General features: G+C 37.7%; 26 protein-coding genes, 1 long non-coding RNA gene and 1 pseudogene across 37 annotated transcripts; 14 read left to right on the plus strand and 14 right to left on the minus strand.

Moving 5' to 3' along the window:
- The first annotated feature begins 4,503 nt into the window (after positions 1-4,503).
- Positions 4,504-49,423, plus strand: LOC139938875 (uncharacterized). 2 transcript variants are annotated; one of them, XM_071934531.1, is made up of 6 exons: positions 4,504-5,082; positions 19,012-19,089; positions 22,105-22,166; positions 24,531-40,476; positions 40,909-40,964; positions 46,026-49,423. In XM_071934531.1, exons 1-5 carry the CDS (start codon positions 4,764-4,766, stop codon positions 40,917-40,919), a joined length of 16,416 nt encoding a protein of 5,471 aa, XP_071790632.1. In that variant the 5' UTR covers positions 4,504-4,763; the 3' UTR covers positions 40,920-40,964; positions 46,026-49,423. The 2 variants fall into 2 exon arrangements, with proteins under 2 accessions (XP_071790632.1, XP_071790626.1); XM_071934525.1 differs by lacking the exon at positions 40,909-40,964.
- Positions 49,424-51,697: 2,274 nt separating this feature from the next.
- On the minus strand, positions 51,698-67,411 carry LOC139938907 (3-hydroxybutyryl-CoA dehydrogenase-like). Of its 2 annotated transcripts, none has more exons than XM_071934576.1 (9): positions 67,304-67,411; positions 63,205-63,403; positions 61,593-61,729; positions 60,989-61,094; positions 60,399-60,493; positions 57,849-57,945; positions 56,034-56,132; positions 55,162-55,272; positions 51,698-54,121 (listed from the first exon to the last, which is right to left on the minus strand). In XM_071934576.1, the coding sequence occupies exons 2-9, from the start codon at positions 63,254-63,256 to the stop codon at positions 53,943-53,945; spliced, it is 876 nt and encodes a 291-aa protein (XP_071790677.1). In that variant the 5' UTR covers positions 63,257-63,403; positions 67,304-67,411; the 3' UTR covers positions 51,698-53,942. The 2 variants fall into 2 exon arrangements, with proteins under 2 accessions (XP_071790677.1, XP_071790667.1); XM_071934566.1 differs by lacking the exon at positions 67,304-67,411 and adding an exon at positions 67,077-67,221.
- Positions 67,321-79,545, plus strand: LOC139938899 (calmodulin-lysine N-methyltransferase-like). Its single transcript, XM_071934553.1, has 11 exons — positions 67,321-67,459; positions 68,671-68,843; positions 69,489-69,550; positions 70,115-70,175; positions 70,301-70,355; positions 70,888-70,951; positions 73,659-73,719; positions 74,600-74,674; positions 75,485-75,548; positions 76,547-76,675; positions 77,363-79,545. Exons 1-11 carry the CDS (start codon positions 67,385-67,387, stop codon positions 77,435-77,437), a joined length of 894 nt encoding a protein of 297 aa, XP_071790654.1. The 5' UTR covers positions 67,321-67,384; the 3' UTR covers positions 77,438-79,545.
- A 745-nt stretch (positions 79,546-80,290) lies between these two features.
- LOC139938890 (uncharacterized) lies at positions 80,291-86,809 on the minus strand. The gene is made up of 2 exons (XM_071934542.1): positions 86,528-86,809; positions 80,291-86,324 (listed from the first exon to the last, which is right to left on the minus strand). Exon 2 carries the CDS (start codon positions 86,184-86,186, stop codon positions 84,849-84,851), a length of 1,338 nt encoding a protein of 445 aa, XP_071790643.1. The 5' UTR covers positions 86,187-86,324; positions 86,528-86,809; the 3' UTR covers positions 80,291-84,848.
- A 3,342-nt stretch (positions 86,810-90,151) lies between these two features.
- On the plus strand, positions 90,152-115,481 carry LOC139938915 (transmembrane protein 87B-like). The gene is made up of 17 exons (XM_071934589.1): positions 90,152-90,267; positions 99,365-99,425; positions 100,032-100,117; positions 102,330-102,473; positions 103,678-103,818; positions 104,127-104,285; positions 105,217-105,316; positions 106,016-106,077; positions 106,385-106,505; positions 107,925-108,087; positions 108,836-108,929; positions 109,304-109,369; positions 109,835-110,002; positions 111,119-111,279; positions 111,482-111,497; positions 111,565-111,674; positions 112,263-115,481. Exons 1-17 carry the CDS (start codon positions 90,157-90,159, stop codon positions 112,330-112,332), a joined length of 1,833 nt encoding a protein of 610 aa, XP_071790690.1. The 5' UTR covers positions 90,152-90,156; the 3' UTR covers positions 112,333-115,481.
- Positions 115,482-116,400: 919 nt separating this feature from the next.
- LOC139938924 (REST corepressor 1-like) lies at positions 116,401-134,620 on the plus strand. 3 transcript variants are annotated; one of them, XM_071934606.1, is made up of 12 exons: positions 116,401-116,651; positions 119,585-119,641; positions 120,850-120,942; positions 123,935-124,149; positions 124,812-124,936; positions 125,362-125,434; positions 125,560-125,675; positions 126,036-126,234; positions 126,528-126,660; positions 126,781-126,965; positions 127,494-127,630; positions 128,534-134,620. In XM_071934606.1, exons 1-12 carry the CDS (start codon positions 116,522-116,524, stop codon positions 128,697-128,699), a joined length of 1,629 nt encoding a protein of 542 aa, XP_071790707.1. In that variant the 5' UTR covers positions 116,401-116,521; the 3' UTR covers positions 128,700-134,620. The 3 variants fall into 3 exon arrangements, with proteins under 3 accessions (XP_071790707.1, XP_071790699.1, XP_071790714.1); XM_071934598.1 differs by having other exon boundaries at positions 120,850-120,933; positions 123,902-124,149; XM_071934613.1 differs by having other exon boundaries at positions 120,850-120,933.
- A 614-nt stretch (positions 134,621-135,234) lies between these two features.
- Positions 135,235-142,603, plus strand: LOC139938963 (V-type proton ATPase subunit D-like). The gene is made up of 7 exons (XM_071934651.1): positions 135,235-135,399; positions 137,326-137,443; positions 138,008-138,087; positions 138,412-138,479; positions 139,198-139,242; positions 139,722-139,892; positions 140,475-142,603. The coding sequence occupies exons 1-7, from the start codon at positions 135,359-135,361 to the stop codon at positions 140,699-140,701; spliced, it is 750 nt and encodes a 249-aa protein (XP_071790752.1). The 5' UTR covers positions 135,235-135,358; the 3' UTR covers positions 140,702-142,603.
- On the minus strand, positions 141,714-148,361 carry LOC139938972 (arpin-like). Its single transcript, XM_071934661.1, has 6 exons — positions 148,131-148,361; positions 146,789-146,864; positions 145,868-146,003; positions 145,137-145,343; positions 144,303-144,460; positions 141,714-143,898 (listed from the first exon to the last, which is right to left on the minus strand). The coding sequence occupies exons 1-6, from the start codon at positions 148,238-148,240 to the stop codon at positions 143,890-143,892; spliced, it is 696 nt and encodes a 231-aa protein (XP_071790762.1). The 5' UTR covers positions 148,241-148,361; the 3' UTR covers positions 141,714-143,889.
- A 63-nt stretch (positions 148,362-148,424) lies between these two features.
- Positions 148,425-158,158, plus strand: LOC139938952 (uncharacterized). Of its 2 annotated transcripts, XR_011786245.1 has the most exons (6): positions 148,425-148,732; positions 149,338-149,648; positions 150,038-150,186; positions 150,340-150,746; positions 150,981-151,979; positions 156,765-158,158. XR_011786245.1 is itself a non-coding variant. In XM_071934636.1 (5 exons), the coding sequence occupies exons 1-5, from the start codon at positions 148,668-148,670 to the stop codon at positions 151,015-151,017; spliced, it is 969 nt and encodes a 322-aa protein (XP_071790737.1). In that variant the 5' UTR covers positions 148,425-148,667; the 3' UTR covers positions 151,018-155,123. The 2 variants fall into 2 exon arrangements, 1 of the variants encoding a protein (XP_071790737.1); XM_071934636.1 differs by lacking the exon at positions 156,765-158,158 and having other exon boundaries at positions 150,981-155,123.
- A 13-nt stretch (positions 158,159-158,171) lies between these two features.
- Positions 158,172-233,218, minus strand: LOC139938944 (polypeptide N-acetylgalactosaminyltransferase 2-like). The gene is made up of 14 exons (XM_071934623.1): positions 232,934-233,218; positions 204,825-205,135; positions 190,507-190,605; positions 188,696-188,763; positions 184,840-184,905; positions 183,445-183,566; positions 181,189-181,364; positions 179,499-179,602; positions 176,723-176,849; positions 174,466-174,558; positions 171,035-171,118; positions 160,409-160,535; positions 159,756-159,875; positions 158,172-159,119 (listed from the first exon to the last, which is right to left on the minus strand). Exons 1-14 carry the CDS (start codon positions 233,030-233,032, stop codon positions 158,958-158,960), a joined length of 1,758 nt encoding a protein of 585 aa, XP_071790724.1. The 5' UTR covers positions 233,033-233,218; the 3' UTR covers positions 158,172-158,957.
- Positions 233,219-234,436: 1,218 nt separating this feature from the next.
- Positions 234,437-247,843, minus strand: LOC139938979 (zinc transporter ZIP9-like). Of its 2 annotated transcripts, XR_011786249.1 has the most exons (8): positions 247,647-247,843; positions 245,931-246,036; positions 244,752-244,997; positions 244,336-244,410; positions 243,868-243,950; positions 242,890-243,024; positions 235,730-241,939; positions 234,437-234,995 (listed from the first exon to the last, which is right to left on the minus strand). XR_011786249.1 is itself a non-coding variant. In XM_071934677.1 (7 exons), exons 1-7 carry the CDS (start codon positions 247,740-247,742, stop codon positions 241,697-241,699), a joined length of 984 nt encoding a protein of 327 aa, XP_071790778.1. In that variant the 5' UTR covers positions 247,743-247,843; the 3' UTR covers positions 234,437-241,696. The 2 variants fall into 2 exon arrangements, 1 of the variants encoding a protein (XP_071790778.1); XM_071934677.1 differs by having other exon boundaries at positions 234,437-241,939.
- Positions 247,844-251,390: 3,547 nt separating this feature from the next.
- On the minus strand, positions 251,391-256,171 carry LOC139941492 (uncharacterized). The gene is made up of 2 exons (XR_011786604.1): positions 255,850-256,171; positions 251,391-252,853 (listed from the first exon to the last, which is right to left on the minus strand). It is a non-coding gene; the product is annotated as an uncharacterized lncRNA (long non-coding RNA).
- A 4,005-nt stretch (positions 256,172-260,176) lies between these two features.
- LOC139938989 (enhancer of rudimentary homolog) lies at positions 260,177-265,604 on the plus strand. Of its 2 annotated transcripts, XM_071934699.1 has the most exons (5): positions 260,177-260,360; positions 261,164-261,248; positions 261,541-261,661; positions 263,349-263,453; positions 265,211-265,604. In XM_071934699.1, exons 1-4 carry the CDS (start codon positions 260,358-260,360, stop codon positions 263,440-263,442), a joined length of 303 nt encoding a protein of 100 aa, XP_071790800.1. In that variant the 5' UTR covers positions 260,177-260,357; the 3' UTR covers positions 263,443-263,453; positions 265,211-265,604. The 2 variants fall into 2 exon arrangements, with proteins under 2 accessions (XP_071790800.1, XP_071790792.1); XM_071934691.1 differs by lacking the exon at positions 263,349-263,453 and having other exon boundaries at positions 260,178-260,360.
- A 2,383-nt stretch (positions 265,605-267,987) lies between these two features.
- LOC139939010 (protein Churchill-like) lies at positions 267,988-271,500 on the plus strand. Its single transcript, XM_071934723.1, has 4 exons — positions 267,988-268,124; positions 269,027-269,165; positions 269,941-270,011; positions 270,502-271,500. Exons 1-4 carry the CDS (start codon positions 268,086-268,088, stop codon positions 270,592-270,594), a joined length of 342 nt encoding a protein of 113 aa, XP_071790824.1. The 5' UTR covers positions 267,988-268,085; the 3' UTR covers positions 270,595-271,500.
- A 141-nt stretch (positions 271,501-271,641) lies between these two features.
- On the minus strand, positions 271,642-281,165 carry LOC139939002 (tRNA (adenine(58)-N(1))-methyltransferase non-catalytic subunit TRM6-like). Its single transcript, XM_071934711.1, has 11 exons — positions 281,019-281,165; positions 279,112-279,248; positions 278,392-278,492; positions 277,437-277,528; positions 276,486-276,569; positions 275,986-276,110; positions 275,176-275,699; positions 274,550-274,635; positions 274,276-274,378; positions 273,840-273,932; positions 271,642-273,243 (listed from the first exon to the last, which is right to left on the minus strand). The coding sequence occupies exons 1-11, from the start codon at positions 281,114-281,116 to the stop codon at positions 273,148-273,150; spliced, it is 1,539 nt and encodes a 512-aa protein (XP_071790812.1). The 5' UTR covers positions 281,117-281,165; the 3' UTR covers positions 271,642-273,147.
- A 97-nt stretch (positions 281,166-281,262) lies between these two features.
- Positions 281,263-285,676, plus strand: LOC139939021 (uncharacterized). Its single transcript, XM_071934735.1, has 2 exons — positions 281,263-281,365; positions 282,531-285,676. The coding sequence occupies exon 2, from the start codon at positions 282,545-282,547 to the stop codon at positions 284,909-284,911; it is 2,367 nt and encodes a 788-aa protein (XP_071790836.1). The 5' UTR covers positions 281,263-281,365; positions 282,531-282,544; the 3' UTR covers positions 284,912-285,676.
- A 192-nt stretch (positions 285,677-285,868) lies between these two features.
- LOC139939031 (carboxypeptidase A4-like) lies at positions 285,869-299,055 on the minus strand. Its single transcript, XM_071934745.1, has 7 exons — positions 298,920-299,055; positions 295,099-295,912; positions 293,524-293,625; positions 293,062-293,234; positions 292,613-292,708; positions 291,457-291,555; positions 285,869-290,934 (listed from the first exon to the last, which is right to left on the minus strand). The coding sequence occupies exons 2-7, from the start codon at positions 295,823-295,825 to the stop codon at positions 290,752-290,754; spliced, it is 1,380 nt and encodes a 459-aa protein (XP_071790846.1). The 5' UTR covers positions 295,826-295,912; positions 298,920-299,055; the 3' UTR covers positions 285,869-290,751.
- A 1,145-nt stretch (positions 299,056-300,200) lies between these two features.
- Positions 300,201-319,819, minus strand: LOC139939038 (proton-coupled zinc antiporter SLC30A9, mitochondrial-like). Its single transcript, XM_071934754.1, has 15 exons — positions 319,622-319,819; positions 314,428-314,724; positions 312,549-312,654; positions 312,125-312,226; positions 311,087-311,169; positions 310,573-310,634; positions 310,065-310,120; positions 308,731-308,889; positions 307,972-308,147; positions 307,500-307,571; positions 306,967-307,125; positions 306,304-306,418; positions 305,811-305,940; positions 304,152-304,265; positions 300,201-302,931 (listed from the first exon to the last, which is right to left on the minus strand). The coding sequence occupies exons 1-15, from the start codon at positions 319,704-319,706 to the stop codon at positions 302,887-302,889; spliced, it is 1,761 nt and encodes a 586-aa protein (XP_071790855.1). The 5' UTR covers positions 319,707-319,819; the 3' UTR covers positions 300,201-302,886.
- Positions 319,820-321,754: 1,935 nt separating this feature from the next.
- LOC139939046 (protein jagged-1b-like) lies at positions 321,755-371,863 on the plus strand. The gene is made up of 25 exons (XM_071934764.1): positions 321,755-322,244; positions 329,461-329,775; positions 331,029-331,083; positions 337,452-337,706; positions 338,062-338,122; positions 339,603-339,733; positions 342,948-343,067; positions 344,327-344,440; positions 345,235-345,348; positions 346,323-346,436; positions 347,538-347,584; positions 348,305-348,478; positions 351,947-352,097; positions 352,492-352,656; positions 357,436-357,549; positions 357,984-358,097; positions 359,119-359,232; positions 362,333-362,449; positions 362,921-363,034; positions 363,445-363,558; positions 364,021-364,136; positions 364,657-364,944; positions 366,133-366,279; positions 366,988-367,144; positions 368,548-371,863. The coding sequence occupies exons 1-25, from the start codon at positions 322,176-322,178 to the stop codon at positions 369,027-369,029; spliced, it is 3,762 nt and encodes a 1,253-aa protein (XP_071790865.1). The 5' UTR covers positions 321,755-322,175; the 3' UTR covers positions 369,030-371,863.
- A 5,269-nt stretch (positions 371,864-377,132) lies between these two features.
- Positions 377,133-385,574, minus strand: LOC139939067 (protein FAM89A-like). 2 transcript variants are annotated; one of them, XM_071934787.1, is made up of 3 exons: positions 385,431-385,574; positions 384,165-384,553; positions 377,133-384,045 (listed from the first exon to the last, which is right to left on the minus strand). In XM_071934787.1, exons 2-3 carry the CDS (start codon positions 384,540-384,542, stop codon positions 383,848-383,850), a joined length of 576 nt encoding a protein of 191 aa, XP_071790888.1. In that variant the 5' UTR covers positions 384,543-384,553; positions 385,431-385,574; the 3' UTR covers positions 377,133-383,847. The 2 variants fall into 2 exon arrangements, with proteins under 2 accessions (XP_071790888.1, XP_071790897.1); XM_071934796.1 differs by lacking the exon at positions 385,431-385,574 and adding an exon at positions 385,179-385,289.
- A 206-nt stretch (positions 385,575-385,780) lies between these two features.
- LOC139939077 (protein cornichon homolog 1-like) lies at positions 385,781-394,178 on the plus strand. Its single transcript, XM_071934811.1, has 5 exons — positions 385,781-385,992; positions 388,010-388,078; positions 388,666-388,778; positions 390,273-390,416; positions 390,827-394,178. The coding sequence occupies exons 1-5, from the start codon at positions 385,912-385,914 to the stop codon at positions 390,852-390,854; spliced, it is 435 nt and encodes a 144-aa protein (XP_071790912.1). The 5' UTR covers positions 385,781-385,911; the 3' UTR covers positions 390,855-394,178.
- A 2,656-nt stretch (positions 394,179-396,834) lies between these two features.
- Positions 396,835-462,424, plus strand: LOC139939084 (homeobox protein Meis1-like). Of its 2 annotated transcripts, XM_071934830.1 has the most exons (12): positions 396,835-397,149; positions 403,304-403,551; positions 406,801-406,942; positions 407,344-407,394; positions 409,723-409,773; positions 418,566-418,718; positions 432,619-432,826; positions 434,420-434,568; positions 435,218-435,294; positions 438,228-438,286; positions 440,855-440,993; positions 456,655-456,792. In XM_071934830.1, the coding sequence occupies exons 1-11, from the start codon at positions 397,138-397,140 to the stop codon at positions 440,983-440,985; spliced, it is 1,281 nt and encodes a 426-aa protein (XP_071790931.1). In that variant the 5' UTR covers positions 396,835-397,137; the 3' UTR covers positions 440,986-440,993; positions 456,655-456,792. The 2 variants fall into 2 exon arrangements, with proteins under 2 accessions (XP_071790931.1, XP_071790923.1); XM_071934822.1 differs by lacking the exon at positions 440,855-440,993 and having other exon boundaries at positions 456,655-462,424.
- Positions 462,425-466,441: 4,017 nt separating this feature from the next.
- Positions 466,442-475,457, minus strand: LOC139939101 (uncharacterized). The gene is made up of 9 exons (XM_071934841.1): positions 475,361-475,457; positions 473,479-473,627; positions 472,925-473,013; positions 472,626-472,751; positions 472,030-472,094; positions 471,333-471,445; positions 470,042-470,236; positions 467,926-469,688; positions 466,442-466,569 (listed from the first exon to the last, which is right to left on the minus strand). Exons 2-9 carry the CDS (start codon positions 473,577-473,579, stop codon positions 466,475-466,477), a joined length of 2,547 nt encoding a protein of 848 aa, XP_071790942.1. The 5' UTR covers positions 473,580-473,627; positions 475,361-475,457; the 3' UTR covers positions 466,442-466,474.
- Positions 475,458-475,643: 186 nt separating this feature from the next.
- Positions 475,644-502,416, plus strand: LOC139939110 (uncharacterized). Its single transcript, XM_071934852.1, has 7 exons — positions 475,644-475,718; positions 487,162-487,640; positions 488,603-488,680; positions 489,449-489,523; positions 490,076-490,177; positions 490,799-493,075; positions 495,084-502,416. The coding sequence occupies exons 2-7, from the start codon at positions 487,358-487,360 to the stop codon at positions 495,428-495,430; spliced, it is 3,162 nt and encodes a 1,053-aa protein (XP_071790953.1). The 5' UTR covers positions 475,644-475,718; positions 487,162-487,357; the 3' UTR covers positions 495,431-502,416.
- LOC139939119 (uncharacterized) lies at positions 498,505-532,224 on the minus strand. The gene is made up of 12 exons (XM_071934865.1): positions 531,946-532,224; positions 525,733-525,883; positions 520,271-520,407; positions 518,311-518,446; positions 517,657-517,752; positions 515,646-515,776; positions 514,946-515,046; positions 512,777-512,930; positions 512,128-512,232; positions 506,747-506,905; positions 505,691-505,786; positions 498,505-503,132 (listed from the first exon to the last, which is right to left on the minus strand). The coding sequence occupies exons 1-12, from the start codon at positions 532,120-532,122 to the stop codon at positions 502,731-502,733; spliced, it is 1,845 nt and encodes a 614-aa protein (XP_071790966.1). The 5' UTR covers positions 532,123-532,224; the 3' UTR covers positions 498,505-502,730.
- On the plus strand, positions 508,124-511,180 carry LOC139940403 (uncharacterized; annotated as a pseudogene).
- A 6,346-nt stretch (positions 532,225-538,570) lies between the features above and the next one.
- Positions 538,571-541,463, minus strand: LOC139941499 (TLC domain-containing protein 5-like). Its single transcript, XM_071938035.1, has 2 exons — positions 541,221-541,463; positions 538,571-539,452 (listed from the first exon to the last, which is right to left on the minus strand). The coding sequence occupies exons 1-2, from the start codon at positions 541,426-541,428 to the stop codon at positions 538,863-538,865; spliced, it is 798 nt and encodes a 265-aa protein (XP_071794136.1). The 5' UTR covers positions 541,429-541,463; the 3' UTR covers positions 538,571-538,862.
- A 1,642-nt stretch (positions 541,464-543,105) lies between these two features.
- Positions 543,106-568,556, minus strand: LOC139939127 (adenylate cyclase type 10-like). 2 transcript variants are annotated; one of them, XM_071934877.1, is made up of 34 exons: positions 568,428-568,556; positions 567,937-568,047; positions 567,081-567,227; positions 565,326-565,469; positions 564,695-564,903; positions 564,344-564,452; positions 563,794-563,877; positions 563,582-563,664; positions 563,012-563,168; positions 562,842-562,873; positions 562,564-562,682; positions 562,129-562,205; positions 560,059-560,242; positions 559,895-559,947; positions 559,109-559,274; positions 557,969-558,161; positions 557,698-557,784; positions 556,859-557,139; positions 556,499-556,736; positions 555,219-555,393; positions 554,421-555,086; positions 553,769-553,810; positions 553,312-553,558; positions 552,267-552,489; positions 551,802-551,939; positions 551,349-551,524; positions 550,899-551,043; positions 550,574-550,665; positions 550,123-550,241; positions 549,779-549,875; positions 548,802-548,917; positions 548,177-548,294; positions 545,389-545,584; positions 543,106-545,265 (listed from the first exon to the last, which is right to left on the minus strand). In XM_071934877.1, exons 1-34 carry the CDS (start codon positions 568,432-568,434, stop codon positions 544,939-544,941), a joined length of 5,358 nt encoding a protein of 1,785 aa, XP_071790978.1. In that variant the 5' UTR covers positions 568,435-568,556; the 3' UTR covers positions 543,106-544,938. The 2 variants fall into 2 exon arrangements, with proteins under 2 accessions (XP_071790978.1, XP_071790986.1); XM_071934885.1 differs by lacking the exon at positions 553,769-553,810.
- Between the last annotated feature and the right edge of the window lie 6,186 nt (positions 568,557-574,742).

Below are 574,742 nucleotides of genomic sequence, written 5' to 3' on the forward strand. Positions count from 1 at the left end.
TATCCCAGAACCTGTTAGTTGGGTGACACTTATAGAGCACCGTAATATACGAGCACATCTGTTTGATACTTCGCAGATTCAAACACTTTTCCAAAAGGAGATTTATTCGACGCATATAGGAAGTAATGGATTAATACTGTAGTTTCAAAACCCAAACAAGATTTTCATTATGTTACCGCTCCAAATTATAACCAAGTAAATTCACAAAGCATATAAGAGTTGATGTCATGGTCACATCTGGATGCGTGCTTTTAGATGAGGATAACCTAACCATCAAGTCGATTGAATAAACAGCATAGTATACCAGTATGATAAATAGCCTTCTACTCCATGGGTTTAGCTGAGTTCATGATTAGTAAATCAGATGTGAACCTTCAAATTACCCTTACTTATATATGTTTTCTTGATGAACCCGCAACCATAATTATTGTTTTTCTATAAATTAGTCGGTATCCAAAGCGTGGGTTTAAGTTGAAATAGTCTAATCCCATGTCATGAAGATGATTAGATTTGCCATTGTTGGTACGTAGAGCCTGACAACGACATCATAATGTTACTGTATTTTCCCCCTTCTCATAAAGAAGTTCAATAGGAGTCTTGAACGAAAAACTCTCGCCAAGGGTTGTCCCTTCTCATTTAAATAATAGCTTGCAGGCAAAATTATTGTTCATCCATGATATGCATTTTGCAAAACTTCTTGATATTATTTCATCATCATACCAGCAGCGGAAAACCACCAAGGACAGGCATGGTAATACGAATAAAAGTTGGAAAGAAATACCCCCCAAAATACATTAACTTACAGTAAAGTGACACAACATATTGTAACAATGGCAATCAACACGAACACCCACACGATGCCACAACAAATAAACTGAACTTGGTACTGAGAAAGAAAAGGGAAAAAAACCTCGTATAACAAAAGGAAGTTCAAGGATGGAGAGGTTGGGCAGAGGGGGGTTTGGCAGGGGGTTGGCGGATGAGGTTTGGTTCGGCCGAGGGCATGTTTGAGAGGGGTTCAGAAATAGGTATAGTAGGAAAGAGAAGTTATAAATACACGAAACAGATAAATAAATAAACAAATACATAAATAAATTGTACACTGAAACCCATAGCTAAATTGTAATTACTATACCGATAAATAAATAATTGTACATTTTGCACTGAAACCCATATAGCTGAATTGCTATTTAGGCCATATACTATTGTGTTTTTTTTAGAGTAGGTGTATCATTTAGTTTTAGTATGAACGCTGTAATCATGGCTTCGATTTCAAGTATTCTGAGTCCAATGTCAATGAGTGTCAGTGTTATCATATTTCATATTTTGATTTTGATGAATAAAATAAGAACTTAGTATAATGATAATTGTCTACCACACGGATTTATTTCAGGCGGAAATCTCTCCCCGCAATTATATGTACATATATCGTCTGGTCAGAATCTTTATTAAAATTATTGGACGGTTTCTCTGTTCAGTAGTTACAAACTATGAGTTATGGTAGCCATGAAGGAACATGACAAAATAATACTTATTAGTTGCGATGTTTTTGTCGTGATTTAACATTGTTGTGATTCGTGATGTCCCTTCACAGGTAGCCCTGCATGGCAACCATCTACATTGCTTGATTTAACCAACAGATGTACTTGGCATGCAGACATGAGAAAACAGCGCCATCCCATCATAGGGAAGATGTATTATATTTCATAACTGCCAATCAAAAAATACTTCATATGGTATTATTGAGGTGGCGAATTATTGTTCTTTTTTGATAAAAATAGTGTTCAGAGTTTGTGATAGTTTTTTGTGAATCTCTTTTTTAAAACTTCGCACTTGTTTTTGTTGGTAAATTTCCGCGCTGTAAAATAATGTTTCGTCAGCCCCCCGCAACGCCCCCCCCCTTAACAAGTTAGTTCATGCGACCACAGTTTGCTTCCAGCCTTGGAATTGTTTCATTAATTTAATTATGATTTTGGTAACAATACAATAACAGTAAACGGAGTGACTGTGTAATAAAGGATGCAATGCAACATTATGCTAATTAGCCTATTTTACATCACATAATTAAACAATTAAGTAAAACAATCCCACAACTTTTTGTTACAAAGAGTTTTGTTACATTATTTTGCATATATGGAAATGAGTGTTGATGTCAGATCCGGTAGACCCTAGTCACTCAAACTATACAACAGATCAACTGATCAAGTTAATCTTCAAATGTACATCTTTTTCACACTTTCGTTTGTAATTTTAAACAAGTGAACGAGTCATTTTTTAACTTGAGACATTAAATCCAATGTAAATATATTGCTATTGAATGCAACGGTATACTGATTTTTTTCTTCAGAGAAAGACACCCACATAATGCAAGCTCATCGGCAAAGTGCAACAAACTTTAGAGTGGGTTGTTCCAGTCGGATTGGATGGTTTGAAGTCTAACAGACTCCTCCCAGTCTACCATTTGATATGCTTCGTTGCATCTTGCTACGGATTTATTATTACAAACACACACTCATGACAAAAATACATTGTCACAATGTGTACATGTTGATACAAACGCTTTACTTAAACCCCACTACAATACATCCTTACAAGCACACTGTCGCATAATGCGTTACAATAACGCTTTATGGCTTTCAAAACTAACACTTACAAACTGCAATTATTTTTTGAATTGACCACCACTGCAATTTATCTCAGATTTTATCTTACCTAGTTCAAATACACACTTATATGATGTAGACTGTGTCCATGGAGAACAGATCATTGTGCCAATGTGATGTTCGTCCACACTTGTATGTCTTCTATCAAAAGTAAATAGTTATTTGTCCGATATTTCTTATCTGGGGCTATTACTTGTTGCTGCTTTACGCTGATACATGGGGCTTTATATCTCTTGATAAACTGATTATTCTGAGTGTTGTAAAACTTGATTACTTGTTTGGCTCACTTAGAAAACAGGATCGTTTCCCCATAGTAACATAAGTTATTCCATTTGTCGTTTTTAAAATTGGTTTCAATTGGTGTTTAATTGAAATTTTAAACTGAGGTTTTTACATCAAAAAGACATTTAAAGATTGTAGGGTGAGCATTGATAATGCCATCTACCATTAAAAATAATTTTATGCTGCTCTTATTTTGTATTAAGACTTGTTCGGGCATTGACCGCTCGGGTGACTGGACAAGTTTAGCCCGATAGCACCGATCTTGATGAATGTTCAATAATGTAGTGCATCCGAGTTATGAACTATTCCCACCATAGGCGAGTATTATTGGTAAACACAAGATGTTAATAGTAGGTGAAGAATGCTACTAAAGTTGAAGAATGTCGAATGTCCCTAACCCATAACAAAATCAAGAGCTGCAAGCTTGTTAATCATTACCTTGGTTGTCATGACAGCATGCCCTTTCCTTTAAAAAAAAATTCGATCTGTTTATTTACAAAACTAAAGCAGTTATAAACGCCCTCGATTTAATTTCGGGTCGTTGTCTTTACGCACCTCTCACATTGCTTCTCAAAATAAATCGGGTTATAAGGGTGACACCAAAAAAGCATAAATCAAGTAGGTTGGTTCAGGTATAAGGTGACCATCTGTATGGTTAAGGTGTGTCTAAGACTCTAAGTGTAACCATATAGCTTACTCTATGGTGTGACTTGAATTAGAAGTTGTGCCTTTAATTAAATTCGTATCACCTTTATTGTATCACAAACAAGTACAGTGACAATAAGATTGATATTGACACTATTATGTGTAAGCTTTTCTTGTGTTTGTTTTAGGCTGTCTCCGTTTAACAATGTATTTGGTTTGTGGTGTCAAAATTAACCGGGAAAATTAACCGGGAAAATCAACCGGGAAAATTAACCGGGAAAATTAACCGGGAAAATTAACCGGGAAAATCACAAATTCTGGGTTAGGCTATAAAAACACTGTGACGGGAATATTTTGAAAATTATTCAATGTCCCTGTCATAGATATTAATTAGTTTCATTCTCTCTTAATTGTTTGTTTTGTTAATAATGAAAAACGTTGTCCCAATAGACTCTATGGTTTTTATGTATTTATGTATTTATCATAAATACATAAATACATAAATACATAAATACAAACAAACCATATATTTTTAAGTATTCGTTATAACCAGAGTTTGCACAGAGGGTTTGACTTGCGTGCATTCGTTTTAATAATCAGATGAAAATAAAAAGTGATATGTGGCCCATCAAGATTTAAGCCTAGTATTTAGGACACATATACAAACTGATGATCTGAAAGAAGAAAAAAATGCACGCGGCGTTTAGCTTTAAAATGATGACATCGTAAAGCTATTTGTGGATTTTAAGAATCGACAACAAGTTTCGTTAGAAAATAGAAGCGCTTTGGTCCACTTGGTCTTTTCAAGCAGGTAGATGGAAATTTAAATAAGCTTTGTATGTGTGCACAACATGTATTGTGCCTCAACCCTGGGCATGCAGTGTACATGCGCGATGCTTACAAGGTCTTTACCTTGGGTGCCAAGCCACTCCTCTTACGTTACGTTACCAGACATTGAGTATGGTTGGGATACAGCCATACCCACGCACTAAAAACTCCACTAAAACTGGTTATACACTACACTGAGAACTGGTTCTAGAAATGAGTACTTTGTCGTGAGCGCTGCAACTGCGGATCCCGCTTCAACTTGAGTGAATTTTGTTATTCTCTTCTCGAAGAACTTTAAATCGGAGATATCAGGTGTGATTATCGGGTAAAAAGGAGGTCATAAAGATGGGAAACCAGGAAAGTGCTTCGGCTGGTTTACACGTTGAAGGGTCGGTGTCGGTCTCGGGGGCCGCTGATGCCGGTGTCTCCGTGGAAAGCCAGGGCCAAGCCCATGGACCGCCGTCACCGAAAAAAAGACGCCTGAGTTTTAAGGGGTTGCGAAAGGGATCATCATTTCGACGGTCGTTTCGAATTCGGCGGAGTGGACGGGACAAAAAAGCCAAATCTAAGAAGGACGATGGAATTGAAATGGAAGGGGGAGTGTCCGCCGAGATAGGGGCCGGGGCTGCTGGAAATGTGAAAGGTTCTGTGACAGGAAAACCGGGTAAGTCTTCAAACTTAACACACACATTCCATCGCATTAAAACACTGTAAATATTTGTAAACATTTTGTAGAATGATATTTAGATGTTACCGTCAGTCACACAAGGTTCTGTTTTCGTCTTAAGGCTGGTATAACCTTGAATATAAGAAATAGCCAAAGACTGTCTTCATAGTGGTGACACACCCCAGTTGATATTTGGTATGTGAGTTGGCTGAAGTACTGCGGGGCCCATTTAGGGGTAGTGCTCATTGGAATGTATACAACTGAGTGAACAGAGCGATCTCGACAAATATACGATTTTTGTAGAAGGGAAATGCTTATTTTGTTCTTCTTAAAAACAACATGTTAAATATTATGAAAAATAAATGTGGCTGTAGTTGTTCTGACGTGCACACGCAACGGTTATATGAGGAGCGTTGCAGCTGCTATGGAACATTCCACACATTACTGACATGTTGACGAAATACTGGTTGTGCTTTGCTCTTGGGATTTATTTAACCAACTTCAATTAAAAGTGTTCTTATGGTTGGTTTCGCACACAGGAAACCCCATAAAATTAAAAGGCATGACTGCGTTGTTGGGTTGTTGTGCAAATATTGTTTCGGTTCATTTTGTACAGTGAACTTGTTTTCAAGAACCAGAGAGCGTAAAAATTACAATTGACTGAAAAACTAAAGATCAAGGAGGAAGGAATGTTGGTAGTGAAATTTTGAACATTCAGGTCTATAAAACTTAACTTAACTTAAATGAATTTAGAAAAAAACATTAAAATGCAGGGTAAAAAAACATGAGCAAAATAGCAATATGGTTTTAAAAATACACAACGGTTAAAAAAATAGAAAAACATTAGTAAAAGAATGCATTATAATCATTCATATTATATAGAATAAAATACAAAAACAGGCGTCAGGCGGACCCAGAGTAAATCAACCCCACAAGTTCAAATGCTATTTCTATTTCCATTCTGTGATGAGAAAATGTTTGTTGTATTACTTCAATCTGCTGAAAATGAACAAGGGCGATGAAAACTATTTTTTAATTTACCAAAATGCTTTATATATGTTAAGTTAAAGTGTGTTAAGAAACAAAAATAAAAGTGTGTTGCCTTTTTGATGCACATGTGGCTTAATGGGTAATGTCGTTTTACCATGGCATAAATGAATTTTGGCGCCATTGACAGTCTAAGCGATCAATTGAATTGCAGGTATTTGTTGGCAAATCGATAAAATTGATCTGTGGTCAGGACCTGATGGTCAACCCATAGAGCAAGATGGTCTACCAAGGAGGCATTCATTACAGGCGCAACACAACAAGTCACCCCACTCCAACAGGCCACACAATTCTTGTCTAGTGGTCCCATCCCAATTTGAAAGTGTCTTCCAAATACATTTACTAACGTTTTATAAACCCCCTCCCCTACAAAGCAGAACCCTAAATATATTTATTTCATAGCTTTACGTTCCAAGTAACTTGATCTATAAACAGACACACCCGTCATCTATTAATGTGTCAAACCAAACAAACGTCTTAGACCTGGCTGGGAACATTCCATTTTGTGGGTCAGGGTAGTCTGAAATCGATTCTTCCAGCCGTCTTGCGATATATTCAAAACATTTTTCGCATGTAGAGTTCGTGGAACTTTGGTTTTAAAGTATGGTGGCCATTTTAATGTTAGCAATATGTGAGATTGGGCGCTTGTTCCTTGATTTGGTTAAGTAATAACCACAGTAACCAATAAATAGATTTTTCTTGGTACGTACTTTTATACCAAACTTTTATGAAAGCATCATCAGTTTGATAACGTATGTATGTACATGTATATCGTGTTCAAGCTTACTACATAGACTAACCTTAAATCAACGATACAGCTTTATAATGTGTTGGTTTCACTTTTGTTTCTATTGTAAACTATACTGGTGCCTGGAGTAGGGGCGTAGTTGCTAAATTGCTGTTGTGAAACTGTGTGTATTCGGAAGTACGTACAGCGAGAAATTGTCGCTTTTCAAGTTGCCATTATAAAATCAATTAACTAAATTCAAGTTGCAAGGGAGCTTCAACACTATGTCATTTTTTATGTTTGTTCAATAATATTGATGTACCAAGTTGTATGCATATTTGTATTTGTTCTTACCAGTCTATGGCCATGTAGCTATAGAGTTTGGTTCCGATTTGTTGAGGACATGTTGATTGGTTGATTGAATGTTTTCTTGAAATGTCCACATAATGTTAAAACTTTGGCAGATTGCATACGATGATGTATCTTTTGAAATATATAGTGGATAAGAATAAATTGTCCGTTCCTGTATTCAATGATGTGATTAAGCACACGAACCACTGGCCCAAAATACCGGGATTGATTTGTGTAACTTTGCATAAACCCCTGTGATCAGGTTAACTTCGTAACAGTTTTTGTAAATCTGAGTGAATCAAACATTTCCCGGAACGTTCTGCATGAGCTGCCACAAGATAATGATTTTTGACACATTTACGTAATAAATGACTTTCCAGTTTCAACATCTAAAAACATGCTGTAATAGCTTTGAATTGCGAGGTTAATATTTAATTGGAGTCAATTTAGCAAAAAATCCTATAGGCCTACGTAATAAAAATTTCAAAACGTCCCCAGGCCATGAATTGCCCCTCACACAGAAAATCAAACTTCAAATACATCTAACTTCTTACGTAATATTAGGCCTATGTGATATTTTCTATTGCAGACACCGGACACATTTATTTTGGTAACTGTCAAAGACCAGAACTCGATTGGTAGTCGAAGTTGCGAGATAACAGTGGCAGAAAAACGCTCTTCTCACACGAAGTTGTGTGCTTTCATATGATTGATTTCGAGACCTCAAAATCTAATTCTGATGTCTCGAAACAAAATTCAAATATTTTAGTGGAAAATTACTTCTCTTCGAAAACTACACTATACTCACCTTGTTTTATTTAATCAACAGCACTCCATTACTTGTTACAAAGTAAGTTTTAATGCAAACAATTATTTTGAGTTATTACCAATAGTGTCAAGTGCCTTTGAGTGTAAAGTAGGCCATTCATTATCAGAAAATTTCTATTTGCAGTTTCAAATCGTTTGTATATTAAGAAAAATATTTGAAGGCTATGTATTTAAAAAAGAAACATAATCTATATATATTAGCAGTTTATGCTTTGAACTGTGTGTGCACGTGTTGAAATTTACACCTTGCAAAGATTCAAGAAATGACATTTTCTTGACCGTAATTCCAATTTAAAGGTCATGTCAAGCTTTTGATTGAAACACGGAGTTGTTACATACCTGTAACATTCTACTGAGTAATAAGAACCCTATATGTAAGTTTGTTATGTCGAAGATCTCTTGCTGTGAAGGTGACGCAGTATCGAAAGAGAGGCTAATTAAAGGACTTTGTCGAGCTCAGTTAGCATGCAGTTAATATCACTCAAACGGTTGCACAAACTCAGAAAAAGGTCCCAGTCAGGGTTTAACATGTATGTATAACCCAATCAGGGTGGGTTATGTGGGCGTTGTACCCATGCACGGGCACATAATAAATTACGTACATGTAGGCCTACAATTCGACAACTAAAAAGTACCTTTTGGCCTTGTACCGTCAACTTGTAACACACACTTTTAAAGCCACCAACTAAATAGATCGTTTCACAAGTCCTCGTTGTTCTAAATTGACACTTTCCTATTTATTGTATACCAAAATGTGTAAAGCCTTATATTTGTTTGGTGTCTGGCCATTTTGGTGCCTGTCTGCTGACAACAATACCTCAAGCATATTCAAATACTGCGTCCTTGATCAAAAGGCAATGCCTTTTCATCTCTGATAATTGAAAAGAGAATTTCAGGAACTTTAGTGCCACTAACTTTAGAGTGCACTTTTTTGCTTGCTCGCCCTATTGTCGAATTAAATAACTTTTAACCATGTTCAGTTACATGTAAGCTTTTTGATTCCAAAAGTCACGTTAAGTCACGAGGCAAACATGAAATGGTATCCTTTGTTACTTTGGCTGTTTTGACTATGGATAAAAGCTGCAAGACGATTTTTTTCTTCCTACCTGAAACCAGGCTGGACTGAAAATCCGGGTTCCAAGTTGACCCAAAATGTCAAAACTGCCTATGTGTAACATGAGTTTGTGAACAACATTTGCCACGCTCGCACAACATGGAAATTGCTGCAAATTTAGATTGCTGGACGCCGCGTAATGCTTTGATATAATTTTGTCTGGGACCGCGTTTTTACTCTTTTATGCTAGCGGAGATGAAATAACTACCAAAGTGTTTCCAAAGTGTATGACCCCCCCCCCCACGAAAATAGACGGTCGAAGCAACAAAAGGAAAAAAAAACTGAAACGTAATTTAAATTGAAGTGGCTGACTCCCGGTCATCACATAACAGCTTTTTCATAAAATCTTACAGATAAAGTAGCTCTTAAAGAAATCAATTCAAAAGTTTGATCGTTATTTATTTTGTAATTATCATTTCTTGATTTGCATCATTGGTGCAGCATTCTCTGAATTGGTTCAATTCCTTCCGATGTGGACCAAAACGAGACGGAGGCATGCACTGGCTGGCCCCTTTTAACGAATGGTAGACGCAACTATTGTCATGTGTATACGGGGGATTAGACTGAAATGACAAGTGGTCATCAACCTGTATTGTTATTAACACCAAATCCATTTTCTGTTAAATGATTATGTAATATGTTTTCAAAAAGCACGCGTGTTATGAGTCTTGCACACCAAGCGGCACCCACACTGTTTTATTGAAAGTTGACATTAGGAAGGCTAAACACACATCCACGTCGAAAGCTTGGAACATGCTCGTGCAAGCCCGCGCATAAATCACATCAAACAATGTACACAAACATTGTCAGCTCGTCTTTGGACATCTTTGTTAATAAACACAAGTCTGCTGAACTGCATGAAGTATGTCAAAAAACTTGGTTGACGGTGACATGTCATAGGTTGGTGCAAAAATAAACAAAACCCTCATGAGACGAGTTTTTTAAAGCATACAAATATTACCGCATATTATGATTTGAGCCAACTCATAAGCTTACTGGAGTCCTTTTATGGTTTGTCAAGTTCATGGGTTAATTTGTGGCTTATTTTGGTTGCAAGCACATGCGACAAACGTAAATATTTCTGTGTTTTACCAAATTGAGTTTCACATTCAAACTCGTCTTTTTCTTTCGATAATTTCAGAGCAATCCTATATTAATCTATAAATTTGCTGAAGACGAGCTGTTTGAGAAGTAATCCTTCAGGATTTCCTTCAATATTTTACTATTATGATGCATAAGGAAAGAGTACGTAAAGTTACTACTTAAACTGTTCTTAAACTGGCATGTAATAATTTTTAAATTTAAAGTAACGGGGTCTTCACCTATCAGACAATATAATTATTTAACTCTGTATAATCCTAATACTGATCAGTGAAATTATAGGGAAACAGATGTAATAGTGAAAAGGCTACCCTGTCTAAAAACTACTACCATTCAGATAACTAGTTGTTATGCTGTTATTGTTTGCTATTGTAAGCAGGTATCGTTTCAGTTGTTTTGCCATAGATCTGTAACATTGTCTTCTTGCTTCGATCGTACATACGTGATAATATGCCACGTCTCCAAATCAAATCAGCGACCTTGTATACCCATGATACTCCACATATTCGTCACTAAACTGACCCGTCTCATTTACAATGATATTTGTATACCTATTCTTTAGTTTGACCCTTCATATGACAGATTTCTCTGAAATAGTTAGTGTTTGTTGTTGCGTTGCGTAATGGATCATGTGTGGGTGCTGGGTTTACTGTTGTGCGATTCTATGGAGCTCTTTATTAATCCACGTGGGGCACTGACCACGCCTCAATCTGTTATCGAACTTCCCTACCACAAAGCTCAAACTTGTAAATTTACTGGACATTATTTTTTTGAACGCAAAAACCCCTTAAATTCTATAAAAGAGAGAGTAAGAACCTGGGGCAGCAGTTGTGGCAATTGGCGCTACTGCAACTTATCTACAAATCTAAAGTTTACTATTTCACTTGTTATAGGTTTATAGTAGATATTAATATTTTGTCCTGATTTGTCAAGATTATATTTATAATCTTCGCCTAGTACTAGCATGTGTACTGTGCATGCATCATGCTTTACAGTTCGTATGGAAGTGTGTGAGGAAAATGGGTCAAAAGTTCGGAAGTATTGGGACAAATTGTTTCCCCAAACAGGCCTCCAGCACCATGGCAACCTTTGAAACATTCCACCTCCTAGATGTGGGCTGCTTAAATAACTGTAGTGTTTTGTAATGGTCGTCACTTTGTTCAGTCGTCACAATGTAATGGCAAGGGTACATACACCACGCACTATCCCTATTAATAAAAGGCCGTGGGTGTCGAATAAATGCATTTGCCACCAAGTCTTAATCCCTACCCCCTTCTCCAGGAAAGAAATACCAGCCTAGCTGCCTCATCTCACTTGACAGTAAAATTGGGAGAGACTTTTTAAAGGGCCATTAATGACATACTGTTCATTGATGGCGTCAGTACGTTCCTGGAATGGACACACCCTTTTCTGAATCGGGGGGGGGGGGGGGGGGATTAGAGTCCAGGTCAATACAATCCGGGAGCATGGAGGTAACAATCAAGCTGGCTTTGTGGATTAAAGAGTGGTAATGTAGATTAACCTTAGATTTGAGTTCTTTCAAAGAAGATTAAAGGGGATAATTATATCAGAGGCTTTTGGGAGAGTAATTTAATTTCCATCTTCTTGCTTTAAAATAGTAAATCGTTTGTTGGTCATTGTTCACGATGTTACGGCGTATGTTTTTCCACAAATGTTGTGCAGGTAGGTATGTCCTTACTCTATGGTCTATTATATTCTATTCTAAAATAGCTGTTGTCGAAATAAGCAATTGGAAGGGGTGGGGTCTTTACGGGATAGTGTGTCAAATGATATATTAGCAACTTGACAGTCAATGACCCGTCAGATTGAAACAATCAATTGTCCTCAAAGTGTTAATGACCAAATATCGATTTAAGAAATATTGTACTATACACAAAATCGGTCACAACTTAACAACTAGATTTAGCCTTCGAGAAAGACTCTGCTAGGGTCGAAACGTCAGGCCATTAACTATTTTTTGCAACTTAACAACTATTGAAAATGGCACAGTCTAGAACCGAGAAGTCCTATGTGAACACTTAGCATAAACGTTAACATGAAAAACCGATTTGCAGTTAGTCCAATGTTGATTTTAACAATTTTCTCATCGACAACTCTTTGACCTTAACAGTTTACGTGATGCGAACGGAAAAGAAACAGATATCACAAGTGTATTCTAAAACAGCAGCTTTTCGTTTATATACAACATGACCTCAAGAACCCAGACAGGTTTTAGATTCCCAGGTATGGTGAATTACGTCGGTAGCATTATGGAGTAACATGATGCAGAGCTCTGTGAGCAATCCTGCTGAGCTCTGGAACTTTCTGGTGCTGTAGGAGGTCGCACTAGTAGGGATGTATGGAACAGTGCCAAGTTAGTGTCTGTTTGGCACCCTACCTTCATAAACAACCTCTGATGGACAGGGATGGGTGGATAACTGTACATAGGATTTTGGTCAAACAAAATGGCGGTGTTTAAATGTGTTTCGCTCAAAGTGAAAAAGACATTGAAAAACAAAAAATCTTGTTTATGTACACCAGTGAACCAAACGTAGCAGTTGGATGGAAATGAAGAAAAAGTAGTTTTAATTTTATTATCCCGAGTAATATTAGCTTTAAAACTTTCACTCTTCACCTCACAACTCTTCCACACCCATCAACTTGCTTCCAACTCGAGAATTAAAACACCCCAACTTTTTAATAAAACGGGAACTTTTTGCTTTGTTGTTTAAAATAAACAATTAAATTAATTATTTGAAACTGCAGAAACTAGGCCCTTACCACCCAAAAGCCAATGTTGCGCCTCAAACGTTAAACAAATCACGCCCCACGTGGTTTGGACACTACCCTGGAACCATAGAGAATGAACCAATCGACAAAGCAATCGAGGAAGTCATTCATAAATTGTTTGCGATTATTTGACTATAGTTTAACACCTGGATATCAAGGTGAATGCGTTCAATTTGACTGATAACAGGAAGTCTTTGATTTGATTAGTTTATTGATGATGAAACCGTTTTTCCAAAGCGTGTGTTTCATTCACACAATGCAAAGTTTATTTAGCAAAGTTGACTCAAATGGTCCACAAGGAAACCTACACCACCATTTTGCGTCTGTCATATAGGGCCTATTCCAGAGAGAATTGAGGTAAAGTTTGCCCAATTCGGTTGAGCCATTTCATTCTCCGAAACCGTAGACGTATTTTCCTTTAAATCCTCAATTTAGCCATGGAGCTTTAGAAAAGTACAGAAACTTGGGGGAAAGTTTTAAAAAGAGGCTTTGCAGAAAACTGGTTTTACTGGTAAACAGTGTTATTCCAAAGGCCCATACTTAGGGTATCACAACTTGTATATAAAATAACAAACATGTCAAAGTTTGGGCTCAATCGGTCATCGGAGTCGGGAGAAAATAACGGGGAAAACCGCACGTTTCGCCGTGTCGTCACATGTGTTTAAAAATCCGTAATTCTCGATATCGAGAATTGATAATTGTTTTTAAGTTTTCTCAAAAAGTAAAGCATTTCATGTAAGAATATTTCAAGAGAAGTCTTGCACCATTATCTTCTGTAAACCCCTGCTAGTTATTTGTAAATCTGTGAACTTTTATTTTTTTGTTCGGCTCCGAAAGTGTATAACTGCCAGTGCCCAATCTGAACATGTTTCCTTCCCAATTGTTGTCACCGCTGATTACGAATGGAACTTTGTCTTTACATATTGATCTCTTTGTTTGTTATTTTGATCTGTCATAACAGCTGAAATGCTTGCAAGCATAGTTCAAAGTCCGCTCATTGAAGATATGTCGCCATGTGTGTTAAATATACATCAAAACGGCTTTGACCCTAAACAAACTGCCAAAATCTGGACAAATTCAGTTATATTTTAGAGGGGTCATAATTGGTTCCTGTTTATTTGTACATAGTAAACGGCATCGAGACAAATTCCAAGGACTTAAATCCGCTTTGATTTAAGTTTGACACAAGAATTTTGGCCCCCGCAAATCACGAGATCTGGGAGAACACTTTGTACGTCTTTGAAAAAAACTTACTTTTTTTTGTTCGCGGGAGTTTCTGTTCCCAGGGCCAGTAACACAAGATTAACATTAAGTTGTTACCTCCATCCTTTGCATACTCAACCACACAATGCCAGGCGCTTTCGTTTCTCTCGCCTTTTATTGAATTTTCTGTGAATAATAAGGTTATTTTGTTAAGGGTTTGGTTCTTTTGTCCCGCCTGCATATGGGTATTTAAACACCCCTGCACAGCCACAGGTATGCCCGGCATGCCTGCTGAGTTGCATGACAAAAATGGGACACAATTATGCAAAACTACATTGGATTGCAAATCTGGGCGTCCGGTAGTTCTTTTCAGAGAGCATGCGCCTGGTAATCCTATAGTCAAGTTGGGAAATCTTTTGGCCAGCGCCCTGAAAAGTAGAGGGAAGGTATAGAGTAACAGTAAGCGTACTGTGTAAACACCTAGGCCTTAGTGGTAGGGGAGTTGGCATACGGATTACACAGCCACTACTACACTACATTCAAGGGGAACTCTGCCACTGAAAATTGATCACTCGTTCTCGAAGAGTTAGTTATGGAATCCGTAGGGGCAAGCCTCGTTACTTTTGGCCTCGAATTACCACGCTAAGAAGAGAATGCTGACCAATGGCGTTGCTGCTAGCGTGACCGGTAGACTGTGCTAAATTATAACCCGGACAGTTTTCGTTAAGGAATGTCAGCACGGCGTCAATCGTGTGAAAGGACCACTGTGTTGTAGGGTCCAACTCAGGAATTCGACCCTGGTAACTAGCTCGCTGTGCTTGTGGATTTCTCCGTGTTTCGAGCGTAGGTCTTTGCCTACCCTACGCTAAATCTACCAAAATGTTTAAATCTGAGATTAACTTCACCGTGCCATCAGGTTAGTTGTTAGTATTGTCATGATTTTATGTTTGCTAAATCACTATTAAACTTCAAAATTGGGAGTAAACTCATTTTCTGATGAAGAGATCGTCACAAGTTTGTTGTGTTACCGTGTAAAGCCTTTCTTCATTCGTCTGTCTTAAAATTGTGGGAATGAAACATTTTAAAAAATGTTTCCAGAGATGTTGAAGATCAACGTAAAAAAGATAGAAGGGGTACCCAACAGTGGAATGTAGCATATTACAACGGGAACCATGGTGGAACCACAAGTGCGTGTGTGTGTGGTGGTAGTTTACGTAGGGAACTTGGTCAATAGCACAAGGAGGGCTGGGGTGTGACCAAGGCTAGTCAACCATGTTACTTTTCTTGAATAATGCATGTTCCACAAGCTTGGAGGTAGCAGGGAGGTAGTATGCACTGGCATTCATACTTATTCTCTTGTAAGTCTATTTCAATGTAAATCTTATTCTGCCTTTTGTTGCTGCATTTTTAAGCTCCATTCTGTTGGCTTGTTACGTTATATGGTTATATTATGGAGGTAGGATTAGGTTATATCATTGACCTTTTATCAGCCCGTAAATGTTGGGAGGAATTACGCCAAGCTTCTGTGGGATACAAACTTTCTTTTTGTGAATCACGAATGAAGATGCTGAATCAAACCAACAATTTCTCACCCATATATTGGCTGGTAACTACTGTTAGATGTACCGAATCATGGAGTGAAAAAGCAGTAGTCAGATCATAGCTCTATGGTCAGATGGTCAGATCTTACTCTATGGTCAGATGCAGCCACTGTGGTTTTAGTCTTACCCTTCTTTTATGCACATGTTATAAACCATGTCAAATACAGCCTTAGTTTAAAAACTGCCAAGTAACGTTGGACCTCACTGCATCCAAGTAGAAAGGATCAGATTTGAAACAAATTTGCAGTGGTTTTCAAAAATTTCCATGCCTCCCCCCCCCCCTACACTACAAATATAAGACACGTTTCGATAATGATAATAGAAGTTATTGAAACTGAAATGTTAGTATTGTTAAAAAAAGTACAGAAAGCCAGAAGGGATGTTCTTCTAAACAATGGACTATTGTTTGATGTAAAACCAGAGGGTTGTTGACAAAAACATATGTATTTTAAGTTGTACTGTGGAAGTAACATTATGTGGAAGCGGTTTTGTGTTCCTTCATCCATGTGTTAGTAATGTTCGTATGTGAATTCCTTAAAACCCATTCCCTCAACCACCCCAAAACCTTCAAAATCAAACTGCAAGTCTATCTTGATAAGATGGGAGACCACTGTAGCTGTGTGAAAGTGTTACACTGTTAAACAATACACTGATTCATAATGGATTAGACATCTCGCCATAATCCGAATGCAACAGTTTTTATTATGGTTAAAGTTTTTACAGTTAGCATTAGAGCATGGGTTAGAGGAAAGAGTCAGTGAATCATCAAGTGGGTTTAGGAATGTAATCGCTTTACTTGTCATTGCCTTGGTGCGATTGGAAATGTTATACATTTATGCAGTACATGTGCCCTTTACTATAAAGGGCAATTAGGCAAAACCACATTGCCCATACAATATTCATGGTCAAAGAAGCTTCCAGTTGAAGTTAAAGATTAATTGACTAATCTAGATTTTGTGGTGAGGTGAAACCATTACTCTTCTCCCTCTGATGTGAAACAGTTTCTCACATGTGGCTTGTTTTGGTCCTGCTAGAAGTAACCTTTAATTTGTTTATAACTTAAGTTAAAGCATACAGTCAACAAAGATATCACATTATCATGTTAAACCCATATCGCTCTCCTATCAGTGGAATGGAATTTGACAGAAATGTTTACATTTCTTTATTCCTATAGTGCTACCATTTTTTCCTTTGGGGATATCTTTTTGCATAACATGAAGCTATATAGTATGATCATTCAATACATACAATTTAATCTTCATTGATAAGATAAATTCCTGAGTTTACGCACTTGCAGGTCCTCTTTAGTTTCTGTTGAAGACTATGCAAATTTGATTTTCAGTTTTTAAAGGGACTCTTTGGGCTACGAAAGCGTTTATTGAAGAAAGATGGTTTAAAAGATGTAAAAATAGAATCTATTGATTCACTCAAATATCCATCAAAATGTTGTAGTTTTTCTTTCACTTCATGAAGTAACATCAGACATCATTAGTCCGCTAGTATGAGGATATTTGATTCTACAGGTCCGCCATTATAATGGCGGACCTTGTTAGTTCTAAAAGTAAAAGGAAAACGCCACAACTTCAGGGATTATTTGTGTGAATCATTATGTTCTACATGTTTCACAATTATAATAATTATATCCATCATGTCAAATCATTTGCATATATCCCAAAACACCTAATTCAAAGGCATAGTGTCCCTATTTCAAAACTAGTAATGGTGTTGGTTTCGTGTATACCATAGAGTGCATTATAAGAAGTTGCATATTTCTAATAGCCTTGATGCAGAACTGGAAAACTGTTATTGACCTTTGATTTTTTTGTTTTTGACATCCAGAAAATATTCAACATTAAAATCATTCTTCACCTATGGGATATGATTTTTTATAACTTGTAATTTTGGTCATGGTTTCATTATTGGCGAATAAAGAATGAGTTAGCGATACCCATGGTGTGAAATCAGACAACCTAGGTTACCTGCTCAACATTCAATTGAAATGGAAAACCAAACATTTGAAAGTCAATTTGGTATTAACTGAAAGTTTTTATGGATTACGGACACATTTTTGTAACTGTTAAAACCAAGTAGGCTACAGATAAGGTTTGTTTATTGTCAAGTGAAGACCCAATTAGACCTTACACTTCATTGATGCAACAGAGATTATCACCTCAGAAACTGCCCTTTACTTTTGCAATTTAAAGGGAACCGACCTCTACATTAGCAAAGTTTTTTCATATTTTCCATGAACCAGATTTTTTGTGGACAGAGATTAATTTCATACAATGTGGAATATTGTGGTTCTGCCAAACTTATCACTAGTTGGGCTTCAGTATTTAATACTTGTTAGGAGACTTACGGCAAATTGTGGCTTATCTTCAACATCGAGACATGTGGAGGTCATCTTAAAAGGAGTGCCAAGTAACTGCCAACTTAATAACAGTACAAACATTTGTTTTCCTGATATAAACATTGCTTCAACAATTTTCACTTAGAAACAAAGGGCTGTCTCTTAACTGGTGCATTATATAAACAACTAAGTCCATAAAATGCTTTGCCAGATTGATTTTTTCTTATGAAAAACTTCACACATGATACAGTGTACAAAGAAGGGATTGTGAAGATATTGGTAATCCTTGTACTGTTCCATTTTATTCAATGGTTTTATCTGACGGAAAGGAATGTTTAAAGCTATAATAAGATGGGATAATAGCTTTAGCATGTTGACATAATAACCTTAACAAAGGCAGCTGATAATGTAAGCTTTCTATGAAAACTACTTGTTTTCAAAGTACCTTGTGAGCTTTAATAAATGATCTGTATCTCTTTTGGTAAGAAAAGTTAATTTTTCTGTTGGTTTATACTTTGACAATACTGCGCTAATTATTTTTTTAAACATTGAAATGGATTTAGATGGAATGCAGTTGCATAAAGACTTATATTGGTCCAGGTTGTTGAAAGCTTTGAGGATGTTGAGCACCCTGGTGATACAGATTTGCTTTTATTGTAAACAATTAATTGTTACATTTGAAAGTTTAGATATTTACAAGAAAAGTTACATTTATAAATCTTGCTTTGGTCTGTAATAAGTCCATAGAAATCATCTTGGACCGAGAAACAAAATTGCAGCCATGTTTATGTTGAGTTTCCTTTATATGTTTCAGTTGTTGACTTGAATGTAGCTGCACCGCTTGCGACAGATGAAACAGAAAACATGGACCTAGATGCTGATGTTGATATTGGTAAGTTATTTGTGATTGGTTTAGTTTTAGTTTATTAACTTTACTGCACAAACATCAAAATACATTGGGTGCAAAAGGGAACCCCTAAGGAGGCACATAGGCCCTGTAAATAGGGGCCCTTAATCACATATTAGTATAAAACAAACGGACAAAGACAACAGCAAAAATGGAAAACCATCTGTAGAAAACATGGAACTGAATCTATAGAGAAACAGTTAGGGCAGTTGCTTGGGGTTACTCATCAAAATTGAATGGTCAATCATCATTTATTCATCATTTAGTTTCCAAGTCAAAGAGTATATAAAATATTGATGTTAAAAATGTTAGACAATTTACAAGATAACAGACCACAGAAACAGGAATATGATTTTCTGAATGGTTTTAGGCGACTTGATAATGTGATTTCCTGTTGTAGGAAAACTTATTTTATCATAAAGTGAAATGAGACACTGCAAAAACTACTATTTTAAAAATGTCATTCACACTGCTTTAGGACTGGTGCCTGGTCAGATTATTATTTAATGATAAAAACTCTCTTGATGTCACAAATATACTTTTTTTTTGGTGGAATCTTTGTGTGTTTATTTTTATCTGGGCACTCCATTTTGTTGATTCAAAGTCAAGGTTAAACAAAGTGTTTATGGCTTAAAGGTTGTTCAGTTAGTTTACAATGTCAGCTTTGTTTACAATGTGTTTTTAGAGCATGTTTTTACTAGCAAGTTTTTTTATAGAGTTCTATTTTTGGTTCTATTCAAGCATATCAGGTCTGTAAAATTCAGTACTAAATATTACCAAGCTTAAAGCAAAGATGATTAAGTTGGTCAATGTCATCAAGAATTTAATGAATTAAACACATGTTTAGATGAATCTCAAAGTTTAAAGATAAAATCTTGCAACACAGTTCCAAGGTTTTAGTGAAGTAACTTCTACACCTAAAACAAAACAAAACATTTTAAATTATGGTTTCAAATCTCGTGAACTTTCCTCCTGTTTTGACCTAACTGTCAGTTCTCTGTTGGCAAAGATGCTTAATCTTCTTGAAGACAGAAATTAAGAAGTATTTCTTTTGATGGGCAGACAGAAAAACAATGACAGAAAAGTGCACTTGGACTCTGAGTACAATCATATAAACACTGTACATGTAGGTCATATCAAATATGGCCAATTATGTCTTGTTATTGTGGTGTAGCTACATGGGGTTTGTGGTTCAGCAGAAACTGTGAACTAAGGATCCCTGAGTTCACATTTGTCAATGCCAGGCAGCTGTTGAGTTGGCCTACTGCTCTACAGCTTCACACATGTACATATATGGCAATTTATTTATCAGGCTACCACCATTGATACTGTCTGTTGGTAGAAACAGTGTGACAGTGTGCAACAACTGCACTTATTCAATGCAACATTTATTGGCTATGTAACTTACAGGGAGGGGAAAGTTAACACCGATTACATTGCCAAAATATTAAGAGTATACATCAAAAGTTTACAATGAAAGTTGGTTCTCATCCCATGATTGTTTGCAACAAGAATACCGGACACTGGTCTATAAACAAATAATGTATACTTTTATGAATTAAGGGTCAAATTGTAAATGCTGCAAGCTTTTATGTAACCAAAAGTATGAAAACCAGACATGGAAGCACTGCAGTTGTTCTGTAAACATACGACCTTTGACCTCAATGTCAGAATTCAGTTTTTGTACTTGGCCAATGCTCTCTGATCAAAAATAAAATCAATCTTTTTTGATTATGGCAGTTGAAGTAAGGTTCATGTAAATGGGCACAAATAAATAACCTGATGAAACATGATTGGTTTGTAAAAGACCCCAAGGGCTTCTTTTATTAACTGTTCTTAGGTTGGTTTGGAAAATTAATGTGCTTTTCAAAGAGTGGGGGGAACAAACACATTTTCTCTTCCAAACATTACCAACGTTTAAGTAGTTGATAGTTTTAATGATTATACTAGAACCATCTTCTGTTTACTTAAAGAAGACTTTAGGTGAAAAAACACCATATATTTAACGTGCCTTTTGGCTTCCTTTTAAGAATCTGCCTGCTTTTTTGTTTTTGCTATTTAAAATTGTTGTTGTACTTTTAAGACTGAACACACCAAATAAATCTGACAACCATTTAAAAAAAAACATACCGATTTGTTAAAAGAAAAGTGCTAGGCGGCCATATTTGAAAAAAGTAGAAAAAGAAAAAAAAGAGGTCCTCCTTCATTTATATATATTCTTTTAAACTTGGGAATGACTAACACCACAGACGTGTTCACACTGAACACCCTAGTGATTTGACTGCATGCTTCATCACTGACAATATGAACTGACTTGATTTAACATTAGGTACCACACAAAACTAGCCAAGGAAAACACATCTTATTTTAGGTTAAATCAAACACTTTTTACAAGATGTAACAGTGGTTTAAACGAGTGGAAGTGGATACTTAATGCTTTGAACTTGATAAAAAATATCATTTTTGATTGTTTCACATCCTAAATTTAACAGACATAAAGGACCTGTTTCAGTCCCAAACGCGAAAATTGTCACTTTCATGCAAAGCTTGCAATGCTTAATTGTTGTAAGCAAAAAAGTACAAGAGCTCTCTCAATTGAAACTTTGTTAAAATGTAGGCCTTGATTGTTTTTGTTTAGCAGAACATTACAGAATTGGTAAGAAAAAACTTTATGATCACAGATTTACATAAAACTTACATGCATTAATGATGATGATACTTGAAAACTTCACTTGAAATACTTTATTATTTCATAATGTCATGTTATTATGGCCGATCGATCTCAAACTTCTACGGGTTCGGCAGTTTTCTGGTGGACTACATAAGTGCTTACACTGCCAGCAACTGTTCAGCAAAAATAAGTTATGTAATGTTCCCTTTGAACTGAAAACTAAAAAAATTTTGTACAAACTTGGCAGTCTTGTGGCATTGGTAAATATTTAGAGCAAATATTTTGGTAACTTGAAAGATGCTAATTTGCTGACTGTTTTACCTTTTCAGGAGGACACCTTGATGTAGCTGGTGGAATTGATGCAGGTCTGGGAGGAAGTGCTGGCCTATCGGTAAGAAAGTCAATTATTTAAATAAGGGTGGTTTGCATAAATGATACTACTGCCCTACATAGTTTGAGTGAGACTAACCTTTATTAAACTAAATTTACACTTCTAATAAAAGGGGATCTGTTGCATGGTGCATCTTCAATTTTAGATGACAGAACAAATTGTGATGAAAGTTATTTGCTTTGCTCTTCTGCAAATCAATATTAAGTAGAAACCCTTTTTTCAAAACTGTCATAGATGAAAATGAACTTCCTACTGAAAAAGGTGTTCCATGAATGAAAAGTTAGTCCAAGTTGATTGAATTTATGCTGAAATTCATATTTTTGATCGTTCTGGAATAAAGGTATAACCTTGCAGAAAATTCACAAAAATAATTAATCTTTCCTTTTTTTTGTATCAACGTGTGACAGAGGAATTGGTGTCCTGACATTTTGACACTAGCAGAGTCTTTCACTGAAGCCAAAGTGAATATCAAAATTGATATTAGATGACCCATTTCTACAATATTTTCAAAGTAGTATAAATTGATGTGCTCGATATTTGTGAGGGACAGTTGAGGGTTCTAATCTATCAAGGTTTACGGGATATGCTCAAAGAAAATTGAAAAAAATATGCGTCAACTTCACCACACTCTGACACCGTGTTTAAAGCAATTTTTTAGTTTTTGTTTTTTGCATGATTGGATAGTGCTAACTGAGGCCTACAATCTCATTAAGACTCAAGGCTGTTTTACTTTTTTAATAAAGATATCTTTTATAAAAATGATGCTAGAAAACTTCAAACTGAAGTTGTAGTTATATATAAAAACAAAACTTCAATTTTGGCACCGAAATCGACAAACTATGTTTTCATGAACTGACACAAATGTTCAATTTGTCATTGCATTACACAATGCGGACGAATCTCAATTGTGATAAAACGTTTTCATGAACTGACACAAGCCTTAGTGCCGCCCCATTCGAGCTGATCAACATTGTTACCAACCGACAAATACACACAGTATTACATGTTCTAATGTTGGTGTCAGTTCGTGACAACAGAAAACACCTGTTTGTGTTCACTTTCGACACCTCTAACTGACACAAACCATTGTTGCTTCAGTGCTTATTAATTTATGAAAAAAACATTAAAGAGCACTGTACATAAAAAGTTTAAAGCCATTATACCCTTTCGGTACAGGAAAAAAAAAAGTTCACAGATTTACAAATAATTTACAGGGTTTACAGAAGGTAATGGTGAAAGACTTCTCTTGAAATATTGTTCCATGAAATGCTTTACTTTTTGAGAAAACATTAAAACAATATAAATTCTCGTTAGCGAGAATTACGGATTTATTTTAAACACATGTCATGACACGGCAAAACGCGCGGAAACAAGAATGGGTTTTCCCGTTATTTTCTCCCGACTCCGATGACCGATTGAACCTAAATTCTGACAGGTTTGTTATTTTATATATTAGTTGTAATACACGAAGTGTGGGACTTGGACAATACTGTTTACCGAAAGTGTATAATGGCTGTAAAGCAACAAGTCCCTATTGTGGGAAAATTAGTTTAAAATACCTCAGAATCAGTGGCGTAACCAGAGGGGGGGGCAGGGGGGGCCTGCGCCCCCTCGCTTAGAACCCTTGCCCCCCCCCCTCTTGCCGCCCCCATATGAAATCACAGAAAAGTATATTCTCATAGGCCCTAATATATGAATCGTTTAAGGCTGCATAAAATGCTGCCATAAAAAGGAAAACTTTTATTCATATCAGTATGAGGACTATAACGCAGTCAGGAAAAAAAGCATGGAAACGGGCGCGCGATCGTATTGGCGGTAAATGTTTTTATGTTGTGGTTTTGCGGTTACAGAAAGTGCAGGAAGTCACAAAGTTCTGTTTAATACGTGGTGGTCTGAACGTAGACCGATAGCTCCGTTAACACAACTTAGTCAGATGCACTACAGAGAAATTTACTATAGCAAAATGGCCAGCGAAAAAAGGTTGCTTAGACCATTTCTTCTCCTTTGAAGCAAGCGGTGGAATTGAGTGGTAGGCCTATTTTAAATATCCGTTTCAAAACCAAAATGTGATTATATTATTACACCCACAATTTCAATGAAAATGTCTAGTTACGCCGCTGCTCAGAATGTAGGAAAATTTAGTTAAAAATACCTCAGCTTGATTTAAAAAACGCTAAACTTTAAATGCTGTTTTCTTCAATTGGTACCTTTGCCTGGTATCTACATGTGTGTCAGTTTGTGGTGTTGGTGATGACTTTCGAGAAATAATCCCGTCGGGGTGGAAGTGAACAAAAAAATGTTATTTTAACAATCATTTGGTCAATTTGTTTCTTAATACTGTTTTGATTTCCCTCCTCTGTTTAGGCTGGCATTCCGTCAGGAGCATCTGCTGGAGTTGGTGCAAGTGGGGATGTGCCATCCGCAGGAGCAAGCCTTGATGTCTCTGCACCAGCCATTAACCTGAAAGCAAATGGAAAGAAACACAAAAAGCGACCATCATTCCCCAAATTTAGAAAAAGGACACCTGCTGAAGCTGAACTAGATGTTGATGTTAACGCAGAGTTGCCCAAAGGTGAAGTAGAAATTGGAGGAAATGCTGAGTTGGGTGCTGGTTTGAATGGACACAAAGGATCAAAACATCGAAGGCGAAAAAAGAAACCAGGATTAAAAGTATCAGGTGGACTTGGTGTTAATGGAGATCACAGTAGTTCAAGCTCATCTTCAGAATCGGACAGTGATGCTGAAATTGACGTGAAGGTGCCTACTATGTCTTTTGGTGGAGGAGCAGGCATGAATGTTGATGGACCCAAAGCCGATATTTCCCTTAAAGCAGATGCACCAGATGCAAAAGGACATTCTCCAAAGAAGGGTGGGTTCTTCTCAGGGATTGCCAAGTTTTTCAGCGGAGACTCTGATTCCGAGTCGGATGAAGAGACCAAAAAACTGAGAGTCACAGGAAGTCTTCCCAAAGCAGATGTATCATTGGAAGGGCCAGATGTGAATGTCGAAGGTGGTATGGGGACCAGCCTCGATGCTTCTGGTTCAGCCAGTCTGCCTGAAGGAGATGCCAAAGTCAACATCGGAGCTGGTGGCAAGCTTAAGGGATCATCAAGCAAAGGAAAGAAGGGACGCTTTAAGCTGCCAAAGATTGGAAAGCCAAAGGTTAATGGCAATGCTGATATTGGTGGAGCAGTGGAAGTTCCCAATGCTGATCTTGCTGGAGTTGCTGGTTTTCATGTTGAAGCACCCGATGTTGTAGTAAAAGCTGACACTGACACTAATGTTAAGACCAAAAAACCAGGCTTTGGATTTGATGCTCCTAAACTAGGTTGGTCTGATCCAAGTGCTGGGGCTGGTGTCAGAGGTGGTATTGATGGTACGATTTCAGGACCAGATGTGAATTTATCAACACCTGATGCTTCTCTAGATGTTGGAGGTGATGTGAAAGGTCCAGGATTTGGTGGAGGTTTTGGTGGAGCTGGTGGATTTGGCCTGAAGGGAGACATCAGCGGACCTGATGTTGATTTGAAAGCACCATCATTGAATGTTGGAGGAGGTGGAGACTTTGATGGCATGAAGGCACCAAATGCTTCCCTGGGGATTGGTGGGGACGTGAAAGCCCCAGGATTTGGTGGAGGTTTTGGTGGATCTGGTGGATTTGGCCTCAATGGAGATACTAATGGGCCCGATTTTAATGTTTCTGCACCATCAGCAAACATTGGAGGTGGAATTAAGGCACCAGATGCTTCACTTGGTACTGGTGGAGAGGCAAAGGGCCCTGATTTTGGTGGAGGTTTTGGTGGATCTGGTGGCATTGGTTTGAAGGGAGACATCAGCAGACCTGATGTTGACGTAAAAGCACCATCATTGGACCTTGGAGGAGGAATCGGCTCTGGTGGAAATGTGAAAGCCCCTGGATTCGGTGGAGGTATTGGTGGATCTGGTGGAATTGGCCTCAATGGAGATATTAGTGGACCATCAGTTAACGTTGGAGGAGGTGGAATAAAAGCTCCAGATGCTTCTCTTGAGGTTGGTGGAGATGTGAAGGCCCCAGGATTTGGTGGTGGAATTGGTGGAGGAGTCAGTGGTGGAATTGGTCGAGATATGGGACTTGGTTTTAAGGGAGACATTTCAAGACCAGATGTCGATGTTGATGTTGAAAGCCCAGATTTTGGGGGAGGTATTGGTGGAGCTGGTGGTTTCGGCTTGAAGGGAGATGTTAAAGGACCCAAAATTAATGGAGGTGGAGGATTTGGAGGTGGAATAAATGGACCAGATGCTTCGCTTGGAGTCGGTGGTGATGTTAAAGCCCCAGGTTTTGGCGGTGACATTGATGGAGCTGGTGGACTTGGCCTAAAAGGTGACATTAACAGACCTGATGTTGATATCTCTGGACCATCTGTAAATGTTGGAGGAAGTGGAAATTTCGGAGGTGGAATGAAGACACCAAATGTTTCTCTAGGTGGTGGTGGAGATGTGAAAGGTCCAGGATTTGGGGGAGGCATTGGAGGAGGAATCGGTGGTGCTGGTGGACTTGGCCTGAAGGGAGAAATTAACAAACCTGATGTTGATATCTCTGGACCATCAGTAGATATTGGTGGAGGTGGAGGATTTGGATTTGGAGGGGGAGTACAAGCACCAGATACTTCACTAGGTGTTAGTGGCGGTGTGAAAGGCCCAGATTTTGATGGTGGCACCGGTGGACTTGGTCTCGGAGGAGGAGTGAAGGGTCCTAATGTGAATCTTGAAGGTGATATTGAAGTGAACGGGCCAGAACTTGATGCTCCAAATGTTGGCTTGGGTGGTGGTGCTGGTATAAGTGGTGATTTGCCTGATGCTTCTGCAAATGTTGATCTGAGTGGAAAGAAAGATACGGGCGGCTTTCACTTCAGATTACCAAAGTTCAAATTCCCGTCATTTGGGTCATCAGATGCTAAGGTAAAAGGAGATTTGAAAGGTGGACCTCAAGGTGACATTTCTGTGAAAGGACCGGAGGGAGGATTAACTGCTGATGTTGACTTTGATGTTGTTGGAGATGCTGACATTAAGTTACCGAATGTTTCCGCTGACATTGGTGGAGATGCAGATCTAGATGTCAAAAAATCTGTTGACCTTGATGTAAAAGCAAAGAGTCCAAGTGGAGATTTATCCCTCACAGGACCATCAGGTGGTATATCTGGCTCAGTTAATGTTGATGCCCCAGATGTCTCAGCTGGAGGAGATGTTGGTGGTTCAGGAAAGGGAAAGTTTAAACTGCCAAGTTTTGGATTTCCTTCATGGAAAGGAAAGGGTGATGTTTCTGTTGATGCTGATGTGAAAAAGCCTGATGTAGACATTGACATTGATGGTCCGGGTGTCGGTGGAGGACTTAAAGCAGATTTAGACGTTAGTGGTGATGTTGATGGGCCTGATGTTGGTGCTAAGTTCAAGCTACCTGGAGGTTCTGTAGATGGTGCTGGATCAGTAGCTGCTGGAGGGAATGTTGATGCTAATCTTGACATGCCAAAAGCTTCTGGAGGTGTATCTGGTTCCATAGATGCAGATTCACCAGAATTTGATGCCAAGATTAAAGGAGGTGGAAAGAAGAAGAAAGGATTTCAATTTCCACATATCAGCTTTCCGTCATTTAATTTTGGTGGAAAGGGCCCTAAAGTTGACACTCCCGATTTTGATGTAGATGTTCAGGCAGGTGGTGCTGTAAATAAACCAGAAGGTGATATTGGAATCAATGTTGGGGCTCCTGGAGTTGGGGCAGATCTTTCAGGTGATGCTGATGTTAATGTTCCAAGTGTTAAGGGAGGCGCTGGGTTTGGCTTTGGAGGTGATATCAATGGGCCTGATGTTGATGCAAAGATGAAATTACCTGAAGGACCAGACTTTGATGGCAAAGTTTCTGTTGAGAGTCCAGATGTTGATATGGATGGAAAACTGAAAAGACCAGATGGATCTATTGGGTTGAAAGGCCCAGAGATTGGAGGATCAGGTGGAATAAGTGGACCTAGCTTTGGGGGAGGCTTTGGCTTGAAAGGAGACATTGATGTTCCAAGTGTTGGTGGTTCTGTCGATGTGGATGGACCTGACCTAGGAGGAGTGAAGGAATCAATCGATCTTAATGTGAAATCATACAAGCCAGATGCAGATTTTTCTGTTGATGGACCTAGTGGAAAGCTGTCATTGGGTGGTTCAGCAGATGTTGACATTCCCAAACCTGAAGGAGACATTTCAGGCTCACTCGATGTGAATGCACCGGATGTGGATATCAATTTGGAAGGAAAGGGCTCAGGGAAGCATAAATTCCGATTTCCAAGTTTCAACCTCCCAAGCTTGCCAAAGTTCAAAGGCAAGGCCAAGGTGGATGGTGATCTTAACGGGCCAGATGTTGATATTGAAGGTGGAGCAGGTGGAGATATCAATTTGCCCAAAGGTGGTGCTTCTGTTGATGGTGACATTGATGTGAACCTCCCTACTGGTGATGCTAGTCTTGACGTGTCTGGGGATTTACCAAAAGTCAAAGGAGATATTGATGTGGACTCTCCAGATCTTGATGCTGACATAAACCTTGGGGGCAAGGTCAAAGGTTCAAAGAAGAAAAGGGATGGTTTCCATTTGCCTTCATTTAACTTTGGGTTTTCAGGCCCAAAGCACAAACGCAGGAAGGGGGATGCAGATGTTGACATTGGGGGTGGACTTGATATTAAAGGGGGAGCAGGTGTTGATATTGATGGATCTGGTAGTATTGATGGTCCAAATGTTCATGGGAGCATGGAGGTACCAAAAGGCTCCATTGAAGTATCTGGTCCAGATATAGGTGGCAAAGGTGGCATCGGAGGTGATATTGGTGGAGGCATCGGAGGTGGCATTGGAGGTGGCATTGGAGGTGATATTGATGTCAATGCCCCCAAACCAGATGTTGATCTTTCAGGGAAAGTTGGCGGTGGTGTTGATGCAGATGTGAATTTGTCTCTGGATGGTAAAAAGAAGAGTCACAAAAAGAAGAAAGGAGGTTTCCACTTTCCATCATTTGGATTTGGTTTTAAAGGAAAAGGAGGTGATAGTAGCTCAAGTGATTCAGATTCTGATGATGAAAAGGCTGGCTTCAAAATGGGTGTTAAAGCTCCCAAGATCAAAGGCGGAGTTGGAGGTGAAATAAAAGGCCCTAAAATTTCTGGGGACCTTGATGGTCCTGAAATTGATGTTAAAGGTGGTGCTGCTGGTTTTGGTTTTGAAGGTCCAGATCTTGGAGGAGTGAGAAAAGACATTGATATTGATGTGAAAGCACCTAAACCTGAGGGTGATGTGTCTGTTAACATTCCCAGTGGAGGAATCGGTGGAGGCATCGGTGGAGGCATTCAAAGTGGTTTCAATGGACCAGATGTAAACTTGGATGTTGGTGGTGGTGCTGGAGGAGATGTAAAGCTGCCTAAAGGAGATGCGTCACTGTCTATTGAAGGACCGGACATTGGAGGAGGCATTGGAGGTGGCATTGGAGGTGGCATAGGAGGTGGCATTGGAGGTGGCATTGGCGGTGGTTTCAATGGGCCAGATCTTGACGGTAAGGGTGATGTTTCAGTGGATATTCCAAGTGGAAAACTTGCTGTTGATGGGCCAGACATTTCTGTTGGTGGTCAAGCCGGAGGAAACTTGGAACTACCAGAGGGAGATGCTGACCTGTCCATTAGTGGTCCTAACATTGGAGGTAACATTGACATTGGCAGGAAAAAGAAAAGCCACAAAAAGAAAGGAGGTTTCCATTTACCCTCTTTTGGGTTTGGTGGTAAAAGCAAGGGAGATGATAGTAGCTCAAGTGACTCAGACTCTGAAGATGAAAAGAAGGGAGGCTTTGGTTTTGGCATTAAAGGTCCATCTATCAAATTAGGTGCTGATGGTGGCGTTAAAGGCCCCGAGATATCTGGTGACATAGAGGGTCCTGGTGTCGGAATCCAAGGTGGTGCAGGCATTGGGCTGGGAGTATCTGGTGGCATTGAAGGGCCAGAACTTGGAGGAGTGACAAAGGAAATTGATACTGATGCGAAAGCACCCAAACCTGAGGGTGATGTATCTATTAATCTCCCAAGTGGTGACCTATCAGTTGATGGACCAGATGTTGATGCAGATTTTAACTTGGGAGGAAAGCGCAAGGGATCTGGCAAGAAAAAGGGCGGATTCCATATGCCTTCAATACCATTTCCAAAGGGCAAAGGGAAAGGACATGCTGATGTTGACATGGATGCAGGCTTGAACATTGGAGGAGACATTAAAGGCCCTGGTTTCTCTGGTCCAGATGTGAACTTGGATATTGGTGGTGGTGCTGGAGGAGATGTAAAGCTTCCAGAAGGAGATGCGTCACTGTCTATTGAAGGACCAGATATTAGTGGTGGCATCGGTGGAGGCATTGGAGGTGGCATTGGAGGTGGCATTGGAGGTGGCATTGGTGGAGACATTGATGTTGATGGAAAAGTTTCAAAACCGGACGCAGACGTATCAATTGGAGGTAGTGCTGACATCCCAGATGCAAGTCTGTCTCTAAGTGGGAAGAAGAAAGGTTCCAAAAAGAAATCAGGAGGCTTTCATCTTCCGTCATTTGGTTTTGGAGGTAAAGGGAAAGGAGATGACAGCAGTTCCAGTGATTCTGACTCTGATGGAGGTAAGGGTGGATTTGGTTTCGGTATCAAAGGTCCTAAAATCAAAGGAGACGCTGGTGGGAAATTGAAGGGTCCTGAATACTCTGGAGACTTGGAAGGCCCTGATGTTGATGTGAAGGGTGGTGGTGGAATCGGGTTTGGAATTTCAGGAGGAATTGATCCTGATGTAAAGTTACCTGGAGGCTCCATCGAGGTAGAGGGTCCAGAACTTGGAGGAGTGAAAAAGGAAATTGATATTGATGTGAAAGCACCCAAACCTGAGGGTGATGTATCTATTAATCTCCCAAGTGGTGACCTATCAGTTGATGGACCAGATGTTGATGCAGATTTTAACTTGGGAGGAAAGCGCAAGGGGTCTGGCAAGAAAAAGGGCGGATTCCATATGCCTTCAATCCATTTTCCAAAGGGCAAAGGGAAAGGACATGCTGATGTTGACATTGATGCAGGCTTGAACATTGGAGGAGACATTAAAGGCCCTGGTTTCTCTGGTCCAGATGTGAACTTGGATATTGGTGGTGGTGCTGGAGGAGATGTAAAGCTTCCAGAAGGAGATGCGTCATTGTCTATTGAAGGACCAGATATTGGTGGTGGCATTGGAGGTGGCATCGGTGGAGGCATTGGAGGAGGCATTGGAGGTGGCATTGGAGGTGGCATTGGTGGAGACATTGATGTTGATGGAAAAGTTTCAAAACCGGACGCAGACATATCAATTGGAGGTAGTGCTGACATCCCAGATGCAAGTCTGTCTCTAAGTGGGAAGAAGAAAGGTTCCAAAAAGAAATCAGGAGGCTTTCATCTTCCGTCATTTGGTTTTGGAGGTAAAGGGAAAGGAGATGACAGCAGTTCCAGTGATTCTGACTCTGATGGAGGTAAGGGTGGTTTTGGTTTTGGTATCAAAGGTCCTAAAATCAAAGGAGACGCTGGAGGGAAATTGAAGGGTCCTGAATACTCTGGAGACTTGGAAGGCCCTGATGTTGATGTGAAGGGTGGTGGTGAAATCGGGTTTGGAATTTCAGGAGGAATTGATCCTGATGTGAAGTTACCTGGAGGCTCCATCGAAGTAGAGGGTCCAGATCTTGGAGGAGTGAAAAAGGAAATTGATATTGATGTGAAAGCACCCAAACCTGAGGGTGATGTATCTATTAATCTCCCAAGTGGTGACCTGTCGGTTGATGGACCAGATGTTGATGCAGATTTTAACTTGGGAGGAAAGCGCAAGGGGTCTGGCAAGAAAAAGGGCAGATTTCATATGCCCTCAATCCATTTTCCAAAGGGAAAAGGGAAAGGCCACGCAGATGCTGACATTGATGCAGGCTTGAACATTGGAGGAGACATTAAAGGCCCTGGTTTCTCTGGTCCAGATGTGAAACTGGATATTGGTGGTGGTGCTGGAGGAGATGTAAAGCTGCCTGAAGGAGATGCGTCACTGTCTATTGAAGGACCAGATATTGGTGGTGGCATTGGAGGAGGCATTGGAGGAGGCATCGGTGGAGGCATTGGTGGTGGCATTGTTGCAGACATTGATGTTGATGGAAAAGTTTCAAAACCAGATGCAGACGTATCAATTGGAGCTAGTGCTGACATCCCAGATGCAAGTCTGTCTCTAAGTGGAAAGAAAAAAAGCCCAAAGAAGAAGAAAGGAGGTTTCCAGATCCATCTTCCATCTTTTGGTTTTGGAGGTAAAGGGAAAGGAGATGACAGCAGTTCCAGTGATTCTGACTCTGATGGAGGTAAGGGTGGTTTTGGTATCAAAGGTCCTAAAATCAAAGGAGACGCTGGTGGGAAATTGAAGGGTCCTGAATACTCTGGAGACTTGGAAGGCCCTGATGTTGATGTGAAGGGTGGTATCGGGTTTGGAATTTCTGGAGGAATTGATCCTGATGTGAAGTTACCTGTAGGCTCCATCGAAGTAGAGGGTCCAGAACTTGGAGGAGTGAAAAAGGAATTTGATATTGATGTGAAAGCACCCAAACCTGAGGGTGATGTATCTATTAATCTCCCAAGTGGTGACCTATCAGTTGATGGACCAGATGTTGATGCAGATTTTAACTTGGGAGGAAAGCGCAAGGGGTCTGGCAAGAAAAAGGGCGGATTCCATATGCCTTCAATCCATTTTCCAAAGGGAAAAGGGAAAGGCCACGCAGATGCTGACATTGATGCAGGCTTGAACATTGGAGGAGACATTAAAGGCCCTGGTTTCTCTGGTCCAGATGTGAACTTGGATATTGGTGGTGGTGCTGGAGGAGATGTAAAGCTTCCAGAAGGAGATGCGTCATTGTCTATTGAAGGACCAGATATTAGTGGTGGCATTGGAGGTGGCATTGGAGGAGGCATTGGAGGAGGCATTGGAGGTGGCATTGGAGGTGGCATTGGTGGAGACATTGATGTTGATGGAAAAGTTTCAAAACCGGATGCAGACGTATCAATTGGAGGTAGTGCTGACATCCCAGATGCAAGTCTGTCTCTAAATGGAAAGAACAAAGGTTCCAAAAAGAAATCAGGAGGCTTTCATCTTCCGTCATTTGGTTTTGGAGGTAAAGGGAAGGGAGATGACAGCAGTTCCAGTGATTCCGACTCTGATGGAGGTAAGGGTGGTTTTGGTTTTGGTATCAAAGGTCCTAAAATCAAAGGAGACGCTGGTGGGAAATTGAAGAGTCCAGAAATTTCTGGAGACTTGGAAGGCCCTGATGTTGATGTGAAGGGTGGTGGTGGAATTGGGTTTGGAATTTCAGGAGGAATTGATCCTGATGTAAAGATACCTGGAGGCTCCATCGAAGTAGAGGGTCCAGAACTAGGAGGAGTGAAAAAGGAAATTGATATTGATGTGAAAGCACCTAAACCTGAGGGTGATGTATCTATTAATCTCCCAAGTGGTGACCTGTCGGTTGATGGACCAGATGTTGATGCAGATTTTAACTTGGGAGGAAAGCGCAAGGGGTCTGGCAAGAAAAAAGGCAGATTCCATATGCCCTCAATCCATTTTCCAAAGGGAAAAGGGAAAGGCCATGCAGATGCTGACATTGATGCAGGCTTGAACATTGGAGGAGACATTAAAGGCCCTGGTTTCTCTGGTCCAAATGTTAACTTGGATATTGGTGGTGGTGCTGGAGGAGATGTTAAGCTGCCTGAAGGAGATGCGTCACTGTCTATTGAAGGACCAGATATTGGTGGTGGCATCGGTGGAGGCATCGGTGGAGGCATTGGAGGAGGCATTGGTGGAGACATTGATGTGAAACCAACCAAAACAGGTAGTGAAATTGGTGTTGATTTTCCAAGTGGTAAGATTTCTGTTGATGGTCCAGATGCTTCCCTTGATGTAGATGGCCCAGAAATTGATGCAAACCTCAGCTTGAATGGAAAGGGCAAAGGTTCCAGTAAAAAGAAGAAGGGATTCCACATGCCATCAATTGGATTACCAAAATTCAAAGGTAAAGGAGATTATGATTTGGGTCATGGAGACATAGATGTTGGAGCTGAAGGAAAATTCAAACACACTGGTGGAAGTGTTGGCATGTCGCTTGAGGGTGATGTACAAAAGCCAGATGCAGATGTTGCAATTGACATTCCAGGTGGACAGAAGGCTCAAGGTGATATAGATATTAAAGGTGGGATTAAGCTAAAAGGTAAAGGCAGCCCAAAGAAAAAGGGCAAGAAAGACAAAAAGAAGGGTAAATTCGGATTTGGATTTGGATTTGGAGGCAAAAAAGATGGATCTTCTTCTTCCTCTTCCTCTTCTTCCGATGATGAGGGAAAAGGTGGATTCAAGATTGGTCTTCCTAAGTTTGGATTATCAAGTGGTGGTGGTGGCGGCACTGCAGATGTTGATGTTCCCAAACCAGATGGTTCATTCTCAGCAGGACTTGATGTCGGTGGTGATTTGGGTGAAGTTAAACCAAATGTAGATATGAGCGTCAAATCAGCCAAACCAGATGGTGACATCTCAATTGGTGGAGGAATTGGTGGTGGTATTGGTGGGACAATGAACGGAATTGGAGGAGACATAAATGCAAGCCTTGGAGGTAGAGACATTGATGTTGATGTTCCTGGAGGAGGAGTTGGAATTGGCGGAGGACTTAATGGAGCAGGTGGTCAAGGAGGTGGTCTAGGAGGAGGAAACATTGATGTTGATGTCCCAAAACCAGACCTCTCTGTTGGCGGAGGATTAGATGCTGGTGGTGGAGGAGGACTTGGCATTGGTGGTGGTCTTGGTGGAGCAGGTGGCCTTTCAGGTGGTCTAGGAGGAGGAGGCATCGATGTTGATGTACCTAAACCAGATCTCTCTGTTGGTGGAGATTTGGATGCTAATGGCGGAAAGGGATTTGGAGTTGGTGGAGGCCTTGCTGGAGCAGATGTTGACCTGAAAGGTGGAATTAAGCTGAAAGGTAAAGGAAGCCCAAAGAAAAAGAGCAAGAAAGAAAAAAAGAAGGGTAAATTCGGATTTGGATTCGGTTTTGGAGGCAAAAAAGATGGATCTTCTTCTTCCTCTTCCTCTTCTTCTGATGATGAAGGAAAAGGTGGACTCAAGATTGGTCTTCCTAAGTTTGGATTATCAAGTGGTGGTGGTGGGACTGCAGATGTTGATGTTCCAAAACCAGATGGTTCATTCTCAGCAGGATTTGATGTTGGTGGTGATTTGGGTGAAGTGAAACCAAACGTAGATATGAGCGTGAAATCAGCCAAACCAAACGCCGGCATCTCATTTGGTGGAGGAATTGGAATTGGTGGAGGCCTTGGTGGAGCAGGTGGCCTTTCAGGTGGTCTAGGAGGAGGAAGCATCGATGTTGACGTACCTAAACCAGACCTCTCTGTTGGTGGAGGATTGGATGCTGGTGGCGAAGGAGGAATTGGCCTTGGTGGTGCTGGTGGCCTTTCAGGTGGTCTAGGAGGAGGAAGCGTCGATGTTGATGTACCTAAACCAGACCTCTCTGTTGGTGGAGGCCTTGATGCTGGTGGTGGAGGAGGATTTGGAATTGGAGGAGGCCTTGGTGGAGCAGGTGGCCTTTCAGGTGGTCTTGGAGGAGGAAGCATTGATGTTGATGTACCTAAACCAGATCTCTCTGTTGGTGGAGGATTAAATGCTGGTGGCGGAGGACTTGGCATTGGTGGGGGGCTTGGTGGAGCAGGTGGACTTTCAGGTGGTCTTGGAGGAGGAAGCATCGATGTTGATGTACCTAAACCAGACCTTTCTGTTGGTGGAGGATTAGATGCTGGAGGTGGAGGAGGATTTGGACTTGGTGGAGGCCTTGGTGGAGCAGGTGGCCTTTCAGGTGGTCTAGGAGGAGGAAGTATTGATGTTGATGTACCTAAACCAGACCTTTCTGTTGGTGGAGGATTAGATGCTGGAGGTGGAGGAGGATTAGGAATTGGTGGAGCAGGTGGCCTTTCAGGTGGTCTTGGAGGAGGAAGCATTGATGTTGATGTACCTAAACCAGACCTCTCTGTTGGTAGAGGATTGGATGCTGGTGGTGGAGGAGGATTTGGAATCGGTGGAGGCCTTGGTGGAGCAGGTGGACTTTCAGGTGGTCTAGGAGGAGGAAGCATCGATGTTGATGTACCTAAACCAGATCTATCTGTTGGTGGAGGCCTTGATGCTGGTGGTGGAGGAGGATTTGGAATTGATGGAGGCCTTGGTGGAGCAGGTGGCCTTTCAGGTGGTCTTGGAGGAGGAAGCATTGATGTTGATGTACCTAAACCAGACCTCTCTGTTGGTGGAGGATTGGATGCTGGTGGTGGAGGAGGATTTGGAATTGGTGGAGGCCTTGGTGGAGCAGGTGGCCTTTCAGGTGGTCTTGGAGGAGGAAGCATTGATGTTGATGTACCTAAACCAGATCTCTCTGTTGGTGGAGGTTTAAATGCTGGTGGCGGAGGACTTGGCATTGGTGGGGGGCTTGGTGGAGCTGGTGGCCTTTCAGTAGGTCTAGGAGGAGGAAGTATTGATGTTGATGTACCTAAACCAGACCTTTCTGTTGGTGGAGGATTAGATGCTGGAGGTGGAGGAGGATTAGGCATTGGTGGAGCAGGTGGCCTTTCAGGTGGTCTTGGAGGAGGAAGCATTGATGTTGATGTACCTAAACCAGACCTCTCTGTTGGTAGAGGATTGGATGCTGGTGGTGGAGGAGGATTTGGAATCGGTGGAGGCCTTGGTGGAGCAGGTGGACTTTCAGGTGGTCTAGGAGGAGGAAGCATCGATGTTGATGTACCTAAACCAGATCTATCTGTTGGTGGAGGCCTTGATGCTGGTGGTGGAGGAGGATTTGGAATTGGTGGAGGCCTTGGTGGAGCAGGTGGCCTTTCAGGTGGTCTTGGAGGAGGAAGCATTGATGTTGATGTACCTAAACCAGACCTCTCTGTTGGTGGAGGATTGGATGCTGGTGGTGGAGGAGGATTTGGAATTGGTGGAGGCCTTGGTGGAGCAGGTGGCCTTTCAGGTGGTCTTGGAGGAGGAAGCATTGATGTTGATGTACCTAAACCAGATCTCTCTGTTGGTGGAGGTTTAAATGCTGGTGGCGGAGGACTTGGCATTGGTGGGGGGCTTGGTGGAGCTGGTGGCCTTTCAGTAGGTCTAGGAGGAGGAAGTATTGATGTTGATGTACCTAAACCAGACCTTTCTGTTGGTGGAGGATTAGATGCTGGAGGTGGAGGAGTATTAGGAATTGGTGGAGCAGGTGGCCTTTCAGGTGGTCTTGGAGGAGGAAGCATTGATGTTGATGTACCTAAACCAGATCTCTCTGTTGGTGGAGGATTAGATGCTGCTGGCGGAGGAGGAATTGGCATTAGTGGAGGCCTTGGTGGTGCTGGTGACCTTTCAGGTGGTCTTGGAGGAGGAAGCATTGATGTTGATGTACCTGAACCAGATTTCTCTGTTGGTGGTGGTATGGATACTGGTGGTGGAGGACTTGGCATTGGAGGAGGAATTGGTGGAGGAATTGGTGGAGTTTCAGGTGGTCTCGGAGGAGGAGTGGATATTCCAAGTGGACCAGATGTCGATGTTAAAGGTGGAATTAAGCTGAAAGGTAAAGGCAGCCCAAAGAAAAAGAGTAAGAAAGACAAAAAGAAGGGTAAATTCGGATTGGGATTCGGATTTGGAGGCAAAAAAGATGGATCTTCTTCTTCTTCTTCCTCTTCCTCTTCTTCCGATGATGAAGGAAAAGGTGGATTCAAGATTGGTCTTCCTAAGTTTGGATTATCAAGTGGTGGTGGTGGCGGCACTGCAGATGTTGATGTTCCCAAACCAGATGGTTCATTCTCAGCAGGACTTGATGTCGTTGGTGATTTGGGTGAAGTCAAACCAAATGTAGATATGAGCGTGAAATCAGCCAAACCAGATGCCGGCATCTCATTTGGTGGAGGATTTGGTGGTGGCATTGGTGGGGGAGACATCGATGTCGATGTTCCTGGTGGAGGAATTGGAATTGGTGGAGGTCTTGGTGGAACAGGTGGACTTTCAGGTGGTCTTGGGGGAGGAAGCGTTGATGTTGATGTACCAAAACCAGATCTCTCTGTTGGTGAAGGATTAAATGCTGGTGGCGGAGGACTTGGCATTGGTGGAGGCCTTGGTGGTGCTGGTGGGCTTTCAGGTGGTCTAGGAGGAGGAAGCATCGATGTTGACGTACCTAAACCAGACCTCTCTGTTGGTGGAGGATTGGATGCTGGTGGCGGAGGAGGACTTGGCATTGGTGGGGGGCTTGGTGGAGCAGGTGGCCTTTCAGGTGGTCTAGGAGGAGGAAGCATCGATGTTGACGTACCTAAACCAGATCTATCTGTTGGTGGAGGATTGGATGCTGGTGGCGGAGGAGGATTTGAAATTGGTGGAGCAGGTGGACTTTCCGGTGGTCTTGGAGGAGGAAGCATTGATGTTGATGTACCTAAAGCAGATCTATCTGTTGGTGGAGGATTGGATGGTGGTGGCGGAGGAGGATTTGGAATTGGTGGAGGCCTTGGTGGAGCAGGTGGACTTTCAGGTGGTCTTGGAGGAGGAAGCATTGATGTTGATGTACCTAAACCTGACCTTTCTGTTGGTGGTGGATTGGATGCTGGTGGCGGAGGATTTGGAATTGGTGGAGGCCTTGGTGGAGCTGGTGGCCTTTCAGGTGGTCTTGGAGGAGGAAGTATCGATGTTGACGTACCTAAACCAGATCTCTCTGTTGGCGGAGGAGGAATTGGAATTGGTGGAGGCCTTGGTGGAGCAGGTGGCCTTTCAGGTGGTCTAGAAGGAGGAAGTATCGATGTTGACGTACCTAAACCAGACCTTTCTGTTGGTGGAGGAGGATTTGGAATTGGTGGAGGCCTTGGTGGTGCTGGTAGCCTTTCAGGTGGTCTTGGGGGAGGAAGCATTGATGTTGATGTTCCTAAACCAGACCTCTCTGTTGGTGGAGGATTGGATGCTAAATTGAAAGTTAAAAAGCCAAAAAAGAAGAAGAAAGGCAAGTTTGGTTTTGGTTTTGGTGGCAAGTCAAGTGGTACGTCCAGTAGCAGCTCAAGTTCCAGTTCATCAGAGTCCGACGATGAGGAGAAGAAGGGATTTAAAGTTAAATTACCAAGCTTCGGATTTTCTGGAAGTGGGGGAACTGGTCTTGATGTAGATATGCCTAGTGCTGAAGTCAACGTTGGCGGAGATGCATCTGCAACAGGTCAGGATGTTATGATAGATGGAGGCTTAAGCAGTAGTATCAAAGGTGACATAGCTGGAGACATTGTCAGTCCTGATCTTGATGTGAAAACAGAAAAACCTGATCCATCTTTATCATTTGAAGGACAACAGTTAAGTATCGGTGGCACTGCTGGAAGCATGGATGGTGATCTATCAGGAGGGGCCCAACTTGAAGGAGCTTCTGGATTAGATGGAAAAATTGATAGTTCTGGAGACATAGGTGTTGATGTTAAAGGAGGTCTTGGTGCAGGAGTATCTGGAGGGGTTGATGTTGAGGTTCCTAAACTATCAGGTTCTGCTGGGGCTAAAGGTAAAGCTAAGCGCAAAAAGAGAAATAAGAAAAAGAAAAATGCCACTGCGGGGTCATCAGTTGATGGTGTTGCTGTAAGTACCCCAAGTGTTGATATCGGAGGTGGAGCTGAAGTTGATGTTGACATGGCCGTTGCTTCTTCTGGAGGACTTTCTGTACAACTACCAGAAATTGGTGGAGAAATGTCGGGATCAGTCGCAGGCAACGCTGATGTTGATACCAGCGCTAAAGCTAAAGAAAGCCCAAAAAAGAAAAAGAAGGAAAAGAAAGGATTCTTTGGCTCAATAGGATTCTCCAAAGATTCAAGTTCAAGCTCGAGCTCTAGCTCAAGCTCAAGCTCTAGTTCATCATCAGATGAGGAGGGCATTGGCTCTAAGATATTAGCCACATTTGGGTTTGGCAAAAAGGATTCCAGTGACTCGGATAACCCCAACTCGAACAATAACAATAGTACACGACTGGCGGAAGCAGCTGAAGCTGACACAAGATACAGTGAAACAGAACTCAATGTGAATAACAATGCAAATGGAGATGACAAAGCAGAGAATGCAGATGATTTATCCAAAGAACATTCCCACACAAGAAGCAAGAAGACTTTTGGGAGAATATTCAACCGGAAACATCGACAACATATTGTAGAAATACCCGACGAAGGAGCAGAGACAGAAGATAATGCAGGAAAGGGAGCCCATGGAAGTGCATCAACTGGTATGTATAAAGTAATATTGCAACTGTCTTGACTTTGCTCATTTCACATTTTCGTCTTGTACAAGACAAAGGGTTTCACAAAATTGCCAGTTTACGAACTATTAAATATTCAGATGTGAGTGAATATTGTTAAAAAGTATTCTCCTTAAGAACCCTGTGTTTCGCATAGGGAAATTGTCTAAGAGGTTACATGCGAAATGAGCGAAGTTGAGCAGGCTGGCTTCCTTAGAACTCAATAAAGAGAATGAAATAATTAAACCTTGAAAATCACAAACTTGACACTTTATTCTACAACACAATATACAGACATTTCACTCATCCCATAGAAGAAAATTCTGGCATTTAACTTTTTGGGTTGAAAAACTTGTTTAGTTTGTTTTATTTTTGTAGGCATGACTTTCAAATTTTACATTGTTGATTTCATGCTACCAGGGTTGCAATAGCATATATTGCCATGGATATAGCAGCTTTCAAAGATATATAAAAAGGTAAATAGTTTCTTTATATCATGTAATTTCCAGCATGCGAAGAGGATTCATTTAAAAAAACTGGGTTGTGCTTTGGTTTTTGCTTTTGTCTCTTCAAGTTTAAATAATTCACTGATTTGAAATTGTTGTTAGCAGTAATAAACCAAAACACAAAAATTGTTCTGAAAAATAGTGTCAATAATAATATATTTGAACCAATCATTTATCTTAAAAATACTTGAAGAGAAGAACCAAAAACATTGAACATTCTTCATGCATGAAAAGATTAATTCATTTTTAGTTTAAAAGCGCACATTTAATTAATTTGGTTTGCCTTGATTTGCTGTTTTTGCACGCATGATGTTGGTTTTGCTGTGGGTAGACAAATAAGTGAATGCATTCTCGCCAGGTGATTTGCATGCTTGCATGAGCTTGTTTGGTGTCCATTTGCATGGAAAATAATTCTGCCTGCTTTTCTGTTTTTGTTTTGCATATGTCTCTTTGCTACTCACTGTAACAGTGCAAGATAACATCATGTTGTCCAACAAGGGTGCTATTCTACATACGCCTCAAACAAACACACTGTCCAAATCTGAGAGCTACAAAGAAGGCAAGGTGGGAACATTAGGCAAGCTCTTTGGAAAGAAAAAAAGCAAGAAAAGTCCAGGTGTATCAAAAGACAGCAGGGCCATTTCTCCACCACCACCACCATCAAGAGTTGACAGCTTCTCTGCCAGTAGTAGTGCAAGTGTAGATATGTCTGATGGTAGTGTAGTCTATTCTCCTGCTGAATTTCTACCAGTTGCTAGGGCTTCTGTAGATAGTACTTCTACCAGTTCCTCAAAGTCTGGTCATAAAAAACGTCATGCCCCAGCCCCACCTACATTAAAGGTTTGCACACAAGAAAGTTTATATAAAGATGGTATTCCAGAGTCACCAATGTCAGAGAAATCCTTTCGATCATTTTCATCCTCATCTTCATTAGGAACACCTCCTGTTCAGCCACATAAAGGTTTATACAACATCCTTCCTGTCAGTAGTGAATATATGAAAAGAGGAAGTGCATCTTCACTCCCTGATTTTAACCCTCACAAGAGAGATTATCAGATACGAGCTGCTTCTTTGGAAAACAGCCGGCTTCAAATTCCCTCTCCAACATCAACCTCCCATATATTAGCTGAACGAGGGATAATCTATGCCAGCATTGAAGATCTGAGTACTGTAGCTGAAGCTGTCAAAGAATTGCCTCTACCACAAGGTGCTCCTCCTCCTAAACCAAAACGTCTCTCTGCATCACCAGATGTTCTTGAAGAAATGCTTGAAGAAATTGAAGCAGACCCAAAGATGTCTCTTTCTTTAGTAGATGAAGGGAGTGAGCATACTCATGAAGAAATTATAGCCTCTAAACAAGAACCTGTTGAGATTGCCAGTAACCAACAAGCTTCAGACTTGAAAGTCACAGTCTCAGATAACTCAAAAGAAGATGCATGTCTTGAAGAACAGAAGGTCCCAGAACAGGATTTCAAGCAGTTGTACTTGTTTGATATGTTAGCACCTCATTTAGAAACAAATGACGTGGAGGAAACAGAGACAACAGTTGACATTAAAGTCAAGCAATCGATGCATGAAACTGTGTCTGTAACACCACAAGGTTCTGGATCTAAAGACCATGTTGAGGCTCTACCTCCACCTGCAAGAACTGAGGATTCTTCGTTTGATCTTATCAAACAAAGGACTGACTTTTCTCCAAGTGGCCATTCTACTTCTTCATCTGATCTTATCAAGCAAAAGACTGATTCTCCTTCCAGTGACAGTTCTGCACATGCTGAGGCTGAACAAATTCCTATCGTTGAAGATTCTATAAAACCTATGGTTTCTGAGTTGAAGTTGGCACCGCCTATTCAGAACTATGAAAAAGTACATGGAGGTGAGATGAATAAGACCTTAGAGTCAAGCACAACTATTATTGTTTCTCATGGTAGAGAAACATCTGCAAGTCCTGCAACCCTGCCATCTGGAAGTGAACATGTACCGTCCTCACCAACGGACTTCTCTGCTTGTAAAGAGATACCAATGGTTCCTGATTATTCTGCAGTGAGACAAATGGCCAAAGAAGCAATTAGTTCAAATCACGAACGTGCATCTGAGATCAAAGCAATTTTGAAACGGTCCATGGCAAGAATGATGGGGGTGGAACTCCCAGCAGAATCAGTTTTTAAAAATGAGTCTGTTGCAGATGATGTCGGAAGTGATAATGAAACAAAGGAGATTGAGATCATTTCTTCATCTGTTGCTGCTGAAACAGAGAATTGTAAGATAGAAGGTTCTGCTGATAAGGCAGAGGAACCAACAAGTTTAGTGGAAGAGACTGCGTCTCCAACTGTTACTGATTCTACCTCCAAGAGTCTAATAGAGGAGTTTGAGAGTCCAAGTGAGGATATAAACTCCAACAAAGTAGTTCCAGGAATTGAAACAAAAGATGAGATCTTTATTAGGTCAGACACGGAAGACAAAACCTTTGCCACTCCTTTTGTTACTAGACCTTGCGAAAAGGAAGAAAGTGTAACAGACGACACTTTGGTAAAAAAGTCCTTCTTAGATGATGCCGTGTATGAAATAAAACCAGAGAGAATGTCGCTGACAAGGTCAAGCTCATTTGAGAAGAAGAAAACAAACGATTTTCAGCCACTATCCAATCTATCTAGATCAAAATCATTTGGAGCAGAAGAATGGCAGAGTAAGATTTCCAGTCATCAGAAAAATGAAAAGGAACATATTGACACTTTCAGTTTTGCGCACGCTGATCCTAAAGACGAACTGAAAAAACTTGCTTCGTTGAGCGTGGTGAGAGCAGCAAGAGAAAAGTTTGGTAGTACACTTTCCAATAAGGAAAGTCCTAAGAAACGACCTGTTTATTCTGAGAAGCTGGTCTTTTCCCAAAAGTCGTCTCAAAACTTATCGACAAGCAATGCAGAAGAAAAAGAAAACTTTGAGTTTGTGGAAGCTCAGAAAAGACTCAAGAAATGTCCAACTCCTTATGAAGAGCCACTTATTTATACACACAATACTACTGTGGAGGCATCGTTGTCTACTAAGGATTCTTTGACTGAGGTACCACAGCATAACGACCCAGCAAAGATTACCACCAGTTCAGTCCACAGAGTTGCAACGCGTCAAGTTTCCTCAGATAAATCGCTAAGTTTTGCTGGTGTTGGAAGGGTTATGTATCAGAGTAAAGCAATGACCTGGAAAAAGTCCACAGAGAGAGCCCAGAAGAAAGAAGTACCCGTGAGGAAAAATTATAAAGATGATAGTTCTTCAATTGTATCTACTGTCAGCTCATGGAAAGAAAAAAGAACCAAGAGGAAAAGTGTGGTAGAGAATGAGTACGATACTGGTGTAAAAGAAAGGGGTATCAGCAGCGAAAACATTGCAGTTGTGTCTGCGCAAATTGTCAGTCCTGAAATAGTTGACAGTGGATCTGAAGCTGTGGTTGTGAAGGAAACGTTTGACAAGAATGTCAAAGATATGGAAACAGACATGAAGTCAAAAAATGTGGAGAGAAAGGTTGAAGCCGAGCAGGAAAATGAGGTGCATCAGGTTCAAGTCAAGGATGAAGCCCAAATTGCCCAGACACAACCCGAGTGTAAAATAGAGTCCATTAATACTGAACAGCAACATTATACTAAAGAGGACATTTCAATTGAGTTGGAGCCAATAGTTGTAGAGGATACAACCACCACAATGGAGAGTCCCATCATAGCAGCCACTGTTCCCATTGTAGCAGCCACTGTTCCCGTGGTAGGAGCCACTGTTCCCATTGTAGCAGCCAATGTTCCCGTGGTAGCAGCCACTGTTCCCATTGTAGCAGCCACTGTTCCCATCATAGCAGCCACTGTTCCCAGCACAGCATCTACTGTTCCCATCACAGCAGTCTCTGTTCAAGAAGTGACCAGTGCCATCCCTGCTGTTGACATGAATGAAGAAAAGCCACACACAGAAATTAAAGTCGATGAGGAAACTCACATCAAACGTCACAGAGAGGTCCGTGAAAGAACCAAAAGTATCCTAGCAAAAATAAAGGCCACAACAGCTTTTCAGGACACAACTAAAAGTAGCCAAGTATTTAGTGATGATACAAGTGTGCAGAGGAGAGACAGTAAGGAGGCAGCCCAGATCCGTGATCGTCGAAGAAACACTAAATCCACTCCAAATATTGACAGAGAATGGCAAATGTTTGATGAAATGAAGTCGGATGTTGTCATATCACCTGAGGCCTATTTCAGAGTAACTCAAGAAAATTCAGACAAACAAACAAGGCAGTCACCACCAAGTCAGGCAAGAAATATTAGGAAGGTTAAAAGGAAAGCTTACGTCCGTAGATCAGCTGGTGCTGATCTTGACCGACAATCTGAAAGTTCTTCTGAAGGACTTTCCGAAGATGAGCCCCCAAGAAGACAGCATTTAAGTGGTCGGTTAGATTCTGGTTTTTCAGACATGGCCTCTCACTCTGAATTGGACAGACGCGTACTTCCGCACAAGAACCACCCAAGGAAATCAGGTGGCAAAGCAAAGCAGTCAAGTCCTCGCAGTAGTCCGATTATGACTGCAAAGCATGGGGAGTATCCAACTTCCAATCTTATTTCAGAAGCACCATCTGAGAAGTTTCCAATATCATCAGATCCTTCAGAGCTCCAGAGGATCATCTTACAACAGCAAGAAGAGATGCGCCTCCTTCGCCAGCAAATGCAGGCCTCGCAAATTCAGGCCACTCAAATGCAAGCCAGCCAAATGCAAACTTCTCAAATGCAAGCTACTAGTCTTTCAGAGGGTATTCAATCTCCTGCTGTAAGCCTTGGGCAGATGAACGTAGCAAACCCACATGTTCCCACCATGCCTTACATGTACTCTCCCCCTAACATGATGATGGTACCTCAAAGAGGTATGATACAACAACCTATGTACTATGTTCCCCAAGGTATTCCTCAGGGGCTACAAACCCCGGCGGTTCAGATGCCTGGGGTTCTTCCTATCAGCAACTACTCACCATATGCTCCTTCACATGTGCCTTTTCCTGTACAGGGGATGTTACCGATGCAGACACAGATGCCTATGGGATTGCCATTTCAACAAGGTAGTGTGACCCAGTACCCCACAAGCCACTTTACCACAATGTCCGCGGCTGGAGGATCTATAGCCGAAGCCCCCAGGACTGTTGAGCAGAAACACAGTGAGTAGTGTGGCTGGATGGTGTTCCGGTTTGAGTGTCTGCTAATACTGACAAAAACCTTTATAACTACTTACTAAAACCTATCATGATGCACTGTCATTTCCCCCACCCACATACACACTACACACATCCCTCCTGCATTGGTTATGGTTTGGTTCATCTTAAAGAATTGGTTTCCTTAAGAAACCTTACCACTGCTGCAGCAAATGTGTCATTTATTCTATATTTCAAGTGTCTTCTTGCAGAAAATGCTGTTTATATGCAATTTAGAATGTAGTGCAGTTAGATTCTAGTGTATGTAACAATTTCATAAATTGAGGATAAAATTTGATGGTACTGTTGGATAATACTCATGCCGAGTGGACCTCAATTTTTTTAACATTTCACATAGTAGGTTAGAATATTAGTTAACGTGAAAATGAAACCTTTGGTTTTGCTACTACTTCTATATTTATAAAGCATGTCATTTGGTTAGTAATCTTGATCTACTAGATCATGCCAAAAGGTGTCAAATGTGCACAAATCAACTTGTCTAACTTCCATCTGCAAGTTTTTTATAAACTGCGAATATCTACACAGACTATAAAGACATTAGATTATATTTGAAGTGGGTGATCTTATGAAATGTCCAAGGAAAGTACTCCACCGAATCAAGTTTTGCTTCTTATAAATGTTTTAAATATGCAAGTTGGTTAGCTTGAAGAAGACAGAGTGTAAACACTTAAATTTTAAGTGTTGTCTCTGTGCTTGACTGATACATTTTTAGAGCAATTACTCTTGAACTAAAACAATACATGCCACAGTTTAAGCTGGTACTTCATAATTAAATTAATTTAGTATTACTGGTATTATTGTTATGACAATTATTTGAATATGTGCTTATTCACTCATTCTGTAACTTATTTGTCAATTATTGGTTTGTCACACTAAAAATTATTGACAACTAAGTTGAGTGCTGAATTTAATCCTATTATTCTTCTAAAAATGTGTACTAATTGTATGTGTTATGAACACTTTATTCTACTATAAGTAAATGTAACTCCATGTTTGGTCCAGGGTATTATTGGGTATTATTATTATGTGAACACTTGTTTTTTACACCGTGCACTTTGTCAATTTTGATAAGAATTATGTTGTATTTGTAATGCGAAAAATGGCAAATATTCATTGAAAATAATATTTGTGTTCATGGAAATGTACAGCATTGGTTCACCATCAAAATCGTCTATTTATTCCTGTCTAGTGACATAATTAAACAAACAGTTTCGAGAACAAGTCACAACTAATCTTGTTTGATAGATGGAAGATTATACTTGTAAAACAAACACAAAGTGAACAAGTATCCCCTCACCCAAAATCGAATGCTGTACTTTTCTTGACATGTTTTGCATCCATCATGCAAGCAACCATGCTTGGACATGATCTGGACATCGAAACAAACATGTTGATGTATAATATAATAAAACATTCATACTTACTATCAACTTTAAAGGAACTGAATATAATCTTTTTAAAACAGTTGTCCTTTTGAGAATTATAATTAATGATGGATGTTTAAGGTACAGAACAACATAAGTTTCCGAACAGTTTTGAATGCTGTAAAAAAGAACACGAGTTAATATGACAAAGAGACAAAAGTTGAAATGAACATTCTTCTGACTCGTCTCAGGATAAGATTTCAGATTGATAGTTGTAATTATATTACAAAATGTTCAACCATTGTTGTTCTTTACCTTTAAAAAGACAATTTAATTGAATTTTCTTTAATATTTGCTATGGACGGAACAATGTGATAAATTTATGTCGTTGAAAATGTTTGCTTCCTTCCTTGTATATAGTTTAATGTAAAACTGTTTCCTTATAGGACAAAACTTGAATAAAAAAGTTATAAAAATGGAAAGATGAAATTAAAAAAACAAAATTAAGAATTGTTAAATTCAGTTAACTGATTGAAAATACCTGTATGGTTGTAACGATGTAAGAATCAACCCCGGGTGGAGAAATGAGTAGTGTTTTTAGTTATCATGCATGTAAGTTACAAATGAATCAGCTTTTTCTGTCTGATTCCAAAAACAAATTGATATAAACCTAATTTAGGAATAACACGGTTTAAAATTCTTGTACAGGCAAACTCACTTATAGGAATACTAAAAAAACCTTGTATAGTCAAAACAATTGAAACTTTATGATAAGTATACTGTATAACAACTTTTTAGCATATAGCTCCATACGATGAGAAAATTAACATAGCTTCTACTTTTACACCATTAACTGTGCCTCTGCCACTATTTAACTTGCAATATTTTGTATTGTACAAGCCTTCTGTATTTCAAAACAAAATGTATTTTTAATATCAATATTGTATTGGGCAAGCTATTTAAACTTTTGTTATCAGCCATAAAAGATGCTATACTTTCGTGTTTGTAAATCCCCAATTATAAGCAAAACATAACAAAGGACTAATTGAAATTATGCTAGTTTTTGAGTATTTTTAATTTCTTAAAAACTACTCTCTTACTAGAGAAGAATTGGGGAAATTATTCAAAAACATTGTAGAAATTTGTATTGGATAACGGTAGTATTTTTGTGTTACTTTAAATATTGTTGTCTAGTTAAAGCGACTGTGGTTATTTTTGTACGTAACCTTTCATTGTCCAATATGTGAACTGATACTGGATATAGCTTTTGCAGGGCCTCGTTACAAGTGATTCTGGAAGAAAACTTTCATTTGCAAGTTGAAAAAAATTACCTGAACGGAATATACTGTTGTGTGCTAAGTAGAACTGTGCTACTAAAGAAATTTGAGCATGATTTTGATATGTCGGTTATTAAGAGAGCGTAACAAATGATGCTTAAAACATTGTGGTTAGCTTAGCAACAATAATCAAAGGACATGGGCAGAATATCTGAAATTGCCGAGAGTAACATCTTTTGGAAGGCCCCCAACCTTGACCAAACTTGGCAATTTCAGTGTCTACTCCCATGAACTTTGACCAGCAAGTTAGCAGTAAGATTGCTTGTTGTAACTTCTTTTAATGGGTGCCCTGCGCAACGTGCCTATAAATCTGTGCTTCCATAAATCTTTGTATAGATTTTACCAGTGCCTTTTGTATATATATACATAAAACAAACATTGGTTATTTTCTGGTTTAGAGCTAGTGATTGTTACTTGCACTGAATGAGTGGATTTAATATTTTTTCTTTAAATAGAGGGTTACTTTGCAAATAAAACATAACATGAAACAAAGAATTGGTTTGAAGATAATTTTATTTGTGTGCACAGTTTTATTGTAAACTTAGTATGTGTTTAAGTAGCTTTAAAGGCAGTGGACACTATTGGTAATTGTCAAAGACTAGCCTTCACAGTTGATGTATCTCAACGTATGCATAAAAAAACAAACCTGAGAAAATTTGAGCTCAATTGGTCATCGAACTTGCGAGATAATAATGAAAGAAAAAAACACCCGAAGTTGTGTGCGTTTAGATGGTTGATTTCGAGACCTCAGGTTCTAAATCTGAGGTCTCGAAATCAAATTTGTGGAAAATTACTTGTTTCTCGAAAACTACATCACTTCAGGGGGAGCCGTTTTTCACAATGTTTTATACCATCAACCTCTCCCCATTACTCGTCACCAAGAAAGGTTTTATGCTAATAAATATTTTGAGTAATTACCAATAGTGTCCACTGCCTTTAATTATGTAGCAATGTTTTTTAAAGGCTGGTGGTATACTTGTGAGTGTAAATAAGTGGCAACACCATGCACTTATGATTTGGGTACTTTTTGTAACACAAAAAATAATGTCCTCAGATAAACATTTAACTTACACCTTGAAGATATGATAGTTGAACGCTTCCCTTAAAATATTACTTGTTGAGGTGCTTTAGTTTTTGAGAAATGATGTAAAACAATGTCTTGTAAAAACATTTTACATGCTTTTTATAGTCAAAAACTATTTTCGTGACTTGTTTTACTCATTTCTCCAAAAAAACTACAGCACCTGAGCAAGTAATATTTTAAGGAAAACTTTCTACCATCATTATCGTCAAACTGTGTTAGTTACAGGTAAATCAGTGGACATTGTGTTTTGTGTCCTTCAAAAAAGTACCCAGACCCTTCCTTTAACTGATAAACCACATGTTAATGACAGAACACTTCAAGGACCACATGTACAGCCTGTAGAAAAAAAACATTGGTGCATGCAGAGAGAAATTCCTCATAATATTTTGCTGAATTTAAGACGTTTACTATTAACGGAGTGGTGATTGCTGTTGGAATTGATAAATACTCGTAATTTATCAGAAAATTTCAAAATGTTTGATTTCTTTACAAATGACATCACCTTCCATGATAACACGATGGAACAAATACATACACACAAAAAATCAAATTCTGAGACGTAACTTTGCCAAATTTGTTAGTTTCACCAATGTCACCCGCTCCAACAACAGAAACAAAATTACAATTAAATTGTCATTGAAAAAAAAAATCTTAAATTTTGTTGACATATTAAGAAGTCTGCAATTTTAAAGACGCAGTACTGCGGCGGTTTTCATGAAACACTAGGATTAATCCTAGATCTGGAGTTAGGAATATACTTAAGGTTGACAGTGTAAGGCTGCATGGGTCTCGCCCTTTGATTAATCCTAACTTAGAAAGACTTTGGTGAAACCAATGGCAGGACTGGTAACTATTTGGGGGAAAATAATATTGTAAACTGAAAGCTCACTGACAATTTCAGCTCCTCCAAAGGATATTGAAGACCCCCCCCCCAATGCTTATTTTGATTGCCGCGATCAATATATGTTTTCAGTCAACCATCTTCGAAATTGTTATAATTTCACAGGTCGAATTGGTTGGTTGGTTGGTTGTATGGAGGATGTGAAATCAGATTCAAACATGAACAATGAGATAGAGACAATTTTGTGGCAGTTTGTTTCACTGTTTTATACTTGCCCTATATAGAGCTCAAATTTTGCACCGAACCATATGCCCAAGGCCAGTGACACGTCTAGCATGAGGCCAGTAAACTCATGACCAAGCAAGACCTGCTGTCTTGTGTTTTTTAAAGCCAATTGCGAGTTAGATTTGAATAATGTCTGGTACATTGACTTGCTTAGTTACATAGTACCGCTTACATTTGAGTTCCTCAGACTATAGAGACAGTTACTAAGTCAAATGGTTCAGGGCAAGCCTTTGTATAGCAACTTCAAGATGAGCAAACTCAGGTACCATTGTCCCATACAGATTCAATCAAAATTATGTATTGATGATCTACGCAAAAGCTTGCCCCTTATCATGTGACATAGAATTTGTCTTGATAGTCTGAGGAATTCAAATTGAAGTGGTAACTTGTAATCAAGCACGTCATTGTACCAGACAACATTAAATTGTTTATTGATTAGTACATCATTTTTAAATATAAATTGTGGTTTTGATAAATACCTTTAAATTCTAAAAGAAAGACAAACAAGATAACTATTCTCTTTCATGTTTTATTATTTATTCACATGAATACACACTGAATACTGCATCTGCCAATTTTTCTCTCTTTGAATACCGTCTTATAAAACAGTGGTCTAGTAAACATGTTTAGCTACAAGCCCTACGGTCTGTGGACTGTCCATCAAAATTATAAGCCCTGCTATACACACTTAGTTCTTCAAAAACATGATTATATTCAGTATGTTTTGCAGACCTTGAGAAATAGACAATAAACGTTTTTGATCAATGCATACAAATAATTTACATCTTCAATAAGATAAATGATTGCACTGGTCATAAAAACTGCAACTTAGTAGCATAATCACTTCTCTTTTGACTTTAGAGTTGTGTTCTTGAATGTTTTTGAAATAAATTATTTGGTCAAACTCATCTTAGCATACAAAATATCTACAGTTTCAAATATACATACTTTGGTGAAATGTCTTAATTTTATAGATCTTTCTTGTGCAACATCTAAGATAGGCAAAAGTTTGGGCAGCCTTCACTGCAAAAAAATACAACTGTGTATTTACAATCGTGCTATCAAATTACCTTTATTACGTCACACTGTCTGCATACTGGTAAGTCAACTGTCCTACCCAAAACAACAGTGGACATACTCTTCATAAAAAAAAGGGTTTTTTTAATACTTGATTAAAAAGGCAGATTTCAACCAACACAGTGATCAATGTGACCAATAGTGGTCAATGTTTGTAAAAACAAAAGAAAGGTTCTATCGAAATTATCATCAGCTACATCATCTTAATTAATGATCTTTGTCAGGTCCCCTGAATACAAGTAGTGTAAAGACACCATTAATTCAAATTAAATGAGTGGGCACAGACTATCAGTCTCCTTGCCAGCTTGTTACTTGTAGATGGTGTTAGATTTACATGACAAGATGACTGCCCTCTGGAGGGTCTACCAAGAAACTTCAACCACTGCCTTAGAGGTCTAGGGTGAGTAAACATAACATCTACTCAGTGTTGTGGTAAATACAGTGGGAATATCTTATCAATTGTGGGGTTCTGAAATGAATTCTGGGGTAAGAAATCAACATGTTGATCGGTTAATGATGTCCTCTTTGCATGCTTGAGCCATAAAGCTTGGAACAGTCCTTGAACACTCTATGCTTGAGCATGTAGCATAGGAGGTTTTCACTTATTCTGGCTGGATCACTCATTTCATTATTTAAAGGCATGGCTTATGACCAAAACTAATACTTCTGAGTCTGTGTACATTACAAGGCAAGTCCAAGGACTACGTTTTCTGACAAATCCTCAAACACAAACTAGCTCAATATTGATTGATTCTAGCAACTATTTGAGGCAGTTGGTGTGAATTGTGCTGGGCTTACAGGTGAGTTATGTCACATATCAACAAGATACTCTAATCCTCTACAGACTGACAATGATAATCAAAGCTTATTAATCAAAACATAGGATAGCTTCTACCTCCATGGCTTCACCAACAGATTTATAACAGTTATTTCCAGCCTCAGGAAAATGTATTTGTACTAATATTTTTTATTCCTAAACATCCATAATATACTCGGCTATTAAAGCATAATACAGATTTCAACATTTATCCATAAATAGCCACTTTTTAAAACCACGGCTTCAGCTTCGACAGACTCTGGCTTACCTATGGCAGTTATTTTGAAACTGTTCACTTTTGGTACAGGTCTTCGAAAAGGCTGATGAAGCCAAAGCCAATAGAAGAGCCAAAGTCGATGGTGTGCTGTGTATCTTAGTGTATGATCATTGCTACATGTAGGCAACAGGGCACATAGCTTTTTGTATTTAATGTTTTAATGTACACAATTACTGCTGCAGGCTCACAATGCCTTGTACTTAAAAGACTAGCAAGGTAATTGTTAAACCAAATCCAACTGAGATTTAGGCTAAATCTGCTTGATTATTTTACTACCTTAAAAATTATTGAACTTTATAGTAGTCTGAAAAAAATGGTTTGGTGTTATATTTACATCTCTTTTAACAAAAATATTTAATTTCCTCAAGGGTTAAAAACTAAACATGTACCTGAAATTGGCTGCATCGCGCGACTATACTTTAAGACATCATTGCAATGACATTGTATAAAAGTTCACATGACTTTTATTGTATCTTTATTGACAATTCGGCCAATAAATCAGCATTACAATGAGACAAACCAATCTATGACCATACCTTTAAGAACACCATCAAATAGAATACTTTAAAATAATAATTTGTGACTTTAGGTCTATTCCACAATTGCACTTGTTAAATATGACTTTTAATTAATCTATGACGTATACACCCTGATAGTTTCTGTTATCTCCTTACGACAAATGGGACAGAAATCTCTTCGGTTCATCAAGGATTTAGCGCAATCATGACATGTAACAAGATGATGACATGGACATAAAAGGCAGTCTCGTGGCCTATCCATACAGATCGCACAGTCACGGTTAACAACAGCCGCTAAAATAAACATAAAAACATTGGAATTCAACAGTGTTTAGTAAGAACAAAGAAGCCAAACTGATAAGCAACCATTAGTAAGCAACAATGGGTGCAAATAAGTAAGCAACAATGGGTGCATTCAACCCAGGTCTGACCCCAGTGCAATCATGTAGCTTTGGCTCATCTGGGTCAGCCCTAAGTACCCTGCTTGTAGAGGGGGGTCACTCGGGGCTGATCCAGATGCATGACGCCACAACTTTCTAAATGGCCGTCATTTTGTTTGTTGTTCAGCGGGATACTTTCAGCGAATTTTATGCACATAAAAATAATTTAACTATGCGGTTTTACTGAGATTATAATAATTTTAAGATCTTTTTCGCAAACTTTTTCATACGTAGAGCACACAATGAATATAGTTGCAGTTGGCTGTCCCAAGATGCATGTATATACTATGGGAAGTTGGTGTTTAGTTTGGTCTTGTTACGGGCTCACCTGGATGAGAACACTTGGCTCAATCAATCCAGGCAAGCTTATCTAATGAACCCATTACTAATAAAACAGGGTTTGGAGCTGCAGCTCCAGCCGGCTGGGGTTAAACAAGAATGTTGGGGTAGATTCAATGAAAAGTTGAATACAATTATAATTTTCTCTTAAAACTTATCCCAAAATCCCTCTGAACAAAACACAAATGATGTTTAAAAAAAAAGAAATTAAAAGCGCAAAATTCAAATCAAGGGCATTAGTTCCTAGATCCTGATTAAGTATTCTTGCTATTCAAAAACAAAAACACTTCTTAGTATTGGTGTGTGTAATACAATTCTACCTCCATGGTATTACTATGATAGCTCTTCTGCTCTCCTATCACATACAACTACATTGTATCTGTGTGCATGTATAACATAACATTCACCACACGATATCACATTGCAGGCATACTTTATATCACTCAAAACCACAGTGGATGAGGTTAAATGGTCAGACAGTAGGAGTGATAATATTATACCCTCCTCCATTCCATCCAAACTGAAGATTATTTGTGAATGAATTGTTAAACTTACCACATTCATCATCTTGAGGGGGCGTCATATTCCCGCTATGGCTCAGGTGCGGCATCCCTCGATCAGGGATACCTAACATTCCATGCTGTCGTAACAGTTGCTGACGTCTTGCTGTGTGTCAAGCAACAAACAGAAACATGTTTAGTTTCAATTCAGGAGTAAACATTCAGTGTGAGAGAATCAATAAATACCAAGCCCGGAACTACACATGGCCTCCAATGCCCGTGGTCTGGGCCTTGGTGCTCCTTCAAAAGTTTCCCATTGACCTTAAGATTTTCCAATGGAAGTGCCCCTTTGCAAAATGAAAATTGCCTTGCCCTTTTCAAGATGAACTTCAAGGCCTGACTTACCAATGTTGGGTAGATCTGTTTTCATGATGCATGAGCGTTTGAGTTAATTTTCTCATCAACAAGAGTAAACAGTGCATAAATCCCTGAAAACCACTTTGAATTGGTCACTGTTCATACTTGATTTTCAGAGATCCTTGTTGTTCATCTTAACTAAGGCTAAACAAACACATATATGATTCGGTATTGAACAAAGAAAATATACTAGATTAGGGTTTGAACAAACAACCTCAGGATTAACGGCAGGGGCACCACCAACTGAGCCTGTAGCCCTATGTCCATGGTTACCCTATTTTGTCATTTTTGGGGGTTCGGGGGTGACAGTCAGAAGCCATACCACTGTTGACTGCAGTGTAGCCAGGGATCACACCCAAATTTAGATACAAGCTGGTAAGCTGCAGCAAGAACTGAAATTTTTTATTTCAGATATCAAATAATAATCTTTGTTCGACCCCCAAATCATTCACAATTTACCCAGTCAGTCTCCCTTGTGGTTTATGAGTTGATAAACAAAGATATTAGTACCTAGTTTTCTTGAGTTGATCTGCTCTGGGCTGAGGATCAGTGCATCTCTGCCGGACCGGAAAAATAATGTCTTACCAATCCCCTCCAGAAACTGCCTCACTGAATTATGCAAATTAGAAACATTTCAGGCTCACAATGCAAAAATGTAATGGCAATGCAAAAACTGTAATGACAAACAAATGTTTGTATTTAAAGAATAAATAGTATCTAGACACACTTTCATTACTTCGAAAGGTGATGGGCTCTTAATTTTCAGAACAAAACAAACTTCTTCTGAGAAATAACGCAAACACTTTATGACAGAATGGTGAAAAGGAAAAAATAAGTTCAGTTTTAGCCGTCGGGGAAAACCCCACTGGTAGGGACTGCAATCTGGTAGGGACTAATAACCCAACACACATGCAAGGCTCCGATCTGAGGTGGATCCACAGAGGTGAAAAGCAGGGACAAAAACTGAACCTACCTAATACCAATTAAAATCTGAATTTGTAAATGCTACAATTTCCAACACAAGTTACAACTGTCACTTGTGTCTTTGTAATGATATCATTATCATTCTTCAGACATTTCACATGTCACAGTTTCAACTCGTCTTAAGGCCCATTCACACGAGCGCTGCAAACGAGGGTCCCGTGCGATTTCATAACATCAATATTATGAAATCGCAAATCCACGTCGTGTGAATGCTATGTATGTTACGAAATTACCTGGGTCCCGTGTTGCTCATAACACAGATCGAGACCTCCTCCAAAAAATCGCATCGATGTTATAATCATGGGGAGCCATCGTCTGAACCGAATGCCTGCGACCGTAACGAGGGACCGCTGCGTTGACACGTGTAGAACTATGGAGGAAGAAATGGGCGAACTATAGCATGCATATACATGTACATGTACATACACGTGATGTATATCTGCTGAACGCTGGACAACGATCCGTTTGGCTGGTAGGTTTCGTGGCCGGATGCTAGACCAGTCCAAACCTTGAAGCAAAAACATCGTTCAATCGGAAGCAGAATACGTCTTTTGGCAAAGCTTTTCGATGTTTTAATTCACCATTTGTTATGTCTCATCAATAATTCCATATCTAAAAAACATTTTCATTCAACAATGTAGCGTTTTTAACGTCAAAAACTCTATTTGAATCGTGGAACTTTGTGTTTTTCTTCGACTCGAACATGACTCGACGTTGCTGGATCGCTGCATTTCAAGACAAGCTTGAAGCAAAAACATCGTTCATTCGGAAGCAGAATACGTCATTTGGCTAAGCTTTTCGATGTTTTAATTCATTATTTGGTATGTGTCATCAATAATTTCATATCTATAAAGCATTTCCATTCAACAATGTAGCATTTTTAACGTCCAAAAAGCTATTTGAATCGTGTTTTTCTTTTTTTAGCTTCGAAAACGTAACCCCCTTCCCGCCGGCCGCCGGGATGAGAGTTACGTTATCGCAAATGTTTGTAAAATATTCTACATTTTATGTGACTCAAAATGAAATAGATTTCAATGTAATTGATTTATTTTATTCCTTTTAACTGTAAGGTTTTTGTTTTAACTCAAACCTCTTGCTTGTAGACTTTAGTCCATGCAGTCAAGCCTACCCAAACGAGGGACGTATGTTTACATGTGTGTGTGTGTGTGTCGTGTGAATGCTCGCTAAAAAATCGCACGCGGTAAAGGTGACAGACGGCTGGCGCCCTTAACCAGGGACCCTCGTTTGCAGCGCTCGTGTGAATGGGCCTTTACCCAATTCTTAGGGTAAGTTTTTCAGCAGTAAATATTCCATTATTACAACTTGGTGGCTTCTGATTACCTTTCTCGACACATGATTGTGCAGTGAATGCGGTTGGATTAATCTCAACCTCTGGAACGGCATATACTGGATTCAGAAACCGTAGTCCAACTACTCTCTAGACACAATCAAACAAATAGCAAATAGAAAGTCAATTAACAGAGTTTTCATCAAACTGTTTAGTTGAAAAGAACTTAAAACAGTTTTATTTTGTTAGGAATTCGGTATATGTTTTAAGAGCAAAAAAACAAGCTCTCTGCACACCCTCTTAACCCAGGCTTTTTCTGTCCTGTGTGCAACCGAAGATGCAGTTCAAAGATCAGACCTTTTAGCTACTCCAGAGTCCACAAGAGACCCTGACTGATCTAGAAGGCTACTTGGTTAACGCTCATACTCATTCCTCAATCGTGAGTGAGCGCTGATGATGACGACAATGACGTGTTTGTATTAGGCGTATTTCAGTTGCCTCAATCAAAATAAGCAAGAGTGACTTTGGTGGACATCCAAAAGCCTTCAGTTCTTTGTCCGTATACTGCTCTGCATTATACCATGCCCTATGTGTGTCCCCCACTCCCCCACCCTCCCCCAGCCCAATGTTCCCATACTTTAACACACCCTTTTCCTAAATGGTGTTTGAAGCTTTGCATGGTGTGGAAAATAACAGCAACTATAAATATAAATATTAATAGTAAACTTGCGGGTACAACCATAGGTAAAAACTCTTTTGAAGGAGTGGTGGCTCTGAAAAGAGCGGGTCCTCTTGTACCTAGTACCCATGCCCAAAATCCTCTAAAGAATTCCTGTGATTCCCAGAACACAATTAAAGAATTCCTGTGATTCCCAGAACACAATTAAAGAATTCCTGTGATTCCCAGAACACAATTAAAGAATTCCTGTGATTCCCAGAACACAATTAAAGAATTCCTGTGATTCCCAGAACACAATTAAAGAATTCCTGTGATTCCCAGAACACAATTAAAGAATTCCTTTGATTCCCAGAACACAATTAAAGAATTCCTGTGATTCCCAGAACACAATTAAAGAATTCCTGTGATTCCCAGAACACAATTAAAGAATTCCTGTGATTCCCAGAACACAATTAAAGAATTCCTGTGATTCCCAGAACACAATTAAAGAATTCCTGTGATTCCCAGAACACAATTAAAGAATTCCTGTGATTCCCAGAACACAATTAAAGAATTCCTGTGATTCCCAGAACACAATTAAAGAATTCCTGTGATTCCCAGAACACAATTAAAGAATTCCTGTGATTCCCAGAACACAATTAAAGAATTCCTGTGATTCCCAGAACACAATTAAAGAATTCCTGTGATTCCCAGAACACAATTAAAGAATTCCTGTGATTCCCAGAACACAATTAAAGAATTCCTGTGATTCCCAGAACACAATTAAAGAATTCCTGTGATTCCCAGAACACAATTAAAGAATTCCTGTGATTCCCAGAACACAATTAAAGAATTCCTTTGATTCCCAGAACACAATTAAAGAATTCCTGTGATTCCCAGAACACAATTAAAGAATTCCTGTGATTCCCAGAACACAATTAAAGAATTCCTGTGATTCCCAGAACACAATTAAAGAATTCCTGTGATTCCCAGAACACAATTAAAGAATTCCTGTGATTCCCAGAACACAATTAAAGAATTCCTGTGATTCCCAGAACACAATTAAAGAATTCCTGTGATTCCCAGAACACAATTAAAGAATTCCTGTGATTCCCAGAACACAATTAAAGAATTCCTGTGATTCCCAGAACACAATTAAAGAATTCCTGTGATTCCCAGAACACAATTAAAGAATTCCTGTGATTCCCAGAACACAATTAAAGAATTCCTGTGATTCCCAGAACACAATTAAAGAATTCCTGTGATTCCCAGAACACAATTAAAGAATTCCTGTGATTCCCAGAACACAATTAAAGAATTCCTGTGATTCCCAGAACACAATTAAAGAATTCCTGTGATTCCCAGAACACAATTAAAGAATTCCTGTGATTCCCAGAACACAATTAAAGAATTCCTGTGATTCCCAGAACACAATTAAAGAATTCCTGTGATTCCCAGAACACAATTAAAGAATTCCTGTGATTCCCAGAACACAATTAAAGAATTCCTGTGATTCCCAGAACACAATTAAAGAATTCCTGTGATTCCCAGAACACAATTAAAGAATTCCTGTGATTCCCAGAACACAATTAAAGAATTCCTGTGATTCCCAGAACACAATTAAAGAATTCCTGTGATTCCCAGAACACAATTAAAGAATTCCTGTGATTCCCAGAACACAATGAAGACAAAGTAGGAGGAGGAAACCATGCCACATACTGAGCACCAAATGTACAATATTGTACTGTATCAACCAATAAAGACATTCACAATTTTGGCCGTGTCCAAATTGGCGACTACAGCTAGGGCTACAGCTAGATTTCCGCGTCATCGTGCGTTGCCGTACAGAACGTCCTTAGCACCAGCCGTAGCAGTAGCTGTAGACGCTAATTTAGACATGGCCTTGTATAAAGAAGTGATTTGAACTTTGATCCTTAGATCTCACCTCTGGATATGCAGCTTTCTCTGCAATGGCTCGGATATCAAGATGAAGTGTGTTTGTGCTGATTACTGTGTCTGCACTACACAGATGAGACACTTCTAGAAACATCAAAAGGCAAATCAAGTATGGGTTAATGCCTATTTATTACTGCTCTATGCTTCTTACATGCATTGTCCCAAAGCTTTCTTTCAACACCATTCCTTCGGTGTGGTGACTAGTACTTTTCCCCTTATCCATCAGAAAACTCTTGTTTTCGGTAAAACTAACCAACAACTTGGACTTTGGACTAAGATTGCTAATTCTGCATGGCATTAACACTCCCACTATCTGACCATTCAGCAACACCCTCCATGGTTTTGCAGTATAACATTATGTGGTTAATGGACTGCAAACACAGCAAGTTTCGTTTACAGTTGTGCCGCCATATATCCAAACCTTGCAGCTGTGTGGTTTCTTTTGCAATACATTGGTTGGTCAACTCAACTTGATGGAAATGTTGCAAAGAGTACAAGAGTTTTCATCCACAATTGAATTTTACATTTGATTCTCTGATAGTTTCAGACTTGCTGGAAGAATGAGTAAAAAAGCCTTACCTCTGATGAGGTTTTGTTTGACTTGGAGATCTTCAACAACAGCTTCAAAGATGAATTCAGCATCTCGGACTGCCTCTTCAAGGCGACTGATACAAAGAACTTGACCCTGAAAAAATTCACAAACAAACATGTTGAACTAGTACACAGTCTATAATAAACATTACTAATGGACCATATTGTTGAATTATTTCTGTACTCACTGGCTGAGTTCAGGTGATGTGTTCTTGGCCCGAGTGTGCTGTTCACACACCCAAATAATGATAACATGACCTGAGAATTCACTCTGAACAAGATCACACACCACCTTCCAGCAGGGATCAATCAAGAACAACACTGTACAAAATGGCGCTACATCATCATCGTTCGTTCGGAAGATGCATGAACAGCCATCCAATGTTTTACCCCAAACTCGATCATTGATACAAAAGTTATAATGACCTCATGTTTGGACACAAGCAAATTCCTTCTAATTAATTAATCTTCAATAAATAATTATATTATGTGTAAGCCAAAAGAGATGTTAGGGAAAATAATTGCAAAGGATTTTATGTTGCCTGTGACAAGACAGCTGTGTGTTTGAACTAATTCAGCCTCGTTGATTTACCAGAAAGTTAGGATGAATCATGAGTCCATCTTGTTTCAGTTCTTTCTTATCTACTTCAAGGTTGTCATGGAGAGCATCAAGTGCGGCTGTGTTTGAGTCATAGACTTTAACCTTGTGTCCATGGTATGCCATACAACCTGTAATAAAACAATCAACTTCAATTCAAACTAAACTCTATTTACTCCCGGCAGAAGTTTGGATTATATCATCAAGATATAACATAGTCGGTGTTAAGGTAAAACAAAACAAATTATATTCTTTATACCTGACGCAAAAAAACCCCATGTATTAATATGAAGGTACATGTTTGGTCATTACTCAAGACAAATATTAACTTAAAAACTGACTAGGTAATTAGCATTTGAGAGCTGTTGATAGTATAAAACATTGTGGGAAACGACTCCCTCTGAAGTAACATAGTTTTTTTTTTAAGAGGTAATATCTCACTAAAAAAATAAAAGACTTCTAGCTAGAAGTCTTTTATTCCTATCTGAAAGCATACAAATTCGTCCAACAAGGTAGCTTTGTCTTTCATCATTTTCCCCCAACTCCAATGACCAATTGAGTTCAAATTTTCACAGGCTTGTTATTTTATGCATTTGTTGAGACACATTAAGTGAGAACACTGGTCTTTGACAACTACCAGTAGTAAGTGTACCTTCCCTTTTAAGTGTTGCAGCACCCACTGCTAAGGATGCAAGCTGTCTCTACAAGCCATTGGGCTAGCTCGGTGGTGTAATGGTAAGACCTCTGCTCTAGCAATGCAAAGGTTGTGGGTTCAAATCCCACCAGAGTGATTTGCCTGTAGATTTTGTCACAGAACTCAGGAAAGTAATGAGTTAAAATACACATCGCGTAAGGGTAAAAATCAAATTATAACAGATACAGTCCAGGACTAGAAGTCTAGAATTTAAGATTTTAAGTAAATAACAAATTAATCACTCTACAGAATGGAGGAGAAAAAAGTACTTTCCTCTGAAGATGTTTAGAGAGTAGGCCTATGGCCTAGTGATCAAAATGTTATCTTGTTAAACAAATTGGTTCTTCTGAGGAACCATTCAAAGCTAATTAAATGAGTTATGGTGCTGTGGTAAATCCATTGATCTGAATTGTATCTCACACTAGTAAAGACTGGCTGTAATAGCTTCCTCAGTACCATACACCCTTGTTAGACCATTCATTTCAATGTTGAGTTGTGGACATAATTCTTCCATTAACTATGCCTGTGAAAAGTAATGCTGTGAAAAATAAATGAGCCCACATCTGTGACAAATAAATACTGCACAAAAAAATGTTTACTTTGAAATGTTTATTGTATGAAATACGGGAAACATGCAAAATGTTCATTCAGAACATGACTGTTACTACATGACTGTTACTTTGACCTTTTAGGTGTTGTATTGAAGTAGGTCAAATCTTGCAGCCATTTGTGGCTGCTCTAGGCATTTATTTTGGTACAAGCCAATTGCGGCTGCTAATATTCATCTCTAAAGATTGATCCACTCTCAGCTAAAAAAATCATTTTTCTAAGCGTTTGTGTCATCTTCACATGAGTTGGTGTTCATAAAAAAGGCGGCATGACATAAAATTCCATAAATCTTTCAATAATTACCTGCTATCTTGCTTCCCATGAGCCCACATCCCAACACAGCGATCTTCACCATATTCAAACCTACAAACGTCTCGTAGATTTAAAGAGTCCAGTAGAATTATTTTCTTGAATGAACTTTTTGGGGACTGGATTGTTGGTTTACGTCAGTGTTTATGTATCATCTTCCAGCTCCATTAAGGTACAATACAAACACATTCATCTGTAATAGTTGACAAGTTATTGAACAAAGTATTAATAAAAAGAATACAATATTAGTAGTTGTTAATAATATAACCAATTGTTTTCAATCTGAAAACTCAATGATTATAAAGTACCAATCCTCTAGACAAAAGTTTGTCTGTAAAACTGTCAAAGTCGTCATTTCTCTTTTTGATCTTTCAATAGATCCTTATCAGACAAAGACCATTTTCACTGAAAAAGGGGCGCTCAGTTTGTTGAAAATTCTCACAGGTCAGTTGAGAATTATCTCTTCCAAACACTGATGACATAATTCATACCTTGTAAAAAGACATGATATATGTTTTTGTAATGATTGGAAATTAAACAGGTCATCTTACTTTGATCAACTTGACTGTAAATAACTTTTGGGGGGTAACATCACTTGTGGTGATTGTATCCCTTGTCTAGACTCAAAACGCATTCGTCGCATTGGTTACTTTGATATACTAGTCATGCTAAGGTAAACACACAGTATTCTGTTATTCCGTCCCAACTTCAGAATCAACCCAAGTTCCAACTATTAGTTGAGACCGGTCCCATCTTGAGCGTTACAGTTGAGATGGCCAACCAGCAGCTGGGTCCCAGGATTCACAAAGGAGGGGACCAGCTAGCATACCCAGTCATTGAAATTTTGTTTTTTTATGCAAGTCCCCCACAACAAGGCAAAAAGCCCCTCTAGGTTAAGGGCTACAAGGAAGAAAATATAGACATGCAGAAACTCAGTGGAGCTGAAGGTAGGAATTGACATTCCTCTTAAAAGATGGAAGATCATAGGATGAAGGGAAACATGCACCAGACAAGAAGTATGACCATGAGGCAAGGAGTATGACCATGAGCCCCATGAGTCAATTGAGAAACCTGATGATAAAAATCAGTTAGTTGCCAAGTCAGTGGTGAGTGACTGAGTGACTGACCAGTGACTGAATGACTGATGTGATAGCGATCACAAATGTATACCAGGCACGCCCTGCTATAGATGGGCCTTCATAACTGTAACACTTAAGTTGGGACAGATCATATAACCTTGGCTAGAACGGAATAGACCTCAACTTCATGGCTCTATTTACTACCATAACAGCGTAAGCAAAAAATTGGCGCTTGCAGAAGCAAGGAATTCTGTGATTATGTCAAGCGTAGTTCTTGGGTTTTATTTTATGCATATGTTGAGATACATCAACTGGGAAGGCTAGACTTTGACAATTACCAATAGTGTCCACGGCCTTTAAACAAACAATTGAAATAAGAAACATCATTCATTACAAAAAAATGGGGGGGGGGGGGTGAACCAACATTCATCAGGGCGATTCCATGGTTAGTCACATTACACTTTTTAGTGTCATTTCTTGATCTTGGTGCTAGTAGTTCTATGTGAGATATTATTTCCACTAAGTTTATAGACTGATTTGTACTTGACACCCAAGGCTTTGAAGTGATGATATTAAAAATATTGTGGGCGTTGTACTCTGGATGTTATAGCTTTGTAAAAAGCGGTTAGTCGCATTACACAAAAAGGACATGATAAAAAATACACTTGTCTCAATTCAAAAAGTTTCCTCAAACTAAAAAACTTGCAAAGGTTTTACTACATTTAGCACACATCTATTATACATTAGTATCCAACAGGATACTTATAAATAGTCAGCAACTTGAACTTTTAGGTTTACGTGGCAAAACCATGGTTAGTCACATTACGGTTTGTCGCATTACAGTTTGTCCGACCACTTAAGCCAAGCCCAATGGAGCCCAAACTGAGTTTTTGTTTAAAAATCATAGAAACAAGGCTGAAATGTGTATTTTTAGAAAAGCAAACTTACATTTTTCGGAAATATTATTATTTCCCATTTTACTGACCACCTTTATTTTCAGAGTTGTGCATTCAACATAAAATGTTAAATATCTTGCCGAGTATGTAGGAATTGAACAAAAATAAAATCGCAGATTTAAAGTGACTACCATACATGTAACCATGTCCCTGAAAAATCAAAGTTTGGGTTATTGTTTGAAAGTGGACTGTGAATTTAAAATGGCCTTGTTGGTTATCACAGGTTCCTCAATGCAACAAACAATTTGTTTTGTGTCGAAAAAGATTGTGTCGTATAAAACAAAACAAAAAACCTTTCTGATCACCCATCTCCTCGACTTCACCTGGATACATTTCACTGCATGTTACACCACACACCACTGACCATGCATTGCTACCCTTGCATCACTACCCTGGTTTGTAAGGCAGCATTTTGTAGTTATCATGTTTCTTCTTTCTGAAGGAAAATGGTGGCAAGAGGACATCAGCTTTTTGCTTTTGTTTGCTCTTTTGGGAGATTTTTCTGTGCTCTTCTTGAATTCCTTGTATTTTTAACATCATTCTGCTTTTTCAGCCTAGGCAATGGTACAACATGTACATATGTCCACAATTTGTGGAGTAAATTAGTTCCATTACTTCACTTTTCTACTCAAAATTCTCAGAAATGTTGCTTTTCTTTATTTTGTTTCATATGTTAATGATGAAGCTAGATTGGAGTGGCACATGTACAACACATGTTATAGTTTTCAGCATGGAAAAATGCATTGTGGGTAGGGCATGAGTGGCATCTGCAGAGCCCCAGATCTCTTAATTCATGTAATATTGTCCTCTAGTAAGTCAAAACCAAGATATCCAGCTTTGCTGACCTCTTAGCGTCCTCCTCTTGAAAAAAGATTTGGTTAGTCGCATTACATTGCATGGTTAGTCGCATTACCAGTTAGTCGCATTACACTTTTTGATGACTCGTTATTAAAATACACCAACTAGAGTGTTGATTTCTTTACTCATTTCAGACTTGGTAGTAAGGGTAGAAGCATATTTTGAATTGCCATGAAGATAGTCAGTGGATTTTTCGTGCAATTGAAATAACTTCATCTCTCGGTTAGTCGCATTACGCCCTGTTGAAGCTCCCACAAGTACACTCACATATTGCTTAAATGAGAAACACAAATTAAAATTCATTCTGGATTTTAAATAGTTGTACCTGCTGCTAATCATAACTATTAAAGTTTTGCTGGAAGAACCTTTGTGGGGGACAATATTTAACTTTGAAGAAATCACCTTAATGTGCTCACTTTTTAGGGTCTGTTCACAGCTTGTGCAAACATGAGCTGAATTTGTACAAAATGGTACGAGTGTGTAAAAAAAGTTAATGTCTGTTTCCTTTCATATGTTAGCTATAACTTTTACGTGGAAAGAAAGTTGTTACACAATTTTTATTTTTTGGTGTCATGTCCATGTTTGCTTGGAATCGCCCCTCATCATCTTCCTATTACTTTATTAGTATTATACTGTGCAGAAACCTCCTCTGGAGTATACTCGCACATTGGTTGAGGTGCAAACTAGCAGGTGCAGACATAAACTCAAGGCATAAAAAGATACGCATACTGTCCCATCAATCGTAAGCAAAATTAGTAAGTAAGTAAGGAAGTAACAATTATTAACCACCTCCATCCTAGCCCCACTTATGTGGCCAAGGCTATGCTGAGTCAAGGCTTGGCCACACAAATGGGGCTACCACCTCCATCCATGCATAACCGGACACAACACTCTGCATGCTCAGGCAACATGAGTGACCAATATTTTTTTGCAGATTAGTTTACGTCATGAATTTCCGATCAAATTTACTTACTTTTTGATATCATCAGGATCTAAAACATGACCATTACCAAATTACATGAAAATGATTGTTTGTGTCTGTCCACAAAGTCAATATGCTGAAGTGGTTTGACGCTTAGCTGCAGTTGTGATATGTGTCGTGTTTACATAATCACTAATGTGAAATAGCGCCCTCATCGTTAGCTGTCACCTTCAATTTCTATACAACACGCCAATCTAGAAATAGTTCGCATCATATACCATTTTTTCCAATGCCACCAGTGCAATCTACGTAGTCATTAATGTATCCAGTAAGTCTCGGATTGTCCACGAAACTTATAGATGTCTGAAACATCAGCTGAGAAAGGCAGATCCGACGGAAACACGAGTAAACATCGTTGGAAAATTCTGAGAAATGTGAGTTTCTGAAATTGCGAAAAGAATGTGTTGACGTCGTCTGCATCACTGTGTACTGTGTGTGTTCTTATGGTGGTAGTCGGGACCCTCTATTTGTTAATTAAGCAAACTTACAGAACACTGACTAGACGTCAAGGTTTTGATCAAAGTGTCAAATTGTAATGACAAAAAAAAAATTCTTTGTCGCAAAATTATTCATTCTAAAATACTAAAATTACAACTTGTGTTGTGGTCATGGTGGTGGTTGGGTTACATTCCTGTTTGTTTACAAATAGACCAGCAGTATTCTGGGGCGCTATGCTCAATTTTTCCCTGAGTCTGCTGGACTGGATTTCAACAATCAAAAATCATAAAATTAAACAAAATGACTAATCACTCAGCAGATCATCACCAGATCACTATCAGGTCTAGACCCGCCTCCCGACGGCGGAGCAGGAGGGTTTTGTTTTCACAAAACACAACTAAATCAGGTCAATCATCAATCAATCTTTCAAAATCAAATTTATGTCTTTTTTAAAGACACTGGACACTATTGTTTTGGGCAATAGTCAAAGACTTGTCTTCACATTGGTGTATCTCATTTATAAATTTTATGCATAAAATAACAAACCAAAATAACAAATTTGAGCTCAATTGGTCGTTGAAGTTAAGTTGCGAGATTATTATGAAAGAAAGAGCGCCCTTGTCACACGAAGTTGTGTGCTTTAATTTCAGATGCTTGATTTCGGGACCTCAAATTCTAAATCTGAGGTCTCGAAATCAAATTCATGGAAAACTACATTACCTCAGGGGGAGCCGGTTCTCACAATGTTTTATACTATCAACCTCTCCCCATTACTCGTTACAAAGAAAGGTTTGATGGTAATAATTATTTTGAGTAATTACCAATAGTGCCCACTGCCTTTAAAGAGAAAATCTGGGAAATTGAAAATTGACAGTCTCGTTCAGCATCTTTTCTCTTTGGTCCAATATCCCAATCTTTATTTACCAAATGTAGAGAAAATTAATACAATTAATAGGTCTGCAGAAAGCACAAACTGAAAGGAGTAACCCATTCCAGTACCAGCACAATTGATTTGATGTTAATTGATGATGCGTGAATAAGTACCATCAGATCATCATATCAGTAAATTGTCTGCCTTTTAGTTTTTCTAATGTCACTCAATATATTTCACCAGTAGAAATATGAATCTATTTTCCAATTTTCCTAGGCAATATTGAAGAAGCAGTGTCAACACACGGACCCAGTCAAGTCTGTATCTGTTCGTCGCTTTGCATCCTTTGGCCTGCTGTCAACAAAAAGTATCCCAACAGAATCTACTCTTGATGGACAATGGGTTGAATACTCATGTCCTCAGTTTAGTCAATTCTACATCAGTGTCAGGTGAGCTTAAATACTGATTAGAAGAAATGATAAAAGGCAGTTTGGCTCTTGCAAACAAGTTTGTAAAAGGGTTGTGTGATGTTACTCCTAGAATTATGAGGTTCGTTCCGCTTTCATTTTCCCTAACGGGAGATGATAGCGGAATGAACCTCATAGTTCTAGGAGTAGTGTGATGTATGCAATATAAATGTTGGATGTGTATGTTCCATCTGCACCATCAGTTGATCGCACTGTGCTATGTCAATTATAATGCAATTGACCCCGCTGCCAACAGTTAAATGCCTTTAAAACAAAGGTAAGTATTGTCTGATACACCCTACAGAATCTGCCCATTGCATTACACGACGATTAACTAGATATACACTACCAGCTAGTACGGTCTGATCATACACATCATATTATAAACTTTGCATTTTCATTTCTGATTATCAAAATTTATAAAAAGTGCTCATGGCCCTGATGTTGTTGTTGTGCATAATATTTTTTAGAAAAATTATTTCGTACCTTTTTGATATTAGCCAATTGTGATTCGAGTCCTTAACAAATGCTTTCAGATTGAAACTAATAATGTTGACACTAATAGCCATATGTATCCACTGAAATATTTATCTGCATTTTCTTGTGTTTGTGAACCTTCCATTTCAGACATTTGTCCAGTAGTTTTTCAGCTGGGGAACTCATTGGTTTTAACAACACAGGAAATGTGTGTAAGTATTATACACCTGTATCATATGTTTTTAATCAAACAAAAAGAAATACAGATTTTTTTAATAGATGTTAGTTTTGCATTGGGGATAAAGAATATAATTTGTTTTTACCTTTACACAAATGTGTGTTAGCACTGTACACTCAGTACTTTCCTGAGCACTGTGAACATTCCACAGGCAAATCACTTGGGTGGAATTGAACCCACGACCTTTGCGCTGCCGTCTTACCACTAGATTTTGTTTAGTTAAGTTTGATCTGAATACTGAAAGCACTGATGACAAAATGGATCAATTTGGTGTCATTTTCATCAAATCAATAAGCAGCATTTATTTCCATACGTAAATCCTTGCAGTCATGATATTCTTACAGTCATAATATTCTTCATTCAGTCATGAAAAGTAATTCTTTAATATACAAGTGTTCCCTAATCATTGTTTTCCATCATAACTTGGATGCATTAACACTGCCATTAATTGTCTTCAGATTGTCTTTCATGTTCTTGTAATCAAGTGAATTCTTTTATTGTATCTGTTTCATTTCTTATTGTAAATATTTGTTTGCAGGTGTGTGGCCATCAGAAGAGGTGTTAGCTTTCCACTGTATGAACAATGCAGATTATTTTAGGTGAGGATTTTTCATAGTCGGGCAAGTTTGGTAAATTTATGCGTACTAGTGTATCTTTCAAAAGCTGTCCAAAGAGATGTACAGAGTATCAACTGCTGTAATTTTTGTTTTCTTTGGTTTAACAGAAACAAGACTGTATGTGAGCTCGGTGGTGGTATGACATGCTTAGCAGGGTTATCGGTAAGTGATGGATAGGTAGGATTTGAAACTTTGCATGGTGGAGATAAGATATAGAAGAATTTGCGGTAACACCATGTAATAACAATCTCTAAATGAGTTGGGGTGGTTCTGAAAAGAACCGTTGGGTTAACTCGACGTGATGGATAGGTAATTTCATTCATATGAAGACATATCGACAAATGAGTTTTGTAATGGAACTTTTCATTGTTTTCAAGAGAACAGAATATCCATCATCATAGTGTACATGTACAAATTGTTTGGGTGAAGAGGGTTGGGGGTAGTGGTGTCTTTTTTGTCTTCCACCTCTAGGACCCCGGTTCGAATCACACTGAGGCACTATGTGGATACGTTTTTCAGTTCCTACCTGACTGCGTGGGTTTTTTCCTGGAATAATTACCTGGGGTTTGCCTCCCACATCTAAAACTGAAACTTCCTTCCTTGTCTTCCTTGCCTTCCTTGAAATGAAATGAAATGAAAGCTTGTCATTATTGCATTTGAGTAATAATTATCTGATGTTATTTAACTCAACCAGGTAGCTGTGTGCTCAAATGCTGATGAAGTTCTTCTCACCGATGGCAATCAAACCTCCGCCAAAAGTATCCTTTTTATACTTTTAAGTAGTGACCCAGAGGTCTGGTTCACTGTACCCATGCTCTAGTGTTGTCAGCAGCAGAGTGTTGGTTTGAATCACAGTCATGATACTGGTGCCCTTGAGCAAGGCACTTAAAGGCAGTGGACACTATTGGTAATTACTCAAAATAATTATTAGCATAAAACCTTTCTTTGTGACGAGTAATGGGGAGAGGTTGATGGTATAAAACATTGTGAGAAACGGCACCCTCTGAAGTGCCATAGTTTTCAAGAAAGAAGTAATTGTCCACGAATTTGATTTCGAGACCTCAGATTTAGAACTTTAGGTTTCGAAATCAACCATCTAAAGGCACACAACTTCGTTTGACAAGGGTGTTTTTTTCTTTCATTATTATCTCGCAAGTGCGATGACCGATTGAGCTAAAATTTTCACAGGTTTGTTATTTTATGCATATGTTGAGATACACCAACTGTGAAGGCTAGTCTTTGACAAAAAGCAATAGTGTCCACTGCCTTTAACCAAAACTGCTTCATAATAAGTTAAGAAGGTAGTGCATTCTGCTCTACCAGCCAGGCCCCTAGTGGATGATACCCATGCATACATCCTTACTGACTGTGAAGGGGGAAACCGTGTTTCAGCCTCAGGAGTAGGTGGCAAAGTGCCCCTTGTGGCTGTTGATTTGGTTTGATAGCCTAAATCAGTTAAATTTTGGAAATATTCCCAGTGTTGTGTTTAAAAGCATCCATAATAAGAATTTTTTTTTAAGCAAGTACTGATTTGGGATGTGTAAAAGTAAAACTAATAAATCACATCAATTTATCTCTGAATGTTTAACACCATTCAGACAGATTTCTAGAAGTAATTTCCGAAATTGGGCATTAAATTATTAACTGAATCCTAACCTTTTGATGGACTGAGGACTTTATTAGTAAACTGATAATGCTTTACATGGGATCAGGCATACCTCCATAATCAGAGTCCAACAGTTTGAGTGTTGAGTTACTGCATGGTGTTGGATTTTGTTAGAGAGGGTGCTTTATGAAGAGCCTTAAAACACCAAGGCAAAAGGTAAAAAGCTCAAGGCAAAATAACCAAAAAATTGTAAGGTAAAAACAACAACGCAAAGAGAGCACTAGGAATACAAGGTGAATGTTTTTGCCAGAAAAAAAAGAGATAAATTTTTATTTCATCATATTTCTAAATAAAAATAATAATTATAAGACTTGTAATGCGCACGTATCCACCCTGCTGGGTGTTCAAGGCGCAGTCAAAACCAACAAAAAACAAAACAAAACAAAGAAAAAAACAGACACAACAAAATTAGTCTGTGAAAACCTGTGACATAAGATAAGTTTTGAGAAGAGATTTGAATGTTGTGGTACAAAGACATGATCTAAGATTAAGTGGTAGAGAGTTCCAGATGCGTGGCGCAGCTGAAGAAAAAGACCTGTCTCCCCATGAGTGTCGAGACTTGGGTTCATTGAGAAGAACCATGGAACTTGATCGAAGATTTCTTGATGGAGTGTAAACTTGATGGAGTGTAAACTTGAAGAAGTTCAGAAATATAGTGGGGAGCCTTGCCATTAAGTGTTTTGTGGACAATGAGCATCAGCTTGAAGATGATTCGTTGAGAGATGGGGAGCCAGTGTAGTTGTTTCAGAATGGGGGTGATGGAACAGGATTTCCTAGACAGTGTCACAATGCGGGCAGCAGTATTTTGGAGGTGTTGAAGACGGGAAATCTGGTTGTTAGGATGACTGTAGAGAAGAGCATTGCCATGCATGAATGACCTTTTCAGTGGCACTTTTGTCCAAGTACTTACGAATCTTACCAATATTCCTGGTGTGGTATGATGACAGACGAACGATGTTGTTGATGTGTGGTTGAAGTGTCATCGATGAATCAAAAATAACCCCTAAGTTCCGAGCTTGCAGCGAGGGAGCTATCCGAGCATCACCGATGGAAATGTGTGGCACTGAAACCTTTGTTAACTGTTGACGTGACCCAAATAAAAGGAACTCTGTCTTATCATCATGATCATTCAACTTCGGGAAGTTTTGTTGTGTCCAACGTCGAATCTCTTGGATGCATTTCTCAAGTCTTGCAATAGATGCATTGGCATTTTCTTGAGAAGATTTAAACGTGATGTATAGCTGAGTGTTGTCTGCGCAGACATGGTAATTCAGATTAAATTTCAGGATGATGTCACGAATCGGTAGAGTGTACAGTGTAAACCACTGCGGGCCCAGTACCGACCCCTGTGGCACAGAGTAGTTCACAATAACAGGTTCTGATATCGCGGTGCCAATACATACATGCTGAGTTCTATTGAAGAGATACGATTTGCACCAAGCTAGGGCTGTGTCCTCTATGCCAAGGTGATTCTGGAGCAGAGAGAGAAGGATGTTGTGATCCACAGTGTCAAAAGCAGCACTCAAGTCTAGCAGGACTAGTGCTGTAAGGTTACCATTGTCCATAGAAGAGAGAATATCATTGCTCACACGGACTAGTGCAGCTTCTGTCCCATGGAAAGGCTTGTATGCTGACTGGAATACATCGGACAGGTTGAAAGCATGAATGTGATCAGAAATGCGTGATGAGACTACTCGTTCGATGACTTTTTCAAGATATTTTAAGTTTGCAGCTGGTCTCTAGTTTTCTTTGATGTCATCAAACTGTTCTTTAGGTCCTTAACCAGTCCACTTTGTCAGATGTTCAAGAGATTATTGCAAGAAACAAGAGTAAATTTGGAGAGAGTGTTGTAACAGCAAGGTAAGCATCTTTTTTTAGAAAGATCATTTTCCTATTAATTGACAAAATAGTGTCACTGTTTACAGCTTTATGCTCCAGTCTAAAGAGGTCTTCATTTAATCCAAACAAACTCACAGGATGTTCTCTCTGGAAGTGGTCCCAAACAATACTTTCAGGTTGGTTCAGTGCTTTCTTTCCTTTCACCTCTATTGACCCTGGTTCAAATCCCACCTCAGACTGGAGCCTTGGCTTAGGTTTTCAGTCCCAACCTTGGTGTATGAGTTTTCCCATTTCGGGTTTCCCACCTCTAAAACTCATTATTTCTTCTCATTTCCTATTCACTATTTCACATGTACGACACAAAAGAGACTGCGGAGAAGACCCTTCTTTATGAATTCACCCATTTATTCGCACTCGGCGTATGGTAATTGACGCAGGTGAAACTATAAATAACAAATATATAAATACCTTATCAAAAAAATCCAGCGTTAAATCACAACAACAAAATTACTTATATAACAAACTTACAATAGTTGCTGGGAGAACTCATTATACTTCGTCCATACTCATGGGCATCATTCTGCGGCATTCTGGGGCTTACTGCTGGGGTGGAGTGGACAACTTACATGTAACTTACATGTAATTGTTTTTTATGTTGAAAGGAATAATAATGTATTCTTATTCATTTTATTCTAAATAAATTAGGCTGTCTCAAATTTCAGTCAATTTAGATTGTTGTTGAAATGATGTTGTAACCTTACTTTCAGTTAGGGAGGCTGATAGTACGTTCCAGATTCCTTTGAATCGAAAGTAGAAGTTACAATTTTGTTACCAATGTTATCAAAACTTAATTATGTCTTGAAACAATCGTTATTCTTTGTCACCTATTGTTTGTTTCCAGAGAGCTGAAATGGAATCAAAGAGAGCTATTTGAAGATCTAAGAGGTCATTTTGACTGCATAATATCTGCAGATTGGTAAGATGTTCTTCAATATCATCTCCTCTCCTGGTATGTGGCATAGCTCTCTTCTATAGTCAGTCTAGCTTTTATGTCATCAGCCATTTGCTTTAGCTCTGATGCATATTTTTCTTATTGTAACCCAGTGTGTTTTTCGCTTAGTTTTTCATTACCTGCTTGTCTTGTTTGTAGTTTGTCTGTCAAGGCTGTCTTCTACAAGCCTCTGACAGCCTCATACTCTCTTTATTTTGGTCCATGAGTTTTTTATTGTGGTTTTTTATTTTGCCTCATTATTGTCAATTTCTTTTTATGTGGCTATGCAAATACATTTCCACTGGAATTGTTTTACTTTGGTATTAGTTCATGTTTTGTTCCCTCTATGCACCTTTGAAAAGACGATGTTTCACCAAAATGTTTCACCAGGATTACAAATTAATAAATACATTTTAAAACTTGTATTTGTTTAAAATCGTCCACGTTTGTTGTTTGTGTATTTTTTTTTATTTGATTCAGTCAATAAATATGGTTTTTAATAAACACAAATGTTGGAGTTGGATGTTATGGTGAAGGATTTCTGCATCTCTAATTTGATATCTGATTTAATTTGGCCACCAGAGAATCAGTGATATTGTCATTAGAAAAACCTTAAAAGTCTGTATGAGCCTACACCATAATGTAGTTCAGCTTCTTTTGGAGTTAATGGGGGTCTATATTTTGGGGATTTTAAGTCCAATGTGATGATTGAGTTATAATTTTTTGCTTATTTGGTATTCTTTATACTTGTGGTATTTGCTGTCATCTGAATGTTGCTATTACATTGTTTTGCAGTTTATTCTTTGACCAATTCAGACAAGATTTAGTTGATACGTTTGATGTTCTCCTGAAGCCTAAGGTAAGAATCATTGCATTTATCAATGATTTACTTTTACAAACTTAGATATGTTCATAATTTTTCTTATTCAAGAGTGTTGATGCACCTAAAACTGTCAACTATAATCTTTTATTTAAAAATTTCCTTTCGTTTTTTTAAATAAATGAGTGATTGATTTTTGTTATTATTGAGTGAAAATAGAGTTAGCTTTTTCTGCCAACCAAAAAGAGGTACGGTATAAATGCAAACAAATAGATACTGGCTTGACGTTTCAACCATAGCTGTAACAGAGTTTCCTCAAAGCCTTTGAGAAATACTCAGCTGGGGTCAAAATATCCGGCCACTTTCTATTGTTTTCTTTTCTTTTCTTTAAAAGTAGGACACTGTTGGTTAAATTGTGAATGTTCATGGCTCGAAATTAACAATGGACCGGCAGGCCCAAGGCCAATCATTTTAGCATTGGGCCACTTCACTCAAAAGTAGACTAGCCGGGTGGTCTTGGTTTCTTTTTTATCTTACTGGACACTATTGGTAATTGTCAAAGACCAGTTTTCTCTAGAGGTGTATCTCAACCTAATATGCATAAAATAACAAACCTGTGAAAATTTGAGCTCAATTGGTCGTCGAAGTTGCGAGATGATAATGGAAGAAAAAACACCCTTGTCACAGGAAGTTGTGTGCTTTCAGATCCTTGATTTCGAGACTTCAAAATCTAATTCTGAAGTCTCAAAATCAAATTCGTGGAAAATTACTTCTTTCTCGAAATCTACTTTACTTCAGAGGGAGCCGTTTCCCACAGTGTTTATATTATCAACAGCTCTCCATTGCTTGTTACCAAGTAAGTTTTATGCTAAAAGTTATTTTGAGTAATTAACAATAGTGTTCACTGCCCTCTAACAATGTGAGACAAATTTGTTCCCTTTAACCAATGATTTGAAATACTTGTTTGCCCTGGCTAATAGGCAGTCAAGCTAAAGATAAAGACATTTTTTAATAACTTTATAAACTTTTCATGCCAGGGTGAAGCCATCATCTTTGCACCATGCCGAGGTAATACCCTTGACCAGTTTTGTGTCTTGGCCAAGGCAAAGTTTGAAGTTGATTTTGAGAGTCGGTATGATGGATCTATATGGCAGAAACATCAAGAGGTAAGAATCATGAGTATACAAAACCTTTATGCAAATGATCACCAAACGAAATGCCTTTGCAAAATTAAAACTGCCTTGTCCCTTTAATGATGAAATTTCAAGGCTGTAAAACAAACTAAATGTCTTGAAATAAAAGTGAAGTATCATTGTCTTTGTTTGGAGTATTAAAAAAAATGAGTCACTGTTACATTACCAAATAAATTGCTTACCTGCCTCCAAGGTTGTATTGAAACTTGGGTGTGATCCCTGGCTACATGGGAGTAACAGGTTGTATGGCTTCTGATTGGCACCCAAACAAAGATATTGACAAAATATGAGGACTGCTAATACAGGCCTAGATAGCTCAGATTGCGGAGCGCCGGCATGTTAATCCAGACATCGATGGTTCAAATCCCACTCTAGTAAATTTTGTATTTTATTTATTTTTTACTCCAGAAGATATCAGAGCATTGGTCGAAACGTTAAGTTGAAACCTCGGTTCTTTTTAGAACCACCCCAACTCTATTAGAGATTATCATAACATGGTATATTTCCACCAAAAGTGACCATGCAAAGTTTCAAATATTACTTGAAGTTGTCTTTAATTAATCCCAAGTCAAACAAATTGAGTGATGATGCTAAATGCAAAACGTAGTAGTGACCTCACATTTCATAATAATTTGATTGTTTGGTTTGTTTTGATGACAGATGCTGACTGAAGGGAAGGAAGTATACGATGAGAACATTCATTACCCAGTTAGGATTACACTAACGAGAAGGTAACACTGGCTTCTTGAGTAGTTGGTTTATGTCTTCAAGATTTATTTATTATGCCATATCTCAAGCAGTGTAGAACTGTTGTTTGTCTTTTAAATGATTTTGGGTTGAGCAAAGAACATTGACTAGATCAGTATTTGAACCAGCAACCTTAGGAAACGTGGTGGCACTCTTCCTACTGAGCTAGCTAGGCTTTCTTTTAAGAAAGTAGGTATTCGTTCTGGCTAAATTTGTTGGATTTTCTGACACTTGGGGTGTTGGAGTTCCTGGTGTGGTACTAACAGGTTTAATGTAGTTATTCCCTGGACATCAACGACCCTCAAAAACCGGTCATACTTCCCCTGTCTGCTACAATATCTCGAATATGAAACAAGGTCCTTTAATATGTCAAGACTAAACCTAGCTGAGTCGCCTTCAAACAACAAACAAACAACAAGAAAGCACAAACCTCTAAAACTAACTTTAGTTAACTACAAACCCATCGAAGTTGAGCAACTTCAAACAAGAAATCGTTAAAGATATCAAGAATCTTATAAAGTTATCTGTTTTTGCTGCACCTCCAGTTGATAGTTTCTCTATAAGGTTTTTAAAGCCATTGGACCCTTTCGGTAAACACTATTGTCCAAGGCCCACACTTCCTGTATCACAACTTCTATATCAAATAACAAACCTGTGAAAATTTAGGCTCAATCGGTCATTGGAGTCTGGAGAAAATAACGGGAAAACCCACCTGTGTATCCGCGCGTTTCGCCGTGTCATGACATGTGTTTAAAATAAATCCGTAATTCTTGTTAACGAGAATTGATATTGTTTTACTGTTTTCTCAAAAAGTAAAGCATTTCATGGAATAATATTTCAAGGGAAGTCTTTCACCACTACCTTCTTTAAACCCTGTAAGTTATTTGTAAATCTGTGAACTTTCGGGTTTTTTTCTGTACCGAAAGGGTCCAATGGCTTTAAAGAAAACTTGTCATCAAGAAGTAAAACAACCACCTCAACGACATTGTTACAAAACTAAGTATTCCCATTATAAACAAGTTGTTTAAAAAGACTACAGTCTTGTTTGGTTGCCATCTCACACTTCCCCCAGAGGTTTTTGAAGAAAATCTGTCCATTGATCAATTACATGCCCATTAAATCATTTGTGGTGTTACCGCAAACTCTTCTATATCTTATCTCCACCATGCAAAGTTTCAAATCCTACTAAATCAATTTCATTAAAACTGAATTTTTGGTTGTTTCTTTGTTTCTTTTTTTTAAGTTTTATATAATTGTTTTCATATTATATTTATAGTGTTATTTTGAACAATAGCCACATCAGATAGAAACAAAATGATTTTCTTAGCTGATAATTTCAACAAATTTTGTAAAAGATCCCCAAATGGTCAACGAATAAAAAAAAAAAAAAGATATATTAATGTACACACAAAAACTAGTAATTTGAAAATAATTAATTTGTTTATTTGTTTCTATACTGCCAAAGTACAACATAAACTCAATATCACGGGGGCTTGCACCTTAAAATGTATATTGGACCAGAAGGTATTTTACAAGACCATAGCATAATTATAAGAAATAATTGTCTGCACAGTTTAACATGTACAATTAAACTGTTTTATCTGAACACGATTTAAGAGAATTTCTCATTAATTTGTCAGATTCTCAACATAACTTAAATAACTTCACCAGACTCAAAGTCCTCATCTCAACCTAATGTTATTTTTCATTACACAGCATTACACAGTGAGTTATTTAAGTCAAGTGACAAACACAAGGCCACTAGACTTGCCTGGTCCTTAGTTTACTAGCCTGAGGCTAAAGTCACTGGCCTAAAGCTAGCAACCCACTGTCGATTTCAAACCCTGATTGTTAACTGCAAACCTACTCAGCTTCATGAAACTGAGTAGGTTTGAAGCTTGTTAAGAATCTTACCAAGCTTCAAAATTTACTTACTGGAATGTTGTAGTATTGTTATATCTGCACCATCAATGGCAACCAACATTAACAATAAAATTAAAATAAATGTTCATGTTTGTGTCTAGTTGAAACAAATGACATTTTTGAATGATCTTGCTGTGAAAGATTTGAGTGACAATTGTAGTACGGGTTGTTAAGTGATTATAACCCATGGTTGTGTTTGATTCTAACCCATTGTTGTGTTTGATTCTAACCCATGGTTGTGTTTGATTCTAACCCATGGTTGTGTTTGATTCTAACCCATGGTTGGGTTTGATTCTAACCCATGGTTGTGTTTGATTCTAACCCATGGTTGTGTTTGATTCTAACCCATGGTTGTGTTTGATTCTAACCCATGGTTGGGTTTGATTCTAACCCATGGTTGGGTTTGATTCTAACCCATGGTTGGGTTTGATTCTAACCCATGGTTGTGTTTGATTCTAACCCATGGTTGTGTTTGATTCTAACCCATGGTTGTGTTTGATTCTAACCCATGGTTGTGTTTGATTCTAACCCATGGTTGTGTTTGATTCTAACCCATGGTTGTGTTTGATTCTAACCCATGGTTGTGTTTGATTCTAACCCATGGTTGGGTTTGATTCTAACCCATGGTTGGGTTTGATTCTAACCCATGGTTGTGTTTGATTCTAACCCATGGTTGGGTTTGATTCTAACCCATGGTTGTGTTTGATTCTAACCCATGGTTGGGTTTGATTCTAACCCATGGTTGGGTTTGATTCTAACCCATGGTTGGGTTTGATTCTAACCCATGGTTGTGTTTGATTCTAACCCATGGTTGTGTTTGATTCTAACCCATGGTTGTGTTTGATTCTAACCCATGGTTGTGTTTGATTCTAACCCATGGTTGTGTTTGATTCTAACCCATGGTTGTGTTTGATTCTAACCCATGGTTGTGTTTGATTCTAACCCATGGTTGTGTTTGATTCTAACCCATGGTTGTGTTTGATTCTAACCCATGGTTGGGTTTGATTAAATATAGGCTTCCTTATTGTTCATTGTGGACCTTGGAACATTGTTATGGTGGATGTGAATGGCAAGGTCATGACCAACAGGTTCTAGACAAGTTGACTTAATGTTGACTCATGGTTGGACTGTTGTTATAAACAAAGTAGGTTGAACCTTAACTTGATAACTATTGTGGGGCTGCAGTTTTGTTTACATTTATACTAATTGTGGGGAAAACTCTAGTCTCGGTTTAGGAAAATGCAAAATGTGCAGGCATTCCTAATGATGAATCAAATAATCTAACAACGATTATCCACAGTTTAAAGTTTGCAGGTATTTATTGACGGTGAACTACATGATGCAATCACATACTTAACCTTTCCTTTGTGTAGTTGTCATGGTGACTGAGTTTCTTTAAAAAAACAATGAACCACAAAATGTCTCCCTTTCAGTCTTGATTTGAACATAGTTCTACCTCCATGATTTGAATGACATAACAAAATGATAACTGTACAATGGTCTGCAATAATTGTATTTGTTTGTTAATTTTTTTAAGTTCATATGGAGGTAAAGTTATCCTATTTCAGATGCTAAAATGGTGTTAACACAAATACCAGGGCCTAATTTCATAGAGCTGCTTAAGCACAAAAAGTAGCTAAGCACAACAAAGTTATGCCGAGCACAGTAATGTAACCAGTTAAAATACAATTTTACACGCACCGTTGTGACTGGTATCCTGTTCATTTCTGCTCAACAGGCAAATGTTAAGCACGTTTCTCAAGCAGCTCTATGAAATTGGGCCCATGACGTCTAAAGCCAATTGTTGTTTAAGCCAATTGCAGAGTTCGTCAATTGACTTTTGTTATGTCTCCTAGGCACTCATTGTGATACTGAATCATGAAACTCCTGAAATAAATTAATTCACCTAATTAGAAAACACAGATCACTGATTTACGTTTGCCCTTGATTGAACCATGGAGGAAGGATAACCATGTTGAACCATGGTTTGGGCTTCTTTGGTTAAGGACAGGAATTGAGCCAAAACCTAGCCCTATATAGGACTCTTCCTCTGTACTACTGTAGTACAATACGAAAGTGTAAGGCCGCCAGGGCTAAGCCAAAACCATGCGTTTAGAAAGGGCCCTTAATCTTTATTTGCAACTTGTAGTAATTGCTTTCCCAAATCCTTTCGAATTGTAAATTCAATGGCCGTTCGTTGCCAACTGTTTGTGCTCGAAGCTTACGAATGAAGAGGCTTATAATAAAACCCCTAATGGATATCCTTGCAATTAAGTTAGTGTACAACTTTGAAGATCGTATTTTACAAAAACACATCTTGGAATAAAAACACCATCAACCCTACTGGGGACAACAACTATTCGCTGTCGTATGAAAAATAACGAAGCAATAAGGAAATTTGCTAGGAAATTTGAAGAGTAATGTAGCATAAATGACGTGCCAAGGCGATTATTTGGTTATTGTCCGAGGGCTTGGTTGTTGTGACACTACCGCTAAACAGCTTATACAAATTCAATTGACTCTTTGTAACATCGAAGTGAAACGCGTCCACAGGTTGTACTATGCTGTTTGGATGGACATTACTCAATCCTCAATCGATGTTTCTTTTTAAGAATCCTCAAAAGTGGTTGATGGAAATAATGTATTATTGATTGACGTCATTGGGAATGGGACGGCATCTGACCCAAGTTCCAAAGTGGCAATTAAAAAGACCGATTTACACCCCCTCTCTCTCTACTTTTAACTGTATAGCGCCTTTCTCTACTTCGGTCCATATTACAAAGTTAAGATTATTACGCGGCTTACAATGTTTGGATCATTGAACTTTCAATCACAAATACGCATCATGAGTTTTATTTTACAAATGTAGAAATGTTTATAAGATTTGAGGCATTGCATGGTGAGGTATCAATATATTTGGTTTGCGGTAACGTAACACCATGTGTGTATCTGCCGCGGAGTAGATAATCGGAGGTTCGAGAGACTTCTCAGTTCTGAAAAGAACTGTGTTTTTTTTTTTGGTTTTTCTACCCGGGCGGAAGATATTGAAAGTTTGTGGGACTACTATACTTTAGCCTATACATTGTAGGATCGTAATTAAAGGCAGTGGAAACTATTGGTAATCACTCAAAATAATTATTAGCATAAAACCTTTCTCGGTGACAAGTAATGGGGAGAGGTTGGTGGTATAAAACAATGTGAGAAACAGCTCCCTCTGAAGTGTCATAGTTTGGGAGAAAGAAGTAATTTTCCACGAATTTGATTTCGAGACCTCAGGTTTAGAACTTGAGGTCTCGAAATCAACCATCTAAACGCACACAACTTCGTGTGACAAAGGTGTTTTCTTCTTTCATTATTATCTCGCAACTTTGATGACCGATTGAGCTCAAATTCTCACAGGTTTGTCATTTTATGCATATGTTGAAATACACCAACTGTGAAGGCTAGTCTTTGTCAATTATCAATAGTGTCCACTGCCGTTAACTGCACTACCGCGGAGTCGGTTCTTGATTGTGGTGTCAACGTTTCGACTAGCTTGCTTTAGTCAACGTCGAGGTATAAATGCAAAGTTGCGTTGTAATCAGAATGTTCTTTATAGATTCTGTGATATTGTGGAAATAAATGTGAATTAAATTGAATTGAAAGGGATATTTCAGAACTGGTAACAAAAAACTTATATAAGACCACAGATTTACATAAAACTTACACGGGCGGTCTAATGATGATAAAGTCAGACAACATCCTGAAATGTCATACTATTTTGATGTGAAATAAGTTTAAACAACTTTTAATTTGGAGTTTATTGCTCAGTGAGCGTTTTATAAAAGAAAAATCGATGTCATGCAAACGGTTTTTCACTCTTTTCTCGTGACCAAGATACCGATCAATCTCAAATTCTGTAGGTTTGTCAGTTCTCATGTGTATGGTGGGTTACATACAGTGCTTATACTGCCAGCAAGTCTTTATAGTTAGCAACAATCTGTATTGTTCTGTAACGTTCTTTTAAGGTATGACTGCAAGCAAACAAAAACCACACTTTGTCACATTATTGTAGCCATGCCTCTTAAAGGCAGTAGGCACTATTGGTAATGACTCAAATAATTGTTTACATAAAAACTTACTTGGTAACAAGCAACGGAGAGCTGTTCGTGGTATAAGAAACGGCTCCCTCTGAAGTAATGAAGTTTTCGAGAAAGAAGTAATTTTCCATGAATTTGATTTCGGGGCCTCAAAATTAGATCACACTTTGTGTGACAGTTTTTTTTCTTCCATTATTATCTCGCAACTTCGACGACCAATTGAGTTCAAATTTTCACAAGCCGCTATTTTGTGCATTTGTCGAAACACACTAAGTATAAGAAGACTGGTCTTTGACAATTACCAATAGTGTCCAGGATCTTTAAAGTAGGAAATAAAAGAGTACAAAAGTTTTAGAAGTTCCGGTTTTATTAAAGGCAAACTAACTTGGTTATGTGCGGGCTTTTGTACTAAAGTGGACATCACAGCCTAGAAACAAGATGGGTCGGATCAAAGTTTCGTATGAAATATTTCGAGGTGGAAAAACCACCGGGGTTTATTTTATTACAGAACTTTTCTCTGTACATTATACTCTTTGTATTTGATAACACAGTTCGTCAAAAACGTTTTGATGTAAACTAATTATATTGCACATGTTGTAAAAATATAAATATAAAATTAATATTTTGTATGAAGCAATAGTGCATCCGTTAAACCTTTCACAAAATTTTAAGAATTCTGCAGGTACGATCTGATTACATTAAAACCTTTTCAATATCAGTAGGATTTGAAACTTTGCTTTGGGAGTATAATTAGGTGAGGTTCGTGGTTTGTGTTGGTTCTGAAAAGAACCGGTGATTGACAACTCAACTTTTCGACCAGTATATTTATTACGCTCTAAACGTCTTCGTACCATTCTCCTGAAGACGATCAGAGCATATTGATCGAAACGTTGAGTTGTCAACCACCGGTTCATTTCAGAACCAACACTTCTCATTACACATGGTGTTACCACAAACCTCATATCACAACATTTTTATTGAATCTCTGTGGTGCACGTATAGTTTAGGAAGAGTAACTTTTATTTGTATCCCCTAGTTTGCACTAGACACACTAGATGAGTGAGGACACTGAACTTTATTCACTGAGCAGTTGTAGATCGATTCCGAGAATTAGGGCCACCTTTTACAAACAAATTTTACAAAGTTTGTTAGGATACAAACATTTGACTTCATGAAATTAGAATAAATGGGCTTTTGGGTAGGAACTTATTCCTGCTTCAAAAGATAATACAAAAACATTAAATATGGCATCACACACAAGTCCGTGTTTTAGTCCAGTGCATACAAAGTCATAGAATATTGTTCTTTGCTGATAGAAAGAGAGATTTACTGTTCATTGTTTAAATTGACACTGCTTTATAATAATATGAGCGGTGGGATAAACAATGCAAAGAGTCTCATTCTAATATACTGGTTTGAAATTGCCGAACAATCATGACCATTTTTGCGGCATTTGCGAACCTATCCAAGCCTTTAAGATTACGGGTATCATTCGCTGAGGCAATCATAATCCTTGGTGCACCTAGTTTGGACTCGGACCTCCGGGCTAGATGGTCTGGGGTTTCCCCGATAGGTCGAGCATCTCCTCCCCTTGATGTAAGCTCCCGAAGCCGACGGTCATTCGCGTCTACGTTACTACTGGTGTCAGACCCAGCTTCGTCGTCGAATTCCAGCACCAACTCGCCTCGTTTTAGTTTCTCGTATTCCTCCTCAGAATCGAACCCGAGCCAAATATACATCTCATCCGCCTTGTTGGCGTTCAAGAGTTCGCTTGAGCGGTTTGTTGGAGTGACATTGTCCCCGTTCAAGAAAGGATTTGTCTCAGGTTCGTAAAAGCGGAGTGGAATATTTTGTTGGGGCCCGAGTTTTAGAGCTGGAACATGGCGTGTTTTCGTCTGGGTGGTTGGATCGACGATTGAAACCCGACGCCGTCCGCGGTCGTTTACATTTACCGCAGGCTGTGAGTTGGTACTTGTGTTCATGTAGAATGTCCTTAGACTCGTGTTCGTCGGCTTCCCCGGGGCTGCAACTTGTTGCTTCTCATTCACACCAATCCCGGGGAACTTTGTCTCGCCGCTTGATATCATCTGACTCAACGAACTCTTCTTGGGTCCAGTTTTACTGGCAGGTAGTTCAGGTAGACTTAATGTTTGTGTCGCAGGCATACCGTACTTAGGTTGCGTCGGTTTAGGCTCATCCTCTAAACTAGCGTTAATGGATTTCTCATCCTCGGTTTGTTCATTCCGTGTCTTTCGTTTTGCGTAGGAATTAGTGAGTGCATCCAGTGATCGATTCAAACTCATTACATTTGTCATCTTGTTTGCAAACTCTCTCTTCTGGTCGCGTCGAATTGAACCAACAGCCTCAGCTTTGTGGTTCTTGTAGACTTTAATCTTAGGTAGAGTTCTGCGCCTCCTGGCTGCTCGTGCCTTTCGTTCCCAATCCTTCTCTTCATCTTCACACCAAGCAATATCTCTCTTCTTCTGTCTTTCCCTGTTCTGCTCCTGCAGCGTTTGGAAGAAGTCAATACGACGTTGTATTTCTCTCTTAGCCCGATTGAAGTCAGCATTGATAAGATGCCGAGCGTAGTCGATGTGTTTCAGTTCACGTTGACCCTCAAGCTGAAACGCGGCGTTCCTCTCGCGTCCAGCGTACGTTAGACGAGCGTCCATTTTCATCATGAGAGTCCGGGCGTCGTCCCTCTTCAAATCCAGTCGATAAGAACCATTCGCCATGACTGGACCTTCTGTAAAACCTTAATGAGACTTGGAAGTTGTGAATCTTATACCTCATCTGTTGTAAATCAGCCGACAGATCGTAGAGAGACACTAAATAATGCTGTTCCACTAGATTGTTGATTGCGTCAAGTGAACCTGTTTGATAAGAGATAATCAGATTACAGATTAATTCCAACACGAACTAAAAAACGTGAAACTTATCAATTAAACAGTATGGCCCAATGTGATGAGGGTCGTAACTAATAGGCGCTTCAGTTTCGCAACTAACTCCACATGAAATAGAAGTAGAATTTTTTTTTTCCCATAATAACTAATTATCGAAGTAAAGTTGAACCAACCTGTTTTAAGCACCTTAAGGTAACTCTGTGGACTCCAAGCACTCTTGCTGAACTGAATTTATGGTATCCTGTACAATTCTCGACAATTAATTGCTCCTCCCAACACTCGTACAAAGAGTTAGCGATTGAATAAAGGAGTCATTCCACCCTTAATAACGCTATGTTTGTCCGTGTTGTTGGCAAGGCCTTGTCTGTGGTAGCATGCGGTGACTACTGCCCAGTGACGTAGATACCCGGAGATTAAGCCTTTTGAAGCCGGGTAATCGATTAAAAGATTGTCGCATTCTGTCTGACACAAAAGCGAAAAAGCCAGCAGTAGGATCAAAGTCTTTTCTAGGTAGTTGGAAAGGATCAATAAGAGGCTGTGTTATTTCTATCAAGAATATAGATACATGTAAAACAAAATATCGAGCTACTGACTGATATAGCTCGCTATAATGCACATGACTGTATTGTCATTATAACCGTTATGTCTACGGCTGACGATATTCAAGATTTCAAAACTGTTGGAAATGAAAATTAGCCAGTTGGGCATTCCCTTTTTTCTGGATTCCTAAAGGGATTTTATTTGTCGTGATTATAGTCGTAATCGAATTTTTTGTTTTTACAGTTAACAGTTCCAATACCAAAACCAGTTACAAGAGCTTTTTTTTCTCGTCGGGGATATTTTCGAAAATTACTCCACAACAAATGGATTTTTATTTCGATTGACCAGATAAATAAATAAAAATAATCTCATCAGAAACACTTCTTGTGTAATCTTCCCTTATCTCATATCAGCGTCAGGAGAACGGGTTTGAGATTAATCGGTCTTTAAATACAGCATTCACAAAGTCACTGGTAATGAAGTTAAGTTCTACACACGCAGTTTGGCCCTTCACGATTTCGTTTTCGTTCCCATAATAGACACAAACTTGAGGAGATTTATTAGGAGACTAGTTTGTGTGATGAGAGTCGGATGTTTTAACCCACAAACTTGCCGGAGGTTGTGGCAAACTCAATGTATGCCCTAACTAGTAGATTGTTATCGCATTATTCGATCACCATCAAGCTCTATGGCCACACAACATTTGTTTTTATTAAGGCCAGACTGAAAAAGATAGGGCCTATAAAACACCATCAAGCTCTATGGCCACCCAACATTTGTTTTTATGAAGGCCAGACCGAAAAAGATAGGCCCTATAATTATGACATCAGGGTTCAACTGTTAGGGCATACATTCATTTTGACTTTTCAAATGCTTTGAACGTTTTTGTCTTTTTCAACGCAATTTTTACTTGTTTTTACTTTTAGTTTTATTTCAAGAAAAGTTGTAGTGATTTTTCACGTGGTAGTGTTGAATGCAATATGGAATTCAAATTGACCGCCATAAGCGGTCATTTTGAATGTTGTGTTTGAAGCTTATTTTAGGGTTCAGACATTAATCAGTTCTTGTTATTCGGCCTAATTTTAAGGCAACACAAAAATACAATTATAGAATTGTCAACCCAGGCCTCATCAGTGCACCATGTGCACCGACAAACTGGCGGCATTATCGAATAAACTTTCCCGGGGCCTACAAGTTTGTCCACACAACGGAATAAACACACAACCAAGCGCTCCAACATCGCACAGGTTTGAAAAGTTTGATAGATTTTGAACAAACAATACTTTCCAAATACTGCAAAAGTGTTTTTTAACCTATTATGGTGAGTTTTGAGAAAAATCACGTAAAAGAAAAAGTTGAGAAAGTGATGACTTGGGGGGGGGGGGGGGGAGAGACTGTGCGAGACTAGAACTACTTACTGACTCACCTGTCCTGGTATATCTTACCTTTTTTTTTAGACTGCAATTCACTCGAATCAATTGGAACATCGATTGAAACTGTGAGTATCAACAGTGGCGTAACTAGACATTTTCATTTGGTGGGGCAAGTGGGGGCAAAGATTAAATTTGGGGGGGGGGGGCCAAAGAAGTGCAAGATTATTATTAAATGTGTTAACTGATATATAGTTGATACACACCAATGCAGTTCTAAAACAGTCTACATAGTCAGCAGGTAACAAAAGATTGCGAAAACAACAACATCTTAGAGAACTTGTCATTTTGTATAAGATAAAACTTTTTGACTGTATAAAAGGATTAAATTACCAACTGTGGTCACCAAGTACCAACTTAGAGTTGTACACGGCATTCTCAAATAGGCTTTGTGGGTGTGTAAATACCCAAAACATAATAATATTAGGCCAAGTAAAAATAGAAAAATAGAAATGTTTAGCGTCCCCGCCCGCTTCCTTTTTACAGGACACCTCTTTTTTTTCTTAATTTTTTTTATGCAAATTTTTTTTGTTTTTGTTTTGAAAAAGGGTTATTTTAAATGATCTCAGCAAAAAAAAAAAATCTGAATGTCTTGTCTGAATGCCTTGACCAAACTGTTTCATTAATGTTTTGTGTATTTCAGCAGCAGAAAAAAAACAGTTGATATTTGACATTCATGGCGGCCATCTTGAAATAAAAAATAAAAAGCCCCTCCTCCTTCCCTTTTTTTTGAGAAACCCAGACACTAAACATGTTTCTTTTTTTTACTCGGCCTTATTGTCACAAGTGTAAGCCATCAAAAAAAAAATACAGGATCGAAATTGTGGGTGTTTAATAATCACATTTTAGTTATGAAACGAATATTTAAAATAGGCCTACCTCTCAATTGCACCGCTTACTTCAAAGGAGAAGAAATAGTCTAAGCAACCTTTTTCGCTGGCCATTGTTTGCTGTTGTAAATTTCTCTGTAGTGCATCTGACCATGGAGGTAGAAATTTCTTCCTCCATGATCTGACTTTGTGTTTGCGGAGCTATTAGTATTGGTTTGCATTCAGACCACCACGTATTTAACAGAACTTTGTCACATCCTGCACCACTCTCTGTAACCGCAAAACCACAACAAACATTTATCGCCAATACGATCGCGTGCGCGTTTCCACGCATTTTTCATGTTATAGTCCACATAGGGCCTACTGATATGAATAAAAGTTTTCCTTTTTACGACAGCATTTTATGCAGCCTTAAACGATTTATATATAAGCCCTATGTATAAGAATATACTTATCTCTGATTTCATATGGGGGGGGGGGCAAGAGGGGGGGGGGGGGCAAGGGTTCTGAGCGGGGGGGCCGCCGCCCCCCCCCCCCTGCCCCCCCCTCTGGTTACGCCACTGAGTATCAATTTCAAACTACAACCTTAAGAGAGAAAATGCGATTCATGGAGGGCTTTAAGTGTAATTTCACTCGAATACATCAGGATGTATTCTGTCGCTTCCTTCGACTATAGCTTATCAATCTGTAGTTATGATAACTTTTTAGTAAAAAGTTTAAATTTTGCAATCTCCATTATACAGATTGTTAGAGCAATAGTCGGTTGTTTAGGATACTGTGATAGGCAATAATTATTTTGCTACCAAAACCGAGCTAGTAAGAGGTAACGTCAATCCATCTTATAGAGTCGATACAACTGAATAGCGCCCTCTCTCTGCGTTCGCGAGAGGGGGAAAAGAGACACGTCGGGATCATGTGATGGTAACCTGCTTCGTCAATGAGTAATCAATCTGTTTTATATTGAGGAACCAGTGTAATATTTTAGTCAGATATTTTGCCAACATGGAGGCTGTACGGTTGCGAAAACTCTTCGTCTTTATATTGGCGTTGTGTGTGAACCTTTCTTCCTGTGAGGGTCCCGAGCAAGGAATATTTACTGCAACGTTGACTGAGGTAAGTACGAAATAATTTCCCACCGTTTCCCGAGTCATAAATAACACTTTGAGCGATAAACTCGAAATTCCATCACATGCCCAGTTTACGGACACACAGTTTCACCTAGTTCTTTAGTTAGGCAGTTTCAGTCAAATTTAATGCAGGTGATTTTTTCTCTGACAAGATGTAGTCTGTTAAGGTGTATTCTTAGAAGTAAAAATCAATTTAAAATTTTGAAATCGGATGTTTGGTTGCAGAGATATACCGTTTTTAATGAGCGTGGATCGTGAAAAAAACGTACCCGTGTTCAAGTTCAATTCTTATGTTTTTCTTCATATCGGCCACGGCCAAGTTTAATGCACAGCCTATGGCAATAGAGGGCGCACACTAGGCGAGCGCCCTCTATCTCTTACAAACTGTGCTTTGAGGCGCTAGTATGATTTTTTATGAACGGCAAAAAGTGATATTTTGTGAATCAAACTGAGGAGCGGCATCGTGGGGAAAATTGTTAACTATAAAAATTAAATATGTGTTAAGTTTTGCAGGTGTTTGTGTGAATATTCTTTATTAATTATGTCAACAAATAGCATTATTGAATTAACCAGAATGGAATAAAATTAAAGAGTTTATGACTGGTGTTTCCTTTAATTTAAGATCAGTTGATCCTTTGATTTAAAATTGTAGCATTAACACAGTAAAACATTAGAACAATCTTTAAAAAACTTGAGGATGAAGGCATTTGTATACATCGATTATTTTTGTTATATTTACAAAGACAATTTCTAAAAACCAATGGCTATAATTATACAATCAATTTTTTTGTTCAACTTTCGTTTCAATTAGTATAGGCCTTTAAAAGTATATAACAATACTAGTTTCTTTTGACTCAAGATGAGCAGTCTGTTATTATCAATTCAGAACGTAGAAATTATCAAAGAAACAAGATCGGGCAGCTTTCCAGCTTTCTATTATTAGAGCCCCGGCCTATCAAACTTATTGTAACACACGCCCTCTTGTGGTGGCACATCACGGAAACACGAAGATGTACGAGTACGACGTACATGTACAATCGTGCGTATTTAGGACAACTTTGCAAGAAATGGTCTAACAAAACCTTTCTGCGGGAGAAGAAAACATAATCAAATTACACCAAATTTTCACAAGTTAAACTTAAAAGTATGGGAATTAGCACTGACAAAGTCGCATTCAATTTTGATGATTGTCTCTGGAAGAAATCTTGATTCAAAAAATGGAAAACGCCGACAAAAATAGGTTTTTATGGTAAAAGCTATGCGACTAGCTGTACGATGTGCGGAATTTTATCGGCTACACGATGATGTAATCGTTATCTCATTTTGTGTAAACATGTGCTCCCGCATCGCAAAAAACCGTCTTCGGGCTTCTTCGGCGCTTTCCGAAGATTTCCGAAATCCGTTGTCCACGGGGTTCAAAGTTGACGTCATGCACAAACGAATGGGCGCTGCACGCCAGGCCAAGCTTCTGTTTTTTGTCGTTGCTCTCTTTTTTTTACAATATCTCCGAAACTATTCATCCGATTTCGAATATTTTTGAAATGTAAGCACGGGGAGAGAATGCTCCTGCCTGCTGTTAAGTCTCATAGTTGTGAGTTTTACAAAATGTGAGTTATGATTTAATATATTTCGTTCTTTTTTTTCGGGGCTGTGTGTGTGTGTGTTTTGGTACACGTAAAATCAACTTGATGAAACTGCCTACTTTAGTTGTTATTTTTTGTAACAATTTTGTCATATTTAATAAATGGGGACAATTTTGTTATATCCTGCCACTATTTTTCGGATTCATTCGTAATTAAATATATTAGTATCTAATTTACTCAAATGAGATATTCTTTTTGGTAAAAACAAGTGAAAAAGTGGTGGCAGAATAAGTAATTTAAATTAGTAAGGCCTTGGGTACGGAAATCTTTCTGCTGAAACTGGAAAGTGAAATTGAAAAGGCTGTTGCAAATTGCTTACCACTAAAAAAATTCTATTTTAGTTTTAATGCTAAAAATATCTCATGGCCTGACATTTTGCCCCTTCAAGAAAGACTCTTGCTACAGCTAGAAGAAGAGTAAGTAGTAAAATAATAATAATAATTACAACATTTATAGAGTGCTAAATAATAATATTAATAATAATAATAAGACATTTGTAAAGCCCCTAATGCAAAAGCCTCTAAGCGCATAAAAGAAACAATAAAATAAACAATTAGAGAAAGATACAAGATACAAATAGGCAAATTACAAAAAGAAGCTTTAAACAAATGAGTTTTCAACAGGGACTTAAAACATTGTAAAGTATTAGCTGGGCGAATATGCACAGGAAGACTATTCCAAAGAAACGGTGCGGCGTAAGAAAAAGATCTGTGGCGGTCCTACTTAAAGCCGACAACAAGACCAGAGTGCCGCCAACACGCCGCCAACAAGTTTTAAATACCTCCAAAATGGCCAATAAACCATAGATATATTAGAACTATATGTGTTCTGTAATATAAACATAAATTTAATGGAAAAACTTCACGAAAAGTGTGTATTTTTTAACCAGAAAAAAACTTCACTTGCACGGATAGTTGCGATAACGTAACCCTCCTGCCGACGGCGGAGCCGGAGGGTTACGAGTCACTTCAATCGAAAAACGGCGAAATGGTCAAACACGTACAATTTCAACAGCTAGTCAACAGATTTGCTCAATTTTTACCCCTTTCGAAAATCATGACATAAATTCTATGAACACGACCTTAATCCTCAATATCTAATGAATAACATTCAACACACTATTGAGAAAGTATTTTGAAATAAAGTACAAAAACTTACCAGATCCCGGCGAAACAGTCACAAATTTCCCAGGTTCTATTTTGAACCTGTCGCTTCGCCATTTTGTGACTTCCCGATGTTCATTGCTGTGGGACTAAACCATTCTGTAAAAGGGGTGTTATAAGGCAGCGCGGCAGTGCGTGTGCGCTGTCCGTTTACTATGCCCGCTGTTCACTCACTTAAAGCACTGCAGCACCCCTTGTAACGCCCCTTTTACAGAATGGTTTAGTCAAACTCGGCTGCGGCTCGGTCGGCAGGTCGTCAATTCAATTGGCTGGTACCTGCGGTTGGGTTCAGCGCTTGGGGTCAGCGCATGGTAACCAGCGACAGGTTCAAAAATAGAACCTGGGAAATTTTGTGACTGTTTGAATCTGGTAAGTTTTTGTCCTTTTTTTCAAAATATTTTCTCAATTGTGTTTTTGAATTGTATTCATTAGACATTGAGGATTAAGTTTGTGTTCATAGAATTTGTGTCATGATTTTTGAAAGTGGTGAAAAATGAGCAAATCTGTTGACTAAAATATTTCACCGTTTTTCGATTGAAACGACTCGTAACCCTCCGGCTACGCCGTCGGCAGGAAGGTTACGTTATCGCAACTATTGCACGGAAAGCGGTCGGACGCCATCTCGGACGCCAAACCGTGTTTGGACAAGACCATTATGATACGGGTAGATTTAGCACTTGTCAACAACAGAGGGCGGGCTTCATGTGAAGACCTTCACTGCAGTGTGCACAGTGCATGACGCCCGCCCTCTATTGCTAAATCTGACTTACCCGCATCATAATGGACTGGTCCAAACACAATTTTAAGCCAAGATGGCGTCCGACCGTTTTCCGTGAAAGTTAAGGGTTTTTTTCTGGTTAAAAATTCACACTTTTTGTGAAGTTTTTCCATCAAATTTATGTTTATATTACAGAACACACATAGTTCTAATATATCTATGGTTTATTGGCCATTTTGGAGGTATTTAAAACTTGTTGGCGGCGTGTTGGCGGCGCTCTGGACTTGTTGTCGGCTTGTTGTCGGTGGGCGGCAGTGGGCGGGCCCGCCCAGGACTGACAATTTCCGCCTGGCACTTCAGCTGAAAAATAGACTGCCGCCCACCACAAAATTTCCCCCCAAATTAATAAAAAATTAAAAGTTCTACTGATATTGATCACATTGCAAGACTAAAATGTCATTTTATGTCATTTTATTTAATGTTTTTTCGTGTTTTGTCATTTTAAATGCAGTTTGTAGTTTGTTTGAGCCAGAATTACGAGCAATTAAAACCTCAAACGTGTTTTCCCATGTAATTGCCTCTTGCCATCTTGTGAAGTTTTCTTTGTGAAATGTGCCCTGACGTTTTTATTGAACGAACTATAGTACAGTGTAGAAGGCGTACCGTCTATACAGGCTGACAGCAGTGCTGGTACCGTGCACATGTACTTGATGTATGTACGTACATGTGGTGTACAACAGCGCACGCTAGTGGTAGACCCTAGAGTGCACAACATGTACAAGTCTAGTCGTGAGGTTTTCGCGGGGATTTCAAGGATTCCATGTACACACAAACAGTATCGCCACACAACAGTACAAGGGGGCTGTGTAAAGTCTAGTGTACGAGTTCGCGTGTCCCGGATGTAGGCATGTAAACACGTTCGCTTCGTCCACACGTGCGACAGCGCGCTGGGTGAATGAGATCTGTGTAAATTTTAAGATGGCCTCGCAACGTACGGTATGCTGGACTTTTTTGGAAAACGGGAAAAGATTGGAAGATGATAAAAAAGTATCTCGTGCAGCTTCAGTTAGTGCTGAGAATGAAACTGTACCTGAGACTATCGAGACAGTTACTCCACCTTTAAAGTTCAAGTTCAACTTCATCGCGGCGGGATTACAACAAGCAAACAGCATATTCCCTATGCCGCGAGGCAGAATGCTAAGACTTTTACACACAATAGCGCCCTCCACCGTCCTACCCATAACGCCCCGCGACATGCCCGTCACGGAGTCGTCCTCTTTTCGATGAGCCCTACTAAATGTAAGCACCCAAGAACCGAGTATGTGGGGAAGGAGGGAGGGATACTCTACCGGTAAGTATTCGTTCGTAGACCCCATCCACACTACTGTGGGGGGGAGTCTACTTCACTCTACTTACCGGTAGAGTCGAATTACTAATTTGCATAGACTCGCACCGAGGAAAGGCGGTGGGTATACGCGGTGCTACTGCATGTCTTAAGTGGGGGGGGGGGGGGGCGTAGGACCCCGGCGCGCTCAAAATTCAGAGAACGCTTCGCGGCCGCTGGGCCCGATAGTGGTCCATGCCCAAAACGTACAGGGGGTATCGTCCCACGGGTGAACAAAACATTATAAGTATTGTTAGCACTGTATTACCGTGGAAAAACTCACCTAAACACGTGACTGCCGAGGTGGAGCTTGTCCTGGCTTTGCAGCTCGGCTGGCCGCCTGTAAAACCGCTCTACCCGCTCTCCCATCCACCTGTAGAACGTCCTTCAGGTAGCAGTCAGAGAACGTGGACGGGCTCTTCCAGGAGGCCGCCCCTGTAATATCACTCATGGAGACCCCTTTAAAGAAAGCCCATGAGGCCGACACTCCCCGTACTTCGTGGGCATGAACTGGACCATCGGATGCTGGCCATCCGCCCGGCACCGAGCGGATGGCTGTGACTATCCAACGCGCGATTGTATCGCGGGACGCTGGTCGGAATGGTGGAACCGTGGACACGAACAGCTGTTCGTGGCCGGTTCGGATTGACTTTGTGCGATCGATGTACCACTTTAGGGCCCGTACCGGGCACCAAAGCTTGTCCCCCGCGACCGCCGAAAAGGTTTTAAGGTCGGGAACAAAAATATCCGGGGGTTCGAAAGCACTGGATTGATTCTTGGCTAAAAACCCCGCCGCAGGGACCAGGCGGACACCTCCGGGTTCCCACCGGATGTGCCCTGCCGCCACCGTAAGGGAGTGCAGCTCGCTACGTCGGCGAGACGTAGCGACCGCTAACAAAAAGGCCACTTTGATCGTTAGATGTAGTAGCGTGGCCCCACTCAGTGGCTCGAAAGGGGGTTTTGTTAGTGCTGACAGCATGCTAAAGAGGTCCCAGGATGGGACCAGTTTGCGCACCGGGGGACGGGTGACAAACATCCCCTTAGTCAGCTGTCCAATCGCCTGGTTATCTGAGACTGTCGAGCCGTCGGTGAATCCTCCGTGGACTGCAGCAATGGCCGAACGGTAATTTTTCACCGTGGCCGTTGCCAGCCCGCTATCAAAAAGATATAGGAGGAAATCCCCGACTTCCTCTACAGAAGTATCGGCGGGATGAATAGCTCGCCGCCTACACCATTTAAAGAAATGGCGTAGTCGGCAGTCATAAACTCTTCGGGTTGAGGCCCTTCGGGACTGGGCGGCAACTTCCGCAGCCCGTCTCGAAAGGCCCGCTGCTCTGAGGGATCTTGTGACAGCACCCAGCACGTCAGGTGCAGGTCCCTCGGAGTCGGATGCACTACTCTGGACCCGGGCTGGTATATGAGGTCCGGGCGCTGTGGGAGAACTACCGGCCTGTGTACCAGGAGCCTGACCAGCCGTGGGAACCAGGGCTGTCGGGGCCAAAAAGGGGCGATCAGGAGAACTTTGCAGTGATCCTGCTCGATCCTTGTCAGCACCCGTGAAATGAGGGAGATGGGCGGGTAGGCGTATGCCAACAGCCCCTCCCATCGCATAGTCAGAGCGTCGATCCGCCATGCCCCGGGGTCGGGGCCCCTGGCGCAGTAGATCGGCAGTTGATTGTTCGTCCGAGAGGCGAACAGATCCACATGAGGTCGGTCGATAAACCGGAAGAGCGACTGGGCCACACAGGGGCGGAGGGACCATTCTGTCGGGACGATCCAGCCCCGGGAAAGAGCGTCGGCCGTGACATTCTCCTTCCCCGAGATGTACACCGCCGACAGGGCGATCCCCTGCTGTATGCACCAGTGGATCAGGTCCCACGCTAGTGCACACAGCCGGGCCGACCGGGTGCCCCCCTGGTGATTGATATACACTACCACTGTAGCGTTGTCGGAGCGCACCAGGACGGCCTGCCCCACTAGCTGTGCCCGGAAATGCTGGAGGGCATTCCGGACCGCCAGCATTTCCAGGACATTGATGTGGGTCGAGTGGTGTTCCGGGCCCCACACCCCCGCTATCTGGCGGGGGTCGAGGGTCGCCCCCCAGCCGTACAGAGACGCGTCGGTGACGACGGTCGCTGATGGTCGGGGCGGGCGGAACACCCGACCACGTGTAAGGTTGGCGTCCTCCACCCACCATTGAAGGTGGGGGGTCAGCCACGGCGTGGTAGGCACCGGGAGGTTGACCGAATGACGGCTGGGCCGAAAGTAGGAGAGGAGATGGAGCTGGATAGGTCTCATCCTCAGCCTGCAGAAATCTACTAGGTATACCATGCTGGCCATAAGACCGAGTAACTTGAGCCAGGCTACCGCTGGCGCCACCGTAGCCCCCAGGAAAAGGGCCACGCACTGCTGTAAGTTCTGTACCCGTTCCGCCGAAGGGCGGGCTAGCCCCCTCTGAAGGTCGAGAGCCGCACCGAGAAAGGTGGGCACCTGAGAGGGGATCGGGTGCGATTTCTCGGAGTTGATGAGGAACCCCAGGCTGGACGTGAGGCGCCAAGTAAGTGTAAGCGCCGCGTCCGTTGCCTCCCGTGATCGGCCCACAATCAGCCAATTGTCGAGGTATTGAGAAAATCAGCAGTCCTCGTCTCCGAAGTGCTGCCCCGATCGCCCGTACCACTCGGGTGAAAACCCGAGGGGAGGTCGACAGCCCAAAGGGGAGCACCCCAAATTCGTATAGCGTTCCGTTGTAGAGGATGCGCAGGAATTTGCGGTGTTCGGCCCTGATGGGGACATGGAGGTAAGCGTCCCGAAGGTCCAAGCTCGCCCCCCATGCGGGCGTTTCGATTGATTCGAGGATTGCCCGCAGCGTTTCCATGCGGAAGCGCTTTGGGCGGATAAATCGGTTTAGGGGCTTTAAATTCAGGATCGGCCGCCAAGCGTCCGCCTCCTTCTTGGTCAGAAATTGCGAGCAGTGCGCACGTACTTTGTTGTAAGGATCGTTTTCAGCGCTAAATATTAACATTCCAATCGTGCCAAATGCACATTATGTAAGATTCAAGAATCACAATTTTTAAGTATAATGAAAATTGTTATTACAAAAATGTGGTAATACAAAATAATTGTGATGCATTTGTTGTGAACAGACTGTTTTTGAAATATTTTCTGCTGTTTGCAGCGATGAAGTTGAACTTGAACTTTGAAGGTGGAGTAACTGTCTCGATAGTCTCAGGTACAGTTTCATTATCAGCACTAACTGAAGCTGCACGAGATACTTTTATATCATCTTCCAATCTTTTCCCGTTTTCCAAAAAAGTTGTCCAGCTTACCGTACGTTGCGAGGCCATCTTAAAATTTACACAGATCTCATTCAAGTTAAAAACCCAGCGCGCTGTCACCAGTGTGGACGAAGCGAACGTGTTTACATGCCTACATCCGGGACACGCAAACTCGTACACTAGACTTTACACAGCCCTTGTACTGTTGTGTGGCGATACTGTTTGTATGTACATGTAATGCGTGAAATCCCCGCGAAAAACCAGCGACTAGACTTGTAGTGCACTCTATGGTCCACCACACTTTGTACACCACATGTACATGGTGTACATGATTCATGTACATGTACATGGATGTACACGGTACCAGCACACACTGCGTCCGTATGTACTGCTTGCTGTCAGACTGGCCTTCTATACAATGCACTAGCTATAGTTCGTTTCAATAAAAACGTCAGGGCACATTTCACGAAGAAAACTTCACTGCAAGAGGCAAGTTACGTGTGAAACACGTCTGAGATTTTTATTACTCGAAATTCCGGCTCAAAAAATTAAAAACTGCATTTAAAATTACATAACTCGAAAAACATTACATTTTAGTCTTGCAATGTGATAAAAATCGACAAAACTTTTCATTTTTTTTAAATTTTTCGGGAAATTTTGTGGTGGGCAGCAGTCTGTTTTTCAGCTGAAGTGCCGGGCGGAAATTGTCAGTGCCGGGCGATTTTCAAACTTTTTTTTCAGTTACAGACTCCTTGGTCATTTTAGCACTTAATCCAAGCAAAATAACACGGAACAGCTTTGTGTTTGTTCACAAACACCTAATGTCTAGTTGTATTTGAACTCATTTGCAGATTCCAGTCTTTCTCCTAACTTTATTTTACTTTTGTATTGTAACCTTAGGTGAATGATTACATTGGTATAACCAAAAGCTTGTCAGAGGAGACTGAAATAGGAATTAGAGGTAAGTTGGTTGATAATTATTATTTACCCCAAGTGCAAGCTTTCAAAGTATTTTGATAGAACCCTTATTTTGAAAAGTTAGGACGACCCCTTTAATGACAGATATATTTGCACTAGGAGCAATTTGTATGTCAACCATACAATACTTTCTTCTACTGATGTTGAACATTGCCCTAAAGGTAAAGAACATTTCAGCTGAATTTCTTGTATTTGGTTTCCCAGCTGTGCCATTGAAACAATGAAATACACATTAGAAAGTCTTGCCTTGCCTAGCTGTGGCACTTTGCTCTTAATTGACAAACTGTAGTTACATGCCAATCTTTACCTACAGTTATTCTCACAACCACACATACTCAATTGAGACTTAATACAAGGTATTACTGCAAACCTACATCTGAATCTAATAATTATAGTTTTTATAAAGAGTTGTTTTTAAGGGTGACACACACATGCCAGATATTCTTATGTCAACTAATGCAACATCCTCAAGTTCTCATTGAAAATTGAACGTAACCTAGACCTTCCTATAACGACTGAATTTGGTGAGGTGTGTCACAGTTTTGATAAACATGGATTTGTAATATTGGTCTTTTCAATTCTCTTTTAGTGGACAACTGTTCTGGTTCTGCCAAGTTTCAAATAGAATGGATGGTTCGCTTCACAGAATGCAACGAAATATACAATCAGTTGAAGGTAAATGTTATACAGATATGAAGTCACAAGCCTTTTCACATAATGGGATCTATTACAAGTGTACAATTTGGTAATCACTCGTTAATTTGATGGCAATAACAACTTTTGGTTAGAAGCTTACATCAGCTTTTGATGATATCAAGCATTTTTAGAAATATGTCACTCTGAAGAAATGTGGTTTTTGTAAAAAGATATCAGTTTTTATGCCCCCCCCCCCTCTCAAATTGAAGCTGAGAACCACTTCTCAGCTTGTGGATTCCTTCTAAATTGACAAATTCACTCTGGATTCCTTCTAAATTGACAAATTCACTCTGGATTCCTTCTGCATTGACAAATTCACTCTGGATTCCTTCTAAATTGACAAATTTACTCTGGATTCCTTCTGAATTGACAAATTCACTCTGGATTCCTTCTGAATTGACAAATTCACTCTGGATTCCTTCTGAATTGACAAATTCACTCTGGATTCCTTCTGCATTGACAAATTCACTCTGGACTCCTTCTGAATTGACAAATTCACTCTGGATTCCTTCTGCATTGACAAATTCACTCTGGATTCCTTCTGAATTGACAAATTCACTCTGCATTCCTTCTGCATTGACAAATTCACTCTGGATTCCTTCTGAATTGACAAATTCACTCTGGATTCCTTCTGCATTGACAAATTGACTCTGGATTCCTTCTGCATTGACAAATTGACTCTGGATTCCTTCTGAATTGACAAATTCACTCTGGATTCCTTCTGAATTGACAAATTCACTCTGGATTCCTTCTGCATTGACAAATTCACTCTTGATTCCTTCTGAATTGACAAATTCACTCTGGATTCCTTCTGAATTGACAAATTCACTCTGGATTCCTTCTGAATTGACAAATTCACTCTGGATTCCTTCTGCATTGACAAATTCACTCTGCATTCCTTCTGCATTGACAAATTCACTCTGGATTCCTTCTGAATTGACAAATTCACTCTGGATTCCTTCTGCATTGACAAATTGACTCTGGATTCCTTCTGCATTGACAAATTGACTCTGGATTCCTTCTGAATTGACAAATTCACTCTGGATTCCTTCTGAATTGACAAATTCACTCTGGATTCCTTCTGCATTGACAAATTCACTCTGGATTCCTTCTGAATTGACAAATTCACTCTGGATTCCTTCTGAATTGACAAATTCACTCTGGATTCCTTCTGAATTGACAAATTCACTCTGGATTCCTTCTGCATTGACAAATTCACTCTGGATTCCTTCTGAATTGACAAATTCACTCTGGATTCCTTCTGAATTGACAAATTCACTCTGGATTCCTTCTGCATTGACAAATTCACTCTGGATTCCTTCTGCATTGACAAATTCACTCTGGATTCCTTCTGAATTGACAAATTCACTCTGGATTCCTTCTGAATTGACAAATTCACTCTGGATTCCTTCTGCATTGACAAAGTCACTCTGGATTTTCACTGATATGTCAAAAACGTGACCACCTTTTGAAGTTAAATTATTTTCACATGTGAGTTTTAAAACAAAATAAACAGTTCAAAAAAACAAAAGTATACTTTGCCTTTAAAGCAATGTGGAAACCCACGACGTTTGATAAAGCTGGTAAGTTGCAATCTCCATAAGACCATCATAGTGAGATTTGATGTAAGTGCCATTGAGCTGTGTACAAATTATGCCTGCAGGAAGTCCAGGGTCCTTAGCTCATAATGCCATGATTAACTTAGTCTAACTGTTAGATATAGTAAGGTTTACAGTAGCCCTATATAGGACTCTTCCTCTGTACACAGATACAGAGTCCTAACTATTAAGGCCTGTTTCTGGGGCGGAAAATTTTCAAAGCTTCATAACTCAAATCTCACCTGCAACAAGCCACTAATTTCAACAGATTCAAATTATATGGCGGCATACACTTTTCTGCGGTAGGTTTTGGTCATATATTCTTCACAAATCCATCATTTTCATGAAATAATGCAGCTTCCAGAAATGTACCCTGATATCCAGGACGCCACTGTAGTACAATACGAAAGTGTAAGGCCGCCAGGGCTAGGTTTACAGTAACACTATGTAATGATAATCTCATACTGAGATGTGGTGGGAGGTTTCAGAACCACGCCATCTCAATTAGAGATTATCATTTCATGGTATTACCGCAAACCTTACTATGTCTTATTTCCACCATGCAAAGTTTCCAATCCTGATTGACTCCATAGGAGAACTCAACCAACGCATATCTTGAGAGGTTCTTCTTACCTAATGGTGATGAAGTGATGTTTGCTTCTGAGAGCTATATTGCTATACAGCGGAGTGAGGCAGCTGATAGTGGGGACTGCTCATCAAGTAGTACGCTCCTAGTGGTAGGATAGTTATTTTGTGTTTTGCATTTTAGATTTTAGACCTAATTATATATTTAATACTTCAGGATTTCTATTGTTTAAGTTTGTTTACTAACTGGTTGAATGTGATTAGGAATTTGTATTCCTGTTGCTATAATTCTGTATGTAAAATACAGTATGGAAATAAATGTGTTTAAATTGAATTGAATTGAATATCCCATCACATACAAGGGGTTAATTGTGAGTATAAATGCTCCTCATTGGAACCAGACCATTGAGGGAACAACTTCACTTTCACATGTCAGAGCCTTTTGTTGAACTGATGGGTTTGGGTACTTTTTGTATGTCACAAAACACAAACCTCCATACTTTTACATTTAAACTTACATGGTTTAAAGCCATTTGACACATTCGGAACAGGAACAAAAAAAAAGTTCACAGATTTACAAATAACTTACAGGGTTTACAGAAGGTAATGGTGAAAGACTTCTCTTAAAATATTATTCCATGAAATGCTTTACTTTTTGAGAAAACATTAAAATAATATCAACTCTCGATATCGAGAGCTACGGATTTATTTTAAACACATGTCATGACACGGCGAAACATACAGAAACATGGGTGGGTTTTCCCGTTATTTTCTCCCGACTCTGATGACCGATTGAGCCTAAATTTTCACAGGTTTGTTATTTTATATATTTAGTTCTAACCCACAAAGTGCGGGTCTTGGACAATAATGTTTACCGAAAATGTCCAACGGCTTTAAAGATAATGATGGTAGAATGCTTCCATTCAAACATTACTTGCTGAGGTGCTGTAATTTTTAGAAACAAGTTAAACAATCTTCACAAAATTTATCTCTTTTTAGTAAGACAACAAATTATTTTAGCATGTATGCAACATTACATGTACGATGCATTTATGTGACATTCCTGAAAACATTGCCCTGTGATTTTAACTTTTTCTCAAAAACTTGATGACTTATGAAACTTCTACAGGTAAATTATATTACCTACATGTTCATTCACAGTGAATAGGGATTCCTGTCATGGCCAAAAACATGCTCAACTAAAGGTACCAAAACTCTTTAAAGGACATAAGGCAGTGTTTAATCAAAAGTGTTGTTTAATTATAAGACTATTGTTCACTTTGCATCGATGCCTGCAGCCTGTAAGCCACACATGATTCTTCCTTGAAATATGTTTATTTATATTTTTGTTGGCAGGATGAGACTAATTCAACCAGTTGGAGCTGTTACTCAACAATCCCTATCTCCCATTGTAACTATGTTGGACCACCAATAACCACAAAAGCACCACCGGCAAAAGCTCTACCGGCAAAAGCAAAAGAAGACAAACCAGCAAAGGTGGGAATTTATCTAACACATATGAAATACTCAGGAATACTCAGGAAAATATGAAGTAGGGTTAAGCTAAACGACCATGTGAAACCATCAGAAGGTAGTAGTGGGGGGTTAAAATTCCCCCATAAACTTACTTTATTAGACTCCCTGGGAATAAGTTCGCAGTGTGCTGAGGGCTTTTTAGATTTTTCTTAAGTTAATGCATTATTTTGTCATATTTGGTCTGGTCCAATTTCATTGAGCTGTTTTAAGATAGAAAAAAAAATCATTGCTTGTCATTTACCCGTTCCAAAATGTCATATTATTTTCAGGAGGGTGAACCTGCTAAAGCAGATGAAGCTGATAAAATTAAATTACGACGAGCTGCAACTCTACCTGTAACAGATGCTCCTAAGCCCACAGAGAAAGCGAAGGCAGCAAAGGTCAAAGCTACTGAGGCTTCTAAAACTACCACTCCATCAACTAAAGTGGTAAGTAAATCTCTTCTTTTCAGTTGTTAATGCTTTGGTGTTTTAGATAATGAAAAATGTTTTTGCAATTTAAATTAAATATTTCTTGGTTTGTTTTCACAAAGAGCAAAGATTCATTTGATTGTGTATTAATCTTAAAGGCCATGTCACACAGAAAGCGCTTACAATGTGTTCACACATAGACGCCACTTCTATTGCGGGGATAAAATGCCTAGCATGGCCAATCACAGGCCACTCATGGGTCAAATGTGGGAGGATCTCCATGGGCATGATTTGGTTTGGACCACCAATAACCACAAGGTCGGGAAGCTGCCATCTCTCCTCATGCTTAATTTGAACATTTTCAAAACAAGTGTAGCCGAGTCGTAGCCAACATTAAGCCGGGCAAAGTCGTAGTGGGAACATCATTATTGTACAAGCAGCGTGGTAGCATCGTGGTGAGGTCTCTGTGGTTGTAATAAAAACACAGCACAGTAGAAACAACTGGCTTGGTCGGCATTGGTCTTTGTGTAATCATAGGTGCAACGAGTTAGCAACACTTTTGGCGTAGAAGCAGTACAGTTGTGTGGACAAGTCTATCGTTTGCTAAATAATTTTGATTTTTACGACGATTGTGTCCCGACTTTATTGAATTTTGAGATCGAGGTGATCGGCATGATCTTCGTAAGGTTGTATCATTGTGCCAACACTTCGGCAGCACATGGGACGTTCTTCTAGCTATAACTAACTATCCCCAAGAAACGATGAGAGAAGTGGAACGTTAATGAACGTTCCTACTGGAAATTTGGGATTAAATGGTACTACCTGGTGAAGGTTTAGGCTGTTGAATTCAGCCTGTGGTCTTTAACATTTGGTGTGCACACATATTTTTTTAGATTTCAGTGGTTAACAGTGAAGAATTAATCTTAATGTGTATGATATTTGTTTACAGATGAAAAACAGAGTAACGACAACAAATGATCGTGCAGGAAGGTTCTTGTTTATTGTTCATCTGAAACCAGAGAAACCTGATAACAAGCTAGAAGTCAAAGGTAAAATGTTTATCAAAAACTTTGGCTAGAGATACCTACCTACCCTCTTTCTATACTTTTTAAAAACTACTCATAGGGTTTTGTCGATACAATCCATAGTATCAATTTTAACAATCAATATATCGACAATTCAATAGCTCAAGACCGTCGTTTGATGGTAAAAAAACACAGCATTATCTTTATAGCACTTTATACACCATCTCAAAGCGCCTCCAATCTAGTAAAATCCAGGTAAACAAAATATATTAAAAGTGTGAACATAAATTTTCAAACTAGCAAAAGAGCCAATGTATCCAACCAATTTGACATTTCATGGATAAGTTCTCTGATTCCTTCTTTATCATGTTCATTAGTTGCATTTCAATGAGGTACACACCTAACCAAGAAAGTAGATGTATACCTTGGTCATTGGAAAGCCATTTTGTTTTTTCTCCCATTAAACCCAATGGATCTGAAAGTGAGGCTGAGAGGTGAAGTAGTCTGGCCCCTTGATAGTGTAATGGAATTCATAATTGGTGATTGGTTTAGCATGCAGGGAACAATGTCAGACCTTTAATAAAAGGGATATCATGAGATACTGCAAAATTACCACAAATTTCATCATATGCAAGATCTGCATAGACTTGTTATTTTTTTTCAACATGTTCATATTTATATTTTTGTTTTTTAAAGCCGTCTTCATTTCAATTTTTTCCCCAGTATCAATAATGATGAAATCAAAGCATGGTTACTTATCTGCAACACAAAGACCCCTACTGATTGTAAGTATCTAGTTACATTAAAAGGTAGTAATAATCAACATTATTCATTGATTGTTAGATTCATTAGAAAGAACACAGATATGTCGCATGGAATGAGGTTTTGGAGATAAATTACAAAAAATCATCTTTCAAATTGGCCTTTAAAAATGTTAAAAATACATGTTTATATGTTTTTCTGACATCGACATCACAATAAGGTAGGTTGTACCCTTTTTAGAGCCAATGTCCCTATGTATTGTGCATTGTAGGTATGGTTTTCAGATGAGGCATTTATGATGTATTAATGATGATGTTATTTTACCTGTAGTTCTACGGGATTATGTGTGGTGTATATTCCATCATGGCGTTTTTGTGGCTCTTGATGTTGGCGTGTCAGTGGCGAGATCTCTTGAGAATTCAGTTCTGGATTGGTGGAGTCATGCTGTTAGGTATAAACTCATCGCTTACGCTTTATTTGTTCACCTTATGTAAAATAAAAAGAAGTTCATTGTTTATAAATTGTCATAAGAATATATCCATCTCTATCTTCTAGTTTCAAATTATACACCGTTCAACTAAGCTGTTAATATTTCGTCACAATTATTGTTTTGTGAATGTTTTAGTGAAAAATTAAGAGCAGTTTTAGAGATTGTATCCATACTGATAGAAGCGTTTAGTTGTCAACCACCACACAGTGGTTTAAGACCCAGACATCAGGTCCGATTTTTTTTTTCTGAGATAACTACATATCTTTGGTGATTTGAACAAGAAGAACTAATTCAAAGAATTTTTTTGAAATTTATTACCTTGGTTTTTTAAGGAATTGTAGTTCGTATATTGTGACATACGTTTATATTCAGCAAAAATCACAAACCCTTATGTTACAAAAAATACCTGGGTAGGCATATAAAAATTGTTTGAGAAAACAAATATTGTTTTTAAATTACCTGTATAAGTGACCTTTTGCACTGTAGAAAATTAAATACGGACCGAAGTTTTGATGATACGGCAAAAATGCTTTGAAATCTTCGACTAAAATGTCAAAAAATCCTACTTATAAAAAAAAATACCGCCACACATCTTTAAAATAAGCCATTAAGGGCCTGGACGAAATGCTAAAAATATGTAATAGATTAGTAAAGTAACCATTCGTTGTGGTTAGAAATTCACGGTAAATTAGCGAAAATGAGTTTTTACTCCTGAAAATGAGATTTTTCGAAAAAGCAATTGTTTACACCTCAAAATTAAGGAAAATAAACAAAAATCAAAACGTTGGATATTTTCCCAATCGGCCACCAACGGCCAACATATTTTTGGTATTTTTTTCCATAAAATTATAGAATGACTACTTGGCTTTGAAAATAAAATAGCGCCGAAATCCCGCAAGATCGCCTTCACTCCCAAAAACTAAGTTTTCAGAACGCTGTTTTTAACCAAAAACATCGTGTACATTAACATTACACACAAAAGATATAGCGCCCTCTGTTGACTTCAAAACCAAATCATAAAAATTGTCACAATAATTTGTGAATCACGACACGGATCGATAAATTGTGGATTATTTTAATGGACAACCACGTTTTATCTACCTAAAGATGACATTCAGACATGCTTGAGATATTATAAAGGTATTTTGACCGATTATAAAGGTATTTTGACCGATTATTAGTTTACAATGAATTTTATTAAATAAGTTATATTGATTTGTATATGTTATCATTAGTCGTTTAAACCCCACTGTGCACCAGTTCTTTTCAGAACCAATCTACTCCATCACCAAAGAGATTTACACATATTGCTAACATAACCACTTGCCTGATGCCTCACACAAGCTAAGCAAAGTTTCATATCCTACTTTTCTTTGACAGGTTTACTTGAGAAAGCAGTATTTTATGCAGAATATGAACATCTCAACACAGAAGGTACTTCCATGCCAGGAGCAATCATCTTTGCTGAGCTGGTTTCTTGTATGAAACGTTCTCTGGCTAGAATGCTGGTTGTTATCGTCAGCTTGGGATACGGTATCACAAGGTATGCTCTATTGATGACCTGCTCTAGAATAGCAAAGGTCGTTCCATCTTTGCTGAACTGGTTTCTTGTTTGAAACATTCTCTGGCTAGAATGCTGGTTGTTATCGTCAGCTTGGGATACGGTATCACAAGGTATGCTCTATTATTGACCTGCTCTAGCATAGCAAAGGTCGTTCCATCTTTGCTGAACTGGTTTCTTGTTTGAAACGTTCTCTGGCTAGAATGCTGGTTGTTATCGTCAGCTTGGGATACGGTATCACAAGGTATGCTCTATTATTGACCTGCTCTAGAATAGCAAAGGTCGTTCCATCTTTGCTGAACTGGTTTCTTGTTTGAAACGTTCTCTGGCTAGAATGATGGTTGTTATCGTCAGCTTAGCATATGGTATCACAAGGTATGCTCTAATGTTGACCTGCTCTAGAATAGCAAAGGTCGTTCCATCTTTGCTGAACTGGTTTCTTGTTTGAAACGTTCTCTGGCTAGAATGCTGGTTGTTATCATCAGCTTAGGATATGGTATCACAAGGTATGCTCTATTGTTGACCTGCTCTAGAATAGCAAAGGTTGTTCCGACATTCTCTATTAGGTATTTTCATATGTAGTAACCCCTATGTTTTGATGAACAGAAGCTAATTCCATATGAAATTTTTCCCATAGAAAGTAGTAATGTAGCCTTCTGTCAAATTAAAAGTATCTGTCTTTCACAAACACTGCTTCCTTTTAAAAGCTGTTTATTTCTTTGATCACCAGACCTAGACTTGGCCGTGATCTCCACTGGCTGATGGGAGCAGGAATGATGTATTTTATCCTCAGCTCTATTGAGGCCTGCCTTAGGGTCAAAGGAGTAAGTGAATGATACCAATATTATGCTGACATTGAGAATTGTCCCCAACAGTAGTGCTAAGTTTTATTCCAAGAAGTCCACTTGCTCATTAGGGTTGAATTTGCTTACCTCTGAAAATGCTAACATTACTAGAACATTTTGTGCTGTTAAATAGTGTAAGCATATTTCACAGGTTAGCAGGGATGTTGTACATGTAATTGTGGCTTCATGTTAGCACAATGCACTAAACCACTAAGCGCAGAATTCTGAATGCTTTAAAAAATAACGGTAAACTTACAGAGGAAAGGTACCAAGAGTAGGTGGGTTAATGTAGAATGCAAAATGTATGAGGAGTTGTTGTGTTTATTAATATTTTCTGTATTGTGTTTGTACAGAGTGAGGATCATGCACTGATCGCTATCCTACCACTGGCGGTTCTGGATGCTGTCATCTGTTGGTGGATATCCTTTATACATAACAAGCTTTCTTTTATTTCTAAACTTTTAAACCATTCCTTCTATTTAAATTTGAAAATTAATATCTTGGTGAGGCTAAATGTGGATGTGAAAGTGCTTGATTGATGTTGACATTTTTAAACCTCAGTGTTTAAACAAATAAATGTTTCAATAATCTAACTAAACTGGCTATACAGAGCAGTTTCGCCAAAAAGGCTGAATATACATTCGTATGAAGTATGATTCTTTCATGGTTTGAAAGGTTTTTTTCATCTAAGAAGTATAGATTGTGCAGAAATTGTCACATACTTACAATTTTACAAATTACAAGTTTATTTTAAGGTCATAATTTATTATATTGATGTAACTGCAGTCATGATTTAACCTTCACCAAATGAAGGAAATGTTTTACGAGTATATACTTTGAGACAAGAATCTTCATGGGACATTTCCTTAACCAACATCTTGAACGTGTTCAAAAGTTTAGTAGACACAACACGGACATTGCGTCTGAGACGTAACATGGTGAAGCTTTGGTTGTACAGACACTTTACCAACACTCTCATCTTCTGCGTTCTGGCTGCAGTCATCTTCCTCTTGTGGTCAACAAAAACACATCGTTGGACAACATGCATCAAGGTCAAGCATCTTCAGTTTTCTTTGCTCTCGATAAAATGAACATGATAATAACTTGATGGAAATTTGGCCAATTTGCCTTTTTAAAGGAACACATTGCCTCGGATCGGTCGAGTTGGTCTTTGAAAAGCGTTTGTAACCGTTTGTTATAAAATGCATATGGTTAGAAAGATGATTCAAAATTAGAATACAATGATCCACACAAATTTCCCTCAAAAGTGCAGGATTGCAGCCGTTTATGGGAGTCAAAAATTTGACTCCCATAAATGGCCGACCGTGTTTGTCGACGAGGTAAAAGGAAAACCACGCAATTTCGAGTGATACCTGTGTGGATCATTATATTCTACTTTTAAAATATCTGTCTAGTCATATGCATTTTATAACAAACGGTTACAAATGCTTTTCAAAGACCAACTTGACCGATCCAAGGCAACGTGTTCCTTTAATAGATAGGACTCTGTATCTGTGTACAGAGAAAGAGTCCTGAATAGGGCTACAAGAGTCCCTAAGAATTACAACAAAAAGTTCTTGTAATGGTAATGAGCTTACTTGGGTTGCGGATCAATATCGTTGTGAATAACAAGGACAAAAAAAAAAGAGCCTAAAAAATGGGTTAAAGCTCAGTAGGTAAACCTTTCGTACTAAAGTGTTGGGAATTTGAAGAAACGATTGCCCTAGCCCAGAACTTCAGTAACCCTTACCCTTTACCTTAATGTCTCTGAATAGAGGCTCGCTGCTATTTTTGTGCGAAAATGCTCAACTCTTGTGAAGAACCACACACATGTTTAAAGATTAGTAAACCTGTTCCAATGACAGGCCTGATACTTCATTTTAGAAGGGCAAGACACCTTTATTTCTGGCTGTGGACATATAATTTTCAATACCAAGTGACATGCCTGTATGACAAAGTTGACAACATTAACCGATGGGGAAGCTAACATGTGTGATGCAGCTAGATTGGCAGAGTGGATGCAGCTACTGCTAGAATGGCAGAGTGCATGAATTGTCCCAAAGCAGATTTGCAGATATTATTAAACACAAAGCATTCTCCAAGTTCTATATATTATTTCATACAGAAATTGCATAATTTAATCACTATATTTTATTTTGTACTTGTAGAAGTGGCATGAGTTATGGCTAGATGACGCTTACTGGCACGTCTTGTTCTGTGTGATCTTGGTTGTGATTGTGATCATCTTCAGACCTACAGCCAACAATCAGCGCTATGCCTTCTCTCCACTCACTGACCGTGGGGATGAGAAGTCAAATAGAATTGCAGGGTAAAGTTACATTCCAGTCAGGAAGGTGCATGTTTTGTGACATGTTGGAAGATATTGACAAAAATATGGAGACTGCCAACATAAAGCTAGATAGATAGCTCAGTTGGTAGAGTGCCGGCCAACATTTTGAAATAGGATAAAGTGGTTTTTAGGATTTCGAATTACCCTTTGTCAAATGTGATGATGTTTCTGCCAAAATAAGTAATACCTCTGTTGAAGTGGTTAATACTGTGCTCATAGAATATGCCGTGTTTGATTTTTTTTTACATTTCCATGTCAACAGAGGGGGTGAAGATGCGTAATGTGATTGGTAACCGTAATGAGAGTCAATCCAGCAAGCATGATGATGATCTGAAATGGGTTGAGGATAACATCCCTGCTGCTGTAGCAGATGCGTAAGTATTTCACTTTCTTGGCCCAATTTCATAGAGCTGCTTAAGCAGAAAATATTGCTTGAAATTTTTCTGCTAAGCAAAAGTGAGTAGGACACCAGTCACAAATTGTACTTGTGACATGGTGGCTTGGCTGGTAACCTTATTCTAGTAAGCATAATTGTGTTGTGCTAAGCTAGATTTTGTGCTTATGCAGCTCCATGAAATTGGGTTCAGATGGTCAGTTTCTACTTTTTTTATTTAGCTATTTTTGGGATGTGTGTGTATGAGGGTGGGGATTTTGGAACGGAAAAAGCATCTGGTGTTCGAATTGGAATCCACCTTGCCTTCCACGGCTGGGCCCACAGGACATACCATCATAATCAGAGTCCAACAGTTTAGGTGTTGATTTGCTGCATGTTGTTGGACTTGGGACTACACAAGTAAACTGATCATATTTTACATGGGATCAGGTATACCACCATAATCAGAGTACAACAGTTTGGATGTTGAGTTACTGAATGGTGTTGATCTTTTTGAGAGTAAGGAAGGATCCCAGTAAATCACTCAAGTGAGTTTGGGTTAAACATTTTCTTGTTCTATTTTATTCAGTGCCCTTGGTGCCTTTGACGACTCGGAAGAAGAACTTGTTACCAATCTGGAGAGAAACAAGATGGAGTAGATATCCTTCTGTGGGATGAGTTTATGTACCACCAAGGAAACTTGGGATGATTCTACGTACCACCTAGGAAACTTGTAGTTTGAACTCTTCAGCAAAAGCTCAAGTGTTTGTTAAGCATATGTGAAAGTTTTCCCGTTAAATTGGTTGACGCTTGCAATGCAAACTGTATCTTCATGCTGCTTCAACAATAATGAAAAAAACCAAAAACTTCATAACACAAGTTTTAGTCAACTTGTCAGTGTTTTCTTATAACTGAAACTACACAAGATAAAGCATTCATATATATATGTATTTTTGTGTGCAATGAGGACCTTGATATGCAGAGAATAAACAAATGAAGAGAAAGTGTTGTTGGTGTGCTCATCGGATGTTACTACAGTTTTGAGATTGTTTATGTTTTATTGCCATTGTTTTATTTAATTAGTGTTTGTTTGAAAATATAAATCATGGTTTCTCTATAGTAGTTTTGTTCATCCTTGTATTGTAATCGTACTGTTTTTAAAATAATCTCTTACGATAGTAACATTTGGATTAGTATTAGACATAAATCTTCTTGTAAGAGACTTTGCCTTTGATAAGCTTAACCCTCCTACTGCTGTTAAAATGTACCATCAATTTGGAAAGCATTCAACTGCATAGGTTGTGAGTAGTGGCAGAAATGCGTGTGTATTGTTTGGCATCATATTACAGGCTGACACAGTGCGTTTCATTCAAAACCACAGTACTTGGTACTAACTTAGTGGTTATTATGCGGGATGATTGATATTGAACGGTCATACAGTAGGAGGGTTGACTTTCCTGTGTTGATGCATAGGTCACTTGATATCATGTTGCAGAATGACGTACTGTCTCTATCATTAAAAATCACACTGGATGATATTGAGTTCTCCATAGAAGGGAGGTTTGATAGGTTTCTCAATTTATTTGTCCATGAATATTTATTTCTTTGGTGAAAAACAATGCTTGAAAGGGCGATTTGTTGAAGGAAACCTCTTATAACCTGAGCTTCAAGGTTGGTCACTATTTTAAGAAATGAAGTTGACAAGGATTATGGTCAAGGGTTTTGTTTATGATAGGGGTGTCATTTCTCCTACACCTCCATGCTTAATGTAAAACTTTCCTTTTGAATATCAGAATCAAAGACAAATACATCTTCTGTGAATCAGGCAGAAGAAATGTTTGAAACTCCACTGATTTGACTTTCTACTTTAGGCTCAACATTAATCCTAGTGTAAATATTAAGAAGTGAGATTGGGTTTGTCCCTAATTTCTTGTACATGTTTATGGAGTAGGAATATTCCAGCAATAATTAAGACTTTTATTTACAATGTAAAGATAAAAGAAATTCTTTGTCTGATAACACATAATGAATACTTTTTTCATTTGTAAAGTTCTAGTCAACTATTATATTGCCTCAAATCCTATAAACTATGTTATTATTTCTTGATACAGTTTGTATTATCTATTATATAAACATTGTCACCACAGTGTAAAAACTAGCCGCTTTTCAATTTTGCAAAAAGTTGTAATAAGACAAATTCTCAAGAACCTATCTACACAGCAAAGAAGATATAATTGTGTTACGACAAACTGGGGATACATCAATACAGCACCATACAATGCTTTAAAACAACGTTAAAAAGTCACACACTTTTGTTCTGACCCCTATTGTTCAGACACACCTAGTGTATTTTTCTAACCCTAACCCTAGTAGGTAAACTATGAGGGGGTTGTCGAAACATAGGGGTGGCTGAACAAAGAGTAGGGGTCTCTACTTTGGTCCGATTCCGAACATGAGGCCATTCAACTTTGCATTTATATCGTGGGTCATTTTGGTTAGTAAAGCAGCAAGCAAGAGCTTTTTGGATGGCGTTTCAAAAATAGGAATGATTGGTAGAAGCATTGATAAAAGCTTGTATGTTCTCAGTGATTTGCTCGGTTTAGAAGTTGGGATTTTGTTTTAATGTATTATAAATTAACTATTTGGTAGTGCTGGATAAGAACATTTCTCACAAAGCTGATTTCCTGTTCCTGCTATCCAGTAAAAAGTCTGCATTTTGCTGCTTCCAAGATTATCATTGTTATCGGTTTATTAAAAAACATAAAAACTTCGCAGCCAAAGGCTGAATTGAGTTTTAAAAAAATACAGAGATGTTGCTTACTCTCATTTTGCTCTAATAACTGCTTTTTCTTCCTAACTAAAAAAGAAAAACACTATTTGAAAATTTAGACTTTACAAATAGTGTTTGGTGAAATTGCCTCAACTGGCAAGCTATTGTAAATACTTTGTATCGGTTTTGTATATCAATAATAAATATTACACAGAATCTAAGGGTGTTTGTTTACACTAAGTAGAGTCACAACTCGGATTATGATTTACATGTAGACAAAATCAAATGGAAGGTACAATTTGGAAATACTTCGTTCATGAATAGGTTTACTCCACCTTCTTTAACTGCATCTTAAGGTTTTGAAGGTTTTGCTTATAGATGGAGAGATTTTAAGAGGAAAGTAAGGCACCTTTTAGAACTAACAATTTAGTGGTGGTTTTCTTTCCAGTTCGAGTTTTGAATAAAAACTCATTTCCAACCACCTACATGTATTTTTATGTTAATGTCTGTTAAAAAAGAAAAAAATATTCTTCTGTTTGATTTATTTAGTTTTACTAGACTGTGTTAATCTGGCATAGTTCAGCTTTTGGACTTGTGCACAATCTAGTATATTTAACACAGTAATTGGCATGGGATAATTTTTTTTTTTAAACCAACGTTCAATGCTGTTTGAGATTTACACAGTTTGTTATTTTATCGTTCATCATGTTTATGGATGTTTACAAGTGTGACCTGCGACGATGCACAGAATGAAATATTAACATAATCTGTCAACAAATTAACAGCTGATTTCTGAGTAAATATTTTGTAGGAAGGAAAACTACTCTTAAAAGAAATTTGACAATTTTTTACTCGCATATTGAGGTTGCAGTTCACAGTTTCATGTCAAACAAAAAGTATCAATGTCATATTTTTAAGACTTAATTCATTTGTAAATTCCTATTGTATGATGGATAATATGGAAATGTATTCCATGTTCTCTTACATTGTAGAGCTGTCATTCGTCAAAATAAATTGTATAATAATTTTTTCTCCTTACTCCAGTGTCCATTGTTTTATTGCTTTATGGAATCAAATTAATTATATCAGTTGAGTATTTGTTTATGGTGTGTAGTGGTCTAGTATTTTGGATATCTGAATCATTGGAACCATGTTAGTTTTTTAAAAACACCAGAGAAATAAATAAATAAACAAACAAACTAACAAACAACCACAAATGGACAAACATGCACAAAGGTTTTTAGTGAGCCATAATATTTATGCACCATGGTGCCATATAAGTGTCAGAGGAGAAACATATTTTTTATAGTGAGTCAATTTCAATCAATCTGGAATTGCTTAAAATCATAATTTGGTATTTTGCACATTGGAAGTTGTGGGACAGTGGACAATTTCATAACAAAAATTTAGCAGAAAATACTGCTTACTGCTTAATTAATTGCCAAACAAAATATGAGTGGGACACCAGTCGCAACAATTAAGTTTACATTGAATGTAACCTTTAGTGAATGATGGCTGGTAACTTGTTTGCTTACTTACTCAGCATAGAGCAAGGATGGCTTTATCAACAGGCCCCATTTCAAGCATACACCACACCATACAAGCCCCATACCCTCTTCCCACAACATAGTCAAGGACACACACAGGATAGGATGGTTCTACAACGCTGTATTTGCAAACTTTAATTTTTATTTTTATTTTTATTTTTTTTGGGGGGGGGGGGGTGTAAATTTCTTTACTACAGCCCTTTGAAGCGTTCTCAACTCTCCTTCGACTTCTTGCTGGAGGAAAAACAATTATCGAATCAACGTGTAGTTGAATCCAGTGCCCCCCACCAAAGACACCCAGACGTATTTTTCACACAAACAGTTCATCTGCGATACAATCACGCGCAAGTGTACAGGGTATCTGTCTATCACCAACTACAGCCGCTGCATTTACTACCCATTGCCCGATACGGATGGACAAAGCAGAGAGGAGGAAGGTCGCCTTTGTTCGCTGATGGTGTTGGGATACCTACCGAAATACCTTCATTTTATCACATTTTATCCCGACTGTAACTCAATAAATATTCAAAGATGGTAGTGATGGAAAGAAATGGGAATTCTGACACTAACCACCGGCCGAACGGAGCGAGTTCGGGAGGAGGCAGTTCCAACAACAGCAACCCCTCTGACGATAGTTCAAGCAGTTCGGAGGATGAACACGGTAAGTAAAAAACTTTGCAAATTAAAGGGGCGATGTGGGTTATACAAATTACCGTATTAGTTTATGAATCCTCGTTTTTTGATCGAACTGTCTCTATTGTTGTTGCTTTAAACTACTGATTGTGTTTGATAAACCATCATAACATTCCATTGTTTACACCAATTTTGAGTTTCCTTTTCGTGACTGTCGACACTGAACAGCTCAGTTCGGTCTGTTTGTGCTGCGTGTACATGAATTGTAGCTGTGCTGTGGTACTCTCGCCAGTGGTAGTTATATAGTTTTTAGTAGATCAGTTCATTTAGTTTCCACATTTTGGATTTAATGGTAATCATAATGAAGGTATCATCGAAGGGTAGATTTGAGTACAACTTTACAAGGAATAATGTGTTTGTTGAACCCTCTTGCGTATTTAACTTCTTAATCTTATTATAAATATGAAAACAAGTGCAGTGTGTCTGGTGACTTCTACTTGACTTCTGAACCAGTTCAGTCACTTGCACAAATTTGCATTTTAAAGTGTGATTTTCTTTTTAATATTTTTGTAGGTGCTTTAGACTTTGTTTCCATAATAAAAATCCTTTTTTAATTAAACATGAATTAATTAATTATTGAAATTAATAAAATTAAACAAATTAAGATCAGATGTTGGTGGATAAATAGTCCAGTTTTAAATAAACAGTGCCCGACCCAGCAAACATTAAACGCATGCCAAGGTCACGGTGCTAAATGAAATAGTATTCAACAGATTAGGCCACATACATAAAATAATTGTTGTTTGTCCTTTTTTTTTGCGGATTAGGGAGGGAGGGTCTGGTTTTTTAATATTTTTTTAACTCCTAGATGACATTTTCTGTAAACTTTTTCAAACAACTAAGCACAGTGTAGCCCAAGTAAATATTTGAAGAATTGTTCTTGCTTTGCCAACATGAATAAAAATCTTATTTTAACATCTTTTCAAATCTGTACATTTTGAAAAAAATATCAGCCGAAAAATCTGGGCAGTAAAAGTATAAAAAGATATCCAGACATGGGGGAAAAAAGAAAAGAATAAAAAATAGGGTCGGGGGTTTGGAACAGTCAGGCGGGGACGATCAAATAAAAAGAAATACCAGTTGATCGTCTCTGCTCGCATCCTTTTTGGGGGCCGCATCCTTTTTGTTACTATTTTTTAATTTAATTTTTTTAATCCATCCTTTCAAACATTTTATGCTCTCGCACATGTGAAACCGTCTGTTTCATAAAACAATTAGTGAATGCCTACCAGATACCAGCACATCTTTTAAGTGTAACAATCCGACCCTGTGAACACGGATCCTCATGCAAATAGATTTAAGATTAGTTTGTGGTGTTTCAAACTTAAGAATTTGTGGCCTGTTTAATTTGAAATACTGTCTTGGGAAAAAAATAATAATAATAATAATAAATAAAAAGGCCCCCATCCTCCTCTTTTTTGAAAAATCCGGATGATCAACTTTTTTTTAACGTTTTGTTTGGCCCTATGGGTTTAGGTTTTTAAATTTTGTGTAAAACTAAGATTAGGTGTTTTTGTTTTTGTTTTTTTTAAATGTATGTCCAGTGTCAGCTGACTGATTTTAAAAGATAGGTGTTCCAATTCAGATATAATAATAAGAACATAATTTTTATAAAGTTTTTAAACTTTATCTTACAAATAACATGCTGATCTTTAATTGTATATATAACATTTTCTTCTTCATGTGTTCATGTAATAAGCCTACAATGTATTACATGATATCCTATCCTCTACTCTATACATGAAACATTTTCAATAAAACACACTTGACATTAAACAAGAGTTAATGTCATCTCTTTATTTTCTTTTGTCGTCTTCAGTTAGCCTGGTTTAACACTCTTTGTGTTTTTGTCGTCAGCATTTTGTGTTGTCAGTGTGTAATTGTCTTGCCCTTGTTTCTTCTTCGATGTTTATTTGTTTGTTTGTTTGTTTGTTTGTTTGTTTGTTTGTTTGTTTGTTTTCTTGTCTTTATAAAGGCTGTTGTCTATAAGCCACGGCTTAACTAACAGCCTCATGCTCTCGCTCCTGTATTGTACATAGTTAATTCCTAGTTATTAATTTATTATTTGCTTTTAGTTTATATTGTTTTTCTGTATAATTTAATACACTTTAGATTTGTTAAATTTCTATGTACTGTCTAATTCTCACAATTGTTTTGTTTTCTCAACAAGAGTACGAAATAAACGTGTATTGAATGAATCTCTAGTTAATATCAAATTAGATAGTGTTTATTTTTTTGACAAAGGACTAAGTAACATTTCATATTTTGTCAATGTATTTTATCACGTTATTGTTTGTATTAATTTTAATTTACCAAATCAAATTGAGAAGTTGAACGTTTTGTTTTATTTTATTTTCATGTAAAGCACAAATTGCTCTTATCATTAAGCAAGTTGGATTATTTCTTGTACGTTCCAAGTCCGACTCCATGTTTGATCAGAACCATCTTTTGTCTCTATATGGCAATTCCTTGACAAATGCTGTTTTTATGAATTAGACCCAATTAAGATGACAAAATCATTTAATCTTAATGTAAAAGAAAAGGGAAAAACCTTACACACTTAATTTTTGTTTTTATTTACAAATGAACTTTTGTGATTAATGCCATGTCTTGAAAAGTTTCAGAATTCCAACTGGTTTACTTAATTACTGATCATTGTCCAGTCTTTTCCCCAAACCTATTTTTATTTTTTTTTAGATTTACAAAATTAATTGTCTTAAAAGTCAAGCAAATTAACAAATGTAATTATAATTAGGTCTTGTTGAAAATTTTGCTATTCCAGTGAAAATTCTGAACTTCAAAAGATGTGGTCTTGTGGAGGTTTTCTTGAAATTGAAGCGTTGCATAGCATGTATAGGCCCTATTGATTTAGCCAATCATTATTGTTTATTTGTTATGCAGAACCAGGAATGCGAGTTGGTGCAGACTACCAGGCAGAAATCCCTGAAGTGATTGCAGGTAAGTTAATCAGGAAACCAACTAAAAGTAAAAGTGCAAAAGTTTTGTTGGCAGTAGATTGTCATCATGTTGGGGCCATCTTGTTGTTTTCTCTCTCATGGCTGACAAGATACATTTAAAAACCATTGTTATTTTGTGCATAATGTTGAGATACACCAAGTGATAAGAATGCTCTTTGACAATTCGGGGGACCTACTGCTTTACATGTATGTCCCATACTGATGTAATGAAACAATATGTTAAGTGCCTTGCATAAGGATAAGAGCATAAGTGTCTTGACAGGTGACTGAACCCACTCTCTTCTGGGCCAAATTTCATGGCTCTGCGTTTTGCGTTTTACAGGCACTGTTAGCAAAGAATTTCACATACATGTAAGCAGATTCATGAAATTGGGCTAGCCTTAATTACACCATACCAAAAACAAGAGCTGCTTTTAAAGAAGAAAATAGTGCAAAACAATCTAGTAAGCAGAAAGGAGCAGGATACCAGTCACAAATGCTACATGTGACATGGTAGTTACGCTAGTAATTTTATTCTGTTTTGAAGCATAATTGTTTCGTGCTCAGCCTCTTTTTGTGCTTAAAAAGCCTCTATGAAATTGGGCCCTGAGCAAGAGCTTGGTGCCCATGACGGCTCAGCCATGACACAAAGAGATTGAACCAAATAATCGTTTGGGTCCGATTACAACCAACCCTGTATGTTGTCTTTAATTAATACACGCTCATTATTCTGAGTTATCCTTGATATTGGATCTAATGTGGATGCCTGCATTTAGTGAACATGTAATAGGGGGCATTTCATACATTGTAATGATCATAAGAGTACATGGGCTATGTGACTCACACAGCCTTGTGTAAGTCAGTGTACAATGTAGTGTGTGAATGCACAGTCTACAGTGAGATGAAATATGATGAATTATGCATCACATTGTTGTCAATCCTCATTATTATTTCAATTATGTTTATTGCCATACTATCATTAACATGATAAAAAAAAGATACAATGAGCAAGGTTTTAATGAACAGAATAGCCTAAACTTTAGAATAATTTATGAATAAAAAATTTGTTTGCGTGTTTAAAACCAACTAATTAATTACATACCATTATATTGTTATGTTTGTAAATTGGTTTTCATAGCCCCACAAAACAATAGTTATTTGGCATTGCAATTTTTAAATATTTATTGAAATTTGATGTTTTTTTAATAGACATTCCTGTTGGTCGGCGTGGGGATAGCAGACAAGAAGCCCTGCTGGTCTGGCTTCCAAATGGGGACGTCTCTGATGCCAAATGTAAGAATTGTGAGCAAATTTTAAAATCTTATATAATTTAAAAAATCCCTTATTGCACACCATGGATAGTTGCCTAATTAAAACTTTACACAGATGTGCCCAAATTATTATCTTACATATATGTATACAGCAGATCCTTTTGTAAAACCATGAAGTCACTTAGTCACTGAGAAACAGAGAAATCTTATCTGCTTGTGAGAAAATGAGTAAACCATCTTTGTGTATTTTGAGTGGGCCTGTGTGTGGTTGAAAACATTTTAAGGTACAGGTACAACATTCCTTGAATCATTGGTTTTAAAAAAGAGTAGAGTTGTTACCATCTACTGGTTTATAAATACAAACCAGTTCATCCAGTACAGCTGTGAAAATGTATTCATGTTCATAGAAACATTGAGAGTTTGTTAAGATTTGTCAAGATGTTTGTGTATGCTGGTGTAAATGCATGCTTATTTCAAATGTGATAATTGAAATTATCTTCCTAATAAACCATGTAACTTTTGTGTAATTTGTTGCACAATGACAGATATAAATTAGCCATGCATGCCCTTGGTTTCATTCTTTAAAAGGACATGTCAATTTCCTTCTTGGTATTGTAGGCTAAAGGCAATTTTTGGGGGAGAGGGATCTGTAGTTTTTTAATTTGGAAGGATTCATTTTTTCCTTGACTTCTATTTGTGACCTTAAATAAAGACAATGTGCAAAATGAAGGAACACCTACTGTCCTTGGATCAGTGGTTTATACATGTAGGCCTGGTTTTCATGTTCTGTGTACTGTAGGCCTACTACAATTATGTACACGCACGAATGTGTTGTTCACATTTTATGTACTGTAAGTGGGTACATGGTACAATACAGTATGCAACAATGTACTTGTAGTGTTTAAAAGGAAAGTATTTATTCTAAGCTTTAATTTGAAAATAGAAAGCCCTTCCAATTGCCCTCTAATCTTAAAACAACAATTTCACCATTAAGCACACTACATGTCAGGACACTCAAACCAGATAACAATCAATCCAGACAAATCTATTGGAATGATCTTAATGTCAGTTATCACCTGCTCACCTGCACTAACAAAGGGAGAAAAGGCATTGGTTTTCATTGTAAGTACTGTCATGACATAGATTCCGAATTCAGTCTTCAAATCTTATCTAAATCTTGTGTGTTGTCATTGTCAATGATTTTCACCTTGACTTACAAAGGCCATATCTGGTAAGTTTGTTTTAACTTGATCATGTTTATCATCTTTATTGTGTGATCATCTTTTTACAAGAGTTAGATTTACCATGGTAGGGGTACCACTCATACTAATTAAAACTGTACTGTGCACACACTGTATAGTATAAGAATAAAAGTTGTCCAGTTTCGTGTTGAGTGTTGTGTTTACTCACAGCATTTATAGCTTTCATGGTTTCCAGCTGCATGCAAAAGTCTACACTGTGTGTGTGAGCAAAGATTAGTTCTTATTTAAGGAAACAACAAAATTGTTAGCTTTGAGCATAAATTTTTCTCCATTGGTTTTAAAAAAAAATTGTAAATAGCTTCTTGTCACTAAAAGAGTTTGCTTTGGTTTGTATAAAAAATTCTCTAAAACACAAAAAATGACATGCAAGTTCAGAGATTGGCATTCCACCAGGCCTACATGTAGGTTTGAATCCATTCTTTAGTGCTTTCAGATTATTTTTAGTGCAGGGTTCTGAAAACACCAATTTCTTTATTAAACATCAATGCAGGGCAGGGCGGAAAATATAATGAAGTCACTTGTTTTTTTAATCATTGATTCTCAAGGCTCCATGACTCAATTATAATAATTGTATTGTAATGTATGCAAGCACAGAGTGCACAGTAAATGTCAACATGTATTCAATTTACCCATAAAGTGATGATTCTTAACACCTTGATCAAATCATTAGTTAGGTATACATACACAGTAATTGTGCATAAATCATGTAGTGTTTGCTCAGTGAATTTAAAGGTCAACTCATTCAATGGGTTTTTAACAGAGTAGTTCATTGATACAATCTCTCATTCGCTAGTTTTCAATAACCACACCATACAACCAACCTGCACAAGTTATATCAAATTCAGTAATCAGGTTAAATAAAAGCAACAAAGGACGTTTACACTAAAAATTAGGACTTTGAGTGGTCTTTATTGGGTCCCAGTGTTCCAATACAGGCAAGACTTCACAGTACGGTTGACATGATACATCCTTGGGTTTTGATCTTTATTTAAGGATGCATAAATTTGTTACTGTCTACGGGTTTTCAAGAAGCACACCCTTAAGTGAACCTGTAACATGAACAGTTATCTACACGTACGTAGTTGGGTAGTTGGGTAGTTGGGTAGTCCCGGTTAAAACAACGGATGGTTTACATTATGATTTGTAATGGATGTTGTGCAGTGCTATGCTGCATTCAAATGAATCATGTATGCAGCAGTGACTGTGAGAAAAACACAATTTTCTTGACTTCAGACAGAATCTTTTTTTTTTCCTGATGATTACCAATCATACTTTGTGATTTTAACTTGGCCTTAGTGGATACTTCACACATTGAATATATGAGACTTGACGGTATTAAGAATGTTTATGGCACTATCTTCTATGCACAAAACCCTTCTACCAATATGTTCCATCCTGTAACACAGAAAACATTTTCCTGTAGATGACACTGTGATAACTTTGTAACTGGGGTGTGGGGATGGATTTTGAACACTCTGTCTTATATTTGAATTCCCAACAATATCTTCCTTTGGAGATCCTACATTGGTTCGTAGTAGCAGGGTTCTCAGGTCTGTTCTTGAAAGTTTACGCTTAATACTTAGATTTCTGCTAACACTGGGAAGTTGTACATGTGTAGTGTCCCAAAGTCCATAGAACGCACTTCATTTTATTGCAAATGTTGACGCTCTGTTGCCTTTTTCTACACTAACTTACTAAATCCCTGACTATAAATGTTTCCTGTCACAGCAAACATTCTTGTTTTTCCCACTTCACACACAGTGGATGAGTACATTTGCTTGGCCAAAGAACGCTATGGATACAACACTGAGCAAGCACTGGGTATGCTGTTCTGGCATAAACATAACGTGGATAAATCCCTGGCTGATCTGCCTAACTTCACGCCATTCCCTGATGAGTGGTCAGTAGAGGATAAGGTGCTCTTTGAACAGGCTTTTAGCTTTCATGGTAAAAGCTTTCACAGAATCAGACAAATGGTAAGTTATGGTTATCCAAGGTGAGGTGTAGACTTGATTTCAAGTGTTTGTAGTAGATGTGAGAGAGGGTATTATTGTAGACAATGATATTACTGCTTTCCATGTAAACACAGAATGTGATCGCAGACTTGAAACTAAGTCTAAGGAGAGTTGGAGCAGTGAAAATCAGTAAAATATCAGTTAAAAAAAAAAAACTTTTCCTGATTCAATATTATAATTCCTTCAGATGTTGTTCAATAACTTTTGTGTTTTGATTTCTGTTTGAGTTGTTATTTTATAATGTAAACACAGCTTAGCAGAGTTTTACTGCCAACAAAATTCAACACTTGCAGATCTCAGTGATCATTGTAATTAATGACTTAGAATGTATCCTTTAATGACTTAGAATGTATGTACTGAGATAACTATTTTATGAAGACACAACAGGTTGACAGCCTTTTTGTGGCAAGCTAGTTAAGACTTATAAGTAAATTGCTTTCAGTTATGGGTTTGAATCTCATCAATTGTTGCTCTTTAAAACTTCAGTAAGCATATCCTTTTCCAATTTTACTCTGGTTTGTGCACATCTTATAAGCAGTACCCACAAAACAAAATAATTGTTCTTTATTCCTGATGCAATTATTGAAGATGAAGATTCCACATTTTGTATTTTTTTCTTCTAGCTGCCAGATAAGTCAATCAGCTGCCTCGTAAAGTACTACTACCAATGGAAGAAAACGAGGACTAGTACAAGTCTAATGGACAGACAAGCAAGAAAGCTAGCCGCTGGACAAAAAGACAATGAGAGGTGAGACACACAGAACAACAAACACACAGTAATGATGGGGACGAATGGATAAGTTGCAAATTATGACAATGCAAGACAAGATACAAAGTTGAAAAAATATCTGTTGCAAACAGTTTACCAACCAAAATGACCTATGGTATAAATTAACAAAAATAATGAATGCCCTGCATGTTGACCACATTAGGCTATTAACTATTTTTGGCAAAACACAAGGTTCTAAGCACATATTTATTTAGAGCTTTTTACGTGCATTTAGAAATTGTATGACTTCAGTCATCTGTTGTTCAATTGGCTGTACTTAAAGTAGGTGTACATTTGACAAACAAACTGTCATTGACTCCACCTATTGTACACTGTTGTCAATATCTCATAAGTTCTAATCTATATTCAAGAATGACTGAAATATATGTTTGTTATTTTTTCAGCGAGGGCTCAGAAACTGAAGAAAAAGTCAAAGAGAAAGAAGATCAAACTTTTGATCCAGAGAAAGACTCGAAGGTAGGTTCTAAGAAATGGTCTAGTGGCAATCAACCCCCAAATCAAAATATATTTTGGTTTTCAAATTTGTTGCCATTAACTGCATTATGTTTAGCAAGTAATTTTTGTTTGCTTTTGCCTTTCAGATCGTTCCAGTTGAAGGGGCGACTAAGAGCATCTGTTCCAACTGTGCCAGTACAGTTAGCCAGCTACACACAACACAAAAAGGATTGTTATGCAATGCCTGCTACAGTTTCTGGAGGTCAGTTGGGAGATGGTTGTACTGTATGGTGTTGGGGAGGGGGTTCAGTTTCTTAGCAAATAGTTCCTGTATAAATGTTTACAGATTTGCAGACAAAATTCTAGCGCTGGACCACTGTTCAAGGGTTTGGGTACTCTTTGTAACACAAAACACAATGTCCACAGATTCACATTAAACTTACACGGATTGAAGATAATGATGGTTGAAAGCTTCCCTTAAAATATTACTTGCTAAGGTGCTGTAGTTTTTGAGAAATGAGTAAAACCAAGTCACTTAAATAATTTGTTGTCTCAACAATTATTTTGTTGACATCGTGAAGTGAAGCATTTCTGAAGTACCCTTGTTGTGTATATGTCACAGGCGGACTGGTGTGATGCGTACTCATGTTGGCCCAGTACGTAATGAAAGCAGTAGCCATCGTCATCATCCATTCCGTACCAAGAAGAAGCCTCCTAAAGGAATGTATCTGGACTATGAAGACTTAATGGCACTGACTTCAAACCAGGGAGATGCAATCTTCAAGGCACTAGACACAGAGATTGTTAACCTAAAGAGACAGGTAAGTTTAAAGGTTAAAGGTTGAAGGTTGACAGTGGTGGTGTAATAGAGGGTTAGGGGTGGACATGTATCTGGACTATGAAGACTTATTGGCACTGACTTCAAACCAGGGAGATGCAATCTTCAAGGCATTAGACACAGAGATTGTTAATCTAAAGAGGTACATTGTAGGTTTAAAGGTTAAAGGTTGAGGGTTAAAGGTTGACAGTGGATGTGCTAGAGAGGGGAGTGCAGGTACTTGTCCAAAACACCATGTTAAACCCCTCTTTGACCATACTCATTTCTAACCCACAGATCCAGTTGAACAAACAGTTTTTAGGAACACAGAGGGTCAAACTTTTTGACCTGGGTGACTTTAGGTTAACTGAAAACGCTGCTCGCAACAATTCACGCTGGACAAGTGAAGAGCAACTCCTTGCTGTACAGGGTAGGTCAAATTCAATTCTGTTACTTTAAGACTTATTGCTTCATGACTGCGTTTGATTGTGACAAAATCCCCCACAAAATTTAACCCTCCTACTCTTGGTGCTGTGATTTATTCCTACAGCAATCAGAAAATACGGGCGTGACTACGACGCTATCGCTGATGTTGTAGGAAACAAGAATGCTGCGCAGTGTCGGAGTTTCATGGTGAATTTCCGCCGTCGTTTCAACCTCGATCAAGTGATGGAGGAATGGGAGGCAGATAATAAAGCTCAACTCAAAGAAGTCAAGACCAAGGAAGAAGCAGAGGTGAGTTGCAGTCTCACATCTTGAAGGATTTTCTTAATTTGTCTATATATTTTCACCCAATCCGACTTAAGTCTCTCCCGTGTCCGATTCTTCTTCTTTTCACTTAATATATTCTCAGAAGGTCTCTACCACTTCTCAATTTTAAATCTACTGATAGAAAAGAAAGTTCTTTTCCTTGTAGTTTGTAAATTAATATCTGAAATAACAAGTCACATCCCCTTAAGGTGATTCCCTGGCTGCTGCTTCCCAAGTTGTATTGTAAACATGGGTGTGATCCCTGGCTACACGGCAGTTAACGGTTGTATGGCTTCTGACTGGCACCCCAAGCTTAAATTATGACAATATAGGGAGACTGCCAAATTAGGGGCATAGCTCAGTTGGTAGCGTGCCTGCACGGTTGTTGGTTCAAATCTTGCTCTAGTAAATTTGTCTTTGTTCCACCCCAAAATCAGAAAGAAGCTTATCAACATTTAGGATTCATCTAAGATTATTTTCTTGAACTTATTCTCTTATTTCCTTTCTGAACAGCAACAGACAGACAACCCAGCTACAGTGACTACATCAACCACACAGACAGTGGGTGCCCTGAATAATGCACCACCACCACTACTCAGACCAGCAAGCCAATCCCCAGCCATTAGACCACCACCTCTACAGGCTCAAAGGTGGGTCAAACATGCCAAGTGATTCTTAAGAATTGGACATAAATCTCTCTTTCCTTCAAACTGCAGACCATTACCCACAGTGCTTGGTAAACTCAGGCCTGTGAAATCTCCGCTTTAAAGCGAATTTCCGCTCTTTTTAATTTTCCCAGTCGGCATTTTTCATGGGTTCCACTGCTTTCCCGTTCCTTGTATTTCTTGCGGGCTCTGCTTTTTTCCCGTTGTTTTTATCTTCTTTTTTTTACATCCAAAGAAGATCGTCAAGCAGCACGTACCTGGAATTGGGAAGCACTTTAATTGCGATTTGATTTTGACATGTGAGTCGGGGGCTAGACCCAGTGTAATGCTCCGTGTTGGTCTTTCATTTGAGCCGTTGTTATTAATTTTTCGTTTAGCACGATGTCTATTTTACATGTACTTCAATGTCATTGTTCCATTGCACCAATAGAGGGCACTTTACTAAAAAGCCAACACCTTGAGACAAGATTAGGCACACATGGTTTTCCCCCACGCGACCCACGTACGTTGTGTACGGTGTGTATCACTCGAAATTGCGAGGTTTTTCTTTGACCTCGTCGACTAACACTGATGGCCATTTATGGGAGTCAAATTTTTGACTCCCATAAATGGCCGACCGTGTTAGTTCACAAAGTAACATAGTGGTCTATTGTGATGGAAGAAATAACCTAGTGTCCATACCTCTAGATTTCCGTCTGTAGAACTCAAGATATAAACAGACAGCCAAAGCCTATAAATTTTTAAGGATTTTGCTGCTCAGGTTGTATCGTAGTTGTGTTTTTTAACATCTGATATTGAAACAAAAAGGAACGATACAAGGGTTAATAGTGTTATTCTTGAAATATCTTATTCTATACATTTTAATGTTAATGTATCTTTTTAAAATAGATTTGTTCCACCGCCAAGAATTTCGTTGCAACCACCGCCTCTGATTCGGCCCAGCAATGCCCAGCCAACAGGCCCTCTAGCACGAAGCCGACCCCCCATGATGGGCCCACTGTCTGGACCCCCTCCTCAACTGGTTGGGAGCCAGGCTGAGCCCCCAACACAGTAGGCCAGAACTACAAGGGAGAAAAGCAACAACATAGAGTAAGAAACCAAAGCAATCTTCCTCCACAGGTAGCTCCTACTAAGTCAACAGCAAGAAACTTGTTTCATACAGTGCCATAATCCAGTTCTGCTCTTAGCTATTAAATGTGCAATTTAGCGCTAGCTTTTAGTGTGTTGGGTAGCATGTTCTGATAAGAAGATTAGAATGTAGTTGGTGGTGTAAATGTTGAGTAATATTTGAAACTCTACAACTATACATGGTTGGAATACAATCTGTTTGGGTTTATGGAAACAATTGAGTTTAAGACACTGGACACTATTGGTAACTGTCAAAGACCAGTCTTCTAACTTGGTGTATCTCACCGTATGCATAAAATAAAAAAACCTGTGAAAATTTGAGCTCAATTGGTCGTCGAAGTTGCGAGATAAGAAAAAAAGAAAAAAAAATTGTGTGCTTTCACATGCTTGATTTCGAGACCTCAATTTCTATTAAATCTGAGGTCTCGCAATCAAATTTGTGGACAATTACTTCTTTCTCGAAAACTATGCCACTTCAGAGGGAGCTGTTTCTCACAGTGTTTTATACTATCAACCTCTCCCCATTACTGGTAATCAAGTAAGGTTTTATGCTAATTAGTTATTTTGAGTAATTACCAATAGTGTCCACTGACTTTAATAGTGGGTTTTTTCAGAACCAGCATGACTCATCTAGAGATTTAATCCATAATGTTGCCGCAAACCCTACTATATGTAGGTACCATGTACTCTTACAAATTTACATTGATGTAGAGCTCTATTTCATGGCACTACTAATACTGTTCTTGAAAAATCTTATTCAATTCATGTAGGACTCAGTTACTAAAAAGAGAGCTAGTTCAGATAATCGTCTCTTGTCCATAACAGTAGAATGTGGATACAGTGTAATTAAGGTCAGTTCTTGGAGCATTCAAACAGTTCATTGGCTAGGTATGAATGGTCAGCCATCTTACTTGTGACCTTTACAAAGTGATTTTGTGTGTGATTCCAAATATCTTTCCTGTTACCAACAGATCAATAGAAATTTAGATGATTACAAACAAATTTGTAACTTTTAGGAAGAAGTTTTACTTAAGAAACCACATTGGCAGTTTGTTTGGACTAATGATTTGAAAAACTGTGTTTCTTGTGTGTGACACCCTCAATCCTACTTTTTCTGGTTAGTTAATCGAAATCAAGAGTCTATGAGAATTAATAGTTTGAGCCAAGGAAAAAAGTAAAATCAGAGAAGCAGCACATGAATGCAAACAACTGCCCTCTAGAGACCTCTGATTTTCTATTGTTTAACTGATTCTTGCTCGGGCTGGCAATTACATGTTCACAGAAAAAGCTGCTAAAAGTTGCTAAACAAATAGAAATGTTGCTTATTAGAAAGTAGCTACCGGGTACTAGCCAAAATACTAGACGAACATCACATGTCACTTTTTTCCTTCCTATGTTTTTCTAAGCAAATTATTTTGTAAAGCATGTTTTTCTGGAAGTTTGGTTCTGATATAATTTATGCAAGAACTGATTCCAAAGGAAAACAATTCTGTAGAAATGTCATTTTATTTATAAGCAGTAGCATTTGGAAGGATGAGGGCTGGGGGTTTGACTGTATAAACTAGAGTCATATGTTGTGCTTTGAGACAAACGTTTAGGGCACTGTCAGTTTTATTCAGAGAGCTTTTAACTTGATTTTATGTAGAAATAATCTGTTAGCTGTAGAGTTTACCCATGATGCATCTGTTGTTTGAAAAGACTTCAATTTTTCTACAGGGGTTAGTTTTAATGCCAATAAGGTCATGGGTCATAACATTGTTAATCACCCTGAAAATTTGTGAGTAATGTTGTTCTCTATTTAGCTAGGATGATGCACATTTACTTTAAGATCAGCTTGTACTAAGCAATTGGGACTGGGGCTTTCCTCTTAAGGACGAGTAACTTGTGCTACCTCGAGATAGGATTAATCCTAGAGTTTTTTGTGAAATTGGCTGTTGGTCTGTACCTGTGTTATAATTTGTAATCAATTATTCTTAAACAATTGATTCAATGTTGTTTTATTTTCTTATTTCAGAGGGAAATCCCTTGCATCTTTTCACTCTTTCTTTTGTACTCGCAATGTTTTGTGCACTTTTAGTTAAGTTAGAATGATATCTTTTAGGGTTTAGATACTTTGGATGAAACAGTGGTAATTTATACATTAGTGACTATGATTGTAAATACAGACTACATTTCAATACCTGTGCCAAACTGCCATGTTTGTTGCTAATTCTAATGCCAAGTTGCTTGAAATAGAAGCTACTACTAGTAGAGGAGGCTGCTTCCTCTGCCCCAATGGTGCAATTCACTTAAGGCCAGAGTATTGAAGATGGATTCATTGGACTGTGTACATATCTCTGGGTTTTTTGTTTGTTTGGATTTTTCTAAGGCATTTTGTTTGTAAATAGTATTTATAAATACAGTACAGTTTTCTTTGAACTATGATACCGGTTTTTTAAGGTGTTCTGTGGGGTGCTGAGGGGAAGAATAATTGTTATCTTATTTGTTAAATAAGGTTTTCTAAATCTAAGTCACACCCTGTAGATTATTTGTTTTGTACTTTCAGAACACGCCCGACTTCAGGTGGGCTGCTTTAAGTCTGCTAATAATGGCTGCCATCAAAGTCCCTACTCACTGATACAGCAAAATCATTATTATGATTTTTTTTCTTCAAATCTAGTATCATCAGCAGTACGTCCACTGCTAAACTAAAGACAGTGTATGTATTTGAAGATGTTTAGGTACCATTTGGTTTCTACAAACATTGCTCTTGTATGACGCAAAGATTACCGGATGAATATGTTGTGCCATTTCCTGTTCATGTCACACCTGTGATTTGGGTAGGATTATTTTATTAAATCTCACGTTGTCTTTAGATATTCTTGATAGAGGTTAAGTTGGGGTTAAAGGGAAGAAAGACATCATCTTTATGTCGCCCTCATTTCTAGATTTTCATTTGGGGCGATGTTGAGATTTTGTCAATCTCTAAACAAACAAAGTTACAATTTGTATATTCAGGGAATCATAGGTATTAGAGGGTTTTTTCATATTTGTACATAAAAACAATGGGTTTTTTTTCTTAAGTCGGTTTGTTAAATAAGGCCCACATGATAAACCAATACCTTAGTTGAATACATCTTAGTGAAGTTGTGAAGAACAATTCAATTGTGACTAAAATTCCATTGATCAGTGGTGTGCTGAATGATTGTAGTGTCCTGGTATCAGCTGATATTACACAAATAAAGTAAAAATAACATGAGTCACTCTGGAATTGCTCTTTACTTTAACTTTTCAGAAAACAATTCAGAAAAGTAAAATGTATATTTAAAGTGAAAAATACAAAGAGTGGTTATTTTTTCTTTCTTAAAAACAGAAATCCCATTGCAAGATTTGCCTTTACAAATTTTGTACTTTTGTAAATTAATATTTGTGAGAAATAGTAGACCCTTTATGATTATTTATTGATAAAAAAAGAAACTGATAAATCTATGAATGTTAAGATTGTATTGGACTTATAGTATACAGTTGTCAAAATTGGTAATATTAATTTTATTTTGAAGAATGGGTCTGACAGTTTTTCCTTTTACAGTCCTAGGCCCTTTTCGAAACCCAGCTTCAGCTCCAGACTCGGCTCAGGCTAGCCTGGCCCCGTGATTGTTTTGACAATGTGCGTGCCTCGTATACGTGCTCAGGGCTTCAGTCGAGAGAATGGGGCATGCAGTCGAATCCAAAGCTGAAGCCGTTGATTCGAAAAGGGCCATAGGCTGTATGCAAATTGGCAGCTACAGTTACGGGATTTGACTAGGGGTGTTGCTAAAGACCTACTCTCCTTCAATGCTGAGCCGTTACACTGAACTTAATGGAAGTAAAAATTATAGAGTGATTCTTTGAATCAATAAATAAATTCATGATAACTGTATCAGTAATTGTCTTATATGCAATAGTCTTAAGTTAATTAAAAGTTCAAAGCCTACAAAGGCGAGGGAAATTGGACGACATGCTCAATTTGTCTCTTTTGTTGTTGATAAGTCACATTTTCACAATGCACACATCTGCTTCTAGGTTTGGACTGCTTCCAAAATCGATCATTCTATTGTTTTTTCATAAGGCAGTTCCACTAATAACTATTTTAATACACAAGTCAGAAACCCCGCTCAATGCATTTGCTTACTAAGGGCCTCTGGTAATCGATGGCTTATGTGAATTGAGCTTGGCTTCGAGTTGCGTCACATTATCCAGTAAAGCATCTTGACTTGTTTCTAAACAGAAGTTCTTGATTACTAGTAGATGACAGAAGGTGGATTTTTTCAAGGATAGGATTTGCTCATTTTTGTTATTGAACTAAACATTGTGATTCCCCAGGTAGTCTTTTTCAAACTCACACTGCCTGATAATATTATTATTAAATATTGATTTAATTGATCATCAGTGGGTTGGAGAGAGAGACAGATCTGTATCATCTTAATTAGATTCCTTGCAGTATATCTAAAGTCTGACCTTTTCCTCACTAAACACAAATCTCTTTTTATTTCAAAGAAGTTGTTCTTTGATAAGGGATGGATTTAGAGAGTCTATTTCTGTGGGACCAATGATCCATTCAAAGGTGTTTTATCTTGACCTTTCACCTCTGATCCATACAAAAGCCATTTAACTTTGACCTTTCCACCCCTCTCCATCCCTAACTCCAGCAGTGTAATGTAATTAACCCTAAAAGCCAGTTTTTCAAGCGGCCAAAACTAGAACCATTACTTAGTGTTTAGATTTCGTTAAGCTTAAAAAGTGCAGACAACTCCTGCCACTCAAAGCTTGACACAGTCAGCTTATCGAACATCCTGCTAAATTTCATTGAGAATCTATGCACAAAATATTTGTAGAAACCGGTTCGCAACTAGGAAGTAATGGGTTTTGTATTTTGTAGCAAGAAGTAGTTTCCCTAGCAACAACATTGACCATTTTCTTCTTATTGCTGTCTAAAGACATTCACTGTCGAACAAAAAGTTCATCTGAGTGAGGTATAACAATACAAGCTGTTGAAAAATACTTACCGTATGCTTTGTGGTGTGTAGAGATGGGGGCCTGGTGTTGATGTGAACACTACTTGCCGACACAATTTATTATGAAAAGTACTACTGGTACTCTGTACATTATTTAAAGTGTTCGGTGACCCTCGGCAGGCTTTAACTCAATATGGTTGATTAGGACATTATTTATTTAGTTTGTTTTTGTTCGCCAAGTAATAAATCATAAATGTTTTGTGTTCAGCAACATAAATCAAAGAGCATGTTTTAGTCTTTAAGAATTGTGTTTAGAACTTCTATGAACAATATGCCCTCATGCTGCGATACTCACTTTCAAAAAATTAAAGTCAGGGATAGAAGCATATCTTGCACCCAGTCAGTGTATATAATAGTTATTGTAAGATATTTTAAGGATTTGGGTATTTTTTCAAAATGTCCATAGATTTACATTAAACTTACAGGGTTTGAAGATAATGATAGTGGAAAGCTTCCCTTCAAATATTACTTACTGAGGTGCTGTAGTTTTTGAGAAATGAGTAAAAAAATGTCATGAAAATACGTTTGTAAATGATTAAAATAATTTTCTTCTCATGAGACCAAAATTATTTTCACGACATTGTTTTACTCATTTCCCCAAAACTACAGCACCTCAGCACATATTTTCAGGGAAGCTTTCTACTAACATATGTTCAAACTGTGTAAATTTAGTGTAAATCTGTGTAAATCTGTTACATAGACCCTTTAAGATACTATGTGTGCTTAATGTCTACTGCTTTTACCCAGTTTGTTTTTTCTTTTCATCGACTACTATACAATAAAGTGATTTCACCACAGATGGTTTTAAAATAAATTTGTCTCTCATTTCTGTTATTTATAAAAATGATTATTTCTACAGCTTTGTTTTTGTTTTTTTGTGCAAAAAGGTGCCCTGTCCGGGACAGTAAGGGTAAAAACAAACTCTTTTTTTAAACATCAAAAGCGTGTGTCCTTTCTTTCTTGTTAAGCTTATTATTATCCTTTTACATGCTGGGAGGGACATCCCATGGGAGACCAGTGGTTACCACTGAATGGGCCACCAATTGATATGAGAAAAACTTAAACTTCACCAGTCTTTGGCAAAGAAACCTTAGGCATCGAATGGAAACTTAAGTTTTTGAAACCAACAAATAAAATATCTATAATCGATTTTTTTTTTCTACTCCATTTTTGTTTATAAGTATTTCCATCATTTAGGCCTGTCTTTTTTTGTATTAAAAAGTCAATTATTTTCTATGGCTTGAAGACGGCCCTTGCGCGCAAACGTTGAGGGCGTACCCAATCAATGACCTTTAAAGTTCACTGTTGTGCCACTGCACAACTTCGTTCTCATAATTATTTGTTCGATTTCACCGCGACTTTTCCTAGCGTATGTTGCTCTAATACAAGGAGAGCGAACGATTGGGATTGAGGTTTGAGTGACATCACTTCATCACAAGATCTTTGGTTGTGGATTTACTGTGCTGTATGTGTGTGTGTGTGGGTCGGTCCCAAATTTACATGATATCGTAATATCCGTACAGAAACAAGAGTAGTTCTCATCTGATTCAAAATGTCGGGGAAAGAAAGAATTGTAATTTTCCCTTCGCGTATGTAAGTATTCTACTTTTATTTACTTATTTTTATTTTCATCTGAGAATATTTACTGCATGCACAGGAACAAACGAGCACTAACCAACTCAAAAGCTGACGATTTTTAATTTTATTTCATTCATTCTATTTCTACCTCCATGCATGATGATTCAATCATTCAACCAAGCAGCCAGCCACTCCACACAAGCTCCTACTCTCTGGCCCTGGCCTGTGCAGACATGATACTTGCATTAAGTTACAGAGGCAACGGAGGCAATTGCTTCATTTCAAGTTCCTTTTGATTGAAATGTTATAAAATTAGAACTTGACATTTTCCTAGTTATTGCCCTTTTTACTCCATGACCTGATGCTGCTGGGCTAGTGACACTGACACTGTGACAGTCTTACCATGGAGGAAGGAAAAGAAGGAGCTCGAACAACCCGCAAAACCGCAGAGTAACAAAAGAATACCCTGACAATGCCCCTGTCTGACCAGTGGAAAAAGATAGGAGACCTCCAGCTGGACGGCCGATTAACGAGCAGGATTAGATCTCATTGTACAGAACGTGCGGTACTGCCGCTCTGCACCGTTGCCTTCGTGTAAAGTTGAATCATTGGAGACAAGAATTGTGAATATACACGTTTTCATTTACCGTTTGTGGTGTTTCACTGAAACATCATGGCATATTTTTTCATTTTTTGTGACTTTCCGGTCACTAGCGGTGGTTCAAAATATGGGTATTAGCACACGAGGGTAGTTGGTATTCAATTGTGTTTTTCGATTTGGTGAGCACAAGTGTACACAAATTTTATCAGGTCTCAAAAAAGTTGTTTTTCTGTATTATATCAATACGACATACGACACCATGGTTGAGTTAAGAACCAAGTGCGCACGCGTAAACTCACATACGCCAGGTCGCCCATTGTCTGTATAAGCATAGAGTGGTATAAGGTATGTCGGTGATTACGAGGTGTTGTTAAACGACCGCGGTACCGCAGGTTTGACTTTTGAAGTCCCTTCGTTTGAGCTTCTGCTCTTCCTTCCTCCATGGTCTTACTTACGAACTACAATACATCATCATGCAACACTGTGCTGTGTATATTTTTGGCCGTGATTGATTGATCGCGCTGCGCTATTTGGAATAGCTATTCGTTCATTCAGCTGTCGCGCAACAAATATGTTTGCGTGAACCATCGATCATGCAGAAATTGTTTTGGGAGATTGTTTGTTCCAATCGCTAGCTAGGAATGTTTTTGCATACTCCAGTAAACCATTGATGAATTAGGTGATTCATACCCTTGTTTATTTTATTTGATTTTGCGTTATAACTGTAAACTAGAACATAGATGATAAAGGTAAGGGGACATTGCACAAAAATCATTCTTGCGTTTCACTACTAAAAAATGCTCTGATCGGTGATCTTCTCTGTCACAATCAACCAATCGCACAAAACCATTCCTGAACGCTAAATTGATCACGCGAAAACCATTCCTACACAACAATCGGTCGATCGCACAAACATAATTGTTGCGCGATCGATCGATACTGTTGCGCAAAACCATTCCTGCGCTATGTAGGTCGCCCATGCAAACCATTCCTGTGAGATGGCTCAAAACTGTTTCTGCACGTTCAGTCGATAACTACACGAACAATAGCTCCTCCAATAGCGTAGCTCGATCGGCTGATTGCCCAGATCGGCCGATCTTGTTATAGTGAATATGGCAGGCTTTTCAAAGGTTGTGTTGCAGCTTTATTGCATATTTGATATGAGCAAACAAAGTTGGCCTCTTCAAAAATGGCACACTAAGCAGGTATGCACAGATAACTGCACGCAGCACTCTCCTGTTACGACTTCTGTGAAATTAACCTGTCTTCTAGTTTTCCTTTATAACTTTTTGAAAGTGATGCAAAGTTTAAAGCTGGGTCGTTTTCTTTGTTTCTCCAAGGGCGTTGACCAACATGAAGGTGCGATTGAAAGGGGCTCAGAAAGGTCATAGTCTCCTAAAGAAGAAAGCTGATGCTCTATCTTTAAGATTCAGACAAATCTTGCATAAGATCATAGAGGTACCTAGATGTTTTGTAACCTTACAGAATCAACAATCCAATTGTAGGGTGGATTTCACAGAAAGAGTTAAGACTAGTCTTATCTCGAGTTAGGACCAGTTAGGACTAGCCTTAAGTTTTGTAAAATCTTCTACTAACCCTAAACACTTATAACCAACCTGTGGAAATGTCATCAAACTCTGAGCACATGTTTTAGTGACATTAAAACAAAACAGTTTACCTCAGACTTTGTGCATTGGATTCATAGGCTTGTTTGGATTGAAGCAATTCAAATAAGGATTGGTGATTTGGGTTCTTCAATTCAAATGGTAAATTCTGGAGGATTGTATCTGAGGACTAGTTGTTCATTTATGAAATTAATATTAAACATAGTTTATCTAATTATGTGTTTTAAATAATTACAAACACATGTATCTTTATAACCTTTCGACTTTTCGTAATTGTTTAATGCAAAGCAATGTATTTGGTCACCGTTTTGTTTGAAAGAGCGGCGATTCAGGTTTTAATCTAAATGAACTAATGTGGAGTTTTAAATTAAAATTTGTTGGTGGTTTTCCTTTCCAGACAAAGACATTGATGGGTGAAGTTATGAAGCTAGCATCTTTATCTCTTGCAGAAGCTAAGTTCGCCTCTGGGGATTTTAAGTAAGTACAAAGCATAGTAGTTATTGACAAAACTGAACCAATTGAAATAGTGCTGTTAGCCATGAAATAAGGTGGTTTCTTTCTTCTTACTGTACTTCATTTTGTGGGTGATAATTTGTGTGAAGGTTTTCACATAAGTAAAGAAACGTAGTGTTTGTTACTCTACTTTCATTAATAGGTTGGCAAATTGCTGACAAGGGTTACTGGCGGGTGACAATGAGTCAATAATAATACAAACATCATCATTAAGTGACAACAGTTTAAACACATTTTCTATTTATTTATAATAATTTTGAATGAACATTGTCATTATTCTTTTTGCAGTCACATGGTGCTTCAAAATGTAACAAGAGCAAAAACTAAAGTGAGGTCCAAGAGAGACAACGTTGCAGGTAGGCTTGGTACTAGACCTTCAATAAAAGGGTACAGCCCAACCTCAATCCCAGGGGTGAACAATCTCGTCATGCCATTTTTTGCCAGCAGGCCTTGCTTGCTCATAACCCCTAGAATCCATAGAATTTGCTGTTCATGAAAACACTTTTATTTAGGGCAGAAATTAAGGGGAAAGATTGTGCAAAACGCAATTGCACGACCTTTGCTTTGCTTGCGAAGCTGCTATTTTAGCCCATCACACGCCCATTTCTAACCCAATCGCACCAATGTACTTTTTTTCATATTCATCGCCCCCCCCCCCCCCCCAAAATAAAAAACCTGGGTACGGGCCTGGCCTTGTGAAAGGCTGCCGCGAGTTACTCTAATTTTAACAAGCGTGCGTGCAAAGTAGTCACCCGTGGGAGCCATTCAGCAATGTTTGTCAGTACAACTGGAACTCTACCTGTCGTTAGAACATTGAAAACAACATGGACGCCATTTCAGTAAGCAAATGTGTTTTTATAGCATTGATAGCTATGCTCAATGTCTGCATCTATTGTTGCATCAAAAGATCTGCTAACCAAAAATGGCGTCCAGTGCATACACTGTACTTGACATTTTATCCTTGGCACTATGAGTTGAAACGCTTTCTCCTATTTTTTCAGGACCCTGTAGAGTGACTCAGCTCTTGCCTTTTTACACTTGTAACCTAATTAAATATTCTCTTTTTATTTGTAGGTGTTCTTCTCCCAGTCTTTGAGCATTACACTGATGGTGGTGACAGTAAGTGCTTGCCATTAATTTCTAATAAGTTTGTGAATTTTCAAACTTTCTTTTGGTTTGGGTGCTGGCAGCATTTTTAGAAATCTGAGTTGACTGCTTTATTCAAACGTAATTGGTCCGAGTTTGAGATTTAAATCTTAGCATAGGAATGGAAAGCATGATTTAGGAGTAATTTTAACAACATTTAAATTCCATTGCTTGCTTACTTCATTAATCTCAGATCAACGGAAGAATTTGCGAGGTCCTTTTTTCACAGTTCTTGCCAGTAGTGCATGTGCTCATACCTACTGGCCCAATACTTAGCATGTGCGCGCATGCTCAGAGCCGCAAAAAGGACTGTTATGTTTGCTGTTGCCAGCGTCTCAAAAGTCTCCCATTGTGAGAAATTGTGCCAATCATAAACTGGGGGATAAGGTAATTTGACTCTATCGTTTCATACAAACTTTGACTAACTTTTATATCTTTTCCCTCTATACCAGCATACGAGTTGACAGGGTTATCCAGAGGTGGTCAACAAATAGACAAACTCAAGAAGAACTATGACAAAGCAGTTCAATTATTGGTGGAGCTAGCGTCGCTGCAGACATCGTTTGTGACTCTTGATGAAGTGATTAAGATCACTAATAGACGTGTGAATGCTATTGAACATGGTGAGTATGTGGTGTGTTGTGAAAGAGCACCAGACTCAATCTCTGGTGTTTCTGATCAGCAGAGTGTGGGTTCGAGTCCCAGTCATGACACTTGTGTCCTTAACCAAGCGATTAACCATGATGCATCGTCCTTCGGATGAGATGTTAAGCTGTTGATCTGGTGTGTTGTAAAACGCACGTAAAAGGAAACCAGTGGTTCGCCCCGGTGTTCCTGGTCTAATCGGCTGCATATTGCACCACAGCACCTTGTAAACCGTTGCACTGTGCTTTAAAGGAATAGGTCTCATACTTCAGAAATGTAGCTCCACATACCGTGCAGGACAAAATACTGAGTGCTATGATAAAGCACTACAAGAACCTGGTATTATTATAATAGAAAAGGAGTCTAGTATTTAGCAGTTTAGCTCGGGGAGAAAGTAGGGGGATCCTTAGAGTCACTTTGGGTGCTAAGTTAACATCGATCCAAAATAGTTCAATATATGTATTGTATGAAGATCTTATTTAGCTCTGGGTTCATTCTTTCTTAAGATCAAGGTGTTAAACTTCAGCATTTTCTCATATCTCCTGCCATTTCTTCTACAGTTATCATTCCGCGTATTGAGAACACAATCGCTTACATCACCACCGAGCTAGATGAGAGAGAGCGTGAGGAGTTTTACCGTCTCAAGAAGATTCAAGAAAAGAAGAAGATCATCCGGAAGAGGAAGGAGGCAGAGCTTGAGGCTCGTAAGAAAGCAGGTGAAGACTTTAGTGAAGGAGGTAATCTTATATCAGATGAAAGAGATGAAGATTTATTATTTGAGACTTGATAGAAATAGTCAACTAGTAGGATGTAAAAGCCCCACTTCCTTTTGGGAATGTCAAAATATCAATATCTTTAAATTGATCTGTCTCTAAGGCATTCCCTTTAATGTTTATGAAAACCATGTTTTTTTTCTGTTACTAGCTCTGTATATTACAATCGATAATGAAATACATTAATAATAGACCCTTCCCATGAAATATCCTAATTACATTCATGCATGCGAACAGACACTATTGGTTGGCAAACACCTTAGAGATGTGCACTAAGCAGACGCACAACAAGTCTGTCATGCCACCATCATCCCCATACAAAATGGATGGATGTTCCTTCATTTTGCCAACCAGTGTTAGTTGGGCATGTTAGTTGAGCATGTGTGACATGCAATTTACATATTTCGTGGAACTGGTCTATTGTACGTTATTGTTTCAAACTTTCTTTTTTTTGTGTTTGTGGAAAGTTTTGACGAACAAATAACTTCACGTACCACTTCACCAAAGGAAATTAGGGCTTAAACTAACTTGAAAATGTAATACATCAACACTAGAGGGCGCTATTCCCACAACCCTTGTAACCTAGTCATGAGCTACTCTGATGAATAAACGTGTATCTGGAAGTTATACTCTGTGAAGTTATACAATAATATATGAATGTCTACATGTGTTAACTGTTCTAAGAGTTTTTGTGTGGTGCTCTTGACAACTTAACTTTAAGACTTCAATTAAACTGATTATCTTTTTATCATCTCATGGTGAAAGGTTTTTTTAATTATTGTTGTTATGGAGACTTTTAGAGGAGATGACTTATACACTCTGTACAATTGTGCACACAGCTGGAAATGGTGTCTTTTTCAAAGGATAGTGAGAATTTTAATCTTTTTTTCTCTTCCCCGTTCTTGACAAAGTTCTTGATATTTATTTGGTGTTTGTCTTCAATGGTTTCATTCTTTCTGGTTATTTAACTAATAGGTTTTCTCAAAACGAATCCTGTATAAGGTTGTTCACACCTATGTCTTGGCATTACACACTAGGGTGATGTACGAGTGTAAAGTGCTGTAATTTAAGCATTGAAGATGAGCGTTAGTAAAGTACTCGTTTCTGTTGGTTGGGGTGTCGGGATAACTAAATAAATGACTGTTGGTAACAAGGATGATTATATAATATAATATTTTTATTTATAAAATTCTTATGTCAAACTGCTATAATGGTACTATTATTATTATCACATGGCCGATTGTTAATATAATAATAACTGCATCCAGGATAAAGTAAACTGTTTTTTGAGTAACCTTACATCACTGTGAGATTAGCAAAATACTCTTTGCTTTCTGATTACTGCAGATAAACCTCAAGAGGCAACTCTGGTAGGATTCAAACCCACTACCCAGGGCCTGATTAGTTAATGTCAGAATGATTTTCCTTAATTGTGTAGAGCATATGCAAACTCAAGAGTTTTGCAAACTCAATAGTTATATAAATGATTCAATAGTTGTAAAGATTGTGTACACCTACCCAGCCGTGTATAATATTTAAGGCAAATTAAAAACTGATTAATTCAGATCATGGTGTGAGACAGAACTTTGAGATGGTGCCTTGTATGAAAGGTCCATCTTGCAGACGTCCAGTCTATTCCCTCTGACTAACACAAATGGTTTTGTTTAAACTCTTTAAGAGGATAAAGATGAAAAATTGCATCAAAGACAGTCATACTGTTCGTCTGTAAGGAATGTTTTAGCAGTTGGAGATATATGGTATATTGATACTATTGCAACTATATTGTATTTAATGTAATAAAAATAGAAGGTTATGTAACATTATTGACATATGCTAAGTCTATTGGCTAACTCGAGTTGTCTACTATTATTGTAATGTCATGGAAACTAAAAATAAAAACCAATGATTATATGAAATTGTATTTGATTGTGTTATGATGATTTTTTAAACTAAAATTTACAATGTATGCCAGGGATTAACTAAAAACCAAATTAAAGTGGTGCAGATCTTGTGTTCTTTTTAAGAATTATTTTAAGCCACACACAGATCCTTGTCATTTGCCAAGAATTGACTGCTGGGATTCTCACATTGTGTCAAAATGGACAAGGTTTGTGTCTACATGGAGTTGTCTCCGTTGTTACAAAAAGGTTGATAGAATATTCAGAGTATGTGGTGGACAAGTTTCCATGTCCATTTTGTACTTTCGGAAAAAATGTTCAATTGACAAGGATTTATATGCGAGTTGTATAAAATAAATATCTCATGCATTTAATTCGTACACTGGCGCAAAATATATTTTCTCTTTGAAATCTGGTTTTTTGATTCCAACAGGCCGAGCTTTGTGAAATGAAATTATCCAGACTTCATCTTGTGATTATATTATGCAATAAGCCACTCATATGCATCCAATGTTTGTATTAGTTATAAATTCTTGTTCTTAAGGCATACAGTAATTCAATACAAAACAAATAAACCAAGTCTTGAAGTTACTTTAAATAAATTTGTATATTTCAGGCATGAAACTTGGCCCTAGGTAGCCTTGCTTAAGGCAGACGAATGATTCACTCCGAAAAAACGCCCCTGTAAAAACCCATCCATATTACACTGTGCGTTATGTGTGTAACCACAACGCACGACATACGCCCCCCGTACGCTATCCAAATGCGTAGGCAGTAGGTTGACAGCCTTGTAGGGTCCGTGTTGAAGCCACTGACCTCATTACTATAATAAGCACCAAAAAAGAGTTCCCACGGTCAACTCATTACCATAATGCCCGTGAAAAAGCGGGACCCCATTGGTCAGTGGTGAAAGTCGGGTCGTGCAATGTGATTATACACGCTACACTGTGTGTATACAGGTGGGTTTACAGCAGCGTCTTTTCGGAGTGAATAATGTGACTGCCTTGAGCAAGGCTAGGCTCTAGGAAGAAGTAGAACAATTTTATTTCCAAGGGCCGACCTACATATACAGAATAGTGTATGCTTTAACATAATTTGAAGGCTATTTAATGATACTTTTGCAGATTTGTTCACGTCAAACATACTTTTAAAAGTAGGAAGAATATAATGCTCATCATTTAAAAACTGTATACAATTATTACTTTTCAAAGTACATAAGGCATTAATACTTCTCCTTTGACTGTTTGGTCAAGGGGGGGGGGCTCTTTTCACCTTTGACCTGCAACTTTGTGAAGATCCAGATCTCAATCATCCTGCAGCAAATATAGAATATTTGACAAGATTCTAGTAAACCTGGTATCATGGCAAAAGGAAAACAAGATAGACCGTAGAGGCTGTGGGGTTTCTTTGCATTCCCAAGGTTTCCCTCCAACATTGATACTAATTTTTAAAAAGAGTTTGATTGTGTGTGCCCTTTTTTATCTTATACCCCAATAGTGTACATCGGCAAATGAAGCAAAGAATCACCTAAAACTAGGCATTGTCAAAATTCAGCCAGCAAACCCAGACGCTACTATTAAATGTATATTATTTCAGCACCCCAAAAATTGCCAAGATACCTTTAACAAAGACTGTTTTTTTATACTTATTTTGACAACCCTGAGTCAGGTTGAGTTTGGTTTAGTTTTGATGTAAAGCATTTCTCAACTAATCTTACCCATTCATCCTCATCAGCACCAGCACCATCATCAGCAGGTTGAGTTGAATCATGTGACTTCATTGACATGACTTTATCTGTCCAAGATGCTCCAACATTCTCTCCTCCAGCGTAATTAGAGACTTGGCTCGTCACTGTGTCTAGCTTCGCCAATGAGACTAGGACGATAGAAAACAGATACCAACAGAGTCATCCTTGGGAACAATCCATGATACTACACTGGGAACTATTTCCAATAAATCATTCTGAATATTCAGATCCTCTCTACTCTCTTACATATGAAAGGTGAATCAGTAATTGCCTTCAGTCTGACTGTGAGAATAGTACAGATACATAAATGTACATCCGTAAGGTCTTACATATGAAAGGTGAATCAGTAACTGTCTTCAGTCTGACTGTGTGAATAGTACAGATACATAAATGTACATCCTTAAGGTCTTGCATATGAAAGGTGAATCAGTAATTGCCTTCAGTCTGACTGTGTGAATAGTACAGATACATAAATGTACATCCTAAGGACTTACATATGAAAGGTGAATCAGTAATTGCCTTCAGTCTGACTGTGTGAATAGTACAGATACATAAATGTACATCCTAAGGACTTACATATGAAAGGTGAATCAGTAACTGTCTTCAGTCTGACTATGTGAATAGTACAGATACATAAATGTACATCCTTAAGGTCAATGAAAGGTGAATCAGTAACTGTCTTCAGTCTGACTGTGTGACTAGTATACATTGATGTAAAAGTCATAATAACTCACATGAAAGGTGAATCAGTAACTGTCTTCAGTCAGTACAGATACATAAATGTACATGTCCAGAAGAACTTACATATGAAAGGTGAATCAGTAACTGTCTTCAGTCTGACTGTATCTCCATTCTCAAGCTCAATACTATCCAATTGTTGTTCCTCTGCCCACAGTGCTATACATTCAGCTTTATCATGTTTAGATGTCAGTTTGATCAGCTCAGGTCTGTTGATGAGATCCCTGACTGATGATGTTGTAAGTTTGTCCGATACACCTTTGGCTTCTGTTTCTGGGTGAATAAAAAGTCATACAATGTTGCAATTAATGCCTGTTATGGTTCTTCAAGAAGATGCACACACTGTCTTAGCACTGAACATGTTTGGTAATTACTCAAAACAATTGTTAGCATTTGGTTTGCGGTAACACCATGTGTGTATCTACTTGTCAGGTAGAGTTTGTTCTTAGAGAACTGTCTTGCTTAATTCTACTACCGCGGAATAGATTGTTTGAATGTTCGGGTGTTCGGGAGACTTCTCAGTTCTGAAAAGATCTGCCCTGCTTATTAACTATTACCTGGACGGATGGTATAGAAATAGGCTGGGACAGAAATAGGCTGGGACTACTACTTTAGCTTATAGCATCGTAATTAACTGCACTATCATGGAGTCAGTTCTTGGGTTGGTCTCAACGTTTCGACTAGCTTGCTCTAGTCGACTAGAATCATTCTTGTTCAGTGAAATCGTTCTTGTTCCCCCTCCCTACGGTAATACTTGGTATTGGAATGAACTAGGCCTATTGATTTACATAACTTACTATAAGAAGACATTAGATGACCTGTGTTGACCTTTTTATTGTCACTGAAGTTTGGCTCAATCTCAACTCCGCTAGTTTTATCAAATTTGCGTTTGTGTGCAACCGATGGTTTAACTTGGAGCACAACATATCGAAACTGTACACAAAACACAAAATGTTTGAAAAATTGAATTACAGTTTTATTTAAAAGATGACACCTAACATAGAACAACTTAGGGATAAAGTTTTTACTTATGCCCAGTTAGAGACAGATATTTGGAGCAAATCCAATCAGCATGATTTAAGTGAACAATTAGCAACAGTTAAAAATTATTTTATATTTTATTTAGGAGTTTGAATGTTTTATTACAGTGTTCTCCTGTTGGTCTCAAGGGATGACACAACCCTGAACCGCATCATTTCTAAATATTAACTATTTCCTTTTAAAATAACATGTCACAACAACAAAAACAAACAGCAAATTCCTTGAAAGTCTCACTTCTGAAAGAAAATTAAGGACAGGAATTAATAATTGAAAAATATTTAATTGGTAACTATTTAGTCTGATTAAAGCCAAGTCACACTGCAGCGATAAGGAAAACGATAACGATCACGGCGCAAAGAAAACACATTCTATTGGTTGAACTGCTCCACGCAGAATACACCCACGCTTATTCAACCAATCCAGGGCGTGCTTTGTTAACATTCTTGTTGTCGTTCTTGTTATCAAGGCCTTGTTTGACCAGGCCGTTACACTTCATGGTTGACAAAATGTACTCAGCACTACTTACAAATGCCACAATCAAAATAGGCCTGATACAAATGGGCTCGATGATACAATTAACCCTGTTCAATGTTTTCTTGCAAATTATTAATTTGCTTTCCATTTGAAGCCATCGAGAAACAAAAGATAAATCATTGGCAGGCTAAATTTAAACTGACCTTTTGTTTTTCTGAATCTGTGATAACATGACGAGACCTTCCCATTAGAATTCCATCCATCAGAACACCCGGACCACTAGTATGACAATTAAAAAGAAGAATTATTAGATGTCTCAGGTTGCAGAATCACAGTATAACAGTTCTGCTTTGACAAGGATACATTCAATAAAACTGACCCTCATATAGAAAAAAAATGGAAATAGCAAACCTGTACTAAAAGTAACCTGTACTGTAGTGCCATACCTATCATATTGGGGACATTGGCCAATTCAGCCCGAGATAGGATTTGGAAGGCCCATTTGTTTGTCGCTTAAAGCCATAAGACACTTTCGGGATTAAACAGTATTACGTTCAATATTTTTTCTGTACCGAAAGTGTCCAATGGCTTTAAAGCCATTATACACTTTCGAAACAGAAAAATAAATAAAAGTTCACAGACTTACGAACAACTTACAGGGTTTACAGAAGGTAATGGTAAAAGACTCCTCTTGAAATGTTATTCCATGAAATGCTTTACTTTTTGAGAAAACATTAAAACAATTAATGAATTATCAATTCTCGACAACGAGAATTACGGATTTATAGTAAACACATGTCATGACACAGCGAAACGTGCGGAAACAAGGGTGGGTTTTCCCGTTATTTTCTCCCAACTCCGATGACCGATTGAGCCTATATTTTCACAGGTTTGTTGTTTTATATATAAGTTGTGATGCACTGATACACAAAGTGTGGGCCTTTGGTCAATAGTATACTGTTTACCGAAAGTGTCCAATGGCTTTTAACTGAGCATTAATCCAGTTGGGATATTTCAAGTTTGTTTTGTTTGCAGATTGTGGAAGGATAATGGGTATTCTATATAATACTGAGCCCTACTCCTAGAACTATGACGTTTGTTGGAGAAGTTTCCATGGAGACGACAGCGGAACGAACCTCGAGTAAGCAAGGCCAAAAAGGGAGGAAAAGTTTCTGTATCTTGCCAAAACTTTTTCATCCGCTACTACTAATATGTTAACTTAAATTAGTTGCGATAACGTAACCTTCCTGCCGACGGCTACACCGTCGCAGGAGGGTTACGGATAACGTAGCCCTCCCCCGTCAGCAGGAGGGTTACGTTATCGCAACTAAACTTAAATTATTAAATATTAGATCTCGTTAACCTGAAATTAGGTTTTCTTTAAGTAAATGTTTTTGAAAAAGTGGAGGCAGAATACGGAAAGTTTTCCTAAAGCAAGCCCCACCCAGCACCCATAGCACCATTCCCAAACCCAGCCAAGCGTTAACTGTGTGGAATCTCCCCTGTTAGTGTTATTCAGTTTGTGTGTGTGGGTCGTACACTTACCCTGGAACTTTGTTCAACAAGTTGTCCCGTGCTGGGTTCCAACACCCCGCCCATGTGTGATTCTCAACTGGAATTGATTGGAGAGGCTTGTTGTCATAAACACGAGACATTGCGTCAATTTCTAGTCTACAAATCTTAGCTCAAACCAGTTCCGGTCTTCAAAAGGTCATCAAAATAAAATAAAACGAGGGAAGTCGTCATTTGTGGAAATTGGTGTCTTTCTGTGTCAAAACAATAATATTTACTTTTAGCTTACCACAGCGCCCTCAAGTGGTCGGAACCGTTTGGTAGGCCTACAAAAGAAAATAGTAAAAACCGTCTTAAAAAACAACCATAATTGGGCCAAATGCGGTTTTAATGAAGTATTTTAATTATAGTATCCTTGCTCACATAGTAGCGGCTAAGACCCCGCATTCCTAAGGCGATGACGTGAAAATCACACAATTTTTGCGGCAAAGCGACGTCAAAAGGGGAAAACTAAGATTCGCCGACGGTTTGGAAACGACCTTCCAGCGACAACGTGACGGCAAGGGACGAATGGCTGCGACAGAGAACGTTTCCAGCCAGCACTCGAATGGAGAAGCTACATACTTTCTTACTTGGTATACTTAGTTTACCTCCATGGTTAAGTTTAGTTTCGTTTAATTTTTTTTCTTCTACTAAATCATGACAACACATATAAAATAACAGACGAGAGTATCATTTAATTTAAAAAGGAACAGTTAAGTTTAAAGGTGGTAGACACTATTGGTAATTACTCAAAAAAATTATTAGCATAAAACCTTACTTGGTAACAAGTAATGGGGACAGGTTGATAGTATAAAACATTGCGAAAAACGGCTCCCTCTGAAGTAATGTAGTTTCCGAGAAAGAAGTAATTTTCCACGAATTTGATTTCCAGACCTCAAGTTTAGAATTTGAGGTCTCGAAATCAAGCATCTGAAAGCACACAAGTTCGACTTCGTGTGACAAGGGTTTTTCTTCTTTCATAGTTATCTCGCAACTCCGACGACCAATCAAGTTCAAATTTTCACAGGTTTGTTATGTATGCATGTTGAGATACACCAAGTGAGAAGACTGGTCTTTGACAATTACCAATAGTGTCCACTGTCTGTTTTGTGTATAGACACAAACTGTCTTCAATATTTCCTCCAATGTCATGTATGAATGATTTATTGAAGTCCAACTTCCCCTCTGCTCTCCACAGTGATGATGGTTCAAATGAGGATGAGCCCACTCACCTAGGATCACCAGATGAGGAGTCCACTCAAGAAGGATTACAACAAATACATCATAAGTATTTATACATGCCTCTAAGGAGCGCCAATAAGACCAAAAAGGCTGAGAAGTCCTCTAGGAGGAAGAAGAATGATTGGTCCATTCAAGATTCCGCTGCTGAACTAGACCTGATAGAGTGGTACAAAGACAATACATACCTGTGGCTCATCACAGACCAAGCTCAACGCGGCAGGAAGACCAAAGCCCTGGAGGACAAAGCCATGGAGTTGGGGCTCACTGGTAAGGTATCAACTTTGATTTTTAACCAGGGCTTTAAACAAAAATAAAAATAATTAATACAAAAAATAGTAAATGGCCTGACGTTATGACCCTGGCAGAGTCTTTCTCAATCAAAGGCTAAATTAGCCTTCGAGAAAACTCTGCTAGGGTCAAAACATCAGGCCATCAACTATTTTTTGCTTTTATCTGTCCATTTGGTTGGTAAGTTGTCTGCAACAGCTTAATTCTATTTTCTCAAATAATTAGGGGCTTAATAAACATTTAAAATAAAGTTTATAATTGCATTCCTTTTGATATGCTCACAAACTTTACAGTACAGTATAATGTCTCGTCATTTATAATTGTGATTATTTTCTGCTATGTACTTTATTATTTTTGTGTTATTTCAGCTGAACATATAAATGCATGGTGGAAAAGCAATCGTGATAACTACACCAAACTGAGCAAGAAAAAAAGTGGTGTGAAGCTGACTGACCTGACGTATAAACAGAGATGGATCCTCCAGAAATTTGCATTCCTCAACCGGCGACCGAAAATGGTAAGCCACCAAGGGTTAGTGTGAGTATAATTTGAGGTAAGATTTGCAGCTCTAGAACTATTGATGTCCAATTTTTCTTTTCAGCTTTTCATTTTCAGGTGGCAGCATATTCCATTTTGTCGTCATTTTAATTTCTGTTTCTATATTTTTCAGATTGCTGCCCTCGCACAGCAACACCCTGGTGATCTTCAAGCCGTTGAATCGGCCACTGCTGAGGAGGGCCATTCTCAGCACACTGCTTCCTCATCCAGGCATAATGCCAAGTCCAGATCGGAGGAGGCTGACTTCAAAGAAGAACTTTTCAGGCGTCTGGAAGAGAGCCCAGGAATTACCGCGGGCAAGATGAAATCAGCATCTACATTTGAAGATGACTATCTGACTCAATGGGGAAGAACCGTGGTCGCTTCAATGAGGAGGATGTCAAAGAGGAGGCGGAGAGCTTGCCGAAGGGATGTAGATAATCTTCTCCATAAATACAGCCCCACCTCCTCCGAGGATGATACTTATTCTCCACTGAGGAAGACTGTGCGGCCACCTGAGACTGCCTCCCCCTGTACCTTGTAAGTATAATATTAGAAACCTTGCATGGTGGAAATGCAATATAGAAAGGTTTGCAGTAACCCCATGTCCAGCCCAACTCATCATTACATAGTGTTGCTGTGAACCTTTTTATTTTATAATATTTGTGATGTTTATTATTTTCAATGTAATAACTAATAAGTTTGAGAATTCAATAATACTTTGAGATTATTCAATTCATATTCTTAATTTTCAATTTTTTGTTGTCTTTGCAGCGTGTCTGAGCTGGGTATGGGCACGTCTTTGTCTTGAATGGCCTCTACTTTTTCTCCTTCTGAGAAGAAACCTTTGTAATTGTAGTAAAGACTTCGGCTTCCTTGAGGCTTCTTGACGGCGACATGCTTTTGGTGAAGTTTCATTTCCACAAAGTCGACGGCTCTGGGACACCACTGATAGGCCTGTGTGTGGAGTCATCACTTGAGCAGCATATTCATCTCATTAGATGGCCTGGCAGACTTCTCAGACAACACTGGAGAGGTTGTTGTCAGTAACTCGTCATGCAATATTGAATATCCTTATACTTGGCTCCGGATGCCAGGTGTCTCAGATTGGAGGACAGCTTGAGACCTGGCAGTATAGGCTCATTGTAATGCAATGAATATATATAGTTGACGCTACTCGGGCCGAACTCGACTCGAGACGTTGTGACCTTGGGTTTGTCCAATGTTAGAAATTCATCTCTGCCATCTAGGCCGATCCAGAGCAGCTTGAATAGCTTGATCGTATTGTAGGCCGATGGCGTTGAGGTCGTCTATAAGCTGTGATATGTAGGTGCAGCGGAGGCTTCCACCCTGTCGAAAGGGTTCAGATGGCTGGTTTTGTGGATTTACGAAAGTAGCGAGAGGCACCTCAGGTCTCCGAAGAGCATGGCCGATCAAACGAAGACGACTCCTTAGCAGGGTTGTTGTGGCAGGTGTTATGCATGTGCGAGAGTACAAGTCTTTGTTGGACAGCCGTACTGGAAAGTGCACACCGAGGCTGTAACGCATGAGAGCACGGTGAGACGCGTCGAGATTCTTGGCCATGGTGTCAGTGATCGCTAGAGCTTCACAGCTATACAAAAGCACTGTCTCGACTGTGGACTTGAAGAGCTGCATTTTGGCTTAATTGCTGGCTACTCCATCCCACACAGGTGTGAGTTTACGAGCGGCGACCCATGCCAGCTGCCGTCGTCGCTGAATGGCACTTCGGCTATCTGCAACGTTGCATCCCAGGTAATGAATGTGGTGTTCAACACGCACAAGGATTTCATCAGACATCTCTGTAAATTTCTTGAAAGCTGCCCGGTCTTCATTGCGTAGTGCGACAAGGGCCCTCTTGTTCTCTAGACTCTTCTCGATACTGATGGTCCGGACATCCTTGCTGATCTTCAAAGGCTATGGCCAAGGCATACTGCAGCCTGTAGCTCCGTCCTCCATGATGATAGCCTTGCTCAAGGCAGTCGCATTATTCGCTCCGAAAAGACGCCGCTGTAAACCCACCCGTATACCCTGTGCGTGCGATCACACCGCATGACCCACCCGTATACACACTGTCACATCGTACGACTACTGCGCACACAAGTCATCCGCACTCGTACCACTAACCGCATGCGGAGGCCGTCAGGCCGACAGCCTTGTCGTGTCTGTAACTTCCGGGTTTAATGTGTTGTATTGAAAAATTTCCACTAGTGGAAAAAATTTGGGGGGCTCTCGGATATGCTAGTATGCAGCCCATGAATATGTATATCTTTCGTCAGACCTATCAGACAACACAGGATGTGAGGCAAATGAATTATTCATTTTGACGTCCAATCACGCACTTCCCTTATCACGACCTTTGGACCCTATCATGCTCGTGTGTAATGTAAATATGTCTCGTCTTTCGCGGGCATTATGGTAATGACCTGACCGTGGGAACTCTTTGCTTATTATAGTAATGAGGTCAGTGGCTTCAACACAGACCCTACAAGGCTGTCGGCCTAACGGCCGACGCATGCTGATAGTGTACGGGGGCATCGTGTCGTGCGATGTTACGCACAGTGAATACGGGTGGGTTTTTATACAGCGGCGGTCTTTTTTTCGGAGTGAATAATTCGACTGCCTTGAGCAAGGCTACCATGATGATGAAACCACTTTGACAAAGAAACATTTTCTTTAAATATAAACTTCATCATTGCATCGTGCTGGACAGTCTATTGAAATCAAACCGACGTCACGAAACATGACAAATCGCACTTAAGGTTTAAAATCAGGGACCATCATTGCAAAATTGTAACCCATTGCAGACCACTTACAAAAAGCCAATTTTTTTTTCAAATCGGGGCAGTAACATTTTCAAGAAAACACCCAAAAAGATAAAATATTTTGTGCAAGTTTTGTGTACATTTGTATCAGGCTTACACCAAGTTTCAAATCCAAATCAGAAGTGGGTAGAATTGAATTGAAAGCAATAATCATATTGTTGGTAATTTATAGTACTCATGCATAGGGGCCGGTGATTGTAGAAGGGCATTTTCTTGAGAAAGAGAGAGTGAGTTGGGCAGGGGGTGTATGAAAGCCAGCCTACCAACTACCCAAGCACCCCTTTAGTATGGAGCTATATTTATAGCTGGATACATTCTCTTGTTGCCTTACGATACACTGAAGTACCTTTATGAAAGTGAAACTCCTTCATAGCCAAGAATGTGGAGTTAATCATTGTGAGAAACTCTCACTATATGAAGGGAAATAAGAAGTTAATATTGAAGCGGCCATAAAAGGCAAGGTCAAAACCAAATCTAAACCAGACAACTAGACAAACCACAACATGAGGTTTCCTTTCAAAACAATCCCCTGCATTGCTTTCCAAGCTGTCATTCTAAATCAACATAACAAAAGCAACATTGGCAAAAACCTGTGAAACCAATACCAAAATAATATTTCCACACACAAACAAGGTTGTTGTAAAAATTATCTTTAATTAAGGATCATCTCCTTGTGTTGACAACTATTCACAATAAATCTGGATTTACACATTTTGGCATTATGTTAATCTCAGCAAAAACTGAATAATCATATTATTATAATTATATAGTTGACAAATTTAAAGAGTTATAAATAAGCCAGAATAAACTTTAGAAAAAAATACATTCATAACACCCATGTTCAACTTATTCTGTGTTTAAATGTTTCAGATTAGCTGCGGTTTACTTTTCCTAATTTCATATGGGTGGGATAAATCATTAAATTGAGCAGCACACAATACCTACATTACATGGACATAACATTCCAACAAAAAAAGGAGTTATTGTAAAATTGTTTAATCTAAGTTTAGTTGAGAATATCTCATTCTCTGATGACAAAGTTGTAGCGTTCCCTGACTGCACTTACAGTAATGGGTACTGACTATCAATAAACCATAAGGGAACCAAATTGTTATTGTCTTCCAGCCTCGCTTTGGTTCTCATTGGTTTAATTGAAAGAAAACAAGATGGCTGCACATGAAGTCAATATGACAAAGAGCTTGCTCATTGCTACTCACTAACACTTGGTCACATCCAGTATCTTAATGCTGACATGTCACCTTTTTTTGCGGGGGGGGGGGGGGGGGGAATTAACTGTAAATAGGAAACTTGCGGGTACAAAGATTTTGTAAAATTTTTACATGTGTAATCTTTGCAGTTTAAATTAAGTCATATATCTGCCAATTTTCAGGGGTTAGGTTTTCAACAAATACTCTCAAGAGGAAAAAGTTGACAATTCAAGCTCAATCCACTTGTTTCCAATCAACACATCATCCATCATTTAGGAGTTACAAAAAGCTGTTGATGTTATGCAAGTGATTGCAGTTACTGAAAAAAAAGCAGCTGTGGTTTTTAGGATCTCTGAATGCTTGTTTCTTGACCTGGAGAGTATTTCAATGGTAATATTTCTGGTGGATTGGTTCTGATACACGCACGTTATGATCAGTTAGTTTTTAGTTTAATCTTAATGGTGAGGTTTTAAGGTGAAGTTTTAGACTTTTAAGTTTTAAAAGATGAACGATCGAACTCAAAACTGCAGGACTCATTTAGTTGTGTGGTATACTGGGCAAGACTAAACTGTCCAAGGGTGCAGTTAATGGGAAAATAGACATTTATTGAGAAAAATACAGGATTTGTGAGTTGATAACAAAAGCGGCTGGGATGATTTAAAATGACAGATGTCACAAGTCAACTCTCAAGTATACAAAAGATTTTTGAGTATACATATCGCCCATAATAAATGTGAGAATAATTTTAATATGCTTTTTGTTTTACGCTTGTTTATCAAAATAGTATCAGGTGCCGGGCATGTGTGTTATGGCAAAAATTTACCACACATACTACATCATAAAAAATTGACCAATAAAAAAAAGTACAATTGTTCAAAATCCATTGCCATTTTGTCATAAATGCATAACAAGTGGTATCAATACTTTGCTCTATAATATCAAACCCAATTGAGGCTAGATCACAAAAATAGTCAGATCCCTGTCTCTTTTAACAAGAACTATATCATTACCTTTGTGTCACACAGGGAATCTGACAGCGATACAACCATCTTGTTTTTCAACCATTTAAACCATTAACATGTTAGTAAGTCGGTCAATGTTTCTTATTAAATGAATATCACTGTCATTGCATACAGGAAACTGGACAAAGATGACAGGAATAATAATGAGATCTATAGATGGGCGAGGGTCATAAAAACAGAACCCTAAGAACAGTCAGTCAGTCTTGCAACTCAGTTGTGAAACCATTTTATGGACGCATTCATCCATTTTAATGCAATTTATGTTTACTCATACGAGGCAAAATAACATCATGTGACACATTTGTATGGTAACATTTGCAAATGTGAAGTACTGTTACATGTAGGCCTACCATTTCACCAAACATGGGTGTCATATGATGTTAATTACTCTGCCAGAGCGGGCATAGAGTGGGGTGAAACTCAACATTCTCTAGGTTCTCTTTCTAAGGTGAGGGAAGAAAACACAGAATGATTCTATTATTTTGTTTTCAACACAGCATGCATAATATGTTGTTCACTTTTATCTACAAAAAAGAGAGTGTAGCTTCCCGCAGATGACCCAACATCGGAACTATTTACATCAGATTACAAAATATCTACAAGTCATCCACGCTACAAATTGCATCAATCTGTACCTCTGTTGCACACTACACTCCTTTTTAATTTTAGGTATGATTAGAAAAAGATGATGATTAAATGATATCATGGATTATCGATGAAATCTCATGAAAAAATGGACGGATGATTTTAAGAAATAGCATCCCTGACTTTGCCGATTAGGTTTTCTGCCATGTAAAATCTTTTTTGTTCATCTGTTTTTACCTGCAGGGAAATCATTAAACTTAATGCAGTATAAAATGGGGAAAGTTGTAAGTACAGAAGTCAACAATTATACATACACCACATTAAGATACATAACTGACTATTAAGTGTACTTTGCATTAGTTTTTTTCCTCTTTTTTTTTTCATTTTCTTTTTTTCAAACGGAAAATAAAAAGAGAAAGGCGCAAATTTTCAACAAAAATTTCTACATCTTTCAAAAATTGAATGGGGAAAATGAGAAAACTTGCCTGATTTGTTAACGACACTGCTGATAAATATCCAATGATTTACATTCTTCAAGTGTTATTTTTTTCCAGTTGAAATGAAATGCCAAACAAAACAAAAAACTTACAAAGAATTTTCATAAACAAATGACCTGGTGTTAAAATGAATGAATTTCTGTTGAAATTGGCTGTGAAACCCTATGTTATTGAATGGACAGGTTTCAAATCCACAAAGGAAAATCTGAAACATGAAAACAAGCAGGGAAAGAACTAAAAAAAAACACCATTAAACGGAAATAAACATTTAGAAATCAATTATATTCTTTTTTGTTAAACACAACTTGGCATAAGAAAAAACAACAATTTAATTAAATCGCAATGAAAAATTAAACACGCACCATTTCACACATTAGTTTTTGTTCTGCATCTTTTTTTGTAGATTTCGGTAGCATCAGACTGAAGCTGCATCTGTGTTGGCGGCTACAGCTCTGGCTACAACTGTTGCTAAGGGTGTTATAGCCAAAACTTCAGCCATAGCCGAAACCGTAGCAGCCAATTCTGATATGTCCATCCAGGCCACTGCTCTTAGACAGGTTCATGTTGTTGACCAAGAGCAGTACATTGAGGGAGTTGGTAGCATCAACTTGCTGATTAGAAGCCATTCGGTGAACACAGGGTGCCAGACTAATGGACATCGGACCGAAAATGGCGCCAACAGAAAACTGCTCCTGTGTCACAACTGGCTAAATACACAGCTCTGTGTTGACCCGGTGTCTGCTGCCATCTAGTGTTCAAGAGTCTACCATTTTTACATTTTAAATTATTCATTAATGGTAGATAAACTGTGCACCTTCATTTATAAGTTACACAAAAACCCTTTCTAAAAACTATGCATATAAATCAATCTCCAAAAATCATAAAGCAACTTCTTTTTAAAATTCTATCAATTTTGTAAAATAATTGGCAAGGCAGATACACATTAATATTTAAGTGGTGTTGTTGCACATTTGATTTTAAATAACTATTATTATTGGTGTTGGTTTTATAGTTCTCAATCCAGGTAATAACTTAGGATTGGAAGTAAGATTGTGGTAACACCGTCATGTGTTTACATTTCTTACAAGTTTGGATTGGTTCTAAAACAACTCAGCATTTTCACAACTAGGCCCAGCTGTCTTCAGTCGGTAACAAGACAACTAGAAGAAAAAAAACAACAGTTAGTTTTGGATTTGATTACTTTGTGTCAATATTTGTTCCCTATATTAATATGGGCCATCAGAGGTTCCTATTACTACTACCCTATCAAGCGCCCATTTATACCCACAAATTAACAAATCAACTTAAGACCACACAATTTCTTTGAAAAACACTTTGTTGTTGGCTTTTTTTTCAACTTGTGTATCAACAAATGTTTTGTTTCCCAAATAAAGAAATTGAAAGTTTTCACAAGATAGCAAAACACCATTCACAACAAAAGTATTGAAGTTCCATGTCTCTGTCTAAAGACACATTTGGCTCATATCATTTGGCTCAACATTTGGCTCATATCCTTAAAGTTCATCAAACAGAATGATCAAGCAAAACGCTGCAATTTGTGTTTGTATATTAATTGGCACCATTGTTAATTTGGCTTGATTTGAATCCTTCAAGTCCCATCAAAAACCAGATTTGCGGTGGATAAGGTTTTTAAAGATTAAAATGGACGGAAATCAATTTGACAACTCATTTGACAAAACCAGAGCTTTTAGAACCAGATCATTCATTCCTTTAGGATAACTAAAATCACCATTTAAATCCATCAAATAAAATAAAATATTTGTTATGTGTTTTGTTTTTGGGATTGGGGGGGGGGGGGGGGGGTAAGTTTAAGTAGTTTTAAAACACCTGAAATGTTTGTGTGGTCAGAGTTGTCATGATTTGTCATCACAAAATGACAGCAAAGATTGAGATTATTGCTTCCCCCAAAAGCTAATTTCAGTTTAAAGCCTGCCTTTGAAGGATGGTTAATTTCCTTGCATTTGATTCAGTTGGCAAAGTCATTTCACTTGAAACAAATCTCAAAAGCATGATTTTTGTAGAATAAACATATTTTAAAATCATACACCTGGAATACCTTTCAAAAATATTTCAAAAGTATCAATTCATTATGCAATATATTTCCAAAGTACTTTGAAAAGTTCAACACTATGCATTTTGAACTCTTATTTTGTATACAGTATAGGGCCCTATACAGTTAAAACACTTTAAATTAAAACATATTTTGAAATAATGTTCTTTAGGCAATGACCCCTGAAGAACATTTGAATGAAGTATTTAGTTTTTTTTAAGCAATAAAATTATCATTAATCAATTATCTACTTTATTTTCTTTGGCAGATAAACAACAACATTGTATAATTATAGCAACAATAACTGTACATTTTGTTTTCTTGAAATGTGGATAATGTTTTCGTTTTCACAAGAACGTTGACTTAGGTTGTTTTTTTTACCAAAGGAAAAAAATAAAAAACACTTCAGAATATGGCTTGGCCATAAAACCCCCATAACATTTTAATAAAAGTACTTTGATTTACAATCATATCAGCTAACATTCATAACTGCAATTAAAATTTAAAACTACATTATTAGGACTGTCAGTGTCTTAAGTTCCCCATAGAGAATTTCCATTGTTGTGTTAGTATTCTCCTTTCACACGTCTGGATTGTTAGTCCTTTTGTTTTTGTTTCTTTACTATCTATACACAGATTTGTATCATGAAGTTTGAAGACTCGACCACCATCAGCTTGGTCCCATTTCTACAAAATAAACGAGGGGAAAAAGTTATCATTAAACCACAATTTTGTTGATGAGAAACAACTGATCAGAAGTAGTGGTATAAATATTTGTGTGCAAGGTACATTTTAAAGTAGGATTTGAGGTACAAATCAGGAAAGCAACCTGAACAAATCTTATCCAGTAATCTATGCCATGTACATGTACTATTCACAACTACACTTTTGCATACTAGAGTCTGATAACAGTATTAAATTCCCAACACAAGATGTAAATAGTTTGCCATCGTTAGGAACTGTTGTGCTGCCTAGTTTTTGTGTAGTGGTGGTAATGAGATTTTTGATTTCTGTCTATTTTCCTTTCATAACTCTTTTTATGTAATTTCGCACAATTTGATCCGCTGAAAAAATTGTAAGCCCAACATTTTAAAACTTTACATTTTTATGAATTATCATGGTTTAAACATGACATAAAATAAAATTTAAATTACAATTGAAGTGGATTCTGAATTAGCATCTGTGGTTTGGTTACCGGTTATTATGCAGTAAAGCACAGGCTGCCCTTAGCAACGGTCACAGGTTTCAGTCACAGCAGTCAATTTAAACTTGGACTAACTTTTTAATTACTGAAGGGTGTCTGGTGCCCAGACCTTGACCTACCTGATAACTATGATAGCCATGACAGTTTTTTAATACTATAGGTGAACCAGACTCTGCATTTCCAGCTGTCATACAGAGATCTGTGTGTTTGATTAACTTCTCTTTGGTGTAGGAAAACTCCTGTAGGGAAAAAACATCACCAAGAAACACTATTACCAAATCATCAAGATCATGTTAAAGTTGAAGGGAAAATACATCAGTGGTTTGTGAATTCATTCCTACTCTCTAGTTTTCAAATTAACACAGCATACTTTTAGGAAAACACTGACAGCGCAAAGGGACCTCACAGTGACAATTTTAACACTCGTCCGCCTGAGAGAACTCAAGTGGCTTTGTTGACCTCCAGATAAATGGCTAATGATCAGGTGGACATTAAGATGGGAAAGATGTGCCATCTTATTAATACAGATCTGCTGGGTGATGTAAGGGTAGCTCCAAAAGATGAAGATGTTTTAGAGACTTGGCTAGAGAACTTTGCAAGCTGTGGCCAGTGAAGATGCATATTATCCCTGTGGTGTTTGGAGCCATTGGCACTAATCCAAAGGCACTGGAACAACAGTGTATGGATCCTAGGAATGTAGCTCAGTTCATGAGATACTGACACAACAAAAAGGGAAATAAGATATTTCTTGGGCAATAAGTACTAAACTTACTTGATTCCCTCCACTATTGTGACATTCATAAAGTCCTAATGTACCATCCTCTGTATGTCCTAGTGTATCCATACACATTGAACCTTGTTGTATTGCTCCAAATGCTAGATCCTGTTTGTCTGGAACTCTGCAAAGAAAAAGAGAGTCAAATCAGTCCTTAAAATAGATCCTTCATCATCTTCTCTTTAAAGCATCTTCAGTTCAACTTTTTTTTGAAAGTTGTGTCTTTAAATAAAGAATTTGCAATAGGGCCAACATTTATTAGGTCTTTTGAAAACAAAAGAGCTTTTGATGTTTTTTAAGCCTTGGGGTTGATACATCAGAACATTAACCGTTTTAATATTATACAGTAGCTAATGTCAATTAAGCAGTTTACAATTGCCAATGTTCTCGTTTAATTCTTATATAAGCTATCATTCTCTCATCCCCTGAGTTTCCAGTCTTTGACTTCAACCCTGGACCCACTCATCAAATTAACAACCCTTTTGGAGCATATTTAATTAAACTCCAAAGTCACTACACTCAGAGGTATATTCCTGGGTTTTCACCAGCTAGTTATTATCCTCTTATGAATTGCTACAATGCACAATCATAAAAAGTCTTAAGACCACGCTGTAAAAACAGGGTTTATTGACACAAATTAATTTGCACAGTCTCCTGGTGGAAACCCCCCATGGCTGTTAATGTCTTTAGAATATTAAATATATCAGACGGGCTGCAGTACTTCATGAATGATTTAGATTTCAAACAAGTAGGTCCGCTGGGCTATGTATGGGATATTAATTTGAGTTGGGAATTCCTTAACACCTAGGGGTATGTGTGCTTATGATGCAAAAAGTGTTTTTAATGATTGATGACAAGGGTCTGGATTAGTTGGGAGAGGCAGGGTCCAGACCAGATGGGTTGTACACATAGAGTTATATATAAGAACTAGAGAGCACACTGGCCTAAATACGCGCCCCGGCATGCGCTTATGCCGCCATTTTCTACGTTGACAAAACAGCTATCTCACAGCGTGTGTTTGTGCGGCCATTTTGTAAGTTGAACAAACAGCGTCGCGTGAGCGTTTAATAAAAAAAAACTCAAACGTGTATTTCATATTCAACGCGCGTGTATAATGACGCGCTTGTCATCTTGCGGTCCCGTGGCGTTTGTGCACGAAGCATCACTCGTGCGCCCTCTAGTTCTTATATATGATCTTAGTAAGGAGAGGCAGGGTAAAGACCAGATGGGTTGTACATGATCTTTGTATGTTTGATCATGGAGGAATAAGTACATGCAGATTGATTCTAAATTCATTGCATATGAGTTTTTTTATGCCTCAATAATATAAAGTGACTGTAGCTCAAGACTAATAATGATAACCACTTCTACATGTACACAACTTTTATATAGTGTGTTTTCTATGGGTATCTACATCAGGCCTTATTAAATAGCCCCTTATATACAAGGTGAATTAGCACAACCTGCAGCCAACTATACCAGAAACACAAGAACGACAGTGGCATTACCAAAACCCTTGACCTCCCCTCTTGCCCCCCCCCCCAAAAAAAAATAGAAATTCAGAGTGTTTTTTTTTAACAAACTCTAGGTATTCGGTTTCCGGGAGTAAAAGCCTGGTGTGAAAAACAAATATTGCAACTTGCTTTGTTCTCAAAACTTGTAATAAATGATCAAAATTACACAAAATTTTCAAAACAACATGATGGCGTCATCATGCTGTCAATTTGAGTTCAAGAAGTTAGTGTCCTTGACTAACAATACACCAAGTTTCACCTCAGTCGAACTTTTGGTTTGGCAGAAAAATAACTTTGAAAAGTGCACCTTTAAAGCAGTACCACATGACACATGATGACCTCATCAAGCTAAGACGCCACAGATAAGTTGCTATTATGAAGGAGATTATGTATACCAATTTTGAAACAATTGTCATAAACTCTGCCACAGACATAAAGTAGAAGTGTATTTTGAGATGAGTTTAATCTGCTGCTAGAGGGCGCTCTTACATTTAGTGACGTAATTGGTATTATTTTTTTAAACCAAACCTTTGCCAGAGTTGTACATGTGTATTAAGCAATGGTAAAGCATCAAAAGGTGTACATATCAACCTAAGTTTCATTAAATAACGCATTTTCAAAGTATATTACAGGTATTTCCAGTTTAGACAGGTCAAAAGGTCACAAGAAGGTCACCAACGTATCCATTTTTGTAAAGTATGTAAAGCCCTTTAATATGATGTATAGATTGCCAAAATAGCTTGTTTGGTTAAGGAAATAATATGAACTAATGAAATATTGACGACTTCAGAAGAGACTGTACCGTAAGGGAACTGTATGTTGAACACGCCTTGAATGAAGACTATTAATTATACGCGAAGCATCGCGCTCTATGGGTGAGCACTGGAGCGTGACTCAACACTGTTTTATGTGTAAAATCTTTACGCACGACCAATGGTCGAATTTTTCAACCTCAATTTTGAACCGGAAGACAAGGTCAAAATGGGGTCATGTCTGTGAGGCGTTTACAGAGTTTTTAATTACCTTTCCGATGATGTATCGATTGTAAGAATCCGTCATGTGGATCAAAAGTTATGATTTGTTTAAATAATAAACTTTGAATTTTCATAACTCAAGAATGGATGACGTCATCATGCATATCTTATACATTTTTCCTCTCCTAGTAAATATCTAACTACATGTATGTGCGAAGTTTCAAATTCATACGAGTTTGGAAAAGTTGTTTTGTAAGGGGACAAGGGACGCTTTTAAGAAGAAGAAGAAGTATAAAGAAAAAAAAGAAGAAAAAAAAACGAACAAAAATAAGATGTTCCGGGCCGTTGCCCCGAACACCTAAAAAAAAAAATGAGATTGCTCCATTAAATATACACCCACTCCCATGAAAATGTCTGGTTAGTCCATGGAGGAAGAAAATTTTTCTTCCTACATGGTTACACTACAGAGCAAGCCCCTTGTCGCCACACTGCACTTATGGCTTTGTGGGTTCTTTCTGTGATATTTTTTTGTAACACACTGCACTTTGCATCTCATTTAAAGGAGAATTAATAGTGGCCAAATGCCCTGCTTAAGGACTAAAGTGCCACGAACGGGACTCAAACCCACACTCAATGATCGGCTTCTTCCTCAATGGTTTAACAACCAAGTAAGTGTCAGTTTATTTTAAGCAACCACTTGAAGCATTAGAACCATTCCATTTAAACTGTATGCACATGATATGGCGCCATGACATAGATTGGAATCACACAACCAACAGGCAGAGTCTACTACAGATCAATTATGCAATGAGAACTAACTGAAAATACTCTTCATGGGTGTGAAAAAAATGACTTGGTAATAAGAGACCGTTTGTCAATTCCACAATAATTCCCTTTTTACGGAGTGCTATAATTCCATATGACAAGACAACAAAACTATCAGAGTCTTTATCCATCATGCAATACGTAATGGGATGATCTAGTTAATACTGGTGAACATAAATTGTTATGCACAGGAAAGTTTGTGTGTATATCGCATTGAACAAAGTTTGTGTTTATTTTTACAAACAGTAATGACCTTGCTAGAAGTGACTTTAGTGTTGGGCTGTCAAATATCGCCTTACACTTCACAAATAACTAATAACAATCATACTTGGTTTGATGTCAGGAAAGATAAATTGAAACATAATGTATGAAAGGAATACAAATCATTGCAAACCAAAACAACGATAGTACCAAAATAGACATGATGTGTACACATGTAGGTGTGTGCTGGAAACACAAAGCAAAATATACTTCAGGGATGTGGACAAAAAGCTTCCAGTGATAGCGAAAGGCTCCACATTGAATTGTCTACTTCTGCTGAACAACAAGAATAGAATACAAAGAATTCTGAGCAGTCTGCGTCTGCTGTTGACGCCCTCTATGTCAGCTGTGGACATAGAGTACCAATACCACATGGAATACCTATGTGACAAAATGAGCCAGATCAACCAATGAGAAAGAAGACATCCGTGTAAGGACCAAACACTCAGTAAAGGTTGAATAACATCAATGTTTTGGAAGAGTAATTCCCATTATTTAGTTTCTATTGAACAAAAGGAAACAACATAAGCTCCACCACCTCCAGTAGTCTAGCATTCTCCTGAAGACGAGCAGAGTATACTGTTCGAAATGTCGAGACCAAACCGGCTCTTTTCAGAGCCACCACTCCTTCAAAAGAGTTTTTACCCACGGTTGTACCGGCAAGTTTACTATTAATATTTATATTTATAGTTGCTCTTAAAAGGAAACACAATGATGTTTTATCATGTATTTTGGGCACATTCACGTACAATGTACAGTATTCACGTACAAACAGTTACTTTTAAAGTCTGAAATGAGCTTTTTTAATACAACTGTACTGGGTGTCTCAAAAAAAACATACACTTTTGAAATGGCTGCCGAATAATAAAGTTTACGATTCTATGGGAAAAGGTTTATATCTATATGGATAGCTTATGGTCTCAACTTTCATATGACACCAATGAGAAGTCCGAAAATATTTCATGCCTGGGTGAGCACTGCTCACCTTTGTGAAGGGTATGCAAAATTAGGTTGGGCAGGAATTAGCCTTCCAATTTGTGAGCTTACAAAATTGAGAGAAATTCATGATCAATGTTGCGACCAGTTTGGGTTTGCTGAGTGAATTTTATGGTTTATGCATAATTGAACAGGAATTGCATTTTTTTTTTCATGTTGCATTTTAACTTTCTCTGGTAGACTCAGTGGTGTGTTCATTGGAGTCAGGATGGGGTGATGTTACTTGTGCAATTTCCATGTTACAAAGTTGGGTTTTTCACATCTGTGACTTTGAAAAAAAAACCTCTCCCCACATTTCAGTTATTGTAAGATTAGTTGAACATTTCATTGATTTTTCTTAATAACCAGATGGGGATTAAAGCCATTGGACCCTTTCGGTAAACAGTGTTGTCCAAGGCCCACACTTTGTGTACCACAACTTCTATATCAAATAACAAACCTGTGAAAATTTAGGCTCAATCGGTCATCGGAGTCGGGAGAAAACAACGGGAAAACCCACCCATGTTTCCGCGCGTTTCGCCGTGTCATGACATGTGTTTAAAATAAATCTGTAATTCTCGTTAACGAGAATTTATATTGTTTTGCTGTTTTCTCAAAAAGTAAAGCATTTCATGGAAAAATATTTCAAGAGAAGTCTTTCACCATTGCCTTCTGTAAACCCTGTAAGTTATTTGTAAATCTGTGAACTTTTTTTTCTGAACCGAAAGGGTCCAATGGCTTTAAGTAAATTGATAATTCCAATACAGTTTGTTAAAACAAGGAATGTAAAAGATGTTGGCTACTTATTCTTCAGGTTACCCATTGACCTGAAGTAGCCGACATCTTGAATTGGATTTTGTAAGCTACAAAGGACTTGCCTCTCACAAAGGGAAGGCTAATTAGGCGCAACCTAATTTTCATACCCATCACACAAAAGTGAACAGTGCTCACCCAAGCATGAATTATTTTTCGGACTTATTGATGTCAGATGAAAGTTGAGACCATAAGCTATTCGTAAACCTTGTACGCTTCTTTTTTCCCAGAATCATATACTTTTTATTCGGCAGCCATTTCAAAAAGTGTATAGTTTGTTTTGAGACACACAGCATTTAAGATTAAAACATTTCTCTTGAGCTTTGGTACTGGTACAAACTTTATATTAAGCACTGAATTTGAAGATGGAAAATAATATAGTTCAATGCCTACAAGTATCAACCCCGTCCTTAATGCCAAATAATCATATTATTTTAAAGTTTCAACAAACAAAAGTATGATAAAAAAATGCTACTGCACTGCTGTTAAATCTTTCAGACTCTATTTTCATTGTGGCAGAATGGCTGAAGCAATGTGTCAAGTTGTCAAGCTAGACCGGTCCCATCGGTGAAGTGTAAAAAGCATCCGTTAAATTATGTACATGGATGAAGAATGGGACCAGGCGCAGCTTGGAATAGCTAGGCAGGGAAGAGGCTGAAGGAGCTCCAACCACACTCATTTCCCCAACCCTCAAGGTGTCAAGCCTACACTGTCCGCTTCTTTAAAGATACATATAACAACCAGAGGTTTGTCGGCATCACTTGAAAATTAACATTTGAAGTGTGTGTTTACTAAAAACTTGAGAATGAAAGAGGAATTTTTTTCCAAATTAAAATGATTTATTTACCCTATTGTAATTGGACTAGTCACATTTAAAATGTTAAAGTATAAATGTTTGAGTAACATATCATAACAATTATGTAAAACAAGAGGTAGTTGCCTCTTTGAATAATGAAGTGTTTTGTGTAACGAAGGATAATTACATTTGAAACAAAACATTCTTTCAGTTAAGTTGCTTCGGCTAAAACATATTCAGATTAACTAACTGAACCTTCTCTGAAACAAGAGCCTGAAAATTTCTCATGGCCATCCCTTCAAACAAATGTACACAGATTTTACCAAACTTGTTTTGCATAAAACAGACCTGTTTTATTTCCACAAGCAGGAGAAACAACTCCCTAAGAGCTCCATGCTATGAATAATTTTACAAATCTCCCTTTCTGCAAAGTAATCCCTCATTATCATTTGTAAAGCCTGTTTTCAAAAAGTAAATAACATCACAGCTATAGTTGCTTATTTTGATTAACAAAGACCGATACAGACGGGAACAAAATCCAAGACGAAACACAAACAACTATTGTTGTTTTCATTCAAACAAGATGAAATGTTCCAAGATTGGTCTTAGTGTAGTGTGGGTAGGTTGAAAACTGGAGAATGAGAGTTAATCCAAACCTTTTAAAGACACTGGACACTGTTGGTAATTGTCAATGACCAGTCTTCTCACTTGGTGTATCTCAACATATGCATAAAATAACAAACCTGTGAAAATTTGAGCTCAATTGGTCATCAAATTTGCGAGATAATAATGAAAGAAACAATGACCATGTCACATGAAGTTGTGTGCTTTCAGATGCTTAATTTTGAGACCTCAAAATCTAAATCTGAGGTCTCAAAATCAAATTTGTGGAAAATCACTTCCTTCTCAAAAACTACATTACTTCAGAGGGAGCCGTTTCTCACAATGTTTTATACTATCAGCTCTCCATTACTCGTTATCAAGTCAGGTATTATGCTAAAAATAATTTTGTGTAACTACCAATAGTGTCCTCTGCCTTTAAGATGTTCCATTAGCAACATGATAGGAAAGTAAGTCTTAATGAGACAGTAAGCCTTAAAGAGAAATGTTATATTGACGTCTCCTAAACAGGATGAAGTTTTCTCTTATTTAGCATTTTGTTATTCCGCTCCGAACTTATCTTGGATTAAAGTGAATGAAGTGAGTTCTCTACTTTGCTTTCATTAAAGAAATCTTGAGACTGTCCTCCTACACAAAAATCAGAATGGTCAAACTCTGTAACTCTTTGGTCCCACACATCATGAAAACATGAGCAATCACAGATCTGCAAATAGCAGTATGCTTCAAAAGAGGAGTCTGCTTTTAAATTGAACATTGTGCCTATCATTGTTTCAGTAGTTATCAGTCTGCCAGAAGCAATGTTTCAATTGACCAACTAAATACAGGGTAATCTACATTGAAAGTAGTCTGGTATAGGGAGGCCATGAACTGGTATTTATAAGTAAAGCTGACTTAAGCTCCATTTAAAAAATATATATATTCCTGCTTGTTTTGATCTTTTGGAAATTGACTGAATAATTCATTATTTGCAAAACAGGTGCACATTAGAAAGGTTCACATGGAGGCAACTTTTATATTGTCTAAGGTTATTTTTGTAACAAGTCTTTTGAGAACAGGCAGAAGTCACTCAACAAGAAAACTATATTAACCTTCCATCAGGTGATGACAGCCATGTTAGTCAGGAAAAATATAGAACAGTCATAAAGCACTTTGATGACTGTGTTTGAAACAAGTTTTCAAAGCAACTTCACCAGTTGAAAAAATACCAATTTCAGGCAAGGTTGACATACAGTAAGACACATTCAAAACAAAGGAGATAGTCAAAGCTGTACTGACAAAAAAACAGAGGGGCCCATGTAACCCTGAAATACACAACCCTCCTGACAGTGCAAAATTAATTGAAAGGATTAACCCAACTTCCAATAAGTTGACAATCATCAAGGGAAGACTATTCTTTGCTCCCCACTCCGCCTACCCTACTCCCACTGACATACATGTTCCTGCCAACAACCCACTCCAACTGACAACACAACATCTGGATGTAGCTACATTAAACATTCAGTGTGCCCAACAGGTGTTGAATCAAGTTGATAAACTGCTTCTACTCCCTCTCAACATTCCCATACACGTATGCCCTACTTACAGTAGTTGTGCTTTCTTTATGACTGAAGTAACAATGTTTTCTTTACGACTGAAGTTACAATGTTTTCTTTACGACTGAAGTTACAATGTTTTCTTGCTTGTGGTGGACATGAGCTTCAGCCAATGCAAATTGATTCTCATGTTCTAGAATTGCTGATGCAAAGACTGATCCACAAAGGTTAAATAAATGAGGTCACATTAGAAGACGACCGGGTAAAAGCTGCTTTAAATATGGAATATTTCAGACTTGTTAATATCCAAATGACTGTTCTTCAAATTTTTATTCGATACATAGGTTTGAAGCATTTTTTTGTTATTTCATATATGATGAAGGGGGGTACATTAATTTCTTCAACACTCGTGCAACTAAAACCAACACTGAATACAAGACTAACTGGAGCCGATACAAATGGATGCTTATCTAGAATAACCATGGTTTTGTAACAAGGGAATACAATAGTGGTGACAAGGTTTTAAATGGCAGGACCATAGCCAAGCAAGATAAAGAATGAGCCTTAAGAGTGCGTACAAATACATCTTAAATTAAGTATCAGTATTGATTGTGTGATGCACTATTAGCATCCGAGTAAGGTTATGCACTAACACCTGTAAGTCTATAAGCAGCCAAAACACAACAGCCAAATGGTCACTGCAACTGGTCTTAAACAGCACCAACACAATACAAAGTAACCATGTAATGTAAACACCTTTCAACCAATAGGACTACCTAAACTCTGCCTGGGGATATTTGTTGATAACCAGACAATCATCAGCCGGTTATTGTTCTATATGAAACCACACTGCATGATAACCAGACAATCATCAGCCGGTTATTGTTCTATATGAAACCACACTGCATGATAACCACCCTGTCATCAGCTAGTTATTGTACAGCATGATAACCATCCAGTAATCATATTCACTCTTTTTAGATAATTAAACAGTTTGAGGCTTTACATCTTCACCTCAGGAGGTGCACTGTTCAATTAGAGCATAGGGCAATGATTAGAGCCATGGAGGTAGACTTCGGAGCTAAGGATCAGACTCAAGGTCATACGGTCCTCTATCGTGTCAGTCAATTTGACTATGCGTCATTAAAGTACACACTTGATGATAATTATGGATTTATTCATATAGGCAATAAGGCAGTTGAAAACATCTTGGGTTTATGTTACATGCGTGACACTTCTACTGATTGGCTATAAATAGGATTCTTAATTACTGTTTCATTTATGGATGCAATTATCTCTCTTTAGTCTAGCCATTGTTCTCATGAGAAACCTGACTGTTAAAAACATGTAAAACCCATTATCACTTTTTTTTTTTTTTTTTGGGGGGGGGGAGATATTTGCAAAAACACCTGATTCGGTTTTGTTTCAGGGTAATGTTTTCAAGAGTTCAACCGTAAATATTTGAAACGCTGTATATTTAAATTGGATGTAAATTCACGGATTGAAATTCATCCCCACTAACAAACAATGAAGATTTCAAATGTTCTCTACTCAATTCTGAACTGTTCTCTACTCAATTCTGAAATGAAAAACTGAACTCTGCACACTTTATGGGAAATTTTCACGCTTCACACTCCAGGAAATCTTTTTTAATCTATCCTTGAGTCCAAAAGGTTTTAATAAATGGATGTGGAGGTCCTATGTAGATTATCTAGAGCGTTTCAGAAAGACTCTGCTAAGGTTGAAGCATTTATACCACACTAACCTCTATTAACCAAATATCACAACTACTACATTCAAAGTGTATTTCCAGTTACTCTAATTGATTCAATTACCTGTAGATTTCAAGAATTGTTTAAGAAAGAAATTCAACCCAGCGCTTGATCCAAGTGAATTGCACATTGCAGCTATACGATTGCAACAATTCACCTCTGTTAAATGATATTGATAATGATGTATCCTTTGCAATGATGTATCCTTTGCAATGATGTATCCTTTGCAATTCTTAAATATTAACATTAACTATGTAACTGTTGTATTGACTATTTGTATATGTATACATTTTATTCACCAACAAAACAAATTACCCTGTTAAGGACAATTAAATTAGTGAACGTGTAGTTAGTACATCCTGACTTACCTTAATTCTGGATATACATTTTCTAGATACCAACTGAATGGCTTGCATTGTAACTGTGAACGTGTAGTTAGTACATCCTGACTTACCTTAATTCTGGATATACATTTTCTAGATACCAACTGAATGGCTTGCATTGTAACTGTGAACGTGTAGTTAGTACATCCTGACTTACCTTAATTCTGGATATACATTTTCTAGATACCAACTGAATGGCTTGCATTGTAACTGCTCTCGCAAATCAACTCGACCTTTTATACTGAAATAAAAGAAATCAAAACATAAAAGATTAAGATAAACTGTGATCGATAAAAGCAACATTTGTTTGGTTCTGAAATCATACTGATCAAAATTGCTAAGCACAGGAAAATCATACTTAGCACATATGGGTTACCAGCAAAACTACTGTTACATTTACGGTACTTGCGACTGGTTCCCTGCAAACTATGTACTTTGAAGAAAAAACTGCTTTTATCTTTATTGTTATCAATAAAATCCTTCCCTAAAAGTTACCACTGGGCAACATTAATGGACCCCCATTATTAAGCTATTATGTTGAACACTATGCAACCAAGCTCAAGCCAACAACAACTCATACCCTACAAATTAATGGGTGTTTATCAAAACAGCTCAAATTGATTTTCCCCATCTACGATGTGAATGAATTTATACCAACAGCTAGAAGTGTCTTACTCAATAAAAGCCTCTAATAATATCCGGAGACAAGTGATCTAAGGGTCACGATAAACAGGTTTGCTCCCCTGCAGAGTGTGACACTGTGAGGGCCTTTCTCTATGGTGAGGGTAATAAGAGTTAGATCAGCATCTTATCTTGGTTCTTCAAGACAGGGTTAATGTGGAGTCAAACCACAAGTGCTTCATAGCTTCAGATATCAGACCGTCCGTGCCTTCTTGGAAGCTAAACTTAAAGAGAGAATTGTCATTTGTGGTGGATGGGATGTGAACCAGAAACCCAGCATTTTGCATGTTTTGGAGCATGCAGGGCCAAATTTCATAAAGCTGTTGAGCAGAAAATACTGCCTATCTTTCCCAAGCAAAAAATAAGTGGGGCACCAGTTGCAACAGTGTTAAAGCCATTATACACTTTCGGTAAACAGTATTGTCCAAGTCCCACACTTCGTGTATCACAACTTATATATAAAATAACAATCCTGTGGAAATTTAGGCTCAATCGGACATCGGAGTCGGGAGAAAATAACGGGAAAACCCACTCCTGTTTTCGCGCGTTTCGCCGTGTCATGACATGTGTTTATAACAAATCCGTAATTCTCGTTAACGAGAATTTATATTGTTTTACCGTTTTCTCAAAAAGTAAAGCATTTCATGGACTAATATTTCAAGAGAAGTCTTTCACCATTACCTTCTGTAAACCCTGTAAATTATTTGTAAATCTGTGAACTTTTTTTTTTTTTCCCTGTACCGAAAGGGTCCAATGGCTTTAACTTTATGGAAGTTTACCCAGTTTCTGCTAAGTAAGATGTGTCTGTGATTAGCCCATGTTTGTGCGTACAGGATTCATGAAATTGAACCCAGGCCAAAAAAGTAAACACATTATTTCTGATACTCTGGAATAGTGAAGATTTCCTTGGAGTTTGAACCAAGTTTGAACCATATATAATCCTTCATGTCAAGCAGAGTAATTTATAGTACAATAACTTAGAATCGCTTTCTCTAATTTGTCTCCGGAGACTACATCTTCTCGAAATACCAAACATTTGTAGACGAGTTCATAACGAAGACCTGCTGTTTACTGTCTACCCCTAGCGAGGTTTAACCCCAATAATGATGCTAATAATAATGGTATGTAATAAAACAGACAATATGACCTCCATATCTAATTTCCAATTTATCTATGGAAACATTAATTTAACATCTACTTGAAAAAGGTCACTCATTTATGATCTTTTATAATCGGTAAAGCATTCCTTCTGACATGCTTGATAAATTGATGTTGAGTGAAGGAAAGATGTGCACATTGCAGACACAGCTCAATGATGGAGTAAAGACAGACTTAGAGTAGTTACTAAAAGGACAAAGATGGGCCTTACAAAGGCATTCTATGGCTATAGTTATTAGTAATTTATTGTACCTGATCCCTTTCATAAACCTTTTTAACAAAGTTGAGGTACATGTACAGTAGAGCACTTTTTGTAAGTAAAATTAATCAATCAGTTGTTTAATGAATCCTTTCATTAAATGCATCAATCCAACAGTCTTTGCTCATAGCACCAGAGACAATGTGACAACTGTTACCAAGCTGTACTCTGTTGAAATCTGCCGCAGTGTGCTCTTAGCAATAATTGGTAAGGAGTGATGTCATAAGCAATTTGACCTTTGACATCCCACCTTTTTCATAATAGACTGTGCAAGTCTCGCCTGTAGCGAAAACGAGAACTTAATTCGAAAAAAAATATACTTTTGTTCAAAACCAAATTGTATTGAAATTGTTATTTGTTAAAAAATTCTTAAAGATTATTATTTTTAATGTACTTTTTGTATAATAATTATTTTAATTTGTGTACATAATAATTGTTTTGTTTAAATTAACGTAAAAATTATACATTTATCGGGACAAGGATCACTGTTCGACATCGACCTGGATGGTTTTTCTAATAAACCCCGTTTGTGAATCACGTCCAATTAGTGCGATCATCACATAGGTTCAGCGATAATGGGAACGTCAATTGGGTAATATTCTTAATTGTTTAGAGTAAACCGGAAACTGGAGGTCAAGTTTTTTTCTTTAGTTTTCTTCGTTAATTTGTTGAATTGATTTTATTTTTCTGTTCTTAATCACTTATTTTTACATTCCCAAGAACATACTCACTTTTTAGAGTCATAACTTATGTTAAACTAAAATTATTGACAGAACAAAATCTCCCCAACGTAAAACTCCATTAGGTTGGGACCACAATGGTCCCGGAAGTTCAATTTCTCGCGAGACTTGCACAGTCTAAGGCAGGAAGTTATGTCATTGTCAGAGGTCAGATTTTCTACAGTTAACTCTTTTAGAATAAATAAAACTAAAGTGAACACTGGATTATGCACATTGAAGGAGACTCTTGTGTGGTATTGAAGATTTTTTTACGTCCTACAAATGCATTAATGGAAAGACAAATCCCCCAAACATTAATCGCTTCTTGGAATAAAAAATTATGTAATTTTTTTATCAGAAATATTGCCAAGTTTGTCCTCAACAAATTTCTTCATATGAAGCTAGTAAGTAGAGAACACACCTTCAGCCCTTCCGTTATTGCACAGAATTCAATACTCTAAGAAAAAGCAGTACAAATATTTGCCAACAGCAAACTTTATCTAACAAAATCATTCAGTACTAGAAACTCAAGTGCCTGAAACTCTAAGACAGTTCGAGTAAAATTGGAGCAATCTAAGGAGCCAAAGATTGATACAAAAACCCCAAGACAATATCCTGATTGCTTGAGGTTGTTATGACTATCCGACCAATCTTATATTCCCAAGATGGTTCCTGAGATAACGCAACAGAAAAGAGACTCGGAGGAAAACAAAAGAAACAGAAGTCTTAAGATAATGAGAGGAGACACGAGGAGAGAGAATAATAGTTTACCTTCCGTAGGGCACGTTACGAGCCGAAGGCACAGCGGCATAATAAAACTGTTTGTATTCATCCATCCAAACCTCAGCGGCTCTCTTGGTATTCCTACAAATCAAAACATCAAACATCAATAGGAATATTCAAGGATGAAAATACAACACAACTGTAGTTCATACAAACGTAAGTTAACTAACAACCCGATGAAAATACAACACAATTGTAGTTCATATAAATGTAAGTTAACTAACAACCGGATAATGTTATAAATGATCACAAAAGTCAACTTCTAACAAACAAATTTCTTCCATTTTGATATGACAGCGTTACCATGGCCTTTTATGTTAACAAATGTGGAACAGTAGCAAGTTAATACAAATTAAGTTTGCTATTAAAATAAAACACTTTGACCTATTTCCCAGTCCCCCTCCCCCTTAAAAAAAAACATCCCCAAAAAATAATTGTTTTACTCCTCTCTGAAAATGTATAGCTTTTCGAACAAACAAAGGGAGATGCTATTCACAATTACCACATTTGAATTTTCAAACTTACTAATGTTGTGCACACCCTTTAAAAACAGACACTTATAATGAAGTGGCAATTGTACAAGGATACCTCACAGATTGAAGCCCAAATCCAATTTACTATATTTATATATTTCAAGTCTAATGACATTTCAACCACTTGACGTGAGAAGGAATTAGAAAGAGATGTCTTTCCTAGTTGTAAGCTTTCTGAGTTAATTCACACTGTCATCTGATTACATTCCATCTCCCCTCCCAACGGTTTTAATAAAAAATGACTCAATATCAGAGGCTTACATTTTACATCAAAGTCTAATCTCGATTTACGTTCCAATCTTCAATATATCAAGCATGAGCCTCATTCTCTAAAAATAAACAGTCAGCTCAACATCATCTCTGTGAAGGCAGCCAAGCCATGGATTGCTGACAGATTGCTTTTTCCCGATTGAAGCTTAACGAGTTATCTATCCGTATCCTACCATGTAATGGCTGCGATGGATCCATTTTTGACAGTGTAGTTGGTGATGCTTGGTATTATTAAGCATCAGAGCAGATGGCGAAAGCATCATGTGTATGTTACTGTGTATGTTACTGATTAATGCACACATGGTTGCAGATTGTTGGCACTATGTTCCACATTTAGGACTGAAATAAGCTCAGGCTGCTGTACTTAACGAGACCGTGACAGGTTCATAAGGCTTTCACTGTAGGGGGAAACCTGTCTCCATTTATTTCCTAAAGATCTCCCGGTACTGGTTTCAACAGACAGTTTCATCTTAATGTCAATCAACTTGATTTTGTATGATTTCAGTCATCTTAGTTCTTTTATTTTGATATCCATGATTCAAGTTATCTTGATTTCAATCATCCCGATTTCAATCATCTTGATATCAATCATCCTGATTTCAATCATCCTGATTTCAATCATCTTGATTTCAATCATCCTGATTTCAATCATCTTGATTTTAATCATCTTGATTTCAATCATCTTGATTTTAATCATCTTGATTTCAATCATCTTGATTTTAATAATCCTGATTTCAATCATCTTGATTTCAATCATCTTGATTTCAATCATCTTGATTTCAATCTTGTTGCACCCAAATCCTGTGAAAAAACAAATTCAAAGGGACTTTTGTTTTGATTTAACAGCAAATAGTGGTGAAATCTTTCCTATAGTATCATTTACAGCAACATTTTGGGCAGCGATGAGACAACATCAAAAAGCAGGAATAATTTCCTGGTAATTGTCACTTTAAGAAACTGAGAAAAGAGTTGATCTGTAAATTTTGTTGAATCTTATTTTAGTCTAGAAAACCTTGTCAATGTTCACATATATTTTTAAAGTTAAACAATTATGTTTGTAAGGTTGCATTGAAGTAAAGATTATCACTGTTGAACTTCAGATTCAAATTATTACTGCTCATAAAAAAAGTTCAGCTAAACAGTATTATTAATCCATACCTTTGTGTTTTTAGTGTTTTTAGATGAACAAGAATAAATATAAACCAGCCAACCATTGACAGCAAGCTCAGTACATTAACATGACCATAACCTTCCTCATGTGCACATGATGAACATCTCTAATTTATGGTTCAGCTTAAAGCAACATCTTCAAGAAAAGCAGCATCTTAATTCACATCTTAATAATAAAATGAACACTATTTAAACAAATTTTATGTCAGATCATGTTTACACAAAACCCAAATTAGCATAATATCTGTTTGACTATATCTATTTGAATGTACCTTGCAAATACATTGCCACTACCTCCAGGGAATGTATACGGATGCTGCTTGCGGAACACATGTCCAACACGGCTACAAGGAATGATTTCTAGCGTTCCACCGCACTGCCACACTCTAAAAGAGATTTCTGTTGGGAAAATAGCCATATAGAGAAGGAGGGGAAAAAAAGAACAAATTAATACGCTAACTTGATTATAATAATTGCATTAGCGTGGAGGCTTGATTAGATTATTTTGCCATTTGAGTGAAGGTAATAGACACAGCTGAATTGTTACATTGAATCCCAGTGTGTTTATATTTCAACAACTAGAGGTCTATGGAATGGCTTTGCAATAAAGGGTTCATTCCTAGGCAAAGCTCTTGAACCATCGGAGTTTCAAATAGAAATATTGATTGTAAATGTTTCTCCCTCGGTGGAATTGTTCGTTGCTAATCTGGCTCAGCGATTGTAGAAAAGTTAATTATACGAACAGTTTAGTATTTGTAAACAGGGCTTGAATTCACAAAGAGCTAAGATTGATCTTAACTATGAATCACTCATAACTGTTAAGCAGACTGTGATGTCACAATACAAATCACTCTGGTAAAACTGACAACACATCTTAAGATAAATCTTAGTGTTTTGTGAAATCAGCCCCATGGCTCAATTGCACAAAGCACCCAGTCCACATAGAATCACGCCATTGGCCCGTCCACCGTTTATATTATAATCGCAGCTTATAAATAATATCTCTTTTAATGTTGTAGTAAAAAATAATGCAGTAATAATGCAGTCCAAAAAAAAAACAGGTGTGTGATCAAATCAGTCACTTGAAGTAATTCTATGTGAAGGCATTTGTCAAACAAATTCAGAAAATACAAAAAAATTAACAGCTGCAGCTGTTTCTGTGTTTGTTGGCTTTTTAAAATTGGAACAAACTCACTCTGAGTGTCTTTAAATAAAGATCTTCTTAGAAACTGACTTACATAATTCTATTTAACTTGATAGAAAGCTTGGCAAATCTCCATGTTATTAAAAACTACATTAGGACTTTGGCAATGCCTATTAAAAGTTAATGAACTAAACAGTATATGACTCATTAGGCACTGAAATTTAATACACTCTATTCCTTGCCAGTAAATATTTTATGATCTTATTTTAAAGGTGTTTAGAATGCACAAACTGCTTTTACGTTTGCTATAATATTATGTAAGGCATCATCCCTGGATTAGGGTTATAAGACTTAAGACGTTTAGCATTTTATCAACAATACAGCTTGGAGGTTGCAGGGACATTTAGTAGAAATAAATTCATGGGAAGACAAGGTTGTTTAGCCAGATCTACATATTTGACAAAAGAGGCGACTGATTGGTAAACATAATAATATAAACCATCTCCCTAAGGGTAGTCTAAAAAACCATCTGTTATTTGCTCTGATTTATAAAAGCCCCATTCTATATCCCAAAGGCTTTGGTTTGTCCATAAATCACTCCTGCTAAAGGAGAAACAAATCTCTATCTGCACAAAATGGTTTCAGTTCCATTTGTAATATTACACTATTGAGCAAATAGCTTTTTTGTATTTCATTGTGATAGTATGCCTAGTGAGGTAAGAACAGAAACCATGGAGGTGCCTCCATGCAGAAACTAACCAAAGGAGATACAGAATTGAGGAAAGGAAAGTTCCTCCAATTACTTTGGTTTTATTTCAATTTGCCAATTTGAAGGGAAAAGCTACGTAAATATGCCCACAATTCCTGACAAAACAAAGACTGTTATTTATTCTTATTTTCCAATTGACCATCTGATTTGATGAAAGTTTCCTGGGTTGGAAATGGATTAGACACTAATGTACTCTCCCAGATATTTATGTGTTGTTATTTTTATCCACTCATGGTGAAATTCTACCAATGCTGTTTTTATCTTAAGGGATAGTATCATTAGATTCTTGAAGCTTTTCATGGTGTGAATAATAAGAATTAACTACCAATAAATAAAAACTTGTAAATCTCTTTAGTGGGAGTGTTAGCTCTAAAAAGAGCCGGTATGGTCTCTATAGTTCGAACAGTATACTCTGCTCGTCTTCAGGAAATGAGCAAAGTTTACTGTTCTGAAGACGAACAGATTTAATAAATGGTTGTACCTGCAAGTTTACAATTTATTTATAGTTAGTTCTTATCATTGGATTTGTTCCAATCAAACAGTTTTCAATTTCTTTAAATAGTGCTTTCTGGTATCTGGCTTAATTCAATTGTGGCAATCAAAATAAGCAAAGTTGATCTACAGGGCCTAAACATTTATTTTCTTGACTTGACTTTTATTGTATTTTAAATGAAGTTATTTTCTGGAGGATATTAACTTCGCAGTCAGTGAGCTTTTACATCCAGATAAAACCTTTTTTTGTTAAACGAGTTCAGTAATTTGTCTAAGAACCTAAAATATATTCACACAGTATAAAGAGGAAGTTACAATCATAAATAACTGGTTTTTAAAACCATGGGAAAAACAATACCTGCATTATTTTGATGTGATTTAAATCAATAATAACCTTGTTATACAAACATGAAATGAAAACAGAAGTCATGAAATAATATGTGTACTTCCTTAAGACATTGTTGGAATGTCTAAGACCACTTATCACAACCGTCTCAAAACGAGACCACAACCAACTGAAACTCGTCTCATGTATGTTTGTGTTTCAAAGGTTGACAAACTGGAAACATTTTTGCATGACTTGTTTCCATGTTGCATTTTGACTATGATTGTTAAGAGGAAGCAACATCTTCAACCTACTCACCTAAATTTTCCCCTCCCCAGACGTCCATCATCATGTCATATTTTCCAGATTCTTCAAACCAACGTTTGGAGATTGCAAATAAGCCTCCTGCGATCATTGGAGTTCTAAAAGAAACCAAGACAGTAATACAGTCTAATAAAGTTGCACAAATAGTTATAATAATAATAAGGTGGCAACAATAGCCATTAAGGTATGTTACCCAATAATCAGCATGGCTAGATAAAAAGTTGTGCATTCATAAAAAATATAACATTTGTTGTGTAAAATTTCTATGTGTTTTATGTTTATGCGAGGAATTATCAAATAAACTGTTTTTTTGTGTGGTTTTTTTTTTGTGTGTTTTTTTTACCTTGGCAAGAGAAGTTCAATTTTGTTTTTGTAATACCTCTAACTGTACAAAGTTTGAGGTGACTGTAAAACAATGAGCGGTCATTTTTGGTAAGCCAATCAATGTTGCTTTTCAGTGCTTTCCTTCCAGGGGTTAGTGATGAGAGGTATTGATACAACGCACTGCCTGTTGTATTGAGGCTGTTTCAAATGGTATTTGAAATGATTAGAGCTTATAGTCTGATTCTGCATTACTGTAAGAGGTTAAGTGCATCGCAAAATTTACCAGCCCAAAGAATAGTCCTTGAACATGCATAGACAAAAAAGGATAAAAAATCCATTGAAGAAATATCAAAAATTCTGGAAGAAATGGTTAACGTTTTCATACATTTTAATAATGGAAACAACAGTGAGGGCGCAGTCTGTATGGTAATGAACTTGATTGGTGGTTAATGGCCGAAATTGAAGGCTTGTTCTATTAGCAATCGAAGGCTTGGTCTATTAACAGAGGCCAGCAACTAACCATTTCATCACATTAACCCGGTCATCAAACTGTTATTTACTAATTATAATATAGAAATGAAACCTGACCAGTTATTCATCTACACTACACACTACCAGTACCAATGCTGTTAGTCATTGCTACATACATCAGGAAAACACCTCTTGTTCCGAAGCTGGTACACATTTGGCTATATTTTCACCAAATTCCCTCATTTCAACTCTGAAAGGAATTTCTTTGGACAGAAACTAGTCCTTCTGAAAGAACCTAGAGTCAAAACCAAACACAAAAAGACTAACAATGAGTACCTTAATTATACAGAACAAACTGAGTTAAAATAGAAAATGAGCTACCAATAGATATCCCATAAAACTCCCGAGTGAAATACCATATATATATTTATCTTCAAGTACGCGCTAATCCTCCAATCAGATTGGCAGAATGGAGTGGTGATAAAAACCTATATTGCACGGCTAAAATCACTACCATGCGTCTTGTGTGTTCTATGTCACGCGCCAAGTTTGTTTGAAGATAAATACGTTATCACACGCGCGCTCGTGGAAATACGGAAAATATAGCGCGTCTGCGTGCCATATCCAACTCAGCCTGCTGCCTCGTTGGATATGGGACGCAGAAGCGCTATATTTTTCCGTATTCCACTTGCGCTTGTGTGATAACTTATAATAGCTTCTGCATCCCACATGTTCACACGTGCTTACATATGGCACACAGATGCGCTGTATTTATTCATTGAATTCCACGAACATGTGAGGAATATAGACAAGATTTCATAATTGGAAAATCCCACGGCTGCTAACCAATCAAAAGTGAGAACTCAAAAAGGTTCTAAAGTCCACTTACCTGATTGGTGCAATTGGATTAGACCTTCTGCTACCTCTTTCTGTTGGAGTCATATAATCCCACTTGAAGACAAGATTCCAATCAAAACCACCCTTTAAATCCGCTGAGGCTGCTACATATTGGAAATTATCCATGTTGATCACATCTATAATGGGACTAACTACCGCTTTATAGCTCTGCAAAATAATTAACAAATAATTGTTTGTTATTAAGCTCAGAAAACACCAGTACTTCCTGTGCAATGAAAAATGGTAACTTATCAGACTAATTGCTGTTTCATACAGCTGAAAAACAAATTAATAAAATCAACACCTATTTTTAACACAGCTTTAAAAAATATTGGTTAAATGTAAATGTTCACTTCCCCTTAAGCTCTGTATTTATATAGTAACCGTTAATATAGCAAGCAGCGCCTACCAATAAGCAGCGATGTACACAGGTCTCAAGACCATCTCAAGACCATTTTTGTAGTCTATGTCTCGGTATGCCCAAGTCTAGGTCCATGGAGGACTGGTCTTGGTTTCAGTCTCAGATGTCAAGGTCTTGGACTTGCAGGTCCTGACTACAGTACTGTAAATGAGCCCTGTTACCTCCATGTTAAAGCATACAAACAAGCGCTGTATGTAAAAACATACCTTCACAGCATCAAGAATGTGCAATGTATCTGTAACCACTAACTATAAAGCCCCCTAAACTACATTAAACAAAGCATTTGGTTCGAAAATAGAAAGTAACAAGTTGTCAATTTGGCTCTTTTTACCAACGACACAAATACTACAGGTCCAAGGCATAATACTGTATACGATACAAACCCCAAACCCAGTAAAATAGAAATTCATTATAACTTTCTCTCTCGAGATCCTAAACCCATCTACATCTATGACATACTCTTGAATATTTCATATTGAAATTAAAGATTATATGAGATGAATATACTACAGTCCCATCTGCTGTAGTTTTGACTAAGAGCTTACAAAGTAAACCATTTTCCCAATGGCCATCAATAAAAACCCTAGCATTAAGATCGTCCACTCTCAAGTACCTTATTAATGGATGGATCTCAAGAACCTGCTTATTATTTGCACCTGTCCACTGAGTGGATAATGACATAATGTATACACGCATCGTTTCTTCTATTGATTCATTATCGTCTGTAGACACTTTAAACCATGATGTCCAGACTCAACAAACAGGCATTAGAAATCTTCAAAATACATTGTCTCTAAAACCATCAATTCCTAATAGCCAATAAAAAACAGCAATACTTTTATAACAGCCGTGGATATTTTGCCTGTTTCCAATAAGCCGGAAGGAGTTTTCAGAGTATATTTTTTTTAAATTCAATTCAGGAAGCTCAATCACTATTAAGATCATACCACAAAGTACCAATTCTCCAGAGAAATATGTCTGAGCTAAGGTCAAAGTCAACAGTGCATTTGAGTTCTCCTAAAATCGCTGTTGCTTATTTCAATAAGCCCAATTATAACTTGCACAAAAATCCCTAAAAAAACAAAGTATTTTCCAGGGTAAATTTCCTTCCTTAAAACTCTTAGACAGAAAAATTGTTTTCTTTAAAAACAACTTTCTTCTAACAAGTTTAACTTCTTAAAGCAGAAGTAAAACTATAACACAAATACATTCTTCACCTTTATGTAAATAAAACAGTTTTCAGTTAGACAAAAATAAAATGAAAGCCAACAAAATTTGGTCTAACTTCCCCCAATATTTCCCCAGCATAAACAATTAACCTTTTATTAAAAATAGTTAATTTAAACTGAGCATCAGGATTTGTTCCGCTTACATTTGTTTTTCAAGCTCAATTGAAAAATAAAACCACAAAACTATATTCTAAATAAAGCTACTGTACCATTTGAAAGGCCAACTTTTAAAAAATACTTGAAGTAAAGTTCCTCTTTAATTATGACTAAGTGTTTCAAATTAGAAACATATGACTAATTCATACAAGGAAGTTTACTGCAACCAGCTCAGTTAATTTCCAAGATTTTCATTTTGAAATTTTTGTTTGAGGATAGATGGGCTGGAAATTTACATGCTCCTGCTCTGATTGTCTTAAGGGGAAAGGTTTCAACTTGACGTTTCGATCAGTATGCTCTGATCGTCTTCTGGAGACAGACAGCAGTCTCCAGAAGACAATCAGAGCATACTGATTGAAACGTCGAGTTGAAACCAATTCATTTAGAGATTATCATTACATGGTGTTACCGCAAACCTTACTACAAAGCCGAAACTACACACCTCTTGAATTCTCTTTAACAACGGCTGCAGCCAATTCTCATTGCATTCACAATGACTATCCAAGAAAGTTAAGACTGAACTTGACGCTGCATCTGCCCCTTTAATTCTAGATCGGATTAAACCTGCAAAAAAGATGTAGATAAAAAGCCACAAATAATTATTCAACTATAATACTTGCTAAACTATGCCCTTTTCATAATAACATTGCTTTCTTATACAGCTTTATCAAAGTGCACAGTATTGTTTCCTGCAAGCTATGTGGAGCTACGTTTTGAAGTATGGGACATACTATAGCACAATGTAATGGTTTACAAGGCGTTGTGGCGTAATATGCTGCCGATCAGACCAGGTACCAGGGCAACCCCCTTCTCTTTACGATAAGTGCACTGGTTCCCAAGAAAATGAAACTCAAGTTAATTTCTGATAACTTTAAACCCACCACCACCCCATGTTCATCCACTCTTGCTGTAATTTTCCTGGCAAAAATCAACCTGAGTATGCTAATATTGGGGTTATACTGCTTAACACCAGGTTAATTCTATTGCCAGAAAATTGCTCGCAAGTGTGAGAAGGTCAACCAAACTTTCCCAGGAATTTGCCGGAAAATTGGTTCTTGGATACGTGGAGCAAAACTTCATGTATAAATCCATAATAACTTTGTCATAAGTTCTTTGTCATGACATTCTTGTATGTTCTTTAAGCAGTCGATAGCAGACGACTCAGCACAATTTACATACGGCTTCAACTGACATGTAACAAAATCTCACAGCTCGCCCTAAAGTGGGTTTTTCTAACTAGATATCTGCAGGGCAAGTAGGGTGGACATGAATAATGGAATTGCCTTCCACAACCTCATTAATCAGAATGGAATGAAATGTTTCACAATTCTATTAAGGGGAGTGATATTTGAGGATGAGGTTGCTATTTGTGTTTGAATGTTCTTGTAAATGTTTTTTATGCAAGCCTTGAAGTCATTGGTGAAGCAGGAATATTTTTCTTAACCTAGAAATTCAGAAGTAGTGAGGACTCCATAAAGCGAACACCAATCTTGAGTGGCTGTTAATATTCTATACATTGTGTGCAGCTCTGGTCTCTTTGACTAAGGATGATGCAGGTAGTAAGAAGTGCAGTGTGATGTGGCTCCATCATACCACTGATGCATGCATGCATGGTACAATGTATGTCAGATATTGTGTACCAGCTTAAAAGTGAAGACAAGTGTTAAACTTGTTGAGTTGTTAGATTACTTGCTAAGTGCTAAAACTCTGGCCAGTGTTCCAGTCGGTCTTTTGAAACCCTGAAGCAGAGAATGTTATTTGGATATAAGGTAACAGTTTTCTGGCATCCTCTAGAAAGATTTAGAACTTTTGCAGCCCCCGTTGACAACACACTTACCTTCCCTTCTCTCATTCCTGATCAGCTTGACTTTTTCAATTCCCACTAAAAGTTCCCCATCTTGAGCTGTAGAAGTAGAAACAACAATCAAAATCTGTATACAAATTTCCTGAAACTGTGTCAACTGCTGTGTTCATTGAGCATACATAATGGAGGGACAGTCACTGTCATATTGCATTGTGCACAATAATTAATAAGTCATAATAATATGTTCATTTCTAGTCAAAAAATTACAATGGTTTGATGTGGAATGATTAATGGATGCATTGTGAACTCAGAAAGATATGGCTTCGTTAAAGAACATCGCACTGGAATCTCAATGGAGACAAAGTTTCAAAAAAATCCCAACTTGGAAATTTCATCAAGTCCAAATTCTGTCTGATTTACCAAGAACGTAGGTATATTCTGGTTAAGACTGTTTAGTCACTAAAGCAATGTACACCATATTGTATCTTTAATTTACTTGTATAGTGCTCTGTAATATATCATGCTTTTAAGTATTGCAAACTAAATCACAGCAGCTGCAGTAGATTTACTCCCAATACCTTAAATTCTACCACTGGGACAAATCAATGGCAAGCACAGTTCTAACTTCACTGATCTCAGTAGAACAATGTCAATCAATCAGTAAATTTATAAGGCGCTAATCCAACAGTCGTTGCTCATAGCGCCGTACAGTAAGCTTTTGAAAAAAGATGAGATTTAAGCAAAGTTTTGAAATTGGCTAATGAAGTAGATTGCCTGAGGTTCTGAGGAAGATGATTCCACATCCTTGGTGCTGCAATAGAAAAGACACGATCCCACCAACTGTGTATGTGTGTCTAGTCAGTTCAATAATTAAAGCCAATTTCATAAGCAAAATTAATTTGTTGAGCAAAGCATTTGCATGTTATTACCACGTCTTTACGTGGTGCTTTAGCTGCTTACCATTTTCTGCTAAGCAAATTTAGATCATAGAAAGCTTTATGGAATTAAACCCCTGTAGACTACCGACTTGTGGAAACATTGATCAGCATTGCTGTGCTGAGAAATTGAAATTTCAAGTTTTGGTTTTGTTGACTTTTTGTAACTACCTAACTCGTTTTTATTTGTACTTAAATACAAGTTTTATTTTTAACGAACCAAAATGAAAACTAATTAGGCTCAGTTTTTATAGAATGTATTTATTTTATACACCTACAGAGCATGATGCTTAGAATGAACCACAGCGACCCAGATACATGTATGATACCTGTAGTTGGAAGTGCTATAGCTGCACATCAACCATAATATAATAATACATACATGAGACCCAGATATGAAATGCAAGATCCCTCTTCCTCCCTCTACCCACTTGTGACGAGAGTACATCTTGGCACATTCAAACCTTAGTGTGTGTCTTGAGTACCAGCCTCCAGGCTTGTAACTAATACCTAGCTAGCTGTGACTGACAGACAACTGACTGGGTTTCTCAAGTGCTTTTTGTAGTGCATGTGTCTTATCAGGAAAAGGATCAAATGTCTCTGCACACACAACCTGGGCTTCCTTTTACCATAGAGGAAGGACAGAGCTTTTACCATAGAGGAAGGTAAATGCTTCCAACATCTCCTACTCACTGTCATTCAGTATTACAGTTTGGTTTCCTAATTTAGGAGAATTCCTAGTTCAAATCATTGTGATTTAACATATCTGGTTTGTCTGGAATACTCAAGTGAGAAGTATTTAAAGGAACACGTTTCCTTGGATCGGACGAGTTGGTCTTTGACAAGCGTTTGTAACCGTTTGTTATAAAATGCAGGCTATGTTTGGAAAGATGTTTAAAAAGTAGAATACAATGATCCATACAAGCATCACTTGAAATTGCGTGGTTTTCCTTTTACCTCGTCAACAAACACGGTCGACCATTTCTGTGAGTCGAATTCTTGACTGCCATAAAAGGCCGGGTTAGTTCGCAAAGTAAAAGGAAAACCAGCCAATTTGGAGGCAAATGTGGGTGGATTATTGTCTTTTAAAACATCTTTCTAACCATGCATTTTATAACAAACGGTTACAAACGCTTTTCAAAGACCAACTCGACCACCCTAAGGCAACGTGTTACTTTAACTTTGCTCATGTGAGGATAACCTATTTCTCTCATTAAAGGAACACGTTGCCTTGGATCGGTCGAGTTGGTCCTTAAAAAGCGTTCTGCAACAGTTTGTTATACAATCGGCATGGTTGGAAAGATGTTGAAGTAGAATACAATGATGTACACAAATATGCCTCGAAATTGCGTGGTTTTCATTTTACCTCGTCGACTAGCACGGTCGGCCATTTATGGGAGTCAAGTTTTTGACTCCCATAAATGGCCGACCGTGTTAGTTAGCGACATATAATGAAAACCGTGCAATTTTGAGTGATACTTGTGTAAATCGGTATATTATACTTTTAAAACATCTTTCTAACCATATGCATTTCATAACCAACGGTTTCAAACGCGTTTTATAGACCAACTCGTCCGATCCAAGGCAACGTGTTCCTTTAACCTGTAGTTCATTTTCATTCAAGATGTGTTTTTCCTCCAAAAAAGAGGGATTACTATTTCACTGCCATCAAGTAAGTAGGCCTATACAGTGCTTAAAATAAGAATCGAGGTGTGAGTCAAATACAATTAAAAAAGTTGTAATGCAAATTTAACATCTCTTGGCATACCAAGCATAAAATATATTATAAAATGGTGGCTGCGAAAACATGTTGGATGTCTTAATTGCTACAAAACTGGAAAAACAAAAGATGAATTTCAAAACTAATTCCTATAACCATGCAAATTTGTATGTTTTTTATGTGTAGAGTTCCTTTTGTTTTACTTTTTTCAAAATGTGTTTTCTGCCCCTGCCTTTCCCCTCTGTCGACCCTGGTTTGAATCCCACACTCGACTTGAGGCCTTTGTGGATTGGTTAACAGTCCCTCTAATTGCGTGGGTTTCCCACTATGGGGTTTTCCTCCAACATCTAAAACTGAGCACTTTCTTTTTATCTTGTTATTGCCACCAATTTTGCCATTGGATGTGTATTAAACAAATAAATAACATTCTAAATATGCATTTGTTTTGAGCACATTTTTTGCTGTAGAGGAACTTTGTAAATTTCCAGCAGTGAGTGCCATCCCATTTCCATGTATCTCAACCTTTAAATACACAACCAGAGTTGTTTTGCACTATTTGTCCAGACTGGCAACTATTGAGGTCTAACGAGTCCACAATATGAGTCATGTGTGGTTGTATTGTCACTGCTGTACATTGTTTGGTTGTAATGTCACCGCTGTACATTGTTTGGTTGTAATGTCACCGCTGTACATTGTTTGGTTGTATTGTCACTGCTGTACATTGTTTGGTTGTAATGTCACCGCTGTACATTGTTTGGTTGTATTGTCACCGCTGTACATTGTTTGGTTGTAATGTCACTGCTGTACATTGTTTGGTTGTATTGTCACCGCTGTACATTGTTTGGTTGTATTGTCACCGCTGTACATTGTTTGGTTGTAATGTCACCGCTGTACATTGTTTGGTTGTATTGTCACTGCTGTACATTGTTTGGTTGTAATGTCACCGCTGTACATTGTTTGGTTATAATGTCACTGCTGTACATTGTTCGGTTGTAATGTCACCGCTGTACATTGTTTGGTTGTATTGTCACCGCTGTACATTGTTTGGTTGTAATGTCACCGCTGTACATTGTTTGGTTGTATTGTCACCACTGTACATTGTGTGGTTGTATTGTCACTGCTGTACATTGTTTGGTTGTAATGAGGGTTAGTCCCATAAGAAAACCATTTTCAATCAAACCAACCAGATGAGTTTGGGTTGTTAGGACATGAGATTACAAATGTCTATACTTACGATCGTCACTATAATCATCCACTATTATAATTTCATCTACCAATTCTGGTGGACTTTTTCTGAGAACACTGTAAATAAGAAAAGACAGAATGACATAATGAACAGAGGTACAGTAATCATGTGAAGGTTGATTTAAAGTAATAAAACAAAAAACAGGTCATTTCTTATTGATAACAGGAATTATAGCAGTGGTTTTCTGAATGATTGTAGCCTGGTGGCCTGATATGATACCTTCATAAATCAACAACATCATGGAAATCATTCCAAAATAGCTTTCTGATACCAGCAGTCAATGTTATAAGAGCTATGACATTGCCTTCCAACTTTTTCTTATCAAGTGCAAATTCCAGGATTCTTCAGTAATTTAAAGTAGTATACACGTCATGTACCCAGTAGTACACAACATGTGCTGAATTTGAGGAAAATATTTCTTATTGCATGTAAATGGCAATTTGCACCAATCACAGCTAAATCTTTACAAGAAAAGAAGACATTCCCAACGGTCCCAGTTGGAGGACATTCCATGATAAATAAGTAAGCTGCATGGAGTCCCTCAGTGACATGAAATAACCTGCGTCAATGTCTCTTCAATAGGTAGAATGGATTACACAAAACGTCTGTGTGGTTCAACCACAAAGTGGCAACCACTCTAAGGCAGTTATTTCTAGTTCTGATACTGGGCAGTTTGGATCCAGAATTGCACAAATAGTAGCAGCCATAATTGTTTGTGGTTCCTACAGGAATTTGGCAGATTAAAAATGGCAAATTTGAAAATGATTGATTCAGGGATAAAAAAGAAATATATATATACTTGGGGTTTGTTTGCCCTTTGCTTTTAATACACCAATGTATGGTTGGCCGTCAGTGTTCAGGACATCAGCTCTAACGTAATGAAGGTTATGGGTTCGAATCCAGCCATTACCATGAGGTGCTTGTGGATTTTAATTCCCACAGGACATTACAAGTAGTGACTTAAATGTGCTTGGTTCATACTTGGTGCAAATTTGCCAGGCTGGAAATTCATTTCACATTCAGGTTTTCATAAAGTATAAACTGGGCTTCACAACAAAGGGAAGAAGTCTTTCATGTAATGTGAAATGTATGCAAGAATCAAGTTGCAAAACAGTGATTAGTTATTTCTACATTCCTAAAAACCCAACACCTCGCCACTTAGCTGCACAGTGATTAAATAAAGCAAGCTCAGTGAACCACATTCATGAAAGTAAACACAGACCTATCATGACAGAGCAGGTAGAGCAGAACAAACAACTTCCATAGCATCATAAGGGTCTCTTACCACCATACAACAGGGACCATGGACTACATTAGCCACCCCTCCCCCCCATGGATCAAGAGTAACTCTACCTTCTTGCCCAGCTAAACAACATTCTGTCATTTCTTGACAGTTATTAATTCTCATGGAAACTGAGAACGGACCAATTCTAGGGAAAAAAGGTATGGAATCTGAGATTACCCTCAAAAGGGACATTTTGAGCAATGATTCCAGCACTAGTGTCCCGTTATGTACAGGGGAAGTAAAACAAAGCACAGTAGCCATGCCTGTGTATTCTACAATATGGAATGTCACAATGGGTATATACAAGTCAACAGTCCAAAGTGACTGCAAAAAATTCAAGTCATTCAAAAGTTGTTCTGAGCAATATAAAAACATCTGCCATAAGCCAGTTTAAACCAAAATTGATCACATCATGCTCATGAAGTGGTTAACAGTGACCACAGTGTGTTGGATGCTGGTGCGTTTATTAAAATAGAGAATTAAAACTACTTTAGCTTGTTGATAATGTCCTTACCTGACGATCGTTCTTAATAATGTTGATCTAGCCTCATTATGAAATGTAATAATAACTGTTGTTGCTGGTAGGACATGATGCCAGTCAATGGTTCTACATCTGTACACAGGGAAAACAAACAAATTATAAAACAAACTATTATTCTATCAAATTTAATTAGTACAAACAGCGGACAACATAATCACGGAGTGCTCTCTCCACCAACAACCCAACTGAGCCCAAGGTTTGGCTGATGTTGATGCTTCCAAACAGAATTGGCTGCTCAAAACCAAGCTCAATAGTCTTTGTCTATGTTTGCAGCATAAGAAAGAAGAAGTCAAACTTAATCTAATAAACAATGTACCTAAAAACAAATAAACTCATCTCATATGTGTACTCGGCAATGTTTTTTATTAAATTTGATTAGGAACTCTTAATTTAATAAGAGGTCCAGAAAACTCAAAACAAGTTGATTTAATAAGCAATATCTGCACCTGCTACTGTGGAGAGAAATAAGATGGTACACAGCTGTTAATCCAGATCCAGCTACACAGGTTTGACATGGTGACCTTATGACCCTTTAACTTTGACCTCCACATAAAAATAGTCAATGTCATGTTGACATCACAGATGTGATAGCAATATGGTGGTGGACACAACGGACGAATAAGTATAAAAGAAAACAAACCTATTGGTCAAAAGATTTATCACGGGATCATATTATCCAGATCCTAAATCACACAGTTGATTTAGGATCAACTGAAGCTGTTTCAGACTGATTGGCTCATAGCCATACGCTTCAAGTGCACTAATAACGCATCACGTAATCAATACCACACGCATGTTGTTGCGCTTACATACGTGTGCACTAATAACGCATCACGTAATCAATACCACACGCGTGTTGTTGCGCTTACATGTACGTGTGCACTAATAACGCATCACGTAATCAATACCACACGCATGTTGTTGCGCTTACATGTACGTGTGCACTAATAACGCATCACATAATCAATACCACACGCATGTTGTTGCGCTTACGTATGCACTAATAACGCATCACGTAATCAATACCACACGCGTGTTGTTGCGCTTACATGTACGTGTGCACTAACAACGCATCACATAATCAATACCACACGCATGTTGTTGCGCTTACGTGTGCACTAATAGCGCAAAGCATAGTCCATACGTACTGGTAGTCAAGGTCAACTCTATTAGTGCGCATGCGTACACACTACCATAGAGCAGTGCATATTAGTGCGCATGCTTCTACATTACCATTGCATGCAATTTGACCACTTGTAAAACATACCCCAAGGACAAGAAATTAAAATTTACAAAACACATTTTCCTGTTTGATTCTGCTTTTTAAAGGGCTGTGCTGTTGCAATAAGACCTTGCCTTCAGCGGTGTTGCAAAAAGACCTTGCCTTCAGCTCTGCATTAGACTGCTAACCACTTTGCCTTTACTTTTCATTTTTCTAATAATTTTCTTGTGGATGGTAAGACATCGTTATGAAATGTTTAAAGCTACCATGACTACCTACATGTAGTGTTCTAGTGTAATGCGAACCACCAGGATGTGGTTTGGGATTAGTTGCATTTGGGAATTACTGCAATTTATTGGTACAAATTTCCGGTCTTTTGCCAATCTACAGTCATTATCTAATCTCCGGTCTCATTCTGACAATATTGTTATTACTGATTGAGTTTCGAAATCTACGGCTTTAATTTAAGAGATGAATTACAAAAGACCCTGTGAAACACCCCCACAAAATAAATATTCAAAAAGTTTGCAGACAGTCCCTGCTAGCCTACCTCATTTTGAATATAGAGATGACTTTCTTTAAAACATTGATCTGTAGCTTTAGTTGCGTGGGTGCTGAGATTTGTTTTCTTCATTTCATTTTCAAATTGGATGTTGTAAATGTCTGAGAGTGCCTATTGCTGGATTAATTTCAGCTAGTCTTGTTCATATGTAAATTTTGTTCTTGCTTTTGTTAAACTAGAAAATATACAAAGGTTTTTTTCTGTCGTCTACAATCCAGGGAAGATTTCATCCAGCTAAGTATTCATAGCACTCTATTTGGACTGGATGTTTGTCTACAATGAACGCTAATAAGGAGCAGCAAATGAGGGTTTTGTGTTATATTTTGCTTTAATGAAAGTTTGATTCACTTTTGAAGTTGTTGGTGTAGGAGTTCTTTTTGTGTCCTCAGTGATATACAGCTTCAACAAAGTAATAACAATGCATTTATTTACTCAATTGGATCTTTACAGCAACTTGACTAAGTTTTACATAAATATAAGGGTTGTCTAAGAAGTAGATGATGTCAAAGAGTCACTGTGGGGCAATTAACTGCTAGTCCCGGAAACACCTGGGCAAGTCCTTTGCTCTTTCACATGTTACAGGGTTCTTTTTCATTTGTTACACACCACATGGGATGTCCTGTCAAAGTAATGGTTTTAGGAATTGAAACCACACCCTGAAAACACCTCAGTATCGCATCAAACTATTAATGGTTTTAAGACTTAAGAGTTGGTGCAGATGACAGGTCAGATAAAAACACTCCATCACATTACAAGATGAGTCCCTCTGGACCAGACTGGAATTAATGAGAACTAGCACAAATTGGGAAGACTGAAAAGAATATCAAAGTTTATCTGCAAAACCTTATTCCTCTGTCCACCATGTTGAATGTAAATAATTCACGTCTCAACAATTAAAGGAATCAAATACAAAGGACAGAATTGGCAATTATAACAAACCAAAACAATTATCAAAGAAATATTGTCACTGTGGAGGCAACATCATAAGCATTTCTGTAATAGTGCACAAAACTTCTTGTTTTCACTGCGATGTTCCAAAGGCCTGAATGAAACTTTTGACAGACTGATTGAATGTTCAGTTAATAAGCCATTTTGAGATATGGTGGACACAATACTATGACTGTTGTATTCGGTTCCCGTAGATACTGCGTTCCGTAGACACTGTGTGTGACACTCCACACTCAAACCAAAAAGTGCACTCCTAGTGTCCACCTTGTGTCAAAAAGTCTAAGTGACATTGCAGAATGGGAATCTCCTCAATGAAACAATGATGCACTTTCCATTTCAAAGGATACCGCTGAATTGCTTTTTAATTGGAAGAGTCCAATCACATTATAATCCCTTACTATAAAAAAAAAATCTAACAAAAGTACATATAACAGTGGCATTAGATTGCTATCTCAGTGTGTACAGTGCTTACTATTTGTATTACTGTTATTATTATTATTATTATTATTTATTCAGCCATTTCAACAATACATGACAAACAAAAAAGAAAAATACTTCCAGATGGGCTAGGAGAAACAAAAGCTGTGGTCCATAGACCTGCCTCCCCACATGTGGTTGTAAACCAAGTAATAAAACAAAAGTAATATATAAATTTATGTACACAAAGATAGGAAAGTTAACTACAAATAAAAACATGTCCATGTATCAAAGGTTGACAACTAAAACAAAAAACAATATAAAGCATGGAAATGTGAGAGTAAAACAGATAAAATAGAATGCTTGTGACACGATTCATTTTACTGTCATGCAAGGAAAGATAACAAAAAGCAACTTTCTGACAATCAGAACAAATCTGGCAGATGAAATTACTCAAGAATTTAGGTCTCTGTATGAAACACCTACATATATACTGAACTTGGTTTCTAAGAAAGCCTTCACCCAATGTACAGTATTTAAGTTTTAACTTAAATATCCATAACCTACTTTTTGTTGAAAACCGAAACTGCAACATGTCCATAAATCAATGTTCATTGTAACACAAGAGAGTAACACTTCAGGTACATTGTAAGACAATAACTTAAATAAATAACAAACAGTCTCAGTTTCAAGAGAAATGTGACCAGATATTGTCTCTCCCTTCATTTCTTCTATAATTTCCTTGTAGCCCTCACCACGAATTGCCTTATGGTGTTGTGAGATTAGTTATAATTTTTTTTTTTAAACATGCCAAAATAAGACAAAAGTCTGCTGGCCAAAAAATCCCAAGAGCCAGTCAAAACATATTCACACTTACCTAAAGTTACATAATACTCAGTATTTAACTACTGCCTGCACATTTGCTTTACATCAACACTACCTGCATCCTACATGTATCATGGTCTGTCACTCTTTATTAAACATTTACTTACAAATAAATATTACACTGATCAGTACTTCATAACAAATTCAGAACAATTTAAAGGTAAATTATTGTTCACCATCATTGGCTTTGGGATGAGAAAGTTCATTTCCATCCTCTAACTTTTCCACAATTACACCACCAACTAACCAGTGAAACTCTTAATAAATTAGGTGATTCCAGACCCACATTTATTGAGAACTGATTAGTTGTGGTGTTTCCATTCATAGTGGTTAATGTCTGCTTTTTGATTGAAACAATAGAAACAACCAACACCGGTTATGGGGTTTTCAAATGATATTTGCTTGATATTCGTAATCTACATTTAAAAAACTGCATTTATAAGCTTTCGTAGCAACAGCTTCTTCATCAGATGCAAAAGATGATAATCATTGCAGATGAAAATATTCACCAGGAAGACTGTGAAGTTTAAGATGAAAGTTTCTCATTGTTTTCAGCTGATAACTACTAAACCTCTGCTTGAGCTTAAAGGATTAACTAAAGTCACATCTCCTCTTAAGTATTGCCTCAATAAGAGATATCCTGAGGGTTCTTATAACTGCAAGCTAGTCACAAGTTTCGAAAGATTAGGTCTTTAAATATCTGTCAATTTCCTGAAACAATTCTTGATATTCCCTGTGGTTGACGACCAGCTCAAGGCTGTAACAGAATAGCATCACTCTAGAGATCATCACTGTTTATTTATAATACTGCTTTTATAAAGACATCGTAAGATAACTAGACATATATTCAGCCAGTGGTGTTGTTTTGCTCTCATCAGTTTTTCTCTTTTGTCATACAGTGTGGGATTTTGACATTGTTTTTCTGGGTTGCTGTTGGAGTGCAAGGCTAAATGTAGCTGGTGGGACTGTGGATTATAGATCAGTTCAATACCTTTGTCGTGTTTTCCTTTAACCAGTTCGCTTCGGGATTTCTATTTCCCATTGCCCATGCGGGATTATTTTTAGTCAAAAATCTTCTTTTTCTAGTCATTCATTAACAATTTGTTTTGTCAATGAAACTCTGTTTAGACATCCATAAAAGGTCCTTTTCTCATCAACATTGCAAAGTTGTTGAAAAGTGAACTGGTTATGTCACAGCCATAAAGCCCACACAGTATAAGAAAGAATTTGCAAAAATTTTCACTTTTTCTTACTTTTTTAAAATAGGTTATAGTCCACAGAGAAACAACTTTGGTATTGCAAAAATAAAGCGGAACCATCTAGCTGACGTTTCTACATTGACTGTATTTTTCAAGTTCTGTACTGTTCAGTGGTAAAGGGAAACAGAAAACAACTGTTATGAGGTTGGGCAGTAGAGTTCATCACTCAAGTACTGTACTTGTACCATTTGTAAAATGTATGTTTTGATGAAACTAAATCCATGCCTGTATTCTCTCAAATCAACTCACGGTGTTGTATAAAAAGGAAACCTTAGCCTAATGCTACACAGATTCTAGCACGGAATCCCTGAAAGTACAGCCCACAGCGAATGCCTTATTTTACACACTTTCATGCATTGCTGATCAAGCCTATTAGTGAACCAACACATCCTTGGGATGTGAGAATTCTGAAGTCTGGATGCGGGCTGAGAGTGTGAAAGGAGGGATGCGCCCGGAGTCTACAAGACGTGATATGAAAGACTGAAGATAGATGGTTGTATGGAGGCCATTAATGAGTTCTTATTGTAATGGTAAGACGTGAGAGAGATTACAATGCATTCAGAGTGGAGTGGCAAGGCCAAGGTTAGCAGTGTTCATTCTAGGTTTGCTGATTTGCAGTTATTGCATTTCTTGATTGCAATTATCCTTTGTCCTCATATGAAAGACTGTATTGGTATAGGTGATTTGGTTTCATCTGCCAATGTTGAAATAGGTGTGTTCTAATTTTAAAAACAGCATCTGTACTATGGTGACATTTAGACACTGTATACAGTATTGTAATGAAAGTATCCTCCTGTGTGTCAGACAATAGCTTATGGGACTTTCAAAGGAACCCACCAATAACTGCATAGAATCTTACAGTGCATCTAGTTTCAGTCATTTGGGGTATTGTGTCTCTTTTGAGATGGTAGCGGGTGTCCCACTCAGCGGACCTTTTCCATTCTTTTTAGTGATTAGAGCGAAAGAAAAGAACCAATATTTTCATTCTGAGAACTGACTGAAAGTTAATACAATGAATTGATCCTATAAACATTGACTGCTTTCTTATGTCTGAAATACTGTCCAAGTCAAAACAATACACTAAGTAAGATTTGAAACTTTGTATGGTGGGAGTTTATTTACATGCAGGTGAGGTTTTGTGGTAACACCATTTGTAAATCTCTTTTAAGTAGCGTTGGTTCTGAGAAGGACATGCAGTTGACAACTCAACTCAATGTTTCTACTCTAATCATAGTATGATGAGAATGTTCAGACATGATATGTACCTTGTAAAACCTCAACATCACTGCTGGTTGTTTGGGTTGCCATAATTGAATTCAGCCCATATTATGAATGCCACACAAAATCACTGACAAAATGTAAACATCCTTTTCACAATTTGTAACTAAAATGCAACCAACAACTTTAATGACATTTTAACAGGTAGGTTTGGTAGTTTGCTGATTGAACCTTCCCCTCTCTGGTTTCCCGTTTGGTTTTAATTGGTTTCAGCTACAGGTAGAGACAAGGTCAAGTCCATGGTCATGCCACCAAACAGTAGTGACATGGAATATTTATTTGGTTCATTGATGCAGATACTTTACCAGAGATGCCAAGTTCAGAGGCCAGCTATGCGTGAGATTTTTCAAACCTCTTCAGTATACTTCAGCAAACTCACATGAGGTACACAGGAGATGTTGCTGGTTAATGTGGATGTACGATTGTGTTAAAGCTTATTTCCCCACAAAAGATAAATTGTTTGCCTAAAATGATGTCCAAAATTCTCCGCTCACGAATTCTGCCTGTTGTGTAGAGCTAACGCTTGTTGAGCGCATTGAATGAATTTGCTAAACGAAACGGGACAAACTTGTGCCGAATGTGTGTTTTGCGCTCTTCAGAATTGTCTGCTGAATCTGCTGGGAGAGCAAAAGCGTGCGCAATCTGCAAATTTGCGCTGTTTGTACAGCAGCTCAAAGTGATGATTCTGATTAACAGCGTGCAATTTGAAGATTGTGCAAACTTTGTAGATTGCGTTTTTTTGTACACACGTGCCCAAAATGGCAATGCACTGTCATTAATTTTTATGTTTTTCCCGATCTGGCCCCAATGCATGTTGATTGCGATGCGTGTGAGCGTGAGACAGACCCCTAATGCGTGAGTCTCACGCCTAATGCGTGAGACTTGGTAGGTACTGAGTAAAGTGTAACTACCATGATCCAGGCCACGGTGGTCCAGTGGTTATACTGCAGGACTTGCAATCAAAAGGCATGGGTTTGAATCCTACCAAGCTAATCACTGATTGCACAAAGACTAGAATAAGTATTGTCATTTAGTTACTGAATCACAATTTCTTGATTTGTGCAACTCTCAATCACAGACATTAACCCAATGTTTGTATAAGAAGTAACAATATAAATACTAAAGAGTAAACTTGGGGGTACGACCATGTATAATATCTCTTTTGGGGAAGTGTTGGCTCTGGGTCTCGATGTTTGTACATTAGAGATTGGCTGCAGCTTGGTGTTTATATCCCCTTGTGGGAGTTTGCAGAGTTCCCTTGGCAGGAAAATCATACGGACATTACCCTTGATCAGTGGTTCATACTTCGTATCAGTACAAACCAAAAAGACTCCCTGCACCCTCCTGGACCCTCCTCCTCCCCCTGTAACAATAAGGAATTGTTTATATCAGCAACTGTGATATAAGCGAGTTCTATCGGTTCCAATATAAAATTTTGTACTGGAAGCCATAGAACCAAACAACTCAATGCTCCTGCATTCTGTCTTAGTACTATTGTACATATTCACATGTAGGTGCTAACTCATTTCACTATGTGGGGTGTTTTGTATCCCATCTGTTTTTCACTTCATTAATGCAACAATATGCATCCAAACTGTTAGCCCAATATCCAGTAAAAATATAAACAGAACAAGATCCTCATAAATGCAGTTTGCATACAAATTACATTTGTGTCCTGGTAGTGACTACTTTCTTATCTCCCTATGATGAATAATGTACACCTATCTGATCTCGTTCCAATCTCTTCAAAATTGAAAATCAAATGGCGACAGTAAAACTATGACAAGCAAACCGTATCCCCACAACCACCATTAATAAAACATGATGGATCCAAAGACAAGCCATTGGCAATTGATGAGCATTGGGCTTTTACATGCAAGCAACGGGGCCCATGACTGTTTGAAATGACTGCTAAATGCGTGGGGATGAGTAGCTACTTGTGTTGCAGTGTGTGTCCAATTACATGTACTAGTCTTGAAAGGCTGCGGCGGCGGGCGGCGAGCGGCAGGCGCAGTGGTAGGGGAGGCATGAAGAGAAGGATTGAAGGTAGATTGCTGAAGGAAACAAGAGGTACTCAATCAGTCTTTCTCTCTTAGATAAGAAGAGAGGAATGCATTATAAATTAAAAAGATTTTCTATAATCATTGTCGGGATGGGAGGAAACTCACAATCAGAGTGGGAGGAAACTCACAATCCTAAACTATTCAAACCCTTGAATATTAAGAACAGAGGTCAATGGTTCAATTGAAGCAATTAGTTACTCAATCAGTTTTTCTTTCTTGGATTAGAAGAGGGGAATGCATTTTAAATGAAAAGGACTTTCTATAATCATGGTTTGGGTGGGAGGAAACATCAATCACAATCTCACTACTCTAATATATTCAAACCATTAAATATTCAGAACAGAGATAAATGCTTCAATTGAAGCAAAGATAAACAGTGACATTTGATGAATCTAGCCAGTAAGCTGCCCAACATTGCTGATAATGAACATGTTTACAGGGACTGAAAAAAAAATCAAAGAATCAAAATGCGTTTCATGTGCGTGAATAATATGACAAATAAATCTGGTTTCCTGATAGCAAAAGGAATAATATGAGGACAAGTATACAGACATTGTAAAAGATCCCTCTACATTGCCTCAAGGTCTTGTTTTGCTGGAGATAAATTACGCCTGTGTAATTGTAGCGCAACTTCTTCATTTTAAACCCTGATGGGAATAGGAATCGCTGCTTTATATTACATGAACATAAAGTTTTCTCTTTGGTGCATCCCTGAGGATGTGGGGTAAGAATCTATGACACCAAGTGATTTTTGTTGTTGCTCTTGTAGGCCTATCCTATGCTTCTTTTTTTAAAGGACATGAGTACCAAGGCAACTTATCCTTGATATAGGGCACATGGCAAAATTGTAAGTTGTAAGGCAATGACATGGGGGCATGGACGCAATCGCCTTCATCGCCTTTGTGAAGTATCACGCCTGCTCTTGCTAGAGGGGGCAGGAGTATTTTTTTTTAACAGTGTTTGTCTTAAACATGAATTCATGATCGAGTGTATGATTTCTTTCAGCAACTGGTAATTCTGACAAACCGCAATAATCTATGTACATTCACAACACAACAGATGTTACCGCATCTCACAATCAATAGACAGACCAATGGGGTGCCACTGATTTATGCAATTAGAAATTGGTCATTGACAAAATGACTAATCACATATAGTTTCATTTATTGGAATGTGCGCACACTGTGTGCCGTTATACACACGGTTTCCCCTCAATCACTGTCTACTACACATGGTCTTACCGCACAGTGCCATACTCCATAGGTTGCTGGTTTTTGCATGCTGCAGGAACTTGATAGAATTCTGATAATATTTTATCAAAAGGGATTGCAGGTTTTGAGGAAGAGACTTTCCTTTAGGGTTGGGGAAAGCACCAAATTACCTTATAAATTCATGAAGCTATGAAGCACAAAATGATGCTTCTAAAGCATTGTTTTTCTAAGCAAACTTTAGTGGGGAACCAGTCAAAAACAACGCATTACATGGTAATCTGACCTGTGACCTGAATCTGCTCTTAAACATGACCATTTTACGAAAGTTTGATGGGAAATTTATTTACCGTTCAAAAGAAACCACTGATGTACTGTACTTTCCCTTTAATTTCTCCCATGTTCCAGAGTACAGGTCTATGGATTTACAACATTAAGCAATTCAATTGCTGCATACAGTGTGATCCTGTTATTACAAATCACACTAGTATAAATTCTTTGCAAACACGATTACTCAAAATGATCTCACTTTACAACTGTAACTAATCCTTATTTGATCCATGAATCATCGTGGGATTATCCTTAATTCCAAAGTACACTGTGTACACTGGCATCACATGTGATGTAGTAGAGTTCTAATCAACTTGCTGTTGGTTTTATAGTATTATTATGTGTTGTAAAACGCATGGCTGCCCATGCAATGCGTAGGGGCAGTCAAAGTAAATTTACTGACAGTAATTATGTTCAGTCCTTGATGCTAATTTTGGAGGATTGTACGGAAAGAAATGGAAGATATTTGATGAATGGTGACAGTGGATAAATTGAATGTCTATCTCACAATGAGATCATGTTATTGTACAGTTTGATGGAGCAATGCAGCCCAGAGACAGTCACATTATTACTGTAAAGTATGCTTCAATGACATAGCAAAGAACCTTCTTGCTCCCAGGCTGTAAGTAGAAAACGGTGACCATCAGCGCAAGAGTTAGCAGTATGCAGATCTATGGTGCTTCGTACTGCAGAGTTCTGCGCTTTACAGCCCACAGAATCACATGCTTAAGTGTGTCATAAACGCAATATTCCACAGATCCATGAAAATGCAATGTAGGCACTTATTGTAGGCACCTATCACATAAAAAACTAACAACAACTGAAACGCAGCCTCTACTCAGAGATGAGAACAACTGGACCTGCTACCAATCAGTTATCAGACAAACATGTACCGGTAGGTGAAGCAGGGAGAGGCTACAACTAGGGAGCCCAACCCACAGCCAAGCCTCTAAGCAGCATGTCTAGGAATGTTCAACTTTATATACACAAATAAGCCTGACTTGAGTTTGTTCAATGTACATGATGTACAAACCAATCACCCCAGTAAAATGTAGCATCAAAGTACTCATTGTTTAGTCCCACTATCCTCAAACAAAAAAACTAATGCCAAAATAAAATAAATTTCATAATAAGCAAACTGACAACCTTTCCCTAAAAAACAAAAACAAAATTATGATTCAGCTACTGCTTCTAAGCAAAGAGGGAGACAACCACAAGGTAGCCATTTGTTCACTTGACAACCATGTATTGTATACATTTGATTAATTGTACATTGCATCTACATAACAGAAAAATGCTTTCCTGAACACAATAGGTCTTGATTCATCGTGTGTGTGTAAATTGAAACTAGCGTATTGATCAAGGATGGCAAGAATTACACGCACAGTTTCTGCAAATTTACTCTTTCTATACTCGGACAATGGACTCAACGCTCGGAGGTAGTGGAAGGAAGGTTCCAATATTGAAAATGAAAGAGTAATACTGATGATGTTTACTCATTTGATGTGTTATCATGTCTAATTCTAACAGCTTCAACTGTAGATTTTAGCTTTAAGCCTTTGAGAAAGACTCCGCTAGGGTCGAAATGTCAGGCCATAAACTATTTGTGGGAGCTTCAACTGCACATACAGTTACAGTCAGAGCCAGACTCTACATTTTTGGAGGCCATGTAAAAATCAAAGGATTTTTAGGGGCCGATAAAATACTGTGTCCACCAGGCCCCGTTGGCAGTGATGTTCAAACTATATTACATTGTGTACCTTTTAAATTACATTATGAAGAAGATGATGTATTTTATTGAGGATTTTCATCTCAAAGAAACTCTAATAAATTCCACCAACGCAACGGAAGTCAGAGCAATTAAAATGAAAATTAAGAGTCACTTTAATCTCTACCTTTTATCCCTGTACTCTCTTTGTTACATTTAGCAGATTAACTAAGCCTCGTTAGCAATCAGGAGATTAACTTAGCCTCAACTAAGCGACGACGACGGCGACGACGACGACAACGACAACGACAACGACGACAACAACAACAACAACAACAACAACAACAACAACAACAACAACAACAACAACAACAACAACAACAACAACAAGAAACTTGGCCACTCATGCTCAACGGAGGATCAATGACAACACCCAAGTTACGCAACGATTTAGATGGTTTTATCGTAACATCGCCAAGAGTCAAAGTAACGTTGGAAAGGCGGGGAGCGAACCTAGCGGAAGCTGCAACGAAAAACTCTGTCTTGGACTCGTTTAGTTGCAGCTTGTTGGTTGTCATGATAGAGGGCTTCCTTTTCTCTGTTCTCATCGCTGAGAATAACTGAGAATGATGGATAAGTGGAATGATAGGATCATATCAAAAGTCTCACATTGTGTACAACAAGAAACAAGTTATCAGAAATGTACACAACCGTTACCTGCTTAATTTGAATATTATAAGCTACTGTTATTTGGGGGCCTTATATTAAAAGTATTTTCAGAACAGGTATCAACTATTATCAGAGATTGAGTGAGATCACAGATTGAATCTATTATTTTAGCTTTTGAAAATCCAATCCCATATTTTACCTTTAATTTGATGGAATTCGATACCAAATCTCAACATGTCAGTCACACGTTAGTTGTGTAGCAAGTTCAACAATGTGTAAAATGGCCCCAAGATACTGCATGTCTAGTTATCACTCGGATGACATTAGATACTAGACTATGCCAAGCCATGTGTAACTTAAGCACAAAAACTAGTATCCCCGAATCCATGTTTTTGCATTAATGCTCGAATACATCACCTCCTAAAGAAACTAGAGATTGTTCCTACCCTTAAGCTTGAAAAACTAACGTACTTCTTTGTTCCCCTTGTTATAACGTAAGACCTCTTTCAAACCCCTCTCAAGAAATTGACCACTCTCTAACCCCCAAAAGAAGTTTTTTTCAATAAATCTTAGAGTTCAGACATAAACTTATAGACAATTTGAGGGGTAGTGAAATTCTACAATGAGGGACACTTTCATTTCTTTAAAAAAAAAAGTATGTGAAGCATTGCTAAAAATTCAACACTTGTAGAGAAATTGCCAATGTTCGACTTGACATAATAATAATTTGGAGGCTAATCATCCTTTTATTGTTTATCTTACCTTATCTGTTATTTTTACTTATTTATTTTTATTCTTGTTAGATATTTATTATTTACTATTGGTTATATAATTAACTGCTTTAGTTATTGCTTTGTGTACTATATTATGTTAAATCTATACTAATTTTATTGTGTATCCCAGATGTGGGGCAACAGATCTACGGATTATAGTATGTATTTGCTTTTGTTGTCCTTTGCCCATCTCGGGGTATATTGGCTTTTATTTTGTTTTGTACTGTTATGGCAAATAAAATAATAATAGTAATAATAATAATACTCGCAGCTAGAGCTGAATTGCGAAGAGCACGGCTACAACATGTTCAAAAAGCAGGTATGCAAGGGCGCCTTCAGCTGCCAGCCACATCAACCCATTATGACCATGGAGCACAGCCACGATCAAAAGTGTTTGATTTTTCCCAAGGGAGGAAAACCGGATAGTCTAGAAAACCCTCGTGGCACAGCAGAGAACCAACGAACAACTCAACTCACATATATATGGCCCTGGCCGGGAATAGAACCGGGGTCACCTTGGTGAGAGGTGAGCGCTTTACGCACAAGCCAACCATGCCACCCTAAACATGCAGTTCATCTTTGCACACAAGTGAGATCTAGAAACAAATCCTCTATCTAGCCTTCAAGAAAACAAACACTTTGCTAGGGTCAAACGTCAGTTCATTAACAAATCATTGTAGCAGTGAACTGTAACAATATTAAACAAAACCTTTGTTCTAGTTTTAGTCCTGCAATCAAATGTGCTAAGAATGCCTGCAATCAGACATATCTTTTTGAGTACATCTGTCTTTTGTGTAACAACTTAAATTCCTTCAAGAAACTTTAGACGGACAATCTATTGGAGCAGCAGAAGAAATTCCTACAGTCAGATCATACACTAAATATCTTTCAGATTTGTGGTAACATCAGCTCTTTCAAAAAAGATCAACTCAGAAAACATTCTACTAAATTCTTGATTATTTGACTTACTGTGTGTGCCTGGTATCTGGTATACCTCTGTCCATTTTCAGTTTGTCACTCTCCACTTGGTTAAACTTGTTCCTGGCATAAGCATCTCCACCTTTCTTGACCAGAGTTTTGGCGATATACGCTGCCTGATCAAAGTTCTGCCATGCCTGGTCTGTCATGCCAGGCTGCCCCTTCTGCGGATGCTGTTCAGCATTCAGTCCACCCTTCCCAGAGTCATCGATGATGAACTTAAAAGCTCCTTTTGGATTATTCTGTGGATTCTGCAGGAACTGATCTTTGTGTTGAGAGTTTGCCCACGACTTTTTAGAATTCTGTCAAGGAAATTATAAACAAACTGTTAAACTCATCCTTTGTTTCAGTCTTCACTTATTCCAAAACCTATCAGTCTAGACCAGGTTTACACAATATATCAGAGAACATTGATTTGAAATACAATGGAAAAGGTTGAAATTGGCAGAGCAAGATAAATGTGTTGTACACCTTACCAATTTAGGCACAATTGAAATGTAGGGCACTTATTACCAATTTAGGCACAGTTAGGCACAATACATATTTATGCCAAGTTAGGGTACAAGTACACACCTATTTAGACACAGTTATTACAGGGAACACAGTCTATTAAGGCAAAGTTATAGGGCACAAAACCTTTTAAGGCAAAGTTATAGGGCACATAACCTTTTAAGGCAAAGTTATAGGGCACATAACCTATTTATACACGGTTGTAGGGCACACTACCTGTTTATACACAGTTGTAGGGCACACTACCTGTTTAGACACGGTTGTAGGGCACACTACCTGTTTAGACACAGTTATTACAGGGCACATTACCTATTTAGACACAGTTATAGGGCACATTAGACACAGTTGTAGGGCACTTTTTATACTTAGACTTAGGCCGTGTCCGAATTGGCGACTTCGGCTACGGCTATAGCTACAACTAGGGCACGCGCATCTGCCATTCTTCAACACTGACAGACGCGCTGATCTAGCCATAGCTGTAGCCAAAGTCGCCAATCGGACACGGCCACAGTTACAGGACACAAACAAGTCAGTGCAAAAATAGTTAGTGCCTTACGTTTTGACCCAAGCAGAGTCTTTCTGGGAATGTCAGGCCATTAACTATTTCTTTAATTTATACCATAATGTAGACTGTCCTTTTGGTTGCTTTTTAGCAGTTTGCAATTCAGATAATTCTTAGGAGTGTAAAACCGCAGAGCGATTTCTGTGACAAAAACCTTGTATAATGCCTGTGTTAATTCTCAATAGATTCACTGATTTAAAGTCAAGGTCGAAGGGGTTAAAAAGTAACCTTATAAGCATCCATAGGGAAACCTGGAGGTAAATGGGTCTGGTAATGCCAAACACAAAAATACAGTATATGCAATAGGAACAGTCCTTTGTTATTTCCAGAGCTCATGGGAATTTGATAGTAATGCAGACAACCAGTATCATTCAGACACTTGCCCACAGTACCTTGTCCATTGATGGTGCACTGTAGAGCTGATTAGGTGTGAAAGATAACTTAACTTCACACTTGTTCATTCTCAAAGAGAGAGGGAAGGAGGTGGGGTGGGGGGCTACAAGTGTGTCAAAGTCATGACAGCCAGTCGCCCCTTGCATTGTTGAGCGATTACAAGTGACCTAAAACAACCTTTGACACATACCCAAGATAAATGACACACAGACACAGCGATAGGGTGATCTACTGGTATGGTGTAAATGTGTACTAGATGTCAAGTACATAGGGCAAAGGATACAGCCCTGTTCAATATGCATGGATAAATAAACATACCACTCTGGCACAACCAAAATAAACTTGGCCGCTAAAGTCTAGAAAACACAATCATTAGCTGCGATGCAACTGAACATTCACTGAAAGTTCAAGCAAAAGATTTATGGTTGATGGCATGTACATACATTTGTAATTGTACAATGAATATTTTAGTATGATTTGAAACTTTGCACCTTGTAGAAAGAAATACGTCAGCCGGTACATGTACATGTACATGTTTATAAATAGAGTCTTGACATTATAAAGTGTGCTCTGCTCATCTTCCAATCCAGGTTCTCATCAGATCAGAACCAATGTTTCTCCCAGAAGATTAATTCATATAGTTGTTACATGAACCTCGAGACGCAAGTTCTCAGTCTTATTAAACACACAATTCCCGACAAGTGTATAGGTGTACAATCAAAGTTATCTTTTAAATTCAGAACTGCATTGCTTTACATTTCCCTTTCAAATTAACTTCAAGAGAACCAGTAAATATTTGTCTTTAATTGGTTAAGCTCGCTCTTTTATTGCTTTCCAATAATACACTGTACGTGAAAACTGCCTGCTCAGATATTGCATATGTGCATCATATGTAAGGCTAACGACAAATGAAATGACAAACAAACTGCTCTAATTGTACCTGTAATTACCTCAATGAACCCCTTTTTTTCTAAATACAATTTTAGCTTATAAAAAAGATTCTACGCTAGGGTCAAAACGCAAAGCAAAGCAATTAAATAACAAAATTTGCATACAACATTTGGGTCTTAAATACTTTTTGGGGGGACATTAGCAACTAAAGATTGTATAATGACATGATGTTTGCATTGACTTCAGGTAAACACTACATTTGTTTATCTACGTGTCTTGTACATAGAACTGAGTTACCCTATGTAATAATGGACCCTGAACAACGAAGGCCGATTTGTCACATCACTTCATCATCTTAAAGAGCTTGGCTGTAATATTCATTATGTATCCAATTATCCTCCATGATTAATCCATACATGCCATGATTTGGTTTCATTTCCGATGAGACAGTCCTGGTGTAAGCCACCTGTCTTTGTTATAATGCACCTGCCAAGATTACTAATGTAATATCACATACAGACAAGAGGAGGAGGGGTATGGATAGCAGTTGGTATTGAACAATTCAAGGGGCATCAGGGCAATGACTAGGGACATGGAGGCAATGCTATTGCCTCTGGGAATTATCAAACCTGTTCCCTTCTTCCATATTCAATCTTCCCTCTTTCCACTTCCAACCTCATCATTCCATCCTCCACCTTCTCTCTCCCTTTTCCCTAAGCCCTCTCCCCTCTGCCCCCTTCCCTCTTCTATCTTCCCCCTGCTCATATTTTATTTTTCCTCTTCAATCTTCCCTCCCCTCTTCCCTTCTTCTTCCTCCTTTTCATGGCTATCTTGTTTTTGAGACCATTTCATACCGACATGAAGCTACATGATGCACTCATAATTGGTAACATGCAAAGATGGAGTGCTGTGGTTGAGTGGTCTAGTGCACTTGGCTCAAAGTACTGGTCCCTAGTCCATCTAGACACTTGTGTCCTTGAGCTATACCTAAAAGCAAGACATTTAAGCAACATTGTGATGCTTGTGTCTTTGTACTTTGTTCTTACAGTTATGAAGAAAGGAAGACTCTCATACGGGTCACGGGCACTTGTCATGTTTTTCTGTCATGGTGTGCTGCTGACTGCACTGAAGAACCTTCTTTAACTAAAAGCTCTGCACTGTCAGTCATAAACTGCTTTGAGATGACCATACAACCATAGATGCATAAATACCTCCAAGATACAACAGTTACCTAGATAAAGTGCTTTACACATATTGTGTATAAACAAAAAATGTGTATTTGTTTTTCCTAAATAAATGATGACCTAGAAGAGACAAAAGTCACTTGGTTGGTTCTATCAAATTCTGGGGAAAAGTAGACAAAAAAATCTAGTTTAAAAAGATAGTCCAAAACATTGAAGGTTATTAAATCAATACAGCAATGACAGATGTAGGGTTTACTATTTAATATTATAACAGTACACAGTGTATGAGAGGTGCTAAAATAATGTTGTGTTGTGCACATGTGCATGTTGTACACATACAACATCAACAGGAAACCGTATTGTCAATTGAATATGATTTACTTTCCTGTGAAACAGCAAGTGGATATGATTAATCCATTCATGTTACACTAATGGATAGAGAAAAACTTAGCTTCAAGAACCTGCACTGTTCATTACTATGGTAATTCAAGTTGAATGAATGATGACAACTTGTTATATTTTTGTTTAACTGCATAGTCTTCAGAAGGAAAGTTAAAACTTGTTTAAATTTAAAAGGCAACTTGTTCCTTATTCCTAAATACCTGATAACATTGTCGTTATATACGCCTCTCGGCACACGTCTGTCACCACTAGCAGTGGCTGCCCCTATGGCCTTGTTTTGGGTTAGACTTGTGATGTACTCATGCATAAATATTAAAGGAACACGTTGCCTTGGATCGGACGAGTTGGTCAAAACGAAAGCGTTTGTAACCGTTTGTTATATAATGCATATGGTTGGAAAGATGTTTTAAAAGTAGAATACAATGATCCACACAAGTTTGCCTAAAATTTGCGTGGTTTTCCTTCTACTGTGCGAACTAACACGGTCGGCCATTTATGGGAGTCAAAATTTTGACCCCCATAAATGGCCGACGTGTTAGTCGACGAGGTAAAAGGAAAACCACGCAATTTTGAGGCACCTTTGTGTGGATCATTGTATTCTACTTTTACAACATCTTTCTACCCATATGCATTTTATAAAAAACGGTTACAAAGACCAACTCGACCGATCCAAGGCAATGTGTTCCTTTAAGAGAGGCGTATTAGTGCATCATCCAAAGAATTTGCCTAAGGTGAACTTGAGATACTTCTGTGTTTTTTGTTTTTAAATAAATCTGTGCATATACAGAGCCTTTAAAAAACATCAAACGGCACAAATGAGTGCTTTGATCCGGTAGGGTCAGCCTCATTTCCGCACATACATTGTACATCAATCCAGCTGTATTGACTTCAATTCACCTGCTAAGGTTCCAGTGCTAAATTAAGTGTTAAAGGTAAACAGATAAAATAATTGCATTAAATTTACCCCCTCCCCCTCCAAAAAAAAAACAGACCCCCCCCCACCCCCAACAAGAAAATGCTATTTGTTGCTTTCTAAAACATGTTTCCTTGATCTTATTTGATAAAGCTTTCAAATGTTGGTGGAATAGAGTGTTTATTGACTACTTATGGATTGCAATGTGTTTACTCTAGTCCAAACTAGATTATTCCTGTGAATAAGTGCATTTGAGTTTACATAACACTCATTGAGGACATCTAAATCTGAATACAAGTGATGTATAGAAGCTGTACTCCAAGATAAGGTTTGGTTATGAGTGTTCCATTGATTGATTTGTTCCATTAACGCAAGGCGTCTTAATAAATCATAAGCTCTAGTTCACAATTTAGGAATTCGGCAAACATCACGGACCAATAGCTTTGATGATTGAACTATGCACGCGCACATCTTTCAATAAATTAGCACTACTGGCTAAATTCTGGATGGCATACAAAAATAAATATTTTGGCATGTATTTTCTTTGAATATGCCATCTGCTTTTAGACCGTGTAGCCTGTGACATATAACCTGTTTACTACAAACATGTCTACACTGTAGAGGTCTGAATGAAAGAAACTAATATCTTACTATTTATGGACATTGCACAATACAATTACTGTCACCTTTTGACATTACTTTATTTGCTTAATGCTTTATTGTCCCAAGCAACAGCTGATGAGGCGCTAATGGACTGTTAAAGTCTAGCGCATGTTGAAAACAAGAGAAACAAATCAAATGAAGGCTAAAGTTGTTCCATCAAATCAAACCTTTCGGTAAAATTCTATTTATATACGTTCTTAAAAATAAAATAAAAATTGGTTATGAACAACAATACAAAATATTTTGTTGAAACTTTTGTTGGAATGAGGATACTTACTTCATAGAGACCCCCATTGCGAATCGTGCCCTAATTGTGTGATATCTCAGTTGGGCTAAATTCTTATTTAGAAGACCAGAAACAGAGGTCAAGTCCTATCTTCTTTGATTTGTTTAAATTTTATTTTCAAATTTGTTAACATTTCACTTTCCCAACAATATAAAACAGTTTGGTATAGCCATAAACTACGTTCAATTAAAGTAGTTCAACAAAGTTGATAACACATAAAACTCAAAATGGTCAGATACAGAGCCAACTTGGTACTGTAGGAAAATGCATACTAGACTTGCACAGTCTATTATAGGAAAGGTTCAACATGATACCATATTTTCCTGCTTTTTAGACGCCAAAAACATCGGTGTGTCTTATCTTTCGGTGCGCCTTGTCCGCTGACGATTGATTTGTTTTTTATGATCACTGCGTGAAATAAAAAAACCTTCTTGTCCAGTTCAAATCAACGGTCTTTGTGTGAAGAATACTTACTCAATAATGCGGTCAAGACGCCGAGCGTCTTATCCGCAGGAAAATACGGTAAAAAGAGACACATCTCAACACTTGTCCAGCTTGTTCAGCTGTTATTTTTACAATTCTTGATTTTGATCTTGATGATGTAAAGGCGCTTTATAAATATTTAGTTGTATGCGTGTATGTATGTATGTAATGGAAATATGAACTCTCTCATATGGCCTCACCCTGTCAGGAATTTGGTCATGAATAGTTTATGTTCTGTTAGGGATTTTGTAACCATTCATTGAGCTCATTTCAATTGGGGTTAAGTTGCAGATGACATTGCGCAAACTTTGATGGAAGTTTAGATAAAAATATTTTCTGGGAAAGTACTGGTATTTACCTTACATAATAAGGCCCAGGTTGGTTGGTGTTGGTTTTGATTAAGAATTTTCAAACCGTTATTCAAAACCAAAATCAGATTATTTACAGTTTAAAGAAAACTCCAAGAAAACCAGTTCCCTTGTCTGATACCAATGGCATGTTATGTGTCTGACCCTTAAGATTAATGTGAGACACATAGGTCATTCATGTACATGGAGTTGGTTGACAACGCAGCAAACACATGTAAGCAACTTCTGCTTCTGCTGTTTAACTGTACCCAACGTCCTGCTGGACTATCTCGATACAGTGTCAATTGTGGCAAGCATTTATCTCAATTTTGCAAAAATACCTACAACAAAATGCAATAAATATTATTTCCTTGACTGAGTGATACCTTGGGGCAGGCAAAACTAACCAAACACCTTTCTGTAATTTGGGCTCAGAGTGAAAACCATTTGTAACTTGATCTCCCTAGATGCTCATTACAATCTTAAATGAAGAAAGACTCTTGCTGGACTACTGGGCCGCTACTGGGCTGATTTGACTTGAGAATCGATCTATTAGTCTTACAACTAAACCCCACACAGCATTATAACCCCCTGACCATCAGTTAGGGGAATCCCAAGGGAAATTTGGTTCCACACCATGAGTGGATGGGGGGGGAGGTGGGGGTCTCTGCTAAACACCGTCTAGCTGATCAGTGAGGTGAACCGAGACCAACGCTGAGCCCCATTTCTCATGACTGCCATCTAAATGTCAATGAGATAGTATTAGAGCCTTGTGCTGGCATGAAGGGGGTAAACTGTCATGTTTATTCATACACCCAATAGCTACTCCAAGTAGTGTTATACAAATAATGTGTCAGGAACATTAAAGGACAAATATTCAAAACTTATTTAATTTTAAAAAGAATAATGATTCATTCAAATCAAGCTGAAAACTTGCTAATTATAAATTGTATGCCAGCAACAAACCTCAAAAGAAATATTTCCGTGTAAAATACTATCAAAGTCAAAAACATACAGTAGTAAAGGAAGACCCCCACAATCACCAACACTTATTTTAAGTTTTCTTCACTGTTTTCACTCAATGACATTTTCACAGATTGGTTGTAAATAATGGTGCCGTAGGATTACCCTGGATGAAAGAAATTAATTGATTGTTTTACAGCAGTGAGATTTCACAAAGTGAACTCAATTAAGCTTAAACTCAATGAACTCAGGTGATAGCAGATAAATTGCATCTTTAAATAATATGCAGTGACTTTTGTGGACCTTTGAAACTCAGAGAAGCCACGTCTTGTACGCAGGAAATTACGGCACTGTACATGCGTGCACTGGCTGTCACATTACAAAGGATGCCGTCATTATCACAAAGGATGCCGTCATTATCATTGTTCAACAATAATGTCGGCACCCTTTGTGATATGACAGGATTGTGATAGGATGGCATGAGCACGACATGTACCAAATAATGCTTAAAGTCACCTGGAAATATAATTTTTATTTTTTTTGCAAACATAAGAGTATGTTTAGTAACAATTAAACAATGTTTTTAGTAATTGTTTGTCACAAAATAGATAAAGTTGTTTGGGGGGGTTGACTCCGCCTACCCCTTTTGTGACGTCAATCGCGGCAGACTTTGCCTTGACGCGTAGAGTTAACACACGTGCAAAGTATATGCAAGTCCAAGTCGTGAGTTTGTAGGTTTCAAAAAAAAGGAAAAAATCTTGCATTTTTCCGGCAATGCCGACCAAGTGTATTGCTGCTGGATGCAGCAAAACAACTAAAGATTGGGTCAGTCTGCATGGCTGGTCAGACTCACAAGAGCAATAGTGCCTAGTGGTCTGGTCCGACGTCTTTTTCAGCGCTGTGCAGCATTTTCTCTTCAAGTATCGCGCCTCGATTAACGTCACGAACAGCGCCCTCTCGGGTTGGGGCCTACTCTTAAATTTGTAAATAAAATAAGAACTATTTTTTAGAACCTTAGTTAACTGTTTATTCACATTCCACTCATCAAAACACATACATTAGTGACAGACTCTTTATTTTGACAAAATAGCACTTCCAGATGACTTTTCAGAGATGTTTTTAATTTCAGCCCTGACCCTGCTAAACACAGTATATTAATCTAGGTTCCAGTACACAGTATGCATAATGGTTTAATCATTATTGTCTCCAGTAAGTGATTCAAACAATACAATAGTACAAAGAAACAACTTCAGGAAAACAATAATGCTCTTAACAGCAATATCATCGGGACACCTTCCAAAAGCCATTCATACCTCTCATACTAAACTGTAATTGCTAAAGTAATTGCTTACCGCACTTAACCAGCTGATGTTTAAATACATGCCAAGAACATTTAGCCATGAATAGCCACGTTGTAAAAGGAAGATCAATATTACAATTTACGATGCTTTGAAACCTAATTGGCTTTAGACAAAAGCTGACCAGTAAAGCCACTCTGGGGACTCTGTTCTTAACGATAATTAAACGCTAAATTGATTTTATAATATCAAGGACAGAGAGTGTATCGTTGGTTTATGAAAGAGGATTCATTTCCATACATAGTGTTCACTAAACACACCATACAACCAACCTATAAAAATGGTATCACAAAACAAAGTCATATGGTTTATGTTTTTGTTTTTGTTTGCTTATCCAGATCTGGCTTATTTCGATTGCAGTAATTTAAATAAGCAAAGGTTATTCAGAGGTCTTCAACTAAATGCTTTGAAAAAACATGACCCATTCAAGTACGTTTAGTATCACGTTTTAGTCATTTCTACAATTACAAAAGGAATTTTCAATAGTAATAATTTTCTCTGTGTAAACACTACAGGAAACATTGAATTAACAAATCAGAAAATAAGCCTCCTGAGTGGATGGGGATTAAAGTACTTAATATCATGGATTCTAAAAAAAGAATTAACAAAACAATATAGAGCTCCATTAGGAATATTTGATGAAAGACAATTGATTATTACTAAGCCTATACAAAAACAAATAAATAAATAATGTACTTTTACTTCTGCATTTAATCTATTATTTACAGCAAGGTTGGCTGGGCAGCCTTTTTTTCTCCCTGTGGTTGATAGTTTTGTGTATATCAAGTAGGATGATATAGTAGTAAGCATGTATAAGCAAGTTGGGGTTTAGTTGTTTCAAAAGAGTGACAGTGCATGAAACAACAATTGGTAAAATAAACAACTAAACAAGTTTTTAGATGTGGTCCCTTTATTCATTACAAGCAGAAAAACAAAATGTGCAGTCTCAATAAAGTCAGATTATCTTTTGTTTTTGCACTGTGTACACATAATTAAGTCCAACATCTGTGGCTTTTCTGTAAATATTGTGACGTCATAGCCATTCCCTTTTAAAGCTTGCAACAGCTATTTGTTTCCCTTTTTTCTTTTTAAAATGTTGATGATAGTATATTAGGTATGTTTGAATAAATTTACTCTTTAAATATTCAACGATGAAGCAGCCCTTTAAATTGGAAAGACGCATATGAATTGCACCATGGGATGAGAGAAAATTGGTTCAACATGTTTGTAATTTTAAACTCATTATCAATCGCAAGTTTTAAAGTTGCAGTATCAATGATGGATGACACAATCTTCAAGTTCACTTCAAGTAGAAACAAGCACTATTCTACACAAGATGAAACAACATCCAAACATTTTGATAATCAAAGATGAGTTTATTTCAAAAATGAATAAAATGTGAATGATGCTCTACCCCCAGAACCCTTCAAAATGTTTGGATATGTGTTGTTTCATAATGGTGCCATTCATTTCTATCTTTCCAATTTAAAGGGCTGATTGTGTCGCTTCAAACAACCAAGTACTTCGTGCCAAAACCACACACTGGATTTATTTGCTCATCAAATAGATGACAAGAAGAGCTTTCAAATAACCCATGGCCTAAAAAGCAAGTATTTATCAACATAAAGAGAGTTTTAAGACATCCCATCACATTGATATCATGGCTGATGTTCAGGTTGTCTTCACTTTTTAAACTGTTTTTTTTCTTCTTCTTCTGCTCATCAAATAGATGACAAGAAGAGCTTTCAAATAACCCATGGCCTAAAAAGCAAGTATTTATCAACATAAAGAGAGTTTTAAGACATCCCATCACATTGATATCATGGCTGATGTTCAGGTTGTCTTCACTTTTTAAACTGTTTTTTTTTTCTTCTTCTGGGAATTGCCTTATTTCACAAGGGTTATCACAAATTTAAAAATGCACAACCACCCTCTCATAAACACTATAAAACCAAATATATCCAACTTGATACATTAATAATGACAAAAATATTTCTTTTATAAGATATTTACTCATCCCTGGGAAGATTTGACCTTCCATTTATAACCAACCAATTAATTAATGACCATTCTCAAGAAATCGATTTGCTTCACTATAAATAGCCTCCAAACGCAACAAAGACGTCATAACGTCGGGAAATGATAGCTTCGTTATAACGGCTGCACCATATTTATATAAGTTATTCTTCACTGGATCAAAACTCACCCAGGAGTAAGCGATTTCTGCCTTACAAGAACCAAAAAAACACTTATTTTAAATGGTCCTTCTTAAATTATTTGTTATAATAGATGAGATGTTAAATTTGCATCTCGATGCAAATTTAACATCTATTAATCCATTGTAGTACCTGCTGCTAAAACATAGATTTGAACTGCCTCTAGCTACCGAGCAATCTCCGTGGTCTAGTTGGTAAAACACTGCTCTAGATTTACAAATGGTCTGGGTTCGAATCCCACCTGAGTAAAATGCCTGTGATTTTTTCACAGAACTCAAGAAAGTACCGAGTACACAGTGCTAACATACATCGGTGTGTAAGATATTGTCTAAGGTTTAAACCCAAACTAATATTATTTATTATGTTCAAGAATGAACCAAGACATATGAGAATTAGAACTAGGAGTTTTACAACAGAGCTACACATCCATTGACTTTAGCATTATTGTCTCTTCATTCTCGACACAAAACACTGTTTTTAAACCTTCTAGGTTCAGACATGTTTGAAGCAAGGCTCCTGAGTCTTGTGTGACCGAGGAACAAATTGATTTTTCAGAGAACTTGCCTATGTTGAAACTGGTGCATGAATGTCGATTTGCATTACGGGCATCAACTGACTCATCATTCAGTTTGTGATTTCTACACCGAAATGAAAAGCATTGATATATTCAAAAAGCTGACAAACTTCAATTATTTCAAATATTGACATACATTTAGGTTTGTACACGGACATGGATGCATCCACATAGCACAGGCTTCAAAATGAATGCGTTTTCAAAGCTAGGGATTTGGTCTTCAGCTCCAGCTATTTTAATCTATGTCTATGTGCAGCAAGACTGTTTTACAAAACACATGGGCCTTAGCTGAAGCTGAAACTGCCACGATCTGAGTTTCACAAAGGCCTTTCCAGCTGCCTTCCTGTCCATTTTGAGAAAGGGAAACCTGTTTTCCTCCAAACGTCAATATAACCTTACCCTGTCATGACACTATCTAACATGTCTAATGTAAACAAATCCATACCTGACATTAAAGGCTACATGAATAAAGAGAGCTGGTTTTTAAGGCAATGTAGAAAGGCTTTTTATAACCACTGGCATAAATTCATACAATACCAGGCCAAATGCCTACAATGCCTACTGGTCATTGCCCTTTAAAATGCTCCAGTCAGTAAACTTGACAGTTCCCTCAAACAGATGCCCTTATCAATACTGCCGTAGTAAAAAAAAAAAAAAAGTATCTGATCTGCACTACAGTGACGGCATTGGCTGTAAAAATGGCAGCATCCACTTCCCATGGTTTGATTTTAAAGCAATGAAGTTAGCTTATTGTACATCATTTACAGTGAGTTACATGTTATGTATAGAATGTATTGTTTTGTAATGACAGATTAGATGAGATAAAATACAGAAAACCAGACAGAGAAAAAATAAACTCTCAGCTCTTTAATATCAACAAACTATGCCTTTATCGTTAGCTTAAGGAAACATTACATGTACAGGCGAAACATAATGTTTCTGTAAATGTTTGCAGGTTTTATTTTAATTATTTATAAACCAACTTGATTAAACTTTCAAATACAAACTTCCAATTCCAAAGAGTTACCACATGTCTTTTCAGTCTAAGACCGACTTTATGTTGTTGAAGAACGTTGCTTGTGTGTATTGGAATCATTTTATGTTTAATTCATCGGATGTTTCAGATATGATTGCTGGGGCAAGGCTAAATATTTTCAACACCATTATTTGTACTTCCTTTAATAAATTAAAAACACTCACTCCATCGCATAAATAACCAGAATCTTTATCAGAAGGTTTGCAATATTTCAGCTGATTTTTTTGTTGGTTAAAAAACCCTGCAAGGCTGATTTTAATAAAGAGCCCTCCAGCTACGAATTACGTACTCAGCACTAGGCAAATTTAAGAGATTGAATCAATAAGAATTATCACACTTTATTGAGCAGCTGAAGCAGTTGTGGCGGACAGACAGAGGCAAATGAATGAACACGTCTTGCCCAGGGTCTCAGCACCCTCTGCATCAGTGGCCTGAGGAAGAGAACGAAGCTGAGCTATGGAGTACGGGTGGCATCCTCCATCCTTCATTACTCATCTCAGCTCAACGTCTTGCAGCAATGTTCTTACAGACTCTCTCCCCCTCTCTCTATCGCTCTCTCTGCTGGCAAATTTAAGATCTTATCCACATTCCATTAATTTATTTGGCTAATTTAAAGGGAATGGCTAGTTCTGTTTGTTTTTGGAGGAGACAATCATCTCAGGCTGATGACGACAGAGTCTATTTGAGTTAAGTTGATAAGTACAAAAAAAACAAATGAATTAAGGTATACAGGGCATAATAATAATAATAATAATAACTAAAACTTATAAAGCGCCATCTATCTAAGACTAAACTTATTCCGAGACATGATATAATGGATGTGTAGAATAATTTCTGTCAAAAGTGGACTATGTGGACTATTAAAAAAAACACTACTTATAAAGGAGTAAGAATCTTTTACCAGTGGTAATGTTTCTCATATTGTGCACACATACATTTTTAACTAATAACATGTAAGTACATGTAAATACACTTTGAAGTGAAGAACAATAAATACACAGATTCTCAAGTTTTGAACAAATGCGTTCAATCATCATGTACAATACACAAATAGCAAAGTGTTACATATGTAGGTATTCAGAGTTTATAGCTTTAAACAAATTATGCATTCAAAATATATTTTAAAGGAATATAAAGCAATGATGGGACCTTTAATTCTTCAACCACTTGGCACAATTTTCCCTTTCTTAACATAAATTAATAATCACAAATAACGATTGTTTAGTTCCCTGTTCATGCAGAAGCACTCACGCCGTGTTTTGAAAACCGTATGAGTGCGTCAATGAAAAAACCCTGGCCTATAATTCATTCCAAATCAATAGTGTGTTGAAACAAGGATAAACATTTTCCAGGGGCAGCCTGGACTGAGAGACTTCTTAAACATCTTAGCTAATGGTTCTCATTTCATGTATAGTCACGCTCTTCAGAAAGCCACGTTCATCTTGAGGACGGAGAATAGACGCCCATGATTTTGTTATGAAGTTAAATGTATCATCTGGTCCAGTTTTAAAATTCTGATAATGCAATGTATGACTTCATGATAACAAGTTGAATGCTATGGTTTTTCGTCCAAATTTATTAGGTTTTTTTTAAGTTTGATTTGTTTTGGGATTCATTTCTAAAGGCACTTTGTGAAACTTTCTGTATGAATAGGCCCATAATCGGGAATTATTTTTTCGGGGACTAATAATTAAGATTATTTTTTGAGGTATGGGCAGAAAATATGAAAGAAAATGTTGGTGTGTTAGCACGCAGGGGGAAGGTTTAATTTCTGTTCTTCTTTTTTGTATACAAAAATTATTTGTACACTGTCTAAACATAATTGGTTCTACATTGACAAAACAATAAGAACATTTTTAAGTCTGGAAAATATTTATTTTCCTTTCAGACTCAGTCCGTGTAATAAGGTTTTCTAAAAAGAATTCCAGAGGTGAATAGCACTTCTTGTGAGGATGTGAATTTCTCTAGGAAGGAACAGCAACTGCTTGAAGTGCCTAGTGGTTATTAAAGCCAAAGCCAATAAGCGTGACACAAACTGCTCCTTTAAGAGTAAAGCCTCTTCGTGAGTTGCTTCCTTTGACAGGATTAGTCTCCTGTTTTAAGACAAAAAGGTCTGAGCATTATTGACAAATTGGTTGATGTTGAATGCCATGGGAAGGAAGGATCGCATTATGAAAGAGGTCAGGAAAAATGGAGTCTAGGAATTTAATTGCCAAGAATATCATGAGAAACCCTTAAATGTTGGTAATGTGGGCATCTATTGTGTGGGAGGATACATCTTAAACGCTTGATGGAAATAAAATCTTACATTTAATGGGTCCCCACCGCCAAAAAAGTGTGTACAGTGTGTTCTGATTGCACTACGATGTATTGATGTTTCTAATTGATTACAAACCATTTCATATTGTTTACCATTTAAGCAATTTTTATTGTTTTCCAAGAGCAAAAAAACTATGACCAACAAGAGTTCACAAGCTTTCCAGCCAAAATACATATTGGCCAGACTACATACACTGTAAATGCAATGCATGAGAAGAGAAGCATGTTTTTATAAATTATTTTCATAACCAGAATCGTATCCTGAAAAAGCTTCTTTGGATTGAGAATAAGTACAATTAGTGGTAACCACAGGCCAAGTGTCTAATGGGGGGAGCTTTGAAATAACCTGATGTTCAACTATTAGATGCCCTGTTTTAGTCTGCTATTTAAATTATAACAACTAGTGAAAGAGAACATTTTGGGCATCATTTCTTGTACATCCAGAGCCTGGCTCAAACCTTGATATATCAGCAACACTTACGGCATTCCCGTACAGGAATATTAATGTGTAGCATTAGAAAATATCCTCTGGCATCGTTCAATCTAAAAGACTTTATATCAAGCAGTTTCTAATTTATTTTCTTGAGCAACTCATTTGAGCCTAACCCCCAAGCTGTACTGGCGCTTATTTCACTACTTCCTGTGTTATGTAGGTTATTGCTTGGTGAATTTTCATCAAATGCCACCATCGTGGCGAGAATGCTCAGTTTTCACTGAACCACCAGGGTGCTACTGCTGATGCTGTAGACAGTCTCCAACATGGACGATGGACTCCTGGGGTTATCTGACATTGAACCAAACCCTAAGAAGGTGTCCATCTTATCTTGAGTAGTCTCCTAGAGAGTATTTCTGCTCCTATCTCTTGGGGAGGTTTATATCTTGAAGACGCATTTGTCATCATCTGATGTTACCGTGGTTATTACTCTTATTACTAACTAGATGAAACCTTATCGACAGACCTTTTACACACCGTGATGAAAAGGGCAACTTATTTTCCTGCTGATGCCAAGGCGCTGGACTGAAAAATGTTAGATGGTAAAATTATCTCTCTTGCTAATTGGGTTACAAGTTCTGTAATATCCATTGCACAAGATTCAACACGACAAAACAAATACGTGTGATCCAATATGCAGTAAGTTCTGTGATAGGATTCTGTGATAACTGTACAGTGTACTAAATTACACAGGGTAAAAATAAATAATATTTTTTATCCACCATGCAATTAACCTTCTATTAAATTCATGTACCCGGTACTATTTAATGTACATCATGTGCTGCTTTCTCGAGTGCACATTTTGATTAAGTTTCATATCATGTGTCAGATAGTCAGACAATGGTCTGATTGTTACATGTAATACAGGAATCATGGTCGTTGCATTGACTATTGTTGAATGTATTGTATAGTAAAGTAACATGAGTGTATGTAGTTTGATGCTACATTTAAAAACTATGTCTTCCTCTAAAAGGTTAAATCTAAAAGATTAAGATTCATGTATTTGTGAACATGTAGGCTGTAATTGTACACAATGGGGAGGAATGAAGCAGTCAAGACCGTTATCCTATCCTTTAAAAACAAGCTATTATTTTAATGTACATTAACTTAAAATAATTACACTGACAATGCAATTATTTTAAGTTAGGCTAATGTACATTGAAACAGTGCATTGTGTACTGGGAGCGTATGTTCAGCGGTATTTTTGATCAAACCAAAGCAAGGTTGGAACATTGATTGGCTGATTTATACCAGCAAGACTAAAGACACGTACACTAATAAACTACATCATGTTACAATAATATACATACTGCCACAAGGCACAGGTGCCAAGACTTAAGTAAGCTCCCATATAAGACCAGTGTACCCTAAAGGCTAGTAATGTAGGCCTACATTATGTCTCAAAGCCAACAATCAAGAAAGCGTCCCTTCTTGAACCACTGTGTTTTTATAATGCGTAATGCGGGCACACTTTATGGGTTTCAATCAATACTGCGGTAGGGAGTGCAATAATGATTCGTGTCCCGCGCTAGACAAGCGTTTTAGGATCACGGTACGATCAATGTTGTCGTGTGCCACAATATTGTTTAGAACTGAGCGCATTAAGGCCAGGGATGCGTGTTGGTAATTATATTATGCCATAGTCTTACTTAACCAAGACCAGTATCGCACACACACTTCAGTAAACACTGTAATGAAGAAGGTCTGCATTTTGCACATGTACGTAGGCCCAACAGTAATATTTTTACTTCTGTGAGAAAAAAGATTTTGCCAAGGTTCAAATAAAGATTGTGAATAACTGACAACAAAAATTGGTTACATTGATATCTTTTGCACATTGTGTTGTGTTGTCATTTATAATACTTTTAATAAATTAAAAATGTAGATTTTGGGGTTTTGTTATGACAAGCCAGACATCTGCATTAAACCTTTACTAAAGGGAACCTTAATGAAACATGGTCCTTTGAAAGCTCAATATACTATGCAGTTTCCATTGCTTACACATTCATTAACAAGACCTGGCAGTAACTGACTTAGGAATGAACTTGGCATCTAGGGAATGACAAGTCTTATTATCCTCTCATAAAGGTCACATAGAAACGATGTAACAATGGGCGGGCATTGGGGCAGAGCAATGATGGGGAACCATCACATTGTACAGTTACTGATTCTGATTTTCAGCTCCATTTTAGAGATTACATCGCTGTGAATAGAGAACGGACTAGTTTCCTTGAGGTCTTGCTTTGTGTACGTTATGTAGAGCGAGAGAGGCCGAGTTTCTACAGAGAGAGTAAAACTCACAATGCCTGATGCAACGAGATGCAACTCTCATTGTTTGACAACAAACTAGATTACGATTCAAAGGTCAATCGTTGCTTCAGTCTTTGCTTTTCGTACAGGGATGAGTTTATGAACAGGTATTATTTTTTGTGTGAAATAAAAACCAAGGCCAAGGCTAGACCAAGGTTTAATTCTAAACCTCTTTATACTAAAGGCACTGGACATTATTGGTTATTAACAAATTTAGCATGCAAAAAGAAAAGAATGAAATTACGTAGCTTTTGAGAAAGAGGTAATCACTAACTCAAACATTAAAAGTGTTCAGGCCTAGTGAAGCCTTTGTTTATCTATCTGAAGAAAGCACACAAATTTGTGCAACAAGGGTGTTTTTTCTGTTAATATTCTCTTGCAACTTCGGTGACCAATTGAGTCCAAACTTTCACAGATTTGTTGTTATATGCATATGTTGGGATACACCAAGTGAGAATACTAGTGATTCTAATTCATGGTTCTATTAGTTCAGAAACTGAGCAAAGTATGAACCTTGCAGGGCCCCCCCCCCATATCAACAAGAATAAATAGAATCAAAGTTCAATAGGTCTTGACTTCCATTTAATAGTTCTTGTGCCTTTTTGCAACAATATACATTACAGGTAAAGCACAGTAATTGTACACGCTAAATCGTGTAAAGTTCAATCCTTTTCATAACGGGAAAAAAAAGCCAATTCAAACACAAAAAACAGGTAATCTAATCGGCTGGGGTGGGCTTGTATAGATTTCAACATAGTATGACTTGAATTTAATGTTACGTCTAAAATATTGAACAAAATAGTTAATGGCTTGGCACCTCGACCCTAAGACTCGGTCTTTCTCAAGGGCATTCGAGAAAGACTCCGCTAGGGTCGAAACGTCAGGCAAGTACCTTTTCGAGAAAAACTCTGCTAGGGTCGAAACGTCAGGATATTAACTTTCGTGAAAGACTCTACTACTAGGGTCCAAACATCAGGTCATGGATTTGCGAGAAACTCTGCTAGGGTTGACACGTCAGGTCTATATCTTTCGAGAAAGACTCTGCTAGGGTTGAAACGTCAATCCATTAACTAGTTTTTGCATTTACCATTTTTTGTTGGAAGCAGTTTGCAACAGCTAATTCTATTTTCTCATCTAAAAAATGACTTCACTTTAAATATAGCCTAAAATGAAACCTCTGGACTTTCAAAATGTTGCTATATGTATATGAAATGAAACAAGACTGTTTTTATCCCTAATTATATGGCATCTTTCCAGAAAGTTGCAAAGCAAACACAGATTTGTGAAATAAAACCAAAAAAACATAAAATTATATGAAGGTTTGGTCACCATTGTTTGGAGCCAGGTGGCAAGTCCAAAATAGACTGACCTTGGAGCAGAAAGTCAAAGGTCAAAGAACACCAACAGTGCTGTCTGAATTTACACTTAGTCAACAAAATACCATAAGCCAGTACCTCCATGGTTTAAAGGGTCTTTCACCAATAATAACTCCACACCCAACAGCTTTGTGATTATGAAAAAAAGTAATTCACCTTTTAAGATCAAACTGTTGCTGTGACACATGGGGGTGCCTAGTGCCATGTGTGATTGGACTTAGCCAAAGACAATGTAATTAATTCCTCTATTTAACACCCAGTACTGAAAACCAACAGGCTGGATGGATTAAGTGCAACATTGTGTGGAATATTATTCTTCATGAGATTATTTCTCAGCATGAACTGTGTAAAGACAGCTTTCTGACATATGTACCAGGTGGTAATTCATCAACCCTGGTAACCTTTGTAAGAGTACAGTGTAAAGAATCATAGAGCTATTATTAATCTGTCTTTTTTACCGTGTCTTCAAAGTTTCAGTTTTTGTGGTTGTTTGTATAATATGGGTTTAGCGTACATGACCTGCAATGTAGTCCAATGTTTCTGTAGTGCATATCATACCTTTTGCAGTAGGCCTATAATATGAGAAATTGAGTTGTCAAGTTTCTCTCGAATGAACATTCAGTTCCACTTTGTTAATAATTAACACTGCTCTACCCCAGTTTTATCAAGAGTGAATGACCAGAATTAATGGTGCACTGCATAGTACATGATTTACAGTCCATGCCCTACAAAGGCTAAAACATTGTATACATTCTCTACTGAGGATTTTTCTGGCCTTGGGTATTTCCACATTAGGTGAAGAACATGATCTGCACTTCAAACTTTAGATTCTTTGTTATTGTAAGACATGAAATTGAGCCGAGGCGTTATCTACAGATACTGAAAGTTGTATTGAAGATTTGGTTTTCACACATTCAGCTCTTTTCCTACATAATGAACACTAAATGAATTTATCAAACATTGTATAGTGAAGATTGATCAAAGTAACCTTTCCAAGTACACCGAAGTGTTTTCCCTTAACAGTTGTCTGCTGGCCAAATGCCAGTTATAACACCTGAGGACCAGTCAAATTTAACTCCAAGTAGTCGGGCTGGCTATGTAGAGTGAAGAGAAACATCCCAATAGAGTATAAAGTACGGACTAGGTAAAAGCTGATGGATTAGTGAAATGATCGGCTAACTGTCCTGATGGCTATAGTCATTGAACAAGTTTAAGACAAGAACACCTGGGCCCAGTTTCATGACTCTGCTTACCGTAAGCACAGAATCGGCGCTTACGGAAGCAGGGAATTCTGTGCTAACGGCAAGCGTATTTCACGGGTTGGCGACGAATTTTGGCTTCTGCGCGTGCGTACTCCGCGTTACTAAGCATTCTACGCTTACAAGGCTAGCGCAGAAATTCGGCGCTTACACGTAAGCGGGGAATCGTGATCGTAAGCGCAGAATTCGGCGGTAAGCAGAGCCATGAAATTGGGCCCAGATGTACAATGTAGTATCTTTTCTAGGAAGAAGTTGGACTGGTTAGTTTCTCCTCAACATTCTCAACATGTCATTCAGTCACCTGATGATGCCTAGAGAACATGCCTCAAAATAACACACAGCACTCTCACTGTAAAGTTGCCGTACTGCCCTGTGCTTTTGCTGTGGTGCCCTATTTGCAAGGTTTCAATACAAAGTTACATTTTCCTCATAGTAGTGCCCCTACCAGAAGGAAATTGCTGCTCCACTTCAAGAGGGAAGTTCAAGTTCATCTTATCTTGGAAGAAGAAGTGCTGGGTAGTTTCTCCTCAACATTCTCAACAATTCATTCAGTTATCTGATGATGCCTAGACTAGTAGCCTAGAGCCACTTGTCCAAATCAACAGGGTCTCCGGCCTAGAATAGCATGCAGACCATGGAGGCAGCCTCTATTGCCCCTGGTCTTGGCCTTGGTGCCCTTTAAAAGTTTCCCATTGACTTTAAGATTTTCCAATGGAAGTGCCCTTTGCAAAATGAAAATGACTTTTCCCTTTCAACAATATTCAAAGATAACATTCCAGGCCTGGGGTTTTTTCAGAACTATTTTTACCTTTTAGAAACAAGAGAAAGCTTAGCACCACAATGATCCACTGGGTCTAATATAACCACAAAACATCAACCAGTTTTGCTCTAGACAAACTTTCAGAATTTGTTAGAAAAAAAATCCTGGGAGATTGAATTTAATGGTCTTATAATGGCTATGGTTCTACATGTATTGTAAACCACTGACTCCCAAAGCTGGTAAAGTAATGTGCAAGTTAAATCCCACATACACATGTACTCCCACCTGTGCAAAATAGAAAAGTTGTTCAAGGAAAAATGTCCCTTTGCTGAACGCACTTTGACCCCTGATGGTAGACTGTTCAGCCAACACAATACCCAGCAGTATTGTGTGCATTACAAATACCGGTAGTCTACAAAAAATTCCTGCCAGGTTTTTTTTGAAGACCTTTATACAGTTGGTTTTTAAAAAGAGAAGTATTTCCAAAAGGCAATTGAGGTTTCTTTTTTTCCCCGGACGGAAGCTTTCTAGGAAATGTTTATGGTTTTTTTAGATTGTTGGTTTTTATACGTTTAAAGGAATAAAATGCAACTGTTTGACAAACTTTACTTGATCATGTTATAGGCCTAAAATGTGATGTATTGATCGTCAAACAAGGTGATACTATTGGGAAATACATTTTGGATGCTCTTTCTAAAAGTACTTCCCATCAACATTTCAAACAGAATTTATGTTACAATAACAACACAGTGAACAATTTTCCTTATACATGTAATATAGCAGCAGCTAAATGAACAAAGTTACTTGGTTATTAATTGTATGAATGGAAATGAAACAAACAACAAACAAACAAACAAACAAACAAACAAACAAACAAACAAACAAACAAACAAACAAACAAACAAACAAACAAACAAACAAACAAACAAACAAACAAACAAACAAACAAACAAACAAACAAACAAACAAACAAACAAACAAACAAACAAACAAACAAACAAACAAACAAACAAACAAACAAACAAACAAACAAACAAACAAACAAACAAACAAACAAACAAACAAACAAACAAACAAACAAACAAACAAACAAACAAACAAACAAACAAACAAACAAACAAACAAACAAACAAACAAACAAACAAACAAACAAACAAACAAACAAACAAACAAACAAACAAACAAACAAACAAACAAACAAACAAACAAACAAACAAACATTCAAAATATGTCTAGGCTAATTTTGCTATAGACCTTATCGCAAATACCAATGCGCAAGCGCAGACTGTTGAATGAGGTGCATTGTGGGACAGATATGGATCAAATTTGGATACCAGCAAGACCACAATGCACCTAATTCCAAGCTTTACGCACGCGCCCCAGTATTTGCGAAAAGGTCTATGAACAATTGCTGTCCATGAAACTATTCCATTTGTAAATATACAGCATACTCAGCTAAATGAAATACATGTATGTAGGGTAAGACTAGAATTCAAAAAATATCACTCCATTAGAGTTAGACTGTCATAGGTCTTACGACTCAAAGAAGTTTTAATGGTACAGAAATATTCTAACAATAACATAAAAATAAACAGACTTTTGCCACTGTACTTTATTTTACAACAACACTATACACTATTTATTGTATTTTTCATTGTTAAGAATTGTGGCAGTGTAACAATTTTACTGCCTGCTGAAAGTGTAATTTACTAACAAGTTTAAAGACAAAATCCGATGCAAGAGATTGGGAAATTAAACGATGTTGTACCTCTCTCTAGTATTATGTGTTTATTTGAACAGTCTGAACGGATACAGCCAACCTCGTGCCCATCATCTGTGCGCTAGTCACACAGATCCCTTTTATCACCCTTCAGCCAAGTTTCAGAACTGAACAATGCAAGAAAGAAACAGAAGCACAGGCCTTTTGGGTTCAAACTCATATGGGAAAGAGGTATTAAACTAAGCAGACAACGAGCAGACGATCAACATTTATGATTTCAAGGGAGGTTTTCAACAAAAGTAAATTGCACCTGTATCTCTTTATAATAAAATTGAAATTTTAAACAAAGCAAATTTTGTAATTCCAGACAGCTATTCCAACAAAATCATTCTTTCATCATGCTTCATGTAATTTATAAATCCAAGGAGTAGGGGTGTACCGTGTAACTGTTACCATCATGTTACTACTCTAAACAAATACTGTTCCACTGTACATTACACTGACTATATAGTGCAATGTGTACATTGTACACCGACTGCACAAAACATGTTTCCAGATGGAAATTAGCTACAAGCCAATTAAATGGAAAGTGGCTTTCCATATTTGTTGTAACATCAAAAACAGTCACAGTGCATCCACAAGACACACAGACAGCCCCCAGGCTACCAGCATTCTCTTAGAACTGACAAGATGCTAATCATAACAGCCGAGGACAACAATCTCTTCAACTGGTCAGTCTTGCTGGTTACAATGTTTCAGTTTAGTGCCACTTGAAAGGATCATAATTTAAAATATGAAATTAAAAGCTACTGGGTCCAATTGCATAGTGCCAAACTTCTGCATTATGATTACAACCAAAGAATTATGGGCTGTGAATGCACTACATATAGGCTGTTAGTGCATACATTGTTGTTCTGCATTCAAATAAAAATAAAATTATAACATGGCAAAAAACTGATGAAGTTTGTTTTTTAATGTTTGGACTCATTTTAAAAATAGTCATCGTCAGACTTCTAAGGATGGCGAATGAAACAGGTCCAAATGTTATGAAAAATTACATCAGCCTTTGGCTGGTTCTATGACAATTTATTTGAAAGGAGAATTTTTACCAGCCTAATTTACTTTGTTTTATATCAGAATTTGCACAGTAAGCATTCAGCTTGAAATTGGACTCTGGTCCCACTAGCCAGTCACTAAAAAAGCAGCAATCATTTCAAAAGAAAAGATAATGCAAGAGTCAAAGCATTTATGTTACTTGATTGAATCCTACATTGTGATCATCAAAGGTTGTTGTTTTTTCTCAAAATAAAAACACTACTTGTACAATATTATTGTATACAACTTCTAAACCTGCTTTTGAAGTTCAAGGAACCTTTTAGTGTCTAGAATGCAGTTCAAATATACCAAATAAAGCTCTTTCAAAACACTAAGTGAGACACAAACATTTAGTGCAAATATTAGTCTTATTCAAGGTTGGTTGGACAGCCCCAGCCCCATGTCCGCATTCCAATCAAAGTGCAGACAATATGCCTTCAAAATCTATCATTATTGTTCTTAGGAAGTCCTGCAAGGAATTGCTCTGACCTAATTTTCATGGTTGGCATGAGCGAAATAGTATCCCTCAATTCTATGAGCCGCATGAGCCAAATTATGGTGGTCCTGGGGCGCATTATTGAAGTAATGTTTGGGTAATTCAAGGATTGGTTATCAGTAGAGTGTTTGCTGAAACACTAGTCAACAGACCGGTATCATGCAAATGGGTACATTGGCACTGTACTGTACATAGAGCACCTGTGTTAGTAGCTTAGACTTGTTGTCTGGTGCATGTTTCCCTCCATCCAACAATCTGGACAGTTTTAAGAGGATACCTTCAACTCCCATGAGTTTAATTTGAAAATGATACTAACAAAACAGCTATGCATTTGTGCACAAATACAATTGTGTCTAGTTCTTGTAGTGCATGCCCCTACAAAGAGAAAGAGTGGCTTTAGCCTTATTTGGGGCAAACTTGCATTGAATAAAACTGAAGATTACATTACCATGAGACTTTGAGAGTGTGCCTGCATCTATGTGCATTTTACTTTACATTTCAGACAGTTTGTACGATAAATCTAACTCTTCATACATGACGACATGTCCCACGTTTCAGTCTAACATGACGACATGTCCCACATTTGAGCTTAAGGGGTTAAAGGGTTGAATGTCAATGACAATCTTCATGGAAAATCAAGCAGAATGCATTTTAGTTTGGGCTGTAAAAGTTACATTTGGGAACAGTTTTAATGCTGTGATCTCATAAACAGGCAAAGTGTATTGTTTTTCTGTAAACTACGTACTATTTACATAAAATTTAATCCAATCAAAGTACAATGTACATTGTCACTCAATGAGTCTCAAGAGCCAGTATCCAAGTTCTCCACACAAGTTATACCGCACTAAATCAGTGTCCACCCAAACCATTCCTGGCAACCTCCCCACCACCTACCCAAACTGCTTAGTGCTGTGCTCCAAATCCCTTCAAGAATTATTTGGGATTCAAGTCCAGAATTTGTATTAAGTGACATCGAAAGAAAGTCACAAGCAGTGACTCAATAGACTGTGCAAGTCTCGCGCGCACCGGAGCGAGAAAACACGACAACTGAAGAACTTTATTTTTTTTATGAATCAAATCTTTGCTTTTATTTATTTTTAATGCTGAATCTGAACAACAAAAATACCCTATAGAGCTTGTTTAAATTAGTTTTAGCTTTTTAAACAAATACACAATTATCGGATAAAGTGTATGTATAGACAAAAGTAAAACTCTGGGACAAGGATGTTTGTTTAATCTTAAATTTTTTGAAACCCCTTTTGTAAATCTACGCCCAAATGTGAAACTACTCAAAGCTGGTTTATACGCGAACGCACGATGGTCGCAAGGGCGTTAGATAAACGCAGTTTAAAGAGAAAGCCGACCCCTAAACGACCAATGAAAAAGCTTTTCACCCCGCGCGACCAAAACAAGCGTCTGCGTAAGTTTCGTGATCGGAGATGGGCACAAATTCTTAATTTTGTACAAGTAACCTGACCTGAGGTCAAGTTCAAATATCGTTTTTTCTTCGTTATTATGTTGACTTTATTTTTACTTTTATATATGTTGTTAATTAGTATTACATTTTAACAATATATGTCATTTTTATGGTCATAAACTATATTAAATTAAAGTAATGGACGAAACAAAATCTCCCCAACGTACAACTCACGAAGTTCAAATCTGCGCGAGACTTGCACAGTCTATTTCAGACTCAATTTAACGTTTAAGTGACTCACATACAAAGTACCAAGCAGTGTTGACTAGTTACTAATGTGTCAAAAGTTTGAGTAGGCCTATGGCATCAAGGTAAGAATCTATGCCTGGGGAAACAAAGCATGGCTCTCAATGCATCAAGTCTAATGTCGATATGATCAACGACAGGTAAACAATGTTTTCATAAAACCCACAATCATCAATGTTTGAAAAATAACACTGCCCAACATTCTCAGAGATACACTGTACAGATTAGATTATAAATGGCAACACAATGCTATCGTCTAGAAATGGCTTAATATGAATATCAGTAGGACTGAAGTCACACTACAGATCGGTTATTGTTTCTAACATCCTGGGTCATAAACTTGCTTGATAACAAGCCATCCCAGCCAGCTCAAAGAACATTTGGGTGCTCAAAAAAAAAGGTAATATTTTAAATGCACAAGAGTCAAGATAGAGTACAAGATATAACTGCCCTACTTCTCCTAGAAACTGTATAATAAGACTCCCCTGTGAGCCTTTAGTTTTAATGTAAACTGCCCCTAGTTACTGCTCTAATTGCAATATTTGAAGAACCTTCCTCCCCCATCCCACCAGTCGTCGCAGACCACTCCACTCACTTGCAACTGTTGTCAGGAGAATTGAGGGACAGTTATTGCAACAAGGCTTGCGGCAGGTTTGTAACATTTCATTCTTCTCTAATTAATGTAAAGTAATCTATCAAAGCCAGACATACTAACTTCCTGCGAATCAAATCGTAAAGTTTACAGCGAAAACAGGGCTGTGACGTCAAAAGTCGCTAAGCATTAACAGGAAGTATGAACTGAGCTTCACTAACGCCAATTTTACAAATATTTTAATTTTTTTTAATTTTTTTTTTAAAATAAGATAAAGAACTAGTTAGAGTCAGCCTATGTAAATTTATAAATTAAATAATCTTTTGAATTATTTATAATATTATTTTTAATAAACAAATCAAATTCAAACAACAAGTTAAACATTAATAATAAGGGAATCAATGTGTGGTGAAGAGGTTTTCATGAGTGGTTTAATCCCAATGAGGCCTGGTTCTTGATAATTTTACCGAGACAAAGTCACGGTAAATTATCAAGAACCAGGCCTCGGCGGGTTTAAACCACTAGTTGAAAACTGATTCAACACACTTTGATTCCCATTCATATATATACCTTTTTGGTCAAAAAACATCAACACTTTCGGTCAAAAAGTAAAATAAATACAAAAATTATAATTGTTCAATGATTTATTTCAACACAACACCCCTCCAGCTATGAAATGGTAAGGCTCTCCGTCACCCTCGCTCAGGTAAACAACTCCTTATAAGGGAATACTGTTCGCATCGCGCGTATCGCGTGATGTGGCACAACTGTCCCGGCCGTTGCTCTCGACCAATAGGAATGAAGAAACTGTCTTATAAGTAGGCCTACAGGTGCAAGCTTGCGTGTCATGCCCATGTTTCAACACTTTTTACTGGTCATAAACATAGGTTTATACACACCCTCGTGACACGCTCTCCACCAATATAGGAATAGCGTAGGTATTTATGAATTAGTGTTTATTAACACCGTGTGTTACTGCGTGCATTACACTACAGTACATGAAACAATACGTAGGGGGTAACGACTACACTTATTCCCAGTTTACTTTTGTACCAAAAAGCAACCACCACCACCGCGGTCTAATCGGACTGTTTACTGACAGAGCCAGCAAGCTAGCCGCCCGGCCACCCAGCAAGCCAGCGCTCAGCTGCCTGCCGTTATCGTTAAAATACTCACCGTTTCCTCATCGTCTTGAGAGCTGTGAAGGTACAGAAACATCCCCACAATCCAAGCTACAGTCATCAAGATAATCACCCGAGTATTTCGTCGCAACATGGTGGCTGAGAATAGCTAAAAAATAAGGCTCACACTGCTCACAGACTTCCGCCAATACCAAAATATACTAAAGTTGTAAAGTCAAAGTATGCCAACACACCACACGGACGGGATTGAGTTTACATTCGTCTCGTTTCAGACCACAGTCCATGTGTGTACTGTCGACGTGTACTGTGCACCACTGTTGTCATGTGTGTGCAGCCAGGCAATGGGGACAAAAATATAGTCAGCTGTGAACATTCGCCATATCTAGTGTGCCGCTACAAAAGTCAACCACATGAGGGCGGCACATAACAGAGAAGAAGGTTAAAAAAAATGGCCATGCCGGGGGGGGGGGGGGGTGATGGAAAGAATATTCAATTCTGTCATTTCAATTTATTTATTCCATCACAGTTTACGAGTCAAAAGTTTCGAAAATTTTCCTGTTTGCACTAAAAACATTCAAATGCTTGGGGGTAGGTTGGGGGTGGGTTGGGGTTGGGGGGGGGGGGGGGTTCCCCTTGAACCATGAGGTTGTCATGATAGTGTAACAAGATCATAGTTTTAGTATCGTTAGGGGCGGGGCAGGGGTTGGCTGGATAGGGACAGTTAGGGATAGTTTTTCATTTTATAATCTACTAAATTTATAAGACTGACAGACTGACAAATTAAAAACTACACAGTGTCAGGTATTTATTTTCTCCCAGAAAATGTTTCTATCCCTTGAAAACTCAAGAGGGGGACAGGGGCACAAGTCACCCCCCCCCCAACTTTTTGAGGATAGGGGACACAATATCAATGCCCCCCTCCCCCCGCCATCTTTTTGAAGACCTTTATCATGAAGCCCAAGTATTGCACTGTGTAAGACAAACCTCGTGTCCAACCATGGGCTTTAATCCTTTGGGACACGAATGACACCACTTTCTGAAGGGTGGGGGACACTATTTCAAATGTCCCCTCACAAAATTGGCCTAAGATTGCACCACAGAGCATCTTAAATGCAAAATTTTCCCAGGCTCTTAAGTGGGCCTGGACCCCATGCTGTAAAGGCTTCTCACCCGAATGCTCCATCAATGACATATTTGCACCCCACCCCCCCCCCCCTGCCTTAAAGAGTGGAAGGGACGTGTCCCCCCATCCCCCTTTTTGAAAGGTGGGTGACACAATATCAGGTCCCCTTGTCTTTGGCCACCTTTATTACTCTATCCTAAAGGGGCGGGGGACACAGCATAAAATGTCTCTCCATGTTTTTGAACACTTTTATCATGAGGCTCAAGTTTCGCACTGAGTAAATATGTATGTTTTTAAAGTGCATTTCATTTATCTCTCTCTCGAATTCAAAGTTTCCTCTATAAATGTTGAGGAAAAAACCTTAAGGAAACACACATTAAACTGTAGGCTATGGTTAAGACTTCCATTATCCACTTATGTTTTATTAGATAGTCTCAACTGAAAGTACATGATTATTTATCAACTTACCGTCAACTTTTCAAATTTATTTACAAAAATAAACCCACCCAAAATAAAAGCAATATAAATTGACACAAAATAATATTTTCCATTTAGCTTTATGATATATGGTGAATGCCATTGGAATACACCATTTGGTTCGGGTGTACACAGGCAGACTCGTCCATAAGCCAAACAGTGCATCTCTAACGTTCACCATATCTCAGAATGGCTCATAGAAGGTTTTGTACTGTACTCATAAAACAAATCAGGCGTTTGAACACCATTTTCCTGTAAATTCAGGATTGACAAAACCTTTGAAATACTTTTCAAAAAAGCCAACCCCCCAACCCATCCTCAAATTTCCACCACCTAGTTGTGCATGTGTTTGACAGATTCCATAATGCAATGCCAAATCAACCATACACGCTTTGCTTGGGGGCCAGATGTACAGGTCAAACAAAGGATGAAAACCTTGTTACATCAACATCTTATCATGTTCCTTGAAAACATTTTATTTCCTTCAAAATAGAACCTAGCCTTGCTCAAGGCAGTCGAATTATTCACTCCGAAATAAGACCGCCGCTGTATAAAAACCCACCCGTATTCACTGTGCGTAAAACCCACCCGTATTCACTGTGCGTAACATCGCACGACACGATGCCCCCGTACACTATCCGCATCCCATGCGGAGGCCGTCAGGCCGACAGCCTTGTAGGATCTGTGTTGAAGCCACTGACCTCATTACTATAATAAGCGAAGAGTTCCCACGGTCAGCTCATTACCATAATGCCCGCGAAAGACGAGACATGTTTACCTCACACACCAGGACCACGGACGCATGATAGGGTCCAAAGGTCGTGATAAGGGAAGTGCGTGATTGGACGTCAAAATGAATAATTCATTTGCCTCACATCCTGTGTTGTCTGATAGGTCTGACGAACGATATACATATTCATGAGCTGCATACTAGCATATCCTAGAGCCCCCCCAATTTCGTCCACTATTGGAATTTTTTCAATACAACACATTAAAACTGGAAGATACAGACCCGACAAGGCTGTCGGCCTGACGGCCTCCGCATGCGGTTAGTGGTGTACGAGTGCGATGACTTGTGTGAACAGTATTCGTGCGATGTGACAGTGTGTATACGGGTGGGTCATTCGGTGTGATCGCACACACCATGCACAGGGTATACGGCGGGTGGGTTTACAGCTGCGTCTTTTCGGAGCGAATAATGCGACTGCCTTGAGCAAGGCTAAATAGAACCTACTGTTTTTTACTCCTTCGAACAAATAACATTTTAGTCAATCATGTCATTCCCTCAAAATAACATTTTAGAACTTAAAGATTTGTCAGGAATCAGTCAAAAACAATACACACTAAACAGTTCTTTGATTGTTAACCACTTTAGCTTAGCAAGTTTTTTCTTTGCTAAGCAATTTTGTTTGTACCTTACAGCTTTCAGAAATTGGAAATCACAGTCAGCACAGTGACCCTAAAAATAATATAAAAATGCAATGACATAAGACAAAGCTGCTCTGGTTTGCTTTATTGTGTGTTGCAATGACATAAGACTGAAAGCTGATCTGGTTTGCTGTATTGTGTGTTTGCAAGTTTCCAGCATGGTTGCCATAGTAGGTATTGGTTACAGTCGGTGAGGCAAAATGAATTGTTCTTTTAAAGACACCAAAAGGATTTTCCCCAGTCAAAAATCAATAATTTTCAAGTAAATCTGAAGGCAAGAAATAATTGGAATCCTCAACAGTACAGCACAGTTGTTGACTCCATACATATTAACTAAGAATGTGAATGATTGGTAATGTAAAGTGAAATTGACCATCAACATTTTGTGGGAAACAGAAATTGTATTCCCAATTTTTTGACATTGCTAGAAGCTTTAGATTATGTGCCATACAAAATGGATCTCATTTGATGCGAGGATTCATTCCATTATAAAACAAATATATACAAATATTTGAACAAGAATGTTTCAGATTTGTTTCAATGGAAGTTTGTTACTCAGTACATTAAATCCAATCTCTCAGCAATAAACGCACATTACAACCAAAATGTGAACAATTCAAGAAATTGATAGCCAGGTTTTTGTGAGAACCTAAAAAAGTAAATGTTTTGTCCGGGATATCACGCTTACTTCTATTCCTCGATTGAAATAAAACATATTTTCACAATATTTATGTAATTTCAGACAGAAATATTTACCAGTTCTGTACTGGTATGTTTTGTAAAGCTGTCTGTGGACAGATTTGGGTAAAGATGTTCAAGATCTTGGCAGTGTTTACTACAATTTGTAATAACATTCCATCCTAAATGAAGTACCTGTTTTCAGTGGATTATTCTGTTAGTAAGGTACTACGTTGGTGCAAAATTTTACTTCCAGCTCTAAAGATGGCATACAAACATCTGCAATTTTCCAACCGATCACTCATTTCATCTTTTATAGGCATTTCTTATGACCGACAGAAATTCTGAGAAGACTTGGGACCAAATATATATGAAGGAGAGTCCAACATTTTTACATAAATCCCCTTCTTAATAATGAGAACCAGCTCGTTCATGTCCCAAGTTCAAGTCAATTTTCCTTTGTTCCACCCAAAGTATTTAATATTTACACTGTAGTTTCCCTCATCAAATTTAAAAAGAATAACAATTAATATTCAAGTCTTTTACAAAATATGTTCGGTTCACAAACTTGAAAATATTCCTCCCCAATTTCAGGAAGCAGTATGAAGAATTTTGAAGAAAACGTTTTTAAGTTAAAACTTAAGTTATAACTTAAGTTAAAGGTACTGCACACGTTTGGTAATTGTCAAAGACAAATGTTCTCACTTGGTGTATCCCATCATAACCATAAAATAACAATCCTGTGAAAATTTGGGCTTTGCTCATCGAAGTTGCGAGAAAATGATGAAAGAAAAAACACCCTTGTTGGACGCATTAGTGTGCTTTCAGATAGGAATAAAAGACTTCTAGCTAGAAGTCTTTTAATATTTTAGTGAGAAATTACCTCTTCCTCAAAAACTACGTTACTTCAGAGGGAGTCGTTTCCCACAGTGTTTTATACTATCAACAGCTCTCCAATGTTCGTTACCAAGTCAGTTTAAAGTTAATATTTGGTTTGAGTAATTACCAAACGTGTACCTTCCTTTTAACAAGCAGAAGCATGACCATAAAATATGTAGTAATTAAGTCCCCAAATAAATTGCATAGTGAGTACAGGGCCCAATTTCATAGAGCTGTTTAACGGTAAGCAAATTTTTTCGCTTAACGTAGCAAAAATAATTGCCTAAAACCATTCGGATTCCATGCTAAACGTAAACGAGCTTAAGCACGTAAACAATCTGCGCGCAGAGATTTTAGATCGTTTGCTTAAGCAAAACAGAAGAAGGCAGTGTATTTTGCACTGTGTGCATGGCCTAGGGCTGCTTAAGAGTCCCTGCCTGTAAGAATGTACCAAATTAGGGGGGGGTGTGATTCATGGGTTCACAGATCTTCTTCCAAAAAATTAGAGTGATACACCATCATACCAAACGAATAAATCCAAAACTTTAGTTTGCTGACGCTTTCGGTTTTGGAGTTACCAGTTATCAAAGTTTGGGCCAAAAAGCCCTCAAGAAACGAATAGTACATTCCCTGTAAACACAAAAACGTGCGCCAAGGTCATCCCAGAAAAAGTAAAACATTTTTTGAAACCTCCAGTTGGGCTTATAACAAAAGTAAAAAAAAAAATTTGGGATCTCGTTGGCGCATCATGTTACGCGCACCTGAACCTTTGACGAACAGTGCCCTCGTGCCATTTTCAACGCCTCATAACTCAACGCGCCTATAGGATCCCATGAATTGAACAAGTTCAGATGAAAGAGCTTGCATCCCTAAAACAAATTTAAGTGTAAAGTGAGTGGGATCTCGTTGGCGCAGAGAGATAATAGAGGTCAAAGTTCAAATTTTACCAATATATTGCGTTTTCGCACCTCCATAACTTCGCGCGCCAACAACAAAAAATTGTTTTTATGGCAACTGGGTATTGGAACAGTTTTCATCTAATGACAAATGAAAAAAGAATCTTGGGATCTCTGCAACTTGCATGTCAAAAGATTTTTTGAAAATTTTCTAAAGTATTGTCATTCCACACATTTTGGCCTAAATTGGCACAACATTCACTTTTTTCATCACTGTAAGTATCTGTGCCAACAAGATCCCATCAATGTTTTCTTGTATTTGGTTAAGTTGAGTGTTCCTAAACAGATTTCAATTGAAAAATAATTGGGATCATGTTGGCCCCGCCAATATAACAAAGGTCAAAGGTCATATGAAACTACACTACTGCCTATTTCGGGCGATTTTGCGTCGTCTAGAAATCCACGCGCCAATATGATCCCATTAAGTTGTCTGCGTTTTATGATTATATAGATTCTCAGCAACACATAAAAAGCAAAAACCAAATGGGATTTGAGTGGCGCTAACAAATATTACAGATCAAAAGTTCACAATACATGCCTATACTTATGCATTGCTGTGGCAACCGAAAGTGAGAAATATCCCCCAATTTCAAAATGTTGGCAAACCATGAAGGGGATAGGTCCCTAAAACGAATTTTGGTCAAGAGATAGACTGGACTTGTTTTTACAAATGGTGTTAGTTTAATGTTGGTTGGTAACTGTTGCCAAGGTCAAAGGTTACAAAGAATATGGGTGTTTTTTATATTTTCTGTCAAGAGCCAACTTCAGAGCATTTTCAAGATTTTATTTAATGAACAAGGGCTCTTTCCTTTATGTTGGGGAAAACCACTTATAATATCTAGGCACATGTGATTGTCCCAAATTAATTATAGAGCCCTTGTTCATTTGATAAAATGATGACATGGCTTTGAAGTTGGCTCTCCACAGAAAATATTGGTGTTTTGTAATACATTTTCTGTCAAGAACCAACTTCGAAGCCCTGTCAACATTTTATCAAAAAAGGAAGGGCTCTATAATTAATTTGGGACAACCATATGTGCCTAGATATTATATATTGTGAGGATACTCGGCACCATGTGGTTTGTGCATCGTGTTTTCAATTGATTGTACGTGTTTTCTGATACGAACGACAGCAATTCCGGTCCCGATCACGACAAAATTAAATCTAGCAAGTTTCTAGAATTGTCAAACTTACTAATTTAAAAGCTTTAGTAGAAGTTTTCTGTGGGATTTTGCCACTGAACCCTCATTTATATGTGAAAAGGAATAATTAGTTGACTCGCCCGGCGGGCTAGTGAGGAATGGTTTTCAGTCGCCTGCCGCTATTTTCACTCGCATTTGGCAATCGGGCGACCGCTAATTTCGAACCCTGTCAGATGTCAAATTTAATTAATCGCGATTATATCGAATATCGCGATATATTGTCGATATCGCCCAAGCTTACGTACAATCACCGCTGTGCCGGCACAATAACATCGTTTGCAATGAGTGTTGCACTAAGCGCTGTGAATAGGGTGCTTAAGCAAAATAGAGGCTTTAAGGACCCTTTTTGTTTGCTTACCTATGTAAGCAAAAAACCTTGCTTAGCAAGGGTATGAAATGAAAAATTTGCTAGGTGCGCCCGTTAAGCACAAAATCGACCGGTACGGGATGCAGCTCTTTGAAACTGGGCCCGGGTGCTTAAGCAATGGGGCTTTAAGGACCCTTTTTGCTTGCTTGCCTCGCCGTTTTAAGCATAAAACCTTGCTTAAGCAAGGCTATGCAATGAAAAATTTGCTAGGTGCGCCCGTTAAGCACAAAATCGACCGTTACGGGATGCAGCTCTTTGAAACTGGGCCCGGCGCTTAAACAGGGTGCTTAAGCAATGGGGCTTGAAGGACCCTTTTTGCTTGCTTGCCTCGCCGTTTTAAGCAAAAAACCTTGCTTAAGCAAGGCTATGAAATGAAAAACTTGCTAGGTGCACCCGTTAAGCACAAAATCGACCGTTAAGCAGCTCTATGAAATTGGGCCCAGCTGTACATTGTGCACTCAATACTGATGCAACGTTTTATTTACAACTATTCTGTTAAGTGTGTTAAAGCCATTATACACTTTTGGTAAACAGTATTGTCCAAGTCCCACACTTCGTGTATCACAACTTATATATAAAATAACAAACCTGTGAAAATTTAGGCTCAACCGGTCATCGGAGTCGGGAGAAAATAACGGGAAAACCCACTCTTGTTTCCGCGCGTTTCGCCAAGTCATGACATGTGTTTACTATAAATCCGTAATTCTCGCTATCGAGAATTGATATTGTTTTAATGTTTTCTCAAAAAGTAAAGCATTTCATGGAATATTTCAAGAGAAGTCTTTCACCATTACCTTCTGCAAAGCCTGTAAATTATTTGTAAATCTGTGAACTTATTTTTTTTTTCTGTGCTGAAAGTGTATAATGGCTTTAAATTAAGTATCTTTGTCTTCGTTGTGGAAGTTCAAATATTCCATGTTTGTATTGAACAAGAAAAACAAAATGCAAAATGTGAGAAATGTACTTCTGTAACATAAAAAATGAACAGACCGACCCATTAAGCTCTGCACTATTAATGCATGGACAAATCAGACACATGCTAAGACTATGACAAATTTCAAATAGACTACATTCGGGTAGTGCAGTGTGCATTTGGAGTATGGCAGGAAAAGTTCCTCGATGATCAGAGCATACTGATCGTAACGTTGAGTGAAACCAATGGTTCTTTTCAGAACCACCCCAACTCATTTACATGGTGTTACCGCAAGCCTTACCTTATCGTATTTCCACCATGCAAAGTATAAATTTTCAAAGTTTTTCTATACGGATTTATGTACTTTGCCTTTCACACGTTTTGCAAAGTAACAAGGTCCTCTCAGTGGTATCAGTTCGCGTCGTAACAAAATACCTTGGAATAAAGAAGTGGGTGATTTTTTTTCATGAAATCACATAAAATGGTATGCCAGCTTTGGATGCAGAAGTAGCCAAAATGTTGTGCATAAAGTGGATGTGTGTGGGTTTGTATCCAAATTCAAACCAGGGACCTACAACAAAAGGGGCATTGGGTCCACGGTTGCTGTCACAAAGAAATAAAAGGGGGTCCCCGATTGCTCTCATAAAGAGTTGAACAAAGGAGGGTCCCCGATTGCAGGAGTGTACTGTCTTACCAACGCAATGTGTGTAGAGATGCATGTATGAAAGCAGAGCTTAATGATTCAGTCTATTCTCTTATGAATATAAAACAACTTAGTGATGATGTCCAAGTGACAAAATTAACGGAGCTAAACATCCACTAACCACACCAAGAAGCTCCAAACGGCTAAATCCTGATGTGACTTCTGTGTTTCCCTCTAGATCTGTAGATGACGTTCGGCGAGTTCCTGCTATTTCTGGAAGAACATGAACTGTAGCTACATAAAGGAAGGTCCCAGCAGAGAATAACATGGAAATACCCGTCGCATTAAATGTAGACAGGGCTTCTTTGCTGGTCTGAAATAAAATAATAAAGATAGCAAAAATCATTTTAGTTATTTTAGTTTTCGTAAAAGATAAACAGCTAGCTAAACCTAAAAGTTACCCACACAAATGAAGCGTCACTAAAACTCCCCAAACCTCTGAAAACTCCTGTTTAATTGTCAAAACTTATATTTCAAATATGATTCAATTGATCACAAGATTGATCAAAATAGGCTTGAGTTTAAGGGAAAAACTCACTAGATCGAAGAGGCTTGTATACATCAAAATACTAACTGAACCAGAATATTGTGTACTGGACCAGTACTGAAATACCTACTTAGCTTAACAATTGAACTATTGGAATTTAAAGAAGGTCCAACAGATTATTTATTTTGTTTGTATCATGGGCAATTATTCTTCAACAATCAACAGAATCATATTTAAGATTTGAAACTTTGCATGGTGGAAGTACGATATAGTAAGGTTTGCAGTAACACCATGTAATGATAATCTCTAAATGAGTTGGGATGGTTCTGAAAAGAACCCAGAAGACGATCAGAGCATACCGAGTTGAAACCAACGGTTCTATTCAGAAACCACCTCAATTTATTTAGAGATTATCTTTACATGCTGTAACCGCAAACCTTACTACAATCAATCATATTTATCAGACTGAAAGTCAACACTTTTTTTGTGTCAAGATTTACAAACCCGCTGCTAAAACTTCTGGCCTCAGGCTTGCGGTCCAGTGTAAAATCAAATTGGAGCCCTGATTGGCCTTTTTTGTGGTGCACCCATAGGAAAATTAGTCTTTTATAGAAATTATCAAAGAGAAAGGGTAATTTATTATAAAAATAAACATCAAATTCACCGACACTGGCACATCAAGAGAAAGCAACATTACCGAAGTGAGTGTTTTATTTCGTAATAGATGTATTTCCTGAGTGTGCCACTGTTATGTGATAATGTCTATTGGTACTCACATGACTCAAACCAAAATATGTTACGAGAGCAGCAACTGGTGCCGCCATAGAGAAGATCATAAGATGTTTGCGTATCCTATTTCTTTGGTAGTTCTCATGCATTAAGAAGGTTACCAGACCAAATGCTGCTGGTGCCTGAATTAAACAGATGAAAAGAAACACAACTTTGCATCAATGAAGCCTGGGTACTAGTATGTTAATATCTCACACAGTCTAGGATACAGACCAACATTTTGAACCTGATATGAATGGACTTATATAAAATGCTTTATGAGAATAACTCAACAAGTTTGGAATAACCACAAACCAAGCGCAAATGAGTCCATAGTATGGCAAGTATACAATGACTGAACAGTAACTATAACTCTTAATATGCTCAGGCCAGAACTGTATAATCTTGTTTATCGAAGGAACTTTGGTTACTACTAAAATAAAAATATCACAGTTTTTATTTTGTACCCTTACACCGATGTGTAATTAGCAATGTATACTCAGTGCCATTTCTATGTTTGAGGAAAAGTCCTCAGGCTACTCGAATGGAAATTGACCCCACTACTTCTGCGTTATAGAATTAAGATGTATGCAAGACCACTTCCAGTTCAAATCTTTTAACTAACAGTGCATATAAAATGTAATTTATAACAGCAGTTTTCACTGGTATCTTCCACTAGTTGAATTTCAATAAGCCTCAATCTATCAAAATCATCAAACTCCCCCGATTGATTTTGAAGAACTTGGGGCCGAGTGTAGTCGTATTCAGTAAACTTAAACACACCTTTAAAATGTATTTCCAATTTGACATCTAAAACGTTTACCTTTTCTTTCCTTTTATATCCAAAGTGGATTATACTGAATGGAGCTGAAGGATCAAATATTAGATTATAAAAGGAAACAATAAAAAAAAAGATGGGAGCTCTAGTTACTCAACCCAAACTTTTACATGATGAAGCTCTTTATAACTCATATTGACCAACTTACCTTATGAAGCATAATGGCAATAAATACAATCATTTGAACATCTGTACGACCCATTGCTGCAGCTCCCATAGCAATTCCATCCGCTGGGAAGAAATAAACAACAACAAAACATTAAAACCCACAACTTTACACAGGTGCTAATTTCACAGAGCTGCATAGCACTTGAAATTAGCCTAGCACAGTTACGTTTCGCTTAGCAGAATGTGATGAATTCTGGTTCACAAGTTTCTTTTGATAGAAAGTTTGAAAGTAAAAATGGTAAGAAATGTGTTATTTTTAACAGAAAATTGGCTCAAGTGTTTCAATAAATTCACCCACAAAATATATGGCATGTCCCAAAAAAGATTAGTATCATGAACATTGAAAATTTACATTTATTTATTAAATTTTCTTCACAGGTCTCTTCATGATGAGGGGCTCCGAGGCATTTTACAGAGTTTTATAACCAAAAAGATAATACTACGCTACCTGCTGCATGTACAACCAATCCTAACGTTGCTGTGAAACCAACTCGACTCGTTCTCCCTTGATTTTCACCTTCTCCTAAAGAGTAAATGCACAAATAATAGTGTATGTTACTTTTATGCACTCAACACAACAACAAAAAATAAACACCAGAACATTGATAATATAATTGAACCCCTTGCATTGATCGCCTTCGGTGAGGTAAGATAATGGCACCCATGCACAGGTGTAAGCGCTGCACGCAACTCTCAGCCAATCATAGGTTTTACCAGAAGTCAACGAGGGCGCTGTTTTGGACTATGCCGTCATATGCAAGGGTTTATAGACTGTATACAGAAGAGTTTGTCAATTTACTTGGCAACTGTAAAAACTGATTCTTTGCAACATATTTCTAATGGTTTATTTCTGAGCAAACTCACCTGACATCTGTGAATGTGAATGAGCATGGGAGCCTCCAATCTGATCCACAAGCAGCATAAAAACAAACCCCAGTACTAAGGACACCCCTATTACATAATGGAGCTCTTCCTCGTTGCTCTTGCCATGACTATGATGATGGGCGTCACCATTTGCTTCTGGGGGGTTTCCTTCTGCTGGTTGTGCAACAAGTGCTTGACCATCTGGAGCCACTGCTGGGAGATTCACACCTCGGTGAACATGGGAGTCTGAGGGTGAACAAAATCAATGCAATATAAAATTAGAAACAAAAGTGTTTTCTAATATTAAATACCAAACAATGGACTGGTATTAAAATAGCTATTCAGTATGTATTACAGATTTGATAAGGGTTGAATATTAGAGTACATGTAGATCATAGCTTTCTCAAATCACTTACATTTTTTGTCTGCCAATCTCATGAATCTACTGAAAAGTAGCTTTAGCCCAATCACTTGTGCAATATTTTAAACTGTTTTAATTTATCTACAAGTTTACTTTTTATTATTTATTTATTTCCTTTTATTTGTTATCCTTACCTTATCTGTTATTTATACTAATTTTTTATTCTTATTAGATTTTTAATTTATTTTTTCTTATTAGATATATATTTTATTATTTACTATTGGTTGTATAATTATCTGCTTTTATTATTTCTTTGTGTACGTTAAATCTATATTAATTTTATTGTGTACCTCAGATGTGGGGCAACAGATCTACGGATCATAGTATGTATTTGCTTTTGTTGTCCCTTGCCCATCTCAGGGTATAATGTCAATGTATTTTGTTTTGTACTGTTATGGCAAATAAAATATAAGTAATAATAATAATAATAGGAACTTGATGCTCACAAATTTCACTGGTTAAAAAACACGTCTACAAAACTATTTGTATTTCTTAACAAAACTTGTAGGGGACATTTGGACTTCAAAAGATAAAACTAATTAGTTAATATTAAAGACTTTATCGAACTGACAGTGACAATACACTGGACAACCACAATTATTTGTTAATTGTTTCTTAAAATGACTGTGTGTGTGTGTCTCGTACCTTTTTGGCTCAAACCATCCCTCCCAGTCAACTAATTCAGATATTGACACAACTCAGCATTCTTACTGTCCATCTAAAGTGGACTCTATGCTACTTGGTATTCCAAGGTTTACCTTCTGTTCCTTCAAATAAAGCATGGACACCCTCTGGAATAATAACAGCCAGTGCAGTTCCAACAAGAAGACCAGCTCCAAGAACTGTCACAAATCTTAACTTGCTCTGTTAGAATAAATAGTACAGTAAGAGCCTTGGTTTAATCAAATTCCCTTCAAACAAAGTAAATGTTTCAAACAGTTCAATAATTAAAGCCATTGGACCCTTTCGGTACAGAAAAAAAAAAAAAGTTCACAGATTTACAAATAATTTACAGGGTTTACAGAAGGTAATGGTGAAAGACTTCTCTTGAAATATTAGTCCATGAAATGCTTTAATTTTTGAGAAAACGGTAAAACAATATAAATTCTCGTTAACGAGAAATACGGATTTGTTATAAACACATGTCATGACACGGCGAAACGCGCGAAAACAGGAGTGGGTTTTCCCGTTATTTTCTCCCGACTCCGATGTCCGATTGAGCCTAAATTTCCACAGGATTGTTATTTTATATATAAGTTGTGATACACGAAGTGTGGGACTTGCACAATACTGTTTACCGAAAGTGTATAATGGCTTTAAAGCAAATGTAGTTTGTATAAAATGAATATATGCAATTTGTAATTTTACTGAAAAAGATAATTTAACTGCCTTGAACATAAATAGTTGTAGTATTTTAAATGTCCTTTGGCACAAAAACCAAAGAAAAAGAAGAAGTCTTCCTTGGTTGTTGGTAGGCTACATGTAAACAAATCAAAAATATGAATATTGCTAGAAATTATAATTATGACAACCCCTAGGTACACGAGATACACTTTGTGGATGCAGGAGCTACATATACAGCCTGGATCCTTTTTGTGTGTGTTTGATTTGTAAAAGGGTTGACTTATGGGCGAAATGGTTGTTACTCCCAATCGATCAACCCCGGCAGCTTTTTTGAATATAGTTATTTGTAGCTCGGGTCTTTGACCCTCGCAGTCCCCGGAACGTGTCTAGATGATACGAAAAAGTGCTTTCTCTTAAAGTTTTGTAAGTTCCTGAAACAAGCGAACTCAACTTTGGTTATTTGGCGATAATGCAACCCTCAGCTCGGCCTTCGAGAGGAGGATTACGTTATCAAAACTACTTTGGTTAAATATGGTCAAAAAAGGAAAACAAACAGAAACAATCCTGTAGAGAAAAACAATAGAAATGTAAGGTAATAAAGTCAGAAATAAACTGGGCTGGGCAGGCTGGGGAAGGAAAAGAGCATTTGTAAAAAAAAAAGGAAATGTGCACAGAAAAAAAACAGATTTTTAGTGAAAACACAAAAATGTTACACACAAAAACCTGCGTGGCCGTGGGGGGGGGGGGAATTTGGGCGTTATATAACACAGGGCAAGAAGTTACGACGGGAAAAGGACATAATAAAACAATTTAAAATCCATGTCAAAAGAGAGAAATAAAATAGTTAGGGCCTTGTATCAAAATAAATATTAAAATAAGTAGCCTAACTTATCTATAAAAATATAAATTTACTCGAAAAAATCAAACAACATATTTCTTTTTGTAGAAATGAGTGAAAAAGTGGTGGCAGGATACGGACAGGTTCCCCAAAGAGTAATATAAATACAGATTTTTTAAAAAGGCCTTCATCAAACAAGTCCAAATACAGTTGTATCATATTTTATGAAAATTGAGCAACTTGAGCAAGAGCAATACAAAAACTTAAAAGATATGTTATAAATGTTACTTGCCTCTGAAAGGGGGACCGTGAGTGGTATTGTTCCTGCAACAAAACACCCAACTAACATGGCCAAAGAAAGGGCCAATATTCCCCACGCATCCTCCATCTTAAAATATTGGAATCAAGTTCGTGAAAAATAATTAGTAACCAAGCTAATTAGACGTGAGAAAGACTACTACTGGCACCGCGTTCCAACATTTACCAATGTACGTGGGTTCGTGCGCTGTCAACGTGTACTCAATCAGTTTTCAGTGTTTTTGCAAAATAGTCTGATAACCCAGCATATACCCTGCAAGATATGTTAACAAAAATTTTACCACACAGGCGAAGTAGGATTCTACACTACTCATTGACCTCTGTGCTTTCTGCTCTACTCCATATAGTACTGTACAAAACCAATGATTGCTAAAACCAACGGAGGGCTAGATAGGGCGCCCTCTGCCTTTTTAATCATGGATCATTATAATGTGTTTGCAGAATAGCATGAGTTTTTATGACGAAAGTGTCAGAGAATGCTACTCAATGCTAAAGCATAGGGACAGAATCCTACACAATGTTAAAGCAATAGGACCACAATCTACACAGTGCTAAAGCATATGGCCAGAATCCTACTCAATGCTAAAGCATAGGGCCAGAATCCTACACAGTGCTAAAGCATAGGGCCAGAATCCTACTCAATGCTAAAGCATAGGGCCAGAATCCTACACAGTGCTAAAGCATAGGGCCAGAATCCTACTCAATGCTAAAGCATAGGGCCAGAATCCTACACAGTGCTAAAGCATAGGGCCAGAATCCTACTCAATGCTAAAGCATAGGGCCAGAATCCTACTCAATGCTAAAGCATAGGGCCAGAATCCTACACAGTGCTAAAGCATAGGGCCAGAATCCTACTCAATGCTAAAGCATAGGGCCAGAATCCTACACAGTGCTAAAGCATAGGGCCAGAATCCTACTCAATGCTAAAGCATAGGGCCAGAATCCTACACAGTGCTAAAGCATAGGGCCAGAATCCTACTCAATGCTAAAGCATAGGGCCAGAATCCTACTCAATGCTAAAGCATAGGGCCAGAATCCTACACAGTGCTAAAGCATAGGGCCAGAATCCTACTCAATGCTAAAGCACAGGGCCAGAATCCTACACAGTGCTAAAGCATAGGGCCAGAATCCTACTCAATGCTAAAGCATAGGGCCAGAATCCTACACAGTGCTAAAGCATAGGGCCAGAATCCTACTCAATGCTAAAGCATAGGGCCAGAATCCTACTCAATGCTAAAGCATAGGGACAGAATCCTACACAGTGCTAAAGCATAGGGCCAGAATCCTACTCAATGCTAAAGCATAGGGCCAGAATTTTACTCAATGCTAAAGCATAGGGCCAGAATCCTACACAGTGCTAAAGCATAGGGCCAGAATCCTACTCAATGCTAAAGCATAGGGACAGAATCCTACACAGTGCTAAAGCATAGGGACAGAATCCTACACAGTGCTAAAGCATAGGGCCAGAATCCTACTCAATGCTAAAGCATAGGGACAGAATCCTACACAGTGCTAAAGCATAGGGACAGAATCCTACACAGTGCTAAAGCATAGGGCCAGAATCCTACTCAATGCTAAAGCATAGGGACAGAATCCTACACAGTGCTAAAGCATAGGGCCAGAATCCTACTCAGTGCTAAAGCATAGGGCCAGAATCCTACACAGTGCTAAAGCATAGGGCCAGAATCCTACTCAATGCTAAAGCATAGGGCCAGAATCCTACACAGTGCTAAAGCATAGGGCCAGAATCCTACTCAATGCTAAAGCATAGGGCCAGAATCCTACACAGTGCTAAAGCATAGGGCCAGAATCCTACTCAATGCTAAAGCATAGGGCCAGAATCCTACTCAATGCTAAAGCATAGGGCCAGAATCCTACTCAATGCTAAAGCATAGGGCCAGAATCCTACACAGTGCTAAAGCATAGGGCCAGAATCCTACTCAATGCTAAAGCATAGGGCCAGAATCCTACACAGTGCTAAAGCATAGGGCCAGAATCCTACTCAATGCTAAAGCATAGGGCCAGAATCCTACACAGTGCTAAAGCATAGGGCCAGAATCCTACTCAATGCTAAAGCATAGGGCCAGAATCCTACACAGTGCTAAAGCATAGGGCCAGAATCCTACTCAATGCTAAAGCATAGGGCCAGAATCCTACTCAATGCTAAAGCATAGGGCCAGAATCCTACACAGTGCTAAAGCATAGGGCCAGAATCCTACTCAATGCTAAAGCATAGGGCCAGAATCCTACTCAATGCTAAAGCATAGGGACAGAATCCTACACAGTGCTAAAGCATAGGGCCAGAATCCTACTCAATGCTAAAGCATAGGGCCAGAATCCTACTCAATGCTAAAGCATAGGGCCAGAATCCTACACAGTGCTAAAGCATAGGGCCAGAATCCTACTCAATGCTAAAGCATAGGGACAGAATCCTACACAGTGCTAAAGCATAGGGACAGAATCCTACACAGTGCTAAAGCATAGGGCCAGAATCCTACTCAATGCTAAAGCATAGGGACAGAATCCTACACAGTGCTAAAGCATAGGGCCAGAATCCTACTCAGTGCTAAAGCATAGGGCCAGAATCCTACACAGTGCTAAAGCATAGGGCCAGAATCCTACTCAATGCTAAAGCATAGGGACAGAATCCTACACAGTGCTAAAGCATAGGGACAGAATCCTACACAGTGCTAAAGCATAGGGCCAGAATCCTACTCAATGCTAAAGCATAGGGCCAGAATCCTACTCAATGCTAAAGCATAGGGCCAGAATCCTACTCAATGCTAAAGCATAGGGCCAGAATCCTACACAGTGCTAAAGCATAGGGCCAGAATAAAGCATTAAAGAGGAAGAACCTTAATCAATGCAATGCAAATTAAAGTTGACAAAATTAATTCAATTTAATATAAAACAGGTTTATTAAAAAAATCCATCGCAATTACACAACTGAGTTCCACATATTAATGTCAAATAATCACATAAACAAATATAAAGGTCGCGTTTAACCATAGAGCTATACATACTGAATAATAATAATAATAATAATAATCTACATTTACATGTATATAGCGCTACTTGCTCTGTGTTTTGAAGCCACCCTGGGCACAGACATGTTTAATGTGTTGCATGACTATGACAAGATTTTAATTCACATTGACTTTTTTTTTTTAATTCGGCGTGTGCCCTTTCGTACGCAACTGCCCATTAGCGTCTGTCTGCGCTACAAAAACTTAAAATAGTATACATGCCTTTTAAACATGACGCAAATGACGCTTGCAGTTTGGATGTCATCAGCAGATTGTGCGTTTACATTCGCTGCACCTTTTGGTTCGATGATACATAGAAAATAACAAATGCACTATCATGCAAATAGCCGTACAATTGCCGTACAAAATATCAAGCTTTTTTGTATTCGTTTGTACATGAACATTTGATGCGCCGACACGGCTTCAAAACTTTAATGCGTGTATAATGGGGTGTTAGCGCTCTAGTCACATCAATATATATAGCTACAGTATATGCATTTAACAGAAATCTGTCATAATAATAGAAAGTGCTTCCAACTTAAAATTGTTTTGAACTTAAACCTTTTTCTTGTGAGAAAATTGTCTGACCAAGGTCCTAATATGGGTGAGCATTCATTGCTCACTCAAAGTTATGTATCCCAAAAACCGTTTTTGTGTGAAAATGTGTTGAACATTTTAAACAACATTATTTCAAAACTCAAATTTTAAACGGTCAAAGTGTCTGTAATTGTATTTTTGTAATGTTTTTTAACAAAAGGGCATTTATGATTCGGAATAAAAAAGTAGTGACTCATTGATAAATGTCCGTTTAAACCTTGCAGGGTCATTGCCATGCGCTCAAGCCGATCACACGTTACAACCTGTCGCTACCCTTTTATTCCCATATTAAAGGCACTGAACACTATTGGTAATTAACTTGGTAACAGGTAAAGGTGAGCTGTTGATAGTATATAACATTGTGAGAAATGGCTCCCTCTGAAATAACGTAGTTTGTGAGAAGAACAAAAATTTCTCACTCAAATATTTGATTGAATTCAAGCTAGAATTTTGCATCTAAAAGCACATAACTTGAGCAACAAGGGTGTTTTATCCTCCATTATACTCTCGCAACTTCAACGACCGAATGAATAAAATTTTCACAGGTTTGTTTTGTGTGCATTATGTTGACATACACCAAGTGAGAAGACTGATTACCAAAGGTGTCCAGTGCCTTTAAAAGTTACATTGAATGTTTTTGCATGCTTTATTATTATTATTTTCAACCATGACATTTGGTCATTGATATCAACATCCAAATAATATAAAAATGGTCTAGTAGTAGCTAGGAAACTGTTTCATGTAACATACATTATAGTATAATGGACTATCATTATTTAAAGGCAGTGGAGACTATTGGTAATTGTCAAAGACTAGCCTTCACAGTTGGTGTATCTCAACATATGCATAAAATAACAAACCTTTTTTTCTCAAAAACTAAGGCACATCAGAGGAAGCCGTTTCTCACCTTGTTTTATACTATCAACCTCTCCCCATTACTCAAGAAAGGTTTTATGCTAATCATTATTTTGAGTAATTATCCAATAGTGTCCACTGCCTTTAAATAATAATAATAGTAATAATAAGACTTAAAATGCGCACATATCCACCCTGCTGGGTGTTCAAGGCGCATAATATGATTGAGTTTTTTAAACGCGTTTTACACAAGTACAAAATAAACATTTTTTAACATTAACTGCAACTTGAACATACTGTATTTTGTAGTATTCATGTCAAAAGTAACATTTTGACATGGGTATGTGATTTTTGTATACTTTTGTTGTTTTCCCCAAATATGAAATGAGGTTTCTGTCCCACAATATTTAAAATCTGTAGAGACTATGCAGTGTGCATGAGAACTTTTACTGACAACTGGTCTGATACTCTTGTGTACCACCAGGGGGACTGTAGCCTTCATTGCTTCATAGATCCGCATTCAAAATGACTGGAAGGTTTGACCAGCCTGCAAATATCCCCTTCCAGGCGCTTCGAATCACGGCTCTACCAAACTAGTGTCTAAGCCACGAAGGCCTTGACAAAAGGCTAGTGGGACGGAGGAGTAGTTGCATTATTTCATGGTAGTCCAGTACTGCTTGAAGGTTGATTTCTACATTTATACCTGCAGTTGGATATAATAAAGTAAAAAAATGGGTGAATGAATGAATGAGTGGATAGATAGACGGATGAGTGCATGTAACTCAGAAATAAAATATCAAAATTTTTGTTATTTATTAATTTAAATATTTATTTGCTTATCTAATTTCTGGTTTATTTATTATTTGTTTATTAATTGATCGGTTGTTTTGATTGCTTTATTCATATTTAATCATCCTTTTATTGATGTAAAGGTATGTATGTTGGAAAAGGAGTTAGTTTGATTAACTTTTCGTTGCTTGCGTTGTTATTTTATCAATTTGTCTGTTTATTTATTGACCTATTTTTTTGTTTATCCATCCATATTTTGATTTATTTGTTGCTGTATTTCTTGTTACATGTACCTTTCCAACTATTTATTCATTTACTTATTGTTACTTTTTGTTTACATTGTTTTGATTAACAATTTGGTTATTTATTTATTTATTTGCTTGTCTAATTTCTGGTGTTTGTTTTTGGTTTTGTTGTTTCAAGTTGTGCTTTGTGTATACAGATTATTTATATTTACTTTTAATTGTTTTTATTTTTCCAAAGAGAGTATATAATATAGTGAGTTTGCCTCCCTATGTGAGTGGATTAACAGGTGTTCGAGCTACAGAGTGTTTAATTATACTTTTGTTGATCCTGCCCCTGATTTCACGAAGCGCTGCGACGCGTCGCAAGTGCAAGTACTATCAACACGTCGTAAGTTGCGCTGCGTATGAAATCCATTTCATCAAAGTTATGGTGCATTGGATACATCGTAAGTTCCTTGACAACGGGGAAGAACACGTTGTAAGTTACGACTACCCATAGGGTCGTCGTAAGAATGCTATGTTTCATTTGTTTACGCACAAAATGCATGAAAGGACATAACAATTACCACATGTAACTTCCGTGAACCAATCGGGAAGACACTAGACAACAAATGGAAATTTACCTTCCCCCCCCCAAAAAAAAAGGACGGGTAAAAGAAAACAAACACAGGCATAACAAAGTACACACAAACTTAAACAACTCAACCAATTAATAAGTATAAACCAACCAAAACAACCCAAACCTAAACGCTGGTCCGAAATGGTTGAGTGTCTGCCATCTTGAATTAGGCAGTTTCATCAAGTTGATTTCACGTGTACCAAAACACACACACACACAGCCCCGAAAAAAAAGAACGAAATGTAGTAAATCATAACTCACATTTTGTACAACTCACAACTATGAGACTTGACAGCAGGCAGGAGCATTCTCTCCTCGTGCTTACATTTCAAAAAGTTTTGAAATCAGATAAATAGTTTTGGAGATATTGTAAAAAATAGAGAGCAACGACAGAAACCGGATTCTTGGCCTCGCGTGTAGCGCCCATTCGTTTGTGCATGACGTCACCTTTGAACCCCGTGGACAACGGATTTCGGAAATCTTCGGAAAGAGCCGAAGAAGCCCGAAGATGGTTTTTTACGATGAGGGAGCATATGTTTACACAAAATGAGATAACGATTACATCATCGTGTAGCCAATAAAACTCCGCACATGGTACATCTAGTCGCATAGCTTTTACCATGAAAACCTACATGTATTTTTGTCGGCGTTTTCCGTTTTTTTAATCAAGATTTCTTCCTGAGATAATTATCAAAATTGAATGCAACTTTGTCAGTGCTAATTCCCATACTTTTAAGATTAACTTGTGAAAATTTGGTGTAATTTGATTTTGTATATTCTTCTCCCTCCGAGAGGTTTTGTTCAACCATTTCTTGCAAAGTTGTCCTAAATACGCACGTGTACATGTACATCGCACAGTCTGCAAACCTCCCCATTGGTAGAGGGAGCTTGTCATATAGTGCGCCCTCTTTTGCCATAGGCTGTGCGTTAAACTTGGCCGTGGCCGATATGAAGAAAAACATAACAAATTGAACTTGAACACAGGTACGTTTTTTGGACGATCCACGCTCATTAAAAACCTTATATCTCTGCAACCAAACAATAGATTTCAAAATATTAAATTGATTTTGCCTCCATATAATACACCTTAACAGACCACATCTTGTCAGAGAAAAAAATCACCTGCATTTAATTTTACTGAAACTGCCTACTTGAATGAACTATAATACACGACTGTTTCATGACCAAGCTGTAAATAACATAAAACAGCCGCATAACTTTAGCAGTTCATCCTCGTCCAAAAGGTTGTTTTTATTAAGATTGAGAATAGTTTGTATTGTGACTCGTCGCGCTTACGACGTGTTTGGTGAAATGGATTGTGGAACTCGTCGCAGCCGCGACGTGTCTTAGGTCTGCGACGCATCGCAAACCCTACGATGCGCCGCTACTTGCGATGAGTTTCGTGAAATCGGGGGGCTGGCCATCACATTAGGGTTGTTTTGTAATTTCCTGTGCCGTACTGTTTGTCTTGCTTTGTATTTACTTTTGTTTTTATATTATTTATTTTACATACTGTCTGTTTGTATATTGTTATTGTTTAATGGCCAAATAAAGAATAAGAATAAGAATAAGAATAAGGGATGACCTAGCCCAATAAATCGGTACAATCCACTGGGTTGGGCCATGTTTATGGCATGTATGACAGTATATTGATTGATATTTTATTATCATTATTATTATATGGGTCTTTTCGCACTTCCCACCTGTTCTTCTCAGAACATCTGGATCCTTTCCTTAATCCCTTTCCCCCTCTCTTTTTCTATAAATGGATATGTATTTGTTTGTACTTGTTTTATGCCTCTGAAGAAGGTCCGGATTGGATCGAAAGCTAAGGCCAACTAGCCTATTCATTATTATATGGGGCTAGGATACTATTGTAGGATGAACCATGGAGGTAGAATTACACCTCCATGGATGAACATGACATGTTATTTGATAATGGAAGTCTTAATTAATTAAGTATCTGATATAAAATAATTGATGTTGATCATTTAAAAATTTGAGAGTGACCAGTTAAGACCACCGTGCACAAAATCAACTTCTTACCGAGAAAAGATGTCCATCAATGTTTCGGATCGGCATCATAAATCACCAAATCCGCGTCAAAACTAGCTGTGGACGACGCTTGCGACGACGGCGGACGAGAGGGACAAGAGCATGCAGTGTACAATGTACATGTAATGTACAATGTACATGTAATGTACATTATGTATGTGTGTATGTGTATGGTATGGTGTATGCTGGTACTCAGTTATTTTTGCATTGGTTTAACACAGCGATGTGAAGAGTACCAGTTATATAGTGAGTAGAGTAGAGTAGAATCCTACTCGTACATGTACCATAGGAAATCTGTTCACATATCTTGCACCAATTGACCCAGCAGTGTGAAAACCTGGAATATGGAATATGTCGTGTAGTTCTAGGTGCGAGACTATAATTCAGTAATCTTAACTATTTTACGAAAAGTTTCATTATACAGGTTCCTCCTTTCAAATTCGTTATCAAATAGGGAACAAACAGTTTGAATCATTGTATGAAATAGTTTTTAAATTGATTAAGCTGGGTTTTTTTGTAAAGGGAAAATTTGTAGTCAGTTTATAGGCCATGGGCCGAAGGGCAAAAAGTCCTCTAGAAATAGAAGAATGCTGCAGCCCCAGGGGTGAAGGGGAGATCTATACATCAAAATGTAGGGAATGGTGTCCTCTTTAAGAAAAAACAATGTTCTCAAAAAAATACTGGTTCGCAAGCGAGAAATCCAAGATGGCGGCTAAAACTCAAGATGGCGGCTATTTATTTGTAGAAATGTGTAAGAAACACCCTAAAATGAACAGCCTTTATACAAAAAGTTGTCCTGTTGCATAGAAATTATGATTTGGAAGGATTTCACAAAACATGAAAAGTTCCCGTTTACAAAATGGGTGCCATTTTTTTGTTAAATAGCGCATTTTTAGCAAAAAGTCATTAATTTACTATAAATACAGTCATTACATGCACAACTTTTGCATGCTGTGAAGAAACTTTGTTGAGCCGAGTATAAAGTCATTAGTTTTCCCTAACTGGCATACATGAACTAGTTTTATATGCTTTGAAAAACCAGAAATGGGGGGGGGGGGTGGATAATGTGCCCCCTTTAGTCTGGGTTAGCCACGCCCACCAAAAATTTCAAACATCACAATTACAAATGTACACGTCTCCTGCAATATTATGAAGGGGTAAATATTTTGTGAATTGCATAATTATTTTTTACAGTATGTACAGGTAAATGTAGATCATGGAAGTTACTCCAGGGTCTGTGCCCCCCCCCCCTTCCCTGACAGAGACTTTTTTAGAAGGAACCGCTGGCATAAATATGGAACATTTTAATAATATGGCGTTTTTTCATTTTAATGATTTAGCTATTATAAGGGAAGGTCGAATAGAAGTCATGGCTGACAAGAAAGAAAACCTGAACTAACGCCCTGACTAGCCCAGCACAATTTTAAAGGGCAAGTTTATTCTCTAAGCCATCTACGTGTTTGGAAAAGAAGAGTGAAATCATAATTTGAATTATACATGTAGGAATGACAGTGAAGCCACATAGACAGTTCTATTTGTAATTTTCACAAGACACAGGTGCGTCAAACAACTTTGTTAGTGTATGTAAAGGCCTAAAGACAAATATAAAAAGTAAAACCGGTACATACTCCGGTGTTTCAGATATCTGTAATAGTTAAGACGCAATCATTGTAAAACAAAGAGCACTTTTATGGAACAGGCTATTCTAAAACAATTGGAGGCTTATTTTTGTTGTAAACAAACATTTGGACTGGAGAGAGGGAAGGGCGTTGGATAATTGGTCGGGGGGGGGGAGAAAGGTGTGGTGAGGAACAGCATGCATCTTCCATGAAGTTTCCCATATGTATGGTTTGCCTAGAAGCATTCCAAGTGAGATGCTGTAGTTTCTCATAACGTGTGAAATGTCATATCTGTGTTAAATCATAATTATTATTACGTACAATTTAATGCCGGCATGTTATATGTTTGTGCAAGGCATTAGTTATTACACAACGCCTCATTTATATGACTTGGAAGGGGCAGATGGTTGAGTTTAATGGAGGGGGTGGGGGTTGAGGGGGGGGGGGAAGACACAGGTTTGCTCAAACAGTCTCCAGTCAATTAACGTTGTGTAGACTTGTGTGCAGGAAATTTGAAAGTTTTCCATTCTTCCGTATGTGTTGGACTCTAAGTGAAAGGTGATGGACATTCGTGTTTATATGTTAGGTTAATGTCTCACCCCTTTCACTTGAGTCTTGTTTCTCTATGTGTTTATTCAGCCAAGTATTGCTAGTATCTTGAGCCAGTCTTTTTCTATAGGGTCTGGCAATCTAGATCGTATAATTTGTTCATGTCAACCGTGGGCCAGAAGTGGTGGGGCTGGGAAGAGTTTTTTGAGATTCATAAGCATTTCCTTCCAAGAGAGACCGTTTTAGAGTGCAATGATGGATCTGTGCAAAGTATGACAGGATGAAGACGAGTGGGGGATTAGATATAGTCTGTTGTTTTAAATAAGGTGAGGCAGCCAACATTGAGTTCCGGTGGTCTTCGTTTACTTTAAGTGTGAAGCGGGTTAATTCTCCGTATTGTAGCCAGTTCCGACAGTTTGGTCTTGAAGAAATTAGCCTTCTCCTCAAAGTCTTTTGAGTGTGTACATATAACGTTTGTATCTTGTCGGTTCACCCTTAATAACGCTGCCAAATACTGATTTAGGGTGTGCTGAATCTCGAGCAAGATATTGAAATGTGTCTGCTTCTTGTGTAGCTACTCGAGTATCCAGTTTCCCTTCTTTTTGAAAACGTTCTCCTTTGTAAAGGACGAGGTTTAAAAAGGTAGTTTGTTGTTCAGATATCTTCAAGATGAATATCAATGTTGGATGCAAGTGGTTGAGCGTCCTAATGAAATCCTCCGCCCTGCTTCGGTTGCCATTGCAAATGATTAGAACATCATCTCTATTATCTCATATAGGACACTATTTCGGGGTTGTTCGGGAGAATTGTTTCTTTTTCTTCTTCAGCAGTGGGGGTTGAGAAACTTGAATATTTCCTTGGATATTATCCATTCTTTTAACAGATTAGTTACGGCCTGGTAGACCGCAGCTGTGATTTCACTTGTTAAATCGTCGTCAACCAACTTATAGTGCGGCCCAGATAGTTGCCTAGTCCCCTCGTGTATATAGTCTGATTTATTGATAATGCAAATACCCCTGGCTTTGTCAAATGGTTTTATGGAAATTGTTGTTTTGTTTGACTTTGACGTCTGCTTTAGTCAATTTGTCACACATTTTTAATTTTTGCTTTGGACATCTCCTCCAGTGTACCTTCAATGTACGATTCTAGGTATGTGTTAAAAAAAACTTGAATTGAAGATTCCGTATTGATGACGAAGGGTTATATTAGGCTCTGCCTTTGTTTCCCCGCCATTAAAACGCTTAGTCTCAGTCATTTTTCTGAATAGCAGTTTCGAATGGCGTAGGATGGTAGACCGTTTGGGAATGAAGTTCAAACCACGCAAAAATACGATTAGCTCAATATCTGTAAAATGTGTGTCTGACAGATTTTCTACAAATTGCTGACTTTTTGCTTTTTGCTTAAGAATATCTAACCTCTCCATTCTCTTGTTGGTTTTGGATATAAATGTTTCTGGAGAGGATAGATATAACATCTTCCTTCAACTGAAACCCATAACCAATTTGCCTCCAGTAAAACGTTGGTAGACCTATATGTAATAAACACATGATGTATGTACGTCTTACCCGTACAAATGTTTCTTTTCTAGGTCAATTCCATGGCAGCTTTCTTCTCTAAACCATCTAACTTTTTCCATGTACTTACACATTCAATAACTTTATCCCAAGAAGTCTTTAAATGCAATAACAGGTTCAAATTCTTCTTTTGTAACACGACAAACACCCACTGCATTAATTCCCTCCATTGCATGCACTGTCTGACATCTGTGTTGTTACACAAACAAACTAACAATCTCACACTCGTTCTCATGGGTAGTGAGTTTATGTGTACTAAAGTCCCATAGCACCATTTTCGTGATATTTGGGAACAAGGTTGTAACTCCAATAATTTTGCCTCCAAAGGGGGCTTAGAAAATCGCCTTTTTTGAGGAACCAAACCAAACTTTGAACTTGAACATTGTAAATTATTTATTATGAATACCTTCTCTATGATATTATGAACTCAAACCTTCTTCACCCCTGACCCTGCAGCATTTTGACAGAATAAATGGCTTGGGCCCATGGCCTATTAGTGTTTTTGTTTTTCCTTTTTCAGTAACGATGAAACAGCCGTCAACTATCAATACACTTACAAGAAGCCCAACGTTGGTGGCGTTGTTCAATAAACCATTTTCCACGTCCCAAACTCTCTCTCGCTCGATCGCATGCTTCGCCTCATCTAGAACCCTCGAAGTGAAAATTTTGGAAGCAGTTTTTGTGGTTTGGAAGAGGCTCTTAATAAAGAAATAAAGAACTAAGGCTGAATTGATTTCATCTGTTGGGGCAAGTCAAGATGGTAATTAAGATGATTTATTTTAATGCTCTCTGTCTCAATTCTCGTTTGCAAAAACAACAATTAAAAACTGAACTGAACTGAATAGTGAATGAAACTGAATGAAAGCTTTCTCATTTGTTTTCTGCATTGGCAAAAACTCATTTAGAAACTGATTGATTTTAATTGCAACATTGCAGGAAATAACATAAGTAATATTAGTATTAAGTTCGTAAAAAAATAACGTACGGAAAAGTTTCCGTATGGCGCCACCACTTTTTAATTCGATATGAAATAATATAGTATCTAATTTACCTCAATGAGATTTCCCTTTTTGTAAAAATGAGGTAAAAAGTGGTGGCGCCATGCGGAAAGTTATCCATCACAACATATTCATAACTATAATTAATGACTGAGGTTCGTTAGGCTATCGTCTCCATTACAAGGCATTAATGCCTAACGGGAGACGTTAGCCGAACGTTCCTCATCATAGTTCTAGGAGTATTAGAACATGGCTTATCATGGCTTATTCCGTACCTCATCCTCGGGTTCAGGCAGCTCAGCTCAGCTGCCTCAGCTCTTATAAAATTAAGTATACATCGCTTTGCCGAGTACAAAGATCTTTGAGTTGACTCAGAATGGTTGGCATGGTCCATGTATATGACTGATTTAGCTCACAATGACACGATGAAAGTGTGAACATAGAAGTTGGGGTATGGACGAGTTGTGAAAAACAATTTTTTTCTTAAAGTTGTAGTTTGGTGTTTTTTGGGACCGTTTTACCTTTTATATTAATTCATTGAATCTTTCTTTCTTTATCACTTCAGGCACACACTATTCTCCTTATCCAGCCAGGCCCAGCAGAAACAAGAACCTACTCTGACTATGACTCGGTGAAAGATTGCATGGAAGGTGAGGACTGAGAAGCTGAATAAGTAGTCCCGTTAATCGTAACCTCAATCCTGCGACAGTCAGGAGGATGAAGGGTTACGGTTATCGCAAAAAAAACAATCTGATTTCATTACTTTTGCAAAACAATCTTCTCTAGGGCATCAGCCTCACCTTTTGGTTAAGGGTGTTTGATAAAAATTTCTTGACCAATAACTATCGTTGCTTTGTCCTGTTTGAGGTAAAGCATACAACAATTAAATCCTTTAATGAAAGTTTTAAAAACAAACTCTTAATTTATCAAATTTTGTTTCAGGAGTTTGCAAGATTTATGAAGAGCATCTGAAGAGATGTAATCCCAACAGTCCCTCAATCACCTATGACATTGGTCATCTGTTTCAATTCATCGATGATTTGAAGGATCTCAGCTGTCTTGTGTAAGTATATCCCCCCCACAACCTTCCAGGCCCCACCTCCCACCCATGCACCCTTCAATATTATGGTCTAATTCATTGATGACTTGAAAGATCTTAGCTGTGTGGTGTAATTACAGTCTCCCTCTCCCCTGGGCCCCACCCTCACACCCTCCACCACATGTGACATGGGTCATCTGTCTCAATTTATTGATGACCTGAAAGATTTTAGCTTTCTAGTGTAAGTATGTATAGCCAACCCCGCCGCCCCACTCCCCCTGGCCCAAACTCCCACCATTCACCCTCTTTCACCTGTGGCATTGATCGTCTTGTCTATTCCAATTCATTCATTGATGACTTGAAATACGCACCTCTCTAGTGTGAGTATAGCCCCACCTCCGACCTCTGACCTCAGACCTACCCATCTCTCACCTGCTTTTACAGTTTTAATACTGTGTATGAACCTCCTACTACAAGTACAGCAATTAGGAAATAAGAAAACAATAGGCCCCTAGCTATGGTCTTGACAACATGTTGGGATACATGTACATGTACATGTAACTGTGGATCTGCAGTCTACATGTAGCTAAGATTTACTTTGATTCAAGACTTAAAGTCCTCTATTATTCTGTTAACTTGTCATTAATATATTTAGAAGTTATTCTTCACATATAGGATTGAACACTCGTTCCCACCATCCTCTGTTTCACATCCTCCCCCCCCCCCTCTCCCAGCAAAGCTTTGACTCATTAATTGATTCTTTTGTTTTCTATTACTGCTGGTATGTTGGGCTGTTAACTTGGTTGTGGATAATCTTTAATGCTCCTGAAGCGACCCGTCAAAATAAATGCAATCATTTTAAAAAATTCCTTCTGTAAAACAAGATGCACACACAAGAGTCTTTCTTAACAGTTGTTACATAATTAACTTATTTACAAACTCATTCATAATTAGCTATCCATAATAACATTGTTGTAACATTATCTTTGCGAACCTCATTTGTCATTGATATGATGACCTGTCATCTTCTGTTAAAAAAATATTTATATTATTTCTGAATATTTCCATAAACTATATTTACCAGAGCCAACCAGAATCAACTTCCATTCACTTATTTTTTTATATACATATATACAAAATTTTAGTATTTACTATAAAAACTTTTATTGTAGATGAGCAATTTTTATAAATTGACATCGCACCAAATATTGACACCTTACATAAAAATACTATTAAGAGCCATTCTGCTGAAAAATAACCGCATATCAGAATCCATTTCATGCATTTTGCTAACTCCTTTTACTCTCAAGTCATTTATCCTATTGCACATTAACCCATCAAGTTCCACAGACTATCACACCAAATTTACTCACAGATGAACTAATGTTTTCTACAAACCAATAACTTCAAAAATAATTCTTGAATTCAACCATAGCATGAAGCATCATTATGTTACTGGGCCTTTTATTTATTTATTATTTTTTAGCATTCGTTTTCCCCCATGCATATTGATAAAAATTTATCTATTTTAATTTGTTTTCTGTTTTGTGGGAAAGCATCGTTTTCAGAACATCTTTCATAAAATGAAGACCCAAATCTTTGATTTTGTGGTTGATACATGGACATGTATGTGACTGTGACTTGTATTGAACCACGAGGAATAAGTGTTCACTTAAGTGACTTCTCTATTTGGCTGTTCCCATTCCGGCAGGTTGGATAAGAAGACAATGACGTATCTTCCTTGCAACAAAGACTGGGTCAAAGAGAAGATCTATGTTCTATTGCGGAGGCAGGCCCTCAAATGATCATGAAACGGGTGAGGGTTAGAATCAACTTAAGGGGAACTGCTCAATAACGCACTGTGTGTGGCATGGCAAATCAAAACATTACGCCCATTATTTTTCATCCAAATATCACTTGATGCATGAATATGAATCACAAGTCTTAAGCTTTTGTGGGCTTTCATTTCAAAATCATTTTGTTAGTGGCCACAGTCTGTTTTATTTGCTGTAATTTGTTTGTTCCATCAACCATATCTAACAGCTTTTGTGTTGTCAGTCATCATGTTGGCACATTCCCTTTGTCCTCAGTAAATTTGTTTTAGTTTTATGCGAGACTTTTGTGCAAAATGCGTTTTGCATGTTTTTGTTTGTACTTGTTTATTAATTATCCCATGCGCCACTATTTGCTTTGGTTAGTGCACCTTTATTTTGGTGTTGTACTTGATGGTGGATATTGTTTTTATTCCTGGTGAACACAAGGCCTCAAGCTAAAATATTAATGAGTCCGAATTTAATACTTCTTTGAAATCCCCCAAAAAAGAGGCTGCTTCTAGAAAAGCAACTTTGGTTTATGTTTATTTGTTGTGATTTTATGCAATAATTTAATGAAAAAGTGTTTAATTGTGCCATGTTTGCAGTTATTTGGCATTGTAGAAGTAAGTGTATTCACAATGGAGACTGCATTTTTGGCGAGCTGCTTTAGCAGTATGCGAGCCTATGTAATACCGATTTTGTCCGGCCGTCCGCACTCAGTGGAAATGTTTAAGTTTTTGGTTTAAGTTTCAGTCTTTGAGTTGAGTTGTTTTTGGTATGTACAAGCCCAAGTGAGATTGTTATATATACTTGTCAGTCATTTTTTTGTAGTTTTTAGCTATGTTTTCCAATAATGTTGAAGTTTTTGGAATAAGAAAATGTTAAAGTTTTTGGAATAATTGTTTTTTTTTAGTTTTTGGAATACAAAAAATGTTAAAGTTTTTTTTTCAGGCTCAAAGTCAAACATTGACATCTGGATTTTAAAGAAACAAACTCAAACTTAAATCTTAAAGTTTTGAAATAATTTGTTTAAACAAAAATCAATCTCTCTGTCACTGGTTCCAGTTGAATGAGCTGAAACAATGAAAAACATAAAATGATCATAACTCCTGATTGCAATGATGTACTGACTTGGAACTTAAGTCAAATATTGCTTATGTCGTATAGATACATATGAAAAGATAAAATTCAAAGAGTGCATCAATGGTTCCAGTTGAATGAGCTGAAACAATGAAAACCTTAAATGGTCATAACTTCTTATTGCAACAATGTACTGACTTGAAACCTAATACATTGCTTCTGTCGTATAGATACATATGAAAAGATAAAATTCAAAGAGTGCATCAATGGTTCCAGTTAAATGAGCTGAAACAATGAAAACCTTAAATGGTCTTAACTTCATACTTGTCAATGTCTCCACCCCTGTGACCATCAGTTGATCAAATGATTGGTTTTTCTGTCAGTCATTGGTTCTATCTGGCGATCGGCAGCTCGCCATGGCAGCTTCGCTGTCTAGTTATTTTGTTTACTTTATCATTAAACAAAACAGTCACCCTTGGAAAAGGAAAGAAAACACAAACATCAAATTTATATTGTTTTATATTTCAAAGAGTTGCACAGCTTATTTTATTTGAATCAACCTTTCACTTCAGCCTTCTCCCGTCTCCATCCTGTTCCCTTTTCTATCATCTTCAGTCTTTATGTTTCAAGGGTTTTCATTTTCTTAAGATTGATTGTGTTTCATCTCTTGTAATTGCAGATTTGATAGGAAGACCACATCGTATCGTCCGCACAACAAAGACTTTTTTAAGGAACAGATTTACAAGCAGCTGAAGGAGCAGGCAAGCAGATAGACGTTGATCGTAGTCTTTACCTGTCTACAAAATTCTTCCTGTTTGACATTTTTACCGCAATATATGTCCACGTTACCAACTGGTGGCCATTTCACTTTGGTATTGAACATTGGTTTCACAAAATGCCAGTAAGCATGTATACAAACTGACTGCATTCAGAAATATTTTGCTTAGCGGGATTGAGTTACCTGCTCAAGACCTTGAATGGATCATATTCATTACTGCTTCCTGGATTATTTGTACTTAGCAGGTTATTATGTTTAGTACCTTTTTCAGCTTGGCATTTATTAAAATGAATAACGAACCTAGTAAATCACCCAAGTGAGTTGTATTCAAAAGCTAAAATTCTCAATTTGTCATGACCCTAGACCCCCAGACTATTGATAATTTTGTTTTTCTTAAGGTTTGCCAAGTACGTTGACAAAGTCTTTGTATCCCAAGTTGATGTGATGCTCAACCATTGATTTAAGAAGTCTTTGTTGTGGTAATGTAAGATAACTTTTGTACATAATTTTTTACACTTCAACCTATGTCTTATTTCTGTAGAACCAGTGGTAGCCAACTACATGTTACTTTTCCGCAGTATTTAAAAACAATTTATTTGTTATCCGTAGTCAGTCTCTGTATCATTTTGGAGAACTATAAGCTGGTTATTGATCAAAATCATGCTGGATTTTTATTGTCCTTTTTTTAAAATCTTAATTTACTGAACAAGTCTTTTATTACAACCCACAGAATCAGGTGTGTGCTGTAAATCTAATAGTTCTGCTTGATTAAAAAAAGCTTGCACTTTCAATCTTTGACAATTTTTTAAAGCCATTATACACTTTCGGTAAACAGTATTGTCCAAGTCCCACACTTTGTGTATCACAACTTATATATAAAATAACAATCCTGTGGAAATTTAGGCTTAATCGGACATCGGAGTCGGGAGAAAATAACGGGAAAACTTGCTCCTGTTTTCGTGCGTTTCGCCGTGTCATGACATGTGTTTATAACAAATCCATAATTCTCGTTAACGAGAATTTATATTGTTTTACCGTTTTCTCAAAAAGTAAAGCATTTCATGGACTAATATTTCAAGAGAAGTCTTTCACCATTACCTTCTGTAAACCCTGTAAATTATTTGTAAATCTGTGAACTTTTTTTTTTTTTGTACCGAAAGGGTCCAATGGCTTTAAAGGAACACGTTGCCTTGGATTGGACGAGTTGGTCAATAAAAAGCGTTTGTAACTGTTTTTTATAAAAAGCATATGGTTGGAAAGACGTTTTAAAAGTAGAATACAATGATCCACACAAGTTTGCCTCGAAATTGCGTGGTTTTCCTTCTACTGTGCGAACTAACATGGTCGGCCATTTATGGGAGTCAAAATTTTGACCCCCATAAATGGCCGACGTGTTAGTCGACGAGGTAAAAGGAAAACCACGCAATTTCGAGGCATGTTTGTGTGGATCATTGTATTCTACTTTTACAACATCTTTCTACCCATATGCATTTTATAAAAAACGGTTACAAACGCTTTTCAAAGACCAACTCGACCGATCCAAGGCAACGTGTTCCTTTAAATTAAACTTAGACATTCATTTTGCAAATACTTCTACAGTTATCAGATAATGCAAGCAAAGTTAGTGTGTAAGTCATTTTGGATATCGGTAAAGCTTTGGCGATCATTTGATTCTGTTTAACAATTGCATTATGCCCAGACATGGGTAACTATTGGACTGTCAAACGTTTTTTTTTCTAGTAAAAAAGACTGAGTAACTTAATTGCTGCAAACATTGTGTCCTGTTTTGAAAATAATATGAGATAAGGACTTTAAAATTCACGACACAGCTTTAACTATGTGTGCAAAGTGACATTTTGACTTTCTTAGTTTACTTGGTAGAATTGTCTGTGTTTTTGGAGGGGTATAGCTATAGCAGTCTTAGTTTGTGTTACTGTATATTTCATTGTTAGTATTTAGTGTAGTGGTGTTGAATAAACTATTTCCTTTTTTAAACTTTAAATGGACTCAACAACTGTTTTGTTGTAACTTGTCCCTGGAATCATTTTTGTAAAAATGGAGAAGGGTAAAAGAAGAGGCAGACTGTACATAAATAGTGTAAATTGACATTAGTAATTAAGTTTAATTTACAAACAAAATTTAGTTGGAGACGACAAATTAATGTACCATGTTGATAATTTGCACTGGGGGAAATGTATTGTACCAAAGTTGCACCTCAATTCTTGGCGTTTATTATTTCAAACTCTTGTCACTTCTGTTTACAATAAGTGTGACTTTGTACATTTTTTTGCTTTTCTACCAGGCAGGATACTATGTGGACCGGTCATATTTTATGGGAAATTCTACATTTTGTGTCGATGTCGTACTTTTCACATAAATCCAATAGTTATTTAAAATACCAGCTGAACAAGTTTTGAGATGTGACTGTCCCCCATTTCATCATATCAAATGTTGCTAAATGTTAGGCAGTGCTGTCTCCAAAACATATAATTTTCCCCGATTACTTCTGTTGAGCTGTGTTTGAATCGTCACAGCGGGAAGTTTAGGGCCTTTATTCATGCGTCTTTAGTCTAAAAAGGCTTTAAAAATGTGTTATTACGGTAGCGCTCTGTACTACAATGTAGTGGTAGTGGTTGTAAATAAGGTTGGCCATAAATGACCACATGGTGGCGCCATTTCAAAACAATGTACAGGCAGTATTAATAATGAACTAACTCAACTGATAAACGTGCAAAGGTTACAAGGTTTACCGCAAGTGAATTAAGTACAAAGCAAGATGTGTGTTGGATGTGTGAAAGTGAAGTGTCCAGACAGGGTAAGTTTGCTCAGATTTGTCATAATGCACTCCAGTAATCAATTTTGATCTTTTGAAACGTTAAAAATAAAATAACTAGTCTCTATTGAGTCTAATTTATAAATAAATCTGATCAAATAAAATGAACCACACAAAAAATCACACCACAAAAATAAAAATGATTTGTGGTTGTTGAACAAAAGACAAATTGACTACAGTGGGATTTGAACCAATGACATTCCGATTAATGTGATGGCGCTCTTCATTGAGTTTTGTTCTGCTATATTGTGGAGGCGATAGCGGAATACTGTCATAAGGTTTATCGCGATTCAGAACCGCAATGCATTGTGGGTAGGCAGATGGGGCAGTTTGCTATGCGGTGTATGTTGTCATGCACAACTCGCGCACACATCGCCTATACATCTTTGTGTGGGTTCAACAGCGCCCTCTCTTGGTATTTTGCTATTCGCGATTGACTGCAGCGATAGGAGTTCATAGTTTTGCCAAGAAGAGTTCAATCACACTGATGTGGGGTAACCTGGGGAGTGGTGTGAAATTTTGCATGATTTTCAACACTTCATCAAACCCAAACATGAGCACAGAAGTTATTAGTTTGTCACAAAACTTGTGTAGCCAAGATGGGCGGTTAGCCCACCTTGTTGAGCTGTTAATGGCTCCGCTTTTAACATCGGTCTCATCACTGAGACCGATGTTAAAAGCGGAGCCATTAACAGCTCAACAAGGTGGGCTAGCCTATTTTATGACTAACCCTAGAACTGTGAGGTTCGTTCCGCTATCACCGATAGCGGAACGAACCTCATGTCATAATTCTATGAGTAGCCTCTGACTGACTACAATTTTCAAAGTAAATATTTTGTTTGATAATTTTTTGTATCAAATTTTCTTGTTTTCTTTTTAATCAGGGAAGTGTCTGCTTGGAAAATGGGTCTTACCTTTTCAATTTCCAGGAATGTGCAAGTTGTCATAGCAGGCAAGTTATAAAAATCCTGAACAAGCACACAGACACTGATGAAGATGGGGAAGAAACAGTCATGTATCACCGTGAGTATACTACAACTGTCACTACCTGTCACTGCTACTGTCACTAACACTACAACAAGTATCACTGTGACTGTAACTACAAACAACAATCTCTGGACCTGGTGCTACCACAAATACCTAACCACAAACCATAATGATATCTCTACCCAAGTCACATGGATGGTGGACAAGTAACAAATAGTAGACAAGTTACAAATAACCATTAACAAGAAATTATAGAAACAAGCAGTCACAGTTTACTTACCCAGAAGATAAAATTGGTTTGCAAATTTTGTCAAGAAATTGTGTTACTCCATGAAACCTTGCTCATATGAACTTGAAGGGGTACCAATGCCATAACCAAGCTGTGTGTAACTGATCTAGGCCTCTAGGGTATGGAAAGGTTTGCGATATCAAATCTAGGGTACCAAATCTAGGGTACCAAATCTAGGGTACCAAATCTAGGGTACCAAATCTAGGGTACCAAATCTAGGGTACCAAATCTAGGGTACCAAATCTAGGGTACCAAATCTAGGGTACCAAATCTAGGGTACCAAATCTAGGGTACCAAATCTAGGGTATCAAACCTAGGGTACCAAATCTAGGGTACCAAATCTAGGGTACCAAATCTAGGGTACCAAATCTAGGGTATCAAATCTAGGGTACCAAATCTAGGGTATCAAATCTAGGGTACCAAATCTAGGGTACCAAATCTAGGGTACCAAATCTAGGGTACCAAATCTTTAGTAAAGAGTATCTTTTTGAGCTGATACTTCCCACTGGTTCTCTTTCGCAGATGTGTGTGCTGTGTGTGAACATCTTATCGCTGAACATCAGTATGAGTTTAGAATAGATGGTGAATATCAGGTAAGCATATTAGCCTCATGAATGGGTGTATAATCCAGATTAGAATAGATGGTGAATATCAGGTAAGCTTGACTATCGTGTTAATAAGTGAAAAGTCATTTCACTGTAAGCCACGCCCACTTTACACAGAACTGGCACTAGTGATTGACAGAAGCTCATAGGAAATGTATTGAGTTAGATTTTCTTTTATGATTTATTTATGAATAGTATCGGACTTGTCTTTCAAACTCACATGGTTTGGAAAAGTCTTATGGTGTTCTCAGAATGATCAGTTTCTGTCATAAGAAATGCCCTGACAGTGAAATGTGATGTTTGGTTAAGTTACAAATTAATAATGTACTTGGTACAACATTGACATCGTTTCCAATACACTGGATACAGAATTGATCACTATTTCAGTTTGACATAATATTTGTATTGGTTTCTTCATTGGTTGGGATTGTCTAAGTTAGTTTTATTTAGCTTAATGGTTGATTTGTTTACATTCCAGGAATACTCGATGGTTTGTATTCTATGTGGTAGAGCACAAGACACTAGGAGCATCCTGCCAGATGATCCAGGGAAACAAATGCACTTATTCTGATGCTCGGCTGGGATGGAATAAAAGCAACAAATGCTTGGACAGATCTTCATAGAATGGTGATTTGGGTGTAATGAATTCACTTATTCTGATGCTCAGCTAGGATGGAATAAAAGTAACAAATGCTTGGACAGATCTACATAGAATGGTGCTTTGGGTGAAATGAATCCAGCTATTCTAAAGCCGAGCTGTGGTGGACCAAAACAGTTAATGCTTACTATGGATACAACTTTTCTTGTGCATAAAAGTGATGTCTCAAACATTGTACATAAATGATCAATACTCAAAAAGAATTGCGCCAAATGAAATGGTAGAATACATTCAAACCCTGATGATTACTGTCAAACCATTCGACATTCGGTGAACAAGGGAAGAATTCTGAGGAGCGCTATAAAATAGAGCTGCAGGCCAAAGAGTTGGCACTGATAGATATACAAAGGGTGTGTTCGTTTAGCTTCCCTGGGTCGACCCCGCAGTGCTCACTGGGGTGAGCCCCTGACAAGAGCTAACCGAATGATCACACTCGCCCTCTCGCGGTGACGTCATGCACCTCAGGTCACCCCCAAGTGACCCACTCCACAAGCAGGGCACTGGGGGCTGAGCCGTGTGAGCCCCGTCAAAGCTATTCGGACGTACTGGGGCAGACCGAGGTCGACCCAGGGAAGCTAAACGAATGCACCCAAAAGTGCAACAAAGTGCAACAAAGTACAACAATTACCAATTTATAAATGAATATCACGAGGAATGCAGAATTTGGACACCAATATCAATAATTAATCTGCAATCATTAAATGTTCAGTTTAACTAATAATGTTTATTTGAACAATAGACGTTCTTACACACATCGTCTGTACACTGTACAGCTTTTTTTAAACTATATCAACAAAATAAACGGTAAAGATTAAATAATTTATTTATTAGTTGTGAATTATTTTTGTCATGAAGTTATGTCAATAATTCAAAGTGTGTTAAATGTCATTTTATGACAATTTCCAGGAAATATTTTGTTTTATGAAATCAACTTTAGCAGTACTTAAATTTATGCAGCATGTTCACATTTTATGTACATGTCTTTAAGAGTACACATTGATATTTTTAAAACAAACAAGTTTTTTTCTGAAAGTTGGAACAAAAAAGCAGTGGTTATTTTCTGAAACATCTTTAAGGAAATTTGTAAATTCTTTGAAATGTTCTTTTGAAATATGGAATGAAATGTTCTGGAAACATACCCTTCCTATATTAATGCTAAATAAGGATTTTTGCTGAAGATTGCTTACCAACCAAAATACCTTATAAAATAGAAATGTAAAAGGTGGTAGTACCCTCACATTATATTTGACTAAAGCAATGCATTTATCAAAGACTGTAGTGACTAGGCCTGTGGCTGAGTGTTCATAAGGATGCTACTATTTAAGTGCAGTTGTAGCCGCAGCTGGTCGTTCAGACTAAGCCCAAACCTAGATTATGCTAGGGTTGAAATGTTGGGCCATTACCAAGAAGCTTTTTGGACCCCAAAATCCATCCATCAAACTCAATTAAGATCAGGCATTGCATTAGGGAGGATCTAAGGAAGTGAGTGAGATTATAGTACATGTATATCTTTAGATCAACTTTAATATCTGACGTCACACTTTGAGGCTTGTGAACAATGCCATATACCAGCCTGACCAGATGTAAAATTGACCTCACATTCATTTTACACAGAGATTCAACAACAACCAAACTACTGGATTCTGATTATGGTAGTAAACCTGATCCTATGGAAAGCATAATCAGTTTACTAGTGCAGTCCTCAATCCAACACCATACAGTAACTCAACACCCAAACTGTTGGACTCTGATTATGGCAGTAAACCTGATCCCATGTAAAGCATAATCAGTTTACTAGTACAGTCCTCAATCCAACACCATTCAGTAACTCAACACCCAAACTATTGAACTCCGATTATGGCAGTAAACCTGATCCCATGTAAAGCATAATCAGTTTACTAGTGCAGTCCTCAATCCACTACCAAACAGTAACGCAACACCCAAACTGTTGGACTCTGATCATGGTGGTATGCCTGATCCCATGTAAAGCATAATCAGTTTACTAGTGCAGTCCTCAATCCGCTACCATACAGTAACGCAACACCCAAAGTGTTGGACTCTGATTATGGTAGTAAACCTGATCCCATGTAAAGCATAATCAGTTTACTAGTGCAGTCCTCAATCCAACACCATACAGTAACGCAACACCCAAAGTGTTGGACTCTGATTATGGTGGTATGCCTGATCACATGTAAAGCATGATCAGTTTACTAGTGCAGTCCTCAGTCCCTCACCATTCAGTAACGCAACACCCAAACTTTTGGACTCTGATTATGGTGGTATGCCTGATCACATGTAAAGCATGATCAGTTAACTAGTGCAGTCCTCAGTCCAACCATTCAGTAACTCAACACCCAAACTGTTGGACTCTGATTATGGTAGTAAACCTGATCCCATGGAAAGCATTATCAGTTTACTAGTGCAGTCCTCAGTATAAGGGAATCAATTAATACATGTTTGGATCCATTATTCTTGTGCTTCATCACACACTTTGATTCCAGTTAGTATATATCCACCGGTACCGCTCATGTTGACATGGGGATGTGTACGCTCTGGTAGTACCTGAAAGGAAAGCAAAGAAAATGGACATGCAAACCACCAAGTTGTGCAGCCAACTAAAGCTCTGTTCACATTAATCGATTCCTGAGAAATCAACTCCACTGCAACCCATGTGATTGTTCACAAGTGGGAGAAGCTAATACCTGGGAGTTTGCCTGGGTAAGCCATTTAAATACCTCAATGTTCCCTTACTTTCTTCCTGTACCTCCACCTTAAGGCTCCAAGCACACACTAAAGATACACAGGGTGGAGGGGATGCATAAAATAACAAACCTGTGAAAATATGAGCTCAATCGATTGTCGAAGTTGCGAGATAATAATGAAAGAAAAAAACACCCTTGTCACACGACGTTGTGTGCTTTCAGATGCTTGATTTCAAAACCTAACATTCTAAATCTGAGGTCTCAAAATCAAATTCATGGAAAATTACTTCTTTCTCAAAAACTATGGCACTTCACAAGGAGCCGTTTCTCGCAATGTTCTATACTATCAACCTCTCCCCATTACTCGTTACCAAGTAAGGTTTTATGCTAATAATTACTTTGAGTAAATACCAATAGTGTCCACTGCCTTAAAAATATAAAATAATTTTGCCCTACCTGATACTCTCTGAACCATGTTTCTGTAACTCTAATGTTGACTGCCACTGCATCTCCAGAGTTCCTCAACCACTCATTACATTCCATCAGAGGCTGCACGTCACACAAACAAACAAACAAACAAACAAAAACATGTACTTATCAATGATCATACAAAGGTGTAAAAGAATCTAGAGTATGAGTCACTCACAACATCTACCTTGGCTTAGGCTTAGTCAGCCATTATAAAAATCCTCTGAAAGAAAATTGCTTCAAAACAAAATTGATGTCCTAAGATTGATAAGATATAGAAGAGAACAAATCACAATCAACGTAGCTTTGGCTGAAACCTGTGTCAGCTAAGCAAAGTATTTCCAACAATGCCAACAAATTAGTTCCATAAATAGGTGTCATGTTATATGTAAATGTGACTAACATTATCCAGAACTTAACTTACCTCAATGTAATGACAGTACACAACGAATGGCCTCGATGGCGCCAAGTATTTATATAATGCCTTGAAGATAGGAAGGGGTTGAAATCTACATGCTAGTACCAACCTAGTAAACAAATCAATCAAACAAACATTCAAATAACAATAGTAATAAAAACTTGGAAGCCAAAATTGTATACATTTACTACGAGTCTCTAAGAGTGTATTAATATATACTTTACCAACGAGTAAAACAGGACATGAATAATACAAGACAAGTATAAAATGTATGACTTACGTATCCATCATAGTAGAGTGAAGAAGAGTACCAACTCGAATTTGTTTTTCTCTTCTTCGTTGTTTCCTCGCCAACTTCTCTGGATTCTTGTAAAAAATGAAGCAAAAAAAAACAAATCATCAGTTACAAAATTATTTTTTTGGAAAGGTTTTTACAAGTTGGTCTTTTTGCAGATATTTCCCAACTGTTGAAAATTGATATTTTAACAATCAAAAAAATTATACTTTGCCTTGAAGGCAATAAAAGTAAAATGTTATGAAAGATGGAGAAGTCAATAGCCTTTGAGAAAGATTCTGCTAGGATCAAAACGTCAGGCCATTAACTATTTTTTGCATTTATACAATAGGTCCTTTTAGTTGGTAAGAATTAAGAATGCAACAACTAATTCTATGTTCTTGAAAAAACTTAATTAAAAATGCAACTTTTGCAGGCAACTTGGAGGCAACCAAATACAGTGCATGCTACAGGACTACTTTTGTAGCCAACAAGTCATTTTTCAAATAATGTCTTATGATTCCAAAGAAGATTATATCTTCATGGAGCCTGGAACTGGTTGGCTGTAAATTGCCTCGTGTGCCAAGGCCCTAACACTCCTCAAGATTGTTTCCAACATTAATTGTTCTCACCACTGCAAATTTTCTTTTGAGTCCTTGTTTCCCATCAGTTTGTGATGAACACTCCATGTCTTTAGAGTTACTGGATGGATCCCCCGTAGTGTCACAAGAAGCCATAAGTACTTCCTCATCACCTCTAGATAATTGCTCTGTCGTTTCTTCCATTCCAATATGTACATCGTTTGTTACTAATCTTGAAGTCTCATCTCTTAAGAATTCTGAGTGTTGGGATTTCATTTGAAGATGGTCACCATCGACCGTTACTTGGTCCTGACCAATAGAATCAACTGTTACTTGGTCCTGACCAATAGCATTGACCGTTGTTTGCTCCTGTTGAGCATTAGTGTTTTGTGACTCGGCTACATTCTGAGATTCCTCAGGACTGTCTTTAAGTAACTCCTCCGCATCCAGAAGATGGAGTTGATCCAATGGAAATGAATACAGAGTGTCTTTGTAGCTGTTTGGGAAGTTATAAGCATCCACAGCAAGCATGACTGGAGCATTCTCTGAGTGTATTTGTACAACGATACCTTGGCCTAGAAGACAAAGTCAAATACATTGGTCAGTGTTTCTTTTGTTCAGTCTAATCAAGCTTTATTGTAAAAGAGACACATTTATTTCTTCTTGTATAGAACATTTATGAAGAAAACGTACATTTCTATTAGCAACAGCAAAGGATAGCATTTATAAGCGACTACTGTATGACAATCTGCCAATTATTGATTTGTCTTGAGCTATGTCAATTATATAAAACTGACATTTGTTTGTCTTTGAGGGAACGGTAAAGCCAGAGCATATTGTTTGGAATAAAATCTGTCTTACCAGCCATTCTTTCCATGATAGCTCCTAGAAGTAACCCTTGACATGTCTCCATCATCATGACATTGATGCCACTCTGGATGTTAGATGCTGTAAGGATCTGAGCCAAAGTGTCAATCCGTAAATGGCTTCAAAGAAAAACACACAACACAATAACATAACTTTCCAATGCATTTCATACAAGGAATCCAAAAGATTTCAATTCTTATTTGATTTTGCAGCTCACAATTGTTGATACAGAAATGTTACATTTGTGATGATTCAGACACAAATCAGACAGTTCTTAAATAGCGAAGTGGCAATAAACATTGAAAACAACCCAAACATTGTGTACAAGACTGTGATGTCATGGTTAATCAAATGGTTTTTACATCATGTCACAGAATCATCAAAAGATATTGGGAACATGATTATAAGAAAATCAACAAATTTCAAGTAGAGGTTTAATGGTTGTGAGGTGGAGGGGGGAGGGGAGGGGAGGGGGGTTGTCGAGAAGTACTTACATATTTTTAGAAGGAGCTCTTGCTCCGTACATCTCACAAAGCAGCATTGTATTTGGTCTTAGGATCTGAAACTGCATCAGATGCCTGTAAAAGTAAAATAGTCTATTTGAACTATGGTTACAGCAACAAATTAATGTTGAGTAATTACGTTTAACCATCCAGGAAACAACAATGTTAAAGATGCTATGTCAGATTTTTGGCCGATTTTGATTTAAAATTCAATAGGTATTTTGATGGGGGTCGAAAAACAAGCTTTCATTTGAGCCATTGCTCGAAAAAGTCGGCCAACTATTAGTAGCAGTGAAATAAAGTGCTCAAAATTAGTTTTTGTCGGGATCCCGACAATATATCACGTGACCAATTCTTATGTGTTTTATAAGAAACGTTTTAAATTTTGTCATGGTTCCTGACCATCAAAAGTAAAAGTTTAACCTTTTTTCGTTAGAGCGGGTGATACTCTTTGAAATACCATTCACTTAAACAAATCTATTTTTTAATGTTTGGGGTCAAAAATCTGACATAGCATCTTTAAAAAAAAATACATTGTAATTAAAACCGATTGTTGGTCATTTCCTTTGTTTTATTTATTATTAATTCAGCTGTACCCTCTATTCCAAACAACCTGTGAACATTTCATCAACATTTAAGATGTTTCAGGTTAAACAGACAAAACCTAATTCTAGGTCAAAACTCAAAAGGCTTTCAGTGTGGCTGGGCCAATAATTTGGAACAATCTCCCAACTGCCATTAGGGAATCTAATACTCTTTCTGCTTTTCATAAAGTCCTTAAGACTCACCCTTTTCCAAGTTAATTTCTTTCTAGTGCGCTATGATCTAGATGGAATTGCGCCTTATAAATATTAACTGTTATGTTTAGTTATGTTGTGCTTTTAACTTAAAACTGGTTAAAAATGCAAAAAATGAAAAAAACTTCAAAACTTGAAGACTTACTTTTCTCTTTTCCTCTTGAGATATTTGGATTGAGAATAAACCGTTTTATCCTTGAAGCTTTTGCTATTCTGAACAAGCTGTTCAATAATCACCTAAAACAAATCAGATCAATAATCATGAAATGAAAAAGTACTCACCCCAAAACGTGCGGTTTCAAATTTCAAAAGATAGTAACTTTTTGCAGTGAGTTGACTCACCATTTGAACCATTCAACTAAAAATGGTTGTTTATGGTGGCACGACTGTACAAACATACATGTGTGTACTGTGTAACTGCATTCACATGATATTAAATTACAGGCTGGCATTAGTTTATCTATTATTCAAAAATGCTGGACAATTTTAAATGACCAGGAAAGGTTTAGGGGTTATGTCATGATGATCTAAGAAGGTCTGTGGCTGAAATGTTCATTAAATATTATCTGCCTAGATACATGCTACCGAGGGTGTGTGCATGTAGTAGCAGGGTGAGAGTCCATAATTCTTTTATCTCCATAGATACATGCTACAGATGGTGTGTGCATGTAGTAGCAGGATGAGAGTCCATAATTCTTTTATCTCCATAGATACATGCTACAGATGGTGTGTGCATGTAGTAGCAGGATGAGAGTCCATAATTCTTTTATCTCCATAGATACATGCTACAGATGGTGTGTGCATGTAGTAGCAGGGTGAGAGTTCATAATTCCAGGTAAAGCCAAAGACCTGATTTGAACGTGACGACAGAGCCTCTATAAAGAAGGCAAACAATTAACTTAGGCTGTGTCAGACACAGGGACTTTGGTTACAGCTACGACTAGATCGGCATGTCTGCCTATTTTTCAACAATGACAGACGCGCTGATCTAGCTGTAGCTGTAGTAGCCGTTTTGGACTCCGCCTAAGTTTTAGTTTGTTGTTATTGACCAGCTTATTGAAACTGGTGGTCTTTCTTGATGAAGAGAAAGTTATTCTAACCTCTCCAGTCTTGCCTTGACTTCTCAGCTCCTTAATATCTTCATCTTTTAGTTTCTGTGAATGTCTGTCGTCATTAATAGAACGATTGTCCGCTCCTCCTGCTGTAGATATCAACAAAAGACTACTTTACGAAGCTAGTAATTCTAGAGGAAATTCTCATGGCAAAATATATTTTTAAAAAATTTTAAAATTAAATAGCATCATTCATAGTTATTACACAATCAACATTTGAAAAGTCTATGTCAGGATACCAAAAACAGAAGAAAATGTGAATTTTGAATAACACCAATCACTAAGGTAGCAAGAAGTATAGAATCTATTTTAATTTTAACATCGAAACAGTTAATGAACAATGAATAATAATGAGCACACAACATCAACAAACAATGTACTTTACATAATTATTACAAAAACTGGTAATCAAATAAAACGACGACAGATTAAAAGCTCATTAAAAACATTGGTACAACAATTATTCCTAAAAAATACACAATAAGATGGCATTTACTTGACGAGAAATGCACAATTTTTCTCAGATTGGTAGTCTTAGAATTCTGAGGACCACTTCAGGATTGTTCAGGATAACCCACAAAAATGGCCCTGCATTATCTAGCTGTCCTGGAAATGTTTAAATAAATTCTTATTGACACAAACTTCATGGTAAATTTCCAATCAGCCAGCTTAGAAAACAAACCAGATATATATTAAAATCTGACATACCTTGCCCATCTCCTTCCTCTATTTCACAGTCTGGTGTTATTTGCTGTAAACCTTTACCACTCGGCTCCCATGTCGTCCCATAAGGCTTACCAATTGCATCATCAAGACAAAAGTGTTTTTTATCTAATTGCACCTTCCTATATCAAAAAACAAAGGAACAAACAAACAAGAAATGACAATTTATCAATTGTAAATAATACATAAAACTCTTTGACAACAGATAGAGCTATATCAAGTTATAACTATAAGTATTAACATAAAAAAAAAATAAATAAATGGTATTTCCATAATTATTACAAACATGAAAAAATTTGCTCCATGACAAGTCTGAGTTAAGCCCATAACCCTCCTCCCGACAGCGAGAGGAGGGTTATGTTTTCGCAACTAACTTCCTTTGAATGCAAAGCGAATTTGAATTTGATGTGAATTTGACGACACACCTCTTTTTTCGCTTTGAACATTCGCTTTGAACAGCTTGGGAGGAAAAGTTTTCTGTATGGTATGGCGCCGCCACGTTTGCATTCGATATGATTGATTGAAACAAAATATATATCTCATTTATTTAGTAATTTTAGCTCAATGAATGAGATATCCGTTTTTGAAAAATTGGTCACACCATGGAGGTATAAAAACCAGAAAATACATCATTTAAAACATTCAAAGAAAATATCACAAGAACTGGTGAATATGAAAACCGACCCAAACATTGTCAGACAGACTCAGCCAGCCAGGGCCAGACTCAGTCAGAATTCAACCTCCATGGTCAGAGAGTAGATATATTGTAGGAGGTCCTATTTTCAAGGTGTCCCTAAAATCGAGGCAAATCTTTTACCTCTCTGTGCGCGATGTAAACACTAAACAGTCCCTAGATATAGATACACAAAATTTATTTGCCAAGCAAAGAGTCTCCTCTCCCTTGACCAAAACTAAGCAACACCTAAGGCTCCACTGGTTAATGCAAAAAGTTTGGTATTTTAGGCATTTCTACTTGAAGGTACAAAAATACGCCATAATGTTTAGGCGACATAAAAAAAAAATTCCCGCCGAAAAATTTTCATCAAACACTATTTAAATTCACAATTCACGATAATCAAATCATGTAACTGAACATTCTGCTGAGCATTCTGGGAAAAAAAAATACAGAGAAAAGAAGTCATGTGCCTTATATCATTTTCTAGTATTTTTTTAGATTTTTTTTAACCCTCGTATCAATGTAATTATAAATAATATTAAAATTTAAACATCAGCTTGGTGATTCAATTTTCACTTTTTATTTTTACGCTTTATTATAAATATTAAGGGGAATTTTTTTTTTTTAAATAAATAAAAATCAGATTTAAAAGCCAATAATTAATTATTCACACTTTTTATTTAATTTTGATTTTTTTTTTTTTTTGCAAATTAGGCTAGTCTGTCCTTACTCTATGGCCCTACCATGGTAATTTTTAAAATGTCATAAAATATATTGTGAATAAAATGAAGACAACTGCTGGCTATAGCGTCATACACAGAGTCTCACAGAACACTTGCAGTCAGTGCAGATAATTCTTCCACGTATGGCTTCACCGACACCGGGAAACCATTCTTTCTCGTTTGCCTTGAAAACAGGAAAAACTCAAAACAAATGGGACCAGTTAAAGTCATTGAAGATCGGTGTGTGGTGTGAAAATTTCAATGTCCATCAAGTTTTAATTTATGTTTGCATACTTAATATAAACAAATGAAGATAATTAGGGCATCGGTTGATATATCGCATCATTATTTTTTCCCAATGGGGCAATGGCAATGCAAAGAAAAAGAAGGCATAATTTATACCGTGAAAACTGGTAAGAGTAAGACTAAAGTAAAAGAGGATACACGTTTCATCAATTCATGATTCAACTAAGGTTTTACTAACGATAACTTACCTTTTCTTCCATACTTGATAAAGTCTGAGATTCTTCCCTTTCTTCAGAATGACATTTTGGCCCTGTTTTATAACACTCGCGTCACTTTTTGTAGCCATATTTCTGCATGCAAATCACACAGATTTTACCAAGTGTCTGCTGCGCGCATGTGGGGTTTGACCTTTGTGACCTGTATGCTTTGTTTGTTTGAGTGTGTTTTATTCCTCCAACAAATTAAAGCGCCTAAACTATTCTTTAAAAAACACGCGCTAATAGGAGAGGCTGCCGCGCAACAACAAAAAAGGAAAAAAGGGAACATTATTTTAACAAGTCAGTTGAATCTTTTATAACAACAGGTCATACATTTTGTAAGTATTTATTGCTTTGTTGTAATATCTTTGATTAAAAGTTATAACTTTGTTGTGGCAAGTGCACCTTTCTGGAGAAAAGGATTATGCCTCCATTAGTCCTAATACTAATAGTGGTAGGCCTACGTGTAAAACAAGAGTAGGGCAGCCTACCACCATTTGAGCTAATCAAGATAGGAACTACATGTGTATTTAGTTTTGTTATGGCATTTAATTTTAGTAAATAAAACATCTTAATAATTGTTTGTGTGTTTACTAAAATGTGTTTTTGTTGTTTTATGACACGTCTGTTAAAGTTCCACTTACACTTACAGTACACTTTGATTTATACTATACCTAAACTTAAAGTTGGGATTTTTGTTTACTATTGTAGGCTTAGGGACCTAGGCCCATGCCTTTTCATTAACACCACATATCCATGTTGACTCACAAAGCTATTTTGAAGTGATTGGTTGTCCGGCCGTTTTACCACTTTGGGCTGGGAGGCTGTTCCAGTTATAATCCATATCACTGTGTGAAGAAGCGTTGCATGAGATTGAGCCCTTAGCTTTTCTTGAAGAGCTTCATGACATGTCCTCGTGTACTATTTGTTTACGAACTTCAAAGCAGACTTCAACATTTTGACGTTGAATGTAGCCTTGGTCATCTGTATCTGTTCGGTACTGCACACAAACTCCACTCGGGATAAATATACAAATAGTTAGGATAGGACTATAATAAGAAGTACGTTAACCGACAAAATCTTCGGTAGGCCCCCATGAGCTGGGAAAAAAACCCTAGTGTAACAATGTGCATTTTATCTAAAAGCTTCTTCTTTTCAATCTGAAATTGTTCTGTCCCTATAATAGTTGTGTTATACTTTTTTATTTGCGACGTACAAAAAAAGAGCAAACATGGTGGGCTTTTCAAAAAAACGAAAACTGTTTCTTAAAGATAACTTCAGTGAATTGAAAGAAAAACAAATTGTCGCAATATCATAAAAATACCAGTTGTCTAAGTTCGGGGCTTGAGGTTGGGCAGTATAGTCCCGTACCGTTGGTGGGGTGAATTTAAACCAAGGAATGTTGACATGCATTACAATTTTGCTACTTGAATCATGGAGGAACACCTCCATGCTTGAATAAAGCGATTGAAATTGTGTTCTTTGTTTATTTATTTTATTTAGAAATTACTATCGTAATGACTTCAAGCGACCGTCCACGTATTGGGACAAAGAAACGGGTCATCTATAAAATCAGTGACAGCAGACAACATCTTGTAGGACCGTCTTGGCTGGGCCCATCAGCAACGATTTACCACACACACCCCCATCCAACCTTTGATCATCATGAACAACCAATCCACACTCACATCCCAGAGTTAGGTCACGAAGACACCAGGAATGAGGTTACGAGTCAAGCTGGGGAGCAATCTGACCCGCAGTGTGTGGGCTTTATTGCGGCAGGGAGCTGGGGAACAGCATCCCCGGGGTGCCAGGAACTCGAGAATAATATAAACCATCCAAACCACCCGATATTAGACGCCATTATTGAAGAAAGTCACCAATCGACAACTTCGAGTGAGAGACATGATTTCCACTGTTACAGCTCGAGTCCATCTGTTTTGGATTTGATACCAGAGTTACAGAAACCTCAATCTTTTTACCACATCAACAGCTCTGGATCAAGTACATCTATCGGCTCATCCGGATGGACGGATGGATTAGACTGGGGATTTAATATTCCTTCAGTCGGAATATCTCAACAATGGTCTGGCCATCTTAAGAGTGTCCTCCTTGATGTATTTAACCCAACTAGCGAGAGTAATATGCCGACAATAATGCAACCGCGGTATAAGAAAAGTCCTGGCACCTCAGCGGCTTTGTTTGTTCCCAGTGTTATGGCATCGATTTGGAGGCAATATTCAGATGAAGCTGGCCCCGAGAGAAGCACGAGCTCCCCAAAGCCCCCTATTGTCACCGTCAATGAGGATTTGGTCGCGCCTGTATCAAGTTCCAAAACTAAAGACTACAAACCATTGAACAAGGGGAAGAATGCCAAAACTGCAGGCCGTTCCGGTTCAGTGGAACGACGACGGAAGAAATGTATTGATGTAAATCATGGCATTCACGGGCAACATGTCATGGCGGGCAGCAGGCTGTCTCGGCACCCTCTGATTAAACATTTACTGGCTAGCTTCAAGAAGGAGCCGGCTGACGTGGAACTACAGGACATGAGTTCATACTTGCCTAGCGATTTCTCCCAGTGTGATCCATTCCTTAAAGAAACTGAGTCAACCGAAGATAACCCACCACCAGCTTTCAACCATAGAGAAAGGACCACAGACGACCAGCACGGCGAGGTAACTTTCTTTCACTACAACTCCGACGGTACGGACTATACTTGCACCAGTGTTCCCATAACGAGCCCCAAGTCCAGCCGTTCCCTACACCGGGGCACATCGGGTGACATGAGAGGACGGTGTGCTATAACAACCTCATCAGAAAGTCTTGTCATCATTGAATGTGTTGACAACGAGCATGAGGATGAGGTTGAAGAAGATGAAGAAAAGGTAATAGAAACAGTATTAATTCAGGACTTTGAGCACAACAACTGTGCCTGTACGAGATTCTCCAACAACATCGCCGAAGATGGATGCTCAGTGGATGCAGAGTCAAGCAGTTTCATCACCAGCCCCCTTAGCACAGAGTTCATGGAAGCTAGACTTCCTAACGGGAACATTAACGGAAACTGCAGACAAAAGGAAGATGTGCCAAGTCGACTCAACAGGAGAAGTAGGACAGGAACTCTCAGAATGCCAAAGATCCTCAAGAATAAAAAAGTTCATTTTACTTTGACCCCGAACCAAAAGTATCGGCCAAGAATACTGGGATCTGAAAACTGCGACGACACTCCCAGTAAAACCACGAAACAGACCCTGAAACAAACTCTAAAACGAACAGGGAAATATGTAAGAGGGAAACATAAGGAGAATATCAAGATGAAAGCAGACACTTTAAGACACGGTGAATCTTACGAGTCGTTTGAATGGCCCGATAACTACATCGCTGTTAAACCTCCTTTGAGGTGGATCCCTCCCGGAATAGAGTCAGATATGGAGACGTATCTTACAGTAGCTTCGAGGAATGTCCCAACGGTGTATGTTAAGATCTACATCCAAGTTCCACCCAATACACATCTATGCGAACTGAAGACCCATCTCCTTATCTGCATCTTCAGGTCATTTTTCACCACCACTGAGGGGCTGCACATAACGTGGGTAATGTCTTTGCAATCTCATGTCTACAACTTACTGTATATGAACGTGGCAAGGTTACGCTTTAGGCGGGATTCGAACGGCAGACCTTGTCGTGCCTGTCTTCTCTTATCCAAGGATGCTACCACATTAGTAAGACATAAACGATCGGGTCTCCTTAGCACCATCACAGACATCTTACAGATTGCTCCAGAAGAACTCCTTGTGCTGGAGAAAGAACGGATAAAAAGCTGGAGTGCTCAGGAAAAGATCGCAAATGGGAGAAAAACTCTAAATCATCAGGTGCGATAGCTAAAGTTGCAAAAACTCTCGGTTGCAAAAACCCAGACGACTGGTTTATGAACTCACGGCGGGAATACCAACTTACAAACACTATCATGGGCATTTGTATAGCTGCCTTTATTTGAGAATTCAGTTTACTCATTCCATATTTTGTTGAACAAACTTTCAATCATGACTAAAAACTGAAACCACTGAAATATTTGAGCAAAATATCGTGCATAATGAAATGTTAATACAAATGCTAGTACAACAACCGTGTTGGGATTTTTGGTCAATCATAAAAGGTGTAATGGGATTTTTTTTACATAAAAAATGTCTTGGGAAAGTAAAATCACTTATATAATCCTCCAATAATTGTGTTCATGTTATTGTTATTAGGGATTTATCGTTAGCCTTTCTTTGCCGTTGTTTAGGAAGAGTGGACAAATCTATGCTCACGGTTGTTCAGAAATACATAACAACTCGTAAAGAAATCAAAGGCCTACATCAAAGATAAATTTAAGAACAAAGTTGCGTTCTATTAAATCAGAAACTCATATGCAAACTACATCCGTTATTTATTCTGCTTGTGTTCCAAACGAAATGATAATGATTTCTGAAAACAGGACTAAACTATAACTTTATTTGTAACGGTTTACTGGTAGGAGCAAGAAAACACAAACTTTCACAACGTAAGTTTTTAAATTATTATTTTCTAAGGAGAGTTATTCCAAACCTGGACGAGTCCTTATTTTGGATAATGTAACAAATTGTTTTTATGTTGGAATAACAAATAAAGTTTTATTTATTAAAAAACAACACTTGATTTTTTTTAAACTATTGTCTGTTAACAAGACGCCAGCCTGAAGTTATGAACTTGCCCTAGTTTACAATATGTTCACTCTCTTATGCAAATATTGGACAGGGGGTAACTTTGCGTTAAAATACTACTCTGACTTTCTGAACTCGTCAGACAATCAAAAGTGACAAGCGAATACATCATGCATCGAGAGTTATGACCCTTTTTCAATCAAGGATTGCAATTTGTTGGTCGCGCTTTACTAAACCCCAAACTTAGGACCTTGCGCTCCGTGTGACGTAGTTATTAAAAGGCTTCGGTTGCCACTGTGTGAACAATACTCAAGTTCACCACAAAAAGTTGACCCAACTTTGAACGTCTGGATCGTTTCATGATATCACGTCTGGTATGGGTTTGGTTTTCTATGGCCAAAGTGGTACCCACTAATTCCTCTATATTGTTTGTTTTCAAGGCTTGTATAAAAATACAAGCCAGGTCAACTCGTAAAGAAAATCTGTCTTAAAATGGAAACGATGTGAATTTACAAAACAAAATTTGTAAACGTATTTTTCTTAGATTGAGATTGTTTAGTGTGCCTGTGGTTTCCAAGGTGTTTTTTTTTCACGACCAAACAACGATACAAACTTTTAGACAAACGAATAATAGAGATAATATGGCCTATAAAATAATAAATTTAATAAGGACAAAATTAATATATGAACAACATCACTTTTTAAAACATTTAAATACATTTTAATAACTTCTGAAATCAAAAGCCAATCTTATATTCCTCTGCCGATTTTGTGTCAACTTCAGTTCATACATATTTTACTATAAATCACGAGTTGGTAAACACTTTATGCTCCACTGGTACATGTTTTACCTACAAATTGTGAAGTTCTTCCTAATTTACCTTATTTACTTTACCTAAATTTACTTCCATTTTCACCTTAATATTAATTGAATAAACTCAAAGCCAATAGAAAAGCCTCTTTATTACGTAAACTACTTGAATTTATGATCTTAATATCCAACCACATATTTCAAACATCATGTGTATACACAACACCACCAGGAAAAAAATAAATGAAAACCTCCACACCAACTTAATTATCTTACAATTTTTTTTAAAAATATTATACAGCATATTAATTTTTAAATCCATAAACATCCAAATGGGGCACAAAGTCATTTTTAAAACTTTGTCAACAATTCTTTGCATCTGTTTGCTTGCATTTGGCGTAAGACTTTGTGTGAAATATTAACTGAAAACATGTAACTTTATCCCCAATATGTTAAATTGAAAATTTGACAAATTAAAGTAGAGATTGCTACAGAATTTAAATATTGAAAAGTGAATAAGGCAAATGAAGTCGAAAATAATAGGCATATAACCCTGTACCAATTTCAAGATTTACAAATCAAGAAGTAAATCACACTAAGCCAACAAAACAAAAACTTCAAGGTTGTTTTACACCTTTGCAGAGGAAGTTACTTCTGAACCTTTTCTGATAAGAATTGTGTACATGTCCTTCACCACAAACATTCCATTGACTTTGTTGATGATACCTAGAAGTGGCCTAACTGTTAGATAAACTGTTAAAAAGGTATGACAGTTGTTGTTCACTTGAAAACATGTCCTTCAAACTGCCTGTGTGTTCAAATGAAAGCCTTTGCACAGGTCCAAACTCCTTTGCACTTCATTATCAACACATAATACCCCGCTACCTTGGAGCTTTTACACATTGAAAATCACTGAGCGAGAAAACCTTTGCAACTATTGTTCCAAATTGGTGCACCCAAGCACGTACATGTATGAAAAACGCCAAAAAAACACAATACAACAAATATGGTGCGTAGGATAGAACTTTGAATTGGTATAGAATGCACAGGGGAAAAAATAAGGGAGATTTTGAAACTAGCCATTCCTCACATTGTATGTGAGGGTGTGAAAGTGCAACATGAGTTGAAACCTGACATACTTATTTGCAACCCCCAAGGCCAAATATCATGAGGGGATGTACATGTACTGTTGGTTCATAATTATACAACACTGTACCTTGTGTAGATACACATATTGTACAGACAGGCATTAGAATTAGTACATGTACAGTTGTAGTTACATTTCATGTGAAAAAAAGATGTTGGAAATACAAACCCAATCCTAGTTTCTGTTAAAGTCTCATGCATTTTCAGACTCAATGATCCGTTTTAGTTCATGATTTGAAAGTTAATGCTTGTACAATGTTCAGAAAGATCACACTTTGCATTGTCCCTGGTTTTCTCTGATTGATATAAAAGGTAAACAACTATTCTCTTAATCTTTCAAATTTCACAGATCACACTCCATCGCTAACGTAGCATAAAGACAATGCAAGTGTGTAATCTTTGTCAATGTTGTAGACTATGATCAAACTTTAAATCATACCCTTTATTAGTTCCTTGGCTCCAAAAATGCATAAAAAAATCACAGAGACTAGGATTAGGATCGTATTACCTTCCCAGGGCTCTACAGTCTTTACTGAAAACAATTATATAGTGAAAATTATCTCTAAATTTTTGTCGTATTCACCATAAGACATGATCAATTCAATGACTTTATAACTTTTAAATTCTTAAAGCTTACTACCAGGATAACACCAGGAGAATTAATAGTCGGAATTCAGCAAGAAAATTAACCTCATAATTACTCGATTCTAGTTACCTGCATTGGCAAACCAAAATCCCACACATCGTTGCTTTACAGAAAATACGACAGACTTATATGACCAATTTAGATGTTAAGTTCTCTAAATACTGACAGTTCGATGCTGAAATCATGACATCAAAAGTAATAAACTCTCTGATTGTAAACAGGGAATTCAAATAACTTTTACAAAATACAGAAATTGAAAATAATTGGTTACTTTTAACATGCGAGCACAAAGGTAATGTAGGGATACATGTATAGTACTTGGATGTCAATGTGACACCTGTTAAAAGAGTACAAACATGACCAGACATCCTGCTGTGTTTCTTACATAGTTTGCTTTATGCCAATTGATTCTTACTGTGATGTGCCCTTTGCTCACCTTTACTTACCAACCCATGAATTCATAGAGGTCAAAGAGGTCATATATTATGTTGCTATGGCAATGATCATCTCACTGTATTCATGACTGTTTCCCACAGTCTTTCTACATTTGTGCAGAAATTCCATTTTGAGAAATGACAGATGTACTAATAACATTATGGTTTTACCAACATACACCAATGTGTGTTAGGCATGTTTACTCAGTACTTTTCAGAGCTCTTTGAAAAGGAAAATACAGGCGTATTACTGGGATGGGATTTAAACCCACGACCCTTGCAATTCTAGAGCAGTGTCTTACTAACTAGACTACCGAGATTGCCTGGTAGCTAGAGGCAGTTCCAACCTTGTATTTTAGCAACGGGTTCCGTAATGTACATAAGTAAATCTAGTCAATTCTTTGTTCAACCCCAATAATCATTTCAAAATTTACCCAGTCAGTTTCCCTTGTGGTTTATATTGATTTCTGAAACAAAAAGTCGCATCCCCTTAAGGTGATCCCCTGGCTGCCGCTTCCCAGGTTGTATCGTAATTTGGGTGTGATCCCTGGCTACACGGCAGTTAACGGTTGAATGGCTTCTGACTGGCACCCCTGAACAAAGATATTGACAAAATAGGGACACCGCCAGCATAGGGCTAGATACATGTAGCTCAATTGGTAGAGCGCCGGCATTTTAATCCGGAGCTCGTTGGTTCAAACCCCACTCTAGTCAATTCTTTAATCAACCCCAAAAAAGGATATGTTTTTCTTGTGCTGATGCATACTTCATATAACCATGGAGGAAGGAATAGAAGGAGCTCGAACGAAGGGACTTCAAAAGTCGAACCTGCGGTACCGCGGTCGTTTAACAACACCTCGTAATCACCGACATACCTTATACAGACAATGGGCGAACTGGCGTATGTGAGTTTGCGCGTGCGCACTTGGTCCTTCACTCAACCATGGTGTCGTACTATGTCGTATGGATATAATACAGAAAAACAACTTTTTTGAGACCTGATAAAAATTGTGTACACTTGTGCTCACCAAATCGAAAAACACGATTGAATACCAACCACCCTCGTGTGCTAATACCCAAATTTTGAACCACCGCTAGTGACCGGAAAGTAAAAAATGAAAAGTATGCCATGATGTTTCAGTGAAACACCACAAACGGTAAATGAAAACGTGTATATTCACAATTATTGTCTCCAATGATTCAACTTTACACGAAGGCAACGGTGCAGAGCGGCGGTACCGCACGTTCTGTACAAAGAAATCTAATCCTGCTCGTTAATCGGCCGTCCAGCTGGAGGTCTCCTATCTTTTTCCACTGGTTAGACGGGGGCATTGTCAGGGTATTCTTTTGTTACTCTGCGGTTTTGCGGGTCGTTCGAGCTCCTTCTATTCCTTCCTCCATGATATAACACAGAAACTTTGCACTAACCCAGTAAGCACAGAATGGTGATAACTAGATGAGATCCCCAAAACTACACGTTAAGCAGAGCCATCAAATTGGAACAAGGTCTAGCATCTTCAACTGTACAAACTAAAGATGTGACAGATTTCAAAGCCAGATGAGTAAGCTGCTAGCACGACCTCTACAGCTTCCATAAGCTTATTCTGTTTCTCAAATGTCTAAAACTCAAACAAATTTCATCAAAGAATTAGACGACATCAAACCTCCAATTAATAAAATGAACCTTTACCAAACCTCTAAATAGTCCATAGGGTTTAAATGAATAGCCTCAGTTAAAAACAGCAGACATAGTTTCATCAGATGGGTCAAGAATGGTTGACTTCTCAACTGGAGAAAGATCTGGTTTAATAGAAGGGTTGCACATGACATCATTGACCACCATCTTTGATAATAAACAATGGAAAAGTGCATGCCTCTCAGCCACTGGTAGCCTCATGCACGTTTCATCATCGATGGCGGACAATGCAAGGGCTTAATACAGACACTCGAAGAGCAAACAAACAAATAATGAATGTAAAACCTAAGTGTGTCATTCCGTCTGTTACGTCATTTTAATTCCACTTGCTGCTGCAAAAGATGAACTCAAAGATCGTAAACTGACGACCCTCTTACGTTGATAGAAATGAAGTCCATATGGCTTGTATTGTTGACACATCATCAGAAGGAAGAGACAGAATGTGATTCCAACTAGGATGTAACCAAGAGGCAGACCAAACACAGGCTCCTTGGGACAAAATTAACATGAACATAAATAATTATGATACAATGCTTATTACAGAGTCACATCAAACCAAACATGGGATGAGAGAACAATCAAATGGTCTTCATTGGGATATGAACCCAAGACCCCTGACACTCTGGGCAGTTTACTCCCTTATGTTTCCCCTAAAAACCACATTTTGTTTTCGGTGTTGCATGGATGCGCTACAGGGCAAAGTAACATACACAATATTTGATACCAGATCAAAGAGTGTCAGGGGTCTTGGGTTCAATCCCAATGAGGACCATTTGACTTTTCTCTCAGACCATGTTTGGGTATTTCACTTCTATGTTGATTAGGCATCATACCAAATCAAATACTATATAAATGTATGGTATGCTCCAAAAAATTCTTTCTAGTGTCACCAATGTATAAAATTTAAAGATAAGATCCTACTTCATATGTCTTTTCAACTAGAACCTTTTATTTTTCAACAATATTAATGCAAGGGTCAGTAGAAAGCCAACTATAGTAAAAGGATCTTACCTCATCTTGATGAAACATCTTATGTACTTGTTTCTCCTTCCAATGTATAAGATATGTAAATAACGTCTCATAAATAGGCATCACAGACTCAAGTGCACTCTACAAAGACAAAATAGTATGTGAACATGACATGTTATTATACTATTGACAGAGTATACACATTATTTCATTTTGAATTTTGTTCAGTATAAAATTCTTGAGAAATAAATTTGAAACAGAACTTTTGCCTTTTGACAATAATGGCCTTTACCATCTCTGAAAGAGATTAATTGACTCAACTTAATATGTCACTATAGGGGGGTTGGAATCCTTCCAAAGACCTACTTATTGATTACTTACTTATTTTGTTCTTACTTCATTGTTCTTATTTCATTAAAAAAAATATTTATACATACATGTACAATCATTTCTTTCTTCGTTACCTCAAACTATTTGTTTGGTAGATGCTGGGATGTTTCTTTTTAAAGGTAAGATTGAACTTTGGTTATGAACCCCCGCCCCCCAAAAGAGGCTTTTAATTTTTTATATAAAAAGATTGTAACGGTAGTAAGCATCCTGTTAAAATCTGTTTGTTTCTCAATTGTCTCTGTTGATTAGACATCAATAACTCAATTGTCTCTGTTGATTAGAAATCAATAACTCAATTGTCTCTGTTGATTAGAAATCAATAACTCAATTGTCTCTGTTGATTAGAAATCAATAACTCAATTGTCTCTGTTGATTAGAAATCAATAACTCAATTGTCTCTGTTGATTAGACATCAATAACTCAATTGTCTCTGTTGATTAGAAATCAATAACTCAATTGTCTCTGTTGATTAGAAATCAATAACTCAATTGTCTCTGTTGATTAGAAATCAATAAAAGTATGTCATAAACTTTGAATCTCAAACATTTTTGGAGATCATTTAAATTCTGTGGTATCAGCTAAATAATGCTGCAGACAGAGATGAGATTGGTACCTAACTCACCTCACAAAATGTGGCAATCAACATTTTTGATGGAAATACCTTGACATATTTTTGTTGATTTCTCAAAAAGTAGACACTGTATTCAGCTGGAACCTACAATGGAACCTATAATTTAATTTACAATTCCCTTGAAACTTGGCAGTGGATAACTTTTAATGTATGTGAAACAAAATGAGTACTAATTACCTGCAAGTTCTGATGAGGTGGGTTGAAGAGGTCAAAGCACTTTCCATTCTTTGTATTTCCCTCACCCCAAAGCTCAATGGCGAGGGAAAAAGGAATCTGAAACAACAAAGTAAAATAATATAAAAGATTTGTATATATTGAGTGAAATTACCACAGAACATCTGGTGTGGTGCATGTAACACAATGTCCACAGTCAAGCGGCAACATCTTGGTGCAAATGATCCAGCGCTGCATATCACACAATAGCGGTTGGTGTAGAGCCGTCTTGCAGCATCAGTGCTTTTAACCCAAGGTTACCCCGGCCCACCTTCTCACTTTCCCAGCCTAGGTCCTTATTACTGGTTTCAAATTGTTGGTCACTGTTTTATACCAAGAGTAGGAGCGTTTAAAGAACCTATCTACCTCTGCTAGGTCCAGTAACATTCTCAATAAGTGATCAAAATTCTTACTTTTCTCACACCAGCCATGTAGTCAAAGACAGCCCCATCAGCAGGGTAGTCATTGATATTGTAGCCAACACCATAAGAAAATGAGTTATGAGTAGCCGCAGCCATCTTCTTAGCTAAGTCCATTTGCTCATCTATGTTTACCGGCTTGACTTTGGCTTTCTTGGACTTGGAGTCTGCAATTTAAATGTAAAGATACAAGTTTCATTATTTTGTTTAATGTTCTTAGATGTAGCCAAAAGATTTTCAAGAAAAAACTTTAACAGGTCAGTGGTTGTATTTTTTTTCCGCTTGTTGTTTTGATGTGTATTGATTTAATTGAACCAGTTCATCATTTCACTGAACCTTTTAAAAACTTCTTTGATTTTGGTGAAGTAATACATAATTAAAGCTTCCAACAAATTCTATTTCATTAGTTTTATGCATCACATGGGTACCTTTGACCAATGATTGATCTCCACTTACCAGCGAAGGGCAAATAGATTTGCTTGATTCCTGAATGTAGAGAAACGAAGGCATCAAATATATGAGTTGCTGTTAGGTCAAGGTACACTCGACACTCTGGCTCTGAAACATACAACAATAAAAAAATGTCAACATCAAAGTAAAATCTTCACAAAATAGTTGTTTCTGACAGCGATCCACACAAATATGCAAAATATCATGGTTTTCCTGATGCGTCGTGACAAACAAAGCATGCCATTTTCTGAAGTCCAGGTTTTGATTCCATAAAATAGCCAACTGTGTTAGTTCTCAAAGTAAAATTAAAACCACGCAGTTTCAAGGCATGTTTGTGTGGATCATTAATTCCACTTTCAAAACATCTTTCTAACCCAATACATTTCATAACAAAAAGTTTCAAGACCAACTTGACCGATCCAAGGCAACATGTCCCTTTAACCCTCCTACTTTTGGTAACATTTTCCAGAGAGTAAACCAATCATTTGAAACCATTCAACTCACTGCATTGGTTGTGTATTGTGGCACCGAAGTAACTGTACCGAAGTAACTGTGCACATGTGGCTATATTCACAACTTCATCATATTGCAGGCTGGCATAGTTTATGTATTGTTACCACAGTTGATGACATTTAATGGACAGACAGTAGGAGGGTTGACTGTGTACTGTGTAATACATTCAATGCAATTTCACATTACAGAATGGCATAGTGAATCTATCATTCAAAACTAGTGCTGGGCGAATAGTGAAATTTTGTTATTCGGATACCGCTGGCCAACTATCCGAAATTAACCGGCTATTCAAATAGTTTTTTTTGCAGCTAGAGGGCGCTATTTAAAACAAAATTTTTGTTTTTTGCCACTAGAGGACGCTGTTCGTTTGTGAATGAGATCGCATGGGCGGATTGATATTAGTTTTAGACAGTGTCACTCTGTTCATTCATAAAAAATGACCAAATCTAATTTAAAGATGGCGATTTGCTTTTTCTTTTGATCGTGATTGACTCTACGTGAAGGAAAACTTTTGTAATCTTTGAACAAATTACGTCAGAAATGTCATTGTTTTTACTCTTCATGGAGGTGAGCATAGTTTTAAAATACTTCATTTATGCTGTTTTATGCTGTCTTAATAGAAGTTTCATTAGGATTCAGACAAAACATTCATATCAGTTGTCGCCCGACGTCCGCGGATATTCGGATATTAAAGAATATCCGGTTACTCGGTTGTAATTACAGAATTATCCGGTTTGTGAATAGGTATTCGCGCCCTATGCGGATATCCGGTTAAGAAAAAAAAGGCATTCGCGGTTACGGATAGGAAAACCTATTCGCCATTAACCGGATATTCAAATAATTCGCCCAGGCCTATTCAAAACACATTAAGGGATATGGAATGGTCAGAAACTAGGAGAGTTGACTGTGTACTGTGTAGATGCATTAACATGATATGCAAACTGGTTCAGTGGATGATCATAATGATTAGACAATATGCGAGTTATAAATTTGTTCAGCTTAGCCACAACATGCACTAGGAACATTTGTTGTGGTTAGGGTTAATAATGTATGCAATAGATGTCTTACCGGAGTGAGCAGCTTCCCCTCTGTACTCTTCATCTTTAGGGTCACCAGAACTTCCTACTCCTCCAAAACTCCAATCAAAGTTCCGATTTAAATCAACTCCAACACTAGTCCCTCTCCAGCAATAGTTCTTAGTCCTCTCCACATATTGCCTCCCATCTGGGTTTGCCATGGCGATAATATAAATATCAAACCTTGTAAGAATCATACGAGAGAAACTCTCGGCTGGTGAGCCATGCAACGCCCTCAACCCACCGGTTATATTGCGTAGAAGATGAAACAAGCTCTCTACTGGGAAGAACTCGCGGGCGTGTTCACCGTAGGATAAAAGTATCTTTGGTTTTGCTGCGGCTAGACCAACTAATCCACTCCCTGTTCTTGAGTTAGAGAAATTTGAAAGATGAAGGATATATTGCGGATTGCCGATACGTGACGTGTATTTCAAGTCTAATTTAATGTAGTTTGGATTTTTAGCGACAAGGTCATGAAGTTGAGTTGCTATCTGTGACAAATTGTGATAATATTTGTAATCTGGTGTGTAACGTTCATGTTGGGGTTCGACATCTCTCCCACTGACTATTGAAGGGCAAATAAAAGTAACTAAAACAACTAACTGAAGAAAACATTTGTAAAGTAAGATATTAGACCAGACTTTTGTTTGGAGCAGCTTCTGTGGTCTTAGGTTCTCTGTGCTGCATCGATGGCCGTCCATTTCGTGTGATGAATTCATAATGACCAGAGGGTTGGTTACCACAACATTTGTTGTAGTTCAAAACATTCTAACATCTCAGTGTAGAATGGTAACCAGTTAACCAGACTGTAAGAAAATAAACATATAAGGAATTGTTTGTGAACAAAATATCTTTATTTCAATTGATATCATAAAATTCACAATCTTCTGTATGGTGAGTAAAATAAATAGAGCAACTGTCACAAGCTCTTTGACTCCTCCTGGAGCCACTGTCAAACTAAACACCCTGATCAAATTCATGGCATTTATGAAGCGATACACCAGCCAATTGTTAATGTTGCATGCACTATAAATCAACAAATTTTTACTGTTAGAAAGAATATTTTATCCTGATTTTAATTTCTGATTCTTGGGTTGGATTTGTTGTTGTTTAAAAACTCTAGTACTTTTTTGTAGGTCCCAAATTTGAAGGAATTTAATGGTATTAGGCAAAAATTGTCCAGGAGGATGGAGGGAAAACAACATCACAACATTCACACCTGTTTACATTGAACTATCCAACCTACACTTTTTCTCTGTGAACATTCGTAAATTTGCCTGATTTGTTTATTAGAAACAATGCATCTAATTCAGTAGTATTGTTGGGCGTAAACTTCAATTCTCGCATAAACTTCAGCCTTTGCTGAGCACGCAAACTTGATGGCCTGATCTAAATTTGTGCATGCAGGTTTAACCCTCTGGCTGCGTACCAGATACTCTACGCAAATTTCAATCCTTACGTGCAAGCTTTTGCTGCATGCCCATAAGATTGCTCCTGCAGTAAGCCTACTCTGCCAGGCCTCAATAAATCAAGGGAAGGTACCATCCTTGTGGAAGAGAGCCCATGTCGTCCCCCTATTCAAAAAGGGAAGCCGGTGCGATGCAGCCAACTATAGACCCATCTCCCTAACATCAGTGCTGTGTAAACTGTGCGAGCATATCATCCATTGTGCTGTGATCCAACACCTTGCCGACAACAAGATCCTGTCTAATGCTCAGCATGGTTATTGGAAACATCGAACCTGTGAAACATCTGCACGTTAGACAACTTCGCTAAGGGGTTGGACACCAAGTTGCAAATCGTTCCCAAATCGTTGTGGTACTGCTGGATTATGAGAAGGCGTTCGACAAAGTGTCTCATTGGCACCTGCTGAAGAAAGTGCATCATTACGGTGTCAGAGGTAAGACACTGGAATGGATCACAGACTTCCTCCACTAGCGTCACATCTGGAGTCCCACAAGGCAGCGTACTCGACCCTCTACTCTTTCTAGTGTACATTAATGACCTGCCTGACTGTCTCTCAAGCTCAACAACTACATCCAGGCTATTCTAAGACAACAGTGTTGTTTACAGACACATCTCTACAATCAGTCAGCCTTCATAAGGATATCGATGCCCTCTCCAAGACTGGGAAATGAAATGGCTGATGCGCTTCAATGCAACAAAGTGCCAAGTAGTCAGAGTCACCAACAAGCGGATCATTGTCCATCCATGGGCATACCTTGGAGGCTGTCAACTCTGCTAAATACCTAGGAGTCCACTTTGATCCGAAGCTAAGCTTCAACACCCATGTTGACAACATCTCAAAAAGAGCCACTAGCACCAAAGCCTTCTTCTCCCATTAGCCACAGCAGCCACAAAATTAAAGAAGCTGTCTTTACCACCTTTATTCGACCAGCAGTCAACTTCATGGGAGCCGCAACATCAATCAGATAGAGCAAGTCCAACGAAGCTACGCTTGTTTTGTCATGGGAGATTACAGAAGAACAAGCAGTGTTACCGCCATGCTAGATCACCCCGAGTGGCCTTCTCTACAGGAACAGCGTCACCAAAGTCGCCTTCAAATGATGTACAAAATAAGATTCAACTTGGTCGGCATCCCCTGGAGCACCCATCTGACACATTCAACCACATCAACAAGAGGTCATGGCTCTAGATTCACAATCCCACATACCAGGTCTTCAGTGTACGCCAGCTCTTACTTCCCATGCACCATCCGGGACTGGAACAACCTCGCAGTTGATCCTGCGGCGTACCCGTAACCGTCCCTTGACGCCTTTAAGCTGGTGTTAAGGGACCCACGACTGAAGTAACCCCATCTCCAGCCTTTTTACTCGCACCTGTACATAAGGGTCCTACTAAAAGCCGACAACAAGCCGACAACGCCGACAACAAGTCCAGAGCGCCGCCAACACGCCGCCAACAAGTTTTAAATACCTCAAAAATGGCAAATAAACCATATACATTTTAGAACTATGTGTGTTTTGTAATATAAACATAAATTTAATGGAAAAACTTCACGAAAAGTGTGAATTTTTAACCAGAAAAAAAAACTTGACGTTCACGGAGAACGGTCGGACGCCATCTTGGCTTAAAATCGTGTTTGGACCAGTCCATTATGATGCGGGTGAGTCAGACTTAGCAATAGAGGGCGGGCGTCATGCACTGTGCACACTGCAGTGAAGGTCTTCACATGAAGCCCGCCCTCTGTTGTTGATGTCTACCCGTATCATAATGGTCTGGTCCAAACACGGTTTTTAAGCCAAGATGGCGTCCGACCGCTTTCCGTGCAAGTGAAGTTTTTTTCTGGTTAAAAATTCACACTTTTTGTGAAGTTTTTACATTAACTTTATGTTTATATTACAGAACACATATAGTTCTAAAATGTATATGGTTTATTTGCCATTTTTGAGGTATTTAAAACGTGTTGGCGGCGTGTTGGCGGCGCTCTGGACGTGTTGTCGGCGTTGTCGGCTTGTTGTCGGCTTTTAGTAGGACCGGTACATAATTCTATCTGCACCTGATTCAAATTCCTGTTGGCTTGATGCCTAAGTAAGTCAATGTATGCGCTCACACGCAGTGCGTACATCTTCAATCATTGAAGGCTGCACTTTTCAAGGAAGAAAAAGAAGAAGGGATAACTTTCCGTATCGCGCCACCACTTTTTCACTCATTTTATAACAAGGGATATCTCATTTTGAGGTAAATTAGATTCTATTATATTTCATGTCAAATGAAAAAGTGGTGGCGACATACGGAAACTTTCATTCAATCCCTTTTTAACAAAACCTCATTAAATTTAGCTCATCTTACCGTATACAGTTTTGTAAATAGATTTCACACTTCCATAGTTCTCAAAAACGAAGAAAAAGTGTCTTTTCTTGTTGATATAAAGCGATGAAATCAGCACCAAACAAGAGCATCACGAACACACGATACGCTGCATACAGTAAACAATGCACAGATTCACGAATATCACACGATCTCTCGTTATTCTCGGTACCAGACTTACTTTGAGTATCGATTCTTATGTAAAGCCAATACAGCACAAGGACATCTGGCCGGTTATTATTTTGTTTTCGGTACCAAAAGCAAAGCACCCGACTAATAACCCATCCAAGGTTACTTTCCAGCCCCGCCCCCACCAAATGTCATGCAACTTTTTAGGAATATTATAAACACTTTAAATTTTGTTTAAAAATAAAAATAAATTGTATTTACATGTAGATTAGTTTATTACCTTTATCAAGATACAACCTGTTTTGCAAAAGGGAAACCCCAAACAGGCACATGGACCCACTAAATGGGGAACAAAATTATTTCTATAGCTATACCAAGTAAGATACTTGATACTTGATGGAGTAATCCCTTTGACAGCTGGTAAGAGCTAAACTGGGATGATGTGCTGTGCATGACGCTGTGACCAGTAATAAAAGTGTAGGACAAGACAAATTGAACATTATATATACTGTACATTGGAGGGAGAAACTAGAGGAATCTGTCGTACACTTGCGGGCCCATTACCCAGATCTCCGGAAGGGCTGCAAGCCTAAATGCTTGGATGGAGGGTGCTGTGACGATAGTAGAAGATAATCTATTCCAGACCCTGATGGTACGAGGGTAGAATGAATATTTGTAGCAGTCCAGGGAGACAGAGGGCATGCCATATTTTAGGTAGTGATCATGTCTCAACGACCGGGAGGTTGGTGGCTGAATAATAGCCATCTGGTATTCAGCACAGGCAAACCGTGCTCCTTGCCACTGGACCTGTTCAAGACGGTTTATATCAGTGATGGATGATGGATTCCATGCCTCACATGCATAGTCTAGTTGGGGTTTAACAAGAGCTTTGAAGGCTTTAGCTTTGACGTGTGTTGTACATGGTGACAGTGCCCTGCGCAGGAGGCTGAGAATGCGGTGAGATTTTTTAATTTTTAAACTTTGGTACATTTATTCCGTATAAAAATAACTTTCAAATAACTCCACCTTCCCATTCGCAACCACCAGTGAGACACTAATAACCAGATAAGCGCAAACCATAACTTAAACAGGATAAATTTAAATGAACTGAAATGCTCCATAATGTTTGTTGCATATAACTGTATTAAATACAGAATTTATTGACAAACCATAACAGAACACCATTATTTACAAGAAAGAATCAATAGTAACACCAGCTGCTGTCTATTTCAGTTGCTGAATATATGTACCTGTAGAGACCACAGCTTTCTGTCCATCATACAATGGCAGATGTTTGTTAACATGGAAAGAATGACAGTTGTCAAGCCGTTACCTTTTCGTATTATGGTAGTGGGTCAACTCTTACATCCATTTGAGGGCCCTATGCTTTAGTAAAAGCCACACACCCATGGCTTGCTATAGTCTGTACAGGGTGAAAGACAGCTAAATACTTTTGGTCACATTGACATTTTCGGTAACTGTTATCAAACAAGTTAAGTACAATTACAATTGCAAAGTATTTTTATCACAAAGTAAAATCCGTTTATAAGTCACGCTGTTTGTTTCTGCATTGCTTCTTATAGTTCCTAAGCCGTGCAGAAAACTGAAGGTTGTTGGGAAGGGGAACAGTAAGCAGAGGGAGAGACTGGGTATCTTTGCAGCTCAACCAAAGAGTCCTCCTTTTCTCTTCTTTGGTCTTTATTTATTTCATTATCTTAGATTACTAAGATTTCTTGGGCGCCTTAGACTGCCATTGAGGACTATATCATTAGCTTTCAGACCAGCTTGTTAACCTTCGGACTCTATACACACTTTTAACAAAATTTTACTTAAAGTGTACATGGCTAGCAATCACTTAAAGGTATTACAGAAACACTGAAAAGTTTTTCAGGTTCGATGCGGAATACCTACACAATATATATTCTCATAGATTTATACCTTCTTAAGTACTAATACATTGTTTTGCAAGTGCCGGCAGTATAGTGGTAGTAGCTTTTCCGTAGCAAAGCAGCAAGTCATGCTTCAGCAGCAAGTCATGCTGCTGTAGCAAGTTGTACTGCAGCAGTAATTCATGCTGCTGTAGCAAGTTGTACTTCAGCAGCAAGTCATGCTTCAGCAGCAAGTCATGCTGCTGTAGCAAATTGTACTGCAGCAGCAAGTCATGCTGCTGTAGCAAGTTGTACTGCAGCAGCAAGTCATGCTTCAGCAGCAAGTCATGCTGCTGTAGCAAGTTGTACTGCAGCAAGTCATGCTGCTGTAGCAAGTTGTACTGCAGCAAGTCATGCTGCTGTAGCAAGTTGTACTGCAGCAGCAAGTCATGCTGCTGTAGCAAATTGTACTGCAGCAGCAAGTCATGCTGCTGTAGCAAGTTGTACTGCAGCAGCAAGTCGCATGACAATGAGAGGCGCTGCACAATCAAGTTTGGGGGAAAAGTGCACACGTTTGCATATGCCTGAGTTGATATACATAAGAGAGTTAATAAGAGACCAGCTGTTAAGCTATTGGAGTTTATAAAATGATAACAACCAGAACTGTCTTCCTGCTTGCTAATATTTGTGTTGACTCCACTCTTTTTTGAGTCTAAGCCAGCCCGCCCAATTAACCAGATAACTTCGCTTTATAAACAAGAGATCTATTTTCTAAAACAGAAGACGTTTGGTCAAGTTGCATCGACCTTTGAGGAGGACAGCCGTAGTATGATCATACTAGAAGATAACTACACACGTGCATGTATGACAGGGTCATGGTTTTAACAATACCACATTGAAATGTCAAAATCAATAATTATTCAATTTCCACAAATAAGGTAGCCACATTTTGGTTGGTCTTCTTTAATTTTAGTGAATTGTTTATATTTAAATGTTTCATTTGACTGTTCATACAGTTGTGACTTACAATATTGACTAAGAGTTGTTTTGACACAATATTTGAACAATTATACAATTTGCATTAAAACTCTCCCACTGTCTGACCATTCAATATTATCCACTAAGGTTGTGAACTATGCCAGGCTGCAATATGATACCATGTGGTGAATGCATTTAACACATTACACAATCAACCCTCCTACTGTCTGACCATTCAATATCGTTCACTGTGGTTTTGTATGTTAGATGTACTATGCCAGCCTGCAATAGGATATCATGTGGTGAATGCATCTAACACAGTACACAGTCAACCCTCTTACTGTCTGACCATTCAATATCGTCCACTGTGGTTTTAAATGTTAGATGTACTATGTCAGCCTGCAATATAATATCATGTGGTGAATGCATCTACACAGTACACAGTCAACCCTCCTACTGTCTGACCATTCAATATCATTCACTGTGGTTTTAAATGTTAGATGTACTATGCCATATGATACCATGTGGTGAATGCATCTGACACAGTACACAGTTAACCCTCCTACTGTCTGACCATTCAATATCGTCCGCTGTGGTTTTAAATGTTAGATGTACTATGCCAGCCTGCAATATGATACCATGTGGTGAATGCATCTGATACAGTTCAGTACACAAATGTTCTTGTAGTGGTTCCTGCAGGGGTTACTGCAATAGTTCATATAATGGTTCCTGATGTAGTTCCTGCAGTGGTTCCTGCAATAGTTCCTATAATGGTTCCTGCAGGGGTTCCTATAATGGTTCCTGCAATGGTTCCTGATGTAGTTTCTGCAGTGGTTCTTACAGTGGTTCATATAATGGTTCCAGCCAACAATAACCCATTCACCAACCCTGATGCCCCAGCCCTTCATCCCTCTATCCCTTTAAGAATGTATTGCACATTAATCAAGTATTACAGCAGACTCTAACTCCACACCTCATAAGATCTCCAAGTCAACATGTCGCACCTCTGGGTTCAATGTCTAGGATACAAACAAAATATAAAACATTTTATGAAACAGTGTAATTGGGTAATTTGGTATTTTTCACGAGTTTTCAATTTCATGTCTCATGCCCTGACTACAAAATGTTTTGTACACTTCACCATGTGCTAGACTGTGCATGCAACCAAAAGGTTTAAGTGATGTTTAAAGTCACCTGGAAATATAATTTTTTCTCTTTCAAACATAAGAGTATATGCTTACGAACAATAAAACAATTTTTTTAGTAATTGTTTGTCACGATTTATATGTTTAAAAAATATATAAAGTTGTTTGGGGGGGCTGACCCCGCCTACCCCTTTTGTGACGTCAATCGAGGCAGACTTTGCCTGCAATGCATATAGTAAACACACGTGCAAAGTACATGTACGTCCAAGTCGTGAGTTGGTACATTTCAAAAAGTGTTTTTCTGCATTCAGCAGCAATACACCTGGTCGGCATTGCCGTACATGTACTTTGCAATTGTGTTTACTCTATACGCATTACAGGCAAAGTCTGCCTCGATTGACGTCACGAACAGCGCCCTCTCGGGTCGGGGTCTACTCTTAAATTTGTAAATAACATAAGAACTGATTTTTTAAAACCTTAGTTAACTGTTTATTCACGTTTCACTCATCAAAACACATATATAAGTGACAAAAGCTTTATTTTGAAAAAAAAACACTTCCAGGTGACTTTAAAGCTTTGCATGGTGTGGAACTTAAGAAGTAACTCATTTCATTTAACTAGTGAACTTGCTGGTAGAACCACGTGTAAATTTCGGTTGGGAGTAGTGTTGGCTCTGAAAATAGTTGGTCTGGTCTCGACGTTTCAAACAGTATACTCTGCTCATCTTCAGGTAAGCAGCCCCTTCTTTAGACGATGTGACCTCTGACGTCACTCGAAAACCATAACATGATTCGCGCGCATACCGCCGGGCAAAACCTTTGTGTTTTGGCAGCCAGCTAGAAAGTGTATGCAATCTTACCATGACTACGCGTCTTTTTGCCCAGCGAAACATGACGTATACAGTGTTTTGTCAACAGAGGGCGGTTTGAATGTAAACATAGGTCACATTGTCTATTGACTACAAGGGAAACCATGCTAATAACATTTGAAATATTCCGGGAATAACAAAGTTGTCTGCATATATCAACAATCAAAAAGACTTTCTCAGTAATTATCATCAATACATGCAGTAGAAATAAAAGAACTGTAATTACCTTGATTTCCTTTTCTATCCTGTCTACCTCAGCTCCAAGTGAATCAATAATCTTCTCTCCATGTTTCAACATGAATCCTTCAATCTCTTCCATCGTTGTGTAAGTCTTCAACTCCTATCAAGTCAAAGCAAGAATCAAACTATTATATGGCATTGCATCCAATAGCGGATAATACGACTTCAAAGTTTGCAAGGTTGCAGACCCTTTTTCAGGAATTCTAGAAATGCAGAATTCTGGTTGAAACACCAGAGGAGTGGTAAAAATCGCACCTCTTTGGTCCCAAGTACATCGAGTAAACACAAGAATGAAACAAACTTGTGCAGGTGAACTGGTTCCATAGTTTGAATATGTGCAAGACTTGCACAGTCCATTTGTGCAATTAGCTAATTTATTGCTCCCCATAGCTACATCCAAACCTCTGCATTGCTTTATATTCAGGTACAGTGAATTTCACTGTAAATATATATATGTGTGACAATAAAACAATTGAATTGAATTGAATACAACTTTAAAACATAGACCAGTGCCTAGTAAAGTAAAGACAGACGCCCAATTCATGCCTCTGCTTAAAATAAGCAAAGAATCAGGGCTTAAGTCAAGTGCATTTCACAGGTTAGCAGGCAATTTTTGCATGTATGTATGCATCAGAAATTTGGCACTTACACAGTGAGCACAGAATGGAGGTGGTAAGCACAGAATGGAGGTGGTAAGCTCAGAATGGAGGTGGTAAGCACAGAATGGAGGTAGTAAGCACAGAATGGAGGTGGTAAGCTCAGAATGGAGGTGGTAAGCTCAGAATGGAGGTGGTAAGCTCAGAATGGAGGTGGTAAGCACAGAATGGAGGTGGTAAGCACAGAATGGAGGTGGTAAGCTCAGAATGGGGGTGGTAAGCTCAGAATGGAGGTGGTAAGCACAGAATGGAGGTGGTAAGCACAGAATGGAGGTGGTAAGCACAGAATGGAGGTGGTAAGCACAGAATGGAGGTGGTAAGCTCAGAATGGAGGTGGTAAGCTCAGAATGAAGGTGGTAAGCTCAGAATGGAGGTGGTAAGCACAGAATTGAGGTGGTAAGCACAGAATGGAGGTGGTAAGCACAGAATGGAGGTGGTAAGCACAGAATGGAGGTAGTAAGCTCAGAATGGAGGTGGTAAGCACAGAATGGAGGTAGTAAGCACAGAATGGAGGTGGTAAGCTCAGAATGGAGGTGGTAAGTACAGAATGGAGGTGGTAAGCACAGAATGGAGATGGTAAGCACAGAATGGAGGTGGTAAGCACAGAATGGAGGTGGTAAGCACAGAATGGAGGTAGTAATCACAGAATGGAGGTAGTAAGCACAGAATGGAGGTGGTAAGCACAGAATGGAGGTGGTAAGCACAGAATGGAGGTGGTAAGCACAGAATGGAGGTAGTAAGCACAGAATGGAAGTGGTAAGCACAGAATGGAGGTGGTAAGCACAGAATGGAGGTAGTAAGCACAGAATGGAGGTGGTAAGCACAGAATGGATGTGGTAAGCACAGAATGGAGGTGGTAAGCACAGAGTTCGACATTAAACAGAACAATGAAATTGGGATCTAAACTGTTTGGCCAGGCAGCCACAATCAAAGTTATGTAAACCCTGGTGTCCTTCCATCTCTAGATGGAAAGTGTTTATTTATCTAACCTGTAGTAAACTCTCTAGATCTTGGCCATCAAGGTAGGATCTTGTCACTTCTCTTCCATCAAAGTCAACCTCTGCCTTGAATCGGATTGTATCAACTCCCATGTCTGTAGCCTTTACATCGTAAACACCCCTATTATGTCAACAACAGAGAAACAATCAGGCAAAATACAATTCAACTCCAATCAAATTCCAACACAAACCAAGCTCTATTTTCTTCAATCAAAACTAAAAATGAAAGGTTGAACTTCCAAATTGTCAGAAACTCCCATAAAAATAGAACCCAGAGAATGCCGAGTGTATAGGACTTTTGCATACCTGCTTTGAGGTAATTCAGTGTATAGGACTTTTGCATACCTGCTTTGAGGTAATTCAGTGTATAGGACTTTTGCATACCTGCTTTGAGGTAATTCATGTATGTTCCAATTTTTAAGCTGTTTGGCAAATTCCAGACTTCATTTTCCAGCGAAAAGGGTCTTGATATCTATTTGCTTACCTGACCATGACATCATTTTCCAGCATACTGCTTATTCTCATCAGTTCACTCTCTGGTATGGAGCGACCCAATAGTGCTTCTGTGTTACTGTAAACTAAAAACCCTGACACACATCCTGGCAACAAAATAAATGGTTAAGTTATGATAACATTCATGGACCCGAGTATGAGTTGCCAATATCATCATTAGAGAGATTTGTATTGTTATAATATGCAAACTGTGCTTAGAAATTAAGATTAAAAAAGATATTGGCAAAATAAAGAGACTGCCAACATTAAGACTAGATAGGTCAGTTAGTAGAGCACCAGCAGGCTAAACCAGATGTCGTTGTTTCAAGTCCCGATCTAAGACATTTTTTTATTATTGTCTAAAATAACTAAAATCTACCCAATCAGTTTTCCTTATTGTTTACTACTTGATATTTAAAGATTGAGGCAAATCTTCAGACCAGTCCTTAAAGAGTCTTAGCTTATTTAAGACCAACCTAAGATAGCTCCAATAGCGATTGATCCCATGGCATCATACATGTGGTTACCGGTGTATGATGTCAATCCCATACATCCAGCAGCAACCATTACACCTAATACTGCAGCTGCATCTTCTAATAACACAACGTTGATACTTGTGTTCATCTTTAAGAGTCTTAGCTTATTTAAGACCAACCTAAGATAGCTCCAATAGCGATGGATCCCATGGCATCATACATAGGGTTACCAGTGTATGATGTCAATCCCATACATCCAGCAGCAACCATTACACCTAATACTGCAGCTGCATCTTCTAATAACACAACGTTGATACTTGGGTCTCGGCTACGCAGCACTGAGGAAACAAAAAAAGGAATAGTGTCAACTTGTTATGCATTGAAATATCTCTCAGTTTTTACTGGTTGTAATGAGAGACTTTAGATGGGTGGGTGGCAGCATAATGACTTGTAATAATACTGAACCATAGAATTAGAACAGAAATAATGTTGGGTTCAATTGTCATCTGCATCTGCTGTGCACACCAATACCATGTTATGAGCCTGTATGGCAAAATTAATCAAACCAATGCACAAATTGCACATGAAAATGACGGTAAACTTGTAAATACGGTGTCATGTAAAATGCCCTCTTTACTGTAAAACACACGGGGACATTGACTCCTTGGCAATCATGATTATTGTGATGATGACTTGAGTTGAAGTGACTTACCATATTCCATGAAGGTCTGTTGTTTAGCTTTAGCTCCTTTCTTAATAGCATTGATGGCAATCATTAAGGTAGCTGAAAGACAAAATCACATCATTTAAGATAAAAGTCAGGGTTCCAATGTGGCAATGTGGTATTTGTTTAGGTCAAATAAATAATAACAATAATAATAATAAAAATAATTTCAAAGGAAAACAATTACTTAAAAAGCTCCAAATGGAGCTTGTGGAAATGCATGGAAATGTTCTAAAAGTACCACGTGAAGTGGTTAGGGCTCACAGAGCTGGCAACAGCACTAGACCAGAGGTGTAACCAGCAATAAAGCCAAAACTGAAACAAAAAACTAGAACCAGAAGAGGACCCAGAGCCTGCACCAGAGGCAACACTATAGCAGGAACAAGAACTTGAACCACAGCTTGTGTCAGAACCATTGAGCAGGAATTGAGGCCCTCTTGGGTGGCAGAAATCAACCTACCTCCCTCTGTTAGAAGTGATCCAGCCAGAATACAATATGACCAGAAGAGAGATTCCATTGGCTCGGGATGGATTAATCCCATGAAACCATGGTAACAAGAAAAGCCAGCACCGATACAGAAAATGGCCACTCCGCTGATGAGTGAAGAGACATAGCGAATACTGCTGAATCCATACCTGTAAAAACCAAGAATAGACTACCATTAGAAAATGAGTAACCTTGCACATTCCAGGACCTTTCCTAGCAGGCAACATACTACACTGGGCATTTAAACATCTCTTAGTTACAAATACAAACTAAGAGTCGTAAGAAGACACTAGCTTAAAAACTCTGAGATATGCCCCTTTACTCAGCATTGGTTTTATTTGCAAATCCAAATTATTTAGAAAAGATGTCACATTTGTGCACTTTAAAACTTGTGTGCTGCTTACATGCTACTTTTGGTTCCCTATATTTTGAACTGACAACATATTCAGGCATTTCCTTGGAAACAAGTAGTAACATTTTATTGAGTACAGTGGCTGACCTACATGTTCACATGGTACAGGCTTTATTAAACTTTCCAGGCTATACTGTTTAATCACAACTTGTAAAAATCAGACTAAATATTGTTGAGAATTATGTTGAATATTATGATATAGGAAGTTTTAATCATTCACAATTTGTCTGGGGGTTTTCCCAAACAAAATCAGACTAAAGTAATTCAAATATTATGCATAAATATTGTTGGTTTAATATATTATGATAAAGAAAACTCACGGATGATCTGCTGAAGGTCTCTTGATGGACTGTCTGATTCCTAAGGCAAGAATGACCTGATTACAAACATCGGCAGCCGAGTGAATTGCTTCAGAAAACATACTGGAAGAACCACTGTACATCCAGGCTACCAGCTTGAACAGGAAATTAGCTGAGTTACTGAAAGAGAAAGAGAACATAGATGATTTACAAACATACTGGAAGAACCACTGTACATCCAGGCTACCAGCTTGAACAGGAAATTAGCTGAGTTACTGAAAGAGAATGAGAACATAGATGATATACAAACATACTGGAAGAACCACTGTACATCCAGGCTACCAGCTTGAACAGGAAATTAGCTGAGTTACTGAAAGAGAATGAGAACAGAGATGATTTACAAACATACTGGAAGAACCACTGTACATCCAGGCTACCAGCTTGAACAGGAAATTAGCTGAGTTAGTGAAAGAGAAATGGAACATAGATGATTTACAAACATATTGGAAGAACCACTGTACATCCAGGCTACCAGCTTGACCAGGAAATTAGCTGAGTTACTGAAAGAGAATGAGAACATAGATGATTTACAAACATACTGGAAGAACCAATGTACATCCAGGCTACCAGCTTGAACAGGAAATTAGCTGAGTTACTGAAAGAGAATGAGAACAGAGATGATTTACAAACATACTGGAAGAACCACTGTACATCCAGACTACCAGCTTGAACAGGAAATTAGCTGAGTTACTGAAAGAGAATGAGAACAGAGATGATTTACAAACATACTGGAAGAACCACTGTACATCCAGAATGAGAACAGAGATGATTTACGCCCAAAAGAAGATTGAAGCAGGGATCATATTGGCTCCTAGCCTTGCCTTCTCCTCCATGGACCCACTCCCACAATGAACACAACTTATGTGGATTGAGTCCCAACCAATTACGTGTGTTTTCCTTCTTTTGGGGTTTGCCTCAAAAAACTCAAACTGAACAATTATTCATCTTCTACTTCATACCGGTAATTCCAAGCTTTTATTGTGCTTCTTTCTTTGGAGGGTCCCTAACTTTTGTATCATCCATAAGTTCTTACAAAACAGCCTACATGATGTATTTAGAGGCTTAAGTTGCAAATTCTATTATCACTCCAATGATAATAAGTTGCAGTCAATGAAGCTTTGGAAGCTATCTAACTCGTTGAAGTCCCCCATGGTAAAGAAAGAGTTAACACAACTTCTTCGAAGAGGACAAGTAAATAAATAACTAAATAAATAAATCACATATTAACACATATTGCTCAAATAGAGAATAAACCATTTACAGTAAATGATGAAGAATCTTTGAGATTAACTTACATTGCAATTGCTATAAGGACAACTTTTCCAGCTCCTTGAAACATAGTCTGCTCAGGCTGAAAATTTGAATTGAAAAAGAAAGAAAAATAAACACCTCATGCAATCAACCTCTCAAAAGTCTATGATGTTTGGAGCTCTTTATATTTAGTCTGTAATTTTGTGCCATATTTTAATTGCGACAATCTAAATAAGCATTGATAATTTGTGTCGTCTGATCTAGAAATGCTGTTTCCTCAACTTTGGTAGTATTTCAGACAAAAGTATTTCTCTGGAGGATTGGCACTGGTATGAACTCTATAATCAGTGAGCTTTAGGATTGAAACTAACAAGTATTATTAATAGTTTACTTTGAAATAAAACAAAGAGAGCATACTGTTTTAAACATCAAGACTTTCCAGAATTACCATCGTTTTTTTCCCCGTTTATTTTTCAGAACCACAACTGGTTTGTAAAAGAGACTACTATCAACATGGCTCTCACCCAGAATCTAGAACCAAATTGTACTCACTTGTTTGGTCTCTCCATAGAATGTGTCATACTCCTTTATAGCTCTCTTCAATAAGAACACATCTATGCATGGAAACAATTGTCACAAATACAGACAAAAACTGAATGATAAATCATGTCTTAAGTCAAATTGTGAAAAATTCAACATCAACACTGTAACACATTGCATAACGAAATCCATGTACTCTATATCAACGATAGTCCAACATGCTTTATTCTCACACTCAGTTACATTTGTTGTTCATAAACTAATTGTGAAAGCAACTTTCAAACTATCAGAACTTTGGAAAATCTTCTGAGAATTCTTTAAAAAAGATTAGTGTATAAATAGTTAGTAAAATCAACTCAACATCTGCATCTACATCAAAGAAATATAAAACGAAGATCTCTCATTCGGAATGTCTTTAGCATTGACAATAAAAGCCAACATAATGAGCTTCATGACCACTCATGTCTTAGTACTAATAATAGGCTGCTGGGTCAAAGGTGAAGGTTCAAAGGTCATTATTACTCACGCTCTTTATAGAAATCTTCTTTCTGTTTTCTTTTCCTCTTTTCCATCTCCAAAGCCTCTTTACTTCCCCATACTTCTATAGACCTGACAAACAAAATGTCATTTGAAAATGTTAATCTTCCTGTTTTTAGAGCCAAATTCAATGTAACATCATTGAATTTCAACAACTAATGGGTTTTTACATTGGAGAAATTTACTCAGTCAGTTGAAGTTTTAAACTCAATGCCATAACGATTAAATACCGTGGAAAGTCAGGAATGAACCAAAACATATCTGTACAACAATTTACCTCTTTTTTTTCAGCATGATGTCATCGGATGTTTTGGATATTGACAAATTTTGCCCCAGGAGGTTATCAAATACAATGGCAATTTACAATTTATCTTTATGTAAAAAGAGAGACTATTTTTTACCTCACTCACATGAAGACTCTATCTATTGAAGACATCAAAAAGTTGAATTTAAAATTTCACTTGCTCTTTAAAGGCAGTGGACACTATTGGTAATTACTCAAAATAATTGTTAGCATAAAAACTTACTTGGCAACAAGTAATGGGTAGCTGTTGACAGTATAAAACATTGAGAGAAATGGCTCCCTCTGAAGTAGCGTAGTTTTCGGGAAAGAAGTAATTTTCCCCGTCTTTTATGTCGAGACCTCAGATTTAGATTTTGAGGTCTCGAAATCAAGCATCTGAAAGCACACAACCTCGTGTGACAAGGGTGTTTTTTCTTTCATTATTATCTCGCAACTTCGACGACCAATTGAGCTCAAATTTTCACAGGTTTGTTATTTGATGCATATGTTGACATGAACACTAAGCGAGAAGACTGGTCTTTGACAATTACCTAAAGGTGTCCACTGTCTTTCAACAGATCAAACAGACCAATTGTTAAATACAAACAATTCAAGACTTGCTGATACCCAGATTACAAAAACTCAATACCTATTCTTTGTTCTTAAAAGAAAACAAGAAAAGAAGAGAAGAACGATGATGGTTGAGCTTTTAAATGCAGTAAACTAAGAAATAACATTCCTTACTTTGTTTCCACATCTGATCTTAAGTACACCATCATTGACATCTTTTCTCCATACTGCTCATAGGGACTTCTTCGGACTGTCTTGCGTAATTGCTCCAAATCACTTCAAAACAATCATTAAACAAATCAGGTAAATGGATGAGGTAGAAATATCCAAGTAAGAATCTAATTTTAAGAAATGGCTCAGTTTAAGAGTATGATTGTCAGCTGGTACTACAACCGTTCACAAATCAGCTGAGGCACACAACTTTGCTAAGCTCAGATCAAATCTGCTTAGCAACAGTACATACATGTAGAGTAGATGAGTGTTTCCATGGTTATCATTGCTTTACCTCCAAGATGGTCAATGCATAAGGTCTTTATTGCAAACATGACACCCAGATCTACCTGACACTACGGTTTCTAAAGAGAGGAACAACACTTACCTTGATTTCAGTAAATATTCACTCATAGCTCGTACAGCTGTAATTGTGATATTGTCAGTGTATTTCTTACTGTAATCAATCCGACGTCTCCTGTCTTTATAAGAAACTGTACCAAAATATAAAAACAAAATTGCCCAATTTAAGAAACTACTATCATCATCATAAGATACACTTTTAATTGATTTGGTTATTGTTCCAATGAAAAAGATCACTTTGGTTTTGTCTTTTCACTGATAAGTAACTAAGATAGATTCTTTTCAGTGCTTGAAAACCTAAGGAAAATAGCTATTAACATAGAGTGGTTTAAGAGTATGATGAATGGTTTACAGTTGGTTTTTGTGCTTGTTTACTCTCCGTTGTCTTAGTATAGTTCATCCATCATGGTCCATATTGTGGTTTTTGTCTTCATTTGTTTGTTTGGTTGGTTGTTGGCTTGTTGACTCGTTTTTTAAAATTAAATGTCTTTGAATTCTGGTTTGTTGTTGTTGAATTAGAATGATTTATTCAGCCAACGTTAAAAAGTTAAAAACCTAAAACATCAAATTGTAGTGCACCTCGAGCTCTCTAGATTAACAATCACAAAATACATTTAAAAACATTGCGAAGAAAATACTAAAATAAAAATATATACAAATATATAAGCTACAAAAAGCAGAAAACAAACTAGTTATCATTAAAAGCACGAACAGCATGAGGATAAAAACTATCTATGAACCGCTTACTACCTTTAAAATGCTTAAGACGACGGTTAGAAGGGAGGAATTGGAAATAATCAGCTGCTGGGTAGAACTCGTCCTGCATTATAGACCTAGTGCGTTTACACATTCTGTCACTATAGATTGATTAAAGTGATGGCAGGCTAGCACCGATAATCCTCTCTGCTGATCGTACAACAGAATTCAGCTTATGAAGATCACTGGCAGAAACACGACCAAACCAAACAACATGGATGAACAAAGGATGCTTTCAATTATAGGCCGGTAAAAATTTACTAAAATACACTTACGAACACCAAATGAGTTCAGTTTACGTAAAAAGAATAAACGTTGACGGGCCTTTTTCAGAATTTCATGGCAATTAATGTTCCAAGTAAGGTCATTGGCAATGTACGTACTGAGTAGTTTAAAACTACCTACTTGTTCTACAACGTTGTCATGGATATAAACAGGCTCTTTAATGTTCTTATGTTTCCTACGGAAGTCTACAATCAACTCTTTTGTTTTGTCTACATTTAATATGAGATTGTTTTCCTCGCACCATTTAACAACAGAAGTAATCTGAGCACGATAAGCTGTTTCATCGTCATTTTGAATTAAACCAATTAGACTAGTATCATCTGCAAACTTAACAACAAGCGAATGGGGGTTGGTTGCTTTACAATCATGAGTATACAATGAATATAAAAGTGGTGACAGGACACAACCTTGCAAAGTACCAGTATTTAACACAAGAGAATGTGAAGTGCAACTACCAATTCTTACAACCTGACGACGTTCCAATAAAAAGTCTAGAATCCAATTAGAAATGTTCTGGAGTGCAGAGTTTTATGATGTTAATCCATGTCCTTGTTTACTCATTTGTTTGTTTATCTGGGAGAGTGGTTGGGGAGCAACCAGTAGAAATCAACTTTGATTTTGGGTGCCGGGTCTTTGCTGTTTCTTTTTCTGTGATTGCTAATTTGTTTGAATATAGTGCGAGTCTGAGCAATTTGAATTAATATGTTATTTTGTATACTTTGTAGATTGTAGTTCACAATTAGTAAATGAAATGAAAGTAGTTTTCCTTTAGGATGAGCTGAAGCCTGCTATGGGAGACAGAAACAAATTGATAAGCAATAATTAATGGACTTTGCTGAATTAGGGCAATTGTAAGCACGAACCTATCTTAGGTCTAGGGACTGGATCTTCATCTGATGTTTTACTTGCAGCTTTCTCAAGAATCTTTTCATTTGAAGTCATCTGAACTGTCTGCTTTGGGGTTTGCTCTGGGGTTTGCTCTGGGGTTTGCTCAGGGGTCTGACCAGCCTTCTCTTTGTTCTTATCCAGTCTGTCATTGCCTTGGTTAGTGGTGCATAATGCTCTTATTCCACACCATGTCAAGGGATGTGAGCTGAAAGGTCGGAGGTATCTCAGATGACTCTTGACCTTTGTTGACTCTGATGCATAACTAGGTTTAACTGTGAAAAAAAGAGTTGGACAATAATAAGAAATAGCCGTGTTTGATAGATAGAATACAGGTAGTAGTACTTAGATGCATCTGCTGATAAGGCAGTAGTTGCTACACATATGCATTAAAAAAAAAATAGGTTCAAGTCTTAAAACTATAACTATAAATGCCTACCTTGTTTTATAAGACTCAAGTCAAGAGTCAGATAAATGAAAAATAATGATGGAACAAATGACCACTTAATTAACTTTAAATCCCACTGGTAAGAAAACTGTAAAACATACGTTTTAAGACCAGATCACTGAGATATCAAAGCCCTATTCACATTAATCTTATTCAGAATCTGGAGTGGCGGACGCAGACAAAAACAATGATTTTGATCCAAAATTTGAACTTATAGGCCCTTTAAGTTCAACTTTTCTCTCATTGTTGATGTCAGAATGTTCGCTCTTTTCAGAATGATAGCACTTAATTGCTGGCACTGGCCAAGTTTGACCATATTAAACTTAAAGCTGATAAATTTGTTGCAGTGCCCTCTTTCTTACTAAAACAAGCAGATAAAAACCAGATACAGCTGAAGCCATCCCATCCACACACTACAATGCGCATACATCTAAATCTACCCTAGTACTCAGCAAAGTCCACTTCTGGATGTAAAAGCTGAGGTGAAGACTAGGTGTGCATGTAACAGGTGGGAAGTTGTGCTTGGAAAATAAGTGCAAGTAAAAACAACACTCGTTGAAAGTTGAAACTAATGGTGTTGTGACCTGAAGACAGTAACCGATGGAGCGGTGATGACGTCTGCAGGGAATGCATTCCATAGTCTGACTGCTTTGGGCATGAAAGAGAACTTGTAGATGTCTTTAGAGGAATGAGTTGTGAGGAGCTGGTAATTTGCTGGGTGGTAGTTTCTAATGGAATGGACTCCATCAGCGATGCCTCGGCTGAACTGGGTCTTATGATCAGCAGAAAGAAAACAAAAAATCATGCTTTCAGGAGATCACAAGACAACACGTCTGACATTCTCATTGGGCAAGATAAAGTTGATGTAGTGGATGACTTTACCTACCTGGGAAGTTCCATCAACAGCCAGGGATCAATGAATCATGCCTTCATCCAGCTTAATAAGATCTGGACAAGCAAGAAGTTCTCTCTTCAAACCAAGCTTCACTTCTACAATTCCAACGTGCTATCTACTTTACTCCAATGGCCGCCAAACTTGGTACTCACAACAAACTCCAGTGTCCAATACAATCTGTGGGCGGCGCATGAACTGGCTGGGCAATGTTTCGCGGCTCCCCCCTTTGAGACTCGCCAATCAAGTCCTGTGGTGGAACCCGCCGGGAAGAAGGAGGAGAAGCCGACCTAAATGAACTGGCACAAGACCATCTAGTGGGACCTTCATCTTGGGTCAACAAAGGCTGGAGCAATGTCAGGTCACTGACTGCTGACCGATCTGCCTGGAGAGCGTTGACTGCCTCCTGCGTCGGCTGACACAGGAGCCCCTACGTCTAAGTAAGTAAGTAAGTCTAAGTTTCTAAGTCTAGTATCAGACATTAGTAAGGTAGTGGGCTCCGTCTATTGCAATTAGGCTGTGGGAGATTTTATATAGCATGATCTTCATAGCCGCTTCCCTTCTGGATTGGAGTGAAGCCCATTGTAGATTTTGTAGAATCGTTGTTATACTCTCGGTCTGATGTGATGTGTCTTTAGACATTTTTCTTGCCGACTCAACTATACAACTCAACTATTATTGCAGAGATTTCTTGAATCTCGACCAACTTGTAGCATTGTTAGAGAAAGCACGATATTGACATTTCCTATTCTGGTTGCACACAAAAACGAGGTTTTTCAAGGTGATGTTCCTTCGACCTTACATACTGTCTGAGCTTCAAATCACTCCAGTAGGTCAATAAAAATCTCTTCTTTCATAATCCTTTTGAAAAGGGGCAAAAGTTTACCTCATTTTTTTCACACATCAAAAAGATTCAAAGCATGGCCACCGACACGACTCCGCATGCGCAGCCATTTTTGAACTTTTTTGACAGTTAAATCGGGTCACCGTTATCAATTAATACCGTCTCTCTTGACTTCCAATTGAAAAAATACCGCCATCTATTGACAGAGAGAACTCCAGAAAGATCGTAGTGGTTTTTTCTCCGTCAGTAAAATCCTTGTCCATTTCTGAGTAAGAAAAGTTGGGTTTTGTTCCTGCGTGAGGTCACCCATGGAATTTAACGGAGGCTTTCATTAAACCAAGTTCTTGGTAAAATCTCATTTTTGAACGTTTGAGTGCGCATTAAGGGATAGGGCGTAAAGCTTAGCAGTGCGGGGGGTCTTAATTTTTAACAATCTTTTAACTTCAGTCGGCGACCAGAAGAGCCCGCGTGTTTGTTGTCTTTTGGAAGGCATAACTCATTAACGAAAGCACCTAATGACAGTGGCGTTTGCACCATTGAATTTCTCCTGAGGAGACCAACTTGTGCAGCTCAGTCAGTGTCCGTAAAATGAATGGACAAAATGTCCCCAACAATCAACATGCCCAAGGAAGTAAAAAAGGGTCTGCAGGCTTTTCAGCTGGTGTTGCAAGAAATTATATCCCCCTACATATTTAGAACGGCGACTTTTGTAGACATTTCATCTGATATAGTGATAGCATTCTCTTTTGAGTAAACTTCATATATTTAGCCCATGATAGTTTACCCATGGAGGAAGAAATAGAGACACATACGACCGCACGGGACGAGAACATAAACACATGAAACACTAGCCCAGGTTGGACTCCTCCGTTGCAGGCAACGCGACGGAGTCCAGGGTATAAAGGTCCCGTACCATTGCGAAATTTTTTCACAAATCTGTTAACAATATTTCTACCTAACTCGGGAGTCTGAACTTTTACTCACATGTTCCTTGTAAGTGGAACTCCAAGTTCGCATTATTTAAAATTGTTGAATTTTCTATTGTGTCAATATTTTGTGAAAACAAAATTTAAACTAGCGTGTTCCGATCCCACGTCGTGCACTAACTTCCGTGTAAACACTTTCTTGCACTGATCACTGGCGGCCTACTATTTGCAGCCGAATCGCCATCACCTTGCGTCAACCAAACACTAAGCAGACGGATAATAGCCAGCAAGCAATTTACACAAAGCGCAGAACTATGCAATACCAAGCATTGATGTCTTGTGGCAAGACTCCATGTGCTGGAAGCGTATTTTTTTCCTACGACAAATGAGGTCACTTTTTACCATAAATTTGCTCATGCTAACCGTCCCAACCCCCAAGAAAAAAAAAATACGTGCGCAGGAAAGCGCCCTCTGTTGTCCACACATGAACAAGAAGCACTGTGAAAAAGCAAAGATGGCGGCAGACGGCTCTGCTGCACGCATAGAATTTTTTATTATTTTTTACCAGAAAAAAAAACTTGATATTTGTAACCGAAATTCAACCTGAAATTTATAAAAATTCTATTTGAGCTGGAATATTTTATGTCTCCTGGATTTTAAAATGAATATTGGAGGAGTTGAAGGCCATTTAAGGCACCTAACCTGTTTTGATGGCAAATAGCGGCAAGATAATGCAACGTACTCAAAGCCATGCGCACTTGGGCTCATACTATCAATTGGTACACGATGATCACATCGCCAGTGGCAGTGCAGAACTTCGACATTTTCGGAAATAATTTCTTCCATGCATATCGTAGCGTCATACGTTATCGACCCTCATATGTTTTCGGTCCCCAACTTTGATTCCCGTTTACCGCGAAATTGTGCAAGCTGCATCGGTGACAGAAGCTATGCAGTTTACTCACGGTCTGTATTTTCATCAGGCTTAATCATGCTGAGAAAAAAGTTTCCTGTCGTTGGTTATGCTCAAACATTTATAAAATGATTGATTTTTGGTACTAATCACTAGTGCATTATTATGGCAACATTCAAATGAGTCAAAGAAACATCATCCAACCTCGAAAGTTCAAAACAAAATTACTATCTGCTAGATTGAGTTTCATTCTGCTTTTGTCACTAGATGGATCACATGAGGTGGTTACTATTTGGGATTCTATGGTGTGCAAATGTGGGGAAAATATTAAAATATTTTAAGTGAAAATGACAACAATTTCTTTTATTTATTTACTGCATAACTGTTATAAAATCTGATAAGCATAATAAATATTAAGTCTACATTTAAGAGAAAATATCATAGATTGGTTTCTTATCTCCGGAACTGGTCTGAAATGGGGGAAAACGGATTGTTATGAAGTGTGAGTGCATCAAGGGGGGGTGGGGTGTTTTACTTTCATGCCTTATGATATCTCTGGATTCTAATATAGTAGCCATAATGCCTTAGAACAAAAATGTAATTAAATTTGTTAAGTAGTAATTGAATAATGTTTTTGATTTATTTTGCACACCATACTAGCTTCTGAATATTCAATAAAATACCAACCAATGAAAGGTGTGAAAACATATGACGTTGCTCCAATGTCGTGCATGCACAAGCACTGTTAATGGCGGACTGTCTCTCGCAACGTAAACCCAAAACTTAAAAAATTTCAACACACCATGAAGTGAAAGTGTTGTTGTTAAAAAATTGGATAGATGATTTGAAAAAAAAAATTCAGTTTTTGATTGTGAACAATTTACCTGTTATCCTACTGAAAACACATGACACCAAGATATATTTGTTTGCTGTGAACTCGTTGAGAATATAGTGAGGGACACTATGAATATATGAACGGAATTTCAGCTTCTCAAATCAGGTAAAAAATAAAGAAAATTGTAATCAAATTTGTGTTGGCATTGTAAAGAACCTTATACCCAGGACGTCAGTGCAGTGGCACTGACTGACGTCCTACCAGGGCTATTAATACACAGCGTAAACACACGGGTACAAATCACAAAATCTTACCACAACTAGATCGATGCACAGATGTTAACTGCAATAACCACCACCTTGCTGTTGTTCTCGAAATTGTTTGAGACACTGCCGCCATTCTTCCCAAATGACTTTAAACACTTTCAGATTCACAAATTGTCATTAATTTGCTTGAAACCTGCAAATACTGTCGATGTCATTGTCAACATTTCCGAAATCTTGTTTGCACTGATCATCATCGTCCGATAGTGAAGGGCGCCACCAAGCCTGACATTAAAAACAAGTGCAGGGTAGGGGGGGAGTGGGAGGGGTGTCGCGTCGATGGGAGTGCCCTGTTTTTGTGCTGTGTGCTGTGTGGGTATTTTATGACGCGTCATTTTAAGGAGCAATTAATAATCACATAAAACAGTCTCCTGACGATGACTAGAGCAAGCTAGTCGAAACGTTGAGACCAATTCAGAACTGACTCCGCGGCAGGACAGTTAATTACGATCCTATAAGCTTAAGTAGTAGTCCAGTCTATTTTCCATACCATCCGCCCTGGTAATAGCTAGAAGCAGGACAGTTCTTTTCAGAACTAAGAAGTCTCCCGAACCTCCGATTATCTACTCCGCGGCAGTAGCATAAAGCAAGACAGTTCTCTAAGACCAACTCTACCTCGCAAGTAGATAAACAAATGGTGTTACCGCAAACCAAATAAATTGATACCTCACCATGCAATGCCTCAAATCCTATACACATAAAAGTTACTATTTTGCTTATCGCACAATGTGCGCAACAGTGACTGCACACTAGAACGAAGGAAATAAGTTTTGCACTCACCATCTCACCATGTCCCCGAAACTGGCCATTTTGTCGTCGCCATGATGCTGTATATAGTACGAACTGACACAAACTTAGATTCAATTTACAAACCTGAAAAGTAAGGACAAACGTTCACGAACTGAACTTCGCGGCTTAGCTGAACCTACAACCGCAGAAAATATAATACATTTTCAGTTTTGTAAAGCTTTTCCACGCAATTTCGGTGAATTTTCTTTTTATCCATTGGCGAGGAACAATCCAGCAGGCATTTTCCTCCTTTAAGGCGCCAAGAATGACACACCAGCCAATGTTTTGAAGGAACACTTTGCCTTGGACCGGTCGAGTTGGTCTTTGAAAAGCGTCCTGTGACCGTTTGTTATAAAATTGATATGGTTAGAAAGATGTTGTACAAGTAGAATACAATGATCTACACAAATATGCCTCGAAATTTTCCTTTAACCTCGTCGACAAACACGGTCGGCCATTTATGGGAGTCAAATTTTTGACTCCCATAAATATAAATGACCGACCGTGTTAGCTCGCGAAGTAAAAGGAAAACCGTGCAAATTTGAGTGATACTTGTGTGGATCATTATATTCTACTTTTAAAACATCTTTCTAACCATATGCATTTCATAACAAACGGTTTCAAACGCTTTCATAGACCAACTCGTCCGATCCAAGGCAACCTGTTCCTATCTACACATGAACCAGTTCGTGGAAACGTTTAAGTTTTCTCTTCACTTTTCAGGTTTGTGCACTGTGTGTGCGTCGTGTGTTGATGATGCAATGGATTGAACGAACAAAAAAGGCTTGTGTCATACAGTTTTTAAAGGATATTATTATTTATTTTTTTACCCATACACTACTGTACTAATGTACTACGATGCGTATGTAGTGGATGCATTGTGGTTTTGGAAAAGTAAATCGCAGAATCTGGCTTGACCACCATGAAATTCTCTAGAGTGTCCCCGGTCGGAGGAGGGCGGGGGGAGGGTAGGGGGAGGCCGCCGGCAGAATCCCACGTTTCCCGGTTTGACCGTAGTCTGTTTTGCGGACCCACGATAATCATTTTAAGCTCCGTCAGTAATGGCGTTTCGCAGAGTTGATGCAGAGAACAAATTAATGAGAATTTTAATCAATCTGATCGAATGAAAATAATATATTATTGGATGGGTTAGTTAACATACACTAAAACCCCCATCCCCACCGGCCCCGCCCACATAGCTGCGAGATAATGCTCTGTCCCGCTAGTCGCTAGGGCGCCACCAATCGCACCATCCTCAATCAGTACCTACATAGCAGACGGATGTTTCGAGCACAAACCCCAAACTGATTATTCGCTCAGAAATGTAGTAAGTAAACCGGCGGTACACTGGATCAGACGACGATGCACATGTCAAAATACTTGCGCGTGGTAGACTAATGTTTATTGGATAAAAACTAGAATTCAAAGTATACAACTAGATAACATCAAACTGCCAAGCTTTCTACAAGCGGATCACATGTTTATGGGATATAGAAATCTTGTTGTCAACAATTATTGGACTTCATAAAGTTTGACCGACGCAGCGACTGATGGGGTCTTCGGACCATTACGTAAAGTGGGCTCAGTCGGTGGAGTGAGTGACCGGGTGGAGAGCGTGGGAAACACGGGGGCTTCTGACTGGTGCAGTCCCGCTGATGTCTCGTTCAAGTAGAGTCCAACAACATCACCGTGTGACAGGAAGGTACCTTTGCCTGCTTGATACGACGGTACAGTGGCCGCGTTATGTGGACGAGGCATGGTTGGCTTTCAACATTGGAGCGTGTTTGTGCTGGTAGTCACCGGGATACTGCTTGCAGTTCACCAGGTAAAACGAAATTCAGCACTTGCAAATTGAAACAATAACATCCAGAAGTAATAATGGTTAATTATTGTTAAAGAAAACACGAATAAATTAACCAGGATTTCTTTTCAGATAGTGCAAGCAAGCTTTTATTTAAAGGTCTGCGTCTTCACAATGTTCAATGTAATTTGTTTTTATTTAATATCAGAACTGAGGAAATGTTGAAAATGTACTATTAAGCGTACCACCAGGGTTCCTGTATCCTCCCCTTACCAGTTTTCACGCTATTATGCCTTTTTCTTAGAATTGGGAAAAAAATAATGATGCCTTATATCAACCGATGCCCTAATTACCTTCTTTTGTTAATATGAAGTATGCAAACATATATTAAAACTTGATGGACATTGAAATGTTCACACTACACACCGATCTTCGATGACTTCAACTGGCCCCATTTGTTTTGAATTTTTCCTGTTTTCACGGCAAACAAGAAAGCATAGTTTCCCGGTGAAGCCATACATGGAAGAAACATCTACAGTGACTACAAGTGTTCTTTGAGACTCTGTGTATTACTCTATAGCCAGCAGTTGTCTTCGTTTTATTCAAAATATTTTTTAATGAAATTTTAAAATTACCATGGTAATTTGCAAAAAATAACAAAAATAAATAATTAAAAAAAAAGTGTGAATAATCATTGGCTTTCAAATCTGATTATTATTTATTTTTTCCCCCTTTTTTTTCTCTTAAAATTTAGAATAAAGCGTATAAATAAACAGTGATAATTGAATCAACAAGCTGATCGTTTAAATTTTAATATTAATAATAATATTGATCCGAGGGTTAAAAAAAAAAATCTCCAAAAATATTAGAAAATGATATAAGGCACATGGCTTCTTTAAGTCTCTGTTTTTTTTTTTCCAGAATGCTCAGCAAAATATTCAGTCACATGGTTTGATCATCATGATTTGTGAATTGAAATAGTGTTTGATGAAACTTTTTCGGTGGGCAAATATTTTTATATGGCCTCAACATTATGACATATTTTTGTACCTTGTAGAAATGCCTAAAATACCAAACTTTTTGCATTTACAAGTGCAAATATCCAGTGGAGCCTTACGTGTTTCTAAGTTTTGGTCAAGGGAGAAGAGACTCTTTGCTTGGCAAATAAAACCACACAATTTTTATCTAGGGACTGTTTACATCGCGCACAGAGAGGTAAAAGATTTGCCACGATTTTAGGGACACCTCGAAAACAGGACCTCCTACGATATACATGAAATGGTGGAATAAATTGTAAAACTTGTATAAAAATGACAACTAATATGTGTGGTACAGCAGTCATAATTACCATTTTTCTAACAAATTACAAATTATTACTAATAATTGTTTTTACTCACTTTGTTCCAATAAAATGCATCACAAATTATCTGGAATAATTGCATAAAAAATGCATTAAATAACTCTGCGAAAAAACCCCAAATCAAAAACAGTGCAAACAAAAATTCAGAAAAGAAATGCTGAATCTGTTTCCATTGATTGTGACCCAAACCGGTTGATACACAAACCGGTTGATACACTATCTTTTTTTAACTAATGTTTGATTGCACAATTCCATGTTGTCTGGTTTTAGAGCTAATGCTGTATGCAATTGGGCACTTAAAAATGTTATAATTTTTTTGACACAGCAGTATTCTATTTAGAATCAAAAAGGATGTATGATTTTTAATTTGCTTGTCCAATTTCTGCATTTCTCAGTATGTAGTATTAATAACGACAACGTGTTTCCTTTGCATGACTTGATGACATTGTCCGGGCTACAGTTCACTTGGGGAGGTGTGTACTTTATATGCACAGCTCTTTACACAAACGCAGTATTAATATGAAGAAGACCAGCATAATGTATTCTATATGTACATTATTTTATACATTGTTGTTGTACCAGTAACTTTTGTCAACATTTCCCTAGGTTGTAAAAATACATGTAAGGGTCTCCTAGGTAATTGTATATAAAAGCAGTGACCACTGTCAAATAGTGAGTTGATTTGTTCATTTTTTTCCCCTCAATCAATTCTTTTAATATTCAAAGGAGAAATAAAACTTATTTCTTTCATCCGTGTTAAAAATTCTGTACTGATTCACAGAGACTTTTTTTTTAATTGGCATTATCTGTTTTTGGTGTGCAGTGCATTTCAAATGTTCTGGCTTTTCTGAGGCTGAACAACCGACTCCGATTAAAAGCATTTATTATTTTTTTGAATTTATAAACAGACTTGGCAAAATCAGTCCTTATTATTGTTTTTATATTGTTGCTTTATACAGCAAAAATATACTGAAAACTGTGTGTGACTCAACCTCGTATCGGTGGCTGAACATTCAATAGTTTTTTTTTTTCTGGGAATCTGCAGAAGTTTATTTATATTTTGATTGTGGTAATCGTATTATTAATTATTTCGGTGATTTGGGAATATTCGATGCTTTCCCACAAACTTTCAAGCATTTCTGTAATAATACAGTTCAAATCTTAATCAGTCAGCTTTCATATTGATAGTGGTATTGGTTTGAAGAAAGCTATTGCTTTGAAGAAAGCTTGTTCAACATTTGGAATGCTAATATCAATAAAAAAAGGCTGGGTTGAGGAAAACCCAAACTAGGGCCCAATGGACTTGTTGGCTGAGCAGCTTAGGAATCTCATGGGAGTCTGGGTATGGGAAAAAATAACTCTCAGAAAATAGTCACTAGTGCTTGAAATTATACACTATTTGTATAATAGTTCAAACTTGACTCATTTTTTCCCTAGTGTTCTTTTGTGTGTGTGAGCCCTGACTGAAACTAGACCTGAACAAAAACAGTTAATAATCCTTCAATTCATGGCATTGAATTTTCCGTTAGTGACGAGGGTGGTATGTAAAGTGAAACCTCTGCTTGTGGATTGTGATTAAATAAATTATCTTCATTCTGTGATGGAGACTGAAAATGGAAGAAAACCTTCTTTGGACTGTTGGTCAAATGTAAGAAAGAAAAATATTTGTCGAGATTAGTCTTGATTAGTCTTGATTGAGCGTAATAAGTAGATCATCTCTGTTGATTTTATTGCCATCATTATGGTATGTATTGTCCCCTTTTTACATTTGGACGCCTGCCAAGAAACAAAACAAAAAACAAACGATGGATTTATTGCAGTGCTGGCTACAGTTTGTATGGGCACACATCCAGTTTCAATAAGTAAAAAAATAAATGACAAAAGTAAACATTCAATTAGAAAAAGCAAACCAAAACAGAAACAGTATCAATGAGAACACATTGTTGGTTGAGTTCCCACAATAGTTAAAGTACAATGTAAATTAAGGCATTAAATAACTTTCCGGTATTGAATGATTGTATTTTTTATCATTGCTTATCTTGTTACAAGCTCAGTACAGGAAAAGTATGGCCTAAATATGGTCACCTCGTGGCCGTGAGAACATTTTAAAAGGATCCGATAACAAAGTAAATAAATAAACTAGATAAAATACAAAATAAACCAGGAAGGAAGTTTTAAAATGTTCTTCTTGAAACTCAAAATGATCAACTACATACGGTGTCAAACCAATGCAGGTTCTGTGTCCTGGAAAACATTCCTTTGTGTCGTTTTCTAGGGGTTAGGGTTAGACACTATCTTTTTCAAAAGACAGAGTATAAAGTATTTTTATAGCTGTTCAAAAAGAAATATTATTGACTTGCTCTTTTGGAGACCCTTCTATCAGTGTGATCCCCTCCAGAAGTTAAGTTTCCTAACACCCCCCTCCCCCCTAACAGTTTTTCTCATCATTGTTTCATTAAACTTGAGAAGAGGTCATCGCTATTTGTTGAAACGGAACGGACTCGGCCCCCTCTAGAACCAAAGACTGATTGAGATTGAGCATAGTTAAAAATGATCAGAGGGCATAGGGAAAGTGACAGTGTATTGACGTAGCAAAAACAAATGACATATTAAAATTTGAGACCTTCGGAGAGATTCAGTTAGCGCTAAACAGTCAACAAGTCAAAAGTTTGTTCTTCCTCTGTGAGTGAATAGACAACATTATGTAGGCCAGGTATGTGTGTTTGTGCTTAGGGGATTACCTGCACTAAAGAACAGCTATTGTACTGACTAAGTGAAGAGGATCTGGTCAGAGTGTTCCCACGGTCTGGCCTATAAGTATGTCACATGGTGAACAAACAACAAAAGAGTCTATGACACCTAGTTGTTACACAATAGCTGGTTACTGCTTACTTAGTGACTTCTTGATGACCTGTTGTCAGGTGGTTGCATATCACTTCACTGTGTCCATTCCAAACTAGGGGGATTTCTCTAGATTAAAGTTTGAACAGACTCCAGCAAACATATTATATCATGTACTGATATCAAACAAGGGCTGTAATAGCTCTAATACAATTTAATTTGATAATCTGTGTAAACTGACTGGAGTGTCCTAACTCAAGGAAACAGTTAATATTAAATTTGTGTTGTACTATTGAAGGAAAAGGATGGTCCAGATAATTGTTTTATCATCAAATTAAATTGAATTTGTTATTGAAAGCTTACTGAGTCGTGTCTCAACCACTGTAAAGATTTTTTTACCTGAAATAACATCATCTTAGAATATAAGAATTAAGGAATATTGAAAATAGTATCAAATTATTATTGTGTAAATATGAAATTTGTAACTGTTTTAAAGTGCTCCCTTCATGCTAAAGTTCACTGTGAGTGTGGTAGAGTTTGACTAGCCACCAGGAAACAGTTGGTTTGATTGATTTAGTTATTTGGTTTTATTTAGCCAGGGTAACCCCATCAGTTTTCAATTAACTATTCTCCCTGGCGGCCCGAAATACACAATAAAAAGCACGCAAGAATACAATACAAAGGTAGCTTGACATTTCACTGGACAGCTATTTTCCCGTAGGCCATATTACAGGAATGCTTTTAGAATGAAGTAGGCTAAAGGCAGACCACTTGGAGAGAATTGTTGGCTATTTGATGTGTTAGTTTTTCAGTTTTTAGTCTGTATACAAGCCAGGCCTTTATGCTTCGTTTCTGAAAGGGCAAGGGCAACAAGTCATTTTCTCTTTGGTAATAAGGGCACTCTATAAGAAAAAACTTAATTTTTACTGGAACATTTTAAGGGCACCAAGGTGACGACCAGTGGGCATGGAGGCAATCGCTTTCGTTGCCTCTTTGAAGTAAAGGTCTGACAGGCAGAACAGTTACAGCAGTATATCAAAAGAACTCAATCAAGCGTTAATAGCAAACTGGCTACCTAAAAGGAGACCCTACATGAACATTTAGAGCCTAGAAGACTATGGTTGTTGTTTCTTTACACAAGATAAGGTGAATCTTTCATTTGGTTCTCAATTCAATTAAGCTCTTTGTGATGAGTTTTGTGTAAACATGTAGCTACCTTTTTTAAGAGTCTTTCCCACGCCTACCTGTCGCTTGCTGTAACAAAAAAAAAAAAAAAAGCAGTTGAGCAAATGAAGAAAAAGTTTGTGTTTCTTTATGATTCCTTGATCTTAGCAATCAGCTTTGAATTGAACATTCTGATTGAATTCATAGTTTGTATTGTGAATCACTAAACTGGAGAAACATTGAGGGTTTACGTGACAGTATTGTTTCCTCTGTATTGCCCTGGTTTAAAAGGAGCCTGAGTAAGCGTGTAGTACTAGATGCTAAGCTTGTAGTACATACCTATAGATGCTAAGCTTGTAGTACATACCTATAGATGCTAAGCTTGTAGTACATACCTATAGATGCTAAGCTTGTAGTACATACCAGTAGAGGCTGATTGTGTACTGATGGTCTTAGCCTTAGATTGACATGATTAGAGAATGAATGGATTCTATGATGAGAAACGGTTTAACAAGTAGTGATAAACGGATTCACATCAGGGAGTGGAGGCCTTGGCTGCAAAACAAACATTATCGATTGAAAAATGCTCCAATGTACTTTTCATTTGTAAAATGTTACTTTTCATAAGTAACATAAAACTTGCTGGTAATTTTTATGGGATGTTACAATCTTGAATCCTATACAAAAATTATGATACGGAGTGTGGTTTAATCCTAGCAAAAGAACAGCGAAGCAAGAGAATGAAAATATAGGACATATTTTGTGATTGTTACTGATTATGATGATTAATTCACTATCATGCTTTGGTATTTGCTTCAATTTTCTTATCTTGTTGTCTCTGATCGCTTAATAAATACACATCATCATCATTATTTCATTGTGTGGCCCTTGTGGAGGATGTATGCTCATTTTCTAATAGCAGTTTTTTTAATACTTAACTTGTGAAATAAATGTCAAATTTACAAAATATTGAAAATATATCATATACTCAGAGACAACTTTGTTGAAAATCACAAGCAAAACGCCAAATTGTATTTGAATTACAAACATTACAATAAATATGTTAAAAACAATATTACAAATATGGATATATAAAGTCATAAAGGCCACAAAGGACCTACGATAAAAAACCCAAGTAATTATTCAAAGTTACAACAAAAATTACAACAAGTGACAGGCCGAGAGCAATTTTATGAAAATGGACCAGCCAAATGTGTGAATGATAAAAGTTAAAATCAGCTAGGCTCCATTTAAAGGAACATGTTGCCTTGGATTGGTCGAGTTGGTCTTTGAAAAGCGTTTGAAACTGTTTGTTATAAAATGCATGGTTAGAAAGATATTTTAAAAGTTCAAAGATCAACTCGAACGATCCAAGGCAACGTGTTCCTTTGAAATATGAGTGAGGTGGGGGATTGCACTTTTGTTGTGCCTAAAAACTTTGCAATTGGGTTCATAAAATTTGTGTGTATTTCTGAGTGACATAGAATGAGATTTGGGGTTAATTTTGAACCAATTATTAAAAAGTTTAGAAAAAAAAACAAATGGCAAATTTAGGCAAATTTAAGGCACAATTCATCTCTTCTGTGGGACATATAGTTTGTAAGTAACAAGTAGAAAGGGCATCAGCATAGTTGCTATATTCTCTGCCTAAAATAATTTTGCAACCTCGCTTTTTGATCGATTCAATAGACAAAGATTGTTTATCTCATAATTCAAATATAGTCCCACATGCCTTGCAGGAAAAAAAAATGAATATTGAAGCGCCTTGAGGGTCACTGAGTGACTGATATGAGTGTATATATAAGAAGCCACTATTATCTTCTGGACTTTAAGATAACAAACAAGACATTTGATTATTGATTTTTGCTTTTGCAGGTGCAGCTAGTCCAGGCCTCTGGATATATGGAAGTTGTGATTTTGTCGATTGACAATGATTCTGGTGAACTAGCTGATGGTGATTGTTGCCATGGATCCCGATCAGACGCAGGCTGTACCGGTGCCTGCCACACCCTCTTTGTTGGATGTTTAAGACAATACCAGTCTAGGGCCACACCCGAAGGCTCATGTACATTTGGGATCAGCGACACCCCTGTCTTAGGAAACAGTTCCTTTGAACTGCCTTTGGATGGGAGTGGTAGAGTTGAGAATAGAAATGCAACTATGATATTCCCTTTTGAATTTGGATGGGTGGTAAGTTTTCACTTTTGCTGTATTTATTCCCCTCTCCCCTAACATATCCAATTATTTTTTGTCATGAATGTTTTAGAGATTGTATTACTGGTTTGGCAATAAATACAAACAACAGTCAATCTGACCTTGTTAACAACCTTGACATTAATTATGTGCAATGTACTTCGAAACAAATAATTAACCTAAAATTGACTTTAAATTACTCCTTTTGCAATCTAATTTCTCTGAAATGTAGGCTTATAATATAAAAAGGTTGCCTGGTTGTATTTGACTGATTAAACAATGAATGTACTGTTGCCTTAAGTTATTCCATTTGACAGCAATTGAACATTCTTTTCATTCCTAAGAGTATCCAATCCTCCTCACTGTATTTGGCCATGATCCAGGTTTCATTTAAATGAATCAACCAAAACACAAATGAACCATTTATCAGATGATTTCTTTATTTGATCTGGTGTTACAAATATGGGAATTGACTGTTGCGGTACAGAGGTTACTTCTACTTATTGCAGTTATCCCTTCTTCAAACTTTGACATATTTTATGATAGAGTTTGAGTTTAGTGCTAAGAATTTCAGAAGCTACGTTAGCACAGAGTTCACACTTTCAAAGAAATTCAGAACATAATTTGCTCAAATTCAATGAAGAGAATTGTATTTCATGACAATCTTCATTTATTTAGTATAGCAGTTTCCACCAAAGGGATGTCTTGGCACCATTTAAATACCCTCTGTTATTTAACATTTGCATTTAATTTTTTTTAGTACTTCAGTTCAGGTTAACTCATATTTTGAATGTTCAGTAAACTTGGACAACATTATTTCCAGAAGATGGACATCAATTTAATCTTCTTGACAATAAATATGTAACTTTTAACAACAGTTGTACTAACAGCTAAACATGTAGTATGCAAAAAACCTTTATTAACTTCATTATACACTGGCCAACGTCAAATAATGTTAAAATCAAGCCAATTACCCTAAAAACTAAAAAAGCTCTTGTATCTGGTGTTTTCCAAACATTTTGAAACTTCTTTAAAGTTGATCTATTTTGAAATAGTTCTGGGCCAGTGAAAGTTTTAAGATAAAAGACCTGTGAGTAGAAATCAATGGCTAGTGGTGATCGTTTGAAATTAAAGCCTTAGGGCCTATGCATTTGGACTTAATTTCAAATATTTAATGAACTGTTATGAATTAAGAAATCTTAGGTTCTTCATCTAGTTTGACTTTTGTGTATTGATGTTATCCTTTACAGCAAACATTTACGCTGATCTTATCTGCCTTTGACAAACAATACTTGGATGCCTCGGGTAAGTACATTGTAAAAAAAACCTCTTTTAATAATAAAGAAAGCTAAAAGATCATTTACTAAATGTCCAAGACCTCTTACAAAATCCAACAACATGATGGCTACACAGCAAGCCACCCAAACTATTGACTGTGATAGCCTGTAAAACCCCATATTTCTATCAAGTTTGAAGAGGTACCTTCAGGGGAGCAATGTACCCGGTACCTTTATGGCAGCAAGGTACCTTAAGGGGAGCAATGTACCCGGTACCTTTATGGGAGCAAGGTACCTTAGAGGGAGCAATGTACCCGGTACCTTTATGGCAGCAAGGTACCTTAAGGGGAGCAATGTACCCGGTACCTTTATGGCAGCAAGGTACCTTAAGGGGAGCAATTTACCCGGTACCTTTATGGGAGCAAGGTACCTTAAGGGGAGCAATGTACCTTAAGGGGAGCAATGTACCCAGTACCTTTATGGCAGCAAGGTACCTTAAGGGGAGCAATGTACCCGGTACCTTTATGGCAGCAAGGTACCCAGGGGAGCAATGTACCCGGTACCTTTATGGCAGTAAGGTACTTTAAGGGGAGCAATGTACCCGGTACCTTTATGGCAGCAAGGTACCCAGGGGAGCAATGTACCCGGTACCTTTATGGCAGTAAGGTACTTTAAGGGGAGCAATGTACCTGGTACCTTTATGGCAGCAAGGTACCTCAAGGGGAGCAATGTACCTGGTACCTTTATGGCAGCAAGGTACCTCAAGGGGAGCAATGTACCTCAAGGGGAGCAATGTACCCAGTAACTTTATGGGAGCAAGGTACCTTTAGGGGAGCAAGGTACCTCTATGGGAGCAAGGTATACCCGGTACCTTTATGGGAGCAAGGTATCAAGTACATTTAGGGAAGCAAGGTACCCGGTACCTTCAGGGGTGCAAGGTACCCGGTACCTTCAGTCAGGGGAGCAAGGTACCTCTTTGGGAGTGAGGTATACCGGTACCTTGATGGGAGCAAGGTACCAAGTACATTTAGGTAAGCAAGGTACCCGGTACCTTCAGGGGTGCAAGGTACCCAATACCTTTATGGGAGCAAGGTACCTCTATGGGAGCAAGGTATACCCGGTACCTTTATGGAAGCAAGGTACCAAGTACATTTAGGGAAGCAAGGTACCCGGTACCTTCAGGGGTGCAAGGTACCCAATACCTTTATGGGAGCAAGGTACCTCTATGGGAGCAAGGTATACCCGGTACCTTTATGGAAGCAAGGTACCAAGTACATTTAGGGAAGCAAGGTACCCGGTACCTTCAGGGGTGCAAGGTACCCAATACCTTTATGGGAGCAAGGTATACCCGGTACCTTTATTGGAGCAAGGTACCAAGTACATTTAGGGAAGCAAGGTACCCGGTACCTTCAGGGGTGCAAGGTACCTCTATGGGAGCAAGGTATACCCGGTTCCTTTAGGGGAGCAAGGTACCCGGTACCTTCAGGGGTGCAAGGTACCCAATACCTTTATGGGAGCAAGGTACCTCTATGGGAGCAAGGTATACCCGGTACCTTTATGGAAGCAAGGTACCAAGTACATTTAGGTAAGCAAGGTACCCGGTACCTTCAGGGGTGCAAGGTACCCAATACCTTTATGGGAGCAAGGTACCTCTATGGGAGCAAGGTATACCCGGTACCTTTAGGGGAGCAAGGTACCCGGTACCTTCAGGGGTGCAAGGTACCTCTATGGGAGCAAGGTATACCCGGTTCCTTTAGGGGAGCAAGGTACCCGGTACCTTCAGGGGTGCAAGGTACCCAATACCTCTATGGGAGCAAGGTATACCCGGTACCTTTATTGGAGCAAGGTACCAAGTACATTTAGGGAAGCAAGGTACCCGGTACCTTCAGGGGTGCAAGGTACCTCTATGGGAGCAAGGTATACCCGGTTCCTTTAGGGGAGCAAGGTACCCGGTACCTTCAGGGGTGCAAGGTACCCAATACCTTTATGGGAGCAAGGTACCTCTATGGGAGCAAGGTATACCCGGTACCTTTATGGAAGCAAGGTACCAAGTACATTTAGGTAAGCAAGGTACCCGGTACCTTCAGGGGTGCAAAGTACGGCCTGCTGTGAAGTCAGCCCTAGGGTCGTTTCCCAAATAGAGTGCCTAATTCAATGACTCACTCACTCATAAAAAAAACCCATTTCCCACGGCTCATTGCTTTAACAAAAACTTGATTAACCTTTTCACACTATGATGTCTGAGTGACAATAAAATACCCAGGCTCCAAACTCAACTATACAATTTTTTTATTTGCAATTTTATACAGTATTGTTATTTTTTATGGCTTGGTCTAAATTTGCAAGATACAGTGTTTGGATAGGATGTATTACCAATGACATGGCAAAGTTCATGGTACTTTAAGCAAGGCCATGAAATATTAGGCAACTTACAGGCGGAGTCTGGAAGAAGAAGAAGCAGTCACATTACTCCTGGTTCTGTGCTACAAAAAAGAGGGTTCAAAACCTTAAAAGAGTTTCCTTTTGTAAGCACTTCAGTTGGTTGCCTCCATCTTGCCTGTAAAAATTGCCTTTAAAGACAGGCATTTTAGCGTAAACTGATGCTTAGTAAATGTTAATGCTCAGCAAAAACTTGCAGTTAACCAGTCACAAACAATTTACATAACATAATATTTTGGCTGGTTAACTGTTTCTGCTTAGCAAGAACTAATTGTGCTTAGTATGTTTGTGCTCAACAACTTGATGAAATCGGGCTGAGAATTAATATATAGGAAACAAAAATGCATCTGTGAAACTTAACTTACAAGTAATATCACTTTTTAAACATACTATATTGTTTTTTGTATTATTAGTGTCCATTCATTCTTGACAAAATTAGGAAGAGAGCCTGCTATCATTTCAACTTTGACAACTTAGTTCAATTAAAACAAATCATTGTCATTCAACTCACTGCCTTTGAAACATGTCAAGTATTAAATTTAAGGTTCTATTAAACGTTATATGCCATTTAAACAGGCATTTGTGGTTTTATTAACGATGAAAGTTCACTTTTTGATTCATGCATGTGAGTTTACTGTTCATCAGCTTGAAGAAGTACTTTCAGTGAGACATTTATGATGCCAAGAAGTACAGCTCTATTATCTCTAATAAGTCATGACCAGTAAATACTGGAATCGCCTCCAGTCAATCCACCATAAATTCTTGAATCTCTTGGCTTGAAATTCCCCCGCTGAGTGATTTATAAATTCTTACTGCATCTTTAAGTGGATCATTATCCAAACTTCTTTGTGAGGAGTGAAAAGAAGAAGATGAAAGTGATAGTTTATGACCGCTGTATCAGAGCCAATTCCCCAACTACTGTAAAATGTCTGTATTATCTGGCACTGGACACATTCCCTGGAATCTTAGCAGCTGTTTCCAAAGGGCTGCAACAAACTCTTAAATTCCCACACTTTTTTCATTCTTCCTTTCTGAAATAATTTACGAGTGTACCTGACCCATGGGTTGGACTCTCGTTTGCTCGGCTTGTGTCAGAAACAAAAGATACAACGGGTTGGCTTGTTCTCCCCCGACCATGCCCCGACTGGCGCGGACTGGAGAGCACTTGTCCTGCTTTGAACAGGTTCAAATTTCATCCCCTGTTTCAATTTACGACTGATATTTCTGTGTTAGTAGAAAAAAAAGGATCATTGTTTTCATAGTGGAACTTGCATTGGTGTCAAAACGAAGGATTTAGAGGTACAAATGACATGCTTTACACTATGGGCTATATTGCTTGATGTGTGAGATTTGAAGATTAGCAGGGTTTAAGCAGTGAAAAGAGGTCACAATCATGCTGCCATAGGGTGAGCATTGGGATTATCGCAGATGGTGCAGTGATTGTCATGAAAAATATATAAAAGTAATAGAATTTACAGCTGAACTAAAGTAGGTTTTATGTTTTCAGGTTTGCTTTTGGATTTTTTACTTTGGATTTCCTTTTTTACTGATAAAAAAATGTTGATTGTCGCAGCTGTTTCTGCAGCCGTCACTGTGTGATTGTTTGCACAACTCTCAAGCAAACTAGTCCTAAGAGTACTCACCCAGGTAGCTCTGCCATTGTGCCCAACATTTGTTCAAATTGAGTCAGATCTTCAGCTTGGATGACCTCGTCAATTGGTTCGGGTCGTTCGATAGTTGTCTGCAATGTTTACTGATGAACAACACAGATCATGTGGGAAACTAGTCTTAAACTGCATGCGTAGCTTAACGCTACAGGCAAAAATTAGAAAGGTTAATGCAAACATATTATTGTACCAACACGTACCACCATTAATAACAAGACTTGGTATGTTTTAACTGATGTAACAATTGTTTCAGGGATAACAAGTATTATTACACTATGATTTAAGAGTAAACCAAAAATGGTGTTTTTTTTTATTTATTTTTTTTATGGGGCGGGGGGGGGGGGGGGTGAGGGTGGGGGGGGGGTTTCAAACCCAATGTTGATATAAATTTTACAGTATTGGAAGTTGTTTTAAAACTCTTATGTGTAGTTGCTAAGTAATAGTCATGTTTAGTAGAAACTAGAGGATTATAATTAATATTTTCTCTTTCAAACACCGACTATAAATTCCCCATTTTAATACTAGGATCATTGGAAGTAAAATCTTTGATTTTCTAGCAAACAATCAACATTATGTGTTGAATCTTTCAGTGGAAAATTGTTGTCACTGCATGCCACAATGAAAATAAGCATAGTCTTAGAAACCAATTAGCCAACAATTTATACAAACAAATCTTTAAAGAAATTATTTGGTAAGGTAGCATTCAACCAAAACGGCTGATACAAGTTTTTGTAGATATCTATTTGATAAAGATTTTGTATAAGAAAGACTAGTAAATACATTTATTGTTGGTTGAAGAGTATACAAGTTTTTTAATTTAAGTTTTCTGTTGCAAATATTGGCATTTACTCTGAACTATTAAGGCCCCTTATCCTTAACTCCTATATAAGATTAATTACAGAAAGCCAATGCACTCCAATAGTTTTGTAAATGGAAACTTCATCTTGCTCAAGCTGTGGAATGAAAGTTTGTTGAATCCAAGTTCCTGTCGGCAATATCAGCTTACTATATCATCTTGCTAGAGCTTTATTGTAATACAATAATACAACCAGACCGCACTAAAGAAATAAACAGTTCAACAGAGTGTAAAATGCTTTAAGACACAGTAACAATAGTCTTACTTGACTTGTGTCATTTTAACACGCGCCTGTAGCAGCCACAGCGACAGTCACCAGCGCTAGCGCTGGGGGGGGGGGGGTACAATAGGTATACCACAGGCAGCTAGGTTCCCCTTTGTTCCAAATTGACCTTGATATTGGATACCTCGGTCAATAATACGCACTAGGCAACCGCGGACTGCCCCGACCAATGCAGCAGCAATGTCCTTATTGATCCTATCTGAATAATTGATAACGTGATGTAGAATTAGCGGAGTTTATGAACAGGGCTGAAGTGGCTTTATTTTGACACGGGACAAGTGGGCACTTATAAATTCAGTGTACCATTGTTAATCTCCATGAGAGGGTTTTTAATCTGCCACGTGTGTCTTCTCAATGTTTAATTGACATAATCTTCAGAACTTGTGCTGTGGCCGCCTTTCGGCCAAGTTATTCGGATACTCTACAAAATGAATTCCTCTAAAACATTGTGAAACTGGCCACACGGCAGTTTAAGGTGGATTCTATTTATGTCAAAATATAAAGACTACCAACAAAGGGGCTAGACAGATCAGTTGGTATAGCCCTGTCATTGTAATCTACAGACAGTTGCTTCAAGACCTGCTTTGTTCAACCCCCAAATAAGTAATTTTAAATGTAAAATGCCCCCACATTGTACAGAAATCTTAATTTGTTATTTACTGTGTGACTATGTGTAGACAAATAAATATAATACAATTTAAAAGATGACAATATTCTTGTGATGGCACCAAAGATACCTCAAATAGAAACTCAACCACTGTAGCCCAAAAGCCAAATTCAACATGTACAACAAGCGGGTGAATTAAACAATCTATTCTTTTCTTGGAATCCTTAGAGCTACTCAAGGCCCACAATTGTTGTTGTTTTATTCTTATGCACTTTTAAGTGCATAATAATAAAATAACAACAGAAATTGTCTTTGTTCAACCCAAAATGATTAATCATTGTTCTTTATTTGCCGATAGCAGCACAATAACAACATTGTAGAAATCCTAATCTTCAAAATCAACGGAATGATTTGGATGATTTTTGAGGGTTTAGGTTTGTTCCTACAGTAGGGTTTAGGGCTAAGGTTTTATTTGAACAATAAAATAAAGTTTAAATGGTCTTGATGTCGGAGTTTCAATAAATGTTCTCTATTTGACTTTCAGAATCCAGAGGATTAATCGAGCGTTCTTTCCACTCTGGGATCATCGCCCCAGCTTCTTCCTGGACAACTTTGAGACACAATGGTGCTAATGCCAGACTCTTATACAGAATACGGGTCTTGTGTGATCCAAACTTTTTTGACACAACGTGTGTCAAGTTTTGCCGTTCTCGAGATGACACCTTTGGACACTATTCTTGTGATGCGAATGGGGACAAAGTTTGTCATCATGGATGGACTGGGGTGAACTGTCAGACAGGTATGTGGTTTTGGTTCTACAGGTCTTGGGTTCAAATCACAAAGGACTTCCTTTCACTTTCAATTAAAGACTACAAAATATGACAACATTTTATGTAACGTTTTGTGTTCTTTAATTGAGAGTGAAAGGAACTTATTTGTGATTTGAACCCAAGACGTTTTCATACATTTTTAACAAATTGTTGTCATTGTAATCGTTGTTTGATTTATGTTTTATTTTGACCCACTAATGTACACATTTAACACTTTTGTTTATGGTTCTTTTAATTTATTACGATAACCTTCTATAGAAAATAACAGAAGATTGAAATTTATATACAGTATCAACCACAACGTCTTTATTTTCTGTGTTAAAGCTATTTGTGAACGAGGCTGTGATTTCATCCATGGATACTGCAATGAACCAGGCGAGTGTCTGTAAGTACAACCTCACCCCCCCCCCCCAACCTAACTTACTCAATAGAGTCCATCCCTAGGTTTGGTCTAATTTGAATATAATTCAGAACAGCTACCATTAACACACAATTTCTCAATTTTATATTCGTAAGTTAGGTACTATTTAATAGGTGTTAGTATAGTGTTTGTTCAGATGGTGTTCTGAAATAGTGTTTTGCACATTTGCTACATGTACAGTTAGGTACTATTTAATAGGTGTAATAGTATAGTGTTTGTTCACATGGTGTTCTTGAATAGTGCTTTGCACTGTTTAACATGTGTGAGAGTGGTGGATCATGTGAAGTTCTTGTGGATCTAAAAAATATCAAGTTAACATTTTCCTCTTCATTAGTAATCAAATCTTATATCTCATCTTATTACTGCAAAACCTGCCTGCAACTATCCATGGCCTTGTTTGGTTACTGCTGTCATCAAATGTTACATAAGAACACATTAAACACAATGGTCTTTATAAAACAACATTTTATGAAGACCGAACCAAGCCAGAAACCAATTTGCACTCGCTGTGTACTATACAATGTACCATCAGTCAAACACCACTTCACCCCCCCCCCCATCAATGATATTCAATTAGTCAGCTAAATCTACCCATATGTTGATAACATTGAATAGGGGTGGTTGCCTGGTAGTGGTCTCGTAAGGGCAATATGTAAATGAAGTCTCGTTCATTATGAGTTTCCTTAACACATGCTGGTGTTTTCTATATTGTCAATATTTGATGATGATTCTTAGGCAATGGTTATAGGTTGGCAGTACAGTGACATGTGAAACTGCTATAATTATCTAATTTTAATTAAAAAATGAATTATGGAAATATGAATAATTCAAAAGATGATTGCAGAAATTTATTTTCTTAATAACAAAATACTATGGTAACCAAGGTGATCAGGTTTTTGTTAAAAAAATTATGCCGAAAAGCTTTTCTTCTTAGTGGCTATAACTTCAAGTTGTATAACTATTTTAGCAAGAATTGTTTTTCTGTCCTTTTTTAAGTCATCATTCTACAAGTGTTTACAGGTGTATGATTAACAACATTTTATAAAGTTAAGTTAAGAGCGATACCAATACTTATAAAATCTTCTTACATACTTATTTTTTAACTTTCGATGACTTTAATAATGATTCATTCCTTCGCAAAACATCACAAGCGAAACTAAATCAAATCAGTTATTTTATTATTTTTTTTGCATTAAGGATTTATGGTGTGTGTTTTTTGCTGACTACATAGTTTAGTATCTCATAAAATGATGACCTCTTGCTAAATGATGAAATGATCCTCTCATTATTACCCATAATACACTGACGTCTTTATTGAAATACTTCACAAATATACACTGCACACATGTTGAACTGACAACCTGGGAAGAAAATACTCAGTCCTAATCCATGCCAATCAAATTGGAATAAAAGAAGTTAATTCTGTTGGATTTATTTGTCACAGGTGTCGGTATGGCTGGCAAGGAGAACTATGTGACCACTGTTCACCTTATCCAGGATGCGTCCATGGCAGCTGCAACTCACCCTGGCAATGTAACTGCCAACAGGAATGGGGTGGTATCTTATGTGATCAAGGTATGTATAGTCAATGTATCATGGTCAAGAGACAAGACTCTAGGTCACGTAGGCAAGGTTTAATTGAGTCATAATCGCATCAGGGGAAAAGGATTACTTTATTTCATCATTTGCACTGATTTGCAGGCCTGTTTGCTTCCTTTTTGAAAGGGCAAGGGCACCAAGGCATCACCAAGGCATCTTCTCCTTGGTAAAAGGGCACTCTATGAGGAAATCATAACTGGAGCATTTCAAATTCCCCTTGGGGGCATGGAGGAAAACGCTTTTGTTGAAGTATCAGACCTTGATGACAGTTGTTTTATACTTTTGCCCTTCCCTGGGCGGCCTATGCTTGTTTTAATTGTATTGTCTTGCTGACTTGAAAAGCAAGATCAACTAATAATGGATTAGCCCTGATTCCAGTATGGAATGAAATTATTGTTTGTGTGTACCTGCAGGATTCAAATTGAGTTAATATTAGTGGGCATGCTAAACAATACAGCACTTCTGACATTTGGTCTCATGCTAGTGTCATGGGGTTGAAGTTTGGATAAGTTTTTTTTTCGCAGGACTTTTGGAGAGCTGAGATATTAAACTTATCACCCTTTTAATGGTTAAAAAGCAAATGAAAGAGATCCATCCTGAACTGAGTTTAAGCCAATTAGTGCAATCAAGTTTTTAAAAAAATTGACAAAAACATCCAATGCAAAATATTAGTAAAACTGTAACCACGTAGAAAGGGATACAAGATCCACTGGGTGTTTCCTATTGAACTCCATATAGGGGCAGAAATGTTTGTTGATACAAAGACTAACCATGGTTTGAATCATTATTGGGACTAGCCCGCTAGAAAGCCCTACGTATAAAATGCTGCAAGTGTAGCGTTTTGTACAGGGGAGGGTTAAAGTGGCCGGGCAGGGTCACAATACAAATCACTGTGGCAAACCACCCATCCAAAATTAAGCAAATCTTAGTGCTTTGTGAAATTGTATACTTGTCCGTCTTTTTTCCGTTTCGGCATTATTTGTCGATCCCATCCATATTTACCAGTTTCCAGCGGGTCCCGATAGTGGTTCTTTCCCAGTCCCGTTTATATCCCGCTTCATTGATTTTGTTCCTGTTCAGTTTATTATTTACCTGTCCTGTATCGTTTCCAAGTCCCTTTTCTTTTTCCCCCCTCACCAGCCCCGTTCATTTTTTCTCCCAACTCCCTGACCCACCGTGTGCCCCTTCCCTATCCCGTCCCATATCTAACCCAAGCTTACGTGCCTCTCCCGTCCCCCCACGATCGGCCCTGCAATGGCATTGTTCTTTGCTTGCCACTGTTTGCCCATAACTCATATTTTTTCAGTTTCGCGCGGGTCCCGTTTCATGGGCTTGATTCCCCCCATTCAGTTTAATTTTTTTCTGTCCCATGTCCCATATCATGATAGTTCCTTTTGGTTTTTTTCAATCCATACCCCAGCCCTGTTCATTTTCCCCGTCTTTTTATGTTTGCCGTTCCCCCGTCCCCCAATCCACAGACGTACCACTTTGTGCCTCTTCATCCTGTCCCCGTCCCAAGTGTAACCCGTGCCTCCTTCCCCTCATCCTGCCCGTGAATTGTTCTTTGTATTTTTTGCCGGCCCATAACTTTCCCCGTTCCGCGTGGGTCCCGCCAGTCAGGTGGTTCTCCATTTCGTGTATTTTTCTTCTCTGTCCATTTTTTTTCCCCCGTCCCACGACCCTTTTTCTTTTCCCCTTTCCATATGATTTTCCCAGCCATTTTACTATGTTCCCTTCATTTTTTGCCGTTTCCCCGCCCCATTGCAGCAGACGTACCACACTGCATGCCCCTTCCTTCTCCCTGTCCCACAACGTGCTCTAATAACCCCCACCAGCCTTCGACCTGTCGGGGCGTCGTGCCTCGATCCCATGCATTGTTCTTTACTGTACGTACGCGCGACGTTACTGAATTATGAGACTGAATTATTGAGGCATTATTTTATCATGGCTGAACAAACTCTTACACTAGGATTAGTTTATGATAGAAGAGAGCTCTAAGAGTGGGTTGGTATTGTTGATAAATACAAATATGTACCCGAAAGGGATTTAGCTATGGATTAAAGACACTGGACACTATTGGTAATTGTCAAAGATCAGTCTTCTCACTTGGTGGGTCTCTGATGAAAGAGAGCTCTAAGAGTGGGTTGGTATTGTTGATAAATCAAACTTGTACCCTTGAAGGGGACACTTATATAATAGATTCTCATCACTTTAGGAGTATTTGGTATTTTGGATGGGTTATTAAGAGATTGTTGATGAGCAACCTGTTCACCCTACAGGGTGAGTCAAAAAGACTCTTGAGTAAAGAAGGATTGGTGATGTCTTTCAAAATGAACAAACGACACTCAACAGTTTAGTACCGATAAGGCATATATTGAACAAGCAATCTGCGTATTAGAAGGAACCCAAGCAATCTGCTTATTAGAAGGAACCCAAGCAATCTGCTTATTAGAAGGAACCCAAGCAATCTGCTTATTAGAAGGAACCCAAGCAATCTGCTTATTAGAAGGAACCCAAGCAATCTGCTTATTAGAAGGAACCCAAGCAATCTGCTTATTAGAAGGAACCCAAGCAATCTGCTTATTAGAAGGAACCCAAGCAATCTGCTTATTAGAAGGAACCCAAGCAATCTGCCTATTAGAAGGAACCCAAGCAATTTGCTTATTAGAAGGAAAAAATGAAAGAAATAGATCATTCCTAATCATTGTCTATTTTAATAAAGGTATTCATTTTGCAAGCTGTCCACAGAATACTTTTGTGTACCCTTTGCTACTTACTCAGATGTTTAGATCCAGTCAAGCATTAACATTCCATGGACAGCTACAAACATGAGTGTGTTCAGTAACACAGGCATAACTTCTCTGAGAAATGATCAGTTTGTTTCATTCTTTTTTTTCAGATAAGTAGAAAAGAATGCTTGTTTGATATGTGCTTCACTGGGGTTTTGAATGTCAGTTGTTATTATGTTATTGTATCATAAATCTTGGTCCACTTAATTGTTGCTGACACTGTATTGGTTGCTGGTGCTGCATACTTCTAAGGAGTTCAAATAATGTGTTGAATGTGTAAGGTCCGGTGAACAGGCGCAGTGCTTGGCACTTGCTGGAATAAATGTCTTTTCTCATTAATATAACATTGATTTAGAGAAGATGCTGAAAGCTGTTCTCCTTTGATTTTCCCATTTCTTAAGATTACAATGTTTGCGGCAGACATGAGCCATGTTTAAATGGTGCAGTGTGTACAAACAGTGGACCTAATGATTATACATGCCAGTGTCAACCTGGGTTCAATGGAAGGAACTGTGAGCAAGGTAAGGAGTCAGCCATCTTGTTTTTGGTTTTTCTTTTTGTACTCAAATGGATTTAACCATATTAAAGGGGATGTTTACGTTTGGTAATGACTCTAAAAACTAATGTCAATAAAACCTTACTTGAAGTACAGCAGCCTTGGATAGTTTGCTGCATTTTGAAAAACATTTACCTTCAAGCACTGTGGTTGTTGGGAAACATTTACCTTTAAGCACTGTGGTTGTTGGGAAGTATTTACATTCAAGCACTGTGGTTGTTGGGAAACATTTACCTTCAAGCACTGTGGTTGTTGGGAAACATTAACCTTCAAGCACTGTGGTTGTTGGGAAACATTTACCTTCAAGCACTGTGGTTGTTGGGAAACATTTACCTTCAAGCACTGTGGTTGTTGGGAAACATTTACCTTCAAGCACTGTGGTTGTTGGGAAACATTTACCTTCAAGCACTGTGGTTGTTGGGAAACATTAACCTTCAAGCACTGTGGTTGTTGGGAAACATTTACCTTCAAGCACTGTGGTTGTTGGGAAACATTTACCTTCAAGCACTGTGGTTGTTGGGAAACATTTACCTTCAAGCACTGTGGTTGTTGGGAAACATTTACCTTCAAGCACTGTGGTTGTTGGGAAACATTTACCTTCAAGCACTGTGGTTGTTGGGAAACATTTACCTTCAAGCACTGTGGTTGTTGGGAAACATTTACCTTTAAGCACTGTGGTTGTTGGGAAACATTTACCTTCAAGCACTGTGGTTGATGAAAAGATATAATCACCTTTTATCCCCAACAATTTGAATATGAAAATCGCTTCGGATTTTCAGTGATGTACTTCAAACTCTCCACCACCTTTTGAAATAAATGTTCACAGGGATACCACTACATTTATGTAGGATTAAAGCAATCGAACAGTTCCAAATACCGAGTTACTTTGCAATTAAAGTTTGAAGGGTGAGATAGTATGGGTTACAGTTTAGAATGAAGATTATGAAAAATATAAATGGGTGACAAAATTGCCATGGTTTAGTAAAGTTTCAAAAGTCATAGAAAAACTGTTATAAATACTGGAAAAATCAAGATTTGTGCTTAGTAATTGATTCATGATATTGGGTGCCAGAAAACAAGGGAGCTGTAGATTAATGTACATGTATGTAATTCAAGAATCATTGGAAGACAGTTTTGTGTCCATTATTCTTTATCTGTGCTTGGGTTTAAACATGAGACCATTAACTATGTTGCCATTAACCATTTGTTTGTGTTCTTCTTTAGCTGAACATCCTTGTGAGAACCAACCATGTAATAACGGTGGGACATGTTTAGAGATAGGTCGAGGCTTTTACTGTAGATGTACAAGGGGCTGGAAAGGAGATACATGCACTGAAAGTAAGTCACATCTTTATTAAATCTCAATGTCGCTGGTTTATTTCAAGATTTTGAGATTCATAAATAGATGTACAAGGGGCTGGAAAGGAGATACGTGCACTGAAAGTAAGTCACATCTTTATTAAGTCTCAATGTCGCTGGTTTATTTCAAGATTTTGAGATTCATAAATAGATGTACAAGGGGCTGGAAAGGAGATACATGCACTGAAAGTAAGTCACATCTTTATTAAGTCTCAATGTCGCTGGTTTATTTCAAGATTTTGAGATTCATAAATAGATGTACAAGGGGCTGGAAAGGAGATACATGCACTGAAAGTAAGTCACTCCCTTATTAAATCACAAGGTTGCTGGTTTATTTCCATGAGATTCATAAATACTGCAACTTAAAACAATCATTACTTTGGGTATTTATTGTAACTTAATAAAAGCTGCAACAAAATAAGGGAGTATTGAGCCTGATGTGTCATTTTGCAAAAGATGTAAAATTGAAGTAACATCTTGAAACATCAATGTCATGTGCCTTGGCCACACAGCAGGGTGATAGGTGCAGATTACAAGTCTGTGCGTGCTAGTATTATTATTATTATTATTATTATTTTTTTTTTTTCTTTCTTCTTTCTTCATATGACTGGTTACAATTTCATGTGGCTCATTGCAACAGTAGACCAAATGGTTGAAGATGAGATCTTCAACAAGTCTGTTTTTCTTTGAAAGAAAAAGGGGGTTGCTAAAGGAATTGCTTTGTATCAGGGATTAGAGATTAATGAGAGTTTTTGGTTTGTGTTTATTTGTAGACCTTGATGACTGCGTAAGTCAACCCTGTCTGAATGGAGGTGAATGCATTGATGGAGTGAATTCATACAGCTGTCGTTGTACACCACAGTGGCAGGGTCCCATATGCCAATTTGGTGAGATTACAAAAGAGTTCTTTTGAAAAAAGGAGAGAAGTTTCACACACAGAAGTGTTGACAATTGTGTTGTTATTAAATGTGAAGGAAAGACTGATCATCCGTAACAACCTAATTTTAGATAAGTGACGGGTCAGTAAGTGTTTGGGTGGAAATAAACCAACATAGAACGGGAGGTGATTCAATTTGTATGAAGGGTACAAATACCTTCAAATCGTGGGAACTCTTTCACTTTAACAACCAAATGGATACTACTTTGATCATTTGATTTGATTTGATAATTATTTCACAAATAAAGTGGGAGGAAGAATGTAGTTTCGTAAATGTAACTGTTGGTTCAAACTAAATGTGGGTTGGTAAATGGATCTGAAGGCATTTCAAAGAAGACGCCAGCAGATAAGTGTTGCTGATATGTATGAGCCTCTGCGTGCCTCTCAGTTGAATTAGCTCAAATTCTTCTTGCTTAGTTTAGAGTTAAACAAGTCCGCCCCTCCATCACCATCACAAGTTTGGCGTTCCTAAGCAAAAGAGTGAACAAAACACAGGCATGTGAGTAACTATTCATGGAAAAAAGAGGAACAGAGAAAAACGGACAAGAAAAAAGAGAGGAAAAGATACTATTCCTATACTTTTGTTCATAGAAAGTGAAGAAAAAAAAGAGGAAAGTCAAAACCAAAAAAGAGGAAATCAGCTTAAAAGAGGAAGTCTCACATGCCTGAAAACGGAAAAGTAAAATAATTCAGAGCCTGTTGATATCTGCCCTACAATGACTCTATGATCCCTGCCGTTGATTTCACCAAACTCTTTCTAAGTTAGGATTAATCTTAGGATTTGGGACGAGTTCAGTTCTGTATCTGAAGATGTTGGGACGCATTGAATCCATCCTAATTTAAGCAAGTTACTCATCCTAACTGGAGGTAGCGGGCTGCAGGTACATGTTCATCTGAATATTAATGATTTATAAATGCTTCCAGATGCTGATGAGTGTATGGGTAGGCCGTGCATGCATGCCTTTGCCTGTCGGAATAGAATTGGAGATTATCTCTGCGACTGTCAACCAGGATGGACAGGGAAGAACTGTGACGTCAGTAAGTTTGACTCCATCATTCATTCGGCAAAATTCCTGGTTTTATTTGATCTCAAACTGCATTAGAGTTGTGAAGTTAGTAATTTTGACTCCATCATTAATTCAGCAAAATTCCTGGTTTTATTTGATCTCAAACTGCATTAGAGTTGTGAAGTTAGTAAGTTTGACTCCATCATTAATTCAGCAAAATTCCTGGTTTTATTTGATCTCAAACTGCATTAGAGTTGTGAAGTTAGTAAGTTTGACTCCATCATTTTTCAGCAAAATTCCTGGTTTTATTTGATCTCAAACTGCATTAGAGTTGTGAAGTTAGTAAGTTTGACTCCATCGTTAATTCAGCAAAATTCCTGCTTTTATTTGATCTCAAACTGCATTAGTTTTGTTTGTGAGAGCAGCCAGTAAAATTCTCTGAATAATTGACTTAATAAAATGGTTGTTAAACTTTTCAACTCACGAGAAACCTATTTGACCCAATTCTTGTACCAGTTATTTTGTATTTCTTTGGTGAAAGGTTAATGCATTGATACTGCAGTGTAGGAGTCAATAGTGGTAGTAATGGTTTAGAGGGTTAAGGGAGGGATGGCTTGGTTGAAATGAATAAAGGAACAATTGCATGGTATAGCTAGGATGTTTAGATTCAAACAACAAACGCTTGAAAACTGAATTACTTGTACATAAACGCACACACCAAGTTAAATCATCAGCATCAGCAATGTGGATTGGTTATTTTATTCCTATTTTGGGCATCCCCAAACTAAGATATTGACGACATGGGGAAACCTAAGGCAGTTGTTTTGTCTTTAATTTAAGTCGTGTTAATTAAACATGCCAATATTAATCACTATCAAATTCAGTGGGGTTTTTGGGTGTTCAAATGCTGGTTTCTTGACTTTGAATTATTTCTGATGGAAAGATTTCTCTGCCGGGTTGAATTTGTAAGAACTTTATGGACAGATTGAAACTAGTCAATTATTGCCATTGATAATGACCAACCTTATACTTAGTCTTAAAGCTTATAGTAGTATGTAGTAATTTGGAGAAATTGTTTCTGTTCCACATTTTTATCTCAAATGAATTAATTGTTTTTATTTGTTTCTCCTAGATGTGAATGACTGTGTTGGCCACTGCATAAATGGAGCTACATGCCTCGTGAGTTATGATTCATTGTTTCTGAGTGAAAAATAAAACATAATTGCTTTACTTTTTGTTGATTCCTGATTTCATGTGAGTAGATGACTTACTAGATTATTGTCTGTAAAGCATCTTTATCTTTCGACCAAACTGCCTATTTATCAAAATGCTTGAAATTTCAACTTATATTTTCATTCCTTATGCATGTATGCATTTTTTACTGTAAAGTATATTTTTTTGCATAAAAGTTAATGAAGCATAAAAATATGAGGCAGTAAACAGCCATGTTGGACGTTGTAGAAAAAAACATTCTTGTTTTCTGGATGTACAGTCACTATGATGTCACTTTATGCACATTGTCTATTGGATAAGTATATTGTATTATAATACAACAAATATCAGACCTCAAATTAAAATTGACAACACTTAAAGTTTATGTCCTGACTACGAGCTACCAGCATTTTGAATTCTCAGCCAATGATTTCGGCCTTGAATCACTGCCGAGGCATTTTTTGTAAACAAATTTTGTTAACTGGATTTTCCAAATTATATAATGTTTGCACAGTTTATTGAAAAAACCTTTGGAATGTCAGTAAAACAAAAACAACAATCAGTTACAACCATATAAATTAAACAAAAGGCTGGCTGCTTAATGATCTCTACTAAGCAAGAAAATGGATTTTTACAAAAAAAAGATGGAGTAAAAGAACTATGTGTTGTTTTGAACTTTTTTTACAGGACTTGGTGAATTCGTTCTCTTGTGTTTGTCTGGCGGGCTACACTGGAATAGAATGTGAACTGAATATTGATGAATGTACTAGTAGTCCATGCCAGCATGCAGGGCTGTGTGTGGATAAGGTGGCTGGTTACCAGTGTACATGTGCACCAGGATACGCTGGAGATAACTGTCAGGTAAATTAGATGAAATATCACTTTCTATCTCTTCAGTAGTTTCCCCGTTGATACTCATATTATTCTGATGCTTAATTGTGTCATCAAAAGACCAGTATATGTCTAAACTGATCTGACCTTAATCAGTAACTAGAGACCGGTATATGTCTGAACTGGTCTGACCTTACTCTGTAACTAAAGACCAGTATATGTCTGAACTGGTCTGACCTTACTCAGTAACTAAAGACCAGTATATATGTCTGAACTGGTCTTACCTTACTCTGTAACTAAAGACAAGTATATGTCTGAACTGGTCTGACCTTACTCAGTAACTAAAGACCAGTATATATGTCTGAACTGGTCTTACCTTACTCTGTAACTAAAGACAAGTATATGTCTGAACTGGTCTGACCTTACTCTGTAACTAAAGACTAGTATATATCTGAACTGATCTGACCTTAATCAGTAACTAGAGACCAGTATATGTCTGAACTGATCTGACCTTACTCTGTAACTAAAGACCAGTATATGTCTGAACCGATCTGACATGACTCTGTAACTAAAGACCAGTATATGTCTGAACTGATCTGACCTTAATCAGTAACTAGAGACCGGTATATGTCTGAACTGGTCTGACCTCACTCTGTAACTAAAGACTAGTATATATCTGAACTGATCTGACCTTAATCAGTAACTAGAGACAAGTATATGTCTGAACTGGTCTGACCTTACTCTGTAACTAAAGACAAGTATATGTCTGAACTGATCTGACCTTAATCAGTAACTAGAGACCAGTATATGTCTGAACTGATCTGACCTTACTCTGTAACTAAAGACGAGTATATGTCTGAACTGATCTGACCTTAATCAGTAACTAGACACCAGTATATGTCTGAACTGGTCTGACCTTACTCTGTAACTAAAGACCAGTATATATCTGAACTGATCTGACCTTAATCAGTAACTAGACACCAGTATATGTCTGAACTGATCTGACCTTACTCTGTAATTTAAGACCAGTATATGTCTTAACTGATCTGACCTTACTCAGTATATGTCTGAACTGGTCTGACCTTACTCTGTAACTAAAGACCAGTATATGTCTGAACTGATCTGCCCTTACTCAGTATATGTCTGAACTGGTCTGACCTTACTCTGTAACTAAAGACCAGTATATGTCTGAACTGATCTGACCTTACTCTGTAACTAAAGACCAGTATATGTCTGAACTGATCTGACCTTAATCAGTAACTAGACACCAGTATATGTCTGAACTGGTCTGACCTTACTCTGTAACTAAAGACCAGTATATGTCTGAACCGATCTGACATGACTCTGTAACTAAAGACCAGTATATGTCTGAACTGATCTGACCTTAATTAGTAACTAGAGACCGGTATATGTCTGAACTGGTCTGACCTTACTCTGTAACTAAAGACCAGTATATGTCTGAACTGATCTGACCTTAATCAGTAACTAGACACCAGTATATGTCTGAACTGGTCTGACCTTACTCTGTAACTAAAGACCAGTATATGTCTGAACTGATCTGACCTTACTCTGTAACTAAAGACCAGTATATGTCTGAACTGGTCTGACCTTACTCAGCAAATAAAGACCAGTATATGTCTGAACTGATCTGACCTTACTCTGTAATTTAAGACCAGTATATGTCTGAACTGATCTGACCTTAATCAGTAACTAGACACCAGTATATGTCTGAACTGGTCTGACCTTACTCTGTAACTAAAGACCAGTATATGTCTTAACTGATCTGCCCTTACTCAGTATATGTCTGAACTGGTCTGACCTTACTCTGTAACTAAAGACCAGTATATGTCTGAACTGGTCTGACCTTACTCTGTAACTAAAGACCAGTATATGTCTGAACTGGTCTGACCTTACTCAGCAATTAAAGACCAGTATATGTCTGAACCGATCTGACCTTACTCTGTAATTTAAGACCAGTATATGTCTTAACTGATCTGACCTGAATCAGTAACTAGAGACCGGTATATGTCTGAACTGGTCTGACCTTACTCTGTAACTAAAGACCAGTATATGTCTGAACTGGTCTGACCTTACTCTGTAACTAAAGACTAGTATATATCTGAACTGATCTGACCTTACTCAGTAACTAAAGACCAGTATATATGTCTGAACTGGTCTGACCTTACTCAGCAACTAAAGACCAGTATATGTCTGAACTGGTCTGACCTTACTCAGTAACTAAAGACCAGTATATATGTCTGAACTGGTCTGACCTTACTCAGCAACTAAAGACCAGTATATGTCTGAACCGATCTGGCCTTACTCTGTAATTTAAGACCAGTATATGTCTTAACTGATCTGACCTTAATCAGTAACTAGAGACCGGTATATGTCTGAACTGGTCTGACCTTACTCAGCAACTAAAGACTAGTATATGTCTGAACTGATCTGACCTTAATCAGTAACTAGACACCAGTATATGTCTGAACTGATCTGACCTTACTCTGTAATTTAAGACCAGTGTATGTCTTAACTGATCTGCCCTTAGTATATGTCTGACCTGGTCTGACCTTACTCAGTAAATAATGACCAGTATATGTCTGAACTGATCTGACCTTACTCAGTGACTAAAGACCAGTATGAGTCATGTAAATAACAGCTGGGTACCTCAAGCAATTTATCTGATAATCATAAACTGGGGATCAGGTTGGCTCTGTGGTTTCTTTCTTTGCTTCTCACCTCTGTGGACCCCGGTTCAAATCCCACCTCAGACCAAAGTCATGTATGTGGATTGTTTTTTTTTGTTTACTCCATTGTGTAGGGTTTTTCTTCCACATCTGAACATTTCTCCTCATTTCCTATCTGTCCTGTTATTGGCGCTTATTGTGCTGTTGGTTGTGTAGTCAATAAAGAATTGCATTAGGATTCAAGAATACAAGTTTGATGTCGATTCCTGTGACCCCAATCCATGTCAACATGATTCTCAATGCTTTATTCCTTCATACCAGTTTGATGTCGATTCCTGTGACCCCAATCCATGTCAACATGATTCTCAATGCTTTATTCCTTCATACCAGTTTGATGTCGATTCCTGTGACCCCAATCCATGTCAACATGATTCTCAATGCTTTATTCCTTCATACCAGTTTGATGTAGATTCCTGTGACCCCAATCCATGTCAACATGATTCTCAATGCTTTGTTCCTTCATACAGTTTGATGTCGGTTCCTGTGACCCCAATCCATGTCAACATGATTCTCAATGCTTTATTCCTTCATACCAGTTTGATGTAGATTCCTGTGACCCCAATCCATGTCAACATGATTCTCAATGCTTTGTTCCTTCGTACAGTTTGATGTAGATTCCTGTGACCCCAATCCATGTCAACATGATTACATAACAAATGTTGTATTCCTTCATACAGTTTGATGTAGATTCCTGTGACCCCAATCCATGTCAACATGATTACATAACAAATGTTGTATTCCTTCATACCAGTTTGATGTAGATTCCTGTGACCCCAATCCATGTCAACATCATTCTCAATGCTTTAACCTTCTTGGGGATTACTACTGTGGATGTACCGATACCTACCAGGGCAAAAATTGCTCTCAGTCTAAGCAACATTGCCAAGGACCTCAATGTCAAGGTATTTATTATGTGACTCTACTGAAATAAACATCGGGCAGTTCATTATGCTGCTCAAAAACTAGGGAACAATCTCTCTCCTTACATTAAACATAAAGTTAAACATCCTTTTCTTTTCAGTTTTAGCTTAATGTATTTAGTTCTCTGCATTTGAAAAATGTTATTGTAATGTTAAAATAGTTTATGGCCTGGTTGACATTTAGACTCTATCCAAGTCTTTTACAGTAGAGTATATTCTTATAAGTGTAGTGCAATATAGATATCCATTACTAATATATAGATGTCCATTATTATTATATTTATCTAACCAAGAACACATAAGGCATATTATTTCTCAATATTTTTAATTTTTAAGTGTGACAGTAAGTTGACACTTCTCTCTTTATTTGCCCTAGTGGTGGATAGTTGTACAGTAGCCTTACCAGCTAGTGAAGATGAAGGTGGTTTAGCATTAGTTCCATCTGGTGTTTGTGGTCTTCATGGAACCTGCTTAAGTCAAGGCGGTGATCGTTTTGCTTGTCAATGTGATGTGGGATACTCTGGAAGATACTGTCATGAAAGTAAGTCATATTTAAATCTCTTTAGGATTCTCATTTATTTCTGCTTCAATTTTGAAATTGAATTTACCAACAATTAAAGTCCACATGAAACTGGGGAAAATTTGCAAGTCTCTAACCTGATGCTAGCATTATGTTTTATACTCTTTCAGAGCGAAATTCACATGTGACGCCATCAGACATAACAAATAAATGGGTCTGTACTTTCTAAAGAGACTTTTTGTGCCAGTCAAATTATCAAAGTCAATGCCTTGAATGCTTTGAATGTTGACAAAAATATGCAGTTGAAGGGTATTGGCTTTAAGTCCTGTTTTATGGACCCTATCGGGTATACAAGTAGAAGTAGAAGTATTGAACACAGTGGCTCTTATACAATAATGTTAGGTTAAAGACTTGTTTTTTGTTTGCCCATTTTCTGAAAGACTCTATTGATAAATGAATGCAAAAAAATAGTTAATGGTCTGAAGTTTTGAGTCTTTCTGGAAGGCTAAATCACAACACCAAAAACATGAACAGTTAAATAAGTGTGAACTTAGTGATAAATGATTGCATTACAAAACTTCAATTTGATCTTAGAGACTCTTTTTAAGACGGTGCTCTTTTCAACATCAACTCTGATACACCAAAGATGACTAATCAAAAATGTTGTTATTTATGTTATTAATGCATTACATTTTTATGTATTGTCACATAATTGTATGATTTTTGCCTTGGCTGATACTCAAGAATTTATTGTCATTTTTTAAATTATTAACACTTGAATCCCTTAAGAAATAAATGTTTTCCCATGTCTTATGTTTTCTAAAAACTATTGTAATTCAAACTCATTGCTATTTTTGGCAAATCACAAAGTTACTTCGTGTTATCATAAATGCTATATTACGTGTTTATAACACACTCTATATGTCATTTGTCTCATATTTTGTTGTTTTGTGTGATGCTAGAAGTCTCTTTACAAATTATTATTGTTATTATTATTACTTATTCGACCAATACAAACAACCAAAGTTACAATAGCACAAGACAGAACATTAACAGAAAATCAATTATAAAAAAAACAAGAAATAAGGAAAATAAATACAAAATGATATAAATTAATAAATTAAATTAACTGAATAAACTATTTAAGTTACAATCTCATTATCTTTTTCCAAACACTGTCATTAGTTGTATTTTATATAATTTTGTGATGAATTCCTAGTTGGAATTGTACATGAATTTATTTATCACACCCAAGTGCCAGCAGCATAGACACAGTATGTTCTAGCAAACACCTGTACTAGTCTCCTAATAATTGACTGCTACTTGTGTATCAACTCCAAACCACCAGTAGACAATAAAAACATACACCCTGAGTAACCAAGACAATACAAAGCCATCTGGAAGCACCCAGATGGTTGAACCAACCACCCCCTCCCCCTACCCTAGTCTTTATTAATAGACAGCTGTTTCATCATTGTTACCGTATCCTGCCGATGGTTTAATTACTTATTGTCTATTGTCATGAAAACAGCTATATGTCGTGTGTCCAAGTGTGAAATTGCTCACTAATTTAATATGATACAGCCGTCCTTACAGCCAGGCAGTTTTCATTCATTCATATCGCCTTATGGAACAATTGTATTCAGGTCATTGTCTTTATGTTTACAATTCATTGGGGTGTAAAAACCACACGAGCCACCGATTACTGAATAGCAATCAATAGTCCAGGGTAAGTCTAGCAATGGCCTAGTTGACCATTTCATACTTAAATTGCTACTCCTAGCAAGCTCCCCGGTGCCTAGTTGACATTTCATACTTATATTGCTACCCCTAGCAAGCTCCCCGGTAGAGGCATGTCATTGGAAAAAAAAAGTTACCCCTGCTTTGGGAGTAGGGTTTAAAAAAAAGTGTGATACAAACATGCAATGGCTTATGTAGGTTTAAAGTTCACATGGAATTGCATGGGTTTTATTTCCAGGGTTTTGGAACTGGTTTGAACAGGCAATGGACTCTCTTTTTGTATTAGAAAGTCTGTCAGGGTCATTTGTTTTTATCAATAAGAAGTTTTACCCAAATTTTGTTTCCAAATTCACAGTGTTCAATGATAGTACATGACTTGATATTGGGTATCAAACGTGGTATGGTCAGCTTTGGCAAAAGTGATTTTTATTATTAATTATTTTTTAAATAGGCCTAGTTTATTAGGGGGCGGGTAACAATTACCTCTGGTCTTTTTTAAGAGACCTTTATTCCACTGACTTCCAAAATACTCCAATCTATGGTAACTCAACATCCAAATGTTAAGATTCAAGGGTAATATTGCTATGCCTTGACCAATGATTATCAATTGTCATTTTGGCCTGCAATATACACCCTCCAAAGTCAGACAACTTGCTAAACAGGATTTGCAAGATGTGGGACTGTGATAGATTTATAAGAATGTTTTTTCTTTCCCCAGTCTCTTGACCCTTGCTCTTAACTTGATGTATTTCTCATATATACTGTGCCAAGATGTTTGTCCTTGCTAAATGAACACACCCTCTATCCTTATTGAGTACCGAGATGAAATTCATCTTTCAAAGAATTAATCATAAAAACAAGAATGTATTAATCATCTTTAATTAATTAATTAATTAATGCCCTGTAAGTACTCATTATAACTCCCTCAACTCATCTTGCTTAGTCTTTTTCTCTCCGTGGAGGAATTCATGCAGATGAAAAGAAAAAACCCAATTAATCAATAATTTGCCACAAGTGTTGTAATGGAGTCACAGGAGGCCAAATAAAGTTCAAAACGTGTTGGATTAGAAGAGATCTAAGCCACGCGCCAACCCTAATTAATGTGTTTTTGTTGTTGTTGGATGGGGGCTAAGCAGGAAGGCTAGCTCCTTGTGCCATGACTGTGTTTATTCACTCTTTGAATAATGATGTGGGAATAACTACAGCTGGTGTCTAAGCCTTAACATCATGTGGTGAAGTTTGTTTGTTATTGGTTGGTTATTTAATGCATTTTGAGGGAGATAATGAACCATATTTGTCTAATAATATATGGTTTGACTTTAGGCAACTGACTGCTTTGCATGCACTAATAAACTCTTTGGTAGCAAAAGAGGAATTTTCTGACAATCTTAATTTTTTTCTAAGAGAATATTTCAAACTTGTCATGTGGATATGTTTGTCTTCTTGGAGATTGTCTGGAGCTAAAGATATGACCCCTATCTATTGATGTGAAAGTTACGCCCTTTCAGGTTCATGAGTCTTTAGACAGTCTAGTGTAGGGTTCTTGTTTAAGGTGATATCTGTATTTAAAACCTAGATATTTGACATGTCGCTCCAACATTATTACCCCTGGTCACTCAACCATTTCATTCTTTAAACCATCTTAGCTCCATTTGGAGTTTATATAGCCTGTGCTGCCAATTAGGTAGCGCACCAATCTAAATCAATTACAAGAGCGATCACTGTACGCACAGGTACCCATTTCACCCCTGGGTAAAGAGAAGCATTTATAGTTAAAAGTATCTTGCTCAAAGAACACAAATTATCATGAACAGGATTCGAACCCACACCCTGATGACTTAGACATCAGAACTTGAGTCCGATGCTCTAAACCACTCGGCCCTGACACTCCGGAAATACCGTACCTGTAGAAAGCCACAAACTCTATGTTTAACATTTCCACGAATATTATGTGTCATTGGCATTGAAATGATGTATTTTTTTATTGATTTTCTACAAAAGTCTTGAAATCGATGGCTTGTTTTGTCATGATGAGTCATTGACATTGAAAGTTTGTATCTGGGATAGGTGTGCTGACCTAGAACTCATTACACAATGATAAATGACCATGAATGTCTGTAGCTAATCGATTAGTGTTAATTATTGTAGACCTGTGCATTTTACCCTCTTTAAAGAAGCTATATCTTTCTTTGTATTCATCTTTAAGTAATGACGAGAAACCAAAAGGAGTTGCATTAACTTAGTTTTCTGTGATGATTTATGCAAGAATTTAAAGTTCAACCATAAGGCTGACTTTTACATCCTTTATAAATGTTTATGATTGGATAACTTGAAATGAGAAGGATTTTGGTATAATCTGTGATATGTTGTTGGCTCAACGCTCAATTACAATGGCAAACTTTTGAATTGATAGGAAATCCATAGCAACTCTGTTTGAAAATTGTGTTTCTTGCTTGAATAGAAATGAACCATGGGAGTGTCGTGGCCGAGCGGTTAAGAGCACCGAATTCAAACTGGTGTTTGTGATCACCAGAGTGTGGGTTCGAATCCCCAGCCGTGACACTTGTGTCCTTAAGCAAGACACATAACCATTGCTTCATCCTTCGGATGGGACGTAAAGCCGTTGGTCCCATGTGTTAAACGCATGTAAAAGAACCCAGTGCACTTATCGAAAAGAGAAGGGGTTCGCCCCGGTTTTCCTGGCTGGATTGGCAGCATATTGCGCCACAGCACCTTGTAAATGATTACATGGTGCTTAAGGATTAGGTCTTATATCTCAAAATTTGCCCCACTCCTTGCAGTAATAATACCTGGCGCTTTGTATCCTTTGGCAAAAGGCGCGCTATAAATACGGTTATTATTATTATTATGAGTATAATGTGATGCCACCTAGCATCTCTTGATATATCCTTAATACTGAGCGTCTATCTTAGCTTTCTTTTATTGCCCTTTATCCTCATTGAATATGAGGTTCATGAAGTTGAATGTTGTCTTGTTTGTTTTATGTGATTTATAGTTACTCAATCTCAAATTTGTTTTTTTCTTTCTTTTAATCTTCAGATATTAACGACTGTGAGAGTCAGCCGTGTCAGAATGATGGTGTATGTGTAGATGGACTCAATTCCTTTAGCTGTATCTGTTCAGAAGGATGGGAAGGATTGTTATGTAATCATAGTAAGTATTAATGTTATCTTACTCTTTAACAACTCACCTTCTTACATGCTCACCATTTAGATTCATTCTTGGAATTCTTGAGAATATCATTGTTATACAGAAACTGTGACTCGTGTATAGATACAACTATTGCTCTCATAAAATGTAGGATTCCTTTTTGGGGAAAATGACTTGCCCACAATCCACGGCTGATAAATCAGGCACACTTGAAGGTCTGTATAAGGCCTGTACAATGAGAATCTTACTGAATAAGAGGTTCCTAGTTGGTTTATGTGAAGACACTACATTTAGGTGGCACCACTCATACAAGTTTCATCTCTGTTGTCAATAAATTCTTGGTGTGTATACATTTTAAAGAACAATATACTTTATTGGTATGCTCCCTGAAATATCTGATTGAGTTGTATAATTTCACTATTTTGTTTGTATCTTAGATGTGGATGAATGTGAACGGTCACCGTGTAGGAATAATGCTACCTGTGTTGATATGCATGCAGACTTTGCCTGTCATTGCCCAACTGGATGGAAAGGAAAAACATGCAACTCACGTAAGTTACATTTTGGGTTCTTTGGAATACAGCTTTTAGTAAAGATTGTTAGCTCGGCCAACAGTGATCAGGAAACTTCAATATCAGAGCTCTCTTCAGAATGTAACAATTTTCTTCTTCATTTCTCCCTTTATTTTTTTCATGCCAAAGTGAACGGTACTGTGACAATTCCATGATTTTTTAATGATCCTGAAGAGGTCCATACAAACCGACACAAATTCTCACATGTTCAAAACTATTTAGATCAGAAAAGATCCAGTGTTATAACCACCTGGTGTTTAAATGAATATTCATAAATACCTCAGACAGTTTTGCTATTCCTATTGGTGGGGAGCGCGTCAGGTGGGTGTGTATAAACCTTTGTTTATGACCAGTAAAAAGTGTTGAAACATGGGCGTTACACGCGAACTTGCACCTGTTGGTCGAGAGCAACGACCGGGACAGTTGTGCCACATCACATGATACGCGCGTCGCGCACAGCATTCCCTTATAAGGAGTTGTTTACCCGAGGGCGGCGGAGGGCCTTAACATTTCATAGCTGGAGAGGTGTTGTGTTGAAAGAAATCATTGAACAATTATAGTTTTTGCATTTATATCACTTTTTTACCAAAAGTGTTGATGTGTTTTGATCGAAATAGTATTTATGAATGGGAATCAAAGTGTGTTGATTCGGTTTTCAACTAGTGGTTTAAACCCGCCAAGGCCTGGTTCTTGATAATTTACCTCGACTTCTTCTCGGTAAAATTATCAAGAACCAGGCCTCGTTGGGATTAAACCACTAGTTGAAAACCTGTTCACCACACATTGATTCCCTTATTTGTTTTTGTATTTTTCCAAATATCACAATATATAATCATAAATCATAGTCTTATCATAAGAATCATGTAATATAGTTTTATCATCTTCAGGAGAAATTATTTAAACTCTGATGCTGCAAACTTTACCCATCCTAGACAGGGCTGTTGAATTTAATTCTAAGCATAATTTACCATTGTCTTTGTACTTGTGGATGTTTTTGCAGGTGATGATCAATGTGACATCAACACATGTCTGAATGGAGGAACATGTTATGATTTGGGACATTCTTTTACCTGTGTCTGTCCCTCGGGATGGGAGGGGAACTCATGTCAACTCTGTAAGTTTACCGCTCTGATCGTAGTGTCTGACAGTGTTAAACTTATTAGCAGGGATGGATTTGTTATGATTTGGGACATTCTTTTACCTGTGTCTGTCCCTCAGAATGGGAGGGGAACTTATGTCAACTCTGTAAGTTTACTGCTCTGATCGTAGTGTCTGACATTGTTATACTGATTAGCAGGGATGGATTTGTTTTGATTTGGGACATTCTTTTACCTGTGTCTGTCCCTCAGAATGGGAGGGGAACTTATGTCAACTCTGTAAGTTTACCGCTCTGATCGTAGTGTCTGACATTGTTAAACTTATTAGCAGGGATGGATTTGTTATGATTTGGGACATTCTTTTACCTGTGTCTGTCCCTCAGAATGGGAGGGGAACTTATGTCAACTCTGTAAGTTTACCGATCGGAACATAGTGTCTGATACTCTTATTATTATTAGCAGGATGGATTTATGTTATATTTGGTTTGCGGTAACACCATATGTGTCTACTTGCCAGGTAGAGTTTGCTCTTTAGAGAACTGTCTTGCTTTACTCTACTACCACGGAGTAGATTTATCGTATGTTCGGGGGACTTCTCAGTTCTGAAAAGAACTGTCCTGCTTTTTAATTATTACCTGGACGGAAGGTATAGAAATTGGCTTGGACTACTACCTTAGCTTATGGGATCGTAATTAACTGCACTACCTCAGAGTCAGTTCTTGAATTGGTCTCAACGTTTCGACTAGCTTGCTCTAGTCATCTTAGAGGTTACAGAAACCATGGTTGCTATCACACATTTTTGTCTTAGGGTTTTGATAAACTCATTTTGTATCTTATTTGAAGTTATATGTTGCAGAATCTGTGACTACCTTTTTGGTGTTTTAGGTTGTATTGGGCTGGAAGACCACTGTTTCCAGAAAGCACTGAATCAAGCAATATTTAATGGGCATGGTTAACCTCCAACTACCTTTAAGCTATAGCTATAGCATAGATGCTATTTCATATAATCTGAAATAGTACTAGGGGATAGTATTCTGCTGTACCTTCATAACAACCCACTTTGCCAACGATGGACAATCTATATACAAATCACACCTAAATGTTATTACTACCAAGTTTGTTTTTAAATCAAATACAGATAGTTGTGATTTTAAGCATTTTGATGTAACCTTCCATCATAGCATTTCTTCTACCTGACTGTTCTTTTTGCTGGGATGATGCTTGGGGTGGCCCTGGGGTGATGCTTGGGGTGGCCCTGGGATGATGCTTGGGGTGGCCCTGGGGTGATGCTTGGGGTGGCCCTGGGATGATGCTTGGGGTGGCCCTGGGATGATGCTTGGGGTGGCCCTGGGATGATGCTTGGGGTGGCCCTGGGGCGATGCTTGGGGTGGCCTTGGGGTGATGCTTGGGGTGGCCCTGGGGTGATGCTTGGGGTGGCCCTGGCGTGATGCTTGGGGTGGCCCTGGGGTGATGCTTGGGGTGGCTCTGGGGTGATGCTTGGGGTGGCCCTGGGGTGATGCTTGGGGTGGCCCTGGGGTGATGCTTGGGGTGGCCCTGGGGTGATGCTTGGGGTGGCCCTGGGGTGATGCTTGGGGTGGCCCTGGGGTGGCCTTGGGGTGATGCTTGGGGTGGCCTTGGGGTGATGCTTGGGGTGGCCCTGGGGTGATGCTTGGGGTGCCCCTGGGATGATGCTTGGGGTGGCCCTGGGATGATGCTTGGGGTGCCCCTGGGATGATGCTTGGGTGGCTCTGGGGTGATGCTTGGGGTGGCCCTGGGGTGATGCTTGGGGTGCCCCTGGGATGATGCTTGGGGTGCCCATGGGATGATGCTTGGGGTGGCCCTGGGGTGATGCTTGGGGTGGCTCTGGGGTGATGCTTGGGGTGGCCCTGGGGTGATGCTTGGGGTGGCCCTGGGGTGATGCTTGGGGTGGCCCTGGGGTGATGCTTGGGGTGGCCTTGGGGTGATGCTTGGGGTGGCCTTGGGGTGATGCTTGGGGTGGCCCTGGGGTGATGCTTGGGGTGGCCCTGGGGTGATGCTTGGGGTGGCCCTGGGGTGATGCTTGGGGTGGCCCTGGGGTGATGCTTGGGGTGGCCCTGGGGTGATGCTTGGGGTGGCCCTGGGGTGATGCTTGGGGTGGCCTTGGGATGATGCTTGGGGTGGCCCTGGGGGTGATGCTTGGGGTGGCTCTGGGGTGATGCTTGGGGTGGCCCTGGGGTGATGCTTGGGGTGGCTCTGGGGTGATGCTTGGGGTGGCTCTGGGGTGATGCTTGGGGTGCCCCTGGGATGATGCTTGGGGTGGCCTTGGGATGATGCTTGGGGTGGCCCTGGGGTGATGCTTGGGGTGGCCCTGGGGTGATGCTTGGGGTGGCCCTGGGGTGATGCTTGGGGTGGCCCTGGGGTGATGCTTGGGGTGGCTCTGGGGTGATGCATGGGGTGCCCCTGGGATGATGCTTGGGGTGCCCCTGGGATGATGCTTGGGGTGGCCTTGGGATGATGCTTGGGGTGGCCTTGGGGTGATGCTGGGACTGAACACACATCCTGCTGTAACCTCATCCCATATACAACAAAACCATTATTGATCATCACCCCCTATCTAAGCAAACACCATCCAGACTCCTTTGTGTGTTGGTGTGGAGCCCAAACAGTTAACAGCTATATAAAGCTCAGCTAAGGGATTAGAGTGGATTAGATTCAAGAAGATCAATGAGGATTGATTGAGATTATCCACAGGGCTGCACCTACACAGTAATGGGTTAATGAGTACTAGATATATAGTGATTGTAGGAGTAATTGAATGGGACAGGGGGATGTGAATTATTTGTATTATAACAAAAACAAATTGATTCAGAATTGATTTTCTGTCTGTCACTTTCAGTGTATTTCACCTTGAAATATACCTGCATGTTTTGATTAGCTGATCCCTTAAAGATGTCAAACTCAAAATGATGAACAGACTATGTCAATAATTATCATGAGTATCATTATTTGTTTGTTTGTTTATTTGTCTGTTTGTCTAAGACACTATAACAATGAGTATCATTATTTGTTTGTTTGTTTATTTGTCTGTTTGTCTAAGACACTATAACAATGAGTATCATTATTTGTTTGCCTGTCCAGCAACGAGTAACCAGTGCGGTGCGAATCAGTGTCATAATGAAGCAACGTGTATCCCTAGTGGCGATACATTCATCTGTGTCTGTAGAGAAGGATTTGAGGGTCGACTCTGTCAACAAAGTGAGTGAATATTGATTCAAAGTTTGTAGACACTTTTAGAAAATAAGAAGTCGGACTGACTGTTAACCAGGCTATCTTATGGGTATTATGTCAGATGTGCACATGAGCATCACAATGTAAGGTACATGTATTCACTACTACTGCCTCTAAAGATGCGTGTACTTTTACCTAAAACCACTCATTTCATTATTAATACGCACCAGTCTTTTGTGACAGAAACTGATAATTCTGAGGGAAAAAAACTAAAGACGCTGCTTAATATACACAAGTTCAAAAGGTTTATTTTCAATTAGCTGATTACATTTCCTATGATTTCTTGTAATTATTGGAATCGGTTTTGTGTGTGAAGTAAAAGTAGATTTATGTCATTTTGTGAACAGGATAGTTGCAGTATTGCAGCTTCTAATGTAATATTCCTATTGTACGCCCAGGTCAGGCCACTCCATTAACTGTGTATTATTGTTTGTACAGATACTGATGATTGTAGTCGCAATCCATGCTTCAATGGGGGACAATGTGTAGATGGCATTAATTGGTTTAGATGTCAATGTGCTGATGGATTCACTGGACCTGACTGCCGAATCAGTAAGTTATCATAGAATAAATCAGCAATATTGGAAGTAAACTGAAGTACTTTATCTTGGATACCTAAGGGTAATACTCAAGCAAATTCCAACCAACTGATTTGTGGCTAACAAATCTACACACATATTTGTCTGACCCAGTAATCAAGGACTTCCCTTTGCTTTCCCATTGTTAGGATTCTTTTTAGTGACAAATCTATTAGATGTGTACATAAAAATAAAGCAGGACATTCTCTGTCAAAATTCACATGTCACTTTTTTTTTAAAGCCACTTGTTGTAATGGGTAGACAACCCCCACATACAGAAAGAGTCTGGCTTTAGTATCAACTTATTTGCCAAAGTTCAGCATTCTGTATCTTGATTCTGTGCTTGATGACATCATTGAATATGATTTTTGTTTTGTTATTCAGATCTGAATGAATGTGCATCCAATCCATGTGCTTATGGCAGTACATGCGTTGATGGTATAGATTCCTTTAAGTGTGTCTGTCCTCCTGGACGTAGTGGAGCAACGTGCTCTGAAGGTAAGCAATAAACAGGATCCCCACCATAGAGCCGTCTATCCATCCATCCATTACCCTCAACATGGTACTATTTCATATAGGCATGGTATTCTTCCTTTTAGCCCTTGTGAAAACCAGAAACAAATCTGGTTAAATAGATTGTTAAGTCTATTAAAGCCTCTACCATGTTTACAAAGAAGTTGGCCCTTATACTTGATGAAATGTTTTTTACTTCTTCCCAAGGACTAAATATCATGCATTTTAATAAGTAACATTAGCAAACACTATACGTTACATGATTTTATAGTTGGTAACAAACACTATACATTACATTTTATAGTTGGTAACAAACACTATACGTTACATGTTATAGTTGGTAACCTCTTTCTACTTAGGAATATTCCTTGCTCAGTATTGTTGTATGCTGAAAAGCTTAATGAAGTTCACTTTTTAAATTTTTTTAATTATTTTTATTAAATGTAGTGATTGGTGTAGTGCCTATATGTAAGGTGGAGAGGAGGGTCTATGCTCAAGGAGAATCCTGGAAAGATAACTGTAATACCTGTCACTGTGTCCAAGGAACAGCGGAGTGTAGTAAGGTAAGATGGGGGTATAAGGAATAGGGGAATGTAGTGATTGGTGTAGTGCCAATATGTAAGGTGGAGAGGAGGGTTTACGCTCAAGGAGAATCCTGGAAAGATAACTGTAATACCTGTCACTGTGTCCAAGGAACAGCGGAGTGTAGTAAGGTAAGATGGGGGTATAAGGAATAGGGGAATGTAGTGATTGGTGTAGTGCCAATATGTAAGGTGGAGAGGAGGGTCTATGCTCAAGGAGAATCCTGGAAAGATAACTGTAATACCTGTCACTGTGTCCAAGGAACAGCGGAGTGTAGTAAGGTAAGAGGGTGACACCAGTTTGCTGATTTGTCAACTACCCTGATTCTCCCCATTGTACTAAAAAGTGGTCAGTTGTGCTATCAACTGATCAGAGTATGACAAGAATGTTTATAGACAGTTTTGAAGTAAATTGCTACTACTTTGTTAGAGTTCGTCTTCCCTGTACCAGTGAGCAGGGTTTGATCATAAGCTGAAGTAAACTTTCATGTTTTATCAACAGGTTTGGTGTGGACCACAGAGATGTGCAGAAACAGTAGGCAGTAACTCCACAAGCCAATTGACTTGCGCTGAAAATCAACGATGTCAACTACTAGCAGAAAGTAACTGTCTCACCCCTCCATGCCAGCCGTGGGGGCTTTGTGTGATGGGAGATGAAGAAGCTACATACCCTAGTAATCCTGGAGGTAGTGAGAACCAAGATAGAGTCTGTGAGGTGGTAACAGGCAGCCAGTCTAGGGAGAGTTGTGCTGGATTTACTCTCACATTACAAACATCAAAGCTTCCCATTGTAAGTTAACATTCTTATTCTACTATTATCAAATGAGGGCTGACCATAGAGAGGGAAAATAGAGCTAGAGAAAGAGGAAGACACATGGAGAAGTGAAGATTGGTATTGACGCTGTGTTTGGGTTGGGAGCTTTAATTTGGTTGAGTAACAATGTACAGGAAGAAACTTGACGAGTATCATTCACTGTATATAGGATTTGAGGCATTGCATGGTGAGGTATCAATGTATATTTGGTTTGTGGTAACACCATGTGTGTATCTACTTGCCAGGTAGAGTTTGTTCTTAGAGAACTGTCTTGCTAATTCTACTGCTTGCTAATTCTACTAGTCGTCGTCAGTATCCTGACGATGACTAGAGCAAGCTAGTCGAAACGTTGAGACCAATTCAGAACTGACTTCGCTGGAGTACAATTAATTATGATCCTATAAGCTAAAGTAGTAGTCCCAGCCTATTTCTATACCATCCGCCCTGGTAATAATTAATAAGCAGGACAGTTCTTTTCAGAACTGAGATGTCTCCCGAAAACCTGAACAATCTACTCCGTGGTAGTAGAATTAAGCAAGATAGACTCTAAGAACAAACTCTACCTGGCAAGTAGATACACACATGGTGTTACCGCAAACCAAGTACACATTTAATTCACTGTACATCTATTTGCCCTAACTGTGCTATGAATATAAAAGTTCAAAACCCTAAAAACGATTTGAAGTATCTTGAACAACCAGCTAAAGATCATTGCAGCTCATTTCATTGAAGAATCTTTATCTTCAAGAAGCCAAGTCATTCTGAATATGTGACTTAAGTATAAACCAAGTATAAACCATTTTTATAGCTAGATACTTTGATGTTATTTGGATAATTTGTTTGTGCTATATGGAAAAGTTAAACTGAATTAATAGTGATGTTTGAAGAAGTAAAGTATTTGGATGTTCCTATTAAACTTGAAAGGAACTTGTCTAGTCAGGCACTGTTTTTTATTTTGAAAGAATATTTTGATGATCAAAACAATAACTTGTGTTGTAATTTGCACCCAGCAAAAGGAGGTATTGCTAACTGCAATTGATGTGAGTTTATGGGTTGACTTGAAGCCTGCTAGTCCTTTTGGAATGTTCACCTCATGAAGTCACAAATATAAAAGTTATATGAGTATTACATTGGAAAGCTTAGAATATTGTTTCTCCAATCCAGGGTGTATCTGTGGAGCATGTATGTAGTAATCTAAGGCAAGTAGCTGGTCTTCAAAGACAAGTTAAGACTCACACTATCAGATTAGTATGCAGTGTCACTGGTACTACAATGGATACTATAGGCAACTATGACATCTATGTATCATTGGTAAGCATGGTCCATTGGGACTCTTCACTTTAGATTAAGACATCGTCATTATTTGCTAATTCTGGCTAGGTCAAATTTCATGAAAACAAAGAGACTTTTGATCGATCAAGAAGACTTGTTTGTGCTTCTGTACATTGTTGCATCACTTATCTGCTTTAATTCAAGAACCATAAGTTAGCAGGTGGGGTGCCTTTTGCTTTGTTTTGGTAAACAGTTGTTATGAAATGAAAACTTCAGCGTAGTTTTGAGCAGAAACACCTGCTTTCAGACTTTATGAAATTAGCAACTAATGTGTTAAGAAAACTACTTCACTAACATGCTAAATACTAACCATGTTTTTAGATTACTCTTTGTAATTAATTACACTCATTCCTGAACATGAAATAGGAACAAAACATTCTTAAAATCACTTTCCTGATGATTCAGACAGATGTGTGGCTTTAGAAAAGACCTCTTGAATTATATTTTAGCCCAAATAAATTTCTAAGAAAAATAATGGCAGACTTTTGAATGCTGGGTGGCGGAGACTTTTCAGGTAAATTTCTGTGGCTTGCACTGTTCTGAGCATGCTCACACTTGCAAGAATAATGGATTTATATGGTAAGTCTGCCGCCACCGAGAGTTGTCAAAAGTGTTTGATTGTGTTGAGCATTTTCTTCTCATATTAAAACATGCCATTGTAATAAATCTTCTGATTTTTTTTTGTAGTGGGTAGAAGGAGATGGAGACAGTGCTTTGGCTGAAGAGATTGCAGATTCTCTCTTGGAATACTTAAGATTACCAGCTTCTAGTAACTCAGTCACTGTAGCTATTACAATGGTTAATAGACATACCAAGGATTCAGATCAAGAACCAGCTGAGCAAGGTGGGTGTTTATTAGGACTCTATGTTTGTAGGTCACTTTAGATGTTGGTCTCTTGGAATACTTAAGATTACCAGCTTCTAGTAACTCAGTCACTGTAGCTATTACAATGGTTAAAGGAACACGTTGCCTTGGATCGGACGAGGTGTGTCTATAAAAAGCGTTTGAAACCGTTTTTTATGAAATGTATATGGTTAGAAAGATGTTTTAAAAGTAGAATATAATGATCCACACAAGTATCACTCAAAATTGTACGGTTTTCTTTTTACGTCGCGAACTATCACGGTCGGCCATTTATGGGAGTCAATGGCCGACCGTGTTATTGGACTAGGTAAAAAGAAAACTATGCAATTTCGAGGCATTATTGTGTGGATCATTGTATTCTACTTTTACATCATCTTCTAACCATATGCATTTTATAACAAACGGTTATAAAGCGCTTTTCAAAGACCAACTCGACCGATCCAAGGCAACGTGTTCCTTTAATAGACATACAAAGGATTCAGATCAAGAACCTGCTAAGCAGGTGGGTGTTGGTCAAGACTTTATGTTTGTTGTTCCCTTTGGATGTTTGTTATTGTGGGATCCAGCTAGTAGTTCCCTCCCTGTGAAACACCAAAGTAAACTCTTGATCAGTGCCAAATTGGATGAACGGTGGTGCTATATTTTCTTTAAATTATGTGGTCCAGGGTTTAAATCCCAAGTATGAGTGATTTGTGGTGCTTCATTATCTAATACTTCATTGGAGCGGGGTTCAAATCCCAACTAGGCTGAGAGACTATCATTACATTCCTAGTTCAAGTCCTAACTAGGCTGGGAGACTATCATTACATTCCTAGTTCAAGTCCTAACTAGGCTGAGAGACTATCATTACATTCCTAGTTCAAGTCCTAACTAGGACTTGAGAATGTCATACCAGTCACATCGGAGAAGAGTACATTTCAAACCTTTCAATTTGTTTTGGCTGTTGGACCTTCTTGTTGAAATAGTTTTCAAATGATGGAAATGGAAATTCTTCCCATATGATTCTCCTGGTTATAAAATCAAACTCATTTTCATACAAATAAAAAACCCAAATTGTTTGTCGCCAAGCCCTGAAAGCTATCAATGTATTTGTGTATTGCTGTGAGGCATGAATGGAGCATTTAAGATTGACTGTTTACTCCTTGTTTCTCCTCTAAGGTGCTGGAGTGATGTGGCTTCTTGGATGTCTATCTGGTGTAGTTGTATTACTGTGAGGAATGAATGGAGCATTTAAGATTGATTGTTTACTCCTTGTTTCTCCTCTAAGGTGCTGGAGTGATGTGGCTTCTTGGATGTCTATCTGGTGTACATGTAGTTGTATTACTGTGAGGCATGAATTGAGCATTTAAGATTGACTGTTTACTCCTTGTTTCTCCTCTAAGGTGCTGGAGTGATGTGGCTTCTTGGATGTCTATCTGGTGTAGTTCTTGTCGTTCTACTTGGAGGTTTCCTCTTATGGGCTCGTTTCCATTGCATCACTAAACCTGATGAAGAACAACCACCAGTACCCCCACCTCGATTTACCACCACCACCACCACATCAACCCAACCCACCTCAGGAATTAATGCACAAGACTTGCCAACCAACCTGAGGGTGGTCACAAACTCTGAAAGAAGAGACAATCGAACACGAGCCCGGGCTGGTCTCAAAAGCGAAGACACTCAACTCAGTGTTGCACTGACTAAGCCGTGTATGGATACCGACTTAGAACAGAGACCCACTAAGTGGATGAATAAAGAGAACGCTGATCCAATTCTAATGGATATTTATAAAGCAGAGACGGAAGAGTCTCAGAAGAACAGACTTGAAATGCATAAAAGGACTAAAAAGAACTCATCACATGTTGAGTTGACAGTGTGCTAGCCCCTTTAAGATCCTGTAAGGATGCTTAAGGACCTTGGACTCCAGTCTACAACTGAGCCCCTTTAAGATCCTGTAAGGATGCTTAAGGACCTTGGACTCCAGTCTACGACTGAAGCTTGTTTCAATTGTATTGGCGTAGTCTGTGGTGAACCATTATGTATTCAAATCTCTTCTTGTATACTGGGAGTCACCTCAAACCCTCATACACACCAATCAGACAAAGTTAGATGCCTTTGATATGATGTGCGAGATCTTGAGTGAAATGATCAAACAAGCCTCCTACGATGGACCCATGCTCTCCAAACCTTGTTTAATGCCCAATTATTCAGAACAAATATGTTTCAAGAAAGTTCAAATCAGCACTGAACAAAAAGTGCAACTTTTCCTGTATGTTTTTGATATTTCACTAGGCTTCTAACATTGTAACATCAGCATTTGGGGTGGGGGGGGGGTGAGGTGGACTGCAGCCATTGATCCATTGTTTCAAATCTTGGATAATTTTTTGCCAACGTTACACAAAACCATCTTAGGTAAGAGGTTTAATATGAGTGAACCCAGATACAGGTATGGAACGCATCGTTCTGATGAGGGTTTAGAATAAAGTAACCCAATCTGTACATACTGTACATTATACAACGGAGTGTTATATTCAGATTCAGTCTAATTATATCATGTAAGTTAAACTTGTTTATATTATATATTAATTTATCACAACAAACTCAATTGTTGCATTTTCTTGTTTTATCTTTATGTTTTAAAAAGAAAGAAACCTCAGTGATTGCTTGAATTAAAGACTTAATTTTTACTAGCATTTTTAAAGATAGACCACAATTGATCACCAAGTGCTTTGTCTCTTTTTTTACAATTAACTTGACTAATTTTAATGTACCTTTTTTCCCATTGTATCAAAGAAGTGAAGCATTTTTTGCATCTTATGAGGTCAGGCATATTTTGAGATGAAAATAGTTTTAAATTGGTTTTAAAGACACACCTTTTGATGCCTTTTAAAACTTTTGTTCACTTAGATCGAGTAGATCTTAAGTCAGTTTAATCATGTTAAATAAGTTGAAACAAAAATAGTGATTTTTAAATAAAATAAAAAGTTTGACAAACAGTGGAAACAATAAGTTCACATTGCTATTTTTTCAGAAGCTATACTTTTTGGAACGAATCACTAAATTGATTAAGATAGAACCTTTATATCAACACAATATTTGAATTATTATAAAGAAGGACTAGTACTAGTCCGTTTTAGTAGGACTCCAAGGGGGGGGACGCCCTGTTTTATTTTGTATCATCCCCCCCCCCCCCAAAAAAAAAAAAAAAATCCCCTTTTTTATCATTGACTTAACATACCATTTTGATTAGAGTGATTACATATTTTGTGTTTTGTCAAAGAAGACAAATTAAAATATATTTTTACATACTTTTTCAAAAGAAATCAAGTAATAGTAAGTAGAATTTGGTTTGCCATGTTAGATTGCCATTTGAAAGATTAAACCCAGGCTTTTAATCATGTGCCCTTAAAACTTTCCAAAATGGCAGACAAGTTAATTGTATAGTAACTTTAAATTAAAGGCCTTTGTTTTTGACATCAAATGCCCATATGGAGTCCCTTGTTGTAGAAATTCACAACGGTAAATAAATAATTCTTGTTGTCCCGTGGTAGGAGACCTCATTTTCATGGTTAAAATCAAACAGCACAAGGTTGCTTTATAATAATTGCCAAACAGAACAGATTATTTGTCCATGTGACTTGTATCTTACACATTTTTGAGAGAAGTTACAAATTTTTAAAGTATTTGTTAATTTGAATATCTCATCACAACAATACCTCACTTAGATTTCATAGTTATTAAAATGAGATCATCCATATTTTTCACAAGAGTTGGGCATAATTTTACAGACAATATATTAAAAAACTACAAAGACAATAACTTTGCCAAGCACCCAAAACATGCTGGAACAATATTTTTGAAACATTCAACTGCAATAATATATTGGTTTTGCTGAGCAGATGCATTTTAGGCAATATTCTCTGCTTACCAGCTCCACACTGATTCTAACTCTACTGTGGGATGCAATAGTAGGCTGTGTAAGTCTTGCATGCATCTAACATGGGGAAGTAAGGTTTTAATGTACATTGCTTTAATGTACATGTATAATGAAGGAAACATGCATTGGTCAAAACATTGGTTTGGGCACAAGTTTGGCTCAGATTGTAATTGCCTAGTATGAACACAATCACAGATTAGATTTCTAAATAAATATTTTTTGAAATTAAAGAGTTGAAATGAGTAATCAATTGACAAATAAAGATTCTGTACTGTACCTTTATAGATATACAAACTTAAGATATGAAAAGTTTTATATATTGAATTAGATTTGGATAACTATACATTGTTTGTGCTCTTTATTACAAGGTATTTGGTCATGTAACAACCTCAAATTTGTTATTATTTACCAAGTAATTTATTTTCAGTATTTTTTGTTATAAGTATGGTTACATTCTTTCATTTTGATTTATTTATTTATTCCTGAATTTTAACTTTGATTTGATTATAAATTCGCATTATGTACAATTATCCCTTTGACCATAAGAATAAGTCATAAGTTTAGTCATTCATTTGAATATTTATGTATTGCTTAAAGTTTGAAAACTGTTGGACCAAACATGTGTTGTAGGCATGATCCTTTTATTGCAGGGAAATACATGGTTTTTTCTTTTCTGTTTTGTACCTAAAAGTTATGAATTTCTCTCTTTTTTTGCCAAGAGAAACCCCCTTAGATTAATCATCAACCCTGTAATTGAGACCCTTCCCCTTTTCATGATTCAAAATAAATTAATTGACATTTCTATAAATGTTATGTGTTCATTGTGTTTGGTGTTATTTTTAAATAACTATTTTGAAAGATTACTTTAAACATGACTGTTAATGACATGGGTTTAAATTCACCTCAACTTGCCAAGCTCAGAAAATCTTGCAGAGCAAACATGGAGTACCAGCCAACATTTCATTAAATGTTCATAGCTCATGACTGGTGCCCTGCAGATTGGTAGACATTTAATATCATGGTTGTAAAACATCTCCTTGAAATTTATAAGAGAATTGTTCTTTGGAACTTGAAAGTCATGTCAATTGATTGTGCGAGATTGAGCAATATTTGCAGACAACACAGGACTGAATTGATTAAAGATGAGCTGGTGGCATTCACTGTGAATCTTGTAGACCATACCTAACAGAGGGTGGCACCCTAGACGCATCAGAGAGGCCATCGAGATCCACAAGCATGACACTGTACTCCAAGACATCGGCTTCCACATCAGCGACATCTGGCTCCCCCTCCTCCCGACCAATGGATCTTCTATATCCACGGTCACCCCCTAGGCCCCCATCCATTAGACTGCTTTGGGTCATCTATACCCTGAGTCACCTAGGCCCTACACCCTCACTATCCCCTGTGCTTGTTCCTACTGACACGGTTCAGTGAGCACCCCCCCCCCCCCCCCCACACACACACACTACCCAAGGCTCCACAACAGGTTTCACCACGCATCATGAGTACACTTCCCGCCTGTATTTCCCGCCTTCGTGCATCACCGCTGATCCGCCGCCCAGTACTTGAGCAGCATGCAGCATCAGAGTCCAGCGTTCTCCAGAAGACGATCAGAGCATACTGATCGAAACGTCGAGTTAATCCAACGGTTCTTTTCAGAACCACCCCAACTCATTTAGAGATTGTTTTATTACATGGTGTTACCGCAAACTCTTCTATATAACAGAGTAAGTTCTTCCAGGGGTATCTTGTTACCCACTCAAGAAAAAAAAAGATCATGGGCGGTGGACAAGATTGATTGATTGATTGACTGATTGAATTTATTCGGATAAAAACATTTCAAAAAGTACGTACACAACAACAGGAGAAAAGACAATGAAATAAGATAAACCAAAGTAGAAAACAAGAAGAAAAAAATGCACAAAACTATCCAAGGATAACCGCAAAATCCAATAACTTCGGCTTATTTCCATTGGGGTCTTTAAGAACTGATATATCGTCAATGGCTTTACTCTGGATGGTTATATAGTTGAGGAATTTACGGAGTTTGTAAGTTTGAGGGTCACTTCTCTCATGATATCATTAATAATAATAATAATGAACCATTTTTGTAGAGCGCATATCACAATCACAGAGAAGTCCCTATGCGCTTTGAGAAGAAAACAAAAGAGAAGTAAAAGTTAATAGAGATGTGAAGTAAATACAAAAGGAAAATTTAGTTGATACAGAAAGAAGTACTGAAGGCTATTGCAAAAATAAATGTGTTTTTAACTTTGTCTTAAATAAATTCACTGTTTGAGCTTGTTTTATGGTGTCCGGAAGACTATTCCATAATTCTGCTGCTGCTGCTGCAAAAGCTCTGGCCCCATAAAATTTAGTAAAAGTCGAGGGACAAACTAAGAGAGACCTTGATTTAGAGCGGAGATTACGAACTGGATGATATTGACAGAGACACCAGTCCTCTAGAAAATTTAAAAAAACAAGTCAAAGATTGCTGCTTGAATTTATAGCAAAAACCACTTCACATAATTTGGAGGGATACGGTTAAAATGAGAGGTCACACATTGGTGAAAAAAAATTGTACAAACATACGAAGTCCAATGCGAAAACATTTTGGACGTACAATCAGGTGTGAAAGTAAAATATTTGATAAATGTTCACCAAAATGGGAGAAAGAGGAACATGGTAAGACTTGCATCTGTTTCAGACAGGCGCGCCCGAGTTGCGCAAAACCAAATAGATTAGGAGCGACTCTAGGTCGACCCATTTTGGTTTCAGACAGGCGCAATCAAATAGATTAGGAGCGACTCTAGGTCGACGCATTTTGGTTTCAGACAGGCGCGCCAGAGTTGCGCCAAACCAAATAGATTAGGAGCGACTCTAGGTCGACCTATTTTGGTTTCAGACAGGCACGCCAGAGTTGCGCCAAACCAAATAGATTAGGAGCGACTCTAGGTCGACCTATTTTGGTTTCAGACAGGCGCGCCAGAGTTGCGCCAAACCAAATAGATTAGGAGCGACTCTAGGTCGACCCATTTTGGTTTCAGACAGGCGCGCCAGAGTTGCGCCAAACCAAAAAGATTAGGAGCGACTCTAGGTCGACCTATTTTGGTTTCAGACAGGCACGCCAGAGTTGCGCCAAACCAAATAGATTAGGGGCGACTCTAGGCCAACCCATTTTGGTTCAGACAGGCGCAATCAAATAGATTAGGAGCGACACTAGGTCGACGCATTTTGGTTTCAGACAGGCGCGCCAGAGTTGCGCCAAACCAAATAGATTAGGAGCGACTCTAGGTCGACCTATTTTGGTTTCAGACAGGCACGCCAGAGTTGCGCCAAACCAAATAGATTAGGAGCGACTCTAGGTCGACCTATTTTGGTTTCAGACAGGCGCACCAGAGTTGCGCCAAACCAAATAGATTAGGAGCGACTCTTGGTCGACCCATTTTGGTTTCTGACAGGCGCGCCAGAGTTGCGCCAAACCAAAAAGATTAGGAGCGACTCTAGGTCGACCTATTTTGGTTTCAGACAGGCACGCCAGAGTTGCGCCAAACCAAATAGATTAGGGGCGACTCTAGGCCAACCCATTTTGGTTCAGACAGGCGCAATCAAATAGATTAGGAGCGACTCTAGGTCGACGCATTTTGGTTTCAGACAGGCGCGCCAGAGTTGCGCCAAACCAAATAGATTAGGAGCGACTCTAGGTCGACCCATTTTGGTTTCTGACAGGCGCGCCAGAGTTGTGCCAAACCAAAAAGATTAGGAGCGACTCTAGGTCGACCTATTTTGGTTTCAGACAGGCACGCCAGAGTTGCGCCAAACCAAATAGATTAGGGGCGACTCTAGGCCAACCCATTTTTGTTCAGACAGGCGCAATCAAATAGATTAGGAGCGACTCTAGGTCGACGCATTTTGGTTTCAGACAGGCGCGCCAGAGTTGCGCCAAACCAAATAGATTAGGAGCGACTCTAGGTCGACCCATTTTGGTTTCAGACAGGTGTAATCAAATAGATTAGGAGCGACTCTAGGTCGACGCATTTTGGTTTCAGACAGGCGCGCCAGAGTTGCGCCAAACCAAATAGATTAGGAGCCACTCTAGGTCGACCTATTTTGGTTTCAGACAGGCACGCCAGAGTTGCGCAAAACCAAATAGATTAGGAGCGACTCTAGGTCGACCTATTTTGGTTTCAGACAGGCGCGCCAGAGTTGCGCCAAACCAAATAGATTAGGAGCGACTCTAGGTCGACCCATTTTGGTTTCAGACAGGCGCGCCAGAGTTGCGCCAAACCAAAAAGATTAGGAGCGACTCTAGGTCGACCTATTTTGGTTTCAGACAGGCACGCCAGAGTTGAGCCAAACCAAATAGATTAGGGGCGACTCTAGGCCAACCCATTTTGGTTCAGACAGGCGCAATCAAATAGATTAGGAGCGACACTAGGTCGACGCATTTTGGTTTCAGACAGGCGCGCCAGAGTTGCGCCAAACCAAATAGATTAGGAGCGACTCTAGGTCGACCTATTTTGGTTTCAGACAGGCACGCCAGAGTTGCGCCAAACCAAATAGATTAGGAGCGACTCTAGGTCGACCTATTTTGGTTTCAGACAGGCGCACCAGAGTTGCGCCAAACCAAATAGATTAGGAGCGACTCTTGGTCGACCCATTTTGGTTTCTGACAGGCGCGCCAGAGTTGCGCCAAACCAAAAAGATTAGGAGCGACTCTAGGTCGACCTATTTTGGTTTCAGACAGGCACGCCAGAGTTGCGCCAAACCAAATAGATTAGGGGCGACTCTAGGCCAACCCATTTTGGTTCAGACAGGCGCAATCAAATAGATTAGGAGCGACTCTAGGTCGACGCATTTTGGTTTCAGACAGGCGCGCCAGAGTTGCGCCAAACCAAATAGATTAGGAGCGACTCTAGGTCGACCTATTTTGGTTTCAGACAGGCGCGCCAGAGTTGCGCCAAACCAAATAGATTAGGAGCGACTCTAGGTCGACCTATTTTGGTTTCAGACAGGCGCGCCAGAGTTGCACCAAACCAAATAGATTAGGAGCGACTCTAGGTCGACCCATTTTGGTTTCAGACAGGCGCGCCAGAGTTGCGCCAAACCAATTAGATTAGGAGCGACTCTAGGTCGACCTATTTTGGTTTCAGACAGGCACGCCAGAGTTGCGCCAAACCAAATAGATTAGGAGCGACTCTAGGTCGACCTATTTTGGTTTCAGACAGGCACGCCAGAGTTGCGCCAAACCAAATAGATTAGGAGCGACTCTAGGTCGACCTATTTTGGTTTTTGACAGGCGAGCCAGAGTTGCGCCAAATCAAATAGTTTGGTAGAGACTCTAGGTCGACCCATTTTGGTTTTTGACAGGCGAGCCAGAGTTGCGCCAAACCAAAAAGATTAGGGGCGACCCTAGGTCGACCCATTTCAGTTTCAGACAGGTAAACTGAACATAACATTTACAATAAGATCTGGCTCATGACAAGATCCAAGGCACTGTAGAGTCGTTCCAAAATTACTGCAATAGTGGATCTTTCAACTTCCATTGCATCCAGTCGCTCCTCACTGTTTCTGAGTCAAACTTTTCATGTACTTAATTCAGTTATTGGTTAGGCCCGACTCTGGAGCGCCTGTGCCTGTCTACAATGAGTGTAAGTTGATGCGTGGTATAAGCAAACTTGATAGCTTTACAGTTTATAACTGCTCCATTATTTCCCGGAACCCCTCCCACTGGAGTAAGACTCATCACTTAAAGGTAACAACTTAAAGTACTAAATAGTTAGTAGAGTAACAATAATGAGGTGAAGTCCGTGTATGGGTGGAATTCATTCATATTATTATTATTATTTTAAAGCAGTGGCCTGTAGTATCTTTGAATGCTATACTTCCATGATTTTGGCAGTATTTTTGTGTTATTTATCCGACAATTGGTTTTGGTATGAAACTTTATAATTGCTGAGATTTCAGATTGAAAGTAGTACCTTTGATTTATTTACCAATCACACTCTGAAAATGACAAAACAATAACACATCAAGGTCCAAGATTCAACACACCTAGAGGAGCACTTTATTTTACTCAAAACAAACATCAATATTTAACTTAATACTTTGTGCATTTTGGCAATGCAAAAACAAAAAGGTATTTTGGAGAAACACACACGATATATATATACACATATTTATTTTGCTTAAAAAGCCATTGCACACATGTTAACAGTTGATAATAGAACTGTTCCCTTCAATTAGTTGTGATTCTACAAATCAAAAACTACTGGACACTGCACAATTTAATGCCCGCCTATTTAAATTAGTTTACTATCTTGACAGATCAAAGATATATCAACACCAGAGAATTGTTTGAAGGTTCTGCAAAATTTGAAAACAAGAATCCTTTCTATTAAATTTTTATTTAAAAGTAACTGTAATGAGATGCATCACCAACACAGCAAGTCTGGTTGTTTACAATAACTTACAATTCAACAAGTACTGACACAATTCAAGAATAATAATAAATACAATTTGAAAACCTCTGAACACGGCCTCTGAAGCATTTGGCATTAGCAGCCACTAAGGCCTCTGAAGCATTTGGCATGAGTCATTATCAGCCACTAAGGCCTCAGCATTTGGCATGAGTCATTCTCAGCCACTAAGGCCTCTGAAGCATTTGGCATGAGTCATTAGCAGCCACTAAGGCCTCTGATGCATTTGGCACAAGTCATTAGCAGCCACTAAGGCCTGTGAAGTGTTTGGTATGAGTCATAAGCAGCTGACTAAGGCCTCTGAAGCATTTGGCAAGAGTCATTAGCAGCCACTAAGGCCTCTGAAGCATTTGGCACAAGTCTTTAGCAGCCACTAAGGCCTCTGAATGGTTTGGAGCAATAGTTAACATAAACAGGAAGAGAACCAAAGCATACAGCCTGAAATGATCAGTAATTCCAAAGTAACTCATGCTACACTGACCACAGGAATCAGCAATATGGTTTTTTCTAAACAAGATTTGTTGTAATTTGATTTGTTGATATTTGTTAAAAGTAGCAAATTTCAAAACATCAAATCTTAAAATCATTCAGAAAATCCAATGTTGGATTCCTGTTGCCAATATAAACTGAAATTGCATGTAATTTTATTTATTTATATTTATTTATTGACATCCAACAGCTGATAACCGCCATTTACAGGTATCATTTCAAACAGATATTAACATATAAAGCAATGCATTCACAAATATTGTGCTACAAGTTGAAATGAACTCTTGTTAAGTCATAATAGTGGCAACTTCTCTCCTCTGCTCACCCCTCGATTTATCCCTTGGTATTTGGGGGTGTAGGGTCCCATGGGTAAGTTGAGAGGGAAGAGACCACCACTATGACCAGCAACATATGAAGGTAGTATTCAATATAGCCCTGGCGGCCTTGCACTTTCGTTTTGTACTACAGTGACGTCCTGGACATCAGGGTAAATTTCTGGGGCGGAAAATTTTCACAGCTTCATAACTCAAATCTTACCTGCAAGAAAGCACCAATTTCAACAGGTTCACATTCCATGGCAGCATGTGTTTTTCTGCGGTGGGTTTTGATCGTCATATATTCTTCACAAATCCGTAATTTTCATGAAATAATGCAGCTCCCAACGTTAAGGAATACCCATTTTTGTCCGAACTCTCACAGTCTGCCGTTTGTACGCAAGACGCGCGACACGCACATTTTTGAATTGTGTTGTTAACGCTGTGTGCAGTCAAGATACGGTGACCAAGAATTCATGCGTCTAAGCTTGCATCATGCGTCTTGCACGCGAATGTATACGCGTACGCACGACAACAGACAACACTGTGAGAAAACAATCGAAACGGGAATTTTTTAACGTTGGAAGCTGCATTATTTCACAAAAATGACGGATTTGTGAGGAAAATATGAGGACCAAAACCCACCGCAGAAAAATGTATGCCGTCATGGAATGTGAATCTGTTGAAATTAATGGCTTGTTGCAGGTGAGATTTAAGTTATGAAGCTGTGAAATTTTTCCGCCCTAGAAACGGGCCTCAATACTTAGGACTTTGTTCCTGTGTACAGAGAAAGAGTCCTATATAGGGCTAGTATTCAATAGTACTTTACAGCTAGCTTCTAAGGAACTTTTACAGTTTTAACCCATCACCAAGTGACACCCTCTTTTTCTCAGTTATTCTTTTGCTATTCAATAAACACTGCCCAACAAAATCTGTTGAAAATTGTTTCAAATTATTCGCAAGAACACAGAAAAGGCAAAAGGCTGACCACCCAAACATAAGGCAGTGGAGGCACGTTTTCTTAAAAAAAAGAAGTGAGGTCCATTTTGTCTAATGATTCATCTACACTGTCTGCCCATTGAACATCACCCCCTGTGGTTGTGAATGACAAACTATGCCAGCCAGCAATACAATATCATGTGTTGAGTTTATATACACAGTACACAGTCAACCCTCCTACTTTCTGACCATTCAATATCACCAATTATGGTTTTGATAGATAATATGTGCCAGGCTGCAATATGATATCAGTGCATTATCTTCACAGTAAATATCTTTCTTCCTTTTTAGCATATTATTAATTGAGGATTATCCTGTGACAACCAAATGCATCAAAACCACAACTTCATAAAAGCTAAGCAAATATTCCTTTTCAAGGATAAATAAGCTTTCAAAACTAAAATATTTTTAGAATTTAAAAAGACCCATTGCACAACAAATAAACATGAATATATAACTTTAGTTTGATCAAAAGATGCATTTAACAAAGCAGAGCATAGGCCCCCTATTATTCTAAACAAGCCATGTTTAAAGGATTCAGGTACTTTTTTAAAATGTCCACAGATTTACATTAAACTTACAGGGTTTGAAGATAATTATAGTGGAAAGCTTCCCTTCAAATATTACTAATTAAGGTTGTGTAGTTTTTGAGAAATGAGTAAAACAAGTCACAAAATAATTTTGGTCTCATGAGACCAAAATTATTTTAGCATGTAAAGTCCCCTAACCAGTTATGATATTATACCAAACCCATAGCATAACTGGTTAATACGGTTTTAAATGCTAAAACTGATACGACAATTATTACTTTTACTCATTTATCAAAAACTACAGCACCTCAGTAAGTAAAATTTCAAGGGAAGCTTTCTACTATCATAATCTTCAAACTGTGTAAGTTTAATGTAAATCTGTTGACATTGTGTTTTTTGTTAGGAAAAAGTACATATACCCTTTAATGTTGAACATTTTAAAATGCATAAAAAAAAAAAAAATCTTCTCACTTCTGTACTATTTGTATTATCTTGTAATATCATATTGTATTATCTTGAACAATACAAAGCCAAATGAAACAAGTACACATTACACAAGCTTTGACCAAGTGAATTTCTTTTATAAATACTAAATAACTTATACTCTATAAAAAGATATCAAAATTGTTTTAGAAAGTAAATAATTAAATGCAACCATGTTCCATAGAAAATGTTACTTCAACATTACCTAAACTTAAAACGAGTAAATCTAGTCACTAACCTTTGTAACTGTTGATATGGAGTACAACATTTGGTTTTGATACAGACACTCGTAACAATATTGACTGTAAATAATGTATAAGTTGGATTAAGCTTGGGATATTCTCTGAAACTTTGGTACAGACCAGTTCAAGAAATCCCTCTCACACCGACTTTCTTATCTGAAAGATATTGGTTCAGTACATGTTTAGGCCACTGTTAATATTTTGGCACAACATATTTCCTCTTTTTTGGATAAAAAACAACCAATAGATTGGACAAATAAATTTGAAACAGAACAAATAAGGCACTTCATAAAAAAAACACCGTATTAATGATATAAGACAGTTTGATTTCATACAGCATTGTACTGGATTCTGTAGGCTTGGTAAATACTATAGACCTTCTTTGCATAATTGATCATGTGTCCAAGTTACACACCAGTGGTTGCGGACCTATTTTAGACCTATTTTAAGTGCTGATTTAATGGTCAACCTATGAGAGCATTTATTAGTCGTAAAGTATTCTGTTTTAGCATTTAGTTCCCTATCTCTGTAACAGATATTCTGTGGAACTATATTTTCAAGTTTGTTGGCAAGAATAAATATTTTATGTTGTTTAATTGCGTGTTACACACTACTTTACAGTTTGGGTAGACGTCAGTCGCAAGTTGAATATCAAGAATTCTGATCTCATGTTCAAGTTTGGTGACGTTCAGCCATGTTATTGTTTAGTTTATGCGATAAAAAACACCCATCATTTTTACATTCTCTTCTACAATATACGCACTAAATGTGGCTTCCAGTTCTGAACTCGTTGATGGATTCTCAATTGCGAGAGTGGACACAAGGTTTACTTGCTAGAGTTAAGACTAGTTAGTCTTGTATTGAGTTTACTCGTTCTAACATAGAACTAGCCTTGTTTTTAATAACTCCTAAAATGAAATTGACCACCTGCCCATTGTTCTAGCTCTGCCGATCGTCATTCACCACTTACTGAGTTAGCACCAAAGTTCTGGCTAACTGAGTAAGCAAAGAATGCTCATTATTGTGAGGCACTATTGCACACCAAGGGTGGATTTGATTTCTACTATAAGTGCTTGTTTGTCCTTTACAGTTGGCAGAGCTACAGATACACCCTGACTTTGACTACAGTATACAATAAAAGATAACAATCATAACCAGTGATATAACTTTGAAACTACATGATTGACTCACAGCCAAATCCAACAATAAAGCACATTGTGTTCTCAAGGTTGTAGTCCTATGAAAGGTTGCATATAGGGTTAACAGGGTTATCAAAAACTTTCCCAAAAGACCACATAATTTGAAGCTTCACTTTAAAAACCCAGTTTTTAAAGACCTAAAACAGTCCTCCCTGTTTCACAGTTGCTGAACTTTGAGAAGGTGATAGAATTGACTAGTAAGTATATTCAAAATTATCTTCAAGTACGCGCTAATCCTCCAATCAGATTCGCAGAATGGAGTGGTGATAAAAACCTATATTGCACGGCTAATATCACTACCATGCGTATTGTGTGTTCTATGTCACACGCCAAGTTTGCTTGAAGATATTTATTTGTTATCACACGCGCGCTCGTGGAAATACGGAAAATTTAGCGCGTCTGCGTCCCATATCCAACTCGGCCTTCGGCTCGCGCTTGTGTGATAACTTATAATATGTGTATGGAAGAAGTCCAAGACTGCAGGACTTCAAGACTAATATGGGATTACTTAGTCATGTTTGAATTTCAAACCCTGGTTATATTAGAATTGCACAAGTCCCATCGAATCTGGCAAGCCTTCTGGCTGTGAGATTAGAAGAAAAATAAAAACTACACAAGCATTTAACTTACATTTGACATTTCATCCTGAATTGAAGTATAGTATAATGGTTAATGGTTTTACAACTTTCACTTTGTCAAAAGACTATAAACGCAATAAGTTAAGGTACCTCTTACTTGGGCAATATGTGGCACACCAAAATAATTAGCTTTGAAAGCAATTATCACTCAAATCCAGACAACTGTACTTTCAAAATTGTCAAGATAAGCTAGTAAAAAATACACGTAGAGGTAAGGTCTTCATAGCAAATGTCATACTGTAAGTGGTGCTCTTTAACTTATAAAACACTTATTCATAACTTTCCTTTAGTTTAGTTTTTATAAATAAGTGCACACAAAACTTTGCCTGCAAACTTCAGTACTGTTCACAGTCTAAAGCCCGGTTCATACTTCCTGAATGCGAATGCGATTTGAATTTTGACGTCAAAAACTCGCACAGTTGAGTTGTGCTCAACACCTTTGAAATATTCGCTGCGAAAACAGAGACCTCAAAAATCACTTGCATTTGCACAAAGTATGAACCGGGCTCTACTCTCTAATATTTCACACAAGTTATGCACCCATTCAACAATCAGTAAAAAAATTGAAAATTTGTTCTTGCAGATTTTTTTTCTCAAGCAAACAATTTTTAACTCTTAGATGTGGATCCATTTAAACAATTTCTTCCTTCCCGCAACTTTGAATGTGTCCACAGCAGTTTATAAAACTAGAAAGTGGTCATTGCATTTCCTATGGGCTTCTGTTAGGCCTAGTTGTTGGAGGTGAGATGTGATAAGTGGGCATGGATACAATGACCTTCTCATTAAGTACATCTTAACCGTATTGACATATCAATTGTATTTTGGATAGGGGGGACAAAGGATATTTATTTATGTTCACCCAGCATTGATTCTGCATGCTGCAGAAAACCCAACGACTAGTTCACCTATTCACCTTACAATTGAAATTAGTTTTGAAAATACATCGGTGTAAGAATAAAAGATTAATTCATATCAGATTAATATTACTTAGCTGAAGTTAAAACTTTCTTAACACTCACACCAATGATGAACTAGGAGCCAGTAATCCTAAATTAGATAAAGCTTTCTCAATACTCACACCAATGATGAACTAGGAGCCAGTAAGCCTAAATTAGGTAAAGCTTTCTCAATACTCACACCAATGATGAACTAGGAGCCAGTAATCATAAGTTAGATAAAGCTTTCTCAATACTCACACCAATGATGAACTAGGAGCCAGTAATCCTACATGAGAGCAATCTTTTCTCAATACTCACACCAATGATGAACTAGGAGCCAGTAATCCTGATTGAGATTACTCACACCAATGATGTAGGAGCCAGTAATCCTAACTGAGAGCAGCTTTCTCATTATTCACACCAATGATGAAGTAATCCTGATTGAGATCTCACACCAATGATGAACTAGGAGACAGTAATCCTGGGCTTAGAGGACTCAATGATTGCAAATCTTCACTGTCTAAGTCCATACTATCTCTATCTGACAGACATGACATCGTCTCAACGACTACTTTATATTCCTGAATAGATTCATGTAAAGACCAGAGTTGGCTCAGAAGTGACATGTCCAGCTGGCGCAGTCCCACCTGAAGTACATTTAAAGAAAGAAATGGAATAAATATTAAGCTTAGTTTTTAAAGGTCCATTTCAAAGATACCAGTATTCACAAACATGCTACTGATGAACATTTCAGATTAAAAATTACCATTTCCTTTCTGAGCACTGCCAAGGCACCATCTAGATTCCCCTGTGGAACAGAAACCCTTCTTGTTCTACCTCTTCCTGGTCCCTTTGAGACTACAGAAGATGGTTGTGGAGTCGCTGATTTATTCTCCCCTCCAAGATTATCTTGAATCATGTTCTTATGAGTCTGTATTCGAAGTGTCTCTCTCCAGCTACCACTATTTGCATTCAGGAGACTGCTCAAGCTTTTAGGCAATGGAGGAAGACCAGGAGCATCCATGGGTCCGATACTCGAGCGTGATGTCTTAATTGGCTTCTCTGGGACCCTTGGGGGAGTTTTGCGCACACGCATCGTGACGCCAGCTGTTGAGTAGGCACTGGGTGAGATGGCTTTAGCCATGATGTTCACTTCTGTTAAAAATAAGAGAACAAGAAAATAATATTAATAAAATACCATTAGAGGCCTGATGGTTCATCACCAATTCACCCACCATCATCAGGCATTACCACAATCACACGGCCGGTCGGTATCACCGTTATCAACGTTTTACATGACATCATCACCAATCACAAGATTATAGATTATAAGGCATTATCATCAGACATAAGTAATAATCACCAGATAATTATAATCTCCTCATTATCATCTTTACCAAGCAAAGCAAAATTTGATCACCGTGATCCTAGTTAATTGTCCACCCATTCTACCAATCCACAATCACCATCATCATGGATGTAGCCCAACTTTCACACAAGTGGGCCAAATCATCATGATGATCTACACATCAGTCATGCTTTCCATTACACTGTACATCCATTTTGCAATCTACATCATCACATACATACGCATACACCATAGAGGAAACCTTCCTCTATGCATACACCATCCACTCCAGATGCGGTGGCATCATTGAATATTCTCAGCATCTCAAATCTGTCATTACTCCATTGTGCTTTTGTGGACTTAAGTAAAATACAAATCTAGAATTATTATTACAAAAACAAGAGCAGAAACACAATCAAGCTAAGTACTTGCCAACATACAAAGCCTACCGGAACAGAATTCACTGGAACAAATGCGCAATAAAGCATGTAAAAGAGAGAAGAATGTGAGGAATGTGGACTAGCGCAGGCAGCTGTGTCTGGCTGTGGGTGAAGCATGCGGAGGCTGCACACAGTCAGACAGTGTGTGTAGTGAATCATTAGAGGCGAAATGACTCAGAAAAATAATCTCCCAAACCACAACTACCCCGACAAAGGAATTAAAGGGAAGCTCCGTTGTACTTACGATTTCAAAGTGTCATTGTTCTCCTTTCGATTTATAAATAGTAACCGTTATTGCTACAGTTGTTGCTTTGAACAAGGTTCAGAACAAAGATTTATCAAAGGATAAAGTAGATGTTTTCATCACAAAACAAAAGGCATTGGCTGGCAGCATCACCAGCAAGCTCACTGAATGAAGAAGGCTGATATAAACTATTGCGCTTTTCACTAAATAGCCCCCTACATCAGCGAGAATGCGCAATAACTCTGTTGTGTCGTTAATGCGTATTTTTAGTTTTGCGCAAGAGGGAACCAAATGACACTGGTAACCCAATAAAAGGCAAATTATTGACCACGGTGAGACATGGGCGCGGGTACCATTTCTACTTAGGCGTTGAGAAAGAGGAAGAGGCCTTGGTAATCAGGATTGGGAAACCGACAAATACAATTTAACGTTAAAACCTCATTTTTTCCTCTTAGTACAGTTTATTTTTATTGTTGAAATCATGGCGTTCACATTCGTTGCTTTTTGTTATTTACTGGCGATGCTGCTCGCAGCCGTCCTCATATTTTTCGCAATATTTCACGTGAGTATTCCAACCTTTATTTTGGCATTTTCGTATGTGGTCAACGTAGTTCTAATGCAGCGGACGTGTATTTCCGACACCATGTAATTTACCACTTCACAAGTTCAATGTTTCTATTGTTTCTAAGTATACGGCAAAAAGCCCGCAGGTTTACACGGAAAGTTATCCATTATTTCTTCACTTACGTCTTAGGAGGGCTATAACAAGTTTTCCGCATCCTGCCATTAATTTTTGGTTTTCATCTTCATCTTGTTTATTTGACTGAGCTGAGTCAGATTGGCATGGACTCGGATTGACGCCTGACGTTTGATTTGAGTGAATAAATTAGATCATATAGGGCCTATAAATCCCAATTTATTTCACAACAAATGAAAAAGTGATGGCAGGATATGGAAATGTTTCCGAAATGCTCACCACAGAATCTGTACTTAATTAAGAGGTAGGTCTGCCGTCATTTTTAAATCAATCAGTCCATGCTTGACTGCAAGCAAAAGACCAACATCCACAGTAGGCAGTTTCATCAAGTTGATTTAACGTGTACCAAAATGCACACACACACAGCCCCGAAAAAAAAGAACTTTTTGTACAACTCACAACTACAATGTATGAGACTTGACAGCAGGCAGGAGCATTCTCTCCTTGTGCTTACATTTCAAAAAGTTTTGAAATTGGACGAATAGTTTCAGAGATATTGTAAAAAATAGAGAGCAACGACAGAAACCGGATGCTTGGACTCACAGGCAGCACCCATTTGTTTGTGCATGACGTCACCTTTGAACCTCGTGGACATCGGATTTCGGAAATCTTCGGAAAGCGCCGAAGAAGCCCGAAGACGTTTTTTTGCGATGAGGGAGCACATGTTTACACAAAATGAGATAACAATTACACCATCGTGTAGCCGATAAAATTCTGCACATGGTACATCTAGTCGCATCCCCTTTTACCATGAAAACCTATTTTTTGTTGGCGTTTTCCTTACTCCGTATAATACACCTTACCAGACCACATCTTGTCGGAGAAAAAATCACCTGCATTTAATTTCACTGAAACTGCCTATCCACAGTCAGTCTAGTCATGCTACTCCAAGTTTGAAAACTGGACCAGTCCAGACATTGATTCTTCACATACATGAAAATGAATTATCAGAGCAACTCTTTTCTTCTTCACAATAAAAAATACTATTACCAATTAAGAATTTGGACTCTCTGGGCAATAATTGTTCAATGTTATGTTCCTGGACAGAAACAGGACTACATTCACAGTATGGTGTATATAACTAGAGGCAGTCCAGACTCCAGAGTTAGAGTATTACTATTGGCACAATATTAATGTATTAGGTATACTGAAGTAAAGTCTGTTATTTATAATCAGTTGGATGCAGTTTAGTCAGTTGGATGCAACTACCAATTTTGGTACAAGTTGGTAATTTGTAAAGGAAAGTATTTAAGGAACACTCACACTGCAGCTAGAGAAAGCCAGTGAGACCAAGTTATTGGCTCTCTTATTTAACTTTAAAGGCACTGGGCACGTTTAGTAATTGTCAAAGACCAGTATTCTCACTTGGTGTATCCCAACATTGCACAAAATAACAAACCTGTAAAAGTTTAAGCTAAATTGGTCAAATCAAATTACAATTTGCAGGAGAAAAATGAAAGAAAACCACCCTTGGTGCAGTACTTGTGTGCTTTCAGATGTATAGTAATAGGGCTCAGTGAAGTCTTTTATTATTTGAGTGAGAAATTGCCTCTTTCTCAAAAACTATGTGTTATTTCAGATAGAGCCGTTTCTCACAATGTTTTATACTATCATTAGCTCTCCATTGCTGGTTACCAAGTAAGTTGTTATGCTAAATAATTATTTTGAGTAATAACCAATATTGTCCAGTGCCTTTTATCAATGAGTCAATCAGAAAGAGTTGTCATGAAAATGATACTTAAAGTGTAAAGTACTTGAAGTGTAAAGAGGGAAAAAGTGCTGTTGAGATTTGACAATTGTTGAATTTACTTTTACATTTCAGATTATTGCATTTGATGAGTTGAAGACAGATTACAAGAATCCTATCGACCAATGCAACAGTCTGAATCCGGTAGGAACATGTACATAGTTCATATTACACTCTGACTACACAACTCATTACTCTACTCTTTACTTCAAAGGGTATCCTAAGGCAATCTGGGCCCAATTTCATGGCTCTGCTTACCGTTGGTACTGCATTTAGCATTACCATTCTCAGCTTACTATGCAAGCGCTGAATTTCTACGCTAACTGAGTAAGTGAAGAACTCCTAGTAATGTGGTATACACATGCGCATAAGCTAAAAGCTTTCAGTCTGATTGAAAAAGTTGTTGAGTAGAAAATCTTAGTTTTAAATCAGTTGCTAAACAATCTTAGATATTTGATTCACTCAACAGTCTTTTGGTTTGTTCTGGAGTCATGTGCTTCATCAACCGCTGTGAGCTTAATGAAACATGCCCCTGGAGTCATGTGCTTCATCAATCGCTGTGAGCTTAATGAAACATGCCCCTGGAGTCATGTGCTTCATCAACCGCTGTGAGCTTAATGAAACATGCCCTTTTGTATTGTATTGTATTGTATTGTTCTTTCAGAGTACAAAATGTCAGATGGGAAATAAAAGATAAAATCACTTTGTTTATGTTATTCATATCTTAACAGCTTGTACTACCAGAGTATATTGTGCACATTTTCTACAATGTCCTATTCTTGGCAGCTGGACAGTTTGGGACGTTAGCTTTCAATATTCCTTTGATTGCGTATCATATTTACAGGTAAGCAAAACGGGGTTCTGATAACCATTAGTCAATTTGATTATTGATTTGTATCTTCAACTTCATATGTAATGTTTGATATAGTGCTGGGTGAATAGTGAAATTTTGGTATTCTGTTACCGCTGGCCAACTATCCAAAAATTAACCGAATATTTGAATTTTTTTTTTTCGCCGATAGAGGGCGCTATTTCAAAAAAATAAAATTAAAATATTTAAAATATTTTTTTTTGCTGCTAGAGGGCGCTGTTTGTTTGTAATGAGATCTTATGGGCGAATTGATATTAGTTTTAGACAGTGTCACTTGGTTCATTCATAAAAATAACTGGATCTAATTTAAAGATGGCGTTTTGCTAATTCTTTTGATTGTGATTGACTCTACGTGAAGGAAAACTTTCGTAATCTTTGAACAATTACGTCAGAAATGTCATTGTTTTAACTCTTCACGGAGGTGAGCATAGTTAAATACTTAATTTATGCTGTTTTATGCTGTCATAATAGAAGTTTCTTAGCGATTCCGACAAAACATTCCTATCAGTTGTCGCCCGACGTCCGCGGATATTTGGATATTAAAGAATATCCGGTTACTTGGTTGTAATTACAGGACTGTCCGGTTTATAAATAGGTATTCGCGCCCATTACAGATATCCGGTTAAGAAAAAAAAGGCATTCACGGTTACGAATAGGAAAAGGTATTCGCCATTAACCGGATATTCAAATTATTCGCCCAGGCCTAGTTTGATGTACCCCAAACATGCTAAGACTATGCAGCAGAATTCCTCACAGGGACATTTGCCACTTTCAAGAAAAGTGTATTAGATTGATTAACCCTCCTACTCTTACTCTTGGTGACATTTTCCAGCATTTTGACCAACAATTTGAAACTATTGAACTGATTTGCAACTGCGGTTTGGGTACTATTGCTTGAACTTTTTTGGGTGGGGATTCCTTATAGTGTTGTGCCTGATCCCATAGTAAGCATAAAGTGTAGTCCTCAGTGCAACAGATTCAAACAAAGCATGCAGTTAGTAGGGTTTGGAAGTGTTGGGGACAGTTTGGGGTCAATATGACCGGATTGATATCCTTGTATAATCTTGCTACCCCTCTATTTAGATATTTTGATTGGTATAGAGTATACCTTATAGATCTTGTATTATCTTGCTACCCCTCTATTTAGATATGCCGATTGGTATAGAGTATACCTTATAGATCTTATATTATCTTGCTACCCCTCTATTTAGATATGCCGATTGGTATAGAGTATACCTTATAGATCTTGTATTATCTTGCTACCCCTCTATTTAGATATGCCGATTGGTATAGAGTATACCTTATAGATCTTGTATTATCTTGCTACCCCTCTATTTAGATATGCCGATTGGTATAGAGTATACCTTATAGATCTTGTATTATCTTGCTACCCCTCTATTTAGATATGCCGATTGGTATAGAGTATACCTTATAGATCTTGTATTATCTTGCTACCCCTCTATTTAGATATGCCAACAGGCCAGTAATGAGCTCGCCAGGATTGTATGATCCAACAACAATCATGAACGCTGATGTCTTGTCAAGGTGTATGAGAGAAGGATGGATCAAACTGGCATTTTATCTCATTTCATTCTTTTACTATCTCTACAGGTGAGTTGCTTAGTTTATTATTGCTATAGAAAAGGAAAATAGTTGTTTATGTCTTTGTCAGTCCTGGTGCTTTAATTCTCCTTTGAGCTTTGTTCTTCCTGTTCAATTGTGTACAGTATATTGCTGATTATCTCAGGAAAAACCATATCAAATTTACCGCTTTTATAGTTCTTCTTTGATTGAATGACTGTTTTGTGTTACTTCTGTCATCTGCATGGATTAAGGCATACCAACTGAGTTCCGAAGGAGATAGCTCATTCCAAAATCATTTCTTTTAAAGTTTTGGGAAAAGTGCACAAGGTTTCTTGATGAAGCGTGGGTTAGTTTGATTATTTGTTATGATTTGTTCCTTTTATTTTTCACACTCTGCATAGTAATTGACTCTGTTATTTTGTCTTCTTTCTCAACAGTATGATTTATGTCTTAGTGTCATCATAAAGTCAGCAAAGTACACACACATCGCATAAGACTAAGAAACGGTGAATTTACCTTTTCTGCTGGGGATAAGGATTAAGAAGCATTAGTGGATCAGCGATGCAGGGGGGTTTTGGGCATGAAGACCCCCCTTCTTAGCATCCCTTGTGTCATAAAATAGGATTTGTATTTTGTATATGTATGTGTTGAGTCTAAGTTTGTTATAAGTGTAGTCAGTTATTTTGTATTCATCACATGCCAGAGTTTGGTGGAGTATTTTTTACTAGTCTTCAATCAACTCTTAGAAGAATGGTCCCAATTGTCTTGGGATCAATACAAACTAAATGAGCAATAGCAAAAATATAAAAGCTACTTATGATTGATCTTTGTTAATCATGCAAATCTTTCTTGCTCCTGAATGTATTTACTCGACTTTGCTAATATTTTCACTGATTCTTTGTTTGGAATTAATAACATTCTGTTAAAAGACAAAACATATTTGTTATTCTAGGTAAAAGTTGTTGTTTTTTTGTTTTGTTTTGAAAGTGGTTTGTATGTAGGATGTTTTGTAAGTCAACTGACATCCATTTTGAAACTGTGTTTCAGTGTTCATTAAAACCAAATCAAACTTTTTTGTCGGGAGAGGGGGGGGGGGAATTATTTGTTGCCCTTGTTATTAATAATAGTAGGCTTCTTATGTAGCGCCTATATCCGTCACTCATTGACGCTCCTGGCGCCGTAACATAGGCCTACAGTATTTCTTGCAAGGCATGTGGGACTACGTTTGAATTACGAGACCCTATTCCTCATTTGTGTCAGTTGTAACATCATTTTGTCTGTTAATCTGTTACACCAAGAAACGCATACTTTGGTATCAAGTAAGTACTGGTATGTTAAACTTAAATTTTAATTCCAAGTTTGCAAGTTGTAAACATTGGTATCGCTGTATGTAGAAATGAATCCAATTGATTTTCATTGTAGATGTTTCTTCTTGTAGCTTCTTTCAAATGGTATCTCTTAGCCTTGTTTGGGGCAAGCTTTCATGAAGCTCATTTTCATTCATGGACTAATTAAGCAGCTTTAATATGTTCCAAACAAAATATATATTGGCCATCAACAGTTGATGCTGAGACTTATTTAGAATGGGTTACAAGGTAATATTGATTCTTTCAACTAATAAATTGCTCTTTAATTTGCTTAACTCATGAATTTCAGTTGTGGGAATTAGCCCAGTTCTAATGCAATATTGGGGATGCAAACTATCTGTATGCATTTGTGTAAGGAATGTTATGGAGCGAGGCTAAGTTAGCTGATGCTGGAAGGTAGACTTGTAACTGTATAACTAGCTCTCCGTTTAAGTTTTAAAAGTAGAGATAGTGTAGAAGAATTGAGAGTGTACTTGTTTGATGTGCACTTGTGAACATTTACCGTGAGTTTAAAGACTTCATTCTATTGAACCCTCTAACCCTCTTAGTACTGTCTGACCATTCAATATCATCCACTGTGGTTTAAAATGTAGATGTACTATGTCATGCTGCAATATGATACCATGTGGTGAATGCATCTACACAATACACAGTCAACCCTCCTACTGTCTGACCATTCAATATCATCCACTGTGGTTTAAAGTACTATGTCATGCTGCAATATGATACCATGTGGTGAATGCATCTACACAATACACAGTCATTCCTTCTACTGTCTGACCATTCAATATCATCCACTGTGGTTTAAAATGTAGATGTACTATGTCATGCTGCAATATGATACCATGTGGTGAATGCATCTACACAATACACAGTCAACCCTCCTACTGTCAGACCATTCAATATCATCCACTGTGGTTTAAAATGTAGATGTACTATGTCATGCTGCAATATGATACCATGTAGTGAATGCATCTACACAATACACAGTCAACCCTCCTACTGTCTGACCATTCAATATCATCCACTGTGGTTTAAAATGTAGATGTACTATGTCATGCTGCAATATGATACCATGTGGTGAATGCATCTACACAATACACAGTCAACCCTCCTACTGTCTGACCATTCAATATCATCCACTGTGGTTTAAAATGTAGATGTACTATGTCATGCTGCAATATGATACCATGTGGTGAATGCATCTACACAATACACAGTCATTCCTTCTACTGTCTGACCATTCAAAATGCCAGGCTGCAATATGATATCATGTGTTGATGACCATTCACCCTCATCTGAATGATCTACCGTACTGTTTGGATTAATAGGCAAAGTCTAGCCTGTAACCTGATATTGAGAGGTTCATATCTACACAGTGCACATAATACACAACCAATTCAATTGAATGATTCCAAATGGTTGGTTAAATAAATGGTAAATGATACCAAAAGTAGGAGGGTTAAGAGTAGGTTTCTAAAAGTCATTATTTATGCTGATGTTCAGAAATGCATTCATGAACTTCTATAGTCAAGGGTTATTAGTGGAACTCCTAATGAAAATAAACTCTGAAACAAGGAGACCTCTTGCAGACTTGATGCACCACATCGATTTGGAAGAGATGGTACTGAAATAATGGGAAAAAATGATTAAACAGTCCCAGTATGCAAGGAAATCTCTTATTGGGTTTATAACGCTTCTAGGTCATGGTAGTTTGCAGTCCCAGTATGCAAGGAAATCTCTTATTGGGTTTATAACGCTTCTAGGTCATGGTAGTTTGAGTGTGTGACACTCAAAATGCCGCAAAAAAAGATGATCCAACGATTCACCCGTGCTTTCTTGGAAGAAAAAAAATGCAGATCTTTTTCTTTTTTTTCAAGGAATAAGGTTACAGGAGCTATTGGAAAGATTTTGACTTCACAAATTAATTTTTCAATTTAACAATAATTCAGGAAACCAGTTACAAGCTGTGTACATTATATGGTGTTAACATTATACTGGTAACCTGTTTTTGCTAAGCATGAGTATGCTGTGGTTATTAACTTTCAGAGCATAGTGCCTATATTTGTTGTGCCCAAACTATCAAACTAGACCAACTACAGTGTAACCCTGACTTAACAATAATTGAGCTGAATTCAACAATAGTTGGGCTCTACCCACCAGTAGTTGGTCCAATCTTAACGGTAGTTGGGCCAGTGCTGTACGGACCAGCTTGATGAATTTGCCTAGGTGTGTATGGATAGATATAAGATGTACATTTTGCTAGTTAAAATTCATACACAATCAACTAAAGTTGTGAGTAACTAATATTGTACTTCAATTTGTGTAGATTTATATTGGCACCAATACATTTACTATCAAAGAATTTATGTTAATTTCAAATGAACTGGTGATATAAAATTGCATAAGTCATCAAACTTGAGTTTCAAGTTAGTTTCTTGGTTCTTGTGTTTCTTAGTAATTTTTTTGAGTTTGTGTATTTTTCAAATAATTTATTGTAAAGAAATACTCGCCCTTTGCAATTGTTCAGTCAAACTTTAAGTGTTATTTTATTTTACCATAAGTTATGCCCCAATTTTCATGGTTTATAAACCATGATTTGTAAACCATAAATTTGATGCGTCAGTTATTATGGTTTTTAAACCATGTTTTAAAGATGTGTAAATTTCCATGGGTTATGAACCATGATTTATAAATGTTTTTTGCATGTTTATGGTTTGTAGACCAGTAACTTGCACGAAACAAATACTACTGGTATGTAAACCATCAAAAGGATTTGGCAACACTTTCTATGGTTTACATCTTTTTGCTATAAACCATGGTAAAAACATGCCTTAAAAGTGCCAAACAATTAATTGACAGACGGCGTTCAATACAAGTTCACTGCAATGCACAGATCATAGTGATCGGAACTGTTCAATTTCTGTTTCGTTCAAATCTAAACCCAGATCTAACAAAACTTTGGTTTACAAATTTAAATGATATCTCTCAGTTTCTCAATTACAACCAAATCTCTTAGTGTCTTAAAGACAGTGGACAATATTGGTAATTGTCTTAGACCAGTCTTCTCACTTGGCGTATCTCAACATATGCATAAAATAACAAGCGTGTGAAAATTTGAGCTCAATTTGTCGTTGAAGTTGCGAGAAATGAATGAAATTAAAAACACCCTCGTCACACGAATTTGTGTGCTTTTAGATACTTGGTTTCAAGACCTCAAATTCTAAACTTGAGGTCTTGAAATCAAATTCGTGGAAAATTACTCCTGTCTCGAAAACTACGTCACTTCAGAGGGAGCCATTTCTCACAATGTTTTATATCATCAACCACTCCCCATTACTTGTTATCAAGTGAGGTTTTATGCTGATAATTATTTTGAGTAATTACCAATAGTGTCCACTGCACAACCAAAATTGAACAGTGTGTTGGTCTCTATTTCGTAATAATAACTTTTCACACTAGTGGGAAGGGGGCCGGGAAAACAAAAAGAGGTTATTATTTTCAACAAAAGAGGGCGCTGTTTAGCGTGACCGGTAATATCGATGAAGCATTTTTCTCACGGTTTTTGTCAGAACTCAATGGTATCATTCAGCTCCTTGGTGATTAATAATAAGCTCAAAAGATTTTTGTTTCCTCACCATAATAATTATCCACATGTATTGGAGGTCAATGAAAAGCATTCCTCCATTGTAGACTTTTTTTTCTAAATGAATTTTAAAATTTACACAATTTCTTCAAGGCGTTCTGTGGATCAAGGCTGTAGCAAAGAGGGGTAGGAATGATAAACATTTACAGTCTTTACTGGCACCCGACATAGCAAAATATTAAAGAAATAAAAATGATAGAAAAGTGACAATAGAAACTTCTGTTTCCACATGTGCTTCATACTGAAGAATTACCATCTCAGGTTACTTCAGGCAGTGATGGCAGAAGTACGAGAGCGGAAATGTCTAAGCTTCTTCACCAGTACCCAGGGTCCTCCAAGAAGTCTATGGAAAGTCTTCAGATTGATGATTGGCCGGCACGTCTTCTCTAAAACTTAGCCACGCTACTTTAGCCTGACGAATGTATGAAGTCAATTTCAGAGTTTTAAAATTGTTGTTTGTCTAGTGGTCCATCTTTGTGTCCACTTATAAAAACCCAAACTATAAACCTGAGCGAGGAAGACAATCCACAAAACGAAGTTATTTTGCATTTTGGGAAAAAGCACATAATTTGAGTTGAGTTTGTATTTGTGAGAAGATGATGAACATTGAGGAATTAAAAAAAAATATATATCTAAGGATGAAAAACTGCAAAATGTCATCCATCAAGCGTGAGTGTCATGGCAACAAAAGTGATTGACAGATGTCTGAACTGGCCTGTTCACTTCACTGCGCAGCTGCCTCGTAAAAACGTAAAATAATTGTTAAGGTTTACCCAACGACTGTTGTAGTAAACATTCAAACACAAAGATGTCATTGCGCACCAAAAACACTAACAAACCTCAAACACACTGCAATTTTAATGTGTGAATATCCACAGGTTTTATTTTAGAGATTTCTGTGTGCAAAAAAAGAAGCAAATATGAAAAAATATATATAATATAACATCTTACCCATTATTAAATTCAGGCCTTTGCATCTAAAACCAATGACTCATCCTGACAAGATAAATACACTCATAGTTAATGGCCATAACATCTTCATATTATAGTAAATTTGTATAAGGAGTAAAAAATGAGCACAAAGAGGCAAACAAAACTAAGTTAAAAGTAGCAGTTTAAAACAAAGAACTGCCAAACTGAACCTTAATCTTTCATGGAAAATAAAGGAAAAAAAGAGAAAAAAATATAAAATAATTTTAATATTTTAAAGAAGATTACCGTTTTGTAACTATGAAAAATATGTTTTGAAATAGATCCCACTCGGAAAACACGGGCGGAATGACATTATTTGAGTATAAATACTAAAACATTTCGATTTCTTCACTTTGACATATTAAAGCGTAATAAAACAGCCGTCGGAAATTACCCATCTCATTATGATGCACCTGTACACAGTTATAATACCACACGTTTGTATAGGATGCCCTGGACGTCGAATAAACGCACGGTAAAAAGAACGTGCATGTGAATTCACAAATTACATGGCTGCCTTCTCGGGGACGAAGTGATCGAATCTACTCTTCGAAACTGTCAATTTACAGCAGGATAACTGACATATCTACGAGTTCATCGGTCTCTGTGGCTTTCCTAGATTGATTTGGATACGGACGAGGTAAATAACATTGCCTTTGGATGCGTATTTGAGAGAGGTTTTCGTCGGATGGTTTTTGCAGAGAACCGCAGCTTCACAACACGGCTCTGGATCTAAACCAACGCGGAATAGCTATATAGCCCAATGGCACAGAGGGTAGGTGCATATTTCTATTGTGTTCAGTGTTATTAGAGACTGCTCATTTACAGATTAACACCGCAAATTCCACCATTGTTGATCTGTGTACAAGTTACAAGTATGTTTGTGTAATAGTCATTGTTGTAACTATTATTTGTGTGGGATTTGTTATTAAATAAAATATAAGATGTGTGTTTGAAATTTATTGAAAATGATGTTGACTAAACTTATTGCATTGGTTGAGTTTTTGCTTTGATGTGATCCGATTGGTTTTTCACTACACGAGCTAGCGAGAACAGACGCATTGACAACATGGCGATACAATTATTGACAAATACTTCTTGAAATTATTCTTTTAGCATGTATGTCTTGGGTTGGTGTATCCTTGCCAGTGTTTCACTCTTTTCTTACTAAATATGATTTTATTTGGCTACTGTTTTTTTGTCATAAGATGAGTGAAAGTGGTGTTCAAATTCATGTTTTCTCTTTGGTTTTTGTCTTTAAATGCAAAATTTGCTAAAAAACAAGAATAGAATTTATTGTGTGGAGACGCGTTTACGTTTATATTCATTAAATTGTAAAATATTTTGTATCTAAAATTCTTTCCCAAATATGGTTTGTCAAAATAATGAAGAAGATACGGAAAAGTGTTTGAAGAGCAAATTTCAAGGGCCAAAAGGGTGTCGTCAACAACACTAGGTAAACAATCACGTATCACATTCAAATCAATGGTAGTTACAATCATGGCAGCAACACTTAACTTGTTAAATCTTCTAAAGTCTAATAATAAATATCATGTACATAGACTAAAATGGCTTTTTAAAAATTTCGTTTTTAGTCTGATTCTAGTAACATGTTATGATTTTGATTAGTCCTAATGCGATGTATTTTTGACCGTGTGAGGGCGCTCTCAATTGTATTTGTATCACGTTCGGGGGTATATTCATTCATACCCAAAACAGTTTTTAGAGACTGGAACAATACATCATATCCACCACGGAAAATACGACCTTAGGAGCCATTTTAATCCACCAGTAAAGCAACCTAATATTACGACGCACAAATGTGTTGGAATGCCTATTTAATACTCATCTACTGTGCAGGACGAACCACCGGGGTAAACCCCCAGAAGTGATAAAAATATTATTGAGAGCGCCCCAACGGGGTAAAAAATAAGGGCATTGAGATTGAATTAATTTTGAATGCTAATACAGGAATATACACAAGTAATCCAGAACTCACGGGGAAGTAAAAGGGGAAAAAAAACAGCATTTTATTGAAACTAACAGTAGAGATAGGCCTTATTTGTGAAAAAGTTTTAAAAAGACTATAAAGTTTGAATTTTGCATCATTTTTTCCCCCTGAGATGGACTGCTGAATTGTTAAGCAGCACCGATAAAACATAGAGCTTTAAAACAAGTTTTAAAAAACCCACCAGGCCTGAAAAAAAAACCTTAAAATCGTTAGATTCTGTTGATGATCAGAGGACGGTTATTTATCAATTGAACTAACCCCCAAACCTCATAAGACTTCTCTGTGGAATGAATTTTATTGTTTGTTTTCTTTTTACTGAGCACTTCTTCCGTAAATGTTTTGACAATTGCAGCCATTTTGACCATTGTATTCCCCTGTCCCACTGCCCATGGCATGTACATATCCCCCACCATTTGATTGTTTGAGTAGCTTGTCTCGGTATTAAGTCAGCCACATAATTTACGAATCTCACAAGATGACCAATATTATTACACTTGGGAGTGCAACCAATTTCTTAAATTGTGTACAATAAGGGAATATTGAAATAATTATTGCTACATGTAACATGCATTAGACCTAAACTGGTTCAAGTAAAGCCTAACCTTATATAGGCCTAGGCCTATATGGCGTACGTAATCAAATCTCATATTATGGCCAGCTATAATATGACAAACTCAAATCAATAATTTATTGTATCATAATATTGACACCTGCTCAGAGAACTGGACATTCAAGGGGTCAACAAAGACAGGTTGCACTCCAAATAAAGAGAAAAAGAAACACAGGGGTTGAAAATGTAATGGTTTGAAATTAATTGGGTAGAAATTAACTGGATGGCTTTATAACCTATATCCATCAGCAGGTGCATTATGAGTGCATGTACAGGGTTAGTGATTATACATTTGCCAGTTTATTGCACATATGTCCATACCGAACCTTGTTAAGTCTGATTTAATGAACACTGACAGCCAACCTGTCATAGGGTACAGTGGCTCCCCTGTGTAAAATGCTCTCTTTTTCCACCAGACACAAAATGATTTAAAGTAAGTCTTTACATTATGTTCAAAATTTCTGATTGTACTTCATGATAGAGAAATAATCATAATAGGAATCCCATTTTAATATGTTTTCCCAACACTTAAAGCCATTGGACACTTTCAGTAAACAGTATTATCCAAGGCCCACACTTCGTGTATCACAACTTATATATAAAATAACAAATCTGTGAAAATTAGGCTCAATCGGTCATCGGAGTCGGGAGAAAATAACGGGAAAACCCACCCTTGTTTCCGCATGTTTCGCCGTGTCATGACATGTGTTTACAATAAATCCGTGATTCTCGCTAACGAGAATTGATAATTGTTTTATTGTTTTTCTCAAAAAGTAAAGCATTTCATGGAATAATATTTCAAGAGAAGCCTTTTACCATTACCTTCTGTAAACCCTGTAAGTTAGTTGTAAAACTGTGAACTTTTATTTATTTTTCTGTTCAGAAAGTGTATAATGGCTTTAAATTGAAGATCGCATACAACTAAGAAAATGAATGTTTGAAAATGTGACTATACTTTATATAAACGTCTCAATAGAATGTTGAAAATGAAATTTGACTTGGATGGGTCACCCTTGATACACTAACCACAATTTCACTTAGGAGAAACAACAAGTTCAAAGTTCATGTTCTCTGAAATCTTTTCACTCATCTAGACAGTTCGTTATACTGTATGAATTTTGATTTGTTTTTTATATGTGATGCTCAGCTTGAAACTTGAAAACTCACTTTGACAGATGAATATGAAACCCACACTTTGAGACTGAAGAGTCAAACATTGGAAGTCATTCAGTACTAGAGCCATGGCTTACATGACCATATTGTACACTTTGTATGGTGCTAAGTAACTCAGCTTGTTGTTTTCAATGTAATATGAACGGACAAGAGGGCTGGCTCAACTGACTGATCCGCTTTTCATCCTGAATCAATTGTAATAAGCTGAAATTTGTTACTTTATGGAATCCAGTCTCATGTGGCCTGCTTTACTGTGAACATCTTAATCTTTCTAACTGAAACCTGCCAATTTGACTTAAACATGTAGACTGTATAAAAAGGTGCACAGTATTGTTATTGAACAAACTGCAGGCTCAGGGTTGTCAATACATACATTCAACCCTGTGTTTATTCAAATACACCTTTATTCAGTTTTCAGACTGAGTGGACTCTGGAGCACCAAAGCTTCCTATAAAGACTGCGGCTTCAAAGCTGTTTAAAACATTGCTTTTAAAAACAAATGTACATTCATGTAGATATATACTGAAAAAAAAGAAATTATGCAGGGAACCATTTAAGAACCATTCTTAAGGAACACATTAAAGACACTGGACACTATTGGTAATTGTCAAAGACCAGTCTTCTTACTTTGTGTATCTCAACATGCATAAAATAACAAACCTGTGAAAATTTGAGCTCAATAGGTCATCAAAGATATTGGTACATCACTTGAGTGGGTACTTGCATTCACCAAGAGTGTTTTTCTCAACCAATATAGAGAACCCGTGTTTTATACACTGCATTTTCTCATCCTTTTGCTTGCAAATGACTACCTAGTGAAAGCAATTCCATGGAAAATGTTTTTGATCTGGGAAATAAAAGAAGCTAAAAAGCTGCAAAACAATATTCGTTTTTCTATAACTTCAGAGGGAGCCGTTTCTCACAATGTTTTATACACTCCCCATAACTCGTTACCAAGTAAGGTTTTATGCCAACAGCTAATTTGAGTAATTACCAATAGTGTTCACTGCCTCTAATGGTGCTTGGTTGGTAACCCAATTGTGGCATAATATTTGGCTGTGGTAGTAGTTTTTGGTTATCATGAGCAAGATGAAACTTGGCCCATGGCTCTGCTCAAGTGTGTTTATTGTATGTGATACCCACCTGGTCAATGTATTTAAAGCTCAGTGTAAAACAGTGTCTTAGCCAGGAATTTGGAAAGTGGGAGTGCAAACTGAAAAAGTGGGAGTGCAACCTAAAATCACTAGAAAAATAGAAACGTGTGCGTAGCCCACAATACGAGCGCGCACCGCCAAGTCTGTCTCACCCCCCCCCCCCCCCCCCCCTCTTAAGGGCCCTGGAAGCTCTGGCTACTGTATGTGCTCTCTGGTGGTTTGATGCATTTCTGGTACCTATTTCTGTGATAAGTAAACTATTTTGATTTAATTTGTGTATTGTTTTGAACTTGAAAATGAGAGCCTTTAAAGCACAGATATTGTAAAGGTGATCGACGCCTGCTATTTAACTCTATGAAATGTTTCTGGGTCAATATTCTGCCAGTTCAAAGCAGTTACTTGGACCATGGAGCTGTGTTTGGACCCATTTAGCATGAAATGATTCAAAAGAGATCAAATAATGCAGTACAAGTTTGCTGTCAACAACATAGTTTTTGCCATGTGTTACTCTTGATACAAAGTTTTGCTTAAAGACTAAAAAAAAAATGAAGAGGTATTGAAGAAGAAATTAAGAGTTATCATTTACTAATGTTAGTTTTGTTTCCATTCTTGTCCATTCGATTTCAGAACTATAGGCCTAAGGTCAAGAAGCTGATAATAGTTTTTGTATTTATTTTAAACAAATCAATTAGTTAATGTAAAATAACGATTCACACAAGTATTTGCAACCATCAATATGCCAAGAGTGATTTACATGTACCATAATTGTTTGCTTAATTTAAACTGACTGATCATGGTAATTAATATTTTCCTTAGTATGTGTTAAGGTTTCATAATGTTTAAGTCTTCCAGTCTGTGGAGAATAAAGAACAAACAGTTACGAAAGACAGTGCCATTTAAGTAGTTCCACTGGGCAAAAAAACGTACCATGCATTGAAAAATAAATTTAGGAGGTCTACAGCAAAACTGACTTGAGATTTGAAAAGAAATATGAACCAGTTTTTGATCCTTTTGAGCGGAAAATAAACATTGTTTTGTCAACTGCATTAACACCCATGAGATGTAAACATTGAAATCCAAAAAAGTCTCGATGTTTCAAACAAACTCTACAACGAACAAACGATGTGCCCTTGAATTTCTAGAAGGAAAAAAGATCGTCATGTTTGCCGCCGTCGAGTTGGGAAAAACTGCGGAACCAATCTACAAAGCAACTGCAGAATGTATGCGGTAAAAGGTGCACTGCACCGCGTGTCACACAGTTACTGATTCTGACGTCATAGTAGAAAAATCCAGAGCGCGATGGTTTGTAGGATTGTGGAGATGAGATTGGTACCTAAAATAATTGAAACGAAAACGCGTGTGAATTCGCCTCTATCATACCACGCGTGCATGGAGTTCATGCTGCCTGCTGATGACGGTCGATGACGTGTAATTTGCACGTGCGTTGTGTAATGTGTGTTTTGTGCGTTGTGTTTTGTATAGTCGCAATGTGGTCAGGGTTTTCAAGGCAACTTCAATGATTGTTTTATGGTTGCGTCGTTGAAATTTTGATTCAAAAAGCAGGAAATCTGGTAAAGCCAAATCTAATCTTACTCACTGCTGTTTTTAAACTGTTCAACAACAAAAAAATAATAAAAGAAGTTCAGTAATTTTCACTAAAATCATTTAACAGCACGGCTTCACCCAAGCCGTGCATCAAATTTTTGCCCGTGTTTTCAGCCCAACTGACCGTGCTAACACGGCGTGCACGGCTCGCTAGCTAACACGTTGGTGTAAAACCTCCATTTAAATAGTGTTTTTAAAGAGTAAACCTGCAGACACTTTTTACCAATTGAATGCAAATATTGGCGTCATTAAAAAAAATTCAAACTAGTTTTGTTAAGAGTGAAACTAATTTTGTTTGTAAACCTTAATTAAAGATTGTGTTTAACTTAGTGATGTTGTAATATTTAATCTTTGATTTAATTTCTTGCTATTTCAGTATCATGATGATGGTCTGCCCCATTACGGAGGTTTAGAATCGTCAGCTACATCAATGTATGAAGCCCACGCCCCACGTTCTGCAGTTCACTATTCCCAGGCATACGGCCAACCCAGCATACCACAGCTGAACCATGCTCCAGCAGTGGGCCACCCACAGTTCTATTCCAGCCATACAGCCAATGTCATGACACCCGTATCAACAGGGGTAACAGACATACACAAAAGAGACAAAGATGCCATATATGGGTAAATTATTTGTGTATTTTTCCACACCATTAATTAATTGTTCATTTATTTGTTGGTTGGTTGGTCTTTTGTGTAAAACCAGAGGGGTGTCTGGGTGCCTTTTTGGACACCCTGTTTAATCTGTCATTTACATGTAATGTCTTGTGAATGATTTGGAGACATATTTTCTGAATTCCATCAAATTTAGATACCATTTTACCAAATCGTGGCTAAATGTGAATTTTAGGTTTTCTTTAAAGGTAAGATTTTCAACTACGGGCCCAATTTACCATGTTTTGTTTTGCTGTGAGGTAGTCAAAGTTGACCTCAGTTGTTGGTCAATCATGAGCCTTTAAATTATGTATTTAATCTTCAATTTAGTGTGAGGTATACTAATTTAGTGTGAGGTATACTATTGTGTAATTCATTCATGATACAAGTAGGCTTATTGCATTATTTGTCTTTGTGGAACCCACTGCTAACTTTACATGGCCTCTTTTCATTGTGCACAGGCGGTGGTCTAATAGTAGAGACATCTGCATTTAATAGAATGAAGAGGTTGTGAGTTTGAAGACTCATAAAGCACACAGTATGTATAGTGCTTACCAATTGGTGTAAGGGGTAAAACCAAATAGTCTGGAAAAGATTAATATTTTCTCGCTATAAGCTGGTATTGTGTGTGCTTAGTTGCGAATCTGTTTATGGAAAGATTTTATAGCAGAAAATCATTTTTATAACCTCAATGCATAATTTACATTTTAGCCAGGAATGATCAATTTCCCAATCCACAAAACCTACCCAATGTGTCATGAGTTTGTCCTTTGTGGTGGTATCTGTAATAATGAGCCTTATTGTTCATCTATCCCTGAGGGATTATGTTTTTTACTTGATACAACCATCAGTGTAAACAAATAGAGGTTTGAAGGAGACGCTTCAATGTATGTAGAGTTCCCTCCTCCCTTTTTGTGACTCAATAATGTGTGAGTGTGTTTAGCCTAGATTCTTACGAAGAATGTGCAAAAAGATAGAATTTCAAAGCCTTGTCTAAATAAAACATTTATCCCAGAAAAATTGTCCTCATACTTTAAATATAGCAGAACAAACAATTATTATTATTATTATTATTATTCATTAGTGTTTCTCCTTTCGTCATTCTCTATTTTTTATTTTGGGTGAAAAAAGTACCTATAATGTATCAATCTTGCTCTTGTGAGCATTTCAGCGAATGATTTCTTTGTGTAACATAGCATCTAGTGGAATGCTTACACAAAACGTATCACATACTGCCCAGAAGTCATAACTTTCAACTCAATTCTTCCATTCAGTTTGCACAAAACATGTTCACTGTAAATGTTTCGCTTTGCAAAGTTACTGGATGAAGCTTACTGCCTGTATTTATGTGTAGAGGAGTGGTACTGTTTGGTGTGTCCATACAGTTCTGATGAAAGGATGTGGCTTAGGGTCAAAGCATGAATCATAATACAATCAAAACGTGTTCCAAATTTACACACGACCGGCCGGCCCTCGGCCGCTAGGCAGAAGAAGAAAAAGACACAACGCCTCAGTTGACCTTATTTTTATTTGCTCAAATGGCTGATGTCTTTTGGAGACAGCAAATCCAAAAGAAGAATTTTCTTTAAATCTACCAATATTTTCTTTAAATGGATGTTCTTTGTTACAGACAAGGAACAATATTTGAATGCAGACGAGCTTTAAATTTGTGTTTTGCTTCAAGTTTCTTCAAATAATTGTATTGACACTTAACAGAACTGTTAAATTTGCATAATTATATTTACGGGTCAAATGTTTTTGCAAAATATATAAAGGCTGTGTAAAATACTACCTATTCCATTCCATTAAATAAATAACAAATCAACTGAAAATTATACCTGTTAGTAACATGTATAACTTTCAGCTCATTCAAACTGCTAACATGACTTAACTACCTTCTGCAAGTGAAATTGTGTGGCATGATTTTCATACAGAGAGAATAAACAAACTATGGAATATTTAAACGTTATGTACTAAAAAAAACATTCACAGAAAAAGACAAGTGAATTTGTTTGGTTCGTGACAGTTCTTTTCAATTTTAGCGCATTTTAAGTGTAAACATTAAAGTGTGTAAAGCCTACAAGGTGATGTGTGAAAGTTCTTGTGTTAGATCCCTTTTCATGAATACGTGACATTCATTTTGACATGGACTATTTCCATTCATTGATTTATTACTCTAAATTTCCCTTCATTCGCTCTCAGTTCCTCAGTCTGTAGTTATTTCAGGCACCCGTTTAAGGTGGGAAAGGAAAATACGTAGGTTGGTCCTGGGCCCTAGAGAACCAATTCCCCCTTGCAATTTGTATTCCTGGCTGGAAACCAGATTATACTTTCCCCTCCTCCTTCCGTCTATCCATGGTCGGAGCAATCCGATGGAGAGCAATCCAACAGAGCAATCCGATGGAGCAATCCAACCAGTCGTCAGGACTTGGCAGGGTGTCCCTGTGGTTCAGGGCTAATTTTAAACCTTGGCTTAATTAAAAGCAAACCATTAGATTCATCCATACACTGGTTGCATGACCTACTTAAGGTTACCATAGCATTGGACTATGTATGATGTTAATGCCCTCTGAATACCCTGTGCAAAAAACTGTTATTTCTGATGGCAGGTTTAAGTTAACTGACTGTGATTGCAATTTTATTCAGCAGACTTCAAAGGAGCCTGAAAATTCACAGTTCCACTGACAAGTTTCCCAATATGACATTCACTTTGCCCTCTTATCTCAGAACATTCTCAAGTAACACATCACTAAACAGTGGTAAACAAGGTAGTTGGTTTATTTATCTGCGCAGGTTTAAATTTCAAATCAATAGACAATAGACAACTTCCTGTTGTGTATTTGTTGAACTTTTAAGAGGAGGTACCTGTTTGGAATTTAAAGTTGAACAAAAATATTATCAAATCGTCAAAAAAATGCTGCGAAAACCTTGTGACTGCTTGAAATGTTTGGTTATGAGGTTACAAGTCTAATGCTAAATGTAGGTGTTTGTTTTATGATACATCAGGCCTGACAAAATACATGTGTGATGTTGAAGAATTTTTTCTTTTGAAATGTTTCAAATTTTCAAGAACCAAATGCTGAGATGAAAAACTTTGTACTTACATTATGTTTATAAACTTAATCCTCTTTATTCATAATTTTCCTTTTGACATTGGACGAAAGTTTGTATAAAAAAATAAAACAAAATTAAAAATGTATGTTGATTTGTCCCTTACAGGCATCCATTATTTCCCCTGCTTGCACTAATCTTTGAGAAGTGTGAGCTTGCAACTTGTACGCCTCGTGAGCCAGGAGTGGCCGGTGGTGACGTTTGTTCATCAGAGTCCTTCAATGAAGATATCGCTGTCTTCGCTAAACAGGTAAGAAAGAAGGAATTAATCATCACTTTCCTTTAATGCTACCATCTGACTTTCCAGATAGTTATTATTCATGTGACCCACCACACTGTTTGCTGATCACAGAGGTAAAACAGTTTATTAGAGACATTTTCATCTGTGGTATCATATGTTACTAAAAAGCACCAAAATCTGATTTTTCAGGCAGGCACAACTTGTACATAATCTGACATTTTTATTTTAGGGGCACATCTCGTACTATTCAAGCTGTTTTTACAGTTTTTATTTTGTTTTAATACCAATAGAAACAAAAACAATTGTCCTATTGTCAAGTGTTTATATTGTAGTTCTAATACTTAACAGTAATAGGGCAAGGTATTGCTGTGAAACTGAGTTTAAAAAAGGTTGTTTTATTTTGTATTCAGGCAAGGGCTGACAAGCAGTACTTCTCCAGTAATGAAGAACTTGATAGTTTGGTAAGTTTTGTTCCTTTATATACTTAACTCAGTTTAACCATTACTGATAAAGCAATTAGGAATGATGCTGTTACTGTAGGCCTTGAGTAAAGGTTGTAAGTGGGTAAGGGTTTAGATAACATTAGGCTATTTACCCGTATTTGATTTCTTATTGTGAAAGCAGCAAACTCTAGCAAAAAATAGAAAGTAAATCAGGGGTTATCTTGTGGCGTAAAACCGAAGGAATTCCTTCAGGCAAATTTAAGCCTTGGTTTTAAAAACCCTATTCAATCAATGTTTTAAACGATTTGTTAATGAATTGTTCATGATGTATTTTAAGAGGTTTTTTTTGTACCCCAACTAGTTATTGGAATTACACTGGCTCTCACTAACACTGGTGCGCTTTACAGCAGGGCACTGTTAGCTCAGAATTTCGAAATTGGAGCCTCATGGTTGCCTGTGATTTCCCCTAAAGACTGTACAGAAAACAATGTACAGACTCAAACCATAAACAACCTTTTTACATATACACCTGTGTATCTCTGCACGAACTAAGCATCTACTGGATACTAATTGATTGACTATTTAGAACCATTGATATGGATTTTAATCTTGGTATACCTTTGAAAAGTTCGGACTCTTCTTCAAACTGTTTTGGATTTTAGGTTTACTTGCACTTCTCACCACCACATCAATTAAATGTACTCCATTAATTTGTGTACATAAAATTACAGTGTGTGCTTAATTATGGAAATCAAAGGGTTTAATTTTCCCTCCACAAATAATGAAGAAATCCCTTCATATACTAAGAGCATACTAATCATGAGCTCTTGAACTTGGTAAACTGCCAACACAAGCAGATTAGCACGACAACCAAAAACTGCCTTTATTAAAAATGACACTTGGATTTCCTGCTGAAGACAGAGCATTTATCCCTGAGATTTCAACATTAACGCTAGGCGGTTGTCGTAACTCTGTCTTGATTGTGACTAGCTAGAGGCAATGTGGTGATGACTCCAGTCAACTTGAAGGATTAAGATAGTTCACTGCTCCCTCCGCTGGTACGTTAAATATTCTCTTAGCTCAATCCAATGGGTTTGGGGAAGGATGTACCATACTTATCTAGGAATAAATTTCACCTTTGTCATTTTTATGTCCTGTGAGATTTTGTTTTATATTTAACCTTACAAGTGGCTTGTCACTCGGTTTGATTTACTACACACAGTGGTACAATTGTATTCCTTAAAGTGTTCCTTCATAGGTCTGCGATGCTTGAGTCAGAACTTTAGTGTCTTAAGTAATACGGGGGATTTAGTTGGCTAAGGAGGTTTTAAGTGATGTAAATTTGAAGGTTTCTTTTTATCCACAATAAATTGTTTGCCTTAAATCTGTTTTGTGATTCCTTGGATAATGGTTAATCTAATTCTTGTGTAGAGGTTTGATTCATACAAATGTTAATGAAATGGAGAATTACTCTACTGAAAAAATCCCTAGCAGGTTTGAAGAAAAACAATTCTGAAACTTTTGTTCTGTTAACTTAGTCAAAAGAGATTTATTTGGGTAAACTTGCAGATGGTGTTGGTTTGTTGGCATCTTGATACAAACCAGTTATCTTGGGGCAAAATAACCCATCTGTTTTAATAGATTTCATTTTTTCTTTCTTAATAGCATTTAAGCTCAAAGAGAAAATTCTTCTGAAGCTAATGAGTCTACTAATGAAACTAAGCAATTTATATAATACCATCTATTGTGAGAAAGCTTCAACTGCTCCAAGTTAAGAATTAAGGATCCGCTACAAAATTGTTGGTCATTAAATCAAATTCCTGGTTTTTTTTTTCACATGGAAAGCTTCATCTTTTATTCATTTTGTCCTTGTGTTCCTTAAATCAAAGAGTGTAAAAATACGTTATGACTCTTTCAAACATTGTTGTCAAGAATAATTAAAGGTGCAAGCAAATCATTTTTGTGATGTCATATTTCTTACACATTCACACAAAGAGTTTCTGTGCAGTTCCATTGCTATCCATATCCTATGTTAATACCCTAACCCACACAGTGTGCAATTCCATTGCTATCCATATCCTATGTTAATACCCTAACCCACACAGTGCCTCCATTTCTCTCGTCAGCTATTCCAAACTTGTCCTGTCAATACTCTGTGGTTTTTTAGATAACAGGCGGTGCACTTGGGCTTAACCAAAGTTTGGATGAGGATTACACTGTTCTTGTCAGAACCAATCTGAAGAGTATAGGAGGTGTTTATAAAACTATCCTTGCTGTCATATACTGTACAAAACATTTAATACTTGTTGTCACTTAAAGGTTTCTTTGTGGTTTTTTGATTCACAGATGATTCAGTCTATTCAGGTACTGAGGTTTCACTTATTAGAGTTGGAAAAGGTAAGCAACTTCAATTCCACTCACTCTGTTGTTTTTAATATCACAAGTAACTTTGTTCAGGGCATTTTCTGGCAGGCAAGATACCACACTGGTTGTATGTGAATTTTCCCTTTTTTATCATTAATTTTTAGGATTGTTTCATGAATTGTTGATTTATATAGACACTTAACTTTGTTGTAATTAGTGGCAAGACAATCATCTTGTCATTTTTTAAGATGAAGCTTAACACTTTGTCCAAGATACTTACGCTGATTATTTATTTAGTGTGATAGACTCAGTGCTTTACATGTACATCTAAATGTATACCTGCAATTTGTTGTATAAAACCAAAGGTGTTATGGTATTAAATTAACCATTGCTTACAGTTTTCCAAACAACTCAAGAGGAATTCAAGTCCCCTTGATGTACAGTAAGTCTAAGACACCATGACTGATGGTTTCCATTCAACCTTTATGCTTTCAATGGTTGTTTCACTTCGACGTATTCATCAAATGTACAGTTTTTTAAAATCAGCAAAACTCATGAGTCCTGTGAAAAAGAAGGAATCAATATCTTCCCATTTTCCAAGTTTTATAAAATCCCCTCAAAATTAATAAAAACAAAACCCCTCTCAGCGCTGTGTATTCTTGTCTCGTGAACTGACAGAATTCGATCGTTAAGATTCAGCATGATAATGCACTATCTTTTAGTGGTATTGCGTATTGATTATGTGTCAGCGCAAGTCCTTTTGCCAAGCTTCTTTTACACTACATCCCACACGGTTTTCTTTCTAATTGTATTTTCTATCTGCGTTAATTTTGGGATTCACATCAATGTCAACGGGGGATACTTTACAGATGCGTTCAGTAATTGTATTTGTTTAAGTTGAGGGAGGGTAGAGTGAGGATTCACTAGTGGAACTGGAACATGTCTTACGGTGTCTTATTGTGTTGTCAATTAATGGTTAGTTCTGAAGAAAAAAACAAAATCCTAAAAGCATTTAGTTCAACTTCAGTAGACGGATCTTTTCAAAACAAAGAAGCAGTTTATGTTAAAGACAAAGACTAAACCAATCAGCATTGTTTGAAAGTCAAGGAAAAAGAATTTAATGACTCATAAATAACTGTTGCATATTCCTATTGCTTTTTTTGTTTCCACTCAAATATAACCGTTGAAGTTCTAGAAATTCTCTTAGGTTTGTTGGATATTGTGTTTAGTGAAGACTAACCATTAAAGTTTGGTTTTAAAAGTAGACTTCATGTTATTCCAATTGACACATCAAATCACATTCTTTCGAATCTACCAAGTTTTGTCAGGGACCTTCTTGCAGCATTTTAGATGACAATAATTCTCAAGACACTTTGTACTCAAAAACTATGTTACTTTAGGGACCCGTTTCTCACAATGTTTTAGTGTCCAGTGCACTTTAATGTAACTTTTTACTTCAATAAATATTTTTATTATCAATTAAAAAACAAAAGCAGCCTCTATCACTGTCAGTGGTTGTATGGTTATTGTGTCTTCAGGGTGGGAAATATATCTTCTGATTTTAGGGTCAAATGAAAGAGTTTAAGAAAAAAACTTGTTTTGTGTGATGAGAAAGAATCTGCAACTCCAGGGATACTCGCACATTAACTTAAACTGTGGGAAGTTCCTGCTTGCGTGTCGGTGTTGTGTCACTTCTCTCGAGAAGAAAAACCTTGGAGAAAGAACTGAAGTTTGTTATGTATTCAGTTCAATGTTGACGATAAATAGGTCACTAGCACATGGTCTACAAACATAGTTTCTATTGTCTATGCTGTATCAGAGAATTCAGTGCTTTGTTGGAGTGAAATATTTAGTCTGGTTCCTTGATAGAGTATTAATGCAAGTCGGTATATATAAATTTGCATACAGGGAACCAGGCAAAACTTGTGTGTTTTTGGTGATCTTTGGCCATGGGTTCAAATATTTCTTTAACGGTAATAGGGACATGTTTAAAACACTGCCGTCTCTTATCCAATGCTCTGATGTAGTAAACAACATCCCCACCTTCAGAAATCAATGAACGCACAGCAGGTGTAGAAATAGTTTAGAAAGGTATTGAACATTTTCGGATGTCACTGTCAGGGATATATTCATTTGATTTGTTAATTTGTATTTATTCTGGGTTGCCTGAGGATTGAATGTCAGTATTCTCCCTTGGGAAACTGCACTTATGTAAAATATAATTCAATTCATTTATTTAAAAGAATGAACATGAATGGTATGATAAAAAATATATCCATTTATAAATGATTTTGCATGTTTTCAAAGGAAACATTACAGAACCATTCAGGCGCAGCACGGAATGACATGGTTTTTGCTGGTAAACATATTCTTTGAAGAACTATGATTTTTGTTGACACTGTAGCTTACTTTTTGTGCTTATTCAGCTCTTCAAAAAAACCTAAATCTGAGTTTTTAAATCAAGTTTTCACTTGGCTTCAGAGGAAAAAAATCTGACTGAATAATCTCTGTAGATCCATTGGCTTAAATCATGTAGGAAATGTAAGTTTGGAAAGGTGGGAAAATAATCTGTAGAGGATTAGTACAGCAGGGGAAACCCCCAAAAGAACCCAAAATTAAATGCTCATGTTCATTCAATCAATCAATCAATCAATCAATCAATCAATCAAGTAATCAATCAATCAATCAATCAATCAATCAAGCAATCAAGCAGTCAAGCAATCAATCAATCATTCAATCAATCAATCGACCAATCAATCTATCAATCAATCAACCAATCAATCTATCAATCATCTCATTAATTCAGAAAGTACTAAAAAAGATCTTCTCGTAAGTTATGAATTGATTTGTAAGATAAGAGTGTTTTTAAAACTGCTTTATTAGATAAATAAAAACAATATTTGGGTGCTGGCTAGATACATTGGTTGGTTTTTCTTTCCTTTTTGATTGAAAACCTCTGTATTACCAATCTGCAGGTCAGATTATTTGTGTATTATGAGCTTTTACATTTAGCTGAACACTTCAATGGCCACTATGGCAATGACCGAGGGCAATGACCGAGGGCATGAAGGCAATTACCTCTGTTGTCTCTTACACTTTGTTAAGGATCAGACCCGAATCTGTCAATATTTCAAATTAGGAACCAATTTACAATGTATTGACCAACACTCTACCCATAACTTCTGGTTCTCTTGTCATCTGATACAGACAATTAAAGACAATGAAATGAGATGCAAAGAATGTTATTGTTTTTGGGTGCAACTCTGAAAAATAGTATTATTAATTGTTACTCAAGGGCCAAAGATATGACTATGCGATTTGTGTTCATAATGATAACTGTGAAGAAAGAATTTGTTTCCAAACGCACGCAGGTTATTGTTTATAATGTATAGCGTAGTGTATACATTCAGATACTGTTTGCAAACTGCCTCGGACCTTTTTCAGACCTAGACACAATCCTAATACACACCATGTGTACATTCATTGAAGCATGTATTTACTACGGCTACCCAATAGGTAAAAGCCCTGAGCAAACATTACTAGCAGCAGTAACATCGCCAGCCCCCCTCCTTGCAACAGGATGCAACGTTAGTTAGCAGCACGACGCAATCTTCAGCCAAGAAGAACCCAGGAAGTGTATTTTCTTCGCACAATTATTCACAGAGCACCATGATTCATCGTGTGGTGCTCCTGAGTTACTACGGTGCTCGACGGGGTCCTTGGGCATAGGGCATCGTTTCAGGGGGGGGGGGGGGGGGCTTGCGAGCGACATGCTGAGAGTGATATGACAATGCAGAAAAACGCAAACGCACCTGTTATTTTCGGCGTTGTCAGCAAGCGGTCGGGTCGGGACACCTTGGCTCCTAGTTTTGGGCTAAGGTTAGTAGCGTCTTACACTCAAACCTCTTCATCAAGAAACACACACATCAATGTGGAAAACCAACTCATTTTACAATCTGTTTTATCTAGTTATGAACTACGGTTAGTAGCATCTTACACTCGAACCTCTTCATCAAGAAACACACACACATCAATGTAGAAAACAAACTCATTTCACAATCTGTTTTATCTAGTTATGAGCTAAGGTTAGTAGCATCTTACACTCGAACCTCTTCATTAAGAAACAAACACACATCAATGTGGAAAACCAACTCTTTCACAATATGTTTTATCTGGTTATGAACTACGGTTAGTAGCATCTTACACTTGAACCTCTTCATCAAGAAACACACACACATCAATGTAGAAAACCAACTCATTTCACAATCTGTTTTATCTAGTTATGAGCTAAGGTTAGTAGCATCTTACACTTGAACCTCTTCATCAAGAAACACACACACATCAATGTGGAAAACCAACTCTTTCACAGTATGTTTTATCTAGTTATGAGCTAAGGTTAGCAGCATCTTACACTCAAACCTCTTCATCAAGAAACACACACACATCAATGTGGAAAACCAACTCTTTCACAATATGTTTTATCTAGTTATGAGCTAAGGTTAGTAGCATCTTACACTTGAACCTCTTCATCAAGAAACACACACATCAATGTGGAAAACCAACTCATTTTACAATCTGTTTTATCTAGTTATGAGCTAAGGTTAGCAGCATCTTACACTCGCACCTCTTCATTAAGAAACACACACATCAATGTGGAAAACCAACTCATTTCACAATGTGTTTTATCTAGTTATGAACTACGGTTAGCAGCATCTTACACTCAAACCTCTTCATCAAGAAACACACACATCAATGTGGAAAACCAACTCATTTCACAATCTGTTTTATCTAGTTATGAACTACGGTTAGCAGCATCTTACACTCAAACCTCTTCATTAAGAAACACACACATCAATGTGGAAAACCAACTCATTTCACAATCTGTTTTATCTAGTTATTAACTATGGTTAGCAGCATCTTACACTCAAACCTCTTCATCAAGAAACACACACATCAATGTGGAAAACCAACTCATTTCACAATGTGTTTTATCTAGTTATGAACTACGGTTAGCAGCATCTTACACTCAAACCTCTTCATCAAGAAACACACACATCAATGTGGAAAACCAACTCATTTCACAATCTGTTTTATCTAGTTATGAACTACGGTTAGCAGCATCTTACACTCAAACCTCTTCATTAAGAAACACACACATCAATGTGGAAAACCAACTCATTTCACAATCTGTTTTATCTAGTTATGAACTATACGGTTAGTAGCATCTTACACTCAAACCTCTTCATCAAGAAACACACACATCAATGTAGAAAACCAACTCATTTCACAATCTGTTTTATCTAGTTATGAGCTAAGGTTAGCAGCATCTTACACTCCTGAACCGCTTTGCATTCCCTCTATTAATAAATGCAACCAAATCAAAGAGAATCCCTCTTATTGAGTCAACTTTATTATTATTTATTTCAACATCAATTAAGATACAGCTGTGACTTCAATATATTTGCTGATAGTAAAATCAGGTCAACCATACGGTTTTTGGTTCTGTGAATGTTTTCCCCCTCTAGATAAGTTACATGTAAACTCAACACACCATAAAAGGGCATTGGTATGAACTGGATGTGGCTTCTACATTCTGCAAATTAAATACATTTTTATTTCACTGCCTGGAGAATCATTAGTTCAGTGTGATCTTATGTAAAGCACACATACTACACACAGTGAAAGTTTTATATACTGTACTCATATCCCAGTTTGGCAATATTTTGGTATACTTTATTTGTGCTAAACATGCTAATGCATTTAACATTGAGAATAAACATGCATATATTAGAGTAACCTCTGAGAAAAGCCAACTTTTCTTGAGCCTCATATTTGTCATAGAGAACTCATTAAAATGTTGTAATCACTGATTGAACTTGAATTCCAAAACCTTTCTTTAACAAATTAATTTGAGAATGGAAGTATCACAAATTGTAACAAAATAATTTAGGAATGCTAATTGTCAGAAAATATTTTTTAAATCATAAACAAATGCCCTGATGTTATATATTTTGCTAAATATATTATGAAAAGAAATATTATAATAAAGCTTGTTTGTTTTGTTTAAATATGCACACTTTATTAGACACCAATTTTGTGCCCTGATGAAAGTCATTGAAATGACAGTAGATGCATTGAGTTTATTTAAGCAACAATCTGGTGTATGTGGTAAGCAAAATTACCATCAGGTGGTGACTCCATACACCAGCCTGACTCACAATCCCTTGGAACAGAAAAACTTGTTTAGCAGAACTAGATTCCACTTATACCATTAGAGGAAGGAAACATACCAACCAACAAGTCACTAGGCTCTACATGTAATGAACATTGTTTTGTGCCACTTCCCTGTCAAGTGCTAAGCATTATTTTCTGCTTATTAGTAATTGATGAAAGTAACAACAAATACCGGTTGTATGAAGTTAAAAGCAGAGGATGTTATAGTGATGATAGATCACACTTTTGAGGAAGTTGATTCAATTAGCTCCTTTGACTGTACTCTAAGACAGAATAAAGCATTCATAAGGGACACCCATCCTTCACCTTGACACTAAGCAAGACTTCCCAATGACTGTCAACTAGTAGTCATTATTGGTTCTCAAACCTCATCCATCTTATCACCCATCCTTCCATCCCTTGTCCTTCTACGCTCCCCTTGTCCTTCCACGCTCCCCTTTTCCTTCCACCCCTTCTTCCGTTAAGGTATCTCCCCCCTCCTGTAATGTTGACAGTAACCTTGACCCTTTAGCCGACCCCCCCAATATGAGTAAGACAATCTTCTAGGGAGATGAAATATCTCAGTAACGGGGTCAGACATTGCCAATAAACAAGTTCCACAACCTTGCCACAACTGTTTCTACAACTGTCACTGTTCATCCGAGCATAAATCACTACTCAATAGAAGAGAGAGGTCGTTTTTTTTCCTTCTGTAAAGTACACTCTGAGAAATGTGGCCTGATTACTCATATTGTTTGATGCCATTTACCCAAGGCCTGGGTAAGGTTTCGCAGTTCATTTAGGCTGCTCATAATTGTGTACCATAACTCAGATTCAAGTCAAGGTCATGAAATATCCGTTATGTAAATTGAGAATATGTGGTTATGAGTGTTACTGTTGTAACTTAATGTTGATCTGTCAGATTTCCTCCATGGTAACAAATAAAGAAATCACTAAGACATTTCCTAAGAGGCCAGAATTTAGAAGATCCGGTTCAATTACGTTGGCGACATACGGTGTGTTGCACACATAGAGCTTGGGGTATTCATTTGAATGGATTCTTAGTCATTAAGTGGAGATAAAAATACAAAATGGGAAACTTCAAATATTTGTGATACATGTGTACGCCATTACTGAATTATCTAGTAGCTGGTTTGTAAAATTAGTGAGTTTATTAGATCATCCAAAGATATCAACATTTTGGAAGTAGTACATGGAGTACTTCTGCTTTTTAAGACCTCAGTTTATGTCAATACTTCTTTACATTGATATATATTTCATGGAGTATGAACATGTATGTTTGTTTGAATTGAATAACTAGTAACGACCCCCTCCCAAACCATTAAAATCAGCAGGACTCCAGAAAGCACAGGGGAATGCTTATCACACATCAGTGCAGGGTTAAACGTTGATTCTATATCAATACTTAAGATCTGTTCTTGTGTATATTATTGTATTCTTAATAATTAGTGTAGAGTACATGCACATAATAAAATTGAATTCTGTTTTCGGACATTGTCTCATGTTCTAATAAAATATGTGCTTTATGATTCCATATGATTGGAAATTAGGTCAGATAACATTATCTTTCTAAACCTGACTCCTTTGTGTAACACACAGCTCTTGATCCACCTTCAAGTGCAAATAAATGTGTTGAGCACAGGTTCCATTAAATTGTTAGTGGCAGTTAACGTTGTGTTTTATGAAGTACTAAACTTAGCGTTAATCATAGAGGTTCGTATGACTGAAATAATGAATTGGTTCCTGTAGCATTTAGGAGTTGGAAATCTTCCTTTAGCAATGAGAGAATAATATGCATGTCATGCCTTCAATATACTCAAGGTCATCAAGTGTGAAAAAGAACAATCTTAATGGGTATTTCCACTTGTTTTCTACTCAACAAATAACCGGTAATCATTCACAAAATATTTAACCCTTTTTGATGCAAACATATTTTTTTTTACCTGGTATTTTCAATAACTGTGTCAATGAGTCAGTGACTGATCTTGAGTTTTAAGTGAAAAAAGGGAACATTTCCGGCAACTTTGATTTGCTTATCAAATCTTAAAATAGCCCCAGTTAGAAGGTGTCAGGAATGTTAAATATTCATCAATCATGTAATAAGACGTGGGAATGGATTCAGAGTGAAACGTTGTGTCATTTTTACTTAAGAGGAAAGTAATGGAGAATATTTTGTAAGTCTAGTGTCTTTGGGACCTGTTAAAAGTACGCAAGTTTGGTTTGACCAAGAAACTGATATATTGACCTAATTAACCCGGTATCATCACTACACCACAACCAATCTTGGTAGTGCCATTTTGGAAGTCTATTTCCCTGTGTAGTTCACAGCATTGTGGTAGTCAATGCCTCAGGCTGTGTGTAGTGGACAGATTAGGTGATGCTGATCCACACTCTTTGAGCTAATACAAGATTCTCTCAAATTGAAATGTGAATGAGATGCGCAAAGGAAATAATTCAGGCACCTACCTTATACTGATTGGTGTACTTTCTTTTATGATCTTTACTATTGCAAGAATGTATTTTTTTATGCTACCAAAAGCAAGTTTACTCAATGTTAATGTTAATGGGTTTTTTCCTACTTCCATTTATAGGTACATGAGTTGTGTGACAACTTCTGCCATCGATACATAAATTGTCTAAAAGGAAAGATGCCAATCGATCTAGTGATTGAAGATAGGGAAGGAGGGATGAATGGAGGAAAGCCAGGCTTGGGAGATAACCTCACAGATTCAAGAAGTGAAACGGTAAGTCGTAATAGCTGAAAGGGGGTTGGATTGGGGTTGGGGTTCCCTTTAGCATAATGAGGTTTGAGTATCATGACAGAGGGACTTTTCTTGCCGGTTGGATATTGTACAGAATTGTGTTTCTAAATTGTGGATACTTTCTGTATCAGAGTTCCATGTTGCATCCAACCATGGTATTTGTTTGATACTGGTGCTAATAGTGCATTTGACAATAATTGAATGTCAACAATTAAATCAACACAAGTTGAATGGTCTGATGCTATGAAACCCCCCACTAAATCCTGCTACATGCATGATGTTTGAAATCAACACGAGGCCCCAGGAATTACAATCTCATTGGTTATCATTTTCTCTGAAAGTGAGCAGTGCGGTACAGTTCAACCATAAATGTGAAGTAAATGAAAACAAAATAATCAAATTGAAAAATGGCAAGCCAACTATAAATTGTCCATTAGGATTTACTCAGCACATTTACAGGTTACATCAAACCACTCAGTGAAAACCCGGCTTTGTAGTGTGTCCAGTCGAAACCACTCAGTGAAAACCCGGCTTTGTAGTGTGTCCAGTCAAGCTTCAACTGATAATCAGAAGCTCATGTATTGAATGTATATAAAAACATGCTCTTTGAATATCGGTTGGAAGAGTGGGTTTTGTCTCACTGCACCCTCCAATCTTAAGAAGATTCTTCACAATCACTTTGTTATTCTTTCTTGGCAATGAGTCTTGATAAAACAACTTAATTCTGTCAATACTTGTCAGCACTCCAGAAATCTCAGAAGGACTGTCCAAAGTCATGATTTTCATTTTAAAGCCATTGGACACTTTCTGAACAGAACAAAAATTAAAAGTTCACAGATTTACAAATAACTTACAGGGTTTACAGTTATCAGTTCTCGATATCGAGAATAACGGATTTATTTTAAACACATGTCATGACACTGCGAAACGTGCGAAAACAAGGGTGGGTTTTCCCGCTATTTTCTCCTGACACCGATGACCGATTGAGCATAAATTTTCACAGTTTTTTTATTTTATATATAACATGTGATACACAAAGTGTTGGCCCATGGACAATACTTTTGACCAATGTTGTGCGATTGCTTTAAGACTGAAAGACAAAGAAACAGTGCATGACCATATCGTGTTTGTACTTTTAATACTGCGGATTATTTGTTATATTTTTTGAATTATTACTTGCAAATCTGCTGATGCTGCAATTTGTAAATGTAATGAATCATTACTAAACTAAACTGAACTGAATTTTGACACTTAGCAGAAATGGTTAGCGAGGCAAACATCATTTAATGTTCAGATATATATTATGACCGATTCTTGAGAACATTATTCTTATGATCTGTTTTGTACTCTTTGGTTTCTATGTAATCACCACAAGGTGCTTGAAAGTATTCTGTTACTAGATTGTAAACAAGATCTAGCTGTTGTAAACTGCGTACCACCCACATTGACCTGCAGTATATGAACATTAAGGCATTTGGTGTTGAATTTTTACCCTACAAGGTAACAGACATTTTCTCAAAAGTAGGCCTACAGAGACACAGACCAGTTAAGATATTAGCAAGTTTCTAGGAGTAAACACAAGAAACTGAAATTTTGTTTCAAGAAAACTGAGCATGAAAGTTTGATCGGTTTTCTGCTATTCAAAGTCATTACAGGAAATGGGAAGACAAAAAAATAATGGCAGTTAATGGCAGTGAGCCGTACTGTTTTGCCAGGAGCCATTTTTTTGCTGCGACCTTCTGTTACTGGGACATAAATGTCTTTGTGTGCCTGCAAGGAGGGTCCTAGCATAGAGAATGGACCACAGAGCAAGAGGCATGCCTTTCTTCTAAGCTTACACCTTTTTAAAAATATACTTTTTGGCTATTAACCAAAAAGACGTATTTGTGGATTTCAACCTAGTTGCTTTGAAGTTGGTTCTGGGAATTAAAAAATATATACAAAAAATTAGAAAAAGTATTTCAGACCCCACAATCAAGTTCACACATTCAAGTAAATGATCTCAATGTAAATTGAAGTTGTACACATTCTTCTGAGCCAATGATGCAACAAGGACTGCGTCTTGTTTCTCATTACTCTATTTCTCACAAGTAAATGTTTGTCACAAAAGCTCTCTTAACAGATAAGGGACAAAAAATTAATTGAAACCAGAGAAACTGAGCTGTTGATTTTTGTATGTGTTTTTTTTATCCACGTTGGAGAGGAAGTAAATCTGGAAATTGGCCAGCTTGCCTAAGATGGTGATATAGAATGAAATGATACATTAAGAATGATTATCCATCAAAATTACATCTGTCTGAATTGCTTCCTCCTCTATGGGCAAAAAAGTAGAATTAAAGTTACTTCAAAGAAAAAGTTCAGATCGGGGTTATCTGATAAGGAGTAGGTTAACTAAAGACAACAACTTATTTATTACAAGTAGAATTTGAAAGTCGAGTGAGTGAAGTAAATCAACATAGCAAAGTTAGGTAGGGTTACCAATTATACCATAGAGAATCCATGACGCTTTATGATCTTGATTCTGACAATGAATCCTGTTTATTTTATTCTATTTTATTCAACATCCTACAGCACAAGAGCCAATTACAGGACAGATAAAAATATTAAACATTAAAAACAGTAAAATGAACTAATGGAGTTGAGTGTTAACAAAATCAAACAAGCAGTAAATTACTTATCTGCGTTATGTTACTTTTATATATATCAGTTTTGAAAAACTTCTAGATTGTTTTTTTTTTTTTTTTTGCTTCTCATTCTTGTACCAATATTACAATGAAATGTAAATACATTGTACGCACGTAAGTCAACCAAGTAACCGATGGTGCATTTACAACGACATAATTATATGGTGCAAATTTAAAACAAGAATCTGCAACTAAGAGCCCTTTACTGTCCTGGTAACCACCCAAAAAAACTAAATATTGCACTACACAACCGGACCATGTCTGAAGCCTTGATAATTTTCAAAAACAAGTTAGTACTCCAACACATTAATGGTTTACATGATGAACTTTGGAACAAACAAACCCTGTGTGAATATAGCAGGTGATTTGAAAGAGTAGCGTGCAGAGCTTCGAATAGTTCTAGAGTTAATAATGAGGCTCTAGACTCAAGAAACTTACATTCCTTCTGTCTGATTCTGACATTAACCTGTCCTTTCCTTCCTTTTAATTGATATTAATGATACAACTATTCTTTAATTGGATTATCAAACTCTGTCCTGCTGATAATTAAATCTTTGGAATGTACTTTGTTTTAATAATAAATTGTTGTAAAAATATTGCGGTTTAGGAAATGGAAACTATGTGCTGTGACTGTTCCTGTATTCAATATTGATTATTACAGTTTAAAGAGAGGCAGTAAGATTTGAACCAAGCATACTCTCTCGTGACTGTACTCTTTTGATAATGTATGGAAAACTCAAGTATGCTGTAATTGGTAGTGGCCTTTTTTAAAACAAAAGGTGATAACTGAAAAAAGAAGAAGAGATTAACAAAAAGAGAAATACACCAACGAAAAATAAAAAATTAGTAGGCCTAATAAAATTGTTTTGAAATGTTCTTATCGAGATTGGTTGGTAACTGAATAAACACACATACAATTTAACTCATGATACAGAAATATACACACATACAATTTAACTCATGATACAGAAATATACACACATACAATTTAACTCATGATACAGAAATATACACACATACAATTTAACTCAAGATACAGAAATATACACACATACAATTTAACTCATGATACAGAAATAAACACACATACAATTTAACTCATGATACAGAAATATACACACATACAATTTAACTCATGATACAGAAATATACACACATACAATTTAACTCATGATACAGAAATATACACACATACAATTTAACTCATGATACAGAAATATACACACATACAATTTAACTCATGATACAGAAATATACACACATACAATTTAACTCATGATACAGAAATATACACACATACAATTTAACTCATGATACAGAAATATACACACATACAATTTAACTCATGATACAGAAATATACACACATACAATTTAACTCAAGATACAGAAATATACACACATACAATTTAACTCATGATACAGAAATATACACACATACAATTTAACTCACGATACAGAACACAAATATTTATTTCTCATCTCTTTGGGCAGGTATTGAACTCAATGGACCTTTATTTCAAATTTTGACATCCCGCTGAAATGTGTGCGTTATTACAAAAATCTCCACATTTTTTAAAAGATAATTTGCTACAAGAAATATTCAGTAAGAGGTAACTTGAATTACTAATTATATATGTTAGTAAATGCAATCGCTAGGAATTTGAGTTAAAACAGGAAATATTAGGCTGGCCATGGTACCATTTTACTGAAAATAAGAACAATTTGTTTCCTTTAACTATGGGCCATTCCATCAACATCAGTTTTATCAAATTGAGTAGGCAAGGCTTTAGTAAAATGAATCCTTATGAAATTCTCTTTTAAATTGGAAAATAATTCCCAATTAGTTTTGGTCATGGATGCATTGTAAGGAACGATACGATCAGAGTGTATGAGTAAAGAGAAAAGAGCGAGGCTTTAAAAGCGCTAGGGTTTACATTAATCTAATGTCTGCATCATCATGCCTGATTGCTTCACCGGCATCATCATCATTGCAAGCCTTTTCCCTTTCTCCGGTCTCTCTGCGCTCAGAGATTATTACCATTAGGGTTTTTTCCTTCTTCTTTTAGTCTGTTGTTGTCGGTGTCGGCAGCGAGGAGCGAGCAAGCGAGAGCTAGAGAGAGAAGGGGGGTTGTGTGCGTGCTGGCCGCTAGAACCCTCTTGCTAATGGCAATGGTTTGATTGATGGGGGCAGTGGTGAGAGAGTGTTTGCTCTGACCTCCTGAGCTGCCTTGCCTGACAGCCACTACTACAGGCTCCCTCGCTATGCATGCATTCATGCATACATCTCAAATATATACAAGAAGTATATCCACTTTGTGGATTCCTTGATGAATACAAACGCCCTGTATACCAAGCCAGATTTTAATCTATTTCAAGAATCATTGTTTGTGTTAGGGAAATGTATTGGATACTGGCGAGTGTACACGCTACAGTGGGGCTTAGTTCTAAAAGCAATAAACCCTCTTCACAATGCCTGGCCCATCAACTTATGCTTAAGGCACAGTGTTCACACTGCTGGTGCTTGGTGAAGAAATCTTAAGATCCCTCTGAGATTTCTTAAAGAGAAATGCTGGAGCACTTAACATATGAATGGAAGAGTGATAACAAAAATCCAATTTCAAAGCTCCTAGAATCAGATATTGTGGATATTCTTTTGCAAAAGATGAGTTTATATACTATGACCTGTGTAAAGGGTTGATGCAGAATTCAATCGTTCATGCTGTCTTGAAGTGATATATGTTGCTCTTTAATTTGTTTCTTGATATTTCAATGTCACTTAGAGTTGATTAGTATATGTGGGAGTTCTCATCAGTTTCGTGTGAAGTAATTAGGTTTAGATTGCATCATGGACACAATTATTGTTGGGTAGGTTGGAACCTTCGTTTGCCAATTCAATTTAATTCCCAGCTTAACACATTAGTTTATAATTACTACTGATTCATGATTTTGTGTTTGATGAGCAAATTATTCCAATCCTTTCGTTTCCTAAACATTGTGTGTCCAACCTGTCATCAATATTTATAGTTTGTGCACTCATATTCTCTCATATTCTCTTGTTTTGGTCATGGCAATGTTGCTCATGTTTTCTGGACATAAATTTATCTCTGAAGTGGTGTGAATTTTTGATTACATGTACCATTGAGGTTTTATATCATAATGCTTTACTATTTACTAGGCCTACTAATGACTAAACCCATTTAGTTGATTAGCCATTACAAATTTGAGAAACATTTCAAAACTACATTCCTGTCATTTTGCGTTTTGATTCTTTTGACAATTTACTCTTTTTGCTTTTAAAACAACATGACCAATTTCCCCACAAATTGATAATCTCAGATTTGAAAAATGTTTTTTAAGCATTAACCTGTCTACAATATTCAAGCGGCCCCGATGACCTCTCTGTAAAAACACCACACCACCAAAGATAAGAGTTTTAAAGGGAAAGTCTGGTGGTTACGGGTCACTGCCTAGGGAGATGCATACATGGCAACGGGGACAAACTGGCTACAAAAATATCTTTAATTGGCCACATGTTGCTATGGTAACTAACTTGGCTTAGTCCCAGACTAGCACAGTAAATAATAGGGATTAACTTGTAAGACATGGAACTGGTGTTTTGGGCCTAAAGGGAAATCAATTGCAAATTTAGATTTTCAGGTAATTTGCCTCAAATTTTCAACAAATGCATGGCTTCCCTCGTTTTTTTGCGTCAAGTACATGCAACACAGTACACTGACTCTAGGCTGTATCTAGGCATACACATAATAAATACATGTATTTTGACAGCAAGATGGTGTACAAACTAAAGGCAAACCAAGCCTATTTTTTATCCACATTTGAAAATGTTGGTCTTGATGCGACCTGTTTGACCCGTCATATTTATTATGTTTAACTATGTATTAAAATAAAAATGAAAAATGAAAGGGAGCAACATTATCGAAATAAGTTTCAAGTAAATTGCAAACAATCATTTCAGTATATCAAATGAACATCACCCACACATGTGACCATTAACCATTGGTATTTCATTTTTATTAGATAAAAGAACATGAAATTGTGATGTTTAAAAGTGAACAAAAGAACCATAATCTGAAGTATGCCTACCCATGGCCTACCTAGCTTGTAAAAAACTGTGTCACCATCAATGGTATCAGCACAAATCTGATAGAATCAATGTATGGAGTTACAAAGTAAACCAACAAACTGTCTGATACTGAGTTTTATCAATACTTCCAGTCTGATAGATGTCATTAATTCAGCAGTAACTGATAATGTTTAATTTGATCAAACAACACCAGATAAACTATTGATAATGAATTAGGTCTCAGAGATATTGATAAAGGTCTAGAGATTGAAAAGCAGCTTTGTTTACTTGAGAGAGCGATGTTCCAATGTTTAGTCATAAAGGTAGACTGATCAATAACATGTAGATGACATGTTTTATAAGTTTCAATCTGAAGCCTCGCTGATTATAAAGTTAATATTAATACCAATTTGTTGTTTGTTTTCTCTCAATAAATGTGACTGCTGTATTCGAAAGGATGTTTTAACCGCTTGATTGCGTTGTGTACAATAGGTATGTTGATTTGAAAGTAGTGACTTGTAATGACTCCATAAAGTCAATCATGTATAACTCTTGACAATAAGCCTTTCACTGTGTACAAAACTCTACTTCAAGTCACAATGATAAACTCATGACAATGTGACTTTTCTTTGGCTCTTAAAAGTTATATTAACACTCTATAAGGGGGCCATTTATAATTGTTGATTTTGATTTTGATTTTTATTTTTTCGATTAGTGGTTGGGTGGGTCAAGGTAAATAATTGAAAATCGAAATTCACTTTTCATAAAAAAAATTGATAAATAAGAATAAAAAAGTGAAGTTTGACTTGCCTGCGTACCAGCGTTCCTGCGCGCGATGACGAAGCGAGGCAGAATGTACGAAGTTTGACTTGCCTGCGTACCGGGGTCCCGCGCGCGATGACGAAGCGAGGAAGAATGTACGTACATGTACATGTACATGTACAAAATAATGTAAAATGTGCGTGACTAAAAAAAACATGTGTGTGGCCGGCCCCACAGTAAATACCATTGGGAGGGCGACCCAAGTGAGATTTGGGCCGTGTATTTTTTTTCCCCCTGGATAAACGTGGGTAGATCGCTTCTGGGTGAGCAGGACAAACGTAGGGTAATAAAATGTGTGCCCACGTTCATCATGGAAAAAAAATTGAAATTTTAAAACATTGACAATTATGAACGGCCCCTAAATGTAATAGTAAACCATTCATAATAACCCTGATGCCAGACCATGCATACCAGCTAACCTCAATGATATATACTTTCTGTACACTCTAAGAACAAAGGATGTCGGTTAGTAGTTCCATGGAGGAATTATTCCTCCATGGCAGTCCATACTAGTATCACATAATGTATCGGGGGTTTCTGCTGAGTGATCATGTCATTAAAAGAAAATGTGTTTACATACGATAGGCAAACAACACAACAGTGTCTGCATTTTGAAGAATTATAGAATTAGATCTATAATGTTCACAGCATATGCATCAGGATCTGAACACTTTTCAGGGCTTGATATTGACAATAACAACAAATGTCAACAAAACAAGTTACCAAAAAACACCAAACTGGGAAACCATGAAGCATGGTATTTATGGTCCTAATAATCTCACTCTTTAAGACTGCAAACTATTTATTTTGACATATATTCATAAATTTGTCAGTACTTTGTACACAGATTGTATAATGATATACTGTACAGCAGTTGAAGCATGCAGCTTGTGTATGTTTAACCATAGCCCAATTTCCTTTTTTCCCACAGTGAATAATCATAACAACATTTACCATTTTATAAATTCTAGCAAATATTTATGTTTGTGACTGGATTAAACCATAGCTAGCATTTTGTAAAGAGGACCTACATCTTGTTGAGAAGGTTTTCAATGTAGCTTGACCATTTTTTGTTATAGTGACAATTCGGAAATAATAAAGTAGCTTCTATACATCCATAAATCAGTCAGAAAATACAATCATATTATCTTCAATCTTCATGTTGAAAGTTACATTACCAAATTGATAAATAAAAAAACCTTAGGGTAAAGGGAAACTTGTACATTTTAAAATCTGTGAAGATTGGACAAAATTCTTTGTAGAGTAATAATTTTGTAGAAAGAAAACTCATCCCTATTGTTATTAACAAACATGTAAAAGAAAAGATACAGGAATATAAATGAAGTAGCTTTTCCTTTAAAGTTAATAAATAAAAAGGAACTGTATTTACACAAGCTTGTATCCTATCTGAGTCAATCCCTACTAGAAGCCTTAAGACTAGAGAGAGTGAGAGAGAAAATGGGGCCTCCTCCAACCAGCTAATGTAAACCAATCCATCAAAAAATAAACATGACCTTAGGAGGTCAAACTGTGGTATACACACATTACACACACAAGCTGTATAGGATTATAGCCAGCAAGCCAAGAAGCTGCTCATTGCATTGTGCAATACAGTGTTGTGTGTAAACAGGCATAGGGGTATATGCAGCTTGTTTGTTGGGTTACACTAGGACAGGACAAAGGATAAGAACACCAGGCATTGCAGAGGTTATAGCAAAACGTGACTCTGTTTGTTCAGTATTCTAGCCTGCCAAAATATTGATACATGTATTTTGTGGGTTTGGTAATATTTGTTGTGGTTGAGCTGCATAAGAATGAAAGAATGCCATTTCAGCATTTCACTTGGAAGTAAAACTATTCCTAGGAAAATTTCACTGAGGAAACAATGTGATTTAAATTAATAATAGATCATGCTTGTACGTTTTTAAACTGCTAGAAAATTCACACAATAATTTGGAATGATGATCAGTTTAACAGGTTTTTTAATTTTTTTAATTTTTTTTAATTATATATATATAAATGTGCCCAATTCAACAAGGAGAAGTGGATAATTAATCTTAAGGTGAATGCAGAGATCTTATTCTTTTTTTCGAAATAATTAAACGATTGGAGGATTTTGTGTTAGAAGTTTTTGAGCAGGCTCCTAAGCATCAACAAATTAATACCAAGCTTACCATGCTTACTGTAGCATTAATTGCAACTAGCTCAGATTAAACAATGTGAAATTGTGTAGGGTTGTTTCCTTATACACAAATTATAGAGTATTGTGATGATGATACATTCATGTATGGACTCAGTTTACAATAAAATATACAATAAAATACGATGATGAAAGCCTCTGGATGCCTCGCTATAACAGCAGAATCGATATGTCCAACTACCTCTTTGTATGGTTGATACATAAATGCTGTAAACAAGTATGATTGTCCTTGTTTCAGTCCGGTGACACGAAAATATAACCTTCACATCTCTTGGTTTGAAACAGGCGCGCTGGCACGTCATCCTGCGTTAACTGGTTATTGTGGATTGGAGAACACAAGACATGGGCCTAACTATTTCTGAAATCAAGTTGATATTTTCTGCATCATATTCAATCATGTTTCCTTTAAGATAAATTGGATTTCAACACAATTTATCAATGATCTGAGCAAATCAGATTAAATAAATGCCATTAATTTACTCCTTCTACCTTTGTTTGTTGAATTACAGTTAAATTCACTAAACATTAAGAAGATATTCAGATTAATTAAAGCTGAGTAAATGAATCCCCTAAACACCACATGCAGACCCTACATAGAGCTCAACCAAGGATTGATAGCACACCACTTAACCTGATGAAAATTTGCTCTTATCAAGAAAATTGGACTCTGAATAAAAAAGCCCAAGGAAATTTGAAAAACAAAGAAAAGAAGTAAGAGTGAGTGAGAACATGTAGTGAGTCAAATATTGAAGGATTTAGCGGAGATTGAGTTGGTTTAAGATGACCAGCCAGTCCAATCAGCTGTCAATCAAATACTAATTCTACTTTGATCAGATTAGACTACACATGACTGAACATTGAACCATACAGTTAGAAAGTAATTGCCTAATGACTGAGGAAATTGCTTATTGACTAAAAAAAACTCTTTTGTCCCTGAGTTCAACCCCTCTCTTATATCAAATATTGTTAAAACAAAGCAAACATGGAATGAAGAGATTCAACGATGAATAAAACAAGTTACTTTGATGGATTCTGACAAGCATGATTTATGTAGAAATAGTTGAGAAATTCAGTTGTGTTAATGTGTACAAGGCGCTGCATTGGCTATTAAATAATAGAATGGCTGTAACTCATAATGGATATGCATTGTGCAAAAAAACCATCAAATAATTCAATCAAAAATACTGTTGAATCCAGTAGGTATTGATCAACATAAAATGAAGCAGCATAAGAAAAGAAAAGAAAAAAAAAAACCAAAACACCAAATATTTTCAGAGTTGTACATTCTGTGAACATGTTTTCAGTTTTTAGTTGAATTATTCAAATAGTCCTACATAGGAATTAAAAATAAACAGATTTGAATTTATTATTGTCACCACTTTATTTTAAAATCATCCTGCCTTTATACAACCAACTATTCGAAAATTGTTTGATGAGAAGATTTTTCAAATCACTGTTGTCAAAACCTACTTTTAATTTGAATGTATGATTTAGTTAATCAAAGAGAAAAAGTAATTGTAGTCAACAGTGTTTGATTCCCATTGCTATCAGTCCTATACTTGATAAAATGTTGTAATTAGGGAATAACAGTGCGAGGACCCGGTCTTCACTGCGTGGTAATGACTGGGTTGGTGGCTGGCGCTGTTAACGGACCGAGCAAGATCCCATTAATACCTTTTTAACGAAATAAACGGCTATAAAATTCCCCAAATTTTGTGACTTTTCTCTCGGCAATACTCCCAGACATGTTCAAGGGCCATATTTGTGCTTTTGATGGTTCCCATCTCTTTCGTGCGTTAATGACTTTACTGATCTTTTAGACCAGTGACTCTTTTAAATAATGGTCTGTTCATCGCCTTCACTGGGGTCAAAGGAGGCAATTGATTGGATGATAGCTGTTCTTCGTGCGCTAATCTGCGCGCATGAGCTCAGCGTCCATGTAGCATGTCGCTGTAAACGATACCATATAAATGGCCAAATGAGTTTACGCGCGCACCTGTTACCTCAAAATTGGTACATTTTCAGTGTGTACGCGCAAGTGCGCGAAGTTGCAATGAAACTATAACATGGATATAAATATATAAGCATGCGATACAGTGCAACGCGCAAGGTTTACACGATGTATGCTGATTAAGGGGCCTCTTATTTGCTATTTTCCAAAGCCGGTCTTTATACCGACCGTTAACACACCCCCACGTGACCGGGTTTTGACCAATCAAAGACTTGAAACCGTCCAAGGTATTTATTAATTGTTATTACTGATTCTATTCTATTGAAACATGTCCTTGAATTCTGATGGAAACTCTTGTTTCCTTTCCCCCACCCCCAACATGTTCTTTATATTAGACCTCACTGTGGCATTGATTAGAGTAGGGCCTACTATCCCTTCCTACTCCACCCTCTCCTACCTTCTTGTTTTAACTTCCATTCATGTCTCAATATTATGCATGGATCTTGTACGGCCTATTGATGATGGACGTTTGAATAAAATTGTCAAACTATAGCAATAAACCAACTAAAATCACACTAGAATATGTGAAAGACATGTCATTACTTTCTTTCAAAGACTTCACATGTGATAAATAAACTATAAGAATTCAGATTCTTCAACTTCCTTTCTCTCACCATTGTTCCATGGTTTAAAAAACAGAAATGGTGCAGGATTACTGGTCCTCATTCACACCTCTTGTTTGGCACACTTCATGTTTCAAAGAAAGATTCAATTTGGCAGGGTTTGCCCTTCACGTTTTTAGTGACTTGCCAAGCAGGACCAGCTAGCTTGTCATTTTCAGTGGCTCGCCAAGCAGGACCAGCTAGCTTGTCATTTTAGTCCTCTTAGCTTTTTCAATAGTCGATATAATTCAAATGAAGTAGTGATGCTTTTCAACACTGAACTAGTCAGCGAGACCACTCAGAGTGAATTTTGACTGGTCCATGTTTTAAACCACTGTTAAGGGAGAATACTGTTAAGTATTTTAGGTTTTTTTTTTAATGTAGAAACTAATACACATCTACCAACAAATCTGTGAATTTAATATTCCTGGAAAAGTGTTGCCAATAACACCAAGGCACCAAGGCAGTATTGTGTGCCTCCCTGTTGTTGTCAAGTAATTTACAAAGACAGCTCCTTGACAGAAGAATGTGTCACTGATGCCCTAAAGCTGTACTCTTGGAATATCGAGAAGTGAAACTCGGTTATTTTATAATGAATATTGGATTTGGGCCAATTTACGGAGTGGAATATGTTTGAATTGAACCCTTAGGAAGACTTTTATTGGCAACATAATTAGGCCTAAACCCGATTATATGAAAATGTATGAAATTAACTGAACTATTTATAAAAAGCCTGATATGAACTTCATCTATGCTCTTGTTCAATGTACAGTTTGGTTCTTTTGAGATGAGTGGCTGTTTGTAAAAATGCAAAATACAATTATTGAAAATAGGCCTTTTCCTCCATCAATTAATTTCGGAATTTGATACAGATCAATAAAGCTTAAAATTGAAGAATAAAAGAAACAAATTTACTCATGAAAATTTGTATTTGTAAAAGGCCCTATATTTTGTGTGTGGACAATTTGACTGCATAATTTGAATATATAATTAGTTAGTTTTAAAAGGATGCAATTTATTTCCATCCTGTGAACGTGTCCTTAATTTTGGTGATCCTGTCTCAGTGAAACGGCAACAAAAATTGTTTTTACAGGTTTGTGTTTTTACAGGATTGTAAACATTCTTATTTAGATTGCAGCAATTGCAAGGTGATTTATGAGTCTAAAACTTAGCAGTGACATTGGCCGATTAAATGTCATCTATTTTGGATTATCTACTTATAATAATGCATTCGTATTGACCTAAAAATGACCTTTGTGAAATTTCATGTTTTTATTAAAAGAAAGTTTGAAACTATTGTATGTCCTAACTGCATTCCTTGATTTATAGACTGTGTATTTACAGATGTTTGATTATTGCTGTTTTCTTGTTTGTAGGGCTCGGTGGGTCCTCCTGCACAAGGAGCTCTTACTGCATTCATTGTTTTATAGACTGTGTATTTACAGATGGTTGATTATTGCTGTTTTCTTGTTTGTAGGGCTCGGTGGGTCCTCCTGCACAAGGAGCTCTTACTCCATCTAGTGGTCTGCAACAACCTAGCAGTAACTACAGCCAACATTCAGGAAGCTTACCTCTAGGCAATCATGGCCAACAACAAGATGATACTCACTCTAATGCAGGATCAGATACACCACTCACAAGCATGGTCGCTCAAATGCACTCTGGAGATAACAATAGTGAAACAGGTCAGAAAATACTCTATTATTATTTCAGTTTCAAAGCTGGGATACAATTGTGCATAATTTTACCCCAAAAGAATGACTCATCTCTTCATTGAAAGCAATTGTTGATTGTAGAAAGTGATAATTCTGAATAGATCTTGCTGTGGAATACATTATTCTTGAAAACTAGACTGGACAGTTCATAACCTCAACTCATATATGTAAGTTATTGTCATTCTCTCTTAAGGCTGATTAGAAAATGGCTGAAAATGTAATAAGAAATTCTGTCAAACTGAATGCCATGTTGAGTTTTCATGTATTATAGAATATACCGGTAGTTGGTTAGTGTTTGTAATAACAAAAGCAACTTTAGGTTTGCTTAGTGTCACATGTATGACCAATGTATATATGCAGTATTCATTAGCAGCCATGGTAGTTGGACTTGAAGAGTGTTCTGCAAACAGATACTTTCAAGATGCTCTGGTTTTAATCACTATTTCCACTCATTCCCTAATGGATTCCCCCCCCCCAACCTCCTGACGGAATCACTAGCATGGCCTGAGTTGGCAGTTTGTAATAAACAGGATCTAGTTTTTTTTGTGGGAGGTGTTTGGTCTACTCTCTTTCCTAATGACAAGAGGCAGGTTAATTTGTAGTTCATGGTAATTAAGGTTATCAAATAACACCATTCAACATCTGTTACAAGTTCTTCCACCGCATTGAGTGAGAAACTTCAGCAACTAAAACAGGAATTCAATTGTAGAAATATAAAAGGAAACTACTTTTGAGTGGCTAGGTGGTATGTTGTAATACATTAGTGTTAGTTTACTGCACTTATTTATCCTGATCTCATAATTTGATCATTAAAAGATGAAGTAACAATGTGGTCATCCTTAGTCCAATCTATATATGGTAAATGAGAGTTTAAAGCCTTTAATTTTTACATGCGGCAAACTCCGTTTTTTCACTTTAGACCAGAATTTGTCCTGATTTTTCTTTTGTGTTCAACCATACTGATGCAACAGTGTTGCCTTATATCCTTCACTGTGTAATGGTTGACAACATTTTGTAGATTGGGTGAGGTTAATGTTGGTTCTGAAAAGAACCGGTTGTTAACAACTGAACATTTTGATCAGTATGCTCTGATCGTCTTCCTCCCAACATGCAAAGTTTCAAATCCTACTTATTTTGTAGATTCTGGAATGAAACACATTACAGCTTCCCGTGAACCTTGAATGACATTTCTTTGAAGACACTTCATTACACAGCTTTTCTAAAAGCTCTGTCATGATAAAACCCATACCAGTACCAATCCTACAGAGTATTATATGAACACCAAAACCAAATCACTGAAAATACAACTTTCTAACCACTGAATTTGATTAAACTTTCACAGTCTGGTTGTGCAGTGTGTTTATTGAAACTAGAGGATAGGAGTAAATATAAAAGCAAACCAAATATATGTGGGAATTGAGTGAATATTTTAAAGCTTATTAAATATACTCTTCCAAAGGCCATGATGTGCTAGACCTGTAAAGTATTATTATAGTTATTTTAACCTCCCCGTTGATTGTCACTTTTGATTTATATTTCTGCTTTATATCTTTGTATGATCAGATGGTGGTCTTGATAACAGTCTTGGTTCAGGTGAAGGAACGGGTGAAGATGATGATGATGATAGAGCATCTAAACGCCAGAAGAAACGAGGCATCTTCCCTAAATCAGCAACAAACATCATGAGGGCGTGGTTATTTCAGCATCTTACTGTAAGTTATGACCCAACCCGCCTTATTGTCATGACCAAGGCCAAAATTCATGGAGCACAAACAAAATATGCTTACCAGATGAGGTAACCATCTAAAATACCCTTGTTCATGTACAAATTGTAACTGGTATCCTGCTAAATTGCGCTAAGCAGAAAAATGTCAAGCAGTATTCTGCTTTTAAAAGCAGCTCTATGAATTTGGACCTGGCAGTTAATGCACTTTTGTTTGCATGCAGCGCTCTAAATTTGTATGTCTCAGAATGATCTTTGTTTTATCACAGCCATAATTTAGCTAGTTGGAGTTTAAGACCCTATTATATAATGAAGTTGTAGTAGGAAGTTTGGCATTCAGCTTAAGAATACAGGCCTGGTAGACATAGACACTCTAGCTAATGGGATGGGGAGGTTGAAACAAAGTACATGACAGATAAAAGAGTAGTGGCTGATTCATCATAGCACTGTATTCAAAGGAATGTAATCCTGTCATATAGCACTAGCTTCTAAGCAACTTCTGTCACACACAAGTGAAGCATACCATTGCATTGATTGATCATTTATAAAGTTGCTTCCACGTTGTTGGATTGACTGCATGCATTACTCATGACTCTGCACTTTCCTTCTTATTTTGTGTCTTCTCTCTGATCTCACAGCACCCTTACCCCTCTGAAGAACAGAAGAAGCAACTAGCGCAAGACACAGGCTTGACGATCCTACAAGTTAACAATTGGTAAGTACTTGTCACCTCAACACTAAGGCAAGGATGATGGGATCTGACACATGACAGGGATTAGGATTAGACAAGCACTTTGACGACTTATTCATATGTTTAGTGCTTGGTGGTTATTCATAATGTATTTCAGTAATCAGATTTGAGGCATCAAGGGTCCATGGGCTTTGAACTTGACAGTCTTTCAAAAGTTATAAACTCTTTCCCGTCGGCATGGGGGGCTGGGGGGGGGGGCCTGGTTGTGGGCTGAGACAGTTTGCCGGATTGGATAATTGGTTTGATGGTGAGTATCTGTAATTGAGAATCTATGACAATTACTGATGAAGGTTGTACATAAGGCAGTGGAATTCATGAATGTTGACAATGATAAAAAGAGTCAAACTCAAGGTCAGCCTTTAAACATCGTCATCTACATCAGCAAACAGCAATAAAGTCAATCCTCAAGCTGAACTTTTACTTGCAAAAAAAAACCCCTCTCTAAGTTAATTTAGAAAAGTCGTTTCATTAATAATAAAGAAGAACTTCATTTAAAAACAAAGAACAAGTTTGTATCTACCTTTACAGCTAGTACATTTTTGAACAATATATGTTTTGTTTTGTTAATGAGTTAGTACAAGAACAAATGCCATGTCATCCTTCTAATGAGTGTAGATTTTATCAGTTTCATGATTCACTCTGTCTGACTTGAAGACGATTTTGTACTTAACTTAACATTATCTGAACCCACACTGACAGAGCTGAGATTAGTATGCTCTGGTTTCTTTTGGTCATTTTGGGGTCAAGTACGAAGCAATCAAGTTCACTACATTCTAAATAAAAAGTTTGGTTCTACAAGAAGCATTTTTAAAGAGTATTTTACTGTCCATGAACAAAATGAAATTAAGAATGGAAAATAATGTTTGAATACTCTTCAGAGTTTGCATGGAACAGTTTGCCTGTAAATTGCCAATTGTGAACTTTTTGAAGAATAAACATTCTAAATTCTCAATCAAAATGGTATTTATATGAGGATAATATTTATTCAGGTAGATGATTGGAAATTATTATTAAGACTATTTTGACGACTTTTAGTTTGGAAGTGTAAGTTTAGGAACTTGGTGTCAGTACAAATTTCTCTGAGAATAATTTTAATAATTTTCATGGTATTCCAGATGTTAAAACATCTTGAAATTCCAGATGTTAAAACATCTTGAAATTCCAGATGTTAAAACATCTTGAATTCCATGAGGGTGTTTAACTTTTTCATTTTTCAATTCAAAATACGAACATATAAACATGGGCAAAATGTCTGACAAACATAAAGCATTATACAACATTTTCTGAATCCTCCCAGCATGTAATGGAATTCTCACAGGTTAGTTGTAAGATATGTTTAGAGAAAACTAGAGGGTAACAACAAATTTGTAGCAAACAAACTTTGCAAAACTTGTTGGTAATTGTTTGGTAATCAGATAAACTTCATTGCTCAACAGCCTAAGGTTATGATTGATCCTTGAAGGTATTATGAGCAGTCCACATCAGGTATTACGCCGTACAAACACACAGAAACAGTCATCTTCTTATGTTCTATTTGTAGCAGACTCTAGACCCACAAACTGGATTTCCTTCTCAAAGTTAGGCCAAATAAAACCGCCAACACGCTAGATTATTTATTAGGATATTCCCTTCACCGCTGGCACATAAATAAAAATGGAGCACATGGCTTAATCATCATTCCATGTGTCAACAAACCTATCAGTAACAAACGTGCAAAGAGTTTGGATAAAACATTGATTCGCTGGAAATGAAATCTGTCAGAGGGTTGTAGTTTGCGAGGTGTTGGTGTGAGAGATTCTAATGTAGGGTGTTATACTCAGTCAGATGTCAGCTGCTACATTGATGGGTACATTGCTCAATGGGTCTTTAAAGACGGAATGGAAAGAGGGCAAATGTTGATCAAGTTTCTATTGTTTTGATGTGAGATGTGAACATCATATTCCAGCCAAATTGTTTTGTAACAAATTATGAAGTTTGCAGTCAGAAGCCAATCACCCTTTGGATCACACCAAAGTTTAAGACACAACCTTTCCAGTCAGAAGCCAATCACCCTTTGGATCACACCAAAGTTTAAGACACAACCTTTCCAGTCAGAAGCCAATCACCCTTTGGATCACACCAAAGTTTAAGACACAACCTTGAAAGTGGCATCAGAGGGATCACCTTGAGGGATCACCTTGAGGGATCACCTAGAGGGATCATCTTGAGGGATCACCTTGAGGGATCACCTTGAGGGATCACCTAGAGGGATCACCTTGAGGGATCACCTTGAGGGATCATCTTGAGGGATCATCTTGAGGGATCACCTTGAGGGATCACCTTGAGGGATCACCTTGAGGGATCACCTTGAGGGATCACCTTGAGGGATCACCTTGAGGGATCACCTTGAGGGATCACCTTGAGGGATCACCTTGAGGGATCACCTTGAGGGATCACCTTGACGGATCACCTTGAGGGATCACCTTGAGGGATCACCTTGAGGGATCACCTTGAGGGATCACCTTGAGGGATCACCTTGAGGGATCACCTTGAAGGATCATCTTAGGGATCATCTTGAGGGATCACCTTGAGGGATCACCTTGAGGGATCACCTTGAGGGATCACCTTGAGGGATCATCTTGAGGGATCACCTTGAGGGATCACCTTGAGGGATCATCTTGAGGGATCATCTTGAGGGATCATCTTGAGGGATCACCTTGAGGGATCACCTTGAGGGATCATCTTGAGGGATCACCTTGAGGGATCACCTTGAGGGATCATCTTGAGGGATCATCTTGAGGGATGCAACAACAGTGTTAACTGTTTAAGAGATGTGCCACTGATAAAACAATCGGACCACAAACAGATAAGTACAGACAAATAGAAACTGATGGTGGATTTGTCTTTATATTTTGTAGGTTCATCAATGCACGGCGTAGGATAGTCCAGCCGATGATTGACCAATCAAACCGTGCAGGTAAGTGTGGGTAGACAATCTCAATCATAACACCCTCTAAGCATGCTGTGATTGTCATCTACTAACTATCACTAACAACTCAAACTCAAACTTGTTTTATGCAAACCTTAGCTTACCTTAGCTTAAAAGCTGCGTTTGTTGAGAAGACCTTTCTACTTGATCAGTTTGAATATTGGTTGCCAGTGGAGAACAAGAATGAGATATTCATCTAAAAGGGACCTACACCCTACTCTAGTCCAAACTGTCAATAAAGTGCTCACTATGACAATTTAATTCTCAAAGTCATAAATTTTGCATTGACCATTTTATCTAAAAAATTCACAAACAAAGATGCAAAGTCACTGAATGGTGTTTGTAGTCCGTAAGCCCTCAATCCCTCATTGATTCTATTTTGCAAAAGAAATGTTTCCCTCTTTGGGGACAAGAAATCCTTCCTACATATACCCATATATTATAGATGTAGGCCCAACTTCCTAAAGCTATTTGGTTGGAAATGCTGTTCAGTTAACATTAGTAGAGAACCACTCACAAACAATTCTTTTCATGGTGTTTTGTCTGTTCCTACTAAGCAGTGTTATTCTGTGCTGACCATTGTTTGCAGTAATCAGCTTTATGAAGTGAGTGGTTTTGAAACATACCTGTCACATCATGATACAACATTTCGTATCACACAATGGCGATGACAACTTCAAAAGTGAATAGAATATTTCTGTTTCTTGCTGGCTGCATATTTAATCTGCATGCTGTTCCGGTTGCAGTTGCATAACGAATCTTGAATTAAAAATTTGAATAAATAATTTGATGTTTTCAGAATTCTGAAATCCTTCTGGTATAGAAATTTACAGGTACATAGATTCCAATGTTGATATATCAAGACTGAGTTGGGTCAGTTGTGGATCTATTGGAGGCAGGCCATGTAGTAATGGTACAGGTTTACCAGAATCTAGTATTGTTTGCTGGTAGAGTACCGTCCTTAAGACAGGGAAATTGCTATTTATAGATTTAATTCACTTGTTTGCCATCTTCAGTCTAACTCCCTGAATATTAAGCTTCTTATACCCACTCTGTCGTGGTGGTTATTGGTTCGTTATTTCAACTAGTAAAGAGTCAGTGAATACAGTTAATACATGATCATCCAATGAACACTTCTTACATTTGTATAGTATAGTAAAATGGCTATGCAGAGAACAAGACTTGTCTAGCCCCTCATTTTCAAATAGGAACTACATTATTTGAGCAAAAGTAAAGCTACATCCCTCTCTGTATTCTTGATGTTAGGAACAAAAGTTGCTTGTTTACTATCAGACTTAGGTTAATTTTCATCAATGTATGCAGATTGTTATCTTCATCAAGGTTTCTATATCGCAGCCTCACTTTCAAATCATGTGAGAATGGAAAATAGGGCTCAGAAAAACATGAACTAAATTTACTGCAGCCAAACCGAATGAAATTCCTTGAGGCAGGATCCACATGAGGAAGAAGTAATTAACCTGTTTTTAACATCATTTGGATGAACCATGTGATCATTTTGAAAGTAGGAATTAATAAGAAACCAACAATACTGTTTTCATCTTGGTAAAGATCTTGACATTGTTTATGAATTATAATACTTAATTGTTAAAACAAGTCATTTATGATTTGTTTCAAATGATGTCTGCTTAGAATATTTTATAAGTAATTTTCATCACTCCTCAGTAAAAAACGCCATACTATGTGATCTCAAACTTGCCTCCCAAGATCAATTTAAACCTTTATTTTAATTTACACCATAACATCAAGACTCCAATACTTCAGGTTTTCTGAAAGTGATGGATTGATTTTGTGGAGCTGTTTGAATTTCTTTACAATGTTTGTTATAAATAAATCATGTTTAACAGTCAAGCGTAATGGACCTAAGCGCTGGTGATTCTTATCGGCAGAGTGTGGGTTCTAGTCGTGGTCTTAACACTTTTGTCCTTAAAGCAAGACACTGTCATTGCATTGGTCTGTGGATGGGATGTAAAGTATTAAGTTTGGCTGTTGTCTTTGTATCCTTCATAAAGGTATCTTGAACTTCCAATTCTGAGAGTTAGGAACTATATGAACAGTAGGCCTTGTCTTCAGTCTTACCTCAGATCCTTTAGGCATCTTAGAAGGAAACCTGATCAGTACCCTTAAAACCCTCAATCATTTTGTATTTTTTCCCAAATAAATTGGCACCATAGGACACCTTACCCTCACCATGCCTCAGCTTGTCATGGTTGGGTCTACCTAATCTATGTGTTGGATTATAAGACTTCTGAATCATGGAATGGGTTTTGAGTTGTTAGGGTTATATCTGTTGTTGTTGATATTGTTGTAGTTGTTGTTTTCGTCGTCGTCGTCGTCGTTGTTGTTGTTGTTGTTGTTGTTGTTGTTGTTGTTGCTATACAGATTATATTTGTAGTGATGTTACCTAATTGTCATCTTGTTGTTGTTGTTATACAGATGACTTTTGTAGTGATGTTACCTAAGTATCATCTTGTTGAGCCATGTAATGAAGTGGGTTTTTGTGGGTTTTGGTTGGTTTTCTTTTTTTCTAATCTACAGTTCCTGGAATGTCGGGCGGGTCAGCCTATAGCCCCGATAGCCAACCCATGGGGGGTTTTGTGATGGATACACAACAGATGCATCTCCGCCCACCACCTCCTGGTGATTACTCCGATCATCATCTGTATTGAGACAAAAGGTTAATTAAGATGTAATTATACTCTTCTTTTTATTCTCTTTCTATGTGGCATTTCTAGGCATTGAGTTGTTGATTGTTTTTGGAGCGCTGTGTTTAATCTTATGAATGCAATAGCTGGGTTTTATATGCTGTTTGGTTTTATCATCATTCCATCATATCAATCTTCTTCTGAGTATCTGCAAAGGCTTTAGATCAATTTACTTCTTGAATTCAATGCTTAATTGTTCTGAATGACACTTCATTAGTATTGCCTTAATTGTCCTCTTTGTAGTGACTGGGATCCCATGGGATTAAGACATCATTATTCATTGACATGATGCTCAAATACTGAACTCATTAATGGATATGACTGATAGCTGGCGGTACCATTAAGGGCAAAACAATATTTTCTAATATGGATTTTGATTGATGTAATTTTTAGTCATGTTTGCTATGTTTTTATATGTGGATCTATTGTTGACGTATACTAATGGTATTGAATCTTCAGTATTAATAAAAAACAAAAGTGTTGCTTATTTTCATGGGAAATTTCAACATGTTTTACTGAGGATGCATTCTGGTCAAACAAAGCGCTCATTAGTGGAAATGGGTATTGTTGATAAAAGCAATCCACTGCTCGGGTAATCAAGACAATAAAGACCAATTAGTGTATTAAGCCAAGTTAGTGCTTGTGCTTTCATGAAATTCAGGCAAGCTAATTGAAAATAAAAAGCTGCAAGTTATTTTGTTTATGTTAAATGTATCAGCTATTCAGTATATTGATTGAATAATTTTTGGATTAAGCTGGACATATTCAAGTGGTTGCTTTACATCTTCTTTAGAGTACAAAGTGGTTTCCATTTTGTTGCTTCTAATTTTCCCCAGATATTTGTTCTCAACTTGGTTTGAGATAGATTCATTTGCAAAGGAATTGAAGTTAAACCCGGTATGAGTTGAAGGCATGTCTTGGTTCCCAAACAGTGGCTGGAACAGCAACAGCTTTTGATTCTTGTAGATCAGCAATCAGTGGTTCTTTAGTTTAGTTGTTTCTTTTAGGTGGTTCTTTAGTTTAGTCATTTGTGTTGTGTTGTTGTTGTTGTTGTTGTTGATTGATGTAGCATCGTTGTTGTTTTATTTTATTTTATAGTAGTGTTTTGTTTTGCTCTGATATGTTTGGTGAACAATCACAGTAATGTCATTTTTTGTGTAGTGCAATGTTTCACCTATTGGAGTAGTTATACTGCACTGTGCTCTCAATGGATTGGTATCAAACCTGTATTCTACAAGTCTTCTAGTTATATTATATGAGCTTTGTGGATTGATTTCAAACGTCGGTTGTATAAATCTTGATGTGCTGAGCTGAAGATCACAGTAAATTAAAGGAACACGTTGCCTTGGATCGGTCGAGTTGGTCTTTGAAAAGCGTTTGTAACCAGTGGTTATAAAATACATATGGTTAGAAAGATGATTTTAAAGTAGAATTTAATGATCCACACAAATTTGCCTTGAAATTGCGTGGTTTTCCTTTTACTTTGCGAAGTAACACGGTCGGCCATTTATGGGAGTAAATTTGACTCCGATAAATGGCCGACCGTGTTAGTCGACGAGGGTAAAGGAAAACCACGCAATTTCGAGTGATACTTGTGTGGATCATTATATTCTACTTTTAAAATATCTTTCTAATCATATGCATTTTATAACAAACGGTTACAAACGCTTTTCAAAGACCAACTGAACCGATCCAAGGCAATGTGTTCCTTTAAGACAAGAGTTGTTTTTTCATAGGAACCAAAAAGTCCAATCCGTTTTTTTTAAATAACTATTTCCACAGCCCAATTAGTTTAATTGTCACCCTGAGCATTTTCCTTGGGATCAGGGTAATTTTCTTTAAAGGAATACTATTGCTGATTTGCTCAAGCAATACTCAAAATCCCTTACAAACATGCTGCATATATTTTTAGATGGCATGAAATTATACCAAAATTTGGTTATTTTTTTCCGTAATGGCAGTTGCAGAGACATGTATATTGATGTTTGCGCTTGAAACTAATTGGTATACCGTGGCAATTTGATGTAAATAGATTACCTTTATTATGATGATATAACAAGCAGTTTACAACTGTAGCAATTAACACCTTAGTGGTAGGTTCAGGGGTTTCCCCTACATAGACTTGTATCAGTCCTTTGATATGGAATTATTATGTGTCTTTGATAATTTAGATTTTGTTCAGGCTAAATAAAAGCATACAAATTAAGCAAAACAATAAGCTGCAACTAAATTAGGTCCACACATTCTCTATTCATAACAATAAGCTGCAACTAAATTAGGTCCACACATTCTCTATTCAAAACAATAAGCTGCAACTAAATTAGGTCCACACACTCTATATTCAAAACAATAAGCTGCAACTAAATTAGGTCCACACATTCTCTATTCATAACAATAAGCTGCAACTAAATTAGGTCCACACAATCTCTATTCAAAACAATAAGCTGCAACTAAATTAGGTCCACACATTCTCTATTCATAACAATAAGCTGCAACTATATTAGGTCCACACATTCTCTATTCATAACAATAAGCTGCAACTAAATTAGGTCCACACATTCTCTATTCAAAACAATACGCTGCAACTAAATTAGGTCCACACATTCTCTATTCAAAACAATAAGCTGCAACTAAATTAGGTCCACACATTCTCTATTGAAAACAATAAGCTGCAACTAAATTAGGTCCACACATTCTCTATTGAAAACAATAAGCTGCAACTAAATTAGGTCCACACATTCTCTATTCATAACAATAAGCTGCAACTATATTAGGTCCACACATTCTCTATTCATAACAATAAGCTGCAACTAAATTAGGTCCACACATTCTCTATTCAAAACAATACGCTGCAACTAAATTAGGTCCACACATTCTCTATTCAAAACAATAAGCTGCAACTAAATTAGGTCCACACATTCTCTATTCAAAACAATAAGCTGCAACTAAATTAGGTCCACACATTCTCTATTCGTTCAAAGATCATTCAAACTTAATACTGTAAAACTGAATCCTGTGCTTTGAACCTTAAATTTCAGCCATGGATGTGAGCAAGATTAACGTGCTGAACACGCTCATGGGAGTTGAATTAAGCATCCCCTGTCACACCTCATACTATCAGTACAACATTGTGAATGAAGCTATTTACACTTAGCACATTAATGGTTAATCCTTTAAGCATTAAGTCTTATTTAGGAGCACTAATCCAACAAGAAACAACACTAAGCAGAGAATATTAGAATAGACCTGGATGTTAGGGCTGAGTCAAACCTAATTCCATTTTAAGTTTCTTCCTTCACTGTCCCTTAGTTTGTCCCTGTCCATGTGTTAAATGCTTATTGAAAGAAAGAGGGAGAGGCAATTTTGTTATGGCCGACAAGATCAAAGAACTCCTCAGGAAACATAATTAATCAAACAGTATTTTGTATTTGTTTTCAAAGTATGTTTGAAAACAATACTCAACTTTAACTGTTTGTAATAGGATTTATCTTGGCAAATGTTGATCTTTAAACATACATCAAGCAACAGCCAGTGATCACCATAACCAACTTTTTACTAGAAACTGAAAAAGGAAAAACAAACTAAAGATTGACAATAAAATGTCATTATAATAAGGTCATTTGTTTTAACAATTATACCTCAAATATTAATATTCAAAATCTAAAATATAAACAAACAAAGATGTACTTAGTCAGTGATTACCAGAGGCCAACGTACAATAGTGTTTACTTTGTGGACAGAGACAGACTGGTGAATTTACCATAGTTTGTAAATATTGAAGAGAGCTTTGAGAAATGAAATTCCTATTTCAACATTTGGAAATAGACAAGTCAAATTTGGTATAAATATTACCTAGCTCTTCCTAAATTCAACCACCTGAGTTTTAGGAAAGCCGAGTTTACAATCATCCTCCGCTGAGGGTCATCTAACTCTGATGATATTTATACAACGCACCGTGATGTTTTTCCTGTGCCCTACCTTTAATAAACATGAGAGAATAAGAAGCTATGATTGATAGGTGATCAATAGATAGCCTTAAGATCAGCTCATTATTACAAAAATCCTGTCTCTTTTTCTCCCTGAGCTGTCTGATCAGCCAGAAACCTTGCCAAATTTTGCATTGTAATCGTAAGGACGTCTAATATGTTGGGGATGAACAATTGCTTATTCTGAAATATGAAATAAACCTTGCCAAAGTCTGCATTGTAATGCCTGGAACATGATTAATTTATTATACTTTTCTATGGATATAAACAGTTCATTATTCAGAAAAATTGAATAAACCTTGCTGAGATTTGTCATTGTATTTGTCAACAGATTTAATTCCATTTTTTGTTTTGGTACTGTTATCAAAAATCACTGAGTGAACGTTAATCAAGTCTAATTGAAATTGCTATGACAAGATTTGTTTCCTTTTTGCACCTTAATATTATACAAGAAACCTAGCCCTCTGAGTTCTTTGTCTAGAATATGGAATATCAGACTCACTCTGATACTCTGCTGAGATAACTGTCAAAGCTGTCTTAGGAAGACATAGTCTTGGGAAGATATCAAGACATCTTGTAAAACTATATGCATTGCAAAGTTATGAAAGTGGAAGCTTATTAGTCGACAGGCACATAGAACAAAATGACAGCTGTATTGTAATTGTTCTCTGGTCTTCACCTAAAGCTATGATGCATTTTTTAAGAAGTGAAATCTATCACAATCCTTCAATAGTACACAATACCAAACTAGGTGATCACATTTTGAAGGTTTATTATGTTTTAATGGAATTGTTTGCACACTCATACACAGGCATTTAAACCCTCAGGAAACATGATTTCGGAAACATTTACTCACATAATTATATCCCAGGACATTTTGGTACTAGTTTCAATTTAACAGCAAATTCAGTTGAACAAATGTAAAATGTATTTTACGGATTTAAAATAGAAGATTCGCCATGAAGAATTGAAAGAAAAAATACAGCATCTGACTTTGACTATTTGGTCCAAGTCTGAAAAACAAAACCTCTCAAAATAAACCATCAAAAGTGAAAACATTTGAATAGTTTGTACATAAGGAATTCCCACAGATCTTATCTGGAGTATTGACAGCATGATATATTGGCCCAACTTTACCTCTAAATAGGCCATGCATAGCTTTTGCCATGTCCCTCATTACTTCATGCTTAAATTATTCACTTGCTTGATGGAATCAATCCCTGCTGTACATTAAAGTGCCATATTAGGAGCACTTCTTATTTCCAGTTGTGGATGTTGATGTCCTCATGATGTTTAGATCCTTAGGTCTCTTAGCTTGCAGACTTAACATGAGGAATTAAACAATTGAAAAGCACCAACAAAGGACTTGTTTTCCTCTGTTATTTTGGTTGTACGCATTCATATAGAAAATAAAGCAAAACAGCTGGCCATTGATTATCATCTTTAACCTGATATTTAAGATAACAAGACGAAAAATACCCGCAAATATCCAGAAATCTTGATTTATGTTCAGTTTGAAGAAGCTAAAAGTAGTATTGTATTATATCCACCCCTTACCAATACATTATTCACAACAATATATTCTTATGATTTTATCTTTTCAAAATAACCTCTTTTGAACAAGATGTAAAAGCTGCAATTATTATTTTTTGTTTTTTAAATGTACATCTTATGTTTACTTTATGTAAAATAAGAAATGACATAATGATTATAAAGAGAACATTTCAAGTGCAAAACATTGTGTAGGGCTCATTATGTTATTATCCATTTATTTTGATCTGGCTGGATTTCAAATTTCAAAAGGAAATAAATGATTTGGCCATTTGTTCCTGACATTGCCAAGACAGTAAGATGACTTTAAGATCCCAACACAGCCTCTTATCAATCAAGTAGAGGATGATCACAAACTCTGAGATGTATTCTAGCTAGCGTGTAATTAATTTAGCATCTTACAGTCAGTATCAAATCACACAAACCAAAGAGAATCCTTCACACACTCAAAATGTCAAAGTAAAATTCAGTCTTGGAAACGTAGATCCGAGAAATTCTCAAATCCAGCGGGAAATTTGTCCTGTCAAGTCTGGAGGATTTCTTGATGCCAACAATAAAACGGGGGATTTAAATTTGTTGCTTTTTACAAGGAGCTTTATTTCAGTGAGCCCTCAGTCCTGTGGCTTTTCATTAATAATTAAAGGCACTATCTTATTCAATTTCAAATTCAATTTCTGTCCGAATCACTACAGGCTTTCTGCACTAATATCTCAATCCCAGTTGTGGCATGTTACTAGTTACTTTAACGGAGCTTGTAGTTGTGCTGTACTGGATCGGCAATAAACATGTGCCTCCCATTTATTTAGGGTCCAGTTTATAATCTGAAGAAAATTACAACAAAATTGTTTCACTAATTAAACAGGCTTTGAAGGATTTAGAGTTTAAGCTTAGAATATTTCCATAAATATTTTGTTTTTAAGCAGTGTAGCTATCAAAAAATTTGTACATGAAATAGCAGTTTAATACACCAAATAGCAGTTTAGTGATGTAGTATCTCCTAAGCGCATGGTTTGTTTGGAATGCTCTGTACGGGATAATTGCACAAAGAAAGAAAGACGCTGTTGGGATTAAAAACAAATAATGCCAATGCCATTTTCCCCATTTATATTTTGAATGGTAAACAGTTTGTAACTGCAAGTTCTTTTCCTCACAAAACATTGTTTGACACATCTAAAAGCATTGCAAACTGTGTGACTGTTACAGCATAGAGTGAGGTAACAGGAACCAGTTAAATGTATATATAATAAGCAAGATTTTGTTATAAACACTTAGCAAACTGTTTTACTTAGCAGCATGATGAAACATGTCTTAGTAATTCAAAAATAGAAGTGATTTCAGGCGTTCCTTTCAGAGAGACTATTTGATCACAATCATATCCTTTACCCTGAAGCCTGACTGAAACAATTAAAAAGATCTGGTGAAGAGAAAATAGGAATGGTGATGACTGGAAGAAGGGAAAGACGATGTTATGCAGACTCATTGTAACTAGTCATGTTAGCCCTATGGCAATAAGGAACCAGGAACTAGTAATTGTCATTTCAAGCTTGTAGTAAGGCGGCAAATTCAGTATGTTAAAGGGATGTTCCAAAAACCCAATTGTTTATTCTTTGTCCACATCGTCAGTGATGATAGTTCAAATCCCTGGAGTAGCATGGAATATAATGTTTGGTCTAGTTCAAGATTATATACTGTTGAGTCTTTTCCAGCTCCCAACCATCAATAAAAAAATCATTCTAAATCAAATATTCTTGGACCTGAAAAATCTCTCACAATCAATCGATTGAACAACAAAAGTGTGTTTTACTTCCATTCAAATCAGAGACAAAATTATATATATTTTGTTCATGTATCAGGGTTTTGATTTTTGAAGTTGAATGTAGAAACAGGGTAGTAGTTTGGTCCCGGATTGTTGAGCTTGCTGTTAAACTAGGTCATAAACATTCAAAGTTGATTGTCCTACCTACAAGAGATAATGATCAAGTATTGAACCCAAGTTGAATCTTTGTACGTGGTTCTTGGCTGGATCTGGATCCGAGTCTTCTTCTCTCTTAGTTGGTCATCAGTAATCATCAGTCAGACTCTGAGAGAGAGAGGGGAGCTTCTTACTAACCATGTCCAGCTCCGACTGGCTGACTCACTCAATGATAGTGAGGAAATTTACCTCCATCAGTAACAGCTGTGTTTAACCAGCTCCAATTGAGAACAATTCTCCCCTTGCTGGGAACTGAACTCCTATTTACATTACAATAGCATGAACCCCGAGTTGACCTGGACATTCAGTCAGGACTGCCCAGTAGCATGTGGGACCAATCACTGTCAGACAATCAAATACAAATGCACAAATTAACATAGAATGACATGCATGAATTGAATTAATCACTCAGATTTGGCTCTCTTTCCTTTAGAATGGAGTTTATCTCTGATTATTCAAGTATGGGAATTGTTAATTTGACTTATGTTGTGCTGTTTGGGTGCGGTTTTATCAGGGTCAGATTTGTGAGATTTATTTCTATTGTTTCCATTGTTACAAATTATTCTCTTTTTGAAGTACATGTAGGATGATTTCTGATTGATATTATTGAAATAATAAGTTGTTAACTTGACATTTTTTTCCCAACGTATTCTGCCCTTGAAATATTTATCTGGACATGCTAAACCAAGTTAGCATAATAATAAATACAAGCATGTACCAAATGCCAAGTGGGAATTATTTCTTTCCATGCACACGTAGACATTTGTTTCTACAGAATGTACTGAAGCATCTGTAACCAGACTATCTTTCTTATAATGTTGTCAACTCTTAAACGATACAGGAACTAGATCATCCTGTTTCTGTCCCTATACTAGAATCTAATGAAGATTGGCAGTGTAATATATTGGAAATTCTAAGTACACCGTTAAGCAGTGTGTCATTTTTTCCCGGGGTAATTGCACCATGAAGAAGAAGAAGAGATAAAAGCAATCCAGGTTCGATCCGTCTTTTGGTTTTGCTTTGATTAAATTATGACATCAAAGTCAATCCAGCTAGAAAAATATCTGCATTGAGATGAAACACAATGTCAAAACACTGACATGGAAGTGTGCCGATATATATTAAAAGTAAACAGACTTGTTTAGGTTTAATGAAAGTTAGGACGTCATTGCTGTCAGATGAAGTCTTGTCAGGTAGGCAAAGGCCACATGGATTAGGCGTTATGATAAAGGATGTCAAGATGAAACTATGTCATAATGGTTAGTCTGGATTCTAGACATCACTTCATCACTACTAAGAAAGAAAACAAGAATTATATGTGATATCAACAGTTGAATGAAAGATGCAGTGTGTGTTAGGCTGTCACTATGAGCATTATAGACTGTTTGACTACAGTGAGTAGCATTGAGTGTCTCAGTTAAATGAACGATGCAGTGTGTGTTAGGCTGTCACTATGAGCATTATAGAGTGGTTGACTACAGTGAGTAGCATTGAGTGTCTCAGTTAAATGAACGATGCAGTGTGTGTTAGGCTGTCACTATGAGCATTATAGAGTGGTTGACTACAGTGAGTAGCATTGAGTGTCTCAGTTAAATGAACGATGCAGTGTGTGTTAGGCTGTCACTGAGCATTATAGACTGGTTGACTACAGTGGGTAGCATTGAGTGTCTCAGTTAAATGAACGATGCAGTGTGTGTAAGGCTGTCACTATGAGCATTATAGACTGGTTGACTACAGTGAGTAGCATTGAGTGTCTCAGTTAAATGAATGATGCAGTGTGTGTTAGGCTGTCACTATGCGCATTATAGACTGGTTGACTACAGTGAGTAGCATTGAGTGTCTCAGTTAAATGAATGATGCAGTGTGTGTTAGGCTGTCACTATGAGCATTATAGACTGGTTGACTACAGTGAGTAGCATTGAGTGTCTCAGTTAAATGAACGATGCAGTGTGTGTAAGGCTGTCACTATGAGCATTATAGACTGGTTGACTACAGTGAGTAGCATTGAGTGTCTCAGTTAAATGAACGATGCAGTGTGTGTTAGGCTGTCACTATGAGCATTATAGAGTGGTTGACTACGGTGAGTAGCATTGAGTGTCTCAGTTAAATGAATGATGCAGTGTGTGTTAGGCTGTCACTATGAGCATTATAGACTGGTTGACTACAGTGAGTAGCATTGAGTGTCTCAGTTAAATGAACGATGCAGTGTGTATTAGGCTGTCACTATGCGCATTATAGACTGGTTGACTACAGTGAGTAGCATTGAGTGTCTCAGTTAAATGAACGATGCAGTGTGTGTAAGGCTGTCACTATGAGCATTATAGACTGGTTGACTACAGTGAGTAGCATTGAGTGTCTCAGTTAAATGAACGATGCAGTGTGTGTTAGGCTGTCACTATGAGCATTATAGACTGGTTGACTACAGTGAGTAGCATTGAGTGTCTCAGTTAAATGAATGATGCAGTGTGTGTAAGGCTGTCACTATGCGCATTATAGACTGGTTGACTACAGTGAGTAGCATTGAGTGTCTCAGTTAAATGAACGATGCAGTGTGTGTAAGGCTGTCACTATGAGCATTATAGACTGGTTGACTACAGTGAGTAGCATTGAGTGTCTCAGTTAAATGAATGATGCAGTGTGTGTTAGGCTGTCACTATGAGCATTATAGACTGGTTGACTACAGTGAGTAGCATTGAGTGTCTCAGTTAAATGAACGATGCAGTGTGTGTAAGGCTGTCACTATGAGCATTATAGACTGTTGACTACAGTGAGTAGCATTGAGTGTCTCAGTTAAATGAATGATGCAGTGTGTGTAAGGCTGTCACTATGCGCATTATAGACTGGTTGACTACAGTGAGTAGCATTGAGTGTCTCAGTTAAATGAACGATGCAGTGTGTGTTAGGCTGTCACTATGAGCATTATAGAGTGGTTGACTACAGTGAGTAGCATTGAGTGTCTCAGTTAAATGAATGATGCAGTGTGTGTAAGGCTGTCACTATGAGCAGTATAGACTGGTTGACTACAGTGAGTAGCATTGAGTGTCTCAGTTTAATGAATGATGCAGTGTGTGTAAGGCTGTCACTATGAGCATTATAGACTGGTTGACTACAGTGAGTAGCATTGAGTGTCTCAGTTAAATGAACGATGCAGTGTGTGTAAGGCTGTCACTATGAGCATTATAGACTGGTTGACTACAGTGAGTAGCATTGAGTGTCTCAGTTAAATGAACGATGCAGTGTGTGTTAGGCTGTCACTATGAGCATTATAGAGTGGTTGACTACAGTGAGTAGCATTGAGTGTCTCAGTTAAATGAATGATGCAGTGTGTGTTAGGCTGTCACTATGAGCATTATAGACTGGTTGACTACAGTGAGTAGCATTGAGTGTCTCAGTTAAATGAATGATGCAGTGTGTGTTAGGCTGTCACTATGAGCATTATAGACTGGTTGACTACAGTGAGTATCATTGAGTGTCTCAGTTAAATGAATGATGCAGTGTGTGTTAGGCTGTCACTATGAGCATTATAGACTGGTTGACTACAGTGAGTATCATTGAGTGTCTCAGTTAAATGAATGATGCAGTGTGTGTTAGGCTGTCACTATGAGCATTATAGACTGGTTGACTACAGTGAGTATCATTGAGTGTCTCAGTTAAATGAACGATGCAGTGTGTATTAGGCTGTCACTATGCGCATTATAGACTGGTTGACTACAGTGAGTATCATTGAGTGTCTCAGTTAAATGTTTGATGTATGAGTGGTAGTAAAGCACCGAGTGTGCAGTAAATTGTGTGAGATTCAAATACTTTTGGACTTAGTCGGTTTTATGAGTGACGACTTATACCCAGCGAATATCTTCAATTTCACTAAGTGGTTGATTTCCTGAGAAGTATGGAAAACACAACATCACCTGAGTATGAGTAAAATGAGTGACTTGTTGGTTTTACTTGGTAGCAGTTGACACTTGGTAACTGCATTTTAGTGGAGTCTTTAGAGAAGCATTACATCCCCTTCATTATAGCTCTATGATTATAGTAATAGTCTAACAGAATATATCATCACTGATTAACTAGGATTGATATATCTGGATTATTCAGTACTATATTGATATCAAACTCTCACTTTAAAGACAATGGTAGAGGTTTGGTAATTATGACATATTCTCGTTCCAATATAAAATCTAACCGATTAGAAAGTTAATAATAGCAGCAGTCCTGTATTGAAATGGTTCCAACTGAAGTACTGTTAAAGTCTAGACATCTTTGCAGAAAGAAGTAAATCCATTTGACCAAGTTTCAGAGGAAAACCCTTAAAAAAGTCACCTGGAAGTGGTTTTTTCTCAAAATAAAGCTTTTGCCACTAATATATGTGTTTTGATGAGTGGAATGTGAATAAACAGTTAACTAAGGTTTTGAAAAATCAGTTCTTATGTTATTTACAAATTTAAGAGTAGACCCCGACTTGAGAGGGCGCTGTTCGTGACGTCAATCGAGGCAGACTTTGCCTGTAATGCGTAGAGTAAACACAATTGCAAAGTACATGTACGGACCAAGTCGTGAGTTTGTACATTTCAAAAAAAGATTGTTTTCTTTTCTTTTTTCGGCAATGCCGACCAGGTGTATTGCTGCTGAATGCAGAAAAACACTTTTTGAAACGTACCAACTCACGACTTGGACGTATATGTACTTTGCACATGTGTTTACTATTCGCATTGCAGGCAAAGTCTGCCTCGATTGACGTCACAAAAGGGGTAGGCGGAGTCAGCCCCCCAAACAACTTTATATATTTTTTAAACATATAAATCGTGACAAACAATTACTAAATAAATTGTTTTATTGTTCGTAATCATATACTCTTATGTTTGAAAGAAAACAAATTCTATTTCCAGGTGACTTTAAGCATTAATGCACCGTATATTTACACAATTTTGTGACCTTTCCTTAAAATAAAATCTTAAATTGAAAGACATATCTTCATTTGTAGTCTTTGACAATACAAAAAGAAGTTGATTATATGATGCTTTGCCACACACACGCATTGTCAATTAGAAAACATCCGATTAAAAAGAAATAGATATTTATTGCGTGTTTACTTTAGATTGAAGTGACTCTGATGAAATCCCATAACATGATCTAGTCATCTTCCTGTCAGTTACCTCCAACATTAAACTCAGGACACAAATACTTAGCCACCCCCCTCCCCCCATGAAGTTGTGTAGCCATACCATGAGGGTAGGCTACAATCTAGTACAGGTGAACTTCTTGTATCCCGCTCACGTAAAGCCAAGCAGGTTGATAATCCCTGGGATTACCGTTACCTATTAACAGACCCCCTTTACCCAAACCCAAAAGGGAAATGACCTAATCAATTTGTTGTGTGCTTCTCTGGACTAGCGCCACGTTAGCGGTGAGGAACACATTTACAAATAGCTGCAATTATGTGGCCTGTTTAAGTAGCCCTTCTCAATGGCCTTTTGGAATGGGGGGGAGGGGGATCTCTGTCTGTGTTTGAGATCAGTGACAGGCAAATGTTTCCCATTAAAAACGAAAATTTGATTTCCAATCGCAAAAGTTAGTGAAGAGTTACAGTTAAAGTTTAAGGTGGAATTTTTGATAAGTTTGGATCTTTCTACCTCGATACTTTTGGTCATTATGATTGTAGATCTCATTATCTTCGGAAAGGTTTCTAATGTGATTAATGTTTACAAATAAAATTGTTCAATGTATCAAAGTAACTGTTTAAATTTAAGATGGAACTTGGACATGAAGTTTGAGATGTTAAGGTTTTCTGATGAAAGTAGAATGCTTGGGTAAGAAGTTTTGATTGTTGATGTTTTCTGATGAAAGTAGAATACTTGTTGATGATTGATAGCATTGGAGGTATTTAAAGACATGTTCTGGAAAAAGGAACCACTAAAAGTCAACCAGGCGGTGATGGTCGTTGAGATTGGGGGGGGGGGGGGGGCGACCCAATGCTGTATAAAAGCTGCACTGTCAGCACTTGATAGAGTTCTCTTTCCATTACCCCCGGCATTCTGTAATGAAGCCCAAGTCCATATCCGGGCTTAATCATCCTTTAATGTAGTCAAGTCCCATATCAAAACCCATCTCTTTTTCTTCTGCTCTCTTTGATTCTTGGCTTATCTGTCAGTGACTGTAGGACAGGTTGGTAAAAAGGGGGGAGGGGAGGGTACGGAAGGAAGATAATAGGGGTGCATCGTAAGAAGGGGGAGGGAAGGATAATAGGGGTGTGTGGTCTAGGCTGGATGGGTTGGTAAGAAGGGAAAAGGAAGGTAGGTAGGGAAGGCTGATAGGGGTGCATCGTAAGAAGGGGATGGGGGGGGGGTAGGGTATGTGGTTAAGGCTGGATGGGGTACTGTTTTCAAGTAACTCTCCTTCAGTTTTTAAGTAGTGGGCAATGGCTTTGATGGTAATATAAAAGTGTTCAGTCAATGGCTATTGCTATTGTTGAAGTTAAGGCTGATTTTTTTAAGATAATGGCCTAGATTTTTTATATAAGTCTAGTTTTGTCAATGGTTTATGGTGTGACCAGAGGATGCTCACACCTGGTTAATGAACTAACACAAACCATTCAAATAATCCTTTTTGTTTCTGTGATTAAATTAACCAATAGAAATCATTAAAATAATTCTTTTTCATTTATGTGGACAATGAACTAACATAAATCACTTCGCTAATTCCCTTTTACTTTTTTGGTTATATAACTAACAAATGATTCAGGTAGTTTTGTTTTCATTTCTGTGGTCATGAAAGATAAGTAGCCATGGAATCTACCACACCCAGTTTAGTATTTGAAGATTTGTGTGAGTTTTAGGTTTCCATATATTTACTGGTCATGATGCTCGCTAGCCATCCTCACTTCATGATCTCCCATCATGCATTAGGGCACATTGGTTCACATGATTGCAGGCTCGTCCAATCATCACATCCCAAACCACAATAACTAAACAGGACCAGACTCAATTTGTTTACAATGAATCACTTGGGAAATAGACAAACACGATGATGATATACTATTGCCTGAAACTAGCCATGATTGCACGAGTTGATGATATTAATGATTGTCACAATAACGACATCTAATCTTGTAGAAATAGGCTATGCTTGTTGCATGACAGTGAGTCTTACAAAAGTTGCTTACAAAAAGTTGTAATTTGATTGTGTTACTTGTAAATCTTGTTGATTTCATTGGAGCAACTTAACGTATACATAATTTTTAAAACCGGTAGCAGAAATATTTATGTGTCACTTATGTAAGGGTGTAAGCAAGGCATTATTTGCTTACAGAGCTTGCACAGACTATTGGTGCTAGCTCTTTAGAAGCAGAGAATGGTGAAGCCAAGTAAGCAGTTAATATCAGCTTGGTTACTTAGGCCTATAGTATATTTGTGGGGTTAGCAAGGGATGTCTGTGGACTCTAACTCTATAAGCAGAAAATGGTTAACTCGCAAAATGCTGCAGTAAAAAACATCCTTTAAACATCTTTTGCATGCAAAGATCCTCAACTCATTCATGCATTCTTTTCTTAAAGTCACCTGGAAGTGGTATTTTTTCAAAATAAAGCTTTTGTCACTAATATATGTGTTTTGATGAGTGGAATGTGAATAAACAGTTAACTAAGGTTTTAAAAAATCAGTTCTTATGTTATTTACAAGTTTAAGAGTAGACCCGACCCGAGAGGGCGCTGTTTGTGCTGTTAAACGAGGCAGACTTTGCCTGTAATGCGTAGTTTAAACACAATTGCAAAGTACATGTACGGACCAAGTCGTGAAATTTGTACGTTTAAAAAAAACAAAAACGACTTGGACGTACGTGTACTTTGCACGTGTGTTTATGATACGCATTGCAGGCAAAGTCTGCCTCGATTGACGTCACAAAAGGGGTAGGCGGAGTCAGCCCCCAAAACAACTTTATATATTTTTTAAACATATAAATCGTGACAAACAATTACTAAAAAAATTGTTTTATTGTTCGTAAGCATATACTCTTATGTTTGAAAGAAAAAAATTCTATTTCCAGGTGACTTTAATAGCATTTTCTTGCTCATTCTTAACAGTCTATATTACCGTGTGGACCTGATTGATTGTATTTATGTTTGTTTTGTAGGAGGTCAAGGCATGATGGGTAATGATATGATTGGCCAATCAGCAGCAGTCTCTGGTATGGGTATGCCTCCCGTATCGGGTGGCTCTTCTTATTCTCACTCCACCCAGCTCCACCCCTCAATGCACTCGCAAGCTATGATGCTGGCTGGTCACCCTCACTCTATGATGATGTCTCATCATGCATCAGGACATGTTGGATCACACAGTGGTGGGGTTGGCCAATCTTCACCTAGTCTTCTTAACCACAACGACTCGGTCACAGCATAAACAACAACAACAAAAATAACAAGAGAAACCTAGAAGGTTAATCTATAATGTTGAACTGTCGGTGATATGGCTATTGCAGATGAGAGACGCCATTAATATCATTTGTAAATATCTGTCTGACATCTACTTGTATTGAACTTAACTTGTGATATATTATGGTACTTGCTCTAGCACTTTTTGCAACATGGAAGTTCTGTTGGTAAGTAACTGCACCATAACCAATGCCCACTGAATACATACTTGCTGAAATGGTTTTAGAACGGCTATAGGAAATACATTGGGCTAGTTGCTCTTGTATGCTGGAATTCTGGCCTATTCATGTTTTGCAAACACTCAAGAACTTATAGAATATTTCAACTTTTGTCCTAACTAGGCTGTTTGTCCATGGGTCAGTTTTTATTATTATTTTTTAAAGTATGTCCTTTGCATTCAGTGTTCCTTGCAAGATGTAAACTGATTTCAAAGAAGAACGATAAAGTTCATTTTTATGTTTGAGCCTCTCCTTGTGGCTGTTTAAGTTTGAGTCTTGTGGCCATTTAAGATTCAAGGCGTTCTGTTTTAAGAAAAGATCTCTTTCTGGGTTTTTTCAGGATTTGTAATTTTTGGAAATCATGAGCCTGCATAATGAAAAAAAATGGAACAGATGTTGTCAAGTTTGGAGCCAGAAATACCTCAATACTGAGAGTGGGACTATTGTATGTGATTGCCTTACTTACCAACAGGATCGAGTTTGGATAAAACCTACCATTATTCCCAAATCATAGCTCTCATAACTTCTACTACACTCTCCCTGATTTTGTATAATAATGGACCTGAGGGAATGCCACACGCTTAATGCCAAAATAGGTTTTGTTGTTTTAATAAATTTGTTTTTTTACTCTGTTGGGAAAATGAATATGCACAAGGGACTAATATTCTTGCCAAACAACATTCAAAATGTTGCCAAAAGAAACATCATTTTCAAAATGTTGTTTCATTGTGTAAACCATACATAAAATGTTGTTTCATTGTGTAAACCATACGCATCATACTTTTTTAACAACAAATATTAACAAGATTACAGGAATCATGTATTTGAAGCAAAAATCCCTTTTTTGCTTTGTTTATTCAGGAATCAGTTATCATACAAAGCTGTTAAAAACAAAAAGAAAAGAATAATAATAATTAAGAGTACCAAAACATTGCTGTGGAGAAGAAATTGTTTCAAAGCAGTATGTCAACAATTATAAAGCACCTAGAAACTAAATTCAAGTAGTGTAGCCTTGGCAGGGTCATTGAGCCACCAGTTTCTAATTGAACGGGATTGTGAACATTTCATATGATTGACACCGAAACCTTTGATGCCAATGAAGAACAGTGTCTCCTCTTACAAACTCTTGGTGGCACAATTCTTTGTGACTGGCTTCAAAATCATTGTTGGGTATTAATCTGTAAAAATCACCATCTGTAATGTACAGACACATGCGTAACTTATATCATTACTTGTTATTTAGTTAAAATTCAGAATTCAAGCACAACTTTGTAATCTACGCACATTTCTTGACATTTGGAAATTATCAATGAGAGTTGAGGTTTTATTAGTTCTAGGAATTCTGGAGTGGATATTTTGTGAAGAATAAAAAAATAAGTTTGGTTATTCATGTGGTGTGAACCATTAATGCAAATCACACTATTGGTGTAGAGATCTATTTAGGTGTTGAACCTTTTGTGGAGTATTCCTGAATACTCTAAACATCAGGTATCAAATCCTAACCACATACTTCCCTTTCATTTGGTTTGCCCTTTCATTTTTTCCCTGAACATTTTTCTCATTTCTTGTAGAGCAAAAAATAAAATAAGATGTTTGTGCCAACTACAAATGTGCCAAGAGAATCTCTGGTTTTTACATTCTGAACTCACATAATTGGTGCCAACATACAAATTAAAAGTCTTTCGCAGTCAGTTGATAATTAACAATGCCCTAAATCAATATTTTTCCCCCGATTCCATGGGGTAACTCTTAAAGCCTTACATTGATTCTAGAGATGTTTTTGTCATCAAAAAGCGCTTGTTTTGAATTTGACACTTACCTGGGGGAAGTTTAATAATATGCTAATTTTCTTAACATTTCTGGGTGTGAATCGATTATTAAACTAAAATCCTTGTAAATAAATAGTTGTTGTTTTTTACTCTTAGTCAACCTGGATTGATCGCTAGGTTGAATCAAATCAACGATTCTGTGTGTCCACTCAAAGTGGTTTATTGGTGCAGACTCTTTTAATGGAGATCCTTGTATTCGTTTCTCAGTTCCCTCAAAATATGGACAAAGTAGCAAACTCTTTGAATTGTTGATTTTTTTTAGAACTTTTCTGATTGTTAAGTGAATGTGATTCAAATACTCTTATTGTCTTGAGTTACAGGAAATCTTACGGAATGTACTCTGACAGGCTTATAAACAGAAACTCATCAGGTTTCTTTTCTGTATTTTGATGGAACAAGTTAAAAGAAATGGGAAGTCTAAAGTGTAGAGTTTAAAGTGGATATTTCTCAGTTAAGTACATTTTCATTACCAGTTTTGATGGTATGATTATTTGCTTGTTTGTAATGTTTAAAGAATATTGCCCACCTATGTATAGCTTTTTTGTATGATTTGTGATTTTTGTTTTTTTCAAAATGTGTTTCTCAGAATTAAATCTTTGAAATGCGGAGCTCAATTCCCGTCTGTGTCTGATGTGGACATAGATTAGCAATACCATGTGACATGCCTATATTGAAAAATTTGTAATAAAATTAGAGCATGCATGAATTGCTTTAAAGCAGATCTTCACTGATGACTGCACATAGCATTCTCAATGTTCTGTAAGTCCCTCAAACTTTGAAAGAAAAACAAAAAGGTATGGTCTTTTAAACATCAACTTGACATTGAAAGTTTTCTGCATTCAAGAGTTCATTTTCCGTAAGGCAGAATTTGACCAATTTCAACATAGCATAACAAAGTATTGCCCTAAATTATTCTTGTCTTATTTTTAACATTGTACTTGAAGTATTGGTGCTTGTAAAACTAAATTGGTTAATGCGAGTCCATATCAATGATACATTCTTTGATGAGTGTTGGACTGTGGGGAAATAAATGAAAGATTTCATTTTATTCATTGCGTGGATAGAGATACAGCATTTTTGAGTTTCAAGATAATAGTAATATAAATCTATTTCAGATTTGTTATCTATTTTTCCCATTCATTTTAAATGAAGAAGTGTGAAATAGAGATTTGTTCTTGCCAATCTGTTGGTGATGTAAACCCACCCATTTATTCTTCTGCCTTTGTTTGACATTAGACACTCGACAGCATTATTGGTTTTCTTGAAATAGAATGGAAACACTCTTCAAGGAGTGAAGTTGGTTTATCTTTGATATATTTATTCATACAGCACAGTTACCAGGGATTTAACAAGAAATGTACATGACAATTTGACAATATTGCTGAATGCGCCGTAGCACCTTGTGAACCCTTATAAGGTGCTACATAATTGGGTCTTAGAATTCATCACTGCAATGACCTATCTTTCTGAAAGTGTGTGTATACTCAGCGCCTTGAGTACCTTGTTTGGTAGATACGTGCGCTATATAAGACTTCAAAATTATTACTTTTTTTTTGCAACTCCTAAAAGTTGGACATAAATTTTTCTCTGTCAGTTATAGCATAAAAACTTTGGCCCTATTTATTGAGCTGTTTAATCAGAAATCTGCTAGGTGTATAGGCCTACTAATGTGGTTTGCAAAGTGATGGGTTTAAGCATCCAAAAGGAGATGGAAGACTTAAGATCACTAGGTGGAAGCAGACTTTCTAAGTAGGTTTTCATTTTTTTGCATTTCCAAGAACAATACCTTGTAAGTCTGCTGCCATCTAGTGGCCAAGAAGTCTTCCTTCTGCATGTTATGATACTTGTAATTGAAGTCTAGTTTGGGTACTATTCGTACTTGGGTACAATGGATGTCTATACTTTACAGTGTAATATTACAGAGAGTGGTATTGATTGTTATTATTATTTTTTCCTTTTTTGCTTTCCCACCTGTGTTCATACAAAAAGTGTATTTAAAAAAGAATCTTGGTCACAACGTATTATTGTGTTTTTTAATACTCAATTTAAAAATATTTTGGATTGTCAGATATTTGAGTAGTTTGTATTTATAGTTTCAAACTCAAAGAGTGAGAGAAGGGGGTTTGGGGTAGCCTACAGGAGGTCATTTAACAAAGGTTGATCTTACTTGAAGACATTGTGTTGATTCAAATAGGTCAGATAAAGATTTAAAAAACGTGCATAATTTGGATTTGCCAGATGTGTGTGGTTTGTATTCATTGTGTATTACATTGATTGATTATGCTACCTCTATTACTTGTATGTATCCAGAAATGATGGGTTTATTTGTGAGAAAGCTTTTAAGTCACTAGGAACAACAACAGTCAAACAAAGTTATGTCGTTGGAAACCAAATACAGATACACAAATGTGAAACATTTGGCTTTTATGACATTTCATAAATGCAACTGCTTACACATTTGGTAAAATGAGGAAGACATAATAAATACTTCACAAGAATTGTGACAAGCGATAACAAACAAACACTGTCATGTTGACTTTGTTCATGATATCTCATTAAGGAAAAAAACTGAATTGAAATTTATCTGTTTCACTCTAGTCATTAAACAACAGATTATTGAGTAGCATATAACTCCACTTAATGTAAACAAAATCCAGCATAATAAATATGGGCTTTTATCCAATTCAATTGGAAACTAGAGATATGATTTGGGTAATTTATTACAGGTATACACACCGTTTGAAGCATTTGCTGAATTCTAGCACAATCCTCTTTTTTTGACAAACACTTTGTGTATAACTTACATTTCCTCTATGGGCAGAGTGTTTTTTGTTTTTCTTACAAATATTGATTAAATATAAATTACTTCAAGTATTTCTTGAGGCCAATGCCTGGTCTTACAGGCAGTATTCAAAGCCTTTCAAAATGGTTGCTGCCAGTATTTTATCGTATGTAGATTCTTTCTAATTGTTTAGTATGTGTAAACACAGATTCTTAATTTAAAGACTATTTGTGAATGTTTTTTCTTATTATTTAAACAAAAATCTAACCTCCAGTTTTGTTGAACTGAAGAAGAGTCTTTTAACAACGTTGTTTGAGTAGGATTGCTTCAAGCTAAATGGTGTTTCTTCTGTGTTGTTTGTAGATTAATGTACATTGTTAGTTGGTTCTAATGTAACATTTATATGCCACTGTTGGGTTTTTTCTTTGTCGGCCCTGCTGTATCTGTTTGTTATTGTCTTTAAGAGCTAGCATGTATAACTAGGCCTTTATTTCTTTTATTTGTTTTTCTCCATGCTACTTTTTTCCCTTGTTTTTGTCATGTTATAGCTTTGGACGCTAGTATATAGAAGCACACAAGCTGTAACTATCAGTGATATATAATAAACTGTTGTTATTTAACAGACATATTTACGTGTGTTTATTTGTATTCATGTACACATTGTTCAAAAGCTGAGCACATTCTTGAAAATGATGACTCAACTCTAGTTCCTCTTAGAACCAACACTTCTTCCAAGAACACATGGGTTAAGCCCAATTAATAATTGAATTCAAATGCATTTTGAATTTTGATCGTCACAAATAAGTTGACTTTTTTTTAGTTGATGTACATTTTCTATTTTTCCTGAACATACTCACAGATTGTGTCATTATTCACACCGATATAAAAAACCTCCCAAACTGTAATACATGTTATCCTTGTACAATTGTACGTTTTATTTACAAATCCTGATGGTGAACAATTGTTGCATTTACATGATGATACAAAAGAGTCTTCCAAAAAGGACTCATCTGTCCTGTCCAAAATATTGATTCATAAAAAGAAACTGCTTTGGATCTGGATTGTTAATTTAGAAACAATGATCGTTTTTGTAACTTGTGGTCAGAAACTTTGCAGAGAACCATCTATGACCATTTGCCTGGTAACCCACATCAGCTAAAACAAGATGTTTGTGTGATTTGGAAATGTTTGTGTTTTAACAGTCTTACAAAAACTGGCCCAGTTTAGTTTTCAAACAGTGCCTTGTAGAATTTCTAATAGAAAAGTTCATGATAAGTATAAGATAGAGCATCTTCGATGATGACTTGACAATTGGATTAAGCAGCAATGGCAATAGCTACAATCAAAGTAGTTGTCAACCTTGGAAAATTCTACAACAATTGAATGGGGCACCAAATGCAACAATCTAAACTTCTTTGAATTTTGACTGGTACCCTTGTTTTTTGCCAAGCAATGTTTTTCTGCTGAGCACATTTTTGTGGTTACATGCTTTATGAAATTGAGCTCAGTTGGTAGACAGGTACCTTTTCAGATTCTATGAGTTATGGTAATGAAGGATAGGAGGGTAGGGATACAAGACAAAGTATACTTTGTTTCCTTTTGGGTGAGTATTAGGACTTGATTCAAGGAGTGGTTGGCCTAAATAACTGCATTGGATCTGCTCTATGGAGTCCCACCAAGAACCAGGTGAGTGCAAATGCAGAACACCCTCCTTTTTAATGTTAATGGGATAAACTAATTTATTGTATAGCAAGTTAAGGTTATATATAAAAATGCTTAGTGACTATAAAAGAGCACTGCATATGTGGCACTTTCCAAGTCCAGTTGAAAATCATCCACAGACTATAAAAGTTTGGTGTGCATGTATAACCTCATTGGTATAGGGTTTAAAACGTCTATCTGCTCTCAGTAGAGCATGGATGGTTGTTGATTCAAGTTCCACACAAGGTATTACACATGAGTCGGGGGGGAAAATCTTGAAGTTTGCACTACCTTTAAGTTTACACCCATCTGTGTAGGGCAGAAACTAACAACAAGGTATTTTACTCCTATATCCTTAATACTGTATACATTTCAATTAATTTTCCGAGGTTAAACGTGATAATGTAGATTAAGGTTGCCCCATTACATTGATTCATGTTGCCGTGTTATAATTACAATTTATAAAAAACCCATGACCAAACCATTTTGGCTTCTTAACGTAGATGCTTTAAGATTGGCAGAAAACCACCATATAAAGCCATCACTACAAGGTCCCCTGCCTGCGTAGATGGCATTAGTCATCAAAGTATAAACGAGACACAACTTCAAATTTATGGTCTGAAATTTGATACATGATGCAGTTTCAAATCGAAAATAATACAACTACTGTAATAAACAATGTGCTGTGTTGTTGCTGAGTGGTCAAGCGCACTGGACTTAAACTCTGGTGTTTATGGGCAGCAGAGTGTGGGTTCGAGTCCTGGTCTTGTCATTGTGTGTTGTTGCTGAGCGGTCAAGCGCACTGGACTTAAACTCTGGTGTTTATGAGCAGCAGAGTGTGGGTTCAAGTCCCGGTCTTGTCATTGTGTGTTGTGGTTGAGTGGTCAAGCGCACTGGACTTAAACTCTGGTGTTTATGAGCAGCAGAGTGTGGGTTCCAGTCCCGGTCTTGTCATTGTGTGTTGTGGTTGAGTGGTCAAGCGCACTGGACTTAAACTCTGGTGTTTATGAGCAGCAGAGTGTGGGTTCCAGTCCCGGTCTTGTCATTGTGTGTTGTGGTTGAGTGGTTTAGCACACTGGACTTAAACTCTGGTGTTTATGAGCAGCAGAGTGTGGGTTCGAGTCCCGGTCTTGTCATTGTGTGTTGTGGTTGAGTGGTCAAGCGCACTGGACTTAAACTCTGGTGTTTATGAGCAGCAGAGTGTGGGTTCCAGTCCCGGTCTTGACACTTCCTTGAGCAAGGGCCCATTACTGCAGCCTCCTTTGGATTGGATGTAAAGCCATACTTAGATCCTGTGTTGTGTAATTATAATTATGAATGAACCCAGTTCACTTATCATGAAGTAAAAAGGTTCACCCCGGTGTTTCCAGTATAATTGGCTTCATTGTGTCAAAGCACCTTACTAACTATTCCATTTTAAAGTTTAATTCTAATTTTGGATATTAAATCAGCCACAAGTTTGACCTATATGTATAGTGTTAATGGTCAAATTTTCGACGAGTGTCTCACAAGTAAAGTAACTACCGGATGGACAATAAAAATAAATCAATAATTTAAACATCATTTCAATACTTAAATATGTAAAACATATTTCCAACCCTTTGTAAAATTAATTCACATATAAATTCCTGAAATACAGAGTGTAAACTTCTGTAAAAAAATGTATCCCACAAAAAATGAGTAATTATAAATGATGCGTGTCTCTCATTTTTGAGGCACACACTTTCAGGGACTTGACCGTTCTGTGGTTATCAATTGCAGGAGCTTGTCCTGGGCCCAGTTTTATGGCTCTGCTCACCGCCAAATTCTGCACTAACGTTCACCATTCTCCACTTACTGTGCGCCAGATTTCTGTGCTAGCTGGGTAAGCGAAGAATGCTTAGCAAAGTGGAATACGCACGCACTAGCAAAAAATTCCAACCAACCAGTGAAATTACGCTTGATGGAATCGCGGAATTCCCTGCTTCCAAAAGCGCTAATTTTTTGCTTAATACGGTAAGCAGAACCATGAAATTTTGCCCTGGTGTTGCAACAATACTAACAATACTGTGATCCGGTTCGAATTCAAACTACTGCACTCAAATCAATGCTTACATTGCACTAATGTGACCTTGACGCAAAGCCTTCTGTAAATGTAATAGTTTATCAGAATGCGTAACTATGAACACTCCTGCAACAAGGGCTGATTGACTTGTGTTGCTGCAGCAAGCCATGGCATCTTGCTGTCATCTTAATGCTGCTGCGTCATGCGTTGCTGACTGCCTGCCTTGTGTCGCTGCAGCAAGCCAAGGTATCTTGCTGTTATCTTAATGCTGATGCGTCATGCGTTGCTGACTGCCTGCCTTGTGTCGCTGCAGCAAGCCAAGGTATCTTGCTGTTATCTTAATGCTGCTGCGTCATGCGTTGCTGACTGCCTGCCTTGTGTAGCTGCAGCAAGCCATGGCATCTTGCTGTCATCTTTCTTTCTTAACACTGCTGTGTCATGCGTTGTTGACTGTGTCGCTGCAGCAAGCCATGGCATCTTGCTGTTATCGTAATGCTGCTGCGTCATGCGTTGCTGACTGCCTGCCTTGTGTAGCTGCAGCAAGCCATGGCATCTTGCTGTCATCTTTCTTTCTTAACGCTGCTGTGTCATGCGTTGTTGACTGTGTCGCTGCAGCAAGCCGTGGCATCTTGATGTCATCTTTCTTTCTTAACGCTGCTGTGTCATGCATTGTTGACTGTGTCGCTGCAGCAAGCCATGGCATCTTGCTGTCATCTTTCTTTCTTAAGGCTGCTGTGTCATACGTTGTTGACTGTGTCGCTGCAGCAAGCCATGGCATCTTGCTGTCATCTTTCTTTCTTAACGCTGCTGTGTCATGCATTGCTGACTGTGTCGCTGCAGCAAGCCATGGCATCTTGCTGTCATCTTTCTTTATTAAGGCTGCTGTGTCATGCGTTGTTGACTGTGTCGCTGCAGCAAGCCATGGCATCTTGCCGTCATCTTTCTTTCTTAACGCTGCTGTGTCATGCGTTGCTGCAATCGAGCCTTGGCTTGTTGACGTTTTCTCTCAATCTCTGTCTGACTGCAAACTTTGTGACTACTGCCTGAAACACAATAGAACAAAAACATTTATTTAACTGATTCTGTCCTTTGAATGCTTTCTGTGTCCCCATTTCAAATTGTCCAACCTGTGGACAATGACATGGTTATGCATGTACAATTAAGCGACTTGACAAGTTAAAATTAATCAATGATAACAACAAATCGCAGCATGTGACGTAAGTTATGATTAGCATTGATACAAAACAAATTTCTGATCTGTGGTCGATGAAGTGCAAGTAACTTTGGAACTGCTGGGGTTGTTTGTTACCAACAGTCGGAGGTCGGTAGCTATAAGACCCTGGAGTATTTTGTCTGATTTATAGGCTGAACAAAGGGAAATGCAATAAGAATTGCGTTTGTTAGGAGTATGAGTAATTTATCTGTACAGCAATGACAGTTAATTGTTGTCATATTCTCAGGAACTAACACTTTAAGATTATGGGATGTATTGGATTAAGGTGATCTGTCATGATCTATCTTGCTCGCTATCTTTGCATAATGCAGCATCCCAGACAAGATGGATTATCTTTTGACACAAAACTTTGTCCTTAGGATCTTTCTTGAGAGTTTCATTCTATTTGAAAGTTAAGATGTTTTGTATTGTGGGTTGTGACTACTAAATAATGATATGAGATAATCATTATGAAGTTATCGAGAGAGATGCTGCTTTTCTTTTAGCTGCAAATGCCATGTAAAAGTAATCAAATAAACCATCAGGGAGTTCAATTGAATTATATGTAAATCCACTTTGACGAGTCTGAATAGTATCGATACAAAGGTGTAGAATTCAGGACCAGAACTTTCATCCGAGGGAATTGTAAGCATTCTGTATAATCACCATTATTGTTGATTTTTCGACTGAAACAATTTGTTTTTATATAGTGTCATAGATGTAAAATGTTTACATGGACAACATTTGAATTTGTCAATTCAGGACATTACCTTTACTTGACCTTTTAATTGGAGTGGAAGGTGGTGTTAAAGTCTTGTACAGTAGTTGTTTGCAGTCACTATAGATAGAGCCCTACAAGCATTTTGGTAAAAGTCGTTTCAAGCCGCTTTGGTCTCTTAAAGATTTGCAAGAATACTTTTGGCTCTGTTCAATCATGGATTCAATAATAACATGTTAATTTGATGGCTATGTATCAAGTGATAAACCACAAGAGTTCTGGTCATTTGTGCACAGATTCGGCCAAATTAAGAATCTCAAAGGACATTGTTGATTATTCTTGTTTTGATGAGAGAGCTTTCCATCAAACTATGTCTCAATTAACTTAAAGTTAGGAAATGGTTTAATTAAAATGTATGAACACATTGTATTGACAGATAATCATTAATAGTGGAATGTTTCAACCAACCTGTGGATGTAGATAATACTGCGGGCTTTGCATTTCTTGCTGATGATGAAGTTGTCTTTATCTGGATGGGTCTCATACTTTGAGCTGTCAGTGGTTTATAGCTTGTAGAATTTGTATTCACAGGTTTACTATAAGAAGAAGCTTGGTTGTCTGTGGCTGAAGATGGTTTAGTGACATTAAACACACTACTTGGCACTACAGGTTGAGTTGGGACACCAGACCCACTAGATTGGGGGAGCTGATGTGTAGTTTTAGGCACTCTTATAGGCTGGTGCCTGGTAATGTTGATTGGCTGTATGTTCTTCACCTGTACAGGACGCACTGTGTTTATTGAGCTTTGGAATTGTTGATTTAGGATTGATGTATTGGTGGAACATTTTGCCCTTGATGCTGAGCTTGAACAGTGAGACACAGCTTGAGTTATGTCCTTTACTGGCTTTCTGAATTTATATGTGGTTGTAGATGATGACCCTACGCAAGAGTTTGTGGTTATTTTGGATGAGTTTTGAGTCTGCGACTGGGCTGTGGTGGTACCTGTTGATGTGTAAGGCTTTGGGGAGACCCTTACACTTACAGCGTGGGCTGTGGTGCTCCTTGTTGACATGAAGGGCTTTGGGGAGACCCTGGTCCCTGTTGATGTGAAGGGATTGGTTATTTGTTCTGATGCTTTGGTGGTCTGAGGTGAATCTATCCCAACACACATTGACATCATCATCTCATCAGTCAAACTACTCTCAAATAGATCCATGTTATCCCAGCCATCTTGAATAGAAGAAGAAGCATTCATGGAGCTTGGTACAGTGAGTTGATTATAGCTGATAAAATTGCTAGATGTACTGAAAGGTTTAAGTGAGTTATTGTTTGTACCCATAGTATTTACTGTTTGTCCGAGTTGGGGACAGCTGCTTGTGTGTGGTTTGGCTACGTTTGATTTGGCACTGTATTCATTAGGCTGCCTTGTACTATCTAGGTGAGCAGGAACACTATTATAAGTTTTATAACTTGGCCGGGCTTGGTGTTGGTTCGATGGTACAATTGTATAGTTTGAAACTCGAGTCTCTTGAGCTGGTGGTGGTTTTACTGCGACAGGTTGCCTGAATGGAACCAGCTTCTTCCCTTGATTTGGACGTGTTTCTTTTACAGCATTCATTGCATTCAATCTTTGGCACTGCTGGTTTTGGTATGCAGACGTACTTTTGTTGGTAATTGTAGGAGGGGGGACAGTTCCAAGAAAAGTTTGGGATTTCTGCTCTCCGTCATTTTCTGTCCACATTTTGTTTGTCGCATCGAAATTAACTGGTTGTCTAACAGAATTGGCAGAATGAGTTGCTGGATTGTTTCGAGATGGTTTCTTTTTGGACTCGTCATAATTTTGGCTTCTGGATGCTTCTATAGCCTCAGTTTGGGTCAATTGCTCAAGCAGAGCCTCATCTTCAAAATAGCTGTCATCATCCCACATGAGGTCAACATTAGAGGTCAATGACTGACCAATGACTGCAGAGCTTGTCCCTAACTGACCAATGACAGCAGAGCAAGGAACCAATGGTTGCTTACTGTCTGTCTGATCATCAGCAGATTGACTGGTAGGTTGTTGATTACTAACAAACTGTCTGCTTTTTATTTGATTACCAACAACTCCATTTGGGTCTGGTTGAAGATACTGGGGCTGATCTCCAAGTGTTAATTCTAATTGAGGGTGTTTCTCTTCTAGTTCTTGCCTTGCGTTGGTAGAGGATGAATCGTCATCTACAGTATCCGGTAATCTGAAATCATGGAACGCACAAACTTTAAAATAATGGGAGTTGATTTATACAACATACAGCAAGATGAAGAAGGTAGTCGTTTCAGACCTTCATACCTCTTAAAACCTTATAGTCTCGATTGTATTCAAATATCTTGGGAACCACTTTGCTTTAATACATGAAGGAAACAAACTCGCTAACTTTAAAAGGGTCTCAATGTTAGAAAACTTGCACAATCTATGGGCAGACACTCAACAGCCTGACAGTGGCACCGCCGCACCATATTTGAATAATCCGTTAAGGATTGTACATGTAGTAATGATATAGCCAAATTACAGAACTGTTTGTAGTTTAGATTTATTGATGAAACTTACTCTTTCATTCTGCTGTGTCTTGGTGGTGTAATGAAACCAGTTACTGGTTCCTGATTCAGCACAGTATTAGGACTTGACGTTGTTTCATGTTTTGATGCCATATCAATAGCATTAGCAATCTTTTGTAATTCATCTTGGATCAGAGATAATCGACTGCCTTTCTTCTTCTTGTGTGTTGCTTTCTTGGATGTACAGCTGAGGAGGATATTTAAAATAAGTGCATATTAATCAAATGAGATTTGGGGAATTAAATGTTCTACCGTAAATACAAATGTGTGTCACACTTTCTCTTCCAAGTTGATATTTATTTTGTCTTAACCTTACACCCATACATGTGTGATAAGCACTGTTTACTTTGTGCCCCCTCCACCTCCATTGGTCAATCCTTCATGAAACCCAAACTCCACAGGCTGCTACTGCTAGTGTTGGATTGGAACCTCTGACCTCCAATGTGCAGGCCTGGTGGCGAGAGGCTAGTACTAGTAATGGATATCGATAAGTTGATATTTGAATTTATGATTTAATAACAATGATATAAATCATCATATATTTGGTTTGTGGTAACACTATGTGTGTATCTACTTGCTAAGTAGAATTTGTTCTTAAAGAACTGTTTTTCTTTGTTCTGCTACCACGGAGTAGATTGTTCAGGTGTTCAAGAGACTGCTCAGTTCTGAACAAAACTGTCCTGCTTTTTAACTATTACCCGGGCGGATGGTATAGAAAATAGGGTGGGACTACTACTTTAGCTTATAGGATCGTAATTAACTGTACTACCGCGGAGTCAGTTCTTAAATTGGTGTCAATGTTTCGACTAGCTTGCTCTAGTCATCTTCAGGAGACTGACGATGACTAGAGCAAGCTAGTTGAAATGTGAGACCAATTTAAGAACTCAAATTTCAAATCCTATAGATAAAAATAATCATACCCAAGTACAGTAAGATAATGCATTTTGTAACGCATGTTAAAGAACCCAGTGCACTTATCCAAAAGAGAGGGGGTTTGCCCCGGTGTTCCTGGCTGTGGCTGCTAAATGCGCAATCGCACATTGTAAACCATTATAAAGTGCTACATAAATTGGGTCTGTCTCAGAATTCATGTCTTTCCATAACCAGTCTTTCTGTATTAATATATATACTGAGTGCTTTGAGTACCTTGTTGGTAGATACCTGCACTTTACTAAGACTTTGATTTTATTATTATTTTTTAAACCTCCTGAAATTCCTTGAACTCAAAGGAGTTAATGGTCCCAGGTTTCCAAGGTGCTAGAATGACCAGACTTAGTTATTACCTTTCTTCCCCAAATGGCTTCTCTGATCCTCCAGCTGAGTTGAGTTCATGTTGATGAAGAGGACTACGATGCGTCCATAGTCCAAGAAGAGGAAAATGGGCTGGAGAAGTCTCCTGAAAAAATGAACATCAAGTAATGAAAACTGTGTATAAATATGCCAATCTTAAAGGCACTAAACTTCAGTTTATAAATTGTTTGGTTTATACACCGCTCTTGTCTTAAAGACACTGGACACTGTTGGTAATTGTCAAAGACCCGTCTTCTCATTAGGTGTATAGCAACATATGCATAAAATAACAAACCTGTGAAAATTTAAGCTCAATTGGTCGTCGAAGTTGCGAGATAATAATGAAAGAAAAATCACCCCTGTCACACGAAGTTGTGTGCGTTTAGATGGTTGATTTCGAGACCTCAAATTCTAAATCTGAGGTCTCGAAATCAAATTCGTGGAAAATTACTTCTTTCTTGAAAACTAGCATTACTTCAGAGGGAGCCGTTTCTCAAAACGTTTATACCATCAACCTCTCCCCATTACTCGTCACCAAGTAAGGTTTTATGCCAATAATTATTTTGAGTAATTACCAATAGTGTCCACTGCCTTTAAACTTTGCAGATAAGCAGAGTTCAGATATTTCAAGAAAAATTTAGAAGAAGAAAGTTTTGATCGGTTGATTCAGCAACTTGTGTTGAAACTTACTGCTTGGTTGTTAACACACTTAATCATCTCGGATATCTCTCCCGCTTTGCTTCGTCCATTTCGACCTGTGTGAAAAAAAAACCACACATCACAAACATGTTAGAAATTAAAATAAGACTCTCTGGTCGCTTAAGAAATTGCTTTCCAAATTATTTGAAGTGAAATTAAATTTTATGAACTAAAATGATGTGTACCATTAGCAACCAGTGCGATTAATTGATTAAAAACACTTAGTATTTGATTTGTTAACAAGTCTCTGATCATACGATGATGAAACATTGAGACCAATTCAAGAACTGACTCTGCGGCAGTGCAGTTAATTACAATCCTATTAGTCTCAGCCAAAAGCAGGACAGTTCTTCTCAGGAATAAGAAGTCTCTCGAACAATCCAATAAAACTACTCCGTGATAGTAGAATAAAGAAAGACAGTTCTCTTCAGAACAAACTCAACTGTACCTGATAGGTAGTTATACATAAGGTGTTACCGCAAACCAAATATATATTAAAGCTCTGATCATTACAATTTATTGTCATTTTAATCACTTCTTAGAGTCATAATGATAATTTTCTTCATGTATCTTCACATCCTTCTTACCACTTCTTTTGATGAGATGAGCTGTTGGTGAATTAGCATCCCAGATAATCTCTGTCTCAGAATCACTACGGGATGTATTGAGTCTCTTCCTGGAGGACCGGGGGGTGCTACATATTGGTGATCGCCCTGGGAAAAAGAATAATGGTTGACAATACTGGTTAAAATACTCATTCAAGTCATGAAGACCTCGTGTCCCCCCCCCCCCCCCCCCCCCCCCCCCCTCATAGAAATCTCAGGCCAAACTTGGTTCATAGTTTTGGTGTAAGAGTTTTGATGTAAGGGTGGAGTTTTATCTTTACCTGTTGTTAGTAGTTTAGAGCCATATCCTGGGCTTGTATAAGAACTGGATACATCGTTGTTTGATGCGTCTTGTCTGGAAGATCTCAACCTAGAAATATAAGAAGGAACAATTGCAATTGCTTTCTAAGCTGTATCACTCTTGTAAAGTAGTTGTTAACATGAAGAAATGAAGAAATGGGAAGTGTAGGTATTTAGGTCAAGATGTTCCGTCCCCAACTTGATAATCGTCCCATCTATAGCTGGGACTGGGACGATTATCAAGTTGGGGCGGAACAAAGATAAATTGAACATATGAATGCACTGTACTCACATAGATTGGTTCTGATAAACCTGGAGTGCGTTTTGGCGACCCCAACCAAAGCCCAACCAACTCAACAAGTCGGTTACCGGTTGATCTGAACAGCATCGTCACCGCGCTCAACCGAACTCAACCGAACTTGCGAAAACGCTCAACCGATGACCATGTTTCTGGTTGGGGTCCCCAAAACGCACTCTAGATTGTACTGCATTGCACACAACTGTGCAAAGCCCTAAGGATGTTGTAAGAACTTACCGTGAAGAAACTCTCAATTTCTTAGTTTGGCCGAGCTGATGATCAGTTCTTGAGAGTCCAGTAATTCTACCATCTTGCTTCTCTCTTTGTCTCTTACTCATGTCTTGTCATGTAATGTGAAGCCTATGGACTACAGCAGGAAGACTATGCTGTTGGCAAAGTGGATAGAAATTATAGATTTGTTAGGAAAAGTTTCTGCATGGCACCACCACTTTTTCATTTGATATGCTAATGAATAATATAGTTTCAAATTTACCTCTTAAACTGAGATATCTTTTTTTGTAAAAATGAGTGAAAAAGTGGTGGCACCATACCGCCGAAAAGTTATCCATTTGTTGGTTAGGGAATTGGTAATAAAAGGCGGATTTGCCTGATCTGCAAACTCAGCACTTTTTTTTATTGCTTTTTGTTACAAACTTAACTTAGCACAACACTTTGATTGACATCATGACTCCTTGTTGAGTCTAGTTGCGATAACGTAACCCTCCTGCCGACGGCGGAGCCGGAGGGTTACGAGTCACTTCAATCGAAAAACGGCGAAATGGTCAAACACGTACAATTTCAACAGCTAGTCAACAGATTTGCTCAATTTTTACCCCTTTCGAAAATCATGACATAAATTCTATGAACACGACCTTAATCCTCAATATCTAATGAATAACATTCAACACACTATTGAGAAAGTATTTTGAAATAAGGTACAAAAACTTACCAGATCCCGGAGCGAAACAGTCACAAATTTCCCAGGTTCTATTTTGAACCTGTCGCTTCGCCATTTTGTGACTTCCCGATGTTCATTGCTGTTGGACTAAACCATTCTGTAAAAGGGGTGTTATAGAGGAACGCGCGGCAGTGCGTGTGCGCTGTCCATTTACTATGCCCGCTGTTCACTCACTTAAAGCACTGCCGCACTGCAGCACCCCTTGTAACACCCCTTTTACAGAATGGTTTAGTCAAACTCAGCTGCGGCTCGGTCGGCAGGTCGTCAATTCAATTGGCTGGTACCTGCGGTTGAGTTCAGTGCTTGGGGTCAGCGCATGGTAACCAGCGACAGGTTCAAAAATAGAACCTGGGAAATTTGTGACTGTTTCGCTCCCGGAATCTGGTAAGTTTTTGTCCTTTTTTTCAAAATATTTTCTCAATTGTGTTTTTGAATGTTATTCATTAGACATTGAGGATTAAGTTCGTGTTCATAGAATTTGTGTCACTATTTTTTAAAGTGGTAAAAAATGAGCAAATCTGTTGACTAAAATATTTCGCCGTTTTTCGATTGAAGTGACTCGTAACCCTTCGGTTACGTTATCGCAACTATGTTGAGTCCAAAACCCACAATGGTAAATTAAAAAAATTAACCGAAATTAAAGCATCACTTCACAGGACACACGCAGCAAAGAAATTGGCAATTAGTTAATCAGATCTGTACAGAGAGGGACTAATCTAAAAAGTAACGACTTGATTCCTTTGAATTGAACTATTGGACCGTGCCCCCCTGCCTGCTGTGTACTCCTAGAACTATTTCGGTTTCGTCCGGCTATCGTCTCCCGTAACGGGAGACGATAGCCGGACGAAACCGAAATAGTTCTAGGAGTACCTGCTGTGTAGGTGTACTGTAGTCTAGTGTAGTCATGGAGCTATAGCTCCATGGTGGTGTGGTGTAGCTATGTAGAAAAAAAAGTGTAGAACTCGCAAGAAGTTTGATCAATACACAAAAAACACGCATTATTTATAGTCTAGGCTAGTCTAGGTTACTTGTTATTAAGGCAGTGAGTTATGCGGTTTCGTAAACCTGCAATTTGATTTTTCATCTATCTAATTCTAATTCTAAAAATTATTGTTAAACCTATGCAATCTATAGCACATAAGGTAGATGAAAAAGGCTTACCTTCGAAAATCAATGCTTAATATTCAGAAATAATATAAAAGATTCCATGTCAAGCAAGTACAATCTGCCAACGTCTGTGTATGATTTTTTAAAAAAGTTTACGTACATATGTGTTACATGCATTCCAAAAATGCCGCCTATGTCACAGGGCGCCCTCAAACGGTGATTGAGACTGGGTATCCGAGTTTCACAATTTTACCCAGACGTGTATACTGCAAGTTACATCTTATGTGTTAAGGTTACCCGACTATTTACCTTTCCATGCGTTTGGCGCTATGCTGGAAATGAAACATGTATCGGTCGGTGTGATCTCCCATGCCCAGCAGTTGAGTGGGTTTGCTGTCGACTTCTGTAGAAAGTAAGCCATAAACTCGTCTCAGTACACCGCAAGTTTGTTCAAAACTTATTTCTGATTAATTGGGGACTTTTAACGTAACTTGTTTTCACCAATTGAGTGGTTTTTACTGTTGGTTGATGCTATTGCCAATTTGTGCAGTTCTTCATTTCATACTTGTTTGGTGATCAGTGAATAGATAGTATTTGCATACTGGTACCCGCGTTGTATGACGTCAATCATTGTAATTGTGAGTAGTCACAGTGTTATAAAAAAAGCTGTCTGTAGTTTGCTGAATTAGGGACCAACGGCAGCCATGTTGAATATCATACAAATCTTAATTCAAATGATTTTTCAGTATCTCTTTGATAGCGAAACGACATATTTTGAAAGTTCTTGCTGATTTTCCGCATGTGAACATTTATTTCGTTTAACTCGTGAAAGAAAACATAAAGCTTTGTATTTTAGTTTAGGTGAACAGTTTGTTCAACCCACTTTGTTTCTGAATCATTAAATGCATGACGAACAATTTCCTGCTGCAATAATAAAAATATAAAAATAGACACATCATGTTGGCGTCACAAGTTAGAATTTATTTAACAGATCAAGCAAGGTTTTATGTTTCAGTAGGAACAAGAAAATGGTAAATTTTCATTCAATTCTAGGGATTTTTTAATTGATGACGTAAAGCCATTTGTTTCGTGTTGTGTAACGCCTGTAAAAGAGCCCAGCACACTCATCAATAAGAAAAGGGGTTTGCCCCGATGTCCCTGGTCTGATTGGAAGCATATTGCACCACAGCACCTTGTAAACCATTACATGGTGCTAGGGTAAAGGAGAAGATCCCCATATTTCAAATGTAGTCCCACATACCTTGCAGGAAGATAATGAATGTTAAAGCGCCTTGAGGGTCACTGAGTGTTACTTCTAGAAACTATAAGGCTCCCCTGTGAGCCTTATAGGGGTCTCATATTTAAAGGGCCTCCTAAACGCTATACGTTTTTCAAATCAGCGTTGATGGGTGAAAGTTTTACGACCGTTAGCCAGCCAGAACTGAAGTTTCCTGTGTACTGTACACCTAAAGCTTTCCCCACCCTACATCTTCAAAAAATACAATTTTCTGCTCGGTACTTACTGTTGTTTTCCTGCCGCATCGCACGTTTTTTGCCTTCTCATTATGCAGCCTACTACATGTAGATCGACGAGCTGCCGAGCCGTGGCTGCGTCGGACTAAACCATTCTGTGAAAGGGGTGTTACAAACCCGTGTGGCAGTGCGTGGGCGCTTTATGCGTGAACGGAACGGCGGGTATTGTAAACAAACAGCGCACGCACTGCCACACTGGTTTGTAACACCCCTTTCACAGAATAGTTTAGTCCAACTCGGTCGTGGCTTGGCAGTTCGGCGAGTAGGCTGGTGTACAGCGCTTGGTGGTCGAGTGACCAAAGATAAAGTGTTGATCATTATTGAGAAGTCAAAAAACGTGCGATGCAGCAGGAAAGCAACAGTAAGTACCGAGCAGAAAATTGTATTTTTTGACGATGTTTTTTAATTTCATTCAACAAAAAGGAAATACAAGCATTATGAATGTATATTGAGTAGGGTGGGGAAAGCTTTAGGTGTACAGTACACAGGAAACTTTAGTTCTGGCTGGCTAACAGTCGTAAAACTTTCACCCATCAACGCTGATTTGAAAAACGTATAGCGTTAAGGAGGCCCTAAATATGAGACCCCTATAAGGCTCACAGGGGAGCCTTATAGTTTCTAGAAGTAACTGAGTGATGGATATGAGTGTTGTATGAGAAGCCGGTCACTACTATTATAATTGTTGAGGAACTGGTAGCTAAAACGCTATTTAATCTTATCTTTAAAAAGGAAAACTCAAGCAACTAAGTGTTGTCAAGACATTGGCTTTTTAATATGATCTATGTTTTTGACACTTTTAAAGGATCACCCTTTTTAATAGTTCAAGTTGTATGTTCTCTGATTGATATATTCTGTCAAAGTTTCTGGCTGAATGTGGATAGAAGGAGGAATGAACAACTTAAATGGAATAAAACTAAACTTTCTAAAGTGACATGTCACTCTCTTGCAATTGGGAAAAGGTTCAGCTAAAGTTCAGTGATGCTTGATGATGTGAGTTCAAACTGTACATATTGAATTTCACTCATCATGAAAAAAACAAAAACAAATTCATGACAGTTTTTGAATGCGCAATTTCTTGATGTAACACTTGTGATGGATGTTGGACATCTTGGAAGAAGCAACTAAAGCCTAAATGCAAGAGGGCGGTATTGTCAGAGGTGAGTAACTTAACTATAGTACTAAGGTTCATTGCACTTAAATTCAAACAAAACAAGAGATGTTCTAAAGTATGTAAATTTTCTTGCAGGGCCTCATGTTAGAATGTAGTTTGAGGAAACTCATGCCAGGGGTTTTACACTGGGTCACAGGCTCTAAGCCAGTGGTTTAGTGTTGGGCCAGTTAATTCATGACCGGACAAACATAGTGGTTTTGTGTTTTGTATTGTAAAACAATACCTGTACCTACCTGTGTCATATATTGAACAAAAACAAGTTTCTTACAAGTGTCTTTGAGTCTGATGAATACCTTTTCACTTCTTTTGCCAGGACTCAGGAATTGATCTCACTCATGTTGATTCTGATCTTGTAAAATAATGTTTGCTCTAGACAACTTGTTGAGCTACAAGCCCTGCGATCTCAAGATTGGGCCCCGACTACTGAAATATTTCAAGCTTTCCACACATCTTAGAGTACACATGTAGTAATTTATATTAAATTTGTATTTGTATTTATTTGTCAGTTTACATAAATAGAAAGACTTTCACTAAAATAACTGCAATTCCTTACCACAGGAACCCTTAATTTAACAAGCCCAAAGTCTTCAACAATTTATTGCAGTATTTATCTTGAAATCAATGCACTTGGAACCTTTTTTGTCATAACACTGTGACAATAGCACATTTATTAGTGACTACTGTTTTTAAACTAAAGTTATTTTAAAACTTTTTGACCTTCTTTTACTAATTTACAAATTTACTAATTTGATATTTTGTGATTCTTTCTTATTTACAGTCAAGTTTCTTATTGATTTGTTGGTGAACCATAATGGAAGCGTCGAGTACGGGTGCTCTCTCCATCTGCATTGGGGGAGTCGGTGCATGTAAATGTGAAGTACCTTCATGCATATGCAACAAATCAACTACCATTCCAAATAAACTGTGTGAATTACATCAGTGTAATATTGGTCATCTTGACTGCGACTGTACACCCCCACCTGCATTCTTCATCTTCCCTAGCAATCGAGATGCTCGGACAAGGTGGGTTTCTCTGATTAATAGGGAGGATCTCCTCATCAATGGTTCATGGTTCAATGCCAAGGACAAACATCATGTCTGTTGGCGTCATTTTCCAGATGGGAAGCCCACAAACGCAAACCCAGACCCAGTTCAAAATCTCATCAATGGAAGTCCAGATCATAAGGCAGATTCTGATCAGGAAGAAATGATGGATACGTCAACTAAATCAGAAAAGGAAGACATCTTGAACTCATCTTTGTTCAACTTGTCATCGGAGTCTGTAAAGAACAACAAACTGAACTTGACTGCCGATCCTGAAAAAGAGAACACACCAAATGCCTCTCCTAATTCTGAAAGAGATAATGCAAATGTGTCTGACTCGGAACAGAAGAACACACAGAAAATGTCTGCTGATTCTGCAAACGACAATACACTGAACGCATCTGTTGACTCGGAAAGGGACAACACTTTGAACACGTCTGCTGACTCTGAAAGGGACAACACTTTGAACACGTCTGCTGACTCGGAAAGGGACAACACTTTGAACACGTCTGCTGACTCGGAAAACGACAATACATTTAAGATGTCTGTTGACTCGGAAAGGGACAATACATTGAACACGTCTGCTGACTCGGAAAGGGACAACACTTTGAACATGTCTGCTGACTCGGAAAACGACAACACATTGAACACGCCTGCATCACCCTCAAATAATACCATACCACCCTCTGAAAAGAGACAACGGAAAGCAAGAAACATTAAGAGCAAGTCAAAGAAAGTTCTGATTGAGACTGAATCGATTGAGGCTGATTCGAGTGAAACGGATTCTAGTTCAGACTCAGATGACAGAGTTTATTGTAAATGTGGTAAACCAAACACTGATAAGATGATTGGATGTGATGGCAAGAACTGTGTATTTGAATGGTTTCACTTCAAATGTATTGGAATCAAGAGTCGTAAGCAGGTACCTCGTGGGAAGTGGTACTGTGATGGTTGTAGCAAAGAGGTCAAAGGTGAGTGTTCTAAGTACCTTCACTTGGTCTTGGTGCTTGCAGTCTTCATGTACAGCTTAGCAAGGGGTCAAGCACATTGGTTGGGGGGGGGGGTACACTTTCTGAAGATGAATTCCTGGAGAGAAATGAGCCATGAGCTCTCTTTCATCTATTTAAGACATTTAACCCATTTTACCCAGTTTTTATCAGAACCACCACTTCTTCTGAGAAGACATTCTTGTATTATGGTATTTACCTTTCTTCACATCACATACCAAGCCAAGCGGAGAAGAGAACTTCAAATAAACTTTTTACAAATTTACTAAAGTATCGGTGAGGTTGAAGTGAGTTTTGATGATAACTTTAGCAGTCACTTTCCCCTAGCACTGGAGTCTATCTCATCCAACCTTTCATCTCTTTGAAATAAAGACTGATGAGGTAAATTTGTGGTTTGTGCAAAATAAATTAATTACCTTATTTAATCTCCTAATTGCAGATGCTCAGAAAGAGGCAATGGAGTTGAAGTTAAAGATCAAGCAAATCTGCAAGGACATCATGACTAAGAAAACCACCATTCAGTCAGCCTCAGAGACCCATGGTGTCTCTAAAGCAGAGATCACCAAGCAGCTTTATTCTGAACCAATCCTGACGACGCAGGAGGAAGAGAGATTGGTGGGACTGGCACTCAGTATGGCCAAACAGGGACGAGGTGTTCTGGTTAAACGAAGCATTCTCAATAATGTCAAAGTCCTTCTAGATGTAGAAGAAAAGATGGGAATTAAGCGACTGCATCCATTTGAGAAGAATGTTCCTCAGGATGAATGGTGGCATGCTTTCTGTAAACGTCATCCGCAGATAAAGAAGATGAATCTTCATAAACTCCCTAAAATTACACTCCTCGGTAAAATGAAGATGTTTAAGCAAAACAAAAACTCTGCACCTTTAGGAAAGAAGGAGAAAGAAAATACAAAGAATTCTCCTCTTGCAAGTAAGACATCTCACCCGCCAATTAAGTCAAAATTAAAGCGTGCCCTCTCTCCTCAAACCAATGGCAGAGACCACCTCAAGGAAGACCTGAACAATGACATCAAGAAACTGAAGTGTAGTCAAGACGCTACTCATGATGAGAAACTATTGATTGTTGATAACTTTGAACCCAATGCTCTTCACTGTTTAGAGGCAGTCTTGACTAAGAAACAGAAGCACCTTTTCCAGTATAGGTTCAAGAATGATATTAAACAAGATGCTGATGTGATGTATTCAGCATGGATGGCTCTCAAGCGTCTGTATTATGGTACCCGAGACTCAAAGAAAGGTTAGTTTGACAATTCTTCTTTATCTAAAGAAAACTTGGAAACAACAAGCAAAACAAAGTTTCAAGATACTGAGCTTTTAAAAATTGTTAAATTGTTTAAATAGATGTATAGTGATGTCTTTAAACTTTTTCTTTGAGAGGGCGTGATGAGGTCATCAGGTAGGCGCCCATCAGTATGACATCGGACGGTGAACGCTGTCGGTGAACGCTGTCAGTGGTCTCTATGAGCAATTATGGGTTTGGGGGTTTGAAAAGACGCTCCATTGATTTGATACAGCTATGGATAATGAGCTGAGAAAGGCAACTTTTGGGGAAATACTTGAACTGATCAACAAGGGAAGAACAAACTGGGCCAATTTGATGTCCACCTTTTCCATTTCTAGTTTTGTGTAAAGTCCACAATTCACTTAATTTGTATCAAGAGGAGAGCCCATTAGTCATGATTCATTCAGGAAAATCATGACCTGATCATGAATATGGGCAAATTTTGGCTTCAATCATAAACACGGGGAAACAGATTTTTAATCTTGAAAAATGTCTCAACCTTCAATTTAAAACAAAACAATAACATTTAAACCAGTTATATTTATTTTCATGTTTATACAGATGATACTAAAAAGCCACTTGTGCCTGAAACTGAAGGAGACATTCCACCGTGGTCACCATGGATTAAGGGTCCATTCTATGTCCCTGATCAATCCAGTCAGTCCTCGGTATCTCTCCTGATTGATGAACCAGGCAAGAAAAGACAGAAGAAGATGATGTCTCGTATAGCCTCCATGGGAGTCAAGAAGAGAGGACATTATCTAGAACCTTGGAGATTTGGAGTCTGTAATAGGAAGGTCTTTAAGCCAAGAAAGACCCAGGTCAAGAAAAGGAGACGTAGAAAGAGACGGGTTACCAGACGATTTGAGGGATATGTCTGACGAGAGTTTCTGAACTTATTTTCCTTGCCTTAAATAACCTCCAAAGCTGTCACAATTAGCTGGCTGTGCTTAACACTCATCATCATCATGTCGAGCGCCATCTAGAAGCTCGAGCCTGCCCAGTGATTTTTCTCCAGATGTTCCGGTCCAGCATGCAGGAGCGAAGTTCCTCAGCGCTGGTCAAGCCGGTGTATCGTTTTAGTGTGTCTAAAAAGGAGAGACATCTTCTCCCACGCGCGGCCTTGCCTTGGGTGGGCTCCCAGAGGATGGGTGGGCAAGCGGCAAGCTCTGAGTGGCGGACACAGTGCCCAGCGAGCTTGAGGCAGCGTTCACGGATCAGCCTGGGCCCAATTTCATAGAGCTGCTTAAGCAAAGATTTTTGCTTAAGCAAAAATTTCATTGCTTAGTGAAATCAGATTACCGGCCAAGACTCCACTCAATTGTAATGCTAAGTAAACAACAGCTTAATACTAGTCATAAGCAATGTATATGGCAGGAAATTTTGGCCAGTAACATGTGTAAAATAAGCGAGCTATTTTCGTGCTTAAGCAAATTTTTTGCTTAAGCAGCTCTATGAAATTGGCCCCAGGTTGGAGTTTCTCATTTGGTCCTGCCCTTAACACTAAGCTCATTTTAATTCAGGCTTCATCAGTTCAAGCATCTTTCAACACAAGAAGTGAACAATTCTTTGGTAAACTTAGGACCACCAAGGCCAGTACCAGAGAAACTGAAGCAACATCTGCAGTGGCTGCTTTGAAAACTCTGTCTCTGCTTATGACTTTCTTTGTTGTACCCTAAGCACTAAGCACATACTCTGTGCTTAGTGCTTAGTCAGTGCAATAATAGTACATGTATATTCAAACACAGTTATAAAGTGTCTTCATTTCTTTCTATGCTCTTACACTGTGGCTCTGAGCTACAATGTTAGTGCAGTGATGTGAGCAGTCAGAGCTGAATATGTTATCAATGTAGTCTATTCAATTATCATTGGATTCTCTCCCTTCAAACAACATGACATCTTGGGTTAATAGCACTACAAAAGTACATGTATAAGTTATTATGTGAGTTTGGATGTGATACAGACTGTATCTAGTCGAGCCTGATACAGACTCCGAGACTAGATGTAGTCTGTATCTTACCCTAACCTAACATAACGTTTTTATCATACCATAAAACTGCCCCAGTGGTCTTGCTGCTTTGTTATTAGTCCTCTGTGTGCTTATGAGAATCGCATTGAAACATTTCAACGTTTGGCCAGAGTGAAGGTTGCAAACCTACGTTTTAACGCAGGAACCGTCTTGTTTACCCGACACTGTAACGCCGTGTTTGTAAATACAAATGACTAAGTTGCTCTGCAACTGTACTATACTATGTGCACAACACATGAGGGTATGATACGGGTTTAGGGGGTATGATATCGGATTTACCAGGTCAGTAATTAGCCAATTAAAATTGCAGATTTCAACTGCTGGACTCTGATTAGGGTGGTATCACATGTAAAGCAGTATCACTTTTATAGGATTTGAGGCATTGCATGGTGGGGTATCAATATATATTTGGTTTGCAGTAACACCATGTGTGTATCTACTTGCCAGGTAGAGTTGTTCTTAGGGAACTGTCTTGCTTTATTCTACTGCCGAGGAGTATCACTTTAATAGTGCAGTCCACTATCTAAATAAAACAAACATTGACATTAAATGTATCCGTGTGGGTTAGGGTTAATAAACATTCATAAATACCTCAGACAGTTTCGCTATTCCTATTGGTGTAGAGCGCGTCACTTGGGGGTGATAAAAACGGTTGATAATGACCAGCTGGAGCTCTGTTTATAACCGGTTGTTTTCAGATACTATGCGCTAGTCTTGGTGCAAGACGTTTATCATTACGGGCAATGCAGGCGCTGTTGGTGAGTTGGATGCACTGTGTATGTGAAAGGAAAACAAGAAATGCTCTTGCACCAAGACTACACGTACGAATGAATATCCGAAAACTGTCTCTGACGTGAAAATGCAACATATGTTTTTTTTAACCAAAAAGGCATTTATGAATGGGAATAAAAGAGTAGTGACTCATTCTTAAACTGCCCTTTAAAACCTTGAAGGGTCAGGGCCCTCGCCTTCGGCTCGGGCCTTTATTGCAGGGCCACGACCCTGCCGGATTTAAACGGCAGTTTAAGAACTCGTCGCTTCCCTTTTTATTCCCTTCAATATAAGCAATATTTTGATAACAATCAAAGCTAAAAACCACTGTTGGTAAAAACCTACAATACAAAACTTTTTGAATGGATCTACTTGTATTTTGAAATTAAGAATTAATTTTGTATTACACTGTATCGTCACCTTACATGTATACCAATGTACCATTTACACAAATCTTTCAGATGAATTAGCTCTATATTAATCGCTGTGTCACTGAGTGACTGGAATGGTTGGATGAACAATTTATTTTTATGATATTGCAGATTGAAATGTAAGATTGCTAACTGCTGTAGTGGCTGATTTCAACCATTCTAAATGTTAAGGTCTTCCTACATGTAGTTTATTTTGAATAATTTCTTGTACTTGTTTACAGTTTGGTCATAAATGTTTACTCCAATCAAAAGTGAATTGCTGTTAAGTTTTATGAGATCAGCAAAGCCAGGTATCCATGTGGAGAGCAGATGATGGACTGTATACATGCACATGTATTCATTGGGAATTGGGTAAAGGTGGTCAACATTTCCATTATGTACATGTCTGGAAAATCCGACCCCAAACCATGATATGTACATGCAGTAAAATCATCGTTTAATTTGATAATTTTATATTGGAATGTTTATTTGTGACCAAAGGAGTTGAATCTATGATAGATAAGAACTTTATTATTCCACAGACTGGCGTTGCTCAAAGCAAGTCACATTGTTGAATTGTTCAAAATAGATGAAATAATATTGTAGTAGCATTGCCTGTAGAAACCTTTCATTACATATTTATGTAAGTATAAATATTTGGTCATATTAATCAGATATGTATATGTAAATTAAAATATGAAAAGGTTGTGTAACGATGATGAAATTTAGACCTGTTTTGTCTTCTACCTGATAGATTTATTGTTTTTTGCCTTTGATGCATCATTAAGCATTGATTGATTGTTATGCTCCTTTCCCAAAACCACCCATTTTGCTACAAAAGAGCATGAATTTTCAATTAATTACATTTGCTGCGGCCTTGTACACATTTTCACAGTCAATTGTGGTGCATCGTAAAGCAGTGAAACCTGATGCTACTGTGGATGAGCACGATCTTTTCAGAAAGTTAACAAAAATCTTGCTCTACTCTAGTTGTGGCAAAGAAATTGTGGTCCACCGCAGCAACATGATATGAGAGTTGTAATATTTAGTGTTGTAGTTGTAGAGGTCATGAAGGTGTCTTGTCTATTCTTCCCTTACTGATTCCTACTCATTCATAATGACCACAATACCTACCAACAAGCCGAGGCTTTGCTTCAATGCTAATATGACGACACTATGATTATCCTTCAACCTAGCAAGGCTTTGCTTCAATGCTAAGATGATGACACTATGATTATCCTTCAACCTAGCATGACTTTAATAAGATGCAACCGAGAATGACAACAGCAATAAAATAATCACCCATTGTGCCTTCTTCATCATAAGATACGAATATTGCTATCGCCGTAGTGTTGTCATTCTGCAATCTTTCATTTCGTAGTATGCCAAGACAAATTTTGATAATGTCCTAACTCTATCATTAATTTGTACTGTCACTGCACTACAGCATTACTGTAGTACCAGTACCATATCTTGATGGCGTGTTGCTTAAGTTTTGACAAGACTTTTGAGCTCCAATTCTACTCAAAATCAGGATTTGAAGAGTCCTCACCTTCTTCCATATAAAAGGGGCCTTAGTAGTTTACATGGACCCACATTATACTTTGGACTGGCTAGTTTATGAATTGTGCAAGAAAAAAGAGAATGGCTGTTTATTGTCATAATGAACTTATCTTTTGGCAAACATCAATCTGGAAAGGAAAAAAAAAGTGGTGGAGCAATCTTGGGAAAGCAGGGAATGTTGAGCTATTCTGGACAGTATTCTAATAAAAAAATAGAGCGAACACAGTTTTGTCATTTAATATAGAACCTGCTACATGTATGCAATGATGTGATGCTTGAGTTGTGATTACCCACACAGCCCTGTTTAATTGCTAGTTGCTTCTAATCAGTAAAATTCTTAATAGATTAACTTTTCTTTGACAACTTTGGTCCATTAGGATATCACCATTGACCATATCTTTGTTTGACTCAAAGTACTGAAAGTAAAAGGGGGGCAGGGGCATGCTTGCAACTCATTATGCGATATATTGGAACAGGTCAAAGGTGAGGTCGCAAATGAACCATCTAGAACATGAATAGACAATCCAAATTACACTGTCCCTATGCATCGATCGTCATTCAGTTAAAACTGATCTACAGGTGCAAACAAAGCCTTACAAAGCCCGACTAGATAACTTCCAGATTGCAGACTTCTTGCATTCTGTCAATTATGTGCTGCGTTTAACCTGGGTTCTTGATTCTACCATATTGGGAGGGGGGGGGGGGAGGGGGAGGGGGTGAGGGGCAAAAAAATAGTTGAGGCAATGGCATATCTGATTTGAAAATGTCCCCAAAACATTAGGGCCTACATGCAGCCCTAACTGAAGAAATGTTAGAAATGTGAAAAATATTCAGTATAGGTCTCACAAAAGTGTGTGTTGGGGGCGAGGGAGGGGCATAGTGTGAAGATGAAGATGGTTGCCAGGAAGCATTGTGGAAAATCAATCCCTTTGCCGACCCCTCCCCCTTTGTATTTGGCAATTGAACAGGTTCTATGTCTGTAAATAAAGTAAAGTTTTCTTGTATTCTTTATTTTTCTGCATAGGTTTGTTGTAAGAGTCTGTAGTCAGGGTACCTAGTGGTATCATATTTACTCATCATCTGGGAAGCCTGTGTTCCAGAGGCAAGAAAGTACTTGATGGAATTTTGTTGCAATCGCTAATTCTCCAAGAAACGTAAGATGTAGTTCCAAGAAGACTTGATTCCCTTACCAAACAACAGACAACTATCCGACTATCACAATGCCACGCAGAAAGAAACTCATTGAGTCCTCATCAGAGTCCTCATCCAATGAAGACTCAGATGAGTTGAGTGAGTTGAGTGACTCTGGAGACTCAGACCAAGACTCAAACAATGAGTCCAGGGTGTTCTGTAAGTGCAGACAACCCAACACAGTGGATATGATTGGATGTGATCGGAAGGATTGCCAGTATGAGTGGTTCCATTTTACGTGTGTTGGGATCGACCGCAAGAAAGTACCCAAGGGAAAGTGGTTCTGTGAAGACTGTGTCAAGAAACAGGAAGGTAGGAATTATATTTACTCTATGAACTGATTTGAATTTTTACAAGACATTTCATTGAACCATCTCAAATATTCCTCTCATAAAATTGTTTCATAGCTTGAGTTTGAAGCCTGTACGGTCCCTTAAAGATTAGAGTAATCTGTGATAGTCTTGTGAAGTTTGTGTAATGTATGGTCTGTGATGACAAATCTCTGCGCAAATTTGAGGAGCTGGTACTGCTGGGGCAGGCCTGGTTAGTCTCAGCATGGTTGGTTTCATTAGGTGAGTATTGAAATGAATTGATTCCATTGATGAGTTAACTGGGTTCTGAATATCAGTATGTCAAATATAGCTTCACTGATAACAGTGTATTGAGATATCTGAGACCATCTTCTAGATGAAAGCACCTGTTGCACTTATCCACAAAAAAAGTGGTCCGCTCTAGTGTTCCTTGTTTGATTGGTAGCATATTGCACCACAGCACCTTGTACACCATAACAGACCTCATAACTCAAGTGTAGTCCGACATACCTTGCAGGAAATACAGTAGGTAACAGCGCCCTGAGTGTCACTGAGTGACGGATATGTGCACTATATAAGAAGCCACTATTACATTACTATTAAGTCTGTTCTGTATTTTGTCTGGGCAGAATGTTGAAACAAAGTTTACAAGTATACACATTATTGTTACTTCTGCTAAGTGTGACAAATTTACATTCATTCATTCATTCATTCATTCATTCAAACTTATATTTATTTCCATACTTCATGAAAATCGAGTACAAACAATTTTTTTTTAAGGAATAAACAATAAACAAAGCTATTTAATGAGGCAGAGAAAAATAAATAAATAGAGTATGCATGCAGCATTCAACCTTAACGTTAATCTCTATGTTTCAGCAAGATTAGGCAATTTAAACTATTGACTGCACAACTTGAAACAATTCAATCCATAACATTTTCTTGATTTATTATTTTTTTCAGCGGAAGATCCCCGTATTCCATCAGGACCATTTGTGTATCCAGATACCAACAACAGAGAGCAGAAAAACTCCTCAAATGGTAGCTAGATTTATGAGTTGAATTCACACTAGTGTCTCACATTGAGTTTGCTCTGTAGAGTCATTTGGAATGCAATATAAACCACTGTTACAGTGTGATTTGGGTTTCAGCACACATTAACATCATACACTGCTAGAACTGAGAATACACGCTCAAGGCCGGTTTATAGTCAGTCGCGCGATGGTCGCGTTGTGGCCTTCTCGGCCTTCATTCTATTCATTGTGTAGGTGGACGCTTAAAATTGAGAACAAAAGTTGCTTAACGTAAATATTTTTATACTGGCCATTCTAGCAAGTTAACCATTTCCCCAATTGGTGAACTTGAAGAGACACTTTTTGTTAGAATTCCGTTTAATTAAGATGATGTTAACTTTCAAATCCAAATCAAGTATCTTGTGGATTTTCTTTCCGTGGGAGTTGTGAAAGTCCAGATGGTATAGTCCTTACCACACTTTGGTGTAAGGATACAACCCAACTATAAATAATGTATAACGTAATGCAATAGTTACTTTCTCTTTGGTGTGCAGCATGAAATGTAACATCTCTACCGACCAGTTGATGAATCAATACAATTCAAACCATATCAGTAGAAATAGATATTTTATTTTACAATTGAATGTAACACAACTATTCCTTGGAGAGGTTTTTGAGTAAGAAAAAGTTCTAGTTCCAACTATATTTGGCATAGCCTAATATGATAAACGTCTATGGATGTGATACTAGAGTTCACTTTTATTTCTAATTTTGAAATTGTTTTTCTTGTTTTCAGAACCATTTTCTCCAGTTGAAGATATTGCAACAAAAGATATTTATATTCTTCCAACGCCTGGTAATCCTCTGAAAAGTAAGTTTCTCACAATGTGTACTTATCAAAACACTGAACTGAGTTTTGTTGTTAAAACACACAGGGTCATGTCTTCTTTTAAAGAACAGTTTGTTTTACCAAAAGAAACAATTTGGAAGTGTGAACTGCTTTTTTTCTTGGAGAGTCCCTGGGGTTGATTTCACAAAACTCTTCCTATTTTATGACTAATCCTGGACAATGCTAATAGGTAAGACTAGTCCTAACTTTGGATAAGAGTAGTCTTATCTTATCTCTTTGTGATATCGGCCTTAGGAACTGTAAGGTAGTGAATTGACATGAATGACATCAACTGTTATAAGACTCATTAATACAAATATCACTTGAAATAAGTCTCTTTGAAATTCTGACATGTCTGAATAATATTGTCAGCCAACACTTTACTTCTTAATTTGATTTAGCAAATTAAAATAAGCACAAACACCATGACTAAAAACTAAGCACTCACTTGGTGTTATCTCCAAACGTATAAAGAAAGTGTTGAAGACCAATGATTCTATACTTTTTCTTGAATTATTTTATTTATTTTCTTAGAAAAAGGTTATTTTGGAACAACCATTGCCAAGTCATCTATGGTCAGCCTGACTGACACAAATGCTAATAACAAGAACTTTACAGCCGCTGTGGAGAATACTCGTAAGTGCTCCATTGGTTCATTGAGTCATATACAATCCACGGTGGTATTTGATGAACCGATTATCACCAACCTGTCATGTTGGGACGATAAAAATTGTTTAAAGACATGATTACCAGTGACTAAAGAAAGAAATGGAATCTTTGTCATTAGTTCAAAGACTTCTGTCAATAATTCCATTTGTATCACGGCCCCATTTAATGGGGTTTTATTTAGATTTGATATATTATTATCAACTGGAATAATGACTTCTTGGGATTTAGCATTGAGTAATACACGCTGTGCAAGCTTGAGTCTTGGTCAGAAATGCCTCAGCTTTAAGCATAATGGATCAGTCTATTGTAAAAATGTCAAACTCGCAATAAAAGAGGCTTCAACTTGAAACTGAATCAGTTCATTGTTAAATGTCAAACTCACAATGAGAAATGCTTCTTTCTTAATCTCTTGTTCTGTGTATTGCTTTTCTACAGGGCCCCCAGGGTGAACAGTGTTTTTACACTGATAGGGCTACCCTGTATAAATAATACTTAGTAATAACAAATAATAATAATAATTCAGCTTGCAACCTTGACTGAAAAGGCCAAATTTAAATAAACTTTATTTATTTGTTATTATCTCGACAGCTACAGACACCACTTTGAAGCAGTCCCTGATGCAAGAGTCTTTGATTCAACACTCCGTGACTCAACACTCCATAACTCAACAATCCTTGACGCAAGAATCCTTGACGCAACAAACTTTGACTCAACACTCACTGTCCCAAGCAGAGCAACAACATGAATCTAATTTGAAAGAGGCCTGCAAGTATGTCATTCATAATGGAGTGAGTGTCATTGATGCAGCTAAACAGTTTGGTGTTGGGAGATACACGCTAGGTGACTGTGTGAAAGATGAGCTGAAAGTCAATCTTAATAAAGCATGTGATAATGTCTTGAGAGGTAAGATGACAATAGAGAAAGCTGCATCAGTCTATGGAGTTATTCCTGGTATTCTGAATGATAGAGTCAAAGCAGAGAAGGATATTCTACAAACTATGCACAGTGAACATTTTCCAAATAAACTGGTATCTACCAAGGTACAGGAAGAGAACCTTCAACAAGCATGCATGGATGTGATGTCTATGCGTATGACCGTCAACGAAGCATGCAAATGCTATAAAATCAAACTACAGAGCCTTAAGAATAAAATACAATCTGTTTTTGTTTTAAGCACTGCTGAGGAGAATGATCTCGTCAGATTAAGTGTACGGATGGCTGTGCTTGGTCACACTGCACATATTAAGAGCACAGTGTTTGCTAAGGTTAAATCATTGCTAGATGAAGAAGAAGCTAATGGGATTAAGAGAATTCATTGGTTTCCAGATAATACTCCAACTGATATGTGGTGGCAAGTCTTCTGTAGTCGCCACCCAGAATTCAACGCAATATCAATAAACGAATCAAAGCAAATGGTTGGCTCTAACACCATTTCACCAAGTGGTGGTCAACCTACTGATCTCAGCTTACATTCAAATAACGATCGTAAGACTTCATCACAAGAAGGCCAACCCTCAACAGAAAATCTGTTCTATGTTTTACCAACGGCAGTCAATTCCACTCCTCAGTTTGTTGTTGTTAGACAAGACAATCTGGATTCTCCAGTAGTCAAGTCGGATGGAGTTAATGATAGAAACGATTTTAAAATGATAAGAAACCAAGATTCTGAGAACTTTGTGATTGATCTTAGTTTGAAAGCAGCTAACTTTGACAATAGCCAAGTCATGGAAGATCCAATGCTTGGGGTTGCAGCATGTGAAGTTGTACAGGAAGACATCTTAGTTCCATCAACGAGTGAGATGGATCAAATGATTGTTGGAGCTAATGAAGAGGTTCTACCAGACACTGATGAGGAAGATAAGGACAATGGAGCTCATAATAATAGAATTGTTAATTCTAGCTCTATGACCACAAGCGAACAGCCTGACTCTGCTGTTTTACAAGATGGGTTCATTCTTGGAGCTAATGAAGTCATTCAGACAGGTGAGGAGATGGAAGAAGTTGAAGGGATTCAATCACTGACGACAAACGCCCCGACAGCACAACCCAGTCTTTCTGTTGATGGTGACACTCCTCGGTCTAAGTTAGTTGCCGCTACGACTGGGAGTGTACCAAGCAGTCCAAGTATCAAGACCAATGTTTTGTGCAGTACTGATACCCAGTCTAAGCGAAGTGATTCTACAACAAACCATTCGGCTAAAGGTGAAATGCCAAGGCTGATGGTTTGTACCAATCAGGTCAAACAGCCAGGTCAGGTCATCTACCAAAGTGACGTCATACAACCTAATTACCTCATTAGCAAAAATAAAATCAATCAAAAGCAAGTATTGGTCACTTCAAAGGATGGCATAAAACACTCACTGGTTCTGAATCAAAGTCCTGGGGCTTCAGGAGACACTAATAATCAAAACAAGCTTCGGTATTTATCACTTGCAGAATTCCAATCCAAGAAACTAAACCAGCCAATCAAATATATACTCTCTCGTACACCAGTAGCTGGTCAGGCAGTATCTTCAACTGAGCCCACACCATTAAACATGAATGATTTAAACTCTAGTTCCAACATCAGTTGGGGTAAAAACTCCAAGATGTTTGAGAGCTACACAGAAAGGAAGGCGCCACGGATGTTTGTAGCCAAGCATAATGTGGATCAATCTATGCCTGATGCTCTGTCTTGCTTAGAGAAGACTCTGACTAAGGAACAGAAAGAATCCTTTATGTTTCGTTTAAAGATTGGTGATAATAGTGAGGAGGATTTACGCTACAATGCCTGGAAAGCACTGATGAGATTGTATCATCATACTGATATATGTAGCTTGTATGATAAAGTATCCAGACCAACATTAGAGTCACCAGACCATTTGGGTAAGTAACATTGAAGTATTCCAAGGCTTCTTAAGCACAAAAAGTAGCCAAGAACAACAAACTAAGCTTAGCACAACAAGGTTACCAGCCAAAATGCCATTTCACATGCTCCATAAGTGACTGGTGTCCTGGGCTCAAAAATCCTTGCTTAGTAAAATCAGATTATCGGCCAAGACTCCGATCAATTGTTATGCTAAGTGAACAACAGTTAAATACCAGTCACAAGGAATGTATATGTCATGAAATTTTGGCCCGTAACATGTGTAAAATAAGCGAGCTATTTTCGCGCTTAAGCAAATTTTTCGCTTAAGCACTATGAAATTGGCCCCTGGGCATTTCTGCAGGAAAATGTTAAGCACTGATCACTGCTTAAGCAGCTAGAGCTGTGAAATTGAGCCCTTGTCTTTGGGCAGTCAGGTTGCCTCGCCTTCCACCTCTGGGCATGATGTGGATTAGGTTTTCACTACCAACATGTACCTGATTGCATTGGTTTTCCCTGGAATAATTCTCTTGAGGTTTTCCTGCCACATCAAAAACTGAAATTTATTTATCAGCTTTTCTTTTGGCTTTAATTGGAGCTTTGAGAATAAATAACCAGATCCCCAAAAGGTGATTTGCAATCAATTTTTACAGTAAAGTCCTTATTTTCCAGCAGTTAAAAATCTGCATGGACAACAATCATGTACTTTAAGTCATCTTAAAACCATAAAACAGAAGGGAAATATAGGAATATTGATTTTGATCATTCATTGTGACAGAAGTGAGAATTAATAGTTCCCTTGTCATTTTTAAGATATTGGTTGACAAGAAACTAATATAAACTTACATGACTTACAACGGCCTTAAATTGTTCAATATGTTGGTGGTATTCACGCTTTCATAAAACACCTTTTGTATGGTGGCCATAAATGTCTGCTCATTCAGATCAGAGTTTAACAATTTAACCATAACTTCAGCTGAGGCTTCATCAAACCTGTGTCAAAAACAAAACAATTTTTCTGGATAATTCTTGATGTCATTTTTTTAGAAACGCAAACAGCACAGGTGTTCTCATAACAAAGTGTACACATTTAGAAACTACTCAGATATTCTACATTAACCCCTCAATGCCCAGCTTACACACATGACTGCATAGCAGCCTTTGTTTGCCCACAGCTGTAGAGGCCACAGACTTCATTCTACGGCTTACCACATACACAGTCCACAGCATTCTGCACTAGATTAGCGCCCAAAACCGCCTTCCATCTTCAAGGGGTTAATACTGCACAAGCATACTTTAGGGATGCTAATTTATCCTTGCAACCTTGTTACCAAAGAAAAGAGTGGCACAAAACACTACTATTCTTGATCTTTTTCCCAAGGGTTCAAAACCATCTATCGGAAACATTCCTCAAAAGAAAATTGTCCACCTGAAACACTGTCAAAGTTGAGGAAATAGTATTTCAAGCTCCCATTTGGTGAATCTCAACATATGCACGAAATAACAAATCCTGTGAAACTTTGAGCTCATTAGGTTGTCAAAGTTGCGAGATATTAATGAAAGAAAAACGCCATTGCCACACGAAGCTGTGTGCTGTCAGATGCTTGATTTCGAGACCTCCAAATCTAAGTCTGAGGTCTCAAAATGAAATTTGTGGAAAATTACTTCTTTCTTGAAAACTACGTTTCTTCAGAGGGAGCCATTTCTCACAATGTTTTATACTATCAACAGCTCCCCTTTGCTTGTTACCAAGTAAGGTTTTATGCAAATAATTATTTTGAGTAATTGCCAATAGTGTCCCCTGCCTTAACGTCACAATTGTTTGTTTTGATTGCCTCAATCAAATTAAGCACAAAATCCCTGCCAAATCATAAACTACTTTTGGTTTAAATTGACATTTCCACAGGCTGGTTTGGGGGTTTACTTTGTTTGTTGAAAACTTGACCAATTCCCAGAGTAAAAAAATAAAAAAAATAAAAAAAATAATGAACTTCCCTTTGAATTTGAGTGAATTTTTTATTTGTCCAGATACCCCGATAGCTTCGAAGCTTCTACGCCTTCCACTGATGGCCCCCTCGGATGAAAAAGAGTCAAACAAGAAAGCCAAGCAAGATTCCTCGGATGTCTCAAGATTGTTGGGGGAACTACACCAGGGTCGTAAGAGGAGACGTATAACATCAGTCCTGACTAGTAGGGAAGCCAAGAGAAGGAAATGGCAAACTAAAAAGAAGATGTTCTTAGAACCTTGGAAGTATAAGATGGAGAGACCAAGTAGACGTAAGAATATTGCAACCAGTTGTTGTGAAGATGGTTTTGTAAGAGATAAAGCTACAGATGAAATATCTCCAATAATTCGTAATGAGTCAGCATCATAGCTTATGACTGCACGTCTGCCATTGATCAGCAATACTAGTCTAGTGTTCTAGCCACATTTCAGCCCAGTTCTATTCAAAGTACATATCTTAAAGTCAAGAAAACAACATCCAGTTTTCAACATTAATGTCTCTATTAAGTTGAGCATAACAAATTTTTCTGAGAGTTCTTTCCTGTAAACAGGGTATTTCAATACTGATTTACATTTGTGTACTGGTTATTGTTGCTATTAGTGTATTATAACTTACTCTAGATTTACTCTTGACACAAAAGGATTGAAGTTAGTTTATTTTAATTTCAAACCATAACTCCAACAACCTAATTGTAGATTTTCTTGTGGTCAGCTTACCTTAATGCTGGATTGCTATCTCTGATAACAACGTCAGAACCAAACAAAAACTGTTTCAATAGTGTATACTCCCATGTACCAAATGATAGCTAACATGGCTCATAACTTCTTGAAGCTGTTTAAAGCATTTGAAACTATCTTCAAGTACGCGCTAATCCTCCAATCAGATTCGCAGAATGGAGTGGTGACAAAAACCTACATTGCACGGCTAACATCACTACCTGCGCTTGTGTGTTCTATGTCACGCGCCAAGTTTGCTCTAAGATAAATACGTTATCACACGCGCGCTCGTGGTAATACGGAAAATATAGCGCGTCTGCCTGTTTGGATATGGGACGCAGAAGCACTATATTTTTCAGTATTCCACTCGCGCTTGTGTGATAACATATAATGTAGGGGTTTGGGGTATTCTCGGATGGGATTCCAACCTATGACCCTGCATAGAGCAAGAAATCGACTAGTAGACCACTGAGTATGTTCCAATTACACAGAGTTGCTTGAAGTCACCTGGAAGTGGTATTTTGTCAAAATAAAGCTTTTGTCACTAAAATATGTTTTGAAATGATTTTGGGGGTTGAACAAAGAATTGACTAGAGTGGGATTCGAACCAACGACCTGCGGATTAACGTGACGGTACTCTACCAACTGAGCTATATAGCCCTATATTGGCGGTGTCCCTATTTTGTCAATGTCTTTGTTCGGGGGTGCCAGTCAGAAGCCATACAACCGTTAACTGCCGTGTAGCCAGGGATCACATCCAAATTACGATACAACCTGGGAAGCGGCAGCCAGGGGATTACCTTAAGGGGATGCAACTTTTTGTTTTTCAGATATCAATATAAATCACAAGGGAAATTGACTGGGTAAATTTTGAAGTGATTTTGGGGGTTGAACAAAGAATTGACTATAGAGTGGGATTTGAACCAAGGACCTCCGGATCTAGCCCTATATTGGCGATGTCCCTATTTTGTCAATATCTTTGTTCGGGGGTGCCAGTCAGAAGCCAAAATATGTGTTGTGATGAGTGGAATATAAATAAAGAATTGACTACGGTTTAAACAAATTTGTTTCAATGTTATTTCATTGTGACGTCATCGAGACGAGATGAATCGCATGCAGTGCCAACACAAGATAGTTACGCTTGGCGCAAGCTAAAAACATGCCCTCAAAGTTGAAACAATACCTGATTTTTTTCACGTTAGGCAAATGCTCCTTTGGGTTCGTTGTGTCTTTCAGGTACCTTCTTCGACTTCCCCACTAGCTGGACAAATTGTTGGGATGGCAGCATGTTTTAGAAAAGAACTTTTTCTTCATGTCAAAATGGGTAGTAAATTCTAGGTTCTCGAAGCACGACAGCTCAAAGTGTTTGCTGCACAGCGCTGGAAAAGACTTGCAAACTGACCCCATCTTTAGTTTTGCTGCATCCAGCAGTAATACACCTAGTCGACATTGACGGAAAAATGCAAAAAAAAAACTTTTTAGAAAGTACAAACTCACGACTAGGAGTTGAATGTACTTGCATGTACATATGTTCGATCGAGGGAGGCAAAGTCTGCCTCGATTGACGTCACAAAAGGGGTAGCAGAGTCATGCATGCACGCCCACACAACTTTATATATTTTTTTTAACATATAAATCGTTAAAAACAATTACTGAACAAATTATTTTATTGTTCAGAAATATTTACTCTAATGTTTGAAGAAGAAAAAAATATATTTCCAGGTGACTGCCATTATACACTTTCGGTACAAAAAAAGTTCACAGGTTTACAAATAACTTACAGGGTTTGAAGAAGGAAATGGTGAAAGACTTCTCTTGAAATATTATTCTATGAAATGCTTTATTTTTTGAGAAAACAGCAAAACAATATCAATTCTCGATAGCAAAATTACGGATTTATTTTAAACACATGTGATATGGCGAAACATACAACCAACAACAGTGGGTTTTCCTGTTGTTTTCTCCTGACTCCGATGACCAATTGAGCCTAAATTTTCACAGGTTTGTTATTTTATACAGAAGTTGTGATACACGAAGTGTGGGACTTGGACAATACTTCACCGAAAGTGTATAATGGCTTTAAGCAGAATTTTTTGTTTTTTTACTTATCTGCTAAGCAGAAATGAGGAAAATACCAGTAACAGTTTTCATGTGACATGGTACATGTAGTTTGGCTGGTAACCTTATCCTGATGTTAGTTGTGCTTAAGCAGCTCTATGAAACTGGGCCGTGATACCAGTGTTGAGAGTCCAGTTTGACTTTATCAGAGTAAACTACAAAAAGGCTCCTCATTTGAAGCTGTAGCGTTTAATCTTTCCATTTTATACCATCCATCATTGAAAAGGAAAGTTAATGTACTGTCCGTAAAGTTGCTTTTAAAAATAACTTTGAAGGAAAAGGGGTCGGTAAGACTAGGTTTGATGTCACAAATATTAACTGAAAACAAAGACAACAAACAGGAGCTTGTGTCTTTTGCCACATCTTTGCCAGTTGGCCATTTCTTTGCCAGTTGGCCATGTCTTTGCCAGTTGGCCACAGCATGCTGTATAAATGCTTGATGAATAACTCCTTAAATTTCTTATAATTTAGTGTGGGATCAAAAATTGACTAGTTTCCACATTTAATTGCACAACCGTAAAGCCTTTTTTAAAAATACTTATACAAATACTTTATTACAAAATTATGATTAAATGCAAAGATAACATCAAATGAAAAATTAACATTATGTGCCCAGAAAATTAAGATTTAACCCCCAAAATATAAGTAGAGACTATCAACAGGTAATTGAGAGAATAATTTCAAATTTATTCATGATAATATTAATTGACCAAACCAACTACATTGTACACAATTAAAAATTAAATTAACATTGTTCGTCTATGTTAGACATGTACTTTACGTGTGAGAACTGTATGTGCAGACCATATCACACTACTGTATTGGAGTTGTCTGGCAGATCTGTCATACTATTTGATCTAATGTTTTGAATGCTGACAAGGTTTAGTACTTTCTGTTACAATTGTCGGTCTTACATAAATGACAATATTAAGGCAAATTGTAAACATTATAGTATAGATTATCCCAGCCAATTTCATCAAAATCCATTATTTAACTCCTGCCACATTAAATTTAGTTTGAAAAACGAATTTTCGTTAAATCAGCATTAAACAGTAAGAAATGAGTAGTTCAATTTCACTAGTGTAGCATTCACTGGTCAAATTAGACCATTCAATTTCACAAGGTCGTAAGAATTATTCAATTTTGTAAAAGCCAGCAGCAAGACCTGGTCAATCATTAAATTTTATTTATGAGCAATCAGGTAAATACCCAAGAAATTTGGGGTAAAAAGATGGCTGCCCGTGGTTGGTCTAGAGCAGTGAATAATGTTATCTACATTATTAATAATGTAGATACATACATGTAGGGCAAGACTGGTTAAAATGTTTAAGAATAACATTAATCTTTTTTTTTAATTGTATAATTTTTAAAAATTGTAAAACAACCCCTTATGTTTGTAAGCTCACATTTCCTTTGAAACATTTGTTAGACATGAATTTGAAATGGTCCTGAAGCTAACAGAAAACACAGACCACATAGCCAGGGCAAAAAACATATCAAGGCTGAAGCAAAATAATTAGTTTTGCATTTCAAATTTATCGGGTGCAGACTTTTAAAGCCATTATACACTTTCAGTACAGAAAACAAAAGAAAAAAGTTCACAGGTTTACAAATAATTTACAGGGTTTATAATGAAAGACTTCATTTGAAATATTGTTCCATGGAATGCTTTACTTTTTGAGAAAACATTAAAACAATATAAATTCTCGTTAGCGAGAATTACGGATTTATTTTAAACATATGTCATGACACGGTGAAACGGGTGGAAACAAGAGTGGGTTTTTCCATTATTTTCCCCGACTCCAATGACCGATTGAGCCTAAATTTTCACAGGTTTGTTGTTTTATATATTAGTTGTTATACACAAAGTGTGGGAATTGGACTATACTTTTAACCGAAAGTGTATAATGGCTTTAAACTTAAGGAAGGGTAACAACGCAGCGATTTCTATTAAGGAAAAATCACATGGTGTAAATAATGGTGTAAAATTTATGGAAACACCTCTTACAAAGGACAACCTGTGTGCCAGTAAAGGAGCTTTAATTCCCATTTTACTCATAAAGCCAAAGCTCATCTTTAATTTGAATGCAAAGAAGTTGAAATTTGTTGCACATGAATGACAAAGAAAACGCAAACTAGCAGCAACATCGGCTTCAATGAGTCTTCATTTGAATGTATCAATTGTAAAGTCTTAAGAATGGTCAAAGTGTAGGTTTGAATGCCCTTAAATGAATCAGAATGTACTAAGACCTAAAGAGAAACCCTTCAGAGGATAATGGGAAAATGCATCAATTACAACGCATATTAATGAAATTGAATGATTTTTTTGCTGAAATTGACCGGGAAAAGCTATAATATTTGCTTACAGTGTAATCTAGTACTTGTGATCAAACATGTAAACATAATAGTATTTCTACATGTAGTGGAATCTGGTACTTATGATCAAACATGTAAACATAATAGTATTTCTACATGTAGTGGAATCTAGTACTTGTGATCCCCATAGATCAATTATTACACTGTTAAGGCACTTTATTTATGTTTATTTACAAAAAGGTTAAAAGTTTGTCAGGAAGAGGTTATACAAAAATAGATTTAGTTGAAAAGGATACACATTTATAAGAAATTGTTATACTGTAACACGTTTATAAGTTTTAAAATTGTGAAGCTCTTGTACAAAAAGGAAGATTTCTGTCTATAAAAAATACTTTAAAAATATATGACAATTGAGCACCTTTGGAAGCTGGTGTTTTGTGGTCTACTAAAAGACTGCCTTAACAATCTAATAAGAGCAGTCTAATAAGAAATGGAAATAAGTTAAAAAAGAAGGTTGAGACAATATTACATGTTCTAAGATGGTTATCACTAAAGGCAAGTAATATGAGGATTTCATGGTGATTAAATGTTAGCCCTATACTAGAATTCTTCCTCTGTTCTGTAACTAGTATAATATGAAAGACCGCAAGGGCTGGTTAAAATAGCTACCAACCATCTACTTATAAAAACAATCAATGTAGCTTTCAAAGAATGGAAGTATAATTACAAATATGTATAGTTAATAGAATTTATACTAAACCATGTTACATAAATCTTCGATAAATTTGTGCGAAGCAGATTGAGTAAGATGATAATAACTTTAAAAAAATCTATTTTCAATGGACAATTTCAAAATCTCCAAAAGTCTGAAGTGTAGGTCATCTAGAGTTTGTTATACTTAATTATTTTTAAAGTGCTCTTCAGAATCCACCAAAAGGGAATTCCAAAATTCTATTTGCACAATTTGACTTGAATATTACTGGAATGAAAAAATCTTGTGTTTTAAAAAGTAAATGTTGAAAGTCTTGTTGATAATTGAAGCTAAACGTTTTGCCAATAAACAAAATTGGAATCATTGATTGAAGCTTGGATATCAAATAGACCCCAGTCTAATTTTATGAAATGTGTAAGCAGGAATTGTTTGCTTATTATGGAGCTTTATCCATTTTGGATTTCATTATCCAAACTTACTGTAGTAATGTTAAACACACCATAAATTGTCAAATGTTCTTGATCGTTTTGGAAAAAACATTTTCTCAGCTTGAGTAAGAAAAAACTTTGGTTACAAGAAAGTTAGGCCTTGCCAAATCGGTTTTAGATATACATTAAGAATGCCATACCTTGTAAATATCCAACACAGTCACATTATGCAGCTCTAGTATTACACCATTGAATAAAAAAACAATTAAATTGGCAATTATGTTAAAAATCATTTAACCAATGAAATAAACAAAGGAAACAACAATAAAACATACACTTAAAAAATATCCTCTATACTATGTGTTGTAGTTGAACTATCTAAAGACAACCATTTTGATACTACTTTACAACTTAAGTTCCTGATATTACTGTATTCATCTATTTAAAAAAAAACTTTAAAAACACCAGCTGAGAGAACCAACCTGCAACAACCATAGAGCTATATATATTGACTAGAGCGCTAACACCCCGTTATACACGCACTAAGGTTTTGAAGCAGTGTGAGCACATCCATGTTTATGTACAAACCATTACAAAAGCTTGAATTTGTGTACGGCAATTGTACGGCTATTTGCATGATAGTGCGTTTGTTCTTTTATATGTGTCATCGAACAAAAAAATGCAGGAAATGTGAACGCACCATCTGCTGATGAGCGTACAAACTGCAAGTGTCATGTGTGACATGTTTAAAAGGCGCGTATACGGTTTTTAAGTACCTCAAGTCGAACTTACGGTTTTCGTTTTCAATTTAATTAGCCTGTGTGAAAAATAATGGTCGCCTAAATTTCTTGCTGTAAATTACGCACATGCTTACCTAAATAAATCTGGGTCAAATTTCATAAAGCTCTTTACTGGTAACTAAGTTGTTGAAGTTACTATTTTAGTATTATAGAAAAGAATGTGTGTACACATAAACATATTTGATTGCTCATAAGAAGCTTTATTTTAGTTATTTGCACAAACATTTAGACAGCATGGACGAACGCGAATGGGCAGTCCCCTTTCGTAAGCACACACACCGAATGTTAATAAATTGCGGTAATGTGTGTTCTCTTATTCTTAAAATTAAAAATCGTTCCGTAGTCACGCAACACATCAAACATGTCTGCGCCCAGGATAGCTTCACAACGCAGAGCAAGTTAGCGCTCTAGTCAATATATATAGCTCTAAGGTAACAACTCATCAATATTAATCCTTGGAGACAGTCACAATGAATGGAAACACACATTGCATTCAAGCTGTTAATCCATTCAAAGTAGTTACTTTGCTGCACAGTGACAAGAACAATTGCATACACTATTACTGACGGTATCAATCGTTTATAACTTAGTTTCCTCTCCATCTCCATCGACATTAATTTGGACTTCATCTTCAAAGAGAACACTCCTTGGGCTGCGAACATTTGTTGGAGTAGCTTCTAGTTCTGCATTAGCAGCAGCCAGAGTTTTTTTTCTCTGAGCAGCGATGTTAGCTTCTTGTAGTTGTGCACTAAAGACATCATCATCAATCTGTTGGCCTAGAGGACCAACTGAAGGTGGGGAAGGGGAGTACATTCCTTCCAAATCAGACTCACTGTTAAGTGCTCTTGCGACTTCCAAGGTAACACGGTGAAGCTTTTTGCTGTCTCGTGCCCTTTCGTTTACTCTCATTTTGGGCTTTTGTGACGGTTTAAACTTCGCGATGAATTCCCGGATGTAGGCAATGCAGCCAAGCTTACCTTGCTGTGGAAATTAAAATCAAAACTTATTTATGTATAATTATGCCAACTATTACGACTTTTTTGTAATTATTACGCATTTAGCAATGAGTTATGAAAATACAAACTGCTTGTTAAAAATTTTGAACTTCAACTTTCTCTAGCTTTGAAAAGTCGACTGAACTCTGCATATTTGATTTTGTGTATACAGTAATTGATTCTTTGTCATTTAAATGCCATTTATAAACACTGTATCACCATGGAAGAATACTGAAGACATTCGGTTTTTAAAGCCATTGGACCCTTTCGGTAAACAGTGTTGTCCAAGGCCCACACTTTGTGTACCACAACTTCTACACCAAATAACAAACCTGTGAAAGTTTAGGCTCAATCGGTCATCGGAGTCGGGAGAAAATAACGGAAAAACCCACCCTTGTTTCCGCGCGTTTTGCCGTGTCATGACATGTGTTTAAAATAAATCCGTAATTCTTGTTAACGAGAATTTGTATTGTTTTGCTGTTTTCTCAAAAAGTAAAGCATTTCATGGAATAATATTTCAAGAGAAGTCTTTCACCATTACCTTCTGTAAACCCTGTAAGTTATTTGTAAATCTGTGAACTTTTATTTTTTTTTCTGAACCGAAAGGGTCCAATGGCTTTAAAGTAATGGTATAAGAGCGTTGCAGGATACCAGCAACACGTATTATACATCCAAGAAAACATGTGGAATCCAGCGACAGCATGCACACGTGTGTTTTCGGAAACCGGTCAAATCAATGCAGCCGCGAGTCTTAGTCATTTACCTTATTAGTACATTGCGATTGTCAGAATTGTTGGAATAATGATCGTTTCTGATGGCTTTCAAGGGTAAACAGACTAGGTTTCCTTGTCACAATTAATGAATTTGCGGTGGTAAAATCCTAACAGAGACTGTTTTGAAGTTCATGAAATGGTTTGACAAGTCTTGATGCGCTTTATTCAGTATAAATACAACTGCCTGCACATTTCTGGCACTGAGGCGAGTGGGGAAACACAACTCAAATATCCGGGGTTGAAGACGTGGTGGGGTCTATTCTCAACCTCATTACGATTATATCCTATGCTAAATAATAACCTTGTACTCATAAACACATCGCTCTCCGCTGCATATTTTTTCCCAAAATGTGCTTCGCCGACGAACTTTTTTGTACATTCTAACCTCAAATCACGAACCAGTATAAATGTTTATTAATGAAAAAAGCAATTTACCAAGGACAGAAATTAGGGGATCAGATTGTCCAAAATCGAAAATCAGTATTTTTCCATTTTTCACAATCTCCTCCCTTGGGGAGCAAAGATTAAAAAATAACATTGAAATTTCATACAAAATATGTGAATGCCAACCCCTTGAATTTACTAATTACTAATTGAAATATTCAAATGTTGGTAGCTATGAAATATTTCTGTGATGTCACTATATTGATGAAAGTGTAGATCATTGAAATCCAGTTCATTAATTTTGTTACATATTCAATGAGGGAAATACTTTAAATCGAAAAATATACTCTAAGGCAGTAGACACTATTGGTAACTACTAAAAAAAATTATTAAGAAAAAACCTTTTGGTAATGAATAATGGGGAGAGGTTGATGGAATAAAACATTGTGAGAAACAGCTCCCTCTGAAGTGCTCAGTTTTCGAGAAAGAAGTAATTTTCCACGAATTTTATTTCTAGACCTCAGATTTAAAATTTGAGGTCTTGAAATCAAGCATCAAAGCATACAACTTTGTGTGACAAGGGTGTAGTATTTATTTCATTATTATCTCGCAACTTTGACAACCAATTGAGCTCAAATTTTCACAGGTTTGTCAAGTTGTGCATATGTTGAGATACACCAAGAGAGAAGACTTGTCTTTGACAAGAACCAATAGTGCCAACTGCCTTTAAGTGTAGATTCATGACTACAATGCCCTGGCCTTCGACTCGTTCATTTTATATCTACGATTACCATTCTCCAGTTACTGTACAAGCGCCAAATTAGCGCCAAATTAGCGCCAAATTAGCTTTATAAACAAAGGATGCCTAGTAACATAGAGTATGCATGCACATAAGCAAATTGCTTTCATTAGCTGCATGTATGATTATTTGATTCGGTAAGCAGAACCATGAAATTGGTATTTTGGGGAACACTTAAAAGCACTGGACAATATTGCTGATTTCTCAAAATAATTGTTATCATAAAAACTTACTTGGTAACAAGCAATGGAGAGCTGTTGATTGTACAAAACACTGTGGAAACGGCTCCCTCTCGTAACATAGTTTTCATGAAAGAAGTTATTTTCCACTAAAATATTTGAATTTGGTTTTGAAACCTCAGAATTAAATTTTGAGGTCCCAAAATCAAGCATCTGAAAGCACAAAACTTTGCACTTCGAGTAACAAGGGTGTTTTTTTCTTCCATTATCTTGCAACTTAGATGACCAATTGAGTTCCAATTTTCACAGGTTTGTTGTTTTGTGCATATGTCGAGATACACTAAATGAGAAGACTGGGCTTTGACAATATTACCAAAGGTGTCCAGTGTCTTTAAACTGAGATACTAACCTGAATAAGGAACTGTTGATCGGCATGTTCCATCTTAAAGTCCATAGCATCTAGGTAGACACAATCAATTCCTACTGTACGGTACAGATCATTGTCCTGTACACAAATCAAATCACAAAGAAACTGCTAGAAAATCTCTTATGCAGGCATGATATTTGGAAGAAAAGGTTGCCTGGGTACAACGGCTAATCTATGTTCATGTAAAACAGTACAGGCTTTCGCCAAAGCTGCTCCTGCCCTATGGAATAAGCTCACTGTCTCGCTTCGCAAAACAACATCACTCAACAACTTCAACAAACTAAAAACACACTTGTTCACTTTCATTGGGTTTTATTTCAGTTCATTATGTTTATTCTTCATTTTCTATTGTATAATGTTTTCTTTTTGTGTAGGCGACTTGATTAGTTTTCTGGAGAAGTGCGCATTATAAATCCATATTATTATTATAATAATGTACACCGTAATGGCTGTCTCCCACTTGTTTTGCAACAAACTCACTGGTGTTTTTATACAAGGAATACCGTGTTTTGAAAGGATTTTACAAAAGGTTTTTAGGTACAGAAGTTATCTGTTGGTAATAGAGGCATTCATTTTCATTTCTAAAGGTATGTTGTGATTATTTTCAATCACTTTTGTAGCCTTGTGTTCTTGTCAGATGACAATACAGAAGAGAAAACTTGTGTGCACAAACCTTCACTTCATACGCAAACAATGTCTTCAAATTTTGTCAACCTGAAAAGCTTGAAACAAAACAACTGTGAAAATCATTCAAAAGATAATTTTATCCCCCACAAAACAAACTCAACAAGAAAATAATCACACCAACAGGTATCCGAAAATGTTTGGCAATGGCCGGAAATCAATTGAATTTTCATCATGGTGCAGTAAGGAGTGAATGGCGCTATGTTCACATGGTGCAGTAAGGAGTGAATGGCGCTATGTTCACATGGTGCAGTAAGGAGTGAATGGCGCTATGTTCACATGGTGCAGTAAGGAGTGAATGGCGCTATGTTCAATATTGCATACTTGCTAAAGGGTTAGGGATAATACCAATACCTGTATGAAGATTCTCTTCATGTTCAGCAACAGACAGTCCATCATCGTTGAAAAGAATTCCATCATGGTTGTCACTTCTCTCCTATCGTAACCTCTGAAGGCAGACAGAAGTTTCAATCCACGTTTCTCTGCCCAGTACACAAGCTCTCTGAAGCTTATCTAGAGGTATATGATTAGGACAATAAATTGAGGATCATCAAATCTATACGTAAAGCTGTCATGTGTAAGAACTTGGCCACCAAAACTCAATACAACAGTAACTGTCACTAAGCCCAAACTTGAAATGGTTGATTAAATTCTGAGACTTTGCAAAACATAAGTGAATGAATGTAAATAAAGTTTTATTTTGTACACAAATCCTAGAAAAAGCAAGTCAAATGATGTTAATATTGGCTTGAAACAGTGGTTAAAGCCAGTGTGCAGTACAAGTGGAAGCTTGCATTGGAAATACATGTATGACACACTTACAAAGGCTAGAGGGTTTTAGCAGACAAAGATTCAGTAGAAGAGTTATGTGTTATTGTATAAATGTCTCTCATTTATCATTGTCTCATTTCAATCCATGCAAAATCTTATTAAATTTTGTTTTCTACAAAATCTGAAGGGGTGTTTGCTGTATTTAACTTAACTTAGTTTTAACCCAGAAAGTTCTCTTGAAACAATGTGTGTTTCTTTAAAAATTTCTGCCTACAAATAAAATGTTGATCGATGTCTACATTTCATTTTTTTACAAACGACAAGAAAGGACATGTTTTATTAAGGGAATAAAACGGTAGCGACGAGTTTTTAAACGGCCATTTAAAGCCATTGGCAGAGCTGCCAACTAGTACGAACTTTCCGTAATTCATACGAAAATCAAACAAGAATATGGATGTACGAATATGGGTTGCAAAATAGGGATTTCGGGAAATCTGATCATCTTTTTTTATTTATTTATTTTATAATAGTATAAATCCTGCCGGTGCTGATTGAGTGTAAACCTAAAATTACTTTGCGCGACGCAAACAAAACCGGGCGCTACATACACGCTGGCCATGCTTTTGATCGCATGAAGTGCGGTGCGTGCAGTTGACACTGTGCAACGATGAGACTACGCCTAGGGCTTCGTGCCGCTCGGTAATCAGAGCCGAGAATTACACCAAGGTTGCATGGCTAGTCTGGTTCCCCGACAAAAGATTCTCTGATGAATTTTCGCCATAGTCAGATTATTTTGGGTCAGGAAACCAGACAATGATCAGCCAGCATGGTGCTGTGTGTTATTGTGTGCGTGCGTCAACCACATGTGTAGCAGGTTCTGATGTACAACAACGTACTGTTCACCCGAGAATACTGCGATTGATTGAGCACTAAAATGGCTTCATTATATTATCATCAACGATGAAGAGGGCCAGAAAGCAAACATTTAAAAAGGAATATCAGAGAAGTGGCCATGCATTTCATCTTCTAGACGAGATGAGCACAGCGCAAGGTGTACACTTTGTTCATCTGACTTTTCCGTTAGCCACGGAGGTGCGAATGACATTAAAACCCACATAAAATCAAAGAAGCACGAGTCTGTCATCAAAAGGCACTGGCGACATCGTCCACTTCTTGCAACCAAAAGACTTTTCAGTCATCAGAGCAGCGACTCTAATGACACAATTTTTGACTGCATAATCTGCCTTTTGCCACTGCTGATCATTTAGTGACTGATCTTGTGAAAGTGATATTTCCAGAGAGCTCTATAGCATCAAAGTTTCCTTCATGTCAGACTAAGACAACCGCCATTGCTAGAACTTTGGGCCAAGAAGCTAAAGGTGAGTAAATGTATAAACCAATATAACTTAGTGTCGCCCTTTTAAGGTAGCAGTACATCTTTTTTATATAGAAATGTAGTTGGCATGTCATTTTTTTTAAGGTGGGGGGGGGGTAACATCTTTTTTATATAGTTAGTTTTGTTTAAAAAAAGGAAGTTTTTTATTAATGTAGTTGGCATGTCGGGTATATGACCCATGTCATTTTTGTACTTTTTTTTATATATAGTTTTGTTTTAATTTTTTATATTTTTTATGAATGTAGTTGGCATGTCGGGTATATGGCCCATGTCTTTTTTTTAGTGAATCAAAACCACCGACCCCAACCCCCTGGCCATTTTTGTATATTTTTTAGTGTTATTATTTTGTCTTCTTGGTGGTCCCCCGTATTTCCATGGAAAGCCCCATGTCTGATATACAGCATACGACTGCATCAGAAAGAATGTAACCCTCTCATGTAATGCCTTTATGCTGATCAAGTCTTGGACAGGATGAACTTAACTGGTGTTTGTGTAAATAACGAAAAAAATATTTGTACTACTGTGGAGGTTATAATTCACGTACATATTATATAGATATGCAACCATGGATTCCTCCATAGTGTAACATTTATTTAAGGACTGCTTCATTTGTTCTATTTTTTTTTCATTCTGCTAACAGCGAACATCCTAAGGAAGATAGGAGACGGGCCATTCTCAATGTCCACAGATGGCAGCTCAGATCGTGGGGCAGACAATCAGCTGTATCCTGTCGTGGTGTGTTTTTATGATCCTGATGCATATAGAGTTGTCAGTTGCCTTCTTCAAATAGCATCCACAAAGGAAAGGTCACCTGGCAAGAACATATTTCTACTGTTGGACAGTGTTCTGAAGAACAACGATATTCCTTGGCAGAATCTCCTTCTCATCAGCGGACAACGCAGCGGTGATGTTTGGAGCTATTAGTGGTGTGTCTTTCTTTGTTAAAAAAGACAACCCAAGTGCCTTTATTCTTGGGTGTCCTTGCCACCTCCTCCATTTTGATGCAGAGAAAGGAGTTAGCCAGCTGCTTTTTAAGTCTGTAGATCTTTTGATCCAATCTTCTATTACTTGGAGAAGTCCAGCAAGCGACACAAAGCATTTAAGGAAATTTAAACCATTTGCAATGTTGAGAATCATGCAATCCTGATACATGTATGTACTCGTTGGTTGTCGCTAGAGAGAGCTCTGAATAGATTGATTGAACAGTGGGTACCATTGTAAAAATATTTTCAGCCAGAAGCTCAGCCTGTTTATGTACATGTAGGAGGGAAACAACAGATGGATGAGAGTGCCAAATTGCCAAAGAGACAATAATAATAATAATAATAATAATAATAATAATAATAATAATAATAAACAACGCTTATAAAGCGCCTTACATCCATGACTGGACCCCAAGGCGCTGTACACATTAAAAATAGCTGCAACAAGAGCAAAAAAAAACCAAGAGCAAAAAGATTTCTAAAAATATAAACCACAAAATGGACCAGCCAATAGTTAAAACCACAAAGACAGAAGGTTTCTAGTGGCACTTCAACACACAAAGGCCCAGCAGTCACTGCTCAGATATCTTCTACAAAAACCAGCTAGTGGACAGGGCAAAAGTAGCAAAGCTAGTGCTGCACCAAGGCTGTCAATTACTAGTTCAAAGACAAGTATTAAAGGTCAAGTGGCACACAAGGCTGTGAAAACTGCTAGAGTCATCAAAGAGCTCTGGATGAACATTGGCTGTTGTGAAGACTACACAACATTTGTTCAGTAGAAAGACAGTCACCTTACCCTCTATGACAGCAAGCACTACTTCAAAGAAGTCACACAAATCATCAGGAACTAAATATGACAGTACTTCCAAGTCAGTGCAGAGAATAAAGCTGCTGGACTTTATGCCAAACTCAAAATCGATTACAATAAACTGTACTGTATCTTTCTCCTGCAAACAATTCCTCTGTTCAACAAACTGCATCATCACTAAAAAAGCAGATGAAGATGTCATTGTTGGGAAGAATGTAAGAGACATTCTTTCAGGAGCACAGTTCTCATCCAAGGAAAAGGAGGTATTACATACATCTGTGAGAGAGTATTATGTTGCTGTCTGCAATTATGTAATCAGCAAGTTTCCTCTGCATAATGAAGTGTTTCAGCATGCAAGAGTTGCTAATCCAAATAACAGAATGGAAGTAACATATTCATCTCTCTCCTTTGTTGTCAAGAAATTCAAGTTCATGGAAGAAGCACTGGATGAACTTGAAGTTGAGTTTGCACAGTTTCAGATTGATAAACTTGGGAATGTGTTGCTTGATCAAAGATCGGATGAAGTTCGGGTTGATATCGCTAGTATAAAAGACAAATCAACTGGCCAGGTTAAGTATGTCAATCTCCCCAAGGTGATGCTGGCAATACTCTCCTTGCCCCACAGCAATGCAGACGATGAGAGGATTTTCAGTCTGGTGAGGAAAAATGCCACTGAATTTCGTCCAAGCCTTGGCACTCAAACACGTTCAGACTTTCTCACACAAAAGATTCAAAGCCAGTCCAAAAATATATTATGCCACCAGATGAAATTCCCAGACAATCTCCTGGAAAAGTGTAAGAAGGCAGCCACAGTATACAACAGGCAGTAACAGGTAGTTAATTGCGATGCTGTTAACTACAATGTATTTTGTGTTCCTTTCTCCCCCAAAATTGTGTTTAGCTTTCAGGAAATACCTTTGTTGTTGAGACAAGTTGGTAGGTCTTTGACTAAGTAAAATATTTCATTATTAGTTTTCTTTCATTTATTTTACAGTTTTGTTTACAAAGTTGGCTTCAGAATACTGATTTTCCAAATTGAAGGTTAGCAGCTCTGCATTCGACCCTTTTGATTAACAGTGATGTCCAAAGCCCACACTTTGTTTATCACAACTTCTATATAAAATGACAAACCTGTGAAAATTTAGGCTCAGACGGTCATCGGAGTCGGGAGAAAATAACGGGAAACCCACCCTTGTTTCCGTACGTTTCGCCGTGTCATGACATGTGTTTAAAATAAATCCGTAATTCTCGATATCAAGAATTTATACTGTTTTACTGTTTTCTCAAAAAGTGAAGCATTTCATGGAATAATATTTCAAGAGAAGTCTTTCACCACTACCTTCTGTAACCCTTGTAAGTTATTTGTAAATCTGTGATTTTTTTTTTCTGTATCGAAAGGATCCAATGGCTTTAAAACCGGCAGGGTCCTTTATTGCATGGCCAAGACCCTGCAAGGTTTTAAACGGCAGTTTAAAAACGAGTCACTTCTCTTTTATTTCCATTCATAACTGCCTTTTTGGTTAGAAGGCGTACGAAACTCTGTAAAAGGTATCCTTTTTCCACCTTCCTTGAGCTCTGTACGTGTGTTGCATTTTTATGACTGAGACTACAGTTTTCAGATATGCTTCGTGCGTGTAGTCTTTGAGCAAGAGGTTCCTGTTTTCCTTTCACACACAGCACGGCCAAGTCATCAACAGCACCCAAAACTGTCTAAGGTATTTATGAATATAATTTTTATAAAATTAAAAAGTGTTCCAATTGGAGGAAAAAAACATACCTCTCCATTTTTATCAAAATCCAGCTTCTCAAATATTTTGTCAGAATCTAAGCCATCTTCTCCAAACAGCAACTTCTTGTGCTCATCACTAAACTTGGATTCTGTCTGCAAGAAGATGAAAATAGGAGACACTGATCACTGATTATATGAAAATGTTCATCAAGCTGAACAAGAAGAAGACCAAGTCCTAAGGGAACTATCACACCAAACAGCAACTTCTTGTGCTCATCACTAAACTTGGATTCTGTCTGCAAAAACATATGAAAATAGGAGACACTGATCACATGAAAATGTTCATCAAGCTGAACAGGAAGGAAGATAAACAAGTGCTAAGGGAAATATCAATGAATAATTCAGTTACTCAAATTACATAGATTCACCGGAACCAACAATACAGATTGCTTGACAAATTGACTTTGAAAAAGACTCTGCTAAGGTCGAAATGTGAGGTCATTACTACTTTGTAGAATAGTCACTGGGAATGCTTTAATAAGCCACTACCCCTCTGACATTTGTAAGCATTTTGCAACATCCATTTGTGTTTTTTCTCAATAAATGGCATTACAATTTGCAAAAACTCTGATTGCACATTCACCTCTTGAAAACACAAAACTTGAAAGTGATAGGGGTACCATTTAGAATGACTTACACTATCATAAACTCTCTTGAACTCCTCTAAGGAAATACTGCCATCTCCGTCTCTATCTTGAATATTCATTTCAGCCATTAGACTATCCATTGCATCAACAAGGAGGTCATGTTGGGACTCAATGTGAGCAATGTTCATCTTCTTCAATCGCTTCCTTGACAGAGAAAACACAAACATTAAGAATGAGCCTGACAACAAAATGTTTAAAATAATACAACTCAACCGCCTTGTAGATGAAAACAACTTTTTTCACAAAATGTAACAATTTGCAAGCATCTCGTGACAGGCTAGGTTGTACATTGGTCATGTGACACAGCACCTTGGGTAGGCAAGGTTGTACATTGGTCATGTGACACAGCATCTTGGGTAGGCAAGGTTGTACATTGGTCATGTGACACAGCGTCTTGGGTAGGCAAGGTTGTACATTGGTCATGTGACACAGCGTCTTGGGTAGGCAAGGTTGTACATTGGTCATGTGACACAGCATCTTGGGTAGGCAAGGTTGTACATTGGTCATGTGACACAGCATCTTGGGTAGGCAAGGTTGTACATTGGTCATGTGACACAGCATCTTGGGTAGGCAAGGTTGTACATTGGTCATGTGACACAGCGTCTTGGGTAGGCAAGGTTGTACATTGGTCATGTGACACAGCGTCTTGGGTAGGCAAGGTTGTACATTGGTCATGTGACACAGCATCTTGGGTAGGCAAGGTTGTACATTGGTCATGTGACACAGCATCTTGGGTAGGCAAGGTTGTACATTGGTCATGTGACACAGCGTCTTGGGTAGGCAAGGTTGTACATTGGTCATGTGACACAGCATCTTGGGTAGGCAAGGTTGTACATTGGTCATGTGACACAGCATCTTGGGTAGGCAAGGTTGTACATTGGTCATGTGACACAGCATCTTGGGTAGGCAAGGTTGTACATTGGTCATGTGACACAGCGTCTTGGGTAGGCAAGGCTGTACATTGGTCATGTGACACAGCGTCTTGGGTAGGCAAGGTTGTACATTGGTCATGTGACACAGCGTCTTGGGTAGGCAAGGTTGTACATTGGTCATGTGACACAGCGTCTTGGGTAGGCAAGGTTGTACATTGGTCATGTGACACAGCGTCTTGGGTAGGCAAGGTTGTACATTGGTCATGTGACACAGCATCTTGGGTAGGCAAGGTTGTACATTGGTCATGTGACACAGCATCTTGGGTAGGCAAGGTTGTACATTGGTCATGTGACACAGCGTCTTGGGTAGGCAAGGTTGACATTGGTCATGTGACACAGCATCTTGGGTAGGCAAGGTTGTACATTGGTCATGTGACACAGCATCTTGGGTAGGCAAGGTTGTACATTGGTCATGTGACACAGCATCTTGGGTAGGCAAGGTTGTACATTGGTCATGTGACACAGCATCTTGGGTAGGCAAGGTTGTACCTTGGTCATGTCACACAGCATTTGGTGGTAGGCCATGTCTTTGGTCATGAGAAGTACTAAATCTTAAACCTGAGTTCTTTAGAGCCAAGACAATATGATTAATAAGAAGCTGACACTAATCATACCCTCCAGACATATCCACATTGCTCATACTTACAGCACACTACAATAAACCATCAGATCAATCCAATCATCTAAATCAACCAAATCAATAGAAACTCAAATCCTTCACAATTTATACTTCAGTGTTTTTTGTAACACAAAACACAATGTCCATAGATTTACAATAAACTTACACCGTTTGAAAATAATGATAGTAGAAATCTTACCTAAAAATATTAGTTGCTGAGGTGCTGTAGGTTTTGAGAAATGAGTAAAACAATGTCACGAAAACACGTTTTTAAGTGCTAAAATAATTTTCATCTCATGATCACCGAGACAAAAATTACTTTCATGACATTGTTTTGCTCATTTCTCAAAAACTACAGCATCTCAGTAAGTACTATTTTTCAGGGAAGCTTTCTACTATTATCATTAAGTTTAGTGTAAATCTGTGGACATTGTGTTTTTTGTTCTACAAAAAGAACATAGACCATTTAATGTCAGTCCAGTGCGTATCATAAATTCAGAGAAAAGGAAACCTATATAAATGATTTATACAAATAACAAACAATGTAATGGACAATCTCATTTGTTTGCTGTCCAATTAGACATGAGATTTAAGTATGATTAACTTACTTGGAGAGTTTTGTGGTTGGTACTTTCTGTGAGTAGTCCAGATACTTAGCTGAACGGTCATTCAGAGCATCTTTCATCACTTCTGGCTCAAAGTTGGAATACTGGAGTGGACGTCAAAAGCAAAATAACCACAAAACCTCTTAAATGCAATTTACTCGTACTCCTCCTCACAATATAAAGACCCATTGCATATGATGTCACACTCTCAAAAAGAAGGTACATGTAGATTATTGGACAATAGCTGTTCTCTGTGCGCGTGACCTCAGCGTACCTGTAGTGTTTCACGTTATGCAAGGGGAAGCTATTGATTTCTTACACAAAATAGAACGCACCTCCGAACTATGTGCGTAATTCTGGGTGTCAACACCTTTTGAGCCGTTTGAAAATTCGAGGTTTGAAATATTTTTTTCAAAAACTTTGCGAAGAATCTGTTAGATGCGCTTTGGTTATGTGTACGCGCATGCTTAGATTACGCGCTGTTAATATAGCTACGAATTGCGTTCCTCGTGATAATCTTGCGCGCCTGACACGCGGAAGCCAGCTCGTTATAAAAAGCTCCAGTTGATCATTATCAAAGGTTTTATCACCCCCACGTGACGCACTCTCCACCAATAGGAGTAGAGAAACTGTCTGGGGTATTTATGAATGCTAAATCAAATGTACACTATTAAAGCAATTTAAAATAGAGATGTGGACTTACCAAGAGCATGCCTAGTGTTCTCTCATTCTTGTGGCCAAAGCGTTCTTTCCGATCCCAAAGCTTACGTATATCTCGAAGTGGTTGGATTTTTTTCAGGAACGTGTTCTCTGGTCTCATTGATAAATACCAGCCTGGAGATAACGAGGTCAAATTAAAACAAGGACGTATAACCAGAGGCATATGTGTAATAGGACCATATTGTTTATTAGGACAAAGGGATGAAAGATCGGAGAGGGTCCACACTGTCTTTTGATGACATACTTGTTGCAAATAGACATTACTTTTTTACCTTTCCTTAAGAATTCTTTTGTGAGGACCAAAGGTCCCCGTAATATTTGTCTTTATTCAACTTGCAAGTTGAATAAAGACAAATATTACGGGGACCTTTGTTCTAATATTCTAAGTCACCATAACAATGTGTATGCTGGAGGCCATTCAGGGGTATTATACACAATGGAACAATGGACCCCACAGTTCTTTAGAAAATGGAACAACAGAACAACAGCAAGTCCCTATAATTAGATGTTAGAAAGAACATGCAACAATGATGTGGACCAATTTAAACAAAAACAGTGCTGGAGCATAGACTTCTGCCAGGCACAAAATGTACACAGCTCTTTGAAGAGAAATATTGAATCTTGAAAACAAAATAGTGTAATTTGTTGTAAGTTGTAAGTTCCAGTTCAATTCCAGCTTCCACATCGGTTAAGAACCTAGGAGTCTCGCTTGATTGTTCTCTGAATATGTCTCATCATATTAGCTCTGTATGTGAAACTGTTAATTTCAACATACATGTACACATACGTAATCTATGGCGTATTCGCCGGTTTATTATACAAAGCGCTTGCCATCATGCCGTCAGAAGTCTAGTCTTGTCCCGTCTTGAGTATGCCAACTCTCTATTGGTAGGTGCCCGCGAAAATGACCTCGCTCGACTCCAGCGTCTGCAAAAGAAGGCCGCTCGGCTAGTATTTGCGTGTGGCCGTGACCAGCCTTCTGCCGGCCTGCTTGCATCGCTGCATTGGCTCCCTGTTAAAGAACGTATAACCTTCAAAATTTTCACCCATGTATACAAAATCCTCCACACCCAATCTCCATCATATCTGTTTGAATTTGTTCATTCCCACAACTCCAATACTGCTGATGCATACAAGCAACGACTCCGCTCATCAACTGATCTGACCCAGCTTTCCATTCCTAGAACTAGACACAAAGCTGGGGATAGCTCATTCTCCATAGCTGCCCCTCGCCTATGGAATGAGCTCCCCGCGGGTCTGAGAGAGGCGATCTCTTTGCCCGTGTTCAAAAGCCTTCTCAAGACGTTTCTGTTTCCCCACCCATCCTAGTTTGTTTGTTTTTCTTTTGTTGTCATAGTCTCATGTAAAGCGCTCTGTTCTCCATAGAGCGCTATATAAATGCTTCATATCATTATTTTAGCTATTCAGCTATTACTTTTATTAATAAAATCACCTAAACTTCCTGTTAAAACAGTAAAGTGTCAATCAGGAAGTGTCAAGGTTACTAAGAGAGGTTTGCTCTAACACATTGAACACCATGTCAATATCTCTTTGTGTGTAGTAGTGAGTAGTGTTCAAGGTACATGTAGCTATATTTGTTCCTATGTGAAGAATTTGACCTGGTACCAATTGTTATTGAGCTTTGGGGCTTTGTCAACCAACCAGGTCCTCAACAGTGCACAAACATTCTGAAAGAAAATTTTTCAAATTCTCCACAACATTTAAAAAAGATAGTTCAAGTAATTGAACTGCTGTGATTTATTAAAGATACACAAATGCCGCACAAGAAAATAATAAAATCCTGGTTATAATGAGAACGCTGTTGTTTTCTTCAACAGATCTTTTTCTTTCTAACCAAGCTGTAAGCTGGGCTATGGATGGTATGAACATGGACAAAGAGAGACCTTGTTATTGACAAGGTTGCAGGATTCAGGTTGACAATGGCACTAGGAAAGGGTGAATAGGATTGATTCAATTATACATGGAATACAAACCATCAAATGCATGAATGGGATAGTTGACTAGTAGTCCACCATCGATGTAATGATCTGGGAAGGAACTTAATGTGTTCTTAACTGTACAGAAAACACCTGAAATAAATAAGTAGTAAGAAAACAGATTATAGATACCTTGGGATACATTTCAAATTGAAGTAGTACCTAACTACAGAATAACTTTTTTACTTTTCTGAACCATGGAGATTTCTACCTCCATGTGTGAACCAGGTATGGCAGATGTGATAGGAGTGTACTGTTTGGTTAGGGTGTATACACATAGTTTTACCCAAACCGTATAGTGTTATAGGATTGTGTTCGCCATATTTCAAAAAGGCTTGTAGATTAACTTCTAAGCATTTTGGACAAGGTCTCCAAGCCATGATTTTTATATCAATTAAAGGTCAGATCACCTACATACCCTACCATAAACCTTTCCAAATGGACCTACACCAGTGTGACCAACACCTACCTGGGATAGAGCCTGACATACGCATAGCCATCCTACATACCCTACCATAAACCTTTCCAAATGGACCTACACCAGTGTGACCAACACCTATCTGGGATAGAGCCTGACATACGCATAGCCATCCTACATACCCTACCATAAACCTTTCCAAATGGATCTACATCAGTGTGACCAACACCTACCTGGGATAGAGCCTGACATACGCATAGCCATCCTGACAGGCAGATCTGGGGTAGTCTTCACATGGCAGTAATAACAATCTAGAAAGTTCACATTGGTGACACAGATACACAGCTCTTTCCCAAACAGGTTATATACCTGACGGATAACAAATACAAGTAGAATATCAAAGTTATAAACTTGCTGAAGTCAGTACCTGATTTCATATCTACAAAGGGTCTTTTAAAGTATAATACTGCAATGTAGAAAAAATGAGTCCCTCAAAACTTAGTCCATGCTGTGTGCAAATCAAAATAAACACATCAATAAGGTAAACAAAATCACTGCCAAAAATGTTTTGTCAAAAACATAACCCCTTCATCAGTGTGTAACACTGTGCCATAACACAAGCAAACTTAAGGGTGGGGTTATTCAAACTTTTGCGCCCGGACGAAATTCTCAAAATACTAAGTGCGCCCTGACAAAATATGTACTGCCCGGACAAAATCGTCAAGCCCATAGGCAAAACATTTTTCAAAAAAAAACTTTCTGACAAACACAAAGATCTGTTTCAATGCGCTAGTAGATCAATTTGTTTGTATATAGTGTGCAGCGACTGGTACCCAGAAGTCGGCTATTTAGTAATGGCATTTCACATGCATTTTTCTCTGTGTCGCAGGGCATCCTGACTACATTTTGACAACTCTTTGTATGCTTTTATATACAGAGTAATTTGAAGTGGGATTCCCATGTGAACAACATGTGTGGTAATTTTAACTGTAGACTGTTCTTTTTACGCCAGCTTAAACGTTGTTTAATTTCTGTCAAGGATCTGTTAACTGTATATGTTATGTATGTCCGACCCACTATCGAATACGCCTGTCCTGTCTGGTACTCTGGACTTACTAAAACACAACTCATAACCCTTGAAAGGTTACAAAAAAGGGCTTTTCGTATCATTCTGGCTGGTCAGTCAAATACACCAACATCATATGTGGAAGTATGCCAATTGTTCAGTTTACCTACAATCACTGATAGACTGAATCATTTATTTGTCAACTTTGGTAAGACCTTGTTTGAATCTGAAAATTACAGGCACTGGCTCCCACCAATCAAAAACAACAACTTGCGGAATGCCAACAAAATGTGCCCCCCAAAATGTAGAACTGGTCGTTACAAAAACAGTTGCATTCCATCCCTTGTCCAAGCACTCAACAATAGCTTTTGATTTTTGTTCACTCAGCTGGCTTGCCTTTTGTCCCCAACCCTTCGCCTTGTTCCTTTAAGGTGACTTGCTGTGCAATTTTTTGTTTTATCTAATTTGTTACTGGCACTAGCCAGTTTGCCCTTTTAATATATAAAAACAGTTTGTAATTCTTAATGGTTTTTTTTGTAATTTTTAAACATTTCGTTTTTTTTATGAATCTCTGTATTTTAAACTCAATTCAGCCTGTAGCTGCAATGTTTGAATGTGTTTTAATAAACCAATAATAATAATAAAAATGCTGAAATATAGTGGTATTTAGACTTGGTTCCAAGTCTGTCATTAGAGCGAGTTAGAGAGTAATAACAAATCTACGGGGATATTCTGCTTGGCTGATGCAGAGAAATAACCACAGTGTCCGACTTAAAATCAAGTGTATGTGGTATAAGGAGACCGATAAGAAATTGTAAAACACCCAGGCATAAATCTGAAACAGTCAATCTTGCAGGAATAGTTTGTGCAACTGCCGATTGTGCAGGAATGGTTTGTGCAATCGGCTTATCTAATTTGTCCATGAATAGTTTAGGCAATTTGTCGATAGTGAGCAGGAATAGTGAGCACAATATGCCGATAGAGCAGGATTGATTTGCGAATATTGACAACAGTGCAGGAATGGTTTGCGCAATTTGACGATAGTGCAGGATTGGTGTGGCGTTCGCACAATATTTAACCCTGTGGAGAACCCTGCACACCAGTCAAATGACATAGCAAATGTTTACCTCTTCAAATGTGCTGTCTGGGTTTCCAGTCTTCTTTTGTATCATCTTACCAAACCAAGAATACAACTTGTTACCAGGATGCCAACCAAACCGTTTTAAGAAGTTTGGTAACACACTCAGGACACCAAATCTAGCATCTATAGAGAAACAAGAAATACAAAACCAATATTGATCAGAACTAATGTTGCTTCTCCTTCCTGCACACTATCAAAATTAGAGCTCAAAGTTGTTTGTTAGTATTTTTCTGACCTTTCATGCACACGTATAATTCATGTGACTTGTAACCTCACCTTTACAAAAGAGCAATAGATCCAGGGTCAAGCAGGCATCTCATAGGATCCAAGCATCGAACGGTGGCACATCAAAAGTTGTTAAAATGTTCTGTTTGGAATTCTTAGCTTTATGTGGAACTTACGGATTAAAATAATGTCAAATGGTTCATAATCAATGTTGTTATTAATCTTAAAATATAAATGGTCACTTCATATATACACTGCATTTCATTGGAGCAAGCTACATGCATGCCTCTCACAAAATGTATCTTGGTTAAGTACAATGAGCTTCTTAGGAACCTGATACTTTCACATATGGTTTCAGCTGCAATATTATTTTCCTTCCCTTTTATTACATGTAGGTATTTTGGTGATGTGCCTTTACTAGCAGGATATCCTGTAGTCTATCTAGATCCTCTGCCAGGATCCATTCTGGTATAATATGTGACTTTATCTACAAGCAGACACTGTGAGTTTATCTACAAGCAGACACTGTGAGTAACTGCTAGTTATGTTTCATTCTTATTAGCAGCATTGACAGAACGGAAATGTGATTCGAAGAGACTAATGATTGACATAAAAATAAAAACAATGGTCTAAAACTAAAACATTCAAATTTCATTAAACATCCTAAACTTCATATTAATTATTTACAAGTTTGTTGAGAATGGTTCTCTAATTGTTTATGTTTTTCTGACCAAAATCATTGATTAATTCATAGAATATTGAAACAATGCAGTATAATATAATCCTCAATGAATATTGAAACAATGTCCGTATAATATAATCCTCAATGAATATTGAAACAATGTCCGTATAATATAATCCTCAATGAATATTGAAACAATGCAGTATAATGTCAGTATAATATAATCCTCAATGAATATTTAAACAATGTCTGTATAATATAATCCTCAATGAATATTGAAACAATGTCAGTATAATATAATCCTCAATGAATATTGAAACAATGTCAGTATAATATAATCCTCAATGACTTGTATCACACTTTAAAGCCAGTAAAATATTTCCTGAGTTTTGATAAACCCACAGAATCTACAGTCATTAATTTGACTAGCGGGATGCCGCGCTTCGCGCGGCACCCCGCTAGGATATAAAAATCCTTTACACAAATATTTCGAAATGTGGGTGAGGGTGTTATACGCCTCTCTCAATATTTATGCATGGCGTCATAATTCTAACCCAAAATGAAGCTATTTCGCACGTCCACCACTACTTGCAGTGGCTGTACCCACCTCGTTTTGGGTAAGACGACGTACCTTATGCATCTAGAAACTATAAGGCTCCCCCGTGATCCTTATAGGGGTCTAATAGGTTGGGCCTCCCTAACGTTACACGTTTTTCAAATCAGCGTTGATAGGTGAAACTGACCGTTAGCCAGCAATAACTAAAGTTTCTTTTGTACCACACTACCAAAACTTTCTCCATACACTCAATATACATTCATAATGCTTGCATTTCCTTGTTAAAAAACATCGTCAAAAATGACATTTTTACGTCCCACGATACATAGCGTTGCTACAGCACAAGTAAAGCGAGTTTTTGGAACATGCTGTGTGCCACAAATCTAATTTATCTACTGTTTTGTTGTTTTTTTTCGGGGGGGGGGGGGGGGGCGGGGGCGGTAAGAGCGTAGGCCTCTTTTTAGTTTATTCTTATCTGAATTGGTCTTGTAAACTTTCTGGTCAATAGGCTGCATGTATAACGGAAGCACTTAACGTGAACGTCAAAAAAGTGTTTTGCAGGCAGAGGCCAGCTATGTGTGAGATTTTTCAAAGCTCAACCCCCATCCCCCCGGAAAAAAAAATTGCCAGTTTAAGAAGGCTTTTTTAAATCGCCGCCCAAACTTTTTTTTTTTCTTTTTTCTTTTTTTATAAATAAATAAAAAAATGTGAAATTTACCTGTGGACAAAAGGTGTTTCAAAATGCATCAAAAACCTCCTCAGAATAATTAAAACTCACTTGAGGTACACAGGAGATGTTGATGGTTAATGTGAAGGTTCGATTGTGTCAGATTATTTCCTTCCAAACTTGAAAAAAATAGACTAAAAATGATGTCCAAAATCAATCGCTCACTTCTTCTGCCTGTTGTGTCTTCGCTAGTGGAGCGCATTTCAACGAATTTGCTAAAAGAGTCGGAACAAACTTGTGCGCAATAAGCGTTTTGCGCTCTGCCGAATTTGAGCTGAACCTACTGGATGAGCAAAAGCATGCGCAATCTGCAAATTTGCACTCCGTTTGTACAAATTTTGTACAAAAAATGTCGTTAATTTTTTTTCCCCGATCTCGCCCCAATAATGGTTGATGTGCGTGTGAGCGTGAGACAGAGCCCAAATGCGTGAGTCTCACGCCTAATGCGTGAGATTTGGCTGGTCTGGTTTTTTTTATTGTCACTTTGGGCTTCTTGCATCTCGCGAAATTTGAACGACAAACGACACAATTTCTGACCGCGTTCTTGTTCACGCTGCTCTAGGAACAAACCTCCATACATCCCATCTCTGGAACCCTATATCGTACAAACTAAATAAAAACGATAAACTCGTCCCCACTCCTTAATTTTCTCTAACTTATTTCACTTTCAGAAATCATGTCAAGTCATGTTTAGGGTTTGTTACGTCCAGTTTGGGTCAATAGACAAACTCCTGAAAATGTACCCCATTCAGCCGCACGAGGTCTCTTTTGTTAATATTATCTCCATCAGTAACCAACCCGACGGGCCAATGGCTAAATTAGGCTTCCAAATGGATTTGGCAAAATGAACATTCTGAGACCTGACCGACACACTGCTCTAACCAATTTTGTGAATGGACTTATTCAAAAGGAAACTTATTGTCGTTTTGCTTAACAACTTTGACCAATGCAAAGCAAAGTTCTTTTTTTACAGCTTCAAAACAGCCTTTGACGTACGTGTATAGTTTCACCATAGAGTAAGGAATGGTTTCACAATTCTACCTCCATGGTTAAACTCAAACTGCAACATTATACCTCCATGAACAGACCGTATTCTAAAACGGTATTCATGTACGCATTTGAGTTTACTGGCAAAAGGTCCAAGGTCGCCACCCACTGTCAACCTAAAGTGGTCCCACGGCGACCTTCTTCACCAAGCAACAGGTGGCCTGTCTCAAACCAGACAACACTACACTCACAATACACTGACCAGAATGGCTCTTTGTGTAAGGCCCCCCCCCCACCCCAAAATGTTATTAATTGTAAAGTTCCCTTAGACACCTTCCAACCTTTAGCCGGCCCTACCCAACGTTTCCAAATTATTAAGCTTCCGTTTTATCCAATCCTTGTCCATCATGATAATTCTCATGCCGTTTGGAAGTGAATGTTTTTTTTAAAATATTCTCCATTTAATCTTTTCAACAAATGAGTCACCCGCAGAAGGATTTCTAGGAAGTCTGCGACAACGTCGACCAGTGGTTGACACATGGTCGCCTGCGAAACATCAATCTACGGTACTTCATCCATTCAATGCAAATTCGTGAGATTGGTTTCGGTTTTGTCCTGGCACCCAGCCTCTTCGACCCTTTCGACCCTGCGCGGCAATGAATGAACCAATCCTGAGAACCATGCTTAGTACAACACGAAAGTAACCTGACCAAAAAGGGCGGATCGAATGGTGGGTGGGCGGGCAAGGGGCAATGAATGAACCAATCCGGAGCACCATCTGCGAAACACTGTCCAATGAGTCGCCTGTCAGAAAGATTTCTAGGAAGTCTGGTAACAACATCGACCAGTGGTTGACGCACGGTCGCCGCCCAAACTTCCTCCAATCACATGACTTGTAAGTGCGAGTTTGGATCCGGGTTTTGCAGACTTGCAACCCGACGTCTGAAACCACACAAACGTATTGAATTCCACACAAACAACCGTGTTGGATTCCACAAGGATGCCATACCACTGGACCTTCTAATTTTCAATCCAAGATGGTTCAGGTTACGCTTTTAATAGAGATTGTGGTTTGCCATTTTGGTTTATAGCAATTATCTGCCTACATGTAGATGGCTTCTAAACAGGAAATTGATTTATCTACTTTCATAACTTGGAACAAAGTCCAAGACCAACAGTTGTGTTGAACCCAGAATAAACTCAGTTGAAATGAACCGGAACAGGTTGTGGTTTGTGTCATTCACAGGAAAATGACGGCATATAATTATAAGAATGACATCACTCTAACTGTTTAAGAGATTTCATTGCTAGCTTTATAATAATGACAGTAAAAGAATGCTACATCAGAGTCAGAGATCTTATTTGTATGTTATCAATTTAATTTCTATGTACTACATCCTGTAGCTCATTTAATCTGTTATATAATAGCAGTATGTATTGGAGCTTGTTTTATTGATGTATTTGCTGATAATTGTTGTTGAATAAACGGAGTAATATAACTCCACATCAAGAAAGAAAAAAGAAAAAAAATGCAACATCAGAGTCAGAGATCCTATTATGCTAGAATCTGTTAGGCCAATGTCTCTTTCTTCATAAATAAATCAGTTTATTTCTTCAAACAATGTGTATTCAAAGCAAGGAATATATGCCACGTTGGGATTAAAATTAAAAAAGGGGCTACATTTCCAGATTTTAAAAATAGCAAATCAGAAAATGACAAATGGCGGACAAATTGTGTGAACTTATGGAATTTTTGTTTGTTGGTTCAATGTTTGACTGTTTGAAGAGCTTTCAATTTTGTGTAAAACGGCTAATATTTTATGTTTAAAGCCATTGGACCCTTTCGGTAAACAGTGTTGTCCAAGGCCCACACTTTGTGTACCACAACTTCTATATCAAATAACAAACCTGTGAAAATTTAGGCTCAATCGGTCATCGGAGTCGGGAGAAAACAACGGAAAAACCCACCCTTGTTTCCGCGCGTTTCGCCGTGTCATGACATGTGTTTGAAATAAATCCGTAATTCTCGTTAACGAGAATTTATATTGTTTTGCTGTTTTCTCAAAAAGTAAAGCATTTCATGGAATAATATTTCAAGAGAAGTCTTTCACCATTGCCTTCTGTAAACCCTGTAAGTTATTTGTAAATCTGTGAACTTTTATTTTTTTTTCTGAACCGAAAGGGTCCAATGGCTTTAATGAGGCAGCTTATATTGGCTGAAATGACCAGGAACCGACACTAGTTACTACACCTACATAATTCTAATCTTACCAAGAAAGATCTTTTCAAGATCTGGTTGTTTCAAGAAAGCCTCCAAATCATAAGAGTTGTATCCCACCGCTAAGAGACCAGCTGTCATTGCTCCTGCACTGGTACCAGCTATTCTCTTAACTTGGTCCCATACTCCAATCTCTTCAAGTACCTATAACATGTAAAACAAAGCCATGGGTCAATATTTCAAGATTTAGAAGCAACTCGGATCCAGTACGTCATGTCCAGACGCATGCTGTGGGATGTGACTTTTGTATATTTTTTGTTGTCACATATACGTCTTGTGATGATAAGGTCAACATTAAGCTACCATGAACTATGAGACATCAGAGATTAAAGTAGTGCAATTGTTTTTTAACTTTGTCACATCGCCTTTTTCCACCACCAAAAACATTTTGGTAGAATGATTACCGTGCAGACAGCCCTTCCTTGTATCACATGGTTTTATGTGCTGGATGCATGGAGTCATGACAATGACGTCCTAGTTTCATGTAGTTTGGTTGTCATACATTGTACTACTACTAAATGTTACAACTTGCTTCAGTTTGCAAGGGCTTTTATTTCAAAACATAGTTCAATTAGATTCAATTCAATTTCAATTCATCAACATTTGTTGATGAATTGATGAAATAGATACATAGTTGAAATGTATTCAAACAGTTGAGGTCAACTTACAAGGTCTATTAACAGGTGATCTGTACTAAAAACATGCACTCGCCACTGCACTGCTTCATTCCCACTCAAACGACAGCAGCAATAATGCACAAAATGCACATTATTTGACATGAAGAGACTTCCACCATTGTATTGTTTACTTATACTTTTGTTCAATGGGTGGAAATTCCAGCATTGGTTCCAGCCTTCAGCCTTAGACTCAATCAGCTGAGTGTCTCAAGGTCTACACAGGTTTTCTTATTCATGCACGTGATTAGGGTATTTTCTCGAAAGAGAATCCAAAAGAAAACTGCAAACAATCTAATTTGTTCTCTTGGCTTTGTTAAGTCATATTGTGCCAGCGATACTCATTAACAAAAAAGAAAAAAGATCCAAGCATTCTGAATAGATAACCTCTTTAAAGGTGGAAGTGGAAAACAAGGAAGATCTTTAGCGTTAACTGTTTTTAATTTATGCAAAAAATAACCTATTTTTATGAGACTTTGTGTCAATTGGCAAAGTATGAGAATGACCTCTGTTAATCTTTTAAAGACCCAAACTGTAATCACTGAACGTGTTGGAATGACATCTCTACGTGTATGATCACTAAATCTGAACTAGTTTCTTGTTTCCAAAAGTCCAGGCTGTTTTGTAAATCTGATTTAAGGTATGATAAAAAAATAATACGTTTAAATGCATTTTTGATTTAATGATTTATGCTTGATTAAGTTTTCAGTGCATGTTCATCATTAACATGTACATTGTACCTGACTCATATTGATTGTGCTAATGTGTTTTTTCCTTAAAGACACTGGACACTATTGGTAATTGTCAAAACTAGTCTTCACATTAAGTGTATCTCAACATATGCATAAAATAACAAAGCTGTGAAAATTTGAGCTCAATCGGTCGTCGAAGTTGCGAGATATTAATGAGAGAAAAAAACACCCTTGTCGTACGAAGTTGTGTGCTTTCAGATTAGAGATTTCGAGACCTCAAATTTGAGGTCTCAAAATCAAATTCTTTGAAAATTACTTCTTTCTCGAAAACTACGTCACTTCAGAGGGAGCCGTTTCTCACAATGTTTTATACTATCAACCTCTCCCCATTACTCGTAACCAAGTAAGGTTTTATGATAATAATTATTTTGAGTAATTACCAATAGTGACCAGTGCCTTTAAAATAGAATAGAATAGAATAGAATAGAATAATTTTATTGTCCACGTAAAAAACATAGAAACTTGACATCCACTGGCCAAATTACAAGCATACACAATCAATATAAAAAATATATAAGTTACAAAGTAAGTTAAGTTAGAAATACAAAGCAACAAAATACAAAAGACCCGCACACTAAAAAAAATGCACCAGCCAAAACAATGCCAACCGGTCACAAAAGGACATCAAGACAACAACAGGCTGGGAAAAAAAACCAATACTCCTACCCCCAACCAATCCATTCCAACAGAGCGAACAATACATTAAATACAAAACCATGGTAAAAACTATGAGAGTTTTAATGATAGTTGCCAGATGGTCCTGTTTCTTTAGAGGATTGATAAGCCCTACTGGTGAGAAAGTAAACTCAGTTAGCTTTCAGATTGAAACTACATGTAATAACTTTTGGTTTCTATAATATCGACCAATCCTGTACTTAAGCCAGTTTTGTATTGCATGTAAGCAGAAATAGAAATGTCATTAGCCTTTTTTATTTCAACTCACACTCAATGAAAGCTATCCTATAAAAAGAAAAGATCTAAAAAAATATGTGAACAGTTTGGTGATATACATGTACTTGGAATGGGTGTTATAGTCCATCCATTGACTCATTTTACTATTGCATTTATAAGGAGGACTTTTTTAAGTAGGATTTGAAACTTTGCATGGTGGAAATACCATATGGAAAGGTTTGCGTTAACACCATGTAATGACTATCTCTGAATGAGTTGGGATGGTTCTGAAAAGAACCGTTGGTTTCAACTCTTTTTTTGAGGACTTTTTTTATTCTTGAATGGATTCTGAAATGCCACATTAGGAAACCAAATTGATTCTACTCTACATCAGCTTCACTACCGTTTATAATCAGTCATGTACATGACCCATGTACATTTAATAAGAGAATCAATGTGTGGTGAAGAGGTTTTCAACTAGTGGTTTAAACCCAACGAGTCCTGCTGTCGATTTCACAAAGAGTTAGGACTCGTCTTATCTCGAGTTAGGACGAGTTACTCGCGTGATATGGCACAACTGTCCCGGCCGTTGCTCTCGACCAATAGGAATGAAGAAACTGTCTTATAAGCACAGGTGCAAGCTCGTTTGTCGCGTCCATGTTTCGACACTTTTTACTGGTCATAAACAAACATTTATACACACCCATGTGGCGCGCTCTCCACCAATAGGAATAGCGAAACTGTCTGAGGTATTTATAAATGTAGTTATGTAGTACTGAGTACTGAATATACAGTGCTAACACACATTGGTGTATGGGTGAAAGAAAGACAACCATTAATATTCTTTATCCCCAATGCAAATTTAACATCTATTATGTATTTTTTTACTAAAAAAAACCACAAATAAAGTTTGTTTATATTTCAATGATATAGAGCAATGACTGAAACATCCTGGCTAAGTGTCAAAGGCCATGGCCTCTAAATCCTGTATGTACAATGTGTGATGTTTCTATTGTAAGCCACGCCCACTTCACCCAAACTGGTTCCATTCATTACCAGTAGAAGCCAAGATGAACTGCATTGTATTGATCTAGATTTTGTGTGAGGATTTACATAAGAGAAATAATTGGACTTGCCTTTAAGAGTCCCTGCCTGTAAGAATGTACTAAATTAGGGGGGGGGGTGATTCATGGGTTCGCAGATCTTCTTCTAAAAAATTAGAGTGATACACCATCATACCAAACGAATAAATCCAAAATTTTAGTTTGCTGACGCTTTCGGTTCTGGAGCTACCAGTTGTCAAAGTTTGGGCCAAAAGACACTCGAGAAACGAATAGTACATTCCCTGTAAACACAAAAATGAGCGCCAAGCTAGTCCCCAAAAAAGTAAAGCATTTTTGCCGCACTTTGCACTTCAATTTGTTTTAGGGATGCAAGCTCTTTCATGTGAACTTGTTTAATTCATGGGATCTTACAGGCGCGTTGAGTTATGAGGCGTTGAAAATGGTACGAGGGCACTGTTCGTCAAAGAACTCTAGAATTGCAAGGGTCGTGGGTTCGAATCCCACCCGAGTAACATGCCTGTGATATTTTTTCACAGGACTCGGGAAAGTACTGAGTATACAGTGCTAACACACATCGGTGTATGGGTAAAAATCAAAATTAAAAATTAATATTGGATTTATTCGTTTGGTATGATAATGTATCACTCTAATTTTTTAGAAGAAGATCTGAGAACCCATGAATCACCACTTGGTACATTCTTACAGGCAGGGACTTTTAACAATAAACATTCTTCAAAGAGGCAAGGTCTTCTACTTGTATCACTCAGGCATGACTGGTTCTTAAATCAGACAGTACAAGGGCTCATCTACCACATGTAGATGCATGGAGTAGTCTTTAATATATTTTTAGACCTTATAAATAACTTTTAAAAATTTAAAAAAAAATCAGAAAACAGAAAAAGTAGGAAGCATTACTTTTTGTACAAACACTATCAGGGTTGCCGGTTGCCCCAGTATTGACCGCGGTGCCCCTTCAAAATTTAACAGAAACTTTCAGAAATTCGAAAAGAAATGCCCTCTCTGGGCCTGCGTTACACCCACATTGCTTCCCCTTGCTTTGGACATCATGCAGTATAAGGGGCCAATGTGTGTCCCCAAAAAGAGCCAGTCACTCAATGAATGACATGGTCGAAAAGTCAGTATAATATGTTGAAGGTCCGGGAATAATATAATCTTGCACAGTACATGTGGTACATGTAGGTGATACATCACATAACTACAACGATTGGGAACTATTGTAACCCTTGATCCTCCCAAAGGTTATGTGCATTAATTGTTAATTTACCCAATTGGTTGTAAAACGTGGAAAATTTAGTCCCACTTTAGACACACGGCTCTAAAGAAACTATTTGGTACCGAAATAATCCAGCATGGCCAGGGTAGTGATTATAGGACCATTAATAGGATTGCGGATTCTGATCATCGTAACCCTCAATCCTCTCTCGCAACGAGGCCAGTCAGTGGCCAGAAAAACAAGTCCATTATAGTCTTCTGACTCACTGAGGGACATGCCAAAGACTGACAAGACAATAAATCAAGAACAGTTTTACATTTTAATGTTTGAAATTGTATGTGTTCACTTTTAAAATAATAAAATAAGTTATGTAACATACTTGTAAAGTCTGCTCACTTTGACAGGCCAACATTTGAGCAAATTTGGAGTCACAAATTTCATGTTTAACAATGATTCCTAATTAAAATAGTTTAAGGGATGAAAACACATTGCCAGTTCTGTATGAACAAAGTATTCAGCTTTGTTTTCGTTATAAAAGAATAAAATAAAATTAGTAAGCAGACACCGAAACAGCAGTTTGAAAAGTAGTGCAACTTCAATCGTGATTTTCTCCAAACAAGTTTTTTTAAACTGTCAGTGTGAACGAGTTAGGTCAGTTTGTGGTACGAACGACGAAATATGCACTGTCGTCAATAAACCCAGACCTACATGTACCAAGTCTCACGCATTAGGCGTGAGACTCAGGCATTTGGGCTCTGTCTCACGCTCACACGCACAGCAACCATTTTCTCAAGCATTGGGGCAAGACCAGGAATTTTTTTTAAATGAACGACAATGCATTGACAAATCGCGCTCGTGTGTATAAAAAACGCAATCTACAATGTTTGCACAATCTTCAGATTGCACGCAGTTTATCAGAATCATCAACTTGAGCTGATTGCGCATGCTTTTGCTCTCCCAGCAGGTTCAGCTAAAATTCGACTGAGCGCAAAACGCTTATTGCGCAAAAGATTTTCCCGACTCGTTTAGCAAATTCGTTAACTGCGCTCCACTAGAAAAGACACAACAGGCAGACGAAGTGAGCGGAGGATTTTGGACATCATTTTTAATTGATTTTTTTTTATTTTGGAAGGAAATAATCTGACAAAATCGTACCTCCACATTTAAAACCATCAACATCTCCTGTGTACCTCATGTGAGTTTTAATTATTCTGAAGAGGTGTTTGATGCATTTTGGAACTTTGATGCTTGTTTGTCCACAATTAAACTTTTGCAATCTTTATTTTATTCTAAATTTGTAAAAAATAAAAAAAGAAGGGCCTTCAAAAACTGGCAAATTTTTGAAAAATCTCACTCATAAAATCATAGCTCATATAATAGCTTGCCTCTGGACTTGGCATCTCTGTAAATTTATAAACCAGATAACTAATTTATTAAACAGTATGCCCCTATTTTGTTTAGTTTTCTATGAAGTTTAAAAGTTACTCAACACAACAGCAAAGAGGGAGAATTAGAAAAATGTAACCACTCGGGACCACCACTCGAAATAGAAGACCATTCACAATACATAGTGATTAGTGTAATAACCTACCCGAACTGAGCCCGCATAGGCTAGGCCCTTATTACCACCTCCTTCAAACACGATGTTATGCCACGGGTATTTAAACTGACCAAGTTCATCTCGCTCATCCTCTGATAAGATTGGTTCTTGAATTGAAGGTACTTTCACTGTCTTGAAGCGAAAACTCTTTAACTTTGCCTTTGCCATCTATGGTGGTGGTTGATGTAAGTTTCGTTTTCGTTCTCACTCCTTCCTACCTACACTTCTTTGGGTCTTCTTTGGCAACAATTTGACACACCTACTAGTCTTGGTCCAAGACGTCACTATCTCATACTCGTGATATTTCATACTCGTGATAACCCGACAGAGGGCGCGCTTTTCTTCCCGAATTCATCGCGGTTTGACGACTGGCTGTAGTGGAAGCCCTCTGTTGTTGGAATTGATCCATTTCGGTGCGTTGCACGAATTGATCCATTTCGGTACGAACTTTACGAAGGTCTTGGAACCAAGACTACACACCTACCTGCACTCTGTGGTGGACGAATTTGTGTAGACGCGGCGTATGGTGTACATCCGTATCCTCTTACATCCGTACATACACAATGTATACGCCACTACCGGTAAAGTACGGTGACTGACGGTAGAGGGCCTCAGTAAAAACAAACTTCATCAGTAGGGTCCAAAATATATAATGGATGCGCCGGTTCGGTTAGCTTGCCTGGGTCTACCCCCGCGGTCACTCGAGTGAGCCCCTGACAAGAGCAAAACGAACGACCACTCACCGCTCTCGTGTCGTTTACCTGGGGCCAGCCCCCAAGTGACCTACTCCATAGCATGGTACTGTTGGCTGACCTGACCTGCCCCGGGAATGACGTCAAAATCTATTCGAACGCACCACCGGGGCAGACCGGGATGACCCAGGGAACTTGCGAACGCACCCAATAATATTGGTGCACCACAGACAATCCCGGGATCCCATTTGCAACCAGCGCTATGAAGTATTCAAAAATACCCAACAAAAAGTATAGGATTCGAACTGCCTCTAGCTGCCGGGCAACCTCGGTAGTGTAGTTGGTAAGACATTGCTCTAGAATGTCAAGGGTCGTGGGTTCAAATCCCACCCGAGTAACATACCTGTGATATTTGTTCACAGGACGAAAGTACTGAGTATACAGTGCTAACACACATCGGTGTATACTAAAAACCAAAATTAATACAAAATATATTATTGACAGTCTTTGAAAACCAATCCAACAATTTCGGACAACTAACCTTTACATTTCTTTCCATTTTTGGCGGGGTCAGCCGTTCTGAACTCAGAATGTGGTTTACCCATAGAGCTATTCTTTTATATAGCTCAATTGGTTTACACATAGAGCTATTATATAATATTGACAATATATAGCTCTATGGGTTTACCCAGTTGAAGTGAAGCACATGACCCCGGCCCCGGGTTCAGATACACTCAAAATAATGCCCTGAAGTTAAAATGAAGTGATTATAGGAAGATGAAGCGGACACCACGGATACGATACAGCTTTTGAGTCTCGACTCTCTCTAAAAAAAATGTAAAAGAGTGAAAAATACCATTCTTTACATTTCGAGTTGTCCCTCATAATATGGCTCTTCAAATGATAGCCTTGACTCAAGGCTGTTTGCGTAGTGTGACCCGGCCCGGCGCAGCACGATTCGGCAGCCTGCACGCTGTGCATACACGAACAACGTACATGTATAGTACATTGTATATGTACAGTACAGTACATTGTACAGCGAGAGAAGTATAGCGAAGTCGTGTACGGTCGTTCACCTAAACACCCTGAGAAGATGAGTGGTAGAGCTCTAGTGCAGGTGACTATGGCCACCTTGCCTTAAAGGCAGTTGACACTATTGGTAGTTATCAAACACTAGTCTTCACAGTTGGTGTATCTCAATATATGTATAAAATAACAAACCTGTGAAAGTTTGAGCTCAATTGGTCATCGAACTTGCGAGATAATAATGAAAGAAAAGAAAACACCCTTACACGAAGTTGTGTGCGTTTAGATGGTTGATTTCGAGACCTCAAAGTCTAAATCTGAGGTCTCGAAATCAAAATCGTGGAAAATTACTTCTTTCTCGAAAACTATGGCACTTCAGAGGGAGCCGTTTATCACAATGTTTTACACCATCAACCTCTCCCCATTACTCGCCACCCAAAAAGGTTTTATGCTATTAATTATTTTGAGTAATTACCAATAGTGTCCACACTATTATACACATATAACATGGTTTGAGGGTGACTCGTCGATATTAGCTCCCCGAGGTACTGGAAATTGACAAACTAGTTCCCGAGGCGAAGCCGAGCGAACTAGTTTGTCAACTTCCAATACCGAGGGGAGCTCATCGACTACTTCACCCGAAATAAACCTGAACCATGTTATATTTGTATTACTATACTTAAAGTCACCTGGAAATAGATTTTTTTTTCTTCTTTAAAACATAAGAGTATATGCTTACGAACAATAAAACAATTTTTTTAGTAATTGTTTGTCACAATTTATATGTTTAAAAAATATATAAAGTTGTTTGGGGGGCTGACTCCGCCTACCCATTTGTGACGTCAATCGAGGCAGACTTTGCCTGCAATGCGTATTGTAAACACACGTGCAAAGTACATGTACGTCCAAGTCGTGAGTTGGTACGTTTCAAAAAGTGTTTTTCTGCATTCAGCAGCAATACACCTGGTCGGCATTGCCGGAAAAAGAAAAAGAAATATTTTTTTGAAACGTACAAACTCACGACTTGGTCCGTACATGTACTTTGCAATTGTGTTTACTATACGCATAACAGACAAACTCTGCCTCGATTGACGTCACGAACAGCGCCCTCTCGGGTCGGGGTCTACTCTTAAATTTGTAAATAACATAAGAACTGATTTTTTTTAAACCTTAGTTAACTGTTTATTCACATTCCAATCATCAAAACACATTAGTGACACAAGCTTTATTTTGAAAAAATACCACTTCCAGGTGACTTTAATACAAATTCAGTTACCGGAACATGGGTTTTAAGCAAGAGAAAATGATGACTGTGAAACAAAATGCACAAGATAAGTTTGTTCATGTGTTGGATGTCGCTTAGAGAGTGCTGTTCGTCGTGCGTGTATACAAAACGGTGCCCGATCAATAGCGCCCGGCGATGACGTCGCGCAATGGAAGTGCGCATGACAAGTAGAATAGCTCCCGGGTAGTCTGGTCCCCTAACCAAAGATTCCTTGACGTCTCTTGTTAAAAATCTTAGGTCAGGTATCACCCACGGTTAAAAATAGAGCATGACGCAACTTGTCAGGGTCGGGGGTCATCTCCAGGGAAACCATGCCTGCACTAGTTGCGATAACGCAACCCTCCTCCCGACGGCCGCCAGGCCGGAGGGTTACGAGATTATTTTGATCGGCAATTAATGACAATCTGGTTCAACACGTATAATTTCGACAGTTGGTCACCAGATTTGCCCCATTTTTACCACTTTCAAAAATCATGAAACTTAATCCTCAATCAATGTCTAATGAACACTCAAGTCAAAACACCTTTGAAAAAGAAAAAGGAAAAAAACTTACCAGATCCCGGAGCGATTTCCCAAGTTTATATATTTTGAACTTGTCGCATCGCTTTGCAAACGCTTTATTTAGGCACAACACCTCCTGCATTGGCTTTAAATAACAATAACTGGCATAAAAACTCCTGGATCTACGGCCGACAGGACTGACATTATGATTCCATACCGAACATCAACGATACTGTCCGAATGTTGACGACAACACGTTCGGAACATTTCGGATAACTTCGAAAAAGGAGGAATTCCTCCTTTTTGGTCACGTGATTTTGGGTGATACCGGACCCTAAATTCGACAGAGCCTAGTCGGAGATTTAGGGGTCTGGGAACCAGACTAAGCTCCCGGGGAACTATTATTTGTCATGCGCATTTACCACTTGCGTGAATGCTCACGTGCGCGCTTGGTAATTAGCAAAATTAACACCTGGCACGTGATGATAAATGGACCTATGAGAACTCGACTCTCTGTCATGAGTATGAGGTATAGTAATATACAAATATAACATGGTTTGAGGGTGGGTGACTATTCGATATTAGCTCCCCGAGGTATTGGAAGCTGACAAAGGGAACTAGTTTGTCAACTTCCAATACCGAGGGGAGCTCATCGACTACTAGTCACCCGAAATAAACCATGTTATATTTGTTTTACTATACTTCATATGTACAACACTTTATTTGGTTAAAAAAATCCTACTATCCAAACAGCGATAGACGCAGAAAAAAACAAGTTTCAAAACTATTTCATTTTCTTGATAACTTTATTTTCAAGAATATTAGTAATAATACTAACTAGTAATAATATTTACGCGGTTTTCATATCACGCTTTAAACACCATGTCTCATCATTAAAGCGCATTACCCTGTTAAGTGTGTCATCTTAAACCAAATCAGCTCCCTGGGGAATATAGATACAGCCTGTCCACAAGAACCATGTCTGCTCTTACAGTTACCCATTTACCCCTGGGTGGATAGACGCAATTATAGTAAAGTGTCTTGCTCAGGGACACAAGTTAGTGTCACGACCGGGATTCGAACCCACACTCAGCTGCACAGAACACATTGATTCGAAGATAAACCTCGACATGGATTTCACTTCATAGTCCATGAACATAAAAAATTCTACGAAAAGGCTCCATGTTTTATTACACAATAGTTAAATCTGCAAATTCATTATGTTATCAGGTGTTGTTGATCGTAACCCCCTTAGTGTGCTGTCATTAATACTCAAGTAGTGTCCATGTTGCATTGTTATACCTCTGTGTAAATTGTGAAGTTGGATTGGTCGAGAACCAATCACGTGCCGTGCAACAAATACGCTTGTTATACCTCGGTAACAAACTGTGAAGTTTGATTGGTCGAGAACCAATCATGTGACGCGCAACAAAAACGCATGTTACATGGCTCGACGGGCCGGGTAACATGAAAGTGATGTACACCTGTGTACATCACCTTGATCGTTCCCAGCGTTGGTCGATTTCGCGCTGTGTACGAAACAACCGCGGGTTCGAGGGAGTTGTTTCTTGTTCGTCTGCTTATTAAACAATGAATAGTCCGTCGTAATAATGTTTGAAGATGACAACAGAACTTCTAGAAAAGGAATAACAATTATACAAAGGTATAACAAAACAATTGTTACACGCTGTGACTGGGGTCCATGGGTTTTGTACACCCTCTGTGGCAAATGGCACCCTCAGCTTCGCCTCGGGTTCCATTTCCCCCCTCGGGTGTACAAAACGCCATGGATCCCGTCACAGCGTGCAACAGTTGTATATTGGTACACCTACAAGTATACAATGTATGATATATTATAAAGACAAATACTTTTGAGGAACGAACTGCAAGTGTCACCTGTACCGGTATGTGTTTACATTATGATAACAAACATGCCCTTCAGTCAAAACGCTCACGTATTTTTCTTAAAAGCATTATTTATAAATAGTCGCATAAGGCACGTATACCAGCATTTTCATTAATTTAGTGCTAATTCAAATAAGTTGAAATGATGATAATTTCCTGCGGGTGTTTTACATTGTGTTCATCGTATCACTACAGGGTATTTAAACTACCCGTAAAATTGAGTACAAACATAAGACCTAACTTTTTATACTCCAAACTAAATATCTTCACTCTTTCATCATCAAATAACCAACAGATGCATGTACTATATCCTATAATCTAAAGGCACGAAAACATGGTTATTTAAAGTACCTTAATTATGTTTTACAACTAAAAACTGTTTGTGTGTGAAATTCAAATGTTACAAGAGCAAATAATAATTGGCTGGCTTGCCATTGTGTTGTCTGCTATATAGAAATGTACACAATAATTTCCTGCAACTACGTAACGGTACTCTTTGCCACAGTTTGCAAATAATATTGGAATATCAATTCGTATAATTAATCTGCGAGTCTGTGCTTGGTTTATGAGAACCAAGTTATTATAATCTGAACTGATAAAATTTTACACAAGTCAATTCGCCGCTTTAGATCACAAAAGAATGAAAACTGTCTCGAAAGGCTACACACCATGTATCCTTAAAATGTCCACCAAGTGTTATGGCTATACAGATCATTTTCCCCAAGCTGTTCCTAGCTGTATCGTTGGAACAACCCTCCTTTCGGCATCAGACACAGAGTGCCTGGATAATAGTATTGTGTAAACTTTTGAACCATGTAGTTAGTGCCAAATGCAAAACCTTATTATACAAAAGAGTTTTATAGTAACCTCAACCCCTGTGTTTTCTCTTGATTTAACCTTATTATACAAAAGAGTTTTATAGTAACCTCAACCCCTGTGTTTTCTCTTGATTTATTTTCTTTTTGTTGTTTTCTAAAGACTCTGCCCTTTAAATTAAACTTAAACAATTATTTATAGTTATTATAACTTATTAACTTACTCATATGCCGTGTAAAACATTAGTTGCTATGATAAAATTAACAATTTCAACAAGTATAGAAACAGCATAGAATCTTAGACCAAGAGGTGTGCCATGATTACTGGCATTGTAATGTTAACCTTCACATCACCACAGTGCACTAACACTATGGTTCTTGAATAAGCGCCATCTATGTTAATCTTGAAAAAATGGCTCATTCTAGGGGTTCTTTCAAACAAAAAAGAAAATCTTAGTTGCTAGAAGAATAAATAACTGTTTTGTGACACCTGACTTCACATCTGGCTTTACTTTTATTTGATTTGTCCCAAACGTCCTGTTGCGGCTTTTCTTCAAAAGATGTTCTATTTCAATAATGTTATTATTTAAAAACCTCTATTCAAATAGTATTGCCTAAAAACCTTTGTGTTATTAATGACTGCTATCTCGAGGCCTTTGTGAAATTACATTGTATCAACCGTTTTTAATCACCGTGCTCTCGGTCGAAGGTGGTGCTACCGTTTCTAAGTTGACCATAATCTTTTACACACAACTGTCTTTCACCAGTGTTGTTCCATTGCTTAATATCTTTGTACATTACAGTGTATTTTCTGTAAGCAAACTGTGCAATACCTACAGAGAGAATAATGTTCATCACAGTGAATGACACCGCTAAAAACTTAAAGATGTCGGTTGGTTGTGGATGTATAACCTCACAATATGCCAGATAAAGTGACAATCCAACTCTCAGAGTTAAATAAGTCACTATGAATATGAAATCATTGATCTCATACCACACATTGTGAACCTTCAAGCCTACTTCCCTCATAAACCAACGGAACTGCATCAATGGGTTTGTCACTTCAGCCAGGAATATAGTGGAATTAGTTTCAGTACCAGAAACACCAAGGTATAGTGACGTCACCATTCCCGCAAAGGCGACCATGTGATGTATGATGAATAGATTGGTCTCCTTGCCATAAACATTGAACCAAAGACACCAGAAAGAGTCGAAGATAAAATAGCCCAGACAGATAACCATGACGAGAACTTCATACACGTTGGACTCGCTTCCTGTAATAAAGAGAAAATAAATAATATACACATGGATACGAACTGTGACGTATAAAAGCATTACTTTGGAAAAGCAATAATCGACTTTCACAGTGTACGCCCTACATGTGGTTTGGTTCCCGACACTGCCTTCGCGCTGTGCATATTATACCTTTTCCTGGAGCGACACTTTTCCAAGAAAGCTGCCATTTTGAACACGTTGTTTTTCTCTTTTCAAAGTGACCCAGCACTAGCAAATACTCCAAATATTATGAAGTATTTATTTCTTTCTATTTAACAAACGAGTAGGATTTGAAACTTTGCATGGTAAACATGTAATGACTATATTTCTAATGAGTTGGGGGTGGTTCTGAAAAGAACCGTTGGTTTCAACTCGACGTTTCGATCAGTATGTTCTGATCGTCTTTTTGTTTTCCCTTTTTGGTGTTACCGCATGGTGTTCACGCAAACCTTTCCATATCATATCAAACGAAGTTAATATTGATAGGCTTAAAGTCGCGTTCGCATTGGATTTGAGGGTCATATAACTTACCACCCAGGTAAGCTACCGGCTGTTCTCTCTTGGACTTAATACCGGTAAGTAAACAATTTGCGGCGGTAAAGTTAATCATTTTAAGTCCAATGCGAACGCGACTGTAAAAGCTAAAGCGTAAAAATAAAAGCTTTCAGGTTTGAGCATTTGATTAACTTGTAAACGCATTTGCTTAATTTTGATTCCATATAGGGCGGATGCGAGTAGATAGTATACAAAGTGGCTCAGAGTGGAATGGGAGGAATATTATCGCAAGGTAAAATTTGGACTGTTCCATTTCACGAGGCGAAGCCGAGTGTATTTTACCGAGCGATAATATTCCTTTCATTCCACGAATTAAAGCCACTCAATATTTGTTTTATATAACTGACATAATTATAGATCTTTGTCAATTGATGTATTTTAAAAGTATAACATTATGAAAAATCACACAAATTACTTGTTCGGAATAAATTGTATTTGATTTCAATTGTAAATCATAAAGCGCCGCGTAGCGGCAACAATGCACAAATTTAATAGCAATCGGATCACAACCTTTTGCACAGGCGTTCCTTTGTTTTAGCAGCGGCGCGGCAGCGCTGTACTGCTCAAAAACATTGGGAACAAGGATGATCCTAACTGTTGAATGGGTAATGCTATTCCCCATGGGCGAATAGGTCTTTTTGATCGCCGGTGCGGATGGGAGTAATAGTGAATGTCACGTGAAGTAAGTTCCACCAATCAAATGACAAGGATCTGTATGTCAGTTATATAGTAGTTATTATTACATTATACAACTTAATTTATCATTGTGCTATTTTGTGTACAAAAAGCCAATGCGTGAAGTTAAATTGTTATAATATACGATGTCATTTGTCCCTTCTTATGGCTACATGCCTTCCTTAGTCGTCACAGTACAAAATGTCTGAATTTTTAGTTCTTTTCAGCGAGCAGAATATGTTAAAAGATTAATGAGTGAAAAGTATCTTAACATAATTTAGCAACGAATGAAAGGCAATTTTGTTGGTGACCAAGTTTACACGAGAGCATCAATCGCGTTTACTGTGGCTCTAAAGTAATTTTATTTATTTAATGTGTATCTACGACTACTAATTTGGAGGAATTGTCACATACGGTTCGTTGTGAGATGTGTTTGTTTGAGAACTAGAAAAGTATAATTAACTTATTCCCGGGACGCACGGTACCAGTAGTTTTCAGTCCGAATATAGAAATTTAACTGAGGGGAGGCCTACTCACCAGGTTCCGTAAACGGCGAAGAGTTGAACCAAATTCCGAAAACAAGTGAGAGTAGTGAGATTACGATGCCGTGGATGCATGCAACCATTCTCCCATTCCATCTGTAGCTACGATGGGGTTGAAGGAACAATATCAACCAGAATAAAACAGTCCAAGTAATAAATGATATGATCACAGCACCACCGATCGTCAGTCCTGCTTCGCCCATCGTGAAAAGTTTGTTTTACTCCGTGGCCCCTTAATTTCGGACGATGGTACGATGTTTCCGGTACTTGACGATAATGACTGACTGACAATGAAATAGCTTGTTTAAATAACAAGCAACTACTTCAGTAATCCTCTCCAATCGCTGGTCTTTTAAAAGGCGCGCAGCGAATGGCGTAACTGTCACCTACGTGTCGTGGCCGAGCAGAGGGTGACACGTTGTATCAGTTCCCGGTCATTGCCCTTTGTCCTTGATCGGAGACTCGTGTTTGCTTCGTTGCACACAAGTCCTGAATCTTGGTTTACGTGCAAAAAGATTTCAAGTGAATAAAGCCTAGGCTACATATTTAATGTGATATTGATGAACTATACGCTTGAATAATTCATAGGAAGTATAATGTAACTCCTCACTTACTCAACCGTATGTGGGTAAAATCAGCACCATCCATAATTATCATAATCTACAGACAAACCATAATCTGAACATTTCACAACTTTTGCCCAATCCTGGGTCTTGTCTAAAAACCAAGAGCAAACAACATCCGAGGCAAGATTGTAACAATCACCTCGTTGTCTCTGCTGCTTCGACTGGAACCAGTGACCACTCCCAGTCGATCCAAGATCAAACTGTGATCGCAATCGCAATCTGCGCCCGATGAAAGATTCAGCCATCAGTCATTCGTAATTAATCTTGGGGTGAATCACCGATCAGGCATGGGCAGAGGTCATCGTGGATTCAAACACTGTGTTGAATATGATGCCCATTTAGCAGACCCTCACCTCTATCAGTTTTCACATTCCCTTCATTGAAACAGCATGGAGAAGCCATGTATCACTCCCTGCCACTAAAAATATCAGCTGCAAGAAGGTTATCCATCATTTCATACGTCATAAATTTAATCATCATGAAATAACAAAAGCAAATCGAAATCATTTTACAACGATAGAGTGCAACAATTCAAATGAAGTTTAGACCCGTTTTCAAAATGGATTTAATTTATTTTCAAAAGGCTGCGAGACTTTTAAATATTTGATGAGTATTTTAAAAGCAAATACGAACGAAAAAGTTGAGTAAAAACATCACTGCGTGCGCGTGTCTTTGGTAACATCATCATCATCATCGGTTAGCATCATGCATTTCTGCACCGGCTGCCTGACTTGTGAGATGCTTCCAAATAGACCGGTCTTGAGCTGCCACTTCTGCCTCCTCCACAGACCACCCAGTGCCCAGTCCGGAGAGGTCCCTCTGGATTACATTTTTCCATGATGTTCTAGGGCTCCCTCATCTGCGTTTCCCATGGGTTGGTGACCAGTTGTAGAGTTGTTTAGTGATGCGATTTGTTCCCATTCGTTGGAGGTGACCAAACCACTTGGGTAACGCAGCAGTGTTACTGCAAGGCATATCAGTAAAATTACTAGCATTCGGCTTCTACAATTAAAAATTGTAGGCCTACGCTTTGTTTGTTTTGAAAGTTAAATCTTTCAATCAAAATGACAAAGATCTACTTGGATGTCATATAAAACAAATAATGAATGTTTTTCATTCGTGCAATGGTGCGAATATGTTCATTCGTTGAACATAATTACGCGCACCATTGCACTCTCATAAACATTCTTTATGTGTATATATGCTCGTCGCGTGGACACATTTGGTGGAATATTGATATCATACACAAACTATTAATGAAACAACAACGCCGCAGATTTGGACAAATATCGCCCCATTTAATTTAGCTGAACAGATACAAATCTATGGAAATATATAATCTTAAGTTTGTTAAATAAGAAAGTTCTGTGCGAGTAAAGCATTGATAAGTCAGCAACGTTGTGTGATGTATTGTACTGGACGGTAAATCCTTTATAAAAAGACGAGTCAAAACTAATCGATTTGGGGTGGGGGACTTACATAATCACCATTGCGTGGCTTTGGGATGCCTATTTTGATCGTTCGTGTGTTGCCTGAGCATGGTATACCACGTTGTACGCATTTAAAATTTTCGGGAAGGATAATTTCAAATATGGTCATTGTTTCGTTCAAATAAACGTGTTTATAATGGTTTATGCAACAAACAAATGAAATATGCACCATACGCGCTAGACTTGACTCAAGTCCCAATCCCGTGCCATCCCCAGGAAACTACTGTTTTGTGATTCTCTGCATTCCCAAAATTGTTTCATTATCGGGACCACACACTGTACTGTATGCTATACGGGTTGTTTCATAGTAAGTTGGCGTGATATATTGCTTTAGGGACCTCTCACACGAGAATGGGACTTGAATCAAGTCTATATACGCGCCGACCATACGTCCGAAAACAATAGTTTTCTGGCGACGGCTCTATCATGGGACTCATTGAGTCAAGTCCATGCAGGACTAAAGCGATAACTTGAATAAGAGTAACATCTGTTACCGTAATGTTTTCCTTTTGGTTGAGGGTTATGTGGGATGGTCCGTATAGCTACCCGGATTATTATGTTCCTTTATTCTTGATACTTTGCATGGTTGAACTAAGAGAGGTATCTTTTGTTGTTGTAACGGGGGAATTGATCATTTAAGTATTGTTTGTCTAAATGTATTGTTTAGGTCTTAACTTAAATGTATTGTTTATGACTTTGCTCTTTGGGTCAAGTTTTAACCCATTTTTCATTTGTTCATTTTTTTGTACACCCAAAATATTCAAACGTCATAATAATTAATATGTCACAAAAGGAACGAAAAACTTGGGTGGTTTAACAGAGAGATGATGTTCTTGAGAGTGGTGGCTTTATTTTGAAAAGGATGTAAGAACTTATTAAAAGGCGTTTTTGATATACGATTCCTTTCGATATACGATTCCTTTTATCTGATGAAACAGCATCTTGTCAAAATCTTTAGCAATTAATGTAAATCGTCATATTCAAATGCAAACGGGTAGTTTATTCGTTATTGCGTTATAAGACCTCTATTCAAAGTACTGAAAACAACACAAAGGTCTTAAAACATACATCTCTTCGTTGATGAGACGCACCAACATTCTAGGCCCGACTCATAAAACAATGTATTGAAGCTAATCTAAACAATGCAACCAACTTTTCTATTTAAAGGCAGAGGACACTATTGGTCATTACTCAATGTTTTCCCGTTATTTTCTCCCGACTCCGATGACCGATTGAGCCTAAATTTTCACAGGTTTGTTTTTTTAAATATTAGTTGTGATACACAACTGTGGGACTTGGACAATACTGTTTACCGAAAGTATATAACGGCTTTAACATTCTGTGCAAGATGGTTGCACATTCTGTGCAATATGATCAGGCCCAACACACAACTAAACTACTTAGAATAAAATATTGTTATAGTAGAATATAATTTTTGGGTAAGCTCATTTTGCTAAATTTCAAGTTCTTGTTTTGTTACTATAAGTAACTAGTCTAAATTACTGCATTTATACTATATTCCTTTGTAAACATTTAGAGAATCATACTCAATCGCATTTAATGACGTCACGTGAAGGTACCGAAGTATATTTCCAATCTATTTCGGTGCAGGTAATGTAAATTTAATGATATCTGGTTCCAATGTACTTGCCACATGCCAGTCCAGATCTTCCTCAGTAGATCTTTGCCAGAATTCGTCTTGAGTCATTGGGTGGGTAGGATCAAACCATACAGACTGACTATGCTCAGCCCATGATGCCTCATTACGATTGCCATTCTTCAGGCTGGTTTGAATACAATTCAACAGGTCGGATCTAGCATTGCTATCTGAGCCGTTGAGTTTGTGCATGTAGGCTGTCATATGGAGATAACGTGGCAATAAACCCGGGAATCGTGAGGTGTGTTTCTTCAGTTTCTTCAGCATCTGCACGTTCACAATGATTCCCAAATCAGAATTTAAGTATTGACTATTTCTATATAGAATTAATAATGATTCGTGCCCGACTCTACAGTGAGATATTCAACATCAAAAGAGAGTCTACTTTACCTTCTTTACGGGGGTCTTAACCCTCGCGGTGTCCCTCTTAGCTTTAAGGGCATGATAGTAAGCCAGAAGTCGGCATTCTAAGATCTTAAACTCTGCTCTGACGGTCGTCATATTTGGCAGACGACTTGATGGTGCAGCCTCTTCACATGTTGCTAGCCACTGCTTGGCGAGATCTACACGGTCTTTGCGCATGTACCTTATGATGAAAAAAACAAATTAGATGACTGGCTCATCCTGAAACTGGACAGAAAACTCAGTAAAGCGAATTATTTTTGTTTCTTGACACAGAATGCTCATCAATTCCTGGGATAATGAAGTGGAAATTGAAAACAAAAATCTTTTGATACCTTGTATCTTATTAGGTTTTTACAATTCACTACTTTCGACTGTTCTTTACCTAATTAATTTTGCTGCGTTGTTAACGCTCAAGATGCTATACCAGGTGCTTCAAGGTGCAATGTTTAGCAAGAGTGGTTTTGCTGCAATTTCGGATGCAGTCACATCAGTCAGGTTTGGAGTAATCTTATAATGGTCTCAGTAATATTTGTTAAGAAAGTGTGATTTGGCATCTTGAAGTTTGGGTCATATTTCAGGTTCTGGTTAACGCACTCATGTATTAATGTAAATAAAAACGGGCCGATTCTTGGTCGAGAGGGCATCACAAGGGGTTGGCGGATGATATACGCCTTTCTTAATATTTATTAATGAGGTACGTCACAATGCTAATCCAAAACGAGGCGATGGGCACGGCCACTGCAAGTGATGGGGGACGTGCGCCCATAGCCTCATTTTGGGTAAGAGTTTTGACGTCATGCATAAATTTTAAAGCCATTGGACCCTTTCGGTACAGAAAAAAAAATTCACAGATTTACAAATACTTTACAGGGTTTACAGAAGGTAATGTTGAAAGACTTCCCTTGATATATTGTTCCATGAAATGCTTTACTTTTTGAGAAAACGGTAAAACAACATAAATTCTCGTTAGCGAGAATTACGGATTTATTTTAAACACATGTCATGACACGGCGAAACGCGCGGAAACAAGAGTGGGTTTTCCCGTTATTTTCTCCCGACTCCGATGACCGATTGAGCCTAAATTTTCACAGGTTTGTTGTTTTATATATAAGTTGTGATACACGAAGTGTGGGACTTGGACAATACTGTTTACCGAAAGTGTATAATGGCTTTAAGAGAGAGGGGTACAACACCGGTAAAAAGTGTTGACACGCGCGCTTGCAATTGCACCTGGGGTCGATTTCACAAAGAGTTAGGACCAGTCCTAACTTAGGACTAGTCCTAGGAGATATACAAATTGCATGGATAGTTCTAAGTAAGGACGAGTAACTGGTCCTAACTCGTGATAAGACTAGTCCTAACTCTTTGTGAAATCCACCCCTGTGCTTATAAGACATTTTCTTCATTCCTATTGGAATGGTCAAGAACAACGGCTGAAACAGTTGTGCCACAAAGGCCGGTTCATACTCGCTGCGTATTCACTGCGTACGCAGCGCATGCACCCGCAGAGCGTAAAAAGAAGCGCAGTGCTCAATCGTTTTTCGCAAATGCGTACGAATTTTTTCAGAATGAAATTTAGGTCGTACACACTAATCGGATGCGTAGACGCAATGTCATTGAATGATGGGTAGAACCCATAGAGCTATATATATTGACTAGAGCGCTAACATCCCGTTATACACGCACTAAGGTTTTGAAGCCGTGTGGGCGTATCGCCATGTTTATGTACAAACCAACACAAAAGCTTGAAACTTTGTACGGCAATTGTACGGCAATTTGCACGATAGTGCGTTTGTTCTTTTTTTATGTGTCATCGAAGCAAAAAATGCAGCAAATGTGAACGCACAATCTGCTGATCAGCGTCACAAACTTCGAGCATCATGTGCGTCATTTTTTTTTAAGTACGTCAATCAAGTCGAAGTTACGGTTTTCGTAGCGGGGACGTACGCGATTGGGCAGTCGCGTACGTTAAGCGCACACGCCGAATATTAAAAAAATCGCTGCAATGTGTGTTCTATTAAAATTAAAATCGTTCCGAATTCACGCAACACATCAAACATTTCTGCGCCTAGGGTGGTTTCAAAACGCAGAGCAAGTTAGCGATCAACACATATAGCTCTATGGTAGAACCTGATACGAAAAGGAAAAAAATGTGCTTCTTTTTCAAAATTTGAGTAAAACAAGCTTGAAAGAGCACATAGATGTAAAAAGGACAGTGATATTATGGAAAGAACGTTCGAAAATTATCGTGGAGATTAGGACGGAATGCATTTTATTTAATAAAAAATCCTTGCAAACTTAATGCGTATTTGTTTTTATTTTGGTGACGTATGACCGTGAAATCCAATTTCCAATAGACCCTTCCCATGATTATGTCAATTGCACACAGCGAGTGCGCCCTCACATTTTGGTTGGCAAAATGAGGGAAAATCGCGTTGTTTTGTATATGGCTACTGCCTCGACTTCGTCTCGGTAAAATTATCAAGTCCAGGCCTCGGCGCCGGTTTAAACCACTAGTTGAAAACCTCTTCACCACACATTGATTCCCTTGTTCTAACTCCTCCAACAGGGAATACTTTAAGAGCCTTGAAATTCCCGTTTATTCCCGTTTATGTTTTTCTTAACTGTACAGCGCTTTGAAACAGTGTTAAAGCGCTTTATAAATGCATTTAAGTTAATTTAAGTTAAGTTAAGTTATTTAATTGACTTATTATTAAGAATGATTCTCATTGTCACTATACTTTGGCTAAAGGTTATAAAAGGCTTAACTTACCACAGTGCCAAGCACGCTGTAAGATAGTATCGTGGTGTAGTATCAACAGAATATGAAGAGTCTGCAGTTACCATGGTAGCAAAATCTACGCAAGACTGGTGACTTTCAAGAGCAAAACCTGATGACAAAGTAGATTGAACGGGTATAGTTTCAATTTAGACTGACTCTAGTAGTCCTAAACACGACGTGACTCTTTATAAAACACTTGTCAATAAGACACTATAGGCCTACATAAATATAAGAACTGATATCTCACTGATTCTAAAGAAGAATGTTTCCTTAGTCTCTCAATAATTTGATGAACATATCTCTCTTTGATGCTTAAGATGCTTATGTTGGCAGCTGTGGCAGTCCTTAGATGGGTCTAATAATTCCAAGGGAGCTTTGCATACAAAGACCTACCTTGGAGGTAGAAATAGATGGGTACGGTTTTGAAACTTCATATTCGAATCGTTACTTTTGTTAAAATATTAGCTTCCTGCTTATAAACAAAACAAAAACGTTAAACGCGACAGTTCAATTCAATCAAAGTCATTAACCCTGTCATATTTGCTGTATTAAAATGTCATATTTTCTAGATTGCTAAAGGACAATGGTTGGTCTAAAGTTGTTGATGTTGAAATACCTGCTTCTAATATGAGATCCAAACATCCATAGTAATACGCTGCCCGTGCCTGTGCATCTTCTTCCTCCATGGCTGCGTATGAAAGCTTCCCCAACATCTCTACACACTGCGCTATCCTATGGCGACAATCAAATCAATCGTTGAAACTCATTATCAAAATTAAATCAACGTTGGTTTATTTGCTGAGTAAACTTTACTGAAGACACAAAAAGACGGAAAAGCTAAAGACCAAATTTCCTTGTTCTAACCGTGTGAACTCCATGGGTACAAAGCAAGATGTATTACTGCACTGGTCATATAATAACATGATTAATTATTTACATTTCTTCACGACATCAGTATTGTATTACCCCCCCCCCCTTTGATAAACTTGGTATCGTCTTAAAAGCCTCCTTTAACAATAATAATAGTAATGATAATACCAATACCAAAGTCTTATGTTTTAAAACATGTATCTACCAACAGGTTACGCTTAGTGTATGCATTTTTTATACAGAAAGAGAGGTTATTGAAAGTTATAGGAATTCTGAGATCCGATTATTTAGCACCTTAAGGGTTTACAAGGTGTACGGTGCATTTATCAGCCACATCAGCCAAGAGCAACGGGGCGAACCCCTTCTCTTTTCGACAAGTGCATTGGGTTCTTCTTTTACATACGTTGCAAAACACATGGGACCAACGGCTTTACGTCCCATCCAAAGGATGAAGCGATGGAAGGACGAAGCCATGGGACGAAGCCACGGACGAAGCCATGGACGAAGCCATGGACGAAGCCAAGTGTCTTGCTTAAGGACACAAGTGTCACGGCTGGGGATTCGAACCCACACACTGCTGATTAGAAACACCAGAGTTTGAATTTGGTGCTGTTACTACAAGTTACTGTAGGGAACATGTCAAAGATGGTTAGCACATGAAATAGCTTATCGATTGGTTTCTTGACTCTTTAAACTATCGGTAAACGTTAGAGTGTTGTTTACCTTCCATCTAGCAGCAATGCATGTGCGAGCAGTGGTAGTGTCTGCATTTGAAGATCAATATCGTGAATCTTCTCCGTTATCTTCAGTGCACTATATCCTATACAGAAATTATATTAAACTTTATGACCGTTTTGAGATTTCAGTTTATCTGGAAATAAAATAAAAGCGACGTTTAAATTGGTTGTTATTAATTTGCTGAAAATGTCAGAGCACATGAACTTTGCATACGACTTTTTGATTAAACAAAACTGAACTACTTGCTTTATGTTAAAACAACATAGTGGAGTCAAATGTTTTGTTTTCTTGTTTAAACCCATTTATGCGTAGTGAGTATAATAACCAACCCGTGTCTAAAGCGCCTTGTATCCGACCATTACCAAGACGAACTCTCATACTTTCTTTGTAAAGTTGACCTATGGTAATGAGGTCATCAGGACCAACGCCAACTGGTGAATCGATGCATCTGAAACAGTCAAAGTAATTAGATTAGACAGCCACCCTTAAATTGTAAAGGGTTACTCAGAAATTGTCCTCTTTTGCATATTTCTGTCTACGTCTTTGTTCAATATGTCCGACCTCCAGATGCCGTCTGTTCCTGTTCCTTGGTCTTCGATCTGTTTGTCTGTACATTGGAGAAGCTATCATGTCTATATAAATGCCGTAAATAAGTCAACATAAAAGTAACTGGCCGCCATTATGAAACATGAGCAGCCCGTGTACACGCTGCACAGTGCCATTGTTTGTCAAAGATGGCGGTCAATGACGTCATGTGCAAACCCATCTGTAAACTTGTACCTTTTCATCGCAACTTGTTCGTAGTGATCGCCCGTACTTATCCACTTTCTCATCTGACAAGAAGCAATGATGTTATTGTAGGCGCTTATTAGCTAGGAATAAAACAAACTTGGATTAGTTTCTAAAAACTGCCACGGTAGAAATAAAGTTATCAAGGTTAACGAATATCAAAGTTGATCAAGAGACAACTTTTATTAATTATTGCAACACACAATTAAAAAAAAACACTTGTTTTATTATTTAATCAAAACTGTTTGAAAAATAATTTTGGTCCAACATGTACAGTGACCTACAAACACCAATGATAGCAGGTACTAGTATCTACCTCGTGCAAATCTTCATCGGCCTTCTCTGCTAGATTAACCTGCTGTGTGGCAGCTAGAAGACACCGTAGACTGTCTGGTTGACGATTGTAAGAATGCCACATGTTAGATAGGCACCGTGCTTGCTCAATATACTGGATGCGCTTACTGATGGAGGAATGAACAATTGACGAGTAATGCTGTGATCCACTGACTAAATTATCTTCTACTAGACCTACTTATTTTATTGTATTTATTTTATTTCAAATCTATAGATTTACAAGTTGGACAGACCATGGACAGACAGGGGCTGTCAAGGTTATGTGTTTAAACCAGACCCCTATAATATAAACGATAAAAATATAATTCTTAGGCTGTTTTGGGGAAAAACTTGATGTTTTATAAATAAATAAGGAATACCTTGTTAACAGCTACAAATTCTATTATAATTAAGTCAAATTTTTATCACTTACGAGGCATTTCCGATGGCCCGCTCCGGAAACCAAACGTGAAAGAGTTGACGTACGCCCTCTATCAACAATTTAAAGTGAGCTCCTGCTCTGGAAGACGGCTGCCTGTTGCCAAGGAGTTTAAGGGCCTGGTTGAAGTGGGGCATGGACTCGTCTAAGCGGCCCATTTTAAACAAAGCCTGTTAGTCAAATAAGAGTTCCGCATTATAGGCATAACAATTTATAACATTTATATACAAATTTCAACTGGAAACAACTAAAATCGTACGGCCTTAAACAACAATGATGTCACTGTTTTGTCACTTGGGCGAAAATGAAATATACCAAAATGAACTTGTGAAACTTGAGCCCTGATATATTTAATCATTGTAATCTTACGACATCATGTATACAGAGTGGTTGACTACAGTGGGTTATTAACGAGTTGCAATAATTAAATAGTCGTAGCAAACTTACTTGACCCATTGTACTTTGTATTTTGGCGCGCTCTTGCCTGTCAATTGTCACAGCTGTTGCTGGATCGTCTGCCAAAGGATTGTGACCACTATCGACATCCTTAATCATGCTGGTAGCTTCATGTAGGTAGGAAAGAGCCTGAAGTTAAACCAATATCACACTTAATGATGAATGAGCATACATCGTTATTATGCATATAAGTTTTATGACTATAAACTCAAGTCACATACACAATAAGATATCCCATACTCTTTGTCTGTTTTAAGAAAACAAAAACTCCTCCGAGGTTAACAACAAGCTGCAGTCCTCTTTCATGCAGTTCTAATCATATTAATTTGTTGCGCAGAGATTTTTTTGGCCCGCTTTACAGAATGATGTAGGCCTTCTAATAATTAGAAGCAAGAATTTGTGATTAAACGATGCTTGATTATTAAACGCGTAGTAGAATGATAAACAAAATGCAACCTGCAAATGGTTGCCAGTGGTTACTGCAGCACTACCAGCCTCAGATAGGAAATGAACAGTTTTGACTGTATAGCAGGCTGCTCTCCAATGACGCACTAGCTGAGGGTACACCGTGTTTAGAACATCAGCACACCGGCATTCTCGAAGATCCATCCGCTCCAAATCCAGAGTACTTGGGCTTGCAGATCGGTTGGCAATCGGCGACTCATAGATTTCACCAAAGCTATATATAATCAGGACAACAAGTACATGTCGCTGATATTGAACGCTCAATGTAATATTGCCATCATCATATTTTTTTTAATACAAATTTTAGGAATTTTCTTCTAAATAATTATTAATAATGAAAATACAATTAATTTGTAGAGTCCCATCTTGCTACGACCAAACATATTTGGAGGTGCTGGACAAATATAACAGGGCGGCAGTTCGACATACGACTCTTTTACATTTATATATATATATATAAATATATTTTTTTTTAATGGGTTGGATTGCTTTTGCATGTTGGGGGTTATTTTGCATTTTGACTCATTCTGCATTCTTTTACTTTTTAACATTTTTCTATTGTTGTCCAATGTCTTTATAGACTTACTGTAAATTATAGGTTTTCTCAGTAAATTTCGGAAAATGAGCAGCCAATCTAACTACCAGCCTATTCTATTTCGCACGAAATCGAATGCTACTGAAAAGGGTCATTCGATTGATTTCTTTATACGGCAAGTCAACTCTACTTTTACGTCATTGGATTTAACAAAATAACCATTCAGTTTAACAATTCATCGAAGCTGCGTTCAAGTTCGCAGGAGTTTATTTTGAGGCGTGTGTTTAGTCATTCAATTTCATTTTTGGGCAGTCAATTCTGGAATTTGTGCAATCTTAAAAACGCTTGGTTAACTTGTTGTTTCCTTAAGAATGTTAAAGGCATGCGGTTAATTTGTTGGCACTCTCGAACATAATATGCCTTGTCTCAGAAAGAAACACAAGTTAAGCTTGAATACATGAACAAGTTTAAGTTTGTTGAGAGTTGTTGTGTTCACTGTACCTGATAACGCTAAGGTTGTTGTCTAGTGATCCTTTACGTATAGTAAGCGTAGCTCTCCGGGATTGATGGTACTTAATCGGAGCGATAGACGGGTTGTCCTCTTCATCACTACCTTCGTCATCATTCAGCACAACATGTGACTCGTTCTCACCGTGTGGTGCAACAAATGCTACACTACGACGCCTGATGCTTTTCTTAATGGTGTTCATCATGTTGTCTGTGTGGTCCTGAACGTAGTTTTCGGTTTCTATATTACGAGTAAAAAAGACATTCAATCAAGAACTCAGAATGCCTCAAAATCAAGCAAGAATTAATGGAACAAAATGTATTATGAATACGAGTTGATTGTTGATCCAAATTGGACGAGGAACTGTCTTTATCGTTTTAGTTTCAATTTATTTTGCTGCGGAATACAGTAGATGTTCCACAACGTTTCGGCAGTATTCTGTTTGTTTACCTCCTCTGTTTTTATCGAAGGTGACTTGCCGGGCACTTCTTCCTGAAACAAATTAAGAACATGTTTTCGTTAATAAATAGTAATAAAAGGTCTCAAAAATAATCATTCAACTTAACAATTCATCAAAGCTGCATTCGAATTCGCAGACGCTTTTTGAGGCGTGTGTGTAACGATACACTAAATTGAACATAGTGCTAAAGGAATTTTACTCGACTTAAAACAAAATTGAATGGCCGAATTCTGAATTTGAAACGCATTAACAACTTGAGAGGCAAAGCAGCTTTAATGCGAACGCATAAAATGAAATTGGCTGCTCATTTGCCGAATTCGATCGAGAAACCTACAATATAGGTTTTCTATAGGTTTTCTCAGTCAATTTCGGCAAATGAGCAATTCTCGGTCAATTTCGGCAAATGAGCAGCCAATCTAACCACAAAACTATTCTATTTCGCGCGAAATCGAATGCTACTAAAAAGGGTCATTCGATTTCGTTTAATGATTAGTCAAATCTAATGTTATGTCATTTAACAAAATAATCATTCAATTTAACATAAAAAACAAACAATGAGGTCAAACAACAACACAACAATGACATACACCGATACGAATCAATCAACAAATTGCTACAGAGCAACTTGAAGCTCGAACCTACCATTATGCGAATGGTTTTCCCCGGTTGTGATATCTTTAACCTTGTCCGGCTTCAAGCTTTGTTTACTACGTGTAGTCTCCTCTCGAGTCTTCTTTGTTGTGATTTTAGTCTCCTCAAGATATTGATGACTACCGGGTAGGAAATCACCTCCACCGCAGGGCGTGCACTTATGGGCTTGGGACTCCAGATATTCTGCCGCCTGTCGGTGAAGTTTACGTCGCTGCTCAGAGAGAAACAACCCATACGCTGTCTCCTGCATGAAAGCACTGGTAAATCTCAAATGGCTGCAGTCTGTCATGAACATATAACTCGACCCAGTCGGAACCTCCACATCAGACTCCTGAATCGCAGTTTTTGGACAGTGGCAGATAATACCAGCCGTAAGTCGGTTACCATGACCCAGAGTGCCGAAATGGCTTGAGACAGAGCTTGCTATACGTTGGTTGACACCATAGCTCAACCCATGGATTGTCAGGTGGTATGTAGCACACTCAAAAACTCCACCTTTCATCAAGATATGGAGGAGGCGACGAATCTTCCAGCTAGTGGTGTTGGGAACAATGATCTCCAACATATGGCGGGTGAATGTTAGCCCAAGAACGGCAGCACACTTTACCAACATTTGCTCTGATGGTTTCATGTGATCGATACGGGCCAGCATCATGCCTGATGAAGAACCAAACACATTCAGTAAATATCAACTACAAAAGTGTGTCAATTATTAGTGGACAAAGAAAGAAAGAAAGAAAGAAAGAAAGAAAGAAAGACCAATATTAACGAGCATTCTATTATTGTCACCTGTCATTGAATCCGGTATCTGTAAATCTGCTAGTTTGATTCCAGATGCTACAACACACACCATGTTAGGCTCTTCATCTTCATCTATATCATCATCTTGTAAACCTTCTTCTTGCATCTCACGTAGCTGGTCTAGCATGTGGGTTGCCAATTGAGGTACCTGAAACATTGGTGACTGTTAAAGACAAACAGGAAAACATTTAGCATGTTTACTCTCTCTCTCTCTCTAAAATAACAGTACAATGTCCAAATTAACGTTTATAGTTCAGTGAAGCTGCTATATCGAGCTGCAAATCGCCCCATAGATAAACAATGACTAATTAATAGAAACAACAAATCATTGATCAACTGATGTTAGGGGTGGGGATATTACAAAGTCGTATGCGTTTGACCACTGTCTATACTTGGTTCGATATGGGAGTGAAAAAGGATGACTGAGGGCCGACAGGGAAGATATACAAATAGGCATGGATGTATGGTGACTCGTTGGTATCTTACACAGACAGAAACACGAGTTATGATAATAAAAAAATAATAGATTGGCACTTTTGGAATAAACTATTCTCAAACCTGTTTATGCTTTTGCTGTTTTAGCTCATTCTCCTTGAGTATTAATTTGTCCTTTTGTGAGTTATATTATTTTGATATATAAATCTACAGTGGCAACATGTAGTACAAGTTTCAAGCTGACACTTCATTACAACAACGAGTTACGGGCATTAAACACAAAATTGCCTTAGAGATTTTCAGAAACAATCATGAGTTTTATTCTTAGTGCGACTGTGCAATTATTTGATGTGCGTGTCTGCTGCAATTTTGCATGGTTGTATTGGTTAAAGTTATTAGTCAGTTTTAAAACATCAACATTAATTTGACGTTGGCTCTTTAAAATCAAGAGAGCATTGTTTAGTTTGGCTTTTATCCCCGAAAACTTCTACATTTCCTTATAAACATGGTTGGGAACATTGATCTCCATTATACTGTATAATGTATAATGGAGATCAATGGTTGGGAACCACAAAACATGACTGTCACTATGGGATTTTAGATTTTGGATTTTGGATTTAAAAAACAACTCAATACTTGAATGATGAAGCTTCACGCTCAAACTTGAACATTCCACTGAATGCGGACGGTTGGACGCACCCACGACGGAGGGACGGACGGAAATTGGCAGTTTACTTTCAAATCACTCTGTTTCGCTCACAGCTGGCCAATTAATGATACGTTTCGGAATCTATTGCCTACAACTAACAGTTCATGTCAAACGGTATACCCACCCCGCTATCTACGCTAGATCGTCGGCTGCGACCAGCTCCAGTAGTGCCACCATTGGCACTACTTTCTTTAGACTTCTGTAAGACAGTAACACTCGGTGTAATGTGACTAGCTTCGTCATCAGCTACGGCTGCTTGTTTGCTACCCTCAGGAACGATCATGAGTTGATTAACTGCCATGAGCTCCTGAACGAGCTGCTCACACCAAGATGCAATGCCGTGGCTCTTCTTCTGGAGTATTCTGTGTGATGAAACGACAATTCAAAGAATAGGTTCATATTTTCTTTTCATAACGGAAACTCCGCAAGAGTCCATGATTTGAACATTTCCACACTGTTTTTGCAAAATGTTTTGATGACTCACCCAACAAGATCTTGGGGCACTCTGACTACATCAAGAAGCTGGCACGCCAATGATGCCATCTCACTAGAGCGTAGACTGCCGAGTTTAATATGCAAGGTGTTTTGATGGGATAGAACACGATGGGCAGCTATGCATGGTGGTTTGTCGGGTTTAAAGGGTCTCATAGTCAGAACACAAACAGCTGAGGAATCAGCAGCAAAATCAATCAAGAAGCCCCAAGAGTCTGGATCGATAAAGTGGGCGTCGTCCACGGCAAAAATTACACATTGGTGGAGAGTGAACTAGGATCGAGGAGAACAATAAAAATCAACCGATTTGCAAAAAAAAGAAAACCAAAACACATGGTTTTTATAAGGGAGATCTCTTTTTAACCGAGCCCTCGGACTTCATTTTGATCAGTCTCCTAATCAAAAACATACTCAATGTAATTAAAAACATACTCAATGTACTCAAAGTTTGACTAAACAATAAATGCGATTCAAAATAAATGAAAGACATTTGAGTGACAGTAAGATTTGTATCTTTAGTATTCTACTGAGGACTAAGTGACAGTAAGATTTGTATCTTTAGTATTCTACTGAGGACTGAGTGACAGTAAGATTTGCATCTTTAGTATTCTACTGAGGACTGAGTGACAGTAAGATTTGTATCTTTAGTATTCTACTGAGGACTGAGTGACAGTAAGATTTGTATCTTTAGTATTCTACTGAGGACTGAGTGACAGTAAGATTTGTATCTTTAGTATTCTACTGAGGACTGAGTGACAGTAAGATTTGTATCTTTAGTATTCTACTGAGGACTGAGACCTTTACTATTATTCTTATTCAATACTGACTGACCTGGTGGACGATCTTGGCAATAAGATTATGAAGCTCACGTATCCGCTGCTCACTCGTCATGTTCAGAAATCTTGGGTTTGTTGGTAACTAAGGTAAACAATCAATAAAGAACAACAGCTGAAAGTGGCAACAAGTTCAGGGATGGAGTATTGAACATTAGAAAACAATGCTAATGAAAACAAGAACTAATGCATTATAATGATATGACTTAACACGCTGATAGGAAAACATCTGGTCAGTCATGGTATGCAAGAACTTTTATCAATCGTACTTTAAGAACAAACAAGTCGTTCAGAAGGCAGAGATCTTCCCGTAGAGCCTCGTTCTGAATGTGCTCCAACAGCGCATGCTCCCGTTCCACGTGACTTGCGCAATCTTCCATTTGTAGAAGTACGGTTACTAGACGCTTAACAGTATAGTACGGTACATTAGCATCAGTCATCGTCAAAGCGCTGGATATCACCCTAGAATCACACATACAAGTAGGATGAAAGAAATTAATATGAACATAAACATTTTTGTATTTTTGGTTTGCGGTAACACCATGTGTGTATCTACTTGCCAGGTAGAGTTTGTTCTTAGAGAACTGTCTTGCTATATTCTACTGCCGCGGAGTAGATAATCGGAGGTTCGGGAGACTTCTCAGTTCTGAAAAGAACTGTCCTGCTTCTTAACTGTTACCAGGGCGGATGGTATAGAAAATAGACTGGACTAGCTACTACTTTAGCTTATATGATCGTAATTAACTGTACTGCCGCGGAGTCAGTTCTGAATTGGTCTCAACGTTTCGACTAGCTTGCTCTAGTCATCGACTAGTCTCCTGACGATGACTAGAGCAAGCTAGTCTCCCGAACCTCCGATTATCTACTCCGCGGCAGTAGAATAAAGCAAGACAGTTCTCTAAGAACAAACTCTACCTGGCAAGTAGATACACACATGGTGTTACCGCAAACCAAACATACATTGATACCTCACCATGCAATGCCTCAAATCCTATATAAACATAAACATTTGTTTCTTAAAGTTCTATTACCATCAGGTTACGAATACCATTTTCGTTTTCCCTCTCGAAAATGTTTTTTGATTTGCAAGTTGTAACTGGTGAACTAAGTGTTCAGATCATGTAAACAGCCACCATCATAGGTAGACATGTTTTGTTACGTGAACAACATATTAAAAAAAACACTGAGTAGCAGTTTATATCTCTCTGTTATTTATACATCACTATAACAATCGCTGTGTCAATGATGAATAAGAAGTGCTCGAGTTTGTCGAATACAAGATCTGCAAAGGTCTTTGTAACAAAAAATGTAGCCATGGTTGTGGCTGTGCACTTAGTGTATTATATCAATACTAGTATGACCAAGTGAGTTTGTGGATTCGACTGAGTTAGAGTATTGTCAAAACTTACAGGTTATCTTCAATGGCAGCCTTCTTGATGACAGCGTCTAGCATTCTAGTTTTACCGATTCCTGCTTGGCCATCAAACACTATAACACGGCGATGTTCACCTCGTTCCTTATGTTCTCGAATCATACCTAACTCATTTAAGAATGTACCCATCTCCTTATCACGCCCTGGAAACGATATCGTAACATTAAGAGATGATTCAGTAAAAACGAAACTTTATTTAAAAACATTCTTTGGATTATCTTGTTGTTGGTGTGTTTTCATTCACACCACAGTCACTCCAAGAGCTTTTTAATTGTTTCAAAGAAAAAGTAAGACCTTTTCAAAAAAGGGAAAGGAGTTTGAGTTTGAAAAATAAAGTGTAAAACAAGCAGAGTTTCTTACCAAGAAGTGGATAATAAGCAGAGTTTCTTAGGGAGAAGTGGATAATAAGCAGAGTTTCATAGGGAGAAGTGGATAATAAGCAGAGTTTCTTACCAAGAAGTGGATAACAAGCAGAGTTTCTTACCAAGAAGTGGATAATAAGCAGAGTTTCTTACAAAGAAGTGGATAACAAGCAGAGTTTCTTACAAAGAAGTGGATAACAAGCAGAGTTTCTTACCAAGAAGTGGATAACAAGCAGAGTTTCTTACCAAGAAGTGGATAATAAGCAGAGTTTCTTACAAAGAAGTGGATAACAAGCAGAGTTTCTTACCAAGAAGTGGATAATAAGCAGAGTTTCTTACCAAGAAGTGGATAATAAGCAGAGTTTCTTAGGGAGAAGTGGATAATAAGCAGAGTTTCTTACCAAGAAGTGGATAATCGAACTCCGGGACCGTATTTCCTGTCACTGTCTCTGATCTGCGTCAAAAACGGGAAACATTTGGGGTTGATAACAAGTGTAAGAACTATTCTCCTTTCTGAATATAAGTGTCTAAATAAATAAAGACCAACTTTGATTGTAACTCTTACTCTTCTCCTTGGACAAATTCCTGGATGACCCCAGCATTCCGGACACCTTTCATCTCTTTATGAGGAAGTTCACGGAAGAAGTGTCTTGGTAGTTTGGAATGATGAAACGTCTCAGGATCACAAGATACTCTACCAGAATAATGCATCATGAGTCTGGCAGCCATGTTCACTTTCCTCCCAATCACTGATCAAATACAAAGGATTCAAGTTAAAAGAACGAAACAAGGAAAAGAAAAGCGAACAACAAATTCCACAAAAACACATTAGCCGGGACGAAAGTAATAATCTTCAAAAGTTAACACAAAATTACAACAAAACTTCCAGAGAGTGACTGACGATAGTTCGTTTATGGTAAAATCGCATAATGGAAAAACTTCACATTAGTCGATGAGTGCTAAGCAATGCTAATCAATGGGAGGGGAACAAACCACGCCCTAATTTTACAGCCTCTTTATGCTCTTATATGATTGTTTGTTTGTTTGTTTGTTTGTTTGTTTGTTTGTTTGTTTGTTTGTTTGTTTGAAAAGGTCATTCACGCATTTGTTACTTCTCGTCTTGACAACGGCAACCAGATTTCCCGACTTCAACGGCTCCAAAATACTGCTGCCCGCATTGTGACACTGTCTAGAAAATCCTGTTCTATCACCCCATTCTGAAACAACTACACTGGCTCCCTATCTCTCAACGTATCATCTTCAAGCTGATGCTCATTGTCCACAAAGCTCTAAATGGCAAGGCTCCCCAGTATATTTCTGAACTGCTTCAAGTTTACACTCCATCAAGGAATCTTCGATCAAGTTCCATGCTTCTCCTCATTGAACCCAAGTCTCGACACTCATGGGGTGACTATGGTGGCCCCGAAGGGACATCGCATAACGCAAACGTGTGCGCACACGTATGCAATGTCGTGAAACAAATCGCGAATATGTGCGCACACGTATGCAATGTCGTGAAACAATTCGCGAATATGTGCGCACACGTATGCAATGTCGTGAAACAATTCGCGAATATGTGCGCACACGTATGCACTGTCGTGAAACAAATCGCGAATATGTGCGCACACGTATGCAATCTCGTGAACCAAATCGTGAATATGTGCGCACACGTATGCAATTTCGTGAACCAAATCGTGAATATGTGCGCACACGAGTGCGATTTGTTTTGCAATGTCGTGAATTTTATTGCATACCATGTTGCATACCATTAGGATGATGTCATAGTTGTGGATAATTTGTTACCGATCTAGGGAGTACTGTGGCGCTACAGCAGGCTCCCTCTGTAAAGCATGTGTATACCCAGGAACTTGGCACCAGGCCAAGGACGACCACATGCCTCGCTTGCCTCACAACAAAGACTACTGCTGCAATGACTACCGCTTATCTCACTGTTGGAAAGAAACCCCCCAGATCATTAGACATTTTATTCAAAGGTATGCAACATGGTATGCAATAACATTCACGACATCGCAAATAATATTCGCAGACGTGTGCGCACATATTCGCGAATTGTTTCGCGACATTGCATACGTGTGCGCACATATTCGCGAATTGTTTCACGACATTGCATACGTGTGTGCACATATTTGCGAATTGTTTCACGACATTGCATACGTATGCGCACACGTTTGCGATATGCGATGTCCCTTCAGGGCCACCATAGGTGACAGGTCTTTTTCTTCAGCCGCGCCACGCATCTGGAACTCTCTACCACTTAATCTTCGATCTTGTGTTTGTACCGCTTAATTCAAGTCTTTTGGTTTTACTGCGCCTTGAACACCCAGCAGGGTGGATATGTGCGCATTACAAGTCTTATTATTATTATTATTATTATTTGTTTGTTTGTTTGTTTGTTTGTTTGTTTGTTTGTTTGTTTGTTTGTTTGTTTGTTTGTTTGTTTGTTTGTTTGTTTGTTTGTTTGTTTGTTTGTTTGTTTGTTTGTTTGTTTGTTTGTTTGTTTGTTTGTTTGTTTGTTTGTTTGTTTGTTTGTTTGTTTGTCTGTTTGTTTGTTTGTTTGTTTGTTTGTTTTTTTTTTTGGGGGGGGGGATAGATCGTGTTGTATGCATAAACCTACCAGTGTATTCATGTCGATGTATATGTCCAATAACCCCACAGAAAGTAGATCCAGTTGTCACACCGATAGAAGCTTGCCTGTTGAAATATTCACCCAGTATTATAAAACACAATGTGAATTAATGTTTAAAAAAAGTGGAGTGTTTTATCAGGGTTTGTTAGCATAGGACTGTAATGAAGGTGACTAGACTATACACATCGTGTAATGTAGTGTTTGATTTGGCCAAACTTCGTCTATCAGTTTTGCAGATGTAGCGTAGATAGAGAAGTTGTTCATTGTAGCTTGTTGAGTTTGGTCAATGAAATGTCAAACATAAACATACAGAATAGTAATCTGTTTACACAGACAGCTTCAACAGACAAGTAACAACGTTTTTTGCTGATGATTTTTTTTTTTTAAATTGGTTATCACCCGGTCCGGCATTTGTATACTTACGTGACATTTGGGGTAACTTTTAGGTGTTCCAGTAGTCGATATGAGCATTGTAGTGCGCGTGCGCAGTCGTCCTCGTGTTTATAACCAGGAAGACCAAATATAGCAAGAAATGTGCATCCCTATTCAAAAATAAATGACAAATCCAATAACTATTGGTGGAGTTACCAAGTTTGTGAAAATTTGTTGGCGTTTATGGTTCTCGATCTGGGGATTAGAAGAAGGTACCAAGTCACTGTTAGTTTCGATGTTTATTTTAGACTACCTAGTTATTTACATACCTTGTCAAACATGAACACTTTGTTTAGACAACCTGATAAAACAAAGAAAGAGAATGCTCATTATTTAATAATTGAGTTTTGAAATAAAACAAAACATTAATTGTTTCACTTATTGTACAGTATTTAACAATGATCGCTATAAGAATGCAAGAAGTCTAGTAGACATTTACCTTGAAATTCCTTCATGTCGTCGTATACTACGTTGAAAGCAGTATGTAGATTGCGCTTCTCACTCTCGTGGTCTGAAGATGACACTACGAGATTAATGAAGACTATACTTACTTGTCTCATCTCAGAGAGATACTCTAAAGGAAGATCATCATCGATCTACAAGAAAACAAGATTCACTCATCTATCAATATGACACGAGATTCCGTCCCTTGATATTCTGTCCCCCAAAATGGAGAACTGTGGAAAGAATCTCCGCGGACAGATTTCCCTACGACACCGGTACTATATTATAAACTGTGCATTTTGTTTTGAAAATAACTACAGAATTTTGCACAAAATCAAATTTAAACGACATTATATGGCATATTTAACTCACAATCAAAATATTCAATGGATTAAAGTTGACAACGTACAGCTGATGCAACAGTGGCTGTCCATCAACCAGGGTTGGGTGGTTCATATTTGCGTTCGCTAAATTTGTACTTTGGCGGCGTGCCTCACCCTAATTTCTGAATATCTCAAGCTTTAAATTTGATTTTTCTGTTTAAGAACCATGCAGTTTTATCTACCTTTTGCAGCACCGGTTTAATGATGTATAATCTTAATCTTGCTTTCTCATCGTCGGTACTGGACCGAAAAGCCCAACTTCGTTCTGTGTAGTAAAACGTAGAGCTTTAATCGTCAGATATTCATAGTAAATTTATGTATTCGAAATCATATGCAGAGGAAAGTTTTCAAAAATGCAAACGTTGAAAGAGATGTAAACGAAAAATGACTTTACCTCTTCCCACTGCGTCAGCATGGTGCTCATCAGTAGATGCTGGAGCGGAACATGACAGTCGAATGACAGTCACACTTTGTCCAGCTATAATGAAAAGAAAGTCACTTGTTACAATATTGATTATATTTAGTATGCCACTTTGTCTTTCTTATTCATATAGTATGTCAAAGTCTTATTGTTAGAAGAGGCAGATTGTTCTGTGTTTGTGTCTATACTCTATGGTCGTCCTCAGAGTTTTAAGTTATCAGCGTTGGTATTAATTTAAAATGATTTTAAATATGTTCCTCTTGAAAATCAGAGTAACGTGCCCCCCCCCCTGAAAATAAATAAATAAATTAAAAAACAAAAAACATAAAAAGAGAAAAAGTAGAAGAAACAAAAATCACTTCAAAACGGCCGAGTGTTGTGTTGGGTAGATCAGATAAACAAGATAATACTGTTCCCAACTATTAACCGTTATCTTACCTGTGAGGTTGCCACCACTGTCTTTCTGGTTTCCTGGTCAGATAAACAAGATAATACTGTTCCCGACTATTAACCTATATCTTACCTGTGAGGTTGCCACCACTGTCTTTCTGGTTTCTACTGTACTGGTTACCATAGCTTGGGTCAACATTAGCACCTACCGTCTCAATGGGTTGGGCGACAATTGAAAGCACCTTCACAGCAAAATAACGAATACTTCAATACAATGTACATTTAAGAAAATTCTAGACTCAAGCTTGTAAACGAGATTGAACCAAATTAAGAACAAGGTTGATAGATCTGAGCCCCAAAAGTCCGATTCGTAATCCTCAACAATGACCACAGAGGACATTTAAGAACATCTGTGGGTTTAACCATTTCTTGGAATCAAGTAGCAAAGTTTAAATGATGAGTATATAATTTATAAGAAACGTACTGATACATGTCTTCGATCCTCCAGCATGCGGTACTCAAAGAGCTGATGTTCAGGGGTGTAAGCCCAGGTCTTGGGGGATAGGACGAGGGATCCAGAAGTAGCAAACTTCTCAGCTTTATTGGCATCATCGACAGCCTGCCCACTGAGAACGTAGTGCCGAGACTCCTCATTGCCCACAGTGGTTACACGAACAGGTCCAATGGAAACACCTAATAAGCAAAACGATGTTCAGTTCACTCACCAACCAAAGTGATATGATCGGTCCACCAAGCAAAGTAACCAGGCATATACCTACAACTGAATTCCTCTATAATACAGCATTCAGAGGATTCAATGTGGGGTGGGGGGGGGGGGGGGCACGGTACACTGCCGAGCGCCGAATGTTGGGCACCAACTGAGAACCATGCATCATGCACAAGGGTGGTCAAGCCTTTTCTTACCCACTCGTAGCCGGCCAATGAGCATTCAAGAAAAGAAAGAAACACGTTGGGGGGGGGGGGGGTTATATATGGAATGATAATAACTAGGGGTCGTAAAAATATAAAACTGCATAGAAAAATCAATCCAAAAGGGCATTGAATTGTGTCTAATAAGACTTGTTGTCCGCCGCCATGTTAATATTGGTAACTACCTAATTTGACGCGTAGCTTGACACCCACTTCAGTTTCTCTGTTGTCACATCTTTCCTGAATACGGAGACCACACTTGATAACTCTCATTAGTGTGTAATCCAGGCTATCCCGCTGCAACTTCCAAAGTGCAAGAAATGCGTCACCTGTATAAAAACATAAACGGAAGGCTCTAAATACAGCTCCTCATCTGTATCTATACGACCTAAACATTGTTACTGTACCTTCTATTAAACAATAATGCAGTTATCATAGACCTCTCCATTGGAATGAATTACCTGTTAGTTTAACGAATAGTCAGAATCTATTCAGTTTTCAACGTAATCTGAAGTCATACTTCTTCAAAATTGACTTTCTGTTTTTCGCCCTCTTATTTTGATGTCATTGTCATTCTTACTTGAGTGTAGGACGTAACCACTGGAATGCTGTGTGTCTTTGTTGTCCCAGTCTTCGCTGGTCATGTGCTTTGTGCTTTGTCTGCTCTGTCTGTATTAACTCTATTGTGTTTGTGTTGTTTGTATTTTTGGTATTGGCACTCCCTTACACAAGTTGGGCTTACATGGCTGTGCCCCCAATTTCCTTAAAGGGAAGGTACACTGTTGGTAATTGTCAAAGACCAGTGTTCTCACTTAATGTATCTCAACATATGCATAAAATAACAAACATGTGAAAATTTGAACTCAATTGGTCATCGGAGTTGGGAGAAAATGATGAAAGAAAAAACACCCTTGTTGGACGAATTTGTGTGCTTTCAGATAGGAATAAAATACTTCTATCTAGAAGTCTTTTATTATTTTAGTGAGAAATCACCTCTTTCTCAAAAATTACGTTACTTCAGAGGGAGTCGTTTCCCACAATGTTTTATACTATCAACAGCTCTCCAATGCTAGGTACCAAGTCAGTTTTTAAGTTAATATTTGTTTTGAGTAATTACCAAACGTGTACCTTCCCTTTAAATGTTTGTATCACGTTGCTAACATTGTATTTATATTGATTGAGGAATTGGAAATAAATGTTGTATTGAAATGAACTGCCCTTGACGTTACACAACGTCGTCACTGTGGCGCAATGGATCCGCGCGTTGGACTTCTTATTCAAAGGTTCTGGGTTCGAATCTCGGCGGAGATGTATTTTTTTGTCTGCAAACATAATATAGTTCGGGATTACCTTCAAATAGTTACACCATTAACTTGTGTTCATTTGAAACGCTTCAAAAAAGGAATAATTAATGTTGACACTTAAAAAACTGTATCATGGTTGAAATGTATCATGTTTGATTATCTGTTCCACAGCTTACTAATCCAAAGAATGATGCAAGAATTTGCAAGTGGTTTATTTGGGACTACAGCCCCAGGACCATGTGCCCTTGGCTTAGCTTTTATTTGTTGCCTGGGTGGTGTATCAAGTGTGTGTGGTATTTGTTGATTTGCCTGAATAATTGGTATCCGGTAGGCCTAGTTGATCCCTTCAAAAACCTCAAGAAATGTGACAGTTGTGACTAAAATGAAGTAAAAGTCTTCATACAAACACTCCCTCAGTTCAAGACGCACGCACAATTAGGCCCACTGTGTACGGTAACATTTTGTTTGTCCATGGAGGTAGAAATAGCTATAGTTTGTCATTGTGAAAATGAACATCCGAAAACAATAATAACTGAGCACTTTGAGAAAGATAATAATGTTTTTGTTCTGAACCAATTTGCGACGAGTACTGTATTATGGCCTCAAAGATAACTCATCCAGAATGTTTCTCCCAACCTGCAAATTTCAGAATATCTCCTTCAGATCCTATGATGTTCTCCACGATTTCTCCAATGTAACTATTGAGGGCAGCAGATAGTTTTTCTGCACCACTGCTGCTGTTGCGAGAGCTCATGCTGTATCTTTCAGTCAGCGCAGTGAATCCTGGATTAAAGACATGTTGCAACATCAAATATTACAAATATTTTGAAGATAAACAAGATACTTCAATATCGCAAAGCTAACACAGGCCTACATTGTCATTTTCAGTAATGTATGTACGATACGCCAAAATCGTCAAATGAATTCAATCTCATAAAAGAAAACTATCAAGAACTATAGTACTTTGTTCTAAAGGAACTGGAAACTAGTGGTACTTGCTCAAAATAATTGTTAGCATAAAAACTTACTTGTTATTTTGTACATAACATGTTGAGATACATATACACCAAGTGAGGAGACTGATCTTTGACAAATTACCATGGGTGTCCAGTGTTTTTGAAAGGCAGTGGACACTGTTGGTAATTACTCGTAATATAAAACATTGTGAGAAATGGCTCCCTCTAAAGTAACGTAGTTTTGGAGAAAGAAGTAATTTTGAGGTCTCGAAATCAAGCATCTGAAAGCACATAACTTCGTGTGACAAGGGTGTTTTTTCTTTCATTATTATCTCGCAACTTTGACGACCGATTGAGCTCAAATTTTCACAGGTTTGTTATTTTATGCAAATGTTGAGATACACCAATTAAGAAGACTGGTCGTTGAAAATTACCAATAGTGTCCAGAGTCTTTTAAAAACAGAATTTGATATTCAATGAACAAATAAAGCAAATGTGGAAGAAGCTTAATGAATGGCTATCTGATTCTGACTAACCTGAAATGTCTGCAAACATGAGCACACCGTCAAACTTTTGGCTTCGAGGAAGGGATTTGAGCTGGTTAGCCCCCATAACCAGATCAGGGACGTGCGTAGCTAGCTGATTGGCTGGAAAATCAACAAGGGGTTGGAGTTTTAAGACTTAATTAATAATAATAATAATAATAGGAAATTTTAAATACGCTCTACTAAATTAGAAAACTAATACGCTTACAACAATTATTGAGAGCAGGAAAATAAATAAAACACATGAATAAAATACTACATAATTAGATCCTATACATCTATGAAAGATAGTGACAAAAATACATGTAATATTGGTTGGAGTAGAGAAACAATAACAACATCTCGATTTTGATTTCATTCATACATACCCACAGGCCTAAAAATCCATAGGCTACTGTAGCCATAGTCTTAATAAACCGTTGAATCGAACGACTTAAAAACTCATAATAATGTCAAAATGTTGGATAAAATATTCGATTTACCTGTCATCTTTAGCAGTATGGACAATACTTCTCTTTAAATGCAGTGTTGTTGAGTGGAATTACAACGTTTTCAAAATAAAAATAAAAACTCGTTTGTGTGTCGTGCATGACAACAACAACGTATCTAACTTGTAACAAAAGTATGTTCCGCGCGCGTGTGTAGAAATTGTGCACAACAAAGTGCGGGCCGCGCGTACATACGCGGGTTCTGGCATGGGGGCCGCCATTGCCTATCTCCCGTGTACATTTTCTGTGCGTTGCCGTCAGCACGTGACATTTTAGCGCGTCGTCAAAGGCCTGTCTCCCGTGTTGTCCGCACTATTCTAGCCACAGACGCGGAACGCACCGCCGCAAAACTTCTTGCACATTTCCAAAATAGACCTTTTCGCGCGCGTAAAGCTTGGAATTAGGTGCATTGTGGTCTAGCTGATTACAAATTTGATTCATACATATCCCACAATGCACCTCATTCAACACTCTGCGCTTGCGCATTGGTATTTGCGATAAGGTCTATGGGACAAGAGTTTCAACCATTGATCTCCATTATACTGACAGTTCGGGAGAGAGTGACAAGTATACGAATTATGTAGCATTTAAGACGGTACAAACATTAGAAGTTCGTTGAGAGGATCAGTCGTCTCAGAAATAGCCGGCTTCGTTATTTGTGACCGAAATAAAAGTATTTATTTCTGGCGAAACAGTAGTCTTGGCCCAGGACTATGGTGCTTGATTCTGGATGGTGTACTACGCGCGGTTGAATCGCCAAAGCGCGCCCGCCACGGTATGATTTAGTTAATTGGTAGGCTTGAAATCTAGACTACACTGGTAGCTTGCCAGTGTAGTCTAGATTTCAAGCCGTCCAATTAACTAAATCATATCGTGGCGACGCGCTTTGGCGATTCAATCGCGCGTAGTACACTATCCAGAATCAAGCGCCATAGTCTTGGGCCAAGACTAGCGAAACAGTAAAAAGGTTATGGAAGTTTTGCTGTTGGGATTGTTTTTCAATGAAAAGTTTAGAATTCGATAATGGAGGCAACTCTCAATTATCACATTGTATTTTGTTTTTATCTTCAAAAGTCTTAGTTTGCATAGAACTACTCGAATGTTAAAGTCACCTGGAAATAGAATTTTTTTTCTTTCAAATATAAGAGTATATGCTTACGAACAATAAAACAATTTTTTTAGTAATTGCTTGTCACGATTTATATGTTTGAAAAATATATTAAGTTGTTTGGGGGGCTGACTCCGCCTACCCCTTTTGTGACGTCATTCAAGGCAGACTTTGCCTGCAATGCGTATAGTAAACACACGTGCAAAGTACATGTACGTCCAAGTCGTGAGTTGGTACATTTCAAAAAGTGTTTTTCTGCATTCAGCAGCAATACACCTGGTCGGCATTGCCGGAAAAAACAAAAACAATTTTTTTTGAAACGTACAAACTCACGACTTGGTCCGTACATGTACTTTGCAATTGTGTTTACTATACGCATTACATGCAAAGTCTGCCTCGATTGACGTCACGAACAGCGCCCTCTTGGGTCGGGGTCTACTCTTAAATTTGTAAATAACATAAGAACTGAATTTTTGAAAACTTAGTTAACTGTTTATTCACATTCAACTCATCAAAACACATATATTAGTGACAAAAGCTTTATTTTGAAAAAATACCACTTCCAGGTGACTTTAAATTAAAGGAGCGACTCTTGTTTTGTCTTTAAGATTATATGGTTTTTGTCAGTTTCTCAATGAACTGAAAGAATTTTAAAAAACATGTACCTGAATCCCAATACAGTTTCTCGTCCGAGTTTTTGTTCAAAAATAATGTCATTATCAAAATATTAAATCATTAATAGGGCATTTGATAGACAAAAATGTAAAGTATTATTAGTTTGCTTTATTTGCATTATTATCAATCAGAAACCTTTTCATATATTTTTTAAACTATCGATCGTCATGTTTCCCCTCATTTCTATTCTCAATTTACAACTTCAACTGACAGACTCAAACCCGACCAAGTGCACATTAGTTTACCCGTTTGAAGGAATTGCGCCGCCATTGTTCGGCCGCGTGTTTATGCACGCAGCATAGCGCAATGTCCTATCCAGTCAGTATAATCATGGAGGAAGGAATAGAAGGAGCTCGAACGAAGGGACTTCAAAAGTCGAACCTGCGGTACCGCGGTCGTTTAACAACACCTCGTAATTACCGACATACCTTATACAGACAATGGGCGACCTGGCATATGTGAGTTTGCGCGTGCGCACTTGGTTCTTCACTCAACCATGGTGTCGTATGTCGTATGGATATAATACAGAAAAACAACTTTTTTGAGACCTGATAAAAATTGTGTACACTTGTGCTCACCAAATCGAAAAACACAATTGAATACCAACCACCCTCGTGTGCTAATACCCAAATTTTGAACCACCGCTAGTGACCGGAAAGTAAAAAATAAATAAAAAATATGCCATGATTTTTCGGTGAAACACCACAAACGGTAAAAGAAAACGTGTATATTCACAATTCTTGTCTCCAATGATTCAACTTTACACGAAGGCAACGGTGCAGAGCGGCGGTACCGCACGTTCTGTACAAATAAAATCTAATCCTGCTCGTTAATCGGCCGTCCAGCTGGAGGTCTCCTATCTTTTTCCACTGGTTGTAGACGGGGGCATTGTCAGGGTATTCTTTTGTTACTCTGCGGTTTTGCAGGTCGTTCGAGCTCCTTCTATTCCTTCCTCCATGGTATAATGGAGATCACTGGTTTCAACCCAGAAGTGACCTAATTTGCATATTTAAATTAGGCGGTAATCATCAAACTTTAAGGTGAATATCTCAAAATTTATTCATTTTATGGACAAAAATGTGAATAGAAACCTGACCTTGAGAATCCAAAAAACATTATTTATATACTCGAATGACCCTTTCCAAACAACTAGGTCAAAGGTCATGGCTCAAACATGCGTTTAAACGCTGTACACTATTGGTAATTTTCAAAGACCAGTGTTCTCACTTGGTGTATCCCATCATAAGCATAAAATAAGCCTGTGGAAATTTGGGCTCAACTGTAACCACGCGACTCGTGCATTGGAAGTGTATTGCGTCAGCAAAATGTCACCAGAATACGTACTTTTATTATACGTATGAACTAGTTGATCCGATCTGGCGGCTACGGCCGCAACGGCTGTTGCTTAGGACGTCCTATACCTCAACGCATGATGACGCGCAACTTTAGCCGTAGCCGCAACTTCGGATACGGCATATAAGCGCAAGATAGATACTACACAAGCAGAGCAGTCACTTTTGGTTGACCAATCAGCCTTCCAGTGGTTAGTGAGGAGAGGTTCCCATGGGTAAACGAGGCTAGGTAGTGCCCAGTGTGGTGTATGGTCTCGATGTGCCATAATTTTCCAAAATGCTTAACAACTTGTCACTAATAAAGTAAGAGATAAAAACTTGCATTTTGGTGTTTCTTGGTGACATTTATTGCTAGCTTGCCAGTGCAGTACTGACTATTGACAAATTATGTACAGTTATAAGAGGACTGTTTGAGATTAAGATACACACATTATCTATAAACTATCATGGAAATATCCAAGCTGAAACTGAAAGACGATCATTACATACGTTTATAAAACAAAATTAAGAATAAAACTTCAACAGAGTTCGATTAGTATTCTTTACTGCACCAACAACCACAAACAGTCTGCCGGTGCATTTTGCCGGTGCATTGTAAGTACAGAATGTTGTACTTAGAAGAGTGTACATGAGAAAGTACCTGCAACAAATATCCATACAAACTTAGGACGATATCATTGAATCAAAGCCCATACACTAACCAAAGCTACCTTACTTTGTTTTATGATTCACGACAAAACATTTAATTTTCAATTAAGTTAATATAACTTTGTGGGTTACACCCCCCCCCCATGGATATTAACAAATTTTAAACACAGTGTGTTTTGAAGGTGCGACTATACTTTTCACTCATTTTTCATTATTGCATAGGCCTAAAACGCTAGCAGTAAAAATATGAACTTAATACTTACTGAATAATTGATGTTACAAATTAAGAAAACAATCACAACCACGTGAGTTATCATGCTGATTACTACCATGGCAACACACTTACATTGTCAATTACAATGCTGAAATTGTTTGCTACATGCCATGCAGTTGTTGACAGGTGATGATATAAGTGCAAACATTACAACTAATGTGTATGATCTTAACAATACTCACTGTTTTACGAAACAAACAAATAAATGATTTCAAATTGATGAGTTATGCAACCCCACGGCACAAACTGGGATTAGAGGAATTGGCACTAAACAAATGCAATAACTTTGACAATTAATTTCATACAACTTACACTATGGCATATTCAGTAGACCACATGTTACCGCAGAGAAACATATCAAAAACTACAAATAATGCACACTTTAAGTATGGCTAAATTGTGTTGAATTACTGTATACATAATACTGGACGTTCGTATCTAGTTCTGAGGCTAAACTTACTGCTTGATATATTGTTTATAGATGAAGGCTAACATAGAGTAACCCGTATTGCACATATGACTAAAGATTTATACAATGGTTAAAACAAAAAAGTATTCGGTCTGCTTGTAGCAATAGAACCATGTTCAGAAATACTGAAGATAATACAAATATTATTAATAGTTTAATTTTTCTAAAAATCAACATCAAATTGGTACTAAACACGCGTGTTTTTTTTTTAAACCACCCATTCACTAAGATCAGTACACATCGGCTTTAGACTCATACCAAAAAAATAGCGAGGATTAAATATTCCCAAGTCAAATAATAATCACAGATTGCAATATGATTTGGTGTTGAATTTCGCTAGTGTTATAACTCGCATGCAAATTTCGTACCCCTCGTATTAAACATTATTGGAATTTCGGGTTCCCAAAACACGTACACCGTATTGTAACTTAAGTGTGATGGAAACAAATGTGGTGGCTTTTGGGTAAATCTAAAAATAATATAATATAATAATAGTCAATGAATCGACCATGACCACTATTTCTTTTACAGATTAACAGCAATACGATATTGTTTTCAAATTATTTATGGACTAAATTATTGATTATTATTCAATTATTATATTTTTATTGTTACTAAGAGAATACGGCTTTTAATTTCCTTCATCATTTGCAAATCGGATTTTTAATTTTCAGTCTAATTTGTTTTTACAATACAATATGTTTTTATTGTAAATATATTATATTCAAACTCAGGCGCAGCATTCTATTAGTCCCAGCCTTCAAAACCTTTTCCACATTTATAATTTATGTTATAATTTAATCTATAGAGTTGATTGTTGTGGCTAATATTATAACTGAATTCTATTCCTACTTTCTTTAATATTTCTAAATCTAAAGATAAACATTGGAATGCATAGATCGATTTACTCTACACTTCTTATGGTACATGATTTTTCAACAGTTAAAGAGTGCTGATATATTAATAAACTCACTTTAGAATAGTTCTCAAATAGTTCTATCACTATAATGAGTGATAAACGTTTAGGCGCCATTTTGATACTTTATGTACAGGACTACAAGGCGTCCACAGAAGTAAAAAGGTACAGTCCCAATACAAAGGAAATACATTATGAGGGCTAATACAGACTGCGTAGCGAAATACAAGAGGACATGGGAATGAGATCTTTTAACAAATTCAAAAGGTATGATGTACCGTTTAATCAAGTTATTAACAAAATAGCACCGATTAGGTACAGGACAAAATACTTAGTACTTTATACTTGAGTAAGAACTGTAGGTCAAATCGCGGATCTAACTGATTCTTTTTTAGATTAATTAATGTTCAAATGAGAGGTAGGTATTGAACATACTGCTCATTCGGTCAACGAAACAATATTTAAAGGGAAAGTCTACGAAATAATCAATTTGTCAAACTATGAATGTATGATTTATGGACAAGTACAATGTAAAACCGAACTTTGCGCCCTCCATACCGTTTACCAGTATGCACCGTTAATTGCTCTAAAAACGTGAGCTTGGAGAAGATTAGACAACCAAACTGTATGGACTTGTCCATAACTTTAGTTGTACATTGTTTGGCCCACATATTGAATAATTTGTAGGTTTAAAAAATACGCAATACGGGAACTGGCTTAAAAGTGTAGAGCTTGTGTTACTAGACAAAGATGGCGACGATGTGACAATTGTCTCGAACTGACTGTACAAACACTGACTGTTAAAGGACCACGTTGCCTTGGATTGGTCGATTTGGTCTTTGAAAAGCGTTTGTAACCGTTTGTTAT

The sequence above is a fragment of the Asterias amurensis genome, chromosome 1, assembly GCF_032118995.1.
Source record: "Asterias amurensis chromosome 1, ASM3211899v1".
NCBI lineage: Eukaryota > Metazoa > Echinodermata > Asteroidea > Forcipulatida > Asteriidae > Asterias > Asterias amurensis.

Bases quoted from the DNA above. Each gene is read 5' to 3' on its own strand.
- LOC139938944 (XM_071934623.1), bottom strand. From the start codon at position 233,032: ATGTTGCGACGAAATACTCGGGTGATTATCTTGATGACTGTAGCTTGG. The intron at 183,567-184,839 runs GTAAGTGTGTTG...TCTTTTTTGCAG, and splicing joins CAGGAATGAGAGAAGGGAAG to GTTTAATCCGATCTAGAATT. The intron at 181,365-183,444 runs GTGTGTAGTTTC...ATTATTTTGCAG, and splicing joins TGTTAAAGAGAATTCAAGAG to AGCTATAAAGCGGTAGTTAG.
- LOC139938952 (XM_071934636.1), top strand. From the start codon at position 148,668: ATGGCTGCGACAGAGAACGTTTCCAGCCAGCACTCGAATGGAGAAGCT. The intron at 149,649-150,037 runs GTAAGGTATCAA...GTGTTATTTCAG, and splicing joins CATGGAGTTGGGGCTCACTG to CTGAACATATAAATGCATGG. The intron at 150,187-150,339 runs GTAAGCCACCAA...TATATTTTTCAG, and splicing joins TCAACCGGCGACCGAAAATG to ATTGCTGCCCTCGCACAGCA.
- LOC139938899 (XM_071934553.1), top strand. From the start codon at position 67,385: ATGTCTGAAACATCAGCTGAGAAAGGCAGATCCGACGGAAACACGAGT. The intron at 67,460-68,670 runs GTGAGTTTCTGA...CAATTTTCCTAG, and splicing joins GTTGGAAAATTCTGAGAAAT to GCAATATTGAAGAAGCAGTG. The intron at 68,844-69,488 runs GTGAGCTTAAAT...CTTCCATTTCAG, and splicing joins CAATTCTACATCAGTGTCAG to ACATTTGTCCAGTAGTTTTT.
- LOC139938907 (XM_071934576.1), bottom strand. From the start codon at position 63,256: ATGGTGAAGATCGCTGTGTTGGGATGTGGGCTCATGGGAAGCAAGATA. The intron at 61,730-63,204 runs GTAATTATTGAA...GTTTTATTACAG, and splicing joins CATGGGAAGCAAGATAGCAG to GTTGTATGGCATACCATGGA. The intron at 56,133-57,848 runs GTAATCAGAAGC...TGCATAATTCAG, and splicing joins ACAATCATGTGTCGAGAAAG to TGAGGCAGTTTCTGGAGGGG.
- LOC139938924 (XM_071934598.1), top strand. From the start codon at position 116,522: ATGGTAGTGATGGAAAGAAATGGGAATTCTGACACTAACCACCGGCCG. The intron at 116,652-119,584 runs GTAAGTAAAAAA...TTTGTTATGCAG, and splicing joins CAGTTCGGAGGATGAACACG to AACCAGGAATGCGAGTTGGT. The intron at 119,642-120,849 runs GTAAGTTAATCA...TTTTTTTAATAG, and splicing joins AATCCCTGAAGTGATTGCAG to ACATTCCTGTTGGTCGGCGT.
- LOC139939077 (XM_071934811.1), top strand. From the start codon at position 385,912: ATGGCGTTCACATTCGTTGCTTTTTGTTATTTACTGGCGATGCTGCTC. The intron at 388,079-388,665 runs GTAGGAACATGT...ATATCTTAACAG, and splicing joins AATGCAACAGTCTGAATCCG to CTTGTACTACCAGAGTATAT. The intron at 388,779-390,272 runs GTAAGCAAAACG...CCCTCTATTTAG, and splicing joins ATTGCGTATCATATTTACAG to ATATGCCAACAGGCCAGTAA.
- LOC139939010 (XM_071934723.1), top strand. From the start codon at position 268,086: ATGTGTGTTGGATGTGTGAAAGTGAAGTGTCCAGACAGG. The intron at 269,166-269,940 runs GTGAGTATACTA...TCTCTTTCGCAG, and splicing joins AGAAACAGTCATGTATCACC to ATGTGTGTGCTGTGTGTGAA. The intron at 270,012-270,501 runs GTAAGCATATTA...TTTACATTCCAG, and splicing joins GAATAGATGGTGAATATCAG to GAATACTCGATGGTTTGTAT.
- LOC139939119 (XM_071934865.1), bottom strand. From the start codon at position 532,122: ATGGCAAAGGCAAAGTTAAAGAGTTTTCGCTTCAAGACAGTGAAAGTA. The intron at 512,233-512,776 runs GTAAGTCATTCT...ATCTTCTTGCAG, and splicing joins TCAAGAGAGTTTATGATAGT to ACAGAATCCAAGTTTAGTGA. The intron at 505,787-506,746 runs GTATTGGTATTA...ATTTGTGTACAG, and splicing joins TGAAGAGAATCTTCATACAG to GACAATGATCTGTACCGTAC.
- LOC139939067 (XM_071934787.1), bottom strand. From the start codon at position 384,542: ATGGCTAAAGCCATCTCACCCAGTGCCTACTCAACAGCTGGCGTCACG. The intron at 384,046-384,164 runs GTAATTTTTAAT...AATGTACTTCAG, and splicing joins CAGTGCTCAGAAAGGAAATG to GTGGGACTGCGCCAGCTGGA.
- LOC139941499 (XM_071938035.1), bottom strand. From the start codon at position 541,428: ATGGGCGAAGCAGGACTGACGATCGGTGGTGCTGTGATCATATCATTT. The intron at 539,453-541,220 runs GTGAGTAGGCCT...TCTTTATTACAG, and splicing joins TTCGCCGTTTACGGAACCTG to GAAGCGAGTCCAACGTGTAT.
- LOC139939084 (XM_071934822.1), top strand. The intron at 418,719-432,618 runs GTAAGTCGTAAT...TCTTGTTTGTAG, and splicing joins CAGATTCAAGAAGTGAAACG to GGCTCGGTGGGTCCTCCTGC. The intron at 432,827-434,419 runs GTCAGAAAATAC...TTGTATGATCAG, and splicing joins AGATAACAATAGTGAAACAG to ATGGTGGTCTTGATAACAGT.
- LOC139938963 (XM_071934651.1), top strand. From the start codon at position 135,359: ATGTCGGGGAAAGAAAGAATTGTAATTTTCCCTTCGCGTAT. The intron at 137,444-138,007 runs GTACCTAGATGT...TTTCCTTTCCAG, and splicing joins TCTTGCATAAGATCATAGAG to ACAAAGACATTGATGGGTGA. The intron at 138,480-139,197 runs GTAGGCTTGGTA...TTTTATTTGTAG, and splicing joins CAAGAGAGACAACGTTGCAG to GTGTTCTTCTCCCAGTCTTT.
- LOC139938972 (XM_071934661.1), bottom strand. From the start codon at position 148,240: ATGTCTCGTGTTTATGACAACAAGCCTCTCCAATCAATTCCAGTTGAG. The intron at 145,344-145,867 runs GTAAGTTATGTA...TTATTCACCCAG, and splicing joins TCATCTAATGTCTTCTTATA to AAACAGAAGCCAAAGGTGTA. The intron at 144,461-145,136 runs GTAAGTTCTTCT...CTATCGTCCTAG, and splicing joins TACTGATTCACCTTTCATAT to TCTCATTGGCGAAGCTAGAC.
- LOC139939031 (XM_071934745.1), bottom strand. From the start codon at position 295,825: ATGAATTCATCACACGAAATGGACGGCCATCGATGCAGCACAGAGAAC. The intron at 293,235-293,523 runs GTAAGTGGAGAT...TTTAAATTGCAG, and splicing joins AATCTATTTGCCCTTCGCTG to ACTCCAAGTCCAAGAAAGCC. The intron at 290,935-291,456 runs GTAAGATCCTTT...TTTTGTCCCAAG, and splicing joins AGATGTTTCATCAAGATGAG to GAGCCTGTGTTTGGTCTGCC.
- LOC139939038 (XM_071934754.1), bottom strand. From the start codon at position 319,706: ATGGCGGCAGTGTCTCAAACAATTTCGAGAACAACAGCAAGGTGGTGG. The intron at 311,170-312,124 runs GTAAGGAATGTT...TTTGTTTGTCAG, and splicing joins AGATCAGATGTGGAAACAAA to GTCTATAGAAGTATGGGGAA. The intron at 305,941-306,303 runs GTAAGCAAATAG...TTGACATAATAG, and splicing joins GAAAATGATGTCATGGTCAG to GGGTGTTTACGATGTAAAGG.
- LOC139939101 (XM_071934841.1), bottom strand. From the start codon at position 473,579: ATGAGTAAGAGACAAAGAGAGAAGCAAGATGGTAGAATTACTGGACTC. The intron at 472,095-472,625 runs GTAAGAAGGATG...TTTTTCACACAG, and splicing joins TCATCTCATCAAAAGAAGTG to GTCGAAATGGACGAAGCAAA. The intron at 470,237-471,332 runs GTAATAACTAAG...TATCCTCCTCAG, and splicing joins AAGCCATTTGGGGAAGAAAG to CTGTACATCCAAGAAAGCAA.
- LOC139939110 (XM_071934852.1), top strand. From the start codon at position 487,358: ATGCCACGCAGAAAGAAACTCATTGAGTCCTCATCAGAGTCCTCATCC. The intron at 490,178-490,798 runs GTAAGTGCTCCA...TTATCTCGACAG, and splicing joins AGCCGCTGTGGAGAATACTC to CTACAGACACCACTTTGAAG. The intron at 493,076-495,083 runs GTAAGTAACATT...TTATTTGTCCAG, and splicing joins AGAGTCACCAGACCATTTGG to ATACCCCGATAGCTTCGAAG.
- LOC139939021 (XM_071934735.1), top strand. From the start codon at position 282,545: ATGACTTCAAGCGACCGTCCACGTATTGGGACAAAGAAACGGGTCATC.
- LOC139939002 (XM_071934711.1), bottom strand. From the start codon at position 281,116: ATGGCTACAAAAAGTGACGCGAGTGTTATAAAACAGGGCCAAAATGTC. The intron at 279,249-281,018 runs GTAAGTTATCGT...TTTTTGATATAG, and splicing joins TATCAAGTATGGAAGAAAAG to GAAGGTGCAATTAGATAAAA. The intron at 273,933-274,275 runs GTAAGTTAAGTT...TGTGACGTGCAG, and splicing joins TGTACTGTCATTACATTGAG to CCTCTGATGGAATGTAATGA.
- LOC139938989 (XM_071934699.1), top strand. The intron at 261,249-261,540 runs GTGAGGACTGAG...ATTTTGTTTCAG, and splicing joins GGTGAAAGATTGCATGGAAG to GAGTTTGCAAGATTTATGAA. The intron at 261,662-263,348 runs GTAAGTATATCC...CCATTCCGGCAG, and splicing joins AAGGATCTCAGCTGTCTTGT to GTTGGATAAGAAGACAATGA.
- LOC139938890 (XM_071934542.1), bottom strand. From the start codon at position 86,186: ATGGCGAATGGTTCTTATCGACTGGATTTGAAGAGGGACGACGCCCGG.
- LOC139939127 (XM_071934877.1), bottom strand. The intron at 563,169-563,581 runs GTAGATAAAACT...GTTTTCTTGTAG, and splicing joins TTAAACCGGTGCTGCAAAAG to ATCGATGATGATCTTCCTTT. The intron at 551,525-551,801 runs GTAAGTTTGCTA...TTTGACTAACAG, and splicing joins TACAAAGTACAATGGGTCAA to GCTTTGTTTAAAATGGGCCG.
- LOC139938915 (XM_071934589.1), top strand. From the start codon at position 90,157: ATGGAGGCTGTACGGTTGCGAAAACTCTTCGTCTTTATATTGGCGTTG. The intron at 99,426-100,031 runs GTAAGTTGGTTG...ATTCTCTTTTAG, and splicing joins GACTGAAATAGGAATTAGAG to TGGACAACTGTTCTGGTTCT. The intron at 110,003-111,118 runs GTCAAGCATCTT...TTGTACTTGTAG, and splicing joins GTTGGACAACATGCATCAAG to AAGTGGCATGAGTTATGGCT.
- LOC139938875 (XM_071934525.1), top strand. From the start codon at position 4,764: ATGGGAAACCAGGAAAGTGCTTCGGCTGGTTTACACGTTGAAGGGTCG. The intron at 19,090-22,104 runs GTAAGTTATTTG...TTACCTTTTCAG, and splicing joins AGATGCTGATGTTGATATTG to GAGGACACCTTGATGTAGCT. The intron at 40,477-46,025 runs GTATGTATAAAG...TTTCCTGTACAG, and splicing joins CCATGGAAGTGCATCAACTG to GGGATGTTACCGATGCAGAC.
- LOC139939046 (XM_071934764.1), top strand. From the start codon at position 322,176: ATGGTTGGCTTTCAACATTGGAGCGTGTTTGTGCTGGTAGTCACCGGG. The intron at 338,123-339,602 runs GTAAGTACAACC...TATTTGTCACAG, and splicing joins AATGAACCAGGCGAGTGTCT to GTGTCGGTATGGCTGGCAAG. The intron at 346,437-347,537 runs GTAAGTTTGACT...TGTTTCTCCTAG, and splicing joins AGGGAAGAACTGTGACGTCA to ATGTGAATGACTGTGTTGGC.
- LOC139938979 (XM_071934677.1), bottom strand. From the start codon at position 247,742: ATGGAGGATGCGTGGGGAATATTGGCCCTTTCTTTGGCCATGTTAGTT. The intron at 243,025-243,867 runs GTAAGTTGGTCA...TGTTTAATTCAG, and splicing joins TTGCCATTATGCTTCATAAG to GCACCAGCAGCATTTGGTCT. The intron at 241,940-242,889 runs GTGAGTACCAAT...ATTTTATTTCAG, and splicing joins CATATTTTGGTTTGAGTCAT to ACCAGCAAAGAAGCCCTGTC.